At 41.1% G+C, this 576716-nt stretch overlaps 3 protein-coding genes across 6 annotated transcripts; 1 reads left to right on the top strand and 2 right to left on the bottom strand.

Moving 5' to 3' along the window:
• Positions 1-65138: 65138 nt before the first annotated feature.
• LOC141497509 (kelch-like protein 13) lies at positions 65139-102819 on the bottom strand. The gene is made up of 6 exons (XM_074200162.1): positions 102241-102819; positions 90791-90923; positions 90176-90372; positions 78225-79020; positions 70849-70962; positions 65139-66771 (listed from the first exon to the last, which is right to left on the bottom strand). Exons 1-6 carry the CDS (start codon positions 102352-102354, stop codon positions 66284-66286), a joined length of 1842 nt encoding a protein of 613 aa, XP_074056263.1. The 5' UTR covers positions 102355-102819; the 3' UTR covers positions 65139-66283.
• Positions 102820-141249: 38430 nt separating this feature from the next.
• On the bottom strand, positions 141250-461588 carry KLHL13 (kelch like family member 13). 4 transcript variants are annotated; one of them, XM_074208734.1, is made up of 8 exons: positions 460913-461588; positions 235740-235811; positions 178368-178509; positions 166920-167052; positions 166304-166500; positions 154310-155105; positions 146935-147048; positions 141250-142856 (listed from the first exon to the last, which is right to left on the bottom strand). In XM_074208734.1, exons 2-8 carry the CDS (start codon positions 235790-235792, stop codon positions 142369-142371), a joined length of 1923 nt encoding a protein of 640 aa, XP_074064835.1. In that variant the 5' UTR covers positions 235793-235811; positions 460913-461588; the 3' UTR covers positions 141250-142368. The 4 variants fall into 4 exon arrangements, with proteins under 4 accessions (XP_074064835.1, XP_074064834.1, XP_074064833.1 ...); XM_074208733.1 differs by lacking the exon at positions 460913-461588 and adding an exon at positions 276944-277108; XM_074208732.1 differs by lacking the exon at positions 460913-461588 and adding an exon at positions 276332-276414.
• Positions 461589-462140: 552 nt separating this feature from the next.
• WDR44 (WD repeat domain 44) lies at positions 462141-554629 on the top strand. The gene is made up of 20 exons (XM_074204935.1): positions 462141-462649; positions 488844-488877; positions 497695-497769; positions 508251-508869; positions 509077-509207; positions 511017-511112; positions 512180-512316; positions 514959-515042; positions 525976-526082; positions 527977-528128; positions 529695-529833; positions 531128-531192; positions 533759-533872; positions 540147-540269; positions 544613-544804; positions 544928-545029; positions 545247-545362; positions 546767-546894; positions 547285-547419; positions 553564-554629. The coding sequence occupies exons 1-20, from the start codon at positions 462573-462575 to the stop codon at positions 553656-553658; spliced, it is 2721 nt and encodes a 906-aa protein (XP_074061036.1). The 5' UTR covers positions 462141-462572; the 3' UTR covers positions 553659-554629.
• The last annotated feature ends 22087 nt before the right edge of the window (positions 554630-576716 follow it).

Genomic DNA, 576716 nt, shown 5'->3' with positions numbered 1-576716 from the left:
AGCAGTCATTTACAGAATCATGAATCAATCTCAAAGCATCCATTAAGTAACTATAGACAACCTGTACAAACGCTAGTCAAGGCTCCTGAGTCACTCTTTCTTAATGAGTATAGACCTGACTATGTGGTCAGAAAGGAAAGCAATAAAAATTAGTGCAGACGTCTATGTGGCACAGTATAGTTCTGCTGAGTCCAGCTATCTGGAAAACATACATTGGTATGTAGCCCCTATGCAGTGCACACCCCTAGGGAGATTCTCATACAGTGGGCTATGCCTGTAGCTTGCCCAATGTCTTAGATATAGTATACACCAAAGAGTTAGTACATAAAGGAATTTGTGTCACAATATAGTTAAGAGATGTTCCCTTGACCATTCTTGAGTCTTCTTTATATCTTCTTGGAATGGCTTTGCCAAAGATCATGGAAACCCGGCATCAAGGAGTCCACGAATATCACTGCCAGCTATGATAGCCCTAGAATACAATTAGAAGGTAAGATCCTTTTGTTGGCTCTGCCTAATCATGCACCATAGAACTTCTCTTTGAAAGTTTGTCTATCAAATATGCATTATAGTGCTTGTCCTATCTCATGTGGTTATTATAAGCTAATGCAGTGGTTCTTAATAAGGGTCTGAGAGCTTTTGGATGAACATATTTTGATAACTTTATTTTAGAATAATTGGCTTCTTTCATAGTCTTCTACACTTTATTTTATGTATTTAAAAACATGATCCTGAGAAAACGATCACAGTCTTTGGCGAACTGCCAAAGGGGGTCGTCACACCAAGTGAAGATCTTTCTGAAGGAATGTATCAGAAAGGTGTAACATGACTTCTAATGGAGCACACCATGGGAAAAATGGTGGTGGTAGCTCACGTTTAGGCCCTAGGCCTGCATTGTGTTCATTTCAGAGACTTGAGAAAGACAACTTCCTTCTTCTTAATTATGTGATATGACCTAACACAACTCACCCTGCCTTCTGATCAGAAACAGAAGTCACTGAGATTAGAAAACACACATTTTCATCCTTTTCTTTCATTGGCCTCTTTTTAAAACTTTTATTTATGTAAAGCAATGGAGTGAAGTGCCTTGCCCAAGGTCAAAGCTAGGTAATTATGAAGTGTCTGAGGACAAATTTGAACTCAGGTCCTCCTGACTACAGGGCCAGTACTCTATCCATTGCACCACCTAGCTGCCCTCATTGGCATCTTGTAACTCTATCATGGGATTTTTCACTCTGAGTCTGACTTTCTTGTTCCAAAACAACTTCCTTTGGAAATAAAGGAAGCCCCCCTGATCCATTTTGAGAGGCACTGATTAGGATACCTGTGTAGAGGATCAAGGATCTTGCACAGGAAAGGTTTAGAATGCCATTATAGAGAAGTACCAGAGGCTGGCTAGTGGCAACAGCAGTGGCCCTCATAAATATGTAGCCCAGAGACATAGTTGGAAAGCATTTTATATTTGTCTCTGTCCATAGATGAATTATTCATGAGTCAAAGAAGGAAATCGCTGATCCATCATTCTCATCTCTGGAGATATGCATGCATATGTGTGAGTGTGCACACACAGGTTTTATGAAAAGCATTTATTTTTCTAGACCTCTGGATCTTTGTATTTTTGGATTCGTAGATTGTGTATTTCCACCAAGCAGAAAATTAGAATGACATTTTAAAGAAATCCACACTTGTTCCAATTTTCCTGTCTAAACTATCCAAAGCCCTCACAGTCTGGATATGGTTCAATTAAAGATCTTTATTCCTGTGCCTGAGTGGGCTACCAAGCAATACGTACCTACACCAGTATTCCGCGGAATGACAGAACCTGGGAGATCAATAAGGGAGACATCTACAATTGGCTATGTGCAGAAATGAACTGCAACTTGTGAGGTGCTGTCAGCGCCATATAAGGGAAAACATTTCTCCTGCCAGGGAAGGAGAGGGGAAAATGGGACATTAAGTGAGTTCTAATTGAAAATGTTCAAATCCACAGACAGGCCAAAGGGCCCCAGGGATGCTGCATCTATCAGGAGCACACTGAAGATGGCGGAGGCAAAAATCAGACTCTTACATGATGTATTTGTTGCTGCTCTGGATTTCTTCATTTGATTTTTTGCATGAGGAAGATACACCACTTGCCATTTATAATGGAGCTCCAACAGCAATACTTTATAAGATGTTCAAGTAACAGCCAACTGAACCTGGAGTGAGAGCCAACCCCAATTAAAAGGCTCCTTTTCCCTCCAATCACTCCCCACAGAAGGGGCTAAGATCTTAATTAGCTTTTCTGTCTTATCTCCAGCAAGGCAGGCCCACAAAGTTTTCCATGTCAGCTCCACAAAAGCGCCTGGGAAACAGGCGATTGCCCACCCGGAGGACATCTTCCTGGAGCCTCATTACTGGTGACGAGGGTGTGATTTTGACTATTAATTATGAAAAATGATGGGCTGGGCTTTGGGGAGCATGGGCTCCATTAAGTCGGGGAAGAAAATTCCTTGAACATTTCCACAGGCATTACAGCTAGTACGAGGAAGAATGCAGTTGACAAAATGAATTTCTAAACCATTCTCATGGAAATAACTTCTCGTAAGTGCTATGATATGCTCCCCTAGTTTGAGACTTTGATTTTCCACCAATGTGTTCCTGGAACTACAATCTGAAATTAATTGAAATTTGAAAATGGCTTGATGTCTATAAATGATCTGTTTATGAATGAGCTCCAGAGAACAGGGACTCCATGAACTGCTCACCTATCATTAACCAACTCTAACCTTTACATATGATAGAGTGTTCAATATTTTCCAAGTTCAGCTAATCAGACCACAGGAAATTGTTGGGAAAACTCTAGTGGCATGTCCATGTTGGAGAAGAATACCTCAAAGTGAAAGAATACAACTCAAGAATGGAGCCATTTCACATTTTCCAAACAGAAAGCCAGGGTAGGGAATAATAATTTGCAACTGAAAAAATCCTACATAAATGCAGGGGTTTTTTTATTATAAGCAATTTCTTTTTCTTCTTTTTCAGAAAAACAATCTGTCAAGTTTCTAGCACCCCAATATAATTTTTTAATTTTATTTTTTTCTCAATTGCATGTAAAAATAATTTTAATGCCTTTTTAAATTTGGAATTCCAAAATCTCTCCTTCTCTCTCCCTCCCTCCCTTCTCCTTGAGAAGGCAAGCATTTTGCTATAGTTTATACTTGTGAAGTCATGCAAAGCATATGTCTATATTAGCCGTGTTGCAAAAAAGTCTGCCTTGATCTGCATCAAGACTCCATCAGTTCTTTCTCAGGAAGAAGATAGCATTTTTCATCATAGGTTCTTCAAAATTGTCTTGGATCATCGCATTGCTGAGAATAACTAAATCATTCACAGTTGAACATCATACAGTAAATTTTTAAAAATAAATTTAGATTCATTTTAAAATGGGCTGTTATAAGTGGGAAAACAGGGTTGGGGGCAGCGGAGAGTAAGATTTCACTCTCAGGCAGGAGCGTGAACTGGATGGTTCCCAAGATCCCTCCTAACTCTAGAGTTCTATGGCCCTCAGCAACTGGTCTGTCTCATGATTGCAGTCTGCTATTCTTTTGTGCACGACAAGGAAATATGTAGAACATGGAAGAAATCCACAGAGAGCAAAATTCTTGGTGCTCAAAGCCCTTCCCAATTCAGATTTGCAGAAATTTCTCATTAATCTCTTGCATATATTTTCCTTCCAGCTGAAATTCATTTCCTACTTCTGTGGTTTTTTTAGGGTTTAGTGGCTTGCCCAAGGCCACACAGCTAGGTAATTATTAAGTGTCTGAGGTCGGATTTGAACTCAGGTCCTCCTGACTCCAGGGTCGGTGTTCTATCCACTGCGCCACCTAGCTGCCCCCCTACCTCTGTATTTTTGTACAGACTGCCTCTCAAGTCTGGAAGGCCATCTGTCTTCATTAGGCTTCTCAGAATCCTACTTCAAGGTTTCATTCAGGCGCTGTCTCCTCAGGGAAGCTTTCCCCCAGACCCTCAATTACTCTTCCCTCTCCTCATATTATCTGTATTTACTTATCTGAGTGTGGTATGTCCTCAGTAGAATGTAAGCTCTTTGAGGGCAGCAACTGTGTTTCATCCTGAAAAGGGAACAGTGATCCGCCAGAGCAAGCCTGGCTTTATCCAGAATATGGAGTAGGAGATTCATCTCATTTCCTTTTTTTGACAAAATTTCCTAAAGCTACTGCAGATACAGTTCCCTCAGAGTTTACCGAAGCATCTAACAAAATTTCTCATGCTATCTATTCTTGTGGAAATGAAGGAAAGATGTAGGCTAGAGGCTGCTTATTAGGCGACTGCAGAAGCATATGAATAGGCAAACCCAAAGAATCAGCAGTGGTACTTCTGTGTCAACTTGGAAGAAGTTGGAACACTACAGAAGTCTGGGCTGGGCCCTTGGCACTTTGTCATCTTGATCAATGAGTTAAATAAAGACGTAGATGGTACTCATCAAATTTGCTGATCAAACAAAAAAAGAAGCAAGAATGAGCATGCTGAATGACAGTCACAAGCCAACAAGATCTTGAAAGGCTAGAACTTAGGACCAAATATAAGCAGCTAATATGTCAAAGGAAAGTCTCACATTTGGGTTCAAAAAATCAAATAATTTCAAAATGATGAGACAGAGGAGACTTGGCTAGACAATGGCTTATGTGAAAAAGACCAGGGATTTTTGCGTATGGAAAACTTAATATGTGTCAACAGTGTAATATAACTGTCAAAGAAGTGGCCTTAGTTGGCACACTGTCCAGGACTAGAGAGGTGTTAGCACCACTGGACTCTAGACAGATTATATACAAAAAAAACTATATCTCGTTTGAGACAACACATTTTGGAAAACCTTGCTAAGCTGGAAAGCACCTGGAAAAGGGTAAACAGGAGGTTGAAGAGGCTTGAAAACATGCTGTATCATAACAGTAGAATAAATAAGGAATGTATAATATGGAGAAGAGAAAAAAGGGGGAGTATGATAGCTGCTTTCAAGTACTGGAAGTACTGTCATAGGGAAGAACCATATTTATACTTCTCAGTTCCAGAAGGCACAATCTAGAATTGCAATGGGAGGAAGTTACCAAGAGGTAGATTTAGGAAAAAACTCCCTAACATTTTGAGCTAAGAGAGCAGTCGACTCACTCAGAAAGACCTGTGTTCCTCCTCATTAGGTTATTCAGGTAAAGACTACGTGACTATTTCTGGATACGTTGTAAACTATATTCTGGTTCAGGGATGGACTGGATAGACAGCCTCTGGCATTTCTTTCAAATCTGAGATTCTGTGATTATACATAATCAGAAAGAAAGAAAGAAAGAAAGAAAGAAAGAAAGAAAGAAAGAAAGAAAGAAAGAAGAAATGAAGAAGAGAAAAGAAGATGATGACGATGATGATGATGAAGTTGAAGATGAAAGACTTTTTTGTATGAAAGTATACCTTCCTGGTTCACCTAATTTAATCAAAATTTGTTCAACCCTATTCCAATCTCTTCTCTAAGCACTTTAAATAGCAGGTAACAAGAAATATTTGAGAGAAGAAATTTGCTCAAAATGTCACATTAATTTCAATAGGAACTGTACTCATCTCTAATGAGATGACCTGGTTAACATGGGAATACAATAAGGAGACAAGTATGATTCTTGCTGCTGAAAATTCTAATTCTAATCTGAAAATGTATCTAGTAACACCTTTTCTCCCAATCTCAAAGGTCAATGAGTCATTTTCTTATTATCCAGAATATTCTCTCAGCTCTCTTCTCCAGCTAGAAATCAGTGCCTTAGGAACACACAGGTTTCTCCTCCTGGTCTAAGTAAAGCCTAATAGAAAGTAAGCTCTGTGAGGGCAAGGACTGCTCTGTTTTTGTCCTGATATCCCTATTGCTGAATTGAATTCGACTCTTGAAGTATGCCATGTACCACAAAACAGAGTTTTCCTGCTTCCCTAGTTTCTTATTTGCTACTACTAATCACTATGGATTTGGAATTCAATCAGCCTAACTTTTTATAAACAGGTCAAATAAGAGTCAAACGCCTCTGAGTGAAGTGTATCCTTGTGCCAACTCGCATCTCAGGATGTCTAGAATGGAGGGAAATACACAATCAATGATCATATAAGTGGGCATGGGAATAGGGTCAGCTTACTCATAAAACAGAAGCGGTTAGAATGGAGTAAAGAGCAAAATCCAATAATATAAAGTTTACAAGAAACACACTTGAAACAGAAAGATGTTATAGAATTAAATAAGAGACCACAACAAAACTTACTGTACTTCAGCTAAAGTAAGACTGGCGGTATTTAGTAATCATGATAGCAGACAAGGAAAGAGTAAAAATAGAATTAATTCAAAGAGATAGGGAAACTACATTTTTCTAACAGATACCAGAGATAATGAATTAATACAGTATTAAATCTATGTACCAAATGGCATAACATCTAAATACGTACAGCCAAAGTAAATTAGTTATAGGAAGAAACAAACAGTAATTTGGAGGCTTCAATTTGCCCCTCAAAAATCAAAACAAATCTAGTCAAAAAATAAACAAACAGAAGTAAAAGACCAGAATAGTATTTTATAAAATTTGCATATGACAAACCTCTGGAAAGTATTAAAGGGAAGACAAGGGAGAAATATACATAGTTCTCAACCGTGCATAGTACCTTGACAAAAACTGACTAGGTATTATAACATGAAAATCACAAAAGCAAATGGAGAAAAGCAGAACTATTAAATGTATTTTCTCACAATTCAATGAAAATTATATTCAATAAAGAGTCACTGAAGAAATTTTTAAAACATAAATTGGAAATAAAATAATTTAGTCCTAAATAATGAATATGTCAAAGAAAAAAAATTATAAACCATTACTTTCACTTAGGATAACAACAACAATGAGAGAATATAGCAAAATTTGAAAGGTGTAGCCAAACTTAATCCTTGGGGGATTTATTATCTCCAAACACTTTCAGCAATACAAGAAAGAATAAATCAATGAATTTGGGACATGAAACTAAAAAAGTAAATTGGATACTTAACTAATTAAAAATCCCCAAGTAATCACTAAAATGTAAATCTTGAAAATCAAAGATTAACAAAATTTAAAAAAATACAAAGAAAACAAAACAATAAATTAATAAATAAAACTGCACTGATCTGCAAAAAACAATATAATCAAAACAATTAGCTAACTTTTTAAATGAAAGAAAAACCAATTAACAGAATCAAAACTGAAAAAATGAGTTAACAACCAATGAAAAAGAAATAAATTAGGAATTTCACACAACTATATACTAACAAAAGAGACAATATAAATGAAATGGATAAATATTCATAAAATATGAAATGATCAGATTAGAAGAACAGGATATAAAGTATTTAAGTAACCCTGTCTTAGCAAAAGGAATTGGATAAATCACAATGAACTTCCAGAGGAAAAAACCATAGAACTGGAAGGATTTACAAATCAATCCTACCAAAGAGTTAAAGAACAATCTACTCTAATTCTACTTAAACGGAAAAATATAGGAAAGAAGGATTTCTACCAAATTTCTTCTATGACACAAATATAGTCTTGATGTCTAAACCAGAGGGACTCAAAATAGAAAGAAAACTATAGACCAATATTCCTAATGAATGTTGATGTCAAAATTTTAAATAAAATATTAGTAAGAACAGTAGAGCAACATATCACAACCATAATATACAAACTTAGATTTTTGCTAGGAATGCAGGAATGGTTCAATATTAGGAAAATTATAAACATAATTGATCATATTAATAACAAAAACATATCACATATTTTAGATGCAGAAAATGTTTTTGACAAGACAAAGCAGACATTCCTTTAAAAAAAAACAAGAAAGCATAGGAATAAATGAAGCTTTTCTTTAATAATAGTTATGTAAAATCAAGAGCTAGCCTATATGTATTAGGGATAAATTAGATTCTTTTCCAGTTAAATAAGAAATAAAGCAAAGATGTTCATTATTACTTTATAATAAAGGGCTAAAATGTTAGCTATAGAAAAAAAGATTTAAAAAAGAAATTGACGAAATAATATAGGCAAAGAGGAAGCAACTTGATGCAATGATCTGATGACTAACTTACAGAACACTAGAAAATCAAATAAAAACTCACTTAAGCAATTACTTTAGCAAAATTGCAGAATATAAAATAAACCCACACAAGTCATCAGCATTTCTGTATATTACCAAGAAAATCCAACAGGAAAAGATAGAAAGAGAAGTTCCATTTAAAATCACTACAGGGAATATAAAACATTGCTAAGATACACACAAGAGCTATATGAACACAACTACAAAACACTTTTTACACTATAAAAAAGATTTAAATAATTAACCGAAGATTAATTCCTTATGGGTAAGTTGTTATGACAATGACAATATGACCTAAATTAGCATTTAGTATCATACCAATCAAACTACCAAAGAATTATTTTATAGAACTAGAAAATATAATAACAAAATTCATTTGGACAATTGAAAAGTCAAGAATCTTAAGGGAAATGATGAATAAAAAGAAAAAAAAGGAGACCTAAAATTATCATATCTCAAATTGTACAATACAAAGCTGTACTAGCTAAGAATTAAATGGCTGATCAATGGAACAGATTAGAAACTCAATATACAGATATAAATAGGCTAGTAGTCTAGTTATCAATAAATCAAAAGATCCCAGCTATTGAAGCAAAAACATATCTATTCACAAAACATACTAGGAAAATTAGAAAGCAGTCTGGCAGAAACATAGACCAAGACCTCATACCATATACCAAGATAAGTTCCAAATGGGTACACAACTTAGTCATAAAAGCAACTTAGAGATGAAAGGGGAGATTTTTTGTCAGATCTCCAGAAGAGGGAAGCATTTGTAACAAAACAAGAGATGTAAAGGATCATAGGAAGTAAAATGAAGCGAGTCTTTCTGATAAAGATTCCACATAAAGATCTTACAAGAATAAGAGTTATTCCCCAATTGGTAAATGACCAAAGAACATGAACTGGCAGTTTCAAGAAGAAATCCAATATAAACTATCAATAGGCAATTGAAAAGATGTTCTAAATCAGTAATAATGAGAGAAATGTAAATTAAAATAACTCTTAGACTTTACTTCACACACATCCAGATGGGCAAAGTTGATTTAAAAAGTTAAATGACATGCCAGGGGACTATGGGAAAACAGGCATATTAGTGCATGGTTGGTGGAGATATGAACTGGTCTAACCATTTTGAAAAGTAACTTGGAACTATGCCCCAAAGCTAAGAAATTGTGCATATCTTTTGACTTAGTATTAGTAGTACCATATCGATATCCCCAAAGAGATCAAGAAAGAGGGAAAGGTCTATATGAACCAAAAAAATATTTCTAGCTCTTCGAGATGGCAAAGAATGAAAATCTAAGGAAGTGCCTATCAGTTGAGGAATGGCTAAACAAGTTATAGTATACAAATGTGACAGAATACTCTTGCTAGTGTAATGATAAACTAGGATTCCGGAGAACTAATGAAACATGCCATCCACATCCTGATAAAAAAAAAAAAAGTGAAGGACTCAAAGCAAGAATAATATGAATATTCTGGGGACATGTTCAATGTGGAAATGTTTTGGTTTACTATAAATGTTTGAAACAGGGTTTGTTTTTCTTTTATTTCACTTGTGGAGTGAAGATGAAGGGGAAGGTGGATTTTGGTTCATTAAAATAAAATATTTTTAAAAAAGAAGAAATGAGGATGGGAATGGTTTCAGAGGAACATGGGAAGACTTGTGTGAATTGATGTAGAGTAAATTGAACAGAGCCAGGAAAACAACATCTATTACACTGAAAAGACAACTATGAAAGACTTAGGAAAACTAATCAATACAATGGCCAAGACTGAGTTGTGTTGTCTTTTTTTTTTTTTTGACATGACCAATGCAGAGATTTGTTTGACCTGATTACACATGTTTGATTTTGGTTTCCTTGCCTTTTCAATTGAGAGAGGAGGGAGATGAGGCAGATTTTCACTTAAAAAATAAAAAATAACTTAAAAAGTAAAAAAAAAAAAAATAAACAGAAAACAAGTAACGGCAATCTTTAGCCCATGGACTTTGGGAGATCTTTGTGGGCTGCTCAGAAGTTTGCTTTACTTCCAACCTGGTTCTCAGGCTTGTTCTGGATAGATAAAGTTGGAAAATAGCTAAGATTCAAATAGGCCTCTCTGGAAGGTTGGGAGTCACCCACCCATTTTGTTAAGTGACCTGCCCAGGATCACACAACTAGCATGTGTCAGAAGAAGGACTAGAACCCAGGTCTTCTTGATTCTAAAGCCACCGTAACCACTAGACCATCCTGCCTCTATCCTACTTTTTTTACACTTCACTAAATGGTGTCCTAGTCATCTGGAAGAATAAGTCACTACCCCCAAGCAGTTAACATATACCTAAGGAGAACTGAGGAACCCTGGAGACTAGAGCCTGATACATGTAGGTAACTTTACTAGACCCTTTGCTTTCACAAATCTCTTGGCATGTGGACAATGACAGGAAAGTTTTCAGACCACAACACTAAACCAGAGATCCACTATACTGAAAGGATTTAATTTCCAAACATAACAGTCTATTCTGCTACAATTCAGGTGTGGGTAACAAAAAAAAAAAAACCCTCCAACTGCCAACAAGCTGAGCATTTCCTTTTTTTCCCCTTTTTAAAATTTATTTATTTTGAATTACACAACTTTTCCCCCAATCTTGCTCCCCCCCCCAGATGGCAGTTCTAGTCTTTCCATTTGAACATTTTCCTTTTTTAAGGTGTTCTTAGCATTCAATTCAACAAACATCTAATGATCGCCTGCCACGCACACTATTTGAACTGAGGATCCCAAGGCAAAACTAAGAACAAGATCCTGCCTTTAGTTTATATTCACCAGTAATAGAAGCACAGAGATGAGTATATAGATGATCACTTCAGGAGTGAGAGAGAATGATGAGTGGAACCAGGAAATGACATCTCAATTGGACTTTGAAGGAACCTAACGATTTCAAGGCACAAAATTGAGGAAGGAAGAGAATATATTCCAAAAGGGGGGTGGGGGGGAGAAGGGAGAGAGGACCAAGTCAGGAAATACTGTGCTGAGTTCAGTAGCACACCATTTGAGTTGGTGCATACCTCACCAAGGGGAGCAATTTCATTAAGTCTAGAAATAGAGGTTGAGGCTAGACTATAAGAGTCCTTAAAAGCCAAGCTAAAGAGATTTATCTTAGAGGTAACAGGGAGCAACCAAAGTTTCCAAGGAAGGGCCATGGACAGACCTGAGCTTTGGGAATCTGTGTGGAAGATGGAGTGCAAAGAAGTGATTGGGTTCATCCTGTTAATCCTTTGAATCACATTAGATTTTTTGACTGCCATATCTTACCGCTAGAAGTCCCAAATCTGTTTTCCTCAAACAGACCATTCCTCTTCAATCTTCTAGTCATGTCAGAATGTTCTAAATCCAAATGTAAGAGATTACATTTAGGAGTAGGGCATGAACCTGCAATTTTACTAGTGTAGGGACCTGGGGCGGCTAGGTGGCGCAGTGAATAAATAGAGCACTGGCCCTGGAGTCAGGAGGACCTGAGTTCAAATGCAGCCTCAGACACTTCATAATGACTTAGCTGTGTGGCCTTGGGCAAGCTACTTAACCCCACTGCATTGCAACATCCAAAAACAAACAAACAAACAAACAAACTAGTGTAGGGACCTTCCTCGTTCCAGAACACCCTCAACCAGCCCCATGCTAGGGTGACCCCATTAAGAGTGACTTGAATGTTGTAGGAGAAGCATCAGACCCACCCATGTGTACCTGAGGGAGGACTTGAACCCAGATCTTCCTGATTTTCAGCATAGCTTACTGTCTCTTCAAGATATTATTATTCCAGGGCGGCTAGGTAGTACAGTGGATAAAGCACTGACCCTGGAGTCAGGAGTACCTGGGTTCAAATCCGGTCTCAAACACTTAATAATTACCTAGCTGTGTGGCCTTGGGCAAGCCACTTAACCCCATTGCCTTGCAAAAACCTAAAAAAAGATATTATTATTCCCATTAAATGTTATCAGATGATTCTCTCAAGACAGGGCCCCAAGAACTCCACAGTAGCATCTGAGCAATGTTTTATACAGGCCAAGCTCCACACTGCAGATAGAATCACTGCACCTTAAAAACAAAACAAGCCACAGGAACCAGACTGTATTGTGCCTGCAGACCCAGCTACCTTTTCCCATGCCTACTTCTCCACAAACCCTGGGCTTAGGCCTAAGCAGTGAGGAAGGACCAGTCCAAGTACTGAAAGAAGGAACTGGAATCTTTGGGCTTATCATAAATGAGGCTGCTTCTGTATCCTGAGGACCTAATCTGTTCCACTGATCATCCATTCCATCTCTTGGCCAGAATCAAATAGATTTGATAATTACAACTTTGGGGGCAGCTAGGTGGCACAGTGGATAGAGCACCAGCCCTGGAGTCAGGAGTACCCGAGTTCCAATCCAGCCTCAGAAACTTAATAATTACCTAGCTGTGTGGCCTTGGGCAAGCCACTTAACCCTACTGCCTTGCAAAAACTAAAAAAAATTTGCTTTTAATTTTAAAAAAGGTAATTACAACTTTGTAGTACAATTTGAAAGATGATATTCTTAGGCCTCCTTCCTTCCTATTTTTTTCATTATTTCCCTAGAGATTCCTGACTTTTCATTCCTCCAGATGAATTTGGTTATTTGTTTTCTACCTCTAAAAGTCCCAGGTCATGGGAAAGTGGTGAATCCCAACAGGAAGGAGCTGTTAGCAGGTGGAATTTCTGTTGGAGAAAAGAAATACTCTGTGACTCCAGGGGCCACTATGGGACAGGAACTAGCAGATCTCTTTGAGAACTGGTAGACTGGGGGCTAAATTGGTCAAGGCTTGGGATTCAGACCACTTAGGAAATCAGCTATTTTCAGTTCCTCAGGCCTGGACTTTGGCCATTCAGCTTTTATGGTGCCCTTGAACTCTGGCTTACTAAGACAGATTGAATTTAAGAAGATGATTTTTTTAAAGCCAGATTTGTGATTGCATCTGCATGAGGGAGCTTCTAGTATGAAAATCCCCTCCATCCATGTAGATGAGCAACTCCTCTGAAATATATATCTTAAATGAGCCTCCAGCTGAAATTTTAATGAAGATAAATGTCAGGTTCTTGAGAGTTCAAAAAACCATCTTCACAAACAGAACAGGAGAGAGCCACAGCAGTCTACTTCAAAAAGACCTGCAGGTTTCAGTGGAGTACAACAAAGAAGAGGAGTCATCTTTAGGCTGGCATGGTGGACATCAGCCACAGGGTCCACACAATTCCCATTCTAGGCCCTTGAAAGCCACTTGACAGCATAGTATAGTGGACAGGACACTAGGTTTGAAATCAAGAAGGTCCAGATTCAAAATCTATCTCAGATACTTATTAACTGTGATCTTGGGCAAGTCACTTCACCTCTATGCCTCAATTTCCATAACTGAAATAATGAGATTTCTCCCAGCTTTAAGTCTCTGGGACTCAGAGACTTTGGGCCCTTCAACCCTGCCCTTGTTATCTCTCACATTATTCACATTCCTCATAGCCTAAGTTCAGTCTGCCACTGCCTCCTACCTAGAGTATTGCCTCCTAATGGGTCTCCTTGCCTCAAGTCCCTCAGGACTCCATCTAATACCATTTTCCTTCAGCAGAGAGCTGACTGGGTCACTCACCTACTCAGACAACCACAGCTACTCCTTCTATGAGCTTCCTCCTCTCAGATTCAATAACAACTCTTCTGTTGAACTTTTCAAGCCCATTAGCCCTAGCTTCAACTATCTTTGAAGTCTCATTAAGACTTTCTCTCCTTGTCCCTCTCAAACTAGCCTTCTCTTAAGCTTCTCTCACATGACATTCTAAACCCCACCCCCATGCTCTGGCACTGGCTGTGCCCCAACCTTGGATACCCTCCCTCTCTTTCCTCCTAAAACAATTCCACCTCAACTGTTGTGTCCTTGAGAAGGCTGTCTATAAACATGCCTCTACTTTCTTTTCTTTTGCTCTCTCCTGAACTCTAAAAGCTTACTACTGACTTCTTTGCCCAACAGAAAGAAATCATTCTCTTCAAAGTCCACACCAATCTTTTAATCATCATATCTGATGGGACCTTCTCAATCCTCATCCTTACTTGTCCTCTGGGTAGCTTTGGCCCTCCTGGAGGCTCTCCTCTCTCCTGCTTCTCCTCCTCACTGTCTGTCTGCTTGCTCCTTCCCAGCCACCTTTGCTTTGCCAATCTTCAACCATGTCATGCCCACTAACAGAGGATCTCTGCCCTGTGCTCTCTTCCCTTCTCTTTCTCTACTCTCTCCAGGTGACCTCACTAATTCCCATGGGTCTAATTATCATCTCTATGCAGACGAGTCACAGAGTCATATAGATAGACCCAGACTTTCTCCTGAGCTCGAGTCCTGAATCACCAACTGCCTCTTGGACTTTTCAGGCTTGATGTCTCCTGGCCAGCTCACACAGAACACATCCAAAGTAAACTCATTATTTGTCCCCCAAGTCCACTCCTCTTCCAGAATTTCCTCTTTCTGTTGAAGGTGGCTCTATCTTGGTGTTGATCCACAGAGCTGAGCAGCTACTAGATTTTGTCATTGCTGTCTCCAGTGCCTCCTGGACCCCCTTCACTCTACTCATACAATCACCATCATCTAGTCATTCATCATCTCATATCTGGAATATTCCCACAACCTCTTCAATAGGTTTCTCCAGCTCAAGTCTGTCATTATTCCAATCCATCCTCCCCAGAGTCATCAATGGGATTCTTCTTAAGCACAGATCTACCCATGTCATGCACCTACTAAATAAACTTCAGGAGCTCCTATTGCCTCTTAGATCTAAGAGAAACTCATCTTTGACTTTGAAAGCAGTTTTGCCCTTTCTTCAACCTAGCTTTCTGGATTCATTATATAAGATTGTCACCCTTCTTCTACCGCATGATCCTGGATTTCTTACTGTTTCCCCCCACCACACTCCATCTTCCATTTTAATGCTTGTAATTCACTCCCTCCTTTCCTCTATCTCACGTAGCTCTACAAGTATCTGGATATTCCCATTATTTGAATGCAGATACCTGCAGGTAGGGATATTTTTCATTCTTGTGCTTGTGTCCTCATTGCCTGGCACTCAGGAAGTACCAAATGAATTTTGCTTACTGGTTGCTTGATGAGCATGAGAGATGTTGCAATTGACTTTCATGATGTTTTAATTTCCAAAAGTCCAATTTTGGGAACTTGGCACATTCATGATTGATAGCTTCCTGCCAGTTTATCAGGAGTCACTTTAATATCTCCTCCACAGAGTGATAGGTCCAGGGAAAAGATGCACAAGGGTGGAGCCAAGCATTAAAGACTGCTCTAGGGTTTGGGGGCCAATTCAGTAGTGGGCAGGGAATAGGGAGAACAATTCACCCTTATCTGGGGCTGTTATTATTGTCTTTTGTTGCTTCTCCTTCCTTCTTGAAGAGAACCTATGACATCAACAGGATGATGTCTTGACTTGAAAGATTTAAGAGGGGGAAGGGCTGTGAAAAGTCTCCAACCTCACTCTGTTCTCTGGACCCATCTGGGTCCAGCAGCAAGACATAGGTCAAGATAATTGGAGATGGCTCTGGGCATAGTGGGAGACCATGACCTTTTAAAATTAAGGTATTTTCCAGGTATAAATTTTCTGAGGCAATGCCCATTCAGTAATCAACATGTCCAGCATATACACCTAGGACCCAGTTTGGAAGCTTGGATAATCTTCCAATTCTCCCAGAATAGCTAGCTCAAAGGAAAATTTGGGTTGTGTGTCTTAGATTTGGAGTTAGAATGACCTAAGCATGAATCTTGGGGCTCCAACTTTCGACCAGTTACCTTCAAGTCTCAGTTTCTTCATTTGTAAAACAAGAATAATAATGACACGTTCTTTACAGGGAGGTTTCAAAAATTAAACTCAGGCAAAAAGCAGGCAGAAATTTGTGGCAGCAGTAAGGACTGCAAACAGTTAGTAAAAAATCCAGTTCTGTATAAACATGTGACAGTGACAGACCTTCTCAGTCCTTTCCTCTAATTAGCTTAGCGAACTCTTCCAAGGTGCCCCATTTCACAAGAAAAGGTTTTTTCTTTTTTGTGGCTTCTGGGCCAAAGCAGCAATTGGGGACTAGGGAATGCTGGGTAGGAGCTGGTTGAAGTTTGAAAAGATTTGAATCCTTTTAAGGGAAAAAAACACCCAAATGGTGTCAGTGAGTGAGGATTCCTCCTGCTTAGTGAGAGGGAGGAAATCAGATCAAGATCGCTAACTTTTTTGGAGGGAACATTAAGCACTCAGTTCAGTGACTTCCATTTCTAGAGTACTTTCCATTTTCTGTTCACAAAGAATTCACAGCACTCATTAAGGGCTACAGGAAGGTGGAGGGAATTCCTCTGAGAAGATTTCCATCCCTACTGTAGGCTACCGACAATATCTCCCACTTCTGAAGGATAGGAGAAGTAGGATGCCCAGTGGAAAGAGCTCTGAATGTGCTGGGGTCAGGAATCTAGAATTTGGGGCCTGGCTCTGCTACTCATCCTGTGAGTTCAGTAACAAATGAAAAGTGACCCTCAGGTCTGGTGTCTGCTTCTGTTTTTATGGTGATAGCATCAGAGAGGCAACAAAGGAAGAAGAGGGTTCTAAGCATCACACTGTTGGGAGACCATCTGTCACCTGTACATATGAGATCCATACTTAGGGACCAATGGGCATATTTCTGGAGGAGCTGTAGCATTCTTAACATTCTCATTATAAACAAAATCAGTAGAAAGAAGGATGTCACGACTAAACAGAAGAATGACTCACAGGTATTCCTTGGAGAGGAGATGGAAGTGCTAGCTTTATCATTGACCCAAAGGCAACAAGAAATGCCATTTCATGGGACATCAAATCACCTCACATTGCATTTCTGGTGACAAGTATTTTTAAAAATGACCATACAAATAATTGTATCATAGCTTCTGCATTAACATTCAGTTTCAAAAGATGAAAATCTTGAGAAATTCTATGAAGAGCCTGATAAGACCACTCATGAATCAATATTCACATTGATAGTGACATCAATTCAAAGTTGGGAATAAATGAGGCTGGTAAGAAATGTATTGGAAAGTATGACTCATGAAGAAGGGATGAAAAACGTCAATTTTTAGCTTAATCAGAAGCCTCATCCCTTTCTGGAATGAATATTGTCCTCAAGAGAAGATTTTGTAAGCCATTTGATGGGAACAAGAACCTAAGGACATGACCTAGTGCATCATGATTATTGTAAAGAATAAAACAGTTCACATGGGAAAATTTACATGTATCCAACCATGTGAACATGGGCCATTTCTTGGCACTAAGCTATCTTTGTTCTATTACTTTATAATATCTGGCCTGGCCTAGGTGTGGCAGGGAGATCTACCACAGTCTTGCCACTACCCAGGACTGGTTCTCATGAGTAAGCTCCCCGATAAAACATTTACATCCATGTTGGCATGGACTTCCCTTCTTTCTTTAGTATCTCAGTATCCTTTCAGTCATAGACCATCCCTTGGAACAGTCTGCCACCCTACAATAATCATAATCATAAAAGATTAGCCATCTTAAATAAGCCCTGGATCTGGTGACCATCAAATATCATCACATAAAACAAAATTGATTATATTTTAATAGACAAGAAGACTCATTGCTAATGAGAGAATCATCACTGAATGAGGTGTATTTGAACATTAAGGTTATCAGATTATTGAAAGAAAAATCAGATAGCAAAATTCTAGAAGAAAGATTAATGAGAAAATGATAAGGCATTCACTTGAAACTACTGACTCTTGAACTATTTAATCAAGCAATTGATAATGAAAAATAGATAATGGACAACTGAAATTATATCAACACTGAGGATAATTTTTATATAGAATTATGAACTATGTGAATCAATTGCCATAACAAAGAGAGCAAAAAGTCTAAAAAGAACCTTAGTCAAGAAACCCTTGACTTATTTGCCAAGCATGGAGGACTATCTCATTTGTGAAATCTTAAAAAAATGATGAATGATTATGAGCAGTATCATTTCATTCTTTTGGTTTTTTTAATTGTTTCTTGATTCCTCACAAACTTATGTTTCCTCTAGCCCCTTCTATATTTGAAGGAGCTGTTTTCTTCAGAGAACTTTCTTATCTTCTCTTCCATCTGGCCAATTATGCTTTTTAAGGCATTCTTCTCCTCATTAATCTTTTGGACTGCTTTTTCCATTTGACCTAAACTGGTTTTTAATATATAATTTTCTTCGGTATTTTTTTGTATCTCCTTGACCAAGCTGATGACTTAGTTTTCATGATTTTCCTGCAATATTCTCATTTCTCTTCCCAATTTTTCCTCTACCTCCCTAACTTGATTTTCAAAATATTTTTTGACCTCTTCCATAGCCAATTCCTATTTTTGTGGAGACTTTGGATATAGAAGCTTTGACTTTGTCATCTTCTGAGTGTATTTTGATCCTCCATAGAACCAAAGTAATTACCTATGATCAGGTTCTTTTTTTCTATTTACTCATTTCCCCAGTCTATGTCCTGGTTTTGCGGTACTTCCCAAGCTTTTGAGTGTTATTGGGACACCCTGGCAAGGACCTCAGTTCCTTCAGTGTCTTATGAGAAGCTCTGACTGTGCTCTCCTAGCCTGCACTCTGGTCTGTGGATGACTACAACCATTCTCCTCTGCCCTGGAGCTGTGAGGAGGATGAGCAGTATCATTTCAAAAACTGAGGGAAGCAGGGAAGAGTAAAACCTAGTGTGAAGAAAGCTCGGCAAGTGATCCCACTAAGCAAAATAATTCTGAAGGCATTTAATAAAGAGAATGGAATAAGGACAACAAATAGAAGAAAAATGGAAAAACTCTGCAAAGATTTTTATGACAAACTGTTTTCACCATTAAGGAGAGTAGAACTACATCAAATGGCCTTTAACTCACGGTGTTCCCTTTGGAAGAGGAAGAATTAGAATTAAAGAGAAGAAAAAGGCAGTCAGATTGGGCTGGCATCTATGCCAGTGCTAAAAAATCTGGAAGAGCATTGAGGAATCACTTTACAATTATATAAAGAAGGCAAAAATATTGAAAGCATAGGAAAGAATTTCCAAATTTCAAAACTATATGCCTACCTTCCCATTTTAAGAAACCTTTTGTGAGACTCATCTACAAGTGCAATGAGGACATCCTCCAAATGGGTACAATGAGGGAACAGGCAGGCTTTCACAAGCACAATTCTGTAATAGATCACTTATTTATAATCTCTCAATTGACTGGAAGATGAAAAGAATGCAATACTTCACTGTGCTCATCATTTGTTAATTATGAAAACTCATTTGATTCAATAAAGCAAAAAATGTCACCTTAAATTAGGCTCTTATCTAAACATCAAAATCATTTAAAATGCTTTGAAAGAGATAACAGAATTAATCCTATTCAACAACCCTGATTATAAACATCACAGGTAATATAAAAAAGGAAGATGCCTACTCACCAAAGGTGTTTGTCTCTCTAACAGAGATCTAACAGTCCACGTTAAAGAGGAAATTCCTGTAAAAGGTGATCCTCCCCAGATAACATTATGCTGGTTGCATAAAGTCATGGAACATTGCTGGGTCTTCTGTAAGAGATTAATAATTACTCAAAATTGTAAGCTTGAACTCATTGAGCACATGGGAAAGACCATGTGTACAAATATCTACAGTCCAGATTTTGAAATGTAATTGGTTAGACAATCAATAGAGCTTGCTTATGAATAATTTATATTGGGGACAGGTGAATAAATGGACAATGGGTTAGGGCCAGAACAAAACAGGAGGAGGAAAACAGGCAAGATTTTCTTCAGAAAACTGCAAAGTTCCTTTTATGAACCTAAGCTTTTTCCAGAAACAAAATCTCATTATTCCACTAGTGTAATTGAATGATTAAGAGACATGGAACAAAACAGTACCCAAAGATTTGAAATAGTGGATATGAAGATGCTTTGAGAAATTCAAATGGAGGCAGAATCAAAATGATCAAACCACTCTATTCTCAACAACCTAGAAAGTGCACCAGATGGAATTCCAATCAGAAAAGTCAAGAAAAAGCCACAGTGAGCTATTTTTCTAGCCCAGAGCAGCTTAGGAAGACAGTCAGAGAGATCAACAGACACCCAGCTTGGGACTAGCAAGAAGTATAATGCAATGGAGGCAACACTGGCAGACTGGGGAAGATTCCAGTACTATGGGACAGAAAGAGGACTGAGATAGAACACAAGAGAACAAAGTACTGAGACAGAAAGAGAACCTAGAGTTGTCTCTGAACTAGTGTTGAAAGCATGAATGGGAGCCAGTTGGCAACTCTGTCACCCATTGCCCAGGTCTGGGTCATAGGTCTAGGGCTGAGAGAACTGGCTACAACCATATTTAGGATGCTAGCTGAGCATTAAGCATAAATTCTAGAAATTTAGCTGTGTGCCTCTGAGCACAGGAACAGAATGGGGACTCAATTCTAACTATTAGTCTCACGTATAACACTGCAGGGCAAAAGAGCAAGACCAAAGGGGAGGAACAAGCCAGTTGCTCTGAACCAGCAGATCCTTCCAGAGGGTTAATAGTGACTGAGTCCAGCAAAGGTTCTATTTAAGCACAACTACATACATGGCAACAAGACCTTGGTTCAAGAAGTTACAGAGTTCAGACCAGGAGAAACAGACCTCCCCCTACATCACACCAGTCTGAAATAAAAATTGTCCATTTTCAAAGGAAACAAAAAAACAAAGGCACAACAAAATGACATAATTCCAAAGGACTGGTAATGAAACATGCTCTCCACCTCCAGAAAGAGTAGGTATGGATTCTGAGTGCAAACTGAAGCATATTTTTTTTCTACTTCTTTCTTTTTCTGGCAATTTTTTTCAAATATCTATAAATATTTATGATGGGTTTTATTTTTCTTTCCTTCTCAGTGGGGAGGGGAGGAGATGATGGACAGAGAGACTTTGGAACTGAAAATGAAAAAAAATTCAAAACATTTTTAAAAGAAAGAAAAGGTCAAGGTATTATACCAATGTGATGGATAATCATCATGCTCATTTTTACAATAATGTGAGAGAATTCCCTGGTGTAGCTTGGTGGCACAGTAGGTAAAGTGCTGAGCTTGGAGTCAAGAAGCCCTGAGTTTAAAACTGGCTCCAGACACTTCCTAGTTATGAGACCCTGGGTAATTCATCTAACCCTGTTTTCCTCAGTTTCTTCTTTTGTAAAATGAGCTAGAGAAATAGCAAACCACTCTATTATATCTGCCAAGAAAACCACAAATGGAATTACAAAATATCAGGCACAAGTGAAAAAACTGAACAACAAAAGGATTCTAGATTGGCTGCCATGGCCAAAGATTTTATCAACGTAATTGGGAGTCACTGAAACTTCTTGAACAGAAGAGTAACCTGACCAGATCTTAGCAACTCCTGACTTTCTAGTGGTTCTCAGCATTGGAAGTCCAGTAGGTAGGACAATGATCTGACTCTTCCTCATGGTTCTGTTTGGTGATAAATGGGTGGTTGAAATGGGATGATCAGATGAGCAATCTATCAGTCAACTATGACATTCTCCTTTTCAGAAAACAGGGTCTTAATCTAGGTAAGAAAGAACTCTAGTGGTGGCAATTTAGATTTACCTCATTTAATACTATGTAATTAGGCAGATTACAAGAAGCTCAATGGGACAAAAGGACTGTTCAGGAACTAGAAATATGATTCAGCTGTCTGGAAATGTTTATCACTTCTTGAATAGAAAAAAGGCTCCTTCCTATCTTTGATTCTAATACTGTTGTATTACATTTTTACTGATTAATTTTCATTTTTATTATTATTACAAGACAATGTGATATATAGTGGAGAGAGAGCTAGTTTGAGGGCCAAGAACCCCTGGCTTCAAGTTCCACCTGTGCCATATACTAGCTGTGTGAATCTGGATGAGTCATTTAACCTCTATGTAACTCACAGAGAAGGTATCATCCTGCATTGACATAGGGAATTTCTTTGTACGAGAGTTATCAATGAAATTACTTGCCAAGTTCCTATCCCTATTATGATTTTTTTGGAGGCAATTTGGGTTAAGTGACTTGCCACAGATCACAAAGCTAGGAAGTATCTGAAGCTAGATTTGAATTCAGTGCCTTCTGCTTCCAGGCCTTGTGCTCTATCCACTTTGCTACCTACGCGTCTCCCTATTATTTTTAATGATTTTAATGATGCTTTGTCACTTACCAATGGCCTACTCCATAGAAAGCACCCCTTGTAGCAGAAAAAAGTACAAGTGACCAAAACGCCAACTTCTTGGCCATATCTGAAAGTGGCCACTTCATTCTACACCCATAGGCCATTGCGTCTATGCTCACAGATGGAAGGCAGGCTTTCCCACTAGACTTTTGAACTCCTCATTGGTCACCACACTCTGAAGATGAACACAATTGTTTTCCTTTACATAATCAAGAGCATGTAGATGTTTCTCCTGATCCTGCTCACTTGCCCCTCTCTAAGTTCAAACACATCTTCCCAGGTTTCTCTGAATTCCTCATTTGCCTGAATGGTTGGCTTCCCAATACTGGCCTATTACAATTTGTACTTTTAAGAAACTTAAGTTGACCAAAGTCCAGTCTCGATCCCAGTCTCCTGGTTCAATGGCCAGAGTTTTCCCTTAATCCACATTTACCTGTAAAAACAATTCCCAGTAATACAAGGTAGGCTCTGAGCACTGTACAACTAGCATCTCAGACAGTACTGCAGGAGTTCAAGGGACAAAGACCATTGCAAGAACAATGCATAGGAGGGCAGAGGGCAAGCTTCAGAGAACTAGAGATTTCACCATCAGTTCTAATCAGTTGGGTTTCTGATTTGTTCATCCAATGCACCAAATGCATCCAATGCATTCAAGCCATTGATAAAAATGTTGTCTAACACAGGTCAGAGGGCAGATCCCTGGCAACTTATAAGTTGACAAGATGGCAATATTAGCTGGCTCTTCTCACACTCCCACCCCTCCCCAACCAATGACACTGCTTTTCTTATTTGAGTGAAACAATGACTGTTCTGGTCTCCAGTACCTGAAGACCAGGTGTGTTCTTATTTCTTCCCCTTGGGGTATCCAGGATCTTTAAGAATTCTTTCCTCTCTGCCATTAACTCAAACCCTCACTGATGCTCTTCCCTCCAGTTTTAGAGATCAAAGCAATTCAGTTCCACTTAACTACTTAACAATTAGATTCACTTTTACAAAAGAATATTTAGTTGCAAGGTATATCAAAAGCAAAGAAACATTTCCACCAATAATCCCCCTACACACACACACACACACACACACACACACACACACACACACACACACTCACCCCACCTACTCTTGGTCTCTGGGGAAGAGGATTAGCTTCACAGCTTATTTCAGTTCCTACATAACAAGATGACCACTTAACTTGTGTTTGTCTAAGTTTACCAAAACTGTGATAGCAGCACCTATTTCTCATGGTTGTGAGATAAATGAGATAATATTTTTAAGGCCCTTAGCATGGGGTCTAGCCTATAGAAATGCTTATGTCCTTCTTCACCCCCACATAAGTTCAAAGTCCAAATCTGGCTTCCTAAGGCTCTGGCTTCTGAGGACCTCACTGGTAGGCTGGCTGCAACTTCCAGTTAGCCTATGATTGGAACTCTGAGTCCATGACTTTACTTCTTGTATCTAGAAGTGAAAAAGACACATGAAGCAAGACGAAAATCCCAAACACGTTTTTCAAGATCCCAAGGTCTAAAGGGGCTTTTTCCCCTCATAATTTACTACATGGTATCACTCCTGTGGATGCCAAGAAATAAAAACAAAGGCAGAGACAGAGACCCAGAAAGACACACACACACACACACACACACACACACACACACACACAAACACACACACTGTGCTTCAGTCAGGTCATGCTCGCATGGCATCCCCCAGGAATGGGCCAGTGTCCTTCTCCCAAATGGGTGTGTCTCTCTTAGGTTGTCTGATATATACCAACGATCTTAGATTGTCTGGCATATACCAAGCCCAGCAAGGTAGAGTGGAATGAATGGCTGCTCATTAGCCAAAGTGGGGCTTTCTATTGTGCAGGTGTGTGTCCTCCTGAGTAACAAGGAACATTTCCTAGACACATCTTGGGAAACTGTGTTCTGTTATTCATCATTAGCCCACGTGGTTCCCTTCCCTATGCTAATTATGACAGAAGGCTTCAAGGACCATAAATAATGCATAACAGTTGTTCTGTCCAGAAACCATCAAGAAATGATGTGTGGAGATTACACTTGGAGCTTTGGAAGTCTAGGCCTCAAGAGCCCCAGCCAATTTAAAAGCACTGGGATGTTCATGGCATTGTCTTGGAATAGGACAATGGAAAAAGGCTGTGAATCTGCACTTGGTAGATATGTGATCTCCAAGATTTGATTGTATGGTGGGGGAGGATGAGAAACACAGTATAGTGAGGGATCTAAGAAGCCCAATGCACACCAACATTTCTCATTTTGTCATGATCAGTTTTCTCAAGAAACATGCAAAGGGGGTCCCACTGTCCCTTACTCCCCATTCCTAAGACTCAAGCTGTTGTTGCAGCCTAATGATTTCATCTCTGCACCATCTGTCAAATATGCCCTCTTCCCTCTTCTGCTAGTCACCACCCTGCGACAGGGCCTTATCATCTCACATCTGAATTCCTGCACTAGCTGCTGGGGTATCTGCTTGCCTCAAAGTCTCTCCCCACTCTAATCCATTCTCCAATTGACCATGAAAGTGATTTTCCTAAAGAAAATCTGTCTTCTCAGAACTACAAATGTATAATTAAGCCCTGTTCAGATTGGGAAATGGCTCCCAATGGTATTTCAGAAATAGATTTTGTGTATCTCCTCACCAGTTTCTTCAGCCAAGCTGATGGACCCACAACCGAGGCTTATCCTTCATCCTTATTTTTCCAGCTTCCAAAGAGCTCCCATGTGGCCAAGCTCTTTGAATGTGCCTCTCAAATCCAGTGGTTATTCCTCCTTCAATCGTGTAGTATCCAGAGTGCTCTGGGCTCTAGACTGGTCCATGGGAGAAGGAAGAGAGAAAGAGCATGATGCCTCCCTCAGCCCAAGCAGCCTGTGAGGCATAATCTTTGCTTCTCTGCAATTGATCTCACTCCCTCTGATCCTTAGGAGGAAAGTCACATATAACTTGAAGGGGCCCAGGTTCCAAGCCCAGTGACACTCTAAGCAAATCTTTCACTGGTGGCCCCAGATGACTGGCTTAGAGAGAAGACTCCTTACACCCCAGCCCTTCCTGAGGATACAGGGAAAGGATAAAGTTGGGTGGGGTTACAGATCAGGAAAGGATATCACCAATATCACCTCCACATGCCAGAGATGGGTGGAAACAGAAAAGAGCACAATTAGCTATGTGGACTACAAGGGGAAGCAATCCAACTATGGCAGAGAGGAAGAAAGGTTCAAGGGTATAGGAGGGAGGGGAACAACAGGTTTTTGAGGATCAGTCCAAACAGATAACAGGTGATGATGATGATGATGTTTGTCCTTTGTTCTCAAAGAAGATCATGACATCAGAGAGGTGATGCCATGACAAGCATATGAATTAGATTGGAGTGGGGGGGGGCTGTGCTAAGTCACCTGGGTCCAGTGGTCAGATAAGAATCAGGATGAATGGAGGTAGCCCTGGATGGGAGGCAATCAGGTTAAGTGACTTGCCCAAGGTCACACAGTTGGTAACTGTAAAGTGACTGAGGTCGGATTTGAACTCAGGTTCTCTTGACACCAGGGCTGTTACTCTATCCACTGCATGACCTAGCTGCCCTATAGGTAGGGCACAGTGGAAAGAATGTCAAATTAGGGCAGCGGAAGAGATGGGTTGGACTCTCTGAGTTCAAAGGTGTCTCTAGCCCTGTCTAGGAGTCCAGATAGCAGACCAAAGGAAGAGTTAAGAGGGCAGGACAAATGCCCCCAAAGAGAGGGAGGGAAAAGTTTCTGTCTTCTTGCTTCACTCTACTCCAGCCACCACCAGGAAGACTCCTTTCAGGCAAACTCCCTAGTGCTCCAGCCTGGAGTGGGACAAAGGGGACCAGTTTCAAGATTTGGAAAAAAGCAAACCAAGTCAATCAAATCTCTACTGATCACTTAGAAGCTATAAACAAGTCCTACATTAAGCCCCAGGGGGGAAGAGGGAGCGATAAGCAAGCACAAGGGAAGGCCTCTGTCCTTCCAGAGCCAATATCAAACTCCAAACTGATGCAGGATGAAAACAATATGCTTTAATCTTAAATCTTTTAATTTCCCCTTCCTTCAATTTTCCAACTCTGTCCTGATGACATGGTAGTGGCACCCCAGGTCTTCCTTTGCAGTATTGACTGGTTGTGATGAAGGAACTGAAATCCACCTTCCTCCTTCTCCATGGCCACTAGCACTCTGGGTAAATGCTCAGAAACCTCTCCTTTATGAATCTTTACTCACTCGCCATCTACCACCCAATCAACATCCTGGTAGCTGTTGTCTCCCAGTCTCCAGGACACTCCATTTCCTTCCTCTGTGAGTTCAATGCCAGACTGACAATCTCTCTCCATTTGTGATCTCATATTAATCCTGATGTTTCTCTAACATCCAACCTTCCCTATTCCTCAACTTACTCATTTTCCATGATCCAGGTCAGCCAGACAGATTGGCATAACCTCACAGAAGCTGAACCCAAGGGATTGGGAACTTCACCCACTGCCCTTCCCTAAGGAGCCCTAGACCCAGGGAAGTTGTCAATCCTAAGGAAGCTAAGCCTCTGATGGAAAGTAACAAAAGGACAGTCATCTTCTTCCTGACAGATCATCATTTAGAAGTCAAGTTTGGGTTTATGTCCAATGTCTCCCCAAAGGGGGAGCAGAAATGATAAGCAATTAAAAAATAGAAATCAAGTTTAGGAGAGGTATGCTTCAATCCCTACAGTGTGCTCCACACAGAGCAATCAGAAATGTGAACTTGACCAAAACATAAAGAAAAGAAAGTCAAACATTATTTCAGTGACTTACCTGATAATGATCTCTACTATTTGCTTAAAAGGTGATAATTCAGCCCAATCAAAATATAAAACAGATTGAAATGGAAGTTGGAAGAGTGAGAGGAAACAGTGTAGTCCAGCTGTCTCTCCACTATTCCAATCAGAGACCTGATAAAAGCACCAGATTAAGTAGTGATTGGGAAGTCCAAGGAGAAATAGCAGTGAATCACTTTGGAGCCTTAGGTAAGAACTCTTAGGAACATTAGAGTCAAATTCGGAACTTCCATGTCAAAGAAGGTATTTCCTGAGCATACAGAACAAAAGAGTTCTTTCCCCAGCCCAGAATGGAATATAGTGCTATGGGGAAAAGTGAACCTTTAATGAGACACAGAACCTCCAAACATTCTGGAGGAGGAAATCAAAACGGAACTGAAAATTTTAAACACAAACACAAAAGTCAAAAAAAAATGTAAAAAGGTAAATGTTACTGCTTTTTCAATTGTGTCCAATTCTTTGGAGGTTCCATTTTGGGTTTTCTTGGCAAAAGATATTGGAGTAGTTTGTCATTTCATTCTCCAGCTCATTTTACAGATAAGGAAACTGAGGCAAACAAGGTGAAGTGACTTTCTCAGGGTTACACACTTAGGACGTGTCTGAAGCCAGATTTTAACTCAGGAAGATGAGTTTTCCTGACTTCAGGCCCGGCATTTTATGCACTGTGTCACCTAACAGATCAAAAAGGTAAATACCAATGAGCAATTAGGTGAGCCGATACAAGGATGACATATGCACATTCTAACAGGGTAAATGATGCAGGTGTTCCCTCAGAACCTGAGGGATTTGTCATCATAGGTCATAAAGGGAATTAAATAAGACAGTGTACCTAAGAGTGATTTTGTCATGTTTTTATTATTTTAAAAGAGAAAAGAAAATGTGAGAGAAGAAAGGGAGAATAGGGTAGAGAACCTATTATCTCATCTAATTGGGACAATTAGAAGATTAGACAAAGAGGAGGATAGGGTGGGAATTCCAGTAACCTTTGACTTTCATCTGAACTGGTCCAAGAGGCTAGAATACACACATACAAGGGGTTTGGTGTAGAAATACCCTAAACAGAGAAATAGCAGGAAATGGGGATAGAACTGAGTGGAGAATAAGAATTAGAGGGCAGATTCAGAGAGACATTGACCATAAGCAAAACAATCCCTAACCTTGGAAAGTAGATCATGAAGAGAAGCTCAAAAGGAAAGAAAAACAGAATAAGTTTTTCACTGGGGCCCAAAGCCAGGGAAGAGAAGGAGTAGAATCAGAGAGGAAAAAAGTTTAAAAGGATAAGTTGGAGAGAAATAAACAATTAATCATAGCCGTGAATGGGATGAGCATACCCACACACAAGGAGAGGATTATAGAAGGTATTATAAAGAATTCAAGAATATGTTGTTCACAAGAAAAATACTTGAAACATTCACAGTTAAAATAAGGATTTGGAGTAAAAAAGGCAAATTCGCATAAGTTATCTGTATTTCTGTATATTATCAACAAAATCTAGTAGGAAGACATAAAAATTCCAGAACGTACAAAGTACTTGCAATTCCACCTACAAAGACACCCCAAAAACCATCTGAATAAAACTACAAAACATTATTTATGGAAATAGAGACTTAAATCGTTAGAATACTAACTGTACATGAACAGGCTGTCTCAGCAATAAAAGTGACAATACTTCGGAAATGAATTTACCTATTTGATACAATACTCATCCAGCTACCAAAGCATTATTATACATGGCCAGGAAAATAGAAACCAAATTCATCTAGAGGAATGAAACATTAAGAACGTCAAGAGAAGTGATGGAGAAAGTGGATAAAAAAGAGGCATAGCAGTTATCCTAGCTCATACAATACTACAAAGCAGCAAAACATATGCTACCGGTTAGAAAAAGAAAAAGTCAAGCAATGGGAAAGATTAGGTATGTAACATATGGAAGCAAATGAACCTAGTATTTGATACACCCAAAGACCTTTTCCACTGGAGCAAGGATTCACTGTGTAACAAAAATATTACTGAGAAAAACTAGAAATCTATGTAGTAGAAATTAGGTAAAAGGGCGGCTAGGTGGTGCAATGGATAGAGCACTGACCCTGGAGTCAGGAGGACCTGAGTTCAAATCCGACCTCAGACACAATAATTACCTAGTTGTGTGACCTTGGGCAAGCCACTTAACCCCATTTGCCTTGCAAAAACCTAAAAAAAAGAGAAATTAGGTATAGACCAAAGTCCCACACCATTCAGCAAGATAAATTCCAAATGGATATGTGTCCTGGCTATAAGAGGTCGCATCATAAGTAAAATAGTAGAACATGGCAAAAAATGCCTTTGGGATATCTGGACAAGGGGATAAGTTCATGAACAAAGCAAGAATTAAAGAAGAGAATATGGAGAATTTTGATACAGACATAATTAAAAAGGGAAATGGCTCAATGGGGAAAAATATCTTTGCAGCAAAGTTTTCTCAGAAAGGTCCATTGTAAGGAAGTGATTCAAATATCTAGGAATAGGAGTCATTTCCCAGTTTATAGATGGTCTGAGGATATGAACAGGCAGTTTTCAAAGGAAGAAGTAACAACAGCCATGTGAAAAAATGCTCCATATCACCAAAAATTAGAGAAATAAAAATGAAAGCCTCTCTGAGATTGTATTTCACACACATCAACTAGGCAGAGCTAACAAAAAAGGAAAACTGCAAATACTCGGGGAGAGGGAGGCCACAAGAAAATAGGAACATTAATGTACATTTGATGAAGCTGTGAATTGATCCAGCAGTACAGTAAGAAACAACAGCAATAGCAACAAGGAACATGTTATAGACGTCAATGTGCCAGGTACTATTGGTCTAAAGTGTTTTAAAGTTGTTATCTCATTTGATCCTCACAACTCTGGGAGGAAGGTGTTATTATCCTCTTATTTATAGATGAGGAAACTGAGGCATAGGGAGATTAAGTGATTCACAGTTAATAAGTGAATGAGATATATGGACTCCATAGAGCATGCCAATCTTGGGCAATTCTTACTGGCAGTCATCTTCTCCAGCAGCACTGAGGGAGTCATGAAAAACTTTTCCCCTTGCTTCCATTTACCTCTGATCAAAAGGACTTAGGACCTTTAGACCTCTCAAACTTACAAGACTATGGACAAGTTTAAACTTATGTGTCTCAGGCTAGATATTCACCTCAGACCAGAAAAAGAAAACAAAATCAGCCAAAGCATCCAAACTCACCTATTTGAAATTTCCACAGGCTGCCCTGTGGGCAAGGTCACCATGATGACCAGGTGGTGAAGCGTCAGTCTTTTCCTTCCCTTCAATGGAAGTCTATGGAAGTTCCATGATGCCATTTGGCTTAGGGTTGAAAGAAGAGAGAGTCAGAAGGAAACTTTCTTTTTAACTGACAATACCCAACTATCTGTCACTATCACAAGGTGACCAGAGCCAAGGGAATAATTGAGTTTCCTCATACAAAAGCAACAAATCCTTTTGGCTTTAAACCACCACCTTGACCTAAATAGCCAAGAAATTTCTCACACCAAATAAGCCCAGGTGCTGAGTCATCATGTCCCCAGAGGGTCTCAGAAATTTCTGGGGAAAATGGATACACAGTCCCTAGTACAACCCAGGAATTGTGGTTGAATTGGATTCTAGTCCAAGTATAAGTTGGGGGGGGGTGGAGAGAGGGAAGGCAGGGCTAGGCAGCAGTTTGTCTGAAAAAGAACAGGGGAAGGAATGTGCCATGATTTCCATAAGCTCTCAGGTCATGTGGAGGGGTATGATGCTAGGCACTGGAGAGGCAACAGGCACATTCCAGTCTGCCCTGGTCAAACCCCATCTAGACTATCTCATTCAGTATTGGCATCTACCTTGGCACCATGTTAGGAAAGGCATTGCTCCAATGAAGAACAACCAGGGGAGAATAAAGAAGCTAGAGTCCTCCCAAAACAAGATCATTGCCGACAGATTTAAAGAGAGAAGACACCTCAAAGTTCATCTAATCCAAGCTCATCAGTTCAAGTGGGGACTCAAGGTCAAATAGCAGAAAGTGGCAGAGCCAGGATTTGAAGCTGGTTGTTCAGATCCCAAGTCCAGCACCTCTGCCACATTGCTTCACACATTATATAATGTGTCACAGCACATTCTAAAAGGAGCAGTGTAAGGAATTGGGCTTGTTTGACTTGGAGAAGAGGAGACCCAAAAGGGACACAGAGTAGTCTTCAAGGAGGCTGCCATAGGGAAGAGGGAATGTCAGAGCAATGGGTACAAGTTACAAATAGATGAATTTTGGCTGCCTTCACCATGAAATGGAAGGGGCTGTCTTGGGAGAGAACAGGCTCCCTGTCCTGGGAGATCATCAAGAAGAGGCTGGCTGGAGCCACTAGGTGGTGCAATGGGTAGAGCACTGACTCTGGAGTCAGGAGGACCTGAGTTCAAATCTAACCTCAGACACTTAATAAATAACTGCCTGTGTGACCTTGGGCAAGTCACTTAGCTCCATTGTCTTAAATAAAACAAAATAAAAAAGAAGAGGCTGTCCAGTCAAGGGGTGTGTGTGTGTGTGTGTGTGTGTGTGTGTGTGTGTGTGTGTGTGTTAGAGTGGATATTTCTTTGAGCTATGGGTTAGATGAGATGAGCATTAGCCGAGATACCTTTCACCTCTCAAAATCTATGATTCTGAATGCTTAGGGGGAGAGAAGGGGGGAGAGGGAGAGAAGGGGAGAAGGAGAATGAGAAGGAATTTCCTTTTAGACGCCTAAAGAAATGTATCTTCATGCCCATCGGTATTCTCTTGAATTGCTTTCTCCTAAGCAGCCAGAATGGGGGAAGTGGGAAGGGAATGAAAGTGGATACGGAACCCCGAGGAGATGACTATTTTAATCTTCATGGAAAGTGAGGAACAAGAGGAGCTTTTAAAAGGCAGGGAGGGCTGGCCAGTCACCTAGCAGAGGGAGCAGTGGACAAGCTTTCAAGTCTTCCAAATGCTAAAATGGGGCCAGGGGATTAAAACTATCTTCCAGCACAGTTACCAATCCCTCCCAGGCTCATTCGGATAGCAGAAAACTGAAAGTCAGACACGTTTTTGAGAAATTCTTTTTTTTCATGGGGGCTACTGAAGCCTCCCTCCAGAACCACCTGGGGGTCCATGACAGGGCAGGGGGTTGGGGGTGGAAGGAGGCTCCATCTGGCTGCTTCAACTTCTCACCACAGCTGGGTCAGGGGTAGAAGGTCCAACTCAGACTCTCTTCACTATGGTCCTGGTCTTCTTGTGGGGGGGGTTAGGAAGGGGGCCAAAGTAGCTGACAGGGGAGGAAACAGAAAGAGTATGACTGTCATGGCACAGGAAGTAGGTAGGAAGAAAGTAGGTGGGATGAGAGGAAAGAGGGGTGAAGCCAAAGCAGCACTAACCAGATCTCAAGGTTGTACCCCAACAGAAAGGAGGAAGGGAATCTAGCAGAAGGAAGCAGGGCTTGGGGCTAAGAAGATTCTAGAAGTACAAGAAGGGAGAGGATGGGCCTAGGGCACAAGAGGAAGGTAGCTGGGGGGGGAGGGGAGGGGGGATGAGCCACAGAGCAGACAAAGGTGTGAAAAAACCCTGTGTGTGAGGAGACTGGCAGCATAAGGGGAGGGCTGGGGCCAGTGAGATAGAGAGACCCCTGGCCTAAACACACGCACACACACACATACACACACACACACACACACAAACATATCTTAAATAGGAAGCATTGATTTGCAGCTAGAAGGGATTTTGAAAGATGAGCACAAATAATATTTTTCTTAATATTTCATCTTCATCAAGAGTTAGTGTCCAAAGTGGGATTTAAATTAGACAGGCAACACCCATCTGTTAAGCTGCTGCCATGTTTTCCATCCATATCTTTGTTCTAATCAATAGAGTCAAGGAGCCCTGATGAAGTAGCTTTGCTAACTTTGATTTGATTATTGTTACCAGATCTAGTAGAGATTAGGACTTGGCTAACTGTCATGGTTTCCTGGGGGTGGAGGGCAGGGCTGGAGGGGAAGGGGTGTCTGAATAGACATGGAGTATGGTCTGAAGCCAGATAGAACATGTTAGGTTCCACAGCAAACCAAATCATTTAGCCCAGGGTGGAGGACCAAAGCTGATTGACTTACCTCCACAACCTCTCTCCCATTCATCTCCTTTCTTCTCACAAGGTCACCATCCCAGTTCAGTCCCTCATCACCCCTCATCTTGATTGTTGCTGTAGCTTCTTAACTGCTCTCTCTTGCATCCACCTGGCCCTCCTACCCCAATCCATTGCCCCCACAGCTGCCAAAGTGAAATTCCTAAAATGCAAATTTCTAGATGGGCCAGAAGATATGGACCATTCAAATGTGACCCCACATATGTATTTGCTGTTTGACTCGGAGCAACTCTGAGTGACTCCTATCTGTCTCAGTTTCCTCAACAGTAAAATGGGGGTAATGCCTAGTGCTGGCACTTTGATAGGTGCTTAATAATTGCTTGTCTCCTTCCCTCACACACATTACTCCATGCTCAAGAAGCATCAACGGTGCCCTACTGTCTGGAGGAGAAAGACCCTCTCCTCTTTCACATTTAAATCACTTCACAATTTGAATCCAATTTTTTTTTCAGGTTACATTCTGTATTCTAGAAGCCCAGCATGGGAGCTACACAGTTTTCACTTCCATTCAAGACAAATCGGCCGTCATCATTGCCTCCTACATCCAATCTCCTACTTCTATCCATTTGCATCTGCTGCTCCTATACCTGTAGGCATCTCCCTTCTTACATCACCTTCTTGGAATGCCCCCCCCCCCCAACAAAAAAGACTAATGTCAGCTACCTGAGGGCAGGAATCATTTTCTTTTTTATCTTTTGTATCCTTAAGGCATTCTACTATGGGCAGCTAGGTGGCATAGTGAATAGAGCACTGACCTTGGAGTCAGGAAGACAGGAGTTCAAATCCACTTATTGGGTGCCTCCCATCCGGGGCCAGCTCTAGCCATACTGATTCCTATCTGGTCACTGCATCCAGATGACTCTGGAGGAAAAAGTGAGACTGGTGATTTAGCATACCCCCCCCCCGCAAAATCCAATTCATATGCTTGGCATGGTGTCACCTCCCTGATGTCATGGTCTTCTTTGAGAAGGAAGGCCAAATTTTACCATCCTACCATGGTGCTGGACTCAATAAATGTTTGTTGAATTGAACTCAAATGCCTGCAAAGCGAATTCAAAAGTGAAATCATTTTTTAAGAATTCATTTGATGGGGCAGCTAGGTGGCCCAGTGGATAGAGCACTGGCCCTGGAGTCAGGAGGACCTCAGTTCAAATCCGACCTCAGACACAATAATTACCTAGTTGTGTGACCTTGGGCAAGCCACTTAACCCCATTGCTTTGCAAAAAATAAAAAAAAAATTTTAAAAAGAATTCATTTGATTAGCTCGAGAATCTAAAAAGCTCAGACAAACACAAACTTTATTAGAGGAAGAAGGAAGGACCAGATCCACTGACCTTTGTCCTCGGCAGGCCACATCTAGCTTAGTATAGTCAGTTCTGGGTACCACATTTTAGGAAGAACATTGTTTAAATGGACAGTGTCCAGAGGAGGACAACTGAGATGGGCCAGAGCCTGGAATTCATATGCTTGATAGATTGGGGGATACTTAACCTAGAAAAAAGAAAATAGAGGGGGGGAGGGAGAGGACAGATGGAGGAAGGGCATGTCATGTGTTTGAAGAGATGCCCTGTAGAGGAAGGAGACACATTCCACTGGAACTCAGAGTGCTGAACTAGAAGAGGCTGGAAGTTGCAGACACCAACTTACCAAAGGGAGCTGTCCAATAATGAACAGCCAGACTGGACTGAGTGGGTTCCCTCTCACTGCAGATAGTCAAGCAAAACCTTGAAGAAGGACCACTTCTTCAAGTGATACTGAAGAGGGGTTCCTTGTCCCAAGGTGAGGAAGCTCTGAGGTCCACTCTGGCTCTGAGATTTCCGATTCTGTAGCATATGCTGCCTCCGTGTCCCCATTATAGTCAACTCCCCCAAAAGAAAATTGCTTGGAAATTGCACATCACCAGCAAGGCTGAATTCCTAGCACAACTGTTCCCCTAATGGCAGCATCAATGTTACAGTCCCCCTGGGAGGAATGAGTCAAAAGGAGCCTCCAGATAAACACAAAAGAAGTTTGAACTTTGGAGGCAGCAGCAGGAGACTGATGAACAGAGAGAAGCTAGCAAGGCCTGCCAGTTGGCTGGGCTCCAGGTGTTCCCAGCTGAGCTGATAATAAGTGTGATGTACTGTTAGTTTTAAGCAGAAGGAAGAAGGAGACTTGCAGGTAATGAGGGCTCAGCTGAACATGGCTTGCTGGCTGAAAAAAAAGCAAATTAATGTAGTCTGAATACTGAGCAGAAATCATGAAAGCAAAGTTTCCATTTCCGGCCATTACATGGGCTAGAGTCAAAAATCAAGACACCCACAATTGTCCTCCTGGCAACATCTAGGTAACAGTATAGCATCAAGGTGTGCGATTCCCCCCATTTTGCAGATGAAGAAATGGTCTCATAGAGGTTGGGTGACTTGCTCATCATGCAGGTCAGTCACTATCCAAGACGAGATTTGAACTCAAATCTTCCTGATTCCAAGTCCAAAGCTCTATCTGTGTCACCCAGTCATCTGTGTGTGACCTTGCCTTTGTTTGTTATCTGTTTAATGTGGATCTTGTCTCCCCAAGTCGGATGTCAACTCCTGGTTGCATATTTGTTTACCAAATGCTTTCCCAGCTCTCCCTTCTTTCCTCTAGAAAGGACTTCTAGATTCCCCCCACATCATTCCCCCGGGAAGCGGCTCCTCCTTCCCTCCCCAAGTCTCTCATTTTGCTCAGATCCCATTTTGACTCATAGGCTAGCTATCTAAATAGTTGTTTTAGCTCCCCAAAGTGCAAGTTTCTTGGGCACAGGGAACAGATCTTGCTAAATGGTTACTGAATATGACAAATGATCTCATCTGACCTCCCCGTGAGATAAGCTAGAGAGGGGTGATCTCATTTCTCAAAAGGAGTCCCAGAGGGGTTGCCTACCAGAGCTCATGCCCTTGATGAGGGCTGGTCAGGACTTGGTGCCTTTGTCTTGCCATCAGAGGCCCTGGATTCAAATCGTCCCAGCTATGAGACTCCTCTTGGGATTTCAGCCTCCTCATCCCTGATGCTTCAAGTGCCAATTCCCTCCTGTGGCAGTGAGTCCTAACTTCAGTTAGGAGATTTATTTTATTTGTAACCATCAATAGAGTTGGATTCTCCCTCTCTCCAGCCTCTCCCCTTGGCCCTCCCACAAACACAAACACATACATGCACAGGCAGACATAGAGACACACAGACACACTCAAGTCATTGACATACAACGTCCACACTCTCTCACACCACACACCACAATAATCACACCACACACCTACTCACACAGACCTCATACAAACACACAAAAATGCTCACAAATGCATATATCATACACATACACCGCAAACACACTCACATATACTCATACACACTCACACACAACACACTCACATACACAGAGACACACACCACTCACACATGCACACACTCACATACCATACATACCTATACCACACACTGACAGACACACAGATATAAACCACACATACCATACACGCATACAACAACCACACACATCACATGCACATACCACAATCACTCAGACAGTACACAGCACACATACACCCACAGCACAACCCCCGCTCACACACATACACACACACATACACACACACACACACACACACACACACACACACACACACTGTTGCTCATCCTCCCTCATATTGCAAATTACCATCCTTTAGCCATGTGCATTATAACAATCCCAAAGGGTCTGGATCCTCTTTGGATAATCCTGGAAAATGGATGCCTTTTTTTGGACAAGATAGCATATAGCCAATGAAAATGTAAATATGATGATTGCAAATGCAAATCTAAATGTGAGCTGTCTTTCTGGATAGCTGAGAAGCAGACCTTCCAATGGAGACCAGGCCCATGTCGGTTTCCAGGGCCTAACTTTGTCACCCCACTTGTACCCAACAGGAAATCCCATCCTTTTTGACACCTTCTCCTGTGCAAAGGCTCAGGACAGCCCAGATCGAAGCTAGAATCAGCCTAAGGCACTGTCTGCTTGATAGCCTTTCTTTGACAGAGGAAGAAGCCGAATCCCGGGCCGCTGAATGGCATAACCAGCCAAAGGACATGCAAGGAGTAAAAGGCAAAGCCAGATTTCGCACCTAGCACCACTGCCTCCAAATGCAGCCCTTTTCCCTGTGCACCATTTGTGAATACTAAGTGAATGTCATTGAAAACCTTTTCTATGTGATTTTGCAGGACAATGAAGAACACTGTTTCAAAGCCATTAGCAAGAATGCAAGGAGAAATTCAAATAGTCTTTGCCCAACCTTCTAAATGTCGATCATACCAACAATAATAGCTTTTGCAGTTACTTTGAAATTTAAAAGGCTGTCCCCACTGGGGTTTGAAAGCCTTCGGATACCAATTGTGAGGAAAAGAATTTGCCTTCCTCTTGGGGCAGAAATACTGGGGTGGGTTTGGGTGTGGGGGGCTGTCAGGGAAGGAAGAGAAGATGCCACCATGTAATGAGTCCTGTATAGAGATCGAGGAGCAGGAAAGGGAGCACAGAGCCATCCTTGGGGCAAGGGGTGAAGCCCTGGGAATCCATTCTGTCCTGTATAGTGGGCTGCCCTCCTAGCATCTAGAAAAGCAGCTTACTTTAAGACATCTTCCTAAGGAAGTTGGTGCTGCCCTCTATTTAATTAGGCAACCAAAAACCAGCCTCAAGTTGAGGCACATATGAAAGCCACAAAGAGTAACTACGGGGCAAGGCAGAGAGGATTCCTGATGGACAGTCACCTTGGACAGGATTAGCTGGAGAGCAGGCCCGGGATAGTAACAAGGGCGAGATGGTTTGGTGCAACAAAGCCTATTTATTCTTCTGGCTGCTGCAGGGAGGGGAGCAGGGTGAAAGGATGGAACTGCCTGCCCTGGCTTGTCACTGACAATTTCGAGCATGCCCCTGGCAGAAGCCCTCCTAGGCTTTGGCCCCTGCTTCAGGAGACATAAGACTGACCTCTGAGCTTCCAATACCTCTCCCTTCTCCCCCTCCTCCCATCACTTTGGCCCAGCTGCAGCCAAATCCCTTCTCCCTCTGTTTCAACTGAGACAAGCTGGCTATTTTTTTAATGAGAGGATGGGAAATAAAACAAAATAATTGAAGAGTGTATGGACCACAAATAGAAACCTGTCCTGAGGCAAGTCTCATCTACCCACAGATGGGCTGGCAACAGGGCCATACCAACAGGCTATATTCCTCTGCCCTCCCAACCCTGTGTGAACCTCAGCTGGCCCTGCCTCGCCTTTGCAGTCATAAATATCCTTCTTCCAAGACCAATTAAATAGGTTTTTCACTTAGATAATAATAATTGTTGTTGTTGCTGTTGTTGTTCCTTCATTTTTTCAGTCATGTTTGACCCTATTTGGAATTTTCTGGGCAAAGCTACTAGAGTGGTTTGCTATTTATTTTTCCAGTTCATTTTGTAGTTAAGGAAACTGAGGCCAACAGGGGTAAGTGACCTACCCAGGGCCACAGAACTAGTAAGTGTCTGAGGTCAGATTTGAATTGAAGAAGAAAAGTCTTCCTAACTCCAGGCCTGCTATCCGCTGCTCCACTTAGTTGCCATGCATCCAGATGTATACTTCTCATAGCAAGAAGACCAATGTGGCTGGATGGTAGCTTGTATGAAGGGGAGTAATTTATACTATATATATTTATATATATATATATATATATATATATATATAATTTAAATATAATTATATATATTATATTATGTTATGTTATATTATATTATAATTATATATAATTTATACTTGGAAAGTTAGATTGGAACCAAGCTGTGAAAATGTTTAAATGCAAAACTGAGGAGTTTATTGGGTGAACTGAGTCTCCCAAAGTTCAGTCCTAAACTTTCTTATCTTTCCCTCTCTACTATTTCATTGGTGATTGTATCTGCTACTAATACATTCATTTATTATGTTTATGTGAATGATGCCTAATGTACATTTCATTAGCCTTAGATTCTCTCCTGAACTACAATGTCACATCCCCAACAGCCTTTGGGACATCTTGAGCTGCTGCAGGCATCTCAATCTGAGCATGTCCAAAAGAGAAGCAGAATCCTTCCTCTCTTCTCAACTTTTCTATTATTGTGGAGAATTACACTACCTTTCCTGCTCACAAAGTCAGCATCATCCTTGACTTCCCTCTTTCATACCACATAGCCAGTTGTCAAACTGTCATTTCCACATTCGCAGCATCTTTCACACATGTCCCCTTCTCTTTCTTCCCACAGTCACCCCTTAAGTTCAGGCCTTCATTGCCTCTGGCCTAGACTAATGTAGAGCTTCCTAATTGATCTTCCAACCTCAAATCTCTCCCCATTTCAATTCAATCTCCACTCAGCTCACTCACACAATCTCTCTCTCTCTCTCTCTCTCTCTCTCTCTCTCTCTCTCTCTCTCTCTCTCTCTCTCTCTCTCCACTCACACTCACTAAATCCAGTAGCTCTCTATAACCTCCAGGACCAAATATAAACTTTTCTGTTTGGGATTTAAAGTTATCCAAAGCATGGCCCTTTCATTCTTCTCCAGTTTTATACTTTATTTTTCTTCTCCCCATTATCTCTGATTCCAGTACACTGCTCATCTCTGGCCATGTACACTACTTGCCCAGAATATTCTCCCTCTTGAGACTCAGCTCAAATCCTACCTTGGGCAGATCCTTCCTGATCCTTCCCCACCTAGAAGCATGTTCCTTCATATGAGTAGTGAGCTATTCTGCAGAGAGATTCTATGTTCTGTGCTAGTTTCATGTTTTAAAGCTCATTAAACTGTGGGTTCCTTGTGGGCAGGGACTGGTTCTGCCATTCTTTGTATTTCTAACTCTTGGCTTAAGGAATGGTTCAATTTTTTTTATCTTTCAGATAATAAGGTGTCACTACAGTTATTGAGAAAAGGGGTTACATGGTCCAACCTATGTCAGGAAAATCACTTTAGCAACTGCTTTTATAGAGAAAATAGCTTGGAGCTGAGACCCAAGAAGAGGCTGTGGTCATAGTCCAGGTGAGAAATCATGAGGGCCTGAACTGAGATGGTGACTTAGAGTGGAGAGAAAGGGACAGATCTTAGAGGGGTTATGGAGATCCAGAAAAATATCCGGAGGGTAAGGGTAACTGAGGAATGAAGGATGACATCAAGGCCATGAGTCTGAGGGACTCGAGAGATTACAGTACCCTCAACTCTAATAGGGAAATTCAAAAGAAGAATGGATTTTGAGGAAAAGATTGCCAGATTTAGAATGAGAAGGGCCCTCTACAGGCCCTCCAAGTCTATTGGTTGTTTTACAGATGAGAAGTCTGAGGCCCAGACAGGAGAGGGACTTGCCTGACATAGATAGGAAGTGGCCAAGGCAGGATTTGAATTCAGTTCATTAACTCCCAAAGCATTATCTCCTTTTACCTCTAAGACATGCTGAATTTGAGATGCCCACAAGACCTTCAGTTTGAAATGTCCAGTAGAAAATCTGTGCTATGAAACAGGAGCTCAGGAGAAAGATTAGATTTACGAGTCATAGGCAGAGATGTGATAATTGAACCCATGAGACCTGATGAGATGGCCAAGTGGTAGAATGGAGAGGGAAGAGAAGGGGTCCCAGGAGAGAACTTGAGAAGAAAGAATCTACAGGAGCAGAAATGATGCAGAAGGGCCAATGAGGATGAGTTTAGGGGCCGGGGTATTCTCAATAATAGTAGCTCACACTTATACTAGGCCTTAGGGCTTGCAAAAGGATTTCCATATATTAATTCATTTGAGTCTCAAAATAATTTTCTGAGGGGGAATTTATTTTCATCCACATTTGACAGAAAAGGAAACTGAAGCTCAGAGGGGGGAGCCACTTGCCAGGGGCCTCTGACTCCAAACTCAAAATTCTTTGCTTTTGAAGGATAAATAGTTAAGCTAACCAATCGCTTGCTGTGAGGAGAGAATGAAACTTTTACACTTCTCTATGAGACAGAAAAGAAAAGAATAAGAAAAAAACTGATTTTCTCACTCTTCCTCCTCTTAGTTTTCAGCATTGGAGCTAACACGTCCTCTCAGTAGCAACTCTCTAATTTGATTTGACTTGTGATGGACGCTCAGAATATCAAACACTGATAATCCGATTTAAGCCTCAAGGTACATCCCAACACCAAGTACAAATGCTTGGTGGAATACTTGTTGGAATACTTATCCAAAAAAAAAATAGGTTCTGAGGATTTAAAGCAGAAGAGACTGTAGAAATCTTAAGATCTGTAAAAGCTGCACACTAGAACTATTGTTGCAGGAGTGGTCAGCACCATGGCCAGGGCTTGCCATTCAAGTCCTTCGTGTTGAGCCTGGGCAAAGGAAGGGAAGATGGTTGGACGGTAGTTAGCCAGTCTGCACCAACACTGTCTAGAGAACACAGGAGGAGGGGGGGGGAGGAGGAGGAGGGGGGAGGAGGAGGGAGGAGGAGGTGGAGGAGGAGGTGGAGGAGGAAAGGTTACTATGGAAGTAAACTGGCTGACTCTGGTGCCTTTAGGTGATTTTGATTGTCCACAGAGTAAGGGCCAAAACCAAGTGAACTCTGATATGGGAAGGTGCAGTCATGATGTCTGGGACTCCCAGAAGGAAGTTTCTCTTTGAAGGAAACTCAGACTCACATGAGCATCTAGGGAAAGAGTATGCATGTGTCACTCCTATGAAGTGGGGTGATTTGTGGAGCATCTCAGTATGTCACTACATGCAGAGGAACCATATCCCAAGTACAGCTTTTCAGGGACAGCAAATGTCCTTCCCCAGAAACTACCCCATCACTCTAAAGGCATATTTGATGTCAAAGACAGGATTAATCACAATAATTCATATTTATATACGGCTTCATGGTTTGAACCCCCAAATGAATACATGAGACAGCAATCACAAGTGGTTTTGCTTAGTTGTTTTGGAATCTGGACCTATGATTTCAATGGTGTGGGGAAAATCCAAGCCCATGCAAGATGGCTGCTTGTCTTAATATCTAATTAAGGAGATACCTGGGTCTCTGAGACAGTAAGTGCTTACCCAGGTCATACAATTAGTCTTTGTTATAGACTGGACTCAATTTCCTAATCTGATATTCCATCCTCTAGGTCACAACATCTCATACCATCTGCTACAGCAGTAGCCCCTTGGAAAAAGAGACTGGACAGTTGGCTGACTGGTTCCTTAGATCATGACCAGAGCTACGTGGTAGTAACTAGCCACCGTTGGGGTAAGATTAGAGGGAAATCACTGAAAATTCTGCCAGTGGGATAACTAGCACATACTTTTGGTTTTTGATAACAATGAAAAACCTTTGTTTTTCCAAATAATTTCTGAACATCCTAGAATAATGGAGTCCATCTGATTGAGATACTCTGGAGTGGCCATTCTGTGAAACTGGAAGATTCTAGATTTACCTATTGAGTCACAGAATCAGCCCTGAGCCAGGTTCAATGCCTCAAAAGTTTAGCCCAAGTGACCAATTACAGCAGTGTTCACAAAGCTGCCTCCAATTTAAGATTTGCTATCACATTAGACATGGAGTCAGTATCCTGAGACTCAATACATGTCTTTGCTAAAGTGATCTATTTCCAGAAATATCTTGAGAGGCTCAGAGAAATTTCTGAAGTTGAAGTATAGAAAGCCCCCTAGATGTGCCTAGATATGTGGGGAGAAGCTAGGCCTGGCCAGAGAAGCATGAAAGAATCAAAGGCCCAAGCTCACATCTTTCCTCAGCTGCTGGTCAGCCCACATTTCAGGCCACCCACCCTCACCCTTTGCCTCATCTGTCAAAAGAAGACAATAATTCTTCCCTGCTACCAGAAGATTAATTATGCCATCATTCCTTTTGAGGAATCAAATTACAGGAGATATTTGTTCTTATATAGCGTGTTGTAATGGCAGAGTGCTGCTCTGGGAGTCCAGAAATGCCTATGATTGAATCTGCTTCTGATACTAGCAAGTCACTTGTCTTCTCTGGCCTCAGTGTCTTGCTATGTAAAAATAGGAATAATTAAAACTGCAGGGCAGGGGTGACTAGGTGGTGCAGTGTCCCTGGAGCACCAGCCCTGGAGTCAGGAGGACCTGAGTTGAAATCCGGCTCAGACACTTAATAATGACCTAGCTGTTTGGCCTTGGGCAAGTCACTTACCCCCATTGCCTTGAAAAAACCTAAAAAAAAAAACCAAAAAACTGCAGGGCAGTGGTAGGAATCAGATGGGACTGTGTTTTTCAAGTGCTCTGCAAACCTTAAAGTGCTGTGAGGCTGACTGACTGACTGACTGAATGAATGAATAACATAATAAAGGAATGAATGAATGATAGAAGAAGCAAAATGGAATTTGGACCAGCATCATAGGAGACTGGCAACTGGCAGTCCTAGTTAAGCTTTATCTATGCATGCTCACATACTCATCAGTCCATTCTCTAGCTGATAAGACAATCTAGAAGTTTCCCTTTAGGATAAAGCTGACCTGGAGAGCATCTCTCCTGCAGCCACTTGCCATAACAAGAGTGATGGTCAATATTCCTGGACAGTCTGAGGAGAGTAACTTCCTCTTGAGCTTGGGAACACCTCTGGCTGAAGCTATGCTAGAAGGAAATAAGACAGATTATGAGTTTCCCCAGAGAGAAATGACTATGTGATTGCTCTGGGACACACCGGCACCCTGGCTCTCCTCACATGTGGTGCAAAGGGAGGAAGCAGACACACTGAGGACAGGGTCAGGGGCTCTTGTTAGGGATCCTTCCCTAGAAGCAGGAAGTACGATAGGGGTTGGGGGGTGCACCTCGCACCTTGGCAAGAGAAGAAAAAGAATATCTAATAGTGAAAAGAGCTATCAAGGACATTCCCAGAGAAGAGATAATGTCTTCTGGACAGAGTGGTGCAGAATGCTTTATCCACCTCCCCAGATGTTCTTTGTCTCTATTGGTGTTCTTGCTTAAGTGTTTTCCTTTGATATCAAGGAGGCTTCAGTTGGGGGGGGGGTTATTTCCAGAAATGACTGTGACGTAAAAGGCATCGATATATTTTTGGAAAAGAGATGTTGAGTGGTGACCTGTGACTGGCATGCAGTAGGGTTTTGGTTTAGCCATTCCAAAGTTCACCTTAAGGTTAAGGCAGTGCCAAGGAGAGGGACTGGTAGGATGCTTCTTGCTGGTACCTGTTACATAGTAGATACTTCATTAGCACTTTCGGATCAGTTTGTGTAGGTATACCTTTCCCTGGAGCAGATGGCAGCCCACGGGACAACTTTGGGGATATTCTCCCGAGAAGGGTGGGGCGGCACTCAGTATTCTCCAGGTCCCCATCTGCTTTCACTGGCTTGCCTTATGAGAGCTGCCCACTTTCCTTTCAGACTGGTTAGCTCTCCGGGGATCTCTCACACATGTTGTCATTGGGAATACACCCACCCAGCATACCTCTACTGCTCTTTAGGCTGCGCACCGTTGGGATTCTTCAGAAAGTTCAGGGTTCTCCAAAAGAACAGAATTTGGCTTTCTCTGCCCAAAGTCCAAAGTCCAGAACAAGATGACACGCTACCTTCTGTGTGCCCAACATTTCATCGGAACATCCACCGAGAGTCGGTTTTGTGGCTACGTTCTAGAGTCTGATATTTGGGGGAAATGGCAGGAGAGGCCATGAATGAAAGAATCGTGTGGTAATGAGCTCTAATGGCTCAGCAGAACCCGGTGAGACTAGATGCTCAATAACTCCAAGGTCCCAGGGGCCTATGGGAGCTGGAATGCAAGTGTTTGCATTGCACATTATGTAATAATGTATTATATATACACACATTTTCTTTCCCTCACCTCAGCAATATGTATGATTTGCCCCAAGCAAAGTGCTTGAAAAAGAATGGAGGAAGAGCTCAGACCCCAAACAGGAGTGCATGTGGGGAATTTTTCCAGGGAACTTTCTTAACAATCAGCATCACAGATATCTCTCTCCTGAGGCTGCGAGTCTCCATGGACATCTCCACCTGCTAATTTAATATCTCCTACCAACTCAATACATCCATGACCAAATCCATCCCATGCCCTTAACCAATCTGTTCTGCCTTCCATTTAGCCTAGGACAGAGCTAGAGTCTGCCACCTAGTCATAGAATATTGTACCCAGGCATGTGCAGTCAGAAGCTAGAGGAATCCCAAGAGCCTTTTAGTCAAGATTTTCCTAGGCACTAGGTCAAGAGGCATCCAGGGCACTGATGAGCCAGTCCTTAGTCCTCCTGCTGTGACCTATAGCCTTACTCAGTTCCTGGGAAACCACCGTACTTGAGGCCCTCCTCATCTTCTGCCAGGACATTAGCCTCTGAACTTATTCCAGGCTTCTCCCCTTTCTCATCCACATGGGTGCCCCCAAAGAATCTTCCTAAAGCACAAATATGATGGCCATCATTATTTTTAAACATTTCTACAGTACTTTAAGGTTCACAAAACACATTTTCCAAATATGATCTCCTTTGATCATCACAGCAACCCAGAGAGGTAGGTGCTCTTATTATTCCCCTATTTTATAGAGCAGGAAACTGAGATATAAGCAGGTGAAATGACTTATCAAGGACCTCCAAGCTAGTAAAAGTCTAATTCTGGATTTGAACTCGGGTCTTCCTGACTGTGTGCAGTGCTCCATCCATCACACCCTTAGCTGCCCAATGCTTCTTCAGTGACATTGGCAGGAAATAATTCAAACTTCTCAGCCTGCCATCTAAGGCCCTCAGAATTCAGCTTGATCTCACCTTGCCAACCTTGCAGATGCTCTATATATTCCAGCCCCAGTGATTCTACTAGCCAACTTTAGCCAGCTTCTTTTACCACCAGGCTTGGAGTAGATAAATTTCCTCTTACTGAAATTCTTCTCTTTCTTAATGACCCAGATTAATGGACTCTTCTTACCACATCCACAGAAGTGATTGCTACCAACTCTCTCATCCCTTCACTGACCTGCTCAGCACATTCATTCCAGAAGAATCTGCAGAAGAATTAGATTGTGTGGCAGATAACAGGTCTTTACTGGCATGTTTGAGCCCTTGTATGAACAAGTTACAAAGCTTCCCTTGGGATATCCATGGGTGGGAGATGATATGGGTTGGGGGTGAGAGAAAAACTGCACAGAGGGAGAAGTGGGGACAAGGCAGCACCAGGTTAGTATCTGTCTACCAAGCCAGGCACATCAGCCAACACCTCCAAGATTAGAGATACAGCCCACACCCAAGTCAGGGTCCAAAAGCGGAATAGGGAAGAGTTGCAAAGTCACAAAATCACTTGATCATGATGATCTTTGGGTCATGATCAAAGGAGGGAGTCCAAGATGGTCTGAGGAGACACTGTTTCAGAGACTTGACCCCCTTTAATGGCAAGTCATTCTCCCACTGGAAATGAAGGTGTGGGACTCCTAGGTCCCTTGTCTTTTTGTTTGCTTGTTTGTTTGTTTATTTTTTGCAAGGCACTGGGGTAAAGTGACTTGGTCACACATGGTCACGCAGCTAGGTAATTATTAAGTGTCTGAGGCTGGCTTTGAATTCAGGTCCTCCTGACTCTAGGACCAGTATTATAGCCACCACACCACCTAGCTGCCCCTGTCCCTTGTCTCTTTATGCATTACGTCAGCACAGTTCACAAACATTTATTGAGAGCCTGCTGTGTGTCCAAGGGCATAGATAAGGGCTAGGATTTTTCAAAGGAAGCTGGAAGTGTCTTCAAGGGAATGAACAAATACCGACATTTCTAGAAAAGGAAGGTGACATTTTCACCTCATATATAGATGAAGTGTGCCGATGCCTATGTGGAATGATTTGAAGCTGCTGCAAAATCTCTCCCCATTGCCAGAAATTCCACCATAGCAGATTCATTTATTGGAATTCCAAAGCTTCATTTTAAATGCAAACACCTCTTGGAGGAAAGACACGGGCATTATCTCTCATTGCTAGCTTAGTCAGAGTTCCAACCTCTCCCCTCTCCAAGCCATGAAGCTTCCAGGGTCATCTTCCTCAGGGCCAGCTCAGTCTCCCCCCTTCAGATACATTAAATGTGGCCACATTCTCAGACTTGCTAGAACGCCTGCTAGGTTTGCTGAGCTGCTTTTTTCCCTTCCTTCATTTTGAATCTTTAATGAATGAAATGCTAGGGAAAGGAAAGGAGGGAGGGGGAGATTTTTGAAAATGAAGCTGATGGAAAAACAAAATGGTCTCAGTAAATAGAACAAACCAAAGCCTGCCTCTAATTCTGGGATCTCAAGCTTTTCTCAAACCTTGGATCCTGGTCCTTGTTCTTCCTCACACTTCCTCATCATGCCTCCTAAATTGTAATTGTGTTTTTACCTTCCTCCCAAAATCATCGAATTCCTTGTATCTGTCAGATGTTAGAACCTTCAGGAGAATACAAGTGTTTTGTGGGCAAAAAGTCTTTGGAAGATGCCCACAGTAGCCATCACATGAAGGGCTCTTAAGAAATGTGGGTTGGATTGACTGGATTGAATTATCAAAATAGAAAAGACGTAATGGTAGTGAGCACTCCAATCATGCTTTACGGTTTGCAAAGCATTTGACCAATATGATTGCATTTGATCAACAATCATGGGACAATGATGATATTATGAGACCCATTTTGTTTTAGTTTTTGCAAGGCAAATGGGTTTAAGTGGCTTGCCCAAGGCCACACAGCTAGGTAATTATTAAGTGTCCGAGGCTGGATTTAAACTCAGGTACTCCTGACTTCAGGGCTGGTGCTCTATCCACTGCTCCACCTAGCTGCCCCATGAGACCCATTTTTAAAATAATGGAACTGAGACTAAGAGAAGTGAAGTGACTTGTCTAAAGTCACATAGCTAGCAAATGTCTGAAGTAGGATTTGAACTCAGGTCTTCCTGATGCCACATTCAATGCTCTTTTCACCATACCAGGCTATTTCCCTCCATGGTACACCAGGATCACAACAGGATCTAAATTCCAGTTTTCCTTCTTCCCAAGCCAGCACTCTAAACCAAGAAAGAAACTATTATTATCTCCGAATTCCAAAGGAAGGAGAGGAAAGCCAGATATAATCTTATACACACGCTGGATGGGTTTGCGAAGAGTGGATTTGGGAATCCAAAAGAATGAGAGCACTTAAAATTCTGTAAGGAAGGTTGGACCAAGAGAATAAGAAGTTCTTAAGGTCAATCATGACATCAAGAGCAATAGGGTCACCAAAAAGAGAGGTAGGAAGGTACAAAGTTCACCAGAGGCCACCTTAACTCCTGCCCTTTTTTAATTTGACCCTCTTCAGAATCATTGATATTCCCAGATCAAATCTGGATCACTGAAAATTACTTTTCCTGAGTTTTCCCTGAACCCTAACCCTGCACTTGCCCTGAGAAAGTGAGCTACAGCCAACTATCAGGTGCCCTGGAGCTAGGCCTGTACCTCAACCAAGCAAAGAAGTAGACCTTTCTGGGAGATTTTTCTCCTTTTGCCCTACCACAGCATTACTGTTATTCATGCATCATCTCTGGTTTGGGACCCCTATACCATGAAATAGCCAAAAAGAATCTGTTTCATACAAAATTAAGCTTCCATAAACTCTGCAGTAGCATTTTAAACCCACCATCCAATAAACAAAGACTACTAGAAATGAATATGGAATGATTCACTAACCCAAGTGCCAAATGAATGGTTGGAGAGACCATATAGTAGTCAATAAAGCATTGAACTTGGAGTCTGAAAGTCTTGGGTTTGAATTCTGTCTTAGATTCTTAATAGCTGTATGACCCTGAGGAAGTCATTCCACTTCTCTTGACCTCAGTTTCCTCTTCCTAAACATTGCAGGGGTGGGGTGGCCTCAGTGTCTGCTAACATCCCTTCCAGCTCTAAATCTAGACTCCTGTGATCAATATCATAGACACTGAGGCTTCTGGATATGCTAATCCGGAATTGTTCTCCAGTAGTAGATTATTTTTATTGCTACCAACCAGTGTAAACAATATTTAGTCTTGGATTTTATGATTTCTTTTATGGCTTCTGCCCAAACTACATTGATCTAAGAGTATAACTCTCATGCAGGGATGTAATCATAATAAAACTATGCACAGGGATTTTTATATTTCAAGCCCCAAAAATTCTCCTATGAAAGCATTGCTAGGAAAAAGTTCATCCTTCCCCCAGAGAATGGGCAGTCACCCCTAAATGACTCCATTTCCAAGAGGGGTTGGAGTTATGGCAATGCTTCTGAGAGAGATCTTAATTATCAGTGTCTATTAATAAACATACCACTTGTCCTCCCTCAGGCATATACTCTACATCCATCTATGGTCTCCATCAATTTAGCTGAAGGGGAGATGAAGGGACAGGACAGCATCCCCAACCAGAATTCCAGCATCCAAGCTTGCTGCTGAATGGGGTCTGTTGAAGGCTGGTTGCTCCAAGAAATGCATCCAGAGTCACCCATCAGTCCAAAATCATGACTCCTACAAGAATGGGCTCCTCACTGGCCTTCACATAGGCAAGTGAGGAGCACTTCCTATGGTGGGGTGAATGGAAGAGTCAGAGCCCCAGATCTGATTCTAGTTCCTGTGGGCAAGGCTCTTTGAGCCTTGCTTTCCTCATCTGTGAAAAGGGGACATAAATACTTACTTTTTGTAAACATCACAGAGCTATTGTGAGGAAAGTACTTTGTAAACTTTAAATTCTCCAAATATTTTCAATTTCAATTTTTAATTTTTGAAAAATGTTCCTTAAGGTACTAAAAACTGGAAACAAAGTGTGTTTTTCTTGATTGAAGGTAGAGGCCAATATCCAAATGGTATATTATTGCTGTACAATTTTGTGAACAGGTACAGCAGAAGGAAGTCAGCAGAAGCAATGTAACAACTACCACAATGAATACCATATTGCAGCAGCAACCAACAAAACAGCAAGTTGAACTCTGAAAAAATGAAGAGCCATAGTCCCAGAAGAGAGAGAATGAACCATACCTTCTCCCTCCCCTCACAGAGGAGTAGGGGGGGGGGTGTTACTGGGCTAGAATACAAGATACAAAAACAGCCATGATTACTGCTTGGGGTGTTTTTGCCTGAGTGTTTCCTTTGTTACAAAATACGGGTCAAACCTGTGGGTGGGGGAGGAAGAATAATTACAGAAATTACTGAGCTGTAAAAACAAAAGGGAAAAATGTGATTTATTTTTAAAATATCAGCTTTGAGGTGCGCTAGAAATGCTGATGATTCTCTCCTGATTTTAGCTGTCCCCTACCTTCCGTGCCTTCTGATTTCTCTCTGCCCGTACAAATTCTATTTCTATTCTATGAGGATCCTCATCCTATATGATATCAAGGCTCTTGATTTTTAAGGTTTTCTTTATATCAAATCTTCACTATCAAAATCCCTCCATTGCTCTTAATTCTAACAGCTCTTGTTGGTTTTTCTTCCTTCCAAAGGATGAAATCATCATTAAGACAAGTTAAGACTTTTTTCAGAGACTTTTCACACAAATTTTTTCCCAGCATATATATATATATATATATATATATATATATATATATATTATCTCTTATTATAGCTGAATTAAATTTATTTCTGAAATGAAATCTTTAAATCTGATTTAGCTAGTCTCTTTTCTCTCTGTAATAGTTAGCTATAAATTTATCACTTACCAATAGATGTATGAGATATCACTTCAAAATTTTAAAGAGAGACATTTTTATACTTAACTTGTTCATCCATGTAGAAGGCAGAGAGAGAGAAGAGATGGAGACATATACAGAGAAACAGAGATGGGGAAGGAAGGACAGAGAGAGAGAGAGAGAGAGAGAGAGAGAGAGAGAGAGAGAGAGAGAGAGAGAACTTAATAGATATCTAGGTAAAACAAGAACATTATTATTTGACTCTGTACCAACTTTATAGCATGTATCACTTACATCATCATCACTCTGCTCTGCAACCTGTTGTTCACATTATTTATTGATTTTGATAGTTTACAGCACAATATTTTGATAATATTGCTTCCATTTCTGCCTCATGTTCCCCCCTTTAGTTCCTATATCTCCTCATGAATGTTATCTTCTAACTATGCAATTCTATACCTACTCTCTTCCTTTGTAATATAGCATATCCTTCCAAAATGATATTCCAGCCATGGGTTCCACCCCACCCAATCTTATTGATACTTTGGAGATCCTATTTGCCTCCTTACATGAAGAATACTAATTCAGTTTTCTCATTGTTCATACTTTGTGCATTTGTATATAGAAATAATAAGGTTCTCTTTGCTTCTGACCTGTGAGGCCAAAAGAACCCAGAATTAGAGCATGTATTCTATGTACCTTCTAGTCCATTGAGTGATTTTAAAATATATGGGTCTTTTATTGAAAATCATCTATAAAAGCCTTTCGGCATCCTTATGTTTTCACCATGGCTATACTCTACATATTCATAGACCATTCTCATAAATATTTTATAGAGATTAGAAAGTAGATATATGGGGTAGTGGCTACTGATGTCTTTTCATTTGTCTTTAGGTGGTGGTGATAGTGGTCATTCTAGTAAACAATGTCCATATTCTTTTGTCATTTTTTTTTTGTGGAATCTTCTTCTGTGCCTTAAAACTAACCCATGCATGTCTTTAAAATTGTGTTAAAAACTGGTATATCTATTCCATCTCCCATCTATTTGCTCTCCTTCCAGTTCCAAATATAACCTTGAGACGAATTTTCTTAGTTGGGTATCATAATAAGCTTTCTGTAGGTCTTGTCCCTTTTTTCAGCACTGTTCAGTTTTTGTAAGGCACTGATGCTCATAATATTTTAATATCCACTTCTGTAATGTTGTGCAAATGAGCCTGTGACCCAAACCAATGTCGCCCTTAACCGTTGCATCGCTGTACTTGCTACTATCAATCATTTGCTCGAAGAGGCTTTTTCCTGAGCTCTTTCAGCCTCATTGTTGTGGCAACTACTTGGCACCAGCTATACCTCTCTAAAAATTGATGAAAGTATTTACTTTTACCCATTTCCCTTTTTTTATCTGCAGTTAACAAAATTCAGAGCTGCTCTAACTGTACATGATGTCCTTATCTTTATCTGCCCTAAAGGTCAGACAAATACCGTTACAAGGAAAATCTTGGTGTAAACAGAAAGACAAATTGTGGATGATGCCCCACTAATAGTCAAAACAGCAGGATTCTAAAGCAAAATATTTGGGAGAGTCCCTTTTAGTTACATTAAATTTGAGCACCCATGGCTATCTTCCCAAGGTCTTATTTACTGGAAGAAATAAGCAAAAATGCCCATATGAGTGAAGGCTCCTAGGGATCCCAAACTAGAAACTTGCTTGGGTCTGAATCATTTTCTACAAGCAATCAAATCCATTCTAGTATTCCATAATAGTGATCATTCTATGACCCACTGGCAGGCAGTTCTGCTCTTCCTCCTCCTCCTCCTCCTCCTCCTCCTCCTTAGGCCTCTTCAATACAGTCTTTCCCCACATATCTACAATGGTACAGATCAGGTTGACCTTTCTCAGCACTCTCTGCTGCAGTCTCTTGACCTGGACCCTAACACTGAATCTGTCCTCTGTCCATGGTTCTGAAAGTGGAGCTGCCTATCTAGTTTGGCAGCAGAAATAAAGGGCACTCCTAATTGTCATTATTTAACCCTCCTGTTTCTGGGTTTCCTTCCCCACAAAATCTGACTTGGCTACCTTGCTTCTCCTCCCTTCCTATCTCTGGGTTTGCCACAGCCCCTTGACCTGCTGGAGTTAGCTGTTCATTCCCTGGTGGGTTCAGCCATGGACCCACTCATCTTGAATCTTTATAGAGTGGGAACCTAGTGTTGAATTGCCCAAGTAGACTATAGTAAAATATATAATATAATATAATGCATGGTTTCTGGCACCAAACATGGTGATTACTTTCTCATTAATCAGTTCTCTCCTACTGAAAAAAGCAAACTTTCTCACAATAGCTTTGTGGCTGTCAGCTTGTTTAAGGCAGTCTTGAGACCATATTTCTCCCTGGGGAACTGAATTGAACCCTCAAACAAAAACCAGCTGGAGCTATCATTGCTTCACCAAGCAGCCTAATGGAACTATTGCTGCTTTTCTGTTTTTGTTCTTGTGGTGGTATAGTTCCCCCCCCCCCGAAAAAAATGTATGAATGTGATCTGAGCCTAAAGCCATTATTTCCAGTGGGGGGCTCCAAATAAAGGTTTGATTTGGCAAAGAGAGGAGGCTGTAGTCAGAAACCACAGGAAATCCTGTGAGAATGCCTTGAGAAGGACTGCAGGGATGCTATTTTCCACTGCAAAATAGCCAGTCCCAATCAACACAACTGAAATGATATGAGTCAGAGACGAACTGGCCCCGAGAGAGAAAGGGGTGTTGCAAAGAGGGTCCACTTAGTAGTTTGCAAGCTCTGAATAACTACATATTGTCCATTCCCCAAAACTGATTGAAATAAACCCATGATCCTTGGATCAGAGTTCTAGAGCTAGGAGAAGCCTATTGAGACCATTGAGTCAAACCATCTCATTTTAGATATGAAGAAACTGAGTCACAGAGAGGTAGAGTGATTTCTATGGACTCATACAAGTGGAAACTAGTGCCTGAGGTGGAAATCAAATTCAAATCTTCTGACTCCAAGTCCAGTACCCTATCAACTATTCCATGCTGCCTCCATTATGTAAAAATAGTTTCTCTTTGTTTGCTTTCACTACTCCCTGGAAAGCTATCCCTGGAAAGCTATCCTTGGCTCTTTGTTCCATCATGGCTAGCATTTGACTTACAATATACTCAGGGTCATATCTTCAATGTTTTCAATTCTATCAAATCTTCATGAGACAATGGTCATTGATAAGGACTGCAAACAGATCTATTCATTTAATTTAATAATTTATGTGTGTCAAACAGATTCTGTAGAGCAGGGATGGAAGAAAGGGGACATAGAAAAGGAAAATGCTACTTGCAGATTTAGAACTTGAATTAATAAAATAATGTGTTCTATGGAAAGAAGACTGGACTTGGGGTCAAGCCAAGGTCAACTTCAAGTCATGGTTGTGCCATTAACTCATTGAATGACTTGAGCAAGTCACTCTCCTTCACCTACTTTTCACCTCTAGGAAGTGAAAGGGTAGTCATCTCCCCAAGGAGTGCTAAGGTGCATTCCAATGTACTCCAATTAATCATAATAGCATATTTTGTGGTATTAAAGAACTGGAAATAGAGTGGGTGCTTAGTGATTGATGAGTAACTGAATAAACTGTAGTTTGTGAATGGAATGGAAAAGTACTGTTCTGTAAGAAACTATGGCTAGGGAGATTCTGGGGAAATGTGGGAAGAGCTGTATGAAATGACGCAGGGTGAAATCATCAGAACCCCAAAGAAAAAACACTCAGTAATGACAGTGATGTGGATGAAAAGATCACTGAAATCAAGTGGAACTATGAGTAAGTGAGAAAACAATAACAGTCCCAGAGATGAGGAAACTTGCCTCCTGCCTGACTTTGGGAAAGTCACTTACCTCCCCATGCCTATTTTCTCACGTGTAAAATAGGGGTGGGCAAGGGGTTGCCTGAGAGATGGATTCCAAAGTTCCTTTAAGCTCTTCCTTTATGTTCCATAGAGGCAGGGGTATTGCAAACAGTGTTGGACTACGTCACTGGTCACTTGCTTTTCCTTATTACAAGGAAATATTCAATATGGGGAAAGGTAATGCAGGACCAGGAAGGATACATTCATAAAGGATCGTGATCTAAGATCAACAAGTAAAGAAAACTTTTTTTTAAAAAGTGGAGAATTCTTTTAGAACCCAAAGAGGAAAAGTCAAAAATAAAAGAAAACCCAGAGAAAGGACCAACAGATGAATGAATGAATGATCAAATGAAGGAGATGGACTAGATGACCTCTCAGAGTCCTTTCAGTCATGATGTTACATAATAAAATTGCAGTGGTAAATACTTTCAGGTAAGCCTACATGCTTTTGCATAAAACATCTTTGGAATTAAAGAATTCAAAATGACATAACTGAAAACAATAGATTTTCAAAAGAAAATTCTTTTCAATGATACTGTGTATACCACCATCTTAAAATATCACTGTGGAGGTGGCTTCCATATCTTTTCTATTTCAGAATTTTCTTGCAATTAACCGTACTTCCTCCCAAATGCAAATCAGAAGTCTTTGTTAAAACAAGAATCCTCAAAGTGCTTTCTAGAGGAGAGGAGTTTGGGATTCAAGAATGGTAAATGTGAAGAATGGTGTTTTGTTTCCAAGTTCAGTTATTACATTTGATCGAAACCTCTTATTTTTTTTTATCCTATTTGGAGTTTTCTTTTGTTTGCTTTCTGGGTAAAACCATGGGATTTTATTTAAAAGGCTGGGTTCAAAAAGGGTGAAATGAATGGAGGATGTCAAAAGGAACCTACAGATATCCAAGAGGATAAAAAAAAAGATGAAAAACGTTGCTGTGGCATTTCCTTGTCCTACTAATTTGCACGAGATGAGATAGAAGGGGAGACTCTAGAGATCAAGAGATGAGGATACGCAGTGGATAAAGCACCGGCCCCAGAGTCAGGAGTACCTGAGTTCAGATCCCATCTCAGACACTTAATAATTAGCTAGCTGTGTGACTTTGGGCAAGTCACTCAAATCCCATTGCCTTAAATAAAAATTTAAAAGAAAAGAGACGGGGATCACTGCAGTACTGCAGTCATTAGGTGGAGAGTGGCAGAGCTAGTGTTGGTGGCCAGGATGGAAGGGAAGAAATGGATGTGAGAGAAATTGGGTAGGAAGAACCAAATGTTTGCTTAGTTCTGAGGAGGGAGAAGTGAAGAACCTGAAAGTTTCAAACATGACTAAAAATGGTTGTGTGGCCATTAAGAGACCAATGGTATAGAGGAGTTGGCTTAGGGAGAAAGATAGTGCAATTGGCTTGGGCCAAATAGAGCTGTCAGACATTTGAGTCTGAAGCTTAGGAGACATTTGCAGTTAGAGATGGAGACTTGGGAATCATCTGCACAGTAAAGACTCTTCGGTACAAGGAGTAGATGAGACCTCTAAGAGAGAAAAGACAGGAGTTGAGGACAGGGCCTCAAATGCACAAATTGAGGCATCAGGAAGATGGTGAGGACAGGCTGCTTTAAGAATCCTCTCCTGAGGTACGCATGGAACCACAAATGGAAAGGAGAAAAGGCAAAGACCCAGGTGGACAAAGCTAGGAGCCCACCTGGGTCCTGAGCTCTATATTTCTCTTCTTTGTTTCTTTGAGGTGTCAATCATGTAATTCAGTCACTGGAGGAAGGGTTGACTTGTTAGGCATGGAAACTCCAAATATTTCACCTCATGCCTAAGTGAAAGTTCCCTCATTATCCCTGAGCCTAACACAGTAGGTGTTTGCTTCATCTATGCTAGATTTAATTAACTTGAAATTGGCCTAAAGAAATTGATCTTGGGGTGGCTCGGTGGTGCAGTGGATAGAACACCAGCCCTGGAGTCAGGAGGACCTGAGTTCAAATCTGACCTCAGACACTTCATAATTACCTAGCTGTGTGGCCTTGGGCAAGTCATTTAACCCCATTTGCCTTGCAAAAAAAAACCTAAAAAAAGAAATTGATCTTAAGGGGAAAAAACAGCAAAAGAAATGACAGCCCACAAGGGTCCTAGTATGTGTCCTTCTGGCTCAGACATGGAAGAGAAGCCCAAGGCCAGACTTGCAAAGTAGGTAGTTGTCTAAGCTACTTGCAGACAGGACTGTTTTTGTTTATTAGGATTCTTTTATTCCCAGGCCCAATAGCAAATGTTCCCTATTACTTTGCCTGTGTTTAATACTGATTGAGTTGTGCTAGGCCCCTTAGCCCCCTGCTACCTCTCTCACTCAGTTTGCTGTAGCATGAAATGTTACCCTTCAAGAATTTACTGGGGTATCTCTTGTCCCCTGTTGAATACAAATACCCTATGGATGGGGCCAGATCATTGCCCATTTATAAACACACGGGAATGAGTTCACTGGAACCTTTCCTCACATCAGGTTTTGATGGTGCTAGACACCAAGGGCATAGGACATCTCAGGGATGTGGGGTGGAAGTGAGTCCAAGAGATGGAAAAAAGGGTTGAGGAGGGGGATCACCATAACAAACATACTTGATACTATCACTTGGCTGTTTCTATTTCTGAGCAGGGTAGGAGGAATGCCTCAGATAAATAAATAGAAGAGAGAATTGTTTTCTCTTCTAGCTTCAACCAAGCCATCATTTAGTTTAACTCCCTTGATGGAAAAAATCTCCTGTTAAGACTTTATAAATATCACTTCATTTTATCTTCACAACAACCCTGAGAAGTAGATGTTATTATCCTCATTTTACAGTTGAGGAAACCAAAACATAGAGAGGTTATATGACTTGCCCAGGGTCATATAGCTTCTGAGGTTGGATTTGAATTCTGTTCTTTCTGATTACAGGCTCAGTGTTGTGTGTACTTGGGCATCCCCTAGCAACTTTCAAACAGAAAATGTTTCATTTTTGTCTTTGTAGCTCTAGCAACTAGCACAGTGACTGTTCCCTAACTTCTTTCAGTCATTTTTCAGTTGTGTCCAAATCTTCATGTCCCTGTTTGGAACTTTCTTGCCAGAGTGGTTTGCTATTTCCTTCTCCAGCTCATTTTACAGATGAGGAAACTAATGCAACCAGGGTGAATTGACTTGCCCAGGGTCATACAGCTAGGAAGTGTCTGAGGCTGGATTTTAATTCACAAAGATAGCTCTTTCTGATTGCAGGCCCAGCATTGTATCCACTGAAGCAGCAACTAGCTTCCATAACTAGAAGCTTAATAAATGCTCATTAGTTTGAATTTAAAGATCAAAATGAAACTATTGTTTCCTGGACTTATGTAGTTTTGGAACTAGTTCATGTTTTGGAGAATGGTCTCCCCATCTTGAATGGAAGCTCCTAGAACACAGGAGTTCCAGCTTAGGCTTTTGGCACAGGACTCAATTAATAATATAGGTGGAATTGAATTGAAACATGGGAACTCTAATTTTCTATCTAACCATAAACAATCTGACTGGGCCTTAGAGGAGGTGGGGCTTCAAGAGGATGGGTCGGGACCACTCTATCTACTCTTCCCTTCAGCAATTCCCACACTACTTGAGACAATATTCAAAACAAGCAGTGGATGTGGAGCCATGGGCCACTACTTTTTGGAGTATTGTACCACCCAGACAGGGAGGAAGGGGTTCAGTGAGGGATTCAATACAGTTCAACAAGTACCAAGGTTTTGTGCTAGGTGCTAAGGATACAGAGACAAAAATGAAAGTCCTTGTGCTCAAGAAGCTTCCATTCCATTCAGGGATAAAGAGCAAATATACAGTCAATTAAATACAAAATCTAAACAAACTTACTGTTGGGGGGGGACAATAACTGAGAGAGCATCAGGTTACATGTAGAAGATGGTACTTGAGGTGGACCTTGGAGGAAACCAAGGATTCCAAAAGGCCTAGGTGAAGAGGGTGGGCATTCCAGGTATGGAAAGTAGTACAGAGTCTGTGCAAAGGTGTGGAGCATCTCAAAATGTTCTTGTACTAAAACAATGTCCTTAATACTAACAGTATATAATGCATTTTTGGTGGAGTTGTGAGCTGATCCATCCATTCTGGAGAACAATTTGGAACTGTGTCCGAAGGACAATAAAACTATGCATATCCTTTGATCCAGCAATAGCACTACTAGGTCTGTATCCTGAAAAAAATCATAAAAAGGGGGTAAGACCCACATGTACAAGAATATTCATAGCAGGTTGTTTTTTGGTAGTGGCAAAGAATTGGAAACTGAGGGGATGCCCATCCATTGGGGGAATGGCAGAATAAGTCATGGTATATGAATGTTATGAAATACTATTGGTCTGAAAGAAATCATGGGAGGGCCAGCCTTTGGAAAAGCCTGAAAAGACTTACATGAACTGATGCTGAGTGAAATGTGAAAAAGCACTCTACATATTACATATTAACTACAACACTATGAGACAATCCACTAGGATGGAGGCAGCTCCTCTCAGCAGTCCAGAGATCAAGAACAATCCTGAAAGATCTGTTATGGCAAATGCCATCCACATCCAGAGAACAAAGTATGGAATCTGAAAGCAAGGCAAAGCATATTATATTCACTTTTTTAAAAACTTCTTTTATGTTGTTTCTTTCTCTTGGTTTTCCCCCCTTAGTTCTAATTCCTCTTTCATAACATGAATAGAATAGAAATATGTTGAATGCAGCTGTGCATGTACAACTTTGACTAATGTTCACACCACCATGGGAAGAGGGGAGGGGAGGGAAGGCAGGGTGGTAGAAAAATGTGGAACTCAGAAACTTGCAAATGGATGAATGTTGATAATGACCTTTGCATGTAATTGGAAACCTTAAAAATATTTCAATTAAAAAATACTAACAGTGTAAAGACGAACATCTATGGTACTCGAGCTGTATCTATGATTGGAACTTTGACCAACCATGATTCCAAATGACCTATGTTAAAGCATGTTATCTGCTTCCTCAGAGAGAGGGGATGGTCAGTCAGTCATTAAACATTGATTAAAGACCAACTGCAAGCCAGACACCAGGCTGAGCTGTGGAGATAAAAAAAGGCAAAAAAACCAGTCTCTGCTCTTGAGACCTTCAGTCTAATGTGGAAGACAGCATGTAAAACATCTGTGTACAATTTGCATGAACTGATGCTGAGTAAGATGAGCAGAACCAGAATACTGTACACCCTCACAGCAACATGGGGGTGATGACCAACCTGGATGGACTCGCTCATTCCATCAGTGCAACAACCAGGGACAATTTGGGGTATCTGCAATGAAGAATACCATCTGTATCCAGAGAAAGAGCCATGGAGTTTGAACAAAGACGAAAGACTATTGCCTTTAATTTAGGAAAAAACCTGCTATCTTATTGTCTGATTTTGCTGTCTCATACTTTGTTTCCTCCTTAAGAATATGATTTCTCTCTCATCACACTCAATTTGGATTAATGTACAACATGGAATCAAAGTAAAGACTAACAAATTGCTTTCTGTGGGGGTGGGGGAAGGGAAGTAAGATTGGGGGTAAAATTGCAAAACTCAAAATCTTTAATTAAAACACCTATGTGCAAACATTCTCTGGAGAGGATCAAGTTTGAATAATACAGGGAAGACACGTGAATTGAGGAAGATTAGAAAAGGCTTCAAGGGGAAAAGTAAGATTTTAGCTAGGGCTTGAAGAAAGCCAAGGAGGCCAGGAAATTCAGGAAGTGAGGGTGAGGACAGGAATCCAGGCTTAAGAAATAGCCAGGGAAAATGCCCATAGTCGAGAGACGAAGGGTCTTGGACAAGAACAGTCAGGAGGCCAGTGTCACTAGCTTACAAATTATGTCGCCACGGGGAGGATTTCTTTTGCTCCATTTTGGGTATTTGTTATGGGGACTTGTTTTTTTTTTCAGTGTGAGGGAGAAGGTTGGGAGAGAAAATAGAACGTTGTTCATTGAAAAAATCAAATTAAAAATGCTCTTGGGACAATATGACTTATTGGGTCTCATCCTACGTTTACTGCAGTCTCATCCCTCTCATGTCACTTTTCACTATTTTGCAAGGAGATGTTGCCGGGTACCATTTGTCATTCTCTTCCTGTATTAATCCAAAGAAGAATTTTTTGAGTGTCCACTCTGGTACCAGGCATTTGGCATCTTCTGTAGGTACAAATGGATATAAGACAAAATGAAATGAGCCCTGCCCTCAAGGAGTTTCTTGTCAACTCGAAGGATGCAATGTGTAGGCCTGTATGCATGCTCATTTAAGAAGGGAAATGGCTTGTGGTCTGGAAAGAAAAGCAAGCAAGCCAGTGTCACTGGATTGCAGACTACATAGAGGAGAGGAAGGTGTAAGACAGCAGTTGCAGGAAGGGGAGGTCTGGTAGGGAAGTCCTCTGACTTGCTCTACTGCACTTGACTGAATCCTTTGTTTGAATCTAGGTTCCTCAGAGGCAACGATGAAGGCTGGTCCTGCCTGTGTTTGGTATTCTCAAGATTGGGGGAGGGAAGAGAGAGAAGAGTGTCAGTCAACGGCTTCTTCTGGGATCTGAGATGCTGCCCATCTCACCTCACTACAGCCCTTTCCAGAGACCCATGTCTCCCAGAGCAGGTACTGTTGTTATTTAGCTGTTTGGTGTTAAGGCTATTGCTTTCCCTTAATCTGTGTGGACTTCCCCAGGGGTCCCTTTCCCTGTGTTGCTCCTAAAAGCACTAGATCAGGGGAACCCTAGGTCTGAATGCTTTCTCTGACACAGGTTCTACGACCTTGAGCAAATTGCATCACTTCTCTAACCTCTAACTTCCTTCCCTATTAAAAGGGAATGATACCTCCACACTCCCTACCTCACAGGGCTGCTGGGAGAACCATACCAGCAAATGAACTCGTTCTCATCTTCAGGAAGGAAATTTCTAACAAAGAGGCAAGGGAAGGGTTCCTCTTCACTGAGAGGTGGTACCATCCACTGCTTTTATTTTCCTGTTGTTTTTTCAGATCAAACGTCTTGGCATGAGTTGAGCACAAGTGGGATTGGTTAACTGGATAAACTGACCACTAGAGCCTAAACGTGCAGAAACCAGAATAGTTATCTGCAATTAATCTCAAGTCCAGTTCCCTTTTGTCTTATTATACAGTGAATGTATTCCAGTTTCATTTCCAGTGTCAGCTTTATACAGTGATCAAGGGTGGGCAAGGCAAGATGGTTTAGTGGGAAAAGAGCTAAATTTTAACTTAGAAGACTAAGATTTGGATCCAGCTTCAAATATTCAGTATCTGTGTGATGCCAGAAGTTCCCTTCAACTTTTGCAAGCCTTAGTTCCTTCTTCTGTAGAAAGGAGACACCATTACTTCTTCAAAGATTTGTGTTTTAGAAATGTGCTTTTGTCAAAAGATATGCAAAGACAATTTACAAATGAGTAAACCCAAGCAATCCAGTCATATGAAAAACTGCTCCAAATCATTACTTATTAGAGAAATGGAAATTAAAGCATCTCTGAGGTACTACCTCACACCTCTCAGACTGCCCAATATGACCAGAAAGGACAATGATAATTGTTGGAAGGAATGTGGGAAATCTGGGACACTATTATATTGTTGGAGCTGTGAACTCATCTAACCTCTCTGGAGAGCAGTTTGTAATTATGCCCAAAGGGCAATAAAATGTGCATGCCCTTTGATCCAGCAATACAACTACTGGCTCTATACCCTGAAGAGATGATGAAAAAAAATTTAAAAAATCACTTGTACAAAAATATTCATAGCAGTCCTGTTTGTGGTGTCAAAGAATTGGAAATCCAGTAAATTTCCTTCAATTGGGGAATGGCTTAGCAAACTGTGGTCTATGTATGTGATGGAACACTATGGTTCTATTAGAAACCAGGACAGATGGGAATTCAGGGAGGCCTGGAGGGATTTGCATGAACTGATGCTGAGCGAGATGAGCAGAACCAGAAAAACAGTGTACACCCTAACAGCAACATGGGGGTGATGATCAACATTGATGGACTCACTCATTTCACCAGTGCAACAATCAGGGACAATTTGGGGCTCTCTGCAATGGGGAATAACATCTGTATCCAGAGAAAGAATTGTGGGGTTTGAACGAAGACCAAGGACTATTACCTTTAATTTGTGGGGGGAACCCTGTTATCTTACTATGTAATTCTGCTGTCTCTTATACTTTATGATTTTTCTCTCATCACATTCAACTAAGATCAATATATACCATGGAAATAATGTAAAGACTAACAGACTGCCTTCTGTAATGGGTAGGGGGGGAGGGAAGGAAGATAGGGGGAAAATTGTAAAACTCAAAATAAATAAAAGAAAAAAAAATGTGCTTTGGAAATGGGGGGTTTATTATTATAACCTGGCTTTGTGCCAAGAGCCAGCCCAGCTAAGGTCTGAGCTCATCCCCAGATGACTTCAAGGGGTTGACATGGGAGGCCATGGCAATTCCCCAAGACCTCGTCATTGCAAGCTTCATCAATGGAGAGAGGTTTTCCAGTGACCACATCTTGGCTAACGGTTCTCATTCTTCCAGTAATGCATTGGCATGGCCCAACTTCCTGAAGACTAACAGCCTGCCCAGATTCTTCCTGTGCTCCCTGTTGGATAAGGTGACAAACCTATCCAAAGGGTTTCAAGTGGAAGTCTGCAGCTGCCTGGACATCTAGATGTAGAAAAGCCAAAACCGAGTAAGATTATATGCAGAGGGCCAATATTTCTAGCACCAATCTTTCCAACCTGGGGCCCAGGTTGCTTCCTCTTCCGGGAAAAAAAGCTCATGAAGGAAATGAGGCACATAAGCCTTTGCAATGAAAAAGGGTGTTGCATTTTGGAATGAAACCCAATGATCCACATTTACTCTGTGGAACAAGCTATCCTACACTATTAATGAGGAAATTCTCTTAGTAATTCCCCAAGAAGGATTACACACAGCAACATTTTTCAAGTACTCCTTGAAGTTAAGGATCATTTTCATAATATGGGCTTCTCTTTCCAGATCACACACACAACTGGAGGAAGGAAAGAGACCAACTGTTCTGCAATCTTTTCCCAACCCTGATCGTTCTATAACCTGGACCAAGGAGGGAGGAATATTCTAGACCAATGGCATTCTAACTCAATCAAATCAAAATAGATTCTCCAGCTGCCTTTCAGCAACTTCAGTTTGGCAAGCAGGAATTCATTGTCAATCAGTTTGACCAGAATGATGGATGATTTAACTTCTAAGAAAATCCCTGGCTTTCTCCCAGATGATATAACTGTTCAATAATAGCACCTGTAGGTAAAACATTAATTGAATTACAGAGATGTTAACAGCTTATTTTTAGCAACATACACTCTGAGTACAGGCATGTTAAAGGGAAATTCTTGAATGCTCCGACTGGGACTGTCCCTATGAGTAAATCTGCCCCTTTTCCAACAAGGCTGTCTATTAGTTAGGTATACAAAGAACTACATCTTGTGTCCTCCAAGCTAATAGGGCAAGTTAGGTGAGCTAAGGGACTCCAAGCACTGCCCAGGGGGCAACTAGGTCAGCCTCCCCATCAGTCTTTCCAATGTCTCTTCCCCAACAAGCTCACTCTTGTGTTTCTACTACTTTGCTCCAGTGCGAGGCCACCTGACTTCTGCATCGCCAAGAGTCCCCTTCCAAAGGGACTGTGATGCTCTAAATTGGCTCAGAATCACTCCAGGACTAATCCGACCAAACCATTCACTGCAATAGTATCTGTACTGAGAACCACTGGGCCGGTCATCTTGTCCATCCCCTTCCTAATGGAAAGGAATGTAGTTAAAATGGCTACATCCTTGGTTTTGCAAAATCACTCCAACTTTTTAGATCTGGATGAGGTGAAGATGTTTCTGATGTCTAAATTTACTCTTCCTGTTGCTTGGGTGCTCTTTTGTGGGACTGGAGAATAGTTCATCTGTCAAATGTTCACCCTACACAGTCACATAGTGGCATGTATTCTGGATCCTTCTTAAAAGTACACTAGGCCTCCTTTTCTTTGCCTGAATGAATATCCCAATATGCCCTCCCCAAGATGACCTCTAAGTAACTTGAGATTCTACCACCATTCTCTGTGCCCTACAATCTCTCTCTCTCTCTCTCTCTCTCTCTCTCTCTCTCTCTCTCTCTCTCACACACACACACACACACACACACACACACACACACACTCTCTCTCTCTCTCTCTCTCTCTCTCTCATACTGCAATAATGCTGCCTGGGAAGTAATGATGTGCCTCAGACCACAATGACATTAAAAGATTTATTGAACAAAAGATAAAACATGAAGTCTGAGTTCACAGAGAAAAAGCAGCTCTCTTGCTCAAAACGTATCTTGTGCTAAATAACCTTTTAACAGTGACTGTGGAAAGGACATGGAATATATAAAGTTACATCAACAATCAAGGAGAACAAGGAGAATCTATGGGGACCAAAGGGACAATAAGGCCAGGGGAAATGGATCTGCCCAAGATGAAGATTCTTCCAGCACTTATCCCCTGAAATTTATTATGGCTGGACTATGGGCTTGGGATTACCAATTGGTAAAAATGGAAATTGTAACTTAAAAGAATATTTTTAAAACATTCATATTTATTTGAAATACTATTCAATTTTTAAAACGTAGAATGTCTTGTGTTGATATGAAAAAAGGTGGGCACTGATGCTTGCAATGGCAGCCTAGAGCCCCGTCTTGGGGATGAGGCCATATGAATTTCTGGAAGTGTATTTTTTCAAGCAATTTTCCAGTCTGTCTAAGCAACATTTTGTGGTTGGAATATACTCCACCCAGTCAGGTGGCCTGAGCAAGAGAGCGAGAGCAAAAGCATGAGAGAGAGAGAGAGAGAGAGAGAGAGAGAGAGAGAGAGAGAGAGAGAAATATGGATGGCCACAGTACTTTGCAAACAGAAGGAGGCAGCTCATCCAAATGATCTCCCTTGCAATCAAAAAACCAGAAGCAAACATCTTTCAATCTTAAAGCACAAAAGATGCGGTTACACATGAGAGACAACATCCCACTATCAAGGGGACAGGCTGGGCTTAGCTGATCCCATACTTCCCAGTTACCCCACTGATGTACGAAGGAGGGATCCACAGAAGCAAAACAGTTGAAATACAAGATCTTGCTTTTTCATTGGTTCAACATTTGGCTCTGATGAATACATGTGTTCAGGTTGCTTTTGTTAACCACAGATAAAACATTCTACGATAAACAAACATCACGAATAACATCAACGCTGGTTGTTTGCCAGTCAGAGGACCAAGTGCTGGAGGAAAGCCCTAACATATACTACTTAAGAACAAGAGCAACAAAAAGAAGAAGAGCAGCCCCGACCCCAGTCCTAGCCCCAGAGAGGACAATGGCCATCTGCAAGCCTGCAGTGTGGCTTTTAAGGGGCTGACAGAGGGGACTCTCGAGAAGGAGACACTGTGGTGTCTTCGGGAGGAAAAACAGTGAGGGTGCAAGCTCGAATACCACCCAGAGATTCAGGGAGGTCAAAAACTTTGTGCCACTCATCCTTTTCTGGATCATATTTCTGAACTATCTCTACCATACAGCGGTTGTTCCAGGAGTACCCACCCACCACATAGATTTTATTTTCAAACACAGCAACCCCAACATCACTCTGCCCTCTTAACATAGCAGCAATTGGAGTCCACTGATCAAGGGCTGGCGAGTAGTATTCACAGCTGAGAACATCATCATAATCACTGGTTCCTCTAAAGTGGTTTCCACCAATCACGTAGAGCTTGTCTCCAACGGTACACATGCAGTGCAGGCCTCTGACTGTGGTCATGGGAGCTTTCTGAGTCCACTTGTCTGTGTCGGGGTCAAAGCACATGAGCTCTTTTTGGAAAGTGTCATGAGTTATTCCTCCTGAAGAGTGAAAAAAAGAGGAATTGAGTGTGCAGGTTGCACTTAGTGTGTGAACACTCACATTCAGTGCAGAAGGTGCTCGGAAGGAAGCATCAGCATCATTGTATCCATCAATCAGACTGAGAGACAGGAGAGGTGTCTTACCCAGGGGCACACAACTAGTAAACAGTTGAGGAAGGATATGGCTCCAAAGTTAATCATCTTTCTGCTAGCCCAAACTGCCTACACCACCCTGATATAAATTTAGGTCAAACATGCTTGCTGCAGAGACCAAACTGTGCTCTGGTTTGAAAGGTGGCCCAATCTACAAATGGAAGAAATTAGCATTTCATCTTGTAAAAAAAGAAACCCAACCATGTACCTCTTTTCTCCACTTCCTTGACATAGCAGTTTCCAATCGTCCCGGCAAAGGGAATTGAGTTGCTTAGAAACTGATCTGTAGCCAAAGAGTGGAGGCCAGCGACAAAGAGCTTTTGACCTTCTCCTCCTCTGAGCATCATCTGCAATGCCAACGCTAGACTAGCTCCTTACCCTTGGCTGATTTCATGAGCGGTCCAATGAGAGTGGGCAGCATCTGCTCCACCCTACCCCCTAATGCTCAGGAGTAAGGAAGACCAAATCAATTCACAAACTAGGGGAAATGACTCTGAACAATCTCTACATATGGCGCCAGTGGGGAAACTCTGATAATGCCAGATGCTCAAAGTACTGACGTAGGCCACAAAAAGCCAAAAAACAAAAAGTAGATGCTGCTAGTGTGTCAAGAAGGAGGCTGTGACCTTGGTTATTTGGGTGCAGAAGAGAATCTGCTCTTTCCAACTACAAAAGGAGTTTTGACAATGCTCACTTGCCTGCCTCAGATTTGAAACAGAATCATTAATAGAATGTGATCGATCCTGGGGATGTCTAAACATGGACAATTCTGAAGAAAGCACATGAACGTACATGGGAAAGAAAACCTCAATTAACCTGACTCCAACTACCAAGAATCCTGTTTGGATATTATTCGTTTGGCATAGACTTTGGGCCCTCAATGCTCACTAGACTAAATGGCATTAGTGATTTCAAATATGTACTCTTATGCCTTTAGTTGTGGAGAACATAGAAGCGGCCAGCACAGGGGGTTGAGGGAGTTCAACTCACTACAGCTCACTTTCTGATTACTCCAAAAGAGCTGCTGTTTTCATTGACCTTGAGTACCCATCCTGTGGGTAGGGCCCTAGAGAGCTGCACCTAGGGATGGAAAGTCTTAGAGGGGGGTTAATAATTCTTTTTATAGATCTATCTAATTGATATACTCAATCAAGATCATGCCCAGAATGCACCTGGCCCCATGAATCATTCCTTTTTGCTTCCCTGTACTTCACTGGCAGAAGAGGCCAAGTGCCAACAAAGCAAACCACCATCAGTAATTCCACAGCCATAGACTTGCTGCCAGAGCCTCACAGGAACAGCAAAGACTTATACCACATTACGGTCAAATGTCGAGGCCTTTTCCAGCAATCTGTGATGTACAGTATGGCGATTCAGAGGTCCTGCAAGACTACCAGGCAACCAAGAACTTCTGCGTGGTTCATGGGCATAACGCAGATTCTGCTTTGCCCTCGAACCTTCATGTCCCCAAGCACTGCTAGCCACTGAGGTTTTCCTACACTGTGCTTTCTGCAGCCTGGGGACAACTCCATGGTGTTCCATCGGAATTAGGGGTGATCCAGTTGGAGCCAACACACAGATATCATTCATGTCTGTTTAGAGAAAGCCACAGAAATTTTTCACATTCATTCATTATCTCAAATTACAGAGAAACTCCTGGGGAAGAGAAAGCACTGTCCTGACAGATTTCCCATTTCACTTAGACAACTCTGCCCTGAATACAAGGCCAAATGGGGCCAAGACATGTTATGGATAATGGACACATCCAGAGGCTAAGAAGCATGCCTCTGATCAGGCCAACACAGCTCTATCACAAAGACACACCAGCCCAAGGCCTGGCAGATGTCTCAAAGAAGCATTTTGCAGGAGGTGGTGGCAGGAAGGGTATCTCAGTGCCACTATTCTGCCATATGCTCCTCATCCATCCCCCCTACCTAAAACATAGCCCAATCAATTTTCTGAAAAAAAAAACCCTCAACTCCCAAATCACCCACTCAAATACCATCCAACAAGCCCACACCAGGTGGCAGAAAAGCACAGCTGGGCTGTGTATGGATGGCTCCCTCTTCTTTCTCCTATAGAATTCCCTTGCCAATCTAATCCAGAGACCATGTCTGCTTTTAGAGTGCAGGAAAGGGGTGGTATTGATCCATGCCTTATTCCTAACCAATTACTAATGATGTACTAATTGTGACAAAATTCTACAAAGATTAAAACAACCTGAGGTCCTAGTTCAATGAGCTCATGCTGATGGAGTTGAAGCATTTGAAACTCTCAGAGACATAGCCATTTGGGGCTAAATGTGAACTGAACATGTCCAGTGGGGGATTTCTCAGTGGGCCCACCATACCCTGTTCTCTTCTTCAAGTGCACTCATAGATACTAACTACTTACCTGCCTTGCCTGACTCTAATGATACAACTAATTGCAGCTCATCCAAAGAGTTATCAATGGGGATCATCTCCTGATCTGGCTGACAACAGCCCTTAGCAAGGGGAAGAAAAGCTGGTTGATCGAAGCATCGGAACCCACTGCCACTAAAGTCTGGGCCTCAGAGGTCCCAACTGGGATCTTCAACCCCTCAGAATGGAGAGAAAAGAGTCCTCTAAAAGGGTTCAGAAGAGTGGTTTGGGTATCTAACACAATGCTTCTCAAACAAATGAAGGGAGAACAAGTTATTACCAGTATAGGAAGTGCCCCAGTGAGGCCTGGGCAGAGGGCTGTTTGTAAGAGGTCAATAGGGACAAAATAATTTGGGGGCCCCTATTAAGTCATTTTCTCAAGCATCAATAGTTGGTCCCCAGGCTGGAGAAAGGGACTAGCCAGCAAGGGGACAGCCAGACAACAACTGAGTCAAGAAAGGTCCAGCTCTCTTTGACCTCACAGCAAAAGTCAAAGTTCCCCAAGACAACCCAAAGAACACAGGATTTGGAACTAGAAGGAAGCTCAGCAAATATCTAAGCCAAAGGTATAAATCTTGCCATAGGAGTGAACCAGATTCCAATGTAATTGGGAAATGGCTAAACAAAATACAGAAAAATGGAATACAACCGAGTTAATGGGAACTTGTGGTTTTCTAAGTCAATATGCTTTAAGAGTTAATGTTTAATAATCTCGATCTAAGACAACTCCCTTGTTTTAGAACTGCAAGGGTAGCAAGTGGCTTGGGATCTCCAAGAAGGGAAGTAGCAGAGGTATGATTTGAGGTCAGGACTTCTGCATACCTCAGTGCTTCTTCCAAAGCACTGGAACCTGTCAGGCCATTAAGACACCTGGCCATTCACCATTCCCTGCAGATCTTTCCTTTTCTCAAAGTTTAGTTCTCTCCCTTTTCCCTTTTTTCCCTTCCCAGTCCACTTACTCAGCAGTCTTAATGCCTCAATAAGATCCTCACAAAATGCCAACACTCTCCCCTGGTAGAGAGTATTTGAAATGGAATCGAAATAGTCCAATTTCATTGACTAGCAGGGAAAATCCCTACTAGCAGCCTCTGATTATCAATGGCAGAAATGTTGCCAACAAATTTTATTTCCAAATCCTAACTAGGCTCCTTCCCTTACAGACTCGAATCCTCATTGACACAATAAGAGTGTAGTTTGCTGCCATTTCAGTAGGGATCTAATCATTCCATGTGGGAGAGGATGCTGTCCATTTTTTGGTGGGCAGTAGTGAGCTGGGGAATGGAGAATTTGAAAACTTGAAGTTTCTTTTTATGACATAAAACAGTTTGCTTCCAGTGTTCACAAATCCTAAGCAAGTATATTCAAAATTAAAGATAAAAATACCTCTCCAAAGCAGATACATTATTGTTGACTTCTCCATTATCACATATAAGCATGGAGAATGGAGAGGTGGTGGTCTAATTTTCTTCAGAGCCTTAAGACTGTGTGATTCTCACTTATGGATAAGTAGAATTTACTTTACCTGAAATATACATCATCCCTCCATACACAGTACCAGCATGGCCATAGTGAGGCTCATTCATCTTCGCCACATAGGTCCATTCATTCATCCTTGGGTTGTAACACTCCACTGTGGCTGGTGTGAGAAGAATACAAGATCATTTTAAAACCTCAACTCATATAATCAAGTCATTTCTTACAAGAATAATAGTTGGCTGCTCTCTCTCTCTCTCTCTCTCTCTCTCTCTCTCTCTCTCACACACACACTCTCATACACACACACACACACACACACACTCACACACACACACCAGAAACACACTGACTATGCATGAGAGGTCCCTTGAAAAGGATCTTATGATAATGCCAAATATCACATGAATAATTTAGATCGACTCATTGAAGTTGGGAGAGTCCTTGGAGATCATCTAGTCCCCTAGGCCAAACTCCTCATTTCCAGCTGAGTCCCAGAGAGATTAAGTGATTTTCTCGTGTCCTAGAGCTAGTTCACACAAGTGTTGGACTGGGAAGAGAGTTCTCATCATTCTCTCTCTATTTGGTACTCTATTTTAACAGCCAATACATAACATGGAAGGCAAAATTTATTCATTTAATAATCTTACATGCCTCTGTCATGTCTTGTCACTTACTTGGTATAAAAATGTATTGACAGGTGTGGGGGAGGGCCCTTAAAAATCATCAGGATTAAAAAGGACTTCTCTATTCCTCTTACTTAGACAGCCTCTACCTAAGCAAGTATTAAAGGCTAAGCAATACCAAACAGGCTTTCAAGGTGGCCAGGATGAACTTCAAAAGCCTACTGGATCAGTTCAAATGCAAATTACAAAAAGGACACCAGGGACATATGGAACTCAAGTGTTTGCCTATGGGCATCGAGAAAAAAGTCACTGACCCTACCTTTGGAATCAATTGGATACTTGTGACTTGAAGATGATTAGAGGCAAAATTTGAAAGACCAAAGTCAAGGGCAGGATGAGACTAGTACATTTTCTCTCACAATAAGGAACTTCACTTGAACACAAAATGTTTCAGAGAACTGACCAGAAACTCATTAAAAAACCTTCAAGCCAGGCAAGGCAGGATGAGCAACTCTAAAGGAGAGATGGGCAGGGCACCATTCTGACCCAAAGCAAGACCTCACTTGCATATAAAGCAGGGAGGAGGTAAGATCACAGCCACTTGGGACCCAAAACTCAGGTAACAAAAGACTTCTATGTCTGGATGGCAGAGGCCTGGCACCCTCTTGTCTTGTGCCTTATAGGCACACATGCTGATATCCCTCTCCTTTTCAGATTGTACATGTTAAGAAACCTTACAGTCCAGGGAACATTGAGAATCAAGTTATATTATTACCCTTTGGATCTCTGGCACAGACACTTAATGGCCTCGTTGGCATATCGCTTGCCACACTGTTGCGTTGGGCTCAACTACCCCTACTGGCTTCCTTATTCTTTGTTAAGAGTTTTGAAATCTTTGTCCAGATGATCACAGATCATCATACACACACATCATGACACCATATATTGGAACCTTATAGGAATTTTCTAGAAAGTAGAATTTTTGGCCTCCCCACCCACAATTTAATGGTTGAGAGAAGAGAGTTAATCAACCCAATCTTATATCAAAAGACCTCATTCTAAGGTGGACCAAAGTATTACCAGGGCCCCAGACTGACACCCAGAGCAGCATCAGCTGAGACTGCATCGGTGACTTGCAAAACGCCTCCGAGTCCACAACTCAACTGGCTTGGCCCGGCCCGGCCCGGCCCGGCCCAGCCCAGCCCAGCCTACCCCATCCAGTCCTCCAACCCTTGCTGCTTCACTAAATTGCAGCATTTTGTACCCATCTGTCCAAGAATAGAAAGTAGTTCCATGGCCAAGGCCAAGTACAAACTGCCATCTCCCTGAAGACCGCATAGTGAATGTTATCATCAATAACTGTTTCTTCTGTCTATCTCCCAAGTGTCTGACTTTGGGCTGTCCAATAAACACAAATGCCACTGAGTTATAGGAGGACAGACTTAGAGCTAGAACGGCCCTTTGAGGCCTAAGTCCAGGCATTTAATTTTACAGAAGAGAAAACTGAGGCCCAGAGAAATACAGTGACTTGCCTACGCAGAGTCACACAGCTGATAAATAGGTGAGGCAAGATTTGAACACAAGTCTTATGGACTCCAAGACCAGTTGTCTGTGCACTGCATTCTCTCCGCTTACTACACTTACAGAAGGAGGGCCCAGTATATTGATGACTACACGGCATCAGCGAAATTAATGGGATGGATTTGTACAAGTGAAAAAGGCAGTTTGATAAGAAAGACCAGCCCCAAATGAAGAAGATAGAAAGGGAAGTCCCAAATCATCTCTCACCTATCCTCTTCCAGAAGTCTGGTTCTATCTTGAACTCTGTGATTTCTAAGAGGAAAAATTCCACATTTTTGTAATCTATACTGGTATGGAAACAAGCCCTTCCTTATATCCAATCTATAGTAATCTTACTACAACAGAGATGCTTTTCTTCTTATTTGATTTGCAGCAGGAATGGAGACTCAGTACCTCTCCTATCACCATGGCAATATCATTATGAACATCTTATTAATAAACAGAAAGAAAGAGGATGTCCTTGTGAGAGAGATGAATCTCAAGTCTGGAAAGCTGAGTTCACTCTGTCTCTTCATGTCTCTCTCTGAAAGTTCTCTTCTAATCCATTTACATATCAGCAATACCAAGAATGCCATGCCACCATTGGGACTGAGTCACCATTAGGACAAGTGTTATTGTTTTGGTCAGGGATTCTTCTGATAAGGTTTCTGGCCTGCATCTGCAAAGTGGCTAATTGACCTTTTGTTCAGCTTTACATGAAAAATTTAGGGGGTGAATCTTCTTCCAATGATCCAGCATCCTCTGTTATTTTTTTCTGAATCCTCTTCATTCATTTCACTTCCAATGGCTTTCTCAACACCAGATTCCCTTGATGAATGAAGGACCTATTAAACTCCAGAGAGTCACGCACCTGATTCAAGACTTGTCTGGTATACTACTTACCCATCAGCCTGATGGGAGAGCTCCTGGTGCCAGCATCAAGACTAGGGGAGAAGGAGTGGAAGGGCGACTGCCAAGCACACATAAGAGAGCAGGCATAATGTGATTGCTCCAGATTAGTCTTTTGAGTGCTAGCATGATAATGGAGCACTGCACACCCACCTACAAGAGCCAGAGGGGGCAATCGACATAGGTGATCCAACAATGATATGTTTGCAGACTGGCAAGGGAAAGGGTTGTTTCCAGTATGACTCATTTACCTAGCCCCTTCAAGTGAATAGGGCTTCCATGGGGGAAGGGGGGTGAGATGTCAAGGACTGCCTACCCTAAAGGACTCTAAGCGAGCTGAAAGCCAAGACCCTGGAACAAAGGGGTGGCAAGAAGGTTGATGGGAGGTGGGGGGGTAAGGGGCTCTTAGAAGAGTTTTCAATTCAATCCAACTAACATTTATTAAGCTCCACTCTGTACAAAGTCCAGTATGAAAGCAAACTGGGATCCCCATCCAGAGTCTGGCCTCATTTGCCTTCAGCACCACAAGCTGCACTATTTTGGGGTCAGAGGGAAAAATAAAAAGGTGGACAAGGGAACCACAGAGGCATTTTTATGTCATGGAATGGATGGGTCTCTCTCAAATGCTGCTTACAGGGTAGGGGGTGAGGGGCATCTGAGGGTCTTCTACTTCCCAATAGGCCAAATTAGTCTTCCGGATGATGGAGACTCCAGCTAGTCATTAGCAAAATTTTAAACTCATTGGGCATTATGTAACTCAGGCCAGAGGAAGAAGATGAAAATGCTGGTGACTGGCCAAGTAAACATGTCAGGTCAGGTTTATATGACTGGAAGGTCATGGGCATGTTTGCGTACATGAAAAAATAGTGAGCTGAGTGTTTAGAAAGTTTGCCTGCTTGTGTCTGGTGGTATCTTGTGGATAATGGATGCTATTTTCTGTATTTAGCTCTAAACTTGTCCACGTGAAAAGATGGAATTAGAAAAGAACGACAAGGTGCTGACATGAGTCACACAGAACAAACAAAACCCATCTGCCTGTATCTTCTGGAGGAAATAAGGGCTGATTTTCACTACCTAATTAAATTAGTTTGATATATACTTCATTGTGGATCTAATAGTTGTTCTGGAGAAAGGAAGAGTATCAACAATTTCACCTAAGGAAAGATTAATCAATCCAATTCCACAACTATTTCTCAAGAGTCTACTCTAGCCAGTGGCAGGAGAACTGGGGCACAAGGTCTAACAGAGAACAGATAAATGGATTTGCTCACTAGAGCTAGTGTCCCAATAATGCCTAAATTTCCAATTGGCCCTAATGGTCTAATTGGCCCTTTAGGATCTCATTCTGCTAGCAAAGCTGAAGGCTCAATGCATGGAGTCTCAAATGAAAGGTGAGTAAAAAACCCAAAAGAGGGCACACTCAAATGGAGCTCCAACAACAGAGATGAGGGGAAGAGTTCTAGCTTGTGGGAATCCCCAGTGTGATTTCTGGAGCACTCACAGAGCTTGGCCCTGGCTGGGTCATGAGGTTCAAGACTGAGCCTCTGACCTTTGAAGCCGATTGAGACTCTTGGCCAGCCAGCTCAACATCTCCAAACACAACCTATTTAAAAGAACACCCTCTGGGAAAAGGAGAGCACAGGGCTTGGGTGCCATAATCCAGTTCAGGAACAACTCACAAATGAGCCAAACTCTTCTAAAGGCCTGGGGGGGGGGGCGGCTTCCAATGCTCTCAAGCACCCAGAGACCATCTGAACACAAAAGATACTTTTTCTTCAGGTAACTCAGCTAAAGCACATCAATTTGTAATGAGGTCAATTTAGGTCAGACATGAGAAGAAGCTTCTTAACAGAATTATCTCATAGCAGAGAAGACTGCATCAGAGGGGGGGACTGTGCTCCTTCTCTTCATTGAAGGCCTTCATGATGCAGCTAGAAGACTGCCCATTTGTTGGGGATATAAAAGAAGGGAATTCTGGGACAATCTTCAGCTGGATGAGGAGATGTAATAGGTTCCTCCAAACCCCAAAATTCTGCTTACACACATGTGTATCTGTCTGCTGGGAATAAGATTAATTTGGAATCTAGCTTATATACATCTGAGAATGGTAATAGGAGATGGTATAAAATGGAGAGTTGGAGGGAAAACCTGGGGTCAGATCTGACCCTAACACTAACTAGTTGGGTGACCACAGAAAACAACCCACTTGACATCCCTAAACCCCAGCTTCCTCAGTTCTAAAATAGGGATATATTAAAACCCATCATACTGACTTCAGAGGGTTGTAATGGTGTTAAACAAGCTAAGGTATGTAAAGTGCTTTGGTTATAAAGGTTATAAAAAGCTATTTGTGTCTCAACTATCATTCTGATTCAAAATAACACGCTCATGGTCTATACTTGGCGTGTGAGACTGGGGGAAAGAATTAATGATGGCTTTTTGAATTCTTCAGGAGAAGATCAAAGTTCTGAAGCCATACAAAGTCCATATACCTTATATAGATATAAAATATTACATCGAAGTAATATTAACAAACCCTAAATTAGGATATGTATTCATGTGATGCCTTCTGAGGAACATGGCTTTCCTTGCAGAAGCACCATTGCTATTCTCACAGAATCTTATTGATGCCTTTGCTGCATTGAACTGGTTGAGGTATCCAGCTTCCATCTTGCTTTTAGAGATAGGGAGGGACTCAAGGAGCAATTAAAAGGACTCCACCAAAGGAATTACTAACTCAGTGAAGTCCCTGAATTTGCTCTAAAGGAGGATTGTCTCTGTACAGATTGGGTTTGAGGAGGGAGCACTGGCACTCTTACAAGTGGGCTTTCACCAAAGAAAATGATGTCGATTTCAAAGGGTTTTAGAGAGGACATCCAAGGGAGAAGGAGGCTAGGGAATGGGAGTCAGCACTTATGGCAAAAATATTCCTTCTCACCTAAAGAGGTGTGCCCATTAACACACTTCCCTTATGAAATTAATTAAGATAATACAAAAGAAAAAAGATACTCCTCAGCCTCCATGTACACAGGCATGTTTTTTTTTTCCTAACGTGGCAGTGGCAACGAGACATGCTGGGCCATGTGTTCCATGCCCAGGGCCCTTTTCAAACAAAGGCATTTGTGAAGCAGGAGGACAGGGCTCAGACCACAAACTGGGATAGGAGGATAGTTTCTCTGCTATCTGGCCAGGCTCACTGGACAGAGACTAGGCACATCAAGTTGACCTCATTAGTACAATATTCCAACACAGTTCACTGATTAAATGCTTGAGATAAAACCAATATTTCTTCATCTACACTCATTAATGACTACTGGGATTTCTCATCCTACATTCTCAACTCCTTGCTGACTACCAGCTGCTGTCTCCAGCCATATATTGGCATATATTCTTCCTGTATATTTTTTTTACTCCTGTCATTGACCCTGTTTCTTTCCTTTGACCTTTGTTTCTTTAAAAAAGGCCAGCATATCAATAATTAAGTGTTTTATGGGGTCAGGCTTTGGAGTTTACCAAACAGGAACTGCAGTCTTCCTGATTCCCTTTTTGTGAAGACTTCTTACTCCAATTTGATTTAGAATAAGAAAATTATACCTTATATAGTTAATTACAGGCAGCCAAAGCACCAATACATTAAACTGTTATCTTAAGTAATCATGGCTCAGGAAGAAAAAAAAGTAAGCAACATAATCAAGTACAGTGCACAAGGACAGCTTAGAGCAAGAAGACCAATTTTGGTTTTCATCAAGAGAAAATGTTCTTTATTCACTGTGCAGATTGACTGAACTGTTCAGAAGGCTGTGAATTACATAAAGTAAATCATGGAACATGGCAAATGTCTTCGATTTCATCTATTTAGGAGCTTATCTTTATCTTATTGCAATGTTACCAAAAGGTAACAAAGACTATCTAGGAGGGAAAATAGCTATCAATCTTCTACTAGAGGAATTTACCTGTTCAAAAAACATTTAGTAAGTAGCAAGGTGGGGATGGGGTACAAAACATGAAAACTGAGGTACTGGTCAAATTTCACACCAATTGAAATTGCATGAAATGACTCCGCCATTCAAGTTGTCTCTACCTCATGAGAGACAAATAAACTCATATGGAATCTAGTGATTGATTCCATGTCTGAAATGGAGCCAAGGGATCAAAATAACACCCCAGTAAAGTAGAGATACTACTACTTCTGGCTGCTTCTCAAAGGGAAAAATTTCCTACAATGAAACTCTAGTTCCATGCTTTGGCTTCTCATTTCGGAAAGACAGTTACTTTAGAACTAGACATCAATGTCCAGGGAGACCCAACTTCTTTTTCACACCTCACTTACCCAGTTCTCCTGCTGCATTGCGGCCACCCACAGCATACAGATGGCCTTTGAGGGCACTCAGGTGGAAGAAGGTACGCTTTTCATTCAGGGATGAGACTTGCATCCATTTATTGTAACGAGGATCAAATCTGAAGACAGTGTCAACTGCTGTTTTGCCTTTTGTGTCATAATTACTCTGGCCGCCAACAACATAGAGGAAATTTCCAATAACTGCGATGCCATGCTGGTATCGTGGGGCATCCATGGGGGCTAGAGATTTCCATTCGTTGGCTTTCTCATCATACATTCTTAATTCCTTGCTGACTACCAGCTGCTGTCTCAGGACTCCTCCCAAGGTAACCAGGTGAGTACTGTCAGAGCGGATGGCGGTCCTCTCTGACTGCATCACGGGCTGCATGAAGGGCATCATTTGGTAGTTGCTGGCTTCGAGAAGCAAATTCACACAAGTATTGTCCGTTCTCATAAAGTCCACAGTTTGCACGTAATTAATGAGATCTTGTGGTGTCATCAGGGGGAAGCGAATATTCTTCATTAGCTTCGAAGCGAACTCCATTCGCAGGTCGTCATAGCGAAGCCAGCGACAGGCGGCCTTGAAGAGATCGAGCTCACTGCAGTGCTTAAGGCTATTACTGGAAAGCACAAAGGCCAGCCGTTCAAAGGGGAGCTTAACAAATTCCCCACTGTTCAGGATGGCAGGGAAGTTCTTCAAGATGAAGTTGTTCACATATTTGTCCACTTCGGTGAGATTGTAGGTGTTGGCGATGCGCCCCACTTCAACACAGTTGTCTAAAGAGACCTGTTCAGGAAAGACAAAAGGGACCATGATGCTTTGGGTCTGAGTGGAGCTATGTATATATGTAATGGTATGTAAAGTGATGCATGTATGTGTGTGTATCTCTTGTTTCCTTTGAACTACTTCAATTCTTGCTCAGAGAGCACTGTATCCCCTCTGATGAAGGTATGCCTTGCTGGGCAGTCCTGTGTCAGCGTTCACATGGACTATATGTACCTGACCTGTGAGAGAGCATTCTGGGCTTGGACTGGACTGATCAGTCACAGATTGATCCTGGAGAACCAAGGACAACAAACAGTGTTTGAATACATGTGTGTATAAATGCCTGTGTAGATATGGGGGGGGGGGTGTTCTGGTATATGTTAAGAAGGTAAGAAAAATGTTCATATCTCAGGAGAATGATGACTAGAAACCTCAAACTACTTTTTCTCCTTTCAGGGAAAGGCTGAAAAAAGCAAACAACCATGTAATCAAGACAAAGAAACCCTGAAACTCAGTAGGACTAGACAACTAAAGCTATTGTTTTTCCTTCACTCAAACATGTAGAGTCAAAAATGGGTTTTGAATTCTGGTCAAGTTCAAATTGTGAAAATAGTCATAACAATTTTGCTTTTCCTCCTAACCATAAGTCAGATGCACTAATTTAAAAAAAAAACAAAGCAAGCACTAGCTTCCATCAATGTAACTGCCAGTACCAGCCTCCCTTCCATCCAACCCCACCCCTTCCCTTGTTTTCCCTAAAAGGTCACGTTTCCCTTGGGAGCATCAATAGGAAAGAATCAATAAAAGTATAAAAATGATGCTACCTGTGGACTCAAAAGTGTCTTTGCTCAGACATTAATCCTAAGTACCCCACCTCCACCACCACAAAAAGGATTCAGAGCTGCTCCATTTGTAAAAGCAAATCTGTACAACAATCTACAAAACCAACTATTAGTACATTGAAGGTAATGGAATCAGAATATGAAGTTATATGCTGCATCTATAACTTCTTTAAAAGTCAGTTTTAGGGGGGGCCTAAAATTGTTCCCCCACCAAAATCAACCCAAGTGTGCGTATCATTTGTCAATGCATTTCCTAGGGAATCCTACACCTCAGAATGAGAAGGAAATCTTCTGGGCTATCTAGCTCAAGTCCAAACCAAACAAGAACCTGTTCTCTGTAGAGAAAGCCAGGTGTGTGCAATCAAATAGGAAGAGGAGCAGAGCAAGGCAAAGCAAGCACAAGTTGTCATTCATTGCTGACTATGACCTTCCAACTTCACGAAAACAGCCCTGAGAACCATTATGAGTTCAGGTGAACCACACCCATAGCTTTGGCTAGCAGGGGAAGTGGGGAAGGCAGGTGGGGGCAAAAAGTATGGAATGTGGCAAGTGTGGTTAGCCCCAACTGGCTTTTTCTTTGTTCCAATGGAAGCTTCAATTGTTTTAGATAATTTGGGAGATGTTAAGAATTGAAGATGGCATAAAAATCAAATGATATCCAGACAACTTAAGCACAAAATCCCCGACTCAATAAATAATCATTTGGCCTGTTGCAGTGGGAAATGTAGAAGACTAGAAGACTAACAGACTAGCAAGTCTGACCCGCTCAGCTTCAACTGGCCTTTCTGCAACTCCCTGCTCCCCAACCCCGACCCCACTCCCTCAATCCCCTATTCCCCTGCTGGGGCCAAGCAAATCAAGGTTGGTCCCTCTTGTCACATGACAGTCCTTATCTACATGGACACAGCTACCATGTGTTGCCCCTTTTCTTCTCTGGGTTAAGCATACCCAGTGTGATGTACTCTTGTAACCCACTCTATCCTGGTTGCACATCTCTATATTGTCTCCAGATACCTGATGTTCTTCCAAAAATGTGATGTCTACAGGTGACCACGAGATTCCATGTGTGGTCTGATAGGACGAAGCCCTGGGTATTGACTCAAACATATTAAATTCAAAACATCTGAAGATTTTGCCTCCTTGTTTGGTATATTTAGCTATGATTTTGCTAAATTGTGTATATGATCATTTTTTTAACTGAAATAGAATGGATTGTTCATAACTGATGCTTGCTTTTAATCACCTGCCACATATCCATGATAGCAAGCAACGTTTTAAAAAAGTGGCCGAACTGATAGTATTTCAACCGTGAGGGTAAAATGGAAGTAAGGATGAAAGCATGACACTTTGGACATGTGTGCATGCTCCTTCCTTCTTTCCCCTTGATTGCCCAATGTTCCTCTTGCATTCTTTCCCAAATTTCTTCTCCAAGTAGCCAAGGACACATCAATTATCAGCCCCTAGTCAGGTATAGGGGTGAGATCTGCAAGCTTAAGTCTGATCTATCATTGCTCGATCAACTATCAGGAGCTGTGCAAGAATGTTTGTTCTTGGATTCCTTGGCTCTGGAGTTAATTTAAAATCAAAGATTTCAAACATGAGTGTGCTACTTGTTTTTTTTCTTTCCCTAGAATCCCCAGTCACCTCACCTCCTGATCTCCAATGCCTAATAGACATGTCAAATGGAGCTCACCCCCTTCCTTCCCAACCCCCACCCCGTCCCATCACTGTGTCCAGTCACCTGAGCTCCAAATATCGAGATCATCTTCAACTCTTTCACTCTCTCTCTCTCTCATCTCTCATATCCAACCCAAGCCCTGCTGTTTCTACCTGGCTGATCTCTTGCATATGCCCCCTTCTTTCTTTAGAATCTGTCACTCCCCAGGTCCATGCCTTCTAGTTGGACTCCCTGCTGCCTCAAGCTCCTTCCCACTCCAGTTCATCCTCTCATCAGCTGTCAAATGAATTTTTCTAAGTAATTGCAAGTCCAACCAGGTCATCCTCCTACTCAAAACTCCAACAGCTCCTGATTGCCTGCAGGATCAAATTATGAAAGACTTTATTGGGTCTTTGAAGCCCATCTTTAAGTGCCTTGACCACCCCTTGCCCCCAAAATACTATGTGATCCAGTGACACTGGATGGCCCCCAAGACTAGAATGTTCTACCCTTCCTCCTGTTTGTCTCCTGGCTTCCTTCATGTCTCAGCTAGAATACCATCTTGTGTAAGAAGTTAATCACCAGAGACCAACACTGTTTTATCCTGTCTGCATCTTGTTCATACCTGGCCATTCATATCCCATCTTCCCCATTAGGCTGCTAGGTACTACCTTCACCTTCATCTACACTAATAAAGGAAAACAGGGTAAAATATATTAGTTTGTAATAACCTGTATCACTGTGTGCTTCTATTAGCATGAGTAATCTTACAACAGCTGGCTTCATTTTGCTTTATCTGTGACAAATTCTACTTTTTCGCCAACTGCAATGGGTCACTGAGGGATACAATGACAATTTTCTGTCACTGGCAGTGGCTGGAAGACCAGCTTAAGAGGATGGTGCAAAGGTTTTTGGTCAAAGAGAGTCTTGAAATCCCTTTCAACTGCGACATTATGAGATTTCACTGAATAGAGAAACTAGCAGGAGAGAAATTTCCTCCACTAAGGCAGGTCAACTTATATACAAGAGTTGCCTCAGCCACTTGGTCATAGGACTACAGAAACCCAGATTGTCCCTCTGAGGCTTTTCTGTTTTCTCTTTCTTCACTGCTTTTCTCATCTCAACTTAGTTCTGTGAAAGTCAAGTACTCTCTTCTTTACTTTAGCTGGTGGGAGAGGAAAGCTCTGGGAAGGTTGCTTCTTTCCAAGCTCTGAACAGAGAAGATGACAAACAAAGGGCTGGTCAGCGCACAAAAGGAGCAAATTCATTTGCTTCGCAGCTTCTCCTATGCCAGACCTTCCCAAGGGAGCTTTGTTCTTTTGCTCAGAATTCTCAGCACACAGTAAATACAAATATCAAATAAATAGAAAAAAAATTAGATTCCAAAGTTTCAGTTCCCCTTAACTAGAAGAGAAAATCGGGTGCACCAAAGCCCAAGCCACAACCCACCTCAAAAAACCAAACAAAAAACCGAAAACCAAGTCAGAACTGGCCTCAAATTTCTAGTGTAAGAGAATTTGCCAACTCCTTCAACTTGAGTGTAATTGGATTTAATCTAGATCTAACTGGAAGGAGAGGGAGAGAAAGGCGAGGACAGGAGGGGGAAAAGGAGAGAGGAAAGGGGGGGGAGAAGAGGGGAACAAGAGGGGAGAGAAGAGGGAGGGAAAGGGGGAGGGGGAAGAGAGATGGTAAATTCCCCATAGCTGGTGAAAGAAAAAAATGGATGCTTTGTAGAGACTTTGAGTCTGCCAACAGAATGGGGCTCTTTCTCACTGCCCTCAGGAATTGATCTTTCAAAAGCAGGAATCTAGCCCAACCAAGAATTCAACTTGTGAATTTCTGTGAGCAGCCCGGCTCACTAGTGCCCCACTTCCCCCCCTTCCCCCACTTCCCCCACTTCCCTTCTCTCCTCCCCTCATTTGCAAACTAAATCTCTACTTGAAGAAATGAAAGGCCTCAGCAAATGTCATGCTGAGGATAAATTCAGTGAACAAGGCCAGCATACAAATATGCCTATTAAAAACTAAGCCGTGAGTAATTGAGTCAGGGCCCTCTTTACTCAGATATTGTGTGTCTTCATAATGTCATACAAATCTAGGATGCAAATCTCATAGGAGAGGAGCAGGTGGCTAAGAGAGCATGGTGGACAGTAGGGATTTTCCTTTTGTTAAAAAGCTAAAAGGAGACTGATGGCAATCGATGAGATACCACCCAAGACCTTCCACAGGACACAAAAGCACACTTTTTGTAAAAACAAAGTTACCATAAACAATTTACAAAGAATGTTTACACAAAAATGTGTGGAATTCTGAGCAGCACCTCATTGAGCATTCTCTTTGACTCAGAATCAGATTTCTGCCCCCTTTCTTAGCAATACTGCCCATGCAACAGGAAGTGATCCATGAACAGGTGATGTCCCAAGAGAAAGGGATTCCCAAGGTATAGTCCTCCAACACTTCCCTAGCCCCACAGTTCACTAGATGGCAGATTAGGTTGCTAGACTGATCCTCAAAATTCCTGCTATGTTAATGTCCCATTCTTTTCTCATTTGTTTGGATTTTAGTCATAGGAAGGCCCCCAGAACATGACTCTGCACTAGCCTTATTAGGTAGCAAAGGGAGGCATGGCAGCAGCATAGTTGGGAGCCTAGCATCGTTTTGCAGAAGTTCTCCTTGCCAAAGCTCCCTGTCATTTGTCTACTCAGAGCACAGGATTCCCCACTCAACAAATGCACACATGTGTGTGTGGTGTACATGCATACTTACATACATACACTCATACATACACATGCATACTAGTTAGGCCAGGATTCTGGATTTTCTCAAAGGACTGAGAAATAATAAAATAATGATGGTTAGTTTCAAAAGGTGCTGAACTGCTCCACCAGTCATTAATCACAGATTTTGGAGGTGTGCTGACAGATTTTGACAGCTCCATTGGATGGGAAATAAACAAAGCAGAATCCAAGATGAGATCCTCACTAGATAATTTATAAATGGGAATAAAAAATGATATCTTAGCAGCTTAAGACCTTCCCCTCTAATTTCAACTTCCTTTGATTACAACAAAAATGTGCAAAAAAGAGAATATAAAAGAAACTCCATAATAATTAAAGGTGCTTAGAAAAGTACTTCTACATGTCAGGATTCTCAGATTCCTAGACACAGAGCCCTGGAAAGGACCATGACAAAGCAGCCAGTTCACAAAGATAGTTGCCAGAGTGTGCCATCTCCCAGGATGCTCCCCTCCTGGTGGAAAGGGCTGAGCCTTTCAAGAGCTCATAGACAACAGCCAGTGTGCTGTGGGAGGACAATGAGCATTCATTCCTGCTCCTTCTAGAAATAAAAGAGCTCCAAGAGATGTGAAGAAGGGACAACTAAAAATAAAAGACCCACATTATTAATATTCAGCAGTTAATTATTGGTAGGTATTCACTTGAAACTATCACCCAGGTAACACGAGATAGAAAAGTTCCTAAATCTAGTCCTCTTAAATATAGAGCATTTCAGCTACAAGAGTTCATGCTGGTACAGAGAGACTAAAGTAAAGTCAAGATTACAGGAAAGTGGCAGGCTAACCAGGAAGGGTGGTGGGTTTCTGAGGGGCAAATAGGGGGTTTGGACTTACAACAAACTGTAACAATGGCTGACCTGTTCTAGATACTGGACCACATGGTTGACTATTAAAATACAAGACAAAGTCATATTCCCCTGTATACACTGAGGTGTGTTGGTCAGTTTTGCTGGACTGCTTTTGTTCTATGTAGTCATTACAAGGGATGGCTCTCTAAATAGAGAGATTGCTAAATGAAAGTCATGTCTGAAGGTGATGTAAAAACCAAAGCTAAGTATGAAAACTATTTTAAAAATGAAAAAATAAACTTTATGTACCCAGGAAAAAAAGACAAGTTTAGATAATATAAAGATGGAAAGCACTAATTCTTCTAGACATGAAACTCTGGTCCAATACTGGGCAATACAAATTTGAAAACAGACATTTGACAATGAAGGGCAAACAAGGGATTGGAGGCAAAAGAACAGGATCAGACTTAATGATTAATAGAAATAATGAGATCATTTTCAAACACTTGAATGGATATTTCCATTTCCTTCTGTCTTCAGCCCTGGCTAGACCCCAGATAGTATACTGGGGCCAGTTCTGGGTACCTCATTTTAGGAATGACATCAACAAGCTACAACACATCTGAAGGGGGGTGACCAGGTTGGTGAATATACTTGAAACCATTATACCAACAGGAAGGTAAAGGAAACTGGGGGGGGGGTGTCATTTTAACTATGGAAGAGAAAGGAAACTGGGCAGAAGAAGCTTTTAATTATTACAATTCACTGTCAGAGATCTGTGACAGCCTAAACTGGGCAGGACCTTATGCTATGGCTAAGGGTGCAAAAAGAAATATAAAGAAAAACTGTTTCTAGTCCCCTAATTTATGGAAAAAGATTGGACTTCTTCTGGTTGAGGAAGCTCCAGCAGGCACAGGGGAACCTTTGAGCTCAAGAAAAAGAAAAAAGTTCCTAACAGTTGGACTACCTAGAGAGGCAGAGAGTAAATGATCATCGAAGACCTTCAAAGATTGGGTCAGCACTGGGTGACAACATTAAGTAGACAAGTTTCAGGCAGAGGTTTGACTGAAGAATGTTTTAGGTTCTTCCCAAATGGGGGATTTCAGGATTGTTTCCATTATTTTGTCTGAAAGGATGATGTAAGCTACCAGATTGTATTCCTTTGAAAGTATAAAAATATAATCCAAATGCAAATATAAATGTTTTGAAAGAATGAAGCTGAGCATTTGTTGGGTACTCACTATGAGCCAAAAGTACGGTGCTTTGTGGGCTCTTTGATACTCAACACTGTCTATGCTCTACTTCCTCTCCAAAATCATGGAGCAGCAAAAATCAGCTCGTAGACTCTATGTGGCAAGCATCTTTTATTGATACTGGGAGATTGGGGGAGGGGGTACTGTTAGCTCTCGATGATTTAATTTCATTGTTTCATTTGCAATAAATTAATGTTGCTCTGCTGCCCAAGTTTTGCTCTGTAGCCCACAGTCACATGCCCTCAGGCCAAGAGAGAGGCAGGAGGAAAATGCTCATCTAAAGTGAAGAGTGGGTTTTGTCAGGTTCCTAGAGATTAGCAGCTTAAGAAAATGTGGTGAGTTAAGATTGGAGCTTCCTACTAGATCTGCAATTTGAAATAATTTGTCATTATTCTGTTGTTTATATTGTTCTTATTACTCTTCCTTTGAAATGTCTCCCCAGCAACTTGAAGTGTATAGTTATCAGCAAGGAAAGGAAACCAAAGCACTAGTTTGAAGATGCATTTGTTAGCTGAGAAGAGGAAAAATGGGCAGATTTAAAATGGAAATTGCCCTTTGAAAGAAGAGAGAAAATGCTTCGAATAAAGACAATAGAAAAAGAAGTGATTTTGAGCTCCTGGGGAAAGTTATACACTGCAGGGCTGCTAATGCAACTACCTGGGCAAAACGAAAGAAGAGAGGACTGTGGGGGGTGGCTTTCTGTAGAAATCCAATGAGGGGAGAGGATGAGATGGCATCTGGGATCTCTTCTAAGTCTCTTCAGAGGTTTACTGGAACACATATTGAGTCTTGATGCAAAAGTGCATTATAAAGAGAACAGAAAAAGCAGGAGAATATTTCCAAGAAAGGGGATAAACCACCAATGAAAGACTAAACCCCCACTCCTCCATAATACTGAAATGTGGTGCATATGCTCAACCAAGAATGGAAAGCTGATGACTAGTTAAAAAGTCCGTAAGAGCTGGTTAGTCTGGCCTAATCTTTAAATTGGTGTTTAAATGGTTAAGAAGAGGGCGGCTAGGTGGCACTGTGGATAGAGTACCAGCCCTGGAGTCAGGAGTACCTGAGTTCAAATCCGAGCTCAGACACTTAATAATTACTTAGCTGTGTAACCTTGGGCAAGTCACTTAACCCCATTGCCTTGCAAAAAAGAAACAACAAAAAAAGCAAAACTAGGGGGGAAATAAATAAATAAATGGTTCAGAAGAGAAAGACATTCTCAAAGGGGTGAAACAATACAGTTCTAATGCACATTTTGGCTAAGTTCCATGCCAACATAGTAGTCTATAGAAATTCATCAACCATTACAAGTACTTCATCAATCAACAGGAAAAAAAAGACTAACTTGGTATTTAGTTACCAAATGGATTTCAATATCTTCATCTCTATTTGCAGAAGCATACATGGTAACATGCTAAAATAGAATTTTAATTATTATTCATAATTCCAACTTTGAATCCATTATTCTGGAACTATTTAAGCCAGAGAAAGGAAAGGGCTAAAGCAGAAGCACTAGCAGAGAACTGAGGAGAAGCGGGGAGGGGCTTGTAAAGAAGTCCATTTAGGCCAGATGCCAGGAAAAGCTTCCTTTTCCAAAGTGAAAAATGAAATGGATCTTCTCTAGCCTCCTCAGGAAGTTGTAAGCTACCCCGTACCGCAAGCCTTCAAGGGAAGGTTGAATGAACAGATTCAGGAGAGGCTCTAGAAGAGGTTACTGATGGCCACTGAGCCTCCATCGTCCAATTCTGGCATTCCATATTTTTTCCCCAATCTGGCCTTTGTTTATGTAATAGGCTTTGGCACAGTCAGTATCTGATTTCACTCTTGTGCAGTTATATTAAAAAATTAACTACTGAAACTGGAAAAACAATTAAGAAGGATGTAAACTAGTGAACACCAAACCAAGTATATTCAACATTGCACATAGCTTGACTTCAAAGAATGACATCCCATTATAATCCTGCAAATTCAATTTCAACTGTTGGTCCATTTCAAATAATAAGTGTATGTAAGAAATTAAAATAACCCAGTCAACAAGATTTGGTTCACCATCAACTCAAGGTCGATATAATGACAAAAACATAAAATGAGGACCAAACCATGAATGTATTCAGTTCCTTGGAAAAAACAACACTTTCACTATTCAAGAAATAAAAACTCATTTAGTAGCCACAATTAAATTATGATAGTAGTGTGACACAATTTATGAAATAAAAAGTAGCCAGGGTTGTAAGGGCAATACAAAGTCATGTGGGAAATAAGCCAAGTTTTTCCTCCACTTGAGCTAAACAATGATACAATGGAGAGAAAAATCACTTAGAAAACTACTCGGGGGGTGGCTAGGTGGCACAGTGGATAGAGCACCAGCCCTGGAGTGAGGAGGACCTGAGTTCAAATTCGACCTTAGACACTTAGTAATTACCTAGCTGTGTGGCCGTGGGCAAGCCATTTAACCCCATTACCTTGCAAAAACCTAAAAAAAAAAGAAGAAAACTACACAGGGCAAGAAAGCAACTTTGCTAAAAGTTTAAAGATGTGCACAGAGATGTGAAAGAGAGCATTTAAAAAATGAAATATAAAAGTGTATTTTTTTTAAAAAAACTATCTTTATAAACTTCGGATATTAGCTCTTGATTATTTGAGAAGTTGAAAATTAAGATAAAATAATTAATGACAAATTGTGAAGTAACTAAAATTTAATGGAACTTGAAGATTTGACATGATAAAAGAATCTCTATGAAAAAGCATCAACAGGGGCGGCTAGGTGGCGCAGTGGATAAAGCACCAGCCTTGGAGTCAGGAGTACCTGGATTCAAATCCGGTCTCAGACACTTAATAATTACCTAGCTGTGTGGCCTTAGGCAAGCCACTTAACCCCATTTGCCTTGCAAAAATCTAAAAAAAAGCATCAACAAACCATGTTTTTCTAAAATTATACTCAAGGGTGGGCCACACACAGCTAGAGGAAAAGAAATCCTTCCATGTGATCTATTAAAAATAGTGGAGAGAAATCAAGATGGTTCACCTTCCCTGGAGTCACATATAATGACAAGGCCTGGAAATCCTTCTGGAGAAAACTTGGTATATTTTTAATCTTTCCAAATCAAATCTGAAGGGAGCAGACTAGAAAGCTGTGGCACCAAAAAGCCAAAAGAAAACAGACAAAGTCCTGAAACCTGCTAAGGCTGCTCCCTGTCTGTCACTCTTGGCTGTGCCTTACACTCCCCCCACCCCACCCCAACTCAACTCAACTTCTACCTAAGCATTGGCTCCTGAATGGACGGTGGACTCCCCTTGTTACCATGTTCAAGGTTGGCAGCTGTTCCAAAGTCTGGGCTGCAGGAAAAAAAGCCACCCAGATTTCCAGAAAACTATTTCAAATCAAGTCTTCAGAGTTCCAAAGGTCTCTCTCCAGTATTTCATCTCCATGTCAGTCTTTTGTGAAAGCACAGGCATTTGCAGACATTAAGCAAGCCCCAGGAGAACAGGTTCAATGTATAGTGAAGAGGAGCCCGATGTATTCATTCATTCATTCATTCATTCATTCATTTATTCATCCATCCATTCATCAATTAATGGCTACCAAGGTTCTTCATGACCTCTGTGTCCATGCATAAAACAACTAAGTTAATGACTCCATTTTCCTGGGCCTGCTTTGCTTCAATCTGTGTTTCAATTAAGAATCTGCCAGTCTGAAGATCCTTGAAAGAGCTATGAACCTGCCTGCCTGTCTGCCAAGCACATGGGATGATGGGTGGTTCAGAAGTCCAATGGTGGACTGGAGAGTGAAGAATTAGAAGAGAGCATGGAAACAATAGCAGTAACAAAGTAAAAGGGTCTTACCCCTGATATCAGAAACACCTTGCAGAAATCCAAGACGGGCAGAATCTGGAGAAAGCTCGCAGCTTCCAGTGTATCTTGCAGGTTGTCCATATTAAGAGAGAGTTTTGCAGTGTAGATGAAATCAATGATTTTCTTCAGTCCAATTTTATTCACTCCATGCAGTTTAATGCACATTAAATCTTGTTCTTTCATGCCACCTGGAGAAAAAGACATTGGGATAAATGGAAGGGAATCTTTGAATGAAGGCAGAACTCATTTTGGCCAATAGTATGGAATAAAATTAAGTGGAAAAACACCATTGACCAAGAAGGTTTAGTAATAATCCAAAGGATGCCTGGGGTACCAGACAGGTGGAGCAAGTGTTTCCAAAAGGCTCTCCCCACTTATCCAAGGGGGCTTTTGTCTGAAGAAGAAACCTTGCAGGTCAAAATGGGTACAAATGGGAAAATCAGTTTGAATCCATTTGCCAAGTGAAGCTAGGATCCCTCTTAACCGTGTCTTCTGGTTACTCCTCTCCCATAGAAGTAAATCAGAATACTACCATCCTAAAGATTGATCATCCACATCCAGGAGACAATGACTTCAAATTAAGACTGCAAATTAAGAGTACTTCACCTGTAAACATAGCCTTGAAGTAATCACTGGCAGATGCCATCATGGCCCTGTGAACAGGAAAGGCTTCATCTCCATCTCCAGGGACAAGGCTCACATCACAGAGCAATCCTTCGACACGGAGCTGGTCAAAGCCCTACAACAAGATCACAACATCAATCATTCATTCCTCAAGAAAGAAGTCATGTGCAGGTGACCCTTGGCAGCCTCTCACTCTGTGTGAAGACTCACAGCAGGGAAGGTTCTTCCAACTCCAAGAGGCTACTTAACAGTGACAAGGTTGTATTTAGGATTACAAAAAAAAGACCCAGAAAATCAAAGCAATTTTAGAGTCCAGAATAATTAAGGGGCATTGAATAGATTCCCAAGTTTGATAGTTTTATCAACAGGAATAAAATGAAACTATACTTTTTTTTTGAAGGAAAAAAAGAATATTGTATCAACCTTCACTTTTGTGCTCTGCAAAATGAGGGGGTTAAATAGAAGTGCCTTTCAGTTCTAATTACTCAATAATAGAGTCGGGGGGCACATATGCATCTTTTTCTGGCAGGAGGAAAAGGTCATAATTTCGTTAATCAGAGGAATTCTTAGTGTGCAAACTCCTCCCACTGATATGGTTCAACTACTCAGTATAACTTAGTCTTAGAGAGCTGCCTGGGACTCGGAGAAGAGAATGAATTGGCTCATGGTCACACAGGTATGACATGTAATTAAGGATAACTCTCTACTACAGTCTCTAATATATACTTATATTTATATATGGTATGTGTGGGTGGGTGTCTATACCCACCCACATAGACATACAAACCGATCTTTCCCCCCCATACATAACATACATACATGTATCTACAAATCTACAGCTACAGGACCCTCCCCCTCCCAGAGTCCTACTCAGATGCTTCGTGATATGACAGTGACTCAGTAAAGCAGAGTTCGGTAGGTCCAAAGTGAGAAGTCTGAATGCTCATCTAGGCCCAGCTTAAAAGAGAGAGGCTGACCACCAGGTAATCAACATGGCATAGAGTTTGATCTGGAGTCCCCAGACCTGGAATGGAATCCTAGTTCTGCCATTCACTACCTGCTGCTTCCTTTCCATTCTCTGGACTTCAGATAGGCAACCACTAAGATATCTTTTCTCGCTCTAGGTCTGGAATGCCCTGTAGGGGATACAAGTCCTCATCAATGAGTATTAGCCATGACAAGGCAATCACTGATTTCTTCAGTGGACTTTAGTAGCTATATTCGTATCCCATGGCAGGGGAAAGGGGGAAAGAGACCTAAGAGAAGGCAGACCCCATTTTCAGAAAATTTGTTGTTAGAATTCTGAAGGAAGAACACAGAAAATAGAATGCAAGGACCTTATTTAATCCAATCCTGTTTCTTTGAGACATGGAAGGCTAAGGATGCCCAGCAAGAAGAATCCAAATAGGCTAACAATTCAATCTCTAAAATCAGAAGCCTTCATCAAGCAAACGTTGAAAGCAGGAAAGGATCCCAATCGCAATGGCATCTACTAGCAAATAGGGTCGATGTAAACAAATGCCCAAGCCCAAAGGTGCTGCTCTGCAAATGGAAGCGATGGACCTCCCCGGGTGATAGGTGGGCGGCAAAAAGAGGGCCGAGATACTCATTCAAAACCAATATCACCTCCATGTCTTCTAATTGCAGACAGGAAGGGGAAGGAAGAAGTCATAGAAGAAATTGGTTTCCATTGTTGTTCAATTTTTAGCTGCCCTAACAATTCCATCATAATCACAACCCACATTTATTTTTGAGCAATGTAAGGCAGAGCAAGCTCTACCCCAACCCCAGTATCACTAGGTAAGGAAGAACATTACTTCCCCCAAGGGTAGCTCTATCCCTACCTGCTCTACCCCTTTACCACTCCACTAACTATAACTTAGGAGTCAGAAGACATGGACAAAGACCGCCTTTCTTCAAGCCTACCTGTGGCTGATATCCCAGATCTTATATCAAACCAAGTAACAAAAGTCCTTTTGCAAGATTTCACTTAGCAATAAGGGGTTTTAACTTTTTCTCAGTATTTACTATTAATTTACTATTAATTTCTCAAATGTTAAGATGTTTCTGGGTTTATATCATATATCACAAAGAACATTTTTCATAACAATTCAGGGACTATTTCTGTATGTACTGATGTTTTACTCATAATGAACTCAAGTGGAAAAGAATAGCCTGGCAAAAGCATGGGCCTTGACATACACATCAGCCCATCACCAGGGAGAAAGATTCTACAGTGGGGAAAGATGAATTAGAAGATTGCTGATTTTAACTAAAGTTTTTTCCACCATTTTTTTAAATTCAGAATTTCAGAAAAGTTGTTATCTTTTTCCTTTTTCAAATACTTCATTCTAGGTGGAGGTGGAGTGAAGGCAAGAAATCCCAGGAGTTATCCCTCAGACTACTCCAAATGCCTTTAAATTATAATTCTAACCAAATTCTAGAGTGGTGGAACCCACAAAAAGACTGAGTAAAACAATTTTCCAGCCCAAGACAATATGGAAGATCCACAGGAAGACTCTGTTCCACCAGAGTTGGAAAAGAGTCACATTACAGTCCAGGTGGTATTGCCAGCGCAGACTGGCTCCAGTCAACCAGGAACAACCCCCAGGCACCTGAGTCCCTGGGGGTTCCTGTATCCATAGTAGCAGGATAGTTTCCAGACCTCTCAGCCCAGGAATTGCCAAGAAAAACCTGGAAGGTCAGCAGGAAAACTACCACACCATAGTGAGCACAGAAACTATGCCAGTGCGGACCTCGGTACAACCCCAGGAACCAGAAGTTGGTCTGCAGAGCCACCCAAAAGCTGCTTCCAGAGCAATCAGCCCATGGATGGTAAGGAGGTTGGGGGAGACTACAGAGGTCTCTCTGCTACCCCTGAGACAAGACTCTGCTGATTTGCCCATACTCAGATCCAGGTCACAGTCTGGGATCCCTTACTACCATAGAGGAGCAGGAACTCTCCTCACAGTTTGAGGGAAGAGAGGAATGCCTGTGGTCATCCACAGACCAGAGCTCAGGCCAGAAGAGTAGTCATAGCCTCCCATGAGACCTTAAGGAATTGAGGTCCTTGGGCGGAGTCACTGAAAACAGTAACAAAAACCCTCAAAAGCTTGGGACAGTGCATCCTCTACCCCAAAAGCAGAGCCCCACCTTAACAAAGAGTTAAAATCAAGTCAAAAATGGGGGAAATGAGCAAACAACAGAAGAAAAAGAATCTGACCATAGATAATTATTTTGGTCCCAGGCAGGATCAAAATACGCACTCAGAAGATGACAAAGTTAAAGCTTCTGTATCCACAGTCTCCAAGAAAAATATTAATTGGTCTCAGGCTGTGGAAGAACTCAAAAAAAATTTTGAAAATCAAGTACAGGAGGTCAAGGAAAAAATGGAAAGAGAAGTGAAAGCAATGCAGGAAAATCATGAAAACCAAGTCAACAGCCCAGTGAAAGGAGATTCAAAAAATACTGAAGAAAATAACATCTTCAAAACCAGTTTAGGCCAAATGGAAAAAGCAGTCCAAAAGCTTAGCAAAGAGAAGAATAGCTAAAAAAGCAGAATTGGTGAGTTGGAAAAGGAGATAAAAAAAATCTCTGAATAAAATACCTTCAAATGTAGAATGGAGCTAAGGAAAAGTTGATGATTATGTGAAAACTCAAGAAATAATATAAATTAAACCAAAAGAATGAAAAATTAGAAGAAAATATAAAATATCCCATTAGAAAAACAACTAACCTGGAAAACAGATCAGGGAAAGATAATTTTAAAATTATTGGGTTACCTGAAAGTCATGATCAGCAAAAGAGCCTAGACTTCATTTTCCAAGAAATTCTCCAAGAAAATTGCCCTGATATCCTAGGAGCAAATGGTAAAAATAGAAATTGGGGGAATCCACCAAACACCTCCTGAAAGAAATCCCAAACTAAAAACTGGCAAGAATATTGTAGCCAATTTCAGAACTTCCAAATCAAAGAGAAAATACTCCAAGCAGCCAGAAAGAAACAATTCAATTACTATGGAGTCACAGTCTGGATTACAAAGGATTTGGCAGCATCTACCTTAAGGGTACGTAGGGCTTCGAATATGATATTCTGGGAGGCAAAAGAGCTTGGATTACAAGTGAGAATCAACTACCCAGCAAAAATGAACATCCTTTTCTTGGGGGTGGGGGGGAGATGGATTTTCAATGAAACGGGAATTTCAAATGTTCCTGTTGAAATGACCAGAGCTGAATAGAAAGTTTGATCTTCAAGTGCAGGATTCAGATGAAGCATAGAGTGGGTGGACAGGAAGGGCTAATTATGAGGGATTTAATGATGTAGAACTGTGTGTATTCCTGCCTGGGAAGATGATAGTGATAACTCATATGAACCTTTTCATTTATTAGGGAAGTTTGAAGGAGCATATATGGACAAGGCACAGGAGGGAGCTGAATATAATGGTATAATATTGTAAAAAGATGGAGTGAAGGGATGTAAAAGGAAATGTACTGGGAGAAAGGGGAAGGAGAGGTAGAATGGGCTAAAATATTTCTTATAAAAGAGGCAAGAAAAAGATTTTGCAATGGGGGGAATGAGTGGGAGTGAGTGTGCCTTCATTCTCATCAGAGGTGACTCAGAGAGGAAATAACATACATACTCAATAGGGTATAGAAATTTATGTTACCCTAGAAGAAAACAGAAGAGGAAAGAGATGAGAGAAAGGGGACTGGAGGAGGGGAGGGGAGGTGTAGGTGATAGGAGAGAGAAGATCATGAGAGGGGGTAGTCAGATACAACACACTTTTGAGGAGGGATAGGGTGAAAGGAGAGAGCAAATAGAATAAATGGGGGTGGGGAGGAATTGGATGGAGGGTAATACAGTTAGTAATAGCTATTGAAGCAACTTTTCTGATGGACTTATGATAAAGACTACAATCCATCCCAAAGAGTGAATTGATGGTATCTGAATACAGAGTGAAGCACACTTTTTTTTTTTCCTTTCACTTTATTTTTCTTGAGGTTATCTATCTTTGTGAGGGAAGAGGGATCATGTTTACTTTTACAAGACTATTGTCATCATGTGACAAAATAAATAAATTTTACAAAAAAAGAATGAAGGACAAACAACAATGACATGTTTGTGTTTAACTGTATTAGATTGCTTGCTGTCTTAAAAAGGGGGAGAGATAAGAGGGAGAAAGATAACTTGAAAACAAAATTTTACAAAAATGAATGTTGAAAATTAGCTTTACATGTAATTGGAAAATATAAAATACTATTAACATAAAAAAACTTGAACAAAATAGCCAACCAGAAATTCAGGGGATCAATGATGAAGTATCCTTTGTACTTCCTGAAAGAGATATGATAGACTCAGCAAGCAGGTGTTTTTATTTTACATAGCCAATGTGGGAATTTGTTTTTCTTGACTTGCCATATTTGTTCCAATGGCATTGCTATTTTCCTAAGGCAGCATTCTGGAAACAGGATGGGACAGGATTTGTCTGGTAGGGTAGGATGCCATGGGAGGAGATGTGAGGAGAATGAAAATAGAATTTTGTTAATTAAAAAACAAAATTCAAACACTTCATTCTAATTCCTTCAAGGATACTCATTTTTTATGTAAACCCTAAAACTGTTTTTATTTCCTCTTCTTTTCCATTAAACCACCTGCCAACTGTACATGAGATCAAGGCCAAAGTAGGGAATAGGAGAGCAGAGCTTATCTCTGGAAACAGTGAAATGGGAATTCAGAAGAAACATTATAGACAGCTGGAGCTTCCACACATGGAGGGTCAAAAACACAGTCACCACCCAAGGCCAAGGGGTGGGGTTTTCAAACGCTGATATACTATGAAGGTGGGAAAGGAAAGAGAGAATGGGGGCTAAGCTGAGAAAGAAAAAAAAATTTGGTCTGGCTATGAAAAAAATCTAAGGAAAGAAAAGAGGTGGTGCTAAAAGAGAGGATTGAAGAAGAGAGCCCAGAAAATAAGAGAGGAAAACAATTAATTGCTGTAGTAATGGGATGGGAAAGCCCAAAGGAAATGGGGAAATGCAAAAGAAGCAGGCAGCCTCCATTGAGTCTCTGTCACTGGTTGAAGAGGTATGGGAGCAGGAGCTCTTAATCTGGCCTAATTCCAAACTCAAGGGTTTGTGGCCATATTTCAGAGGGCCTGGAACTTGAATGGGGGGCTGGGGGAGAATAATATCTTTCTTCTCACTAACCTTTGGTTTCTTTTGTAATCCACTGTATTTTATTTAATTTAAATACATATTCTGAGCAACAATTCATAGGGAGCTCCTACCAGAAGGGTCCAGGACCCCAAAAAGATGAAGAGCCCCGAGGCTAGGAAGAAACCTGGATTCCTATGGCAATCCTACACCAGTAGCGTGAAGGGAGAGCAGAAAGTACAAAGCCAACATTGGGCTGACCAAAGACAAACTAGAATAGAAAACCCTCGAACTAGACTTTTCTTTTGGGGCTAAAGGGAGGTGCTCAGGAAGAGAAAGCTTAGACTAGCAGGTAGAAAGAAAGTCAAGCCAGCTAGAATGACTAGAGCCCCAAAGTCAAGGTCTGGACAACTGAGGATATCCCAAGGGGCCTACATTTAACTTACTATGTATGCCCTTCTGCCATTTTAAAGTGTCATTTCTCTTAAGCTCATGTTGTCTTTCCTTTAAGAAAATTCTAAGATACCATCTTCACATACAAAGATGGTTTCTCTTCACCCCACCCAGAACTTGAGGCTCCCCTATCCCAATCCTCTCATGTCAGCATATGGCCTCCTTTTTTGTAAACTGCTTTTTATGCCAAGAGATTTAGGGTCTTCTTCCACAGCTTTTCCCGATTTGAGTTTACTAAGCAGTCTCTCTTACCTAGGCATGCCCAAAGATTCTTATTTCATAAACCATCTTATTTGCTGTTCCCCTGTCTCTGCCACATCATTCCCCTGCCCTATGCTCCAAGATCTTCTCATTGGTACTAAGCAATATCAACTAGTCATGCCAGCAAACATTTTCAAGTACCTGAGAGAAGAGTTGAGCAGCTAGGACCAGAATCCCTACGTCCATGGAAGGGTGGAGGGGAGGGGTTCTTTACCACTTTGGGTGCTCATAGATTCCTTGGGTCATGGTCTGCTCAAGTCTATGAACCTCCCCCACCCTGTTCAGAATCATGATTGTAATGACATCCAATCAAAATGGGTGAGCTAATGAGGTGACAGGTTCCATTTCTCTCTCACTAGAAAACTCTAAACCAAGGCTGCCCAACCACCAGTCAGGTGTCTCATAGGAGGATTCCTATTCAAGTATGGCTGAGACTAGTTTGAATATTCTATAGACAGAAAAAAATGTTGAGCACAGGAAACAGCATGAGTAAAGGCATCTAAATACCCAGGGGATGACAACTCTTCCAGTTTGGCTCAGGAACTAGAAGATGAGAGAGCATGAGCTAAGGCTGGAAAGAAACAGGGCAAGGTCAGATGGTGGAAGATGAAATGTCAGGCTCAAGAAATCTGAACTTTCTGAAGAAGGCACCCACAAGACCTGGAGGCAGAAGGCAAGTTAGGAAATGGCTGCAAACTCCCAGGTGAGTGGCTCTGGTGGTCCAGATCATTCTTCCCCAAAGTTACGCTCTGTTCCAGGCAAGCAGACCTCCCTGAGCAGACCCTACCTGCAAGGTCCCTTCCTTCAAGATAGATGAGAATGCTGTTAGTCCTCCAACAGCTCAGCTCCAGGCCAGCTTCTAGTTTTCCACATCAAACTGCTCTTAGAGTAGATATTGTGCAATTTATCATTGACCCACATAGATGGAGAAGAGGCAGAGAGTCAGAGACAGGAAGTCTCTCATTTCATCTGTGTTTTATCTTCTCCCAGCTCAAAACCTGGAGAGCAGCAACCATATCCCACCCTTTTGGAGAACCCTAGGGCCCAGTCACTTTCCATGCTTATCTCCTCTCCTTTCTCTTCCTCTATATCTCCCTTCTATCATCTATGCCAACTCAAGGCTCTCTCTTGCTTACTATTGACTAAGGTTGTTCATGAGACCTATGGACAAAGCCTGTCCTATACAATGTAGGACTAGTAGGGATTGGGAAAGTTTTTTCAGTTTCCATCTGGGATCTTGGCACAAGACCTGTGGGAGAACATTGCCTGTCTCTTTACCAAATGGAACCCTTTGGTCTCCTCATTAAAGGTAGTTAGCAAGGGAGAGAGAAAAATGTAAAATTCAAATTCTTGCCCAAAATAAAGATTGGTGAAAACCATTGTTGGCATGGAAAAACAAATACATAAAAATATTTTTTAAAAAGTGGCTGGCAGAAAGAAGCAGGTGGCACTTCTATAGCACAGTTTTGTCAAACTCTTTTATGTATACTACCTTAACAGGAGTTTCACAAAAAATATTATAGGTATCATCATTCCCCTTTTACAGATAAACAAAGTAAGGCTCCAAAAGGTAAATGGATTTGGTCAGGGCCAAAGGAGTGAAATCTAAAGCCAAGTCCCTCCTGTCTTCAAGTCCAGTACTCCTATTTCAACATGCAATCTTAGATTAAATCCAATATACAGAGAAACCAAAGTTCAGATATATTCAGTGACTTGCCAAGATCACATAGTCATATAGTGACAGAAGAGAGACTAGAACCCTGGTTTCCTTTTCTATATTATAACCCCCCCCCCAGTTCCTTCATCATACCAGTTTGGCAAGTTCACCATTCTCTTCACCATTCCCTGTGACCAAAGCCATCATTTCTCAAAGGAGGAGTAGGCCACTTCAGACCTGGTCTGCTCACCGGTCTTCCCTCCCCTATCTAGTCTATCCCTACCCAGAATGGGTAGAGGAGGGGCTCGGTAACTCTTGGCCAGGGAGACTCACCATCAGCCTTGGGTTTCTAAGAGACCTACCACAAAACTCTCCTCCAAGTCTAGCACAATTTTTGCCTTCCTTTATTTTTGGTTTGGGGATTAAGTTCTATTTTGTCACAGACATGAAATAAAATTGAATTCTTTGCTCCCTGGGATCTGAATTACTTCACTTTCTTACAGTGAGACTCTTCATACCTTCCTGGACAGCTGCTCATCTCCTCGGCACTCCATTCAAAGGTTCTCAGTTCTCCCTTCCCCCTTAGCTGAGCTCTACCATCCTTTAATGTGTTACAAATAAAATCGTCAGCCCAGCAGCATCTACCACATGCCATTTACTTCCTTTCTCTTGGTCCTCACTCCCTCACCTCTTTCACCAACCTGCTCCAGGCTCCTTCTTTGCTAAAGATCACTGGTACTCAGCTGACCCTTGCCCAGCTCCTAGCTCCTATCAAGTCAGGGTCTTCCCAAATCTACCAGATCTACCAAGCTCTCTATCACTTACAACCACGTGACAACCCCCCCCCCAGTAGTCCTTCAACAACTCTGGCATCTTCTGGACCTGATGCAGGGGCTCCTAGTGCCCTCTAGCCCCTGCTCTCTACAAGTCCTATCACCCCCCATGAAGGAGAGTAAACTATGTCTTTATATCCTGTTCTAGTTTTTAAATCATTTGAATAATTGAAAACTCCTTCTGCTGTCTAATTGGGCCCCACTAGTTTAGCCAACCTTATAGGTCCATTTCCCTGCTTTGGACTCTACGGGTCCCCTCTACAATACTCATTTAAACCCCTCCTCAGCCTTCCTTTCTCCAGCTTAAATTGATTTCATTTCTACAACATTTCCTCATTAGACCAATTTTACAGCCATTTAAAAGTTTTTGATGCTTTTCTTTAGATGTTAACATTTCTCAACACAGCTAACATTTCTCGACACACATCTCTGATGACATAGACCAAAAGAGGACCCATTAACAATGCCTTTCAAGCTCAAAGGACTTAATTTGGGGGCAAATAAATGGAAATTATTTCTTTGCCCACCAAATACTAACCATATGGAACTCATTATCCTGAGGGAGACCATATAAGATGAAAAGACAATGTCATCTAGATTTGTAAAACCCACTGGCAACCATTCAGCATGGAACAACGATCATGGTACCTTAGAAGATCATGCTGGATTGGATGATCCTGTTCTCAACCAAATGTCTTAACCGGAGAGCTTGGGGATCATTGGCACATCAAAATAGTCTTCCTTGAGCATGGAAAAGAGCTGAGCATTGTTAGCCAACAAGATGTCAGCCTAGGAGAGCAGGGGACTCTTAAGATGCAAAAGTCAACTATTCTAGGGAGGACAAAGAAATGAATCACTGGCTGCAGTAGATGGAATGATATTGCCCTTCTCCTCCTCGGAAGAGAATGCTCTTTGCCCTGGAATGCCAGTATAAAAAGGATCCACAGTGTAAAGAAGATAGTAAGCTGTCCAATCCAAGGATGGAGACAATGGTGCAGGAAGCATCACTTAAGGGGGAACTAAAACTCAACTGGAATGTTTGCAATCACTGCATCATGAATGTGGGCTTGCAATAGCAGTGATTTTTTTCCAGGTTATGCACCAATTAGGACATGATGTCATCCTTGGTGGTGGCCTTGAGGTCAAAGAGAGAGACTTTCTAATAGCATTAAAGAGTAAGAACAGCAAGGTGTGCCACTCAATTATGCCTTGTCTTTAAAAGTAGATTTTATTAAAGTAGTTCAATGTAAGTGTTGGGCAGTGCTCCTCTAAACAGAATATACGACATAAAACAAGTTTTAATGAAATATTAAGTAGTAAAATACATTTACCTTAATCATTCCCAGTTCTTCCTTATCTATCAATGGCTCCAGGTCAGTCCTATCCCCTGGTCCCCCCAGGCCAACATCCCTGGATATGGGAGCTGGTCTGAAGACGGGATGAGGGCTCCAGGAGGATATTTCTGCTCCAGGGAAATCTAGTGGCTGTATTATAGTCCATCCTTGCCCCCACCCCCAACCCTATTCCAGTTTGCAGAACTTGTTTCTGGGTTGCCTACTACTGCTCTCACTTGCTATCATTATGAAACACTGAACAGAGAGGTATTGGATGAAAAGGGAAAGGTCAGAGCTCTCATAACGTTACAGAACTTGATTTAACAGGAAAATAAAAGGGACTAAAATAGACTTTAGCATAAACAAAGTATAGCAAATTTCACTCAACTATTCTGACTAAAGCGGGAACACTTGGAAAAAAACAGGTGCTGTATCAAAATAATTTTCCAGGTAACCGAAGACAGATACTTGGGAGGGTCCAAATTCTTTCCAGCTAATTTCAATGGAAATCTTTTCAAAATGCATTCTGTACTCCTCTCCTCTACATACATTCCACAAAGAATGGGAAACTCAGGCTGACGCACAGATGCCCTAAGCAAGTGCATAGGACAACTTACTCCCACTATCCCAACTTGGATTTGGAGGCCTTGTGAAGGGTGTATAGAGTGACCCACTCCAAACATTTTTCAAGCTTAGCATTTCAGAAGTTACAGAAGCACAGCAAAAGGAGAGGCTATATTACCTGTAACACTGCAGAACTATGGCTATTGCTCGTGAAAAACCGTGTAGCTCCTGTCTTGGATGACTGCAGGTGGGCAGCCATGCCCATATCGCTGCTAACAAGAGATACTTTCATGTGAGGGTCTTCCTCTTCCACCAGAGATCTAAAAGAATGAGGGGAAAAGAATCATAACTTTAAATCTGTTCTTCCATTCACAATAATGGATAATACCTCAAAGAAAGACATGGCAGGGACTACTGGCCCCCAGCTTCAGTTTGTCAGTTATGAATAAAGGAGGAAATTGGAGAAATTCATGGCTTCCCCCAGTGCTTGCCCTCAGTGTCACAGAGGTCAAAGAGGAACTCCAGACAAGCACAAATAAACTTCTCCCAAAGTGCCGCTTTATTATGTACTGGCTGGCTGCTCATGGGGGACTTTGGTGGTCTCTTGGTGTTGGCACTGACCTGGTAACCCCCTGAAGCTGGAGAAAGGTCAAAAGGGACAAGTCATGCGTCTGCCAAGTCTTTCATGTACATTTATTTCTAATTATAAGTCATTCTTACAAGCTTCAGAAACAGTCCATGGGAAGGGAATGCTCTCTTCCTGGCTGGCACTATCTTTCACTTAGCCCAAGTGTCGGCTCTTCAACAAAACAGCAGTTGAAGGACACTACATAAATAAATGTGAGGCATTATGAAATGCAGTACGGAGAGAGCGTGTGAGCGTGTTTGTGTGTGTGTGTGTGTGTGTGTGTGTGTGTGTGTGTCTGCACGCACACACATGCATCTGTTCACATACCAAATGGAGTGGTTCTCAAGGGGGAAAACACCACTATTCAGCAGGCCCAGGCTGCTATTTTGCCTGGAGTGCAAAGATTCCCCAAACTTTTGGCCTTCTCTTCTCTTACTTTCTTTCTCCATGTATTGGATATTGCAGCCAAACTGGACCAGTCCCCTTCCCTTAGTTTCCCAACTCTGTTTCTTTGTGAAACAATTCCCATGCCTGCACTGCTCTCAGCACCTCTTCCATACAGTCCTCCTTGAAGCTGCTGGATGGTTACTTCCCACCTGGAGCCTTACAGAACCCTCCAGACCTTGTGAGGACACTTGCCAGGTTCATTAATTATTGTGTGAGATCACAGCTTGCTCTCTCTCTGCCCCTCCTCTAAAGTCATCCTCATGCTGGTGAGGATTCTCACAAGCTCTGCCAGCTGAGCACCAAGCTGGAAAGGCCTTGACAACAGGCATATGGAAGAGCTGCACATCTGTGGATGCAGAACCAGCCTGGCTACTTTGGGGGAGACTGAGGAGCACAGTGGCCTCAGAGGAGCAAACTGTTCAGTCCCAGAAACTCTCTTAAATACCCAACTCATTGAGGGATTAACCACCTTTGTGGGGAGAGGGGAAGACCAGAATGGAGCCCCTCAAACAATGCCCTGCCCGTGAACAGTCACATAATAAATATCGCCCCAAACTGTCAAGAGTCATAACAACAACTGACATTTAATGAAGCTCAAGAGCCCAGTATCAATTATTATTATCAACAAGAATAATAACACCATTCATGGCTTTTGATTCATTGCACTTACACGGCAAGGCACTTGCTGGCTTGTGGAATCTACCCAAGGTGGAGGTGGGCACTATGAGGCTCAGGTTTGGGCAGAGACCTCTCCCAGGCCAAGCTGTAGGGCCCATGACTGAGGAGGACAGCCTGAGTCACAGAGAGGGCGACAAGGACTGAGAAAAGACCCTCTGATTTAGTGATTCAGAGCTCAATGCTGACCTTGCAAAAAACAGTTTCTGTTGAGTTGATGAGTTCAGCAGCCAAAATGCAAGAGAAGAGAAGTGAGAGAAGCTGAGGCAGCTAGTACAGCCTTTCCATCCTCTGCTCTCCATCCCTTTGCAGTGGGCTGGTAGCCCTCCTCCTTTAGTGGTATGTGCTTTCCCTTGAGAACAGAATGCTGGATAGGCCTGAGAGATCTGTAATAGCATGTGCCCAGGGAAACTGGGAAGGGACAGGAGGGAGGAGGAGGAGGAAGAGGATGGCTCAACTATATGAGAACAGAGCAATGAAAGAGGTGAGAAAGCACAGGGGGAATGGAGGGAGAGAGGGTTGTTCAGCTGGACTGCAACAAGTTAAGTTGAGGGGAAAGCCAGGTTGCAAAAAGGCCTTGAATGCTAGGCATGAAGTTCAGCATCAGAAATACATCCACTTTTAGCAACAAAAATGATCTTAAAGAAGCTGCATTACCATCTCTCTTGCTGCTGTTCCATAAGGATCACTGGGTCTTTCCTTCAGCCCTGCTGCTGAAACTTCCTATGGTGGATCTTCCTAACAAAGTGTGAGCTCCTGGAGAGCAAGTGCCATTTTGCTTTTCTTTGTATTGCCAGGGTCTGGCACCAAGTTCAGCCCCACAGAAAAGCTTAATAGGTTTTTTATTCTTTCAAGCATTATCTGACAAGAGATATTTGAACTGAGAAACATTTAATGATCAAAGAAGGAAGCAAGCTCTAATTGAAGAAACATGTCATTTAGGCAAGATTACTTAACAATGAGGAACTACATAACTGAATTTCCCAGATAAAATGAAATCTGATCCTTAAAGCCCTAACTAAAAATCCATATCTCATGCTTCCCTGCCTTCATAAGCAGCTTCACAGTTCTCCCCGATGACTCAGGGCCAGCTTTAGGAATCTCAATTATTGGGCACAGTGAGGCATGGAGGAGGGCGGTGGGTCTGGTGCTTCTGCCTCCTGAATATTTCAGCATCTAGTAGCCCAAGCAATCCCATCTGGGTAGCTCTCCACCCAAGCGCACAGGAATGGGCTGAGCCCATGGTCTTTCCCATTCCTGCCTGTGTTAGAGATGGGGAGGGAGGGGGAGGCACCCCCTGAGAAGGATTCTTACTCTACTCAAGAAATGTTAGTAATAGGCTCAAAACAGAGGGAGACAAAGGCAGATACATTTTTCTTCATCAGAAATCACTGGAAAGAAGCATCAGTGTCTTGTGTGCCTGCTCAGACTTTCCAAACGAATTTGCAATTTAAAGGAGAAAGGAAAAATACTCCTCAAAGGGGTGTACTTTTTTCCCTCATTACAAGAACCACTATTACAATCCAGGGTTGTCCCCAAGATAGTTAGTTCCTTGTCCTAGCAGAGGGCCCTTAGTAACAAGTGCTCTGTTGATCTGGTTACAACACACATTTTCTATAATGAATAATTCTGGAGGGGAAGGGAGGGGAGGAAAGGGGAAGGGAGAGTAAAGGAGGCCAGGCACACTCCAAGCCACTGCTGGGAGCTTGGAAGATGTGCCCAGGGCTGGGCTTCTTACCCCCAACCAGGCAAGCCAAGTGTTTCCAGCAGTGTCTAATCCCCAGCATAATACAGCTCCAGACTAGTGAAAGAACTGGTGCTTTCCTTGAAGTTTGTTAGAAAGAGAATTCGCCTCCAAACCCTCACCAGTTATTTCTGCGCCTTGAGGCCAGGACACTGGCTTCTAGTCAGAGACCCCAAACAAAATGAGCTGGGCTGGCTGGTGACCGGCCTTTGGCAGTGAGGAGGCCCTCCTGGAAGGGCACAGGCTTCCCCCTCTGCTTCCCCCGAGACAGCGACCCTCTCTGGGGGAGGGGCCACGGGCAACGGGCAAAGTCTGCCAACGGGCAAAGTCGGCCTCATCCTCAACGTATGCTAATAAAGGGGCCTAGAGAACCAGCCAGAGACAAGGGGAAAACTACCCCTTAATGAGTTCAGGTGCAGAGAAGAACACTTTAAAACAGTGGGAATCAATTCAAGACCAAGTTTTGTGGCAAGCAGTGGGGAAGGGGGGCGGAGAGAAAGGAGGCCTCAATGACCCACTCAGGAACGGAAGAGTATAACTCAAATAGGTCAGACCCCTCCCACTGGAAGAGAGGGGAGGCTCCAGCAGGCCCTTCTGAAAATGGGGTTTTTAAACGCTGATGCAGGGTGGCCTCCCGGGAGATGGACAATTGGCATATCGGGTTAAGGCAAAATATTATTTGGGGTTTGTCAACAGGGAGCAAACCAAGCTGGTGGGGTGGGGGCGGGGGGAAACACAATTATACTAACTTTTGAAATACATTATCATCAGTCTTTTACCAACTGAGTATATTTTCTAAGCTCGCAGCCTCCCTTTAAGGCAAGACTGTTAAAATGGGCACAAGATAACCAGGCCTAACCTCTAACATTGGTTTACATGAACAGATTCTCTAAACTGCAGCTTCTCTTAAAGAGAGACTGGCATGGTGGTCTCAAGACCACCAGGCCTATCTTCTATTATAGGGTACTTCTTCTTGCTAACTAGGTGCTAAACTAGTTACTATTTTTGCCACTTAACTGCAGAAGTGGGGAAGTTAGATGGCCTAGTGGATAGAGCACAGGCCCTGGAGTCAGGAGGATCAGAGTTGAAACTCAGCCTCAGACACTTAATAATTACTTAGTTGTCTGACCCTGGGCAAGTCACTTAACCCCATTGCCTTGCAAAAAAAAAGTTCTCAGAAGCTTTAAATTCTCTGTACTTGGACAAAGCTCCAGTCACCCCATTCTCATTATATAGTCCTGGCCCGAAACATTTCTCTTTAGAGAACATTCATGAATGATCCATACTCAGGAGTCATTTCTTAATGCTTAAAATCAACCCTAAGCATCAAGAAGACAGAAAAGTTAGTCAAAGTTCTAGACTTATTTATTCACTTTAGTTATCCTCTTGCAGATTGCCAACAATTTAAAAAATTAAGAAAGATTTTTCCCCCTTCATACAAGTCCTCCCCTGCAAAGATAACTCTGCTGGCAGCTGAATTTGCTCAAGGGGCACAACAAATGGAGGAAAGGAGGTACCTTTTCCCAAGGAACCTTGAAGGTGACAGAAGACTTGGCAGGAGCTTTCATATCACCCTAAGAAATATATCTGAAACCTAAGATAGCTAACAGTCAAGGTATACAAAAATTCCATTCACAACTAAGAAATTTAAGAAACTGTTTTCTCTCTCTCTCTCTCTCTCTCTCTCTCTCTCTCACACACACACACACACACACACACACACACACACACACACACACACACAGAAAGTTGTCTAGTAATATAGTTTAAATAGCATATCCAGCCCTCAGCTCTCTCTCTTGAGTTTCTAGGTGGTACAGTGCACTGGCCTTGGATTTGGGAGAATGGGAGTTCAAATCCCACCTCAGACCTTGCCACTTAATAGCTTTGTGACTTTGGGCAAATCACTTGACCCTGATTGCCTCGCATCCAGGACCATCTCCAGTTGCCCTGATTCCTATCTGGCCACTGGACCCAGATGACTCTGGAGGACAAAGTGAGCTGGTAACAGCACAGCCCCCACCCACCTCAAATCCAATTCATGGGCTTGTCATGGCATCAAGTCCGTGATGTCACGGTCTTCTTCAAAAGTGAAGGACAAACATTATTATAATCGCCAAGTGACTATTAGCTATCACCTTCTGGGTATCCCAAAGACACCTCAAAATTTCTTCCCAAGTCTATCTACCCTTCTTTATAACTTCCCTGATTCTGTTGGAGGGAAGGAATCCCCCAAATCCTTCAAGTTACCCACAAACGTCACCTCAGAATCAATCTCAACTCTTCCCCACTTCTTCCCCATCCCATAGTCAATCAATTCCTCAGTCTTTTCATTTTAAAATCCTCAACATCCCTCCTACATGTCCCCTTCCCCTCACTCAACCATCCAACAACCCCTCACTTGTGGCCGTGCTCAGCTCTCACTTGGTTGCTTTACCTCCAATTCATCCCCAATTCAATTTCTCCTTCATGAGGCTCCCAAGTTGATATCCTTGAGTCAGAGGTTTGTCCATGTTGGTGCCCAGCTTAATAAGCTTCCATGTTCCCTAATCCCTCTAGGATAAAATCTAAACTCCTCTGTTGGCTATGTAAAGCCCCTCACAGCTGGATCCAATTCATCTTTCTGATTCCCCCTCAGCTCTCCATATTCCTCCATACTTTATATTCCAGCTGAACACGTGAAGCCTCAACATTTCTGTATGGATTTCACAATCCTCCACTGTGTAGTGGATCCATCCCACCAATATAATCTCCTTTGAGATCCTCTCATCATCAAGAAAACCACAACTATTCCCTAAAAAGAGGTGGCTACAATGACAATTGATTGTATATTTTAGAACTTTGAGAGACTTTTCATTTGTAAAGTAAAAGGGATAATGTATTCTTTCTTTAGTCCTCAGGAGCTCATCCTAAAGCAAAGCTCTCTCTACCCCACCTCTCCAACTCAGAAGCCTTCAATGGAATCCTACCCCTGTAGAATAATATGAGAAATGCTGATGAACTTTAGAGATTGGCCAGTACCTCATGGAGATTAGTGACCTACCACAAGAAAATATCCAGGTTTCCCTCTATCTTCAGTCATGATAGACTAATGAGATGAATGGTAAATAAAAAATGCATTTTCTAGTACTGAAATGGTCAACTCCTCTTCATCATACAATCCAAAATCATCTAAGTTATTCAAAAACATCAACACTGAACTAAAAATTATAAAGGATATACCACTATCATTACTGTCTCTGCACCAGAATACCTTCAAGACTGGACCAACTAGGGCCGGTTAGGTGGCCCAGTGGATAAAACACCGGCCCTGGAGTCAGGAGTACCTGGGTTCAAATCCAGTCTCAGACACTTAATAATTACCTAGCTGTGTGGCCTTGGGCAAGCCACTTAACCCCATTTGCCTTGCAAAAAAAAAAACACCTAAAAAAAAAGAATATATAAGATTGGACTAACTAATGTAAACTCCTAAGTAGGATTCTATTAAAAAAAAAAGTCTTGTTTCATAACAATCTTTCCTTACCCCACCTCCCGCCAACAGTACTCTATTATTTTCTATCTAGGTATCAGCTCTTTGGTGCACAGGGTATCGTGGGATTTTTAGGGCCATTTTCTCCAACTCTAAAAGACTATCTCCCTAAATTATAGAGGAATTGTCATCTGTATTAGGAGGAAAGAATCACAGAGCTGTATCAAGAGTCCAAGGGTGGTATGTGATACAGACAGTGTCTGCATCTGGGTCCTCCTGGCTACAAGGCCAGCCCCTCTCTGCATCTCAAAGAACTGTCAAATACAACATAGACCAATGATAGTTAAGATAATACATAGCAAAAAAGGAGACATGATGCTTAAACCTAAGGACTCAATTGCAATGGTTTATGCTTAAGTGGACAATGGAGGTACTTGAAGTTATTCTACTATCTGACACATGATTATCAGTCTAGTCTTGAGTTTTTACAGACTTTTCATTTGTAAAGTAAAAGGGATAAGAGCACTAGTCCTGGAGTCAGAAGGACCTGAATTCAAAGTTGGCCTCAGACACTTGTCACTTCCTAGCTGTGTGACCTTGGGCAAGTCCCTTAACCCTGACAGCCTCACATCCAGGGCCATCTCCAGTTGTCCTGATTCCTATCTGGCTCTGAACCCAGCGGTCTCTGGAGGAGAAAGTGAGGCTGGTGACTTAGCACAGCCCTCCCCCCCACTCCAATCCAGTTCATGTGCTTGTCATGGCATCACCTCCCTGATGTTATGGTCTTCTTCGAGAATGAAGGACAAACATTAAAAGGGCTAATGGACTCAGGTTCTGTTATCTTCTTATTTAGACTCCAGGGGCTTATCCTAGAGCAAAGCTCTCTCCATCCCACTTCTGCAACTCAGAGGTCTTCAGTGATGTCATACACTTGGAGAATAACATACAACTCTTCGGTTTAGAGCCAAAAGTCTTCTGCAATATGGCTCCCAACTACCTTTCCAAGCTCACTCCATTCAATCCAATGGCTCGCTAGCTGTGATAATGCTATTTCCCATCATTATGCCTTTGCACAATTAATGAATGACTATGTATTAAGCGGTGCCTGTCTCCTGTCTAGAATATATTCTGTCTTCCTCTGACACTTAGTATGATGTTAATAGCATTAGTAGCTCACATTCTATGGCATTTTAAGGTTTGTTTATCTCACTTGATTCTCACCTCTGCCCAGAGCGGTAGCCACTGAGGGACTGAAAACAGCGAATGGAGAATTGTTGGAACTGAGTGAGCTGCACTGACTCCATCTTGGGACTTCATTCTGGAACCAGTTCAGTGCCCTTTCTATTTAATTATGGGTCTAGACCAATTGCTGTCCTGTGAGAAAGCTTTACCCTGTTATGGGAATTAGGAGAAAGCCTAGCCCTGGGGGACTGGAAAGCTGGAACCCCTCTCACTGTTTAGAGACTCTTAACCAAGGACCCCAGCTATTCTGATTAGAAACCCACTCAGATCCAAAGACTGACGGAAAGAATTTTCTCACAATTTTATATCACGAGAACCCCCTATGTCTTATCTGAAAACTAGCACCTTACTGATCAACCAGTTGTTGGTCCCATGTGCCTGGGACTGAATACAGACACTTGGGCGAAATGGAGCATCCCTTTTTTTCTGACTTCAGAGAATTGTACCTATTTGCTCTCCCCCTCCCAACTTGGAAAGTCCCTAATTTTTCCTCACGGTGAATTGTTTTCTTTCAATTTAATGGTCTTAGTTAATTCTTTTTAATACCTAAAAATCTGTCTCCTTCTGTATATGAGGTCCAGAGCCAAGCTAGGGAGGTATGATCCTGCTCTTTTATTTAATTGGCATGTAATGTCCAATCAATTAATATGTTCAGAAGCTCTAACCTTTGTTTCTTCAGTCATTTTACCTTTTATCTACCACATATCATTATCCCTATTTTGCAGAGGAAGAAACAGAGGGCAGACCAGTTTAAGAGACTTGGTCAGGGTCACTGGGACTGGGATTTGAACTCAGATCTTCCTGACTCCAGGTCCAGCATTCTATTCACCAAGTCACCCAAATGGCTGTACCACCTAACCTTCCTTCAAAGCATAGTTCAGGCCCCAACTCCTCTAAGAGGCCCCCACCCCCAGTCACAAGTGATCTCTCACTCTGTAAAATGCTCCATATTATTTTCTGTTTATGTTTTCTTCACTTATCTTTGTCCCTTTGGTTTCCTCCTAGTAGAACATAAGCATCTTGAGGACAGGGACTGCTTCTTTTGGGTCTTTGCATCCCTAACACTGAGTGGGCCTAGTGCCAGACACAGAGAGCTGTGGGGGAGGAAGGGCTCAAGATTGCACCTCATGTTAAGATTTTCAACTGGAGAAGACTGGAAGGCCATGATGTATGTCTAAGTGTGTGAAGGGATGTCCCATAGAAGACAGACTCCATTTGCTCTGCTTGGTCCCCAAAGGCAGAATAAATAACAAGGACAGGTTGAAAAGAGCCAATTTGGGGCCTTATACATTGAGCATCACCCAAGGGAGCCAGACTGCCTCACATGGTGCTGGCTTCTCATCATTGGGCGACTTTCAGGAAAGGCTAGATGGCCACTTATTAGGAATGCCATTGAGAGCATTTTTTGCCCAGGCATATGTGGGAATAGGCAGTCCTTGCAACTCTGTGACCTTCATTATGCTACATGACCTGTTCTTATATATAAAATGGAGGAAAGAAGAACTACTCTGCCTGCCTTAAAGAAGCCATTGTGTTGTCCAAAGCCTAGCCCAGGGAAAGTTCTCTCCTTCTGTAAAAGAGGCTCATGCCTCTTATTCTGGTCTAGCACATTGTGAAGTCTTAGAATGCTAAACTGATCATCAAAAGTGGTCACTCACAGGTACTAACTGTTACTTCATGCCAGCAGGTAAATGGTACTCTCCCTGCAAATAAAAATTTGAGGTAATTCTATTTTTTACCCAAGCTCCCATCAAATGTGCTGGCACCAAATTATTGGTTCCTCGAAGGTGAGAGCTGTATACTCATGTGCTATATATATAATGCACTCCAGCAAACTCTGATTGCTCCAAGGACACTAGCAGATTGAGTTTCAATGGTATGATTTTCTCTCCTTTGTAACACTATCAACCACACTTGAAAATCTAATGCTTCTCTCTAGCCATATATCTTGTCTCATCCCCATTTAGCTCAGACCCATTTTTCTGCCATTAAATATGTGCAATGCTCCTAATTCTACTATCAACACTGCCAATATGCAGGAAATAAATTGTTACTTACCTAGAGACCTTTCTGCTTCATTTGCATAGCAATTAATGAAAACCTTGATTTTCTCTGAGCTAACAGTTTGGCTCTGCAGGTTGGATGAAGCTCCCCATAAGACACTGGATGGGTTTGTTCAAAGAGCTATCTATGTATATGTATTCAGAATGCTGCCCTTCACATATTCTTGAGACAATCAAAGGCCAAGATGGGACAAACGTGAAGAAATACATTAACTGCAAAAAGGATCATGAAAGCATTGAGCAAGTCCAATGACTGCAACACTGATTCCATAGGACTAGAGTCTATAATCAGACACAAGAAACCCATAGGACATGCCCAAGAGTGCTCAAGTAATCCCAAGGAACTCCCCCTTCCTGAAGCAGTTCCTTCCACTGGGGAGAGCTAGGATGACTAGAAGTGTTTCCTTCTACCAAGCAAAACACCTGATTTCTTAGTCTTCAACTCACTGGCTCCAACTCTGACTGTCCAAGTCAACATATAAAAATTCTAGGCCTTCTCAACACCGGACAAGCTTTCAAATAATCCTTTGTGGTGAGTCCAAACATGAGGGAAAAGAAAGAAGGGCTGGCCCCAAATGCCTTGAGAACCCAATTCCAAAGTGAAGGCCACTTGCCTCAGCTGTGATGAAGGGAGGGGGTCATGCAACTTGGATCAGAAGAAGATTGGGAACTGTCAAGTATTTGATCTTTTAAAGACCCAACTACTCAATCGTGACCATTTGCCTAAAACGTCATAAATTAACTTATCAATACACTCACAAATTATCATCCTTAGCTTTTTGTCCCCTAAGTGGCTTGGGGAAAACAAGCTCCCCAGCTTTTAGACTCATGATTTAGACTCAAGGATCTTTTAGACCCTCAAATCCTTGGTGACCATGATGGCCCAGGATGGGATGAATACTAAAGAAGCCCAGGCTCTTCTCCCCACCTGGGGCAAGTTCCCCTTTGGTGGAACTAGAAGCTACATTCAAGTTAAAAAAACCAAATAATCCAGAGACGAGACAAAACTGATTTTCTTTTTAATTTGAAGGTCTCAAAAACACTCCATTTTCTATTTCCCAAATGCCAACTTCAAGAAGCCTGAACATTCATGGACACACAGCTGGTGTTATTTTCAATTCCATTATGTTCCAGGCCTTCCATGCTAAGAGATTTTCAAGAACCTACAAATTGGATTGTTTGAGACTATAACTCATATTTGCCAGATTTCAGTCTTCAAAGATTGCAATTGGCAAGAACAGCAACCTGGGGAGAGATGGCATCAAGAAATGTACACAGTTGGGCAACCTAGGTCCTATATACAGCTTCCACTGGGGACATGAGTGCTCAATGGAGGGTTCAACTTGTCCATTTGCTTTATCTAGAATAAATGAATAGGATCTATATCATTCAAGGGACCAAATGCTAGCTAACATAACAATGAGAGTCATAAGGATGTGATAGCAAAGGCCTCTAGAAGGAAGCACTCAATCCAAGAATTAATTATTATATCATTATTAATATTCAAAAATTTTTAAATGATCTCTAGGCCCAGGCATATAGATGTAAATTTTAAACATTTTAATTCCATTTCTGTTCAAACAATGGCACAAGGGCAGGATGGGAAAACATATCACTAGGAGGCACTTTAGGTGAAAAATACCAAATGGTGGGAGGAGACCACAAGCTTGACATGAGCCTACAATAGCTTCTAGAAAAATCACAAACATCTTCAGCTGTAGGATTCCAAGCAAGAGAGATCCTAGTCTCCCTGTACTGGTCCGATAAGTTTGTGGAGAATCACATTCATTTCCAGCTACCATGTTGTAGGAGGGACCCCAAAAAACTGCTACCAGTACAGATCCCAAGCTGGTAACCAGGAGGAATCCAGGTCACATCCAAGTCACATGATGATAGGTTCACGTAACTAAGAATTTTTGACCTAGGGAAGGGAAGGACTTAGTGGAACCTCAAAAAATATTCTCAGTTCTATAAAATTCAGAGAAGATGGCTAGCTGACACGATGTTTCAAGGAATAAACTAAGGTCAATGAGTATCTGTTTCAGGGCTTAACTAAAAGGCTCCAGTTTTATGCTCAAAATGAGGGAAAACTTTATAACATTACTGGTATCTCCAAGCAGAATGAGCTGCCCCAAAGGGTAGCGAGTTCCCTCTCACTTGAGCTATTCAGGGAGAGTGTAGGTGACCATGGATCAGGGAGTGAAATAAGGAAGGATTTTAGGGGAGAGGAGATGCTGCAGAGGTTGAATTAGCTCAAATGATGGGAATTTTGTTTGACCAATCCTAAAATACCTTTGCCACAATCGCTTCAAACTTAAAAAAATCTCCTCCTCCCAGCTCTGGTTCCCTGAGGTTAGGAGAAAAGTCAGGGGAGGACCATTCAGGGGTTTCTGGGATGAAGTTGCCTGGGTCAGAGCAACCTGGAAGATACAATTTTGCTATTTTCACATCCACAGGATAGTTTGGCTTAAAACATACTGAACTAGGCAACAGCAAGTCCCTTCTGACTCAGAGTCCAGGTCTTACTACAGATATTCACCAAATGCTGGCCCCAAAACAACTGCAAACTTGGCCCAAATGCCTGGTATTAGTAAGTCATTTTTCCACATCATATATACATCTTCATTGGTATATGTGAAGAGAACGACAAAAGGAAGCCTGCTCCAAGCTTTCAGATACATAGTGATGTTGGGACAATACCCATCCCTTAAAGGTCACTTTGTCCTGATACTTGAATACACAATTCCACATCTTTAAACAGTCCTTGTTATCACTAATTTATTATCATTGTGAAATGCATTTTACTAAATAGGCTAGCTGATGGAGTAATATAAGAAAAATACTTCTAAAATTATGAAAATCACAAAATGTAATAAATTAACTTCTTCAGTGACAAAAGACAGGAAGCCAACTTTTTTTTTTAAATTTACCTTTGAGTTTCTTGTTTTTAATTCCCATCCAAGTAACAAGAAACATCTCTCCAGTCAGTAGAGATCTCCTCTTCCAAGGAACAACTTGGCATTCTGTGCCAGGCAAAGAGATACACTGACTTGTACCAACTATCACAGCAACTTCATCAATATTTATCTATGGAGTTACCAGGTCTTGAAACAAAATTTGGGCTTCCATTTCTAAGTGTTAATGCAACAAGCCTTTCCAAAAGGAAATCAACTGAACACTGGGGATCAAAGGAGACAATGTCTTCTTTAATGGCATTCATTAAACCCATAGTCACAAACAGAAACTGCTTTCATAATCATTGTTTTAGAAAAGTTAAATGGGGAGAGTATCTAGATTATTGCCTCAATCTCCTATTTCATCATTTCCAGGACACTGTTTCAGGTTGGGGCAAAGTTACATATACATATACATACACACACACACACACACACACACACACACACACACACACACATTTCTCTCTCATCCCCCCCATCATATCATCATCATCATCATCATCATCTCTTTAACGTTTGCCAAATCTTTGTACACTTCATCTCATTCAGTCAGTTTCCCCCAGGTCACTACCCCTTTTACCTCTAGTCTCTGCCTCCCAAAAAGTTAAAATGTTGGTAAGTACATACAAGTCATTGTTTTCATCACATACCCTCGATTTCCCATGACAACTAGTGTTAGCCATCATTAGCGCAATGTTCAGGGGAAGCTGCCAAGATACCTGGAATGGTGTAAATACACCTTCAATTTCCTGTCCAGAACTTTCTTGATTGACCTGGGAAATCCAAGAGTTCCCACCTGTGGAACACTTTAACACCCCTCTCTGGGGTGTGTTTCCACAAAACACCCAAAAGGGCCCAGAGAAGCAAGCTGGACACCAATTCCCCTGCTCAGGGGCTGTAACCAACGCACCAGTAGGAAAATCCTGGGTTTTGGTCAATCCCTCAGCCCTCCTTTTCAGGTGACTTGTCCTGACTGCATGGTTTGGGAAGCATTCACCCAGAGCTCTGCCATCTTCTCTCCCAAGAATTTTATACAGCCACTTCTCTTCCCCCAGACCACCATTCCAACATTTTGGGGAAGTATTCAAGGCCCACAAGATGAGCAGGTACTTATTTCCCTTCCTTTCAGTTCTCAGTGAGGCCAATGCCATTTAGCAAGCTCCTTGAAAGGACTTCGAGGAGCACCCAGGAAGCAAACACAAAGCAATTAGATTCCAAAGTGGCCAGGCCGAGGTCTGGTCCTCCACAAAACCCTCACCGCTGTCACTTTTACTCCCAACACTCCCAGAGTACTGGTGGACTCCAGGCAGGCACCTGCTGAATAGGCTTTCCATTTCATTTCCAGGCATCAGGAGCTATTTTATCACTGCAACTGACTTACTGCATCATAGAAACCCTCATACTGACATTTTCAAAGCACAACCTTTGAGAATAGGCAAGGTGGATCTTGAGCCAGAGTTCTAGAAATGTTGAGGCCAAACTCCGCCCCCCCACCTAAGGAACTATGCTCAAACAGATGCTAATGTAGTGTAAGGGAGGGAAATATGTAGAGACAAATGCTCTTCTTGGTTTCTCCCCTTTGGTATCTTGCAGAACACAAACATATCTTAACTTCCTATGGACACTCATTGGCAAATAACTATTGCCCCTCTTTAAAACCTCTTATTTCACAGCCTTTCCAATTAGACTACCAAATCTTTCAACCCCAAATATCTAAAGCCCAGGCAGCTTCCTATCTCCTTGTTACCTCACAAATAATGTGGGATCACACTGGACTCTGGGGCCCCAGAACATGGGAGCCTTTTGTTCCCTGCCACCAGGTCATTTTCTCTGATCAGCTCACGGGTTCCAAAGGCACACAGGTGCTCAAGAAGAGATTTTGATGCAGGCAGTACAATGAACTTTGTTCACTGAGTATTGGTGACACTTACTTAAAAATCTGGATGACAAACCTCCAAGCTGCGAAGTGAGCTTGAGGCCCCATTTCCCAGGCTTTCTATACCACATCTCCAAACATAAAAGCCACCTGGACATTTCTGTGCAAAGAAGCCAGCTGAACTGACTGAGTCTAAGAGTCTCCAGCATGGCCAATCGCTTGCTGTGAGGAGAGAATGAAACTTTTACACTTCTCTATGAGACAGAAAAGAAAAGAATAAGAAAAAAACTGATTTTCTCACTCTTCCTCCTCTTAGTTTTCAGCATTGGAGCTAACACGTCCTCTCAGTAGCAGCTCTCTAATTTGATTTGACTTGTGATGGACGCTCAGAATATCAAACACTGATAATCCGATTTAAGCCTCAAGGTACATCCCAACACCAAGTACAAATGCTTGGTGGAATACTTGTTGGAATACTTATCCAAAAAAAAAATAGGTTCTGAGGATTTAAAGCAGAAGAGACTGTAGAAATCTTAAGATCTGTAAAAGCTGCACACTAGAACTATTGTTGCAGGAGTGGTCAGCACCATGGCCAGGGCTTGCCATTCAAGTCCTTCGTGTTGAGCCTGGGCAAAGGAAGGGAAGATGGTTGGACGGTAGTTAGCCAGTCTGCACCAACACTGTCTAGAGAACACAGGAGGAGGGGGGGAGGAGGAGGAGGGGGGAGGAGGAGGGAGGAGGAGGTGGAGGAGGAGGTGGAGGAGGAGGAAAGGTTACTATGGAAGTAAACTGGCTGACTCTGGTGCCTTTAGGTGATTTTGATTGTCCACAGAGTAAGGGCCAAAACCAAGTGAACTCTGATATGGGAAGGTGCAGTCATGATGTCTGGGGCTCCCAGAAGGAAGTTTCTCTTTGAAGGAAACTCAGACTCACATGAGCATCTAGGGAAAGAGTATGCATGTGTCACTCCTATGAAGTGGGGTGATTTGTGGAGCATCTCAGTATGTCACTACATGCAGAGGAACCATATCCCAAGTACAGCTTTTCAGGGACAGCAAATGTCCTTCCCCAGAAACTACCCCATCACTCTAAAGGCATATTTGATGTCAAAGACAGGATTAATCACAATAATTCATATTTATATACGGCTTCATGGTTTGAACCCCCAAATGAATACATGAGACAGCAATCACAAGTGGTTTTGCTTAGTTGTTTTGGAATCTGGACCTATGATTTCAATGGTGTGGGGAAAATCCAAGCCCATGCAAGATGGCTGCTTGTCTTAATATCTAATTAAGGAGATACCTGGGTCTCTGAAACAGTAAGTGCTTACCCAGGTCATACAATTAGTCTTTGTTATAGACTGGACTCAATTTCCTAATCTGATATTCCATCCTCTAGGTCACAACATCTCATACCATCTGCTACAGCAGTAGCCCCTTGGAAAAAGAGACTGGACAGTTGGCTGACTGGTTCCTTAGATCATGACCAGAGCTACGTGGTAGTAACTAGCCACCGTTGGGGTAAGATTAGAGGGAAATCACTGAAAATTCTGCCAGTGGGATAACTAGCACATACTTTTGGTTTTTGATAACAATGAAAAACCTTTGTTTTTCCAAATAATTTCTGAACATCCTAGAATAATGGAGTCCATCTGATTGAGATACTCTGGAGTGGCCATTCTGTGAAACTGGAAGATTCTAGATTTACCTATTGAGTCACAGAATCAGCCCTGAGCCAGGTTCAATGCCTCAAAAGTTTAGCCCAAGTGACCAATTACAGCAGTGTTCACAAAGCTGCCTCCAATTTAAGATTTGCTATCACATTAGACATGGAGTCAGTATCCTGAGACTCAATACATGTCTTTGCTAAAGTGATCTATTTCCAGAAATATCTTGAGAGGCTCAGAGAAATTTCTGAAGTTGAAGTATAGAAAGCCCCCTAGATGTGCCTAGATATGTGGGGAGAAGCTAGGCCTGGCCAGAGAAGCATGAAAGAATCAAAGGCCCAAGCTCACATCTTTCCTCAGCTGCTGGTCAGCCCACATTTCAGGCCACCCACCCTCACCCTTTGCCTCATCTGTCAAAAGAAGACAATAATTCTTCCCTGCTACCAGAAGATTAATTATGCCATCATTCCTTTTGAGGAATCAAATTACAGGAGATATTTGTTCTTATATAGCGTGTTGTAATGGCAGAGTGCTGCTCTGGGAGTCCAGAAATGCCTATGATTGAATCTGCTTCTGATACTAGCAAGTCACTTGTCTTCTCTGGCCTCAGTGTCTTGCTATGTAAAAATAGGAATAGTTAAAACTGCAGGGCAGGGGTGACTAGGTGGTGCAGTGTCCCTGGAGCACCAGCCCTGGAGTCAGGAGGACCTGAGTTGAAATCCGGCTCAGACACTTAATAATGACCTAGCTGTTTGGCCTTGGGCAAGTCACTTACCCCCATTGCCTTGAAAAAACCTAAAAAAACCCCAAAAAACTGCAGGGCAGTGGTAGGAATCAGATGGGACTGTGTTTTTCAAGTGCTCTGCAAACCTTAAAGTGCTGTGAGGCTGACTGACTGACTGACTGAATGAATGAATAACATAATAAAGGAATGAATGAATGATAGAAGAAGCAAAATGGAATTTGGACCAGCATCATAGGAGACTGGCAACTGGCAGTCCTAGTTAAGCTTTATCTATGCATGCTCACATACTCATCAGTCCATTCTCTAGCTGATAAGACAATCTAGAAGTTTCCCTTTAGGATAAAGCTGACCTGGAGAGCATCTCTCCTGCAGCCACTTGCCATAACAAGAGTGATGGTCAATATTCCTGGACAGTCTGAGGAGAGTAACTTCCTCTTGAGCTTGGGAACACCTCTGGCTGAAGCTATGCTAGAAGGAAATAAGACAGATTATGAGTTTCCCCAGAGAGAAATGACTATGTGATTGCTCTGGGACACACTGGCACCCTGGCTCTCCTCACATGTGGTGCAAAGGGAGGAAGCAGACACACTGAGGACAGGGTCAGGGGCTCTTGTTAGGGATCCTTCCCTAGAAGCAGGAAGTACGATAGGGGTTGGGGGTGCACCTCGCACCTTGGCAAGAGAAGAAAAAGAATATCTAATAGTGAAAAGAGCTATCAAGGACATTCCCAGAGAAGAGATAATGTCTTCTGGACAGAGTGGTGCAGAATGCTTTATCCACCTCCCCAGATGTTCTTTGTCTCTATTGGTGTTCTTGCTTAAGTGTTTTCCTTTGATATCAAGGAGGCTTCAGTTGGGGGGGGGGGTATTTCCAGAAATGACTGTGACGTAAAAGGCATCGATATATTTTTGGAAAAGAGATGTTGAGTGGTGACCTGTGACTGGCATGCAGTAGGGTTTTGGTTTAGCCATTCCAAAGTTCACCTTAAGGTTAAGGCAGTGCCAAGGAGAGGGACTGGTAGGATGCTTCTTGCTGGTACCTGTTACATAGTAGATACTTCATTAGCACTTTCGGATCAGTTTGTGTAGGTATACCTTTCCCTGGAGCAGATGGCAGCCCACGGGACAACTTTGGGGATATTCTCCCGAGAAGGGTGGGGTGGCACTCAGTATTCTCCAGGTCCCCATCTGCTTTCACTGGCTTGCCTTATGAGAGCTGCCCACTTTCCTTTCAGACTGGTTAGCTCTCCGGGGATCTCTCACACATGTTGTCATTGGGAATACACCCACCCAGCATACCTCTACTGCTCTTTAGGCTGCGCACCGTTGGGATTCTTCAGAAAGTTCAGGGTTCTCCAAAAGAACAGAATTTGGCTTTCTCTGCCCAAAGTCCAAAGTCCAGAACAAGATGACACGCTACCTTCTGTGTGCCCAACATTTCATCGGAACATCCACCGAGAGTCGGTTTTGTGGCTACGTTCTAGAGTCTGATATTTGGGGGAAATGGCAGGAGAGGCCATGAATGAAAGAATCGTGTGGTAATGAGCTCTAATGGCTCAGCAGAACCCGGTGAGACTAGATGCTCAATAACTCCAAGGTCCCAGGGGCCTATGGGAGCTGGAATGCAAGTGTTTGCATTGCACATTATATAATAATGTATTATATATACACACATTTTCTTTCCCTCACCTCAGCAATATGTATGATTTGCCCCAAGCAAAGTGCTTGAAAAAGAATGGAGGAAGAGCTCAGACCCCAAACAGGAGTGCATGTGGGGAATTTTTCCAGGGAACTTTCTTAACAATCAGCATCACAGATATCTCTCTCCTGAGGCTGCGAGTCTCCATGGACATCTCCACCTGCTAATTTAATATCTCCTACCAACTCAATACATCCATGACCAAATCCATCCCATGCCCTTAACCAATCTGTTCTGCCTTCCATTTAGCCTAGGACAGAGCTAGAGTCTGCCACCTAGTCATAGAATATTGTACCCAGGCATGTGCAGTCAGAAGCTAGAGGAATCCCAAGAGCCTTTTAGTCAAGATTTTCCTAGGCACTAGGTCAAGAGGCATCCAGGGCACTGATGAGCCAGTCCTTAGTCCTCCTGCTGTGACCTATAGCCTTACTCAGTTCCTGGGAAACCACCGTACTTGAGGCCCTCCTCATCTTCTGCCAGGACATTAGCCTCTGAACTTATTCCAGGCTTCTCCCCTTTCTCATCCACATGGGTGCCCCCAAAGAATCTTCCTAAAGCACAAATATGATGGCCATCATTATTTTTAAACATTTCTACAGTACTTTAAGGTTCACAAAACACATTTTCCAAATATGATCTCCTTTGATCATCACAGCAACCCAGAGAGGTAGGTGCTCTTATTATTCCCCTATTTTATAGAGCAGGAAACTGAGATATAAGCAGGTGAAATGACTTATCAAGGACCTCCAAGCTAGTAAAAGTCTAATTCTGGATTTGAACTCGGTTCTTCCTGACTGTGTGCAGTGCTCCATCCATCACACCCTTAGCTGCCCAATGCTTCTTCAGTGACATTGGCAGGAAATAATTCAAACTTCTCAGCCTGCCATCTAAGGCCCTCAGAATTCAGCTTGATCTCACCTTGCCAACCTTGCAGATGCTCTATATATTCCAGCCCCAGTGATTCTACTAGCCAACTTTAGCCAGCTTCTTTTACCACCAGGCTTGGAGTAGATAAATTTCCTCTTACTGAAATTCTTCTCTTTCTTAATGACCCAGATTAATGGACTCTTCTTACCACATCCACAGAAGTGATTGCTACCAACTCTCTCATCCCTTCACTGACCTGCTCAGCACATTCATTCCAGAAGAATCTGCAGAAGAATTAGATTGTGTGGCAGATAACAGGTCTTTACTGGCATGTTTGAGCCCTTGTATGAACAAGTTACAAAGCTTCCCTTGGGATATCCATGGGTGGGAGATGATATGGGTTGGGGGTGAGAGAAAAACTGCACAGAGGGAGAAGTGGGGACAAGGCAGCACCAGGTTAGTATCTGTCTACCAAGCCAGGCACATCAGCCAACACCTCCAAGATTAGAGATACAGCCCACACCCAAGTCAGGGTCCAAAAGCGGAATAGGGAAGAGTTGCAAAGTCACAAAATCACTTGATCATGATGATCTTTGGGTCATGATCAAAGGAGGGAGTCCAAGATGGTCTGAGGAGACACTGTTTCAGAGACTTGACCCCCTTTAATGGCAAGTCATTCTCCCACTGGAAATGAAGGTGTGGGACTCCTAGGTCCCTTGTCTTTTTGTTTGCTTGTTTGTTTGTTTATTTTTTGCAAGGCACTGGGGTAAAGTGACTTGGTCACACATGGTCACGCAGCTAGGTAATTATTAAGTGTCTGAGGCTGGCTTTGAATTCAGGTCCTCCTGACTCTAGGACCAGTATTATAGCCACCACACCACCTAGCTGCCCCTGTCCCTTGTCTCTTTATGCATTACATCAGCACAGTTCACAAACATTTATTGAGAGCCTGCTGTGTGTCCAAGGGCATAGATAAGGGCTAGGATTTTTCAAAGGAAGCTGGAAGTGTCTTCAAGGGAATGAACAAATACCGACATTTCTAGAAAAGGAAGGTGACATTTTCACCTCATATATAGATGAAGTGTGCCGATGCCTATGTGGAATGATTTGAAGCTGCTGCAAAATCTCTCCCCATTGCCAGAAATTCCACCATAGCAGATTCATTTATTGGAATTCCAAAGCTTCATTTTAAATGCAAACACCTCTTGGAGGAAAGACACAGGCATTATCTCTCATTGCTAGCTTAGTCAGAGTTCCAACCTCTCCCCTCTCCAAGCCATGAAGCTTCCAGGGTCATCTTCCTCAGGGCCAGCTCAGTCTCCCCCCTTCAGATACATTAAATGTGGCCACATTCTCAGACTTGCTAGAACGCCTGCTAGGTTTGCTGAGCTGCTTTTTTCCCTTCCTTCATTTTGAATCTTTAATGAATGAAATGCTAGGGAAAGGAAAGGAGGGAGGGGGAGATTTTTGAAAATGAAGCTGATGGAAAAACAAAATGGTCTCAGTAAATAGAACAAACCAAAGCCTGCCTCTAATTCTGGGATCTCAAGCTTTTCTCAAACCTTGGATCCTGGTCCTTGTTCTTCCTCACACTTCCTCATCATGCCTCCTAAATTGTAATTGTGTTTTTACCTTCCTCCCAAAATCATCGAATTCCTTGTATCTGTCAGATGTTAGATCCTTCAGGAGAATACAAGTGTTTGTGGGCAAAAAGTCTTTGGAAGATGCCCACAGTAGCCATCACATGAAGGGCTCTTAAGAAATGTGGGTTGGATTGACTGGATTGAATTATCAAAATAGAAAAGACGTAATGGTAGTGAGCACTCCAATCATGCTTTATGGTTTGCAAAGCATTTGACCAATATGATTGCATTTGATCAACAATCATGGGACAATGATGATATTATGAGACCCATTTTGTTTTAGTTTTTGCAAGGCAAATGGGTTTAAGTGGCTTGCCCAAGGCCACACAGCTAGGTAATTATTAAGTGTCCGAGGCTGGATTTAAACTCAGGTACTCCTGACTTCAGGGCTGGTGCTCTATCCACTGCTCCACCTAGCTGCCCCATGAGACCCATTTTTAAAATAATGGAACTGAGACTAAGAGAAGTGAAGTGACTTGTCTAAAGTCACATAGCTAGCAAATGTCTGAAGTAGGATTTGAACTCAGGTCTTCCTGATGCCACATTCAATGCTCTTTTCACCATACCAGGCTATTTCCCTCCATGGTACACCAGGATCACAACAGGATCTAAATTCCAGTTTTCCTTCTTCCCAAGCCAGCACTCTAAACCAAGAAAGAAACTATTATTATCTCCGAATTCCAAAGGAAGGAGAGGAAAGCCAGATATAATCTTATACACACGCTGGATGGGTTTGCGAAGAGTGGATTTGGGAATCCAAAAGAATGAGAGCACTTAAAATTCTGTAAGGAAGGTTGGACCAAGAGAATAAGAAGTTTTTAAGGTCAATCATGACATCAAGAGCAATAGGGTCACCAAAAAAGAGAGGTAGGAAGGTACAAAGTTCACCAGAGGCCACCTTAACTCCTGCCCTTTTTTAATTTGACCCTCTTCAGAATCATTGATATTCCCAGATCAAATCTGGATCACTGAAAATTACTTTTCCTGAGTTTTCCCTCAACCCTAACCCTGCACTTGCCCTGAGAAAGTGAGCTACAGCCAACTATCAGGTGCCCTGGAGCTAGGCCTGTACCTCAACCAAGCAAAGAAGTAGACCTTTCTGGGAGATTTTTCTCCTTTTGCCCTACCACAGCATTACTGTTATTCATGCATCATCTCTGGTTTGGGACCCCTATACCATGAAATAGCCAAAAAGAATCTGTTTCATACAAAATTAAGCTTCCATAAACTCTGCAGTAGCATTTTAAACCCACCATCCAATAAACAAAGACTACTAGAAATGAATATGGAATGATTCACTAACCCAAGTGCCAAATGAATGGTTGGAGAGACCATATAGTAGTCAATAAAGCATTGAACTTGGAGTCTGAAAGTCTTGGGTTTGAATTCTGTCTTAGATTCTTAATAGCTGTATGACCCTGAGGAAGTCATTCCACTTCTCTTGACCTCAGTTTCCTCTTCCTAAACATTGCAGGGGTGGGGTGGCCTCAGTGTCTGCTAACATCCCTTCCAGCTCTAAATCTAGACTCCTGTGATCAATATCATAGACACTGAGGCTTCTGGATATGCTAATCCGGAATTGTTCTCCAGTAGTAGATTATTTTTATTGCTACCAACCAGTGTAAACAATATTTAGTCTTGGATTTTATGATTTCTTTTATGGCTTCTGCCCAAACTACATTGATCTAAGAGTATAACTCTCATGCAGGGATGTAATCATAATAAAACTATGCACAGGGATTTTTATATTTCAAGCCCCAAAAATTCTCCTATGAAAGCATTGCTAGGAAAAAGTTCATCCTTCCCCCAGAGAATGGGCAGTCACCCCTAAATGACTCCATTTCCAAGAGGGGTTGGAGTTATGGCAATGCTTCTGAGAGAGATCTTAATTATCAGTGTCTATTAATAAACATGCCACTTGTCCTCCCTCAGGCATATACTCTACATCCATCTATGGTCTCCATCAATTTAGCTGAAGGGGAGATGAAGGGACAGGACAGCATCCCCAACCAGAATTCCAGCATCCAAGCTTGCTGCTGAATGGGGTCTGTTGAAGGCTGGTTGCTCCAAGAAATGCATCCAGAGTCACCCATCAGTCCAAAATCATGACTCCTACAAGAATGGGCTCCTCACTGGCCTTCACATAGGCAAGTGAGGAGCACTTCCTATGGTGGGGTGAATGGAAGAGTCAGAGCCCCAGATCTGATTCTAGTTCCTGTGGGCAAGGCTCTTTGAGCCTTGCTTTCCTCATCTGTGAAAAGGGGACATAAATACTTACTTTTTTTAAACATCACAGAGCTATTGTGAGGAAAGTACTTTGTAAACTTTAAATTCTCCAAATATTTTCAATTTCAATTTTTAATTTTTGAAAAATGTTCCTTAAGGTACTAAAAACTGGAAACAAAGTGTGTTTTTCTTGATTGAAGGTAGAGGCCAATATCCAAATGGTATATTATTGCTGTACAATTTTGTGAACAGGTACAGCAGAAGGAAGTCAGCAGAAGCAATGTAACAACTACCACAATGAATACCATATTGCAGCAGCAACCAACAAAACAGCAAGTTGAACTCTGAAAAAATGAAGAGCCATAGTCCCAGAAGAGAGAGAATGAACCATACCTTCTCCCTCCCCTCACAGAGGAGTAGTGGGGGGGGGGGTGTTACTGGGCTAGAATACAAGATACAAAAACAGCCATGATTACTGCTTGGGGTGTTTTTGCCTGAGTGTTTCCTTTGTTACAAAATACGGGTCAAACCTGTGGGTGGGGGAGGAAGAATAATTACAGAAATTACTGAGCTGTAAAAACAAAAGGGAAAAATGTGATTTATTTTTAAAATATCAGCTTTGAGGTGCGCTAGAAATGCTGATGATTCTCTCCTGATTTTAGCTGTCCCCTACCTTCCGTGCCTTCTGATTTCTCTCTGCCCGTACAAATTCTATTTCTATTCTATGAGGATCCTCATCCTATATGATATCAAGGCTCTTGATTTTTAAGGTTTTCTTTATATCAAATCTTCACTATCAAAATCCCTCCATTGCTCTTAATTCTAACAGCTCTTGTTGGTTTTTCTTCCTTCCAAAGGATGAAATTATCATTAAGACAAGTTAAGACTTTTTTCAGAGACTTTTCACACAAATTTTTTCCCAGCATATATATATATATATTATCTCTTATTATAGCTGAATTAAATTTATTTCTGAAATGAAATCTTTAAATCTGATTTAGCTAGTCTCTTTTCTCTCTGTAATAGTTAGCTATAAATTTATCACTTACCAATAGATGTATGAGATATCACTTCAAAATTTTAAAGAGAGACATTTTTATACTTAACTTGTTCATCCATGTAGAAGGCAGAGAGAGAGAAGAGATGGAGACATATACAGAGAAACAGAGATGGGGAAGGAAGGACAGAGAGAGAGAGAGAGAGAGAGAGAGAGAGAGAGAGAGAGAGAGAGAGAGAGAGAGAGAGAACTTAATAGATATCTAGGTAAAACAAGAACATTATTATTTGACTCTGTACCAACTTTATAGCATGTATCACTTACATCATCATCACTCTGCTCTGCAACCTGTTGTTCACATTATTTATTGATTTTGATAGTTTACAGCACAATATTTTGATAATATTGCTTCCATTTCTGCCTCATGTTTCCCCCTTTAGTTCCTATATCTCCTCATGAATGTTATCTTCTAACTATGCAATTCTATACCTACTCTCTTCCTTTGTAATATAGCATATCCTTCCAAAATGATATTCCAGCCATGGGTTCCACCCCACCCAATCTTATTGATACTTTGGAGATCCTATTTGCCTCCTTACATGAAGAATACTAATTCAGTTTTCTCATTGTTCATACTTTGTGCATTTGTATATAGAAATAATAAGGTTCTCTTTGCTTCTGACCTGTGAGGCCAAAAGAACCCAGAATTAGAGCATGTATTCTATGTACCTTCTAGTCCATTGAGTGATTTTAAATATATGGGTCTTTTATTGAAAATCATCTATAAAAGCCTTTCGGCATCCTTATGTTTTCACCATGGCTATACTCTACATATTCATAGACCATTCTCATAAATATTTTATAGAGATTAGAAAGTAGATATATGGGGTAGTGGCTACTGATGTCTTTTCATTTGTCTTTAGGTGGTGGTGATAGTGGTCATTCTAGTAAACAATGTCCATATTCTTTTGTCATTTTTTTTTGTGGAATCTTCTTCTGTGCCTTAAAACTAACCCATGCATGTCTTTAAAATTGTGTTAAAAACTGGTATATCTATTCCATCTCCCATCTATTTGCTCTCCTTCCAGTTCCAAATATAACCTTGAGACGAATTTTCTTAGTTGGGTATCATAATAAGCTTTCTGTAGGTCTTGTCCCTTTTTTCAGCACTGTTCAGTTTTTGTAAGGCACTGATGCTCATAATATTTTAATATCCACTTCTGTAATGTTGTGCAAATGAGCCTGTGACCCAAACCAATGTCGCCCTTAACCGTTGCATCGCTGTACTTGCTACTATCAATCATTTGCTCGAAGAGGCTTTTTCCTGAGCTCTTTCAGCCTCATTGTTGTGGCAACTACTTGGCACCAGCTATACCTCTCTAAAAATTGATGAAAGTATTTACTTTTACCCATTTCCCTTTTTTTATCTGCAGTTAACAAAATTCAGAGCTGCTCTAACTGTACATGATGTCCTTATCTTTATCTGCCCTAAAGGTCAGACAAATACCGTTACAAGGAAAATCTTGGTGTAAACAGAAAGACAAATTGTGGATGATGCCCCACTAATAGTCAAAACAGCAGGATTCTAAAGCAAAATATTTGGGAGAGTCCCTTTTAGTTACATTAAATTTGAGCACCCATGGCTATCTTCCCAAGGTCTTATTTACTGGAAGAAATAAGCAAAAATGCCCATATGAGTGAAGGCTCCTAGGGATCCCAAACTAGAAACTTGCTTGGGTCTGAATCATTTTCTACAAGCAATCAAATCCGTTCTAGTATTCCATAATAGTGATCATTCTATGACCCACTGGCAGGCAGTTCTGCTCTTCCTCCTCCTCCTCCTCCTCCTTAGGCCTCTTCAATACAGTCTTTCCCCACATATCTACAATGGTACAGATCAGGTTGACCTTTCTCAGCACTCTCTGCTGCAGTCTCTTGACCTGGACCCTAACACTGAATCTGTCCTCTGTCCATGGTTCTGAAAGTGGAGCTGCCTATCTAGTTTGGCAGCAGAAATAAAGGGCACTCCTAATTGTCATTATTTAACCCTCCTGTTTCTGGGTTTCCTTCCCCACAAAATCTGACTTGGCTACCTTGCTTCTCCTCCCTTCCTATCTCTGGGTTTGCCACAGCCCCTTGACCTGCTGGAGTTAGCTGTTCATTCCCTGGTGGGTTCAGCCATGGACCCACTCATCTTGAATCTTTATAGAGTGGGAACCTAGTGTTGAATTGCCCAAGTAGACTATAGTAAAATATATAATATAATATAATGCATGGTTTCTGGCACCAAACATGGTGATTACTTTCTCATTAATCAGTTCTCTCCTACTGAAAAAAGCAAACTTTCTCACAATAGCTTTGTGGCTGTCAGCTTGTTTAAGGCAGTCTTGAGACCATATTTCTCCCTGGGGAACTGAATTGAACCCTCAAACAAAAACCAGCTGGAGCTATCATTGCTTCACCAAGCAGCCTAATGGAACTATTGCTGCTTTTCTGTTTTTGTTCTTGTGGTGGTATAGTTCCCCCCCCCCCCCCGAAAAAAATGTATGAATGTGATCTGAGCCTAAAGCCATTATTTCCAGTGGGGGGCTCCAAATAAAGGTTTGATTTGGCAAAGAGAGGAGGCTGTAGTCAGAAACCACAGGAAATCCTGTGAGAATGCCTTGAGAAGGACTGCAGGGATGCTATTTTCCACTGCAAAATAGCCAGTCCCAATCAACACAACTGAAATGATATGAGTCAGAGACGAACTGGCCCCGAGAGAGAAAGGGGTGTTGCAAAGAGGGTCCACTTAGTAGTTTGCAAGCTCTGAATAACTACATATTGTCCATTCCCCAAAACTGATTGAAATAAACCCATGATCCTTGGATCAGAGTTCTAGAGCTAGGAGAAGCCTATTGAGACCATTGAGTCAAACCATCTCATTTTAGATATGAAGAAACTGAGTCACAGAGAGGTAGAGTGATTTCTATGGACTCATACAAGTGGAAACTAGTGCCTGAGGTGGAAATCAAATTCAAATCTTCTGACTCCAAGTCCAGTACCCTATCAACTATTCCATGCTGCCTCCATTATGTAAAAATAGTTTCTCTTTGTTTGCTTTCACTACTCCCTGGAAAGCTATCCCTGGAAAGCTATCCTTGGCTCTTTGTTCCATCATGGCTAGCATTTGACTTACAATATACTCAGGGTCATATCTTCAATGTTTTCAATTCTATCAAATCTTCATGAGACAATGGTCATTGATAAGGACTGCAAACAGATCTATTCATTTAATTTAATAATTTATGTGTGTCAAACAGATTCTGTAGAGCAGGGATGGAAGAAAGGGGACATAGAAAAGGAAAATGCTACTTGCAGATTTAGAACTTGAATTAATAAAATAATGTGTTCTATGGAAAGAAGACTGGACTTGGGGTCAAGCCAAGGTCAACTTCAAGTCATGGTTGTGCCATTAACTCATTGAATGACTTGAGCAAGTCACTCTCCTTCACCTACTTTTCACCTCTAGGAAGTGAAAGGGTAGTCATCTCCCCAAGGAGTGCTAAGGTGCATTCCAATGTACTCCAATTAATCATAATAGCATATTTTGTGGTATTAAAGAACTGGAAATAGAGTGGGTGCTTAGTGATTGATGAGTAACTGAATAAACTGTAGTTTGTGAATGGAATGGAAAAGTACTGTTCTGTAAGAAACTATGGCTAGGGAGATTCTGGGGAAATGTGGGAAGAGCTGTATGAAATGACGCAGGGTGAAATCATCAGAACCCCAAAGAAAAAACACTCAGTAATGACAGTGATGTGGATGAAAAGATCACTGAAATCAAGTGGAACTATGAGTAAGTGAGAAAACAATAACAGTCCCAGAGATGAGGAAACTTGCCTCCTGCCTGACTTTGGGAAAGTCACTTACCTCCCCATGCCTATTTTCTCACGTGTAAAATAGGGGTGGGCAAGGGGTTGCCTGAGAGATGGATTCCAAAGTTCCTTTAAGCTCTTCCTTTATGTTCCATAGAGGCAGGGGTATTGCAAACAGTGTTGGACTACGTCGCTGGTCACTTGCTTTTCCTTATTACAAGGAAATATTCAATATGGGGAAAGGTAATGCAGGACCAGGAAGGATATATTCATAAAGGATCGTGATCTAAGATCAACAAGTAAAGAAAACTTTTTTTTAAAAAGTGGAGAATTCTTTTAGAACCCAAAGAGGAAAAGTCAAAAATAAAAGAAAACCCAGAGAAAGGACCAACAGATGAATGAATGAATGATCAAATGAAGGAGATGGACTAGATGACCTCTCAGAGTCCTTTCAGTCATGATGTTACATAATAAAATTGCAGTGGTAAATACTTTCAGGTAAGCCTACATGCTTTTGCATAAAACATCTTTGGAATTAAAGAATTCAAAATGACATAACTGAAAACAATAGATTTTCAAAAGAAAATTCTTTTCAATGATACTGTGTATACCACCATCTTAAAATATCACTGTGGAGGTGGCTTCCATATCTTTTCTATTTCAGAATTTTCTTGCAATTAACCGTACTTCCTCCCAAATGCAAATCAGAAGTCTTTGTTAAAACAAGAATCCTCAAAGTGCTTTCTAGAGGAGAGGAGTTTGGGATTCAAGAATGGTAAATGTGAAGAATGGTGTTTTGTTTCCAAGTTCAGTTATTACATTTGATCGAAACCTCTTATTTTTTTTATCCTATTTGGAGTTTTCTTTTGTTTGCTTTCTGGGTAAAACCATGGGATTTTATTTAAAAGGCTGGGTTCAAAAAGGGTGAAATGAATGGAGGATGTCAAAAGGAACCTACAGATATCCAAGAGGATAAAAAAAAAGATGAAAAACGTTGCTGTGGCATTTCCTTGTCCTACTAATTTGCACGAGATGAGATAGAAGGGGAGACTCTAGAGATCAAGAGATGAGGATACGCAGTGGATAAAGCACCGGCCCCAGAGTCAGGAGTACCTGAGTTCAGATCCCATCTCAGACACTTAATAATTAGCTAGCTGTGTGACTTTGGGCAAGTCACTCAAATCCCATTGCCTTAAATAAAAATTTAAAAGAAAAGAGACGGGGATCACTGCAGTACTGCAGTCATTAGGTGGAGAGTGGCAGAGCTAGTGTTGGTGGCCAGGATGGAAGGGAAGAAATGGATGTGAGAGAAATTGGGTAGGAAGAACCAAATGTTTGCTTAGTTCTGAGGAGGGAGAAGTGAAGAACCTGAAAGTTTCAAACATGACTAAAAATGGTTGTGTGGCCATTAAGAGACCAATGGTATAGAGGAGTTGGCTTAGGGAGAAAGATAGTGCAATTGGCTTGGGCCAAATAGAGCTGTCAGACATTTGAGTCTGAAGCTTAGGAGACATTTGCAGCTAGAGATGGAGACTTGGGAATCATCTGCACAGTAAAGACTCTTCGGTACAAGGAGTAGATGAGACCTCTAAGAGAGAAAAGACAGGAGTTGAGGACAGGGCCTCAAATGCACAAATTGAGGCATCAGGAAGATGGTGAGGACAGGCTGCTTTAAGAATCCTCTCCTGAGGTACGCATGGAACCACAAATGGAAAGGAGAACAGGCAAAGACCCAGGTGGACAAAGCTAGGAGCCCACCTGGGTCCTGAGCTCTATATTTCTCTTCTTTGTTTCTTTGAGGTGTCAATCATGTAATTCAGTCACTGGAGGAAGGGTTGACTTGTTAGGCATGGAAACTCCAAATATTTCACCTCATGCCTAAGTGAAAGTTCCCTCATTATCCCTGAGCCTAACACAGTAGGTGTTTGCTTCATCTATGCTAGATTTAATTAACTTGAAATTGGCCTAAAGAAATTGATCTTGGGGTGGCTCGGTGGTGCAGTGGATAGAACACCAGCCCTGGAGTCAGGAGGACCTGAGTTCAAATCTGACCTCAGACACTTCATAATTACCTAGCTGTGTGGCCTTGGGCAAGTCATTTAACCCCATTTGCCTTGCAAAAAAAAAACCTAAAAAAAGAAATTGATCTTAAGGGGAAAAAACAGCAAAAGAAATGACAGCCCACAAGGGTCCTAGTATGTGTCCTTCTGGCTCAGACATGGAAGAGAAGCCCAAGGCCAGACTTGCAAAGTAGGTAGTTGTCTAAGCTACTTGCAGACAGGACTGTTTTTGTTTATTAGGATTCTTTTATTCCCAGGCCCAATAGCAAATGTTCCCTATTACTTTGCCTGTGTTTAATACTGATTGAGTTGTGCTAGGCCCCTTAGCCCCCTGCTACCTCTCTCACTCAGTTTGCTGTAGCATGAAATGTTACCCTTCAAGAATTTACTGGGGTATCTCTTGTCCCCTGTTGAATACAAATACCCTATGGATGGGGCCAGATCATTGCCCATTTATAAACACACGGGAATGAGTTCACTGGAACCTTTCCTCACATCAGGTTTTGATGGTGCTAGACACCAAGGGCATAGGACATCTCAGGGATGTGGGGTGGAAGTGAGTCCAAGAGATGGAAAAAAGGGTTGAGGAGGGGGATCACCATAACAAACATACTTGATACTATCACTTGGCTGTTTCTATTTCTGAGCAGGGTAGGAGGAATGCCTCAAATAAATAAATAGAAGAGAGAATTGTTTTCTCTTCTAGCTTCAACCAAGCCATCATTTAGTTTAACTCCCTTGATGGAAAAAATCTCCTGTTAAGACTTTATAAATATCACTTCATTTTATCTTCACAACAACCCTGAGAAGTAGATGTTATTATCCTCATTTTACAGTTGAGGAAACCAAAGCATAGAGAGGTTATATGACTTGCCCAGGGTCATATAGCTTCTGAGGTTGGATTTGAATTCTGTTCTTTCTGATTACAGGCTCAGTGTTGTGTGTACTTGGGCATCCCCTAGCAACTTTCAAACAGAAAATGTTTCATTTTTGTCTTTGTAGCTCTAGCAACTAGCACAGTGACTGTTCCCTAACTTCTTTCAGTCATTTTTCAGTTGTGTCCAAATCTTCATGTCCCTGTTTGGAACTTTCTTGCCAGAGTGGTTTGCTATTTCCTTCTCCAGCTCATTTTACAGATGAGGAAACTAATGCAACCAGGGTGAATTGACTTGCCCAGGGTCATACAGCTAGGAAGTGTCTGAGGCTGGATTTTAATTCACAAAGATAGCTCTTTCTGATTGCAGGCCCAGCATTGTATCCACTGAAGCAGCAACTAGCTTCCATAACTAGAAGCTTAATAAATGCTCATTAGTTTGAATTTAAAGATCAAAATGAAACTATTGTTTCCTGGACTTATGTAGTTTTGGAACTAGTTCATGTTTTGGAGAATGGTCTCCCCATCTTGAATGGAAGCTCCTAGAACACAGGAGTTCCAGCTTAGGCTTTTGGCACAGGACTCAATTAATAATATAGGTGGAATTGAATTGAAACATGGGAACTCTAATTTTCTATCTAACCATAAACAATCTGACTGGGCCTTAGAGGAGGTGGGGCTTCAAGAGGATGGGTCGGGACCACTCTATCTACTCTTCCCTTCAGCAATTCCCACACTACTTGAGACAATATTCAAAACAAGCAGTGGATGTGGAGCCATGGGCCACTACTTTTTGGAGTATTGTACCACCCAGACAGGGAGGAAGGGGTTCAGTGAGGGATTCAATACAGTTCAACAAGTACCAAGGTTTTGTGCTAGGTGCTAAGGATACAGAGACAAAAATGAAAGTCCTTGTGCTCAAGAAGCTTCCATTCCATTCAGGGATAAAGAGCAAATATACAGTCAATTAAATACAAAATCTAAACAAACTTACTGTTGGGGGGGGACAATAACTGAGAGAGCATCAGGTTACATGTAGAAGATGGTACTTGAGGTGGACCTTGGAGGAAACCAAGGATTCCAAAAGGCCTAGGTGAAGAGGGTGGGCATTCCAGGTATGGAAAGTAGTACAGAGTCTGTGCAAAGGTGTGGAGCATCTCAAAATGTTCTTGTACTAAAACAATGTCCTTAATACTAACAGTATATAATGCATTTTTGGTGGAGTTGTGAGCTGATCCATCCATTCTGGAGAACAATTTGGAACATGTGTCCGAAGGACAATAAAACTATGCATATCCTTTGATCCAGCAATAGCACTACTAGGTCTGTATCCTGAAAAAAATCATAAAAAGGGGGTAAGACCCACATGTACAAGAATATTCATAGCAGGTTGTTTTTTGGTAGTGGCAAAGAATTGGAAACTGAGGGGATGCCCATCCATTGGGGGAATGGCAGAATAAGTCATGGTATATGAATGTTATGAAATACTATTGGTCTGAAAGAAATCATGGGAGGGCCAGCCTTTGGAAAAGCCTGAAAAGACTTACATGAACTGATGCTGAGTGAAATGTGAAAAAGCACTCTACATATTACATATTAACTACAACACTATGAGACGATCCACTAGGATGGAGGCAGCTCCTCTCAGCAGTCCAGAGATCAAGAACAATCCTGAAAGATCTGTTATGGCAAATGCCATCCACATCCAGAGAACAAAGTATGGAATCTGAAAGCAAGGCAAAGCATATTATATTCACTTTTTTAAAAACTTCTTTTATGTTGTTTCTTTCTCTTGGTTTTCCCCCCTTAGTTCTAATTCCTCTTTCATAACATGAATAGAATAGAAATATGTTGAATGCAGCTGTGCATGTACAACTTTGACTAATGTTCACACCACCATGGGAAGAGGGGAGGGGAGGGAAGGCAGGGTGGTAGAAAAATGTGGAACTCAGAAACTTGCAAATGGATGAATGTTGATAATGACCTTTGCATGTAATTGGAAACCTTAAAAATATTTCAATTAAAAAATACTAACAGTGTAAAGACGAACATCTATGGTACTCGAGCTGTATCTATGATTGGAACTTTGACCAACCATGATTCCAAATGACCTATGTTAAAGCATGTTATCTGCTTCCTCAGAGAGAGGGGATGGTCAGTCAGTCATTAAACATTGATTAAAGACCAACTGCAAGCCAGACACCAGGCTGAGCTGTGGAGATAAAAAAAGGCAAAAAAACCAGTCTCTGCTCTTGATACCTTCAGTCTAATGTGGAAGACAGCATGTAAAACATCTGTGTACAATTTGCATGAACTGATGCTGAGTAAGATGAGCAGAACCAGAATACTGTACACCCTCACAGCAACATGGGGGTGATGACCAACCTGGATGGACTCGCTCATTCCATCAGTGCAACAACCAGGGACAATTTGGGGTATCTGCAATGAAGAATACCATCTGTATCCAGAGAAAGAGCCATGGAGTTTGAACAAAGACGAAAGACTATTGCCTTTAATTTAGGAAAAAACCTGCTATCTTATTGTCTGATTTTGCTGTCTCATACTTTGTTTCCTCCTTAAGAATATGATTTCTCTCTCATCACACTCAATTTGGATTAATGTACAACATGGAATCAAAGTAAAGACTAACAAATTGCTTTCTGTGGGGGTGGGGGAAGGGAAGTAAGATTGGGGGTAAAATTGCAAAACTCAAAATCTTTAATTAAAACACCTATGTGCAAACATTCTCTGGAGAGGATCAAGTTTGAATAATACAGGGAAGACACGTGAATTGAGGAAGATTAGAAAAGGCTTCAAGGGGAAAAGTAAGATTTTAGCTAGGGCTTGAAGAAAGCCAAGGAGGCCAGGAAATTCAGGAAGTGAGGGTGAGGACAGGAATCCAGGCTTAAGAAATAGCCAGGGAAGATGCCCATAGTCGAGAGACGAAGGGTCTTGGACAAGAACAGTCAGGAGGCCAGTGTCACTAGCTTACAAATTATGTCGCCACGGGGAGGATTTCTTTTGCTCCATTTTGGGTATTTGTTATGGGGACTTGTTTTTTTTTTCAGTGTGAGGGAGAAGGTTGGGAGAGAAAATAGAACGTTGTTCATTGAAAAAATCAAATTAAAAATGCTCTTGGGACAATATGACTTATTGGGTCTCATCCTACGTTTACTGCAGTCTCATCCCTCTCATGTCACTTTTCACTATTTTGCAAGGAGATGTTGCCGGGTACCATTTGTCATTCTCTTCCTGTATTAATCCAAAGAAGAATTTTTTGAGTGTCCACTCTGGTACCAGGCATTTGGCATCTTCTGTAGGTACAAATGGATATAAGACAAAATGAAATGAGCCCTGCCCTCAAGGAGTTTCTTGTCAACTCGAAGGATGCAATGTGTAGGCCTGTATGCATGCTCATTTAAGAAGGGAAATGGCTTGTGGTCTGGAAAGAAAAGCAAGCAAGCCAGTGTCACTGGATTGCAGACTACATAGAGGAGAGGAAGGTGTAAGACAGCAGTTGCAGGAAGGGGAGGTCTGGTAGGGAAGTCCTCTGACTTGCTCTACTGCACTTGACTGAATCCTTTGTTTGAATCTAGGTTCCTCAGAGGCAACGATGAAGGCTGGTCCTGCCTGTGTTTGGTATTCTCAAGATTGGGGGAGGGAAGAGAGAGAAGAGTGTCAGTCAACGGCTTCTTCTGGGATCTGAGATGCTGCCCATCTCACCTCACTACAGCCCTTTCCAGAGACCCATGTCTCCCAGAGCAGGTACTGTTGTTATTTAGCTGTTTGGTGTTAAGGCTATTGCTTTCCCTTAATCTGTGTGGACTTCCCCAGGGGTCCCTTTCCCTGTGTTGCTCCTAAAAGCACTAGATCAGGGGGGAACCCTAGGTCTGAATGCTTTCTCTGACACAGGTTCTACGACCTTGAGCAAATTGCATCACTTCTCTAACCTCTAACTTCCTTCCCTATTAAAAGGGAATGATACCTCCACACTCCCTACCTCACAGGGCTGCTGGGAGAACCATACCAGCAAATGAACTCGTTCTCATCTTCAGGAAGGAAATTTCTAACAAAGAGGCAAGGGAAGGGTTCCTCTTCACTGAGAGGTGGTACCATCCACTGCTTTTATTTTCCTGTTGTTTTTTCAGATCAAACGTCTTGGCATGAGTTGAGCACAAGTGGGATTGGTTAACTGGATAAACTGACCACTAGAGCCTAAACGTGCAGAAACCAGAATAGTTATCTGCAATTAATCTCAAGTCCAGTTCCCTTTTGTCTTATTATACAGTGAATGTATTCCAGTTTCATTTCCAGTGTCAGCTTTATACAGTGATCAAGGGTGGGCAAGGCAAGATGGTTTAGTGGGAAAAGAGCTAAATTTTAACTTAGAAGACTAAGATTTGGATCCAGCTTCAAATATTCAGTATCTGTGTGATGCCAGAAGTTCCCTTCAACTTTTGCAAGCCTTAGTTCCTTCTTCTGTAGAAAGGAGATACCATTACTTCTTCAAAGATTTGTGTTTTAGAAATGTGCTTTTGTCAAAAGATATGCAAAGGCAATTTACAAATGAGTAAACCCAAGCAATCCAGTCATATGAAAAACTGCTCCAAATCATTACTTATTAGAGAAATGGAAATTAAAGCATCTCTGAGGTACTACCTCACACCTCTCAGACTGCCCAATATGACCAGAAAGGACAATGATAATTGTTGGAAGGAATGTGGGAAATCTGGGACACTATTATATTGTTGTTGGAGCTGTGAACTCATCTAACCTCTCTGGAGAGCAGTTTGTAATTATGCCCAAAGGGCAATAAAATGTGCATGCCCTTTGATCCAGCAATACAACTACTGGCTCTATACCCTGAAGAGATGATGAAAAAAAATTTAAAAAATCACTTGTACAAAAATATTCATAGCAGTCCTGTTTGTGGTGTCAAAGAATTGGAAATCCAGTAAATTTCCTTCAATTGGGGAATGGCTTAGCAAACTGTGGTCTATGTATGTGATGGAACACTATGGTTCTATTAGAAACCAGGACAGATGGGAATTCAGGGAGGCCTGGAGGGATTTGCATGAACTGATGCTGAGCGAGATAAGCAGAACCAGAAAAACAGTGTACACCCTAACAGCAACATGGGGGTGATGATCAACATTGATGGACTCACTCATTTCACCAGTGCAACAATCAGGGACAATTTGGGGCTCTCTGCAATGGCGAATAACATCTGTATCCAGAGAAAGAATTGTGGGGTTTGAACGAAGACCAAGGACTATTACCTTTAATTTGTGGGGGGAACCCTGTTATCTTACTATGTAATTCTGCTGTCTCTTATACTTTATGATTTTTCTCTCATCACATTCAACTAAGATCAATATATACCATGGAAATAATGTAAAGACTAACAGACTGCCTTCTGTAATGGGTAGGGGGGGAGGGAAGGAAGATAGGGGGAAAATTGTAAAACTCAAAATAAATAAAAGAAAAAAAAATGTGCTTTGGAAATGGGGGGTTTATTATTATAACCTGGCTTTGTGCCAAGAGCCAGCCCAGCTAAGGTCTGAGCTCATCCCCAGATGACTTCAAGGGGTTGACATGGGAGGCCATGGCAATTCCCCAAGACCTCGTCATTGCAAGCTTCATCAATGGAGAGAGGTTTTCCAGTGACCACATCTTGGCTAACGGTTCTCATTCTTCCAGTAATGCATTGGCATGGCCCAACTTCCTGAAGACTAACAGCCTGCCCAGATTCTTCCTGTGCTCCCTGTTGGATAAGGTGACAAACCTATCCAAAGGGTTTCAAGTGGAAGTCTGCAGCTGCCTGGACATCTAGATGTAGAAAAGCCAAAACCGAGTAAGATTATATGCAGAGGGCCAATATTTCTAGCACCAATCTTTCCAACCTGGGGCCCAGGTTGCTTCCTCTTCCGGGGAAAAAAAGCTCATGAAGGAAATGAGGCACATAAGCCTTTGCAATGAAAAAGGGTGTTGCATTTTGGAATGAAACCCAATGATCCACATTTACTCTGTGGAACAAGCTATCCTACACTATTAATGAGGAAATTCTCTTAGTAATTCCCCAAGAAGGATTACACACAGCAACATTTTTCAAGTACTCCTTGAAGTTAAGGATCATTTTCATAATATGGGCTTCTCTTTCCAGATCACACACACAACTGGAGGAAGGAAAGAGACCAACTGTTCTGCAATCTTTTCCCAACCCTGATCGTTCTATAACCTGGACCAAGGAGGGAGGAATATTCTAGACCAATGGCATTCTAACTCAATCAAATCAAAATAGATTCTCCAGCTGCCTTTCAGCAACTTCAGTTTGGCAAGCAGGAATTCATTGTCAATCAGTTTGACCAGAATGATGGATGATTTAACTTCTAAGAAAATCCCTGGCTTTCTCCCAGATGATATAACTGTTCAATAATAGCACCTGTAGGTAAAACATTAATTGAATTACAGAGATGTTAACAGCTTATTTTTAGCAACATACACTCTGAGTACAGGCATGTTAAAGGGAAATTCTTGAATGCTCCGACTGGGACTGTCCCTATGAGTAAATCTGCCCCTTTTCCAACAAGGCTGTCTATTAGTTAGGTATACAAAGAACTACATCTTGTGTCCTCCAAGCTAATAGGGCAAGTTAGGTGAGCTAAGGGACTCCAAGCACTGCCCAGGGGGCAACTAGGTCAGCCTCCCCATCAGTCTTTCCAATGTCTCTTCCCCAACAAGCTCACTCTTGTGTTTCTACTACTTTGCTCCAGTGCGAGGCCACCTGACTTCTGCATCGCCAAGAGTCCCCTTCCAAAGGGACTGTGATGCTCTAAATTGGCTCAGAATCACTCCAGGACTAATCCGACCAAACCATTCACTGCAATAGTATCTGTACTGAGAACCACTGGGCCGGTCATCTTGTCCATCCCCTTCCTAATGGAAAGGAATGTAGTTAAAATGGCTACATCCTTGGTTTTGCAAAATCACTCCAACTTTTTAGATCTGGATGAGGTGAAGATGTTTCTGATGTCTAAATTTACTCTTCCTGTTGCTTGGGTGCTCTTTTGTGGGACTGGAGAATAGTTCATCTGTCAAATGTTCACCCTACACAGTCACATAGTGGCATGTATTCTGGATCCTTCTTAAAAGTACACTAGGCCTCCTTTTCTTTGCCTGAATGAATATCCCAATATGCCCTCCCCAAGATGACCTCTAAGTAACTTGAGATTCTACCACCATTCTCTGTGCCCTACAATCTCAATCTCTCTCTCTCTCTCTCTCTCTCTCTCTCTCTCTCTCTCTCTCACACACACACACACACACACACACACACACACACACACACACTCTCTCTCTCTCTCTCTCTCTCTCTCTCTCTCATACTGCAATAATGCTGCCTGGGAAGTAATGATGTGCCTCAGACCACAATGACATTAAAAGATTTATTGAACAAAAGATAAAACATGAAGTCTGAGTTCACAGAGAAAAAGCAGCTCTCTTGCTCAAAACGTATCTTGTGCTAAATAACCTTTTAACAGTGACTGTGGAAAGGACATGGAATATATAAAGTTACATCAACAATCAAGGAGAACAAGGAGAATCTATGGGGACCAAAGGGACAATAAGGCCAGGGGAAATGGATCTGCCCAAGATGAAGATTCTTCCAGCACTTATCCCCTGAAATTTATTATGGCTGGACTATGGGCTTGGGATTACCAATTGGTAAAAATGGAAATTGTAACTTAAAAGAATATTTTTAAAACATTCATATTTATTTGAAATACTATTCAATTTTTAAAACGTAGAATGTCTTGTGTTGATATGAAAAAAGGTGGGCACTGATGCTTGCAATGGCAGCCTAGAGCCCCGTCTTGGGGATGAGGCCATATGAATTTCTGGAAGTGTATTTTTTCAAGCAATTTTCCAGTCTGTCTAAGCAACATTTTGTGGTTGGAATATACTCCACCCAGTCAGGTGGCCTGAGCAAGAGAGCGAGAGCAAAAGCATGAGAGAGAGAGAGAGAGAGAGAGAGAGAGAGAGAGAGAGAGAGAGAAATATGGATGGCCACAGTACTTTGCAAACAGAAGGAGGCAGCTCATCCAAATGATCTCCCTTGCAATCAAAAAACCAGAAGCAAACATCTTTCAATCTTAAAGCACAAAAGATGCGGTTACACATGAGAGACAACATCCCACTATCAAGGGGACAGGCTGGGCTTAGCTGATCCCATACTTCCCAGTTACCCCACTGATGTACGAAGGAGGGATCCACAGAAGCAAAACAGTTGAAATACAAGATCTTGCTTTTTCATTGGTTCAACATTTGGCTCTGATGAATACATGTGTTCAGGTTGCTTTTGTTAACCACAGATAAAACATTCTACGATAAACAAACATCACGAATAACATCAACGCTGGTTGTTTGCCAGTCAGAGGACCAAGTGCTGGAGGAAAGCCCTAACATATACTACTTAAGAACAAGAGCAACAAAAAGAAGAAGAGCAGCCCCGACCCCAGTCCTAGCCCCAGAGAGGACAATGGCCATCTGCAAGCCTGCAGTGTGGCTTTTAAGGGGCTGACAGAGGGGACTCTCGAGAAGGAGACACTGTGGTGTCTTCGGGAGGAAAAACAGTGAGGGTGCAAGCTCGAATACCACCCAGAGATTCAGGGAGGTCAAAAACTTTGTGCCACTCATCCTTTTCTGGATCATATTTCTGAACTATCTCTACCATACAGCGGTTGTTCCAGGAGTACCCACCCACCACATAGATTTTATTTTCAAACACAGCAACCCCAACATCACTCTGCCCTCTTAACATAGCAGCAATTGGAGTCCACTGATCAAGGGCTGGCGAGTAGTATTCACAGCTGAGAACATCATCATAATCACTGGTTCCTCTAAAGTGGTTTCCACCAATCACGTAGAGCTTGTCTCCAACGGTACACATGCAGTGCAGGCCTCTGACTGTGGTCATGGGAGCTTTCTGAGTCCACTTGTCTGTGTCGGGGTCAAAGCACATGAGCTCTTTTTGGAAAGTGTCATGAGTTATTCCTCCTGAAGAGTGAAAAAAAGAGGAATTGAGTGTGCAGGTTGCACTTAGTGTGTGAACACTCACATTCAGTGCAGAAGGTGCTCGGAAGGAAGCATCAGCATCATTGTATCCATCAATCAGACTGAGAGACAGGAGAGGTGTCTTACCCAGGGGCACACAACTAGTAAACAGTTGAGGAAGGATATGGCTCCAAAGTTAATCATCTTTCTGCTAGCCCAAACTGCCTACACCACCCTGATATAAATTTAGGTCAAACATGCTTGCTGCAGAGACCAAACTGTGCTCTGGTTTGAAAGGTGGCCCAATCTACAAATGGAAGAAATTAGCATTTCATCTTGTAAAAAAAGAAACCCAACCATGTACCTCTTTTCTCCACTTCCTTGACATAGCAGTTTCCAATAGTCCCGGCAAAGGGAATTGAGTTGCTTAGAAACTGATCTGTAGCCAAAGAGTGGAGGCCAGCGACAAAGAGCTTTTGACCTTCTCCTCCTCTGAGCATCATCTGCAATGCCAACGCTAGACTAGCTCCTTACCCTTGGCTGATTTCATGAGCGGTCCAATGAGAGTGGGCAGCATCTGCTCCACCCTACCCCCTAATGCTCAGGAGTAAGGAAGACCAAATCAATTCACAAACTAGGGGAAATGACTCTGAACAATCTCTACATATGGCGCCAGTGGGGAAACTCTGATAACGCCAGATGCTCAAAGTACTGACGTAGGCCACAAAAAGCCAAAAAACAAAAAGTAGATGCTGCTAGTGTGTCAAGAAGGAGGCTGTGACCTTGGTTATTTGGGTGCAGAAGAGAATCTGCTCTTTCCAACTACAAAAGGAGTTTTGACAATGCTCACTTGCCTGCCTCAGATTTGAAACAGAATCATTAATAGAATGTGATCGATCCTGGGGATGTCTAAACATGGACAATTCTGAAGAAAGCACATGAACGTACATGGGAAAGAAAACCTCAATTAACCTGACTCCAACTACCAAGAATCCTGTTTGGATATTATTCGTTTGGCATAGACTTTGGGCCCTCAATGCTCACTAGACTAAATGGCATTAGTGATTTCAAATATGTACTCTTATGCCTTTAGTTGTGGAGAACATAGAAGCGGCCAGCACAGGGGGTTGAGGGAGTTCAACTCACTACAGCTCACTTTCTGATTACTCCAAAAGAGCTGCTGTTTTCATTGACCTTGAGTACCCATCCTGTGGGTAGGGCCCTAGAGAGCTGCACCTAGGGATGGAAAGTCTTAGAGGGGGGTTAATAATTCTTTTTATAGATCTATCTAATTGATATACTCAATCAAGATCATGCCCAGAATGCACCTGGCCCCATGAATCATTCCTTTTTGCTTCCCTGTACTTCACTGGCAGAAGAGGCCAAGTGCCAACAAAGCAAACCACCATCAGTAATTCCACAGCCATAGACTTGCTGCCAGAGCCTCACAGGAACAGCAAAGACTTATACCACATTACGGTCAAATGTCGAGGCCTTTTCCAGCAATCTGTGATGTACAGTATGGCGATTCAGAGGTCCTGCAAGACTACCAGGCAACCAAGAACTTCTGCGTGGTTCATGGGCATAACGCAGATTCTGCTTTGCCCTCGAACCTTCATGTCCCCCAAGCACTGCTAGCCACTGAGGTTTTCCTACACTGTGCTTTCTGCAGCCTGGGGACAACTCCATGGTGTTCCATCGGAATTAGGGGTGATCCAGTTGGAGCCAACACACAGATATCATTCATGTCTGTTTAGAGAAAGCCACAGAAATTTTTCACATTCATTCATTATCTCAAATTACAGAGAAACTCCTGGGGAAGAGAAAGCACTGTCCTGACAGATTTCCCATTTCACTTAGACAACTCTGCCCTGAATACAAGGCCAAATGGGGCCAAGACATGTTATGGATAATGGACACATCCAGAGGCTAAGAAGCATGCCTCTGATCAGGCCAACACAGCTCTATCACAAAGACACACCAGCCCAAGGCCTGGCAGATGTCTCAAAGAAGCATTTTGCAGGAGGTGGTGGCAGGAAGGGTATCTCAGTGCCACTATTCTGCCATATGCTCCTCATCCATCCCCCCTACCTAAAACATAGCCCAATCAATTTTCTGAAAAAAAAAACCCTCAACTCCCAAATCACCCACTCAAATACCATCCAACAAGCCCACACCAGGTGGCAGAAAAGCACAGCTGGGCTGTGTATGGATGGCTCCCTCTTCTTTCTCCTATAGAATTCCCTTGCCAATCTAATCCAGAGACCATGTCTGCTTTTAGAGTGCAGGAAAGGGGTGGTATTGATCCATGCCTTATTCCTAACCAATTACTAATGATGTACTAATTGTGACAAAATTCTACAAAGATTAAAACAACCTGAGGTCCTAGTTCAATGAGCTCATGCTGATGGAGTTGAAGCATTTGAAACTCTCAGAGACATAGCCATTTGGGGCTAAATGTGAACTGAACATGTCCAGTGGGGGATTTCTCAGTGGGCCCACCATACCCTGTTCTCTTCTTCAAGTGCACTCATAGATACTAACTACTTACCTGCCTTGCCTGACTCTAATGATACAACTAATTGCAGCTCATCCAAAGAGTTATCAATGGGGATCATCTCCTGATCTGGCTGACAACAGCCCTTAGCAAGGGGAAGAAAAGCTGGTTGATAGAAGCATCGGAACCCACTGCCACTAAAGTCTGGGCCTCAGAGGTCCCAACTGGGATCTTCAACCCCTCAGAATGGAGAGAAAAGAGTCCTCTAAAAGGGTTCAGAAGAGTGGTTTGGGTATCTAACACAATGCTTCTCAAACAAATGAAGGGAGAACAAGTTATTACCAGTATAGGAAGTGCCCCAGTGAGGCCTGGGCAGAGGGCTGTTTGTAAGAGGTCAATAGGGACAAAATAATTTGGGGGCCCCTATTAAGTCATTTTCTCAAGCATCAATAGTTGGTCCCCAGGCTGGAGAAAGGGACTAGCCAGCAAGGGGACAGCCAGACAACAACTGAGTCAAGAAAGGTCCAGCTCTCTTTGACCTCACAGCAAAAGTCAAAGTTCCCCAAGACAACCCAAAGAACACAGGATTTGGAACTAGAAGGAAGCTCAGCAAATATCTAAGCCAAAGGTATAAATCTTGCCATAGGAGTGAACCAGATTCCAATGTAATTGGGAAATGGCTAAACAAAATACAGAAAAATGGAATACAACCGAGTTAATGGGAACTTGTGGTTTTCTAAGTCAATATGCTTTAAGAGTTAATGTTTAATAATCTCGATCTAAGACAACTCCCTTGTTTTAGAACTGCAAGGGTAGCAAGTGGCTTGGGATCTCCAAGAAGGGAAGTAGCAGAGGTATGATTTGAGGTCAGGACTTCTGCATACCTCAGTGCTTCTTCCAAAGCACTGGAACCTGTCAGGCCATTAAGACACCTGGCCATTCACCATTCCCTGCAGATCTTTCCTTTTCTCAAAGTTTAGTTCTCTCCCTTTTCCCTTTTTTCCCTTCCCAGTCCACTTACTCAGCAGTCTTAATGCCTCAATAAGATCCTCACAAAATGCCAACACTCTCCCCTGGTAGAGAGTATTTGAAATGGAATCGAAATAGTCCAATTTCATTGACTAGCAGGGAAAATCCCTACTAGCAGCCTCTGATTATCAATGGCAGAAATGTTGCCAACAAATTTTATTTCCAAATCCTAACTAGGCTCCTTCCCTTACAGACTCGAATCCTCATTGACACAATAAGAGTGTAGTTTGCTGCCATTTCAGTAGGGATCTAATCATTCCATGTGGGAGAGGATGCTGTCCATTTTTTGGTGGGCAGTAGTGAGCTGGGGAATGGAGAATTTGAAAACTTGAAGTTTCTTTTTATGACATAAAACAGTTTGCTTCCAGTGTTCACAAATCCTAAGCAAGTATATTCAAAATTAAAGATAAAAATACCTCTCCAAAGCAGATACATTATTGTTGACTTCTCCATTATCACATATAAGCATGGAGAATGGAGAGGTGGTGGTCTAATTTTCTTCAGAGCCTTAAGACTGTGTGATTCTCACTTATGGATAAGTAGAATTTACTTTACCTGAAATATACATCATCCCTCCATACACAGTACCAGCATGGCCATAGTGAGGCTCATTCATCTTCGCCACATAGGTCCATTCATTCATCCTTGGGTTGTAACACTCCACTGTGGCTGGTGTGAGAAGAATACAAGATCATTTTAAAACCTCAACTCATATAATCAAGTCATTTCTTACAAGAATAATAGTTGGCTGCTCTCTCTCTCTCTCTCTCTCTCTCTCTCTCACACACACACACTCTCATACACACACACACACACACACACACACTCACACACACACACCAGAAACACACTGACTATGCATGAGAGGTCCCTTGAAAAGGATCTTATGATAATGCCAAATATCACATGAATAATTTAGATCGACTCATTGAAGTTGGGAGAGTCCTTGGAGATCATCTAGTCCCCTAGGCCAAACTCCTCATTTCCAGCTGAGTCCCAGAGAGATTAAGTGATTTTCTCGTGTCCTAGAGCTAGTTCACACAAGTGTTGGACTGGGAAGAGAGTTCTCATCATTCTCTCTCTATTTGGTACTCTATTTTAACAGCCAATACATAACATGGAAGGCAAAATTTATTCATTTAATAATCTTACATGCCTCTGTCATGTCTTGTCACTTACTTGGTATAAAAATGTATTGACAGGTGTGGGGGAGGGCCCTTAAAAATCATCAGGATTAAAAAGGACTTCTCTATTCCTCTTACTTAGACAGCCTCTACCTAAGCAAGTATTAAAGGCTAAGCAATACCAAACAGGCTTTCAAGGTGGCCAGGATGAACTTCAAAAGCCTACTGGATCAGTTCAAATGCAAATTACAAAAAGGACACCAGGGACATATGGAACTCAAGTGTTTGCCTATGGGCATCGAGAAAAAAGTCACTGACCCTACCTTTGGAATCAATTGGATACTTGTGACTTGAAGATGATTAGAGGCAAAATTTGAAAGACCAAAGTCAAGGGCAGGATGAGACTAGTACATTTTCTCTCACAATAAGGAACTTCACTTGAACACAAAATGTTTCAGAGAACTGACCAGAAACTCATTAAAAAACCTTCAAGCCAGGCAAGGCAGGATGAGCAACTCTAAAGGAGAGATGGGCAGGGCACCATTCTGACCCAAAGCAAGACCTCACTTGCATATAAAGCAGGGAGGAGGTAAGATCACAGCCACTTGGGACCCAAAACTCAGGTAACAAAAGACTTCTATGTCTGGATGGCAGAGGCCTGGCACCCTCTTGTCTTGTGCCTTATAGCCACACATGCTGATATCCCTCTCCTTTTCAGATTGTACATGTTAAGAAACCTTACAGTCCAGGGAACATTGAGAATCAAGTTATATTATTACCCTTTGGATCTCTGGCACAGACACTTAATGGCCTCGTTGGCATATCGCTTGCCACACTGTTGCGTTGGGCTCAACTACCCCTACTGGCTTCCTTATTCTTTGTTAAGAGTTTTGAAATCTTTGTCCAGATGATCACAGATCATCATACACACACATCATGACACCATATATTGGAACCTTATAGGAATTTTCTAGAAAGTAGAATTTTTGGCCTCCCCACCCACAATTTAATGGTTGAGAGAAGAGAGTTAATCAACCCAATCTTATATCAAAAGACCTCATTCTAAGGTGGACCAAAGTATTACCAGGGCCCCAGACTGACACCCAGAGCAGCATCAGCTGAGACTGCATCGGTGACTTGCAAAACGCCTCCGAGTCCACAACTCAACTGGCTTGGCCCGGCCCGGCCCGGCCCGGCCCAGCCCAGCCCAGCCTACCCCATCCAGTCCTCCAACCCTTGCTGCTTCACTAAATTGCAGCATTTTGTACCCATCTGTCCAAGAATAGAAAGTAGTTCCATGGCCAAGGCCAAGTACAAACTGCCATCTCCCTGAAGACCGCATAGTGAATGTTATCATCAATAACTGTTTCTTCTGTCTATCTCCCAAGTGTCTGACTTTGGGCTGTCCAATAAACACAAATGCCACTGAGTTATAGGAGGACAGACTTAGAGCTAGAACGGCCCTTTGAGGCCTAAGTCCAGGCATTTAATTTTACAGAAGAGAAAACTGAGGCCCAGAGAAATACAGTGACTTGCCTACGCAGAGTCACACAGCTGATAAATAGGTGAGGCAAGATTTGAACACAAGTCTTATGGACTCCAAGACCAGTTGTCTGTGCACTGCATTCTCTCCGCTTACTACACTTACAGAAGGAGGGCCCAGTATATTGATGACTACACGGCATCAGCGAAATTAATGGGATGGATTTGTACAAGTGAAAAAGGCAGTTTGATAAGAAAGACCAGCCCCAAATGAAGAAGATAGAAAGGGAAGTCCCAAATCATCTCTCACCTATCCTCTTCCAGAAGTCTGGTTCTATCTTGAACTCTGTGATTTCTAAGAGGAAAAATTCCACATTTTTGTAATCTATACTGGTATGGAAACAAGCCCTTCCTTATATCCAATCTATAGTAATCTTACTACAACAGAGATGCTTTTCTTCTTATTTGATTTGCAGCAGGAATGGAGACTCAGTACCTCTCCTATCACCATGGCAATATCATTATGAACATCTTATTAATAAACAGAAAGAAAGAGGATGTCCTTGTGAGAGAGATGAATCTCAAGTCTGGAAAGCTGAGTTCACTCTGTCTCTTCATGTCTCTCTCTGAAAGTTCTCTTCTAATCCATTTACATATCAGCAATACCAAGAATGCCATGCCACCATTGGGACTGAGTCACCATTAGGACAAGTGTTATTGTTTTGGTCAGGGATTCTTCTGATAAGGTTTCTGGCCTGCATCTGCAAAGTGGCTAATTGACCTTTTGTTCAGCTTTACATGAAAAATTTAGGGGGTGAATCTTCTTCCAATGATCCAGCATCCTCTGTTATTTTTTTCTGAATCCTCTTCATTCATTTCACTTCCAATGGCTTTCTCAACACCAGATTCCCTTGATGAATGAAGGACCTATTAAACTCCAGAGAGTCACGCACCTGATTCAAGACTTGTCTGGTATACTACTTACCCATCAGCCTGATGGGAGAGCTCCTGGTGCCAGCATCAAGACTAGGGGAGAAGGAGTGGAAGGGCGACTGCCAAGCACACATAAGAGAGCAGGCATAATGTGATTGCTCCAGATTAGTCTTTTGAGTGCTAGCATGATAATGGAGCACTGCACACCCACCTCCAAGAGCCAGAGGGGGCAATCGACATAGGTGATCCAACAATGATATGTTTGCAGACTGGCAAGGGAAAGGGTTGTTTCCAGTATGACTCATTTACCTAGCCCCTTCAAGTGAATAGGGCTTCCATGGGGGAAGGGGGGTGAGATGTCAAGGACTGCCTACCCTAAAGGACTCTAAGCGAGCTGAAAGCCAAGACCCTGGAACAAAGGGGTGGCAAGAAGGTTGATGGGAGGTGGGGGGGGTAAGGGGCTCTTAGAAGAGTTTTCAATTCAATCCAACTAACATTTATTAAGCTCCACTCTGTACAAAGTCCAGTATGAAAGCAAACTGGGATCCCCATCCAGAGTCTGGCCTCATTTGCCTTCAGCACCACAAGCTGCACTATTTTGGGGTCAGAGGGAAAAATAAAAAGGTGGACAAGGGAACCACAGAGGCATTTTTATGTCATGGAATGGATGGGTCTCTCTCAAATGCTGCTTACAGGGTAGGGGGTGAGGGGCATCTGAGGGTCTTCTACTTCCCAATAGGCCAAATTAGTCTTCCGGATGATGGAGACTCCAGCTAGTCATTAGCAAAATTTTAAACTCATTGGGCATTATGTAACTCAGGCCAGAGGAAGAAGATGAAAATGCTGGTGACTGGCCAAGTAAACATGTCAGGTCAGGTTTATATGACTGGAAGGTCATGGGCATGTTTGCGTACATGAAAAAATAGTGAGCTGAGTGTTTAGAAAGTTTGCCTGCTTGTGTCTGGTGGTATCTTGTGGATAATGGATGCTATTTTCTGTATTTAGCTCTAAACTTGTCCACGTGAAAAGATGGAATTAGAAAAGAACGACAAGGTGCTGACATGAGTCACACAGAACAAACAAAACCCATCTGCCTGTATCTTCTGGAGGAAATAAGGGCTGATTTTCACTACCTAATTAAATTAGTTTGATATATACTTCATTGTGGATCTAATAGTTGTTCTGGAGAAAGGAAGAGTATCAACAATTTCACCTAAGGAAAGATTAATCAATCCAATTCCACAACTATTTCTCAAGAGTCTACTCTAGCCAGTGGCAGGAGAACTGGGGCACAAGGTCTAACAGAGAACAGATAAATGGATTTGCTCACTAGAGCTAGTGTCCCAATAATGCCTAAATTTCCAATTGGCCCTAATGGTCTAATTGGCCCTTTAGGATCTCATTCTGCTAGCAAAGCTGAAGGCTCAATGCATGGAGTCTCAAATGAAAGGTGAGTAAAAAACCCAAAAGAGGGCACACTCAAATGGAGCTCCAACAACAGAGATGAGGGGAAGAGTTCTAGCTTGTGGGAATCCCCAGTGTGATTTCTGGAGCACTCACAGAGCTTGGCCCTGGCTGGGTCATGAGGTTCAAGACTGAGCCTCTGACCTTTGAAGCCGATTGAGACTCTTGGCCAGCCAGCTCAACATCTCCAAACACAACCTATTTAAAAGAACACCCTCTGGGAAAAGGAGAGCACAGGGCTTGGGTGCCATAATCCAGTTCAGGAACAACTCACAAATGAGCCAAACTCTTCTAAAGGCCTGGGGGGGGGGGCGGCTTCCAATGCTCTCAAGCACCCAGAGACCATCTGAACACAAAAGATACTTTTTCTTCAGGTAACTCAGCTAAAGCACATCAATTTGTAATGAGGTCAATTTAGGTCAGACATGAGAAGAAGCTTCTTAACAGAATTATCTCATAGCAGAGAAGACTGCATCAGAGGGGGGGACTGTGCTCCTTCTCTTCATTGAAGGCCTTCATGATGCAGCTAGAAGACTGCCCATTTGTTGGGGATATAAAAGAAGGGAATTCTGGGACAATCTTCAGCTGGATGAGGAGATGTAATAGGTTCCTCCAAACCCCAAAATTCTGCTTACACACATGTGTATCTGTCTGCTGGGAATAAGATTAATTTGGAATCTAGCTTATATACATCTGAGAATGGTAATAGGAGATGGTATAAAATGGAGAGTTGGAGGGAAAACCTGGGGTCAGATCTGACCCTAACACTAACTAGTTGGGTGACCACAGAAAACAACCCACTTGACATCCCTAAACCCCAGCTTCCTCAGTTCTAAAATAGGGATATATTAAAACCCATCATACTGACTTCAGAGGGTTGTAATGGTGTTAAACAAGCTAAGGTATGTAAAGTGCTTTGGTTATAAAGGTTATAAAAAGCTATTTGTGTCTCAACTATCATTCTGATTCAAAATAACACGCTCATGGTCTATACTTGGCGTGTGAGACTGGGGGAAAGAATTAATGATGGCTTTTTGAATTCTTCAGGAGAAGATCAAAGTTCTGAAGCCATACAAAGTCCATATACCTTATATAGATATAAAATATTACATCGAAGTAATATTAACAAACCCTAAATTAGGATATGTATTCATGTGATGCCTTCTGAGGAACATGGCTTTCCTTGCAGAAGCACCATTGCTATTCTCACAGAATCTTATTGATGCCTTTGCTGCATTGAACTGGTTGAGGTATCCAGCTTCCATCTTGCTTTTAGAGATAGGGAGGGACTCAAGGAGCAATTAAAAGGACTCCACCAAAGGAATTACTAACTCAGTGAAGTCCCTGAATTTGCTCTAAAGGAGGATTGTCTCTGTACAGATTGGGTTTGAGGAGGGAGCACTGGCACTCTTACAAGTGGGCTTTCACCAAAGAAAATGATGTCGATTTCAAAGGGTTTTAGAGAGGACATCCAAGGGAGAAGGAGGCTAGGGAATGGGAGTCAGCACTTATGGCAAAAATATTCCTTCTCACCTAAAGAGGTGTGCCCATTAACACACTTCCCTTATGAAATTAATTAAGATAATACAAAAGAAAAAAGATACTCCTCAGCCTCCATGTACACAGGCATGTTTTTTTTTTTTCCTAACGTGGCAGTGGCAACGAGACATGCTGGGCCATGTGTTCCATGCCCAGGGCCCTTTTCAAACAAAGGCATTTGTGAAGCAGGAGGACAGGGCTCAGACCACAAACTGGGATAGGAGGATAGTTTCTCTGCTATCTGGCCAGGCTCACTGGACAGAGACTAGGCACATCAAGTTGACCTCATTAGTACAATATTCCAACACAGTTCACTGATTAAATGCTTGAGATAAAACCAATATTTCTTCATCTACAATCATTAATGACTACTGGGATTTCTCATCCTACATTCTCAACTCCTTGCTGACTACCAGCTGCTGTCTCCAGCCATATATTGGCATATATTCTTCCTGTATATTTTTTTTACTCCTGTCATTGACCCTGTTTCTTTCCTTTGACCTTTGTTTCTTTAAAAAAGGCCAGCATATCAATAATTAAGTGTTTTATGGGGTCAGGCTTTGGAGTTTACCAAACAGGAACTGCAGTCTTCCTGATTCCCTTTTTGTGAAGACTTCTTACTCCAATTTGATTTAGAATAAGAAAATTATACCTTATATAGTTAATTACAGGCAGCCAAAGCACCAATACATTAAACTGTTATCTTAAGTAATCATGGCTCAGGAAGAAAAAAAAGTAAGCAACATAATCAAGTACAGTGCACAAGGACAGCTTAGAGCAAGAAGACCAATTTTGGTTTTCATCAAGAGAAAATGTTCTTTATTCACTGTGCAGATTGACTGAACTGTTCAGAAGGCTGTGAATTACATAAAGTAAATCATGGAACATGGCAAATGTCTTCGATTTCATCTATTTAGGAGCTTATCTTTATCTTATTGCAATGTTACCAAAAGGTAACAAAGACTATCTAGGAGGGAAAATAGCTATCAATCTTCTACTAGAGGAATTTACCTGTTCAAAAAACATTTAGTAAGTAGCAAGGTGGGGATGGGGTACAAAACATGAAAACTGAGGTACTGGTCAAATTTCACACCAATTGAAATTGCATGAAATGACTCCGCCATTCAAGTTGTCTCTACCTCATGAGAGACAAATAAACTCATATGGAATCTAGTGATTGATTCCATGTCTGAAATGGAGCCAAGGGATCAAAATAACACCCCAGTAAAGTAGAGATACTACTACTTCTGGCTGCTTCTCAAAGGGAAAAATTTCCTACAATGAAACTCTAGTTCCATGCTTTGGCTTCTCATTTCGGAAAGACAGTTACTTTAGAACTAGACATCAATGTCCAGGGAGACCCAACTTCTTTTTCACACCTCACTTACCCAGTTCTCCTGCTGCATTGCGGCCACCCACAGCATACAGATGGCCTTTGAGGGCACTCAGGTGGAAGAAGGTACGCTTTTCATTCAGGGATGAGACTTGCATCCATTTATTGTAACGAGGATCAAATCTGAAGACAGTGTCAACTGCTGTTTTGCCTTTTGTGTCATAATTACTCTGGCCGCCAACAACATAGAGGAAATTTCCAATAACTGCGATGCCATGCTGGTATCGTGGGGCATCCATGGGGGCTAGAGATTTCCATTCGTTGGCTTTCTCATCATACATTCTTAATTCCTTGCTGACTACCAGCTGCTGTCTCAGGACTCCTCCCAAGGTAACCAGGTGAGTACTGTCAGAGCGGATGGCGGTCCTCTCTGACTGCATCACGGGCTGCATGAAGGGCATCATTTGGTAGTTGCTGGCTTCGAGAAGCAAATTCACACAAGTATTGTCCGTTCTCATAAAGTCCACAGTTTGCACGTAATTAATGAGATCTTGTGGTGTCATCAGGGGGAAGCGAATATTCTTCATTAGCTTCGAAGCGAACTCCATTCGCAGGTCGTCATAGCGAAGCCAGCGACAGGCGGCCTTGAAGAGATCGAGCTCACTGCAGTGCTTAAGGCTATTACTGGAAAGCACAAAGGCCAGCCGTTCAAAGGGGAGCTTAACAAATTCCCCACTGTTCAGGATGGCAGGGAAGTTCTTCAAGATGAAGTTGTTCACATATTTGTCCACTTCGGTGAGATTGTAGGTGTTGGCGATGCGCCCCACTTCAACACAGTTGTCTAAAGAGACCTGTTCAGGAAAGACAAAAGGGACCATGATGCTTTGGGTCTGAGTGGAGCTATGTATATATGTAATGGTATGTAAAGTGATGCATGTATGTGTGTGTATCTCTTGTTTCCTTTGAACTACTTCAATTCTTGCTCAGAGAGCACTGTATCCCCTCTGATGAAGGTATGCCTTGCTGGGCAGTCCTGTGTCAGCGTTCACATGGACTATATGTACCTGACCTGTGAGAGAGCATTCTGGGCTTGGACTGGACTGATCAGTCACAGATTGATCCTGGAGAACCAAGGACAACAAACAGTGTTTGAATACATGTGTGTATAAATGCCTGTGTAGATATGGGGGGGGTGTTCTGGTATATGTTAAGAAGGTAAGAAAAATGTTCATATCTCAGGAGAATGATGACTAGAAACCTCAAACTACTTTTTCTCCTTTCAGGGAAAGGCTGAAAAAAGCAAACAACCATGTAATCAAGACAAAGAAACCCTGAAACTCAGTAGGACTAGACAACTAAAGCTATTGTTTTTCCTTCACTCAAACATGTAGAGTCAAAAATGGGTTTTGAATTCTGGTCAAGTTCAAATTGTGAAAATAGTCATAACAATTTTGCTTTTCCTCCTAACCATAAGTCAGATGCACTAATTTAAAAAAAAAAACAAAGCAAGCACTAGCTTCCATCAATGTAACTGCCAGTACCAGCCTCCCTTCCATCCAACCCCACCCCTTCCCTTGTTTTCCCTAAAAGGTCACGTTTCCCTTGGGAGCATCAATAGGAAAGAATCAATAAAAGTATAAAAATGATGCTACCTGTGGACTCAAAAGTGTCTTTGCTCAGACATTAATCCTAAGTACCCCACCTCCACCACCACAAAAAGGATTCAGAGCTGCTCCATTTGTAAAAGCAAATCTGTACAACAATCTACAAAACCAACTATTGAAGGTAATGGAATCAGAATATGAAGTTATATGCTGCATCTATAACTTCTTTAAAAGTCAGTTTTAGGGGGGGCCTAAAATTGTTCCCCCACCAAAATCAACCCAAGTGTGCGTATCATTTGTCAATGCATTTCCTAGGGAATCCTACACCTCAGAATGAGAAGGAAATCTTCTGGGCTATCTAGCTCAAGTCCAAACCAAACAAGAACCTGTTCTCTGTAGAGAAAGCCAGGTGTGTGCAATCAAATAGGAAGAGGAGCAGAGCAAGGCAAAGCAAGCACAAGTTGTCATTCATTGCTGACTATGACCTTCCAACTTCACGAAAACAGCCCTGAGAACCATTATGAGTTCAGGTGAACCACACCCATAGCTTCGGCTAGCAGGGTGCGTGACCTGTTCTGTGGGGAAGGCAGGTGGGGGCAAAAAGTATGGAATGTGGCAAGTGTGGTTAGCCCCAACTGGCTTTTTCTTTGTTCCAATGGAAGCTTCAATTGTTTTAGATAATTTGGGAGATGTTAAGAATTGAAGATGGCATAAAAATCAAATGATATCCAGACAACTTAAGCACAAAATCCCCGACTCAATAAATAATCATTTGGCCTGTTGCAGTGGGAAATGTAGAAGACTAGAAGACTAACAGACTAGCAAGTCTGACCCGCTCAGCTTCAACTGGCCTTTCTGCAACTCCCTGCTCCCCAACCCCCACCCCACTCCCTCAATCCCCTATTCCCCTGCTGGGGCCAAGCAAATCAAGGTTGGTCCCTCTTGTCACATGACCAGTCCTTATCTACATGGACACAGCTACCATGTGTTGCCCCTTTTCTTCTCTGGGTTAAGCATACCCAGTGTGATGTACTCTTGTAACCCACTCTATCCTGGTTGCACATCTCTATATTGTCTCCAGATACCTGATGTTCTTCCAAAAATGTGATGTCTACAGGTGACCACGAGATTCCATGTGTGGTCTGATAAGACGAAGCCCTGGGTATTGACTCAAACATATTAAATTCAAAACATCTGAAGATTTTGCCTCCTTGTTTGGTATATTTAGCTATGATTTTGCTAAATTGTGTATATGATCATTTTTTTAACTGAAATAGAATGGATTGTTCATAACTGATGCTTGCTTTTAATCACCTGCCACATATCCATGATAGCAAGCAACGTTTTAAAAAAGTGGCCCGAACTGATAGTATTTCAACCGTGAGGGTAAAATGGAAGTAAGGATGAAAGCATGACACTTTGGACATGTGTGCATGCTCCTTCCTTCTTTCCCCTTGATTGCCCAATGTTCCTCTTGCATTCTTTCCCAAATTTCTTCTCCAAGTAGCCAAGGACACATCAATTATCAGCCCCTAGTCAGGTATAGGGGTGAGATCTGCAAGCTTAAGTCTGATCTATCATTGCTCGATCAACTATCAGGAGCTGTGCAAGAATGTTTGTTCTTGGATTCCTTGGCTCTGGAGTTAATTTAAAATCAAAGATTTCAAACATGAGTGTGCTACTTGTTTTTTTTCTTTCCCTAGAATCCCCAGTCACCTCACCTCCCTGATCTCCAATGCCTAATAGACATGTCAAATGGAGCTCACCCCCTTCCTTCCCAACCCCCCACCCCGTCCCATCACTGTGTCCAGTCACCTGAGCTCCAAATATCGAGATCATCTTCAACTCTTTCACTCTCTCTCTCTCTCATCTCTCATATCCCAACCCAAGCCCTGCTGTTTCTACCTGGCCTGATCTCTTGCATATGCCCCCCTTCTTTCTTTAGAATCTGTCACTCCCCAGGTCCATGCCTTCTAGTTGGACTCCCTGCTGCCTCAAGCTCCTTCCCACTCCAGTTCATCCTCTCATCTGCTGTCAAATGAATTTTTCTAAGTAATTGCAAGTCCAACCAGGTCATCCTCCTACTCAAAAACTCCAACAGCTCCTGATTGCCTGCAGGATCAAATTATGAAAGACTTTATTGGGTCTTTGAAGCCCATCTTTAAGTGCCTTGACCACCCCTTGCCCCCAAAATACTATGTGATCCAGTGACACTGGATGGCCCCCAAGACTAGAATGTTCTACCCTTCCTCCTGTTTGTCTCCTGGCTTCCTTCATGTCTCAGCTAGAAATACCATCTTGTGTAAGAAGTTAATCACCAGAGACCAACACTGTTTTATCCTGTCTGCATCTTGTTAATGCCTGGCCATTCATATCCCATCTTCCCCATTAGGCTGCTAGGTACTACCTTCACCTTCATCTACACTAAATAAAGGAAAACAGGGTAAAATATATTAGTTTGTAATAACCTGTATCACTGTGTGCTTCTATTAGCATGAGTAATCTTACAACAGCTGGCTTCATTTTGCTTTATCTGTGACAAATTCTACTTTTTCGCCAACTGCAATGGGTCACTGAGGGATACAATGACAATTTTCTGTCACTGGCAGTGGCTGGAAGACCAGCTTAAGAGGATGGTGCAAAGGTTTTTGGTCAAAGAGAGTCTTGAAATCCCTTTCAACTGCGACATTATGAGATTTCACTGAATAGAGAAACTAGCAGGAGAGAAATTTCCTCCACTAAGGCAGGTCAACTTATATACAAGAGTTGCCTCAGCCACTTGGTCATAGGACTACAGAAACCCAGATTGTCCCCTCTGAGGCTTTTCTGTTTTCTCTTTCTTCACTGCTTTTTCTCATCTCAACTTAGTTCTGTGAAAGTCAAGTACTCTCTTCTTTACTTTAGCTGGTGGGAGAGGAAAGCTCTGGGAAGGTTGCTTCTTTCCAAGCTCTGAACAGAGAAGATGACAAACAAAGGGCTGGTCAGCGCACAAAAGGAGCAAATTCATTTGCTTCGCAGCTTCTCCTATGCCAGACCTTCCCAAGGGAGCTTTGTTCTTTTGCTCAGAATTCTCAGCACACAGTAAATACAAATATCAAATAAATAGAAAAAAAATTAGATTCCAAAGTTTCAGTTCCCCTTAACTAGAAGAGAAAATCGGGTGCACCAAAGCCCAAGCCACAAACCCACCTCAAAAAACCAAACAAAAAACCGAAAACCAAGTCAGAACTGGCCTCAAATTTCTAGTGTAAGAGAATTTGCCAACTCCTTCAACTTGAGTGTAATTGGATTTAATCTAGATCTAACTGGAAGGAGAGGGAGAGAAAGGCGAGGACAGGAGGGGGAAAAGGAGAGAGGAAAGGGGGGGGGAGAAGAGGGGAACAAGAGGGGAGGAGAAGAGGGAGGGAAAGGGGGAGGGGGAAGAGAGATGGTAAATTCCCCATAGCTGGTGAAAGAAAAAAATGGATGCTTTGTAGAGACTTTGAGTCTGCCAACAGAATGGGGGCTCTTTCTCACTGCCCTCAGGAATTGATCTTTCAAAAGCAGGAATCTAGCCCAACCAAGAATTCAACTTGTGAATTTCTGTGAGCAGCCCGGCTCACTAGTGCCCCACTTCCCCCCCTTCCCCCACTTCCCCCACTTCCCTTCTCTCCTCCCCTCATTTGCAAACTAAATCTCTACTTGAAGAAATGAAAGGCCTCAGCAAATGTCATGCTGAGGATAAATTCAGTGAACAAGGCCAGCATACAAATATGCCTATTAAAAACTAAGCCGTGAGTAATTGAGTCAGGGCCCTCTTTACTCAGATATTGTGTGTCTTCATAATGTCATACAAATCTAGGATGCAAATCTCATAGGAGAGGAGCAGGTGGCTAAGAGAGCATGGTGGACAGTAGGGATTTTCCTTTTGTTAAAAAGCTAAAAGGAGACTGATGGCAATCGATGAGATACCACCCAAGACCTTCCACAGGACACAAAAGCACACTTTTTGTAAAAAACAAAGTTACCATAAACAATTTACAAAGAATGTTTACACAAAAATGTGTGGAATTCTGAGCAGCACCTCATTGAGCATTCTCTTTGACTCAGAATCAGATTTCTGCCCCCTTTCTTAGCAATACTGCCCATGCAACAGGAAGTGATCCATGAACAGGTGATGTCCCAAGAGAAAGGGATTCCCAAGGTATAGTCCTCCAACACTTCCCTAGCCCCACAGTTCACTAGATGGCAGATTAGGTTGCTAGACTGATCCTCAAAATTCCTGCTATGTTAATGTCCCATTCTTTTCTCATTTGTTTGGATTTTAGTCATAGGAAGGCCCCCAGAACATGACTCTGCACTAGCCTTATTAGGTAGCAAAGGGAGGCATGGCAGGCATAGTTGGGAGCCTAGCATCGTTTTGCAGAAGTTCTCCTTGCCAAAGCTCCCTGTCATTTGTCTACTCAGAGCACAGGATTCCCCACTCAACAAATGCACACATGTGTGTGTGGTGTACATGCATACTTACATACATACACTCATACATACACATGCATACTAGTTAGGCCAGGATTCTGGATTTTCTCAAAGGACTGAGAAATAATAAAATAATTGATGGTTAGTTTCAAAAGGTGCTGAACTGCTCCACCAGTCATTAATCACAGATTTTGGAGGTGTGCTGACAGATTTTGACAGCTCCATTGGATGGGGAAATAAACAAAGCAGAATCCAAGATGAGATCCTCACTAGATAATTTATAAATGGGAATAAAAAATGATATCTTAGCAGCTTAAGACCTTCCCCTCTAATTTCAACTTCCTTTGATTACAACAAAAATGTGCAAAAAAGAGAATATAAAAGAAACTCCATAATAATTAAAGGTGCTTAGAAAAGTACTTCTACATGTCAGGATTCTCAGATTCCTAGACACAGAGCCCTGGAAAGGACCATGACAAAGCAGCCAGTTCACAAAGATAGTTGCCAGAGTGTGCCATCCTCCCAGGATGCTCCCCTCCTGGTGGAAAGGGGCTGAGCCTTTCAAGAGCTCATAGACAACAGCCAGTGTGCTGTGGGAGGACAATGAGCATTCATTCCTGCTCCTTCTAGAAATAAAAGAGCTCCAAGAGATGTGAAGGAAGGGACAACTAAAAATAAAAGACCCACATTATTAATATTCAGCAGTTAATTATTGGTAGGTATTCACTTGAAACTATCACCCAGGTAACACGAGATAGAAAAGTTCCTAAATCTAGTCCTCTTAAATATAGAGCATTTCAGCTACAAGAGTTCATGCTGGTACAGAGAGACTAAAGTAAAGTCAAGATTACAGGAAAGTGGCAGGCTAACCAGGAAGGGTGGTGGGTTTCTGAGGGGCAAATAGGGGGTTTGGACTTACAACAAACTGTAACAATGGCTGACCCTGTTCTAGATACTGGACCACATGGTTGACTATTAAAATACAAGACAAAGTCATATTCCCCTGTATACACTGAGGTGGTGTTGGTCAGTTTTTGCTGGACTGCTTTTGTTCTATGTAGTCATTACAAGGGATGGCTCTCTAAATAGAGAGATTGCTAAATGAAAGTCATGTCTGAAGGTGATGTAAAAACCAAAGCTAAGTATGAAAACTATTTTAAAAATGAAAAAATAAACTTTATGTACCCAGGAAAAAAAGACAAGTTTAGATAATATAAAGATGGAAAGCACTAATTCTTCTAGACATGAAACTCTGGTCCAATACTGGGCAATACAAATTTGAAAACAGACATTTGACAATGAAGGGCAAACAAGGGATTGGAGGCAAAAGAACAGGATCAGACTTAACGATTAATAGAAATAATGAGATCATTTTCAAACACTTGAATGGATATTTCCATTTCCTTCTGTCTTCAGCCCTGGCTAGACCCCAGATAGTATACTGGGGCCAGTTCTGGGTACCTCATTTTAGGAATGACATCAACAAGCTACAACACCATCTGAAGGGGGGTGACCAGGTTGGTGAATATACTTGAAACCATTATACCAACAGGGAAGGTAAAGGAAACTGGGGGGGGGGTGTCATTTTAACTATGGAAGAGAAAGGAAACTGGGCAGAAGAAGCTTTTAATTATTACAATTCACTGTCAGAGATCTGTGACAGCCTAAACTGGGCAGGACCTTATGCTATGTGCTAAGGGTGCAAAAAGAAATATAAAGAAAAACTGTTTCTAGTCCCCTAATTTATGGAAAAAGATTGGACTTCTTCTGGTTGAGGAAGCTCCAGCAGGCACAGGGGAACCTTTGAGCTCAAGAAAAAGAAAAAAGTTCCTAACAGTTGGACTACCTAGAGAGGGCAGAAGAGTAAATGATCATCGAAGACCTTCAAAGATTGGGTCAGCACTGGGTGACAACATTAAGTAGACAAGTTCTCAGGCAGAGGTTTGACTGAAGAATGTTTTAGGTTCTTCCCAAATGGGGGATTTCAGGATTGTTTCCATTATTTTGTCTGAAAGGATGATGTAAGCTACCAGATTGTATTCCTTTGAAAGTATAAAAATATAATCCAAATGCAAATATAAATGTTTTGAAAGAATGAAGCTGAGCATTTGTTGGGTACTCACTATGAGCCAAAAGTACGGTGCTTTGTGGGCTCTTTGATACTCAACACTGTCTATGCTCTACTTCCTCTCCAAAATCATGGAGCAGCAAAAATCAGCTCGTAGACTCTATGTGGCAAGCATCTTTTATTGATACTGGGAGATTGGGGGAGGGGGTACTGTTAGCTCTCGATGATTTAATTTCATTGTTTCATTTGCAATAAATTAATGTTGCTCTGCTGCCCAAGTTTTGCTCTGTAGCCCACAGTCACATGCCCTCAGGCCAAGAGAGAGGCAGGAGGAAAATGCTCATCTAAAGTGAAGAGTGGGTTTTGTCAGGTTCCTAGGAGATTAGCAGCTTAAGAAAATGTGGTGAGTTAAGATTGGAGCTTCCTACTAGATCTGCAATTTGAAATAATTTGTCATTATTCTGTTGTTTATATTGTTCTTATTACTCTTCCTTTGAAATGTCTCCCCAGCAACTTGAAGTGTATAGTTATCAGCAAGGAAAGGAAACCAAAGCACTAGTTCTGAAGATGCATTTGTTAGCTGAGAAGAGGAAAAATGGGCAGATTTAAAATGGAAATTGCCCTTTGAAAGAAGAGAGAAAATGCTTCGAATAAAGACAATAGAAAAAGAAGTGATTTTGAGCTCCTGGGGAAAGTTATACACTGCAGGGCTGCTAATGCAACTACCTGGGCAAAACGAAAGAAGAGAGGGACTGTGGGGGGTGGCTTTCTGTAGAAATCCAATGAGGGGAGAGGATGAGATGGCATCTGGGATCTCTTCTAAGTCTCTTCAGAGGTTTACTGGAACACATATTGAGTCTTGATGCAAAAGTGCATTATAAAGAGAACAGAAAAAGCAGGAGAATATTTCCAAGAAAGGGGATAAAACCACCAATGAAAGACTAAACCCCCACTCCTCCAAGAATACTGAAATGTGGTGCATATGCTCAACCAAGAATGGAAAGCTGATGACTAGTTAAAAAGTCCGTAAGAGCTGGTTAGTCTGGCCTAATCTTTAAATTGGTGTTTAAATGGTTAAGAAGAGGGCGGCTAGGTGGCACTGTGGATAGAGTACCAGCCCTGGAGTCAGGAGTACCTGAGTTCAAATCCGAGCTCAGACACTTAATAATTACTTAGCTGTGTAACCTTGGGCAAGTCCACTTAACCCCATTGCCTTGCAAAAAAGAAACAACAAAAAAAGCAATAACTAGGGGGGAAATAAATAAATAAATGGTTCAGAAGAGAAAGACATTCTCAAAGGGGTGAAACAATACAGTTCTAATGCACATTTTGGCTAAGTTCCATGCCAACATAGTAGTCTATAGAAATTCATCAACCATTACAAGTACTTCATCAATCAACAGGAAAAAAAAGACTAACTTGGTATTTAGTTACCAAATGGATTTCAATATCTTCATCTCTATTTGCAGAAGCATACATGGTAACATGCTAAAATAGAATTTTAATTATTATTCATAATTCCAACTTTGAATCCATTATTCTGGAACTATTTAAGCCAGAGAAAGGAAAGGGCTAAAGCAGAAGCACTAGCAGAGAACTGAGGAGAAGCGGGGAGGGGCTTGTAAAGAAGTCCATTTAGGCCAGATGCCAGGAAAAGCTTCCTTTTTCCAAAGTGAAAAATGAAATGGATCTTCTCTAGCCTCCTCAGGAAGTTGTAAGCTACCCCGTACCGCAAGCCTTCAAGGGAAGGTTGAATGAAACAGATTCAGGAGAGGCTCTAGAAGAGGTTACTGATGGCCACTGAGCCTCCATCGTCCAATTCTGGCATTCCATATTTTTTCCCCAATCTGGCCTTTGTTTATGTAATAGGCTTTGGCACAGTCAGTATCTGATTTCACTCTTGTGCAGTTATATTAAAAAATTAACTACTGAAACTGGAAAAACAATTAAGAAGGATGTAAACTAGTGAACACCAAACCAAGTATATTCAACATTGCACATAGCTTGACTTCAAAGAATGACATCCCATTATAATCCTGCAAATTCAATTTCAACTGTTGGTCCATTTCAAATAATAAGTGTATGTAAGAAATTAAAATAACCCAGTCAACAAGATTTGGTTCACCATCAACTCAAGGTTCGATATAATGACAAAAACATAAAATGAGGACCAAACCATGAATGTATTCAGTTCCTTGGAAAAAACAACACTTTCACTATTCAAGAAATAAAAACTCATTTAGTAGCCACAATTAAATTATGATAGTAGAGTGACACAATTTATGAAATAAAAAGTAGCCAGGGTTGTAAGGGCAATACAAAGTCATGTGGGAAATAAGCCAAGTTTTTCCTCCACTTGAGCTAAACAATGATACAATGGAGAGAAAAATCACTTAGAAAACTACTCGGGGGGGTGGCTAGGTGGCACAGTGGATAGAGCACCAGCCCTGGAGTGAGGAGGACCTGAGTTCAAATTCGACCTTAGACACTTAGTAATTACCTAGCTGTGTGGCCGTGGGCAAGCCATTTAACCCCTATTACCTTGCAAAAACCTAAAAAAAAAAAGAAGAAAACTACACAGGGCAAGCAAGCAACTTTGCTAAAAGTTTAAAGATGTGCACAGAGATGTGAAAGAGAGCATTTAAAAAATGAAATATAAAAGTGTATTTTTTTTAAAAAAACTATCTTTATAAACTTCGGATATTAGCTCTTGATTATTTGAGAAGTTGAAAATTAAGATAAAATAATTAATGACAAATTGTGAAGTAACTAAAATTTAATGGAACTTGAAGATTTGACATGATAAAAGAATCTCTATGAAAAAGCATCAACAGGGGCGGCTAGGTGGCGCAGTGGATAAAGCACCAGCCTTGGAGTCAGGAGTACCTGGATTCAAATCCGGTCTCAGACACTTAATAATTACCTAGCTGTGTGGCCTTAGGCAAGCCACTTAACCCCATTTGCCTTGCAAAAATCTAAAAAAAAGCATCAACAAACCATGTTTTTCTAAAATTATACTCAAGGGTGGGCCACACACAGCTAGAGGAAAAGAAATCCTTCCATGTGATCTATTAAAAATAGTGGAGAGAAATCAAGATGGTTCACCTTCCCTGGAGTCACATATAATGACAAGGCCTGGAAATCCCTCTGGAGAAAACTTGGTATATTTTTAATCTTTCCAAATCAAATCTGAAGGGAGCAGACTAGAAAGCTGTGGCACCAAAAAGCCAAAAGAAAACAGACAAAGTCCTGAAACCTGCTAAGGCTGCTCCCTGTCTGTCACTCTTGGCTGTGCCTTACACTCCCCCCACCCCACCCCAACTCAACTCAACTTCTACCTAAGCATTGGCTCCTGAATGGACGTGGACTCCCCTTGTTACCATGTTCAAGGTTGGCAGCTGTTCCAGAGTCTGGGCTGCAGGAAAAAAAGCCACCCAGATTTCCAGAAAACTATTTCAAATCAAGTCTTCAGAGTTCCAAAGGTCTCTCTCCAGTATTTCATCTCCATGTCAGTCTTTTGTGAAAGCACAGGCATTTGCAGACATTAAGCAAGCCCCAGGAGAACAGGTTCAATGTATAGTGAAGAGGAGCCCGATGTATTCATTCATTCATTCATTCATTCATTCATTTATTCATCCATCCATTCATCAATTAATGGCTACCAAGGTTCTTCATGACCTCTGTGTCCATGCATAAAACAACTAAGTTAATGACTCCATTTTCCTGGACCTGCTTTGCTTCAATCTGTGTTTCAATTAAGAATCTGCCAGTCTGAAGATCCTTGAAAGAGCTATGAACCTGCCTGCCTGTCTGCCAAGCACATGGGATGATGGGTGGTTCAGAAGTCCAATGGTGGATTGGAGAGTGAAGAATTAGAAGAGAGCATGGAAACAATAGCAGTAACAAAGTAAAAGGGTCTTACCCCTGATATCAGAAACACCTTGCAGAAATCCAAGACGGGCAGAATCTGGAGAAAGCTCGCAGCTTCCAGTGTATCTTGCAGGTTGTCCATATTAAGAGAGAGTTTTGCAGTGTAGATGAAATCAATGATTTTCTTCAGTCCAATTTTATTCACTCCATGCAGTTTAATGCACATTAAATCTTGTTCTTTCATGCCACCTGGAGAAAAAGACATTGGGATAAATGGAAGGGAATCTTTGAATGAAGGCAGAACTCATTTTGGCCAATAGTATGGAAATAAAATTAAGTGGAAAAACACCATTGACCAAGAAGGTTTAGTAATAATCCAAAGGATGCCTGGGGTACCAGACAGGTGGAGCAAGTGTTTCCAAAAGGCTCTCCCCACTTATCCAAGGGGGCTTTTGTCTGAAGAAGAAACCTTGCAGGTCAAAATGGGTACAAATGGGAAAATCAGTTTGAATCCATTTGCCAAGTGAAGCTAGGATCCCTCTTAACCGTGTCTTCTGGTTACTCCTCTCCCACAGAAGTAAATCAGAATACTACCATCCTAAAGATTGATCATCCACATCCAGGAGACAATGACTTCAAATTAAGACTGCAAATTAAGAGTACTTCACCTGTAAACATAGCCTTGAAGTAATCACTGGCAGATGCCATCATGGCCCTGTGAACAGGAAAGGCTTCATCTCCATCTCCAGGGACAAGGCTCACATCACAGAGCAATCCTTCGACACGGAGCTGGTCAAAGCCCTACAACAAGATCACAACATCAATCATTCATTCCTCAAGAAAGAAGTCATGTGCAGGTGACCCTTGGCAGCCTCTCACTCTGTGTGAAGACTCACAGCAGGGAAGGTTCTTCCAACTCCAAGAGGCTACTTAACAGTGACAAGGTTGTATTTAGGATTACAAAAAAAGACCCAGAAAATCAAAGCAATTTTAGAGTCCAGAATAATTAAGGGGCATTGAATAGATTCCCAAGTTTGATAGTTTTATCAACAGGAATAAAATGAAACTATACTTTTTTTTGAAGAAAAAAAAGAATATTGTATCAACCTTCACTTTTGTGCTCTGCAAAATGAGGGGGTTAAATAGAAGTGCCTTTCAGTTCTAATTACTCAATAATAGAGTCGGGGGGCACATATGCATCTTTTTTCTGGCAGGAGGAAAAGGTCATAATTTCGTTAATCAGAGGAATTCTTAGTGTGCAAACTCCTCCCACTGATATGGTTCAACTACTCAGTATAACTTAGTCTTAGAGAGCTGCCTGGGACTCGGAGAAGAGAATGAATTGGCTCATGGTCACACAGGTATGACATGTAATTAAGGATAACTCTCTACTACAGTCTCTAATATTTACTTATATTTATATATGGTATGTGTGGGTGGGTGTCTATACCCACCCACATAGACATACAAACCGATCTTTTCCCCCCCATACATAACATACATACATGTATCTACAAATCTACAGCTACAGGACCCTCCCCCTCCCAGAGTCCTACTCAGATGCTTCATGATATGACAGTGACTCAGTAAAGCAGAGTTCGGTAGGTCCAAAGTGAGAAGTCTGAATGCTCATCTAGGCCCAGCTTAAAAGAGAGAGGCTGACCACCAGGTAATCAACATGGCATAGAGTTTGATCTGGAGTCCCCAGACCTGGAATGGAATCCTGGTTCTGCCATTCACTACCTGCTGCTTCCTTTCCGTTCTCTGGACTTCAGATAGGCAACCACTAAGATATCTTTTCTCGCTCTAGGTCTGGAATGCCCTGTAGGGGGTACAAGTCCTCATCAATGAGTATTAGCCATGACAAGGCAATCACTGATTTCTTCAGTGGACTTTAGTAGCTATATTCGTATCCCATGGCAGGGGAAAGGGGGAAAGAGACCTAAGAGAAGGCAGACCCCATTTTCAGAAAATTTGTTGTTAGAATTCTGAAGGAAGAACACAGAAAATAGAATGCAAGGACCTTATTTAATCCAATCCTGTTTCTTTGAGACATGGGAAGGCTAAGGATGCCCAGCAAGAAGAATCCAAATAGGCTAACAATTCAATCTCTAAAATCAGAAGCCTTCATCAAGCAAACGTTGAAAGCAGGAAAGGATCCCAATCGCAATGGCATCTACTAGCAAATAGGGTCGATGTAAACAAATGCCCAAGCCCAAAGGTGCTGCTCTGCAAATGGAAGCGATGGACCTCCCCGGGTGATAGGTGGGCGGCAAAAAGAGGGCCGAGATACTCATTCAAAACCAATATCACCTCCATGTCTTCTAATTGCAGACAGGAAGGGGAAGGAAGAAGTCATAGAAGAAATTGGTTTCCATTGTTGTTCAATTTTTAGCTGCCCTAACAATTCCATCATAATCACAACCCACATTTATTTTTGAGCAATGTAAGGCAGAGCAAGCTCTACCCCAACCCCAGTATCACTAGGTAAGGAAGAACATTACTTCCCCCAAGGGTAGCTCTATCCCTACCTGCTCTACCCCTTTACCACTCCACTAACTATAACTTAGGAGTCAGAAGACATGGACAAAGACCGCCTTTCTTCAAGCCTACCTGTGGCTGATATCCCAGATCTTATATCAAACCAAGTAACAAAAGTCCTTTTGCAAGATTTCACTTAGCAATAAGGGGTTTTAACTTTTTCTCAGTATTTACTATTAATTTACTATTAATTTCTCAAATGTTAAGATGTTTCTGGGTTTATATCATGTATCACAAAGAACATTTTTCATAACAATTCAGGGACTATTTCTGTATGTACTGATGTTTTACTCATAATGAACTCAAGTGGAAAAGAATAGCCTGGCAAAAGCATGGGCCTTGACATACACATCAGCCCATCACCAGGGAGAAAGATTCTACAGTGGGGAAAGATGAATTAGAAGATTGCTGATTTTAACTAAAGTTTTTTCCACCATTTTTTTAAATTCAGAATTTCAGAAAAGTTGTTATCTTTTTCCTTTTTCAAATACTTCATTCTAGGTGGAGGTGGAGTGAAGGCAGGAAATCCCAGGAGTTATCCCTCAGACTACTCCAAATGCCTTTAAATTATAATTCTAACCAAATTCTAGAGTGGTGGAACCCACAAAAAGACTGAGTAAAACAATTTTCCAGCCCAAGACAATATGGAAGATCCACAGGAAGACTCTGTTCCACCAGAGTTGAAAAAGAGTCACATTACAGTCCAGGTGGTATTGCCAGCGCAGACTGGCTCCAGTCAACCAGGAACAACCCCCAGGCACCTGAGTCCCTGGGGGTTCCTGTATCCATAGTAGCAGGATAGTTTCCAGACCTCTCAGCCCAGGAATTGCCAAGGAAAACCTGGAAGGTCAGCAGGAAAACTACCACACCATAGTGAGCACAGAAACTATGCCAGTGCGGACCTCAGTACAACCCCAGGAACCAGAAGTTGGTCTGCAGAGCCACCCAGAAGCTGCTTCCAGAGCAATCAGCCCATGGATGGTAAGGAGGTTGGGGGAGACTACAGAGGTCTCTCTGCTACCCCTGAGACAAGACTCTGCTGATTTGCCCATACTCAGATCCAGGTCACAGTCTGGGATCCCTTACTACCATAGAGGAGCAGGAACTCTCCTCACAGTTTGAGGGAAGAGAGGAATGCCTGTGGTCATCCACAGACCAGAGCTCAGGCCAGAAGAGTAGTCATAGCCTCCCATGAGAACTTAAGGAATTGAGGTCCTTGGGCGGAGTCACTGAAAACAGTAACAAAAACCCTCAAAAGCTTGGGACAGTGCATCCTCTACCCCAAAAGCAGAGCCCCACCTTAACAAAGAGTTAAAATCAAGTCAAAAATGGGGGAAATGAGCAAACAACAGAAGAAAAAGAATCTGACCATAGATAATTATTTTGGTCCCAGGCAGGATCAAAATACACACTCAGAAGATGACAAAGTTAAAGCTTCTGTATCCACAGTCTCCAAGAAAAATATTAATTGGTCTCAGGCTGTGGAAGAACTCAAAAAAAATTTTGAAAATCAAGTACAGGAGGTCAAGGAAAAAATGGAAAGAGAAGTGAAAGCAATGCAGGAAAATCATGAAAACCAAGTCAACAGCCCAGTGAAAGGAGATTCAAAAAATACTGAAGAAAATAACATCTTCAAAACCAGTTTAGGCCAAATGGAGAAAGCAGTCCAAAAGCTTAGCAAAGAGAAGAATAGCTAAAAAAGCAGAATTGGTGAGTTGGAAAAGGAGATAAAAAAATCTCTGAATAAAATACCTTCAAATGTAGAATGGAGCTAAGGAAAAGTTGATGATTATGTGAAAACTCAAGAAATAATATAAATTAAACCAAAAGAATGAAAAATTAGAAGAAAATATAAAATATCCCATTAGAAAAACAACTAACCTGGAAAACAGATCAGGAAAAGATAATTTTAAAATTATTGGGTTACCTGAAAGTCATGATCAGCAAAAGAGCCTAGACTTCATTTTCCAAGAAATTCTCCAAGAAAATTGCCCTGATATCCTAGGAGCAAATGGTAAAAATAGAAATTGGGGGAATCCACCAAACACCTCCTGAAAGAAATCCCAAACTAAAAACTGGCAAGAATATTGTAGCCAATTTCAGAACTTCCAAATCAAAGAGAAAATACTCCAAGCAGCCAGAAAGAAACAATTCAATTACTATGGAGTCACAGTCTGGATTACAAAGGATTTGGCAGCATCTACCTTAAGGGTACGTAGGGCTTCGAATATGATATTCTGGGAGGCAAAAGAGCTTGGATTACAAGTGAGAATCAACTACCCAGCAAAAATGAACATCCTTTTCTTGGGGGTGGGGGGGGGGGAGATGGATTTTCAATGAAACGGGAATTTCAAATGTTCCTGTTGAAACGACCAGAGCTGAATAGAAAGTTTGATCTTCAAGTGCAGGATTCAGATGAAGCATAGAGTGGGTGGACAGGAAGGGCTAATTATGAGGGATTTAATGATGTAGAACTGTGTGTATTCCTGCCTGGGAAGATGATAGTGATAACTCATATGAACCTTTTCATTTATTAAGGAAGTTTGAAGGAGCATATATGGACAAGGCACAGGAGGGAGCTGAATATAATGGTATAATACTGTAAAAAGATGGAGTGAATGGATGTAAAAGGAAATGTACTGGGAGAAAGGGGAAGGAGAGGTAGAATGGGCTAAAATATTTCTTATAAAAGAGGCAAGAAAAAGATTTTGCAATGGGGGGAATGAGTGGGAGTGAGTGTGCCTTCATTCTCATCAGAGGTGACTCAGAGAGGAAATAACATACATACTCAATAGGGTATAGAAATCTATGTTACCCTAGAAGAAAACAGAAGAGGAAAGAGATGAGAGAAAGGGGACTGGAGGAGGGGAGGGGAGGTATAGGTGATAGGAGAGAGAAGATCATGAGAGGGGGTAGTCAGATACAACACACTTTTGAGGAGGGATAGGGTGAAAGGAGAGAGCAAATAGAATAAATGGGGGTGGGGAGGAATTGGATGGAGGGTAATACAGTTAGTAATAGCTATTGAAGCAACTTTTCTGATGGACTTATGATAAAGACTACAATCCATCCCAAAGAGTGAATTGATGGTATCTGAATACAGAGTGAAGCACACTTTTTTTTCCTTTCACTTTATTTTTCTTGAGGTTATCTATCTTTGTGAGGGGAGAGGGATCATGTTTACTTTTACAAGACTATAGTCATCATGTGACAAAATAAATAAATTTTACAAAAAAAGAATGAAGGACAAACAACAATGACATGTTTGTGTTTAACTGTATTAGATTGCTTGCTGTCTTAAAAAGGGGGAGAGATAAGAGGGAGAAAGATAACTTGAAAACAAAATTTTACAAAAATGAATGTTGAAAATTAGCTTTACATGTAATTGGAAAATATAAAATACTATTAACATAAAAAAAACTTGAACAAAATAGCCAACCAGAAATTCAGGGGATCAATGATGAAGTATCCTTTGTACTTCCTGAAAGAGATATGATAGACTCAGCAAGCAGGTGTTTTTATTTTACATAGCCAATGTGGGAATTTGTTTTTCTTGACTTTCCATATTTGTTCCAATGGCATTGCTATTTTCCTAAGGCAGCATTCTGGAAACAGGATGGGACAGGATTTGTCTGGTAGGGTAGGATGCCATGGGAGGAGATGTAAGGAGAATGAAAATAGAATTTTGTTAATTAAAAAACAAAATTCAAACACTTCATTCTAATTCCTTCAAGGATACTCATTTTTTATGTAAACCCTAAAACTGTTTTTATTTCCTCTTCTTTTCCATTAAACCACCTGCCAACTGTACATGAGATCAAGGCCAAAGTAGGGAATAGGAGAGCAGAGCTTATCTCTGGAAACAGTGAAATGGGAATTCAGAAGAAACATTATAGACAGCTGGAGCTTCCACACATGGAGGGTCAAAAACACAGTCACCACCCAAGGCCAAGGGGTGGGGTTTTCAAATGCTGATATACTATGAAGGTGGGAAAGGAAAGAGAGAATGGGGGCTAAGCTGAGAAAGAAAAAAAAATTTGGTCTGGCTATGAAAAAAATCTAAGGAAAGAAAAGAGGTGGTGAAAAAAGAGAGGATTGAAGAAGAGAGCCCAGAAATAAGAGAGGAAAACAATTAATTGCTGTAGTATGGGATGGGAAAGCCCAAAGGAAATGGGGAAATGCAAAAGAAGCAGGCAGCCTCCATTGAGTCTCTGTCACTGGTTGAAGAGGTATGGGAGCAGGAGCTCTTAATCTGGCCTAATTCCAAACTCAAGGGTTTGTGGCCATATTTCAGAGGGCCTGGAACTTGAATGGGGGGCTGGGGGAGAATAATATCTTTCTTCTCACTAACCTTTGGTTTCTTTTGTAATCCACTGTATTTTATTTAATTTAAATACATATTCTGAGCAGCAATTCATAGGGAGCTCCTACCAGAAGGGTCCAGGACCCCAAAAAGATGAAGAGCCCCGAGGCTAGGAAGAAACCTGGATTCCTATGGCAATCCTACACCAGTAGCATGAAGGGAGAGCAGAAAGTACAAAGCCAACATTGGGCTGACCAAAGACAAACTAGAATAGAAAACCCTCGAACTAGACTTTTCTTTTGGGGCTAAAGGGAGGTGCTCAGGAAGAGAAAGCTTAGACTAGCAGATAGAAAGAAAGTCAAGCCAGCTAGAATGACTAGAGCCCCAAAGTCAAGGTCTGGACAACTGAGGATATCCCAAGGGGCCTACATTTAACTTACTATGTATGCCCTTCTGCCATTTTAAAGTGTCATTTCTCTTAAGCTCATGTCTTTCCTTTAAGAAAATTCTAAGATACCATCTTCACATACAAAGATGGTTTCTCTTCACCCCACCCAGAACTTGAGGCTCCCCTATCCCAGTCCTCTCATGTCAGCATATGGCCTCCTTTTTTGTAAACTGCTTTTTATGCCAAGAGATTTAGGGTCTTCTTCCACAGCTTTTCCCGATTTGAGTTTACTAAGCAGTCTCTCTTACCTAGGCATGCCCAAAGATTCTTATTTCATAAACCATCTTATTTGCTGTTCCCCTGTCTCTGCCACATCATTTCCCCTGCCCTATGCTCCAAGATCTTCTCATTGGTACTAAGCAATATCAACTAGTCATGCCAGCAAACATTTTCAAGTACCTGAGAGAAGAGTTGAGCAGCTAGGACCAGAATCCCTACGTCCATGGAAGGGTGGAGGGGAGGGGTTCTTTACCACTTTGGGTGCTCATAGATTCCTTGGGTCATGGTCTGCTCAAGTCTATAAACCTCCCCCACCCTGTTCAGAATCATGATTGTAATGACATCCAATCAAAATGGGTGAGCTAATGAGGTGACAGGTTCCATTTCTCTCTCACTAGAAAACTCTAAACCAAGGCTGCCCAACCACCAGTCAGGTGTCTCATAGGAGGATTCCTATTCAGGTATGGCTGAGACTAGTTTGAATATTCTATAGACAGAAAAAAATGTTGAGCACAGGAAACAGCATGAGTAAAGGCATCTAAATACCCAGGGGATGACAACTCTTCCAGTTTGGCTCAGGAACTAGAAGAGGAGAGAGCATGAGCTAAGGCTGGAAAGAAACAGGGCAAGGTCAGATGGTGGAAGATGAAATGTCAGGCTCAAGAAATCTGAACTTTCTGAAGAAGGCACCCACAAGACCTGGAGACAGAAGGCAAGTTAGGAAATGGCTGCAAACTCCCAGGTGAGTGGCTCTGGTGGTCCAGATCATTCTTCCCCAAAGTTACACTCTGTTCCAGGCAAGCAGACCTCCCTGAGCAGACCCTACCTGCAAGGTCCCTTCCTTCAAGATAGATGAGAATGCTGCTAGTCCTCCAACAGCTCAGCTCCAGGCCAGCTTCTAGTTTTCCACATCAAACTGCTCTTAGAGTAGATATTGTGCAATTTATCATTGACCCACATAGATGGAGAAGAGGCAGAGAGTCAGAGACAGGAAGTCTCTCATTTCATCTGTGTTTTATCTTCTCCCAGCTCAAAACCTGGAGAGCAGCAACCATATCCCACCCTTTTGGAGAACCCTAGGGCCCAGTCACTTTCCATGCTTATCTCCTCTCCTTTCTCTTCCTCTATATCTCCCTTCTATCATCTATGCCAACTCAAGGCTCTCTCTTGCTTACTATTGACTAAGGTTGTTCATGAGACCTATGGACAAAGCCTGTCCTATACAATGTAGGACCAGTAGGGATTGGGGAAAGTTTTTTCAGTTTCCATCTGGGATCTTGGCACAAGACCTGTGGGAGAACATTGCCTGTCTCTTTACCAAATGGAACCCTTTGGTCTCCTCATTAAAGGTAGTTAGCAAGGGAGAGAGAAAAATGTAAAATTCAAATTCTTGCCCAAAATAAAGATTGGTGAAAACCATTGTTGGCATGGAAAAACAAATACATAAAAATATTTTTTTAAAAAGTGGCTGGCAGAAAGAAGCAGGTGGCACTTCTATAGCACAGTTTTGTCAAATTCTTTTATGTATACTACCTTAACAGGAGTTTCACAAAAAATATTATAGGTATCATCATTCCCCTTTTACAGATAAACAAAGTAAGGCTCCAAAAGGTAAATGGATTTGGTCAGGGCCAAAGGAGTGAAATCTAAAGCCAAGTCCCTCCTGTCTTCAAGTCCAGTACTCCTATTTCAACATGCAATCTTAGATTAAATCCAATATACAGAGAAACCAAAGTTCAGATATATTCAGTGACTTGCCAAGATCACATAGTCACATAGTGACAGAAGAGAGACTAGAACCCTGGTTTCCTTTTCTATATTATAACCCCCCCCCCAGTTCCTTCATCATACCAGTTTGGCAAGTTCACCATTCTCTTCACCATTCCCTGTGACCAAAGCCATCATTTCTCAAAGGAGGAGTAGGCCACTTCAGACCTGGTCTGCTCACCGGTCTTCCCTCCCCTATCTAGTCTATCCCTACCCAGAATGGGTAGAGGAGGGGCTCGGTAACTCTTGGCCAGGGAGACTCACCATCAGCCTTGGGTTTCTAAGAGACCTACCACAAAACTCTCCTCCAAGTCTAGCACAATTTTGCCTTCCTTTATTTTTGGTTTGGGGATTAAGTTCTATTTTGTCACAGACATGAAATAAAATTGAATTCTTTGCTCCCTGGGATCTGAATTACTTCACTTTCTTACAGTGAGACTCTTCATACCTTCCTGGACAGCTGCTCATCTCCTCGGCACTCCATTCAAAGGTTCTCAGTTCTCCCTTCCCCTTAGCTGAGCTCTACCATCCTTTAATGTGTTACAAATAAAATCGTCAGCCCAGCAGCATCTACCACATGCCATTTACTTCCTTTCTCTTGGTCCTCACTCCCTCACCTCTTTCACCAACCTGCTCCAGGCTCCTTCTTTGCTAAAGATCACTGGTACTCAGCTGACCCTTGCCCAGCTCCTAGCTCCTATCAAGTCAGGGTCTTCCCAAATCTACCAGATCTACCAAGCTCTCTATCACTTACAACCACGTGACAACCCCCCCCAGTAGTCCTTCAACAACTCTGGCATCTTCTGGACCTGATGCAGGGGCTCCTAGTGCCCTCTAGCCCCTGCTCTCTACAAGTCCTATCACCCCCATGAAGGAGAGTAAACTATGTCTTTATATCCTGTTCTAGTTTTTTAAATCATTTGAATAATTGAAAACTCCTTCTGCTGTCTAATTGGGCCCCACTAGGTTAGCCAACCTTATAGGTCCATTTCCCTGCTTTGGACTCTACGGGTCCCCTCTACAATACTCATTTAAACCCCTCCTCAGCCTTCCTTTCTCCAGCTTAAATTGATTTCATTTCTACAACATTTCCTCATTAGACCAATTTTACAGCCATTTAAAAGTTTTTGATGCTTTTCTTTAGATGTTAACATTTCTCAACACAGCTAACATTTCTCGACACACATCTCTGATGACATAGACCAAAAGAGGACCCATTAACAATGCCTTTCAAGCTCAAAGGACTTAATTTGGGGGCAAATAAATGGAAATTATTTCTTTGCCCACCAAATACTAACCATATGGAACTCATTATCCTGAGGGAGACCATATAAGATGAAAAGACAATGTCATCTAGATTTGTAAAACCCACTGGCAACCATTCAGCATGGAACAACGATCATGGTACCTTAGAAGATCATGCTGGATTGGATGATCCTGTTCTCAACCAAATGTCTTAACCGGAGAGCTTGGGGATCATTGGCACATCAAAATAGTCTTCCTTGAGCATGGAAAAGAGCTGAGCATTGTTAGCCAACAAGATGTCAGCCTAGGAGAGCAGGGGACTCTTAAGATGCAAAAGTAAACTATTCTAGGGAGGACAAAGAAACGAATCACTGGCTGCAGTAGATGGAATGATATTGCCCTTCTCCTCCTCGGAAGAGAATGCTCTTTGCCCTGGAAATGCCAGTATAAAAAGGATCCACAGTGTAAAGAAGATAGTAAGCTGTCCAATCCAAGGATGGAGACAATGGTGCAGGAAGCATCACTTAAGGGGGAACTAAAACTCAACTGGAATGTTTGCAATCACTGCATCATGAATGTGGGCTTGCAATAGCAGTGATTTTTTTTTCCAGGTTATGCACCAATTAGGACATGATGTCATCCTTGGTGGTGGCCTTGAGGTCAAAGAGAGAGACTTTCTAATAGCATTAAAGAGTAAGAACAGCAAGGTGTGCCACTCAATTATGCCTTGTCTTTAAAAGTAGATTTTATTAAAGTAGTTCAATGTAAGTGTTGGGCAGTGCTCCTCTAAACAGAATATACGACATAAAACAAGTTTTAATGAAATATTAAGTAGTAAAATACATTTACCTTAATCATTCCCAGTTCTTCCTTATCTATCAATGGCTCCAGGTCAGTCCTATCCCCTGGTCCCCAGGCCAACATCCCTGGATATGGGAGCTGGTCTGAAGACGGGATGAGGGCTCCAGGAGGATATTTCTGCTCCAGGGAAATCTAGTGGCTGTATTATAGTCCATCCTTGCCCCCCACCCCCAACCCTATTCCAGTTTGCAGAACTTGTTTCTGGGTTGCCTACTACTGCTCTCACTTGCTATCATTATGAAACACTGAACAGAGAGGTATTGGATGAAAAGGGAAAGGTCAGAGCTCTCATAACGTTACAGAACTTGATTTAACAGGAAAATAAAAGGGACTAAAATAGACTTTAGCATAAACAAAGTATAGCAAATTTCACTCAACTATTCTGACTAAAGCGGGAACACTTGGAAAAAAACAGGTGCTGTATCAAAATAATTTTCCAGGTAACCGAAGACAGATACTTGGGAGGGTCCAAATTCTTTCCAGCTAATTTCAATGGAAATCTTTTCAAAATGCATTCTGTACTCCTCTCCTCTACATACATTCCACAAAGAATGGGAAACTCAGGCTGAGGCACAGATGCCCTAAGCAAGTGCATAGGACAACTTACTCCCACTATCCCAACTTGGATTTGGAGGCCTTGTGAAGGGTGTATAGAGTGACCCACTCCAAACATTTTTCAAGCTTAGCATTTCAGAAGTTACAGAAGCACAGCAAAAGGAGAGGCTATATTACCTGTAACACTGCAGAACTATGGCTATTGCTCGTGAAAAACCGTGTAGCTCCTGTCTTGGATGACTGCAGGTGGGCAGCCATGCCCATATCGCTGCTAACAAGAGATACTTTCATGTGAGGGTCTTCCTCTTCCACCAGAGATCTAAAAGAATGAGGGGAAAAGAATCATAACTTTAAATCTGTTCTTCCATTCACAATAATGGATAATACCTCAAAGAAAGACATGGCAGGGACTACTGGCCCCCAGCTTCAGTTTGTCAGTTATGAATAAAGGAGGAAATTGGAGAAATTCATGGCTTCCCCCAGTGCTTGCCCTCAGTGTCACAGAGGTCAAAGAGGAACTCCAGACAAGCACAAATAAACTTCTCCCAAAGTGCCGCTTTATTATGTACTGGCTGGCTGCTCATGGGGGACTTTGGTGGTCTCTTGGTGTTGGCACTGACCTGGTAACCCCCTGAAGCTGGAGAAAGGTCAAAAGGGACAAGTCATGCGTCTGCCAAGTCTTTCATGTACATTTATTTCTAATTATAAGTCATTCTTACAAGCTTCAGAAACAGTCCATGGGAAGGGAATGCTCTCTTCCTGGCTGGCACTATCTTTCACTTAGCCCAAGTGTCGGCTCTTCAACAAAACAGCAGTTGAAGGACACTACATAAATAAATGTGAGGCATTATGAAATGCAGTACGGAGAGAGCGTGTGAGCGTGTTTGTGTGTGTGTGTGTGTGTGTGTGTGTGTGTGTGTGTCTGCACGCACACACATGCATCTGTTCACATACCAAATGGAGTGGTTCTCAAGGGGGAAAACACCACTATTCAGCAGGCCCAGGCTGCTATTTTGCCTGGAGTGCAAAGATTCCCCAAACTTTTGGCCTTCTCTTCTCTTACTTTCTTTCTCCATGTATTGGATATTGCAGCCAAACTGGACCAGTCCCCTTCCCTTAGTTTCCCAACTCTGTTTCTTTGTGAAACAATTCCCCATGCCTGCACTGCTCTCAGCACCTCTTCCATACAGTCCTCCTTGAAGCTGCTGGATGGTTACTTCCCACCTGGAGCCTTACAGAACCCTCCAGACCTTGTGAGGACACTTGCCAGGTTCATTAATTATTGTGTGAGATCACAGCTTGCTCTCTCTCTGCCCCTCCTCTAAAGTCATCCTCATGCTGGTGAGGATTCTCACAAGCTCTGCCAGCTGAGCACCAAGCTGGAAAGGCCTTGACAACAGGCATATGGAAGAGCTGCACATCTGTGGATGCAGAACCAGCCTGGCTACTTTGGGGGAGACTGAGGAGCACAGTGGCCTCAGAGGAGCAAACTGTTCAGTCCCAGAAACTCTCTTAAATACCCAACTCATTGAGGGATTAACCACCTTTGTGGGGAGAGGGGAAGACCAGAATGGAGCCCCTCAAACAATGCCCTGCCCGTGAACAGTCACATAATAAATATCGCCCCAAACTGTCAAGAGTCATAACAACAACTGACATTTAATGAAGCTCAAGAGCCCAGTATCAATTATTATTATCAACAAGAATAATAACACCATTCATGGCTTTTGATTCATTGCACTTACACGGCAAGGCACTTGCTGGCTTGTGGAATCTACCCAAGGTGGAGGTGGGCACTATGAGGCTCAGGTTTGGGCAGAGACCTCTCCCAGGCCAAGCTGTAGGGCCCATGACTGAGGAGGACAGCCTGAGTCACAGAGAGGGCGACAAGGACTGAGAAAAGACCCTCTGATTTAGTGATTCAGAGCTCAATGCTGACCTTGCAAAAAACAGTTTCTGTTGAGTTGATGAGTTCAGCAGCCAAAATGCAAGAGAAGAGAAGTGAGAGAAGCTGAGGCAGCTAGTACAGCCTTTCCATCCTCTGCTCTCCATCCCTTTGCAGTGGGCTGGTAGCCCTCCTCCTTTAGTGGTATGTGCTTTCCCTTGAGAACAGAATGCTGGATAGGCCTGAGAGATCTGTAATAGCATGTGCCCAGGGAAACTGGGAAGGGACAGGAGGGAGGAGGAGGAGGAAGAGGATGGCTCAACTATATGAGAACAGAGCAATGAAAGAGGTGAGAAAGCACAGGGGGAATGGAGGGAGAGAGGGTTGTTCAGCTGGACTGCAACAAGTTAAGTTGAGGGGAAAGCCAGGTTGCAAAAAGGCCTTGAATGCTAGGCATGAAGTTCAGCATCAGAAATACATCCACTTTTAGCAACAAAAATGATCTTAAAGAAGCTGCATTACCATCTCTCTTGCTGCTGTTCCATAAGGATCACTGGGTCTTTCCTTCAGCCCTGCTGCTGAAACTTCCTATGGTGGATCTTCCTAACAAAGTGTGAGCTCCTGGAGAGCAAGTGCCATTTTGCTTTTCTTTGTATTGCCAGGGTCTGGCACCAAGTTCAGCCCCACAGAAAAGCTTAATAGGTTTTTTATTCTTTCAAGCATTATCTGACAAGAGATATTTGAACTGAGAAACATTTAATGATCAAAGAAGGAAGCAAGCTCTAATTGAAGAAACATGTCATTTAGGCAAGATTACTTAACAATGAGGAACTACATAACTGAATTTCCCAGATAAAATGAAATCTGATCCTTAAAGCCCTAACTAAAAATCCATATCTCATGCTTCCCTGCCTTCATAAGCAGCTTCACAGTTCTCCCCGATGACTCAGGGCCAGCTTTAGGAATCTCAATTATTGGGCACAGTGAGGCATGGAGGAGGGCGGTGGGTCTGGTGCTTCTGCCTCCTGAATATTTCAGCATCTAGTAGCCCAAGCAATCCCATCTGGGTAGCTCTCCACCCAAGCGCACAGGAATGGGCTGAGCCCATGGTCTTTCCCATTCCTGCCTGTGTTAGAGATGGGGAGGGAGGGGGAGGCACCCCCTGAGAAGGATTCTTACTCTACTCAAGAAATGTTAGTAATAGGCTCAAAACAGAGGGAGACAAAGGCAGATACATTTTTCTTCATCAGAAATCACTGGAAAGAAGCATCAGTGTCTTGTGTGCCTGCTCAGACTTTCCAAACGAATTTGCAATTTAAAGGAGAAAGGAAAAATACTCCTCAAAGGGGTGTACTTTTTTCCCTCATTACAAGAACACTATTACAATCCAGGGTTGTCCCCAAGATAGTTAGTTCCTTGTCCTAGCAGAGGGCCCTTAGTAACAAGTGCTCTGTTGATCTGGTTACAACACACATTTTCTATAATGAATAATTCTGGAGGGGAAGGGAGGGGAGGAAAGGGGAAGGGAGAGTAAAGGAGGCCAGGCACACTCCAAGCCACTGCTGGGAGCTTGGAAGATGTGCCCAGGGCTGGGCTTCTTACCCCCAACCAGGCAAGCCAAGTGTTTCCAGCAGTGTCTAATCCCCAGCATAATACAGCTCCAGACTAGTGAAAGAACTGGTGCTTTCCTTGAAGTTTGTTAGAAAGAGAATTCGCCTCCAAACCCTCACCAGTTATTTCTGCGCCTTGAGGCCAGGACACTGGCTTCTAGTCAGAGACCCCAAACAAAATGAGCTGGGCTGGCTGGTGACCGGCCTTTGGCAGTGAGGAGGCCCTCCTGGAAGGGCACAGGCTTCCCCCTCTGCTTCCCCCGAGACAGCGACCCTCTCTGGGGGAGGGGCCACGGGCAACGGGCAAAGTCTGCCAACGGGCAAAGTCGGCCTCATCCTCAACGTATGCTAATAAAGGGCCTAGAGAACCAGCCAGAGACAAGGGGAAAACTACCCCTTAATGAGTTCAGGTGCAGAGAAGAACACTTTAAAACAGTGGGAATCAATTCAAGACCAAGTTTTGTGGCAAGCAGTGGGGAAGGGGGGCGGAGAGAAAGGAGGCCTCAATGACCCACTCAGGAACGGAAGAGTATAACTCAAATAGGTCAGACCCCTCCCACTGGAAGAGAGGGGAGGCTCCAGCAGGCCCTTCTGAAAATGGGGTTTTTAAACGCTGATGCAGGGTGGCCTCCCGGGAGATGGACAATTGGCATATCGGGTTAAGGCAAAATATTATTTGGGGTTTGTCAACAGGGAGCAAACCAAGCTGGTGGGGTGGTGGGGGGGGAAACACAATTATACTAACTTTTGAAATACATTATCATCAGTCTTTTACCAACTGAGTATATTTTCTAAGCTCGCAGCCTCCCTTTAAGGCAAGACTGTTAAAATGGGCACAAGATAACCAGGCCTAACCTTCTAACATTGGTTTACATGAACAGATTCTCTAAACTGCAGCTTCTCTTAAAGAGAGACTGGCATGGTGGTCTCAAGACCACCAGGCCTATCTTCTATTATAGGGTACTTCTTCTTGCTAACTAGGTGCTAAACTAGTTACTATTTTTGCCACTTAACTGCAGAAGTGGGGAAGTTAGATGGCCTAGTGGATAGAGCACAGGCCCTGGAGTCAGGAGGATCAGAGTTGAAACTCAGCCTCAGACACTTAATAATTACTTAGTTGTCTGACCCTGGGCAAGTCACTTAACCCCATTGCCTTGCAAAAAAAAAAAGTTCTCAGAAGCTTTAAATTCTCTGTACTTGGACAAAGCTCCAGTCACCCCATTCTCATTATATAGTCCTGGCCCGAAACATTTCTCTTTAGAGAACATTCATGAATGATCCATACTCAGGAGTCATTTCTTAATGCTTAAAATCAACCCTAAGCATCAAGAAGACAGAAAAGTTAGTCAAAGTTCTAGACTTATTTATTCACTTTAGTTATCCTCTTGCAGATTGCCAACAATTTAAAAAATTAAGAAAGATTTTTCCCCCTTCATACAAGTCCTCCCCTGCAAAGATAACTCTGCTGGCAGCTGAATTTGCTCAAGGGGCACAACAAATGGAGGAAAGGAGGTACCTTTTCCCAAGGAACCTTGAAGGTGACAGAAGACTTGGCAGGAGCTTTCATATCACCCTAAGAAATATATCTGAAACCTAAGATAGCTAACAGTCAAGGTATACAAAAATTCCATTCACAACTAAGAAATTTAAGAAACTGTTTTCTCTCTCTCTCTCTCTCTCTCTCTCTCTCTCTCTCTCTCTCTCTCTCTCTCTCTCTCTCTCTCTCTCTCTCTCACACACACACACACACACACACACACACACACAGAAAGTTGTCTAGTAATATAGTTTAAATAGCATATCCAGCCCTCAGCTCTCTCTCTTGAGTTTCTAGGTGGTACAGTGCACTGGCCTTGGATTTGGGAGAATGGGAGTTCAAATCCCACCTCAGACCCTTGCCACTTAATAGCTTTGTGACTTTGGGCAAATCACTTGACCCTGATTGCCTCGCATCCAGGACCATCTCCAGTTGCCCTGATTCCTATCTGGCCACTGGACCCAGATGACTCTGGAGGACAAAGTGAGGCTGGTAACAGCACAGCCCCCACCCACCTCAAATCCAATTCATGGGCTTGTCATGGCATCAAGTCCGTGATGTCACGGTCTTCTTCAAAAGTGAAGGACAAACATTATTATAATCGCCAAGTGACTATTAGCTATCACCTTCTGGGTATCCCAACGACACCTCAAAATTTCTTCCTAAGTCTATCTACCCTTCTTTATAACTTCCCTGATTCTGTTGGAGGGGAGGAATCCCCCAAATCCTTCAAGTTACCCACAAACGTCACCTCAGAATCAATCTCAACTCTTCCCCACTTCTTCCCCATCCCATAGTCAATCAATTCCTCAGTCTTTTCATTTTAAAATCCTCAACATCCCTCCTACATGTCCCCTTCCCCTCACTCAACCATCCAACAACCCCTCACTTGTGGCCGTGCTCAGCTCTCACTTGGTTGCTTTACCTCCAATTCATCCCCAATTCAATTTCTCCTTCATGAGGCTCCCAAGTTGATATCCTTGAGTCAGAGGTTTGTCCATGTTGGTGCCCAGCTTAATAAGCTTCCATGTTCCCTAATCCCTCTAGGATAAAATCTAAACTCCTCTGTTGGCTATGTAAAGCCCCTCACAGCTGGATCCAATTCATCTTTCTGATTCCCCCTCAGCTCTCCATATTCCTCCATACTTTATATTCCAGCTGAACACGTGAAGCCTCAACATTTCTGTATGGATTTCACAATCCTCCACTGTGTAGTGGATCCATCCCACCAATATAATCTCCTTTGAGATCCTCTCATCATCAAGAAAACCACAACTATTCCCTAAAAAGAGGTGGCTACAATGACAATTGATTGTATATTTTAGAACTTTGAGAGACTTTTCATTTGTAAAGTAAAAGGGATAATGTATTCTTTCTTTAGTCCTCAGGAGCTCATCCTAAAACAAAGCTCTCTCTACCCCACCTCTCCAACTCAGAAGCCTTCAATGGAATCCTACCCCTGTAGAATAATATGAGAAATGCTGATGAACTTTAGAGATTGGCCAGTACCTCATGGAGATTAGTGACCTACCACAAGAAAATATCCAGGTTTCCCTCTATCTTCAGTCATGATAGACTAATGAGATGAATGGTAAATAAAAAATGCATTTTCTAGTACTGAAATGGTCAACTCCTCTTCATCATACAATCCAAAATCATCTAAGTTATTCAAAAACATCAACACTGAACTAAAATTATAAAGGATATACCACTATCATTACTGTCTCTGCACCAGAATACCTTCAAGACTGGACCAACTAGGGGCGGTTAGGTGGCCCAGTGGATAAAACACCGGCCCTGGAGTCAGGAGTACCTGGGTTCAAATCCAGTCTCGGACACTTAATAATTACCTAGCTGTGTGGCCTTGGGCAAGCCACTTAACCCCATTTGCCTTGCAAAAAAAAAACACCTAAAAAAAAAGAATATATAAGATTGGACTAACTAATGTAAACTCCTAAATAGGATTCTATTAAAAAAAAGTCTTGTTTCATAACAATCTTTCCTTACCCCACCTCCCGCCAACAGTACTCTATTATTTTCTATCTAGGTATCAGCTCTTTGGTGCACAGGGTATCGTGGGATTTTTAGGGCCATTTTCTCCAACTCTAAAAGACTATCTCCCTAAATTATAGAGGAATTGTCATCTGTATTAGGAGGAAAGAATCACAGAGCTGTATCAAGAGTCCAAGGGTGGTATGTGATACAGACAGTGTCTGCATCTGGGTCCTCCTGGCTACAAGGCCAGCCCCTCTCTGCATCTCAAAGAACTGTCAAATACAACATAGACCAATGATAGTTAAGATAATACATAGCAAAAAAGGAGACATGATGCTTAAACCTAAGGACTCAATTGCAATGGTTTATGCTTAAGTGGACAATGGAGGTACTTGAAGTTATTCTACTATCTGACACATGATTATCAGTCTAGTCTTGAGTTTTTACAGACTTTTCATTTGTAAAGTAAAAGGGATAAGAGCACTAGTCCTGGAGTCAGAAGGACCTGAATTCAAAGTTGGCCTCAGACACTTGTCACTTCCTAGCTGTGTGACCTTGGGCAAGTCCCTTAACCCTGACAGCCTCACATCCAGGGCCATCTCCAGTTGTCCTGATTCCTATCTGGCTCTGAACCCAGCGGTCTCTGGAGGAGAAAGTGAGGCTGGTGACTTAGCACAGCCCCCCCCCCCACTCCAATCCAGTTCATGTGCTTGTCATGGCATCACCTCCCTGATGTTATGGTCTTCTTCGAGAATGAAGGACAAACATTAAAAGGGCTAATGGACTCAGGTTCTGTTATCTTCTTATTTAGACTCCAGGGGCTTATCCTAGAGCAAAGCTCTCTCCATCCCACTTCTGCAACTCAGAGGTCTTCAGTGATGTCATACACTTGGAGAATAACATACAACTCTTCGGTTTAGAGCCAAAAGTCTTCTGCAATATGGCTCCCAACTACCTTTCCAAGCTCACTCCATTCAATCCAATGGCTCGCTAGCTGTGATAATGCTATTTCCCATCATTATGCCTTTGCACAATTAATGAATGACTATGTATTAAGCGGTGCCTGTCTCCTGTCTAGAATATATTCTGTCTTCCTCTGACACTTAGTATGATGTTAATAGCATTAGTAGCTCACATTCTATGGCATTTTAAGGTTTGTTTATCTCACTTGATTCTCACCTCTGCCCAGAGCGGTAGCCACTGAGGGACTGAAAACAGCGAATGGAGAATTGTTGGAACTGAGTGAGCTGCACTGACTCCATCTTGGGACTTCATTCTGGAACCAGTTCAGTGCCCTTTCTATTTAATTATGGGTCTAGACCAATTGCTGTCCTGTGAGAAAGCTTTACCCTGTTATGGGAATTAGGAGAAAGCCTAGCCCTGGGGGACTGGAAAGCTGGAACCCCTCTCACTGTTTAGAGACTCTTAACCAAGGACCCCAGCTATTCTGATTAGAAACCCACTCAGATCCAAAGACTGACGGAAAGAATTTTCTCACAATTTTATATCACGAGAACCCCCTATGTCTTATCTGAAAACTAGCACCTTACTGATCAACCAGTTGTTGGTCCCATGTGCCTGGGACTGAATACAGACACTTGGGCGAAATGGAGCATCCCTTTTTTTCTGACTTCAGAGAATTGTACCTATTTGCTCTCCCCCTCCCAACTTGGAAAGTCCCTAATTTTTCCTCACGGTGAATTGTTTTCTTTCAATTTAATGGTCTTAGTTAATTCTTTTTAATACCTAAAAATCTGTCTCCTTCTGTATATGAGGTCCAGAGCCAAGCTAGGGAGGTATGATCCTGCTCTTTTATTTAATTGGCATGTAATGTCCAATCAATTAATATGTTCAGAAGCTCTAACCTTTGTTTCTTCAGTCATTTTACCTTTTATCTACCACATATCATTATCCCTATTTTGCAGAGGAAGAAACAGAGGGCAGACCAGTTTAAGAGACTTGGTCAGGGTCACTGGGACTGGGATTTGAACTCAGATCTTCCTGACTCCAGGTCCAGCATTCTATTCACCAAGTCACCCAAATGGCTGTACCACCTAACCTTCCTTCAAAGCATAGTTCAGGCCCCAACTCCTCTAAGAGGCCCCCACCCCCAGTCACAAGTGATCTCTCACTCTGTAAAATGCTCCATATTATTTTCTGTTTATGTTTTCTTCACTTATCTTTGTCCCTTTGGTTTCCTCCTAGTAGAACATAAGCATCTTGAGGACAGGGACTGCTTCTTTTGGGTCTTTGCATCCCTAACACTGAGTGGGCCTAGTGCCAGACACAGAGAGCTGTGGGGGAGGAAGGGCTCAAGATTGCACCTCATGCTAAGATTTTCAACTGGAGAAGACTGGAAGGCCATGATGTATGTCTAAGTGTGTGAAGGGATGTCCCATAGAAGACAGACTCCATTTGCTCTGCTTGGTCCCCAAAGGCAGAATAAATAACAAGGACAGGTTGAAAAGAGCCAATTTGGGGCCTTATACATTGAGCATCACCCAAGGGAGCCAGACTGCCTCACATGGTGCTGGCTTCTCATCATTGGGCGACTTTCAGGAAAGGCTAGATGGCCACTTATTAGGAATGCCATTGAGAGCATTTTTTGCCCAGGCATATGTGGGAATAGGCAGTCCTTGCAACTCTGTGACCTTCATTATGCTACATGACCTGTTCTTATATATAAAATGGAGGAAAGAAGAACTACTCTGCCTGCCTTAAAGAAGCCATTGTGTTGTCCAAAGCCTAGCCCAGGGAAAGTTCTCTCCTTCTGTAAAAGAGGCTCATGCCTCTTATTCTGGTCTAGCACATTGTGAAGTCTTAGAATGCTAAACTGATCATCAAAAGTGGTCACTCACAGGTACTAACTGTTACTTCATGCCAGCAGGTAAATGGTACTCTCCCTGCAAATAAAAATTTGAGGTAATTCTATTTTTTACCCAAGCTCCCATCAAATGTGCTGGCACCAAATTATTGGTTCCTCGAAGGTGAGAGCTGTATACTCATGTGCTATATATATAATGCACTCCAGCAAACTCTGATTGCTCCAAGGACACTAGCAGATTGAGTTTCAATGGTATGATTTTCTCTCCTTTGTAACACTATCAAGCACACTTGAAAATCTAATGCTTCTCTCTAGCCATATATCTTGTCTCATCCCCATTTAGCTCAGACCCATTTTTCTGCCATTAAATATGTGCAATGCTCCTAATTCTACTATCAACACTGCCAATATGCAGGAAATAAATTGTTACTTACCTAGAGACCTTTCTGCTTCATTTGCATAGCAATTAATGAAAACCTTGATTTTCTCTGAGCTAACAGTTTGGCTCTGCAGGTTGGATGAAGCTCCCCATAAGACACTGGATGGGTTTGTTCAAAGAGCTATCTATGTATATGTATTCAGAATGCTGCCCTTCACATATTCTTGAGACAATCAAAGGCCAAGATGGGACAAACGTGAAGAAATACATTAACTGCAAAAAGGATCATGAAAGCATTGAGCAAGTCCAATGACTGCAACACTGATTCCATAGGACTAGAGTCTATAATCAGACACAAGAAACCCATAGGACATGCCCAAGAGTGCTCAAGTAATCCCAAGGAACTCCCCCTTCCTGAAGCAGTTCCTTCCACTGGGGAGAGCTAGGATGACTAGAAGTGTTTCCTTCTACCAAGCAAAACACCTGATTTCTTAGTCTTCAACTCACTGGCTCCAACTCTGACTGTCCAAGTCAACATATAAAAATTCTAGGCCTTCTCAACACCGGACAAGCTTTCAAATAATCCTTTGTGGTGAGTCCAAACATGAGGGAAAAGAAAGAAGGGCTGGCCCCAAATGCCTTGAGAACCCAATTCCAAAGTGAAGGCCACTTGCCTCAGCTGTGATGAAGGGAGGGGGTCATGCAACTTGGATCAGAAGCAGATTGGGAACTGTCAAGTATTTGATCTTTTAAAGACCCAACTACTCAATCGTGACCATTTGCCTAAAACGTCATAAATTAACTTATCAATACACTCACAAATTATCATCCTTAGCTTTTTGTCCCCTAAGTGGCTTGGGGAAAACAAGCTCCCCAGCTTTTAGACTCATGATTTAGACTCAAGGATCTTTTAGACCCTCAAATCCTTGGTGACCATGATGGCCCAGGATGGGATGAATACTAAAGAAGCCCAGGCTCTTCTCCCCACCTGGGGCAAGTTCCCCTTTGGTGGAACTAGAAGCTACATTCAAGTTAAAAAAACCAAATAATCCAGAGACGAGACAAAACTGATTTTCTTTTTAATTTGAAGGTCTCAAAAACACTCCATTTTCTATTTCCCAAATGCCAACTTCAAGAAGCCTGAACATTCATGGACACACAGCTGGTGTTATTTTCAATTCCATTATGTTCCAGGCCTTCCATGCTAAGAGATTTTCAAGAACCTACAAATTGGATTGTTTGAGACTATAACTCATATTTGCCAGATTTCAGTCTTCAAAGATTGCAATTGGCAAGAACAGCAACCTGGGGAGAGATGGCATCAAGAAATGTACACAGTTGGGCAACCTAGGTCCTATATACAGCTTCCACTGGGGACATGAGTGCTCAATGGAGGGTTCAACTTGTCCATTTGCTTTATCTAGAATAAATGAATAGGATCTATATCATTCAAGGGACCAAATGCTAGCTAACATAACAATGAGAGTCATAAGGATGTGATAGCAAAGGCCTCTAGAAGGAAGCACTCAATCCAAGAATTAATTATTATATCATTATTAATATTCAAAAATTTTTAAATGATCTCTAGGCCCAGGCATATAGATGTAAATTTTTAAACATTTTAATTCCATTTCTGTTCAAACAATGGCACAAGGGCAGGATGGGAAAACATATCACTAGGAGGCACTTTAGGTGAAAAATACCAAATGGTGGGAGGAGACCACAAGCTTGACATGAGCCTACAATAGCTTCTAGAAAAATCACAAACATCTTCAGCTGTAGGATTCCAAGCAAGAGAGATCCTAGTCTCCCTGTACTGGTCCGATAAGTTTGTGGAGAATCACATTCATTTCCAGCTACCATGTTGTAGGAGGGACCCCAAAAAACTGCTACCAGTACAGATCCCAAGCTGGTAACCAGGAGGAATCCAGGTCACATCCAAGTCACATGATGATAGGTTCACGTAACTAAGAATTTTTGACCTAGGGAAGGGAAGGACTTAGTGGAACCTCAAAAAATATTCTCAGTTCTATAAAATTCAGAGAAGATGGCTAGCTGACACGATGTTTCAAGGAATAAACTAAGGTCAATGAGTATCTGTTTCAGGGCTTAACTAAAAGGCTCCAGTTTTATGCTCAAAATGAGGGAAAACTTTATAACATTACTGGTATCTCCAAGCAGAATGAGCTGCCCCAAAGGGTAGCGAGTTCCCTCTCACTTGAGCTATTCAGGGAGAGTGTAGGTGACCATGGATCAGGGAGTGAAATAAGGAAGGATTTTAGGGGAGAGGAGATGCTGCAGAGGTTGAATTAGCTCAAATGATGGGAATTTTGTTTGACCAATCCCTAAAATACCTTTGCCACAATCGCTTCAAACTTAAAAAAATCTCCTCCTCCCAGCTCTGGTTCCCTGAGGTTAGGAGAAAAGTCAGGGGAGGACCATTCAGGGGTTTCTGGGATGAAGTTGCCTGGGTCAGAGCAACCTGGAAGATACAATTTTGCTATTTTCACATCCACAGGATAGTTTGGCTTAAAACATACTGAACTAGGCAACAGCAAGTCCCTTCTGACTCAGAGTCCAGGTCTTACTACAGATATTCACCAAATGCTGGCCCCAAAACAACTGCAAACTTGGCCCAAATGCCTGGTATTAGTAAGTCATTTTTCCACATCATATATACATCTTCATTGGTATATGTGAAGAGAACGACAAAAGGAAGCCTGCTCCAAGCTTTCAGATACATAGTGATGTTGGGACAATACCCATCCCTTAAAGGTCACTTTGTCCTGATACTTGAATACACAATTCCACATCTTTAAACAGTCCTTGTTATCACTAATTTATTATCATTGTGAAATGCATTTTACTAAATAGGCTAGCTGATGGAGTAATATAAGAAAAATACTTCTAAAATTATGAAAATCACAAAATGTAATAAATTAACTTCTTCAGTGACAAAAGACAGGAAGCCAACTTTTTTTTTTTAAATTTACCTTTGAGTTTCTTGTTTTTAATTCCCATCCAAGTAACAAGAAACATCTCTCCAGTCAGTAGAGATCTCCTCTTCCAAGGAACAACTTGGCATTCTGTGCCAGGCAAAGAGATACACTGACTTGTACCAACTATCACAGCAACTTCATCAATATTTATCTATGGAGTTACCAGGTCTTGAAACAAAATTTGGGCTTCCATTTCTAAGTGTTAATGCAACAAGCCTTTCCAAAAGGAAATCAACTGAACACTGGGGATCAAAGGAGACAATGTCTTCTTTAATGGCATTCATTAAACCCATAGTCACAAACAGAAACTGCTTTCATAATCATTGTTTTAGAAAAGTTAAATGGGGAGAGTATCTAGATTATTGCCTCAATCTCCTATTTCATCATTTCCAGGACACTGTTTCAGGTTAGGGCAAAGTTACATATACATATACATACACACACACACACACACACACACACACACACACACACACATTTCTCTCTCATCCCCCCCATCATATCATCATCATCATCATCATCATCATCTCTTTAACGTTTGCCAAATCTTTGTACACTTCATCTCATTCAGTCAGTTTCCCCCAGGTCACTACCCCTTTTACCTCTAGTCTCTGCCTCCCAAAAAGTTAAAACGTTGGTAAGTACATACAAGTCATTGTTTTCATCACATACCCTCGATTTCCCATGACAACTAGTGTTAGCCATCATTAGCGCAATGTTCAGGGGAAGCTGCCAAGATACCTGGAATGGTGTAAATACACCTTCAATTTCCTGTCCAGAACTTTCTTGATTGACCTGGGAAATCCAAGAGTTCCCACCTGTGGAACACTTTAACACCCCTCTCTGGGGTGTGTTTCCACAAAACACCCAAAAGGGCCCAGAGAAGCAAGCTGGACACCAATTCCCCTGCTCAGGGGCTGTAACCAACGCACCAGTAGGAAAATCCTGGGTTTTGGTCAATCCCTCAGCCCTCCTTTTCAGGTGACTTGTCCTGACTGCATGGTTTGGGAAGCATTCACCCAGAGCTCTGCCATCTTCTCTCCCAAGAATTTTATACAGCCACTTCTCTTCCCCCAGACCACCATTCCAACATTTTGGGGAAGTATTCAAGGCCCACAAGATGAGCAGGTACTTATTTCCCTTCCTTTCAGTTCTCAGTGAGGCCAATGCCATTTAGCAAGCTCCTTGAAAGGACTTCGAGGAGCACCCAGGAAGCAAACACAAAGCAATTAGATTCCAAAGTGGCCAGGCTGAGGTCTGGTCCTCCACAAAACCCTCACCGCTGTCACTTTTACTCCCAACACTCCCAGAGTACTGGTGGACTCCAGGCAGGCACCTGCTGAATAGGCTTTCCATTTCATTTCCAGGCATCAGGAGCTATTTTATCACTGCAACTGACTTACTGCATCATAGAAACCCTCATACTGACATTTTCAAAGCACAACCTTTGAGAATAGGCAAGGTGGATCTTGAGCCAGAGTTCTAGAAATGTTGAGGCCAAACTCCACCCCCCCACCTAAGGAACTATGCTCAAACAGATGCTAATGTAGTGTAAGGGAGGGAAATGTAGAGACAAATGCTCTTCTTGGTTTCTCCCCTTTGGTATCTTGCAGAACACAAACATATCTTAACTTCCTATGGACACTCATTGGCAAATAACTATTGCCCCTCTTTAAAACCTCTTATTTCACAGCCTTTCCAATTAGACTACCAAATCTTTCAACCCCAAATATCTAAAGCCCAGGCAGCTTCCTATCTCCTTGTTACCTCACAAATAATGTGGGATCACACTGGACTCTGGGCCCCAGAACATGGGAGCCTTTTGTTCCCTGCCACCAGGTCATTTTCTCTGATCAGCTCACGGGTTCCAAAGTAGCACACAGGTGCTCAAGAAGAGATTTTGATGCAGGCAGTACAATGAACTTTGTTCACTGAGTATTGGTGACACTTACTTTAAAAATCTGGATGACAAACCTCCAAGCTGCGAAGTGAGCTTGAGGCCCCATTTCCCAGGCTTTCTATACCACATCTCCAAACATAAAAGCCACCTGGACATTTCTGTGCAAAGAAGCCAGCTGAACTGACTGAGTCTAAGAGTCTCCAGCATGGCCAAGTGCTCTGGGATGACAGGAGACATGCGATTCCATTTGCTATTCTACAGATGTGCTCCCCATGGGCAGCAGTGCAGGTGAAGCCGCTTCTTTCAGATGCCCAGGTCACAGACGCTGAGGCTTAAGCAAATCAGCTCAGGCACCCAAAGATGCTGAATTGAGTTCGACCCAAGAGGACCAATAATACAAAAAACCGCACATGAGGATTTTTTTAACTGCTGTTTTTCTCAAAACTGGCCATTGTTCTTAAAAAAAAAAAAAAGCTGCTCATTTCATTTTGAGAATAGTGACACAGGAAGCAGAAATCATGGCTTCTTTTTCATCAGTGAAATCAGAATTTCTGATGATGTCTGTACCCTCTGTTCAATCTGACCCTGCCTGCCCTGGCCACTTTGGAACAGCTACGTCTGATTAGCTCAGAAGTACACACGCGCACACACACACACACACACACACACACACACACACACACAAAGACAAAGAGACACAAACCTACCTCTACCCACTGAGATGTCAAACCCTCACCAACCTGTTATTTTCCACTTTTCCCACCACATTCCAATAGCTATGGGACTTATTTTTCCATCAATCGGGCTCATCATTAAAGGTAGAAAGAAAATTCATTTTCCCATATGGTTAGATGGAATAACTTGGAAATATCTCCAAGAGAAAATATGAAGAGTAATCTGCTAAGGAAAAGCTGTAAAAAACTGGGGCTACCAAGCCTGCCAAGTTATACCAATTCCCCACTCTAAGACCCCGAGGGGGCACCTGCAGAACTCCACAACCTAAGTTGAGCCGAGCTGCAGCAGCGGCAGCAGCAGTGGTGGGCAGTGGTGGCAGCTGAGGGGCTTCAAAGCATCCCTCACAATCAAGATGTCATTGGGCATCCACATCCCCAGAAGAGAAAAACTAAGTGGGAAAGTGGCAGGAAAAAAAGCCTGCCAAAAACAAAAGCCTTGATTCCTAGAGTCTCAACTAGAGCCTAGAGCCTCTGCCTCAACTAGTCACTGGGCACAGACGTTTGAAACAACGGTAGCAAATATGCCTGAGCTTCGGTTCCAAAGCTTTCTTTGTACTGAAGGAAGAAAAATGTGAAAAAGGCAAGTGTCTCACCCCTTCCTCCACCCATGGACAGGACAGAAAGAACAGTTGATTATGCTTCCTGGAAGCACAGTTTGGGGAATGAAAGAGACCAAAGCGATGTTTGCATATGAACATCAATCCAAGGCCAAGTAAGCTAGCCCCAAGCACTCAGGCACAGGTTTCTTTGCAGTGCGTTCTGTAGAGCGCTATGGCCCCAGCAGGTATACAGAGGCACCACTACCTCCATGCTTGGGGCTTCGGTATCGCAAATTGAGAAAACTTTGAAACTGCAGCAGAGCAGAGCTGAGCTAATGCCTCTCCTCTGCCTCAGTGATACCACCCGTTAGTGCAAAGCTCCACCTAGACATCTGCCTGATTGTTTAAACCAGGAGCCATCTGGAAACCGAACCAGTAGCCTCCCATTAGTCAGCCACAGCCGCCGGGGGTTGGGGGCACCCAGCCCTTTGGCACCCACGGCAGATACTCGCTCAGAAAGATCCACAGCAACCCCACCCCCACCCCATTCCACCACTCTATGTCTCTGCATGTGACTATTAGGGGGAAAGCAAGCACCACACAGAAAGTTCAAGGGACAGAAGCCAGGTGGTGGAGGTAAAGGCGACCTCCTGCCAGTGGGAGCACGCCAGTGTCACCGGAACGGGGGAGAGGGTGGCTCAGGGGCCACTGGCTCAGGACAGCAAGCCCACCTGAAGCCCCTGAGGGCTCTCACTTACATGTAAGCCGGAGAAAGTGGTGATGACCTGGAGGTTTTAAGCACAGGAACTGGGAATTTCCAGATAGCCGGGGAGCTCGTTTTCCATTTCAAAGGCATGTTGTCGCCACCAACTACAATAACAGTAAACAGCGTTTCCATAACACACAACCAACTAGCCCCGGTCCCGAGCCAGGGCTGGAGCGCCACCGAGACGGCCGCTGACAGCCGCTGACAGCCGCTGCCCCTGTCGCTGCCGCGCTGCCGCTGCCACTGCTGCTGCTGCTGTTGCACCGGAGCCCTCCAAGCGGAGTGCCCAAGAGGGGCTGCCGGGCACTGCCCGGTCCCTCTACTCCGAGGAGGCTAGCCTCCCACCTCCACCGTCATGCCACCTCACCGGGAAGACCGTGACCGCAGGAGGGAGAGAGAAATGGTTGTGGGGGACGCCTGCCTGCCCCCGAGGTACCCAGAGCAGCCCAGGCTCCGGGGGAAGCCTGGCATTGGGGCAGAGCCGGCCGTGCCAGGGGTGTGCCTGGGCAGCGGGGCTCAGGCGAGACTCCCGGTTCTGCCTCTCCGGCGGATTTCCGAGCAGTCGAGGCGAGACAAAAGCGAGGCTGAGCCGGGCTCCAGCCCCGGGAAGCCCCACACCTACCTACTCAGAATGCACTTGTCATCCTCAGCACAGTCCTCCTTGGCGCTGCAGCAGTACAAGTGGGCTAGTAAGCTCAGCATAGCCTCGCCCGGGGCTGGGGTAGCCGAGGTGGGCAGGGCGGGCAGGGCAGGGCCGCCGAATGCAGCTGCCTGAGCGCCTGGGACGCGAGCTCTGAGCAGGCAGCCCGCCTGCCTATGCCATTAAGGAGAGCGCCCAGCGCCCCGGCGCCCGTCCTTCACGGCCATTGTGCGGGCGGGCCCCCCCAGACGGCTGCCCTAGCCGCTCGCTGTGCCCATCCGGCCCGGGGCTCTCCTTGTCCAAGCCTGGACCTGAAAAGGACGAGCCCCGGCGCCGGCATTTGCCAACATCTGGGGCAGTCTTGGCCCTCCCTCCCTCCCTCCCTCTGCCCTCCCCCTCCCCCCCCTCCCCACCTGCCTGTCTACCTCCTGCAGCCCAGCAGCAGCAGCAGCAGCAGCAGCGGCAGTGGCCCAGGGCTCGGCTCCTAAGACCTCCAGAACCAGGCCCCCTGCCCCAACCCATCACCCCCCCACCTCGGCTCACGAATGCCTGCAGCCTGCTGGGAGTAGGGGGGGAGGGAGAGGAAGCCCACCCAGCAGGAAGCTGCTGCCCTCGAGCAGGTGTTGGCCAGGCAGAGGGGCAGGGGGTGGAGGGGGGCAGGGATGGCAGGGGAGGGGGGGCGGCTGACCTCTCCAAGGCAGGCTGGGCAGCGGCGGCGGGGGCAGCAGCGGGCAGGGCGGGGGCGGCGGCAGCCCAAGGACCGGCTCCTCTGGGGGCGGCTCCGCTCACTCGCTCCTCGCCGGCTCTGCCTGGGCTCGGCTCAGCTGCCTGGGGGGGGGGGGGGGGGACCCGGGCGCAAGGAGCGGGCCGCCTCGGCACACAGCTGCCCCGCCGCCGCTGCCACCTCTGGTGGAGCCGCCTCTGCCTCTGCCGCTGCTCCCGCCGCCGCTGCCACCTCGAGTGGGGCCGCCTCTGCCGGTGCCGCCTCTGCCAACGCCGCTGCCAACGCCGCCGCCGCGCTAGGGAATGAGCTGAGCAATCCAAGCAGTGCCCACGGGTGTCCCCAGGGCTGCAGCGTGAGGGGGGAGCCTCCCAGGCCCGCCTCTTGAAGCCCTTTCCCTCCCCGGGCCTCAGTTTCCTCCTCAGGAAAAGGGTGGCATTGGTGTGGATGGCCTTCCCACACCTCTATGGGTCAGGGCTCTAGGTATTATTGCCCCGCTGGACACAGGAGGAAACTGAGGCTGCTGGGAGCGGGGATTTAGAGCGCCTTGGAGGTCAGCTGGTCCAAAGTCTGTCTTTTACAACTGAGGAAACTGAGGACTCCTTGCCCGAAGGCACAGAGTCAGGAAGGGCCAGCACAAGGCTTTGTGGCTCCCACTGCCGAGTTCTCACCACCCTGCCAGGCCTGCTCCCCACCGACCTTCCCTTCCTCCTTTCTGGGCCACCCCTACCAGGTCAAGTTCAAGTCAGGAAGCAAAAGGTCAAAGTGTGGTTCTCTAGCTCAAATGGGCTTTTACTTACTTTTCCCAAATTATTTATGAGCTTGAAGATGGAGCTAATTAAGAGGAGGGAGGAGGGAGGAGGAAGGGGAGGGGAAAAGGGTTTCTCCTAGACATTTTAAAGACACAGCTAAAGTGGGCACTTCAAACAGAGCCGACAGTGTCCACCATCTGAAAAGGCACCACTCAGAACCCCAGAGCCACAGTTTCCAACTGCCTACAGTTATCAGCCCGGGTCTCCCCCCAAAGCAGTTGGCACTGGGTCCTGAAGAAGGCCTCCCAAATGCCTTCCAACAAGAAAACCCAAATTGGACTAGCATGGATGTGGGGCTTGGAAACTCACTAGCAATGCCAGCTCCATCCACTAAGGAGGAAGAGGCAGCGGCAGCTCTGGGGGAGGAAGGAGATGGGCCTGTCTGCCACATTCGAATTCATTTTAATCTAATCCACCACACAACCCCCACCTCCCTGAAAAGAAACAGCTCCAAAGCTAACCCAGAGTACTCGGGAGGAAATCCGATGGAGGCCAGGGCCCCTACCTATATAGAAAGCCTTGGGAGGAACTGGGAGGGGCCAAAGGCCCATGGGCTTCCCAAACACCATTTTATGACTCAAATGAAATTAGAGGCAGAGTGCTTTAGCTCAGCACAGGATGGGAAGAAGATTCTTGAAAAGGTGAAAAAAATGAAAGTCAGGAGACCAAAATTCTCATGTGTGGCCTGCGTGTGGCCAGGGTGCTCCTCTGTGGCAGAAATGTTCCCCATGTCAATCTCACTCATAAGTGCTGGAAAATGAAAAGCCCACAGCTAAGAGCTCTCATCAATGAAACCTTTCCTTTACCAGATGAATAAACTGAGGCCCAGACAAGGGAGGTGCCTGCCCAGCCTGTCCATAGCAGAAATGACCAACACTAAAGTCCCCTAAACTGGGAGGCACCAAAGAGACAAAGTATCTGAATGAAGACAGAGTCAAGACTAGAGGAAGGTGAGGCAGGGAGCCACTGGGAGGAAAGGTGATGAAGGACACTAGTATTATGCAAAGGAACTCAGAATTAGAATTGGAAATGACACCCAAGTTCTAAGGTTCAAGGTTCCTCATTTTACCCATGATGCCAAGTGATGTTACGAGACACCTCCAAGAATAGACAGCTAATAAGCACCTAAGTCCGCATTTGAACTCAGGTCTTCCTGACTCCAAGCCCAAAGCTCTATTTCTCAAAACTTTTAAAGTGAGCAAAATGGTCCTCTTTATGGTAGGTACAGCAGTACTTCCACATTCTATGATGTCCAGCCCAACACCACTGCAAAAGCTTGGAGCAGCCCACCCCAGGGCCCAATTCTCAAACTCAGCCCAGGGTATATTCACTTTTCCTCCCACTTCCTCTATTTCACTAAGGCTGATCTTTCCCACAACAATCAGCTCAGAAATGTTACTAAGACCCTCACACAAGTCATTCATTCATTTCTTGCTTTTCTTCGGTCAACCTCAGGAAAACTAACTAGGGGAAGCCCAATTTCCTGGGTCCTTCTGCAGCCTCAACGACTCCTCAAGCATCTACAGCTTGGATGATGACAAGGTACCACCAGACCAACATTATTTTTGAGTTTCTGACTTATCTCTCTCTTGCAGAGAGTGATTTGGGGGGCTCCTCCAGGCAAACCCACCCTCTCCAAATGTGGCCTTAACTCTACCAAGTGACTAAAGATTTCCTTCCATCCAAGTTATTCATATGAAAAGGTCTTTTGAAAGTTTGGAAACTTTCAGGTCAGATAATGAGAACCTCTCGATCTCCCAGGTAAACCACATGCTTGTTTAAGGAACTCTTTCTTCTCATAGTTTAAAGAAATTTCAGCCTTGGTTGATGGGCCTTCCCTCCACGAGTTCAAATTGGGATGCATATACATGGCTTCTCAGCCTCTATGATTCTCTTCCATGTCTCTCCTTCGATTCTCCCATGGAGCCACCAGGGGGAATTGGGATGGAGGGGACACCTCAGGCCATTAGAGGGGTCCAGCCATTCCCCCTCTCCAGCTGTTCCCAATCATGTTCATTTCCCTTTCCAGTTTACCATGACCTTGGAGACATCAAATTACCACTAGTTCCAACTTGATGGCATCCCAGAGCCACCTCAGTCCCATGGCATAGCCTGGGGGCAACCATGATCACAAGGCTTGGTTTCTGGAAGCAAAGGACTAAAACTCAGAGAAAGCCAGGAATAACAGAGGCCACTCTCCACCTGCTTTGAAACTTACGACTTGTATAGGTCAGGAGCCTAGCCACAGTATACAAAGCAGATCCTATTAAGGATGTGCAGATAACAAGCTGGGTGAACAGAGGCCCAAAAACCCATCAAAGCACTGATGGGATGTTAACTAATCACTAGAAATACCCAGCCCAAATACCCATCACTGCCAGATATGTATCATTTCATCTCCTAGTTCCCAGGAGAGAATTCCACTAAATATCAGAACTGGGAGGGACTCAAGGGACCACCTATCAAATGTAACCCATCATTTTATACAGATTTCAACTAAAGACCAAAAGGGAAGGCCATCAAGTGAGCAACAGAGACAGACTCAGAAGCCAAGGAAGTTGGCTGCCTACCTGTCCCCAGGTACCCACTTCCATGTACTCCTGCTACCTGTTTTTCCCATCAAGTGAAGCATAGTCCAGTAATGGAAAACCAGGCAGCTTTCACTATAATGATCTCACCATCCCAGACCATCGATGACAAAGAAACATCAAAAATGTATTGGGGGAATCCAACTGGTTTCAAATATTTGAGTTCTCTGAAAGTATTTAATTCGCAAAGGAAAATACAAAGAAATTCAACAATTTGATTCAGTTATTAAACGTCTACTACACACAGTTTCCTGCTGTAGTTATGAGGGAATACAGAGAGGAAAACTGGGAATTTCTCTTCCCAAAGGGAGCTTAAGAGTCTAGCAAGGGGGGAAAATAGACACACGTATAACTGATGTATAAGCAAATGAGAAAGGGAATCACCAAAGGATAGGTCCAAGAGTGTTAAGAAAGGTGGGAACTTAGCAAATCTTATAAAGAAAGCATACAACCACATAAATATCATATAAAATGTAAAGCATTAAATATACAAGTAAGTTCTATCTAAAATATTAGTGTTATCCAAAAGATTTTACATGATAATTTGGTTTGCACACTAAGTTTCGATGCTTAATTCAAAGAAATTACTGCTGCTTTGATGTCACCTGGGAAGGAGGTCTGCAGAGGTATGCCTCACAGATCTGTTTTCATTTCAGTGACTTAGTCAAACTATAGATGGCATACTTAACAAATCAAAGCTGCTATAAAGCAAAGAAGTAGCAATTAACATGAATCGACAAGGGTCTATTCTCAGCACCATTCTCTATAGGTTTTCAAGTGTAGGCCAGGTGAGAGAGCACTCTTCAGGGATGTCATGGAGGGGATGCCTGCTCAAGCATGAGTTAGACAGGATGTTCTCATAGGGCCCTACCAAACTCAAAGATGCAATTAATCACCAGCCTGACCTCACTGAATCGTCAGCCCAACCTCACCAAATAGACTCACTCACTACCAGAAATGGCAACGATTCTGCTAAATCATTATGCTGCTGGGTCTATCCTATCTTCCTCTCCCCCGTGTTACTTTTCTACCTGGGAAGTTTTGCTTAAGACAATGACAGCTGAGTCTCTCAAAAAAAGAGGCACCTCAAAGCAAGTCACAGGTCCTTCCCCAGATACCACAAAAAGAGGCTGGAATTGTGGTTTGCTTACTCAGTACATTCAAGGGTGCACTGCACTGATAATATCGATCGATCAGTAAGGTATATATGAATGACAAATAAGTTAAAGTGTTAAACCTGGTAAAATGAAAAGGTTCCCTTTAGTTGAGCAGAATACAAGTTTTTACTCTATTGGGGGAATGGGTATCCATTTACTTCCTATCAGAAATAGTCCAGTGTAAACTTGTGACTTAAAAGAGAAATGTGTACTGGATCCCTTCCCTCCTTTCTGAATTTTTCCCAAAGTAGACAATCAGAAAATGAATTGGCACTGTGAGTACAGTAGGCATCTAGGGCATAATTATACAATGGTGGTAGTACAAGAGGGGCTTCCTTTTAATGGTTTTAAAAAGTTTTCCTTTTTAAAAGTGACTAGATCTCCCTAGGCCTGATAATTCTACTTCCCTCATAAAACACATTTATTTTGCACTAAGTCAAATTATATATGTCCCAGTGAGAGTTCAGAGCCTTTGAAGTGCTCACTGGGGAACTGGATTTCTGTTATAGTATGTACAAATACCTTGTCCTGCCTCTGTTTAAGAGGAACCCCCTCTTAATTGGATCAAAATGGCATTTCTCAACTGTCTGAAATTTAAGAATTTTCTCTTTTTTCTAAACAACCTGTCCTTAACTCAATTTTTCTAATCAAACTGTAGGGCTGCCATGTCCCCACAAAGCTCCTTTTTTTAAAAATATGCTGTGATCAGACACTGGTTCAGATATTATCCCTCTCATAGCTCCATTCCACTCCATAATCACAATCCATATGAGAACACAAGACTACATTCCCAGAGATCTGTTGACACATATCTAAACATGAGACCAGGAACATGTGTGACAAAGGAGGAGTCATCAATCAGAAACAAAAAAGGAGAAAGCTACATCTCACATCCTTAATGGTTCTGGAAGAGCAAAGAAGGAATGTCACAATCTCAATGATGATGGACAAGCTAAGAAGTTCACTGGGAAAGGAGGAGGAATGAATGCTAAAAATGGGTGTGTAAAACCCAGGAAGGAAGGAGGAGAAAGGGAAGAGATGAATAAGGCTGGATGAGCAAAAGATGGAAAAGTCTAAAGCCAAAGACTAAAAACTGGCAGAAGAACAATAAAACCCCAAGGGACAAGGATGAAGTCTAATAGCCTCTGCCACCTCATGCTGCCTCTCTGGTTGGAGAAAGCAGTGGCTGCTGAAACAAGAGCCTACATAAAAACAGCTTATCATACAAATATGGGAATTAGCATTTCAAATGACAAAATCCTGAGTGCTTTAGAAGGACCCCTTTAGAAAGAGGTCAGGCCAAACACGTAGTATCCCCCAACTCACCATAAACATAATTTTATTCATGGGCTTGCAAACAAAGGCACTCCAGGAAAATATCAGGGATAACTTCAGGAGCTCCCTTTGGCTAAGGACTACTGAAGTAAGAGGGCAGGTTTAAAGAGCCTAAACTTCTTATGGCAGGTGATTAAGAAGAATATTTTTTTTCCTTTGAATTAATGTATTTTATGTTGGAAAAATCATCTGAGCATTTGAAAAAGCTGAGAAAGGAAAGAGAATAAGTTTTCTGTCCTTAGAGGAAGATAAAGACTGAGTTGGCTACACAAACCAATCTCTTCAGTTTCTCATCATGGTATAACTAAAATAGTTGATTTAATTTCTATTAAAAGAAAACAGTCATCTCCCAAATCCAGACATCCAGATTTTGCATTTATATAATGAAACTTCAAACTTCCTAGACAGCTTAAAGAATGTGGAATTCTGATGAATTTCAGATTAATTGAGATTCACGACATAGAACTTTCTATTTCAACTTTTTATTTTTCAAAATCTTTCTAAAATAAAAATGGATCTACCTTCTCAGAATAAACAACTAATAACTCCACCTTTTTCAAAAATTTATTTATTTTGAAATTTTACAATTTTCCCCCTAATCTCACTTCCCTCCTCTCACCCACACCTTTTTTGATATTAGGAAGATCATTGTGTTCAAGGAAGCATTTCTGAACATGATTACACACTTTCACAGAGTTCCTTCTTTGTACTCAGAATATCACAATGGCATCATTATTTGGGGTCAATATACAATGTGTACAACTGTGACTGATCAGACCAATATGAGCTCTTCTGTGGGTTGGGTACAAATAGTTCATGTGAACATTTGGGATGGAGAGGTTTCAAAGTTTACATGTCTCACGTTTCTTTTGAGCTGCTTGCCACACTGGGCAGTCCTGTGTCAGTGTCTCCTATGTCTCACAGTTGACTCCAAAATTCTTCAGAGAGATCTTGAGAGTGTGTTTGCATTGCTTACCTCATACAAGTGCTCTGTAAAATAGTTTTGTAGGTAAATGTACTTTTGACATTCGAACAATATGGTCAGCCCATTGGAGTTGCACTCTCTGTAGCAGAATTTGCATGTTTGGCAGTTCAAGTCAAGACAGGACCTCAGTACGCCCTACCTTATCTTGCCAGGTGTTTTTCAGTATCTTCCTAAGAATCAAATTCCATTTCCTGGCATGATGCTGGTGAACTGTCCAGGTTTCACAAGCATACCATGATGAGGTCAGCACAATGGCTCTGCAGACCCTCAGTTTGGTAGGCAGTCTAGTACCTTTTCTCTCACACACTTTCCATCAGAGTCTTCCAAATACTGAGCTGGCTCTGGTAATGTGTACATCAACCTCATCATCTATGTGGACCTCCCTGGAAAGTATAGTGCCAAGGTAGGTGAAACTATCCAGAGCATTCAAAATGTCTCCTTACATAGGACATTAGATGTAAGAGAAGTTGTTATTATTATTATAGCATCCTTCTTCTCTTCCCTGGTTTTGAACATTCAGATGGAAACCATCATGGGATGCCAGTCTCAGGGTATTATTATTGTATATATCAATGTTCTGCAGATCAGATCTCAGGTGGAGAAAATGGTTGAATTTGGGCACTGTGTTAGGCCAAACAGCCATCTTCTCCAGGCTTGCAGAGAGCCCCTTCAAGAAAATTCTAGAAGTAGCAGGAATGGCACAGCAAGAATGGCATGGTCTTCATCCTCTTTCCAATTCATCTTCCCTACTACAACTCTCCATTTGGAAGATTTTTATTCCATAAATCTGAAAGATTCTGAGCATGTATTATGATATACTGCTGGGCCTATTAGGACTCTTTTTCAGAAAGTCCTAGCACATCCCCCCTTGCATTTTACAGATAAGACAACCAAGGCTATGACATCAGTCAGTTTCTTATTGTTTTCTTCACTCCTAAAAGTAAACTGTAAGAGAAGAAAGGAAAAACATGAGGACCTGGGTTCCAATCTCATTTCTGCCACTTGTTAGAGAGTCAGCATGGTGTGGTAAACCTAGCTAAGAATCAAGAACCTTGGGTTCAAATCCCACTTTGGTGTGATCCTGGGCAAGTCGCTTAAGCTAGGCCTCAGTTTCCACATCTGTAAAATAAAGGTTGGACAAGAAAATCCAGATCTCTTCAAGTTTTTTTAGGTTTTACTGCAATTAAAAAAAAATTCAAAAACTTCAAAAACTAATGTGCTTTTATGTTACAAGAAACAGAGATGCTTGATGAATTGGTTTATCCAAGGGACAGTAGTCCACTGCTTATTCACCAGGACCTAGGAGTGAGGGCAGCACATCTTCCCACACCATCATTTCATGTGAATTTTCTTCCATTCGTTTTGTTAAATAAAATGAGAAATTATTGGGTTTTTTTCTGCAAAAGAATATGGAAATAAGACAAAGCAGAACCTCTCCTAAGTAAGCGTAAGAGTTAAGCGGCAGGTTTCCAAATCCCTGGGGTTTTTGAGACAATACGGTATAGAAGAAAACTTTGCCTCCAACTCAGTCACATACTGGCCATGGGATCCTGGCAAAGTCCCAAGTGAAATGTCAGCTAAGGCCCTCAAGTCCTCAGTGGGGAAGCCTGCCTGGCCTAGGTCACCACCATTTACTCCCAACTCCACATCTTTACCAATTGTCATATTTCCAACCCCTTCTTCCCCTTTCCCCATTAGAATGTAAACTTCTCCCTAGTGCAGAACAAAATAACTGGCTTATAGCAGCCCTGAAGAAATGTTGTTTCCTCTATCTCTCCATCCATTTTCTCAACTTGAAAACAGGAGTAATGCTGCGTCCTCTCCTACATCCCTCTCCACACAGAGAATGTCAGAGAAGGTGCTCTCTAAGTTACAGGGAGACTCTAAGACTCATGTAAAAGATGGTTATGTTATTATTGAACATGGACTGGGTAATATCAGGATTCGATAGTTCAAGCAGCTGAGATGTATCACCAGGCCTCTGGAGCAGCCTCAGTTTTCACAGGACCATGAAACAGAAGGGACAATAGAAGTGCCTCCTAGTGACTTCTCTACATTGTTCAAATACACATGTTCATCATGTTATTAAGAAACTAGGAAGAATCATAATGCAGTTTCCAATGTAACAGTACCCAAAATGATGGCCAAAGGTAGGGGAACCACACTGAAGGCTTAAGTCATTGTCTGTAACCCTGACACTCAATTTTTTTCAAGTGGAGATGCTTATTATAAAGTCACCAACATGTTTACTTTGGCTAAACCAATCAAGGCCCACCTAAAATGGGATTCTCCTGTAAGAAACTCAGGCCCTGTTAGGTTGATGACTAAGGTTTTAAAAGGTCTTTGGGGTAGCATTTCTTTTTTTTTTCTTTTTTTAGGTTTTTGCAAGGCAAATGGTATTAAGTGGCTTGCCCAAGGCCACGTAGCTAGGTCATTATTAAGTGTCTGAATCCAAATTTGAACTCAGGTCCTCCTGTCTCCAGGGCCGATGCTCTATCCACTGTGCCACCTAGCTGCCCCTGGGGTAGTATTTCCAGATTGTAATTCACAAATCTAATTGGCAACAAGAGGAGGCACCATGCCAACTTTGATAATCTGATGGTTCTCTTCCCAAGAGAGTCCAGGATATTAGTCTCTTCTTGGAGAGGACATCTTGTTATTTTTTGTTTGTTTGGTTGGGTTTCTTTTAGGTTTTTGCAAGGCAAATGGGGTTAAATGGCTTGCCCAAGGCCACACAGCTAGGTAATTATTAAGTGTCTGAGACTGGATTTGAACCCAGGTACTCCCGACTCCAAGGCCCGTGCTTTATCCACTACACCACCTAGCCGCCCCATGGAGAGGACATCTTAAGCCAGGAGGGCCATGCAGACAGAGTTAGGTGCATCAACCTGCTCTCTTGACAGAGAATGGAACTGAAGGGACCTACCCAGGTTCACCCAGGTCTTCTCCCCTCTACCTTTTGAAGTTTTTCCCATTACATCAGTCCTTTTCCAGGATTGGGGTGGGGAGTTGAGGGAGGGTTCCCATGCTGCAAAGCAGAGGAGACACTTCTACAACAACTCTGCAGATGGAGATACACTGGCAAAAGGATGAGGATGAAGAGACCCAAGATCCCCTGATGGTTCCAGAGCAGAAATGAACTGTAAAGCAGGTCTCCTCCTCTCCCCTTGACTAGGACGTAAACAACATCACATTACTCTCTCCCCTCCCCTCTTCCTCCTCCCCAAAAAACATTGGTCATTAACTCAGTTGACTTATTCCCCTACTCTTCCCACCAGGCCACACAAAATGGCATTACCCCTTCAGGGTCATAAGGGAAAAGAACAGTTAACTCAGTTCAGTTTCCCAGCAGCTGTTACAAAAGACAGAATTTCTTTAAAACCCCAAGACAAAAAGGCCTCCCCCTTCCTTATAAAGATCCATCAGAGTGACAATGAGGATAATAAGCCTCCCCTAGTAAACAAAGGCAGCAAACTCACAAAACATCGGCCTCATATGATTTCCTGCCCTTCAGGCAAGACATGTAAAAATACTTAAATTTATTGTAGGGAAAAAAAATGTTAACCTTCAGATATAGTTGGAGCCCTCATTAGGGGTGAGGACTTCATGTTCAAAGCTTCCAAGCTTGTCCAGTAAAGCTAGGCATGAGTTTGTGGGTCTATTCAAGCAGGAGTGTGGAAGTATATACAAGTGGGCATGCATACACACACACACACACACACATACACACACACACACACAAACAAACACAAACACACACAAACACATCCCTATGGCACTGAGGGCCTCAAGTCTCCCAGAACCTCTAAGCTCAGGTGAGGAGCTCAGCAGAAAGGTGTCCCCTTCCCAACATCCCTACTGAGTTATTACTAGAGGAGCAGCCATGTTTCATATCGGACAGCCCAGACCACTTGGGGAGCACTCACACATGTTATCAAGTTGGCCCTGAAATCCAGCCTCAGTCTACTTCTCCCGTCTGTTTCACCTCAATCTCCTAATTCTACCCTCTGGAGTCAAACAAAACTAGTCATATATACTACATACCCAAGACAAGCATGTGAGATTTACCAAGTCATCAGTGGGGTCTATCTCACTGAGTATGGAAGTAGACAGGTCCTCACAAATTCCCATGGCCCACAGTGCTAATGAACAGGAATACGGAAAGTGTAGAGGAAATAAAGAAGCCTTTTGGGTTTTGCCTTTCACTGATTCATCACAGTGACACCACCACCACCCCCCCAGTCACTAAAGCTCAGAATGTTGGTGCTTAACAACTTCTACCATAAGCTGTGTGACCCTGGGCAAGTCAGTTTGATGTCTGTGCTCCTGAATTTCCTCATCCATAAAGTGATAGGTATAGGCTGAGGAACTCTAAGTCCCCTGCCAACTCTAACTTCCTAGTAATCTGTATATTCAATCCATACTGGGCAACCTGCAGCAACTTTGTTAGCCCTGTGTGTCCAGTCTCCGACACATACTAGCTCTGTGACCCTGGGCAAGTCATTAACCACTGGTTCAGTTTCCTCAACTGTAAAATAGGAATCAGAAAGGTATCCACCTCCCGGGGTTGTTGTGAAGGTCCAATAAGATCTGTGGCAAGCATTTCACATCATGGCGGAGCACAAGGCTGCCTGAGCCAATATGGTTTCTCTTCTTCCTTCTTTCCTCTGCACCCTCTCACATCATTCCTGTGCAAAGCAGAGGCCATCGAGATCTTAAGACAGGGAGAGCAAACAGTGTGCACAAATACTAGGAAGCAATAGATCTCTATATGCATCTCTATATGTGTATATACCCACATACACACATTATAGAGGACCAAGCACTATTATTATTGGAAACTTCCAGAAAAATCCTTCCACACTTTTTCAGGAAAGATGAGGAATAATGTAAGAGACCCTCAGGAGAGCTGAAATCACCCCCCAACCAAACTAGCCAACTGCTAAAGGGTCTCTCTAGCCATGGTGTTCCCAAGCTTTTACAATTTGGCCTTCCAAAAGACCAAGTGCCTAGGCCCCCTTTTCACTCCATAATTCCTGCTACACTAGGAGATCCCAGAAAGGGATTCCAAATCATGACAAGTAGCCCTCTGGTTTTTCCTTCCAGGCTTTATTTATCTATCTATTTATTTATTTGTTTGCTTATTTGTTTGTTTATTTATTTTTAAGGGGTTTTTGCAAGGCAAATGAGGTTAAGTGGCTTGCCCAAGGCCACACAGCTAGGTAATTATTAAGTGTCTGAGGCTGGATTTGAACCCAGGTACTCCTGACTCCAAGGCCAGTGCTTTATCCACTAGGCCACCTAGCAGCCCCAAGGCTCTATTTATTTAGACAAGTTTTCTTTGCACATTTCAAAAAGCTCAACAAAACACTGGCATCACCTATGATATTCATTAGCATTTGATCTCCACCTCCCTCTCAACTGGACAAATTAAGAAACAAGGAAATCACTTTTGAGAAAGTCTACAAACTGCCCTTGTCTCCCTCCCCCACTTCTCTCACTCCCATCCCCCCTCCCTGCCTCCCTCTTTCTCTCCTTTTCTCCCTAAAGGTCAAAGACTTGCTGATACACTGTTTAGTCATAAAAACCTGAAAGTACATGATATCAGGGATAAGCCTTCGGAGAACAGATGCCTAATGGCCTTCCAGCACAAGTTACTATCAATTTATGATTTTCTTATCTACTATAATTAATAGAAACATGCAAATTGGCCGCCTTCCTCAAAATCAGGGTGTGTGTCTGTGTATGTGTGTGCATGGATGTGTGTGTATGAGAGAGACAGACAGACAGAGGGGGGAGGTTGGTTAGAGCACAGCTCTTGCAAGGTCCCACGCTGGCCTTCCTCTGAGGCTGCCTCCAGAAGGCTGCTTGGACACCACCTGTCAGGCCCTGGCCAAACCACACTACACTCTGGCACTATTTTTCCTCTTCCTAAACTGGCTGCTGCTTCTGAGAAACTCCAAACCTCCATCTCAACAAAGCCATCTGTGTCGTTGAGAGAAAGCAAAGACCCACCATTAATCCACCATCACTTTTGAGGAGCAAACAGACAGTTTTTATCTGGGAAATGAGACTTTACCCTTGAGGAGCTTCTGACAGGTCCGAGATCACCTCATATGAATTAGATGAAATTCCTAAGTGAACCAAAGACCCAACAGTCTAACAGTAGCTTATAAAGACCTTGGCAAAGACCCTTCCAAATATCATTAGCAATTCAACAAATCTCTGATTTCCTTTCGCAAGTGCCTAGCCTTGGAACAGGAGGAAAAGTGAAGAGCAAGCAGTAATTCTTGTTCCTTTAACATACTGGACCTCAGCTCATCAGCCCTTCCAAGTAACAGCTTGAATGGATTGCATGTGAATCTCTTCCCTCTCAACCTAAAGGGCTAGGCCAGACCAAAAATTCTGCACAAGCCCACTGGTGTTCTCTGGTTTAAAAAGACAGTTCAGAAAACATCCTCAAGTGCAGTTTAGAGGCCATTTCTCTGGATCCCTGGCACCTTCTTAGGGGTCTCTAAGAAGACACTAGGCTGCCATCTGCTGGCTTGTTGCGGAACTCCCCCAATCTCTTTCCACACGATTCACTGTACCTTCACTCCAGCAAAATGGGCTTCCCCTAGAAAACTGGGGCTGCGATCAGAAGCAGCATAGAAAAGAGCCTTGGGGGCAAGCCTCCGATGGTGCTTCTGTTTGGCCCTGACTCTGTTTGGGATCTGTGCTTCTCAAGTTTCTACCATCCACACTGAATCAATTTCTGCCTGGTTCTCTTGCACATACCCATGAGAAAGCCACCCACCAATTTGACTGGAGAACATTCAAATGTGCAAAGATTACTATTACTGAGCAGTAAGATGACTTGATTCAAGGTCCAACCTTCCATCTTCTGTCCTGATCGGGCAGGCCTCTTTTCCATGCAATTGTTCCAAATTTGGGGTAAAGAGTTGCTATATCCCAGAAGTTGTTTGTGCTGGGGTACAGCATCCTCCAGGGCTGCTGGCTGACCTCATGGGCTCAGATCTCCCTGCCATGGCTCTGCTCCACCAAAAGACCAAAAGGAGGACCCCAAGTCAAGAACAGGCAAAACAGAAGAAGTTATTTCTACCAGGAATGACTTTGGAGCAAGGGCACATGAAAGCTGTACCTGCCCAAGTGACCTCCAACAAGGAGGTCTGGCTAGTATGGCTTGAATTCTGGGAATTTTTTTTCACTATGACACACATGCCTATGTATATGCATGTGCACAAATCCATACATATACATACCACTCACTGTAGCCAGAGTGGAACAAAAGCTTGTGGCTTTTTTGCTTAACATTTCTTCTATCGGTTCATTCCTTTCTCTGCCTACTGGACCATGATGGTAGCCCCTAAGTGGCTTCCCTCCCTCCATTCTCCTCCATCCTCAAGATACTTGTCCAAGTAATATCCTCAAAGCCACCTATTATAAGTCCCTGTTGCACATGAGAGATATTTAAGAGCTCCCCAAGAATGACTAGCTCCTGTCATGTACTTGGACCCATCCCCTGCAGCTTCCATTGAAAAACAAGTGCAAGGAGTTTTAAAGAAGACACCCCTGCAATCCTCTCATTTTGAGGTTCAGAAAGATCATATTGGCCTATGGTCAGTCAGGAACACTCAATGACATAAATACATAGTAGCTACTTACTAAACAATGACTGAATTTGCAAGGTCAGAATTAGAATTCAAGTCCTCAGTTGAACTCTAACTCCATTGCAGTATAATCTTCCCCTAAATGCTTGCCTCTGACATGCAAAGACCTTCACAAAGTGCTCGACCTCCAGGTCATCAGGGTCCTCCTTAATCTCTAAAAGAATGACTCCCACTGTTAGTCCTGCTCCTTCACCAACTCCAAAGGCCTTGACAGGCCCCATCAAGAAGGCACAGTCCAAATCTAGCCTTCAGACATCCATCGATGTCTCCTGTCTGTTTTCTTCCTAGACTCTTTCTTTGGTTCCCACCTTCCCACCTACTGCTTTACATGGTTGAATCCAGTCTGACAAACTGACTAATTGCCAAGACCTCACAATTTCCTTCTATGCCTGGTAGAGAAATGTGAGGAGATTGTGACTTGATGGGAGTGTTAGAATTCTTATCACAGAACACTGAGAGGCTAAGAAGTCCCTGGAGGAAAAGGACATGAGGAAAAGGACATGAGTTCAAACCTTGCCTGTGACCTTCCATGCAGTGACAGGGGTCCAGATCAGACCTTTCTCTACTATGTTATGAACTAGGACCCATTTCTGATGGCAGAAGGTGCTCTCACCCCCACAAAATCCCAGGCCTGGATGTATGAGTGGAAAGATGTGAAAGTAGTGTCTCCCAAGCCCAGCTGGGCCACCAAGTGTCACCAGGGGATGTACCAGCTAGTCTCTTACAGCAGAACTAGCTAAGAGAACACAAGGGCTTGCAAACTTCAGGTCATTAGAGATACCATTTTGTGCACTCACCAAAAGGGGCTGGAAAAACCCAGCAGTAAAGCTCCCTGGAGCTTAATCCATAAGGACTGCAGTCGACTATCTCGACTGGGCAGATGCATTAGCCCCATTCACATATCGGCATCGAGTGAGCCATACTCACTTGAAGGCAAAAAGGAAGTTTTCAGTCCCTAAAACTGCCCATCACTGCCCTATACTTATGAGAGGCCAAGAGGAGTCATAAATCTGACTGAAGGGAGTAACCCAGGAACCAGTCTTCAAAGTGCTCACCATCACAAGGACAGCCCTCTATGAGCCAGCAAGAAAGACCATCCCATTCTATAGCAGAACCAAGAGTCCACATTCCTGGCTCCTACTGCCTGTGGCTTTTTCCAGGGTCAGGGTTGGCCCTGAGAGCTCTACATGTTCTCCACAAGAAACTGAGGTAGACACTGAAGCCAGGATTCAAAATTGAGGTCAGCAAAGAATTAAGCCAGAAAACAGCTGTCTCAAAGGCACCATATGGAACTAATAAATGATTTTCACAAATGAGGAGAAACTAATCAAGTTAAGAAGGAAAATGGAACACTTAGATTCTTCCCTCCCAGTTGCCATTTCACTGACCTGTGGGCATCCCATTCCCTACACTCCACCAATACTGTGTTAGTAACTTAGATCTTTGGAAGGTGCTGTAATCAAATCATCCCTCAACCAGGCCTACCCACTAGGCCTTGCCAACTTTCCCCTGGGTGGGCTGGCTGACAGACAGAGGCCAGATACCATCACCTCCCCACCCAGGGAGCACCTAGGGAGCCTTGATGGAGGTTCCCACTAATCACTGCCTTGCATACCCCAACATTTCCCAGCTTCACTAGACAGCTAGGTTCCCTCAGTGGAAGCAGATGCCAGAGGCATTGCTAACCTCTGGGGAACCATTCAGTAATTCCAGAACAGAATGGATTCATTTCTTACTTTTATATCCTGCTTTTTCCTATAGCTATACCCATAGAAGTCAAAAAGCATTTTGCTAATTTTGGGGGAGGGGGTGCAGAGGAACACCAGAAAACAGAGTAGACCCTACCATTTGTACTTTTCATTGCTTTTGCTTTATCCTATCTAAAGTACTCTCAAATTTATTCTCTCATGTTTATCCTGAATACAACCACACAACTGTAAGAAATGAGAGCCTTATTTTGCAGATGAGGAAAACTAAGCACAAGAAGAAAAAGTTTGTCACAAAGCACAGAGCTAGGTCAATCCCAAGTCTCCCAACATCTAGCTTGGTGTTCTTTTCCTGAAATGCCACACATTCTAAGAGTTCATTAAAAACCAGAAATGGAAAAGAAAAAATTTTCTTTTTAGAAATCAGTAAATTTACACTTTGAGCTAACCCAATGATAACAGGTGTGAATTTAAACAGCTTATAAAACTTCTAGATGCATTTCCTAGTACATGCAACTTGAAATTCCTAGGAAGATGGGAAATGGAAGTTAAATATGTAGGGCAAACTCCATGGCTTGGAAAGTCTTGAGGACAGATAAAGGAGGCAAGGGGTTGAGAAGTGAGTACTTCAAGGAAGTAGAGAAAATCTTTATGCAGAGCTAAGAATTGTTACCACATGCCTTAAGAAATAGAAATAAATGAATTCATGGATAATAATTTTTGTTTTCCTCTGGAGTGCTGGGTATTCATTAGAAAGAAATTGGACTTATGGAACTTCCAAAAATCCCAGAAAAAGTCTTCCACATTTATTCAGGGAAGTCAAGGAACAAATGTGAAAAAAAGTACCTGGGTCTCTGAGACCTTTGGAAGAAGCTATAAGAGTAGAATGGGAGTGGCACTTTCCCTTTCCAGTATCTTAAGTTCTTTCTTTACCACCTGAACCCCTGGCCAGGCTCTCTGAGCTGTCCTTCTTCCTTTTAACATTAATTGATGAGATCAGTGATAAATAGAAAGCAACCCCCATCACCCCAAATATTTACTGCTGTCCTTTTGATGGGAGCAAAAATCTGAAGCTATGTGAGTGCCAATCAACTGGAAAGTAGCTAAACAAATTGAGATTTGTAAATGTAATGGGAAAGACAGTGCTATAAGAAATGATGAACATGGGAAAGAGAAAAGCATAGGAAGACTCATGTGAACTGATACAAAATGAAGTTAGCATAGGACCAGGAGAAGAAAAGACACAATGACTTTTAACAATGTGGTCACAGTCATAAAACTAGAGGCAAATGTTCTAAAATCACAAAGAAGGAGTTTAAACTAAAAAAAAAAATGAGATCATTCCTCTGCTACTTTAAGAGATGTCAGGATCCACTAGGGTAGAACAATTCATATATACATCAGGTTTTTCCAATATGTTGATTGATTTTGCTGACTATTTTGTCTTCTTTTAAAAAAGACTATCAATGAAAGCTAATTTAATTTTATAAGGCATTCCCCTAAGGAAAGAAAATGGAATACATTAGAAAATCTAAGTGATATAAAAAAATTAACAATAAAAAAACAGAGGAGGAAAAGAGGAAGGGGGGTGAGAAAACCTAAGATTTCTTCCTTAAAAGTTGCCTTCTGAAGAGCTGGAATTGTTCTCTAGTTTTGGATTCCAAGGAGATTTATGAGGATAAGGTTTGCTGGAAGAGTGGGAGATCACCCTTCCCCCTGCCCAGGGCAAGAACAGGCCAGAGGATTAGCCACTGGTTCATAGTGCCATGTGTCCTTCTGGGTAAAGCAGAGGCCAGGGACGATCCCCTTGGCTTCCTTTCTCTCTAACGCCAAGCTGAGCACATAAGACGCTCAATCAATTCTGCTTGCACAAAATGGTCACATGGATTTGCCATGTCTTCAATGTCACTGCTCACTAACATTAGACTAAACAAACAGAAAAAAAGTTAAAAGGGGGGGATATCCTCTACTTGTACCTAATTTGTCTTTCTCTAAAATGGAGCATCACTTCTTTAAACCTATGATACACTGTGAAGTATACAAGAAGCTTTATCAACACTCCTCCTGACAGGGCCACATGCATTTTCAAATGAAGACATGAGGCAAGAAAACCCAGGGATTGTTGCCTAGGTCCAAATGGCACTGGTAAAGTTAACAAGAGAGGGACTTCTTTGACAATCAGCCCAGGCCACAGCAGAGGGAAACTTAGCCTCTCTTTACAGCAAGACTGGTCATGATGTGGAAGTGGGGAGTAGTGTAAGAGATTGAAAGGGAGGAGGGGGGGCGGCTTGGATAGAGCACCAGCCTTGGAGTCAGGAGGACCTGAGTTCAAATCCGACCTCAGACACTTAATAATTACCTAGCTGTGGGGCCTTGGGCAAGTCACTTAACCCCATTGCCTTGCAAAAAAAAAAAACCCTAAAAGGGGGGGGGGCACTTGTAATAGAAAAGAATGAAAATAAAAAGCACAAGGTTCTCTGCAGTAAACTTCTATTAAACTGTTATAACTTGGCAGGAGAAAATCCTCAACCACAGAATTCAGTCCTGATCATCAGTGATCCACTAGAGGGAGCCAAGAGATTCAGAGAGAAGTCAGCCGGCAGATGTCCCATCATATACAGCTGCACAGTCCATAGGGAGCTGCCAGATTTAGGGGCTAATATACTCTGTAGAACACCCCAGAGGGAGGGAACTGTCCGGGGTGGGGGGGGGGATGACGACCAGGATGATCAAAGACCACAAGGTCTTCCAACTTCCACCTTCCCTGAAATGTGGGGGGCGGGGAGAAAAGAGAGGGGAACACCTAGAATTTAAGAAAAAAAGTCACCTGCTCTAGGCCCAAGTTTCACAATCAAATCTGAAAAAAGGCTGAGCCAAAACTCAAAATTCTAACTCTTTACCAGGCATTCCCAGGCCCCTGGCCATCCCCCTGCTTCTCAAGGAAGACCCCCTTGCCCACTGATTCTTAGAGCCCTTTGCCAGAAGCCTTCCTATGCATTTCTTCCCCTTGCCAGTTAGGTCTTCCCACTGGCCTACAAACTTTTTAAGAGGGAGGCCTGGGTACCATGTTACTTTGCATCTCGGCTGCCTGGCTGAAGACTTGAGGGAGCCAAGAAGAGCCAGAGGGATGCTAGGGAGTGCAAGCTTTCCATGGGGAACAGGCTCGTTAGGAATGACTCATCACATAAATATCTTCACCATCCTATGGGGCCTCAGGGCTGTCCTGCAGCTGGGATGGCAAAGATCCCCAGCTTTGCTTTGAGGGCTGCAGCTGGCTGAAGATGGTCATTTAAATGATGTCTTGTTAAAAGAAAAATAGTTGACTTGGCTACAAACAAGGTGGTCACTTCAACTATGCCACCACTGGGACTTTTTGGTCAGAGTATCAATAGGACTGGCAGCCATCAGCCAGGGCTACTCATGTACAAGGGGCAGATTAAGCCTCTATGGATAAGGCCCATAGATGAAAAGGAACTCAAAACCTAAAGGAGGACTGTGGGAAGATTACAGGAAGCATGCAGAAAAATCAGCACGGGTGCTAGCATAGACCAACAGGAAAGGCTTGATCCAAGTAGAGTAGGGGAGAGGCCGGTATGCCCTCCCCTGCCACAACAGGAGACAAGAGGGCACAGACCCATAACAAAGGAATGCTCCTTCTCTGACCACCACATCGTCTCAAGTGCCGGGAGCAGCCCCAAGGATCCAAGGTGAACCCAGTCATCCCCAAGCACTCCCTGTACTTCCTCATCACATGCACATGGATTACAGACAAAAGGGAAACTTCCTTGCCCTCCAGGAGCTGACATTCTAACTCTCTGACATCTTCTCAAACAGGTCAATCCAACTGAGGCTAAGTACTAAATACCTACAGAATGACAGCGGAGAGCATGCCAACAACTGAGGAAATTAGGAAAAGTCCCACTGATGGAAGTCTGGCATCTTCCCTGAACCCAAAGCACACAACTAACCCCATCTACAAACCACCCTGAGCAAAGTGTGGTCACAGAAGATCTACCTACTGCACTGGACTGAGGAAAATTTGGTGGGGCCCAGTCCAAGCAACCAATCAATCAAATGATTCATTCATTAAGTAGCTATCATATGCCAGGTCCTGGGTTAAATAAGAGCTGGAGATGCAAAAAGAGGTCAAAGATCATCCCTGCTCTCAAGGAACTTACAATCTAATGGGTGGGGGGAGCTGACAAGTAAAGCAACACACAAAGCAATCTCTAGAGAGGATCTAGCAAGAAGCCCAGTAGAGTCTGGATGCTATTCTTTGCAAATGTCACGTACAGTATCAGCAGTTAGAAAACTTCACCTTCAGTTCAGGGCCCTGAAGGCCTTACTCACACAAGATTGCCAATCTCAAAGATGTCCTGTCTCCTCATTGTCCCTCACCTCCCCAAGCCACAGTCAGTTGCCAAGTCCCAATAGCCCTCTTCTCCCCTCAAATATCCCCCACTCTATTTGAACCTCCAACCCATTCCCCTTAAAACATGAAGTTTTCCAAATCAAAAAGGTCCAGAGGCTCTTTTGTACTTCTCACACAGATAAATCAATACAATCTTCTTTGTTTAGAATGAAATTTCTTCAAAATCTGCTACCAGCTAGTCCACCTTTCCAGGCCCAAATGACTCACTTGTTCTGCTTTTCACATGCCCCCCAGGGCCCTCCCTTTTGTTCCCTAGAAATCATATGACCCAGACTTACTGCAGCCAAATATTTTCCACTGTAGACAATCTTTGATCTACAAACATACCCCCCACACACACATACAAAGACTTTAGCCACTCTCCTCCCTCCCTCCCCCACCATCTGTAATTCTCAAATCTCAGTCCCACTGTTCAAGAGAGCTACTGTGGGAAGAAGTGAGTGAAATTATACCCATTACACAGCTGAAGAAAGTGAGGCAAATAGAGGTTAAGGAATTTTCCAGGGTCACACAGCTAAATGTGTGAGGTCAAATTTGAACTGAAGTCTTCCAGCACTCCATCTGCCTTAGCAATGTGAGTTCCTTTCACCTGGGTCTCATTTACCAGTGCTACTCTATGCTTATAGCTCCCTCTTCCCACCAATGTTGTGTGAATTTGTAAGACAATGCATTCTAGGGGTGGGAAAGGAGGAAATATTCTCTTGCTCTGTGGCTGCTCTATTAGTTTTAAGTACACCAACGGTGGGCTCAGAGTATAAACTCAGAGTACCTTGAATCCAGTGCAGCTGTTCCTTGGAGGCTGTGCAGAAAGAATGTCAAAAGGGATTGACAGGATGCCCTCCACTTAAATGGCTTTGTTGCCCTCTAGAGTTGACATTTTTTGCCCTGCCTGCTGATTTGTTGGATTTTGGATAAATATTTTGGAAAATTAGAATTATCAAGTATCATTTTTTGAAACTATAAAGAGCATATTAGGAGCAAGTCAAGTCTATGAGGTGCCAAGCTGCGCCATTTTAGAGGAAAGGACAAAAGATCAATGGCAAGCCCATCCAGCCAGCTCTGGAAGTCAAGGCAACTGCAGGACACCCCCACCCAACCCAGCCCCAAAGTGCTTGGACATGCTCTGGTCAGAATGAACATCTCTTCCCACAGCTCATGTTCAAACTCTCCAGCAGAGATGATTTAAAAATAAAAACAACAATCCCATTCGGACATGGGACAAAATGCAGGAAAAGTGGGAACAAGTTTTGGGAAAAGGACAAACATGGTCAGAAGCTCTTTCTTTTCAGGCTTCACTCAAGTACAAGGAAGCAGAAAGCCAAAAAAGAAAGGACATAAATGATGTAAAAGGGCAAAGGAGGGAGGAGGAGAAGCAAGAGGAGAGGAGAGGAAAGAGGACAAGGACGAAAGGAGAAGGAGGGAAAAGAGGAGGGAAAAGAAGAGGAAAGGAAGGGCAAGAGGGCAATAGAAGAGAAGGGGGAAGAGAAAGAGGGGAGGGCAAAGAGAAGAGGAGGAAGATGAGGGAAAATAGGAGGAAAGAAGGAAAGGAAGGATGGAAGATGAGAAGGGGAGGAAGGGAGAAAGAGGAGTAAAAGGGGAAGGAGAGGAGAAGGGGGCAGGGCTAAATTCAATAAGCAAATGAATGCCTTCTTAGAAGGGGTAGTTAATATTAGTCTTTTCCTGAGCAGCTGCAGGAAAAATGAAAGATTCAAAGAACCAACAAATGGCCTCCAGGGGCTACATCCCTGACTGTACCACACCCCCAAAGCCAGGATTTTTTAAAAATGCTCAATGGAAATTTTTCTCTTAACAATCTCAAACATCAAACTAGGAAAAATCAACAATTGTATGATTAAGCTGGGCTCTTTCCTCCAGAAGGTGGTGTCAGATTGTAGCTCAGCATTTGGCTGGCTCTACAACTTCCCAAGTGAGTTTTTCCTTCTGAAATGGAATGCAGATGCTAAGAACTTCAAGTTAATGCAGCCATTTTCATAGAGGGAAAGGATCAGCAGCAGAGCCCAAGGGTGAGGTACCTGAGAGGGGTGAGCAGGCCACAACAAGGCATCAACAGAGCAGTGAGTAATAAAAACCCCAAGGGCATGATGGGAGGACTCACCTGCTAAGGACTACTGTTCATTAAATAAAGCACACATTCTATTCTCCAGCCAGAAGAGACATCCTTGGGAACAAGAACAATTCTCCATCACTAGCACCAACACAGTGCACTGAACAAAAGAGCAGTTTAAGATATGTTTGATCAAGTGAATTATAAAGTCCTTAAATGAGATCTGGCTTCAATTTCAGGATTTTATGGCCAATAACTTCAAATCTATCTTTTTCTGGAGGCTGAGCTCATCTGGGCCTGGAAAATCAACAACAAAGTATCTTTGGCACAGAAATCATGAGAAAGACTTCCTGTCTGAGGTTGAGGTAGCCTTCTTTTCAAGGTTCCCTTGTCTTATCACTGAGCATTTGTGTGGCATGTTCTCTGTTCAAGGGCTGGCAGTAGGCAGTGAGGATACAAAGACAGCATCAGCTTGGCCCCTGCCCTCTCCCTGGTGCCAGCTTGCTTTGCTGTGATCTCCTGGGTGTTCCACAAGTGTCAAATATCTTCCTGATTTAGTTCCTCACTTCACTTCTGGCCTGAGTCTTGGCTCACATAACTCTGCCTTAGTTTCCAGACTCAGAATCATGTGCTATCCAAGGCCCAAGAGGAAAATGGAGATGAAAGGGCTGCAGGAATGTTTCTGAGAAGGGAAAATGAATAGCTAATAGAGAAGGCATCAAGGTGGCAAGAGAAACACCAATTTCCAACTCTGGCCATCTCTGACTGAAGGATGTTCAAACTCAGCTCCGAACACCCAGAGATCTCTGAAGAATCAGCAAACCAAGTAACTGTGGAGTCCCAAAGAAAAGAAAGAAGGCAAAAACAAAAAGCAAAAACTCTCTTTTCTAATCCAGCAAACCCTCAAACTAAGTGATTGGGACAGAGGTACTCTGAAGAATTTCATTTGGAGACTGGGAGGAAAAAAATGAGGGCTGAAATTTTATTAAGTATAAGAGAAGGCTGGGCCCTGGCTGCTAGGTGGGTTCCTCAAAGATTGGAAGGAAAGGTTTTTAGCATGGTGAAAATATTTTTGCCATCACCAGGTGCCATTTCCAAAAACTACAACACATAAGGGGAAACAGTTAAGTGTCCAGGGGAGCCTAGTTGCCATTTCTCTTTCCTCAAGAGTCTTAGATTTACTGCTGTGTGACTAAATTCCTTCTAAAAGGATTCTAGTCCAATACATTTCAACATGTGAAGCTCAGGAATTCTCTTTGGGAACATCTCTGATCCCATGTCATGTTCCCAAGAAGCCATCTCGACCCCAATTTAATTGTCCCAATTTCCTTGAGGTGGCTCTCCCTTCTCCCAAGTCTCTGATCCAGATCATTGGGAACTTCTCAGTTCCACCCAATTGAGATTCATCATACAAAACAGAAATAAACTAAGAAGGGATCGCATTCTAAACAAGATATTTACCAAGGCCTTCTGTGATGCAGAGGACAGAACCTAGAAACCACCTTCCAAGTAGCCTGATTTTCACAGACACCTAGTCTATCTGGCTAGGGCAATCTGACCATGTGTTAGGTTGAGTTCATCTTAAATGAGATCCCCAATTAATAACAACTATCCATGCACAAAGAAAACTTCAAAGCCAGGGCTCTTCTTCCAAGCAGCAATTAGCTTTTCCCCAAACAAGAAAGTCCCTTTTCCTCTAGGGTTCTAGTCAACCAGACCAATGGATGGAAGAAGTTTTGTTTCCATAAAACTTGCAGTAGAGCCTTCATAATTGTTTATTTTTAATTTATCTTCAAACTGCCCAAAAGACAATCACCAGAACAGTATTTGAGAAGTAAGCTTCTAGAAGTCAAGGAGTATTTGATCCTTGGCCTATACTCAGGTGCACAGAGCAGAAAACCAGAGTCCTTCCCAAAAGTGGCCTGAATTGACAACTTTCTCTTTCTGTTCTATGTCAGTAAAAGTCAACCACGTCTCTGGGCCAACACTGTCCTTTCTTTCCCTTAAGACTTCACAAAACATTATGCTACATTTATCTCATTATAGCAAATTAAATGGTATTTTTAAAATTGCAGAGTTTTGCCCCAGTCCCAAAGACTGAACATCTCCAAGATAAGCAATCAATGCCTCAGGTGATCTCTCAGTAATCCTTAGAGATGGTCGGCCAAAAACCTTAACTAAACTCAAATAATATTTTTTAAAAATCTCAGCTTATACATATGGAAAAGATATCAGGCAATGAGAAAAACTGTTCAAGAATAGGTTACAATCAATCCTATTACTGTAGAGGTATCAATGTTCTCAAACTTTCCTTAAGCTGATCAACTGTGCACCTCAGTTGTCCAAAGTCTGCCCTCTGGCAATCAGACCATGGAATGTGCCAGACTTTAGCATCTGGGACCAGGGAGAGGTCCTGGCAAGAAAGTGATCAAAAATAGCAAAAAGAGGCAAACAGAGGCAAGGAGTCCAAACTCATACCTAACACACTGTGATTGACTGGGAAAGGAAGGGACAATGGGAAGTTCAAGACACACAAGAGAAAGAAGTACCTAGAAATGAAAACAGAACAAGGAACAGAGAATAGTAGGGGGAGAGTGACAAACAACAAAGATTGGTCCAAGGGCCCAGGACAATTGGGTTCTGACTAAGGCCTCAGGAACAACCAATACTGATATGAATGATGTAAATTTAGGAGGCCCAGCACAGCAGAAGCCAGGGCTCCAGAGAAGTGCCAGCTTGTAGGGATTAAAGGCCTTACTAACTCAGCTCTGACTAGATAAGATTTTCTTCTGAAAAATTATACAGAAATGATCAAACAATCCCACTGCAGTAGAGTCCACCAGGGGTCAGTGAGCTCAGGTAGGTATATCAGGGAGGGAGGTGGGAGAACCATTCAAGATGCTCCCACTTGTTCAGGATGCAGACCCCAGAAGAGACATATTTGCATTAGGCAGTTAGTAGCACCATAGTGGAGAGAACCTCCTAAGTTCAAATCCAGTCTTCAAAAACTTCTAACTGTATGACTTTGGACAAGTAACTCTGACCAGACCTAGGAGGCATTCCTGGGATGGGTACTGAATCTGCCTGTAAAGGGTCCCAGAAGGCAGGAGGAAGATACTCAACAAGCTTTGCCAGCGTGAGCCTTGGGGAATGGCTCCTCCACCATAGCCATAGGCCTCAGGGACTCTTGACCTCCTGGTCTCTGGTTCTGAAATGATCTTTCAGTTTGGAAAAAGGTCATTTCTGCCTTAGCAAGTGCTGGCAACATAGGATGTGCTTCCTAAACACTTATTAATTCCTTCATGTCTTTTATTTTTTACAATACCAAAATTCTGAATATACCCTTCCCCCTTCCTACACCTTAAGCCTTCCCCTCCCTTGCAAAAAAGAAGGAAAAAAAACCAAACCAATTCTGCTAAACTACCCAACACATCCTCATAAATGTGACAGTGTATGCAGTGTTACCCAACCACAGACCCCCATACCTTTGCAAAGAAGGAAGGGAGGGGCATTTTCTCATCTTTTCTTTTGGCGAAAGCCCAGAGCTGAAGTGTTTTTTAATCAAGGCTGACTGAAAGGAGAGCATACCTGGGTTATTGCCCAATCATTAGCTGACTCTGTAAGAAGTAGGTAATATGTTCTATTTTTGAAGAAACGAGGATGCTGCAATTTTCTCTTCATGAACAATAAGCATTCTAGCTAGCATTTCTATAGAGTTTGAAGGCTTGCAAAGTGCTCTACAATTATGATCTTACTGGGTCCTCACCTCAAGTCTGGGAAGTAGGAGCTATCATTAGCCCCATCTGACAGATGAGGAAGCTGAAGCAAACAGTAGTTTAAGTAACTAGCCCAGGGTCACACAGCTCAGAAGTATCTGAAGCCAGATTAGATCTCAGCTCTTCCTGACTCCAGGCCCAGTCTTCTAACCCAATGGGCCATCTAGGTTTTTAGACAGATAAAATGAAATAGTAGAGTAAGTCTTCCTGTCAGGAAGACCTGGATTCAAAGAACCCTCCTTCTGACATATCCTGGCTGACACTGCAAATGTTTGAGCTGGTGGAGGGAGTACCTTCCCTAATAAACAATCCCCCCAACCCCATATACACATCTAAACCTTGTAAAAAATGCTGAGTCAAACAATGGCTGGCATGAAATGATCTTGACCTCTGGGAGAGGTGGGGTATGAGGATGGAGGCAGCTATACTGCTAGTCTGCCAACAAGGACCCTGGGGAGGGGTGACAGAAAGCCTGCAGAACTTTAGGGTGAAGTAACAACAACACTATACAAAGCCACCAGTCTCCAAGCCATGTGCCTCTCTTTCTCTCTCCAGTTATCCAAACACAACAGATCTGAGTTTACCTACTGCTGATAGGTAAATAGCCTGGGATCAACCCATCTTTTTAGATAGCATCTTCAAGCCTGAGATTTTCTCTTCTGATTCACTGTCCTGGTCTGACCTAAGCAAGGATAAACATTAGTCTACAAGCTTACATACCAGAAATAAATCCATTAACATTCATTTATAAAATAGCCAGTGCTAAGTTAACAAAAGGCCCATCCAGTCACCATCCTGAAGTCACTGACAGTAGATGGGCAACCCCCAAATCTTTGGTGGCTTTCCTTCAGTCTCATAACCAATCACTATTTTCTTGAGTGCTTGAATCTGTGTCTCTAGTACTGAGCTGTAATGAAAAGGGCCTCCATTTACAATTCCACTGATAATTCAGAAAGTGATGGTTGCTTCATGGGCATAACTTCAGGCACTTTACAAACAGTAGCTAGTCTTATTTTATTACTACCACATCACCAAGTCGGATCTGGGACAATCCAGTATAAGAATAGTATCCCCAAAAGAGCATTGAGACAAGCTAGCATGACTTCTAATACTCTTAATTCAGAAACAGAAATAATGGAACTCAATAATTCATTCTTCAATAACATAAAAATATAGATTACTTAGGAAAGAACTCCTTATTTGATCAAAAAACTACAAGGAAAAGGGGAGAGCAATCTGGCAGAAATGAGACCTTGAGAAGAGAGATCAACTCCTGCCATCACTATGAATAAGTGATATTCTTGGGGACAACTAGGTGACACAGTGAAGAGAGCAATGATCCTGGAGTAAGGAGGACCTGAGTTCAAATTCAGCCTCAGACACTTAATATTTACTTAGCTGTGTGACCATAGGAAAGTCACTTAACCACATTGCCTTCAAACACTTCCTCCCCAAAAGAGGTGACATTCTTAACCAAATATGTAATAGAGGCACTTACAAAAGAAAAAATAAGATAACTTTGATAATATAAGAGTGAGAAGCTTCTGCAAAGACAAGAGTTAGGTAGCAAGGAGAAGGGAACATGGTAAAATGGAGGGAAAAAGTTTCTCATCAAATTTCTCTGATAAGGGCTTAATATCTAAACTATCTCAACATTTATTATATCCAGATCTCTCTCTCTCTCTCTCTCTCTCTCTCTCTCTCTCTCTCTCTCTCGCTCTCGCTCTCGCTCTCGCTCTCGCTCTCGCTCTCGCTCTCGCTCTCTCTGTATGTGTATGTATGTGTATATGTATGTATATAGATATATAAATATCTCCTCAAGCTATTCCATGACAGCTAAATAGCCAAAAGATACAAACAAGAAGTTATCAAAAACAGAATGGCAAAGTATTCATAACCACACGAAACAAAATCCAAATCACTACAAAGAGAAATGCCAATCAAAGCAACTCTGACCTGAAAATTGACCAAGATGGCAAAAGATGAGACTAGATCAAGTCAAGGAGCTTGTGGAAGGACAGTCCTGGTGCCCAGTTGCTGAGACAAGTGGGTTGAGTCAACCTTTTTGGACCCTTGCTAAAAAAGTGATGAAAGTCCAGAAATACTAAGCTTATACCACAAGAAGTCATTGATAAACACAAAAACATTTATAGCAAGACTTTTTTGAGATAGCCAAGAATTAGAAACAAAGTAAATACCCATTGATTAGAGGGCTAAATAAATTGTAGTACTTTAATATAATGGAATATTAGTTATAATAATATTACACTATTTTCATATTCCATACTTTGTTCAGCAATCTCCTAATTGATAAGTATCCTTTACTTACAGTTCTTTGCTACTTAAAAAAGTGCTACTATGAATAATTTTTTAATATATGGAGCCTTTCCCTCAAGCTTTGCCTTTCTTAGAATAAATACCAATAGTGCACTTACACAACTAAAGATTATAAATATTTTAATGACTCATTAGCATAATACCAAAGCATTTTTCAGAACTGTTGAACAAATTCATACTTCTTTGTGTGACCTTGGCCAAGTCACCTGATCCCATTGCCTTGCCTTTTTTCTTTGTTTTTTTTCTTTTTGCAAAACAATGGGGCTAACTGATTTGCCCAAGATCACACTCTTAAGTATTAAGTGTCTGATTCTGGATTTGAACTCAGGTCCTCCTAACTCGAGGGTCAGTGCTTTATTGACTGCTGCACCACCTAGCTGCCCCCTTGATCCCACTACCTTGCAAAAAAAAAAAGAAGAATGAGACAGAAATGTAACTTATATTGACTGTTTTAGCCCTCTGTAAGAAGAATGAGTATGTAGAGATGGAGCCAAGATGAAAGAATAAAATCAGAGACTTGCTTGAGCTTTCCTTCAAACCACTTCAAATACCTTTAAATAATGACTCTAATCAAATTTTTGAGTGGCACAACCCACAAAAAGACTGCATGAAACTATTTTCCAACTGAAGACAAATTGGACCATCAGTTGCACCAACATGAGCCATGCTGAAGGGAACTGTCCCCAGTCATTAAGGAACAGGGAGCTGGGCAACTGAGTCCATGGCAGTAGTGGCGAATTCCAGACTTCTCAGACCAGGGACTGCCAAGGGTAACTTGAAGGTCAGCAGGAAAACTCTGCTACAATGGGGTGAGATTGGAGCACAGTCCAGTGCAGACCTCAGCAGTGCAGACCAGATCCCAGCAGATCAGGAGTAGATCTCGGTAGCCACTGAATCAACAGAGAGAGCTACTTCCAGAGTGCTCAGTCCACAGATGGTGAGGGGGTAGGGTGAGACTGCAGAGGTTTCTCTGCTATCTCTGGTGCAGGACTGTGCTGCTATGTCCATACTCATATCCAGGGATCAGTCTGAGGCTCCAGTCCCAGATAGAGGAGCAGAAACATAACAGAGCTTACCACTTGCAGCAGAGCAGGGTCCCTCCTCACAGTTCCAGGGACGAAGGGAGTGCTTGTGGGCATTGATAGACCAAAGCACAGGCCAGAAGAGAGGTCATAAGCTCTCATAAGACCTTGGAGAAACTGAAAACTTGCAGGTCCCTAGAAGTATCTCTGAAAACAGCTGCAAAAACCCACAAAAGCTTGGGTCAGTGCATTCCCTATCCTGGAAGCAGAGCTCCACCTTAACAAGGAGTTAAAATCAAGTCATATGCTGGAGAAATGAGCAAGTAATAAAAGAAAAAATCTACAGAATTACCATGGTCATATGGAAGATCAAAATATATACTTGGAAGAAGATAACAAAGTCTAACCTTCTACATCTAAAGCCTCAAAGAAAAACATGAATTGGGTTTGGACTATGGAAGAGCTCAAAATGGATTTTATAAGTTAGGGATGTAGAGGAAAACTGTGAAGAGAAATGAGATGTGGGAAAATCATGAAAAACTGAGTCAGCAGCTTGGTGAAGGAGATACAAAAAATACTGAAGAAAATGGCATCTTAAAAAGTAGACTGGAGGGTGGAGCCAAGATGGCGACAAGAAGGGATGGAGTCTTAGGAGCTCTCTGATAAAACTCATCAGCTAAGGACTCTAACTAAACTTTCAAGAGACAGAACCCACAAAGGGACCCAGTGAGGCAGTTCTCCTACTCAAGGTAACCTGGAAAAGAGCAGAAAGGCTCTGCTCCCCGGGATTGGAGAGGTGGCCCGCCAGAGGGGTGGCCCGCCAGAGCGAAAGAACTTCAACCTCCCAGAGGCAGCCCCAGGGCGCTGGGAGTCACAGCTCACAGCAGCGGGGGAGTCTTCTGAGCTGCACCCCGAGGAGCACCAGGCACAAAGTTGGGGAACAGCGGGGGACCTCTGCCAGAGCGAGCATGTGGAGCCCAGCCCTCGGGGCACACAGGGAGCAGCTTGGACTTTCTGCAGCCCAGAGCTGGAAACAGAAGCAGTTGGAGCTGGTAAGCAGGAGCCCCCAGGGCATGAGCCCATTGAGCTGAGGGAGGGGAGTGAAGAGAAACTGGGAGCTCGGTCCTCTGACCCTGGAACAGGATTCTAGGGCTCTGACCACATTCAGATACTGATCGCAGTCTAGGCCCCCCCCATAGAACAGCAGGGCCCCCCCACCTCAGCCCCATGGCAGAGGGGGGTGCTTATGGTCATTCACAGACCAGGAGGGAGGACAGAGCCTCACACACTGAGACCCTTGTGGGAGTACCTCAAAAGCTCAGGAAGCACCCCCAAAACAGGCCCAGGCTGGGAAAATGAGCAAGCATAGAAACAAACGCAAGACTATTGAGAAATATTTTGCAAATGAGCCCAAGAAGGATCAAAATACTCAGTCTGAAGATGAGGAAGCACAAGCTCCTGCATCTAAAGACTCCAAGAAAAACAGAAATTGGGCTCAGGCTATGACAGAGCTCAAAAAAGACTGAAAATCAAATGAGGGAGTTGGAAGAAAAACTGTGAAAAGAAAGGAGAGAGATGCAGGAAAACATGAAAATGAAGTCAGCAGCTTAGTCAAGGAAATCCAAAAAAATGCTGAAGAAAATAGCATGCTAAAAGCCAGCTTAGGTCAAATGGATAAAACAGTTCAAAAAGTTATTGAGAAGAATGCTTTAAAAAGCAAAATTGGTCAGATGGAAAAGGAGATAAGAAAGCTCTCTGAGGAGAACAAATACTTCAGACAAAGAATAGAATTCAGGGAGATTGATGAATTTACCAGAAATCAGGAATCAATACTTCAAAACAAAAACAATGAAAAATTTCAAGAAAATGTGAAATATCTCATTGAAAAAACAACTGATATGGAAAACAGACTTAGGAAAGATAACTTAAAAATTATTGGAATACCTGAAAGGCATGATCAGGAAAAGAGCCTTGACATCATTTTCAAAGAATTACTATAGGAAAATTGCCCTGATATTCTAGAAGCAGAGGGCAAAATAGAAATGGAGAGAATCCACCGATCCTGCAGAGAAAGAGATCCCAAAAAACCAACCCCTAGGAATATTATAGCCAAGTTCCAGAACTCCCAAGTCAAAGAGAAAATATTACAAGCAGCCAGAAGGACACAGTTTAAATATCGTGGAGCTGCAGTCAGGATCACACAGGACTTGGCAGCAACTACATTGGAAGCTCAGAGGGCTTGGAATACAATATACCAGAAGGCAAAAGAGCTTAGAATGCAACCGAGAATCAACTACCCAGGAAGGCTAAATGTCCTCTTCCAGGGAAAAAGATGGACTTCCAATGAATCAGGGGAATTTCAAATGTTCCTTTTGGAATGGCCAGAGCTGAATAGAAGGTTTGATCTTCAGATACAGGACTCAGGTGAAGCATGGAGATTGGAGGAAAGGGGGGAAATATGAGGGACTTAATGAGGATGAACTGCATGTATTCCTGCATAGAAAAATGACACTGATAATACTCATATGAACCTCCTCAGTTAATAGAGCAGGTAGAGAGAGCTTTTATAGTTGAAGCACAGGAGAAAGCTGAATTTGAAGATAAAATATGGTGTAAAAATGGAGTCAATAGAAAAAAGGGAAATGGAATGGGAGAAAGAAAAAGGAGAGGGGGAATAGGCCAAGATATTTCACATAAGATTTTTTTTTATTACAATGAGCTATTGCAATGATATGGAAGGGGGAAGGCAAGGGGGAATGAGGGAACCTTTGCTCTCATCAGAGATGGCTAGGAGAGGAAACAGCATATATACTCAATGGGGTATAGACATCTGGAGTAAGAAGGAGGGGGGAGCAGGGGGAAGGGGTGGGGATGTGAATAAAGGAGGAGAGAATGGACCATGGCAGGGAGACTGGCCAGATATAACACATTTTCTTTCTTACTTCTTGCAAGGGGCTGGGATTGGAAGGCCTGCCCAGGACCATGGGGCCAGGTGGATGCTGGGCTTAAGGGGTGGTATGGGGGCTCAGGGCTTCTTGGCCCCAGGACCAGGGATCTGTATGCTGAGCCAGTCAATGACCCTACAGCAGAGTCAGAGTGAAAGGAGAGAGAAAATAGAGTACATGGTAGTGGAGAAATAAGAAAGGAGGGAGTTGCAATCAGCAATGGCAACCAGTGGAAAAATATGGAAGTAACCTTTGTGATGGACTTATCATAAAGAATGAGATCCACCCATGACAGAGTTGTTGGTGTTGGAACAAAGACTCAAGCACATTTTTTGTTATTATTATTTGGGGGGAGGGTGTAGGGCAAGTGGGGCTGGGTGGTCTGCCTGGTGCCACATAGCAGGGTGATCTTTGGGTGTCTGGGGCCAGATTTGGACCCAGGTACTCCTGGCTCAAGGGCCAATGCTCTGTCTGCCACCCAGCCACCCCTACTATTATTACTCTTTTATTTTATTTTGGGTCTTTTTTTTCTTTTTTTTTTTTTTTTTGGTTTTTGCAGGTCAGTGGGGATCTGGTGGCTTGCATGTCACACGGCTGGGTGATTGTTGGGTTTACAAGGCTGGATATGGACTCGGGTGCTCGTAGCTCTAGGGCTGGTGCTTCGTCCATTGCGCCACCTGGCCATACCTACAATTATTACTATTATTTTTTTATTTTAATTTTTTTCTCTCCCCTTTACTTTTTTCACCCAAGCAAGTCTATCTATATTCATGGGGGAGGAAGGGTATTTTGTTTACTTGTAAACAAGAATATTTTATTAATGTAAAAAAAACATTTGTACAAAATGAGAATAAAAAAATAAAAAAAAAAAAAACAGAACGGACCAAATGAAAAAAAGAGGCCCAAAAAAGACAATGAGGAGCATAATGCCTTAAAAAACAGAATTTGTCAAAATGGAAAAGAGGTAAAAAAGCTCACTGAAGAAAATAATTCCATAAAATACAGAATCGAGCAAAGTGAAGGTGATAACTGTGTGAGAAATCAAGAAACAATAAAACTAAATTTAAAAAAGGAAAAATTAGAAGAAATTTAAAATATCTCATTGTTGAAAAAACTAACCTGGAAAACACATCCAGGAGAGAGATTTTCAGAATTATTGGACTACTTGAAAACCCTGACCAAGAAAGGAATCTAGACATTATCATTCAAGAAGTTATCAAGGAGAACTGCCCTGACAGTATAGAAGGAGAGAGTAAAATAGAAACTGAAAGATTCTACAGATCATCTCCTTAAATAAATCACCAAATAAAACTGCCAGGAATATTATAGTCAAATTTCAGAGTTCTCAAGTCAAGGAGAAAATACCACAGAAAGAAGCAATACAGTTATCATGGTGCCACAGTCAGGATAACACAAGATTTAGCAGTTCCCACATTAAGGGATCATAGGGGTTGGAATATATTCCAGAAGGCAAAAGAGTTTGAATTACAACAAAAATAAGCTACTTGAACATATTATTTCAAGGGAAAAGATGGACATTTAACAGAATAGGTGACTTTGAAACATGACTTTCAAATTTTCCTGATGAAATAACCAGAGTTGAAGAGAAAATGTAATCTTTAAATACAAGACTCAAGTGTAGCATAAAAAAAATAAACAGGAGAGGCAAACCATAACAGCCTTAATGGTGTTGAACTAGTTGCTTACATTCCTGCAAAGGAAGATGATGCTGACAACTCAAATGAACTTTCTTATTCATTCATGAGGGCAGTTAGAATATATATATATATATATATATATATATATATATATATATATATACACACACACACACACACACACACACACACACACATATATACATACACGGGGGGGGAGACAGAAGGCACAGGTGGCAGTTACATTTGAAGGGATAATATATTAAAAAGATGGAGTTAATGGGTGAGAGAAGAATCTACTGGAAGAAAGGGAAAGGGAGAGGTAGAAAGGGGTAAGTTATTTTACATAAAAGAGGCAAGAAAAAGCTTTTGCAATGAAATGCTAGAGTGGGGAGGTTGAGGGGGGATTAGTGAGCCTTACTTTCATTGGAATTAGTTCAGAGAGGGAAGAAAACACTCAATTTGGTATAGAAATCTATCTTACCCTGGAGAAAAAAAATGAGAGGAAAAGGATGGGAGAAAGGAAGTACAAGGTAGGTGATGGAAAAGAGGGAGTAGTCAGATGCAAATCACTTTTGAGGAGGCATAGAGTGAAAGGAGAGAAAGAATAGAATAAATAGGGATGGGGGAATAGGATGGAAGGAAATGCAGTTAGCAATAGCAACTGTGGGAAAAATACTGGAAATAAGTTTCTCTGATAAAGATCTTATTTCTCAAAACATTGAGAGCTGAGTCAAAAATGTAAAAAAATAAGAGCCATTCCTCAAATGATAAATGATCAAAACATATTAACAGTTTTCAGATGAGTTTATCAATACTATCTATTTAAATCATTAAAAAAATGTCCTAACACACTATTGCTAGGAGAAAACAATTTTGAGATGCTACCTTATTGTACCTATTGGGATGGATAACAGCACAGAAAAAGAAAATGACAAAAGTTGGAAGACGATATAGGAAAAATGAGGTATTAATGCACTGCTGAAGGAGTTGTAAAAGGATTCAACCATTCTGTATGGCAATTTGGAACTAGGCCTAAGGGGCTATAAAACCATGCCTACCCTCTAATTTAGCTATGACACTACCAAGCTGATATTCCAAAAGAAATGAAAAATAGGAAGGAAAAGGAGATATATATATATACATATACATATATATAAGGATATTTATAGCAGCTCTTTTCTGGCGACAGGGAACTGGAAATTGAGAAGTTGTCCATCCATTGAAGAATGGTTGAACAAATTGTGACATGTGATTAAAATGAAATTATGTTATAATAAATAATAAAAAGTATGATATAAAAAATAATGATATAATAAATAAATAAAAGGATGTTCTGTTAAGAAACTTACAGGAGTAGATGCAATGGGAAATATATTATATAAAAAGTAAGAGCAATGTTGTAGGATTGTCTGCTGTGAATGACTTACCTTTTCTCAGCAATGCTGTGAGCCAAGAGAATTCTCAAAGACAGAGATGACAGTATCTGAATAGAAATTGAAGCATACTTTTCTTTTTTTTACTTTCTTTTTTCTTGGGGGTTTCTTTTTGGGGGGATTATGTTTACTTTTACAATATGATTAATTATGGTAAGCTTTTTCATGACTACATATTTTTAACCTATATCAAACTTGCTTTCTCAATAAGGGGGCCTGGGGTATGCTGAAGGGAGAGAATTTGGAAGTCAAGGTTTTAAAAGTGAATATTGAAACATAACCAAGGAAAATAAAATAAAATAAGCTATATCTTTCAAAAAAATGAATGAGTATATTTGGACAAAACTAATTAGAGCAGCTCATTTTGTGGTGGCAAAGAAGCGGAAATTGAAGGGATGCCCATCCACTGAGGAATGGCTAAACAAATTGTGGTATATGACTGTAATGAAAACATATAATGCATGATGTAATGGAAATATATTAAAAATTACATGCAGGGGGATTACAGAAAAGCCTGTAAAGATGTGAAGAGATTCAAAATGAATTGAGCAGAACCAGGAGAATATGTACACAGCAATAACAATAGTGAGTGCATGAAAAACAACTCTGAAGGATTTAGCTATTCTCAGCAATACAATGATCCAAGACAATCCCAAAGGACTTATGATAAAAAATGCTATCTACTCTCAGAAAAAGAACTGATGGGAGTCTGAATGTAGACAGAAGCCAATGATTTTTCACTTTCTTTTTCTTTGTTTAAATTTTCTTCCACAAAATGACTAATATGGAAATATTTTATATGACTGCACATGTATGACCTATATCAGATTGCTTACCATCTCAGGGAAGAAGGAAAGAAAGGAGGGAGAGATAGAATTTGGAACTTAGAACTTAATAAAACAGAGCCAAGAAAGCACTGTACACAAAGACTCCCAAAATACAAATGGGGGAGGGGAAGGGAAAAGAGGCAAAATTCCAAAGAACTCCAATGACACCAAAGAAGAGCTGTAGGAAGACACCCACACACACACACACCCTACCCTTCTCCATAGCTGGGTGGTCCACAAGTGCAGCACAAATTTTCAAACTCTTTTAATGTGATGATCAGTTATGCTGATTTCCCCCCTTTAGTTATGTCTTTAAAATGTTTGTTACATAAGATAACACTTGGAAAAGGAGAAAGATACTGGGGGAAATTATGGTAATGTAAAAACACAAACTATATCAGTAAAATTCCATTAAAATACTTTCCCTTGGTGATGGCAAAGAATTGAAAATTGAGTGAATGACCATCAACTGGGGAATGACTTAACCAACTGTGGTTGCTATATGTATGTCATGGAACACTATTGTTCTATTAGAAACCAGGAGGGATGAGAATTCAGGGAAACCTGGAGGGACTTGCATAAACTGATGCTGAGAGAGATGAGCAGAACCAGAAAAACACTGTACACCCTAACAGCAACATGGGAGTGATGATCAACCCTGATGGACTTGCTCATTCCATCATTGCAGCAATCAGGCACAATTCTGGGATATCTGCGATGGAAAATACCATCTGTATCCAGAGAAAAAATTGTGGAGTTTGAACAAAGACCTAAGACTATGACCTTTAATTTAAAAAAAAAAACTTTTATCTCATTATGTAATTTTGCTATCTCTTATACTTTATTTTTTCCTTAAGGATATGATTTTTCTCTCATCACATTCAACTTAGAACAATGTAAAGACTAACAGACTGCCTTCTGTGGAGGGTGGGGGAGGGAAGCAAGATTAGGGGAAACATAAAATTCAAGACAAATAAATTAAATTAAAAATAAAATAAAATACTTTCCCTTCATGTTTATACAATACATATATCAGCATTTTCAAAGATTCCTATTAATATTCAAAATTCTTTAAGATACCTCTCACCTTCAGAGACAAACACATTTTAAAACACAATTTCAGTCCTTTTTCTGATTGTCTGAAAAAGTTACTTCTCCAAACACATGGGGTAGAAAGGCACCACTATGGCCCCCTAAAACTGTACTTTACAATAACCCTTATGCTAACAAGATGATAAGACTTTCCAAATTTCGCCAGGTAGTTCTGTCATGGCATGAGCCCCTCCCTGCTGAAGACTTTCCAATCTGAGAAATAGAGTCAGAGCTTGAGACCTGTCCACAGTCTTTTGAGGAACCATGGAATCTTACATATGAGGGTGAGGCATATAAGGGAATTTCTATGTCACTATACAAGTAGGCTTTTTCTAGGGCTTTGGGTTTTTTTCCTTCTTTTTTATTTGTTTGTCTTTGTAGGGCAATGGGATTAAGAGATTTGCTTAAAGTCACACAGCTAAATCAGTATTAATTGTCTGAGGATGAACTTGAACTCAGGTCCTCCTGACTCCAGGGCTGGTGTTTTATCCACTGTACCATCTAGATGCCCCTAGTTTGTTTTGATAGCTCACATACTAGGGACAACCTTGCTTTACAGAAAACTTTCCTGGAATATCTAATCTTCATCAGGAGGATGCCAAGATCCAAAGGTCTTAGTTGGATCTGAGATCTCACCACTGTGGCCCTACTCAGTTAGATTGCAGTGCTTCAATGTATTCTCATCTGATGCTCTTCTTGTTCAAGTCCTACAAGCTCCTCTGAAAGCCTAGCTCCCAGTGCCCTGGAGGCCCTTCCCTCAATTTTCTGTTCTTTCCTAGAGGTCAGTGTAAGGCACATGCTGGCCATTTAGCTCTAGGTTTAGTTACAATGATATATAACCAGCACAATGTGAAACAAATTTCCAAGTTCACTCTGTAAGCAGTCACCCACACGGCTTGCTATGGGGACCTGAAAGAAGTCAGCATTCATGAACTGATCAAACTGTTATGAAAAGTATCCACTTAGCCTCAGCTTAATTGAGATTTCTAAGCACAACCTTTCCCTCCATGTCAGTCCAATTTCTAATAGTCATTTACTGATTTCCTTTATTCAATCCAATCATATCAGCAAATCTTTACAGAGCCCCTCATATTTGGAGGCTGTAGGAGAAGAAAGATTGTGCCAGGCACATAAAGAGCCCTTTAATAAATCCTTTTATCTCATTTGCAAAACGTACCTTTGACGGATCACTGCTAACAGGTCCCCTCCAAGAAGTGAATGGTCCATCATTTCAAGTCGGACAAACGACCTGTCAGAAAAGAAAGAAAAAAGTAAAGACAAAAATGAATGCGATTGTAAAGGTTACATTGTTAGCCTTAGAATCTAATATATATAATAAAGAACTAAACGCAAAGTGATTCTCATGAAACCTATCAAATTATGAAAATAAATTCTTCTCTTAAAAATTAATCAAAATACCAGGAAAAAACCCCAAACCTTACAATTCAGGTTCATAGGCCAAACTGGCACCGTGACTAACTGCCCCCAGACCTGCACATCCTCTAACAGACTGCCTTCTGTAGAGGGTGGGGGGGAGGGAAGCAAGATTAAGGGAAAAGTTGTAAAATTCAAAACAAATAAATAAATACACACACACACACACACACACACACACACACACACACACACACACTCTCTCAGCCCTTACCGAGGGCCCAGCTCTCCAGGGTTCTCCTTTGGGAGCATTTCATTATCTAAGAAGAAAGGAGTCCAAGCACTGAAGCCTGTTGCTTGCATATCAACTGACAACTAAGGACCAAATCTCTTCAGAGCTGAAGAGGGACACAGGGTCAAGGGTAGAACACAAAAGGGGGTCAGTTCACTAGGTAAATTCAACAGGGTACCCCACCAAAAATGACACCAGGAACACCACAGTGACCTCCAATGGAAAAATGTCTTTTCTAGTGGGGTAGAAGAACATGCATGCTACTTTCAACATGGAGGAAACAACTATAGACATTTGGACACAGAGAGATAAGGGATAGAAAGCACTTTGAACGTTAGCATGTTTCATAAATAAAAATTAACTCTTAGTCTCCTTCCTCTGCGTGCGATGTCATCATTTGACTAATTAGAAAACATAGAACTGAAAGAGAAATTTAAAATAAAGTTCTAAAGAATGGTGTCTTTTTATTTCCATCAATAAACAAGACATGTCAATAGTTTATATTCTGAGATATTACATTTACATATATGTACATAGAGGCACATGTTACCATTATTAAGTTGTTCAGTACCATTCTACTCTTTGTGACCCAGGAACCATAACATGCCAAGTCAATCCTTCTAAATCTCCTTTATCTCCCCAAAGTCTGTCCAAGTTCACGTTCATTGCTTCCGTCACGTTATCTATCTATCCATCTTGTCCTCTGCCATCCCCTTTTCCTTTTGTATTCAATCTTTCCCACCATCAGAGTCCCTTCCAATGGGTCTCATCTCCTTACTAAGAAGCCAAATTAATTAAGCTTCAGCTTCTGGATTTGAGTAACCAGTGTATAGTTTGAATGAATCTCTTTAAGTATTGACTTTTTTGATATCCTTGCTGTGCAAGGAACTCTCAAAAGGTTTCTCCAAGCAGCACAGTCCAAAAGTGTTGATTCTGTTGCACTCAGCTTTCCTTAGCACAGAAAACTCCAGGTATGGAACCTCCCTCTCTCAAGGTAGATTGACACCTTTTTTCCAACTTCTAGTCTCTGAGAGCTATTCAGGGTTACATAGCCAGTCTGAAGCCTAGAAGGCCCTCCTTCACCCTAAAGCTCAAGTACCACCTTCTGTGAGAAGCCTTTCCTGATTCTCTCAACCTCTAACACCAACCTATCTGCCTCCTCTCGCACATAACTTTATATTTGACTACCCTGCACAGTCTCTTTATGGATGATTTACTTTCTTCTTTAGACTATACATGGCCCCACACTGAACAGGGGTTCATTTATAGGCCAAGTAAGTGAAGTGCTTGCCAACTGTACTGATGATCAGAAGTGACAGTAGTCAGGATGAAATTGGCTATTTGGGCCTGCATCAGGCAATGAGCAAAAGTTCCAATCAATGCCAAATGAGAAGAAAAACTCCAGGGGATGAGAGTGGCACCAAACTGGCCAGTCTGAGGCACCTTGGTACTCCCTAAAACCAGAGATCAACAAAACAAAGGCATTTTTGCCTCAAGCCAATTCTACAGGCAGTTAAACCAATGAAAACCTGATGAAGAATATCCAAGGAGGCTTAAAAACCTAAGAAGTCTCTTCAGCTGGCAAACTCATCTCTGGGTCAAAGGCTGAAGAGCAGCTGAGGGCAGAAGAGAAACTAGCTGAGTGACCTGAGCAACACAAGTCAAGTGGACCCATTTAGTTTTTAAAGAAAGAAAGAAGAAATGGTCTTATTACCACCAAAAACAATAACAGCAAAAGCAGTACAGAGGTTGAGAGACAGAGAAAGAGGGAGAAAGAAAAAGAGAAAGTGAGACAGTGGCAGGGAGAGAGAAAGACAGAGAAAGAAACACACAGGGAGAAGGAGCAACAAAGACAGACAGAAAGAATGCAGTGACCTTGCCAGGAAACACAAATAAGCCAGGGCCTCCTCAAGACTATTGGTTGGGGAAACTAGGAGCAAGAGATGTGGAATGGAACAGATACCCCTGGAGTTATTTATTCTCTATTGCTTCCCTTCCAGTCCTCTACCACCATCCTGCACACCACCCCCAGCATTTGATCTCTAACACCCTCCATGACCACCTCTCTGTTGTCCTGAGAGGAAACAGAAACAAGGAACCTTGGGAATTCCTCAGGAGTGGGACCTGACCAAACTCTCCCTGCAGAAGTCAAAGCTAGGGGGCAGCTAGGTGGTGCAGTGCATAGAGCACCGGCCCTGGAGTCAGGAGTGCCTGAGTTCAAATCTGGCCTCAGACACTTAATAATTTCCTAGCTGTGTGGCCTTGGGCAAGTCACTTAAAGCCATTGCCTTGCAAAAATAAAAACTAAAAAAAAAAAAAGAGTCAAAGCTAGAAACCCAATAGTAAGGTCTTAGAGTGACTGATTTTCCAGATCTCTGAAGATGATTACAAACAGTGGAAAAGTTCAGAGAAGGGTTTTTTTTTTTAATCTACTCCCCCAAATTCAGATGATCTTGGGCAACCAGAAAATTTTTTCTTGCTGTAAGAAAGGAGAAAAACCCAGAGAGCATTGCCACTGGCGAGTGGCTTCCCCTTCATTACCTCATCTCATGGCATTTTTGTGGGGAACAAATGAGATGATGGACTCAAAATGCTCTAGCATTATTTGTTATTTATTGTCCCCATCTCTCCAAGAAGAGAACTAAGAAGTGGAGAAAATAGGAGATCCTGTGGCAATTATAGAAGGGAGGGAACAGAGGGGGAGGTTTACAAAACAGCCTTTAGTCCTATGGAACAAAGGACAGCTTCAAGGCCCTCCTCCAATGGGATGCCTCCTCTTTTGTGACATGTGACAAGAATGAAAGCATTTATTTATGCCAGATGTGACCATGGAATTAATTTGGTTCAGTGATCCCTGTGGAGTCACCACCAATCAAAGCAGACAACAGGGAGATCACTGGGGTCATGGAAAAGCCATTCTGCACAGAGGCTAAGTCAGAGAAGGATGCTTGCCTGCTTGGGCTACCCTTCCCAGAGAACCCTATACTGAGTACATGGAGTCCTGAGCACCACCAGGACCAATCCGGAGTCCAGCTCTTAACTATTTCTGCATTGTGGCCACCTGAACAGGCTGGTGAAAGTCTATGGACACCAATGTTTAAAAGCATCAAATAAAAAACAGGATTAACAAACAAATCAATCTTACAAAAACACAGTCAATGCAATCCTTTTAAAAACAAGGTCACAGATCAATCACCATTCATACTGAAGAAAAAAATGCACATTGTCTTTGCACTTGGGGTGATTGAAAGGGAAAATCTAGGTCAGGAAATCTCCTTAAATGTAAGGAGTTAAGAAGCAAACTTAATGAATGCTAATGATTTTGAAGTTTATGAAAATAAACTTATATAAAAATGACTAAGCCAAATGCCCATTGCTCAGGTCAGCTACAATTTCTATAGGCATTTCTGGGTACACATTGCATACAGGTGACCAATGAACTGGAGCGAAAAGTGAGAAAGAGCAGAAGGTCCAGTTCAGCCATATTTGGATGTTTTCAAAGGGTGTTTTCAAAGAACATGAAGACCGAATGTCTGATCAGCAACATTCATACAACTCCACAAGGGCAGAAAAATCCAAACTGTAGGTGACTTAAAGGTGATGGGAAGATGCAAGACAAGTAGAAGAAGGCACAAATATAGTATCAATGACAGCTTGGGCAGGATGAGGGCATAAAGGTCATTCCTCCATGACATTATCTGTCTCCTGACCTCTTCTCTCCTTTGTACAGTCCCCCATTCACTCTGTCCCCTCTCTGGAAGCCTTCCTATAAGCCAGCCCCCACAACCCCTCCTCTCCTTAGCTCTACCTCTAAGACTTTAAGATTCAGCTGAGGTATAGGTCCCTAGCCACTGCTCAGATGGGAAGATTCTCTCCTTCTTCATGTTGCCTTGGATTTACTCCCCGCCCCAACACACGCACAAGAGTATCACATTCATCAGCAGTAAAATTCAGTGGAATCAACACACTGACAGCAACTGCTTACCACTTAAGAGTGAATGACCACTAACAAGGATTATTTGGGATTACAAGAAAGACCATTTTCAAGTGCCTAGAAAGGTAGTGTCTGTACTTTCCAATTTCAGATAAAGCCTTGGTCCCAAGGAGATTGAAGGTTACCTGCCCCTGGCCTGGCCTGGGCCAAGTTCTTCCACTGGAGGGCTTAGGCAACTCTGATTCCACCCCCCCCCCCAGGTTAGAGAGAAGCAGAGCTAAAGAAGTAGGGGCTGGATACAGACCTACACAGCAATAGTCTGGCCTCACTCTTGCCTTGCCAACCACTGCAAAGAGTTCAGCAGTGACTTTACTTTCTCATCTGCCTGCGAAGAACAATGTCGAACTTTGGTTTGGCCCATTCATAGGAAGGATTAAGGGAGTTCTGAGTTGCTTTGGTCCTCATATCCTCGTACCCTGACTGCCCCCCCCTTCCCAGCTAGAAACTCCAATCCAGATGACAGCAATGGCCCAGGAAGCTTCAAACCAACCCAAGGTGACAGGGTAAAGCCAGGAAGCACCCCTGATCTGCAGGTATTCCACAAGTATGGCAGGCATTACCAACTCCTTCACCACAATGAAATTCAACCACCTGTCAGCCTCCTCCAATCTCTGCAAACACAGGATTCTGCCTCACTTCATCCAAACTTTTTTCAGGTTCTCTCCCAGATCTGGTCCTCTTAGTCCCTTTTTCTTCAATCTTTTCTCCTTCCTTTGACTTCTGGGACACTGACTTAGTCCTACCTACTCCAAGATAAAACAGGGACTATTGGCCAAGGGTCACAGGGAGGCAAAAGTGAATATAAAGGAAACTTTTCTATCACTTGAGAGTTGTACAGAAATACAATGGGCTGTGTCTGGAGGCTTCCAGTCAAAGCTTGGTGGAAAGGCCCTTAGAGCGGAGGTGTCAGGCCAGCCCAGGATTTGACATCTTGTGAAAATAGAACTGGGATCTAAAATTATATTATAAAGCATCAGTCAACAAAATTGTCTGATATTGGCTAAGAAACAGAGTGGTGGATCAGTGGAATAGACTAGGTGCAATAGCAAGAAATGGGTATGGTAATCTGCTGTTTGATAAACCCAAAGAGTCCAGTTACTAGGATAAAAACTCTCTTCAATAAAAACCGTTGGAAAAATTGGAAGTTAGTATGGAAGAAATCTGGATTAGACCAATGCCTCACACCCTATACCAAGATAAGACCCAAATGGATAGAGGATTTAGACATAAAAAACAATATTATAAACAAACTAGAAGATCCAGGAGTAGTTTACCTGTCAGATCTATGGAAAGGGAAGCAGTTTATGAACAAGGAAGAGATGGAGAACATCATTAAAAACAAACTAGATAATTTTGATTACATTAAATTAAAAATCTTTTGCACAGACTGTAACCAAGATCAAAAGAAATGTAGGAAATTGGAAAACAATTTTTGCAACTAATATTTCTGACAAAGGACTCATTTCTAAAATATACACAGAACTGAGTCAAATTTTCAAAAAAACAAGCCATTCCCCAATTGACAAACGGTCAAAGGAAATGCAAAGACAATTTACAGATGAGAAAATCAAAGCAATCTATAATCATATGAAAAATTGCTCTAAATCACTACTTATTAGAGAAATGCAAATTAAAACATCTCTGAGGTACCATCTCACACCTCTCAGACTGGCCAATATGACCAGAAAAGACATGCTAATCAGTGTTGGAAGGGATGTGGAAAATCTGGGACACTAATTCATTGTTGGTGGAGCTGTGAACTCATCCAACCTTTCTGGAGAGAAATTTGGAATTATGCCCAAAGGGCAATAAAAATGTGCATACCCTTTGATCCAGCAATATCACTACTGGGTCTGTATCCTGAAGAGATCAAGAAAAAGGATAAAAACATGACTTGTACCAAAATATTCATAGCAGCCCTGTTTGTGGTGGCAAAGAATTGTAAATCAAGTAAATGTCCTTCAAGTGGGGAATGGCTTAGCAAACTGTAGTATATGTATGTCATGGATACTATTGTTCTATTAGAAACCAGGAGGGATGGGAATTCAGGGAAACCTGGAAGGATTTGTATGAACTGATGCTAAGCGAGATGAGCAGAACCAGAAAAACACTGTACACCCTAACAGCAACATGGGCATGATGATTAACCTTAATGGACTTGTTCATTCTATCAGCACAACAATCAGGCACAATTTTGGGATATCTGCAATAGAGAATATCATCTGTATCCAGAGAAAGAATTGTGGAGTTTGAACAAGGACCAAAGACAATTACCTTTAATTTAAAAAAAATTATCTCATTGTAATTTTGCTATATCTTATAATTTATGTTTCTTCCTTAAGGATAGGATTTCTCTCTCATCACATTCAACTTAGATCAGTGTATACCATGGAACCAATGTAAAGACTAACAGAATGCCTTCTGTGGGAGGTGGGGGGAGGGAAGCAAGAATAGGGGAAAATTGTAAAACTCAAAATAAATAAAATCTTTCTATAAAAAAAAAGAAAATAGAACTTGGAAATACTTTACAAAAAAGTCCAAATCTGATCAAACAGAGATGATGTTAATATGGCCTCTAAGTCTCCATGCCCCCCAGGAATCCTTATGGATGGATGTCCTGTTTCTCTAAGAGTTTGCCAATGGTGCCCTAAAGGACAAGGGAAGTCACAGTCATGCTGGGGGCGAAGGCCTCCACAAGCTCCTTCCTACAGAAGGATTCAAATTCTATTTGCCTCAGATTTGTTCTCACTTCCCTTCTCCTCTACAGGCTCTTCTATTGCAAGGAGCAAGGTCAAAGACTCCATGGCATGTCCCCCACTGTTTCCCTCTAGCACAGGGCTAAGAGTAATCGACATCTGAGCTGTAGAAAAGATAGGGTCCACAAAACATTCTACCAGGTACATTTCTATTGATCAAATGAAGTTTCCATAGGATTACAGACTTAGAGCTGGAGCAGACCTCAGAACATCAGCTTCAGTCCCCTCATCTCACAGATATAGAAACTAAAGCCTAGAGGTAAAGTGACTTACCCAAGGTCATGTTTCTAAGTGGCAAAGCTAGGATTTGAACTCTAAAAATCAGTCATGTTCCACTAGAAAAAAGTGAAACTTCCCCTATAAAATGATAGTTTATTTACATTTTTAAAATCATTAATTACCTGTCCATTGTGTAGGAGAGTCCTTGCCCCCAAGAACTTATCCTTTATTGGGGGCTGGACACAGGGAGGAAGGCACCCACATAAGTAACTAAGCAGAATTATTGCAAGGAGGCAAAGGAGGCATGCATACCATGGTGCCATGAAAACCTGAAACAAGACAAAATCTGGAGGCCCAACACTGCCTCTCTTCAACTCCCTTTCCACCTCCCCAAACCACCCCCAAGTATGCTATGCTTTGAACTTAGGCATTAATAATGGCAGTCATTCCACCTCTAAAATCCAAACTCAGAGATGCCCACAGTTTCCTGTCTTTCCGTCTCTCACCAGCATCACCATCAGCAACACCCCTACTGATCCTACCAGTCAGTGTCTTTGCTCCTACTTTCTCACTTCACTACATGAGCTCAAGGTTCTCTTCCAAATTCCCCTCTTACTAGCTTCCCCCAAAACACTACAGTCTAGCCAGTTTCTCCCAAGGCTGAGTACCCACCCCTATGCGTGGAATGCTTTCCCACTGAACCTGTCTCTTGGAATACCTGGTTGTTATACAGTCATGTGTCAGTTGTGTCCCACTCTTTGTGATCCTATTTCTTGGGAGAGATCCTGCAGTGGTTTGCCATTTCCTTCTACAGTTGCTTTTATGAGGAAACTGAGGCAAACAAGGTGAAGTGACTTGTCCAAGATCACACAACTAGTAAGTGTCTGAGGCCAGATTTGAATTCACTTTCCTGATTCTAGGCTCAAGTTCTGTCCATGGTGGTTCTACCTAGCTGACCCCTTGAAACACCTAGCTCCATTCAAAGCTCAGCTCAAGCACTCTCCCCCCCCCAACACAAATGGGTCAGAGATCCAATGAGCTGGATGCTTTCTTGTGTCAGAATTGCTCAGTGCTTTCACTGGCTCTCCCTTGTATCTACCTATCACCTTGTCATTCCTCACCCCACCTCCACCTAGTAGAATGTAGGTTCAGCAGACCCAGCACCCAGCCACTGCTCAGCATGCCTTAGGCACTGGCTGAACTGAAGTGGGATGAACTCCCCAAAGCAACGACTTCAATGAACAATCCACTGAACCGTTCAGTCCTTCCCAGGCTAGTCTTTGGCACTGTAGCCTACTCTCACTCTCCTGTGGCCCATACTTCCCTGGGCTGCCCTGGATGATCTTACTATCTCTTCCTTGTACACCATCTCCCAACTTCATGCTTTTCATTCTCCTCTATCACCTCAGAAAGCAGGAAATGTTCAAGCACAAAGTCAGGATCAAGGCCAGCCACTCTTTGCTCCACCTCCTGTCAGGGCACATTGTCAGGATCAACTCCGTGTAACTGCCTACATAAAACAACCTAGTCGCTTAGACTAGCCCGGGACCCAAAATCAACCACATATCAGCCAGAACCTGAAATGCCACTGGTGGAACTTTCTTCCTTTGCCGTCACAAGCACTTGCCTTGAAGATGCCAATACCCCAATAAGCATTATGCAGTGCCCACTATGGTGCCAGGTCCACAAATAAACCATCCATCATTCCCCATGACTATCTTCTTAGGGGAAATAAGAAGGGCTGAAAGTATTTTTAAATACATTTTTACAGCCACCCTCAGACCTTGAGGACAGAAATGTATGAAGAGCAATGAATTAATTAATATAGGGAGTTAGCTGCTTATCAACTAAGTTAGGAGAGGATAAAACTCCAGAATAGGGCCTGAACATGGAGGAAAGAAGCTAGATATTGAAACAGAAGAGAAGGCTGGTCCAGGGAGAGTTGGGAATGCAGAGAAGCATGAGAAGTTAGAGAAGCAAGGGCCTGGGAAAAGTCGAAAAGTCTGGGGAATGAGTGAAAAGGGTAAATGAAGTACTTGGATCAGACTGAGAGATGACACTCTTTCACCATTTCCAGCATACTGAAGGGCCAGACTGACTGGAAGGGTGTCTCTGCCCAGGCTACACAGAATGGGAGGACTTGTCAACACAGTTAACCTCATACTGTATCCTGGCAGCTTTGAATGGGGTGGATGTTCCATAAATGAACTTCAAATTCACTTACATTTCCACGGACTAACTTGAGCCTTCGAAAAAAGAAAATTCTTCCCTATGCTCACACACCCAGCCTCAACTAAAGAACAGAATGGCACAAGCACCAAGAAGGGGCTTGCTTTAGCACATACCTGGTTTCTCTCACGCTCACCAAGACAAAACTGCTTCTTCCTATATCCTCAAGATCCTATATTAAAAAAAAAAAAAAAGCCTTGCACACAGCTCCTCTCAGCAGTTGAGAGATCAAGGACAATCCTGAGAGACCTCTTAAGGAAAATGCTGTCCCCATCCAGAGAACAACCTATGGATTTTGCATGTACAGCAAAGTAAACGATGTTCATGTTTTAAAACTTCTTTTATGCTTAAAATACCTTGCACAAGAATGAACAAACCTCAATCAAATCAATTGAAATCCCAAAAGCTTCTGCTTCATCCATCCATCAAGCATCCACTCCTTCTCACTCCAACTCAAAAACAAAACAAACAAGCAAAAAAAAATCAGGAGATGCATTCAAAATACCTCCCCTTTCACAAGTAATGCTTATCAGGCTAAATAAACCTTCAGCTACAGGAGAAAATAATCCCTGTTTTAGGAAGTCAGTTTTCCAACTTTGCTTTGGAAAACTAATTGAAGGCAGAGGGAAGGAGCCAAGATGATCAATTAGAGGCAAGCCAACTGAACTATCTCAATATTTCCTTCCAAAGAACTTAAAAATAATGCCTTAAATCAAATTCTGGAGTGGCAGAGTCAAGAAAAGTAAAGGTGGGACATTTTTTTCAGCCTACGAAAACTTAGGTGACAGCAGGAAGTTTGTGACACCAAAATGGAAGCCTATCTGGAGTCATATGAGTGGTTCAGTCCAGAAACACAAAGGGACTCAAGCAATTGGTCAGAAAGAGATGACAAAGGACTGTTTGCTGGCACTGAGTGTAAAAGACACTGATTGGCAACTCCACTGCCCACATAAAGTTCAGGTCACAGATCCACAGGAAGAGAGAAGAGTTTGTGATCGGTCACAAGCCAAAAGTGTAAAAAAAACTGAATTCTTGGTACAGTGAGTATACACCCCAAATAAAGTTCAAAGTAAAGAACAAACAACACAACAACAAAAATAGAGTTTAATCATAAAAAGCTTCTATGGTGGCAGGAAAGACAAAGACACAAACTCAAAAGAAGACAACAATGTGTAAACAATGATACTAATAATGTTTATCCTTCCTTCTCAAAGAGCACATCAGAGAAATGATACCATGACAGGTACATGAACTGGATTTGAGTGAGGAGGGGTTGTGCTACATCACCAGTCTCACTTTCTCCTCCAGAGACATCAGGGTCCAGAGGCCAAATAGAAATCAGGATGACTGAAGATGGCCCTGGATGCCAAGCAATCAGGGTTACGTGACTTGTCCAAGGTCATACAGTAAGAGTCAAGTGTCTCAGGCCAGATTCAAACTCCTGTCCTCCTGCCTCCAAGGCCAGTGCTCTATCTACAGTACCACCTAGCTGATGTGAAAACAGATACCAGCAAAGTCTCAAAGAAAAACACTAATTGGACCCAAACCCAACAAGGATTCCTGAAAGCGTTAAAGAAAGATTTAAGAAGGATAGAAGAAAATTAGGAGAAGAAATGAGAATGATGAAAAGAGAATTAACAGCTTGGTAAAAAAGGCACAAAAATACTGAAGAAAATAAGACTTTAACAGAAAGGCATAAAGGTAAAAGAGGCCCAAAAATCACTGTAGAAAAGAACTCTTTTAAAAGCAGAAATAGACAAATAGGAAAAAAGAGGCACAAAAACTCAGTGACTATCCAAGGTAGATTTAAAAGACTCATGATGAAATATGCTACCCATAGACAGGGCTGATGAACACTGAGTACAAACTGAAATATAATTTTCTCACTTAACTTGAAATATAGCTAATATAGAAGTCTGTTTTGTCTAATTTCACATATATAATTGATATCATATTATTTACCTTCTCAGGGAATGAGAAGAAAAAAAGAATTTGGAACTCAAAATTTGGAAAGAAAAAAAACTTCAAAAATAACTATTTTTAAAAAAGCCATTTCCCATTTTACAAATGGTCAAAGGATATGCAAAGGGAATTTACAGATGAGGACATCAAAGAAATCCATAGCCATATGAAAAATTGCTCTAAATCATTAGTTATTAGAGAAATGCAAATTAGAGCTTCTCTGAGGTAATACCTCACACCTCTCAGACTGGCCAATATGACCAGAAAGGATAATGATCATTGTTGGAAGGGTTGTGGGAAATCTGGGACACTAATACATTGTTGGTGGAGCTGTGAACTCATCCAACATTTCTGGAGAGAAATTTGGAACTATACCCAAAGGGCAACAAAAATGAGCATACCCTTTGACCCAGCAATACCACTATTGGGTCTATACCCTGAAGAGATGATGAAAAGGGGTAAAAACATCACTTGTACAAAAATATTCATAGCAGCCCTGTTTGTGGTGGCAAAGAATTGGAAATCCAGTAAATGTCCTTCAGTTGGGTAATGGTTTAGCAAACTGTGGTATATGTATGTCATGCAACATTATTGTTCTATTAGAAACAGGAGGGATGGGAATTCAGAGAAGCCTGGAGGGACTTGAATGAACTGATGCTGAGCGAGATGAACAGAACCATAAAAACATTGTATACCTTAACAGCAACATGGGGGCGATGATCAACCTTGATGGACTTGCTCATTCCATCAGTGCAACAATCAGGGACAATTTTGGGTTGTCTGCAATGGAGAATACCATCTGTATCCAGAGAAACAACTATGGAGTCTGAACACAGTTCAAGGACTGTTCCCTTTAATTTAGGGAAAAAACTGATATCTTGTTGTCTGTTCTTGTTATCTCTTATACTTTTTGTTTCTTCCTTAAGGATGTGATTTCTCTCTTATCACCTTCAATTTGGATCAGTGTACAACATGGAAACAATGTAAAGACTGGCAGATTGCCTTCTGTGTGGGGAGGGGAATATTAGGAGAAAAATTGTAAAATTCAAAATAAATAAAATCTCTAATAAAAGAAAAAATGCTAAAAATAACTATTTTTTGGAAGTTTGAAAAAACAATATCTAACTGGTGGGTCAGACTCAGGTTGTTAAAGCTTGAAGGGACCTTGAATATCACACAATTCATTTTCTTCATTCAAAATAGGGCAACTGAGGGGGAAAATTTTAAAATTCCAAATATATAAAATCTTTCTTTAAAAAATAAAATAAAATATCCAACATGGTGTTAAAATAGGGCAACTGAAGATCATTGCAATAAAATTACTTGCCTCAGGTTGTGCAGTAAATTAACAGCAAAGACAAGGCCAGAAACCAGGCTTCGTGCCTTTTGAGTTGTTACCAGTGTACCACACTGCCTTAATCATGGGTAAGTGATATGGTACTAATTAATGTTAAATCACAGATTCATCAGAAACATACATATATGCTTATTTTCAGAGATGGCCTGGAATAGTAGATAAGAATGTTGGATTTCTAATCCTTCCTCTGACACTAACTATGACTCTAGACCCCTATTCAAGCTCACCATGACTCACGCTTCTTTTCTAACCCCGAGTGGGCCAGTTTAGCTTTATTGGTGAGTTTACCTGGCTAAAGTAATCAATTCCACAGCCTTTGATTGATTGCCATATATTTGTCTAATATTATCACAAGGCAACATCAGGTTGAACAACAGGCCTTCCAGATCTTGACTTAGGGAGGAGTGAAGGGGGGGGGAATGGGGAAGAGGGGGAGGGAGGGAGGGCTGATACTCCACCAATGCTTGCTTTCCTCTTCCTATTTACTCTCATCAAGAAAAGCCAGCCCAGTTCTCCTTTTTCCTCCTCTTTGGACCTTCACAGTTCCCACATGATTTCCTAATTTAGCCTGAATTGGTCTAAAGGAAGAAAACATCCTTCCATTGAACCCCCAATCTTGTAAAACTAATGGCTGTTAATGCTGGTTTCCCACATGTAGAGTCCAAGTTCCAGCAGGGTCTTCTCTCATTTCCCAAGGGCTGGGATTTCCTAGCTGCCTCTCCTCAGCTCAGTGCCCAGGCTTGGGGGAGATGGTGGAATGCTAGCTATACCCTCCCCAACCCAGCCCCAGGTTCAAATCCAGTTTCTTTAGCATGAATCCTATGAACATGATGAAGAAAAGAGCCATGAAGAGGAGCCACAGTTGGTGGTTCTACCAGAAAAGTCTCTAGCTGGAAGCCAACAAGCCTCCATCCTATGATGTCTTTGTCTTTTTGACATAATCAAAAATGATTGGAATTTAGGCTGTTTTGACATAAAGCATATTAACATTTAAACAGACTCAAATTGTTACAGGTTTTTAAATATTTTATTATATGTATCTACCACTAACCCTTCACTGGAATCTTAAAAAGGTAAAAGTATGCTGAGACCATCCTCTTTACTCCATGAATGTCTATGCTCTTGCCTTCTGACTCCTACCAGAGATGGACCACGAAATTCAGCCAATCATCAATGAAGGTCCCAAGTCATCTGACCACCTTCTCATTCCACAGCATCATAGCATGTGATTCCCCACCACCACCAGTCCAGCCCCAAATTATCTACCAAGGCTTCACCCAATAGGTTGGAGGCCTGACTTTCTCCTCAGGAAGAGCAGTCTGGAAGTACTGAAGCAATCTACATTCTGTCTATCATCTCTCTTGGGAGTAGCTGACTCCTGTTCTGTTCACTCATGTCCTCACTGATGTCTTTGAGACCATTTCCTGCACATGCAGGATCACTGGTAATAACAGGCAACTTTCCATTGCCCTTTGAGGTCTGCCTCTGCCTCTTCCTCTTCCAAGTCCCCAATGCTCCATCATGACACATACTCATAAGACATCACCAAAAATATCCTGGTGCTAAAGGGGCCAGGCATCACAGCATCCAGCAGTCTGAAATGAGCCATATCCACCTTACCAGGTAGGTCCTCAGGGCTGGAGTTCCTGGCCAAGATAACTAAGCACCCCTAGGAAAAGATCCAAATTTTATCCACTCTTTCCAATATGGACAGTTGGAGCCATCACTTTTTCATTACCATTGATTTCACTGAGGCTATGATTATCATTATGATTACTGCTATTGTTATTAGACTTCTGGGCTTCCATTTCATCATATACAAATAGGGATACAAGGTGAGCACTGCTTATTCTGTGGGGGAGACGAGAGGAACATGTGTAGGAAACCTTTTTGAAAGCCCTTGGTTCACCTCTCTTGCTAGCTTTGTGACTGGACAGAGGTGGTCAGTCACAGAGAATCACCCTATCCAACCCTTCCACGAAACCTGGACTATGGGTTAGCACTTGTGAATGCCGTCTTGGTCATCTGTGTTTTAACAGAAGCACCATCTGGCACCTCTGCCATGCCCTTTGTAATCCTTCCCTCTCTGGAATATAAAGCTAGATCCCTGTAAGCCTCCAAAGCTGTCACTTTTACAATACCCCAGAATATTCCCAATTGTCTCTGGAGGTTTGATGTGCCATGAAATTGTCTAAAAATGCCAAAGCCAGATGAACTTTCAAGGATTCATTATGTTACCCAAGAGAAACTTGACAGATGAGTCCAGAAATCAGAAACAATTGATGGTACTACCAATTACAATTCTCACTCACATTTTCTACATCCAGAAGTAATATTAGTAGGAAGAAAAGAAGCTCCTAATTTCAAAGGAAATTCTTACCACCCTAAGAAAGAAGACTTCAAGTCACAAATAAGAGAAATGCAATTCAAAACAAAGAGGAGACATCTTTTCCCATCTTCAAACTGTTGAGAATGCCCAACAAAGAGAACAATTGCTGCTGGGGGGAGCGGGGATTGTGAAGCAGTATGCTGGTATACTCGAGATTAGAGATGGGGACCCTTTTTTTCTACCAAGGGCCATTTGGATATTTATAACATCATTCGTAGCCCATTCAAAATTATCAACTTAAAAATTGGCCTGTTTTACTTAACTCAACAAATAACACACTCCTAAAAAGCTCCTAGATTTATTGAACTTCAGGTTCCACCTATGGTTGCCCCTTGGCAGTGCCAGACTAAATGATTTTGTGGCCAGCTCCCCATCCCTGCTGTACATGAAGCCAAGAATGGTTCCAACACCTCCAGAGAAAAATTTATTATAACATCAAATTATTTGTAGCAACATATTTTCTGGCAGAAAAGAAATGGAAACAACATAGGTGCCCATCAATTGGGGAATGGATAAATTATGGTACAAAAACATAATGGAATGACTATGCCATAAGAAATCTTTATATGTGTGTGTTAGAGAAAAACGTGGAGATGCAAGGAAAGCTTAATATAAATTAGTGCAGAGTGAACCAAGCAAACCAAGATAACAATATATACAATGATGACAACAAATGAAAATGCAAGAAGAACCCCAAAACAATGAAAAATGAATGCTGTGAAATTTTAAGGATCAAGCTGGACACAAAGAAAACAGTCAAGGGGTTTGACTCAGTCCAAGATTCGAAGCCTATGGGGGAAGCTAGGTGGCGCAGTGTATAGAGCACCAGCCCTGGAGTCAAGAGTACCTGGGTTCAAATCCGGTCTCAGACACTTAATAATTACCTAGCTGTGTGGCCTTGGGCAAGCCACTTAACCCCTTTTGCCTTGCAAAAACCTTAAAAAAAACAGTCAAGAAGGCAACTCCTTTACTTTATTTTTTTTCATAAGTAGTGGAACCTAGATTGTATTTACCATGAGACTCAGCTGATATGCTGGCTAGTTTTGCTGAACTGCACTATTTCCTTCTTTTTTTTTAAATTATTATAAAACATAGCTCTCTGAGGAAAGAGATATATTTGGAAATGAAGATGACATGAAAACCAGATACCAGTAATGCTTTTAAAGAATTCAAAGCTGTAGTTCCACTTTATCTGATCACATCTCCCTAGCTCTAAACTCCAGTAGCTCCCAGTTGCCTCTAACAGTACGAAGTCCTCTGTTTGGCACTGGGCCCTTCCTTCATTTTGCTTTCCTCCTCAAACTCTCTAAGTCAGCTGGCTTAATGTTACTCCCCACCCAGGAAGCCCCCTGACTTGTCCCTGTCTCTATGCCTGTGCATTAGCTGCTCCCTATGACTAGAATGTACTCCCCCCCCCTTCCAACTCTCAGAATGCCTAGCAGGACTATGTTCGACAAGAAGCTGCTCTGGACTGCCATGACTCCTGTTGTAAGCAGGGCTGTCTCTGCCCAAACTGCTTTTTTATTTCTTTGGTACGTGTACAACAGATTCTTGGAAAGTTTTAGTGAAGTTTAAGCATTAAGACTGAAAAATAATGATCTGATTTATACTTTTTTCAAAAGAATTCAAAAAATAAAGCTTCTATCTTAGTGGACAAAAGTGAGAAATTATTCCCCAACTACAGAAGACAGGGGGTGGGGGGGATGCACAGCAGTGTAGGGAGGGGGTAGTATTTCATCAAACAGCATATGTTCAGTGAGATGAAAATGCAGGAGCACAATCTGGCTGGACTTAGCTGGTATCTAGGGACAGTATTCTTTGGGGAGGCATTGGTTGGATTAAGAAGCCAGTGAGGTCCATGCCAACATTGTGACTGTGACTCCATGTGCCTATTTCTCATGCATTCAAGCTGTATAAACCTGTTCTTTTTCCCTACTTATCCAGTAAGTCAGAAATGTTTGATTCCACTGGTTTGGCATCTCCTTCCTCCATTGCAGATCACTACTCCTTTACTTCTGAGTGAATAAACTTCAAGTGAAAAATAAATTCTCCACAGTTAATCTGCCTCCACAATTTGACTAGGCTGGACCTCACACTAGAGATAGCAGTCGTCATTAGTGAGTCACCAACTGAAATGTACTAATACAGTTAAGTGTAAAATAAGGGCAAAATGGGATTAAAAACCTCACTTGTACCAAAGGGTCAATGAGAATACCTTAAAAAGCAGAATTGATCAGATGGAAAAGGAGATAAAAAAAGTTCTCTGAAGAAAATAAGTACTTCAAATGTAGAATGGAGCTAAGGGAAGCTGATAACTGAGAATTCAAGAAACAGTAAAACAAAACCAAAAGAATTGAAAAACTAGAAGAAAAGGTGAAATACCTCATCATAAAAACAACTGATCTGGAAAACAAATCCAGAAGAGATAATTTTAAAATTATTGGGCTACCTGAAAGTCATGACCAGGAAAAGAGTCTAGACTTCATTTTTCAGGGAAATTCTCCAAGAAAATTGCTCTGCTATCCTAGAAGCAGAGGGTAAAATAGAAATTGAGGAAATCTACCAATCACATCCTGAAGGAGATCTCAAAATATAAACTCCAAGGAATATTACAGTCAAATTCCAGAACTTCCAGGAGAAAATATTACAAGCAGTTAGAAAGAAAAAATTCAAATATCATGGTGCCACATCCAGAATTACACAGGATTTCACAGCATCTACATTAAGGGCTCATTGGGCTTGGAACATAATATTCTGGGAAACAAGAGCTTGGTTTACAACTGAGAATAAACTACCCAGAAAAACTGAACCTTCTCTTTCAGGTGAAAAGATGGACATTCAATTAAATAGGGTTTTTTAAAAGTTCCTGTTGAAACAGTCAGAGTTGAACAGAAAGTTTGATCTTCAAGTACAGAACTCAGATGAAGCACAGAGAGGGTGGAGGGGAAAGGCAAATTATGAGGGATTTAATGATGTTGAACTGTGTGTATTCCTGCATGGGAAGATGATACTGATAACTAATATGCACTTTCTCATTTATTAGAACAGTTAGAAGGAGCATATATATGAAAGTAAAGAATAACCCAATGGGCAAGAAAGGGATATACCAAGAGAAAGGGAAAGCAGAGATAGAAAGAGCTAAGATAGTTCACATAAGAGTTAAGAAAAAGCTTTTTCAATGGAGTGGAAGGGGGAAGGTGAGTGGGAGTGAATGAGCCTTCATTGTCATCAGAAATGGCTCAGAGAGGAAATAACATACACACTCAATATCTTACCCTAGAGGAAAGGGATGGGAGAAAGGGAACTGGGGGGAAATAGGTGATGGAAGAAAAGTAAGATTACAAGAAAGGGTACTCAGATACAACACACTTCTGAGCAGGGACAGGGTGAAAGGAGAGAGAATAGAATAAATGGGAATGGGGGGAGGAATAGGATGGAGGGAAATATAGCTAGCAATAGCTATTGAAACAACTTCTCTAATAGAATTATGATCAAGAATACGATCCATCCCAAAGACAGAGTTGAAGGTATCTGAAAACAGACTGAAACACTTTTTTTTATCTCACTTTCTTTTTCTTGAGATATCTCCAACTTTGTAGGGAGAGGGGGATTATGTTTACTTTTACAACAAAACTATTGTAGTAATGGGAAAATACACAAATAAATTAAATGTAAAAATCACCTCAATTGCACAAATACAGGACAGGGGAAACTACTTCTCGACTGGCTCATTTGAAAAAGAGGGAATCCAATTTGAGGATGCCCTCATTCAAGTGTCACATCAGGAACAAGGAGGTAATGACACTACTGCATTCCACCTTGGCAAAGCACAGCAGGAAGGCCATATTTGCTGTTCTGGCTGGGTACCACATTTGAAAAGGGAGACTGGAAGCTTCAAACAGAATGGGCCAGATGGTGAGGACACTAGAAACCAGGCCATCAACAGGGAAAAGTGAGGCCCTTTAGCCTGAATCAGAGAAAACTTGAGGAAGATCTGAGAGCTGCCTTTGAATATGGGAAAGAGCCCCCTGTGAAAAACCCACAAGAACCCAGGGAACCACACTAGCAAAGTCAAATCAAGAGTCATCTCACCAGAAAGAAAACCTTGGTAACAATTCTTTGTTTCAAAGAACCCAGCCCCAGAGGTCTTCAAGGAGAGCAAGAAATCAGTGGATGAAAAAGGAAAGGGGAGTCAGAGAGACAGGGGGCTTTGGTTAATCTCAACACTATAACTCAGGGACCCAACATGAAGCCAAGTCTTCCTGCTCTGTTTCTTCCTTCCAATGCCAATCCAATCTATTGGACAGATTCTCTCATACAATGATTACCTTGAGAATGACACAGCACAGCTAACAGGAGCTTTTTGTAGAGCCTTGGATGCTAGGCTGTCTAAGCCTCCTGCTTGCAAGAACACAGGCTTGCAGAGGAAGAGAGAGAAGACATCTCTGAGGTCATCCAGCTCCAGGACCCCCTTTCACTGGCTCCCATGGCAATATCACTGGTAGGAAGGCTCAACCCCAAGGGTACTTTTTATGGGAGGAGGGTGCAGGGGGGAAAAGTAAAGGGAAAGAAGATAGAAATAAGCAAGGCACAGGGAATCTTCTCCAGGAACCCTAGGGCTGTTGTCTTTCTGTGAGCACCCTGAGAGTTGATAAAGGTTATGATGCCCAGGAGAACACACAAACTGGCAACAAAGTTTGCCCTACCCTTTATCTGTACACAGAACAAGGAGACGAGACAAACCATAAAACTTGCGGATGTATATAAAAGTAATCCAATATATAGTCAATTAGATGAATTACTTATCATTCAGAGTTAATTATCATATGAGCAAAAACTCTATATTTATCAATGTGTCAAATGAATTTGGTTCCAGGTTTTATTTCAATTACAGCATTAAGTTTTCTCTTCTGACCAAAAAGTCCTACTAGTAACCATCATTGTCCTTTGATCTTAGGAAAAGGATTTCAAAGAAAACAGTTCAGGTTACCCAAGCCCAACCTTCCCCACTTTATACAAGAGGAAACTAATGTCCAGATTCATTGTTCACCCTAACATAGGTACTAAGTAGAAGAAACAGGATTTGAACCTAGTTCCAGGGTTCCAGCCCTCACCAGCCCTCACACCCCAGATCCTTGACCCTAGCCCTCACCAGCCCTTACACTCAGGACACACATGCCAATCAGAGATCCAAGGTAAGAGAGAAGCATTACTCAATTCAGACAGTAATTTGGTCTTTCCGAGGACTCTTCTGAGGGTGCTGGGCCCTTCTGTGATCCGGTGCTCTAGGAAGGATGCTAGATTTGGAGGCTGAGCAGCAGGGTTCAAGTGTGAATTGTGGGACGCCATGGATAATGACCTTGGCTGACTTCTCTTTACCTGGCCAGGCCTAATTTTACCCTGGTGTAAAATGCAAGTGCTATACAAGTTTCTGGAAGTCAGTTCCATAACAGCTTGACAGACAGGGAGAAGAAATGGAAGCAGTGTCAGATTTTCCATTCTTGGACTGAAGGATCACTGCAGATGGGGACTGCAGCCATGAAATGAAAAGCTGCTTCCTCATTGGAAGGAAAGCTAGGGTCGATCCAGACAACCTAGGAAAAAGCAGACAACTCATCTTGCTGACAAACATCCATAATGTCAAAGTGAGGGCTTTTCCAGCAGCAACATATAGTTGTGAGAGTTGTCCGATGAAAAAAGTTGAGCATCACACAATCAACACATTTGAATGATCCCACTGGAGAAGACTGGAAAGGCCCTTGTACAGCAAGGAGACCACATCAGTCAGTACTTATATTCATTAAGGCTATTCAATGGAAAGTCAAAAACTGAAGCTAAAGCTTAAATACTTTGGACACCTAATGATAAGATAGAATTATTTGGGAAAAACCCTGACGTTGGAAAAGACTGAAAGCAAAAGGAGAAGGGAGAGGATGAGATGGGGAGAGAGAGATATGGAAACAATGAACAGAAACTTGGACAGACTCAAGAGGTAGTGGAGGACAGAAGGGCCTGGTATGTTATGGTTCATGGGGTCACAAAGAGTTGGGCATGACTGCACAACTAAACAACAACCATAACAACAACAAAAGACTCGCTCATCTCCTGAGAGTGGGGGAAGGGGGGAAAGGAGAGGGAAAAGGCTCTAAACTGGACACATTCACTTAAAGTCTACCTGTGAGATGTATATATATACATTCCATATGAAAGCTCAGTTTCCACACAACCTTGTAGATCTATATCATAGACACATATATTAAGTTGGGGGGAGGTAAAGGGGGGGCACAGCAAATTGGGCTACTGTCACTGAAAGGAAAACAGCTGAAGGTGAAGCTGGCCCACAAAGTTTTACAAAACATCTCCTCATTAGGATTAGAAGATCTTTTCAAGACAAGAATGTAAAGGCAGCCAAGGGACTGGGCCATTACTACCAGACCTAATCCCAATTGAGCAAAGGTGAAGGAACTCTATCACCATTACACAAGAGCAGGTCAAAGTCATGGTATTCAAAGTCTGGCAGAAGCCACATAGATGTTTTCTACTCTCCCCCCACCCCCATCCCATCTCTTCTGCTTCTCCTAATTCAGGCATCATTGAGTGTAAAACTGAGCAACAAACCTTCCCAAAAGCAGAGACCTGTACTCTGGCCCAAGAGCCAGGTGACCAATGATCTTTTCAAAAAGACCTGTCCTTGCGTCCCAGGCTGGAAGGCAGGAGGATCAGAGTTCAAGGCCCCATTCTGCCATCAGATAAGGGCTTCCCTAATATTTACATTCAACCATCCCTCATTTACAAAATTTGAGTTTACATCTCCAGCTCTAAAATTAGGTTTCTATGCCAGCCATTTTATTGTAAAATGCCTCAAGAACTGGTGTTTTTACTTTCCTCTTTTCTATGTTATAGCTCTTAGTTTAAAATTCACCTTCTCTAGCTATTAATAGCCTCTTTCTCATTAAATACTGTTTGTATAAAATAACCATATAATGAGATCCCATCGTTCTACCTCCTCCACAACCAACTAATAAAAAACACCCTCACAGGTGGTTGGTGGGCAAGCAGGTGAGTGGCATGCTACATATTTTGAGGAAGTACCACTCAGAGGATGAAAATGGTCTCATTCAAGGTCTTTTAGCCCCAGTGACTCCATGGATTGATTGGAGGGGGGGAAGAAGCACTAAACATTAAGATTAAAATGCCATCTTTCTTTTGATTCACCCCAAACTGAAATTCCGCAATTCTTTCAATGATTTGACGACCTGGTTCTAAGAAGGAGTCATCTTTAGCAGACAGACCACACAAGGGGCTGTGGCAAAAACAAAGCAAAGAATCCCTGATGTTGTCAGATGTCAATGTTTTATGGATGAAGAAACAGAGTAGTGAGGAAAGTCAAGCACTCATCCAAGGTCACACAACCAAGATTCAAATGCCATCTGAATCCTCTGCTTCCAGAGCTCTAGAGTCCTACAAAGTTTCATAAATATTTTACAGTTAGGAAATTAATCAAGATGAAGGAGGCTAGAAAGAGGTTGCCATCCGAGGCAGCCCAGTCGGCACATGGCAGAGTCAAGGCTAGCTAAATCCACTATTCCATGCTCTTTATATAACAACTGGTCAGGGTTATATGGAAAGTTATCTTGGAGCGTAATCATAGTGCTACATTTCATATCTTATAACTTGTAATTCTTTTTTATTTTAGTTTTTTTTTTTTTTTGCTAGGAAAATGGGGGTTAAGTGGCTTGCCCAAGGCCACATTAAGTGTCTGAGGCCGGATTTGAACTCAGGTTCTCCTGACTCCAGGGCCGGTGCTCTACCCACTTAGCTACCTAGCTGCCCCCATAACTTGTAATTCTAATTGAGTTGAAAGGTCTTTTACCCACAGAGAGAGGATAGACAACTCCCCTAAAAAGAAAAGTCATCAGAGAGGCGATGGGGAACTCATTGTCTCTAGGACAATCTTCTTCTCACAAAATGGTAATCCATTTAGAGACAATATGACAGAGGGAAGACTGTTGACTTAAGATTCAAGACAAATTAGGTATATTCTGCCTGTGACACACTGATTTTGTGGCTCTGGACTAGTCACTTAACCTCTTAGAGGCCCAAGATCACAAGATCACAGATTTAGAGCTGGATAAGCATTTGGGAGTCATTAAGCCTAAGCCCCTTCATTTATGGATGATTCTAGAAATCCAGCCTTGTCCAAAGTCACCCAGGTGGGCCATAGCAGGACCAGGATTTGGATCTTAATCCTCTAACTATAAAATCAAGATTTTTTTTCCACTATACAAAAAAAGGAAAAGTCAAGCTTTCTTTAAAAAATGAAAAAGCAAGAATCTCAGAGTAAGAGGATAAGCTTCTGCAGCATTCTACAATTCATCCCTACTTGTCCTTACCTTTTGAAATTTTCGTTTTTCCAGAATATATTTATGAAGAGCTGGAATGCTGAATATGTGTATTTGAAAACCACAGGCCTTAACTAGAAAGCCTTTTATATAATACCTACCTTCTCCCCCACCTACCCCCAAAGGAAAACCAACCTTGGAGCTCTGATTCATAAATAGATATACAACCACTTTAAGAGACCCAAAGGTGAACAAAGCTTCTGCAAAGGAGAAAAAATAAACAAAGAATCTAAACAAGTCTTCCTACCAAAAATCTGACTTCCACCTAGCCTCTCCACCACTTTGAGTAGGCCATGAGCATCAGCAGGAGGACAAGAGTTAGGAAGTAGTGAGTTAGTGCTTTAGGGATGAGGGGGAAAGTGAAGCATTCTGAAGTATCCAAAGCTAGAAGTCCCATCACAAAGGTCTTGTAATATTAAGGAGTGTTAAGGAGTCCCCTGAACTTTTCTTTCTTCCTTTGTCCTACAGTTACAAATATGCAAACTTCTATATGGATTGTGAACTATTTAAGTTTATTACTCTTCTAATAAACCTAATTTTCCCATATTTCATGGAGTTGTGATTGCCTTTAGACAGTAGGGGGTATTTCTGTTCGAGCTGCCAATTAGATTCAGTGGGTCTCATGGCCATGATTCCATTCTGATGAATCTTTCCCACTATCCTGGGAGCTAGAAATGCTCTAAAATTATCCCCTTTTCACAGATGGAGGCAAAAGGCTTTTGACCAAGGACACAGAGCTAGAGAGAAGATGGGTTTGAACCCCCATCTTTCCTCCATACCACAATGTAAAAAACTACTACACTCACAAATCAAAAGGACATTGAAGGAACAGCCATCCAAAAGCACAAGGGAATTAGATTTGCAAGAGCCTCCAAGGGCTAAATGGCCCAGAAGCCAGGTCTACCTAATGCCTGACAATAGTATGACAAGGAAAAAACTGAAAAATACGGGTAGGAGTACTAGCAAAGTATTGGTAGCAACAAGCATGGTTCCATCCTTATCTCCTCCAGCTGGGTATCAGAACATGCTACCTGTGGAAGGAACCTTGGACAAGTCCAGGCCCCTTTAAGAGCCCCACTTCATGACTCTAAATGACAAGGAGAAGTTGAGGGGTAAGATTCCTGCTGACTCTAAATCCTATTTGTCCCAGTTTATAGAAAAGGAAAAATCTAAATTGTGTGTAACAAAGTCTCCTACTGAGGTATCAACTTGCCTTCCCTTCTCTGTAATGCTTTCTCAAGCTCCAAGTAGACCTAGAATTGTGAAGCAGCCTTCTTTGATCACAGACCCATGTGACTTCTGAAAAAGGCTACGGATCCTGCTCAGAATCAAGTTTGGAAATGAATCAAATAAAATACAAAGGATTACAAATGAATCCAATTAGAGTGAAACAAACAAAATAGTTTTTGTAAAAACAAGTTCACAAACCTCAAAAGAAGAACCCCTGCCACAGACTAATGATGTTGAAGAGAAAAAGAAAACATTTCAGTAATCAAATATTTATCTTAGTAAGAACTGAGGCTAAGACTAAGCTGGCACTGGCTTTAGTGGAAGGCACTTCCATGCTGGGAGAGAGTCAGAGGCCAAAAACCATCTACCAAGCTTTTGTACAACCCAATGAATTCAACCAGAGGGAGAAGAGAAATTTCTGATAGGGGAGGGTGTATGAGGGATGGGAGAAATCTCTTCACATTTCAGGAGCTTGGAGAGTCAACATTTCTAGGGAACCGATACAAATATATAAGCCCCACAACTGTCCCCATCACTTCCCAGAAGCACAAAATGGGTGCCTGTTAAGTAAGAAATGGCTCAACAAAATGCCATGTGAATTGAATGGAAAATTTCTTGGACCTCAAAAAATGACAAAATTTAAAACCTCAGAAAAACTGTGAAATCAGAAGAATCCAGAGAATACTTAATATTGGGCTCAGTAACATAAAGGGTATCCATATAAAAAGATAGCTAGGTTCAGAACAAAGTAATGACTAATCCTGACCACAGAAAATGATGAAACATGATCCCTGGTGAGAAGTGGTAGACAATCGGCATGAAATTAGGCAGACATCATCACATGGCTCAATGTACACATTTGTTGAACTGTACTTAAGCTTTACATAGATTTGGGGCCAAAAAACTGGACGTTCTATTGTCCAAGGTAAGAGTTTTATAGATGAGGAAGTGAGGTCCAGAGAGATGAAGTGACTTGAAGTCACTGGAAAGGCAAGCCCAAAAGCAATGGTCTTTGAATCCAGGCTCTATCCACTGTACCACACTACTCAAAGGAGGGCTACATGAAAATAAATTTTAAAGAAACAGCTCAATTACCTACCCAGAAAGCCTTTCCAGATGTATTCCCACTCCATTCCAAGCCTCCAGCCCTTGAGAATCTATTTTCTGACCTAGCTGTCCTGAAGTTCTTGCTATGCTTTTGCCTCCCTTAACTGGATAGCCAACTCCTTGACTATGTGGAATGGAGCTTCTAATTATTCCCCCCCCCCCCAGCATCTAGCATAGTGCTCCAAGCAACAGATAACCAGTTCCTATTAACTCATTTCAAAATTAACAGAGTCCATATTTAACATGAACGAGGTTCTCTGTTGTACTTCAGCATATTTCCTTGGAACTTTTTTAATTATAGTATATTTCTAGCTAATTTCTCCATTACGAAATCCATCAGCACCCACTTAGAAAACAAGATGCAATCTAATAGGGCACATGTATTTATCAATATATTCTTATATGATTTATAAAAAATGTCCCTAGCAGATAGGCAAAGGCATTATTCCCATTTCTGTTAGAGATCACAGTTTCATAAATATTAGCAATGTTAACTAAAGGGACGAAGGCATCAAAGGCCTTGGACCATAACCACAGTCAAGCTTTGGTCTCAAAATGGGTTAGGCAGATCTGATGGGAGCTCCACCTCAGCTGACTTGCCCATCACCCAGTCACTCACCCTCATGATGCAGAGCAAGATCCCCAGCTGTAACATCCAAATACTCACAGCTAGAATACTGGTTCTGTAATGTAATGTGGGTAAATACAATTATTAAATGAACTGGGCTTCAGAAGAAAAGTGCTCCATGAAGAAAAAACCTTTCCATTGTACCTGCATCCTGATTCTCTTTCAGGCTGCAAGATGATAGTATATACACATGCATACACATATTTACATATACATGCATGCATATATGGGTGTATACACATAGCCACATGTCATCTCCTCTGGCTAAATTAGAAGTTTCTTAAAGGGAGGTTCTTTTGTCTTCTTATTTCCAACACCTCACTCATAGTAGGTGCTTAATAAATAGTAGTGATTGAATGAAAATATTTTAAAAAGGTACTACTGACTATGACTTCTGCTGCTGTTTGCAGGTCTAGCTCACCAGGCGTCTGGGGGTAGGCAGTTTGCAGCAGTCCAGTAAGCCAACAGGCCCAGCAACAAGCAGTGGGTCAGGGATTGGGTCAGGCCTGAGGAGCCCAAGGACGCCTATACATTTGAGGAATGGCTGAACAAATCATGGAACATGAATATGAAGGAACCCTATTGCTTTATAAGAAATCATGAGCAGGGGGCGGCTAGGTAGCATAGTGGATAGAGCACCAGCCCTGGAGTCAGGAGTACATGAGTTCAAATCTGGCCTCAGACACTTAACACCTAGCTATGTGGCCTTGGGCAAGCCACTTAACCCCATTTGCTTTGCAAAAACTAGAAGAAAAAAAAAGAAATCATGAACAACTGGACTTCAGAATAGTCTGTAAAGACCTGTATGAACTGATGCTGAGTGAAGTGAGCAGAACCAGAAGAACACTGTCCACACTAACAGCAACATGGGGTGATGATCACCTATGATGGACTTGTTCATCTCAGCAACACAACAATCAAAGACAACTCTAAAAGACTTATGATGAAGCCACTTAACCCCAGGGCAAGCCACTTAACCCCACTGCCTTGCAAAAATCTAAAAAAAAAAAGACTTATGATGGAAAATACCATCCACATCCAGAGAAGGAACTGTGAAACTGAAATGAAGACCAAAGGTCTTCACCTTCCATTTTTAAAAGTTGTCTTTTGTATTGTTTTTTCTCTCTAATATTTTTCCCCATTTCAATTTGATTCTTCTTTCACCCCATGAATAATATAGGTATATGTTTGACAAAGTTATACACATAAACTATATTAGATTGCTTTCTGTCAGGAGTGAGGAAAGAGGAGAGATAAAGATTTCACATCAAAATCTTACCTCAAAAAATGATTGTTGAAGACTGCATGTAGTTGGAAAAAAATTATTTAAAAAAAGAAACAACTTCATTTGCTAGAAAGTTTGGGGCTTTCTCCTGGGATAGAAGAAGATCAATCAAGTTGGTTAAAGGGTCAGCTAGACAAACAGGGTGCTGGAGACCAAAAAGCTCAGTTGAAAATGTGACAGGTGGTCTCAACCTCTAAGCCCATTGGCTGATACTTCCTTTTATAGATAACAGAGAGCTACTGAAGGTTTCAGAGATAGTGAGTGATGTAATCAGTTTCCTAGAAAAAAAATTACTCTTCTTACTAAGCAACTTAGACAGCACCTTTGACACATGGAGCATTCTCAGAACCCTGGTTTGAAAGGCATAAAATATATAGAATTACAAAGTAAACCGGCATAAAATATATACTAATTGTAACAGAAATGCGGTTAGCAAAAAAAGAGTAAAAAGCAAAAAAACAAAAAAATCCCAAATTCATGAACATTAGTTGAACCCCAAGTCTTATTCAAAAGGGGGGTTAAGGAGCAAAGTAATATCAAGGAAAAGTTGGGTTCCACTACCAGCCCACATTGTGAAGGAAACCTTGTGGCAGGAATTGCCAACACAAGGAAGGATGTCTACAACCAAAGGAAAAAGGGTGAGGCAGTGTGGTACAATGAAGAAAACATGAATTTGGGAGTTAGATGAGCCAAGTTCAAATCTCAGCTTTACTTAATAACAATGTGACTTTGGACAAGTCAAGTAACCTCTCTGCATCTTAGTTTTGAAAAGTATGTACAGATGTTAAATATGAAGCTTGTATTGGGCAACTTCTGAGACCTCTGCCAAGTCCTAAACTATGAAATAATAAAAAGATGAGACACTCCCTAAGACACAGATCCGAATCTTGGGCAGATACATGCTTGCTTAAACACAAATCACATGAGTCAAAGACCAATGGTCATTCCAGCTCCATTAATGTCTCTCAGCCCAAGAAGGCAACTAAGGGACCAGCTACTACTAACTGTGAGACAGCATACAAGGGGTCCTAAACTTGGCCAAGTGCAACAGGACCCACTTATATGGGTAACCTTGCCTTGCCTTGTAACTGCAGCTCTTGACCTGTCGCTCTGAGGTAAGTATTTAGACCCAGTAGACCCAAGCCTTTGTTCAGAGAAGACCTTCCTTCCCTCCCTGGTCATTGCACACCAGGCTCAACCCCTAAAACTAGAGTCTCTGAGACTTGCATCTATAATACAAATATAAGCAGCACAAGCTGCCATTTGTAATGCACATTTCGATGCCCCAACTACCCAAGTGGCAATGCCTACATGTTCCTGCAAACAACAAAGTACAGGGATATGCTCCCTCTTGGCCTTCAGAAGAAAGATGAACACTTGGAGTCCACTACACCCAAAAGCATCACAGTTAAAGTCTGACAAACCATCAGTTTCCATGACTCCAATCCAATTTTGCCTTTCTCCTGGATAGCCAATGGATTCTCCCCCTCCCTTTCCAGATGAAGCACAGGGAACAAGACTCCTCAGCAGTTAGCTAAGCATTGAAGGAACCTATGCTCAAAATTGAATGCTCTCTAACAAGGACTCAGTCAAGGAAGGTCTATAGCACAGTGACCTCTCACCTTTCTGGTTCAAATGAAGATGACAACTTGAAGGGTTGGGCAGTCAACAAGTTTGTAAGGGGCAGAGATCTTTCAGCATATTCAGCCACAGAGCTACTACCAAGAGTAATAATAATAACTGATATCCATAACATTTCCAAGTTTATAAAGAGAAAACTTCATTTAAACTACCCTGGAAGGTGAGTATTACCAAGTTTATTTTTCCCTTTTGTCAGAAAAGGAAAATAAGTCTGTGTCAAATCAAAGAAGCGAAGATTTATTGCCTGGGCTAGGCAGTATGCTAAGTCATTGACTGTGCCAAAGGACTTGTTCGTGTTCATCCAGCTGAGAGAATTCAAAAAAAATTCAAACACAGAGCTTTTTGGGTTCTCAGGACAGGTTCCTGGGATGGGGGGAGGGGAGGGGTTGGGACATTCAAAATCACATTTTCTTTCCAAATCTTTCTCCTCTTGAATATTCAGTTTAAGAAACTATACTTCACCATCATCCTCTTTTTGCAGTCTCAACTGCATAAAGATGGTCCACACAAACACTCCTCCCCAAGGACTTTGGATAGCCTTTGAATTCTTGTCCTCCGAAGATATAGTATCAGCAGCCCATTCTAACAATGCCAAGTCTTGCAAAGTAGCTCTGATAAGGCTCCTTGACAATGAAAATCAGTATGAAGATTTTGTGTACCCAGACCTCTTATCTCCTTCCCTTGGTTTCTCTGTACCTCATCTCCCTTCCTTTCTTGAGTAGTTTAAGCTACTGCCTGCTTTGGAGGCTGCCTCCCCTTCAAAACCTTTCTTGGCTACTTGTGAAACTCAAATCAACCTCTCCAGAAGTATTTTATCAACCACAAATCATATGATTCTTAACCACTTTTCCTCTGTCAGTTGAAAAGGATATCATTTGTTAAGTCTGGAATTAATAATGGCAATTTTTCCCCAATGGATCAAAAAGCTCAAAACTACAATTTGACACTGAGTGTGTGGGAATCCCAGGCAATTCTGAACCAATACAAATCCTCATTCAAGGAAATGCACCCATCAGTGAGAGATTGGTCAAGGGAGGTCTTCAGGCCTGCTCCCTATCCCTGGCATTCAGTGGCAATTTCCAGACTTCTGGTTAATGAACACACTTCGAGATTGAACAACTAATATTCTTTTTTTTCTGAAGGACATACTTCCTTTCTACTACTGCTGCCAGGTGTATCTCTGTACAGTCACTCATTTGACAGAACTGGATGCATTCTAAGAAACCCACTGTTGGCAGGCAAGTGAGCACAAGACCAGGACCTAAAGGCCGTATGTAGTAAATAAGTAATAAGGCAAGGAGCTTCATCATCCTCATCTTTACAGAGCATTAGGGGAACTTTCTGGACATTTGGACAGGGCTTAGCTGAGAGAACACAACCTCCTACAGGAAGAGGCCCCAGCAGAATCACTAGAGTAGGAGGCCGAAGGTTTGACTTGTCATCTTAGTCATGCCATCAATTAGTCAAGAGACTATGGGAAGTTACTTCTCCAATCTAAGCCTGTTTTCTCATGTTTAAAATAAGATGATCTCTAAGAGAGAAGAAGGGGGAGGGAGATGGAGGGTGTGTCACCCTCCTCCCTGGACATTCTCACAGAGGAATAAGAGAGAAGAATAGGTGATCATAGCACATGGTCAGACATGACCAATTCATATAACATATACACACACACATACATATATATATATATATATATATATATATATATATATATATATATATAGAGAGAGAGAGAGAGAGAGAGAGAGAGAGAGAGAGAGAGAGAGAGAGAGAAATTTAAAAAATCAAGTACTAAGTTCAGTCCTGGGGGAAGGGGAGGTCACCCAGCATCATCTGACATTTATTGGGCCCCTACTATATACCAACTATGGGATAAGGTGCTGAAAATATAAAATACAAAAGAATCTTGTAGTCTCTGGGGAAATGAACTAGATGCCACATAACACTCGAAGGACAAAACTTGGAGCAGGCAATGCCTGGGGTCCCCGGATACTTCTCAGCAGTCTGGTGCCTAGCTGGCACACATGCATGTATTCCATCCTCTGGGAGGCCTGACCAAGAACCCCAAGGTGCCAAGAAGGTTTAGAAAGCCGACTGTAGCTTCCTCAGCCCCCCAATACAAGCAGAAGGGAAAATGAAGCTCAGGTTCTTCCCCTTTGACCCTGGGAGGGCTCTCAGCATTAGGAGGTTAGGAAACACCGCTAATTGCGAGGAGTGAGGATGGCAAAGGTCTAGCAGTCCCTCAGGCCTGAAATGAATTCTGTCCCACAGCAGTGCCTCCCCCTCCCCAAGGTCCTAGGGAGTAGAGACAGGGTCAATGTGAGAGATTCATCAGAAGAGCAAGATGGAGAAGAGATCGAGGAAAAAACCCACACAGGAGGTTCCAATCAGAGGGCAGAGCACCATTCCAAAGCATGGTGGTCACACTGCAGGCTCAGCCAGAAGGCCAGACTGGGAGTTAAGGAGGGGAGTTCAATCTGAAAGGCAGCCCACTGACTACCAAAGAAAACTTTGGCAATGAGCAAAGATGGCATTTAGGAGCCATTTGAAGATTTACAAAGCACTTTACATATATTATCTCTTTGGTCCTCACAAAATCTCTGGGAAGTAGGTTTTATGAGTATCTTCATTTTACAGAGAAGGAAACTGAGGCTCAAAGTGGCTAAGTAACATAATTGCTCAGGATCACACTGCTAGGATTTGATTTCAGTCATCCTACCTCCAAGTTCATCAACATTAGCAATTTGCCCGCTTTCTAGTAATCTCTCAAGATCTCAGTTTTTCTCCCCTATAAACTGGGGGCACTGAACTAAGTGAATGTTAGGGTCCCTTTGAGCTCCAAATCAATGATGTCATGAATTCACTTTTTAAAATGTGCTGGGTGGCACAGGGGAGAGAGAGCTGGGTGGCAAAGGGGAGAGAGTGCTGGGCCTGGAGTTAATAAATCTGGCCTCAGAAATGTTCTAGTCATGTGACTCTGGGCAATTCACTTCATTTACCCAGTTTTTCTTGGTTTCTTCATCCATAAAAGGGGCTGGACAAATAAATGGTCAACCTCTCCAGTATTTCTGCCAAGAAAAGCCCAAATGGGGTCACTGAGAGTCAAGTATGACCAAAATGATGCAGCAACAATGGAATGAACATGAGGACAGGGGTCCAACTTCTGTTGCAAGCTCCCGTTGACCCAATTTTGAGATTTCATTTGGGCAGCTAGGTGGCACCATGGTGGACAGTGAAGTCAGGAAGATTCGATTTCCAATCCTGCCTGGGCAAATCACTTCAATTTCCTAAATGGGGATACAGATGGCATTTACCCCAGAGGACTGTTGTGAGTTTCAAATGAGAGAACTGGAGTAAAGTACTCTGTAAACCTCAAAGAGCTAAAGAAATACAAGCTAGTAGTAATCTGTGTTTGCTTCCTCATTCCAACCCTCCTTATCACACAGGGTCCTTGCACAGATCCACTAATCAATAAATAGGCCAGGGCTTGCTTTGTGAAGAGTCTCTGGGAGACACAAATACATATGCCCTGGAGAAGCTCTCCCAACCTTGTCTGATATTGAGCATGTTCTATGTGCCAGGAAGAGGCAGAAGTAATAGCTCCTTCATGCTCTACTCAACCCATGACTGGAAATTACTGACCTGAGAGCATTGCTAGCCTGGGATAGAGGGAAAAGTCAGGTAAAAGGCCTGTTTTCACCTTGGACTTAGGGTATGGGTACTCTTGGGCATGGTACAACCTGTCTTTGCCTCAATTTCCTCAATGAAATTATAAGGATAATAACCACCAGATCCGATTTCTGTAAAGGACAAAGAAGATTGGGGGCGGCTAGGTGGCATAGTGGATAAAGCACCGGCCCTGGAGTCAGGAGTACCTGGGTTCAAATCCGGTCTCAGACACTTAATCATTACCTAGCTGTGTGGCCTTGGGCAAGCCACTTAACCCCGTTTGCCTTGCAAAAACCTAAAAAAAAAAAAAAAAAAAAAAAGATTGCATCATGGGAGAAGAAGGAAGGAGGCAGTAGGGGAAAGCAGCACTGTTCCTGATCCCAGAGGTAACCTGGGAGGGAGAGAGAAGATAAAACTGATCTGAGATTGGGGGGAGAATAAAATTCTCCTGCACCCAGGGTCAGTCAGCACAGAGGCCACAATTCTACAGTGACAAGGATGGGCCAGTCCTATTACCTAAGGAGATGGCAGAGGAGCAGGGTCTTGAAAGGACCCACCATTACCATGAGCAGAAAAGTCAATGGCAAGCAACTTCAAGAAATGAATTCATCAAGAGCCAACAGTCCAGACCTGAATGGAAGAACAGGGAAACAAGGGTGGTCATCTGTGCGGAGGTGGGCATTTGAAAAGGAAGATCAGTAATTTGTGAGGAAAAGCAAGTTAATGGGTTCAAATTCTGCTTCTGTCACATAATCTATATCAATCAGCATGAAGTACCCCAAACCAGGAGTGCTTTACATTAGTGAACTCACAGAGATAGGCCAATGTAAAATTAAAATTAAAATATATTAAGATTTGAGCAAAACTTAAAATTATATGCCATCTCATGCACTGAATCAAGTCAAGAATGAAATTACACAAATAAAAGTAAATTTATAATATTCTTTTCCCCACTCTTTAATTAGCCATGTTTTAATACTCTTTGTTAGTCAAAAAAGAAAGAAAGTTTCTGATATTACTCAGTAATATTTTTAGCATTACTTAATCTTTACTCTTCAGATAGCCATTTCTACTTTGGAATTTTTGTATTATATTAGCATAAAAAAAAGATAAACCGATCAGCAAGGTGATAATGAGCTGCCTACCTAGTTCTATGCCAAACAGCAAGATCTAAAAGATTCAAAATCCCAATTGTATGTTTTTAGAAATCCTCATTTAACGAAGTCTCTATATATCAAATAAAACACAAATAGAATAAAAACAATTTTAGGAACTCCAAAAACAGGAAAAGAAAATGAATACTGAGTCTAATGTAGTTTGTCCATGTAACAGCCCATTCTCCCAATATACTTCCCATACAGAAAAAGGCACACCCATTCCTACAGCGTGGGAACCCCACTTCCGAGATCAACAAGACTTGACAAGCTAAGGAAGCCCCCTAAAATGACTTGTCAGATATGAGATACTGTTAGAAAGAACTGAAGCTTTCTTTAAGCATAAGTGTACATCTGGAAGAGGTGATTATAGAAATGGGAAGGATCTCACACTTTGCTGATTGGGGAAGTCTTACACTATCTCATTGAAAATGATTTCCAATGTACCACACAGCGGCCAGGAATGTCCAGGACAGAAACTAACTAGCTATGGGACCTTAGCAAAACCCCATCACTGCACCTCAGTTACTCCAGGCACAGGTTCATTTCACAGAAGGCCCAGGGTGGACAAGTAACTAGCCACAGTCACCCAGCCAGTAAACCTCCGGGCCAAAAGTCTCTGGCTCTCTCTATGCTGTCACATATTTGTTCTCACCTATATCACCACTTTGGCAACTCTCCTACAAAAGTTCTATTTGGGGGTGGCTAGGTGGTGCGATAGAGCACCGGCCCTGGAGTCAGGAGGACCTGAGTTCAAATCTGCACTCAGACATTTAGTGATTACCTGGCTCTGTGGCTTTGGGCAAGTCACTTAACTCCATTTGCCTTGCAAAAACCTTAAAAAAAGTTCTATTTGAGGGCTTCTTTGTGGCACCCAGAGGATGCTGTTGAAGGCTCAAGGCAATGGCTCCAATCTTGTGACTGGTTACTAAGTCACAAGCTAAGCAGCAATGGACTATACTTGGTCCTCACCTTTCTCAACCTCTTGGCAGTTTCTGACTTCTGAACAATCCACACCCTCTTCCTGACTCCTTTCTCCCTGCAAGGTTTTTCATCACCCTGTTCTTTTTTTTTTTTAAGATTTTTGCTAGGCAATGGGGTTAAGTGACTCGCCCAAGGCCATACAGCTAGGTAATTAAGTGTCTGAAAACGAATTTCACTCCAGGGCAGGTGTTTATCCACTTCGCCACCTAGCTGCCCCCCATCACCCTGTTCTTAATCTGCTTTACTCCCACCTGCAGGACTAGCCTTTCTCGGTTTCTTCTCTGGATTATCAGCCATGTCCAGCCTATAAAATGAGTGTCTTTTCTTATTCCCAACCTTTGGATGATGTTATATGGTTGAATCATCTTTGTTCAGATGACTCAAAGATCCAGTCATCTCTCCTAAGCTTCCATCCAACCACTAGATATCTCTACTTGGACATCCTTTAGCAATCTCAAATTCAACATATTGAGAAGAAAATTCCTAATTCTCCCCGTAAATCCATCCATCCTCTATATACACCTCCCAGATTCACAAGCTTAGAGTCATCTTTGACTATTCCTATTCCTTCATCCTGCTCTGTCCTTCCATTTTTTAGCTCAACAATATCCCTCACATCTCCTTTTCTTTCTCTTCATTCACATAGGCATCACCCAAATTCAGTTCCTCATTACCTTTTGACTGCATTTCTGAAATATACTTACAGCTTCTCCTGCCCTCTCCCATCCTCATCTCTTATTGCCCAGAAAAGCTACCAAAATGGAAATTCCTCAAGCCGAGCTCTGCCCATGTCAATTTCCCTGCTCATGAAGTTTCCCTGGCTCCCTATTGCCTCTAGTCCATCAGCCAGCACCACACTATTCACATGTACAGAAAATGAAGAGGTTCTGAACACTGTAAACAAGTTTACTTTCCTTGGTTGTAGACTGTCCAAGAAGGTACACATTGACAATGAGATTGACACATTCATTGCCACAGCTCAGGATTTGGGAGGCTCCAAAAGAAAGTGTTGGGGAGAAGAGGCATTAGACTGAATACCAGACTGAAAATCTACAAAGTCGTTTTGTTGACCTCATTGTTCTATGCCTGTGATACCTGGCCAGTCTACCAGCACCACATCAGGAAACTGAATCAGTTCCATTTCAATTGTCTTAGGAAGATTCTGAAGATCAATTGGCAGGAGAAGGTACCAGACACTGCAGACCTTTCTAGAGCTAACCTGAGAAACATTCAAACCTTACTACAGGGAGTGCACCTACAATTGTTCAAAGGTCAGGCATCTGTTTGCCAAAAAGACTCCTTTATGGAGAGCTCCCACAGGATGAGTGGCCACAGAGTAGGGGGAGGGGGGAGAAGCAAAGATCTCTCTTAAGAACTTTGGAATTGGGGCGGCTAGGTGGCACAGTGGATAGAGTACTGGCCCTGAAGTCAGGAGGAACTGAGTTCAAATCTGGGCTCAGATACTTCATAATTACCTAGATGTGTGGCCTTGGGCAAGCCACTTAACCCCGTTTGCTTTACAAAAACCTTAAAAAGAACTTTGGAATTGCTTGGGCAGCATGGGAGACCCTGGCACAGGGCTGTCTAACATGGTGTGCCCTCAGCAGAGAGGGGGTTTTGCTCTATGAGCAAGGTAGAATGGAAACAAATCAGGTGTTCACATGGATTATTTGTACCCTACTACTACCTGTAATAGTAACTCCTATTTAAATGATGTCCTTTTGATCTCCGATAATGAATGACAAGAACCATTACTGCCCACAAGTCTAAAAGTTCAGCATGTCCAGCTGATTCAGGCCAAGTGTTCTTGATTACTTTCCCAGGCTTCTGTTCTGTCAACAAACTTTCTACAAAGATGTTAAGCTCCTTGCCCTCGAGGGATTCCCATTATATTGGAAATTTCCAGTTGGTTATATGGGCAGAGTGTTAGGGCAGTTCTATTGGCCTGAGTGTCCCTTCTTCTCTTTTTCCTTGGGATCTTGAGCTCCCTCAAGGCCAATTGGTACTGTTTCCCTCCCCCCCCCCCCATTCACTGGGCATTGTCTTATCTCTCTACTCATCTCTTCCTCAGGTCCCCCCCCCAAATAACCTGAGAACCTTTTGCCTTTAAATCCTGAAGGCTTCCTGGGGTGCTAAGCAGAATCTCTGAATCTGAGGCCAGCTCTGCTCCACTCCAGCACCCCAAGAAAAGCAGGCGTTTCTGAAAAGTTTCCATTCATTCATTCATTCATAAAGAGATGAATGAACAAAAAAGTTGTTCCCCTCAGTTTTCAATGCTGTCAGCTTCCCCATGATATCAACAAAGAGCCAAGAGAGACCCACAATCTCAATGTGATTTATCCAAAAGGCCAAAAAAAAAAAAAGGCAAGAAGTACAAATAAAGACTGAGGTGCAGCCCAAATCACTTGGTGCCCCAGCAGAATGGCATCTCAGTTTCCAGGGAAAGAGAATCTCAGGTAATTAAGAGTAAGAGGAAACAGGACAATTGGTGTTGGCATCAGGAGTAAGTGGATTTAAGTCCTGTTCCTGATGGACAGTCCCAGAAGGCTCTCGGAGAACAAAAGGGAGGGGCAGCACTTCAGTTGGAGAGGAAGCTTCCCCACCGGGAGTTTCTGCACCAGGGGCTCCTCCCACCAACCAAACCAAAGTAATAACTCTCCCCCTCCCCCCACCTCTTTAAATCCAAGGAGTCAAAAGACCATGTTTTTTTAAAGCCCCAAAGGAAGTTGCTGAAGCCCAAGTCATGCCTTCCTATGGGAGCAAAATAACTCAGGATTCTGCAGGGAAGCATTGCTTTTAGAAAATAAACTGAAGATATACTGAAGTTTCAAGGGAATAAACGATGCAAATAGAGGGATCACATCACACTCTTAGAAACCTGAAAGATTTCCAGTGATTAAGTCAATGGAATTTTAAAACATGTCCTTATTTTCTAACACCTCCTGATGGGTAAGAACGTCATTCACGTGGAAAATTCTGCCTTTTAAGAGAGGCTTTCTCTAAAATTGGAATTTTCTCCTTTTTAAAAATCTCTTTCAGCTTCTGTGTGCAGAGCTCCCATCAGCAAGTTTGAGAGTCCTGAACAAAGCCTCAGGTTCACTCAAAGGGTTAAGAAATCTTAAGAGTTTGAGCACAAGATTTAGGAAGCAAAACAACAACAAAATCCCAGCAAACTAGAAGCTATCTTTTTGGCAATCAGCAAGTGAGAAGCAGACAGAGCATCTGGGAGGCTCAATCAGGGCTTGCCCCTTAGTGGGGGGCTTAGCAGGTTGAGCTCGGTAAAGTGGGGGCAGCAGTTAGCATTGCTCTTTGTGAAAGGGACTCCTCTGAATTTGATCTTTTAATAAATACAGTCAAGTGCAAAGAATCATAAGGAAAACGAAGGACAGTGGAGTACAACTGCCAAACATATTCAAGAAAAGCAAAAAGCCCAAGATTTCACCTTCAGGCTCCATGCAAATGTCCTAACTGATGTGTCTGGCCCGTTTCTGTCTATTCCGATTAGCAGATGAACAGAAACCCAACCAATTTCCCATCATCTCAATTCTCCTGGCTTCAGGACAAGTTAGATGGTTGCCCTTGCATTCAGAGGGAACGAAATCATCGTTAAATACTTCCAGGTATACAATGAAATTTGCCAAGATAAAATACAGAGTCCCGAGGGGGTATGGGGTGGGGGGTATCCCGTGATATCTTGGGTGCCAACTAAGCCATCAAGTTTTGGGGCTTCTGGCAAACTTCTCTAAGTAGCTTCTTTCCCCCATGGTGGTTCCTGTAGAGCTGGCAACCTGTTCAGAATCCACCACCTTTAGTGGCCCTTTCGGAGGCAGGGGCACAGTGGGTGAAATCTCCTTCAACTTGGGACAGAACAAAATCACGCCACAAATCGTCCTGGTGGCTGAGCTTGTTCCAACTAGGTGGTCCTTTCCCTTCTACTGGCGGACTAGCTGGTAGTTAGTGGGTTTGGGGAGGAGTTGCCGGGGGCCGAGGGGCACCTCTCTGTACTGCATTGCATCTTGCATACTCCAAGAAAAGCCTTCCTTTTGCACCACGACCCCCTGGGGAAGCCATCACCAACGATTTTCTACTGTGCCTATTCTCACACGCCTCTTCCGAAGTGTCTCCATAAAAATGGCAGATGGAACATCCTTGGGAAACCAAGGCTAGTGTTTAAGTATTAGAGAATTCCTCTCCCCACACAGGGAGTTGGGCTAAACTGGACTCCACCTCCAAGACAAGGACCTCCAGCTCCCAGGGCCAGAGCCTTTTGAGCAAGTTCACTGAGCCGCCAATTAGTGGAAGTGGAGGCGGCGGGGCGGCGGGGGGAGGAGGGGGACTAAGCCTTGGAGAACATGTTCCGGAGATGCTCTCCTTGTCCTACAGTGAACTTGGAGCAGGAGATAGAATGTTGCCGTTTTGAACCGCAAACCGGACTTGCACCTGGCCTCCCCGGGCCCCAGCTGCTCCCCCACTCAGCGCGCGGGCCAGGGGGCGGGGGTTGGAAACATCGGGGACAAGAGGTCGCAAAAGTGGGGGGTGGCAGCGTGGAACGCAAGGGATCAGCGCTCCGAAAAGTGGAGGGGCTTTGGAACGTGGAAATTAAGCTGTACTTAAAGTAGGGAGTGGGCCTTTGGAAGGCAGTTTGTAAAGTTGGGGGGAGAGACAGGGAGTTAGGTGGGAGACTAGAAATGCACGGGCAGAGTGGGGAGGGCCCGGGGAGTGGGGGAGCCGGGAAGGGGTTGGAACGCTGGGGATACGGCAGCCCAGAAGGAGGGGAGCAAAGGCTGGAGGTTCGCCGGTGAGAGCGATCCCTAAGCACTCAGAAATACGGCAGGGGGAAGCAGCGGTTCCGCCTGAAGTTAAGAAGCCCCCCCCCCCAAACCAGAGAGCCTCACAGCCTGACCAAGGGCAGCGAAGAGCTGCAGAAAGCCCCACCACCACCACCGAGGTCCGCACCTCGTCCGCCGGCCCAAACAGGTGCCTGGCCCGGCCCCGGCGTTTACGGGGGTCGGTACCCCTTCCCAACAAACCGGCTTCCCGCACGTTTTCGGGGACGCGCCGGGGACCCCACTTCCCGAGCGCGAAGACGGCGACTACCTGAGATGGTATCTGCCGAGGAACCTGTCCATGAGGCGGCCCGCGGGGCCGGAGCGCAGAGAGCGCCGAGCACCCAGGGGTGGAGGCCGGTCCGCAGGCAGCCCCAGCAGCGACGCGCCCCGGGCTCCCGAGCACACTGAGGACCAGGGCCAGGAGAGGGGCCCCCACCTCCGAAGGGGGCCGGGAGGAGGGGGCGCCAGACGCCGCGGCTCCAGATTGGAAGGGCTGGAGGGAGATGGGGGGGGGGGGCGGAGGGGAGGGGGCACCGAGGGAGGGGGCTGGAGAGAGAGAGGCGGGGAAGGGGCGGGGGGGGGGGGGCGGGCCGTGCAGCTGTCCAGCAGGACCCGTGCTGCCCAGCTGGGCGCTGGGGAAGGGCGGGCGCTAGGGCACCCCTCCAACCCGGCAGCTCACGGGCCCCCCCTGCAGCCCGGCAGCTCTCGGAGCCCCCCTGCAGCCCGGCAGCTCTCGGGGTCCCCCCTGCAGCCCGGCAGCTCTCGGCCCCCCCACTCTAGCCCGGCACGTCTCGAACCTCCTGCAGTCCGGTAGCTGACGGGGACCCCCCCTCCAGCCCCTGGGGGGGCAGCCCCCCTTGCTCCGCCGAGGCTCACTCACCGGGTGGTGGGGGTGCGGCCGTCGGGCCGCCCCTCCTCCGGGCCCGGCTCCGGGGCCGTCAGGGAGCCGACCGGGGCCGTGGGGGGCGGGAGGCGGCCGCCGCGCTTTCCGGGGTGCTGTCCTGCCCTGGCCGGCCCCCGCGGCCCCCGCCGGAGCGCGCGCCCGAGTCCCGCACCTCGGCCCCCCTGGCCCCGGAGCCGCCGCCGCCGCCGCCGCCTGCTGCCGCCGCGCCTCCGCCTGACCTCCGGGGGAGGGGGGCCGGACAGCCGGCCCGGGGGGCGGGGGGAGCAGGGAGAGGGAGGAGCGGGCAACATGGCGGCGGGGGTGGCCCGGGCGGCGCTTGCGCGGGAGGGCGGGGGCTGGGAGGGGCAGCGGGCCGTCCCGCCCGGGGACCGGACCCGGGGCGGGCAGGGGGAGGCTGGGGGAAGCTGGTGACCGACACTAGGGAGGGCCCTCCCCGGGGGGGGGGGGGGGGCACGCCGGGTGCCCCTGGTCCCAGGCGCGGGCCGGCCTTCTCCCCCTCCCCCGCTGCCTGCCTCGACCTCTCCTGTCGGGGCTCCCCCCTAGAAAACCCGAAGCGCCGCCTTTAAGGTGCAGCCTGGCTCGGGTTGCTTCTCCTTTGGGGAAGCCTGCGGCCGGCGGGGAGGGCGGGGCGGTGGGGGGGGGCGCTTCTTCCCCACTCTGCTCGCTTCCCAGGATTGTTTCCCTTCCGCGCCAGGAAAAGGGTTCTTTGCCCAAGGGCTCGGGGATCGCCCTTCTTTGGGCCCGCCTTCACCTCTCCAGCTCGGCGGCAGGCCGGCCCCGCCCCGGACCCGGGCCCAGCTCCAATCAGCCCCGCGTACCGGCCCCCCACCTGAACAGGCCCCACCCTGCACCCCGGCTCCTGCTCCACCCAGCTCTCACCACTCACTCCCTCCTCGGAGGGGCCCGCCGGACGGTCCTGCACAACTCCACTGCCCACCCCTTGCTGCTCCGGGCCGCCGGACTGGATGCCACCCCCCATTCTCTCTCCCTGTCTCTGTTTCGGTCTCGGTCTCGGTCTCTCTCTCTGGCTCTCACTCTCTCTCTTTCTCTCTCTCACTCTTTCTCTCTCTCTGTGTGTCTCTTTCTGTCTTTCTGTCTCTGTCTCTCTGTCTCTCTCTCTCTCCCTCCCTTCTATCTCTCTCTCTGTCTCTCTCTGTCTCTGTCCATCTCTCTCTCTCTCTCTCTCTCTCTGTCCGTCTCTCTCTCTCTGTCTCTGTCCGTCTCTCTCTCTCTCTCTCTCTCTCTCTCTCTCTCTCTCTCTCTCTTTCTCCCTCATTCCCTCCTATCTCTCTCTGTCTCTCTCCCTACTCTCTCTTTGTCTGTCCCTGTCTGTCTCTCTTTATCTCTCTATCTCTCTCTGTCTCTGTCTCTGTCTGTCATTCTCTCTCTCTCCCTCCCTCCTATCTCTCTCTCTCCTTTCTCTCTCTCCTTTCTCTCTCTCCTTTCTCTCTCTCTCTCTCTCTCTCTCTCTCTCTCTCTCTCTCACACACACACACACACACACACACACACACACACACACACACACCTCCCCCTCCCCCTTGCTAGGCCCCCAAATCACTTTATATTCCCTTGCCCAGACAAGTCAGAGTCTTGTCACTTGCTCAGTATCTGCACAACTGCCCCCCTCATTTCTTCACTAGGCTGCTGCCCTCAACTCCTAGCTTAGGATCTCCCTTCTTTAAGGAGAGACCCTGTAGTTCTGCACTCCTTCTACCCCACTTCACTCAAGCTTTGCTTCCAGGAGCCATTTGACCATCCAAGGCACTCCTCATGAGCCCCAAAGTTCAGTTATCCAAAGTGTACACAAAAGTTCACTGAAACCTTAGGGAAACACTAACTATATTTCATTCTGTTGAAGAGAGGCCCAGTGGTGAAAGCTGACAGTACTGTGATCAATCAGAAAGATCTAGATTCAAACCCTACCATGACTATGCCTGCATGAGTCCTAGCAAGTCACTTAACCTCTCAGGTCTCTGTTTCCCCAGCTGAACAGGGGGAATAAGAAGTAGGAGAACAAGGTGGGGGGGCTTTCGCTAAAAGGTGAACAAAATAGGATGTGGAGAAGCTGGAATAAATAGATACAGCTACTATGCATCAAAGGGGAGACTCCTCCAAGATATATACCAAGGAGGTTTGGGACCCGATGGGCAAGGGAGAGAGGGGACTGGCCTTGACCTATCTGAGCTTGGAGCCTCGAATTTTAAGCTATGCCAGCTATTCGGAACAAGATCAGGTAAGGAAGCAGTAGTCCTGGTTTCAGCCTGTACCGGAGAGTTCACCAAAGTAGCTTCACCAATAGAACTGCTTGGCCCTAGTTTTGAAGAAGGGAATGGCATTGTCTGACTGCATCTAAAACCGGGGCCTGCCTTCCAATCTTGCCTCTGGTACACAATCACAAGCCTTTTCTCGCTTCTCTGCCAAGTGAGGGGAAGGAAAGACTAGAGACCTCCAAGATCCCTTCTGCCTCTAAATCTATCCCACCCCGCTCTCACTCCTTACAAGTTTGGTGGGGGTTACTTGTGTTTTGCTCCAGATCAGGGGCATCCTCCATGGAGGGAGTTCCCCCAATGACAACTGACCTAGTTCTGCTCTTCATTTTCAATGTTGGAGAATTGCATAAGGATATTGCATAGGGGGGGGGGGGGTCGAGCAAATACCCCAAGTTGCCAGTTCCTATGTATCACAGACCAATCGTCCCAATGCCCAAGTTCACTCCCCCCTAACTCCTGCACCCTTCTACTTTGGAAACTACTTAAATCATTCCCTAGGTCTCTGTGTATTTCAGCCTGGAACACAAGCAGGACAGTGAGAATTCAGAAGCAAAGTAAAATACCTGAATGGGGGTGGGTGAATATTGCAAAAAAAAAAAAAAAAACTCATAAGATCTTAGTAACATAAATATCAGCAGGGGCCCCAAAGAGGCTGAGCAGTCCCAGTTCTCTACCTCACTCCATAGAGACCTAGCTAGCAAATTCTTGGGGTGTAAGCAATCCACATTTCAGTGTCTCTGCTCCCTGGGAAACCAAAGATTGGGACTATTACAATAATGAAAAAACAAATTGAGAGAGGGAGGAGGGATGCAGTCATCTGGGCCATTATTAAGTGAACTAATATTTATTCAGCACCCATGGGGAGGCTGGAACTCCACTTCTACAATGGTAGAAAATCTAGAGAAGGAGATCACTGAGACTGCACAAGACAAGCCAGGCAAGCAGCCAGAATGGACAAATATATATGGTTAAAGACTGACTGTGAGGGGAGACTTGGGGACTCCCCCCCCCAAAGACAAAAGACATTCCAGTGACGCTGGAAGAATCAGAGATAGGATGGCCTTTTCTAAGACTGGAGCTTGGGGATCATGCCATTAGTGCCCTCCTGCCTGTTAGCTGTACCAGATGTGCCCTGACCCCTTGAAATGCTTCAAGAGTGGAAAGGTTCTGGTTTCCAAACTTGCCTCTGATACCACTTGACTGACACCACTTGAGCAAACCACTTCAGTCTTCCCAAGCTTCTGCTCCCTACTCTGCAAATGAGGGGAGGGACTAGAGACCCCCAAGGTCACTTCTGCTTCTAAATCTGTGATCTAAGGCTGCCCCCCAACACACATACCCCAAGCTGGCTTCTGCTCTCCCCTCTTTATTGAAAGGTACCACCAACTTTTTAAGGATTCAGTGAGCTCTCAGTCTTCATTCTTGAAAAACCATGACCAGCATGCTTTTCTAGTTATAAATCCAGTCCTTTGAATGTAAAAAAATCCAATGCTTTTTTATTCTCCCCTCAAAATGTTCCTTTTCTTTGTCCAAAAGATCACAATTTCCTGGTTCCCACTCCTTCTGATTATTCCTTTCATCTCCTTTTTTGGACCTGCTTCTTCCTGTCCCATAACTGTCCTTGTTGCCCCAATATTCCCTCCTCTGCTTTTCTCTCTCTTTGGAGGTAGAGTTGTTTCATCTGCTCTTCTAGTCCTGTGGGGAACTCCTCAATTTCTTGATCAACCCTATCTTTTTCCTCTCTCATACACCAGGGATTCTCAAGTTTGATTTATATTAGACCCAATGCTTGATGGCTGAACTAAAAACTAAGTGAAATGGGCTGAGAGCCCTTAGAAAGTTAGGGAGTCCTCTGGGGGAAAATGTGTTACTTCCCAAGAGAGTTAGAAGGATCACAAAACTGAGGTTACCCTAAATATGATGCCATACTATGATAATTACATCCTACTCAGTGACAGTTTGCCCAGAAAAATCAGCCTGCAGCTAGGTCATAAAAAGCCCTGAAGCTCCCAGGGAATCAGTACCCCACCTTCTCAGCAAAGAACAGAAGATGGAACTTCCCTAGGGACAACCCAGAGTTAAGATGGTTCACCTGGGTGAGTTTCCCTTACCAAGAGTCCCACCAGTACCCTCCACTTGCCACTTCTGGAAAACTCTCCTCCCTTTCTCCCTTTCTGGCTGCCCACCACCTCCACCATAGAAAGCATTTAACCTCCCTTGGATTCCCTTTCTAAAAAACAAAGTGACAAAGCAAAGAAACCCTGAAAATCAATTTTTAAAAAACGTTCTGCAAGGCAAATGGCCTTTGGGATAACATTCCTCCAGAAACCAAAAAGGTGCCAATGGAAAGATTTAATTGGGTAAGAAACATGTTAAAGGAGACCACTAAAGCTGCTTTTACAAAAGACAGCAGAGCGGCTAGATAGAGGATCAGCCCTGGAATGAGGAAGACCTGAGTTCAGGTCTCATTTACTAACTAATCCAGCCTCATTTACTAATACAGTGATCCTGGGCAACTCACAATCTCATTGCCTGGTTCAGGCAGAAGAGGAGACATGAAGCAATCAATGGAAGTGAAAAAATCACAATGAAATCTAGCAAAGATCATCATAATAAATAAATGTAACGATAATAAGATAAGAAAAAGAAAATTGAGGAACAAACCCAGATAGTAGCAGATATGAAAAGGCAAATTACTGGATTTTAGTTTGGAATTTGCTTTGGAAGGACAGGCAGTTCAGACCTCTGATATCATTCATGTAAGGAACTCCCAGTATGGAAATTCGTGACACTGATACAGATAAGCACCTCATCCATAACCTGTATGAGAAGCCAGCAAACACCCCAGAGTCAAATATAGCCCCCTAGTTTTTATAATGGAATGGAATCAGAAAAACCTGAGTTTGAATCCAAGTCTCAGACAGTTCCTGTCTCTGTGACTCTTAGACAAGTCACCTAACATCCCCCAGTCTCAGTTTTCTCTTCTGTAAAATGGGTGTAATAAGAGCACCTACATCCCAGAATTGTTGTGAGGATCAAATGGGAATAATATTCTAAACCACAAAGTGCTATGTAATTGCTAGCTATTATTATTTTGACAGCAAGGCCAACCCTCTATACTTCTATGCCCTAATTCTCAACTAATGGATCGTTGTTGTCTAACCTAGCCTGGAATGTAGTGGGTACTATGTAAATCTCTTCTCCTTTCCCCTTAATGACTTTGTCTTTTGGAAAGATTGTTGTTGTTCAGTCATGTCTGACTCTCTGTGACTCCAATCTGAGGTTTTCTTGGCAAAGATACTGGAATGGTTTGCCCTTTCCATCCCCAGCTCATTTGACAGATGAGGAAACTGAGGCAAGGAGGGCGAAGTGACTTGCGCAGGGTCATGCAACTAGTAAGTATCTGAGGCTGGATTTGAACTCGGAAAGAGAAGTCTTCATCTATATAATTCACCACAGAGCCACCCTTTGAATCCAAGTCCTCTACATCAGGAGTTCTTGTCACCATCTGTGCTCTTTACACATCCTTCTTTTGTGTTGTTATGCTTTCTTATTAGTAATAGAAGTCCTATTAATGGTAGATATGGATTTCTATATGTTCTTTGCCCTTTGAGGCTATCCCTGAGAACACTTTCATTTTTACCACCAAATCTAATTTTATATACAGTAGAAAAGATCCTATAATGCTCTTACTTACTAATTTATAATAATAGTTGCAAAGCAGGTTATTGTATTTTGAGTTATTTATTGTTCAGTGTACTTGGGTATTTCTTCATCTATTGTTTGTAGAGATCTTCAGTTGTGGATTTGGGGGTTGGTAAATCTGGGTGGGGTCTTAGGATTTCTGTAATCTATGCAACTTTCTATGTGTGTGACCCTAGACAAGTCCACTTTGGCTCTCTGAACTTCAGGTTTGTCCTCTGGAAAATGAGGGGGTAGGACTGGATGTCCTTTAAAGTCCTATGACCCCAAAGCAAGGTAGAAAAGGAATGGGGGCAGAGGTAATAGGGAGGAGTTGAAACTGACTAATACCAAACATGGTAAACACTTAGTAAATGTGTAATAGTAGTAATAGTGAGCAAATGAGTGTTTTGACTAGCATGTTGCCCAATATGCCACTATTAACATCACTCTGGTAAATCTCTCCAGAATATCAATGGTAGAAGCCCAGTGCATTGTGGTCTTATGGCAAGCCTAGTAGATAAAGGCTTTCCGAGATCTGGGCTGCAGTTCCCACTCTCAAGCCCCCCAAAGCGAATCTTCCCTAAACTATGGCCTAACTGGGTCACCTCATTCTCCATAACTGTGCTGGCTCCTGATCTCCTCCAGGATCAAATCCAGAGACCCCCTTCTGACCTTTCCAACCTTGTTGGTCTCCCCTCCATAGATTCTCATAGCCAGTCACACTGGTCCAGACTCTCTAGCCTCCATACCTATGCACTGGAGGTTACCTGTGCCTGGAATGTCTTCCCTCCCAAACTCTGACTCTGAATCAACAGTTCCTTTGAAGTCTCAACTCAGATGTCCCCTTTTCCTGGTTCCCCTAGCTATGATGGACAGGCCCTGGCAGGCTCTTTTCCACTGTATGTATTCATTCCTATACCTTGTCATCCCCTTGGAATAGAAACTCTCAGAGGAGAAGGTCCGATGTGACTTTTTCTTTGTATTCCCTAGAGCCCTAGCCAGGTGACATAGCACGTGGAAGAACCACACTTCTTGACTGACTGATGACCAGGGACAATAGCCAACCTTTCAGAACCTCTGTTTCCTCATCTCTAAAATGGTACAACCCCAGCTACAATCTTGAACTTTGGTCATCTTAAGCCCCAAAGAAGTATCAGCTTTATTGTGATGTAAGAAGGGACAGTTGGTAGTGAGGCACCAGGCTAAGGCCTGTCTTCTTTCTATATTTATATTTGCAGCCCTTAGGCACAGTATCTGCCCCATAGTAGGTACTTACTAAATGGTCATTCATTCATTCACTCATTCATTCATTATTTCTTGAACACAGCTGGAAGCTACCAAAAAACCCATTTTGATTATTTTGCAGAATCACAAAAATCTCTAATTTGGAAAGATTCTCCCCAACCACACAGTCAGACCTAAGTCTGACTAAGGAATCCCTCTCCATCCCCTACATCCCTTCCAATAAGGAGCTCAAGGCTGCCCATTCCTCTTGATGGCTAGCTCTTCCTCTTGGGGATTGGTTCTCATGCTTAGGAATCCACCTCCATTTCCCAAGTCCTCATTAGGAGGGAGGAAGCATTTCTTCCTGAATTTGCTTCTTTGGAAATCCCTCCCCTAGTTCCTCCTCCTTCTCTAAGCAATTTTTTTGTTTTTTTTATGGCCCTTCATTTTTCTGACATCAGGAAGGTGATGCTATGATGAACACATGAATTGGATTTGAGTGGGGGAGGGCTGTGCTAAGTCACCAGCCTCACCTTCTCCTCCAGAGTTATGTGGGTCCAGGGGCCAGAGATGAATTGGGACACCTGGAGTTGGTCCTGGACATGAGGCAGTCAAGGTTAAGTGACTTGCCCAAGGTCACACAGCCATTACGTGTCTGAGGCTGGATTCGAACTCCTGTCCTCCTGACTCCAAGGCCAGGGCTCTATTCCTGCACCACTTAGCCGCCCTTCTCTGAGCAAAAGGAGCAAGTTGAATAGTTCTTCTATGGAAGAGATGGAACCAAAATAGCTCTTCTGCCTTCTCTTCTTCAAGATAAACATCTCCAGTGACTTCTGCTGGTTCTTGGATGGTATACACTAGGAAACTTTCTCCATTCTGATTTCCCCAATCTGGGCAATGTCTAGATTATCAGTTCCCTTCCAAAAATATGTCTCATAGATATGAACACCACCCTCATGATAAGGGGCTATTACTGTGTTCTTCCTGAAGGTTTTGCTTCTTAGGCATTCCACGACCACCCAACTGTTCTGGGCTGCCATGCTACTGTTGCCTCCCCTGGAGTGGGCAGGCTATTAAAATGCCCAGAGATCTGTTTCAGGTCATTGCCTATCTATCTAAAGAATCCAGGTAGTTAAATTAATTTGCAGTTGAATAGGTGTACCTTGTTTTAGAGTTCCTAATTTCCATCAGATGTCTATACCACCTACCCCCTTTAGACTTTGATAAGACCTACCTCCATTCCTGTCAAAATCTTTTAGCCTATGAACAAATTATGTTCTATGAACATGATGGAGTGCTACAGTTCTGTAAAAAAATCATGAGCAGGAGGACTTCAAAAAAGTCTGGAAACACATGAACAGATGCTGAGTGAAATGAGCAGAAACAGAAGAACACTGTACACACGTGAGATGATCAATTCTGATGGACTCAGCTCCTTTTATCAGTTCAATGATCCAGGACAATTCTAAAAGACTTATGATGGAAAATGGCATCCACATTCAGAGAAAAAATAATGGAGTCTGGATGCAGAGCAAAGCTTTTTCACTCTTAAAAAGTTGTTTTATGTTTTTTTTTCTTTTTCTCATGGTTTTTCCCTTTCGTTCTGAGTCTTCTTTTACAACATGACTAATATGGAAATATAAACAAGATTGTGCATGTATAACCAATATCAGATTACTTGCTGGCATGAAGAGTGGGAATGGAAGAGAGGCAGGTAGAAAAATGTGAACTCAAAAGTTTGCAAAAAGATGAATGTTGAAAACTATCCTTGTATGTAATTGAAAAATAAAATAACATTCAAAAAATCTTTGAGCTTAACTGATAAAATCCAAGGTCAGGAGAAAGGAGGGACCATTTCTGAAATCAATGAAATTATTGATGACAATCCCTCTCCTTGGATGTGTTCCAAAACAGTGGGGGAACTCCTTACGGACAAGGACTGAACATCCCATTTTCTGATCATAACTCCAGTCTGGGATGACTCTGGCCACTGAACCCCAATAGCTGAGGAACAGTCCCTCACTGTTCAACTTCATATGCTGCTTCCTCCCCAAGATGAATGTGGCCAAGCATCTCAGGCTATCCCAGCCACCTGGCTGTCTTCCTGGCTGCTCAGTTTCCGTGGAACTAATTTTAGCTCTCCTTTGCTTCTCATTTGAATTCACTTGTGGTTCTCAGGTAAAGGGGAAAGGAATAAACACAGCTAAGCCTGTGATAAGATTAGCTCATTGTATAAACAAACCCTGAGAGGTAGGTGCCAATTTATCTCCATTTTACAGCTGAGAAAACTGAGGCAAACAGCAATAAAGAGATTTGCCCAAGGACACCCAGCTAGTAAGTGTCAGAGACCATATTTGAACTCAGGACTCCCTGAATCCAGGCTTAGCAATCTCTACATGGCAGAACCTAGTTTCCCAAGAATTCTTATTCCTTGGAACCTAGGTAGTAGAAATTTCCTGAAAGCAGTCTGTGCCTCCAATAATTCAGTGGTCTGTGAGCTCCTCAAAATGCACATTCTCTACACTGTCATAGACTGGGACTCAGCCACACCTATCCATCCTATATAACACTTGTCCATATCCTCCAATGCATTGTCACTGGGGCCACCCAACAGGCAAAGACCCTTCCTTTCTTGCCCTTGACATCACAAGAGTATCAGTACAATAAACTGGCAGCCCAATCTCTCTCTCTTATTACGCAGTTTACACCATGTAGCAGAATGAATCCAGAATCAAAAGAATTTCCAAATGAAAGAATTTTGCAGCAATTCCTTGCACCATGAAACATGCAAAAATAGCTAACATTTAGGTTCAGATTTGCATGTGTATATATATATATATATATATATATATATATGTATATATATGTAGATAGATAGACAGAGTGAGAGGTGGTACAAATCTAAACTGTATATGGTTGATCGTTGTTCTTTGTTCTCAAAGTTAGAAGTCAAGTTGCAATGTGTCTGACTGTTACTGATCAGGCCAATCTAGCACAGGTCAGGCACAAATAGTTCATATAGGGGCAGCTAGGTGGCATAGTGGATAAAGCACCGGCCTTGTAGTCAGGAGTACCTGGGTTCAAATTCGGTCTCAGACACTTAATGATTACCTAGCTGTGTGGCCTTGGGCAAGCCACTTAACCCCATTTGCCTCGCAAAAACCTAAAAAGACACCACAAATAGTTCATATATATGTTAAAGACATACCCCCATTTTATAGGATAGGAAACTGAGAGACAGAGGTTAAGTGATTTGCCCAACTAGTGGGTATGTGACACAGGATTTTAATTCTGGCCTTTCTGACTACAAATCCAACACTATTACTGCATCACCAGCCTACAGGGTATAATGGAAGGTTAGAAAACATCTCCCAGAGAGGAAGATCATTGAAAACATATGGGCCATAACAAAGATTAGATTTGAATAAATGGACTGTTTATCAAAAATGTATGCAATATTAGTGTGACAAAAGTGTGATTTCATGATGAAAAATTAATGGTGAAGAAAGAACAGTGCCCATATCTTGGGAACTTGGGACAGAAACAAAGAGAGGCCCCACCCCGTATTGAAAGAAATTGCAATGATGTAAAAAGTTGTCAGGTTTCTTGCATGTCAGTAAATTTCATGATTTTCCTTGGTTCTATCTATTTTTACCCTCCTATGGATAATTCCTTTTTGTAACATGTCTCTCTGGGACCCATTTTGGTGAGTCTCACTTTCACTTTCATAGAGGGCATTCTGTTCCATGAGGCACAACAGTGCCAGAGGAATATTAGGATTCAAAAAGATCTTTGTTTCAGGGAAGAACAAGATCTTAAACAGACCTGAGCAGTTACCAAAAGGCAAAAATAATCATAGCTAATGTTTACATCAAAGCATAAATGTGAGGCACAACTTCCACAAGCTACTCACAAGTGGGAAAATGGCTTCCATGGATAGAGCCTTCATCCTGACCCGACCCCCACCCACTTTCCTGAAAGTCTTCAAGCAGATCATTGGTAGCGTATGTTGTGCAGCTGATCAGTGATGAACAAATAGATACCATCTAGTCAATTTAAATATTACATTTTCAACCCCCTCTCTTGACATGCCCAGAGGAATCTCATGAGTTCCCCAATCAGCTTGATGAGATTGCCAGGAATGACTATTTATTGAAGATTCTTCCCCATGGGAAGCATGGACATGCCAAGTGATTCCTTACTGTGAAGACCCAGAGCATTTTTGATTGCTTTCTAAGCTATCTGAAAGATGATTGGCTGGTTAGGACTCAGGAGGACTCCACAGTCTATAGTGGCGGCCTACCAGAGGACCTCAAATGAATTTTTTTTTTCCTGGACTTTCCCTGTTCTGAAGGTAGTCTAAAGTTCAGCAGAGCAGATCTGCTAGTGGGGGCGTGGTGGAGGAGTGTCAGATGTCTTTTGGTTCCCAGTTTCTTCCTCCCCCAACTGGTAATGGCTGCCTTGGGGCAGGAACACATGGGAACTATATGCGCATGCATGCCTATTCAGGCCCAGAGGAGAGATCCTGAGCATTTACTTTCCCAACTCAAAAATAGAACACCAACCAAAGTGTTGCTAAAGTGCCTATAGGAGCATATGGTAGAAGTCGACATGTGCCCACCCATGTGACCTAAAATGGAAACTCATAGACAAATGTTTCCATACCCGGGATTCCAGCGGGGAGAAGGGGACATTTGAAGTTTCCACAGGCAGCAAAAACACAGAATCTAGGATTCCTAAACTTGAGGATTTGAATATCATCTCTTTTGGAAAATGAAGAGGACAGCCCACAGAACCCTTAGAGGTAAAGGACTGAAGTCTCATTAGAGGAGTCAGGAAAACACTGTTCTAGCCCTCGCCATGACAGGTAGTGACCAGGATGCTGAAGATCAAACAGAAAGATGTTGTCTGGTCACCTGTTCCAAAATGTATTTACCTTTGGGGATGAGTCCAAACCCCAAGGTCACATTAAGAGTCTTGGAGGGAACTCAGAATAGCAATGGTTCATTCCCTTCTGAGAAAGGGTTATGGACTGAGTGTTAGAAGCATTTCTCTATCTCTTTACAGGCTCCTGTAAGTCATTTTCGGTGTCTCTGTTTTCTTTGGAAACACATAAAAGCTAGCTTGTCCAGGACTCATGTACCTTGCGTGCTTGATGAATAAATAAAAAAAGGAAACATTTATTAAACACTACCTGTACTCAATCTAAGTTCTACGGTAGTCTCTACTCTGAAGATGCTTACATTCAATTTGGGAGATGTTCCTAGGTTGTGGGCAGGTGGTCTGGGAGGAGAACTTTGGCTAGGAATGTTACAAGGAGGTTGAGCAGGGCCCATTCATGAACAACGGCAGAGGAGATTCGATCATGACCAAAGAACCAACATGTGGAGGCAGTGAGGAAGAAGGAAGAGTGGGTATCCAGTGGCAAGGAAGTTGCTAAAGCTTTGGAGGAATGATCAGAGACTAGGAAGTACACTGAAGCATAGCTGTGTCCTTTGGTAATAAGGAGCCAGGTCTACCCACATTGGTAGAAACCTACACATGAGCTACGTCAGTACCATATTTATGATTCCATAGATAAATTGACAGAGCAATTGTTAATTGTTTCTTAGTGACAGTGTGCTAGGTGTTGGTTACACATCCAAGCATACAAGGAGCTTATATTCTAATGGAATAGAATAAAAAATAGAGAACAGCTGAAAAGAGAGAGGAGAAAGTAAGGAAGGATGCCCAAAAAGACAAGTAGGAGAGGAAGAGAAGTTCAGAAAATGAATCAAAGCGTGTGAGAGGCAAAGCATGACAATGAATGACTCCCATCCAAGGAGGTAGGTGGAAATTTCTCAAAGGCACAAATGCAGCATGTGAGAAGAAGGCATCTAGAGACTGAGTGGATGTAAGACACAGATGAACATTGCTGTAGAGCTCAGATGGAGCTTAGAGGCACCAAATCCAATCCTCTAATTTCATGGAGGAGGAGTTGGTTAAAAGTAGTTAAAGGACTTGTCCAGGGTCCCACAGCTAATAAGTTTCTGAAGCAAAGAACTCCAGGACTGGGACATAAGATCTCACTCTGTTGCAGTCATTTTCAGGGCTTTGGGCCTCAGGTTATAATAATGTTAAGGCATACAAAATGGTTAGGAGCTTACATAATAGATAAAAATTTATATATGCAAAAGAAATTAGGGAATATGAGTTTTCAAAGTATGCCAGTGTCCCAAAATTCTTAGTGGTTTGTTTGTTTTAGGTTTTTGCAAGGCAATGGGGTTAAGTGGCTTGACCAAGGCCACACATAGCTAGGTAATTATTAAGAGTCTGAGGCTGGATTTGAACTCAGGTCCTCCTGACTCCATGGCCAGTGTGCTATCCACTGTACCACCTAGCCACCTAGCCGCCCCTGTTTGTTTGTTTTTTTAAACAAGAGGAAGAAAATGAAAATTGCTTTTCGACAAATTTTTAAACTGCACTAAGATTTTGGCGACAACCTAGACTTTAAATGTAGTTCTCTAAACTGAACCTTTCACATAACTTGCCAGATGGCACAATAGGAAAAAGAGCTGAATTTGTAATCAAAGGACCAAGGTTCAAATCCTCTGCTTTGTGACCTTTGGTAAATTACTTAACCTCTCTGGGCCTTACTTTCCACTATTTAATTCCTATGGTAATAAGCCCAAGGAATGGATGAGGTCTCTTCTCCAGTTCTAAATCTGTGATCCTAGGATCTCCCCAGTATCTTTTTTAAGAGTAGATATCAATTGATTCAACCACTCTACCTTATTCAGATGAGAGCCTACTTCATTGGACCAATGCATAGAATTGGAATGAAAAGTCTCCAGTGAAATGTGGACACTGGGGGAAATAGAAGTCATTTCAAAAGGAAAGATAGAAATAGTTATTATTAGAAAAGTCCCTAATTTGGAACATGTGAAAACCATTGGATGAAATGAACTACTCCAAGGCCAGGAGTGATTTAGAATTGGTTGAGGAGATTCATTTATGCCATCTGGCCTCCAATAGAGTAGGCCAGTTTGGAATACATTGTTGAAGGAATAAACCAGTTCATGCAAAGGGGAGAAGAGCTCCATCACAAAATGGCTTTGGGGAAGTTAAAAAGGCCAGGAAATTCAACAACGGCAGGTACCCCTTTGCCACATGTGCTTTCTTTTTGTTTATTAAAGCAAAAACGCACTTACCCCTGGACTCTTGGTGTACTGCATGTACTTGTGGGAGTGGGTCTCTGACTTTGGGGTATTATTGTGTATCCACTGTAATTCCTTAGTAAAAAATAACAAAATTAGCTGCCTAAAATTATTCTCAGCTGATCATCTTGAAGGGCAAACACACTAGTTGGGGCTCAAGCTGATGATAGTAGAATATCACCTCTAACTCCCCAATGTCAGAGATACAGCTTCCTGTTTGTGACAGGGAGTTAGCAGAAAGTTCCTCAGAGCTTATATGGCTACTCATTTATTCTTTATGGTCATCATCATCTTCTTCCCATTTGTTAAGAAAATTGCTAGAATATCTTTTCCTTTGGGGCTTTCTAGATTCAAAGGCACAGTGTAAGCACTGAACAGAAAGAAGGGGAGGGGGGCTCTCTTAAGGAACTCCTCCACTATATAATTTGAGCACTTACCTGGCCTGTCTCTTTCCTAATCTATAAAATGGGCTAATGATACTTTACACTTAACACTTCACAGGAAGATTAGGATGATTAATGAAGTAATAGCTCTAAAGTACTCTGAGATCTTGAGATGAAAAGGGCTCCATAAGTGGGAAGGGTGATTACAGGGTGGTTCTTTCGTTTTGGTGAGAGTGTCAGAGAAAATAGAATCTTTGTTTTCAAAGTAGTTCATCTTCTCTTCCCTCACGTTGACAGATTTCTATGCTATTGTTCCCTTTCATTTCTGGGGGTGTGGGGAAGAGTTCAAGGCAAGAACAGTAATAGAGGCAGCAAAGGAATTTCTGAGGAATTACAGCTCCCAGTTCCATAAACATGTCACCAATAGCAGGGACAAAGGAAATCATTAGGACTATGGTTATTAGGCAAGAGTTAGGAGTAGAACAGCTGCTGGAAAAGTTTCCTCCCTCTCTCCCTCCCTGCCCAGTCTCCATAGTTTTGTTTTTAGTTTTTTTTTTTAAAGCTACCTTCTCCAAATTTTCACCACCCACACATTCCCTAACCAGGCTTGGTGACTTCTTGGTAAGCCCTCCAAAGCTCATTAGCAATCACTGGAATGTGAGGTAACAGTGACTGCTCACTGGCCTCAGCAACCACAACTATAATATGTAAAACAGAGACCCCAGAGAGCTGGCATCTGAATTAGAAGATGATACCAGGAGGGTGCTACACCAGAGACTATAGCTAAACACTCACACACCCATTCATGGGCAAACTTGAAAGCAGCCATGTTCAGTGGCTCTGCTCTCTGTCTGGCACTGTTAGACACTACAGATGAAAAGGGAGAACAAAAAATAGTCTTGCCCTCAAAGAACTTTCTTGTTGTTGTTCAACTGTTTCAGTTATGTCTGACTTCACAACTCTATTTGGGATTTTCTTGCCAAAAATACTAGAGAAGTTGCCATTTCCTCCTCAATCTCTTGTGCCAGATGAGGAGATCTAGGCAAACAGTTAAGTGATTTGCCTGGGCTCACACAACTAGCAAGAATCAGAGACTGAATTTAGACTTGGGTCTTCCTGACTCCAGGCCTGGTACTGTAACCACTTGGCCATCTTTCAGCCCCAAAGAACTTACATTGCAACATTTATTAGAAAAGGAAATATAACATTTACATAGAAAAGTAAACACAATATAAGTTGATGAGTGAATGAACACTCCCCACCCAAATCAGGGAGTGGGTATCTGAACTGAACCATGAAGGAAGCCAGGAATTCCAAAGGACATGGAAAAGAAAGAGGGCACTGTAGACACTGTGCAAAGTCCCAGAGGTGGGAGATGGAATAAATCACATAGCAATATCTCACATAAATTGTGCCTTTAGATTTGCGAATTTGGTTTCATGCATTAATTATCCACTGGAGTTTCCCAACAACCCTGTGAGCCAGCTGCTGTGAGCCTCATTTTACAAATAAGGAAAGTAAAGTTTAGATGCATGAAGTGAACTGCCCATCAGTAGCATATGTCTGAGTTAGAATTCTTCTGACTCCCAATCCAAGACTCTCTTTACTCCACCATGTGGTTGCTTATTTGTTTAGAGAATAAGTAGGTTAGTTAGTTTAGCTACAATTTAGCGCACATGAGATGAATAATCTGAAAAAGGTGGGCTGTAACCAGGCTGTGAAGCGCTTTAAGTGTTGTGCTGAGGAGATTCAATTTTGTTCTAAAGGCAACAGGGAAGTACAGTAGATTCTGGAGCAAGGGACTAACATTGTTTTTATGGAGGATTGTTTTACCATCTAAATGAAAAATGTTTAAGTTGGAGATAAGTTACAGAGGAAATAATGTAGTCCATGTACACTTTGAAGATCCTCATTTCAAGGCTAAGATATTTCATATAATAAGATTTTTCTTTATTACAATGAGCTACTGCAGTGATATGGAAGGGGGGAAGGCAAGGGGGAATGAGGGAATCTTCGCTCTCATCAGAGGTGGCTAGGCGAGGAAACAGCATATATACTCAATGGGGTATAGACATCTGGAGTAAGAAGGGGGGCACAGGGGGAAGGGGGGTGATGTGAGTGATGGAGAAGAGGATGGACCATGGGAGGAGAGTGGTCAGATATAACACATTTTCTTTTTTACTTCTTGCAAGGGGCTGGGATTGGATGGCCTGTCTGGGACCACAGGGCCTGGTGGATGCTGGGCCTAAAGGGTGGTATGGGAGCTCGGGGCCTCTTGGTCCCAGGGCTGGGGATCTGTCTGCTGCGTCACTCAGCTACTCTATAGCAGAGACAGAGTGAAAGGAGACAGAAAATATAGTCCATGGCAGTAGAGAAATACAAATGGAGGGAGTTGCGATCAGCAATGGCAATGGTGGGAAAATATGGAAGTAACTTTTGTGATGAACTTATCCTACAGAATGTGATCCACCGGCGACAGAGCTGGTGGTGTTGGAGCACAGACTGAAGCACATTTTTTATTATTATTTTCTTTTGGGGGGTGTTGCAGGGCAAATGGGGCTGGGTGTCCTGCCTGGGGCCGCATAGCAGGGTGATCGTTGGGTGTCTGAGGCCGGATTTAGACCTACGTGCTCCTGGCTCCAGGGCTGGTGCTCAGTCCACTGCGCCACCTGGCCATACTTCCTATTATTATTGTTATTATTACTATTATTATTTTAATTTTTCTCTCCCCTTTACTTTATCGCTTATGTGGATCTATTTTGGGGGGGAGGGGTTATTATGTTTGCTCTTACACAAGAATATTTTAGTAATGTATAAAAAACATTATTTCTACAAAATAAGAATAAATAAATAAATAAATGAGAAAAAATATTAAAAAAAAAAAAGATCCTTATTCCAACTCCCAGTCCCACTGATAAATGTCACACGCCTTCCATTACAGTTGGTACTTGTGTTACACAACAGCCTCCCCAAAGTCTAGGACACACTCTTCCACAAGCACTTATAGGATCCAAGGCTTTTAGAAACCCTGTGGCAAAGGCTAACTCACAGCTCCTGGTGTTTGGAAATCCTTTTCTCCCATTCATGGAGCATTTAAGAAGTTCCCTTTAGGGATGGAGAAGGTTCTTTGCTGGATCCTTGAGCAGTCCTAAAGCTACATTCAGGTTGGCCTGAATTGGTTCCTAAGCAGTACCAACAGCTGTATTTTTGCTGCAGCTAGGGCACCAATGGGAAGATGTGGAGTATAAATTCCTGCAGACTCTTCAAAACTTGCAAAGGCCTCCTCAGGCCAAAGGGGGTGAGGGAAGAGAATCCTTCCAAGTGGTTCCCAAGCGGGAAACCCAAATTAGAACAATTTCTGAAATGAGTCAGCACTCTCTGGAACTCCCCAATGAAAGGGAGGAAGGGGGTAGGGAGGGAGGGAGGAAGGAAGGGAGTAGGGAGTGAGAGGATAGGAAGGGAGGGAGAGGGTAGGAAGGGAGGAGGAAGGAGGAAGGGAGGTAGGAAGGAAGAGAGTAGGAAGGGAGGAAGGAGGTAGGAAGGAAGGGGGTAGGAAGGGAGGAGGAAGGAAGTGAGGGAGGAAGGAAGAATTTATCAATTCCTTACAATGTGCCAAGTACTATATTAAGTTTTGAAAATATAAATAGGGAAGTCAGACAGGCCCTCCTCTTAAGGAGTTAATATTCAAATAGGGGCCACAACACATCCAAAAAGTTTTAGTAGTAAGTCAAATGGAGAAGTCCCATGATCCTTAGGGTTCAGTAGCAAAGCAAATACTTTTATATAGGACTGGCAGGGCTTAGGGTAGAGGAGGGGGAGGTTCTCAGTGTGCTGGGGGAAATGAAGAAATCCCTTAACCAAGTGGAACAGACTTCCTTTTTTACCTCATTTCATGTCACCAGTCTTTCAAAGCCTTTCACTCTTAGTCTAAGGCCTGTAAGACCAAGTGGTCATTTTATCATTTTAAGTGGAATAGGGTTGAATCCATCAATTAACTTCACCTTACAGCAAATAAGCCAATCAGGAGACAAAGTCAATAGTCTAGGGGGGAGTTTAAGACAACTTAATCAAGGGTAAGAGGCCAAAAGAGTGAAGAGGAAAAAAAATAATGATTCAAGAAATGGTTTGGAGCAAGAATCCATGAGCCTTGGCACCATATTGAGTTGAGGTAGTGTATCTTCATTTAGTCAAGTCAACTAGCATCAAGTGACTACAATGTACTACAGATACAAAGAAAGGAAGAAAATAGCTACTGGCCTCAAGTAGTTCCCAATCCAATGAGGAGACAGCATACAAATAAAACATGTACAAACAAGATATAGACATGAGAATAATCTCAGAGGAAAGACTATTGTTAAGGGGGTCCAGAAAAGATTTCTTACAGAAGGAAGTCAGAAGGCAGAAACAAGATTGGAAAGAGGCATGTGAGACAACCAGAGAAAATGTATGGAGACAGGAGATGGAGTATTTTTTTGGGAGGAAGAGCAAGGAGGCCAGTGTTACCAGATCACCAAGTTTGCAAAAGGAAATTGAGTATAAAATTGGAAAGGTAGGAGGGTTTTAAAAAAAATAAACAGAAGATTTCATATTTGATTCTGGAAGTATTAAGGACCCACTGGAATTTGTTGCATAGGATATTGGAATGGTTAGATTTGTGCGTAAGAATGATTGCTTTATGGGGTGGCAGTGGATAGAGCACCAGCTCTGGAGTCAGGAGGACTTGAGTACAAATTCAGCCTCAGATACTTCATAACTACCTAGCTGTGTGACCTTGGGCAAATCACTTAACCCACTGCCTAGCCAAAAAAAGGAATGAGTGCTCTGATAACTGAGTGGAGGATGCATTGAAGTGGAGAGAGACTTGAGACAGGGAGGTCAATCAGAAGACTTGAAATAGTACAAGCATGATGTGATGAGGGCTCCAGAGGATGGTAGAATTATCAGAGGAGAGAGATGTTGCAAAGGTAGATTTGAAAGAATTGGCTATGGGGGATTATAGATTGAAGAGTCAATAAAGAAACCCAGATTGTGAGCCTAGGCTGCTCAGAGGACAGGCACTCTTGGATCTGAGGAGAAAGATAATGAGCTCAGTTTTGAACATGTTGAATTTAAGATGTCTACAAGATATCCTGTTCAAAATGTCCAATAGGCAATTGGAGATATAAGCCTGGAAGTTAGGAGAGAGGTTAGGGCTGGATACATCAACCTGAATCTCATCTGCTTTGAGATAATAACTGAATCCAAGGGAGCTGATGAAATCACAAAGTGAAATTATGTAGAGAGAAAATGGAAGAATGCCTAGAACAGAGCTTTGAGGTTAACAGATAGGACTTAGGTGAAACTCCAGCAACGGAGACTGGGAAGGAACAGTCAAGGAGGGAGGAGGAGAACTCAAGAGTATAGTGTCATCAAAATCCAATTAAGAAATCATTAGTAATGAGAGAGAGAGAGAGAGAGAGAGAGAGAGAGAGAGAGAGAGAGAGAGAGAGAGAGAGAGAGAAAGTTAACAGCTGAATAATAAAGGTGCATGCCAGACAGTACAGAGGTCAGAGAAAAATGAGAGGAGGAAGTAGAAGCATCAATGGTAAGACCTGCTCACAGATTAGAGCCACTAAAGACAAGAGAGTTGGGAATTAAGTGATTCTGGTCAGTCTTGAACCTGAATTCTAAGAATGGCTCTGAAAAGACAAAAACTATTTTCTTTGATATAAATTAGTGGTTTCATCCAAAATAATACAATCCTTTCATTTCATTACAATTCATATGTATAATTTATTCATGAAATTCAGTGAAATACAAGAGATCCTGCTTTAAGTAGATAGAGGAAATTAGCACATGAATATTTCAAATACTGGTTAAGTATGCCTCCGGATATTAAAATCTTTGTAAGTTTAACAAGTTCGTTCTCTTAGGTCATTTAAACATTCCCCCCTGAGGTGCTGTTTACAGCATTAATTTTCTTAATAACGTTTTTCCATATAACATAAAATATGAGTCCAGTCTCATAACCCACTCCAATAATCATAAACTCCTAATGACTAAAGTAGAAATGACTGATGTTGTGGATTACTTACCCTGGCTGCTTTTTTAACCATCAGCACCCTGCCCTGCCCTTTCCCCCCACCCAGACCCCCATCCCTGGAGAGTAAAATTGGTTTCTTCCAACTACTATGAATATGCCAACTCTGTATCCCTTCTCAATTCAGGCTCTGAAATACTTAAAATTCCTGAAAATGTGGAAGCCTCTCTTGTAAACAATTCCAACATAAGCATGCTAGCTCTGATCATTGATGTTTGTTTGTCGTAGTCTTCTTTGTTGTTGTTGTAGTTGTTTAAAGTTTGTTCTCCTTGGAGTAAATTGGTAACCTGACCTTTTTGCTTAAATAGCAATGGAATATTCTTTTGGTTCTAGCCTGGCTGCAGCTGCAATCCACAAAAATATTTTTATGATCTATAAAATATTATGTGAATGCATCGTTTTACTTATATTTAAGATACCTGTGTATGACTAGCCAAGAAGAATGGCTATTCATGTTTTCATTTAGAGGGTCCAAAACGACACTGAAATTCCTAGGGAGTATTTCTTTTCTCTTTTTCATTAAAAAAAAGGTTTTACTGGAGCCTTTCATTTTTTATAGCATAGTCATTTCCTGATATCCCCTCACCCCTACCCCATAGAACTGGTTTTTACAACAAAGAAAAGCAGTTCAATAAAACTGATTCCCAAAGTGACTGCAGATGTCCCACTCTGCACCCCTAGTCCTCCACCTCTCAAAAGGACAAAAATGTATGAGAATGCAACTGAGCACCACAAGTTATGTGAGTATTCTTTGCTTTTTTAGCAAACAGTTTTTACTGACATGACTGTAATCAATGTCTATCTTGTTGTTGCCAACAAGAAAACCCTCTGGGCCTTGGATAAAGGCCCAAGTCTGCCTCTCTGCCTGGCCTCTTCTGGGGATCCCATTCCTCAATATCTGGGAACTTTTAGACTTGGAATTTTCCAAACTAAAACATGCAGCCTCTTCCTGCCTGTGTCCTCAAGGCCAAGAAACCAATTTTAGACTCCTGAATAGGAGGCTTCCCTTCTCTGCCACTGATCCTAAAAGCACTCTGACCAATTCAATCAAGTGAACAGAAAGGCCTAGAACCTGTAGCATTCGAGGCTCTGAGACATCTCTATGGGGAGTCCTACTGAGGACAATTTGGGGGATAGCAGCTCCAACTTACTTGTGAGGGGATCTTGAGGTAGTTTGACTTTGGAGACCCTGAATAAAAAGGCAGCAGCTGCTGGAGTCACCTTGGCATCCCTGCCCTCAAATTCAAAGGCCTGTGGCTTGGAGCATTGCTCACTAGCTCCTTGAATACCTCCACGAAACCTTCTGCAGGCCAAGGAACAGTCCTTTCAACCTGTTCCCTGGGGTCTTTCCACTTCTCTCTGTATACAATGGTATCCTATCACACAGTTAGCTAGCTCGTTCCCTAACCAATGGTCACTCACTTGGTGCCACTTTCATTGTTTTGCTACCACAAAGAATGCTGCTTTGAATATTTTGATTCCATAATACAGAACCTCTCTGTGATCTCCTGGGTAATATGTCTACTAAGTGCCAAGTCAAAAGTGAGGGCAGGGGGCAAAAGAGTCACCAGATTAGTCCTTTTTCCCACAGAATTTTGTATTTTTCAGAACAGTTAGACCAATTCACAGTTCCACCAGCAATGTATTAGTGACCCCATGTCTTGTGACTCTGTTTACCAAAATGCCTTTTAAGATTGGGTTTCTAAAATGAAAAGGTTGAGTTTTTTCCATTTTTGTGTGATGGAGTCTTGCCTCGTTCTTTCCTATTCCAACAGGGTCATGAGCTATTCCGATATGGACCTCAAGGACATCAGGGTCAGGACCCTTCTCTTACTTGGGGCCAGAAATGTCTGCTGTGATGGCTCAGTTTTCCAAGTTCATTTGATATTAGAAATTGGAAATAAACAAAGTGGGAAATGAAAACTTCATGAGTGTAGGAAAGTGTCTAATCCAAACTCTCTGAACCCCAACAGTAATTTGTACCCACCACACTAAGGAATGGAATCTTGCTCCCCTCAACTCTCATATGATTTAGTAGGAGCTATCTGACTGAGTCACATAGATATTTTGCAGCTTGCTCTGAGTGGGGATAGGAGGGAAGTGTCCCAGACTGGATCTGCAGTAAAGTCTTGGAATTGCCAAACCCTGAGCACCAGCACCACTGATCCAGCTGGCAGCAAAGACAGGAGCTAGACAATCCTTTGTAGAATTTAAAAGGAAAAAGGTCAAGTGACAAAATGCCCGGAATCTCAGCCAAACCAAATTATAATATGGTAAATGCATAGAAAGGGAAGGTAGATGGTATAATGGATATTTCCTAGCTATGTTACCCTGGGCAAGTCACTTCAACCTGTTTGCTTCGGTTTCCTCATCTATAAAATGAACCAGAAAAGGAATCTCTGCCAAGAAAACTCCAAATGGAGTCATGGAGAAATGACTGAAACAACTTGACAACCACCACAACAACAACGGTATAGGAACAGAGAGGCAAGTTGTTCTAGAAGTTATGGTATAGGAACAGAGAGGCAAGTTGTTCCAGAAGTGCTAGCTTTGGCTTCCCACCTAAATTAGGCCAAATCCAACTTCTGACCATGACTATCTTTGGGACTCACCTTTCCATGCCTCAGGCAAATCCTAGAATTTACCTAGTAAGTCCCATACCAGGGGTTGTAATCTAATTGATGGGTGGAAGTTCTCACACTAGGGGTGCCCTTTGCTGAAGAATGCTAGATCCTGCAAGTGTATATATATATATATATATATATATATATATATATATATATATATGCATATTATTTGATACCCATGAACATGGTAAAAGAAACTGAACATTTTAGAAAATCGCTGTTTGAAACATCAGTGGTAGAGGCAAGCAGATAATTAGTCTAAGGAATGCCAAGGGCTGGGGGGAACAAGTCTCTGGAAGGAATGCTCAGTCACTGGCTATCACTCAAGTCACTGGGAAACTGTCCAACAGAAAGGAAAGTCTCCAGTGGCTGCCGGGCTGGAGGTGCCGAAGCATCACTTGTGGAGTTTTCCAAGGCAGCATCTGACTGACCTAAATTCAAATCCCACAGTGTTTAAGATCCTCAACTATTAATCCAGTTATACAAGGCCTGGAAACAGGATGGTGGGCCAAGGGCCACAAAGGCCTAGTCAAGCTAAGGTCACAGTAACCATGCTAATATCAATTTCTCTAGCACTAATACCTACTGACGAGCAAAAATACCATCTATCCCCTGAGAAATCCAAGCCCAAACACCAGGGCACATTAGGTTGCTGCCTTCCACTTCAAAAGGGAGGTTCCATATCTTGCCGGCTCTTCATCCCCATTTATACTTGCTCGGGGCAGACATTCTAGAGTGCTTTCACAACTGGCATCAGCTCAAATAAATGACTGTGTAATATCTTTTAATATTCCTCTAGGCTCCACATTTCCTTCTCAAGGGACTCCTTTTCCACAAGTCATCATTATCACGCCAGTAAAGGTGTGATTAACCCCAGTTAGGAGGCTTGTGCAGAGCCTAGCTCCATCCTCAGACAGCCTCTTCTCTAGAATTCTACCTCTCATTTCAGGGGCAAGGAGCTGGACCCCAGTGGGGGAGACAGCAGAGGCTCCATTAATGAGAAGGTCGGGAAGGCAACAAAAAGTGGAGAGAGGTACAATATGGGCATGTTTTATATTAGCCAATCAGTCAGCAAAAACAACAGATACTGACCAATCATTGATTTTGTGCAGAGCACCATCGGGGGGCCCGAGGCAACAAAACAAGACAAGGCTTAGCTCTTGCCCAACTGTAAGCTAACTGCAAGCTCTGACAGGTTGGAAGGTAACTATAATGTAGGGTGGGGAAGGTAGGTGCCCAAGAGAGGTCCCAAGAAAGGGAGATGAGAGATTTGACGGGGGAGAAAGCCTTCCCTCATCAGGAGATTGTTAAAGGTTTCATGAGAGAGAGTGCCAAAGGTACAGGGACTTGAGTTCTATGTGTGTAGCCCTAGACTCTCCCCTCTGAGCTCCAAGACTGTATTACAAAAAGCCTATTGGGCATTTGGAACCATTTGTTCTGTAGGTCTCTCAAACTCACCCCCTTCTCAACTTCTCTATCATAGTGGAAGAGACCAGTCTCATCCACAACTTTGATGCTATCCTCAACTCTTCCCATATCTCATTTTTCCTACCTTTATAGCACCTGTTATATACCAATCAATAAACATTTATTCTATTCTGAGCCAGGCACTGTACAAAAAGGGGCAAAAGACAGTCCTTGTCCTGTCCTTCACTCACACAGATACTACCTTGGTGCCAGCCCTCATCTCCTTTGGACTCTGACAATAGCCTTTGAACTGGTCTCTCTGGCTCAAGCCCCTGTGCAATCCAATCACCATTCATCCACCAAAGTCATTTTCATAAAGTGAAGGTTTGCTCAAGTAACCCTTCCTCAGACTCAATAAACCCCAGTGCCCCACCCCTCAGGCCTGAGGATCAAATACCCATTCCTCTGTTTGTACCTTTCTACCTTTCCAGGATTCTTACACTTTACATTTACCCATGTACTTGATGATTTAGCTCCACTTGTCTCTTTGCTGTCCCTAACAAACTCTGCATTTTCATTGGCTGCCCTCTATGCCTACAAATGCTTACTTTTTTTTACCTCTCTGTTCTGGCTTCCCTGGCTTCCTTCCCAATTCAACTCAAATCCCACATTGTCCAGGAGGCCTTTCCCATCCCCTCTCACCCCCCCCCAACCCAGTCTTTCCATGGGTGTTACCTCTTGGTATCTTGCCTGCACAAGGTTCTTGGTGTGGCATATCCCCTATTAGAATGCTTTTGTTTTGCCTTTATAACCTCAGCACTTGGCACAATTCCTGATATGTGATCAGCCCATTGACTGATTGACCCAGACAACTCCCAAATGGGGAAAGTAATGCTGTCCAATAGGGTACATGTTCCAGGGCTCCAGGTAGAATGGCCAATCGAGAGATGCTAAACCCTGGCCTTTCATGCCATAGGTACATCTGAGACCAGAGGGATAGCCTGTTCAGACCAAAAGACACAGCAAGTCATTGGCAACCTACAACCCCCACTAAAAGTAGGAGGGGATGAAGATTGGTTCCCACCTGGGGCATGGGACCAGTGTCTGAATTAGAAAAAACTCAAATGAATTAAAAGCTCTTCCTGTGTACTAGGTAGGCACTGTGCCAAATATAAAGCAAGAAACTAGCTAGGTTGGTCCATATGTCTCTTTGGGATATGGCAGTTCAGGAGGTTAAGATGAGCATGAAGATCACTTGTATGGTTATAGGACTAGGAGTCCACCCTAGAGCAGGGAGCAGACTTGCAAGCAAAATAAGTTTTCTGAGAACTCCTTTTATTGCAGGCACTTGGGCCCCCCACCTACCTCCACTGGCATACATGCTTGGGCCCATCCAGGTTATACACATAAGGGTTCCATATACCAGGATCATGGAATATATTCACATATAATAATACCTAGTGATATTTTATGTTTCACACACCACCTTGATGAATAATCCAGAAATAAAATTAATGAAATTGAATGAATTTTTCTTAAAACTGTAAATAGGGCGGCTAGGTGGCGCAATGGATAGAGCCCTGGAGTCAGGAGTACCTGAGTTTAAATAAGGCCTCAGACACTTAATAATGACCTAGCTGTGTGGCCTTGGGTAAGCAACTTAACCCCATTTGCCTTGCAAAATGCTAAAAAAAACCCAAACAAACAAAAAGAAAACAAACTGTAAATTGATCCATCTGAAAACTCAGGCACCATTTTGTTCCAAGATGGTAAGCAGAATTTCCAAGTGAATTTGAGGTTATGCTCCTCAGTGTCATGGCAAAAACAGTTCTCTGAAAGTTGTCCTGAAGCAGACTGGGGCAGGACACCCAATGGCCAAGTGGAAGAAGGGCCAACTTGAAGGAGGGCCAAGTAGAAGGAGGTTCTTCGTATGGTTCAATAGAGAAAGCAATAAAGTCAACTGAGTATAAATGTTGAAAAGCTAAGTTGTCAGAATAAGATGAGAAAGTAAGAAGTCCCTTTCAACATTGAGGAGACTGTTGAAACAATGTAAACCCCACAGAAGAATGGGTCCCCAAGCCAAGGGGGAGCAGAGGGGAGAATTGGAGGGAGAAGGAAGAGGCCCAGTGGATTCAAGCCACTGAGAGAACAGGGGAGAAAAAGAGAGAAAGCCTAGAGTAGAGCAAGGAACTGGGGTTAGGAGTTCTCTTTGTTGCTAACTGAGTGATTCTTTTGATTTCTTTCTAGTTTATTTATGAGGCTCAAGATGTGGTGGGGGAAATTTTTAAAATTGAAGACCTAAAATGAATGAGTACCCAAATTAACTTAGAGAATACAGGGTGAACCTCTTGGCAGTTAGGCTGAGGTCCAACATTCGTGGTAATGGGAACCAAATTTGAATCCAAGGGGATGGTGCCATTTTCCCCAAAGATGCTATCCTCAACTCTTCCCATATCTCACTTCTGACAGTAATTTAAGAAAGTGTGACTCGGATTTAGTCAGAGACTATAACAACATACAAAAAAAGATCTGTTTTGATCTCCCAGAGGAACGAAGGGCTCAAATTCTAGTTGCAAATAGGATCATAAGCAGGTTGGGTTTTTTCCCCTGGGTGGGAACACTGTAGACTCAATTATAAATGCTATTTTAACATATATATATATATATATATGTATATACATATACATATATATATATGCTTTTTGAAAAGAGCAAAAATTGCCAACAGTGTCTGACATAGAAGTGGGTTTTCTTCTGACAAATGAAGACACTTCTATGTCATACACACATATTCTTCTTATTTAAACTATTTATAAATTCTGTATGACTGAGGAAATTGCTATATGACCTTGGTTAAGTCACTGTCCTTCCTGGGCCTACCTACTTCTCCAAATTCTCTGTTCACTTGACTGCTACTACACACTCTCCTGGGCTTTTCTGCTACCCCTCCAACTTCTCCTTACTGTTTGCTTCCCCAACTGGTGTCTCTCCTCTTCCTCTTGACCTTTGGCCATTCTCCAAAGCTCCATCTATGGCCATTTTCTCATTCCCTTTACTCCATCAGAGAAAGCTTGTCTGCTCTCAAGGCTCCAACTGTCATCTGTCACTGAAGCTGATACCACACATCTATAGCTCTAGTCATGAGCTCCCATCCTGCATCTCTGCGCTGCCGAATGTCTCCTAGCCATTTCCATTTGAATGCCCTACCATCACCTCAAGTACTAAACTGGTTATTGCTCTTTGTGTCCCTCAAACCCTTTCCTGTCCCTCTGTTAATGGTACCAATAGAATCCAAACTCAGAAATCACCTCTGACTCATGCCTCTCCTTCATCCCGACCTTCAGGCAGTCATAAAACCCTTGAGGGGCAACTATGGCATAGTGAATAGGGAGCTTGCCTTGAAATCAGCAAGACCTGGGTTCAAGTCTTTCCTGTGATATATATTGGCTATGGGACCCTAGACAAGTTTCTTAACCACTCAATTCTCTGAGACTCTGAGTTGCAGTGGAGATATGTGGGTAGAGAAAGTTGCTTCATCTGGGAGTCCCCTGGATCAGCAAATTCAAAGACCCACTCCCTCACCCCTGTGAAGACCTGTCCATTTTCCTTTCAAAATTCTTCTATCAGCCCCTTCTTCATCCCCAGCACCTGGGCTCTGATCTACTTCATATGTCTCCTTGTGGCCTACCTGACCCCAGATTCTCCCCACAAAAAGTCAGACTTAACACCACTGCCAAAGCAACTTCCCTAGAACACAACTTTCATCACATCGTTTCCCAGTGAGGATTCTTGTTAGGGTATAGTTTGGCCCACAAGTCTTCCAAGCTTCCATACAACCTTACAATTCTGAGATTCTCCTTCTGTGAATCTGAATTGTTTTTCAATCAAGAGTTTTTTATAAATCTGATTTTTAAAGAAAGCAACTTTCAAAGCCTTCCTATTCTGTTCTTATATTTGGTTTCCCCCTAAAAACCACTCCAACCTTCAGTTCATTTGTATAAGCCATTATGAAATGCTTACTTATCACCAATCATTGCACTGAAGTCTGGGATTACAAAGACAAAAACAAAAGTTTCTGCTCTCAAAGAGCAGGGTAGGAAGAGGGGATGATAGCAGATGAGTATCCAATGGGGTGACCGCTCACAGAGGGCTGAATTCTCAAAGTGAGCCTGAACTCACCCTCTTGGTAGGATTCTACATAAGGTGCCCAATATGCCAGCTGAGGGCAATCTTTAAGTGGAATAGGCCAGGGAGATTGACTTCAGAAAGCCCCAATGGCAGGCCCTGGCTCCCTAATCCAGAAGATGCCTCTTCCAGCTCTGGTTGGAGTTCACTAACCATGTGATGAAGAGGAAGCCAGAACTGGGTCACATTCAAAGACCCTTTCCAGCCAAGAAGAGTCTTTGGGCTCAGGCTCTTTTCCTCCTAGCTGGCAATGAAGGAGGAGGAGGAGGAGGAGGAGGAGGAAAAGCCAGCAGACTATAAACCCATGATGCCTCTTGTTTTTCTGTCTCTGCTGTGTTGATTTTTTTCTGATCTTGAGTAAATGAATTTCATAGGAAGAACAGACCAGAGGATGAATCTGTGCTTCAAAAGGGAGGAAGAGTCACAAGGTCTCTAAGCTGGAAGCCCCAAGACTCTGGCAGTACCAGCAGCAGCCAAGGCCAATGAGGAGCCATCCCTGGAGGGAAGTGCTTAAACCAGAATAGCAGCATACAAACCTGGCAGCCAGACTCCATGTCCCATAAGCAAGAAAACACATTGTCCTTCAGTGATGCCACACCCAGAAGTGAACTGGCTGGGGTGAAAGTGGGCAGTCACCACTTTAAATTTAAGTTCATTGGCCCCAGGAACCCAGGTGGTAGAGAAGAGAAGGGTCCTGGGTTTGGAAGTTTGGATACTTTTGTTCTTGTTATATATTCTCATTTAATATCACTTTATAAGAGCTAATTAATGTGACTCGGTGATATAGAAAAGAGATTGGTCAAAAATGATAAAGAGGCAATCAATATGAAAGGAAACATACCATTTAAGTACTCGAGATTGACAGGATTAGAGAAATCCTACCACCCTTCAGGATTATGGGGTTGGACTCAGAAAAGTAACCAAGCTCAGGGGCCCTGACCTGCCAGTACAGGTATATATTAAGAGAGTACGCAGTGATTATCCATAGGCTTGCATAGAAAACCCATAGACTCAATCCATTATTAGTTATTGTGGACATACTACCTTCTATCACTATCTATCCTGGACATGATCTGTATCAATGAACTGGGCCCAGAACTGAACGTGAACAGTGAAGCAGGAAGGTGAGGTCTTCTAATAACCCCCAAGTTTCTCCCTAAAACAAGGGTCCATTTTTTTAATGCTAATATTCTTTGATGCTGTATGACCATTGAGTCATCAAATGTCATCATCTCTGAAAAATTCAGACTGAGAGTTGCCCAAAGGACAGTAATAAGGCAACAAGGCAGGTAGAAACAGGCCAACCAAGAGTGACCCAAAATGAGCAGCATATAGAATGTTTTCAGAGATATGTGTGATGGACAGCAAAGTGACACAATGGATAGAGCACCAACTCCGGCATCAGGAGGACTGGGGTTCAAATTTGACCACAGACTCTTCATAACTACCTAGCTGTGTGACCTTGGGCAATTCACTTAACCCCATTGCCTTCCAAAAAAAACCAAACAAACATATAAAACAAAACAAATCCATGTATGAAAAGAACAGCTAATGAAGAGTTTATGAACACCACTGGATGTCAAGTAGGTCACTCAATCCCCTGCATTTGTACTATGTATCTTTGCACTGGTTACCCCTCAGGTCTAGAGGACATTGTGTGGACCCTCAGGAAAGATTTCTGAGAGACCATAGACAAGAATCCCTAGCTAGCATCTGGGACATTGACATGTCTCCTCATGATCGATGAACTCTCAGATTAGTCAGTGAGGACATATTAATGTCTTTGGGGGAATTTAAATACCACGGTAGGTAAAACTCATCATATAATACCAGCAAAAGTTCTCCACAATTAGAAGAAAATTGTTCCCACAACACCAGTGATGAAGTAAAGCAAACTCTGGAAACAGCATATTTCCTCAGATAAAGTAAGCTTCACCACCTGATACTTTTATGTTAATTCTAGATCAACCAAGTAGTCAATAAGTTTTTCTCAAACTCATCTTGTGCTAGGGACACAAAAAAGGCAAAAGTACAATTCCAGGGCAACTTCATGATGCACTGGATAGAGCACTGGCCCTGGAGTCAGGAGGACCTGAATTCAAATACAGCCTCAGACACTTCATAATTACCTTCGCTATGTGACCTTGGGCAAGTCACTTAACTCCACTGCCTTAAATAAAGAAAAAGTATACTTCCTTCCTTCAAGGAGCTTAAATTCTTGGAGGAGGTGAAAAGGGAAGGAGACAGGGACATGCAAACAACTGGGTTCATGTAGACAAGATAAATGCACTGTAGACAGAAGGCAATGTCCCCTACATGGTTGTTGTTGAATTCCTAATTGCTCTCTGTGAGCCTGGGCAAGTCAGTTAACTTTCCTGAGCTTCTATTCCCTCATTTGTCAAATATGGAAATTAATCTAAGGTCTCTCTGAGTTTTAAAGTTGTCTTAATGCTTTCATTTCCAAAACAGCCAAGGCAATTAGAGCAAATAAATGAAAAAACTCTTAATATATATTTTATGAGTTGACTGCAAGTCATTGGAGTGGAAATGCCCCCAAGCAAGCTTAGGTGGTTGTACTTTTTAAGGCTAAGCTTTTAATAAAAACTTTTTTTAAATCACCAGGGAAAAACACATAATAATAGCTCTCCTTTCTGGAAACCCCATAGATTTATCCAGCATGTCCTCACACAGTGTCAAAGACTTCAGAGAGGTCAAGAAGGAGACTGAGAAAAGACCATTGGATTTAGCAGTTGATTTTCATTATTTTAGATTCGGATTGGTGATTTCCTTGCTAACTCCCTCCAGTGAGGTTGACACCCAATTTACTGGTAATTTAAAGTTGTTTGGGATAGCTAAGTGATTTGACCAAGGACAGGTCAGCAAGGTCAGGATTTGAACTTAGGGCTTAGGCCAGTCTCTAGGCAGATAGAGAAGTAAGAGCTTTTATTAAGTACTTCCTATGGACTAAGTTTCAGAGATAAAAAAAAGAGAGAGGGAAAAGCACTGTCCCTGTCCTCAAGGAATTTGCATTCTAATTGGGGAGACATGGAAATAACTAGGTCCATGCAAATATAGAGACCCTAGAGAGAAGATAACTTAACAAGGAAGACCCAGAGAAGATTCTTCAGAAGGTAAGATTTGTGTTGAGTCTTATAGGAAGCCAGAGGAGGAGACATCGCTGAGGAGCAAAAGCATTCCACACTTGAGAAAATCAATACAAAGGCACCCAGTTGGGACATCGGTCTCTCAAATGAGAAAGAGTGAGTCTGCTAAAGTAGCTATGTCACAGAGAGTGTGTAGAATGTAAGAAGACTGAAGATGAAAGAAGTTGTATGATCAAGTCCTTTGAAGGCCAAATAGAGGCCTTTTTAATCTGATCTTGGAGATAATAGGGAGCCACTGTAGTTTAATGAGGAGAGAGGTAATATGGAGAGAACTAAAATTTAAAAATGCCACTTTGTAAAGTAAGCAAAATCAGTAAATATATATATATATATATATGCATATATATATACACACAAGGACTACAATAATATAAATGAAAATAACTATAGAAAATTAGTAATGTGAAATTATAAAGAAGTCTGATTCCAACGAAGAGATACGAGAAGTCTATCCCAATTCCTTCACAAAGGTGGGAGGGTCCATGGGTATGGAACAAAGAATATAAGTCAGATTCTTTCTTTTTCTTCATTTTGTATGATCTGTTTTGCTGAATTTTTTTTTCTCTTTTTAATTTTTTTTCTTAGAAGAGATGGTTCTATGGAAGGGAAAACAAAAGGGATACAGGGAAAATCTAAATGATTTATAAAAACAAAGATATCAATAAAAATTCTATTTTAAAAAATAAAATCATTTTTGGTGGCTGAGTGGAAGTTGGATGGGAATGTAGTGAGATATGAAGTAGGGAGATCAGCTGGGAGGCTGTTGAGTAACCTAAGTGTGAAGTGATGAGGGAGGTCATTGGGTAGGTAGAGAGAAGGAGCTGTATCTGGAAGATCTGATCAAGTTAGAAATGAAAGGACAACCAAAGTCTTGGATCTGTTCATATGCAAGTGAGAATTCAAAGATGGAGATACCAAGGTCTCAGGCAGGGGTGACTAGAAGAATAATGGGGCCCACAGTAGCAATAGGGAAATTGGGAACATGGAAAGTTTAAGGGGAAAGATCATGAGCTCTATTTTGGCCAGGTTGAATTTGAGATATGTATGGAGCATGCATTTCAAGACATACAAAAAACAGTTGGAGATACAGGATTGGAGTTCAGGAGAGAGACTAGGGCTGGATAAATAGAGCTGGGAATCATCTGCATGGAGATGATCAGTGAAAGCTCAGGAGATGATGAAATCACCAAGCAAAACAGTATAGAGAGAAAAGAGAGGAAAGCCCAGGCAAGACCCTTGGGAACATTCATGACTCGTGGCCATGGCATTAATGAAGAACCAGAAAAGGACATTGAGAAGGAGAGGTCAGGGAGATAGGAGGTAGGAGAAAGCCAGGAGAGAGAAAGTAATAAGAGCTAGAGAAGACAGAATATTCAGGAGAAGGTGGTGAACAGTGTCAAAGGCCACAAAGAGATCAAGAAGGAAAATAAGAAAAGACCATTGGATTTAGTAAATAAGAAATTGTTAGTAACTTTGGAGAGAGCACATTCAGCTAAAAGAGGAGGCCAGAAGCTAGTCTGATGAAGTTTTAGAAAGGAAAGGAAGCAGGGCAGCTAGTTGGCACAGTGGATAAAGACCAGCCCTGGAGTCAGGTGGACCTGAGTTCAAATCTAACCTCAGACACTTAATAATTGCCTAGCTGTGCGACCTTGGGAAAGTCACAATTCCATTGCCTTAAATAAATAAAACTTTTTTAAAAATTACAAAAAAGGAAAGGAAGGGGAGGCCTTGAGTATAGATGGCCCCCTCGGGGAGGTTAGCCACAATGGGGAGAAGAGACACGAGACAATAGCTAGAGCAAGAACAGCTAGATCAAGTGAGGGGCTGGCTATGGCATGCTAGTCTGGATTTTATAGGAGAACAGAGAGAGTGGAGGTAACCTGCCACAACTAGTAACTGTCAAAGTGAAACATAGTTTGTCTGTCTGCATAACCTCCGGACTTCTTCATCCCACATGTCTAAACAGCTACCAAATCCTGTCAGTTCGACCTTTGCAACATCTTTCTTATACCAACATCTTCACTCACACAGATGGCACCCCCCTTTAGGCCTTCATCACCTCCCACCTGGACTACTGCCATGGACTTCTGGTTGATCACCCTGCCTAAGTCTCTTTCCCATTCCAATCTATTTTTCACACCAAAAGTATCAAACACATGATCATTCCCCAAAGCATCTGGAACCAGATTGAAAAAAGTTTACTAAAAATCAGCATTTCTATATATTAACAATAAAACCTAGCAGGAAGGGATAGAAAGAAGAATTCCATTTGAAATAATTGTAGACAATCCAAAATACCTGGTAGTCTACCTGTCAAAATAAATCCAGGATCTAGATGAACACAGTTAACAAAATGCTTTCTTATAAATATAAAGACAGACCTAAACAATTAGAGAAATATTAATTATTCATGGGTAGGCCAAGCCAACATAATAAAAATGACAATTCTATCTAAATTGATTTACTAATTCAATGCCATACCAATCAAACTACCAAAAACTTGTTTTAAAAAGCTAGAAAAAATAATTATAAAATTCATCTGGAAGAATAAAAAGTCAAGAATATCAAAGAAATTAATGGAAAAAAATGTGAAGTAGCCTTATAATATCAGATTTCAAATTGTATTAAAATGCATAATTGTGAAAGCAATATGACACTGGCTAAGAAAGAGTAGTGGATCAGTAGAATAGATGAGATACTTGAAATACAGTAGAAAATGACCATAGTGTTTGATAAACCCAAAGATCCAAGTTTTGAAGATAAGAACTCATTATCAGACAAAAAATTACTGGGAAAATTGTAAAGTACTTTGGCAGAAACTAGGTATAGACCAATATTTCATACTTTTCCCCAAGATATTGCTGTTTGTCCACCTAGAAAAAGACCAAGACATCAGGGAGGTGATGCCAAGACTTTGCACATGAATTAGATTTAAGTGAGGGGGGCTGTGCTAAGTCCCACTTTCTCCTCCAGAACTACCTGGGTCCAGTGGCCAGATATGGATTAGGAGGACTGGAAATGGCCCTGGATATGATGTTAATCAGGATTAAATGACTTGCCAAAGGTCACACATCTAGTATGGAATCAAGTGTCTGAGGCTGAATTTGAATTCAGGTTCTCCTGACTTCAAGGCTGGTAATCTATACACTTCCTAAGAAATGATGAAAATGGATTACATGATTGAGGTATAAAGGGTGATATCATAAGCAAATTAGGGAAGCACAGAAATGTTTATCTGTCAGATAACAGAAGAATCTATGACCAAACAAGAAATAGAGAAGATCACAGGGAAGTAAAATGGATAATTTTGATTATATTAAATTTTAAATGTTTTACATAAACAAAACCAGTCAGCCAAGATTAAAAAGTCACGAAAGTGAGGTAATATTTTTACAATGAGTTTTTTCTAATAAAAGCCTTATTTCTCAAATATATAGGGAACTAAATCAAATTTATAAAAACAGGATTCATTCTCCAATTGATAAATGATGAAAGGATATGAAAAAAGCAGTTTTCAGAAGAAACCAAAGTTATCTAGTAATATGAAAAAGCTCTAAATCACATTAAAGACACATTAAAACAACTCTGAGGTACTCCTCAAACACATTAGACCAGTTAACAGGACAGAAAAGGAAAATGATAAATGTTGAAGGGGATATGGAAAAATTAGGAAACTTGGTACCGAGTTCTGAACAAATCTAACCACTGTGTAGAACAATTTGAAATTACACTCAAAGAGGGGCAGCTAGGTGGCGCAGTGGATAGAGCACCGGCCCTGGAGTCAGGAGTATCTGAGTTCAAATCCAGCCTCAGACACTTAACAATTACCTAGCCTGTATGGCCTTGGACAAGCCACTTAACCCCACTGCCTTGCAAAAAAAAAATTACACTCAAAGGACTAAAAACTCAGCATGCCCTTTTACTCAGCAATACCACTATTAGGTCTGTGTTCCAAAGAGATCCAGGAGGGAAAAGAATTTATTTGTTCAAACATATTTAGACCACATTTTTTTGTGATGGCAAAGACTTGGAAATTGAGGAAATGCCCAGAAATTGAAATATGGCTAAACTAGTTGTAGTATATGATTATGATGGAATACTATTATGTTATTAAGAGATGAGGAGGGGGCGCAGCTAGGTGGTACAGTGGATTAAATTTGCCCTGCAGTCAGAAGGACCTAAGTTCGAATTTGACCTCAGATACTTAATAATTACCTGGATTTGTGAGCTTGGGCAAGTCACTTAACTTTATTGCCCCCCACCACAAAGAGAAGATGATTATGGTTTCAGAAAAACCTAAGAAGAATTATATGAAATTACACAGAGCAAAGTGAGCAGAGCCAGTAGAATATTGTACACAGTAACAATAATATTGTAAGGATGACCAACTGTGACAAGCTGGGCTATTGTGATCAGGACAATTCCAAAAGATTCATGAAGAAAAATACTGTCTTGGGGCAGCTAGGTGGCACAATTGATAGAGCACAGGTCTTGAAGTCAGGAGTACCTGAGTTCAAATCCAGCCTCAGACACTTAATAATAACCTAGCTATGTGGCCTAAGGGCAAGACACTTAACCCCATTGCCCTGCAAAAAACCTAAAAAAAGAAAGGAAAAATACTATCTGCCTCCAGAGAAAGAACAGATGACTTCTGAATGAAGATTGAAGCATATTTTTTACTTTATTTTTCATGCTTTTGTTTGCAACATGGCTAATATGGAAATATGTTTTCTATGTATAATTGCTATCACACTCTTACCTTCTCAATGAGGGGGCGTGGGTGGGAGGGAGAGAATTTAGCATTCAAAAAATTTTAAATTAATGTTAAAATAAATAATAATTTCATTTTTATGTAAGTTCCAACTAAAATCTCATTTTCTGTAAGGAGCTTTTCCTAATCCTTAGTTTCTTCCCTCTTTTGATTACTGTATCTATCTTGCTTGTCTATACTTGTTTTCAGCTTACCTCTACCATAAGATTGTACATTACTTGAGAACAAGAACTGGATTTTGACTTTCTTTGTGTTTAGCACACCACTTGCTTAGTGCCTGTCCAAGTACATAACTCTGGACAAGTCTCTTCCTCTCTCTTGGCCTCAGTTTCTTTCTCTGTAAAATAAAGAGGTTGGAGTAGGTAATCTCTAAGAGCCCCTAAGTCCCATATAGCCAAGGCCAAACAGCATGAAAAGTTTTATGAAGATTTCATAATAATTCTTCCTAACAACATTGCTGCAAAGTTTCAATTTTAAATCCCATAAAGAAAAAATATCCAGTTTCCCCACCCCTTTTCCCTTTGCAAGTCACAAAATAAATCACTCTTCAGAAAATAAAAAGAGACACCTTTCCTTGATAGGGAAGGCCTCCCTGGCCCCAAAGCTGTCTTGTTGCTATTTCCTTGGGCAGGAATATTTTTCACTTGATTGTACTGAAAATGATAATGTTCCTGAAACTCCTACATTTGAACAAAGTTGAATGCTATGTAATTATAATGCCCCATCTTGGCCCTTGAGAAAAGATGGCAGAATGAATGCATCTTCCTCTTTTTGTTAGAGAGGTGGGGAACTATGGCTGTGGAGTGTGGCATGTGCTGTCAGATATGATCACTGTGTTGGTTGGTTTGAACTGTTTGTTTCCTTTGCTACAAGGCAAGGGAGGGGAGGAGGGGAGGAGGGAAAAGGACTGATCTAGAAATTCCCTGATCTAAAGGAACAAATAGATGCAAGAGAAGAGGCTAAGATATGGCCTTTCAATCTTCTCCACTTACTTCCAACCTAACATCACAAATCTCTAAGGGACCTCAGTGACCCGACTACAACCCCCTCTTTCCCTCTTTCCTCTCTTCCTTCACTGATGACTCCCTAGTGCCTTGAGGATCAAATGCCAACTCCTCAGCCTGACATTGAAAACCCTTCACAGTATGACCTCAGTGAACTTCTCCAGTCTCAGTTAATGTGACTTTCCTTCATACATTAGATTTTCCAGTCAAACTGGAATAATAGCTGTTCCCAACCTGGATGCTCACCTCCATGTGTTTGCACAGGCTTCCATACCTGCAAAGCAATCCTTTCTAATAATCCTTCAAGACTTTGTTCAGGTGTTTCCTCCTCTATAGGTGGGAGGAGGGAGGGGAAGAGGAAAGGAACAATTATTTATTGAGCACCTACTACATGCCAGACACTGTCCTAAGGGCTTTAGAAATATCATCTCATTTGATCCTCAGAACAGCCCACCTTAGAAGGTAGAAGCTATTTTTAATCCCCATATTACAGCTGAGAAAACTGAGTTTGGTAGAGGTAAAATGACTAGCCTAGGACCACCCAGCTATTAAGTATCTGAGGCTGGATTTGAACTTGACTTTCTGATTCTAGATCCAATATTCTATCCACTGAGCCACCTAGCTGTCTTTTTTCCTTATTGCAGCCCCCCACCCAAGTTGAAAGAAGCATTCTGCATCTGTCTTCCACATGGGCATCCACCCTCCGCTTGAGATTCAAGGAGGAGCCCCATTCCCCTCTTCAGCAGTTCCTTTGACTGTGCAGCAGCTCCTGAGGTTTGGAATTTGTTCCTGATGACACCAGCCCATGTAATTTCCCAGTCAAGGCTCCCTGGTTCTTTCTCCAAGACTATAATCAAGGGACAAGGCTAATCCCTAATCCACCTGTCACCCCTCAGATTCCTATCCACAGTTCTCCTGTTGTATCTCAGACTTCTTTTTCCTAGGTTAAACATGTCAGGTCCTCCAATCCTTATCTGGCACCACTTCAAGGACCTACACTATCACCATAGGTCTCCTCTAGATGCCCTTGGCTTTTCAATATCCTTGCAAAATGATACCTGAACAAAGTACTCTAGACATAGCCTAAGCAATGCAAAACATAATGGGACTGTTAGTCTCTGGCCTGGGACACTTGGGTTATGCTAAATTAATATCCTGTTTAATACCACTTTCCTATCATATTGTTCAATCTATCAACCAATCAACAAGCAGGCACCGGAAAAGATGAAATAAAGCTTACTTCTATATTGAGCATACAGTCCACCTGAACCCCAGATCCTTCTAGGGATAAATGACCCTTCTTTAACTGTGCTTCCCCATCTTATACTTGTGTAATTGATTTCTTGAACTCACATGGAAGACTTTACATTTATCCCTGTAGATTTTGGCATACTCCATTTGGCCCACTATTGGAGCCTAGTTAGAGATTTCTGAATCTGGGACCCCCTGGAATCCAGGACATCAGTCCTGGGGCCAAAGGGAAACTGGTCACTCAGGCCATCAGCTGGGGCCCAAAGGAAACTGGTCACTCAGGGCTTCATTTGGGTCCTGCAGCTGGGAAAATGATCATAATCATGCCATTATCCATTGCTGGGGATTCTTTTGTTCTTGGATTTCATTTGTACTTTAGAGGCCACCAAGGGCTTCATGGGATGCTCATTATCTCATAGGCTGGACTCAGATGGGCGTTCTTTTATTCCAGAGCTATTGAGAATTGCCAGCTAATTTGACTAAGAGGAGAGACCCCACAGCCCCATTTTAAACTGGGTTCAGGTTTTTCTGAGTTCAGGGTACTTTATGCTCTTAGGGGAAAAAGGAAACTTCAAATAAAGTGAAAAAGACTCAGAGAGGCAGCCTCCTATCTTTCCTCCCTCTTGCCATTCTTCCTTCCCTTCCTTCCTTTCTGCCTTCTCTCCTTCCTTTCTTCCATCTCTTTTCTTTTTTCCCTCCCTCTTTTCTTTCCCTGTCTCTTTCCTTCCCTCTCTTCTTCTTTACCACTCTCCTTCCCTCTTCTTCTTCTCTCTCCTTCCTTTTCTCCTTCCCTCTTTTTCTTTCCTTCCTTCCCTTCCCTCTTCTTCTTCTTCTTTTTCCCTTCTCTCCTTCCCTCTTTTCTCCCCTCCCTCCCTCTTTTCTTCCTTCCCTCTTCTCTCTTCTTTTCTCCCTTTCCTCTCCCTCCTTCCTTCATTTCTTTTCCTAGTTCTGCCCTCTCATTAGCAACGTGAAGGCCAGCTGCTATGCTCCAGTTCAGCCTGTTCTGTATGTGTCTGAGAAATCCGAAAACAGAACCGGGGCTCATCTGGACAAAATCTGTCCACCAGTTTCTATTTTTATTGGGATAATGAATGCTGAATTGTCACAGGGTGGCAATGGAACCCAGGAATTGGAGTGATTCATGGAGGAGAAATGAGGCAAGGAACAAAGAACAAAGCTGTACACGGGCTGCATTGCTAAGCCGGGAGAGGCCTATTGCCTGGGAGACCCCCCCACTAGGCAATATTCCCATGAGTCCCACTCCTGCTGCAGAGCTACATGGGCAGCCTCAGTAGCCCCTCCCAGGCTGGAGGAATAACTCAGTCCTGGACAAGCCACACAAAGGGCAGCTGAGGCTCCAGTGGAGCCAGCCTATTGACCATCGGCCAAGGCCATCAGCAGTAGACATTCTAGGGGACCAGCTCACTACCTGGAACTTCCTATTTGGACCCATGATGCTATCTACAAGTGTTATTGGTTTCTTCTCAATCTAGCCCTCTCGGACAATGGCCTAATCACTCTGCCTTAGTTGGAGCCAAAGGGGAGTAATTGGGTGGATACAAAGACGACTCAAGAAGAGAAAGAGGCTAAGACTGTATTACTCTCCCAGGGAAGGACTTTAAGCAATGTTGTCCCCATTTGACTGAGATGCTGTGACTTCCAACAATCCTACAGTTGGCAAAGAGGAATTCTGGGATTCAGGCCTAGCCTGGCTATCTCTGTCATGTACCAGTCTTTTGCAAGAGGCAAAGAACATTTGCAAGAGGCTCTAGCATTATTCCCTGAAGGGGGTTACCACATCTTGCAATGGTGAGGTTGCTCTCAAAGGAGCTCTGGGCCATCACCAGCACTGAAGAAGTGGTGGGGAGGTTAGGGAGGGTGGCCCACCCTCACTCTCTGCCTGGCTACCTGAGGAGAACCATTGAAAAGTTAGGGACCTCTTGAGCTATTCTCCTTTTCCTGAAATTTTCTTTTGTGGACTTTGCAGTGGAGCCTCTCACTCAGGTTTTAAGATTCAGCTCAAGACCCTTACCCTGACAGCTACCCAAATCATTTCCCTAAAGCACAGGTGTGAGCATGGGCCTGTCCTACTCTGAGAGTTTTAGTAGGCCTCTTTTACCACTGGGATCCAATATGGAGTGCCCTCAGCTTGCCTTTCAAAGCCCTTCGTGACCTGGCTCCCATAAACTTTTGTCAACCATGTTTTCAGCCATTTAAGCTAAAATGGACTGAATCTGAAAACTGGATTCCCACCTCTGAGTCTTTGCCCAGGCTATACTCCTGCACGTGGAAAGCATTCCCTCCTTCCATTTGCCTTTCAATATCTTGGTCCCCTTATGAGAAGCCTTCATTCCTGGATCCCTCCCCAAGCTCACAGGGCCCCTGACCATGGGTCATATTTATCTGAGTCCTTGAGGCACCAGGCACCTGGACCCCCAAACCCAGGAGAAGAGAATGTAAACTTCTCAGAAGCACGTGACAGTCATTTCAGCATCTTTGTACATCTATCACCTGGACTTCAGTCCTTACAAAGGGCTGACTCTTGGCTGAGCTACCTTTGGATGCTGAGCAAGTCACTGCAATTCTTTTGGGGGGGGGGGGCTCTATTTCCTTTCAATTATAATTGATTTCCTTTGTAAAGCTATATACTTTTCTGTATACATGAAAAAAAAACCTGAATCTGAACAGGAGCCTATGGGCCAGAGAGTCCATGAACAAGAAAAGCAAAGCAAGATGTCTTGCTCTAGTCTAGGACAAGGTGGTCCTTTCTAGGTCTAAAAGTTAAATATTTCCATATTACAGATGAGGCAAACTGATCTGTGTACATTCACACAGCAAATGAAAAGATGAGTGAGTCCCCTCCTCCCCAGCCCCCCATCCAACTCCCAGCCTGGCCTTCCCAGAATCCCTTATGAGGTCCTGGTTGAGCCTTTCTTTTAAACAATGACTGTACTACCAGTGGCTATAGACTTAAGAAGCCTAAGGATTGGGTACACTAAAGCTGCCTGCTAAACAATGGGTCCCAGGCCTCTGAGACAACAGAATCTTCCTCTCCCCCGCAACTCCAAGTCCTTTGGATTTCAGGGTACTCCCATTCTAATGAAGGGGCTGGCCTGTCACCTTCTATTATCTCTTGTGTACCTTGGATCAGACACAGAAGGATATGTGTCTTGTTTCAAATAGAAAAATGAGAGGTCAGATAGTTTTCCCCCACTAACCAGAGCCCAGTTTACTCAGCTTTGGAGGTAGCCCCCCCTCAGGTTGCAGAAGCATCAAGGGTAGTCACTTAGGCCAGCCTCTCATGAGGATCAACAGAGGAGCAATTAGAAGCCAGATGTGCTGACTCCCAAGTCAGCACTCTCCCCACTGTCCAATATTGCCCCATATGCCAAAGAACAGATAGATAGGTGGGAAAGGTCACTGGAAGAGACTGAAGAAGGGAAAGAAGTCAACAAGTCTGGGGCCTAGAGCCTCTCAGCTAGGGAATAGAGAAAGAGCCTGGCTGCTTACACCAAGGTGAGGCATGGAAAGGGAGGAGACCTGGAGAGCTTTGCCCTCACCTGGCCCTGGATGGAGGCAGCAGGGCAGGGCAGGCCAGCCACTCTCTCCAAGCATGACCGAGCAGAGGAAGGGGGTATTCAGGTCTCATCTTCAAAGCCATCGATATCTGGTCATTTGTTGACAGCTCTGGGCCAAAAGACTGCTCTGCCAAGGATTTTTGTCTCACTCTGTTCCTTTGAATGGAATTTCCTTTGGATACTTTATGCACCACCTGTGTGCAAGTTAAGACCGGGGTTCAGTCTTCTGGAAAAAGGCCCAACACATGATTTGACATTTCCTGGGTGGGAGCCAGGACTCAAAAGAGTGAAAATATCCTCCCAGGTCCTTCCTGGGCATTTGAGTAAAGGGCTACCCCATGGAATAAAAGGAAAATTTCCCCTTTTTATGTTTCTCCTCTAGCACTCTTCTTTCATGGTTGTAGGGATGCCATCCTCCTCTGGTACAGACTGCAACCCATCTAAGCCTTCTCATCCTGGGGTGGGGGGGGAGGCTAGAGGAGGTCTCTTGTCCATGTTCTACCATAACTCCTCAGTTATGTGAGGTCTCTTCACCATCTCTGAGCATCATGGGACCTAGGGAGCAAGCATACTACTCACTTGTTATCCATGGTCCTCACTGCCCGGCCAGCAAATATTTCCTTTCCCAGAATTCCTTACATGAAGGACATATTTAATCCTATACCCTGAGTGTCCATTACAAGGGATTAAGTTTTCCTTTCCTTTAAGCTATTCTGGGCTTTTCCCCTTACTTCTCAGTCTCCCCATTCTGACATCCAGGTCAACATTGCTGTTACTGATGCTTAGGCCTCTTTGGTCAGGGGTAGATTTGACCAATAGGAGTGATCTGGAGTCCCTTTGGTCTATGACTCTCGTAGAGCTGGTCAGCTCAGCAAAGTCAAACTTAGCCAATGCTCCCCTTTCCTATAAGCATCCTCTGGCCTCCTACAGGCTTCCACCAGTAAGAAATCTGGGGAATCACTGTGAAGAATTCTATTCTTAGTTCAGAAGCCTCACTTTGGATTCAGTTTGAGGCCATTTCAGCAAGTTGCCCAAAGGTGGGCAACTTGAATGGATGAAGGGGCTCAAGTTCATCCCATATACACTGGTAGGAGTTGAGGCTGTTTCTCCTTGGAGAAGAGAAGATTCAGGGCATGTAAGCCAGCTGTCCTCCCATAGTTGATGGACTGTTAAGTGGAAGAGTGATCAGAATTGTTCCGTTTGACCCCAGTTGCCCTGGGGGGTTGGGGGGGAATCTGGAGGGAGGCTAACTTTGATGGATACAAAGAAGATGGGGCAGTCTCAGGAAGGAGGGAGGTCATGGGAGGTCTTCACTCAAAGGTCGGATGAAAACTTGACAGGATTCCTGATCTATTGCTGGCCTCTGAGGTTCCTTCTGACTCTAAGATCCTCAAACATAATGTCTTCACACAAAAACCAGTTCAGACTTTCATAGGATCACAGATTTAGATCTGGAAATGTCTTAAAGGCTATTTGGTTCTCATTTTACAGGTATAGACAATGAGGATCAGAGAGGTTACATGACTTGCTTGGGGTCACATGGCTAATAGGAATTTGAATTAAGGAATCCAGTGGGATTTGAACCCAGGTCTTCCTGATTGCAAGTCCAATGCCCGAACCATTATATAATGGGGTATTGGTAAGCTTGAAAAACTATGTATTTTTTTGCAAGGCAATGGGGTTAGGTGACTTGCCGAAGGTCACACAGCTATGTAATTATTAAGTGTCTGAGGCCACAATTCAACTCAGATCCTCCTGACTCCAGAGCCAGTGTGCTATCCACTGTGCCTACTAGCTGCCCTGAAAAATTATGTATTGAGAGCTTGGAGTAACCCACTGAACAGTTATTTTGGGTACTATATTATGGATTGAACCAAAAGATTCCAAACCCCTCAGCTCATTGTCCTTATTGCAGATATCAGGCCATTGACCACTTCCAGTGTGAAGGGGCAGTCCTGCTCCTCTGGCAGCCACATAACAGTCCAATGCTTTCATCCATATCTTCCAATGGCCATAGGGTTACAAATTGACCCCTTAGTAAGTAACCGACACTCAAGCTCGAGGAATTTCAGAAAACATAATTTCTCATTTTCATTTATCCTTCTTGGTCCCCAACTGCTAGGATCATTCCCTTTCAGGGTTCTTCCTATCTACTTTTTAAGAGTCTTCTATGGATTGATTTACAAATATGTGTTTTCTCATATTAGAAAGTAAACTCCCATGGATAAAGCACTGGCCTTGGAGTCAGGAGTACCTGGGTTCAAATCTGGCCTCAGACACTTAATAATTACCTAGCTGTGTGGCCTTGGGCAAGCCACTTAACCCCATTTGCCTTGCGAAAAAACCTAAAAAAAAAGTAAACTCCCCAAAGGCAGGGGATATTTTTGCTATTTTTTTGTATCCCTGACACAGCGCACAGCCTGACAAATAATAGGTGCTTATTAAATGCTCATCCCTCCACAACCCCTCTCCCTATCCCTGTCCATGTCCTCCCAACTTCTCTGGCCTTCTGATTTAGCAGTCACTTTCAAGCTGTCTGAGATGGTCATTTTGACTGAAATTTCACTTTGATAAACATGGATACAACATGGCTGGGGGCAGGGCAGAAGAAGGGAGGAAAGAAATGAGTGCCACAGGGTCTCATTTATTACCCTGGCCAGCTAGACAGGGGTCTAGGGGGAAGAGGCAATGAAGTGGCCCAGTAGATACAGCACAAGACTTCAAATCCATGCTGACAACTACTATGTAACCCTAAGCAAGTCATTTATTCTGTTGGCCTGTTTCCTCAAGTGTAAAATGAAGATAACAGCAATACTTACCTCACAGTTGCTGTGAGGCTCAAACAAAATAATATTTATAAAGTGCTTAGCACAGTGTAGTATGTAATAGGCACTAAATAAATGTTTATTCTTTTATTTTCTCATCTTCCTCTCCTTCTCCCCCATTTCACCCCATATTCCCTTGAGAAACAACGTTTCTGATGACTACAATAGTATCCTTTCATTATTCCAAATATTTGGGAGCCCCCAAGGAGGCCAATCTAATTGTAAAACACTGTTTAAATCAGTGGTTTTGAAACTGCTTCCAGGAATTGTGTCCCATGATTTCCCAAGTCATCTCTAGAGGATCCTTAGAAGACAGTGTGATCATATTTATTGAAACCACTTGGTTAAGGGTGAAGACAGCAGCCCATCTGTACACATGTCAATTGCGATGTGACCTCATCTGGCTAAGGGTGGAAACAATGGACCCTTTGGGTGGCTGCCATTTGTACAAAGATTTCCAAAGATTGGGCATTTTTTCAAGTTTTCCAAATTTCCAAATATTTCTAGCTCCATTTCAGCGATATTGCAAGGACACCAGGCCTGGATAGATCTCACTCTTCCTGACAAAGAAGGCAGAAACACCAAACTCTCTAGACTTCAAACAGTGAATATTCAAGAGAAAAGGTGGAAGGGTTAGAGAGACTTTGTGCTTGGTGGTCCCACATGCTTCTTTATAGCAATCCTCTATATTCAGCTTGTAACACATTTCTGCTCAGGTCAGCCAGTTTCAGAGAGGTCCATTTAGATGAGGAGCTCTCAACTCTGGTGTCACCTTGGGTCTGGACCTCTCCCTGGATCCCATGAATATCTTTTCAGCCTTGTCTAGATACAACTTTGATGTGGAGAAGAGTCAGAAACATAGTCAAAATATGATTTGCAAGAAGCACTTTCTGACTAATAAACAGACATTAGATTTCCTGAAAAATGACAGAATATGGAGACAACAGTTTCCCAAGAGGCCCTTGGCTCCACCTGGATCTTTATATGAGCTAGAAAAAAAGATGGGAAGGGCAGTCGAAGTGTTTCTTGATATTAACAAAGATGCACTAACCACATATTTTTAAGTCTTTCCATGGATTTGTGTTTTCATACATTGAGGGAACCCTTCTAGTGATTGAGGTTTCAGGTCATCCTTTCGGTTCCTGATGCCTACCTAGGTTCTTTAACAGAACTCCCACAGAGGACCTGCTCAACATGGGGAGGTCTCCCTTTAGGTCTCTGCAGATTTCATGGTTATCAGTAAATGGCCTGTCTATTTATGATCCCTCTCTCTCACTAAAATACAGGCAGCCTACTTGAAGGATCAATCATTTGCAGTATTGTCCCGAATATTTATGCTGATAGAATACCAAAATGGATTAGTCATTCATTGCAAGGCACAATCTAGGTCAGGGGTGGGTAACTTTTTCTTCTACTAAGGACTATTTGCATATTTATAACATCATTCACCTGCTAGCAGCTAATTAATTCACCCTTGAAAAGTTCTTAGATTTATTGAATTTTAAGTCCCATCTGTGGTTGCTGTTTGGCAGCGCCAAACTGAATGGCCCATTTAATCCACTTGGTTTTTCCTATAAGAATTATTAGAGGGGTGGCTAGGTGACACAGTGGATAGAGCACTGGCCCTGGAGTCAGGAGTCCCTGAGTTCAAATCCAGCCTCAGACACTTCATAATTACCTAGCTGTGTGGCCTTATGCAAGCCACTTAACCCCATTTGCCTTGCAAAAAAAAAAAAAACTAAAAAAAAAAAAGAATTATTAGATCAGTCTTTTTGGTGTACTCACAGACTTCATTGAGAAGGTCTTTATTCATTCTGAAGCCTAATGTAATCTGCACAATGTTATCCTCAAACAAAAGCATCTCTCCATCTCTAAAGAATCTCTCTTTCCCCTGAACCTTGAGCAGGACAATGTCCAAGACAATGACAACAATTTCCATCATTGGCGCTCCTTTGCCAGTTGGGCTCCCTGCCCAAGGTTCTCCCCATTGTGGACCATCCTCCTCTGCTCAGCTGTTAAAGTAATACTCCTAAAGGCTGTATCTGGCCATGTGCTCCTCCTATTCAAGACACTCTAGTTGATTCCTAAGAGATTCAGGATCCAACAAAACGTTTTGGGTTTGGCATTGAAAGTCCTTCACAGCCTGGACCATTCTTACCTTTCTTTCCACCCTTCATACACATTATCTAACCTTTTCTCCTTCCTGCCTAGATCCAATGGTAAGAATTTTCTTGCTGTGTCTATTTAAAAATATACTCCAGGCTCCTGGCTGTTACCTCTGCATCTTGGCCTTCTGGCTTCTTTTAAGACAGCTAAAATCCTACCTTCCCAACCTCCTTTCAAAAGAGTGTCTTTCCTTGGAGTTTTTCCATCTATATCTTCCCTGCATGTCTCTGGCTATGATGTCCTCCAGAACAAGGATTATTTTAGGCCTTTCTTGATAACCTCAATGGGGAGAATAGTGTCTAGTCCATAGTAGGAGTTTCATAAATGCTTGACTTAGCTACATACATCACAGCATTTTATCTACCTCTTGATGTTGCTAACAAGAGGGTTACTGAACAATGCATCTTCGTAACTGCATTTGTAATCCCATTGTAAGAAGGTATTGTGTGTGATTTTAACATATATGTTAGATACTCCTTATTGGGGGGCAGGGCATGAGACCACATCTTCCTCTTTTCAAGGCAAATGCATTTTGGTGAACCATCACCAAAAGCAGAGTGACATCCTATACTTTCTGCACCTTTAGGCAACTGTATGACGGGAGGTAGATATGTAGTCTACTTGGGAAACCCTGCCTGTCATTTTCTCATGTTTTCATCAAGGATACCTTCAATATCTATGTAGATCTTTCTCAAAGAATTTCTTAAGATGAGAAAGTATGCATATGGGTCAGCAATTATTAGTGCTTCTTTTGACTGGTTTAGGGGCAATGAGATTATCTGATTTTTTTTTTCATTCTTTTAATCTTACCCTTCCTGGGATAACATGGAAAAAGATTCCTCAAATTTTAAATATGCTTTTAATCAAATATCATTTTCTTTGTTTCAGGGACTGTACCAGGGAATAGAAAAACAAAGATAAAAATGGAATATACTCTTCCTTCAAGGAAATTCCATTATGGGAATGGAGGAGCTGAAGGGAAGCCAGGGGAAGAAAACAATATGTACAGAAATAAGCAAATATAAGGTCATTTGAGGAAAGAGTCAAACAATGAAACTTCATTAAGCATTTACTATAGTCTAGGGTAATTAGAAAGGCAAAAAAAATTCAAATCCAGGGGTGGCTAGGTGGTGGAGTGGATAAAGCACCAGCCCTGGAGTCAGGAGTACCTGGGTTCAAATCTGGTCTCAGACACTTAATAATTAGCTAGCTGTGTGGCCTTGGGCAAGCCACTTAACCCCCTTTGCCTTGCAAAAGCCTAAAAAAATTAAAATCCGCAAAGAATGCCCAATTGAATGATTGGAGATTATTTCAGAGCCTAGCATGAAGAAGGAGAAGTAAAAACCTTCAGCCCAGACTTGGAGAAAGCCAAGGAAGGCAGGAGGCAGAGAAGAGGACGTATGGAAGACAACCAGCGCAAAAACTTGGAGGCAGAAGATGTGTCTTTTGAGAGACTGGTGTGACTGAATCATAGAGTCCATGGAGGGAGCATAGTATGAGGAGATCAACAAGGAAGGAAGGGACTTTAAACTGCATTATTAATCCTTTCTTCCTTACTTACTTAAATTTAGATAATCAATAAAGCAATCTAAAAGTCCTGTTTTGCCTCATTTGTTGAGGTATGAGGCTCTCAGTCAGTTCCATCTGATTCCAACAGACCCACGACATATAACTAATAAGTGTCTGGGGCTAGATTTGAACTCAAGTCTTCTTGACTCCAAGTCCAATACTCTGCCACTTAGCTGCCTCTGAAATAGGATGATGCCATGCAACTAATGGCAGGTGAAGGTTACAATACAACCATAAGTCATGATCCTTACTATCCAGGACCTGAGAAAATTGCTGGAGAGGTAAGAGTCATGCCTGAAATATTTAAATGACAGAGAGAGTGTGTCAATATTTTGTTGATGATAATTGTGTCAATTTGACAATCAGGAGTTTAAATAGCACTGTACTGGCTCAGTGCTTCTCAAAGCATCATGGACAAATATCTTTTAGATAGCCTAAGCTAAGACATGAGTTGCCCAGATTTCATGTGTGTGGCTGGGTATAAGGAGCAAAGCATATAACTACAAAGATACCCTTTGAAGACACACATCTTTATTTTATTTATTTATTTATTTATTTATCTATTTATTTATTTATTTATTTTTATTTATTTATTTAAGGCAATGGAGCTAAGTGACTTGCCCAAGGTCACACCGCTAGCCAATTATGAAGTGTCTGAGGTCACATTTGAACTCGGGTCCTCCTGACTCCAGGGTCTGTGCTCTATCTACTGCACCACTTAGCTGCCCCCTGCAGCAACATTTTTTAAACAAACCCCAAATGACTTTTGGAATCATTTTCTAGAATGATGTCACAACTTGGCTAGTTCTGCTAAACCAATAGAATATCAATTCTACCATATTGCTTCTACACATACATGTCTGTGGCCCACTTCATCACCTAGGCGACAGAGGTGTAATAAGAGAAAGGTGTCTAGGGTAGGTTGGACTATACTTTCTTGGTGTTCCATATATTTTGTGATCCTCTATTAATCTGTGCCAGGCAGTACAACCTGGCTCTTTCCTGGCCCCACCTCCAGGGTCCTGTTATCATGGCAACATCCACAGCGGCAGGGGAGGGACTCTCTTTGATTCCACCCTCCCTCTCCCAGAGCAGCTGGGGTCTAAATCCTCTTAATCCAGGCCTACCCTCCTATACCCCCTGTTTAGAGTGTCCAATGTGCCATCACCAACCTTCTCCAACAATTTTTGCCCCACATGAATGACTCTGCTGCGAAGATAAGGTAAAGAGCTATAAGGTAAATAATAATAATGATGAAGGATGATGAACATTTTGGAACGGTCAGAGAGGTGGAGCACAAGTCTGGCTATACCACAAACAAGCTGGATGACCTCAGGCAAGTCCCCTCTTTTCTCGTGGCCTCAGTTTTGTCCTCTAAATGAGATCTCTAAAGGCCCTTTCACCTTTGCCATTCAATGATGTAAGGACACCCAAGACTTACATTCATTGATAAGTTACTGGATGCATTTGCTAATTCTAAAAGAACCAGGGGCAAGCACTAGCAGGCAGAAACTAGAAGCTAAACAACCACATGAGCCATCTGGGAAAAGCTTGGATGGACTTTGGATCAGATTTTCACTCTCAGACAGACATGGAGAAGGGTCAAAGTCAAAGAACACTGACTGCTCCACCCCTTCCCACACCCCATTCCAGGTTGAGGCTGTCCTTGATTGCTCCACAGACCACATCCAGAGATCAACAAAGCATACCCAAACCAATCCCAGCCAGCAGATGTATGTGTTCATGTTTGTGTGTCTCTCTCTCCCTCTGTGTGTGTGTGTGTGTGTGTGTGTGTGTGTGTGTGTGTGTGAGAGAGAGAGAGAGAGAGAGAGAGAGAAAGAGAGAGAGAGAGAGAGGCAGAGAGACAGAGACAGAAAGAGGCAGAGAAAGACTGAGAGATTGAAAGAGAGAGACAGAGAGAGAGAAAGAGGAGAGGCAGAGACAGAGAGACAGAGAGAAAGATAGACAGAAAGACAGATAGAAAGAGAGGCAAAGAATGAGTCAGAGAAACAGAGAGAGAGGAACAGAGATAGAAATAGACTGAGACTGAGACAGACAGACAAAGACAGAGAAACAGAGACAGAGAAAGAGAAAGTGAAAGACAAAGACAGACAGAGACACAGAGAGAGTGACAGAGGAAGAAACAGAGATAGAGTCAGAGAGAGACAAGAAAGAGTCAGAGACAAGAGAGACAAACATACAGAGACACACAGAGTGGGAATGGGCACATGAAAGGGAATATGTGTGTCTGTGTGTACATGCATGAGACAGGTGGAGGGACAAGAGGGAGGGCAGGGGAGGAAAAGGAACTGAACTGAGCCAGGTCCATTGCTCCCTCAGGGTCCAATGGTTAGCACTATTCTAGGGAGTAGCAGGTCAGACCAGGCTCATCATCTCAAATGGTTATGTTAGGCTTCATGAAAAAAAAAATGAACAACTTTTAAACAAACAATCTGAAAAATTCCAAACAAAAGTCTCTGGAAAAATTAAGCTATATATATAGCAAAAGTAGACCCAGGGTAATCAATCACCTCCAGTGGTTCCCTATTGCCTTCAGGATTCAATAGGCATCCTGGATTTGACCTATGAAGCCCTCCCCAGCCTGGCTCTCTTTGCCATTCATAGTTCTTCACAAACAACATCCCACCTCTCACCCCAGGATGTTTCCACTTGTGTGGCTTACTCTCCCTTCTCATCTCTGCCTCTTGGCATCCCTCAGGTCTCAGCTAGTCTCCCCTCTTGCAAGCAGCCTTCTCTGATCCCCCTTAAGTGCACCTGATGCTAGTTATGTCTAATCTAGTCTGTCTATATATTGTCTGAACAGAGTTGTTTGTTTGTCATCGCCCCAGTCTAACGTGCGCTCTTTGTAAGTGGGCACTGACTTTGTTGTTGTTGTTGTTGTTGTTTTGCAAGGCAATGGGGTTAAGTGACTTGCCCAAGGTCACACAGCCAGGTAATTATTTTAGTGTCTGAGGTTGGATTTAAACTCAGGTCTTCCTGACTCCAGGGCCCGTGCTCTATCCACAGTGCCACCTAGCCACCCCTGGGCACTGGCTTTTGCCTTTCTTTGTATCCCCAGGTTGGCATACAATAGGCACTTAACTGGTTGACCAATAAAAAGTGAATTTTTTCACCATCAAGTCAAAGAAATGAACACCTAGAAAAACTCAACTTTTTTCATAGTGGGATTCACTAGCTTTGTGGTCTAAGGCAAGTTATATTTCCTCCCATTTAGGTTAAGCCAATATAGTAAAAAGGACAATTCTATTAAAATGGATTTACTTATTCAATGTCATATCAAACTACCAAAAACTTATTTTATAGAACTAAAAAATATATTCATATACAAAAACAAAAACAAGAATATCAAAGGAATTAATGAAAAAAGTGAAGGATGACAACCTTAGCAGTATCAGATTTCAAATTACATTACACAGTGCTAATCATGAAAGCCATCTAGCATTTGCTAAGAAATAGAGTAGTGGATTAGTTAATAAAGGAGGTACACAAAATACATGGTAATCTAGTGTTTGATTTAAGCCCAAAGACCCAAGCTTTTGGAACAAGAATTCATTTTCAGACAAAACTTGTTGGGAAATACCAAAAACTGCCTAGTTTGACAAAAACTATAGATTTTATAGTTTATAGATATAGTTTATAGTTTATTTTGGAGATCTATATCTCACACTGTTTACCAAGATACAGTCAAAATGGATATCTGATAGGGCAGCTAGGTGGCACAGTGGATAGAGCACTGGCCCTGGAGTCAGGCGTACCTGAGTTCAAATCCAGCCTCATACATTTAATAATTACCTAGCTGTGTGGCGTTGGGCAAGCCACTTAACCCCATCGCCTTGCAAAAAGAAAAAAAAAAACTAAAAAAAAGTGAATATCTGATTAAGACATAAAGGGTTATTATCATGAGCAAATCAGGGGATAATGAACAAATTGACGTAGCAGATAGGGGAAAAATTTATGAACAAGAGATAGAGAGGATCACATGAAAGTCAAATAGACAATTTTGATTAAATTTAATTTAAAAGGTTTTGCACAAACAAAACCAATCAGCCAAGATTAGAAAGAAATCAGGAAACAGAAAATATTTTACAGTAAGTGTGTCTGACAAGGGTCTCCTTTCTCAAATACATAGGAAATTGAATCAAATTTATAAAAAATAGGATTCATTCCCCAAATGATAAATGGAGAAAGGATACAGAAAGGCAGCTTTCAGAAGAAGAAATCAAAACTATCTATAGTTATATGAAAAATTGATTTAAATCACTACTGTTTAGAGAACTGCACATTTAAACAACTCTAAGGCAGTACCCCCAAACCTATAAGACTGGATAACAAGAAAGAAAAGGAAAATGCTAAATGTTGGAGGGAATGTAGAAAAAATGGATGATAATTAATTCTGATCTAGTTCAATCATTCTGGAGATCTATTTAGAACTATGTCCACAGGGCTATAAAACTCTTTATCCCTTTGACCTAGAAACACCACTACCAGATCTATGTCCCAAAGAGATCAAAGGAAAAGGAGAAGGATCTATATGTTCAAAAGTATGTATAATAGCTTTTTTGTGATGGCAAAGAATTAGACTTTAAGAGGCTACTTATACATTGGGGAATGACTTAACATGCTGTGGTATATGATTGTGATGGAATACTATCATGCTCTAAGAGCTAATGAGCAGGATGGTTTCAGAAAACCTTGAGAAGACTTACATGAACAGACAGAAAACTGATAGAACCAGTGCAAATTGATGAATATTTTTTTCCTGCTTTCCTTATTTTTCTTGCTTTTTTTGGCAACATGACTAATAAGGAAATGGTTTGCATGATTTCACATGTCTAATTGATATCACATTTCTTGCCTTCTCGGTTGGGAGGGAAGACGCAGAAGGAAGGGAGAAAATTCAGAACCTCAAAAGAATTTTAAATAAATATTAAACATAAATACATACATATTTTTGAAAAGGTACTAGGGAAGATACCATTGACTGCAACAGCTAGAAGAGACCTTGGTGGTCATCTACTCCAACCCTGAAACTTACAGGTTAATAGAAGTCATAGTTTGTCTTTTATAAGGCATCTTAAGATTCCTAATGTTTTCAAAATAAAGTCATAAGTTAGACATAAAGGGTAATACTGTAAGTCAATTAGAAGAGCAAAAAATAGTTTACCTGTCAGATTTATGGAGAGGAAGGATTTATGACAAAACAAGAGATAGTGAACACTGCGAAATGCAAAATGGATAATTTTAGTTATATTAGATTAAAAAGGTTTTGCAAAAACAAAACCAATGTAACCAAGATTACAAGGAACACAGAAGGGGTGGGTAGGTGGTGCAGTGGATACAGCACCAGCCCTTAGAGTCAGGAGGACCTGAGTTCCAATCTGGTCATAGACACTTAATAATTACCTAGCTTTGTAGCTTTGGGCAAGCCACTTAACCCCATTACCTTGACAAAAAAACCTTAAAAAAACGCAGAGGGGCTGCTAGGTGGCACAGTGTATAGAGTATCAGCTCTGGGGTCAGCAGTACCTGAGTTCAAATCTGGCCTCAGACACTTCATAATTACCTAGCTGTGTGGCCTTGGGCAAGTCACTTAACCGCATTGCCTAGCCAAAAAAAAAAAAACACAGAAAGCTGGAAAACAATTTCTATAGTCAATGCTTCTGATAAAGAACTCATTTCTAAAATGCAGAACTGAATCAAGTTTATGTGAAGATAAATCATTCCATAATTGATAAATGGTCAAAGGATATGAACAGGCAATTTTTAGATGAAGAAATTAATTAGTCAAATAAAAAAATTCTCTAATGATTGATTACAGAAATGCAAATTTAAACAACTCTGAGGAACTACTTCAACCTATCATATTGGTTAAAGATGACAGAAAAGGAAAATGATCAGTGTTGGAGGAGATGTAGGAAAACTGGGACACTAATGCATTGTTAGTGGAGCTGTGAATTGCTCCAACCATTAAGGAGAGCAATTTGGAACTATACCCCAAGAGCTATAAAACTGTACATCGCCTTTGATCCAGCAATACCTCTTACTAGATCTGTATCCCAAAGAGAACCTTAAGAGGGTGATGGGCCCACATATACAAGAATTTTCATAGCAGTTGTTTATGTGGTAGCAAAGAACTGGAAATTGAAGGGTTACCCATTGATTGGGCAATGGCGGATCAAGTTGTGTTATATGAATGGAATGGAATACTATTATTGTACAAGAAATGATGTGGATTTCAGGAAAATATGGCAAGACTTACATGAGAAGAGAGCAGAACCAGGAGAACTTTGTACACACTGACAGCAACATTATGCAATGATCAATATGATAGACTTAGCTCTTCTCAGCAATATAGTGCTCAAAGACAATTCTAAAGGACTTGGATAGAAAATACCTTCCACATCCAGAGAAAGAATTATGGAACATATTTTCACTTTTTAAAATTTGCTTTCTGTTTTTACTTTTTTTTTACTTTTTCTATTTATACTGACTCTTATTTCACAGAATGACTAATGTAGGCACGTGTAGCCTGCATCAAATTGCTTCCTATCTTGATGGGGGGAAGGGAAAGGAGGAGATAAATTTGGAACTCAAAATTTTACAGAAATAAATATCTTTACATGTAATTGGAAAAATAAAATATTATTAAGAATAAAAGATTGTTAAGGTTTTCTTCTTACATAAGCCCTATGAGGTCAGTAGTTGTGGAGGTATTATTCTCTTTTTGTCATTTTACAGAGGAGGAAACTGAGGCTCTGAGAGAAAGTGATCTCATTTTTTCATAGAAAGTTTTAGAGGCAGGAATTTTAGAGCTAGAAGGGACCTCAGAGATCTGAGGCTCAGTGAAGGGAAATGACTTTTTTTGCCAGGCAATGGGGTTAAGTGGCTTGCTCAAAGCCACGCAAGTAGGTCATTATCAAGTGTCTGAGGCCAGATTTGAACTCAGGTACTCCTGACTCCAGGGCCGGTGCTCTATCCACTGTGACACCTAGCCACCCTGGGAAATGACTTTCTTATAATCATCTATATATAGTAGATATACTGGAATGGTAAAAAGCACAGCCAAAAATGTTCACATTCCATGTGAGCTGACCTATTGGGAAAGAGGTATTCCAATGCATTATCAGTGGAAGTTAAGCTAGGTGCAAATACTGTGTAGGGCCAAATGGAGATTTGCAGGCAAGATCACAATGAACCTTGCAACCATACAATCTCATAGCTAGAGCTTCATCTCACAAACATACTCATTAGAAGGAAAAAAATAAAAGGTCTCATATACGCAAAAATTCCAATGCTATTCTATATGTAGTAGTAAAAAAGGGGGTTGTAACTCATATGTCAAAAAAACAGAGAATGGCAAGACAAATTGTTTTGTATGAATTAAATAGAATTCAAAAATAAAGCAGCCCTAGACATATGGAAAGATCTGTGGGAGGTGATACAGAATGAAATCAGAGGTGTGTAAACACATTTGTTTGAAATACCTGGGAGACTAGCTCTGTGATCCCATGGAGCCACTAGTATTCTCTGTCTCTTACTTTGCTCAGTTGTGAAATAGCCATAATAATAGCTATACTGTGTACTGTCCTGTGCAAATTAACTGGGACAAAGTAAAAGAATTTAATTTATTGTCATTAAATAAATCTTGCAATTTTCTTATTGTTCAAAAGAAATTTTAACATGCAATAATTCCCCTTTCTACTGCAATCACTACTATAGTTAGTTGGAGCACTGATTGTGGGGTCAAGGAAGTGAGTTCAAATCCAACCTTAGATACTTAATAGTTATGTGATACTGGAGAAGTTCCATGAGCTCTACTTCTGTTTCCTCATTTGTAAAATAGGATAATAGTGGTACCTACCTTGTTGGGTTGTTGTGACGATTGGTAGAAATATTTGTAAAATACTTAGAATGATATACATAGTAGTTGCTTATATAATATGAATATGGTACAAAATTTCAGATAATCTTAGAGAAAAGGCCCTTAAGTGACATGGATAGGAAAGACCTCTTGGAGAAGGTGGGGTGTTAGGTAGGAGTTGAGAAAAACAAGGAAAGGCAGATGTGGAGTGAGAGCATACCAGGCAGTGGGGACAGGTAAAGCAAAGCCCCAGAGGCTGGAGATAAGGGTACTACATGAGAGAAATAGTTAGAGGTTTGGTGTTATTGGACCTGGAAAGTGACTGGAATAGAATCAGGAGGTAGGAAAACTAGAAAAGCAGGGAGGGAGATATTTGGAAAGAACTTTAGAAGCCAAACAGAGGACTTTAAAGTGGATCTTGCATGCAATAGGGAGTTTAAAGAGTAGAAGAACGAATTTGAGAGAACAGGAAAGAGAAAAGGATTAAAAGTCTGAGTTTTCTTATCTTTAAAATAGAAATGATTCAATTTCAAGAGGAAAAGGTCCTCAGCGATCCCCTTGGCCTGGGTAAACAAGAATCCCTTCTCCTAAATCCCCAACAAATAGTTCCCCCTGGAGTGAATCTTTTCTTCAACCAAAACATCTTCACATCCTAAGCATGGCTCCCTCCTCAATGGAGGCCATGCTGCCTTAGCCTGAACCTGAGAGGGAGCTCATCCTGTCTCCAGTCCAGGAAGTTAAGCTGCCCCTCCCCCCACTTAGGCCTCTCCTCCAAACTAAGGCCAGTATTCTTTGAGGAAAACTTTATCTAACAGACATCTTTTCTCCCACCACAACATGATTTTTCCCTTAAAGCTACCAGAGAGCATTTACTTACCTGGTCTCCCCAAATCCCACATCTTTTAAGAAATGACCCCCCCAATACCTTTGGCAATGGCGGAGGTAGCGGTAACGGTAACGGTGAGCGTAGGAGTTAAATAACCTGGAGTATCGCCTCATTATGAATCAGCTCTTAACAGTGTGACTCCAAGGCCTTCTAAACAGTCTCACTCCAAGGCTTTCTCTTAACAGTGTCACTCCAAGGCCTTCTTCACACTTTTCCAAGGACCAGGCAAGGAAAAGAAGTACTCAGGTGGGGAGCCAGACCCTTACTGAGGGAAGCAGGTACCAGAGTAGAATAAGAGAGGAAACTGCCTCGTCAGTGCCCCTGCAGGAAAGCAGAGGGAAGTGCAACTCAAAAAATAGCTAACCATATTCTTGTGTGTGTCTGTGTCTGTGTCTGTGTCTGTATGTTTAGGTTTTTGCAAGGCAATAGGGTTTAAGTGGCTTGCCCAAGGCCACACAGTTAGGGAATTAGTGTCTAAAGCTGGATTTGAACCCAGGTACTCCTGACCTCAGGGCCGGTGCTCTATCCACTGCGCCACCTAGCTGCTCTCTACGCCATGTAGCCGCCCCCAGATAACCGCATTCTTAAGTCAAGCTCAATACAAAGCAAATTGGATATAAAATTACCACAAATATTTTAAAAGAATTTAGTCCAACACAGTCACACATAGCCTAAGTGGGAAAAGATTGCATGGGAGAAAAAGGCCCCATTGTGAAGAGTATGGGAAGGGATCATGAACCATCAGGAAGGCTAGGGACTGATCCAGAGGACAAGTTTGGGAGAAGAAGAGGAAAGGCACCAAGAATTAATCGCAATGATGAAAAAGGCTGGCACTGAAAGAGTTGGAAGGCCGTTTACCTTCTCTGCTTGGCCCACTACTACTGACCATGCTTATCCATGCTATCCTCAGCCACTCCACAGGCAATAACAAACTAGGAGAAATATAGTCCACTTCACTGAATGACAGTGCTAAGATTAAAAAAAAAACCCACCTGAGGGGAGGCTAGGTGGCACAGTGGATAAAGGACCAGCCCTGGTCTCAGGAGTACCTGGGTTCAAATCCAATCTCAGACACTTCATAATTACCTAGCTGTATGGCCTTGGGCAAGCCACTTAACCCCATTTGCCTTGCCAAAAAAACCCACCTGAACAAGTTAGACTATGAAAAATTAAGACACGAGATGTAATGAGGATAAATGCCCAATTTAATCCTTGGGACCCAAAAAGCTATCAGACCCAAATGTATACTAGCATCTAGGTAATACCATATTGGAGAGAACACTGAATCTGGAGTCAAAAAGACCTGAGTTCAAATTCAGCCTCAGATACTACTTAGCTGTGTGATCCTGGAAAGGTCACTTCACTGCTGTCTGCCTCAGTTTCCTCCTCTGTACATTCAGTAAAATAATAGTACCTGCCTCCCAGAATGATAAAATAATAAAATGATATAATATATGTAAACCACCTAGCAGATACTGTGATAGGTGACTAGATGCTTGTTCTCTTCCCCAACTTGGCTTTCTATAAAAGAAACTAGACTGAACCCTCCCAGTTAAGAAGCAAGTACTAGATTTTAAAAAATGCAGTTTTCTAGTCAGATTTCCCAGTTCCCAGTCCATCCAACTCCAAAAGGGCCTTGCAAAGTTATTTCCTGGCCCTCTTTCTGCCCAGGAGGCTGCTTTTAGCCAGATGGAGGTCACTACCCAAAAAGCCTCTTTCCTTCTCCTCTAATTTACCTGGGGTTGGAATCTGAGCCAGAGCAGATACTGCTTATTGAAAAGCCAGGTCCAGGTCACTCTGATTTGTGAAGAAGTCAGGAAATGTTCCGGAATCAAGGAAAGGGGGCAAGGACTACAGAAAACACACACACAGTCCATTTTCAGTTGGCTGGAACCCTTTTGTACATAACTGGTATGATCCAGTATTTATGTGAAGAGTTGGTAATAGTTTTTCTGGTTTTTTAAAAAACAAAAGCAACCAAGAAAGAAGGACAGACCTCCAGGAAAGTCATTCAGGGTCTCAGATTGGTAATAAAGATTTGCACTGAATACCAACATATTCAGGAACTGAGGAAACTAACTGGGGAAGGGCAGACATGTCTAGTGAGAAGGCAGGAGTTCTGAGCAACAAGGAGTCAGTGATCACCCCAGGGCCACACCAAGGTCTGATTGGCAACACACCAGAGAGACAAGACCATAGAAACCGAGACAAGACTGTAAAGGCTCAGATAGAGATCAACCATCAAAGAAGACAAGGGATCACCCAGAGGATGGATCAGCAACATTTCAGAAACCAGTGGCTTAAATAAACAGATAAATAAATGAATCAATCAATCAACCAATCAAGAACCTACTGAGAGGGAAGAATAAAGTCAACTGCCATTAGGACCAGCCTTCCTTTACTTCCTCCCCAAGCTGGCCCACTATAACTAGCCAAGAGCCTACAGGTGGAAACAATTAAAAGCCCTGGCTGTAATGAGGGGCAAGGGACTAGAGTGCACAGAAAGGCAGGCAGAAAATGGACAGACTACACAGAGGTATAAATAGAGTCATGAATCATAATGAAGGCCATTGTGCCAGTCTTCTTTGTTCTAATCACTTGTTTTAGAGACCACATTTACCACCATGAGAGATTGAGAAATGTTTCTAGTCCTTTCCACTTCTATATCTAAGACTGATCCTGAACTATACATTCTTTTCTTTATCCCTGTTGACCCCTTCCAAGCTGGGCTACCACACTCTCCTCAAAACTTACCTACTCCTATGCTGCCATGCCCTGGGATATCATGGAGCTGGGTCTCTCCTTGCAATCTTTAAGTAGGCCCAGCTGGGGAGCTGAAGGCCATGGCTGACCTTGCCCTCCTCCAAACCTTTCCACCCTTCCTACCCAAGCTCACACTCTTCAAACACAGCCTTCAGGAACCCAGGAGCATCCTGAGAGCAAGATGAAACATCAGAAGTGTTTAGCAGAGGCTTTCCAGAATCATATTGCTGTAATTTAGAGCACCGCATCATCATTATTATCACCAAAGTTTTCAAAGCTTTGGCCTTCCTAGTTCCATCCTCATGCCAGCAGAGAAATGGTTCCCTTGCTTGTAAACAACAGTTAATCCAAGTCTTCCCAGAATTTTTGGAAATTTTCCCTTTCATCATACCTTTCAGTGCAATAGTGTTTTCCTACATACATTTGCCATAAACTGTTTTGCCATTATCCACTTGATGACCACCCACTCAGTTTCTAATTCTTTGCCACCACAAAGAGCTACAAATTTTTGAACATATGCATCCTTTTTCTTTCTTTGGTCTCTGATAAATTGGCCTAGTAGAATATAGTAGGCCTCAGTCAAAGGGTATGCATAGATTAGTGATTTTGTAATTCTTCCAAATTGCTTTCCAGAAGGGCTAGATCAAGTCAGAGTACCTTCATGTGCTTGTTTTCCTGCAGCCCTGCCAACAATAACCATTTTTCATTTTTTATCAGCTTTGCCAATATGATAGGTGTCAAGAAGAATCTGAGTTGCTTTAATTTGCATTTCTCTAGTGAACTGAAACATTTTTTCATATGATTGCATTTATTTCTTCCTTTGAAATCTGCCTACTCTTAAGTTTTTGATTCTGCAGATGAATTTAGTTATTTTTTCTAGTTCTGAAGTAATCTTTGGGATGACACAGAATAAGCAAAGTAATTTAGTCTTATAATTTTATTATATTGTCTCAACATATCCATGAGCAATTAATATCTGGAATCGGGACAACCTGAGTTCAGCTACTTCCTAGCTATGTGACTTTGGAAAAGTCACTTAACCCCTTTGCTTCAGTTCTTTATTTGTCAAATGAGCTAGAGAAAGAAATGGCAAATCCCTTTAGTATCTTTGCCAAGAGAACCCCAAACGGGGTCACAAAATGTCAGACAGGACTGAACAACAATTTTATGTACTCCAATTTTGGCAAAGTTATTGCTTTAATTATTTTTTTAGTTGACTCCTTAGGACTTTCTGGATGGATTATCATATCATCTGCAAAAAGCAATGATTTTGTTTCCTCTTTGTCTGTTCTTATTCCTTTGATTTTTTTTCCTTGTCTTACTGCTATAGATAGCTACGCATTTCTAGCAATAATTTAACTTTTAAAATTATAATGATTGGGCAGCTAGGTGGCGCAGTGGATAGAGTACCAGCCCTGGAGTCAGTAGTACCTGAGTTCAAATCTGACCTCAGACACTTAATAATTACCTAGCTGCGTGGCCTTGAGCAAGCCACTTAACCCCATTCGCCTTGCAAAAACCTAAAAAAATATAATGATTGATATCTTTGATTTATCCATGATCCTCCTGGAAAATCTTCCACCTTTCTCTAATTCATTGAGACTTTAAATAATAATAAGTTGTTTTTCTGTCTTGAAGAAGACCATGACATCAAACAAATGATGTCATGACATGCATGTAATATGAATTAAAGTGAGGGATCATTGTGAAAAGACAACATTTTCACTATCTCTTTTAAAACCATTTGAACCCAATAGCCTGATATGGTAGGAACAGAAAGATTGATGTTGACCTGGATACAATGGAGACCTAAGCCTATTAGATGTACTTCTTTCTGAGATCACCAAGGCACATCAATGGTGTGGTATCTTCAAACTTAGGGGATTTTGACTTAGCAACATTCAATCAAAATTCCACACATCGGAGCTTCACCCCTTTGGTTCCTCAATCAAGTAGATGAATTCAATGAATGACAGTACAGTTCTATTCCTTCTATGTGACAAATCTACATCAGTAGGATAAAACTAAACTAACCTGCCTTGTGATATGACAATCAATGCTATTCAGCTTTGCAATCATAATCCCTCCAGGAAATCCAAAAAAGTTTCTCGGAAGCTGTCTATCAGGTTATGGGAATAAAGCCACTGGATTGGTAGTTGGCATCATTGATGGTCAGAAGACAGTAGCTGATGATCTTCAAACCTCCTACTTTTGTTCTTGATTAATGAAAATATTCTTTTCAAAGGTTTTTTGCTCTGGTCCAAAAACCAACAAAATAGAACTGGGGTCCTATTCCATTATTCCAAGCTGGGGTATCCAGGCAACTCAGGCCTGCTTTGAACACTAATTATTTTCAAAGTAAACACTTGGGTCCCTGAGGGATACTCAACTAAGAACTGAGGGTGCTTGGAGAGGTACTTGCCTTCCATGCCCACCTGGCATAGAAAAGAGTTTCTCTCTCTCTTAAACAAGGGATTCTCCTTTATAAAAGGAGTTAAACATGGAAAGTAGAACCAGAAACAATCAGAGTTAGCAAAATGAAAAAAGGGGTATACCATAGTAGTCAAAACTGAATTGGGCTGTGATTTGTTCACAATTTATAACTTTGCCAAGAATTCTGAAAAGTACTTTGTAATGACAGATGGAAGATTGGGATGCATCAGAACCAATATATGAATTAAGCTGTGTACTCACTGCCAACCATGAAAGATGTTGGTGAAACAGATAAGCAAACTCAGTAACAAAGATAAGTGTGCCAAACAACTAGTTTTTTTTTTAATTTTATGTATTTAAGACCATGGGGTTAAGTGACTTACCCAAGGTCATACAGTCAGGTAATTATTAGGTGTCTGAGGTCGGATTTGAACTCAGGTCCTCCTGACTCCTGGGCCAATGCTCTATCCAACTGTGCCACCCAGTCGCCCCCCCACAACTAGTTTTTACAGTGGATTCATGGACAGTGAACCAAATGGATGTCTTCAAGCTCATCACCATCAACATTAAATCCCATGCATTTCTTTGGATAGCTTCTTTTGAACAACAAAAATAAATGCCAGTGAATGGGAATAGTAGAATGTGGCAGATCCCACACCTGCCCAAGGCATTCTCAGGGAGCAGGTGGGAGGCAGAGCTCTCATATTCCTGACAAATTCAGCTCCGGGTCTCCCATTGAGCTGTGAATTCATGTTTACTCATTACTTTTCTGAGAGTACAAGAGCAATGCCCAAGATTCTCACTTTCCATTTATTTGATTACTACACAGGGACCATAAATTCTACTTACAATAAGGTTGTAGCAACCAAGCGCTTCATCTTTTCCTTCCTTACCATGAAAATTTACAGCAAATATCATCATTGATCGCTACCCAGACATAAACTTGAAAGCATGGCTCTAAGGGTCAATGAATTTAAGGAATGAGCATCGAGTCAGTTAATAAATGTAATACAATGTCTCCCTGTAGGGGCATGATCATTGAGATGACCAGAGAATATGTGTGGCAAGCATGCCTGTATAGAAACAGTGACATTCCTATAGCTGCAAGCAAGCAAAGAAACAAGAGATAGCCATTTAATGGACGTCATCACTAAGTAAAAATGCTAAACACACACACATACACACACACACACACACACACACACACACACACACACAAATCCTAATGCAGACTACAAAGTTAGTAACTTTTGAGGAAAATACTGGCTCTCACTAGATTAAGGCCACAGAGTACTGATTTAGAATTTGCCTCCAGCTCCTGGGGGCACATGGGAGGAGGCACTCATTTGAGGAATGGGTGGTAGGAACATGCCTGCTTGATTTAACTCTTGGTTGCTCACTTTGCCCTTTATATTAACTAAAATGTCTTTTGCTTTGGCCTAATATGTACATTGATCCATGTATTTAAACAAAAAAAGATGTATGAGGTCTTATGTGCATTCATTCAAGTGGATTTGATCCAACCTAGGTTTTAAAGGCTTGTAAGTAGTGAGAGGATATTATATGCAAGGTCAATAGGAATACTTCGATCACATTAGCCATCCAAGGTCTTCTTAAAGAGAAGGAAGAGGAACATATCAACTCTCCAGACAGCCTTTTGGGGTTTGGTATCATTCTTAGCATTAAGATGTGGTTTTTCGATATTAAGCCTGAATCCACATCTTTGTAATTTACTCTCATTGCTCTGGACCTGGAGTCAGCAGTCCTTTCAATTAATGAATAAAGTACCATGTCTAAAGCCCACCCAGAAAGTGTTTTTGTTGGACAGAACCAGCATATATATACTTAGAATTCACATATCAAACTCCAGAAAGAGTTAGCATGCCTCCTGCCAAGCCCCCATTCCAAAGTGACTTTTGGTTAGTGTTCATCTTTCTTGTTGCTGTTAACCAGGATCTCTTTTCTGGGTTTTCAGAATGTTATGTTCTCCGGATTTTCCTCTTACCTCTCTGACAGCTCCTTCTTAGTCTTGCTGAATTTTCATTCACATAACACTAACAATGAAAGTTCACCAAGGCTCCCATCCTAGAGCCTGTTCTGCTTTTGTTCTATACTATCTCACTTGAAGACTTCAACTTTTATGAAATAACTTATCATCTCCATGCCAATGAGCCCTGCATCTGTTTATCCTGTCCTAGTATTCTTCCTGAGCCCATTGAACCTTTTGAACTGTATGCCCTGTAAATAATTTACATACAAAATGTCCAAAACAGAATTCATTATCTTCCCTGCCTCCAAAGAATCTTCCCCACTTCAGAACTTCCCCAGTACTATTAGAGGTACCAGCACCTTCCCAATTTCCCAAGTTTGACAATCCAGTGACTTCAGCTTCCTTGCTCTCACTCTCCTTACATGTGCAATTAGTTGGCAAATCTTGCCATTTTTCCCTTCACCATATCTCTCCCTTCACATAGGCACCATTCTAATTGAGGTCTTTATCATTTCTTGCTTGGATTTTTAATAACCTTTTAAAAAAACCTAATTCTTATCATTTGTTTTTATATCACTTACATCCCCCTTTCCTAGAATTATCCTTTATGACAATGAATATATTTTTTAAAGAGGAAGAGGAAAAATAAACAAAACAAAATATCAAAAAAAAATCTGTCATCATATATATTACACCCAAGAATACCCACTTTTACAAAGAAGTAGGAGTGAGAGAGGAAACCTATTCTCATATCTTTTCTTTAGAGCCAAATTTAGTCTTTATCATTTCTTTTTTTCTCTTTTGACTTTTTTGCAAGGCAATGGGGTTAAGTGACTTGCCCAAAGTCACACAGCTAAGTAACTATTAAGTGTCTGATGCCAGATTTGAACTTGGGTTCTCCTGACTCCAGGGCTGGTACTCTATCCACTGTGCCACCTAGCTGCTCCAAGTCTTTATCATTTCACAACAGTTAGTGTCCATTCTTTCATGGTTGTTGTTCTCATTTACATTACTATTGTCAAGTTAATTGTTGTCAGAGATCTGCTTATTTCATTCTGATTTAGTTCATATAAATTTTTTCAGGCTTCTCTGTATTTATTTTGTTCATCATTTCACAATAGTGTTCCATTATACTTGTAAACAACAATTTCCTTAGCTGTTCCTGAACTCTTGGGTATATACTTTCTACTTTTTTTTATTTTAACAAGGCAATGGGCTTAAGTGACTTGCCCGAGGTCACACAGCTAGGTCATTTTTAAGTGTCTGAGGTCAAATTTGAACTCAGGTCCTCCTGACTCCAAGGTCATTGCTCTATCCACAGCACCACCTAGCTGCATCTGGGTAAATGCTTTCTTTCTAATTTTTTGCTGTTACAAAAAGTGCTGATATAAATCTATTTTTGGTTAATATGGCGCTCTTCTATTTGTCAATGATCACCTTGAGGTATATGTCTAGTGATAAAATTTATCAGTAAGAGTATGAATATTTGAGTCACTTTATAGGTATAATTTCTAATTACTTCCAGAAAGATTATGGAGAAACCTAAGAATTGTTTTGATTTAGGTTTTTCTTAGAGTATTCTTTCATATGGTTATTGATAGTTTGGCTTTCAAGCCCTCTATTACTTAAGCAACTAAGTGGTACAATGGATAAGAACACTAAACTTGGAAGACATCTTCATGAATTCAAATCTGACCTCAGGGGTTGGCTAAGATAAAGCACCGGCCCTGGAGTCAGGAGTACCTGGGTTCAAATCGGGTCTCAGACACTTAATAATGACCTAGCTGTGTGGCCTCGGCCAAGCCACTTAACCCCATTTGCCTTGCAAAAACCTAAAAAGCAAAACAAAATAAATCTGACCTCAGACACTTCCTACTTGCATGACCTTATCGTCTATAAAATGAGTTGGAGAAAGCAGTGACAAACTTCCCAAATCTTTACCAGGAAAACACCAAATGGGGTGACAAGGGAGTTGGATGTGACTGAAACAACTGAACAACAACTAATTAATTAACCATTCTTGCTTACTACAAGTTGAGGTCTATTTTTTTCTACCCTGCAAGTACTATCAATGTCCTCTAAATCTGGCATTCTGGGACAATGCCCACTCTACCCTAACTATAGCTCAGAATTCAAAATAATGTGAGGTAGAAGAAAATACTAATGACTAGGAGGGGTCAAGAAAGGCTTTCATTGAAAAAAAAGGCTTTCATGTAAGATGTTATACTGGTCACTGACCAGCATAGATAAAGATAGAGGATAGAGGTCCTGTCCTCAAGGAACTTACAATCTACTAATGGGTTAGGGAAAAGGGAGAGGAAGACAAGTAAATAAACAGTTTCTCTAAGGAGGCAAACACACTTCACACCGAGTAAGAAGATATTCATAGTTTACTAGAATATATGATAATATGTGATAAGAACATCAGAGAAGAAAAAAGAGTTCTCTGAGGTCAGAGAGGAGGGCAACATTGGTACTGCCAGTGTGGGGCACCTTTGTAGGCAATTGCTTTAATTGGAGTCATTAAAAGGACAACTCCAATGCTACCCTCCTCCTTCCCCCATATTTTGACAATTTTATCAATCAATTTTTCGACTCGCGAAATGTTGTAGATGAGCCCACATAAGTGATTTTACAAAAAAAAAAGGTTCCTCTGATGCCCCTTTGACTGGCACCGAGGTGGCCAAGAACCATTGCCCCCAGTTTCCACATGGGAACAAATCATTCAGAATGCCAGGCAGATATTGGGGAATAAGGTTTTTTCCTCATTGTCTAACTGGTAGAGAAAGGGGAAAAAAGTCCTTTTAAAACCTCAACTCAGAATTTTAATTAAATTGTAGCCTGTGGCACAGTAGAAAGACATTAAAACCTAATATAGTATCACATGGTTTATTTGATGGGTTCTCATCTTGGACTAACTGGAGCTGATATAATTAAATGTCTCTGTGGCAAATGGACTACTCCAGCAGTTGTGCAAAATTGTTTTTGCCTTAGGTTTGCTTTATTTCTCATCCCCCAACCCAAATCGTCACACCCCACTTGTGGTTGACTTTTAGCATTCCCATCCTTTGAATGGAGACTCCTAAGGATAATGGTGGCATTGAAGAAGCATCAGAAGGCCACACACAGTCTTTCCTAATCCTGTCTCATCACAAGGCCCTTTATATTATAGGGGCTTTGAGTGAATTGCATCATACTTTAAATGGGTCAGTTAGAAGCACTTCCAGTCTTAGAAAACTGTATAGAATTGAGGGTGCCATTCAACTTAGATCAATGTATACCATGGAATCCATGTAAAGACTAACAGACTGCCTTCTGTGGGGGGGTGGGGGGAGGGAAGTGAGATTAGGGGGAAAATTGTAAAATTCAAAATAAATAAAATCTTTCTTTTACAAATTAAATTGTATGTGTGCATTAAAAAGTATCTAGCTATGTGACTTTGGCAAGTCACTTAACCCCATTGCCTTAAATAAATAAAATTTTAAAAAAGGAATTGAGGGTGCTTACATTTTGGTGGGAAAGAAATGGTTTCTGGAGTTTATATTCTCACAGTTTTAATGACTATTTCTGGGTAGATGACTCCCAAAAGTTCTTTCTCCACCCCTGACCTCTTTCAGAGTTCCAAGCCAATCCTTTCAGATGTCTGCTAGGCAGCTATGCCAAAATGGTCCACGGCCACCCTCAAATTCAACTTATCTGAAAACAAACAATATCTCCCTCTGTACTTCCCTAATTCAAATATGTGTTTCTGATACTATGTGACATTAGGTAAATCACTTCAACTTCTTGAACCACGCTTTCCCCATCTGTAAAATAGGTGTATTAATACTCGTAAGCACTTTCTTTATTGGACTATTTGAGGAGCAGATGAAATAGCATGTTTAAGGTGCTTTGTAGACCCTAAAGTGCTACTTTAAGCTAATAATTAATAGTTAATAAGTGATTATTATTATTATTATTATTATTATTATTTGTTCAATTGAATGAAGCTTGTATATTTCTACAAAGAACTTGTTTTGGTCCTTCAAATTATAATTTCTACTCTTGTATCTGGTGATTTCAATGTGTGGGGGGAAAAGTAAAGATGGACAGAAATATATAAGAAAGACTGCTTGAAGAAGAAGAAATGAGAGACGCCAAAAATTTAAAGATTAACCAGAAGCCTCATGCCTCTCCGTCAAAATCATTTTTCTTCAAAACAAAAAGGCTCACAGATGCTAGACATGAAGAGTAACAAAAATCACCAGAAAGAAAGAGATAGGTGATACTCTAATGGACAGAAAAAAATCTTGTTATTGATATCTGACTTGTTTCTGACTCAGCCTTCTGTGTATAAACAAATAATTTACCTGTCAGAACTAAGATCAGAATTTATATTAAAAAAAGAACAATTAGTGTAAAAGTAAATGCCATACAACTGAAACAATATGAGGTTGAAATAGTTAAACTGGTCTAGCCTTTAGTAAATATTGTTGGGATTAGAGGCTAGAACACTTGCCCTGCTCAGACCTTCCTAGACTTGTAGTTGTGGCCTGAAATCAGGTTTAGTAGAGCCTGATTCTAGTTAAAGAGATAGGACTTTCCTTTCTCATACTCTTGAGCTCTTTAAAATGTCCATCCTCATCTTCCAGGGACAATTTTACTCATAATTTAAATTATAATTTATGTCTGGTTCTCAGCATACAACATAAATTGGGTATCCTGCTGGCCATCCTGAACAGACAGGCAGCTAAACATGGATTCACAGCATGAATTAAGAAAACAATTTGAACAGATTCAGTAACTTAACATATAACTAATGTTTCATTTTGTTAGGAAGCTAATAGTTAATCTTCATGAGATCATAAAGCAGTTTGAACACAGTCAATTAGTATTTATTAAGCACCTACTATATACACCAGGACTGTGCTAAGAGCTAGAGCCTCTAAGAAGGAATTAGCTATTTCATATTTCATCTTGTCTCAGAACAGCTCTGAGGGTAAAACTTGGCCTCTCTCCTAGAGGTGGTAGCAGTTCTCTACAAGAGTACTGAATTAGTTGGTGAGGACTCCTTTTCTGCTGCCATTTAGCTCTTACTGTTGACATAATGTCAACCAATTACTCTGGAGGATATAGTTGCTGCCATCATGCTGGTAGACAATGCCAATCTTTCAACTTACAAAGTCACCTACTTAAGGAAAGGAGGCACAAAATAGGGGCAGGAAATCCCATTCCAGACTCAGGCAGGACATGTGTTCATGGTCACATGGAGCCAAATGAGAGGAAAGCCATAACTTCTCTCACCTGACTCTTAAGACAAATCTTGAAATATTATTGATACTTCACAGTTGGAAAACTTGAGAGACTCAAAGAACCCACTTATTTTTGTATTTTTCCTGAGTTATTAACTCTGCTGACTCAGATACCAATTAGAAAACTCTTCTTCATATAGTGTAAGCCCCTCGCTAAAGAGTCCCACTTGGCCAGAAACTGTTAAGTCCCTCCTTACGAAAACCTCTATGAGGTCAACTGGAACCAGGCAAGGAACATTTACACATGCTACATGGAATACCCTCTCTTGACCATGCTATACAAAAATTGAAAACCAAAAATGAGAGAAAAACAATAGAAATGACATCAGTATCAACCATAGTAATTGAATATGGACCTTTACTAATATAAATTAATTTCTATCAAAAACCAAGAATCTAGAAGACGACTTAGGCAAAAGACATCTACCTTCACCAAATAGTTACAAATGCCAAAGAAAATATTTGATTAGGGGGCGGCTAGGTGACGTAGTGGATGGGGCAGCTAGGTGGCGCAGTGGATAGAGCACCAGGCCTGGAGTCAGGAGTACCTGAGTTCAAATCCCGTCTCAGACACTTAATAATTACCTAGCTGTGTGGCTTTGGACAAGCCACTTAACCCCACTGCCTTGCAAAAACTAAAAAAAAAAAAAGAATAAAAATTCATTTATAAATTCTTGCAAAGGATGATTGATGATAAGTTATTGTGAGAAATATCATCCCATAAAACTAAGAGGAGCAATGGGGGCTAAAATCAATTTAAAGGAAACTTGGAAAAATGATCCAATGAAACAAAGTCATCCCAAGGACATTCAAGGATGAATAGGAAAGGATGCAAACAGAAGAAAAATGGAAAAGATTTACAAAGAAAATTTCAACAAATTGATTTTTTTTCTAACAAGAACAATGGGAAACATTACACTTGGACTCTAATATCAATGCACCAAAAGTGTTTATAGAAGACATAGGATTTGCTATAAAAAGACCAAAGACAGTAAAGCAGTTGAATCAGACCAAGAACATAGGGAGAAAATCCATGCTACAATTGTGAGAGTATAGAGGGAGCACTATAAATGTATCTGAAAGAATACAAAATACCAAAGACATGGTGAAAAACTCTTAGACCTCATTAAAACCCAAACAGGTGAAAGAGATCTATGGGTCTAATATCCTATGTGTATATAATCTTTATGAGAATCATCTATACTTGAATAAAGGATATCCTTGACAAGGGAATCAATGGGAAATAAATATGCTTTTGCAAAAAAAAAGTCAACAATGGGACTCATCTTTATCATTTCACAAGTTAGAGATAGACAGAGAAAGTATGATCCCACTGTGCCAACTGTTGATTATGAAAAAAGTATTTAATTCAGTAGAGCCAAAGGGCACCCTATATCACTCTGAATCAGTTCATACAAAACTTCCCTACTTCTCTGTATTCCTTGTATATATCATTCATCAAAAGATTTTGGAGTTGGAAGGGACCTCTACAGCATCCCATTCGATTCATACAGCAGAACCTGTCCAGTCATTTCCTAATCAATAGATATTCACTTTGGTGTATTTGGATTCTTTCTTTCTGTCTTTAACTTCTTTGGGTTCATACATGAACTAGTGAAATCCTTAGCAGTGAACAATTTGGTTAATTTTTCTAGTTAAATTTCAAATTTCCAACCAAACCAGTAGGACCAATTCACAGCTTCATCAGCATTGTATAAGCCACTCTAATATTGGCTATTTTTATCTTTCATCACCTTTGCCTTTGGATATAAAATGAAATCTCACAGTTACCTTTATCTGCATTAGTGATTTAGAGTAGGGCTGTCCAAAATGTGGAAGGGTGGACAAGGTGATTTTATGCAGCCATCTGTGGGTTTACTCAATGCTTTAGTAAAGGAAGTTGAGCTACCACAGAGCTCTCACTAAAATGGTAACTCAAAATATATTATCTATTGTTTCAATAAAACCTTTTAAAAGTAAGGTTGGACAGCCTAAATTTAGAGCATTTTTAGAAAAAGATGGCCATTGATAATCTGTATTATAGCAATAGCAACTTTAAAAATTCTACACAAGGATCTAATATGAATTTGTAGTGAGGTAGTCATGCAGTCAACAAACATTTACATTGTGCCAGATATTATAACAAGTAGTGGAAATACAAATTCATGTATAAAGAAAATCATCCACCATTAAGGTCAGGGACATTCTACATTCTTACATTCTAATGAGGAAAGACAGAATATAAAAGAAAGGTGAAAATCAGGGCAGGGCAGGAAAAAAAGTACCCAACCAGGAGGAGGATGGGGAAAATCCAGAGGAGGGCAACCTGGTGGGAAAAGAAGAGATGTCTGGCCTAACCACTCTCCTTCAATGGAGATTTTGGGAGGAACTCTCTACCCTCTAATCAAATAGAGGAGCCCCAGGGGCAGAGGGGACTTCAAAGATAGAAATTTGTGAGTTCCAGAGTAGAAACATCTTCCAAGAGGAAAAGGTTCCTAGTGCATGATGAAGCAGTTAGAGGAATGTAATCTTCTTCAAACCCTATCACAACCATGTAATGATAAACATCTTGAGATTTAGGGGATTCATTCCCAGAGACATTTCAAATTCTAAAGAGCTCTCCAGGAATCATTTAAAAATACTTATTGCTTATTACTGCCACAGACTCTGGAAGCCTTCTTTAACCAATTTTAGTTGTATTTCATTGCCAGTGACAACAGGGCGTGATATGGAAGTATCCAAGAAGTAATGTTACATGTTTGACTTCTTCGTTCATAATGATTTAACTGATAAATCTGATGCAAAGTAGTTCCTCACATCCTACCTCAACCCTACCAGCAGACAGCAAGACAAGAAAGGGAATCGAGTAGTGGCAGTAATGGTGACTGAGAAATTGTCCATTGGTTAACTTTATGTAACTAAACATAAAATATTGTCAATCTGGGTTCCGATGTGATCCAAAGCCTTAGTAGAAGTGGAACAAGACATCACTCAAGAAACATTCAATAGGAGGTGGCCAGTCATGAGGTAAGAGCTAGGGATAAGAGATAACCAATGAACAAATCTGGCTCATCCTTCTAATTCATCTGCAGGATAAAAATCTCCACAGTGCCAGCTACCTTCTCTGAAAAGCTGGTTGATCCAGGAGGTGGAGGAAGGTTGATTCTTTCTAAGCTTACATTTCACACGACTTCACAAATCCATTCTCCAGAACCTCTTTGGAACTTCCCAGTTAACTCCTCTGGGAACCCAATTTCATATTGGAAGGATGGGCTCAGACATGAGGATTATAAAAACCCAGAAGATAGCATAGAGAGTTTTGTTCAAAAAAAAGTTGGCAAATAAATGATGAAATGGATGTTTCTTTTTTTTCTTTTTCCTAGGCAATGGAATTAAGTGATTTGTCAAAGGTCACACAGCTAGGTCATTATTAAGTGTCTGAGGTCACATTTGAACTCAGGTCCTCCTGACTCCAGGACCGGTTCTCTATCTACTATGCCACCTAGTGACCCCAAATGAACAGTTTCTAAGGAAGCTGAGGAGGCTCCTAGGAACTAAATGCAGACCATAGAGAGCAAACTTTCAAACTGATCAATGTGATGATAAATCAAGAATACAAAATAATAACAATAATAATAATAATAATAATAGTTAACATTTATCTAGTAATTTATGATTTGCAAAATATTCTATAAATATTGTTTTGTTTTATCTTTACAACAATCCTGGGAGGTAGATGCTATTATTATTCCCATTTAGTATGTGAGGAAACTGAGGTATGCAGAGGTTAAATAACTTTCCCAAGATCACACAGTCAGTAAGTTTGTGTGGTCAAATTTGAATTCAAATCTTCCAGACTCTAGAAACTAGGTGGAACAATGAATAGAAAACCGGGCCTGGAGGCCAGAAGACAAGAGTTCAAATGTGACCTTACTGTGTGATTGTGGGTTAGTCATATCACCTCACTTGCCTAAGTTTCCTCATCTGTAAAATGAATTAGCTAAGGAAAGGCAAACCATTCCAGGATCTTTGCCAAGAAAACCCTACATGGACTCACAAAGAGTCAGACATGACTGAAAGAGCTGAACAACAACTTCCTGCCTCTGAGTTCAGGGTCCATCAAGAAGGTAAGGAATTTTAAATGTAAGAAACATACAGTTTTGGACATGGCTAGTGTAGGAATTTATTTACTCAGATTGTGCATTGGTGGGTTAAGGACTTCATTTTCTTTATTTTTTTTCCTTAATTTGCTCACTAGGAGAGGCAAGGACAGATTAATAAAGGACCAATAAAAATACATATGAGATGCCTCCTTGCTAAAGGGAGGAGAAGGTATATAGGAAAGTATTTCATTGATATAAAACCAAATGTATCAATGTAGGTTTTTTTTTTTCCTTTTCAGGAAAAGATTGACAATCACTAGCCTAGGGAATCTAGCACTGGTTTGCCAGTGAAATTTAATTTAAAGAATTTCTGAACTTTAGATGTCCTTAGATGTTTCTGTGACAGTGGGGGAAAATCATTTCCCCCACAAGCCACCATCAGTGGAATATTCTGAATTGCTCCCCCCCCCCAAGGTAAGGACAGCAGGACATGGTAGTGGGCTCGTCTGAGAAATTCCACCAGAATCCACTGTTCTTTCCTTTCCTCAGTCTCATCCCAGGGGAAAGCTTCAATTCAGCCTGGGAATAGGGTATAAAATCCAATGGAATTGTGAGTTTGGAAAATCCTTCCATGTCACTAGGGCAAGGGCAAGGGCAAGTAGGAGTCAGTTGGAGTGGTTCAAACTGTGCAAACAGCTAAACTGTTGCCATTTCAGATTGTGGTTGAGTGGTTCTGTGGCTCTGGGAGTCAGCAGTTGGCTTCTTTTCTTGGATTTTTCACTGACTCACCGAATTGAAGTTGGATTAGGTCTTCTGACCTCTCTGTTCCCCTTTCGTCATCTGAAAATTGAACTATAAACACTTAACTGTTTGAGCCCCAATTTATGATAAAACTCAGACACATGAAAATGTCAGGGGTAAGAGAACAAGACTGGGAAGCCAAACAGCACAGCTGATCAGCAATCTCACAATGAGATGAAAGGTACATAAAACACAGAAGATCCCACTGCACTCATGGCTGGGTGACTATTTAAAAAGTATTTAATTTTGTAGGGCAAAATGAAGCCTTCAAGGTTGTTCTCCAACAAGGTTCCTATCTCCCACATGGACATCAAAGGGATATGAGCTTGCTTAGAAGATGCCATGGAGATCACTTCATTTAATGACATCTCTTATTGTAAGCATTTTAAGCATCACATGAGGAATCAAATAGGGTGATGTATGCCAGCCAAAGGTGTTTGCCACTGTCATGCAGTATGCTCAGTTTGGCATCTAAATGGCAGCAGGATTCTCTAGGGATGGTGAGACTTCCTGGATGATCTTAGTCATAAATATTGTACTGGTTGCATCAAATACTGGAATAATGCAGAACCTACTATAATCACACAAAGGAATTTGTTCTAATCACACACACACACACACACACACACACACACACACACACATGCATATACACACACGTGGATGAAGAATGCATATTGCCCAGATCATTGTTTGGTTCTTGTCCTTCGTTATCAAAGAAGACCAAAGTGACATACCATGTTAGAGATGAGTTGCAGTGTATCCAACTATGGTCAATCAGACCAACATGAGTTCAGAATGCTCTCCCACAGGTCGGGCACAAATAGTCCATGTGAATACCTGGGGTGGTTATGCTAAACTTACACAGCTCACACTTCCTTTCAGTTGCTTCAATTCTGTCTTACTAATAAGAGCACAGCATTCTCTCTGCTGAGGGCAAGCCATGCTGGGCGATCCTGTACCAGTCTCCAGACCATAATATGCAGTTGGATGGAAATACCCAATGCCTTTATCTTGGACATAGAGAGTAAAATTGACTCAGAATTAGCCAAGAAGAAGAGAGCACGCTGGGCTACATTTGGACTACTACACAGTATTTTCAGTGATCCTAACTTTCTCCCTGAAACAGAATCATTTTTTTTGGTTTTTAATTTTTACTGTTATTTTTGTTTTTATATCACCTTCATTTCGAATAATCCCTTCCCCTCCTATTCCTTGTAACTGGAGAGAAAAAGAAAGATGGCAGGAAAAGTGATTCCACAAAATTAAGCATAAATCAACCAAGTAGGACAGTTATAATGTAGCATTCTACACACATAGTACCCCACCTCTCCAAAGAAGGAAGAAAAATGCATTTTCATATCTCTTTGGGAGTCAAGCTTGGTTATTACAATTACATAGCATTCATTGGCTTTTTTGTTGTTCTCATTTAAATAATTGTAGTCATCTTATATATATATATTGTTTTCCTGGTTCTGCTTGTTTCATTCTATATATGTTCATGTAAGGATTCTCAAGCTTCTTGGAAATCTTCAAATTCAATCATATCTCCATTACATATAGTTTAGTATAGTGCAATAATATTCCATTATATCCATGTACCACAATTATTTAGCCATTTCCCAACTTCTGAGCATCTACATTGTTTCTACTTTCATTCCACAAAATGGGATACCATGACCAAAGTCATAGGGAATCTTTGTTTTGGTCTTTGACCTTATTGTAAAAGGCCCATAACCTGATGATCAATTTTCTTCCAGCAATGAGACAGAACCTCAAAATAAAAAATAATTCAGTCTCAAAAGAGCTGAAGTTTCATGTAAGACAAAGAACAACAGAGAATGAGGAGGATTTGGGGAATGAGGAGACTGGAGCATTCTACCAATGAAGATTTACCAAGAAGAAATTTATGACCAGAAAAGTCATACAGTAGGAAACAGAAATCAATTCTTGTTGACTGAAAGATAACTAGTAGAGGGTTTGTACGGTTTTTATGGTATTTAGAAATTGTCAAGCCATCTACAGAAGGCCTCCAGAATACTGAATGGAGGAGAAAAGGAATCACAAAGGATGCAAAGACATAGGTGGGTTGAGAATGGGGACGGAACACCTACCTAGTTTTGCCAGAGTATCAGTGTTCTCAACTAGGCAGGGTCAGCCACTTTCACTGAACATTTACTTCTTTACATACTCTGTGAATCAACATTGTTCAAGAGACTAGGGGAAGGAATCCAGACTACCAGGGACAATATAATTATGAACTAGCACAATTTGAAGAAAGCCATTGGCCATTACTGTAGACTTTTACCACTGTCAAGGCTCTTCTTGCCCTGAAGTACTTTCCCACAATAAGGATTTTCTATCATCATTCATTAGCTAAAACCAGGAGGGAGTGAACCCCAAAATAAATTATAGATATAGATATATATATTATATATATATATATATATATATATATATATATATATATATATATATTATATAAAATACATGTATAAAGGTCTGGAGATGAAATTAGAATTATCTGAAACTAACCATAAGAAGGATTAGGGAAAAATAAAGACTGTATATCTTGGCTCTTTTAATTTACTATAAGATCATATCCTGTTGCTCTAAATCACAAGGCAAAACAAGTCCATGGTGAATACTATAGACATGAGGGCTTTGGGAGATTAGAATGTTCTCCAGCCTTCACTGAAAGAGGGCAGATAGCAATGAACTGGATTCCCAAGGATAGGAAGAATTTAGATAGGAGGAGAGGGAAGGAAGGTAGTGTTGGACACAGCCTGCTGGGCGACTAGTAGAAGGCAGAACTTGGGGGTGACCTTTGACAAATTACTTCTCTCTGTGCCTGTTTTCTCCTAGAATAAGGGGATTGTATTTGATAATCCCTTCCTGAGGTGCCTTCTAGCTTTACCATTTTCTGAATCTGTGCATTAACAAACAGGTTTATTCTATAAGAGTTTGCCCAAACTTAGATGAACAAGGCACAGTAGGTCTTGGAATGGGGATGGGTACTTCTGAACCATTGAAAGAAAATTGGTCAAAGTGATCTTGGGTTAAAAAGAAAGGGCAGGGGTGTGAAAACAGGATGAGAATTACATACTAGGGTAAAATGGTTGAATAAACCTAACTTTAGGCTTTACCCCAGTGTCCCAGGTCTGGTTCCTCCTCTTCCTGTTTTTTTCCTTTCTTTTGATGTTTTGCTGGTTTCCTGGGGCTCCCTGAGGCCAATGGCAACCTTCCCATCCTGTGTCACCCTCATGTACACCTTCTAGAGAGCAAACCAGCAGTTGGGTCATTAGGAAGCTCAAAGGGCTCTGGAAGAAAGACATAGAGCCCCTTCCTCTCCTCTAATGTTGCTACTATCCTAGACCAGGCCATCAGCACCTGAGAAAACCCAAGCTTCAGCAGGAAGTGTTCAGCTTCCAGAACTCACTAGCCCAGAAAGTACAGGCTGAAAATATAAATAGCTTCAAAGCAGTTATGTTCACAGACAACAAAGTCCAAACAGGTTGGTAAGGAAAGGGAGGAGGTTGGAAGATATTCCTTCCCTGGTCTTTGAAGTTAACCTTCATGCTCTAGTTTACAACACTCTTTGGTGCCCATTGAGGAGCCAGAATCCTGTTGAACTGGCCCCTGGGCCTGGTCTGGTCTAATACTTCTCCTCTGAGCCCAGGGGTCCTAACCAAGTACACCTCAAATTTCCAAGTGATAGTTATACTCTTTTGCCTACTCATTCATTGCTCATCCAACTCTGAAATCAGGCTTAAAAGAAAACTGGTTTATGTCTTTGTTAAAGAAGGGAGTATTTATCATGTGTAAAACAGGAAACAGCAATAGCCAGCCACAAAGTTGGAGATGGTTCAGTCACTACAGCCTCAGGACCACTTCCTATCTCGTTTACCACTGACAATTCTGTTGTGACTGTAGATTTGCAAATAGGAAAGACTATTAGGGCACAAGCAATTGCACCAAATTGGGGAGTATGTTTTCTTTGCATGGCAGCCAAGGCCTTGGACCATTGGATCTGGAGGAGGCCGGCTTGGAGGCACAGGTTCTTGAAGCAAGTATCAGGACAGAGCATTGACCTTAAATGACTCTCTGGGTCCCACAATTGCTCTCCTCCTTCCATTAGCACCAGCTGCTTCCCTCTTCCACCATCAATAGGAGAAGAGGCCTACGAAGTCCACCACTGGGGACCTGGGGAGAAGTTCTGTTGCCAAGACTCTGGATAGAATCATAGATTTAGAGTTGGAAGTGACTTGAGATGTTTTCATTTTACCAGCAAGGAAACTGAGGCCCAGAGAGGAGAAGGCCCTTGTCCAAGTTACACAGTAAGTGGTGGCTCTAGGAGTTAACTCTTGTCCCACTGCCTGTTCTTCCTGGAGCTCTGAGATATTGTATTAATGGCCTGGCTTCAGTGAAATCTCACATTACAAAATCAGTGAATTATAGAGTAGTAAAGGGAGCTTAGATGATATTTGGAACAAGTTGTAACTGTGCCCAAAAGATCCTGGGGGGGGGGGGGGAGAAGAGGGGAGGGGAGGAAATCCCCACTTCCAAAGGCAGTCCTCATCTGAAAAATGGTAGTTTGGCAAGGTTGTCTTTCCATATCATAAGCCTAAATATGACTCTTTGTCATTTCCATTTATCCTTCCCTGCTTTATCCACAGAGGTCAAGAAGACCATATCTAATGTCTCCTCTACCTGGTGGCCATAAACACAAAATAATGATCCTAGGGTTAGAATAATCAAATGGGTGCCTCACACCTAGGAGTGATGAGGTACCTCTATCTTGCAAGGTTCATGAATAAAATGTACAATTTTCTCTCACTCTAGCAGGTTTTTCTTTTCATTCATTTGTAACAATTTGGGGGCTTGTCCCAGATCTTCAGAACACCTCAAGGAAGCTCCAGAAGAGACCAGGGGAAGGAGGCCTCATAGCTTGATTCCAAGCCAGATCCTCATTTCTTTTCTGGGGTTCCCTCAGGTGGATCTCTGAATGGACCATTGACGGGGGAAGAGTGATGGAAAATTGTGGAAACGAACCAGAAAGGTAGGGAAACTTCGGTTTTTTATCTTTCAAGGCTGATTCTAGACAATTCAGGAAAGGAAGTCCTAGATGGGAGGCCAGGGGTCGAAAAGGCTCCTCAGGGAGGGGAGGAAGAGACACCCCCCCATCCAATACCCAAGGAGAGGCCTTTGGGTAGGAAATGAGCTAGCTGGGACAACAGGGATGCTGTCCAGGGTAAAGAGAAAAGTAAATTCATCAGATACTGCTATTCTGAATGGTCATGAATCCCCATCCAAAGACAAGTCTGTCTGGTGGCCAAGGTTTGGGTCTGAACAGTGAACCTTTAAATAAAGAGGTGGAATATGCAGCATGCTGGATAATTGGGGATGCTAAATTATTTCTAAGCAAGTTAGAAAAAGATTAAAAACATAGGTGGGATCCTCTGGCCTCTCCTAGAGAGGAGGCTAACAGAGGGGCCCAAGAGGAAAGGGAAAGTCTGGAGAGAGGAGAAAAAGAAATGCTTTCTAAATTAAGGAAGTCAATTGGATTCAATGCTGTGTGAGTGAGTTTGAATGTTCCCACTGGAGTGTGTTATTTGTTATGTCCTGTCTTGTGTACATGTCTCTTTTAGGCATCTCTGGGTAGGAGGATCCAGCTCAAGTTTTAAAAGAAGAATGGCTGGGAGTTGGGCCCAGGAGTTTCAGAAGGTGGGGGAGAAGGAAGTAGTGTGCTGTGCCCCACCCCACCGTGGAAATCAGCCCCTGCCTCACCCAGTGGTACTGTGGGATGCAGAGTTACAGAAAGGGAGTCTTAAAGGAAAAAAAAAGCAAGCTGGGCTTTGGGGAGAGAGTTTAGAAGAAGTTCAAAAGAAGAAAGAAGCTCTAAGGGTAAGAGTGAGAAGTTAAAGGAGGGAAGATTTCCTACCCTTATGCCTTCTTCCTGGGTTGGGGAAGGGGTGGTGGGTTGGACACGTGGTGGTCTGGATCCCATCTCCATCTTGTTAAGACTTGAACCCTAGACCTCTACCTAAGTACCCCACCTGTGGAGGGAGGTGGGGGGGGTGGGGAGACAGGATCCTAAAGTGCTTAAGCCTTAAAGGGAAAGATCTCTCCACAGAGACTCCTTTATTGAAAGGAAATCACGTTTAATGAATATTTGCTGGCCATGTGGCCTGAGTGATAACTCGAATTGCTTTTAAAAGTTTCTGAAAGTTTTGGGAAGCACTCTGAGGGTTTTAAAAGATTCTGACAAAATTTGTACAGAATGGGAGGAATTAAATAACCTAGATTGTTAAATTAGTTTGGGATTAAACTATTTTAACACTATTTTGTTAAGAGTTATGTGGTTTTGAATTTTAAAAACTCTACTGTAGCACCTTTGGGTTAAAGAAAAGTGGTCTTGTGTTACCAAGAGGAGAAATACCTAGGTTTTCAGGGATGTTTACTGATTTGTTTTGGGGAAAATCTCTAATTGGTTTTAATGTTAAGTTTAATAATGCTAACAATTGTACTTTTGGATAGATAGAGCTTTTGCAATGTGAGTGCTGGAGTCTCTGTATACTCTAAAAGTTTTTAGCAAACTAAATTGTTGGGAAGTTGAATTGTAATTACATTGGGGTTTTAAATGTATCATGTATAAGATTGGATTCTGAGAATTTGGGTAAATAGACAAAAAGTGTAAAGAACATGGGATATTCATTCTGCTCTTGTTCTAAGGGAAATGAGATGTTTAAATAAGAATCTTAATGTTTAATGTATATTTACAATGCATGTTTAATTTTAAAGAAGTAAAGAATGTGAACTTCCCTTGGTAACTGCAGGCCCCTGACGTGGGGGCTCTGAACAAATTGCATTTATGGACCCTATTGTAAAGTAACTTTTGATGAATAAGATGTTTTTATCAATTATGTGATTCTTTTGTAACTGCAAAGAGATTATATTTGCAATATTTAGAAATCTCTTGTGAATGTTATTTAAATACTATATTGTTAAAGCCTGGGATTAATGTGTGATTGCTTTGAAGGTCAATAAGGAACATGAAAAACTATGACCCTTTCTGCGGGTTCATGAATAATGTAATAATGGAGGGATTGCTTTGTACAATCTAGTAATTTGTGTGTTACTCTGTTACTATTAATTTCTGTTCTGTTATAATGAAATTAATAACGCATATTGGAAATTTAAGGCTAAGATGTTTTAATGGTTTTAAAGAATTCTGGAAAGTTAGGGGGCAGCTAGGTGGTTCAGTGGATGGAGCACTGGCCTCAGAGTCAGGAGACCTGAGTTTCGGGTCAGGCTTCAGATACTTAATGATTGCTTAGCTGTGTGACCTTGGACAAGTCACTTAACTCAATTGCCATGGGAAAATAACCATTTGTATGTTGAGGATAGATAGTAGTTAACAAGTTTATGAAGCTGTTTTTTTTTAGGTTTTTGCAAGGCAAATTGGGTCGGGTGGCTTGCCCAAGGCCACACAGCTAGGTAATTAAGTGTCTGAGATTTGAACCCAGGTACTCCGGACTCCGGGGCCAATGCTTTATCCATTATGCCACCTAGTGGCCCCTAAACAAGTTTATGTATAGAGGTTTCTAGCTATGTATATGTATGTGAATTGGGAATATTTTGGATCTATATATGTATATTCCAAAGCAGTGGTTGTTTGCTTTGAAGTAAAAGCACTATGTAATATAGCAGAGATAAACACAAGATAATTTGATATTTCTCTGTACAATCTCCTGGAAAAAGGAGGTAAGATATAACAGGCTAGAAGGAAGTTTCTCTAGCCAAGGGGAATCTGATATACCATCTTTATATAGAGATAGAGTAGATATGATTTCAGACAAAGGAATGTCTCTAGTAAGAGAGGAGACAGGTTTGTGCCAGTCATAGTTAGAATACCAGGTTTTTAGGCAAAGACCCAGGAAGGATAATCTGAGCTTTAGATAGGGGTTTCATTAATTGGGACTCCATTAAGATTATAATTGGAATTAACTAGGTAAAACAACTATTTTACATCACAGGACTTTTAATTTTCTCTTATGTTGGATACCAGGATAGTTGACAAAAAGAAATGCTACTGGGTAAATGTCATTTTCTTGGAGCCAAGGAAGCCAATGGGCCAAGGATGTCTGGTGACAGTGATGGGCAGCCAAAGGGGTGGCTTTTCAGTATGGCTGAGGTTGGACCCCTTCGACTTGATTTTCCCCAAAATGACATGTGGATAATGTCTCACCTGGAAGAATAAATGTGGCCTAAGACATTTGACTTACCCATGTGACCTGCCTGGACACTGACATTCAATAATCATAAAGGAAATTTCCTTTAATGTCCTGGAAAATATAGGTTAGGTGTCTGGCTCTGACACCTGCTATCGGCTACATGCTAAGATAGGAATTAAGTTTCCTTAGTTTTTGTATTAGAGAGGATACTTAGGTAAGGCGAATAGAAAATTAGGATAATTACAGTTTCAAGTTCTAGTAAAAGGAAAGGAGTGTGAGTTAGATAAGTATACTAGGAAAAGGAAAATATGGGAATATTTGGGGAAAAATCATTTTGATTAAGGATGTCATTAAGGAATTGTTATTGTAATGAGAGCAAAGGTTAAAATTTGTTTTTAAATCAGATGCTGGGTACTTTTAGAACAAAGACTGCTGAATGTACGTGTATGGAGCAAACTCCAATGAGAATAATCACATTGACTCAAGCTTGTGAGTTTGCTCATGTAGTAAAATACTAATTGGAATTTGTGTTAAAAGTGAACTATGTGCCTCAATATGGCAATAAGGTAAAATGTAAATTGTAATAAGTTCCAGAATCTCATTGTTTTGTGATTGAAACATGTTTTGATCTGATTCTATACCAGAAGCCAAGGTCTCAAGGAGTCAGAGCTGGATAGGACTATTTTGGAACAGATTCATTGGATGCCTCCAAGGGAGAAGAGAAGAGAGGAGAGATAAGACACTGGACCAGTTATCTCCACCATCTTATCCTTACAGGAAAGGAAGAGGGGAGGCAGGGTAAAAATGTTCTCCATTGAGAAAGAAAGAGGGAGATTATTGGGTGGCATTATAATAGCTAGGTGAGACAACAGGGTGTTAGTAAAGGTGGGAGGAGAGTCTAGCTGGCAGAAGTCAATGGCAAGTCTTTTGGTGTGGCTTGGCCTTGGGTACCCATGGGTCTGTCCTAGATTCTCAGTCCCTGGTCAGAGGAGCACTGTGGCGCAGAATTCTGAACCAGAGGAGAGAGATACCAGTGGCATGTGACTGAGCCAGTTCAGGGTGACTGGCCTGGGGAGTAACAAATATTTGGACATGTCCAGAACCTGGATCCCTTGTAAAGATGTGCAAACTGGGGCATTTGTTAAGGGAAACTGATTATGAGTTAGTATGGACTTGCAAGGAAAGTGCTGAAATGGCCATTTGCAAGAAAGCTAGTTTAAAGGAACATCACTAGGTGTATTAGCTATTCTTAGAGTTGATCCAATGGCAAAAAATCAGGAATTTAGTTTGGATTTTGGAGCCAGGAAGACGTTTCTAAAGACATTGTTATAAAAACTTGTAGTGGAAGGAGGCACAGCAACTTTGGAAATGTACCTATTATTTTGATTATGGCCTATTTAAGAGGGCCTCTTGGAAGTAAAGAGAAGGAACAGTATCCATTTGTTGGAAGACCAACTAGCACTAGAGGGACATTATTGGATTTGTAGGACTACTGCCTAGACCCAGTTGTCCAAAGAGTTGGTCAGGGAGCTATCTAGACTAAGGGCCTACTACCAGGGCACAAGATCGGAGTTGGGGCTATGGAACCCCAATTTATATCCTGAATAGGCTAATAAGACTCTTAAGCTATAGTTGGTACTAGAGTACCTGTTGGCCAAGGAAGGAGTAGTCATGATAAAATGAACTTGTCAAGCTGCTGCCTAAAGATAGATGACAATGGGCAAGTGAAGAAGATAACTAAGGATATTAGAAAGTTGTAACATTAGAAAGTTGGCACATGTTCCATTCCAAACCTGGACAAGTCCATTTAGTACCTCTTGGATGAATTAGTTTACTGGTTCATGGTGGAAACCGCTACGCCACCTACCCGCCCCTGGAAGTAGGAAGTTTAAAGAATTTTTGAGAGGCAGGATGGTTTGGTGAAGAGTGTTTTGGACACAGGAAGACCTAGTTTCAAATCCTGCTTGTCAATGAATCTCTGTGCTCATGAGCAAGTGACTTTATTTTGACCTTCCTTATTTCTAAAATGGGAATAACACCTCATCAGATTATCATAAAGCTTAAATTTTGACATTTGTGAAATGATTTATAAACCTTCAGAGTTTTGTCCAGAGAATTACATTCTGTTCATTATACAGTCAGAAGGCATGAATCTTTGGTGAGGTTATTGCCTGTGTTCTGAAAGATCTGACTTATTTTTCAAAATCTCTTAACATTCTGGGAGTTGATAGAACACTAGATGTATGAACTTGTTGCTTTAAGAATATTCCTATCTGCTTCTCACAGCGTAATTAAAACTTGTACTGGTATTTTTTTTTTGCAATGGTAAAATATTCCTCATCTTAAGAATTTAAGTGTTAGATGAGAGATAGTAAAGAGAAAAATTCTAGCAAACTTCAGAGGGTAAGATTTTATTCTGCAAATGCATATGATCACAAATTAATGTAGAGCATCAATTTCTTTATAGTCTGCTACAAATGGAAGTGAGAACTGCAATCCACTTATAGTCAATTTATGCAGCAGAGGGCACTGTTTTATGGGTCATGTTGTCCAAGTCAAGCTCCCTCTGATTTAGTCCTGGAACTGCCTTTAAAATAGATCAAGGTGTGTGTGTGTTCTTTATGCATGTACATGTGTATATAAATATATGTAATTTGCATTTTCTTTTAAAAATGTTTAACTTCCATCTTGAGCCCTACTTTTCAGCATCAACCAAAAGTTTCCTAAAATTCTGATTAATATGAAAAGCTGCTAATATGTATTTTTAAAAAACCTTAGTACTATTTTCTAGAGTTTTGAACATGTTTTAAAATTTGGTCTAGGAAGAGAATGTAAAAAGGTCCTATATTTGTTCTTATGTATTCTCAATTGATGCTTAATCACATTTGTGATTTCTTATTTCATGAATTCCTTGAAACAGAAACTGGTTTTTTTTTTTATCTTTGTATTCATTCTCTGGATTTAACAAGTGTCTGGCAGTTAATAAATGCTTGTTGACTGGCAAAAAAAAAAGAATAATCAAATGTCAGAATTAGAAGGTGATCTGTGAACCATCCAGTACAATCTCCTCATTCTACACAAGAGAAATTTGAGAACCAAATAAGCAAAGAGGCCTGTCCAAATCCAGACCTCTAGCACAAGAGAGGGCTGAGACTAGAGCTTAGACCTCCCAACTCCCATGCCTTCAATTGCACAAATGCTTTCAGAAAGTTGCCTGTGTGTCCTCCTCTCCATTCCCCATAATTCTTCCCTCAACTCACACATAGAATGTAGAGCTGGAAGGGGCCTGAGAGGTATTGAGGCATATTTGCTCCTGAAACTGATGTTAATAAAGACAAGCACTCCTTACTGTAGACGGCAGTTGAAGCTCAAAATCTATGTATGGTATATGATGGTATATGAACATAGTGGAACACAAGTGTGCCATAAGAAATATGGAAGTACTTTTAGAGAACCCTGGGAAGATATCTAAGAACTGATGCAAAGTGAAGTGAACAGAATCATGAGAACAACATATATAATAATGACATTGGAGAGACAAATAACTTTGAGAGATCAGAACTCTGATCAATGCAATAAGCAACCATACCTCCAGAAGAACAATGAAGCATGGTTATTCACTTCCTGACAGAGAGGTAATGGGCTCCATCAATTAGGGAATGATGGAACAAGTTGTGGTATGTGAATATGATGGGATATTATTGCTCTATTAGAAATAATAAACAGGCAGATTTTACAAAATCCTGGAAAGACTTCCATGAACTGATGCTGAATGAACTGAGTAGAACCAGGAGAACATTGGACACAGTAATAGCAACACTATGAAGATCAAAGATGATAGACTTAGCTCTCCTCAGCAGTACAATAATCAAAGACAAGTCTACAAAATCTGTGATGGAAATTGCCATCCACATTCAGAGAAAGAATTATGGAGACTGAATGCAGGTCAAAGTATACTATTTTCACCTTTCAAAATTTGTTTTTTGCCTTTTCCTTCTTCTGGTTTTTCCCTTTTTCTTCTGATTCTTCTTTCACAGCATGACTAATATGGAAAAATGTGTAACATGATTGTGCATGTGTAACCTATGGAGATTACTATCTTTGGGTGGGGGAAGGGGGAGGGAAAAAATTTTACAAAATGAATTGATGCAGAATGAAATGAGAAGAACCAGAAGGGCATTATATACACTAACAATAACATGGAATGATGATCAGCTGTGATTAACTTGTTCATTTCAACACTACAATAAATTAAAGACAATTTTAAATGACTTAGAATGGAAAATGCCATCCATATTCAGAGAAGAAACTCTGGAGTTTAAATGAAGATCAAAAGCTTATTATCTTCAATTTTTTAAAAGTTGCCTTGTGTATTATGTCATTTTTTCCCTCTCTAAGCTTTCCTTTCTTTTGTTTGCATTTGATTCTTCTCTTACAAAACATGATCAATAGGGATCTGTTTAGCATGGTTATAAAATATACAGTCTGTATCAGATTGCCTTCTGTCCGGGGGAGGGGAAGGGAAGGGAGGAAAAAAATCTCTTTGTGACTTCCTTGGTGTCTCTGGACAACTGCTGCTGCTGTTGCTATCCCAGCCATCTCCCAGATGACTGGTGCTCCTGCCATACTTCAAATTCAAAATCTTGCAAAAATCAACGATTGGTTAAAACTTACCATTGCATGTAGTTGAAAAAACAAATAAATAAAATATTTTCAAAATGAATGTTAAAAAATTATCTTTACATATAATTGGAAAAATAAATAATTAAAAAGGAATGTTAACTTGAAAAAATTAATAAATAAAGAGATGTGATTGGCTCAAGTTACAGCATGAAAGACATTTTTGAACACAGGCAAGGCAGGAATTTGTTTTGCTTGATTATATATAATAATAATGATAATACTAGTATTTTCATAGTAGCAAAATTTACAGAGTTCTTTATGTTATCTCATTTGATCCACCCCACAGTACTGTAAGTTCAGTATTATTATAATATGTATTAATTACAAGGGTTTTGTTTTCTTTTTTCTTTTTTTTCAATAAGAAGAAGTAGAAGGGAGAATTAAATAAAATTGTCATTAATTGGGAAAAAAGAAAATCTATATAACATAATAAGACCAAAAGGACAGTCCTAAAGGGGCCAAAAGGAAAGAAAACAGTATTGATGAATTCTCATAGCATATAAGGTCCCTGAGGGCAAAGATTCTCATTTTTTATCTTTCTATATCCCTCTTGTGCCTGTCTTGTTGTGGGTCATTTATACATACTTATTGAATTGAATTGAAATATAGACAGTTTCTCAAAGAACAAGACCATTAGAAATCCTTCCCTCTGAAATTTTCAGAACCAAAGGCTATGGAGAAACTAAAGCCCTTCCCTAGGTTCTAAGTAGCTAATCAAAGGCAGTCAGGGTACATGCCATACTCATAAGGCCCCTGACGTTATCCTGGTACAAAATGACATGAGACCTCAAAGTGGGTAACAAATCACTTTCAAGACAATTCAAATGAATTATGAAACAGGAAGTTGAAAAGATGAAGATTAATGACCAAAAAATATTTTAAAAAAGAAGCCACCTTGTGATAGTTTCCTGAATGTGGTGGGCACCTTACCAGAGCTATCCTCAGGGTATGATAAACTGCCTCTGAAACTCTGCTTAGGGGTGAACCAGATTGTTTTAAGCAGTCAGACCTAGATGAGAATTTACTGATTGCCTAATCAAAACTCTCTTTTAACAGAAAAAGAAAATGAGATTCAGGGAGAAAGTTGTCCAAATCATTTCATAGTCAAGTAGAGAAGCCAGGATTAGAAACCAGTATTCTTTTCATAGAGACTTTTCCTAAAGGCTCAAGATAGGAGAGGAAATGGCAATGCCAACAAGTGTATAAGGTTCCTAGACATTCTCTGTTTGTCTTTTCAATAATGAAAAAGATTCTATAAGCCACTTGGAAAATCAATTGCATATCCACTACTGCTATCTTCTAAGCCTCTTAGGTAACAAGAACAAAATGGTTGGAGGAATAGAAGGGGGAGTGTGGGGAGAGGTGGGAAAGACTCGTGGGGTATTGGGTGTCTAGTAATGGCCCTGATTGTTTTATCTGACTGTTAGACCCAGAGGTTCCTTCACTCTAAGCAATAAGACACCTTTGGAATGCCAAACACATTCATACATGTCAAAGTTGCCTAAGCAGCCCTTGAATTGACTGGGAAAAAGTGGGGAGGCAATGAACATGAAAGGCAGAGATTGTACTCAGAGCTGGTTATGTTGCAATTTAAACAGATATTCCAGGAAAAAACCCAATATATCAAGTAAGCCTTTTCTGACATTTTTGCTCAGAGGTCCAGAAAAAGTACAGAACCCCAGAGCTGGCAGACCTTTAAAATCATCTAGGCAATGAGATCCTTTGCCTTTCAGAATGCCATGCTGTAAACTCTTATCTCCTGACTGTGGTTCTATGATATTCAAATTTTCTGTCTATTTGCAATAGCTTCTCCTTGACCTGGGGGTTCTGGAATTTGGTTGTAATATACTTGGGAGTCTTCGTTTGGGGATCTCTTTCAGGAGATCAGTGGATTCTTTCAATTTTTATTTTACTCTTTGGATCTAAGATGTTGGAGCTGTTTTCCTTAATAATTTCTCGAAAAATAATGTCAAGTTTCTTTCTTGGATCATGGCTTTCAGGTAGTTCAATAATTTTTAAATTATGTCTTCTCGATCTATTTTCCAGGTGAGTTGTTTTCCTGATGAGATATTTCACATTTTCTTCTATTTTTTCATTCTTTTGACTTTGTCCTATGGAGTCATTGACTTCCACTAAGCCAATTCTAATTCTTGAGGACTTTTTTTTCAGTACCTCTCTTTTCCATTGGCCATATCTGCTTTTAAAAAAAATTCTTTCTTTGGTGAAATTTTTGCCCTTTTTTAACCATTTAGGACATTTTGTTTTGTAAGGTGTTATTTTCTTTAGCATTTTTCACATCTTTTACCAAACTTTCAATTCTCTTTTCATCATTTTCTTGCATCACTTTAATTTCTTTTCTCATTTTTTTTCCTTTACCAGTTTTATGTGTTTCTTGAGCTCTTACAGGAGTAATTCGCATTTTTCTTTGAGGCTTTGCTTGTATCTGTTTTCACATTATCTTCTACTGAGTTTATATCTGGGTCCTTCCTGCCACTATAGTAATTTTTTTATGATCAACTCGAATTTTGTTTGCTCAATTTTCCCAATCTATTTCTTCACTTTTAACTTTATGTTAAAGTTGGAATCTGTTCACCTAAGGGTGGGAAGGCAATATGTCAAGCTTCAGTTTCTTTTCAGAGTCAATTCTGGAGGTCTGCAAGTTTTCATGGTGGCGTTAACCAGAGAGAGGTGTGGTCACTGCTCTGGTCTTTGGTCAGGAAGGGGCCCTGCAACAAAGTGTTCCTCTTGGCCTTGGATTTGTGATCAAGGCCCCTATTCTCTTGTGACAGTTCACAAAGTCTTGTCTCTACCCCTGGATCTGTGACCAGAATTTGATATGGGCAATAGAGTTGTCAATTAGTGTCAGCCACACCCAGGGCCAAAATCTCTTTGTGACTTCCTTGGTGTCTCTGGACAACTGCTGCTGCTGTTGTTATCCCAGCCATCTCCCAGATGACTGGTGCTCTTGCCATACTACAAGTCTCAGCCCACCTCGGTGTCACAGATTGCTCCTTTGAACTTCCCAGGTTTTGTTAGGCTGGGGAAAATGTCTTTCTCCCTTTTCTTTACTCTGCTGCTTCAGAATTTCATTTGAGGTTTTATTTTAAAGTAGTTTGGAGAGGAATGTTGGAAGTATTCAGTTAGGTCTCAGCATGTACACCTCCACCTTACCTCCCATACCACAGATTTCTTGACTCCAGGTCAACAAACCCAATCTATAGAAAGTTTTCATTTTAATGAATGGGGAAACTGAAGCCCAGAAAAGAGGAGTAACTTGTTTAAAGTTCTATAGATTGATAGTGGCTAAGCTGGAACTTGGCCCCAGTTTTTTTCTGCTACCCCACAGTCTTATCCATAAAAGTACTGGATTTGAACTCAGAAAGACTTGGGATCAAATCTTTCCTCTGACATTGATTCTGTATGATACTAAGCAAATTTCTTAACTTCTCTGCCTTGGTTTCTGCAAACGTAAAATGGGGAAGTAATAGTAATAATTCACTTTCCAGTGTTATTGAGAGCATTGAATGAGATAGGTCTTGTCATACAGTAGCTGCTTAATAAATGCTTATTCCTGGCCTGTCCCTCCCCACCTCCTGTGACTCTGTTGTTGTTATTGTGTCATTTCAATATTGTTTGATTCTTCCACAAAGTGGTATATAGATAATTGTTAGGTATCATTATTATTGTTAACTCCAAGACTTGCCTTCTATCTTCTATACTTCTATCCTCTACTCTTCACCAATGGATTGTTGTTTGCTTCTTTCATTCTTTTTCAACTCTTCATGATCCCATTTAGGATCACTGGAGTGGCTTGCCATTTCCTTCTCCAGCTCATTTTACAGATGAGGAAATTGAGGCAAACAGGGTGAAGTGACTTGTCCAAAGGTCACACAGTTGGTAAGTGTCTGAAATCAAATTTGAACTTAGGAAGAAAAGTCTTCCTTACTTCAGACTCAGAATTCTATCCACTGTGCCCCCTACCTGCTGTTTCTACCTTGGACCTCCACTCCTCTGTGGGACCCTGGGTAAGTAATTTAACCTCTCTGAACGTTTCTTTCCTGAGTTGTCAAATAGGTATTAAAAGCACCAATAATACGTCTATCCAGAGCAGATGGAATGCATATAACACTCTATACAAACCTTTAAAGGTTATTGAAATTCAATTACTAAGATTATTCTTCAATTGTGATTTATAGGGGAACCAAGTCAAGTGCTCTAGTCTCATCTGGGTGACATCACTGGCCAGTTGAATCAGCAGGGAGGAAAAGGAGGAAAAAAGGGAAGGAGGAAGAGAAGTATGAGGAGAAGTAAAGAGGCACAAGAGATATCTACCACAGCATGTGAGCTGATGCCCTTGTGATTTTGTGACCACCCCTCCCCCAGGAACGTGATGGGGAGCTCTGAATTTGGATGGTTTCCCAACAAACCCCCCCCAAAATTAATAATACTAAATTGGACAGCCTTTGCCTTCTCTCAGGCTGCCAGGTGCAATCTGATTGGGAAGTCATTCTGGTAGTAACGAATGCTAGGGCAATGAACAAATCTGGGATGCTTTCCCCTCTTCTCCCTGGACCTTTAGTGCTAGGCCTGGCCAATGGTATTCCAAGGCAGCTTTTGTACAAATTTGGTGATTCCTCAGTGGGGCACCAAACTGTAGGGTAGGCCAGCTGCCACAGAGATCGGATAGCAGCTGGGGAAACTACCCTCCCTTTTAGAGGTGTTCCCAGACAGCAAGACCCAGCTCATCCTTCACCATGCAGCTGATGATCTCACATTTGACACAACTTGGCTCAGCTTCTAACAGTACAGTACAGTACAGGGTCAGTAGTGTTTCTGGCTTTCCTGGATGGGTTAAAACACTTCCTTCTGTCTCTCAAGAACTGTGAGGCTCCTTGCTGGAATTGGAGAGGAAGTTCAGTGATAACAGTGACATCTAGGGGTTTGGGAGCCAGTTCTACCTCTGACACAACTTAACCAGGTCAGTTAATTAGGCTCTCTGAGCTTCAGGAAATTCTTTTTTTTTTTTTTAGGTTTTTTTTGCAAGGCAAATGGGGTTAAGTGGCTTGCCTGAGGTCACTGAGCTAGTAAATATAACATGTTTAAATCTGAATCTAAACTCAGGTCCTCCTGACTCCAGGGTCAGTGCTCTATCTACCTAGTTGCCCGCCTTGTCCATTCTGGAAGAGGTCCATGACATCTGGAAGGTAATGTCATGACTTGCAAGCCCTCCTCCATGGGAGACAGCACGCTAAACACTTATTTCATTTAGTCCTCACAACAATTCTAGAAGGGAGCTTCTATTATTATTTTTTTAGGTTTTTGCAAAACAATGGGGTTAAGTGACTTGCCCAAGTTCACACATTTAGGTAATTATTGTCTGAGGTCAAATTTGAACTCAGGACCTCCTGACTCCAGGGCCAGTGCTCTATTCATTGCACCAGCTAGCTGCCCCTTATTATTATTATTCCCATTTTACAAATGAGGAGATTCTGGAAAAATGGCAGAAGACAGGAAATAACTGGGCTCTCCCAAATTCCCCCAGAAACAATTTAAAGTGAACTTTGAGCAGTCAAAATAATTCACAATTGGGGTAAAGCAGTTGTCTAGCAAAAGACAACTTGGGGGGACACTAGGAAAGATAAGGGGCTGGTCTGATTGAAGTTCACACTTCCCTAGGCAGATACTGAGGAAACAAGCAGCCCAGAGCAGCTTGCTGGGTGACAGTCCCAGCTTCCAGAACTTTCACATCACTATAGTGAAGGAGTAGAATGGCTGATGAGAAGATGGGGGGGGGGGGGCTCCATTGTATTGCAAACAGGCCCAGGTGTGCTGAACTGATTAAGTCCTAGACTATTGCTGTGAGGTGGAACCTGCTGGCTGGGGACATTCCTAGACAGGGAAGACCCTGATTTCCATTTCAGCTCTGGGGCAGAGGGGCAAGCTGATACTTACAGATGAGAAGGGTCTGCAGGTGGGCTTGATGAGCCTTGGTGAATAGCACAAAGACCCTAGGTCAGTCCCCCAGATGGAGCTCAGAAAATAACAGTGTGAAAATCAAAGCCTGAATTTTATCCTCCACACCTGAAAACTAAGGATGACTATGAAACAAAGTGAATAGTCAAGAAATAAGCATCTAAAAAGTTCAATAAGCAAAAGAGAAAGTATCTGACCATAAGAGCGCTTATGGTGATAAAGATGTGCTTTCAATTTAGAAGATAGGAAAGTGAAAACAGCTTCTTTTTCTTTTCAAAATAAAACAAACAAAATGGTCAAAAGCCCCAGAAGAATTCTTGGAAAAGCTTATAAAGGATTTTAAAAATCAAATAAGAAAAATTAAGGACAAATTAAGGAAAAATAAGAGTAATACAAGAAAATTATGAAAAGCAAGTTGATACTGGAAGGAAAAGTATGGATATTTATTGAAGTAAAGGACCTTCAGGTATTTGTGAGGAAAAGATGAGAATTGAACAGAAAATCTGATCTACCTGAATCTAGAGAAACATAAACATGTAAACATTAAAGACCAAAAAGGATTTATAAAGTCAAACTGTTTATTCCTCATATGGGAACATGTCTGTAATGCTTAATAATGTTATTACTTGGGGAGTTAGAAAGATCATACATAGAAAGAAGCCTTGGGCTTGAGCTGAGTATGATGAGATGAGCCTAAAAAATAAAATTGGGTAGGGAGAATTATTCTCTCATATTATCTCATACAATTATCTTATACCAACACGGCATAAATGGAAGATCTGTTACAGTGCAGGCAGGAAAGGATGAAGGGCTGGTAGTGTTAGAACCTTATCATTTCAGAACTGGGTTCAAAGGGGGATAATATATACAACTAGAAAGGTATAAAAGTTCTCTTAACTTATAAAGGAATAGGGTGGTGAGGGAATAGGATAAGATAAGGACTCTTAGCAGTATGTGTAGATCAAGAAATAGGAGGGTCTGTGAGAGAGCATAAGGCAGGAACACTTAGAAGACTAGGTAAATTAAGGAACAGAAGGCTAAGAGGAGGAGATAAGGAATAGTAGAATGGATTAAAAAACATAATCCAACAGTACGTTGCTTACAAGAAACACATTAAAAAATGAGAGCTATCCAATGAGTAAAAATAAAGGGTTGGAGTAGAATTTATTAAACTTCAGCTGATGTAAAAAAACAGAGGTAGCAATCATGATCTTGAAATTAAAGCTAAAATAGAATTAATTAAAAGAAATAAATAGGAAAACTACATATGATTAAAAAAGGTACATCCATAATGAAGCAATAGCAGTACTAAACCTCTATTCTCCAAATGGTGTAGATCCAAATTTTTAAAGGAAAAACCAAATGAATCACAGATGGAAATAGATAGCAGAACTATAATAGTAGGGTTTCAACCTTTCCATCTCAGAATTATATAAATCTAACCAAAAAATAAATAAGGAAGAAGTCAAGGAAATGAATAGAATAATAGATAAGCTAAATAATAGATAAGCTAATATCTTACAAAATTTGCCAAGATAAAAATGGAAACATGACTTAGATATAAAGGGAGATATTAAAAGAAATTTAGAAGAACATGAAACATAATGCCTATCAGGCTTACAGATAAGAGCATTTTGGAATAGATAAGAGAAATAAGCATTATAAGATTAAAATGGATAATTTTGACTGCATTCATTTAAAAAGGTTTTATACAAATAAAACCAATGTAGCCAAGATTAGAAGGAAACCAGAAAATTGAGGGAAATTTACAGTTTTCTCAGATAAAGGTCTCATATCTCAAATAAAAAGAGAACTTTATCAAATTTATAAGAGTTTGAGTTATTCCTCAACTAATACATAGTCAAAAGATATGAATAGGCATGTTTTCAATGAAGAAATCATACTTATGGAAAAAATGTTCTCAATCATTGTTTAGAGAAATGCAAATTATAACACCTTTTGAGATATCCTGTACCTATCAGATTGGCTAAAATGATAGAAGGGAAAATGAGAAGTATTGTAGGGAAAATAGAAAAACTGGGGCACTAATACACTGTTGGTGGAACTGTGAATTGATTTAACATTTTAGAAAACAATCTGGAATAATGCCCAAAGAGTTATAAACCTGTATATACACATACATATATATATATATATATATATATATATATATATATATATATATATATATATAATATGCATATCCTTTGACCTAGAAATACCACTATTAGGTCTATTTCCCAAGGTGATGAGAGGAAAAAGGGGAAAATGTATATTATATATCAGCTATATATATATATATATATATATATATATATATATATATATATATATATATCAGCTTTACTTTTGGTAAAGAACTGGAAATTGAGGGGATGCCCATCATTTGGGGAATGGCTAAACAAGTTGTGCTATGTGACTGTAATAGAATACTACTGTCCTGTAAAATATATCTGTGAATGAATAAGTTATTCTGAGCATTGTAAATACTCAAATTAACTACAAAGGATTCATGAAAGAAGATGCTATTCAACTCCAGAGAAAGAACTGATAAATAGAAGTATGCTTAGTATGGTTTTATATGAGTATGAGTGTATCAGATGGTACCCTTCTCTAGTGTGGGGTGGGAAGGGAGGGAGACAGTTCAGAACTTGAAATATAACAAAAATTTAACTTAATTAAAATTTTTTAAACAAATGAGGAAACCACAGCAGAGGTTAAGTGACTTGACAAGGGTCACAAAGCTAGGAATTATCTGAGGTCATATGTGAATGCAGATCTTCCTAAATCTAGGCCCAATGCTCTATTCACCACCTAGCTCAAGTTTACCTCCCTTTTAGCATCAACATTGATTTTAATTTTCTAGTCATATTTTAAATTAAATTGATTAAATTTATTGAATTATAAAATCAATCTCATGTGTTTTTTACATTGTTACCTCTTATGGACTGTTGTGTGTGGGAGTGCTGTGAACCTTCATCACCTGGTGTCCTTGAGCACCAGAACCTTATTTTACTAAATGCCACATGAATGGTAGTGGATTAAAGACTGGGAAGCATATTTAAGCACTTATATTTTGGTGAATAAACAGAGACCTTAGAGACCTTGATGTACAAAGGAAGAACTTGTGTTCTTTGTTTCCTACCTCTTCAATGCCCTTCTGGGGAAGGTTGGAGGAGTCCAGAAAGGGACTCAACATATGATGTCCAAACAGGGACTCAACAGTCACCAAATTTCTGTATGTGCAGCAGATTTCCTTTGTGTTTGCCCTTGAGTTCCCAAGATTTGGGTACATACTCTTTAATTCTTCATCATGAAATTGCACTTTTATTACCCTGGATATTAAGTGTTTCTTTGATGAATAGTCCATTTGTCCAAGAGTAGCCTCAATCATGGCCCATAATTTTACAATAAGGTTTAAATCAGGTAAGTACCCAGGTCATAGAATCAGGTTTATCTCCATCTCTTAGAACTCTTTATAACTTGTAACATGATCTAAGGTCATGTTGAAGTATTCCATTTCCATCTGAAAATTTTGGTGACCTTAGAAGAATTCTTCTCTGCTTTTATTCAGTATAGTTATTCGAGTTCATCATTTCCTCAATGCAGACAAGACTTTGTGGTCCACCAGAAGTAAAAAAAAAATCCCCAAAACATTTTTGGATGGGGGTAGATGTTTTATACCCTAATGAAGATGACTTAATTGGACAATGGGTCCACTAAAACTTTGAATGAAAAACAGAATTTAATCAGTAAAAGTGACATTTTAGTATGCCAATCATTATAATGTTGCCTATGACAAGGTTCCATTTCCCCCCTTTATACTAGTAGTTAGCACATGTTTTTTTTACTAATCATTTCACTGTTCAAATTTCAAGAAGTCTAAACAATAGCAACCCCTCCAGTTGACAGGTCTTTCTGGAAGCTAGGGACTGCTAGGAGGTGCCATAGGACCTAGAGTCAGGAAGACTTGAGAACTTGTGTGTGAACTTGGACAAGGCACTTCACTTCTGCCTGTCTCAGTTTCCTCAACTGTAAAATAAAGTAATTACAGAATCTACTTCGAGGGGTTGTTATGAGAATCAAATGAGAAAGTATTTGTGAAAGGCATAGCACAGGACCTGCTACATAGTAAGTATTTAAGAAATGGGTTTCCTTCCTTCCTCTGAAGGGCTATTTATTTTCTGAGAACAAATTAGACTACTTTGTGTCTTGTTTTGGGTGATGTTTTTCCTTTTCAGCTACACCTTGTGCTTGGATGGGAATGATTCTGGTTCATGGTGGGGTGGATTATTCATCCTTAGATGGCTTTGGCTGCCATTTGCTACAATATCTGTAATAGTCATTTAAGTGTGTTCATTTAGTTATCATTTTTGCATGTTACTTGTATTGATAATAGTTATTCTTAAAAGCTATAGTATTGAAAACATGGCAAAAGAGTATTTAAACATATACAGAGGATGTATGTGTGTATTCACACATATCATTTCAGTGTGAGGAATCATGTGTTATGTCACATACACATGCACACACGTCATTTCAGCGTGTGCATATTATATGCCTGCAATCACATACTATATATGTGTACACATCTATGTTACTTCAGTGAGCATATTATGTGTGTGCATACACACGTCATTTAAGCACGAGCATATATTACGTGTGTGTTGTCTGAATGTATGTGCACCTATATCATTTCAGGTTGAGCCCATATGTGTTGTATCTGTGCATGGGCACATGCATGTCATTTCAACATGAGCATATATTCTATGTGTGGTGTGTGTGAACACGTGTGTGTTGTTTCAGTGCAAGCACATGTGTTGTATCAGTGCACGTACATGCCATTTCAGTGTGTGCATATAGTAGATCTGTGGTGTGCGTGTGTGTGTGTGAGTGTGTCGACACCAATCTTCCTATTTGAGCCTTTAAGCAGTGAGAATGAAAGGTGAGGAAAGCTGTCAAAGCCAGTCTGGCCTGACCGCAGTCCGCCATTCTGAGCCAGGCTGCTCATCCAAGAAGTCTCTTGGTCAATACAAACATCAATGCCATTTGTACATATCACTACTGCTCTTGCAAAATGAAATGATATCCAAACTCTTGCCTCTGCCCAGTATTTTGCACCCCACAGCTGGAAATCTTCCTCAGAGGTTTATGGAGGATATTGAATCTACTTTTCCTTAATGGCTACAGATCTTCATGACAGACGTGATGTCACCAGGCTTTGGACAATATAATGATAGCTTTGGGAGGACTGAAATGAGGCGAACTCTTGGCTCATACACTAACTGACTCCAGACGTTTGAGTCTTCATTCTAGGTTGCTGGCCATTACCTCATGCTGTTTTCTATGAACTGGCCTCTAACAACTTATCTCAAGCTCCCTCCCCCATCCTCACCCCCAACACACACACAAAGATCCTAACGTAAAATGTGTTACTTTAAATTTGTAGCTAGTCTGCCCAGCTTCTGCTTCTTGCCTTACTCAGCTTTCAAGACCCTTGTTGCTTCTGTATAGATTCAGGACCTCCAATCTGCCTGTGTGAGGTGGCCAGAAGTAGGATCTCCAGAGAAGTAGGCCACTGTTATAATTCACATCTCCTTCAGATAATGGGCTCAAATGGAGGCCTGCCTGCCAGCCATGCCCACAAAAAAGTCAACCTTATAATTTAGTGAACATATCCTTTGCATTAAACATAACTGTACCAGGAAGCAATAAATAATAGAGAGTAGGGGGAGAGTATGACCTGCAAATGAAAAGTCTGTTATAGCAGGAAAATGAGGCAAGAGAAACTATGTGGCAGGTTCCAGTTCTCCATTCCAAGATGTCTCATCACCATTGCAAATTTCCTACCATTTCTAAGGCAATCTTCATGGGGTGGGGGGTGGGGGGGTTGGAGGGAGTAGATAGCTTATAGGCTCGAGAGGCCCTTGGGTAGTGCTTGTGATGGATGGTTCAACTTCAGCAGGAAATAATATTCTTGTTCCTTTCCAAACTCCCATTCTCAACTGACTTCTTTAAGAAAAAGATATTACCCTAAATCAGTTAGTTACATACATACTCAACTTTGGGCTTTTACTGAAACATTAAAATAGAGTAACTCACAGAATCATAGGTTTTAAGCTCAAAAGGACCTCAGAACATATTAAAATAGAGTAACTCACAGAATCATAGGTATTAAGCTCAAAGGGACCTCAGAACATATAAGGATCTGAGGTCCTTTTGAGCTTAAAACCTATGATTCTGTGAGTTACTCTATTTTAATGTTTCATCTACTCTCTTCATCATCTACTCTCTTCAGTTCCACATTTTATGTTCTTCTCAATAGAATGTAAGCTCCTTAAGGGCAGGCACAGTTTTGTCTTTGTGTTTTTATCCCCAGAGTCAGACACAGTATCTGGCATAGAGTAGGTGCTTAATAAATACTTAATGTATCGAACTGAATGAGGAAATTAGAGAAACAGAAATGATCTGCCCAAAGTCACACAGGTAGATTCAGCAATCAAACCCAAGTCCTTGGACTTTAAATTCAGCATCACGCTGGAAAGAAAAAAAAAAGATGGAAAGATACAGAAAAAGCATCCCGTCTTAACCTTTCCCCTCACACTATCAATGGAGGGACCCTCTGGGGGAGGCTCTGAAGACCTTGAATTTTTGTCCCCTATCTGCTGACGAAGAAATGAGGCTGCACAGCCATGTCCTCTCAAATGTTGTAAGCACAGAAAGGCCTTCATTTGCCTCCTCTTGACAAAGAAAGGCAATTGTTTTCTTTTGAGCAATTGCAAAATAAATGAAGCCCCAAATTTCCCAACCCTATTCCCAACTTAGATTTGGACTGGTATAGAACAGGAATTGGAATTGGACAAAAAATTCCCAAGGGAAGAAGCTCCTTCTACTACCCTAAAACGATCTAGATTGTGAATCTTAACTGTTCTAAGTTCTTTTGTGAGTTGAAGGGACTTGGAACTTTCAACACCAAGGGAGGAATGTTTAGGAGTTGCCAGGAAATCTACAACATGACAATAGTTTTATTCAACTGAAGTAGCTAGGGATATGTAGATGGAGTGCTAGGCCTGAAGTCAGAAAGACCTGAATTCAAGCCCTGCCTCAGACATTAACAAACTCTGAGACTCTGAGAAAGTCACAATCTCATTTAACTTGTTTCCTCATCTGTGAAGAGAGTATAACAATGGCACCTATCACCTGGGGTTGTTGTGAGGATCAATAGAGAATAAACATGCAAAACCCCTTGGAAACATTAAAGCACTAGTGATGATTGCTAGTGATGCTAGTGATAATTGCTAATTGAGTTTTACCATCTTAGGATATAGGGCAGTGGTTGGGTTCGGTTTTTCAGGATGACCAAACTGACTATGTAGTAAGTGGTTGTGTATTTCCTGGAAGAGCATTCCCTGGCAGAGGTCATTGGGACAGGTGACTAGGTTGTTGTCAACTTCAAAGGCCTCTTGAGTTGTGTCCAACCCAGGGACTCAGGGTTCCTGAACCACAATGCCAAGTCTGGGGCTGGATCCTGGCCTTGGCCTTTGAACGATGATGTGGACAATGAGATTGATGATATGTCAATCACCACCATCCTAAGTCCTAAATCTTAAGGGACTGTCTCCTGACATCCCCAAATTATGCTTCTTTCAGTAGGCACCATCTTGGTGGACTGTTCCAGAGTCTTCCTTTTAAGGAACTTCCACTCTTAACTTCAACATGACTGCAAACAAACTCAAATGACATGAAAAAATCTTTGTTATTGAGATATTGGACAAACCCAAATATAAGTCAAAATCAGGTTAGGGGATGTAAAAATAGAAGGGACAGGGTGTGAAGACCAGAGAGTCAGAACATAGCCTGGAGGGCAATGAAGCATGGTAGTCTTTGGGATAACCTCAATATGGAGGACCCTGAAAAAATTCCCCAGTGGAAGAAGGGACCTGTTGTGATAGGGGAATATTTTAGAGAAAGAGTCCCAAGGTGCTGAGGGAAGGTCCAGATTGAGAAAGGAACTGAGTCATGGTGACAAAATCCAGAGAGAATCGAAAGTAGAATCTGGAGGGGACCCAGGCTGATCACATGTCAGAAGTCTATTGATTTTATTCTCAGAGCCAGAATAATTATTGAGATGGATTCATGGGATTCTAGTAGTCAATTTGGAGTTGTACATAAAATATTGGAATCAAAGTCCGGAAGACCTGAGTTGAAATTCTACATCTGACACTAATTATGTGAACTTGGGTAAATCACTTAACCACTCTGAGCTTCAGTTTCTCCACCTTTAAAACCCATAGTATTTCACATGGTTGTTGTAAAACTCAGACATGATAATGGATATAAAACTCCACATACATGTCAATGGATGGTTTTATAAGTCTGTGGAACTGGCATGTGTTGAACTTTGGGGCCACCAGCTTTCTGGGGGGGATGAGGAGGGATATACCTGTAACTTGCTGACCATTCTTCACCACAATCCCTATATCATACTTAGCATTGTGTTGAAATAAATGAAAACCTTGGTCTGAGTTACCTGTTGGTTATCCCCAGTTCTCACCCCATGGCCAGCCCAGTCCATATACCTTTGCAATGGCATCCTTGCATTTTTTTTTCCTGTTGGAATGTTCTTGGTTAGTAATGTGTTGCAGTCTGCTCATGCCTACTGTGCCTTTCTCTTGTCCTCTGGAGATTGGGACAGTCTATGACCTGCAGTCTTATGTATCAATAGAACATAAGAAAGTTGGGCCTTCCTATACCCCAAAGAAATAGCAAAAAGGCCTAATGTAGGAAAATATTGATAGCACGTCTTTTAGTGGTAGCCAAAAAGTAGTAACCATACTTAATTATGAGCCAGGTAGTTTGCTAAGTCATGAAAGTTTGCTAATCAGGCCTTTTCCTCCAAGAGCTGACATTCAAATGGAGAAGATGGCATGTAATCAACTACATACCATATATGTGTGTGTGTGTTTATATATGTATGAATATATAATACTACTATATGACACATTATGGTATTAATAAATGATGCTCTATATAAAAGATTCTATACATAAAAAAGGTTTCTGAGTCACTATATATACATGAATGTATATACATGCATACATACACATTCTTATATGTATATATATACACATACATATATACATGTGTGTGTATATAAATAAGAGTACATATACATGTGCACATATAGATATAGAGATGATACATAGATAGAGAGAGAGAGATAGACAGACAGATAGAGGGATGGATGATGGATGGATGGATGGATAGATAGATGGATGGATGGAGGGATGGATGATGGATGGATGGATAGACAGACAGATGGATGAATGGATAGAGGGATGGATGATGGATGGAGGGATGGATAGACAGATGGATGAATGGATAGAGGGATGGATGATGGATGGATGGACAGATGGATAGGATGGGAGACATAGAGATGACTGAATACATGAATATAGACAGAGAAATGGATATAGACAGAAAATAGCTGAATAGACAGATACAGAAAGATAGACATAGATGGATATAAGTAGATATAGAGGTACACAGACAGGTAGATGAACACATGGATAGAAGAATAGATATAGACAGATAGATTGATAAAGACAGACAAATTGATATAGACAGATGGATGGATATAAACAGACACAGAAAGACAGACAGACAGACAGATAGATAGATAGATAGATAGATAGATAGATAGATAGATAGATAGATAGACAGATAGACAGATAGATAGATGATGGATAGATGAATAGACAGATGGATGGATGAATGGATGGATGGATGGATGGAAGGATGGATGGGGAGAAATAGAGAGAGAGAGAGAGAGAGAGAGAGAGAGAGAGAGAGAGAGAGAGAGAGAGAGAGAAACGTAGTGTAAATGAGAGGAAGTCTCAGAGGGAAGGGACTAGTAGGGAGGCCTGGGAAAGGGCTCTAATAGAAGATGGAATTTTACTTGAGACTTGAAGGGAGTCCAGAAAGCCAGAGGGAAGAAGCAAAGAGGAAGAGCATTCCAGGCCTGGAAGCTCTTTTTGTTAGACTCCCAAAACTGGAAACCAAGAGAGCATTTGGAGATGAACCATTTGAAAATGGTTCAACAAATATTGGTTTATGAATGTTATGGAATATTATTGTGCTATAAGAAATGACAAAATTGACAATTTCAGAGGAAAAAGAGAAGGCCTCTATGAGCTGATACAGAGTGAAGTGGACAGAACCAGGAGATAATTTAGAGAACTGGCATTATTATAGAGAAAAGCAACTTTTAAAGACTTTAGAAGTCACATTAACAAAATGAAAAACTAAGACTAAAAAGAATGAAGATGAAATGTGTCACTAACCTTCTGACGGGGAGACAAGTGAGAAACTTAAAATGCAGAGAGAGACACGAATATTTTTGGTCATGGTCAATGTGGGAATTTGGCTAGACTATGTAACTATTTTTGTAGTTATATATGGATTTGTTTTTCAAGTTTGCTTGTTTGTTTTTTAATTTGCTCATTGGTGGGGAGAGAGTGCTAGAGGGAGAGGTGGTTAATAAAAAAATACATTTGTGACTTGAAAAGTAAAAATAATAAGTTATTTTTAAAACATGGACCTTCCTTTGTTTCCAGGAGAGACTATAGGGTCATCAGAAGTGAGCCATTTCCCAAGCAAAACATGCTTGCAACAAGCCCTTTCTCCATTTCCTTGGGGCCTCCATATGGAAGACCACTAGTTTGAATTTGAAACTTCCATGGAATTCATCTTGACCCTATTCTGTTACTTTATTTAAACACAGCATTTAAATAAAGAAATAATAAGCCCTGAGGCTTTCTTTGTGCAACAAATATGCGGTCCTCCTCTCCCTGGTCTTTGTCCCTAGATTATCATCCTTAAGAATGGATCCTAGCCCAGTCAAAATGATCAACGACCTCCAAGTCTACCTTCTTGCCTGTGGTACCGAGGCTGTTCTCCAGCTGCTGGTAGCTTACTCCTCTGAGGTTCTACTTGCCAACTGATCTTCTCTCAGACCCCTCTGAGATGTACACAGCCTCCCCAAGAAACTATTCAGGGACAGGATATACAGCAAGGGCTAGGGGAGCATGTTAGTGGTACCTTTTAAATAAATAAGTAGATAAGGTGTCTTCTCTCATAGTCTGGGATCAGCAGAATCAGATTGCCTTCAAATGAATCAAAGCAGATTTCCAAGATTTCTGGTGGATAGTCCTTGCCATTCCCTCTCCCAAAGCCTGAAGAGTATAAAAAACACAGGGGAATCCACAGGCTACTGGAAAGGGGCCCAAGTCAGGATAAGGGCAGCCCCGCCTATACCCTCATACCAATGGTTTCAAGCAGCTGGAGACATGCTGAGGAGGGAAGTCACGCACTCCCAAGTACCCTTTGGGAAGTAGACTATGTACTAAGGCCCATTTTCAGGACTGGTTCTTCTTTCATTTCTGGTACTGTTCCAGGCAGAGCCCCAGAGATGGGGACCTAACCTAGGGGCAGATGAAGCTACTTCTCCTAATATCCAGTGGATGCCATGAAACCTATAGGGTTCCATTCCAATCTCTACCTTGGCTCCTCCCAGGAGTTTCTTTGTGGTGGGTAACCTGTAACTCATTGAATACTGCATACACACCTACTTTTAGGCTACTTAAGGGTCTTAAAAAATAAAATCTATAGTCAATATCCTGTCTGCCATTTATGAACTTAGGAAAGTCACTTAACCTCTCCAGGACTTAGTTTCCTGATCTGTTAAATAAAGGAGTTGAACCGGAGCTGCCAAAGTACCTTCCTAACCTTGAGCTATGCCCTCAAATGAGATTAATTATTAAATTACTATGTAAGCTAGTTGTGACCATGTGTATAGCATTTAACTTCCCTAAAATTCAGTTTCACCATTTGTGAAATGGAGATAATAATACCACATAGCCTATGAGTCAATCACAGGGTTGTTTCAAGGTTCAAGTAATGTTATACAGAGGAAAGAGCATTTGGAGTGAGAGGACCTGGGTTCAAATCCTGAACTTGACATTTATATCCTCTGTGACCTTAGGCAAATTGCCCTCTGGGTCTTAGTTTCATTGTCTATAAAATAAGGGAATTTAACTGGATAGTATCTAAGATCCATTCCAGTTCTGAAATTATTATCCTAAATGAGACAGTGTATTGAAGTGCTTTGTGAACTTTTAAAGTACCATATGTATTTCTATCATCTTTGTCGTCATTGTCTTGAGGGCTAAAGTATGTCTAGGTGTGCAGGTGGACTCAAGAAATATCAGAGGACATAATGATGCTTAAAATAGTGGGGTACAGAGTTCTAGTCCCATATCTGCTGCTATAGGGCTGTGTGACTTTAAGCAAGTCACTCTGTGGAGTGAGTCACTCATCTCTCTGAACCTCAGTTTCTTCATCCACATAATGGAAAGGTTGAGCTAAAGCATCTACAATTCCTGTGGTGATAACTGTAGAATCAAGTTGAAGAGACAAAAAAATGAAACCTATGGTGCTCTACAAAGATGTGATATGAAGCTAATGAATGGCCCACAGCAAATGCTTTGGGGACTCAGAAGATGGAAGGATTATCTTGAGAAAGGCAAGTAATGGAGACTTCATGGAGTAAGCCAAAGCTGAACTGGATCCTGAATGTTCTGGGAAATTGGGACAGGCAGAAGAAAGAGGAGAGGACATTCCGAGTGGAAGGGACATTAGATGTAAAAATGAGCATGGAATGCTTGAGAGACAAGAGAGCAGACTATGGGGCTTGGGGAAAAAGTTTTTCTCTTTTGGTTGTTTGGGGTTTTTTTTGCAAGTCAATGGGGTTAAGTGACTTGCCCAAGATCACAAAGCTAGGCAATTCTTGAATGTCTCAGGTCCTCCTGACTCCAGGGCCAAGGCTCTACCTAGCTGCCCCAGAGAAAAAAGTTTTTGTAGGATCCTAAGAGGAAATATGGTTGGAAAGGTAGGTCAGGGTGGCTGCAGAGGACATAGAATGACAGGCCAAAGAGTTTGAACTTTATTCCCTAAATGATGAGGGAAGGAGGGAAATGAGGGAGGTTTGCAGTAGGGAAGTGACATGATAAAAGTAGCTCTTTAGGAAGATTCATTGCTGTGTAGGATGGACTGTGGTGAGAGAGAGAAGAGAGTTAGGGTAACCAATCTGGAGGGTATGATGAGGGTATGAACAGGAGTCAAATGTAAATTTTTTGGATTAAGCATTTAACTTTAGAAGTTAAAGATGGAGGGGAAAGGGAGAAATGAAGATAGGAAGCTGAGTAACTGAAAAAAAAATGGGGGCCTTTAGTGATCTGCAAACTCATGGAGCCATAAAACCTAACATGCTCTAAGGCCATGTGAAGAGTGACAGTGTCCAGGCCTAGGGAAGTTATCATCCCACCATCCTTAGCCCTGTTGGGACTCTATTTAGAACACTGTTTGGCTCTGGAGGGCCATATTTTGGGAAGGACATTGAGAAACTGAAGAATGTGCAGAGGAGGGAGTCTATGCTGGTGAAGGGTCTTAATATCATGATATATAAAGACATGTTGAAGGAAATGGGGATCTTGGGCCTAGAGAAAACTTAGGGAATCACATGATAACTGGAATTATTTCAAAGGTTGTTCTAAAGAAGAGGCATTAGCTCTGTTCTGCTTAGACCTGGAGAGCTTGAACTAGGCAAAGAGACAGATGTAGGCTGGATGGACCACCTTAGAAGGACGAAGATCCTTCTCAAAAAAGTCATCAAGCAAAGACTGGAGGAGCCTTGGTTAGGGATGCCACAGAGGGGCCCACTGAGGGGGGCTTCTGAGTGTTCTTCTGACTCCAAGATTCTGTGAAATAGCAAGGAGGGATGGGAGAGAAATGGACATGAATCAAGAATGAGCAGAATTCACTGACCAAAATAAATAGGCGGACTTAAATAGAATCCCACAGCTGAATAACTGGGAGAAGAATGGCTGCGATAGGAAAATTAAGCCAGGGAGTCAGAGGAAAATGGAGGGGAGCAGGGACGGAGATAATGAGTTGAATTTGAGGTAACAGTTGAGCATTAAGAGAAACATCTCCTTGGCAACTAGAGATTCAAATTTGATCATTCATCAGCAGATAAATAAGGGTTTCACTCAACCCCATCACCTTACCAAAACACATACACACACACAACACACATACACGCATACACACATATACACACACACAGAGAAAATAAGAGTTTCAACCATGAAAATAAATGTGACAGTGAGTCTAAGAAAAGAGAAACCATCTACAGAGGACAAGTGGCCAGAGATATAGGAGGAAAACCAGGAGAGAGTAGTGTTATAGAAGGCAAGGGAGAAGAGATTATCAAGAAGGGGGAGGAAAGTGACCAGATGACAAAATCAAATATTATAGAAGATAAAGACCAAGAAAAGGCTATTGGGTTTTCCTGGAAGGAGGTCATTGATAATCTTTGAGAGTAAAGTTTTGGTAAAATGGTGAAGACAGAAACCAGATTATCAGGGGTTAATGGTGGTAGTGGATGCCTCTGTAGTTAAACAGCTTTGAGGTCACCAATAATTACCAATAATGGTAAAAATACAGTCTGCCTCTTTAAAGCTAGATGAAATGTTCTACTGTGTTGTCTGTAGAGGATCAAGGGATATTGTGGAGGTAGGATCAGTAAGGCAACTGATTGGATATCTCTTCAGAGAAAAGAATCAAAAATTGTGAGCCTGATGACTAAACCAATGGTAGTACCTTCTAGGAACAGGGAAGGCTGAAGAAAGAGCAGGTTTCGGGGAAAAGATTAGGAGTCTTGTTTTGGACATGTTGAGTCCCAAGGGACACCCAAAGTAGTGCTGTCCAACAGGAAACTGCAAATGTGGGACTAGGGCACAGGACAGGAACAAGCACTAGATTTCTAGATTTGTGTCATGGAAAGTTTCCTATAGGACATGACCAGTTGATCTGAGCCCAAAAGGGAGCTAAAAATTCAGTGGTGGACGTGAGAAAGGAGTAAGTTGCAGGTATGCTGATACAAAGGACGTGAGAGGTGGAGTACTAACTTCTGGAAATTGCCTGGCTGAAACACAGAGAAAGGCTATTATTATCTATGCTCTTTATTCAAGAGTTCACTGGTATAGGGCAGAAAGCCAGTTCTCATTAAAGGAAAAACAAATCCACAGCCAAATCCTGTGGTTGCAATTGAATACCATCAGCCCCTTGGGCCAGGCTTTCTGTTTTTTACTAGCACAAATATTCCAATGGATCTGTGATCTCATTGGTATGAGTATTGCTTCCAACAATGCAAATCATCACTTCTTCATGCCTGCCTGGTCTGTACGTCTTGTGCATGATCTCTCACAAATTTACTGAAATCCTTAAATCCTACCCAATGTGATGGGGGTGGGGAGGATGCCTTCCTGTCTCTTGTCATTTCAAAGATGCCACTGGAGCATCAGAGCAGGCCCTGAAAAAAGTGTCTGAGATAATAGCCCAAGGGGGAAAAGATATTCTTTTTTTTTTTTTAGGTTTTTGCAAGGCAATGGGGTTAAGTGACTTGTCCAAAGCCACACAGCTAGGCAATTATTAAGTGTCTGAGGCCAGATTTGAACTCAGGGATTCCTGAGTCCAGGGCCAGTGCTCTATCCACTGCACCACCTAGCCACTCTGGAAAAGATATTCTTACTCCCAAAGGCCCAATATATAACAAGGGAGTATGATATTAGACATTATGAGGCTCTCACTAAAGGTTCCATGATATTTGGAATCTCCATTAATTTGGGATAACACTAGGCTAAACCAAATGGGATTCATGTGGCCCTGGGCATCTTTTACAGGACAATAACCAGGCCCAATATTTTGGGGAAATGCTGGGGAAAAATCATCCTTTTCCCTATGGTCTCTTTTAAACAGGACTTGCTTCCTCTTCTCAAGAAGCTTTCTTGGTTTCTTAGGTTGAAATAGACTTCTCTGCTTTGAATTTAAATGCATTCCAATCTGACCCCAGCCTAGCACTCACCCTCATCCACTCTTTTTGTCCATCCCCTATGCCTAGAATGCTCTCCCTCACCTCTGCTTCCATCAATTCTTGACTAATATCCCTTTACAGAAAGTCTTTCCTGATCCCCCTCAATTCTAGTGCCTTCTCTCATGATTATCTCCAGTTTATTCTGTCTCTATTTTGTTTGTATATAGTCATTTGCATGTTGTCTCTCTGACTAGACAGTGAGCTCTTCAAGGATAGGAAATATCTTTGACCTCTCTTTGTATTCTCCAATATTCAGCACAGTATCTGTTGCATTGTAGAAATGCCAAAGAATCATACATGTTTCCAGATTGATGGACTACTGCTTCACACACATGAGATTCTACCTCAAGTTTGAAATGCTGCCCCAGTTCCCTTCTAGGATCAGTTCCAGGGCTTCCTCCTACACAGATCCTTTCTCGTTCTCCCTGTTATCTGTCTCCGTATCTTTCTCACCAAAATTACTTTGTATTTCCTCTGCACACATTTTCTTCCTGTTTTGGGGTTTCCATGTTGTTTTCCTGGGAGAAGAGAAGCTCCTTGAGAGCAGAGCTGATTTTTCCTTTCCCTTTTTGCCCATAATTCTTGGCAGAGTGTGTGACACCTAACTAGTTCTCGATCAATGCTTGCTGAATTGAATTGAAACATGTCACTCAGACCCAACATTATCACTAAGGATAGGCCTTATACTTTGGAATTTGTGACTTTACCAAGGGGAGACTATCAGTTAGCCTCTCATTCACTTGGGATGGTGGAATGAATACAAAGGATCTGAGTTGGTTAGATGATTCATCATATTCACAAGACTTGGAAAAGGCTGACCAACCCAATAGTTCTTAGCAGTCTGCCTAGACATCCAAAGAAAATGAGAGAGGGGCTACTGAAGGGGAAAACTGGCATCTTCCAGGAGAAAGAGGACATCCTCTTTTCCAATGCCCCCGTACCCTGGAGAGGATCTATCTTTGGCCAAACCCTTTGTCATTTCTTTGCTTGTGGCATTGGTAAAGGTGCAGAATGTGTAACAGAGCCCAAACTACCTCATGATCAGATTAAAAAGTAACTTCGAGTAAACCAAGTGACAACTACTCTGGTGTTGAAGATTTTCATAATGGATGGAAATCAGATACAGGAGATGGAGCAATGGACTTGAGTCAAAGGACCATGCTGTCCTAGCACTGAAGGCAAGACCCACGTGAAAGCATTGGGAGTTGGATGCAAGCAGAAGGATAGCAAAAGGCTAGTTATGGTACCGCAAGTATTTATATTGGCAGCTACCTGAGGCAGAATTATTAGAGTATCCTATTAAAACAAATGCTCACTCAGCATTATCTCCTACCATATTGAATCAGATTCAGTAGAATATAATTGAAACTATGTAAAACATGTCCATGATTAATGACATATACCCTATTCTATTTGCAAACTTACCAGTTCAATAATTTATTAAGACATTACCAGTCATAAACAACATAACACAAATGAAAATATGGATTAATCAGCCAATAACCCACCTAGAGAGATGCTGAGAGGAAGGACTTGCCATAGCCAGGTTGTAGGCAATTTAGGGTTAAGGCAGGCCATGAGGGCTGGACCTGGACATCTTCCTAGTTTGAGAGGCCTGATGGTATAAAACTAATGGACCCAAATTCAAAGCCAAAGGTCAAAAGAGCCAGGTCTGAGTCTTGGCTTCCATGGTGTCAACATGGGGGTAATTAGAGAATAAAGTTCAAGTGTACAGTCCAAGGTTTGGCTTCAGGAGAGCCAGATCCAGCGAGCAGGAATACCAAGAGTCTCCACTGAGAGAGTACTTTGTAATTTACAAAGCACACTTAAAACATCTGGGAAGCCAAGTTTAAGGAGAAAGGCCTATGGACTTCTCAGGTGATTGCCCAGAGACAGGATGCAAGGAAGCAGGCAGAAAGATGACTCCAAGTGAGGCAGAGAGGGAGGCCATACAACCTCCCAGAAGGGTTCTGTCCCTGATCTGATGGTGGAGGCTAACTGCCTTTTGTATGACTCCCTTCAGCCCTGACAGGGGCAGGTAGATCAATGTCATCAGAGGGAAACTGAGAGCCAGAGAGGGAAAGCGATTAACCTAGCCTGACCTGAGAACCTACTATTTGTTGTTCTTCCCTATTAGCAGAGACTGTCTTGTGTTTCTGTCGGCATCCCCAGTGCAGTTTGGTAGAGAGCAGATACTTAATAAGAACTTTTATCATTCATTCATTCATTAATAAAATGGTGCTAAGTGCTGTATGAGGCTCAGGGAAAATAACACATGGAGCAGATCTACCATGTCAGAAAGTGTGGAAGCCAGCAGTGTGGCCTTGCTGGCCTGTTATTTTGGGAGATGGTCCAAATGCTGTCCTGCATCAACTTGTCTCTAAATCATCTCTTTCCATCTCTGGCTACTTGTGGCTTCAGCTTTGGTTCCTCAGGAATCAGCTGCTCTAGTTCCTTCCCACCGTGCCTCCCCCTTTTGCAGATGCCTTGGGAAAGGGGAGAGGATTTCATCCTGAAATAGCAAGCAAGCCCCTCCAGTCAGGGGCTCAGCTGGCGTCCTGAGTCCTGAGGGAGCCAGTGAGGAGGCCCAGGGGCAAACCCCAGCTGTTAGTTACTTTTCCACACAGCCCCCAAGAGGTACCAAAATCTCTTCTCCGGATGCCAGGGGACTTTGGAGTCCATCAGTGAAAGAATGTTGCCACACTTGTGTCTCACATCCTCCTAAGGCCCACTTTGCACCCCAGAAAAGGGAAGTTGGGGTTGTTGTATCAGAGTCTGCAGTGGTTCTACTCCCTGGGTCAGAGCAGGGGTAACCACCTGCTCCTGTGTCACCTTGCCAAGATTCTCTTTTAACTCTGTATCTCTTTTAAAAATTGTTTTTGTTATTTAATTATTGATTTTTATAAAAATATTTGATTTGTTTTCCAATTATATACAATAGTAGTTTCTACCTATCATTTTTTGTAAGGTTTTGAATTTCACAATTTTCCCCCACCCTCCTTTCCCTCCCTCCTCCTTTCTCTCCCCCCTTCCTCCACAGAAGGCAATCTGATAATCTTTACATTATTTCCATGCTATACATTGATCAAAATTGAATGTGTTGAGAGATAAATCATATTGTTAGGGAAGAAATAAAATATTAGTGATAGAAAAATTATGTAGTACATAAGACAACCTTTTTTAAAAAATTGAAGGTGATAATTTTTGTCTTTATTTAAACTCCACTGTTCCTTCTCTGTTTACAGATGGCATTCTCCATCACAAATCCCCTAAAATTGTCCCTGAACAAGTCCATCAAGGTTGGTCATCACTCCCATGTCGCTGTTGTACAGTGTTCTTCTGGTTCTGCTCCTGTCGCTCAGCACCTTAACTCTATCTCTTAAGATATTTTCTCTACCACTACAGTTTGTCTGGTTGTTGCCATTGTTTGCCCTTCATTTTAAAGAAGACCAATGACATCACAGGATAATGTCTCCATGTGCATGTGAATTGTACTGAAGTGAGGAAGCTGCACCAAGTCATTAACCTCACTCTTTCTTCTTGAGTCATCAAAGTCCAGTGACAAGACAAAAATCCAGGCCACTGGTGATGGTCTAGGATCCAATGGATGAAGTTGGTGTCTTCGATGCCTGTTCAAGTTTTAAGCCTCCATAGCACCTGTTTCAGCCTCCTTCATGGCCATTGGAACAAACTGTTCTCATCTGCCCACTCCACTGGGGGAAATCTTCACATGCTTGGGGTAGACAGCCCCCTAACTCACTGATGGGATTGAGGTATATTGGTTACTCTGAATCTGCTGAGATAGTTGCGCTGGGGTATGGCTACTGAGCATGCTCCAGTATCTTGGGGCCACAGGTGAGAGCTGGGTGACAGGTGGTCATCAAAGCTAGATGAGCAGCCCTGAAAAGAGTTCAGCAACTCTCCCACCAGAGTGCTAGTCTTCTCTGCATATCCCATTTGTCTGGTTATAGCCCTTGGGGATTATTAGGGCTAGTAGTATGATAGAAACGTTATAATTGGGGAAAGAGAGAGGAGAGGAAGAAAGAGAGAGAGAGAGAGAGAGAGAGAGAGAGAGAGAGAGAGAGAGAGAGAGAGAGAGAATCTAATGGTGGTGGGAAAAGGAAAAGGAAGTAGCACTTGAGATGTTCAAAGATTTCATGAGGTGAAGATGATGAATGAATGAGTGAGTGAGTGAATGAATGAATGAATGAATGAATGAAGAAGGAATTACATGTTGGTACAGGAAAAGATTGTGCTAAGTTCTAGAGATGTGAATAAAAGAGCAAGACTGTCCCTGCTCTCAAGGAGTGCACATTCTGATAGAGGGAGACAACACATAAAAGAGGTTTCAGCTGCAAGTGAGATGGCAGGGTCTAGTGGTCCTTAAGGAGCAGCAGTAAGACCCATGGCAAGGCCTTGTCTTTAATGTCATTTGCAGTAAGTCACATCTATTTCTTATGAAGAACCATTTGGAAGAATCAAGGACTGGAGTGATGAAAACAAACTTTTCCCAATTTAGTTTCTTTTTCAAAATTCTGATCTTAACAAATATAGAATAAAATGAGCATTACTTCAACATTTTGGAGCAGAAGATCATGCTTGAACCTATGAATCTCCATTACCCAGAGCTTGTTTTTCTTTTTAGATAAATCCAACTGTGAACTTTCAAAGCTGTCCTGGTTGTCTGTGATTATTTCTTATAGTGTCAGGGGCCTAGGGTCATCCTCCTGAAGACTCTTCCACCTGAGTTCAAATCTGGCCTCAAAAACCTACTGGTTATGTGACCCTAGGCAAGTCACTTCACCCTATTTGTCTCATTGTCTTCATGTATAAAATGAACTTGACAAGGAAATGGCAATTCAGTTCATTGTCTTTGCCAAGAAATCTTCAAATGGGGTTCTTAAGAACCGTACACAATTGAAACAACTGAACAACAGCAATAACACTTGTTTGCTTCTCATCTGGGGAAAATATGGGGGGGAGGGGTCAAGCATCTCTGTCTTACCTTCCCTATCAATTAAAAAAACAACCCTCCCAGTTCTTGTAAGAACTATGTTCAGTTAAACAAAGCAAATTTCCACATTGGTTACAAACCCTCTCTTTTCCACATCTTTAGTAGTTGTGTCTATTGAGGAGGCCTGGGCTGCAGTCTATACATAGACAGCTGGGAGGTCATGTCTGCACAAGCCTGGATGATGGCTGCAGGGACTGGGCCGCTAGTGAGGCTGGAGCTTTGAGGAGGGGGTGCATTCCAGACTGGGGGATACAGCTTTCAAAAATGCCAAGATCACTCATGGGATCCATCTGAAAATAGAAGGAACTTCAAAGGTCACTTTGCAGAGGACCTACTTGTCCAAGGTTACACAGACAGTAGGGGACAGAGACAGATTTGAAGCCACATCCTCAGACTCCAAAAGCTCTTGCTCATTGCATCACCCAGTCCCTTGTGGGAAATGGAATGTCAAGACTGGGGAACAGGTGGCAGATCAAGTTGGGCTGACATGAAGAATGCAGAAAGGAGCCAAAATACAAAGCGGGTGATACTGATCACTTTATGGGCCCATTTGGAGGTGGAGGAGGAGGAGGAAGAGGAGGAGGAGGAGGAGGAGGAGGAGGAGGAGGAGGAGGAGGAGGAGGAGGAGGAGGAGGAGGAGGAGGAGGAGGAGGAGGAAAGGAAGAGCCTAGAGCTTGTAGCCAGGAGCATCAAGCAATGCCTGAGAAAAATATGCCAGTCAAACAAATAGGAAAGGGAGGTTTAAATAAGTTTTATTTGTGTCTTTAGATTTTATATCATAGTCATTTCTGGAAATATGACCTTCCCCCTTGCCTCCCCCCCTTAAATGAATGAAAATAATAAATAAATGTCTTAGTAAATGAAACTGGATTAATTAATTAATCATAAGAAGGTTATAGCATATAGAATAATATAAACTTAATAGAATAAATTAATTTTATCAAATATTTGTTATATATCAAACATTATGCTAAATGCATGGAGATACAAATGCAAAAAGCAAAATAGTCCTTAACCTTTATTTTACAAGGGACGACAACTCATATAGGACAGTAGTAGTTGGAGGAGAGACATCTGGGTCTGAAACATCAGCTATTACTCTCCTATGTGTGTTGTTGTGAAGTAAGGACTATCTCGATATGGCAGAGAGGTGGGGGATGCTAGGGTAGAATGTCACAAAGAAAGACAGTTAAACCAGAATAGCCAGTACAATGACTACCAAATTCTGCCCTAGTAGCCCCCACCTCTCTATCAAGATGAGAGAGAGCACTATTACCTTTTGTATTCTCTAGGCTTATTGCTGGTTTTTCAGTTGCTCAGAGTTCACCTTTCCTTTCCTATTTACATTATTCTTTGGGGCCTGCTCATTCTAATCTACATCATTTCATACAGATCTTTACATGTTCCTCAAAATTCTTCATATTTTCTTATGGCACAATGATATTCCATTACATTTAGAGATTTTTCTTCCATTCCCCAATCAACAAAAATGCTGCTAAGAGCATTATTTAGTTTTCTTTTTAACTTCCTTGGAGGAGATTCCCAGTAGTTGAATAGTTATATCCAAGGGTATGAAAGATGTAGCAGCTTTTCTGGTGAAACTTAGAATTGATATCAAGAACAGGTAGATTATCCACAGCTCCACTAACAACTTAATATAGGATGGATATCTCCATTCTGTTTTCTCTTTATGACCCTATTTGGGCTTTACTTAGCAGAGATATTGGAGTGGTATGTTGATTTCTTCTCCAGCTCATTTTACAGATAAGGAAACTGAGGGAAACAAGCAAACTTGCTCAGGGTGGCACAGCTAGAAAGTGCAACTGAGCCACCTAGCTGCCAGTCCTGTAATGGCATCAGTGTGGGTACCTCCTCTACCAAGATTATTCATAACCCCTCTGTTACTCAGTAAATGGTCCTAAAGAATTGTTGTGTCTGAAAAAGTCATTCCCCTACTATAGTACCTTGGTAAAGAGCCTTTCTATACTGAATTAGACCCACACCACACTTATTGTGGAGCTCATACTCAAAGTCTTTCTCACTTCAGAGGAACCTTCCAGAACCTATGCTCTATTAGCAAAGACTCATGAACCCAGGGTCACCTTCACTTCTGCTACCTAGGTGAAACATTAGTTTGAACTTGGGTGAAATTTCTCCATGTTATAATGGACAAACATAAGCATCCGATTAAGTAGCTATCTTTTTTGTTCACTAATTCCATAGAGTGGAATCTGCCCTAGAATCAAGTCTTCACTATCATCATAACAAAACAAGATAAAGCATGAAGAAAACAGGGCCTGAGGGACTTGCCTTGGCAATCCCTAGTCAGTGTGGCCTCAACTTCTGAGAGGGCTCTGTTGCCGCTACCAGTCACTTTGGGCTATGTTTCCTATCACTTGAAATGAAATTCAAAGTAAAGGTAACACCAGATGGATGGCAGTGATAGTATTGTGAAACAGGTCTTGGCAGAGAGCAAGGGTATCTTTCTTGGCCTGCATGTCCCAGCTAGGCAGGGGTATATTGACAAGAGTTAACAACTGACTCTCCAGAAAAAAAAAAAAAACCACACACACTTTGAAGTTAAATCCACACTATTGCCATTTTCTCTGTCACTTTATCAAGTTGACAATCCAAAGAGCAATAAATCAAGCCCTGATTTACAGTTTCTAGCAAGTTTTGAGGGATAGATGCTCATGACCAAAATTTAACAGTCAGCTTTTGGGAATAGTTTGGAGTGAACTTGAGCATACCCCTTCTGAGGGTACAGGAACATAAACTAAGTTTGTCCACCCTGGAGGAAACGGGTAGTCATTGGAAAGAGTATTTGCAATCGGTTGAGCTCAAGCCAAGTCTCTTTGGTCTATGATCCTTTCTCTATTCAGACGTTTTGGGCCTCAGAGCCATGGCTTAGCTCTAATTGAACTCCACCTTTCTGTGGGAAAAACTCAGTGTGTCTGACCCTTGTGATTCCAAAGGGTCCGGAGACCAGTGGAGCCATAGAAGCCAATTGTGACTGCTTAGGACTATCAAAAGACAGGAAACCTCTCTGACTCTGTGGACCTTGAAATCAAGTCTGCTGGCCAGTCAAGGGTCAGTGTATTTCTTGTGGCAGACCACAGAAATCCTGTAAATGTAGTAGCTCACACCAACAAAGCTGCCAGATTCAAGTCGTGCCTCTCTACATATGACTTAGTAAAAAAGTTCCTGGCTTGCATTTCCAGTTACACATTGCCTCATCTTTGGCCTATCTCACCCAACTATGACTCATAGGACTTTATGCTCTGCAACTGTCAAAATCCTCATCTAACTTTGATTTCTCCAATGGTGAAGACAATTTGAGGTTACCTCCATTGTCAGTTTCTCCCTCTCCCTCCCTTCTCTCTCTCTCTCTCTCTCTCTCTCTCTCTCTCTCTCTCTCTCTCTCTCAATCTCTCTCTCTCTGTCTTCCTCTCTCTGTCTCTCTCCCCCTTCTGTCTGTCTCTCCCTCACCCTCCCTCCTCTTCTCTCTCTGTCTCTGTTTCTCTGTATGTTTCTCTGTTTCTCTCTCTCATACTAAAACATATATTTAATAAAACCAATAATTCTTTTAAAAAATCCCCCCAAAGATATAGGCAACATGCATGCAAAATCACTGACATGTTTATCCTTCAATCTTCCAATAGATCTGTGTTCTCATCAATCTGGGGGATTTCTTCCAAGGATTCAGTTGAGAACCCAACCATGCTTTCCTGTTTGGGGCAACTCATGTCCATCTCCTCCCAGAAGTTTAGCTCAAAGGATTAACCCAAGGGATGTGGATCATTCCTCAAGTTTGTAGATATCCAGAGGATACCAATGAAGCACATTTGGGCTGTACATTGATTATCCCTCAGTCTTGTCATGCAACCTGAGTCCCTCTTGGCACCTTCTTTGATACCATCCTTTATGCTACTTGTCACAGCATGCTTGTATCTACCATATGATATATGCCCCCTTATTGCCCATTAGGTTATCCTTAATTTTGATTCCTCAGATACTTTGACAAATCTATGACTTGCAGCCATACAAAATCACCAGAAGAATATTAACATTAAAAGAGATGGACATAAATTTGCCTAATGGGATTTGTCTGTGATTAAGAAATATTCATTCTTTATGATACTTGAATATGAACTGATGCTACACAAATACATTAGAGTCAAGAAAACACTAATCAGGATGACTCAAACAATATATATGGAAAGAAAAACTACAATGAACCTGAAATGAAAGCTGTGAAATGATAATGACCAAAGTCTACCCTGGAGTAGACAAAAGTGGAAGCTTAGGGGTGTGGAACACTGTATATGTCAGACTTGGGCGATGTCTTGGATAACTTTGTCAAACTGGTTTTCCTTCATTTTATTACTTCTTCTAAGGCATAATTCCTGGGGTCAGAGATGGGAGGTGAGGATAGGGTGGAAAGAACAGCAGGAAACTGAAGCAAATGAGCAGATTATCTTGCATCAAACATTGAGAATAAAATAGAATGTGAAAGTAATATGCAAACAAAAGTCATTAATGAAGATTTAGATGAAACAAAATACTCAAGTCCTAGCCTAGTTAGAAATGGAAGTAACTGTACCTAAAATAGAAACCAGACCCTCGAACTCAGCCCACATTGGCATTGAGTCAGAAGCCCTGTGTTGACATTTCAGCTCTTCCACTTTTCCTGAGCATGACCCTGGACTAGTTTCTCTATGGGCCTTCATTTTTCTCCTCTAAGATCCCTTCCATCTCTAAAGGGAAAAGTGAACATCATTTACATTCATTTAGTGATCCCTTCATTCTGCACAAGCTCTCCAAATGGGAGAAAGTCATTTCTCCTTTCCACTAATGTTCATTTTCTGTGCACATATGTTTATGTTACGATTATGGGTCCAACAGCAAACACTTGAGATATAAGATGAATGTGTGCATGGCATGGCAAATGAGCCGCATCTACTCAACTCCAGTATTTGTCTGGTCTCAGGATTTGTGAGCTTGGCACTTCAGCTACTACTTAGTTTCCAAGTGATTGTGATTATCAGATTTGGAGTCAGTGGATCTTCTTGGTTTTGTGCTTGGTTTTAGGTCAATATAAATTAACATAAAAGAGATGATGAGGGGGCCATTTGCAACATAAGCCTTTTTTATTCCACCAGACAAGGAAAATCAATAAGTCATTACAGAGTGAATAGTTAATTGAAGGTAAGAGATTTAGAGTACCTGTGGTTCTGATTCATTGGTTTGGAGGACCAGATGTTTGCTCCCAAAGCATGAACATGTTTCCATGGAGAGTCTCTTCTAAGCCCTTTTTTGTTTCTATGCCTTGGCTCTACACTTGTTAATTTCCTACAAATTGAATGTAATGTGATTCCAGCAACCATGTTGGTTTGTTATTCTTGGTGCTGGATCCTTTCAAAGCTACAATACAGCTTTCCTATGGAGCTCCTATAATTAACATTAAAATTCATTTAAAGCCCGGCTTCCACAAAGTTATTCAGTCTTGATTCAAATTCAAAGAACAGATATTTGGAATGAATTCCAATGAGACCTTGGGGAAGGAGGGGGTTATAAAAAATTGATGTGGACATCTAAAAGGAAATAGATAGTCTCATTTGCATGAGTCAATTCCATATATTGACCCAACAGGTGTACTTTCATATTCAGCAGTAATGACAGGGAAAAATATGTGGACATCCCCCTGGGAGAGACCTGGGAGAGACTAGGGAATAGAGAGACAGAGAAAGAGTATATATTATACATACACATTTCCATACATATACATTTACACACATATATGTAGACACATATATCCATTCCCTGGATATAAATTCACTGGATGTATGTAAAAATTCACTGGATGGATGTAAAGATTAAAAAGAAAAGGCCCAGGACAGAAACTTAGGGGATATTCCTGGTTAGTAGGTATAACATGGATGAGAATTTGCCAAAGGAGACTGAAGAGAGGTCAGGTAGGTAGGAGTAGAAACAGGAGAGAGCAGTAGCCAGAAAACTTAGAAGAGCTTATCAAGGAGAGGAGAGTGACCAGTGGTACCAAAGGTTGCAGAAAGGTCTAGGAGAATGAGGACTGAGGGGAGAAAAGTATTGAATTTGATATGTTGGTTACTTTGGAGAGAGTAATTTCAGTCAAATGATGAGGTCAGAAGCCAGTGTACAAAGTGTTTAGAAGAGAGTGAAGGAGAGAAAATGGAGATGCTTAGGAAAAATGGCTTTCTCAAGGAATTTGGTTACAAGGGAAAGGAAAGATAGAGGACTAGGATTAGCAGAGATGGTCAGATCAGGTGAGTGGATCGAAAGCCAGAGTAAAGAAGGTTTCTAGGCAGACAGTAGATCACTAAATAAGATGACCTTTGAAGTCCTGTCCAAACCAAAGGTTCTGTGATTCTGATTCTATTTTAGTCCAAGTTTCAAATGGGTTCTTCCTGTTATCAGCTGGCAAGGCTTACTAGATCAGCTTTTCCCAGTTACCCAGGTCTTATTTGGGGGGGGGTGCCCTATTAGGTAGGATTCCAACCTCACTGTCACCAAGTTGACCTTCTTGATGATATTTACACCATGGGATTTGGCCAAGGTCACACAGGACTCCATTCAGGTCTTCTCAACTCTGGCTCCCCATCTGCTGCTAAGGCGAAAGAAAGCATTCCTGGCTAAAATGAGGTGATTTTCTCTTTCTTGCCTGGAAAAGGTTGTGAGAAGTAATAAGTAACTCCTCCCTTCCCATCCCAATGACTTTCCAACCATATATACAGTTGTGTAGGTTAAAAGAAACCAAGAACTAATTATTTCCAAAAGAAATTAAGCTGGCTGTATAAAACAACAGGCAGGCAGGTGGTGGCTAACAAACAAGCCTTTCATTGAATAAACAAAAGAGGGAAACTGAGTAATCTGTGAGCACATAAATGAAGTCACCCCTGGGTCCTTTTGCATACTTTATTGAAGAGTCGAATTCCGCCAACCTTCCTGTTGGTGCCCTTTGAGGAGCTCCACTAAGTCCTACTCTTCCTCAGAGGGTGGGGAGAGAATCTGAGGAGTCACTTGTTTATGCTCTCAGGCAGCTGTACAGTTGGTACTATGCCATCTTGGGGATGTGCAGAAAGAAGGGAAGCAGGCTCTATTTTCAAGAAAATACACTAAGTATCCAGTCCAAATGATCATCTCCAAGTGCCAGATTCCTCCAAGAATGTCATAATAAAGGAGGAACCTCTAATTAGGCTACTTTCTTGACAAACTGCCTACATGCTAGTGAGAGATTTGGGCTTCCCCCCCCCTTCACATCATATAATCAAATGATCAGAGACCTAAAACTGGAAGGGACCTTCAATCAGACAACAACAATTAAGTGTTGAGGATACAGAGGAAGAAATGATGTAGTTCTTGCTCTCAAGATGAGGAAACTGAGGTGAACAGGGTGAAGTGACTTGCCCAGGGTCACACAGCTAGTGAGCGGTTGAAGTTGGATTTGAATTTAAGAAGAGTCTTCCTGATTCCAGGCCCAGGATTCTGTGCACTCTGAGACCATATTGCCCATACACATATCAGTAAAAACTAAATAAATACAAGGTACATTAAATTACTTTCAGGGTCTTCTAATCTAACCATCCTCACCTTACAGATGAAGAAGCTGAGGCTAAGAAGTAAAGCCCCTTGTTCAAGATCACAAAACTAAGACTTGAGCCCATATCCTTTGCCTCTGCATCCAGGTTTCTTTACATTGTATCATCCTGACTTGAAATGGAAGCCTTGACTCTTGATCCTTAGAGGACTTCACCAGCTTCTTACCCACAGAAAGTTTCCTTCCAGGTAAATCAGGTAAAGTCACAGGTATTCTTAGCAACTTGATGTTCTGCCCAGTCAAACTAGTCTGAACTAGGCCCAGAAAGCCATATTATTTCTCTGTACTTTTCTGGAAAGAAAAGATTCCTGGATATGAAGTCTGCATTCAGCTCTTCCATTGAGCCCCCTTATCTTCTGAAGCTTGTGATTTCACTGAGGCTACTTATAGGGTTCAGATCTTGGTGAAAGGTTAGACTGGGCCAAGGCTTGCCATCATTCTTTCCTGGGAGGAAAAGAAGTGTTTCCATAAAAGTATAAGAAAAATGCTTTCAGTGACCTTGATCAAAATACCCAGTTGAGTAGGGCAAGTGTCATGAAGAGAAACTTCAAGCTCATACAGTGGGGGAAAGGTGGAATGAGCTGATTGTGTGTGTGAGAGAGGGGTAACTAGTAGACAGCCGAGGATCTCTATCACTAGGAACCTTCAGGTAATGTCAGATCTTCAGATAGAAGGAGCACCCATGGCATTGGCTCTCCAGATTCAATGGATTATTTGTGAACACAAGAAATGTCTTTGGGCTTCCATTGCCTGTGCATTTTATGAAAGAGAAGCCAGGTTCTATGCAAGCATTTCTAAATTGAATATTCTAAAGACATAGATACTTCAAAATACCACTTTCTTCACCACCAAACTGATTCAAAGACCAAATCTTTCATTTCTAAGTTCCATTGTATTCAAACCACTCTGAATGGTAATGTGGGAAGGGATAACTACTATATAGCCACTAGGTGGCGCCATAGTAGAGACAGGGTTCTGGGTCAGGAATCAGGAAGACCTTGTTCAAATTTCGTCTCAGATAATTCCTAGCTGTTTGACCCTGGATAAGTAATCTCACTTCTGATTACCTCAGTTTCCTTAACTGTAGGGTAAGGATAATAATACCAACCATTTGCCAGGGTTGTTGTGAGGATAAAATGAGATAATATTTCATAAACCTTGAAGAATTATAGAAATGCTATTATTAATAAAACAGGAGTTAAATTGTGACTTCAGAGAACTATAGGTTAAGTAAAATGAGACATAGTTTCAGATTTGGTCAATATATTGACTTGTTTTGTTTACATGTATTTCTTTTTAAAGCAGCACAATTTAGTGCTTCCTGATTAATGAATTCTAGGGCAGCTAGGTAGCACAGTGCATAGAGTACCAGGACTGGAGTCAGGAAGAACACGAGTTCAAATCTGGCCTTAAACACTTATTAATTGGGTGATTCTGTTTGCCTCAGTTTCCTCATCTGTAAAGTGAGCTTCAGTATCTTTGCCAAGAAAACCCAAATGGTATCACAAAGAGCTGAGCATAACTGAAAAATGACCAAATGACAACACTTCTTTGTTATAAGGGAACATTCTACTGGAACTGAGAAAGGATTGCTGTGAAATAAGGGAACATTCTACTGGAACTGAGAAAGGATTGCTGTGAAATGACAACAATATAAAAAAAAAACAGGTATCAAAAGGTGAGAAAATGGAAGGGATCACAATATTCCAGAACTGAATGTAAAACCCTCTAGAGCAGGGGTTGTTTCAATCTCTGTCGTTGTATCCCAAGCACCCAGAAGAGATCCTGGTACACAGAAGAGGCTTAATAAACGTTTGTTGCTTGATTGATTGAAAGACACTTGAGTGATCATCTTGTTCAACTCATACCAAAATAAAATCCTCTCCACAAGAGACCATCTGGCTTCTATTGAAGATTTTTGGGGGGTTGGGGTTTTTTTAAGAGTTTTTGCAAGGCAGTGGGGTTAAGTGGCTTGCCCAAGGCCACACAACTAGGTAATTATTAAGAGTCTGAGGTCGGATTTGTACTCAGGTCCTCCTGACTGCAGGGCTGGTGCTCTATCCACTGTGCCACCTAGCCACCCCATTGAAGACTTTTAATGAGAGAAAACCCATAGCTTCTACCCCCACCGGGCAGTTTTAACCCTTAGAAAATTCTTCTCTGCGTGTAATCCAAACCACCGATGAGTTGTAATCTGGGTTGAAAGAGGGAAATTCTGCACTAAGCTCCTTCCATTAACAAAATCTTCTTGAATGTTGGAGTATTGCCCCAGTACCCCCCCCAATGGCAAAAGAACCAGAAAAAAGACTTTTTCAGTAGACCTTCTATGGAGAATTTCGGGACAGACATGAGCAAAAATGGCAAAAGATATAAAAGTAAGGAGGGGCTGCTAGAGGCACCATGGAAGCAACACCCACATCAGAGAAATGAAAGAGTCATATAAAAATTGAAGAAGCAACTATAGTCAAATTCTGGTCTTATGACTGAAACCCCTTTGCCACTATCACTCCCCCAAAAAGGTGCAGGAATACTCAAGGACTCAGACTGGGCCAAGATAGCAATTGGGATAAGAATAGGCACAAAGACCCCCCCCCTCTACTTGAGAAAAATCCTACAGGTTAGAGGTCCCCCTCCCTCCTCAAATGATCTTAGATTGATCTGTCTGAGCAAATGTGTATTTTGTATTCCACAGGAGAATGTAAGCTCCCTGAGGATATGATCTATTTGACATTTGTCTCTGCGCCCCAGGGCCAAGCACTGTTACCTTGAAAAGAAGGAAGAAGAGAGGGTTGTTTGCATTTGTCAGCAAAAAGTAATGATGAGAAGCAGCTAGGTGGCATAGTGGATAGAGCACCGGCCTTGGAGTCAGGAGTACCTGGGTTCAAATCCCGTCTCAGACACTTAATAATTACCTAGCTGTGGGGCCTTGGGCAAGCCACTTAACCCCATTGCCTTGCAAAAACCTAAAAAAAAGTAATTATGCAAGCAAAAATCAAACAAGGCGGGTCAGTACTGAGAATCCTCACCCCACTTAACCTATATGGGCTTCATCTGTTAAGTGCCTTACCCAAGATCACATAGCAAATCCATGACCCATTCAGTGATCATTGGAAGCTCCTAGGGCCTCGCTCTGCAGCTAATCTTGAAATCAGCCAAGGGATGAGCAGAAGAGAAAAGGAAAAAAGTGGGTCAGGAAAACAGAATAGGCCAGCAAAAGGCTATGTTTCAAAATAAAGCCAATTGCCCTGAAACATGAACTTTCTCAAGAAAATGGGAAAAAATGACTTTACCTCATAGATGAGATCATTTTGAATTCCTTTATCCAAAGAAACAATCTGGGGAGTGGAAAATATGCTGAATTTGGTGTCAGAGAGCCTGGGTTCAAATTGATTCAGCTAATTGCTACTACTTGGTTGACCTCAGTGTCTCTGGACCTCAATTTCCTTCCCTGTAATTTGAAAGTTATTCTTGATGACTTCCTTTATACTTCCATGATAATTTAAACTGTATTTCAGTTGAGGGACTCTAATCCTGAAAGATGTAAGTTCACTTATGTGAAGATAAAGGAAAATAATGGAGGATTTCCAAAGTCTGATGGATGCAGTCATCAAATAGGTTGGTAGGAGTCTGATGGACAAACCTCTCCCTCTTCTCTAGTAGGCTCGAAGCTCCCAAGACTGTATGCATTGTCAGGCAAGTTGGTTTGTTTTGTTGAACTGCATTTTAGTTAAAATGGAAGGTTTTATTCAGAAATGGGTCAGAGGATCATAGTCTTGGACCTGAAAGGGCTCCCAAGGACCATCTAATCAACCTCCCCTATTTGACAAATGAGGAAACTGAGGATCAGGGTAGTTGCATTACTTACCTGAGGTCACACAAGTATTGAGGCACAGTTAGGATTTGAACCCAAATTTATAGGGCAGAAGTTGCAGAATTTATGGCAGGAACCTTCTAATAGGACCAAAGGGACCTTCACATCTAGTGTAATCCTCTCATCTAGCACATAAATACACACACCCCAAAGTGACATTCTTTCACTTTGGGGTGTGCTCCTCTCAGGTAACATTAACAAACTTTCTTTCCCCCTATTTCCTTGTCTCCCTGCCCTGCCTTGCTCTAGTGTCAGAGTTGGTATTTAAACAGCTAAAGAACTAGGGTGAGGACAGAGCTCCACCCACTGGTGGTATTTTGAAGACATGCCACAAAACTTTCCAACCTTTCATAAATAGCCTCTGGTACACACACACACACACACACACACACACACACACACACACACACACACACACACCCGCTGACATATTTGTGTGCCCCCTCTCCCTTCCTTCTTCCTCACTTAGGCTCCCCAGACTTATGAGTGAATGTTTAGTCTCAAGACTCCCTAGGATGGCACTGGAAAGGCTGAAGAATGCGTCATTGCTCACAATCCAACCTCTCCCTGGCAGTCTCCTCATCTCCTGCCATCTGATCAGACTTCCTGTCATGCCAGATGGCCTGAACGGAATGAAGATGAAACCAACACATTTCACTTGATTGTTGGACTTAAATATCTACCTGAGCCAGGAACATAATAAGTCTTTGCCATTCCAAGTAACTAAGAAAAACTAATTCAAGACACTAAGAATTTATTAAACATTTTCTATGGATGCATATGGTGAGCACCAAAAGTAAAAATACAAAATCAACACAGGCCTTCAAGGAATTGAAGGATGGACAGAATATAATGTATCCACTGATAAGTAAACTGAGGAAATAGAAAAAATAAAGAAATAATCAGCATGTTAAGGTTTGTTTCCAGGGAACTTTACAAATATTAGCTCATTCAATCCTCTCAACAAGCCTAGGAGGGAAAGCTCCAGAGGCCTCATCTCCGTTTTACAGATGAGGAAGCCAAGTCTCAGAGAGAGAAAAGTACTTGCCCAGGATCATATAGCTAGAAAGTGGCAGAGACATGATTTGAAGCTAGGTCTTTTGGGCATCCTAACTGCCATGCTAATGACGCAGACTTTCTTATCTGATGTCCTCTCTGTGAGCCCCTCACAAGCAGAGGCAGGGGCTGATTTTTATCTTTTTTCTCCCTGGTGGCTGGCACACTGTGCCTGGAACATGGATGAGCATTAATAAATGCTTGTTGATTAAATAAATGAATGAACATATGGGTCCAAGGCCTAGCACATACCCCCAGTGACCTGTTAGAAGATGAAAGAACACTCTAAGACCTATGGCCCTCTTGCCTCCCCAGCTTTGGTAGAACTCAGTGCATTGCAGATGCCCTGTGGGAAGCCTGGTGCCTGAGATCCTGGACCACCTCTTCATCCCTAATCATCCACCTATCTGCTTCCAATTCCCTCCCCATCTCTATCACTTGAAAACATGTTGAAAACAATGATTCCTTTCACATTAAGCTCTTTTCACAGAGCACTGCTTCTGGCTTGCACTTAATGCTTTTGCAGATTCTGTGGACCCTGGGAGTACTCTCTTCCTAGAGCAGTCATTGGAAAATCTCCTCTGGTTTGCATCTCCATAGGATATAGTGAAAGGAGTTCTCCAGAGTCTTTATTGATTATTCCAAAGTCATATTTCATAAAGGAAAATATATTCAAACACACCAATGAATTTGAGATCCCACAGATGAGGGCACCCTCTCCAGTGATACAGATTCCAATTCCCATTCTCACATCTGGCCTTTTTTCTCTTTTTGATTTATCTACATCCTCCAGGAAATTCTCCCGGGATGGTCTACCCAACATGATGAAGGCCTCCCTTTAGGTTGTTTAATATTCCCAGATTATCAGGACAAGGGCTGCACTCAGACTATCCATCATGGATCTCCCACTCTTGCTTCTGGTGCAATTCACCTTGTTGGCTGGCTGTGTATTTCCTGGATTATACCTTTTACACCGCATGTGTCATCATTGAGAATATGCATTAGCCTACTTAGGTCCACTATGCATGAATCAGATTGAAAGGATAAGAGTTCAAAAGTTGGAGAGGACCTTACAGGTCATCAAATCCAACCCTGAAGTTTTAAAGAGAAAGAAACTGAGTCCCATCAAGAGAAGAAAAGAATTTTATCTAACATCACAAAATAGTAAGTGGCAGTCTCAAACTGTCTGCCTCCTCAGAGAGGAAACAAACTTCCTACAATGGGGCAGCCATTTGGGTCTTTGTTGTTCCTTCCTCATCCAGATCCCCAGATTAGGAATGTGGTGAAGAGGAAGAATTCTATGCCAACCTTGCTCTGGATTGTGTCAACAACTGGAAACTATCTGAGGAAGGGAAAGAGTCTGAGGCCTGGAGAACCAATACTGAGACTAGGAAGCAGGGCCCAAGTGAGAGAAAGGATGGGACTGTATGTCTGTATGGTGGGCTAGGGGAAAGGTTAAGACGAGAGTGAGAAAGGACAACTAGACCAGTTTAGCCAGAATAGAAGCATTTATGAAGGGGGCTAACAGCACCAGCTTCCATTTACCAGTCCACTTCAAGAACTAGACAAAGCATTTCTAGTGTGGCCCACAGAGATGACAGGGCAAATGGTGGGAATAGAGGAGATTGCCAAGGGAGTTTTTAGAGATAGAGAAGAGGTTCGGCCTTCTTTTTGTTGTATTTATACTGAATAAAATGAAGGTCTAATGGAGAATTGGATCCTAGATTTGGATCAGAGAGGGTCTTTCAGGTCCATCTCTTTTAATTGACAGTTGAGGAAACTGAAGCAAACAGAGGTTAAAGTGCGTGCTTGAGACAGAATTGGAATCTAGATCTTCTTAATGTTAGATCTAGCTCTCCCGACAGATTCCATACTGTCTCTTGGATCATCTACTGGGTGGTAGAATTATGTAAATGATCTCACCCAAAGAAACATCAGACTGGGGATTTGTAGCTGGAAAGACCCCTACCCCCTTATTTTCCAGTAGAAGAAAATAAGGTCTACTAAGGTTTCAAGGAAAGGAGCTGACCAATGCCATATATGTACTAAGTGATTTCCTCAAAGAGACCATAATTCATCCATGCCCTCCATCTTTTTTGACTCTTGTCTGCCTCTTCCTATGAATCTTCCACAATGGGTCCCCCAACAGGCAGAAGACCTCACTCTAGGCCTCTTGACTTGCATGATGGACACCATGGGAGCCTGGAATGGCCATTCCATCTCTTCTCTTCCACTCTTGCTACAGGAGTAGCCTATCTCTATTTCTGCCCATCTCTCTGATGACATCCTTTCCACTCCCTCTCCATCAGCACCACACTATAACCTACTCACATGGACCCAATCAGTCCTGCACTGTCCTTGGGCACTGCACCCTAAGTGCTTTCTCCCTAGTGTACCAAAATCTCAAATATGAGAGTGGGGAGGAAGAGGGAGACAGTCTTATGGGCCTAGAGAGGGAATTTTTCTTTGACCATTTACAGACAAAAGCGAATTTCAAGGGGGGAGAAATGTACAAAATCAAACTTCTAGAACCAACTAATTGACTAGAATTTAGAGTTGTTAGAAAACCATTTGCCCAAGTCACAAGTTTTGAGATTCAAGAGACTAAGCTTAGGTAGTGTTACCAATGCCCCTGTCCCCTCCCAGTTGCTATTTCTGTCTTCATATTCCCTTGTATCCCAACCACTTAGCATGAGGTCAGCCATTTGTTGCCTGGACAGGGAGCGGCTAAGGAAGACTTGCCCAGGGACTCAAAATTAGGATTTGAATCATAATACCAAGCTGCCCTTGTTAACATACAACAGGCATATAATAAGTGCTTGTTGGTTGGAGGAATCTTGTCATGCCACATTTTCAAGCCTGGAAGATGTTTTATATAATTGGCAAGATATTAGCAAAGAAATAAATCCAATAACACCATCTGTGGATGGAAGGAAGTGAAATCAGAATGGAAACAAAATAAGATGAGGACACAAATATATTTGCTTCAGTCTTTGTATCTCAGAAGAGCTCAACCCTAAAGCCAATACATTAAGACAGCAGTAGAAATGAACGACCTTCAGCTAGAAATGGAAAGACTCTGAGTGGTTAGTGCTGCATCTTCTCTGAAAAGGAAACCATCCATGTTCATCAAAAGTTCAAGATGGAGTCATTGCCACTAGCAAGGGCCATGTTGAAGGGCTTTGGATTGAGTCTTGGAGAAATTAAAGTGAAGAACAGTTTCATTGGAAGCATTGTTCCAATCATTGCTATTCACAGTCATCTCAGTAGAATAATGGCTGTATGCTGGACTTGAAATCAGGAAAACCTGAGTTCAAATCCAGTCTCAGTCTCAGAGTAGCTAAACAAGTCATTTCCCTGCTATCTGCCTCAGTTTCCTCATTTGTAAAAATGAGGATAATAATAGTACCTTCCTCTCAGAATTGTGTGAATCAAATGAGATCATATCTGTAAATCACTTTGCAAATATATATAGGACAGCTACTATTATTCAGGAATGTTTTTGTTTCAAGTGAAATGATCCTCCCAAGTTCTTTCCTTCTTGATTCTCAGGGCTGGCAGGACAAGTGCAGGGTACTTCCCATCAGGCCCTATGAGCCTCTTGGAACTTAGGGCTCCCGAAATACTCAGAGTACATGGCTTGGGAAGCTGCTGTCATTCCCTTTTTGAAGTTCCTGTCTGGCAAGCAAGTTGGCATGACCACTTACTCCACCCCATCAACCATGATCTGATTCTAATCTCAAGGCTCTCATTGGCTTCGGATCCAGTCTAAGACTTCAGGGTTTGGTTTATTGCTCTCCTCCATCCCTTTAGTCAGTGTATTCCTGGTTTTCTTTAGCATTTCCTGAGGCTAGTACCCCTGAGTATATTGCAACCCTAGGAAGTGGAAAAGGGGAGAGGATTCCAAAGGTACTAGCTTGGCCCTGCCCCTCTGGATTGTATTTGTGGTGTTCTTTAGTTGCTAAGATTCTGAGCCAACTGGAGTTCTTTGCTTGAGCTAGGCCAATCAGCAGAGGCTTATTCCACAAAGACAGTTACTTCCCCATCCTACTATGGGTCACCTGTGTCCCACCTTTTCTTGGCTCTCCATGCCCTCCACTGTTCCACTTGAATTGCAAGTTAACCCTTTTATAATTGGGAGTAATGCCATAGGGCATTCTTCTAGTCTAATAGACCCAACAGGCAACAAAGACAATGGGTTAGGCTTCATGTAGCTTTGAGGGGGAAAAGACCCTTCTAAATTTAAAAATACATGGGCAATGGGCTTCCACCATAAGTATGTGGTATAATAGGAGATATTATGGATAGCATGGTGGACCTGACATCAGGGAGTCCTGAATTCAAATCCTGCCTCAGACACTTACTAGCTATGTGAGACCTTGGGCAAATAACTTCAACTCCCTGGGCCTCAGTTTCCTAAGGAGTTGGACTAGATGACCAATAAGGTCCCTTCCAGATCTAGAGTTAGGCTCTAACTTGTCACAATCTCTTCTCTGCCCCATTTTATTCTTAATACTAGTAACTCACATTTTAAAACATTTTAAGCTCAACACTGAACTCCATTTTAGACTCTTCTCCACCTTGAATCCTTTTGTCACCCAGCTCTTATTAAGGTTTTTAGCCTCATATTTCTATAGTACAGGTGCTCTAAGCCAAACATCTTCCCCTCACCAATGTGGTTTGTTCTACTTTCATTTCTTAAATTAACTTAAAAAAATGAGTACTATACCCTAGTATGGACAATGAGAGGTAAAGAGAACAGACGTTATGATTATGTTTTGATTTTTGTTTTGCTAAACTAAAATGATGACCTCTTGCTGACTATATCCCCAGAAGACTGTGTGCTTCCTTGAAAATAGAGACTATTTTGTTGTTGCATTTGAATCCCCAGTTCTTGGCACACAGTAGGCATTTGATATTGGTCTTCATACTTAGAAAGTATTTAATAAATGCTTATGAATTTGTCTCCAGGTTTTCTGAGTTATCTCTTAAAAAGATATAGCCAGGGCGGCTAGGTGGCGCAGTGGATAAAGCACCGGCCCTGGAGTCAGGAGTACCTGGGTTCATATCCGGTCTCAGACACTTAATAATTACCTAGCCATGTGGCCTTGAGCAAGCCACTTAACCCCATTGCATTGCAAAAACCTAAAAAAAAAAGATATAGCCATGATCACTAAGATATCTAATGAATTAGCATAAATATAGAGCCATTCTTGTAATGAATGAGTGGCTGAATATGAGCAATTGGTCATCAGCCATATGGGGAAAGAGTGCTCCAAATCAACAATAAAGTGTATAGTCAAGACAACTGTGAGGTTTCTCCTCACATTCAGCAAATTGGCAAAGATGACTTAATAGCTGCATGGCCCTGGACCTCTCTGTAACTTATTTCTTCATCTACAAAATGGAGAAGGGGGGAATAGACTCCATGGTCTCTATGGTCTTCTCCAACTCTCAATCTATCCCATGTTCTTCTATGATCCTATGATAAAATGAGATAAGTACATAAAGCATAATGGTGAGGAACAGTCAATGTTGGCAGGGGTGTAGAAAGCCAGAAACACTACTACATTGTTGGTAGAACGGCGAATAGGTTCAATCATTCTGAAAAGCAATTTGGAATTATGCTAAGAAAGTAATTAAGAAAGTATCTGTTTTACCCAGAAATCACTCTACTTGGTATATCTCTAAAGGTGTTCAAAGGTAGAAAGAATGATGCCATGTACTCCAAAATATTTATAGTAACATTTTTTTTTTGTGAGAGCTAAAAATAAAAAACAAAATAGATGTCCATAAACCAGGCAATGGCTAAACAAACTGTGACACGTGCTTGTAATAGAATATTACTATGCTATGAGAAATGTTGACTAAGGAGAATATAGAGAAGCATGGGAAGACAGAATTGAGCTGAGGCAAAGAGGAAGGAAGTGGATCCAGGAAAAAAAAACTGAACAATGTCCATATAAACTATGGAAAATTTTTAAAATGAAACTGAATGTCATATAATAATCATGACCAAGCTTAGCCCCAAGAAGAAAGGAGAAAATGAAATTCCCTCCCTTCTTTGAAGAAGTAGGGGGCTCTGGGCTTAGAAAATTGCATATTCATTCTGTCAGACTTAGTTAATGCATTTGTTAATTTTATTGAATTGGTATTTTCCCTCTTTTGTTTTTTGTTATAAAGATTGTCTCTCTGGTGAGGGGGGAATAGAAGGGTACATTTAGAAATGAAGGTGATGTAAAAACAAAATATATCCGTAAATTTTTTAAAAAGAAGACATGGCCAAATTGACTAATGATGACAACAAGGCCAGGGCAATTCTGAAAAGTCTGACAGTGACATTCTTAGAAGTAGGCAGTCACATAGAGAGGAAAAGTTGTCATCCCCCAAATATATCTCCTGGAGAGCTTCAAGCACATTGAATTTTCCTAGGTGAAATGTCTTGTTGGTTTAAGGTATCATCTTTAGTGAATGCTAGATTTCAGCTCCCTAGAGAGATAGGAGGACAGTCATTGGGGATTTATCAGGTTGCTTGCCAATTGACAACCAGCTGAAAAAAATGAGACCCCAGAAAGCAAGGCAGCAAGTATTTCAATAGTACATACCTCAGAAAAGTCCTGGTTTAAAACCAGTGACTGGGGACAAGTTGCTTGACTGCTGGAGTTTGTGAGATTGTGAGGCTAGAATGCTGGGCCTACAATGCCCTTTGCCATCACCTCTTTCTTGCTAGCCAGTGGATACAATGGTAGGTATGGAATCAGCAAGATTCAGCAATCAAATCCTGCCTCAGATACTTCCTAACTGGGTGACCCTAGACAAGTCCCTTAACCTCTTGCAACCTCAGTTATTTCATCTCTAAAATGGATATAACACTAACTTACTTCCCAGGGTGTTCATAAGGATCACATAGGATAATCAATGTAGCATGTTTTGAAACCTTAAAGTGCTAGATAAATACCACTTGTTATCATATTTTACATATTGTTATATATTACATAGCATCATGTTCTCATTATTCCATTATTATTTCTGTGATGGGGATGATTAGAATTCCTACTTTCACTCAAGGCTCACTTCAATTGCTACCTCTGACCTTGGATCTTCCCTTTCATAAAATTCACTTTTATAAATTTTATATTGACTTCTATTTCTTCTGTACCAAAATATAGGAGCTTTTGATATCAGGGTCTCTTTTGGTTTTTCTTTTTGTATTCTCAGTACCTAACACAGTGCCTAGCAAAAATGTAGGGGATTTGGTCCCAACCAAAAATGTTGTGCTATTATTTTGTTCAGGGAACTCCCAACTTTGAAATTCCTCCATCTTGTTCATAACTTCAATCCTCAGAGTCACCTGGGTCCATGGAAGTTAGAAGAATTGCCCAGGATCATCACAGCTGTTTTATGCCAGTGTTCCCTTCTCTTTACTGTGTCATACTGGTATCTCCATGTTCCTGGTTCATGAGAACTACTTCAACAATGCTGGTTGAATTGAATTGTTGATTTGAGGACCAGTGGTGTCAGTTTCCTCTCAATTTTACCCTATTGTGGTTGACCCAGGATATAAGGGACCTGAAAGCTAATTCACTTACTTCAAAATGCCAAGGAGACATTTTTCAAGGGCAGGGATAGCAAATTTGCAGTTTGGTGCAGATTTCTAACTCTATTTGGAATTATTTCAGGCCTTCACTCAAGATCCATAGGACTGTCTCCAACTTACATCTGCCTTTAGTCATTTCAACCCAACAAGAAGTGAACAAGAAAAGGATACTGGAAAACAGTATTTTGCAAGTGAAATGTCCCAAGAGCTTAGCATGGTTTTAAAAAATCTCAAACCCAGTGGAAAAAGCTTTTCACTGAAGATGCCTAAAACAGATATTCCCTTCTTGGCTCACTCAACACTTACATCCTTGCGATGAGCAAAAAGGAAAGAATGAGATGATATAATTCTGATTAAAGAGATGTTTGTGCTATCCTGCGGCAGCTGGTCAGGAAAGATTGGGCCTTTCTTGGCCTGTAATTGGATAACGCAGGCTTTGTTGATTTTGACAGAGAAGGATTAATCCAAGGCAGTTTCCAATGATAGCACAACTGTTGGATCACCGGTGTGGTAACTGAAGGGCAAAAAGATGCCTGAGAGATGGGGAATGGGTCCTCTTGTTCGTTCCTCCTGCCAATCACAGGAGTACAAGTTTTAGGATCTCTTATTAAACACCGAGCTACATTTTCATATGCAAACATGAAAAACTCAAGAAGTCAGCTGGGATCCCAGTAAGACTACAGATGTGCTCTCTATTAAATTCAAGCTGCAGGACTGAGGTCAGGCTTTACAGAAATAACCTTTGTACAAACAAAGTCCTTTGGAGTAGAAAGAGTCTATCTATCCCCAAGATATGGAGTAATTACACCATGGCGGCATTATGTGGCAATAGATTGAAGCTTTGTAAAAGGCAACCAGGAGTAGGATCACTATTGTTAATGAAAGTGGAGATGAGCCATAATCATAATTCAAAATCCTGTTGCTGGTATGGAACAGAGCCATGTGCTGTCCAAAAGGACAGAGGGCCTTACTTTGTCTAATGCCAAAGGAACAGGCTTTTCCACATGGGTCATGTACTTCTTTCTCAGTAAAATAATTAAGTGATGGATGAGCTAAGTATTAAAGAATCATTTTAGGTCAGTGTTTCTCCAAAGCAGGGATCATAACTTTCCCAGAGGAGTCATTGGGGAGAGACAAGATGGGGTGGAGGTGGACCTCATAGACAGTGAACTCGGCTGCCTTGACCAGCTGTTTGGCTCAAATGAGACTAGGGAAATGCTAGCTATAATTGGGAGAAAACCTTAGGGATAATCTAGTCCAATTTACAGATAGAAAAATGGAGGACCTGAAAAAGGAACATGATGTGACAGAGATCAGACAAGTGGTATGAAAGAGCCAGGACTAGGTTTCTTGCTTCTGGTGTCCTTTCATGCCCCCAAACGACTTAGGAAAGAGAGCTATTTATTACCATTGCCCTCCACCTTCTGCACCCCGTAAGATTATTGTGTTGCTTCTATAGGATTTGGAAGCTTTCCAAGTACTTGCCATATATTACTTTATTGGAGTATCACAATAACCAACATAGCAGGTAAACACTGGATGTTTATATTACTCCATTTTACAAATGAGCAAATTGAGACTCAGATTAAATAACATACTGGCCTAGGGTCACAAAACTAGTGCCATAAGTACAGTTCAAAACCAGTTCTTCTTGACTTAAGCACAGGTCTGACCATATCACCTTCCTGTTTAATAAGCTCCAGTATTAGCTACAGGATCAAAAAAAAAAATCCTATTTGGTTTTTAAAGCCTCTCAATATCTGGGCAGCTAGGTGGTGCCATAGTACACAGAAAACTGGACTTAGAATCAAGAAGTCCTCTTGAGTTCAAATTCACTAGCTGTGTGACCCTGGGCAAGTCACTTAACTCTGTTTGCCTCAGGTTCCTCATCTATAAAATGAGCTGGAAAAGGAAATGGCAAACTACTCCAGTAGTTTTACCACGAAAACTCCAGTGGGGTCATGAAAACTGAGACATGACAAAAAAAGACAACTAAACAAAACCTGGTCATGTCTGTCTTTCCAGTTTTCTCAGTTTTATCTCTCTTGCACACTCTTAATCCACTGATACTGGTCACTAGATGTGTCTCACAAAAATACTCTTCCTCTCCCAGCTTTGAACATTTTCATTTTCTTAAGCCACAGGCAATGCTTGCTTCCTTCCAGGTTCATGATGGGTGCCAGGCACCTCCTGCAGAAAATCTTTCCTGATTCCCTCCCCCTCAGTCCCACATATGTCCTCAAATGACCTTAGCAGTACTTATCTCTTTACTCATGTTATTCCCTCAGTAGAATGTAAGCTCCTTGAGGACAAACACCATAATTGTGTGCAGCATTTGCAATCTATCATGGTGGCTTATGGCACTGAATCCAAATCAGTCCATCTGTTCATACAGGCATGGACTAGTGGTCCAGACTGTTTTCTTCAACCTTTGCTATTTTGGGGGAGTGGATTTTGGATGGGGGAGAGGAGGAGAGGGAGCTAAGAGAGAGGGAGAGGACTATGAAGATGCCCCTGAATAGCCCTGTTTTCAAATTCAACTGTGCGCTATTTAAAGATTGTGGGAGAAAGGGAATACTTTCTCTTTTTAAAAGCAAATAGTCTGTGGCAAATGTGGGGTGGAGCAGGGAGGAAGTGGTGGCAAGGAGACATTCAGGGAGCCTGCTGGAACAGTAAAAAAACAGTTATATATAGCTCTAATTACATCGATCATTTTTGGAGCCTGAAAGCAGACCTTTACCTTTAGCTCTATTTAGTTTCCTGGTACAGATTTATTTCAGTTTGTCATTCCAAAGGCTCCTGTCATCTCTTTGACAAGCTCTCCCTCCCAGTTTAGTGTCATCTGCAAATTCTCCAGGCATGTCTTCTGGATCATTATCCAAGTCGATAATAAAAAATATCAATCAAGATGTTATCCTCAGACATGCCCAGTGAGAAACTCCCATGTTTAGACATTGCTGTTTGGAAGGCTGTGAATTCACTGAAGGCTATATCCATTCAGCCCACATTTCACCATCTTATTCATATAGAAAGAATATCAAAGTTGGCAGGGGCTTAGAGGACCTTTAATCTCAACCTTTTGTTTTACAGGTGGTGCATATAGATACATACAATAAACCAAACAACTGGAGCAAATTAAAATTTACCATATCATTGGGGTCCATCTAACCCTCTCTCCCATCAGATACTTCAATAGTTCTGAGACTTTATGAATTGGATAGTCCCTTCAGTGATGCAGATTGTAACCTGTCCACCCCTTCTTGTCCTGACTGACTTTGGCCCATATTCTACTGTAAATACTCCAGAAGAGTTTACTTACAGTGATGGAAACCTCTAGCTTTCTTAACATTATATGACTTGGGATACAACTCTGACATTCATTAGCTGTGTGACCCTAGACAAGACAGTCCACCTCACTTTGCCTCAAATTTCCTCACCTGTGAAGAGAAGATAATGATGCTTGCACTGGCTACATCACAAACTCGTTGGGAAGAAAGTGGTTGGCAACCCTAAAGTAGCACAGAAATAGATCTACCATACTTTTCTGGGTTTATTGCATAACACTTCACTTCATATCCTCTATGGTCTAATCAAACCAGATAACCAGACAAGCAGCCTCATCTTTTACCTATGTGACTTCCGTGACCTTGGAATGCTATTCCCTCCTTAACCTCTGCCTCTTGGAATCCCTAGTTTCCTTCTACCCTCAGTTCATGCATTGCCCCCTACCGAGGTCTTTTCTGTAGTGCTTCTTCACACACACACACACACACACACACACACACACACACACACACACACATAATGCAAGCACCTTAAGGGCAGGAATGACAGCTTACCTAAACTTCACATTTCCCTTCCTAGTCATAGAGCTCTGCAAAGAGTTAATGCTAAATAAATGATTTCCCTTGACTGATTTGTTGAGGAAAGAGCTTTATAAGATGAAAATAGCTTGTAAATGTAAGTGATTTTTTTTTATCCTGGTCCCTATCACTCATTTACTGACCTCTGTGGGCTTCTGCATTATCCAGTCTGGCTTGTGTCCCAGACCACCAACACAAACTGATTCTTCTTAGGAGGGGGGTGTAGAAGAGAAGGTTTGTACCCTATTCTCCCCTCGAAGTCTCTAAAACACATTCAACCAATGTATTTCATTTTACTTGTTAAAGAGTCAGACACAGTAGTTTCCTCACATTTCCGGACCCAAAATCGTCCAGCTGCCTCCTGAGACAGCCCTGGCAACTGTGACAGTTTGGCAGGTTACCAGCTCCCACCATAGGGGTGAATGGGTGAGGAGGAGCCAATGGCATGCCCTTTTACCATTCCCAAGGAGAATGCTCTTGAGCTGTCTTTACTCAATTCCTAGTCAAAAAGGCCCAGGAAAGGGGTCCAGGGAAGACTATATTGACTAGTCTCTTGGCTAAGAATTATATATATATATATATAATACCAGCAAATGTTTGCCCAGGGATGTGTTCCTGTAGAGTATGCTCTTGAACAAACTCTATTCCCCCTTTGATTAGCACTATGATGCTGGAGATGTGGTCCCACTGGTTTTTGTTCCTTAACTATAAGAAAATGATACCAATGAAGCAAAACTTAAAGTTCCCACAATGCCAAGGATTAGAGGCCAATTGCAGTTGGTGTCTAGAATCTTTTTTTTCCTTGACCTCTCCTGATCAGAATGTGAGACCGAAATACTGGATCAGCAAGTCTCAGCTGCTTCCTAAATTTTCTACCTTCTCCATAGGAGATACTTAATAGAAGCTTATGGAAATCAAAGCAATTTAACAAGCATTTATTAAGTGCCTACTGTGCAAAGCACTATACTCAGTACTAGAGAAAGACAAAACCAGAAAAAAATAGATACCTAAGGAAATGAACTAGATGCATGAATATATATATATTCATAGCTATGTATAATTAGACAAACAATATACATATACATATAATATATGTGTAAATAGAACCATATATGTGTGTATATACATATAACCTGAGCTTCTCTGAGAATTCTTCTAAGGTGGAAGTACTCTTTTTTTTTCATTTTTTGAGAATATAATCATTTATTTAGAGAATCTTAAGAGATTCATCTAAAAATTAATTGCAACAACAACTTGAATAAAATGGCAAGAAATATAATAACCCAGTAATCTCATCAGTGTTTATGTCTATTTCCAACAAAATCCATCAGGAAGCTAGAAGAATATAATTTACATTCAAAGTGACTTCAAATATTTTTGGTATTATTTCTTTTTTTTCCTCTCAAAGATTTTATTTATTTTGAGTTTTATAATTTTTCCCCCATTCTTGCTCCCCTCTCCCCACCCCCCACAGAAGGCATTTTGCCAGTCTTCACATTGTTTGGTGGAGATACCCTTGAGGAGCTTTTGGAGCATTTACAGTTTGATTAACATGGAAGCAGCTGCATTACCTACTGAGTAAGCAGCGGTAGCCTCTTCTGATTGGCTGGCTAGATCTTTAAAACTGGTAAAACTGAAGGGCAGAACCAAGATGGCAGAGAAAAGGCAGGAACTAATCTGAACTTTTCCAAATATCGTTCCAAACAACTTTAAATAAGGCCTCAAAATGAATTCTAGAGAGACGGAACTTACAAAAGGATAAGGCCCAAAAAAGTTCAATAAGAAAGGTTTGTCATACCAGGGTGGGAGGTGAGAGCAGTCAAAAGTAAGCAACTCTACAGCAATCCAGTTTCAGACTTTAGGGGCTACTGAACTAGTAGTGGCAGCAGCATCACAAAGTCTCAGTCCACAGACAACGGGGGGGGGTCAAGTTGACAAAGGAAATTGCAGGGGTCCCATTGATGGCACTGGATTCAAGACTCTTGCTGCAATGCCCATTCTCAGATCTAGGTCACAGTCTAAAGGTATGAAGGCATACTAGTATACGTATACCAGAGCTTGTAGCCACTGTGGAGTGGAGACCTAGTCCAGTACTTGTGGTCACTCACATGCCAGAGCACAGACAAGAAGAGTAATAAACACACCTCTCCTTAGATCACACCTCCTTAGAAGAACTGAAAATTTATATACCCCCACCCCAGAATCAGCTGTGAGAGCAGCAATGAGAAAGACCTAAGCCCCTGGAGTCAGATTTCTGGGAGCCAAGATGATGGAGCAAATAGTAAATCTCCATAACTGCCCCATATTCACCTCCAAACAACCATAAAACAGTGTCCCAATCAATTCCTGGAACAGCTGAACCAGCAAAGAGGCAATCTTTTAGCCAAAGAAACTTAGAAAATCACCAGGAAAGACTTGTCTCACTCTGGTAAAAGGGGAGCACACTCCAGACAGGAAGTAACCCAGCAAGCCAGCAGAAAGCTCCACCTCAGCAACCCAGTGGGAGATCCTGAGTCCCAGGGCAGAGGAGCAGGTAAACGCCAATACCAGGGCTCCCCACATGCCTTAGCATAGCCCTGGGCAAACAGGCAGTCTGCAGTGGCCAGACCACCCATGTGATTCAGGGTAGCCCAGGGAAATGCAAAAACACCCCACTGGCCTCAGCACACAGCCGACACCATCACTAAGATCCTGGCTCGGCACTACGTAAGCTACTAGATCTCTACAGCCTCCAGCAATTCCAGTCACACACACACACACACACACACACACACACACACACACACACACACACACACACACAACACCCATACACACCCCTTCAGAAAAGCACCAGATACAAGGGTTACCCCCATAGACCTCAGGCAACATCAGTGTAATACCAGGTAAATAGCCAGGGGCTGCAGGCTCTTCAGACCTGAGACAGCCTGAGACAGTGAACCTTCCACCCCAGGAGCAGAGATAAAATTTAAAAGAAAGATAAAAGGCCAAAAAAGATGAGCAAAAACCAACAAAAAGCAAAATACTAACATTGAAATTTTGATTATAGTGACACAAACTCAGAAGAGCACATAACTTCAAAATCTCAAAGAAAAGGGGAAAGTTATGAAAGATCTCAAAAAGGAGCTTAAAAGTAATATGAGAGGTAGAAGAAAAACTGGGAACAGAAATGAGAGGAATGCAAGAGAATTATGAAAAAAGTCAGCAGTTTGGGAAAGGAAAACAGCTGCTTAAAAAGTGAGTTGAAAGAATGGAAAAGGTGGTATAAAAGCTGAAGAAAACAACTACTTGAAAGTTATAGTTGGGCAGATGTAAGCTAATGACTCTATAAGACAACAATCATCAAGCAAACAAATTCAAAAGAATGAAAAAAATAGAAGGAAATATAAAATACCTCATGGGAACAACAACTGATCTGGAACATAGATACAGGAGAGACAATGTCAGAATCACTGGACTGCCTAAAAGTCATAATCAAAAGGAGGACCTAGACAGCATCTTTCAAGAATTTGTCAAAGAAAACTGTCCTGATATCCTGGAACCAGAAGGCAAAAATAGAAGTTAAAAGAATCCACCAATCATCTCAGCAATGAGGTCCCAAAATAAAAGTTCCAATGAACAACAGACAAATTTCAGAATGATCAGGTCAAGGAAAAACACTGCAAGTGGCCAGAAAGAAGCAATTCAAATATCTGGGAGCCCAGCTGCAATATTAAAGAATCAAAGGTCATGGAACAAGATATTCTGGAAGGCAAGGATGGAATAAATAAAACTGTAATAAAAGGCGACACTGTAAGCAAATTAGAAGAGTCAGGAATAGTCTACCCATTAGATATCTGAAGGAAAGAATTTATGACCAAACAAGAGTAAAGAGCATTACAAAAGGTAAAATAGATGATTTTGATTATTATTAAATTAAAAGACTTTTGAGCAAAGAAAACCAGTGCAACCAAGATTAAAGGGAAAATGGAAAACTAGGAAACATCTTTGCAACAGGTTTCTCTGATAAAGGTCTCATTTCTAAAATGTATAGAGAATTGAGTCAAATTTGTAAGAATATAGACCATCCCAACTGATAAATGACAGTTTGCAGATGAAGAAATCAAAATTATTTATTAGTATATGAAAAAGTGCTCTAAATCACTTTTTTTAGGTTTGTGGCTTGCCCAAGGCCACACAGCTAGGTAATTATTAAGCGTCTGAGACCAGATTTGAACCCAGGTACTCCTGACTCCAAGGCCGGTGCTTTATCCACTACAACACCTAGCCACCCCTATCCAAATCACTTTTGATAAGAGGAAAAACAAATTAAAACAACTCTGAGGCACCACCCAATACCTATCAGATTGACAAATATGATAAAAAAAGAAAAATGATCAATGTTGGAGAGGAAAAATGAGACACTAAAGCATTGTTGCTAAAGTTGTGAATTTCAACCACTGTGGAAAACAATTTGGAACTATGTCCAAAGGGCAACCAAATTGCATACCCTTTGATCCAGCAATATCACTACTAGGTCTATATCCCCAAGAGATCATAAAAAGGGGGAGAGGACCTACATATGCAAAAATATTTATTACAGCCCTCTGTTGTAGCAAAATATCAGAAACTGAGGGGATGCCCATCAATCGGGATATGGCTGAACAGGTAGTATACGAATGTTCGATACTATTGTACAATAGGAAATAAAGAACAGGGAGATTCCACAAAAACCTAGAAAACTTGTACATACTGAAACAAAGTAAAATGAGTAGAACTAAGAAAACATTGTACAAGGAATCAGAGACATTGTATGTTTTACGTATGTCAACTATGAATGACTCAACTCTTCTCAGCACCACAATGATCAAAGACAAGTACAAAGAACTTATGAAAGAAAATGCTGTCCACATCCAGATAAAGAACTGATGAATTCTAAAGGCAGATTAAAGCATACATTTTTTCTTAGTTTATTCTTTTTCATGGTCTTTTTTCCTTTTCACATATTTTTCTTTCACAACTGTGATTAATAGGGAAATATGTTTTATATGATAGAACGGCCTAACATTTTTAGAAGAAGGGATGGGAGGAGGGATAAAAATTTAGAACTCAAAATCTTGTAAAAATGAATGCTAAAAATTATCTTGACATGTAATTAGGAAAAAATAAAATACTATTTTAAAAAATAGAAAAGGGCCTAAAGCTTGGGATAATGCCTTCTCTACCCTGAGAGCAGAACCTAACTTAAATATAAAGTTAAAGGTCAAGAATTGTCTGCAAAAATGAAAAAGAGAACAATAACAATAAAAGATCCTCATTATAGAATGTTACTATGGTAACAGGGAAGAACAAATCACAAAATTAGAAGACAACAAAGTCAAACTGGCTATATCTAAACCCTCAAAGAAAAATATGAATTGGTCTCAGGACCAAAAAAATTTACTGGAAGAGCTCACAAAGAATTTTAAAAATCAATTAAGACAGATAAAGGAAAAATTAGGAAAAAATGAGATTGAAGCAAGAAAATGATTGGTAAAGGTGGCACAAAAACTACTAAAGAAAATAAAACCTTAAAAAACAGAATAGGTCAAAGAGTAAAAGGGCCACAAAAATCCACTGAAGAGAAGAACTCCCTTAAAAGCAGAATTGGTCAATAGTAAAAAGATATACAAAAATTCACTGAAAAGAACTCCTTAAAAATGAGAATTGGACAAGTAAAAGCTAATGACTCCATGAGACATCAAGAAGCAATAAAAACAGGGGCGGCTAGGTGGCATAGTGGATAAAGCACCGGCCCTGAAGTCAGGAGTACCTGGGTTCAAATCTGGTCTCAGACACTTAATAATTACCTAGCTGTGTGGCCTTGGGCAAGCCACTTAACCCCGTTTGCCTTGCATAAAACCTAAAAAAAAAGAAGCAATAAAACAAAATCAAAAAAATATTTAGAAATAAAGTGTAAATTACCACATTGGGAAAACAACTGACCTAAAAAATAGATCGAGAGATCTTTTGAGAGTTATTGGACTGGGGCGGCTAGGTAGTGTAGTGGATAAAGCACAGGCCTTGGAGTCAGGAGTACCTGGGTTCAAATCCAGTCTCAGACACTTAATAATTACCTAGCTGTGTGGCCTTGGGCAAGCCACTTAACCCCATTTGCCTTGCAAAAAAAAAAAAAAAAAACAACCTAAAAAATAGTTATTGGACTACCTGAAGGCCAAGATTGGGGGAACAAAAGAGTTTAGCCATCATCTTTCAAGAAAGTATCAAGGAAAATAACTCTGATAATTTAGATCCAGAGAGTAAAAAAAAAATTGAAAGAATTCTCTATATTTTCCTAAAAAAAGAATTCTCTATATTTTCCTAAAAGAGTTCACTAAATTAAAGCTCTCGTGAATATTATAATCAAATTTCAGAGATCCTAGATCAAGGAAAAATCATTGTAGGCATTCAAAAAGAAACAATTCAAATACCATGGAGCCTCAGTCGGGATCACACAATATTTAGCAGTTTCCATATCAAAGGAGAGGGGTGTTTAGAAGGGGGGGAAAAGGGGGGGAGAGTGGGGGAGGAGCCCCAAGGTGAATGTCCAATTTGTGGGCCATTTGGTCTGGTGCTGCTCAATAAATCTAGGAGCTTTTTAGAGGTTAATTAATTAAACGTTTTACCAAATATTATAGCAGGTGAATGATAGTATGAATATCCAAATGGCCCTTGGCAGAAAAAAGGCTCCCTATCCCTGGCTGAAAATATGATCTTCTAGAAAACAAAGTACCTAGGATACAATCAAGAATCACCTACTCAGCAAAACTGGGTATAATCCTTCATGGGGAAAAATGACTATTCAATCAAATAAAGGACTTTCAAGTACTCTTTGTGAAAAGCCCAGAGCTAAATAGAAAACTTGACTTTCAATTACAAGACTCAAGAGAAGCATGAAAAAGTAAAGAAGTAAGAGAAATTAAAAGGGATTCAATAGAAATAAACTGTTTACAATGACTCCTAAGAACTTTCTCATTATTAGGGCAGTTAGAAGTACAGGCAGATCCAGGGCACAGGTTTGAATCAAATTTGATGGGATGATATCTAAAAAAATTAAGGGGTGAGAAAGAGGAATGCATTGGGAGAAGAGTGAAGGGTGAGGTAGAATGGGATAAATCATCTTACATAAAAGAGCTTTTACAGCGGAGGGAGAAATGGAGGCATTGGAAGGAGTTCTTAAACCTCACTCCCATCAGAATTGGCTCAGAGAGAAAATAATATACACATTCATTTGGGTATGGAAATGTATCTTATACTGTAGGGAAAATAGGAGGGAAAGAGGAAAAAGATAAACAGGGGAAGCTGAAAAAAGGGAAGATGGATTGGGGGAGGAAATAGGAATAAAACATTCTTTAGATTGGGAAGGATAAAGACAAAGAGAATGATAAACAAGGGGAAAATAGGATGGAGGGACATATAGTTAGTAATCATAACTGAAAAAAATTTAAAACATTTTTCTTAGGTAAAGGCCTCATTTCTCAAATGTATAGAGAACTGAGTCAAATTTATAAAAATAAGAACCATTCCCCATTTGATAAATGGTCAACTGTTGTGAACAGGAAGTTTTCAGACAAAGTAATCAAAGCTATCTATGAAAAATGCCCTAAATCATTATTGACTAGAGAAAAGCAAATTGAAATAACCGTGAGGTACCACTGCATAATTGGAAAAATAAAATAAAATTTCAGTTTAAAATAAGTACATTCTTTAGACTCAGTATGAGAGTCTGTGAATTCAGCATAAATGACTGGGCTGCTTTACTTCTATTCATTTCCAAAGGGTGAACCAGGAATTGCTATTAAAGGTGAGATGAAAGGCAAGATAGGACCCAGGTATCCAGGGAAAGTAGAGGGAAAATGATACCAAAGAAAACAGGAATGAGTCTGTGAGTTGTAAAACCTCAGGAAAACTGATGAAGAGCAGCCAATGTTAAAGAGTTTCTTTTCAAAGGGCTGAGGGGCAAGGAGTCAGTCTGGCCTGAATTGAGGGATTGGTGAGAACCATCTTCTTCTGATGACCTGTATTTTCAGCTTCATTCTCTGGTTCAGTTTCATGGCCCAGTTTTATAATATCTGAGATTACAAAATTAAACACCTGCCATGTATCAAACTAGACCAGGAGAAATTGTCCTTGCCTGCAAGGTGTCTACCAGGGGGCCTAACAGACTTTCTGAAAGTAGGGTATCATGGGGGCAAAGGAGAGACCCAGACAGAGCACAACAGGAAAACTTGAGGAGGGACAGAATATTGCTGCATCAAAGAAGGCTTCATGGAAAAGGTACTTGGAGTGGGCCTCAAAAGAAAAGATGGATTTCAACAAAAGGAAATGAGAGGCACAAGAGAGTAGAACAAGTTTAGAAAACAGCAAGTAGTCTAGTTTTATTAGAACTTGCACTAGAAGTTCACATGAAGGGAAAGAACCATTAAAATACTAGAAAAGTAGGTTGGAGTCAGATCTGGAGGAGCCTCAAATGCCAGGCTGAGGAGTCCATATAGGCTAATGCTGTCAAATATAAAATGATCTCTGAAAGCAGACTTTGAAAAATCACAAATTAACAATTTAAACTGTATTTATATCTTTTGGAAAACATTCCCCAATTACAATTAATTTGACTCTAGGCTATACTGACCCCAAGTTTGACACCTCTGGTATAAGCAATAGGGAGCCAGGGAAAGGTTTGTTGTTTTTTTTTTAATTAAGGGAGCGGCATTGTTAAGATTACTTTGGTAGCTTTATGAACAAAAATTGCAGATAAGAGACTGGAAGTTGAGAGATCAGTTAGAAGGCTATTTTGGTTGTCCAAGAGAGAGGAGATAATGGAAGGCCTGAACCAGGGTGCTGACTATGTGAGTAAAGAGAAGGGAATGGAAACTGGAGATATGTCAGAGTTAGAACTGATGGGCCTTGGCAATTGCCTGCATGTGGGAAGTGAGGGACAGGGAAGGCTTAAACATTTGCTGAAGGTTACAAGCCCAGGTGGTACTACCCATCAAAATAGTTTAGTTTAAAAATGAGGAGATGATGAGTTCAGGTTGGAGCATTTGATTTTGAGGGACAAATAGAACATTCCAGTAGGCAGAACTATCCACAGAAGGCAATTTGAGCCACAAGACTGGAACTGAATATTCAGTTGTGCACAGGGTTTGCCATTTCCTTCTCTAGTGGATCCTTTAGTCTAGCAATGAGAGACTTGCTTAGGATCATACATCTAAGAAATGTCTGAGGCTGAATTTGAACTCAGATCTTGACTTCAGCTCCAATGCTCTATCCACTAAGCCACTGATTATCTCAGTCATCTGTATAGAGAAGATCACTGAAACCAGATGAGTGGACAAGATCCATAAGAATAAGATTGGACAAAAAGGAAAGAGAGCCTAGGAAACAGCCTTGGGCACCAGCTAATTTCAGAGACAGGAGGAGGACAAAGAACCAAAGAAGGTATTGATTGAGAAGGAGATATCAGATAGGTTAGGAGAAGAACCAAGAGAGCACAGTGTCACAGATGGCAAGGGAAGAGTCTCTAGAAGGAGGGGATGGTTAAGTGATGAATATTTCATAAAAGTCAAGAAGGCAGGAGACAGCTATAAGAGAGGTTTAAGTCTTGCATTTAAATTCCCTTTCATTGGAGCCATGACTTTTATAGTAATTAGCTTTTGTATTATTTCTCCTTCTGGTAATTTAACTTAATTACTAATTTTAAGTCCCTCTATGGCAGGGACAACACCTTCATAGCCACAGTACATTGCCCATAGTAGGTACTTACTAAAGGTTTGCTGAATTAATAACCAAGATAATGATAGCACCCTACCTGTGTAGCTAAGGTTTTCAAAGCACCTCCCTAATTAATTATTTAATGAGCATTCTATATAAAGTTTAATGATATTCTTAGCTTCAGAGATGCCTTGGGATATGGATTACAAGATTTTTTAAGACTGATCTCATTAGAGCCAGTCCAAGAAAACCCTGGGCTGAACTCTCATTGATTGATTGACCCAGGAGGTTGGACAATAGTATCTAGAAATGGTAAGTTCTGAAGAACTGATAACTAGGGGAAGGTATAAAAGTGAGATACTGGCCTCCATGAATTCTTCCTTTCTGATCCTGATGACTTATACCTGCTAGAAGAATCCAGTTGAGTGACAAATAATTATCTCCCCCCCTTGGCCTATATAACTCTGTGAGCTCATGACCTTCTCTGACTCCTTTGGGTTTGATCTTTCCTGACCTTAGGAGGATAAGTATCCCAAGGTGTATGTGTCCAGGATTGGTGGTGACCTTGTGAATTCTGAATGGCCTGGGAATCCTGGGAAGTAGCAGAGGTGATATTCTTGGAAAGGCAGTAGCTGTCTGTGGAGGAATTTTCTGTTTTTGGAGAGTTTGGCCAGTGAAAAAAATCATTGTGATCATACATCAGAGTGATACTGAAGTGAAACACCAAATGATTCTTATGAGGAATATCACCCTCCCAACTGAAGGTAACTAGTTAGCTGAATCCTGTTTCGGTCATTATGTTAATGAACACAGAGATTTTCTCTCTGTTCAATATTCTTTTTTGTGAGGAGAAACAGATACCCTGTCTCATACTCACTCTACATTGTACATTAAGTGGCCCCTTTTGGGGGAGAAGCTAGACTTGAACCAAAAAATGACATTGTCCCCAGGACACTGGGTTGATATTTAATGAGTCCATGAGTGTGAGAAGGAGCCAAGTTTCCATAATTAGAGGACATTATTCTCCAGGACTGAACCAAGTTTAGGCCTATATGTCTGACTACAGGTCTAGGAGGGGCAGATCATTCCCATCATAGACTTCTTGTACAAGTTCATTTATTTAGACAGTACAAGATAGGAAAGGGAAGGGAGGAGAGTGAGCAGTTCACCTGAAAAAAGACCTGGGGTTTGTCATAGATCACAAGCTCAATATCAGTCCAAAAAAGAATATGGCAATGAAAAATTGGATGTAATCTTATGCAGCATTGCTGCTGTTCAATCATTTCAGTCATGGCCAACCTTTCATGTCCTCCTTTAGGGTTTTTGGCAAAGATACTAAAGTGGTTTGTTATTTCCTTTACCAGTAGAGACAATGGATGTTGCATTAGGGGAAGCATAATGACCACAAGAGTGATGGTAACAGAAATAAAATCAGACTTAAATAACTGGGCAAATATCAACTGCTCATGGATAGGCTGAGCTAATAAAGTAAAAATGACAATTCTACCTAAATTAAACTACCTGTTTAGTGCCCTACCAATCAAAATTCCAAAAAATTACTTTAATGAAAAAAATTGTGAGTAAATTCATATGGAGAAATAAAAAGTCAAGAATCTCCAGGCATTTAATGAAAAAAAGTTCAAAAGAAGGTGGCTTAGTTCTACCATATCTAAAATTATATTATAAGGCATCAGTCATCAAAACTGTCTGGTATTGGCTAAGGAATAGAGTGGTGGACCAGTGGAATAGACTAGGTGCAATAGTAGGAATCGATTCTAGTAATCTGCTGTTTGATAAACCCAAAGAGTCTAGCTTTGGGGATAAAAACTCTCTCTTTGATAAAAACTTTGGGAAAAATTGTAAGTTAGTATGGCAGAAACTTAGACTAGACATAAAAAACAAATATTATAAGCAATCTAGAAGATCACAGAATAGCTTACCTATCAGATCTATGGGAAGGGAAGCAGTTTATGACCAAGGAAGAGATAGATATCATCATTAAAAACAAACTAGATAATTTTGATAACATTAAATAAAAAAGCTTTTGCACAGATAAAAACCACTGTAACCAAGATTAAAAGAAATGTAGTAAATTTTACGACTCGTGTTTCTGACAAAGAAATCATCTCTAAAATATACAGATAACTGAGTCAATTTTTTTTAAAAAAGACAAGACATTCCCCAATAGACAAATGGTCAAAGGATACAAAGGTAATTTACAGATGAGGAAATCAAAGTAATCTATAATCATATGAAAAATTTCTCTAAATCACTAATTATTAGAGAAATGCAAACTAAAACATCTCTGAGGTACCACATCACACATCTCAGATTGGCCAATATGACCAGAAAGGACAATGATCAATGTTGGAAGGGATGTGGGAAATCTGGGACACTAATACATTGTTGGTGGAACTGTGAACTCATCCAACATTTCTGGAGAGCAATTTAGAATTATGCCCAAAGGGCAATAAAAATGTGCATACCCTTTGATCCAGTAATACCACTACTGGGTCTATACCCCAAAGAGATTATGGATGTAAAGTAAAAATTGAAAGAATCCACTTGTCATCTCCTCAAAACAAATCTCAAAATGAAAATACCCAAGAGTATCATAGCCAAAATCCAGAACTCCCAAGTTAAGGAGAAAATACTGCCAGCAATAAGAAAAAAATAATTCAAATACCAAGAAGCCACAGTCAAAATCACACAAGATTTAGAAGCCACCAACATAAAAAAATGGAAGGCTTAGAACATAATATTCCAGAAGGGAAAGAAAATTAACCTACTTAGCAAAATTCAATTTAATCCTATGGGGGATATGGATATTAAATGAAGTGGAGGACTTTTTACTGATGAAAAAACCAGAACTGAGTAAAAGTTGTGATATTTGAAGAAAGAATTCAAGAGAAACATAGAAAGGTAAATATGAGTGAAAAATCAAAAGGGACTAAAAAAAGATTAAACTATTAACATTCTTATATGGAGAGGAGATACAAATAACCATTCATAGCTTTATCATTACTAGGAGTCTTAGAGACTAATTAGACAAAGGGTTTAGGTGTTATTCAATTATGTTGGGATAATGTCAAAAGAAGAATGGAAGGACAGGGAAGAGGAATGTATGGGGGGAAGGGGAAGGAAGAATGGGGCACACAAAAAAGAGTTTATACAGGAGAGTGAGTACTGAGGGGAAAAATACCACTTGAATCCCATTCTTATATGAACTGGTTCAAGAAGAGAACATTATACACACAAAGATACAGTTGGATTCAGAAATTCATCCTACCCAAAAGGAAATCGGGAAGGAAAGAGATTCAGAGAAGAAGGGTGAGATAAGAGGAAGGATAGATTGAGGGAAGAAAGAGTTTTCTTCAAGTTATCTTGAAGATAGGATAGAATAGGATAAAAGAGAGAAGGATAAATATAAAAAATAGGATGGAGGGAAACTCACAGTTAGCAATTATAGCTGTGTATGTAAACAGGATGAACTCACCCATAAAACAGAAGAGGATAATAGAATTAATTAAAAAACAGAATCCATGGGTCGGCTAGGTGGTGCAGTGGATAAAGCACTGGCCCTGGAGTCAGGAATACCTGGGTTCAAATTCGATCTCAAACACTTAATAATTACTTAGGTGTGTGGCCTTGGGCAAGCCACTTAACCCCATTTGCCTTACAAAAAACAAACAAACAAAAAAACAGAATCCAACAATATGTTGTCTGCAAGAAACACACTTGAAGTAGGAAAATATACAAAGAATTAAAATAAAGAACTGGGGAACAGAATCTAATATGCCTCAATTAAACATAGTTGAACTGAAGCATAGTTCAACTAAGGGTAGCAATTCTCAGACAAAACAAAAGCAAAAATAGATCTAATTAAAAGCCACAAACAGGAAACAACATTTTGCAAAAAGTAATATAGACAATGAATTAATATTAATACTAAGCACATATGTGTCACATGGTATAGCATCCAAATTCTTAAGGAAAAGTTAAATGAGCCACAGTAGTAAGTAGAAAGTAAAACTATATTAGTGAGAGACTTCAATTTACCTTTCTCAGAGTTAAATTTAAATATAAAATCAACAAGAAAGAAGATTGATAGAAATAGAAATAGAAAATTTTAAAAGTTAGACATAATAGGGGCAGCTAGGTGGCGTAGTGGATAAAGCACCAGTCTTGGAGTCAGGAGTCCTTTGGGTTCAAATCCGGTCTCAGACACTTAATAATTACCCAGCTGTGTGGCCTTGGGCAAGCCACTTATCCCCATTTGCCTTGCAAAAATCTAAAAAAAAAGTTAGATATAATAGACCTCTGGAGAGTATTGAATGGGAATAGAAAAGAGTATGTGTAACTCTTTTTATTTTATTTTTTTTAGTTTTGCTTTTTAAATTTAAATTTCATTTTTATTTTCTGTTCCAGAATCTTTCCCTCTCTCCATACCCTCTCCTACTTATTGGAAAGGCAAGAAACACAATATCTATTATACATATGAAGTCATGTAAACATATCTTTGCATTAGCCATGCTCCAAAAAGAAAAAAAATAGTTTACATGTGAACTACTTGAGTTTAAGTTTATATGTACAATGTTCTCAAATTATGCATTGTTAATTAATATTTTTAAATATTTATGATGTTTGTCCTTCATTCTTTTTTTTAAGGTTTTTGCAAGGCAAATGGGGTTAAGTGGCTTGCCCAAGGCCACACAGCTGGGTAATTATTAAGTGTCTGAGCCCGGATTTGAACCCGGGTACTCCTAACTCCGGGGCCGTTGCTTTATCCGCTGCGCCACCTAGCTGCCCCGTCCTTCATTCTTGAAGAGAACTGTGACATCAGGGAATTGATTCCATGACAAATTCATGAATTGAATTTTAGTGAGGAGGTGCTGTGCTAAGTCACCAGCCTCACTTACTCCTCCAGAATCATCTGGGTCCAATGACAAGATATAAATCAGAACAATGAAGATATCCCTGGATGCAAGGCAATCAGAGTGAAGTGACTTGCCCGAGGTCACACAGCTAGCAAATGACAAGCCTCTGAGGCTGGATTCAAACTCCCATCCTCCTGATTCTGAGGTCACTGCTTTATTTACTGTACCACCTAGCTGCCTCTTGTGAAAGATCAAGAATAAAGACAAAGGTCCTAGTAATAAGGGTTATGATCAATAACCAAATTTAACTCTTATTCGTTGGCCTTTGACCTACAAAAGAAAGTATCATATTCTGTTATTCACAAAGAATTGATAAGGGGGTTCTTTTGATTATTCCAGAAGGCTTGAGAAGAGTTGTCAAGGAAGAGATTGAATAGTAACTAATATTCTTGCATGTTATCCCAGAACTGTATTTAAATATATTATAAACTTTTCCACATCTAGGATTACTATAAATGCAACCTAAATTTGTTTTGGTAGGAGAGAGGCATGGCTAAGGGCATGGGCCAACTATATCAGTTTAAATCTCTCTCTCCTCCCTCTCCCTCTCTCTCCCTCCTTCCCTCTGAAATAAACAGATGCCTACTGCATCAATCAATCATTCAACCAGAAAATATTTATTAAACATTTACTAGTTAATGACTTCATGCCACTCTGCCTCATTTAAACTAATTCACACACACATACAAATCAAGACATCACTTGTGACATCATCAGTCATCTTTAAAAAAGGAAGGATGAATGATAACCTACCAATCACTGTGCTAAGTGCTAGGGATACAGAGAAAAACCAAAACAAGACCTACCCTCAAAGAGCTTCCATTCTAAGACAGTATATCATGTACATAAAAGTGTACAAAGGATATATATACAGAGGAGATTCAAGGGGAGAAGTGCTAGTCCAATTATACAATCTAAGCTTAATTAATGTATTTGATCACTGTTACAAGTTAAGAGTAATATTCAAGATTTGAAGAGATGAGAACAATCATCCTGATTCCTTCATTCTTCTTCAGCTAATTATATATTTTTCATCATCTTCTTCATTATGAAATAGTCTTTCTTTTCATTGGTTTTCTCCCATTCTTTAAAATAATGGCTCGTTCTTTTTTTATGTGATGCCTTTTAAGTAACAAAGCACTGAGTATTACAAATATACCCTGCAACTTGCTCCTTAAGTCACATACAAATTACCATTTTCTCTTCCTTTCTCTCACTTCGTAAAACTAAATCTCATTTCCACTGAAGTCAGTTACTGATTTAGGGATGGCAACCATTATTATTATTAGTCATGGTCTTCGAGTGCATAGCAAGGCTATAATTCAGGCTTTACTGTTCTTGATAAATTAGGCAAGCTGCAAACAGCAGAGACCCATAATTTACTTCCTCTTTGGCTGCTTAATCTAAGACTCCGACATTTGAATTAGTATCAGTAATACACAGTTAAAATTAAACCATGAAAAAAACCCTATATAAATGACTGTAAAAATTTGTCTCCATCACCCTAAAACCTATAAATTAAGAATTAAGGTTGCAACTTAATCCTTCCTATTATGCTTGAATACTACAACACAGAACATGCCCAATAGATCATGTTGTGTTTGTATTTCTGTAGACAGGGATATTGACTTCTGATCCAAAAATAAAATTACCTATTTTTAATGATAGATATTTCAATAGTTGCTTAGTTGCATGAAATTCCAGAAAGCATTTGCCAAATCAACAAATTCACATTCAATTTGTTCTAAGAGTTCAAACTTTATGAACTAATTTCTTTTAGCTATTATAATTTGCTTCTAGGCTTTTTGTCACTCTCTCTATCCTTTTATACTTCTTTTCCAAGGAAATATGAGGTTTAACTCCCAGTAAGAATAGACATCATATCCAATTGTCAGCAGGTCCCATTCAATATAGTAGAGTCAGCCTAAGTAAATTTTGGATATTTAGCTATCCCTTTCAGGAATTCAACAAGCATTTTATCCAGTACTAATGATGGGGGGCTAGCCACTGGGGAATGCAAGGCCAAAATGAAATTTCATGTGAAAACAACACATATCTATATAGATATAGTAAAATAACAAATAACATAAAAAGAATATTAGATGAGTGAAATAATATACAAAGTAGATGCAAAATATTTTGGAGGGGGACCACTAAATCCTGGGGGCAACCAAGAAAGACACCCTATAGGAGGTGACTGAGATCTATACCTTACTCATGAAAGGCTGCCCAAGTTGGACAGTCACAGGAACTCCCCCTAACTGCCACTAGTGTTTTCTCCCCCTGATGTCACTAAGGGGCTTTCTTTATCACCCCTGTTGACCCTAATGGTGACTAAAAACCTTCTTCCTGAGATCCAGAAAGATAGCAAAGTGATTAGTTACATTTAAACTATGTCAAAGCAGCAATAAACACGACAAATAAAACTATCAACCAGAGCAAAGAAGAGAATGGAAAGACACTATCACAGGAAAATTAACAGAAAGTTCAAAGAAATGATTAAGCAAAAAAGACACTGAAGAAACACTACAAGGTAAAGAAAGCAAGGAGGAATCTCCAGAAAGGAAAAAACAAGAATGCAACAACCACTCCACCTATAGAAGAGAGAATAGACATCCTTGAAAGAATTATCAGTGACTTGGTACTGCAATAAGAAACAAAAGGACTGGACAGAGAATTTAAGAAAATGTACATGGTAGTCAACAACACAGAAGAGATGGTGCAAAAATTTCAGTGAAGCAGGAAATTTCACAGGAGCTCATACAGAATCAAGAAATAAATCGGTGTTACAATAAGTAACAGAAAAAAGTCCCCAAATGGCAAAAACTGGAGAAAAACTTCAGATGTCTATAAACTAAAACAATAGAACTAGAGGAGAAAACTCAGAAAGATTAAGAATTACTGATTACTGATCTTCCATAAAAATTAAAAGGAAGAAAGAATTTTAATGTCACTTTCATAGGAATTTACATCAGGAAATTGTCCAGAAGTATTTGAATCAGGGGACATAAAGCAAATATATATATCACCAAATCCCAGAGCTACTGCATCAGTTTTTTTTTACAAATATAAAGGCTGTACTTTGTGTTTCTTCCTTAAGGATATGACTTCTCTCTCATCACATTCAACTTAGATCAATGTATGCCATGGAAAGAACGTAGACTAACAGACTGCATTCTGGGAGAGGAAGCAAGATTAGGGGGATAATTATAAAATTTAAAATAAAATCTTTCAAAAATAAAAAAATGAGAAAGTTCCCCGAAAAACCAAAACCAAAACCAAAAAAAAAAATATATAAAGGCAGCATGAAGGAAGCACATCTTCTTAATGAAAAGAAATTAAAGGAAAAGCTGCAAACTTACATACTGAAAAGAATGGGGAGATGGTCTGTACACCTAAATGACCTATGTAGTGAAAGTGGGTATGCTCTATTATGAGAAAACAATTATTCTTTTAAGAGGTCAGAAAATCTAGTTCCTATCCCCAAAGGGTAGCAAAATTGTACATACCCTTTGATCCAGCAATACCACTATGGGGTCTATACCTTGAAGAGATGATGAAAAGGGGTAAAAAAATATCACTTGTACAAAAATATTCATAGCAGCCCTGTTTGTGGTAGCAAAGAATTGAAATCAAGTAAATGTCCTTCAATTGGGGAATGGCTTAGCAAACTGTGGTATATGTATGTCATGGAACACTATTGTTCTATTAGAAACCAGGAGGGATGGATGGGAAATCAGGGAAGTCTGGAGGGATCTGCATGAACTGATGCTGAGTGAGATGAGCAGAACCAGAAAATCACTGTACACCCTAACAGCAACATGGGGGTGATGATCAACCTTGATGGTCTCATTCCATCAGTGCAACAACCAGGGACAATTTGGAGGTATCTGCGATGGAGAATACCATCTGTATCCAGAGAAAGAAGTGTGGAGTTTGAACAAAGACTAAGGACTATTCCCTTTAATTTAGATAAAAAACCTGATATCTTATTGTCTGATCTTGCTATCTCTTATAATTTATGTTTCTTCCTTAAGGATATGATTTCTCTCTCATCACATTCAATTTGGATCAATGTATGCCATGGAAACAATCTTTAGATTGGTAAATTGCCTTCTGTGGGGGATGGGGAGAGGGAAGTAATATAATAATAAATAAATAATAGATAAAATCTTTAAGAAAAAGGAAAAAAAGAAAAAAATCTAGTTCTTCCCTGCTGAGAAATCTAGAACCAGACGGAAAGTTTAACATGCAATCTGACCAAACACCTTCAACCTAACAAGGTAATCTCTACTTACATACAAGTAGGATGACTCAGTATTTACATGTGGCAAGGAAGTGATAAGTCTACAGTAGCTTTTCAATTTCTCCCAGTATAAAAGTCATTGAGCACAAAAAGGGCCAGGAGTTTGAGGGAGGAATTTATGGTAAAAGTAACTTCCAGGACTATAGCACTTGGAAGGTGAAACAAAAGGGGAGGGGGGGGGAGGAGGAGGGGGAGAAAAGAGAACTTCTATTGCTTGAACTCATATGTCACCACCAAAGTGGGCTGGAGAAAGAACAGGATTCTGAAACTATACTCTTATCTAGGCTATGGAGGAAGTTCAAAATGATAAATAAAAAGATAATAGTAGTAAAAGTAGAATCTTTCTATTACAAGGGAGGGTTCTATGGCTTAGGGCACCAGGGAGTGAGTGAGGGTAACATAAAAAGTAATCAGAGTATCATTAAAACCTTAAAAAAACCCAAAACTATGACCCTAGAGGCCCAACAAGAAAGCATGCTACCCACTACCCCTGACAGAATGAAATACATATTTTTGAATATAACAAATGGGTGGATTTATTTTGCATTCCTATGTTTATTTGTTATGAGGATTGTGAGAAATTGGTGGAGGTGGAGGAGAGAGAGAGGGGAGCTAGTAATACTGTCACATTAATATTGTAAGAATGATCACTGAAACTTTTTTTTGAAAATCACAAAAGAGAAAAGAAGGAAATTCAAAAGGAGGTACTGACAAGCATGATATCTTTGAAAGTAAATGTTATATTTTATCTGTCTATCTAAATAAATAAATGAATAAAAGCAAGCTAAATTTAATAGATTTACAGTTTCTCATCCAACCATTCTGGACACCAATTTGGAACTATGCCTAAAAGGTTATAAAATTGTTCATACCCTTTGATCCAGCAATATTACTACTAGTCTGTATCTCAAAGAGATCATAAAAAGGGGGAAAATACAACACACATACAAAAATATTCATAGTAGGTCTTTTGTGGTGACAAAGAATCAGAAACTGAGGGGATGCTCATCCCTTGGGGAATGGTGGTATGTGGATGTAATGGAATATTATTTATAATTATTATAAGAAATGATAAATAGGCAGAATTCAGGAAAAGAAAGACTTATGTGAGTGAAGTGAGCACAACCAGGAAGACATTTTGCACACTTGTAGTGATACTGTGTGATAGTCAACTATGACAGTCTGAGCTCTTCTCAGCAATACAGGAATCAAAGACAATTTGAAAAGATTCATGATGGAACATATCATCCACATCCAGAGAAAGTACTATGGGTCTGAATGCAGATCAAAACATACAATTTTCATTTTATCAAATCTGTTTTTTCTTTCTTGAAGTTTTTCTCTTTTGTTCTGATTCTTCTTTCCCAGAGTAACTATTACAAAAATATGTGTAACATGATTGTGCAGGTATAACGTATATGAGATTAGTTGCTATCTCAGGATGCACAGAGGGAAAGGGGAAGAAAACTTTATAAAAATGAATAGAGAAATATATATATATATATATAATTGGAAAAATAAATTTGAAAAAGAAAAGTTAATAAATTATGAATAAATTTGCAGTTTTACATAGTCCCCATTTTCTGTTCTAATTGGTATAAAGAGGGGCAGCTAGGGGGCACAGTGTGTAGAACACTGGCCCTAGAGTCAGGAGGATCTAAGTTCAAATTTGACCTCAGATACTTAATGATTGCCTAGCTGTGTGACCTTGGGTAAGTCACCTAATGCCACCGCCTTGCAAAAAAAAAAGCTAAGAAATGTTGTTATTGCTTTTTATAGTGTTGGTTAAGGTCAGAATTTTTTTAAAAAAATTTAAATCTGTTAATAGTAGTTCAGTGTGACTGAAAGAGAACAGTAGGTAATGGGGCTAGAAGAGTATATTAAGGTCATATTATGGAGGAACAGTCAAAGAGGTAGAAGGAGAACTAGAGTCATGAAATGTGATGGAGTCTAAGGGAAAAGAAAGTTTCAAGAAAGTCATATTAGTCAGTATCAGAGATAAAGGAAAATAAAAATTGGGTTCCTTTATGTTTCCACTGAAGCCCCACTCCCTTGTAGGAGGCTTTTTCCATTCCCTCCAACTGCTAGTGTCTTCTTTTTTAAGGTTACTTTCCATTTACCTTGTATGTATCTTGTATCCCACCATTATCACCTTGAGTTCAGGAACTATTTTTTTCCTTTTTTGAATCCCCAGAATGGAAGAACCTGGCACTTAAAAGGAGTTTAATAAAGGTTTTGTCAATTGATTGAGAAAAGGTCACTGGATTTCATGATTGGAAATTGCAAAGGACAATTTTTGAGTTTCTTTTCTTCTCCAAGATAAACTTTTCTAGTTTCTTAATATGACATGGTTTCAAATCATGGTTGCTATTCTCTGGATACCCTTAACTTGTCAATGTCCCTCCTAAAAATAAAAACACAATACTCCCAATGTAGTCTAACCAGAATCTATATGAGAGGCTATCACCACCCTTATTGTGCGTGCTAGCCTTGTCTCAATGCAGGCTATGACTACCTGAGCATTTCTGCATCATCATTTCATGTTTATCCTTCATTTTTGAAGACCATGATACCATGACATGCATATGAATTGGATTTGAGGGGGGGCTGTGCTAAGTCCCCAGACTCACTCTCTCCAGTCATCTGGGTCCAGTGGCCAGATGGGAATCAGGGCAACTGGAGATGGCCCTGAATGAGAGGTAATCATCCTACATAATTGTGCAGCACCCTTGACAGAATGGGAGCAGGTAGCCCTGGGCCAAGTCTGCCTATGACACATTCTCCTACGTTATGTCACCTCTCACTGTCCTAGGCAATTCTCTAAGGAAGAAAGAAAGCATTTTTTAATCACCAATTATGAACTTAAACTATGTCCTTTCTTGTTCAAGGGGCTTTACAAATATATCATTTGATCTTCACAACAACCCTGGGAGCCAAGTGTTGTTACAACCATTATACAGTTGAGGAACTTGAGGCAGGCAGGTTAAGTAATTTATTCTAGTCACACAGTTAATAAATGTCTGAGACTCAGGTCTTTCTAATTTCAACTCCAGAAGACAAACATCATCTACCGTACTGCTTAGCTGCCCCAAGGTACTGATTTGCACTAGTAAGAGGAATTTAGATCAGTGTGATCAAGGTCATGTTCCACTGTGCCTTATAAAACTTTTGATGTATTATACTTGATATCTATTAAAATTCTCAACTCCTGTTTATATGAACTGCTTTCTGGTCTAGGCTCCTCTATCCTATATATGCACACTTGCTTTCTTTGTGAAGTTTTGCATTTACTCCTATTAAATCTTATCTTCTTAGAATTACTGCATCATTCCAAACTTTCGAGATTCTTTTTTGCCCCATTGTTGTCATCCACATTAGTTATCGTTCTTATCTTCATGATTTTGGTAACACAAAGGGCATTTGCTCTTAAAATGAACTGTTTTAAATGTTACCATTCAGCATTCAAATTTGACTGCTGAGAGAGCAATTCCAATGGGCTGGCCATGTTGTTAGAAAGCCAAACAGAGGGGCGGCTAGGTGGCGTAGTGGATAAAGCACTGGCCCTGGAGTCAGGAGTACCTGGGTTCAAAGCCGGTCTCAGACACTTAATAATTGCCTAGCTGTGTGGCCTTGGGCAAGCCACTTAACCCCATTTGCCTTGCAAAAAAAAAAAAGAAAAAAAGAAAGCCAAACAGAGCTTGCCAAAAACATGATTTGATGGAGAACTCACCCAGGGCAAGTGCTCACGATGGGGTCAGAAGAAGTGATACAGGGACACCCAGAAGGTCTCAAAAACTTTGGAATTGTTTGGGCAGCATGGGAAACACTGGCACAGGACCACCCAAAATAGTGTGCCCTCATCAGAGAGAGGGCGGCGTTCTATGAGCAAGGCAGAACATAAGCAGCTCAAAGGAAACCTGGGGGGTAGGTGTTATCTTGATCCCCATTTTACACATAAGGAAACTTTGGCAGACAGATGTGAAGTGACTTGTCCAGGGTTACAGAGCTAGTAAGTATCTGAGACTGGATTTAAACTCAAGTCTTTCTGACTCTAGGCCAAACTTTCTATTCACTTGCTACTTTGCTGCTATTATGGAACAACTTTTTTGTTGTGCCCTACTTTTTGGGACCCCATGGACCATAGCATGCCAGGCCCTTCTGTCCTCTATTTCTTGAAGTCTGTCTTCAATCTTTCCCAATGAGTCCTGTCTTCTCATTATGTGGCCCAAGTATTTAAGCTTTGGCTTGAGAATTTGACCTTCCAGGGGCAGCTAGGTGGTGCAATGGATAGAGCACTGGCCCTGGAGTCAGGAGACCTGAGTTCAAATTTGACCTCAGACATTTAAAAATTGCCTAGCTGTATGATCTAGTCACTTAACTCTATTGCCTTAAATAAATAAAAAAAATTTTAAAAAGAGAATTTGACCTTCCAGTGAATAGTCTGAATGATTCTTTAAGTATTGACTGATTTAATCTCCTTGTTGTCTAAGGGGTTCTTAAATGTCTCCTCTAGCAACACAATTTAAAAGTGTGGATTCAGCAGCACCCAGCTTCTCTGGTTCTCACAGCCCATCTGCTACTGGAAAAACCCTAGCATTGGGGGCCTTTGTCTCTGCTTATTTGCAAACTGTTTAGATTTGCCATAGATTTCCTTCCAAGGAACAAGCACCTTTATTTTTTCTTTAGTTTGCGCCACATAGCCACCCCGAGCAAACACCTTTTAATTTCATGGTTGGAGTCACCATTTCCATTGATTTTTGAGCTCAAGAATATAAAATCTGACAGTTTCCGTTATTTCTCTATTTGCCAGAAAGTGATGGGACCAGTTGCTAAGAACTTAGTTTTTTTGATAATAAGCTTCAAGTCAACTTTTTTTAGGTTTTTGCAAGGCAATTGGGTTAAGTGACTTGCCCAAGGCCACACAGCTAGGTAATTATTAAGTGTCTGAGGCTGGATTTGAACTCTGATCCTCCTGACTCCAGGGCCAGTGCTCTATCCACTGTGCCACCTAGCTGCCCCTAGTTCTTCTACTTCTAAAAACAGCCTGCTCTCCTAGTAATGCTCAGTTCAAGTATCGCTGAAGCTGAGCTTGCAGAATCTTAAGCATAAACTGGGTGGTGGCTAAATAAGCACAATTATTTGGTAATTTACTGAAAACTGTGCTCAATGTCCAAATTATTAAGCAAATGTTCAAATTATAAATTTATTAATAATTAATTTTCATTGAAGAAAACTCTGAGTCTCTTCTCTGTGACTTGCCTAGAAACTCCTTGGGATTAGTTACCATTTCTTAAAGTATTATTCTTCTTTGTAGTGCTTTTAATAGATAACAGAGTGACCTGGGCCCTGGGAATGAGAAAGAGGAAAAGGAGGAAGAGGAAAGGGAAAAAGAAGAGAAGATATTGGGTTACATTTGAGAACCCGTGTATATGTTCAATGATCTCAAATTGTTTGCTATAGCAAGAACACATCTCTTTAAACATCATTATTTGTCTATTAAGGTCAAATGACTGTGACTACAGATCATGGAAGACAATAATTTCAGAAGAATAAAAGATGCAAGTGACCCAAAGGCCAAGACACTAATTCCATTCAATTCAACAAGCATTTATTAATCACTGACTATGAGCAAAATTCACTGTGCTACGAATCTAAAGACAAAATTGAAACTGTTCCTGTATCAAAGAGCTTACATTTTGAACCTAATGGATAAAAACTAGCAACATGTAATACTGGTGGGGTCCCAATTCATGAGTCCCATCCTTAGGGCTATCTTTTAACCTTGTGCAAAGGTCAGTCAAGAGACCTAATTGATTACTTCCAGTAACTGCAATATCCTTTGATATACAAAAGTCCTTTGTACAAACAAGTGTACTAATTCTATTGGAAGGTCTGTCCTTCTGGTGGTGCCAATTTGTGACCTCCAGATCTACGTTCAAATACACAACTATTTCTCTGAGATCATTTCTTCTCTCTTCCTTTCTCCACTTTCCCTTATATGACTGAGGGTATGTCAGACGCCTCTTTGCTAGAATATCTCCAGACTTCCAGGCCATTGGGTGAGCACAGTAAACAAAATATTCCAACTTGCTAGGGAGAGAGCTTCACATCTTGTGAAGTCTATTTGAGACCAGTACCAACCTGAAAATTATGGAGATGGAAAGAAAGGAAGAAAAAAAGGAAGAAAGACAAACAGACTTGTACAGTCTATTTCAGACAAGTTCCAACCTGAAAATTATGGAGGTGGAATGAAAGGAAGAAAAAGGAAGTCAGACAGAAAGGCAGCAGAAGGAAAGAAAGAAAGAAAGAAAGAAAGAAAGAAAGAAAGAAAGAAAGAAAGAAAGAAAGAAAGACTTGTTAAGTCTATTTCAGAACAGTGCCAACCTGAAAATTATGGAAGTGGAAAGAAAGGAAGGAACAAAAGGAAGAAAGACAGGGTCAGCTAAGTGGCACAGTGGATAGAACCAAGGAATGGATGAAAGAAATAAAGATAGATGGAAGGAAAGAAGAAAAGAAATAAGGAAAGAATGAAGAAGGAAAGACAAAAGAAAGAAGGGAGGGAGGAAGAAAAGAAAGAAAATAAGACAGAAGGAAGGAAACAAAGAAAGAACAAAAGAAAGGAGGGAAGGTGGCAGGGAGGAGGGAAAGAATAAAGGTAATGATGATGGAAGGAAAGAAGGAAGAAGGGAGGGAGAGAAGGAGATAGGAAAGAAAGAAGAAAAGAAGTAGGAAAGGAAGAAAGAAAAATGATAGAAAGAAAGGAAAGAATAAAGAAAGCATAAAAGAAAGAAGGTAGGAAGGAGAAAAGGAAGACGGGAGGGAAGGTGTAAGGAAGGAAATAAAGCAATGAGGATAGAAGGAAAGAAGGAAAGAAAGAATGAATAAGTGAATGAAAAATATAAGAAAGAAGGAAATAAAGGAAGAAAGACAGAAAGTAAGAAATGAAGAAGAACGGGGAAAGAGAGAAAGAATGAAAGTCAAAGAATTAAAAAAAGGAAAGAGGAAAGAATGGAAGAAAAAAATTTGAATGAAAGAAAGAAGAAAAGAATGAAAGAAAGAAGGAAGGATGGAAGGCCTGAAAGAAAGAAAGGAGGGAGGGAAGATGGAAGGAAAGAAAGAAAGAAATGAAGATGGAAGGAAAGAAGGAAAGAAAGAAAGGCAATGAAAAATAGAAAGGTAGGAAAAGAAAATAAGAATGAAAGAAACAAAGAAAGCAGGAAAGAAGGAACCAAGGAAAGACAGAAGGAATGAATGAAAGAAATATAGATGGAAGGAAAGAAGGAAGAAGGAAGGAAAGATGAAAGAAAGAAGGGAGGGAGGAAGGAAGAAAAGAAATTAAGATAGAAGAAAGGAAACAAAGAAAGAATGAAAAAGAGGAGGGAAAGAAGGAAGGAATGATGAAAGGAAAGAAGGAAGGAGGGAGGGAGATAGTAAGGAAAGAAAGAAGAAAGGAAAGAAAGAAAGAAAAGAAGGAAAGAATAAAGAAAGCAGGAAAGGGGGTGGCTAAGTGGGGCAGTGGATAGAGCACTGGCCCTGGAGTCAGGTGTACCTGAGTTCAAATCCAACCTCAGATAATTAAAAATTACCTAGCTGTGTAGCCTTGGGCAGCCACTTAACCCCATTTGCCTTGCAAAAACGTTAAAAAAAAGAAAAAAGAAAGAAAGTAGGAAAGAAAGAAGATAGGAAGGAGAAAAGAAAGATGGGAGGGAGGGAGTAAGGAAGGAGAGAAGGAAAGGAAAGAAGGAAAGAAAGAATGAATGAGCGAATGAAGAAATATAAGAAAGAAGGAAAGGAAGACAGAAAGTAAGCAATGAAGAAAAGAAAGAGTGAAAGAATGAAAGACAGAATTTTTAAAAAGGGAGAAAGGAAAGAGGAAATAATGCAGGGAAGAAAGAAACATAGTTTGAATGAAAGAAAGAAGAAAAAATGAAAGAAAGAAGGAAGGAAGGAGGGAAAAAAGAAAGAATGCTGGGAAGGAGGAAAGAAAGAATGATAGAAGGGAAGGAAGAAGGAAGAAAGGAAGAAGTTAGGAAGGAAGGAAGGAAGGAAGGAAGGAAGGAAGGAAGGAAGGAAGGAGGGCCCCAAAAGAAAGGAGGGAGAGAGACAGTAAGGAATGAAAGAAAGAAAGAAATGAAGACAGAAGGAAAGAAAAGTCAATGAAAAATAGAAAGAAGGTAGAAAAAGAAAGAATGAAAGAAACAAAGAAAGCAGGAAAGAAAGAAAGGAACAAAGGAACCAAGGAAAGACAGAAGGAATGAATGAAAGAAAAACAGATAGGTGGAAGGAAATAAGGAAGAATGAAGGAAGGATGAAATAAAGAAGAGAGGAAGGAAGAAAAGAAAGAAATTAAGAAAGAAGGAAAGAAACAAAGAAAGAATGAAAGAAAGGAGGGAAGGTGGCAGGGCAAGGGAAAGATGGAAGAAAGGAAGAAACGATGGAAGGAAGAAGGATGGTAGGGAGAGAGGGATATGTGAAGGAAAGAAAGCAGAAACGAAAGTAGGAAGGAAGAAAGAAAGCAGTAAAGAATAAATAAAGCAGGGAAGAAAGAAAGTAGAGAGGAAAAAGAAAGATGGGAGGGAGGAAGAAAAGAAAGAAAGAAAGAATGACTATAAGGAGGAAAGGTGGGGGAAGGATGGAGGAAGAATGGAGGGAAGGAAGGAATAAAGGAAGGGGAAGGGAGAGAGAAAGGGAGATATTAAGGAAAGGAAGAAAAAAAGAAAGATGGAAAGGAAAGAAAGAGAGATAGAAGAAAAGAAAGATAGAATGAAAGAAAAAAGAAAACAGGAAAGAAAGAAGGAAATGGGAAGAAAGAAGGAATGAATAAAGGAAAGACAGAAGGAAAGAAAAAGAGAAAGAATGTAAGACAAAGAGAATAAAAGGAAAGAAGGAATGAATGTAATAAAGAAAAATGAAAGAAAAAGAAGGAAAGAATGAAAGAAAGAAGGAAGAAAAGATGGACAGAAGAAATAATGGTGGCAGGGATGAAGGAAAGGAAGAAAAGGAGAAAGAAAGAAAGAAGGAAATAAAAAAGATAAAAAGAAAGAAAGAAAGACAAAAGGTAAGAAAGACAGAGAAAATGAAAGAAACACAGAAAGCAGGAAAAATGAAGGAAACAAGGAAATAATGAACAAAAGAAAGAAAGGAGGAAGGAAAAAGAAAGAAAAAAGACAGAATAAAAAAGATAAAGAAAGGACAAAATAAAGACAAAAAGAAGTGATAAAGTAGGAAAGAAAGAGGAGGAAAGCAAGGGAGAAGGAAAGAAAAAAGATAAACTATTGAAAAAAAGGAAAAAATGAAAAAACGAAACAAGGAATTAAAGAAAGAATTTAAAGAACAAAGAAGGAAGGATGAAAGAAAGAAGAGAGGGAGGTATGGAAAGAAAGATAGAAGAAAAGAAAGAATGAAGAAAAGAGAGAAAGAAGGAATGAAAGACACAAAGAAAGCAAGAAAGAATCAAGTTAAAAAGGAAGGAAAGAATGAGAGAAAGAAGGAAAGAAGGAAGGATGGAAGGTTGGATGAAAGAAAGAAGGAAAGAAGGAAGGATGGAAGGTTGGATGAAAGAAAGAAGGAAAGAAGGAAGGATGGAAGGTTGGATGAAAGAAAGAAGGGAATAAGGAAGGAAAGACTGAAATAGGACAGAAGGAAGGAAGGAAGGGAGAGAAAAAAGAGAGAAATAAAGAAAGGAGGGAAGGTTTGAGGGAGGTGGGGAGGGAGGGAGAGAAGGAGATGTGAAGGAAAGAAATAAGAAAAATACGTAGGAAAGTCAAGAAGAAAGAAGGAAAGAAAAATAGAAAGCAGAAAGAAGGAAGGAGAAAAGAAACATGGGTTGGGAGGAAGGAAGGAAGAATAGAAAGGAAGAAAATAAGATAGAAAGAAGGAAAGAAAGATGGAAAGAAGGAAATAAGGTGGTTGAGCGAGGGAAGGATGGAAGGAAGGAAAGAAGAAGGAAGGGAGGGAGGGAGAAAGGGAGATATGAACAAAAGGAATAAGACAGGAGGAAATGAAGAAAGAAAAACAAAAGAAAGAAGGAAACAAGAAGAAAAGGAAGATGAGAGGGAGGGAGAAAGGAGGGAAAGAAAGAAGAAATGAATGAAAGAAAGAATGCAGAACAGAGAGAAAGAAAGAATGAAAGAAACAAAGAAAGAACCAAGGAAAGAAAGAAGGAATGAATGAAAGAAAAATGGAAGGAAAGAAGAAAAGAATGAAGAAGGGAGGAAGGAAGGAAGGAAGGAAGGAAGGAAAGAAGGAAGGAGGGAGGGAAGGAAGGAAGGAAGGAAGGAAGGGAGGGAGGGAGGGAGGAAGGGAGGAAGGAAGGAAGGGGGAGGGAAAAGGGAAAGAGGGAGCGGGATATTAAGGAAAGAAAGAAAAACAAAGATGGCAAGAAAGAAGGAGAGAGGGGCAGCTAGGTGGCACAGTGGATAGAGCACCAGTCCTGGAATCAGGAGTATCTGAGTTCAAATCCAGCCTCAGACACTTAATAATTACCTAGCTGTGTGGCCTTGGGCAAGCCACTTAACTCTAATTGCCTTGCAAAATCCTAAAAGCTAAAAAACAAACAAACAAAAACAAAAAAGAAAGAGGAAAAGGAAGGAAGGAAGGAAGGAAGGAAGGAAGGAAGGAAGGAAGGAAGGAAGGAAGGAAGGAAGGAAGGAAGGAAGGAAGGAAGGAAAGGAGGTTGGAAGGGAGGGAGGGAGGAGGGAAGGGAGAGAGGCAGGGAAATATTCAGGGAAGAAAGAACAAGGGAAATGGAAGGAAAGATAGAATGAAAAAGACAAAGAAAACAAGAAAGAAAGAAGGAAGGAAGTGAAGAAAGAAAGATAGAAGGAAAGAAAGAGAGGAAGAAAGGAGGATAGACAGAAAGTAAGAAATAAAGAAGGAAATCAAGAAGGAAGAAAAAGAATGAGACAGAACAAGAAGGAAAAGAGAAGGAAAGAATGAAAGAAAGGAATGTAAGAAAGACAGAGGAAGGAAGGAAGGAAGGAAGGAAGGAAGGAAGGAAGGAAAGAAAGAAAGAAAGAAAGAAAGAAAGAAAGAAAGAAAGAAAGAAAGAAAGAAAGAAAGATGAAAGGAATGATGAATTTTATCTTATTTTTTTAATTTTAGAAAGGGTTTTATTTATTTTGAGTTTTACAATTTTCCCCCAGTCTTGCTTCCCTCCCCCCACCCCCGAAACGTCTTTACACCGTTCCCATAGTATGCATTGATCTAAGTTGAATGTGATGAAAGAGAAATCTTATCCTGAAGGAAGAAACATATTAGTGTGACATACAGCAGAATTACATAATAAGACCACATTGTTTTAAAAAATTAAAGGTAATAGTCTTTGATCTTTGTTCAAACTCCACAATTCTTTCTCAGGATACAGATGGTATTCTCCATTGCAGATATCCCAAAATTGTGCCTGATCGTTGCCCTGTTGGTATGAGCAAGTCCATCAAGGTTGATCATCACCCTCATGTTGCTGTTAGGGTATACAATGTTCTTCTGCTTCTGCTTATCTCACTCAGCATCAGTTCATGCAAATCCTTCCAGGCTTCCCCAAATTCCCATTTCTCCCGGTTTCTAATAGAACAATAGTGTTCCAGTATATAGTACATACATATACCAGAGTTTGTTAAGCCATTCCCCAGTTGATGGACATTCCCTCAGTTTCCATTTCTTTGCCACCACAAACAGAGCTGCTATGAACATTTTTGTATAGGTGATGTTTTTACCCCTTTTCATCATCTCTTCAGTGTATAGACCCAGTAGTGGTACTGCTGGATCAAATATACATTTTGGGCATAATTCCAACTTGCTCTCAAGAAGGAATGGATGAGTTCATAACTCCACCAACAATGTATTAGTGTCCCAGATAGGAATGATGAATTTTAGAAGGGAAGGAGGGAGGGATGGGGTACAGAAGGATAGAAAGGTTGAAATAAAGGTATAAGGAAAAGAAAGAACAAAAGGAGGGAAGTTAGCAGGGAGAGAGGAGGGAAGTTAGGAGGAATGAAGGAATGAAGGGAGGAAGGAAGGAAGAAGAGAGAATGGAGAGAGGAAGTGAGATATTAAGGAAAGAAAGAAAAAGAGGGAGAGAAGGGGGAGAAAGAATGAAAGAAAACAGGAAAGAAAGAATGAAAGGAAGTAAGAAAGACAAAAGAAGAAATAAAGAAGGAAAGAAAGAGAATGAAAGACAAAGAAAGAAAAAAGAAGGAAACAAGGAAAGAAGGAATGAATGTAAGAAGGAAAGAAAGCTAGATGGAAGAGAGGAATTAAAGAAAGAAGGAAGGATGGGTGGAAGAATGAATGGTGGGAGGGAGGAGGGAAGGAGAAAGAAAGAAAGAAAGAAAGAAAGAAAGAAAGAAAGAAAGAAAGAAACAAAGAAACAAAGAAACAAAGAAACAAAGAAACAAAGAAACAAAGAGGAAAATAAGAAGTAAAGAAAAAGTAAGAAATAAAGGAGAGAGAATGAAAGATGAAGAAAGAAAAAAGAAGGAACAAGGAAAGAAGGAATGAAAGTAAGAAAGATAGATGGAAGGGAAGAATGAAAGAAAGAAAGAAAGAAAGAAAGAAAGAAAGAAAGAAAGAAAGAAAGAAAGAAAGAAAGATGGATGGAAGAATGGTGGGAGGGAGGAGGGAAGGAGAAAGAAAGGAAAGAAAGAAAAAAGAAAAGAAAACTAAAAATAGAAAGAGAAAACAGGAAAGAAAAGGCAAAGTAAGAAATAAAGAAGGAAAGAAAGAGGAGAGAGAATGAGAGACAAAGAAAGATAAAAGAAGGAAACAAGGAAAGAAGGAATGAATGTAAGAAAGAAAGATAGATGGAAGGGAAGAATGTAAGAAAGTAAAAAGGAAGGATGGACAGAAGAAAAAATTGTGGGAGGGAGTAGGAAAGGAGAAAGAAAGAACGAAAGAAAAAGACGGGAGGGAAGAAGAGAAGGTGACAGAGGAGGGATTAGGGAAGGAAGGAAGCAAGGAAAGAAGCAAGGAAGGAAAGGAAGGAGGAAGGAGGAAGGGAGAAGGGAGAGAGGCAGGGAAATATTAAGGAAAGAAAGACAAAAGAAAGAAAGAGAAAAGGAAAAATAGAAAGAAAGAATGAAAAACAATGAAAACAAGAAACAAGGAAATAAAGGAGTGAGTTAAAGATAGAAGGAAAGAAAGAAAAAAGAAAGGAAAATAGACACAAAGTAAGAAATAAAGGAGGAAAGAAAGAAAGAGGAAAATAAAGAATGAGATATGGAAAAAAGAAACAAGGAAACAAGGAAAGAAAATGAATAAATGTAGAAAATAAAGATAGATGGAGGAAAGAAAGAAGGAAAAAATGAAAAAAGAGGAAGGAAGAAAGGAAGTATGAATAAAAGAAGGGAGGGAGGGACAGAGAATGGAAGGATAGAAAGAAATAATGATAGAAGGAAGGAAAGAACCAAATTAGGAAAGGTAGCAGGGAGGGAGGGAGGAAGGAAGGAAGGAAGGAAGAATGAAAGAAACAGAGAAAGCAGGAAAGAATGAAGGAAAAAGGAAATGAATGAAAAAATAAAAGAAAGATAGAAAGAAGTAAGGAAAAAAGAATTAAATAAGATAAGAAAGGAGGAAAGAAAGGATGAAAGACAAAAAGTATTACAGTAGAAAGGTATGAAAGAGGAAAGAGAGAAAGTGTTAAAGAATGATGGAAAAAATAAAAAGGAAAAAAGGAATTAAAGAAGGAAAGAATGAAAGCAAAGGAGGAAGGACAAAAGAAAGAAGGGAGGGAGGAGAGAAATAATGAAAGAAAGAAGGAAAGAAAAAGAATGAAGAAAAGAGAGAAAGAAGGAAAACCTGAAGCAAGCAAGAAAGAACCAAGAATGAAAGAATGAAAGAAAGAAGGAAGGAAGGAAAAAAGGAAGAGAGGGAAGAAGGAAGGAAAGAATTAAATGAAGATAAAAGGAAAGAAAGGAAGAAAGGTGGCAGGGAGGGAGGGATAAGTAAAGAAGGAAGAAAGGAAGGAAGGAGGAAGGAAGGGAGGGAAGAAGGCAGATATGAAGGAAAGAAATAAGACAAGAAAGTAGGAAGGGAAGAAAGAAAGAAGGAGGGAAGGAAAAGAGGGGGAAAGAAAGACAGGAGGGAGGGAGGAAAGAAGGAAAGAAAGAAATTAATATAGAAAGAAGGAAAGAAAGAACAAAAAAAGAGGTAATATGGATAGAAGGAAGGGGAGGAGAGAAGGAAGGAAAGAAATAAGAAACAAAAGTAGGAAAGGAAGGTAGAACGAAAGAAAAAAGAAAAAAGAATAAAGAATGCAGAAAGAAGGAAAGAAGGAGAAAAGAAAGACAGGTTAGGATGAAAGAAGGAAAGAAAGAAGGACAGAAGGTAGGAAAGAAAGAAGAAGAAAGTAAAGGAGGTAAGATGAATGGGAGAGAAGGATGGCTGGAAGGACGGCTGGAAGGAAGGAAGGAAGGAAGGAAGGAAGGAAGGAAAGAAAGAAAGAAAGATAGATGAAGAAGGGAGAGAGGGAGATGTTAAAGAAAGAAAGAAAAAAGAAAGATGGGAAAAAAGAGAGAAAGACAGAAGCAAAGAAAGATTGAAAAAAGATAAAGAAGAAAGGGAGAAAGAATGAAAGAGACAAAGAAAAAGAAAAAATGAAGGAAATAAAGCCATTAATGAAAGAGAAAGAAAGAAAGAATGAAAGAAAGAAAGAAAGAAGAACAAAAGGAACAATGAAGGAAAGAAGGAAGAAGGAAGGGTCAGAGGAAGGAAGGATAGAAAGAAAAATAGAAGGACAGAAAGAACAAAAGGAAGGAAGAGGAAGGGAAGGAACGGGGAAGGATGGAGGGAAGAAAGGAAGCAATAAATGATAAAAGGAAAGAAGGTAGGAGGAAAGAGAGGGGGAGACAGCACAAAAGGAAAGAAAGATAGGAGATAAGGTGGCTGAGAGGGAGGGAAGGAAGGAAGGATGAAGAAGGGACAGAGGGAGATGTTAAGGAAAGAAAAATGGAAAAAGAAAGATGGGAAAAGAGAAAGATAGAAGGAAAGAAAGAATGAAAAAAAGATAAAGAAAGGGAGAAAGAAAGAATGAAAGAGACAGGGACAAAGAAAAAATGAAGGAAATAAGAAATCATGAATGAAAGAGAAAGATTGAAGGAAAGAAAGAATGAAAGAAGGAAGAAAGGAACAATGAAAGAAAGGAAGGAAGGAGGAAGGGATGGAGGAAGGAAGGACAGAAAGAAAGACAGAAGGACAGAAAGAACAAAAGGAAGGAAATGGAAGGGAGGGAGGGAACAAGGAAGGAAGAAAGGAAGAAAGGAAGGAATAAATGATAGAAGGAAAGAAGGAAGGATGAAGGAAAGGGGGAGGGAGGCAGGAAGGAAGGGAAGAAAGAAGGAGATAAGGTGTCTGGGAAGGAGAGAAAGATGAGAGGTAGGAAGTAAGGAAGAGAGGGAAGCAGGGAGGAAGGAAGGGAGGGAGATATGAAGGAAAGAAATAAGAAACAAAAGTAGGAAAGGAAGATAGAAAGGAGGAAAGAATAAAGAAAGCATGAAGAAAGAAGGAAGGAAAAAAGAAAGATGAGTTGGGATGAAGGAAGGAATGAAAGAAATAAATTAAGACAGAAGGAAGGAAAGAAAGAAAGGAGAAAAAGGACAGAAAGGAAGATGGTTAGGAGGGAGCGAGGGATGGAGGGAAGGAAGGAAGGTAGGAAGGATGGAAAGAAGGAAGGATGGAGGGAGGGAGAGAGGGAGATATGAAGGAAAGAAAGATGAAAAGAAAATAAGAAAGGAAGAATGAAAAAATAAAAGAAGGAAAGAATAAAGAAAGTAGAAAAGAAAGAAGGAATGAAGGAGAAAAGACAGATGGAATGGAGGAAGGAAAAAAGAAATGAAGAGAGAAGGAAAGGAAGAAAGAAAGAAAAAAGAAAGAATGAAGGTACAAAGAGAAAAGATAAGAAAGAGAAAAAAATGAATGAAACACAGAAAGCTGGAAAGAATGAAGGAAAGGAAAATAGAATGAACAAAGTAAAGAAAGAAATATAGGATGGAAAGAAAAAGGAAAAAAGAATAAAAAAGATGAGCAAATAAAGGATAAAAAAGACAAAAAGAAGTAATAAAGTAGGAAGGCGAAAAAGAAAAGGATAAAGAATGATAGAAACAAAGAAGACAAAAGGAAACAAGGAGTTAAAGAAGGACAGAAAGAAGGAATGAATGAAAGAAAATAAAGAAGGACTAAAGAATGAAGGGAGGGAGGCATGGAGGAAAGAATGAAAGAAAGCTAGAAAGAAGAATGGAAAGAAAGAAAGAAGGAGTGAGAGAAATTAGGAATGAAAGAGGCAAAGAGAAGCAGGAAAGAAAGAACCAAGGAAAGAAGGAAAGATTGAAAGAAAGAAGGGTGAAAGAAAGAAGGAAAGAGAGCAGGTAAAGTGGCTGGGAGAGAGGGAGGGAGGGAGGGAAGGAAGGAAGGAAGGAAGGAAGGAAGGAAGGAAGGAGAGAAGGAAGGAAGGAAGGAAGGAAGGAAGGAAGAAAGAAAGAAAGAAAGAAAGAAAGAAAGAAAGAAAGAAAGAAAGAAAGAAAGCAGAAAAGAATGAGAGAAAGAATGATAGAAAGAAAGCAGGAACAAAAGAACCAAGGAAAGAAAGAAGCAATGAATGAAAGAAAGATAGAAGGAAAAAATGAAGGAAGGAAGGCTTGGAAAAAAGAAATGGGGGAGGGAGAGAGGAAGCAAGGAAAGAATGAAATTAAGACAGAAGGAAGGAAACAAAGAAAGAACCAAAGAAAGGAGGGAAGGTGTCAGGGAGGAAGGGAGGGAGAAGGAGGAGGAAATGAAAGGAGGGAGAAGGGAGAAGATGAAGGAAGGAGGACGGGAGGGAGAAATGAAGGAAAAATAAAGAAAAGAAAGAAGGAAAGGAAGGTAGGAAAGAAAGAAACGAAGGAAGGAAAAGGAAGGAAGAAAGGAAGTACAAAAGGAGGATGCAAAGTAAAAGAAAGATAAAAAGCTAAGAAAGAAAGAAAAAAATAAAAGAAACACAGAAAGCAAGAAATAATGGAGGAAATGAAGAAACAAAGAATGAACAAAGGCAAGAAAAGAGGAAAAAAGAATGAAATAAGATACGGAGGAAAGAAAGGATGAAAGACAAAAAGAAGTAATAAAGTATGAAGGAATGAAAGAAGAGAGAGCAATAAAGAATGATAGAAATAAAGAAAGAAGAAAAATTAAATAAGAAGGAAAGAAGGAATGAATGAAAGAAAAGAAGGATGAAAGGAAAAAGGGAGGGAGGCATGGAGGAAGGAAAGAATGAAAGGAGGAAGGAAGGAAAGAAGAAAAGAGAGATTGAATGAAAGAATGAAGAAAAGATAAATAAAGAAAGAATGAAAGAATGAATGAAGGAAGGAAGGATAAAAGGAGGGAGGGAAGGAAGGAGGGAGGGAGGGAGGAAAGAAAAAATTAAATGAAGACAGAAGGAAAGAATGAAAGAAAGAGAAAAACAAAAGAGGGAAGGTGGCAGGGAGGGATTAGGGAAGGGAGGAAGGGAGGAAGGAAGGAAGGAAGGAAGGAAGGAGGGAAGGAGGAAGGGAAGGAGAGAGGGTGATATGAAGGAAAGAAAGAAGACAAGAAAGCAAAAAAGGAAGAAGGAAGGAAAAGGGGAGAAATAAATTATTAAAAAATGAAAGAATGAAAAAAGGAGGTAAGGTGGCTGGGAGGGAGGGGAGGAAGGAAGGAAGGATGGAGATATGAAGGAAAGAAATAAAAAAAGAAAGTAGGAAAGGAAGGAAGAACAAAAGAAAGAAAGGAGGACAGAATTGGAATGAAGGAAGGAAGGAGCTAAGGTTGTTGAGAGGGATGGATGGAAGGAAGGAAGGAAGGAGAGAAGGAGGGATATATTAAAGAAAGAAAAAAGAAAGAAAGAATGAAAGGGAGAGAAACAATAAGACAAAGAAAAAGGAAACAAGGGAAGGAACAAAGAATGAATGAAAGAAAGATAGATGGAAGGAAAGAAAGAAGGAAGGAAGAAAGGAATGATGTAGGGAAGGAGGGACGGAGGGACGGAGGAAGGATAGAAAGAAATATAGAATGAAGGACATAAAGAACCAAAGGAGGGAAGATGGCAGGGAGGGTGGTAGCGAGGAGGGAAGGAAGGAAGGAAGAAGGGAGGGAGGGAGAGAGGGAGATATGAAGAAAAGAAAGAAGACAAGAAAGTAGGAAAGGAAGAATATTAAAGAAAGGAAGAAAAAGACAGGAGGAAGGAAGGAAAGAAAGAAAGAAATTAATAGAATGAATTAAAGAAAGAAAGAGAGAGAGAAAAAAACTAGGTACAGTGGCTGGGAGGTAGGGGAGGAGGGAAGGAAGGAAGCAAACAAGGAAGGAAGGAAGGAAGAAGGGAGGGAGGGAGATATGAAGGAAAGAAATAAGAAACAAAAGTAGAAAAGGAAGATGGAAAGAAGAAAGAAAGAAGAAAGGACAAAAGAAAAACAAGTTGGGATGAAGGAAGGAAGGAAAGAAAGAAAGAAATATGAAAGAAAGAAGGGAGAGAAGCATGGAGGGAGAGAGGAAGGAAAGAATGAAAGAAACCTAGAAGGAAAGAAAGAAGGAAGAAAGAAAGAAAGGAGGGATGGAGGGAGGAAAGAAGGGAAGAATGAAAGAAAGATAGAAAGGAGGAAAGGAAAAAGAAAGAAAGAATGAAAGAAAGAAAGGTAGAAAAGAGAATTAAAGACAATAAAAGCCGGAAAAAGGAAATAAAGAAGCAATAAATGAAAAGCAAGCAGGAAGGAAAGAATAAAAAAAAATAAGAAAGGAGGAAAGAATGGAAGAAAGATAAAAAGAATTAAGAAGGAAAGAGAGAGAAAACAGGAAAGAAAAAGAATGAAACAAAGAAGAGAAACAAGGAAACAAGGAAAGAAAGAAGGAATGAAAGAAGGAAAATGAAAGAATAAAAGAAGGATGAAATAAATAAGGGAGGGAGGTATGGAAAGAGGAAGAAAGGAAAGAACAAAAGAAAGATTTAGAGAATGAAAATGAAAAAAATAAAGAAGGAAAGGAAGAAACAACAAAAGAGACAAAAAGGAAACACGAATGCAAGGATTAATGAAAGCGAAAGATAGATGGAAGGAAAGAGAAGGAAAGAAGGAAGGAAAGAAAAAGGAAGGAAGGGAAAAAAAGGAAGAAAGGAATGACAAAGAGAAGGAGGGACGGACAGAAGAAGGATGGAAGGAAAGCAAGAATGAAAGGAGGGAAGGTGTCAGGGAGGGAGAGTGGAGGGAAGGAAGGATGGAAGGAAGGACAGAAAAAAAGAAAGAAGAAAAGAAAGAGAAAAACAAGAGAGAAAGAGAGAATGAAAGAAAGAAAAAAGAGCAAAAGAATAAAAGAAACAAAGCAGGAAAGAAAGGAGGAATGAATTTTAGGCAGAAGGAAAGAATGAAAGAAAGAAGGAAGGAAGAAAGGCCCAAAAAAGAAGGGAGGGAGGAAGGAAAGAATGAAAGTAAGACAGAAGGAAGGAAAGAAACAAAGAAAGAACCAAAGAAAGGAGGGAGGGAGGAGGGAAAAGATGAAGGAAGGAAGGAAGGAAGGAAGGAAGGAAGGAGGGAGAGAGGGACATATGAAGGAAAGAATGAAGAAAAGAAAGTAGGAAAGGAAAAAGGAAGAAAGAAAGAAAGAAAGAGAAAAGAAACAAAGAAACAAAGATAAAAGGTAAGAGATAAAAAAATGAAAGAAACACAGAAAGCAGGAAAGAATAAATGAAACAAGGAAATAAAGAATGGATAGAGGAAAGAAAGAAGGAAGGAAAGAAGGAAAAAAGAAAGAATGAAATGAGGAAACGATAAAAGAAAGAAAAAAGAAGTAATAAAGTAGGAAGAGGAAAGACAGAAATAAGGAAAGAATGATAGAAACAAAGAAGAAAAAGGAAACAGAAGGAAAGAAAAGGGAATGAATGAAAGAAATGAAAGAAAAGAAAGACAAAAGAAAGAAGGGAGGGAGGCATGGAGAGAGGAAAGAAGGAAACAATGAAAGAAAGAAAGAGAAAAGGAAAGAATGGAGAAAAGAGAGAAAGGAATGAAAGAAACAAAGAAAGGAGATAAAGAAAGACCCACGGAAAGAATGAAGGAAAGAATGAAAGAAAGAAGGAAGGAGGAAAGAAATGGAGGGAGGAAGCAAAGAATTAAATGAAGACAGAAAGAAACAAAGAATAAAAGAAAGAAGACAAAAGAAAGGAGGGAAGGTGGCAGGTAGGGAGGGATGAGGGAAGGGAGGAAGGAAGGAGGAAGGGAGCTATGAAGGAAAGAAAGACAAGAAAGGAAGAAAGAAAAAAGAAAGAAAGAAGGAAAAAAGAAAGACAGGTGGGAGGGAGGGAGGAAAGAAAGAGAAATTGATATAGAAGGAATGAATGAAAAAAGGAGGTAAGGTGGCTGGGAGGGGAGGGGGAAGGAAGGAAGGAAGGAAGGAAGGAAGGAAGGAGGGAGGGAGGGAATTATGAATGAGAGAAAGAAGGAAAGAAAGAAAGAAAGAAAGAAAGAAAGAAAGAAAGAAAGAAAGAAAGAAAGAAAGAAAGAAAGAAAGAAGGAAAGAAAGAAATCTAAAAAAGAAAGAATGAATGTAAAAGAAGGAATGAAGGAAGAAAGCAAGAAAAAATGGTCAACTGCAGCTTTAATTACTCACATGAGTTGTTTGTCTTTAATCCTCAGAGACCTATATGACATTAGGGATATATTACACTTTCTTGGGGGCATAAGTCTAATCTAGGGAGTATGGAGTCAAGGAGTATGAACAGTTTAGCCATTTTTCTTTAACAGTTCCAAATTGAGATCCAGGATGGTTAGATGCCACCCCTCAGTCCCTTCAACATCAACACCAGAGACACTTTGAAACCCATTGAATTTTCCACAAAAGTTGCCATGTTGTGTTTTTTTACAGCAGTGTTATAGTTTAAAGCAACCAACTGTGGAGCAGTTGTACTTTTTTTTTTTTTGGTTTATCCAGAAGATAAGTACCCATTATAGCAGACAATGTCATTGATTTTCAGAGTGACTATTAGATTTTTGAGTAATAATTCTTAAATATCTTATAATCAATTCAACAAATTCAACAAGCATTTTTAGGCACTCAAAATGCAGGGGGCAGTGCTTGGTGATGAGGAGACAGACAACAAGTAAATGAGTGTATATTAAGCACTTATAATGGCAGACACTACACTAGGCATTGGGAATTATTGAGCTGGAGTAAGCTTCAAGATGAAGAGCTGGGATATGCTAGAGGAGTCTTGGGACTATAGAGGATAAGAGTGCCAGGCTTGGAGTTAGGAAAACTCATCTTCTTGAGTTCAAATTTGGCCTCAGATACTTACTAGCTGTATGAGGCTGGGCACATCACTTAACCTTGTCTGCCACAATTTTCTCATCTGTAAAATGAGCTAGAGAAGGGAATGGTAGATCATGTCTGTATCTTTGCCAAGAAAACCCTAAACAGGGTTACATAAAGGCAGATGTGACTCAACAGCAACAAAAGATAGTCTGAGTGCAGCCTGGAGAGGATACAAAGACAAAATGAAATCAGTCTCTGTGGTCAAAGAGCTCTCATTTTGCTGGAATGTAATTAAATTATCGACATGATCTCAAAAATTACATTAAGGAAAAGACATATAGAGTGTACTGCAACCTGCCTACAATCCTTGATTATTGACTCTTCATTGAAAATATAAACAAACAATTCATCTGGAGCAACAAAAGGGCAAGAATAGCAAGGGAACTGAGGAAAAAAATGCAAAGGAAGGTGGCTTAGCTCTACCAGATCTAAAACTATCCTATAAAGCAGCAGTCATCAAAACTGCTTGGTACAGGTTAAGAAAGAGTCATGGATCAGTGAATGAGGATAGGTTCAAAAGAAACCAGTCATTTACTGTTTGACAAATCCAAAGATATCAGCTTCTGGGATAAGAACTTAGTATTTGACAAAAATTGTTGGGAAAACTGGGAAAAAGTATGGCAAAAACTAGGCATATACCCACATCTTATACTCCATACCAAAATAAGGTCAAAATGAGTACAGGATTTATACATAACATGCAATACCATAGATAAATTAATAGATCAAGAAATACTCTATCAGATGTATGGAAAGGGGACAAATTGATGACCAAGCAAGAAATAGAGTATATTATAAATTGCAAATAAGTGATTTTGACTATATTACATTAAAAAGTTTCACACTAAAAATCAATGCTGCCAAAATTAGGAAAGCAGAAAACTGGGAAACAAACTTCTTCACAACTAAGAGTTTTGATAAAGGTCCCATTTATAAAATATATAGAGAACTACATCAAATTTATAAGGTTACAAGAACTGTTAAATTGTCAAATCAAATGTTAAATGGTGAAAGGATATTAACAGGCAGTTTTCAAATGAAGAAATTAAAGCTATATATAATCATATGAAAAAATGCTCCAAATCAATAGATTAGAGAAATGCAAATTAAAACAACAATGAGGTATTACCTCATACTTATCAGATTGATCAAGATGAGAAAAAGGGAAAATGATCATTGTTGGAGAGGTTGTGGGAGAACTGGGGACATTAATGCATTGCTGGTGGAGTTGTGAAGAGATCCAACCATTTTGGAGAGCAATATGGAACTGATCAATAAAAGCAAAGGGCAATAAAACTGATCATACTCTTTGATCTAACTATCTCAGTTCTAGGAGTACATTCAAAAGAAATATCAAAAAATGGGAAACATCTTACATGATCCAAAATATTCATAGCAGCTCCTTTTGTAGTGGCAAAAAATTGGAAACTGAGATTTCCGTACATTGGGGAATGATTGATCAAATTATTGTATATGAATATTATGGAATACTATTATTTTATAAGAAATCATAAATGGTTGGACTCTAGAGAAGAATGAAATGAGTTACAGGATCTGATGCTGAGTGAAGAGCCCAGAACCAAGAGAACATTGTACACATTAACAACAGCATTGTGAGATGATCCACCTTGATGGGTGCAGCTCCTCTCAGAAGTCCAGAGAGCAAGGACAACCTGTAGGAGACTGGCTATGGTCAAAGCTATCCCAATCCAGAGGAAGCAAATCAAAAGAAAAGGGAAAAAACCCTTTCAGAATCTGATAAACACTACATTCACTTTTTAAAAAATATCTCTTATGGATTTCTTTTTTTTATTTTTACAAGAAAATGGGGTTAAATGACTTGTCCAAAGTCACACAGCTAGGTAATTATTATTAAGCATCTGAGGCCGGATTTGAACTCTGTTTCTCCTGATTCCAAGGTCGGTGCTGTATCCACTGCACCACCAAGCTGTCCCATCCTATGTATTTCTCTCCCTTACTCATAATTCTTCATATGGAAAACAACTAATCTGTAAACATGTTTAACACATATGTATATGTACAATATTAACCTGACTGTTAGTGGCTGAGGGGAAGGCAATGGGAAGGGAGCATGAAAGGAAATCTTGTAACTTAAAAACATAATATGCATATGGATGAAAACTGAAAAACTTCCATAACATGTATTTGGAAAAAGAAAATATCAATTAAAAAAACAAAAAAAAATCAAATATAAGCAAACCTTTCAGAAGTGTTTTGATGATGTTCACTTGTGTTGACCATGTGAATAAACACTGAAATTTAAAAGTTATTTATTTCTTAAGCTTTTTTTGAAAGGGAAAATCTCTACTTAGCCAGTATTCAGATTAGCCCATACATTTCACTTCTCTTTGTATTCTTGAGCTTCCAAAGAGTCCTTGCTTGATTTTCAAATAGAGGCCCTGGGTTTCCATTCCAGCTCTGCTATCTGCTACAGCAGAGGCTTTGCCTTTTGGGACTTAGTTTCCTTCTCTGGGAAAAATGAGGCAATTGACCTAGTTGACCTGTGAACTCCAATCTGGTTCTAAATCTATCAGCCTAGGATCTAGTTATTTACAATGCTTGGTAGCCTAGCACTTCTGGAAGCTTGGGAATTGCATGTTCCGTGCTATTAAGAGATCTTTTTCCAGGGCTGAGTTGAACACAGTGTTATTTCATGACTCTGTGAAAATCAACCAACGGTTACAATCTGAAATTTACTGATGTAATCCTTTTCTGTCAATATTCCTCGTTCTATATAAATGGAAAAAAAAAGAATTTAAAACTAGAGGGGGTATGTTTTTGTATGTGATAAGGGAGTTGTTTGCAGATTCAAGAACAGTGTCACATTCATCTCTGAGGAGATAGTTAAGATATTTAGAAACAATTCTTTCCTATGACTTCCTCAAAATGTTTCCTTGAGAAAGTTCTTTAAGAAATTGCTTTTGGGGAGGCTAGGTGGTGCAGTGGATAGAGCACAGGCCCTGGAGTCAGGAGGAGCTGAGTTCAAGTCCGACCTCAGACACTTCATAATTCCCTAGCTGTGTGGCTTTGGGCAAGCCACTTAACTCCATTTGCCTTGCAAAAACCTAAAAAAATTGCTTTTAAAGTTAAGAAATAAGCAATCAAATCCAAGAAACATTCACTAAGCAATTAATTCTTTGCAAAGCTCTTTGCCAAGTGCAGAAGTTACAAAGACAAAGCAGAAATGACTCCCTACCCTCAAAGAGTTTGCAGTCTATTGGGAAATCACCATGTCAGTACCATCTGAAAAGTTATATTCCCAAGATCAGTCACTGTCCGATATTTTCTTTAAGCTGGAAAGGAAATTGAAGGTCTAATCTGGTATTCTCATTTTAGACATGAGCAAAGTGAGGTGCAGAGAGCTTATCCAACTTTCCCAAAGTCAAAAAGAGAATGGCAGAGGCTAAGGAAAGACTAGTTCAACTGGCTGCTCTCCACACCAGCAATATAAAAGCAATTTTTTTCTGCTTTTAATCAGAAGGCTTCTTGTGGCCCCTCAACTTCATTCCCTAGGCCACAATTCAGTCTGTCACTGGTTCTCTAATCCTCTCAGTAGATATTAATTCATCTCTGGCAGAATAATGTTTCAGGAGGAAGTAGATACCTATATAGCAAAAGCTCCTTGCCTAGGATTCAGGTAACATTTTTAAATGCAGCAAATGCTATCAAATGTACAATTGCCCATTTATATAATCCTATTTGCTTTTGGAGCTGGTGTATCTGCTGGTGATCCCTCTTTGCAGGTGTAGCCAGGAGTGACCAGATATCCTCTTCCTTCAGTTTTAGTCTGCCACCTCTAGCAGGTAGTACCAACAAGACCCACCTCCCTTCTACATTCTATATACTGTAGCCCCATTTGTCCTCCTGGCTCTTTTTCACAAACTCTATTCCATCTCCTACCTCCAAGCCTTTGCAACGACTCCCTTTTCACCTTCCTTAAGCCTCATTTTCCAGACCTCCCAATTGCTGGAGCCATCATCCCCCTTCTACTTTGCATTTGTCTTATATGTTTGAACTCATCTCTGAATATTTTCTTTCTCATTGGAAGGTGAACTCCTCAAGGGTAGGAATTGTCTTCTGTGTTTGTATGTCACACTTGCCTATTACCCTCTCAAACTCCAGAAGCTTCCTATCAACTCCAGGATCAAATACAAAATCCATTGTTTGGTTTCAAAGCCATTTACAAAGAGGTCCCCGCCTACCTTTCTAGTCTTCTTACAACTGACTCTCTCCTCTATGCAAAGACATTGACCTTCCGGGTATTCCATGAACCAGACACTTCACCTCTTGGCTTCTAGCATTTTCTCTGGCTGTTCACCATACCAGCAACCTCTGGTGCTACTGGCTTCATTTAAGGCCCAACTACAAAAATATCTCTACAGTAATCATTGTGGGTTTACTCTAGTGTCTTTTCTCTTAGTTATTTCCTGTTGATTTTGGATGGTGATGATGATGATGATGATGATGATGATGTTTATTCTTCCTTCTGAAAGAAGATTATGATGGCAGTAGATCAGAGGAAGGCCTCAGAAGGCACAGTTAGAATTGGGCTTTGAAAAACAAATCCGAATTCAAAAGGTATAGAAAGTCCAAGATTCAGAGGCAGGAAAGCATAGGGTCTGGTGGAGTGGAGATTACATTCCCAAGCCAATAGGCAAGCCTTGGAGATTTCTGAGCAGAGGGGTTCAATGCTCCTGAAAGGTCTTGATGGACAGTAATATGAAGGATGGGAAAATGGTGTCCCTGAGCTTGTGTCCGGGAAATTGAGTGGAAGCAGGAAGATCTAATGGATGTTCATAACCGTCGAAGTAAGTGCACATTTGAACCCAGGACCTCCGGAGTATTGGCTGAGCTCTTTCCTCTGAGCCCAAGTTTTGTCTAGAGAGTTTGGTAGTAGAATGCATACAGAGCACTGGTACCTCAATATACCAGGAAGGATGTCAGGGTCGCTTCCGGGTGGCAGGTCTCTTAGTCCCCTCCCCCCATGGAAGCCCTCGGAGTAGGGTTTTGCAGCTGGGAAAACTTTTAAGGGGCTAAAAAGCCAGGAAAGCACGAAGGACCCCCGCCCCCCCCCCCCCCCCAGGCCTTTCCTCTCCCGGCCTTTACCCACAGTAGGCCTCCAACTCCAGAAAGTTCTTTCGAGGTAGGCTCTAGAAGGCAGATGCATGGGGGGAGGGGCGGGGAGCTCCGCGGCTCCCTCAGGCCCCGCCCCGCCCCACGCCTCGGCCCCACCCCACCGGGCCCCGCCCCTCCCCGCCCCACTCTCCCTTTCGCCGCGCCTTTCTGACGTCGATGGCCCCGCCCCCTTTCCTTCCGGCTCCCTGGCGCCGTCGGCGCGCAGGCGCAGTGCCCCCTGCTTCCTCCACCTTCTTGGGAAGGCGCGGTGGGGAGCCGGGCCGCTCTCCGCCTCGCCCCCTCCCCCGCCCCAGTGGGCCGGGGCTGCCTGTGGAAGTCTCGCGAGGCTGGGCGGCCGCTCCCCCGTCCGCGGGGCCCTGCCCTCCGCCCTCGCCTCGGGAGAAGCCGGAGCCCCTGGCTGCGCCCCCGCCCTCCCCCGCGGCGCGGAGCCGGAGCCGCCCCCTGCCTCTCTCCGCCCCTCTGGGGCTCAGCGCCCTCCTCAGCCCTCGCCACCGCTGCCGCCGCCAGTCGGGCACCGGCCGAGTGCGGCTCGCTGCCCCGGGCTGAGCATCCTCCGCCGTCCCGGCCGGCCGCCCCCCATCCGGGCAGCGGCCCTGCCCTCCGCTTCGGGGGGCCGCCCGCCAGCCCCGCGGGGCCGGGCCCCAGTGTCTTCGCCGCCCGGAGGAGGAGGCGGCGGAGGCGGCCGAGGGACCCGTGGCCCCCTCCCCCTCCGGGTGTGTCCCATTAATGGCGTCGGACAGCGACACTGAAGAGTTCTACGATGCCCCGGAGGACGTGCACCTGGGCGCCGGCTTCCCCTCCGGGTAAGGAGATGCCCCCTCGCGGGCCCTGGGTGGGGGAGGGACAGCGCTCCCCGGGGCGCCTGGGGTTCCCGCACCTCTGCCTCGGGCCGCCCAAGTTAGGGGAGAGCCTCCTTGAGCCTGGGCCCAGCTCCTCCGGGAGCTCCTAACCCGGCCCGCAAGGCCCGGGGTAACGAACTTTTCGCCCTCGCGCTTTGCCTTCCCCCCACCGCTTCCTTAGAGGGGGAAGCCGGGGGAGCCCAGATCCCCCCCAACGCGCCCGACCATCCTTTGGGACCGTTCCCCCCTGCCCCGGCTTTGCGTCCCTGGCCGTGCCTTAGACGCCCCCGCCGCCTCGCTGGGGGGGCCCCCCTTCCCGGGCCCCGAGGCCGCTGCCTTGACTTCCCACGCCCCGGGCAGTCCCCCGTTCTGCAGGCTAGAACGAGAGGAAGTTCCGTGGGGCCGAAGCTGGGAGCCCAGGGAGCTGTTCAAATTGGTCTGTTCACCCCGTGGCCAGTCCTTTCCCTTGCAGACTGCCCGGGACGCCCAGGGCAATCGGAACGGGTGCCCGCGCCTAGGTGCCCGCCCCGTGCTCCAGGGACCCGACACAACTCCCAGTCCTCGGCTCGTTCCGGCACTTCTGTTCTGAAGGGTCCTCCCCTTCTCCAGAAGGAGAAGGTGCACACTGGTCAACCCTGCAGCAGTCCGAGCCCAGGCTCCTGACTGACTCTTGGGCAGCTCCTAAGTGGACCACTCTGGGCTGGGCCATTCCCACCACCGCGCCTCAACTGTGTACTTGCACCACGCTGAAATCAGCGGGCCACCTGATGGGAAACGGTTGGGACCTCTGATTTGGTTTGAATGCTGGGGCCAAGAGAGATGTCTCATCAAGGCAAAGAGTAGGGCGGATAGCTTCATTTCCAAAATCCAAAACTGAAAAGTTTGCCACCTTGCAAAAAGGATTTCAGCCAGAAACCTCCATCCTGACGATCTCAGTTTTAAAATTAGAAGAGACCCTAAAAGTGAGTTTTTTCCAGGCCAAGCCTCTCCTTTGACAAGAGTGGGGACTCAGAGGCCTCCCCCACCCCCCACCCCAGCTTATCTGTTCAAGGTCAGCCACATAAGGAGTACAGGGAGACTGGGATATGGAACCCAGTTCCAAACCCAGCACTTCTTGCAGTGCACCAGTCTCTCCCATTTTCCAACACTCGCTCTAAACCTGCTGCAGCATCTTTCTCCTTGTCCCTCACATGATGCCATTTACTCTCGAGGTGACAGTTGGAATTCTTGGAAATATTAAGTCCTAATAATGCAGTGATCTTTGGCTCCCATAAGAAAGACTGAATCTTCCAGGAACTTGGAGGTGATAACTCTCACTGTCTTTTGCCTTTCACACACCTCATGTGTAGTTGGGGGTTCAGTTGAATAAATGGGGGAACCAGGATGGTGAAGAGCCTTGAGTCCATGAGTCATTTGAAGAATCCCATCCATAGCAGCTCTTTTCAGGTAATGAAAGACTGTCATGTGAAGGGAAGATTAAACTTGTTTTGCTTGGCCCCAAACAAAGTCATGGGGTGAGGAGGGAATTTTCACTAAAAAGAAAACCTGGGGAGCTGGTGGTTATTCCCTCCCCCCCTCCAGGTTTTCTAGCAGAGGCTGAGCAACCACTTGGGGAGGGGAGGGGTCTGTTAATGTGTGTGGAGGCCCTTTTATGTATGGTCTCTTCCAACCCCAATTCTGTCATTCCTTACTAGCATCCCAAACTTGTGGCTAACTAGTCTGTGTGTTAACATCAACCAAATAAAACTGGTTAGGTTTATTTTACCTCCTGGAACATTGCAGCTTCTCAGGCTCTTTGATACTCCAATCCTTGAGAACTAAATGTCTCTTGGGACATAGCTTCCTATTTTTAACCCAAACCTGCCCTAACTCCTCACCATGTCTAGTTAGTTCTATAGTTAGAGCTGCTTAGTGATGTCTGTGTGTGGATTTCACTTCTCCTTGTTGTAGCAGTAGCAAGAGAAGGGAAAGAGGCCTTGGAACTCCAGGAACTTCTTTCTCCCAAGGAGTCAGTCTAAAGAGTCACCAGTACTAGACAAGAATATTTTCTTTTCCCCTTTACTACGTCTGTAAGCGGTTTTGCTAAGGTAGAGCCTGCCTGGTACTTGGTGTGAACCAGGATGACCAGCAATCTCTAGAAAACAGTGGATACTTCAGAAACCATTCTGTACTATCAATTTTGTTTGAGGATATAATTTTTGGTAAGAAATTAAATCATTGCAAACTCAAAGTGGTAGTTGAGACTGTTCAATGAGAGTAGAGGGGGTATTTTGACTCTTCAGCTGGCTTACATCATGCAAGTTCCCTCATTTTTCTGGGCCTCAGTTCTTATCTGTCATTTAACACAGGAAATAGTTAAATTAGAAAGTTTCTAAGAAAGAGCCTTGAATTTCTGATATTGTGATCTTGTTGGATTTCTGTCTCTATATTGCCAGTGCGGAGTGAATTGAATGTGAGAAATCAGCCCAGTCCTATTACATCAAACTTTTTTGACTAAAGTTAATTGCTTTCTTGATGTTTTTTCCACCTGTAGTTTTAATATGCTGTAGTTTTCTGATAAAGTTGGAGATGCTCTCTGTCTTATGAAAATGCTCAAAAGCCCCCAAAGCAATCCATTTTGGAAGGGAACTTTTTCTGTGCTTGACTTTAGAGGCTTTGAGCAGATCATTAGACTGGAACTTTACCTACCCAGGAGGCCTGAGAGAAAACATGATTTGGAACCCTTTGGACAGAGAGAACTAGAGAACCTGCTCTTAATCTTATTCTCAACTTGCTGGTTATATTGGCAGGAAACAGCTTTTCAGGTCCTGTGGGTATAGGGTATATCAGCATTTACTATTGAATAGACTGAAGCCCTTTTAATTTTAACTTGGTAAATTTGGATCATACAGTCAGAGAATCTTTGAATTAGAAGGAATTTTAGCCTTCCCATATCACCATGGGGAAACTGGACCCATAGAAATGTTAACTTACCCAGTGACCCTGGCAATGATACCATTAATTTTGTTTCATTAAACATTCACAGGACTTAATCCTTTAGAACTCATCTTAAGGTGAGGTTTTAGTGTCCACACATATTCTTTAGACAATATCTGTGAGATTGTCCCAGTGCTAACCATGCAGGCCTTGCTTGACCCCGCCCTGTTTTGTAATGGGGAAAATTGCATTCCTGATATATGGCTTTTTCCCTCACTTCCTGAAGAGGAAATACCAGGAGAGGTGGTATAGCCTGTACAATGGTATAGCTCCAATATGAAGCATGGCGGTCCTAAAAATTAATGCAATTGGGACTTCTTTAGTGGAAGCAATGTACTCAAGAAAATAAGGGATATGACAGGCTTGCTGTGGTCTCACTGAGTATACTCTGTATCGTGAGTATTACACAGCCAGATTGTAAAAAGTTCAGAGGAACATTGGGTTCTGTGAGCTTTCAGCCATATCTCCAGCAAGTGGGTATACCCAATCAGTTTGGTCTGGGCCTGGCTTGGAGGATGGGGAGTTCAGCTGAAAGTCAAAGCAGAAGGGGGCATATCTGAAAGAAGATTACAAAGTAGAATCATTAGGACTTGGCACCAGATTAGAATAAGTAGTAAGAGTAAAGAGGGCTTGGGTAACTAGAAGGATGATGATGCTCTTGATAGTGTCAAAAGGGGAGAATATTTTCAGCAAAAGGTAAATTCTGTTTCCACATGTAAAGCTTAAGATGTCTACAGGACATCTGGTTTGGAATGTCCACTAGACAATTGATAATTCAGGCCTGGAGGTTGGGACAGGATAAGTAATCTGAGAATCAGTGTAGACGTGATAGTTGAGTCAGTGGCAGTTCTTTCCACTTTGGGATCGCTTTAATTGTTGGGAGTTTTTCCTTCTGTCAGCATTAAATTTGCTTTCTTGCCACTTGCAGGTGGCATTGGGTTTTCCTAGTTTTGCCTTCTGGAGCCAAGCAGAACCACTGATCCTTTTTCTATGGCAGCTGTCCTGGAGGAATCCCATGTGAAGGGCCACCCAAGTACCTCAGGATGGGAGACCTAGGACCCAGGGGTAACCATGAAAGGGAGGCAGGCTTTGACTCAAATATCCCCCAAATGGAGTCGGCCACCCTGAGAGTATGGGGTTCTTGTCACCAGAAGTGACACACACTCCTGGACAATGATTTCTCCCTTGGATAGGGCAATTGTTCAGGTCCCTGCCAACTGCAGGAGGTCGTTATTCTAAACTAAGTTGGTCTTGTATCAACACATTTCCATCATTGACTAAGTACCTAGGTATAGTTAACCTAAGCAGAAAAAGGGCTGCCCAGAACTAAATTGGGGGTGGGCAGTGGGAAGGGGTAGCTGTCAGAATTCAGGACACAAAGTGGAAGTGTCCAAGATTTGGAGTCAGGACTTGCCCCATAGCAAATTCAGTGTCTTAGCAATTCAAGGAAGTAGTCTTTTCCTCTTTCTGGGCCTTAGTTTTTATTTCTGTAAAATAGGGCAACTGAACTAAGTACTTTTTTCTTTTTCTTTTTTTAGGTTTGTTTTGGGTTTTGTTTTGTTTTGTTTTGTTTTTGCAAGGCAAATGGGATTAAGTGATTTGCCCAAGGCCACACAGCTAGGTCATTATTAAGTGTCTGAGGTCAAATTTGAACTCAGGTCCCCCAGTCTCCAGGGCCAGTGTTCTATCCACTGTGACACCTAGCCACCCCCAGAACTAAGTACTTTTCAAGGATTTATAATCAGTCTCCTCTTGTTAGTCCTTCTGCCAGGCATTTGGTTTAAAGGCTTTGAATGAATAGTGGGGAGCTTTTTTTGTATTTTTGCCTTGTAGTTTCTGGAGCTTGTTATCTTTCAAGTCAGAGTTTGAGCCCTATTTCTAGCTGGGTGAATGGTGTGTCCTTGGGGAGACTCTCCTGCTAATTAGTATTGATTATACAGACACATCGGAGGCTTTGGAGGGGTAGCATCTTGTCAATATAAAAGAGGACTCTCACCACTCCCAGTTTTATTTAGGGGTGGCTCCAGTTCTTTTGGATGGCCGGATAAAAAGGGGGGGTGCTTTTGCCCAAGGGCAAGTGTTGCTGGGTAACTCTCATTTCCATTTTTGGCTTAGAGGTTCAGAGCTCCTGTCATTAAGGCCTTTGGAGGGTCTAACTGGAGCTAGCATAAAGCCTTTTGTTCAAAATGTGCTTGCAGGAGCTGGTGCCCAGGACTTCCTGCCATGTCCTTGGGGATCTACATGGCCACCTAAAATTCTGCCTCTTGATTTTCCTTATTGTAGACTAGAAAGGACCTATTGATATTTAGAGCAGAGTTTTCTGTGTTTGCCTGCAGTTTTATTTTAATACTTTTTGGTTTCTATTCTTTCAGATTTGAAAATAACTTATTGATTCAACTTTGATTTTCTTTATGCTTCAGTTTGGTAGAAAATCATTTCTGAATCTTACTTTGCCTTGTCTCACCCATGTAATTGCATCCTTCTAAACTGGGGGAGGGGGACTAGCAAAATAGACTAGGTACAGGTTTGAAATTTTGCCATCTTTACCTACAAATGAATCATGGAGGTCAGACAAGTGACTTGACTATGGTAACTGAAATTTCACTGGCCATTCTTTTATCTTTACATGGTTTGGGGGCACATTCTTCATTTCTAGCTTTTGTTATTAAAAAGCACACTGCTGTGATTTTTTTTTTATATTCTTGCTATCATTAAAACTCCCTGGGGCAACAACCTGGTTATATGATTACTGGGTCAAAGGGCATAAACAATTTGGTAACTTCAATTGCATAATTCCTCATTGTTTTTCTTGATGGTTAAATTAATTCATAGTTTTGTACCAATGGTAAATTGGTTTGCCTTTCTTCACAAAGCTCTTTCAGTATTGAGTTTGCCTTTCTTAATGGACATTATGGTACCTTTTGTTTTGTTGTTTTCTCATTAGTGAGGTGGGATTTTTTTGGTAAGCTTTTTTCAGATGGTTGCTGATTATATTTCTTTTGAAAAAGTGGTTTTTCTTATCCTTTGATCATTTCTCTTTTGGGGAATTTTGGTTCTTTGTTGTATTTCTTGTTTTTTGGTGATGAAAAGGCAATGGACCTAGGTACAATCTTGTTAGGAGTCCTTTTTTTTCTCATCAGGCCTCAGGAGCTACTTTTTCGATCTTTGTTCAAAATTGAGAAGGCCAGAAACCATTATGGAGCCCTCTGGCCAAATATCACTTACTGTATTTGCCCCCAATTAGGCTATATTTATCTTGATTACCATGTCTTCAGTCCAGTTCTGCTAGTGCTTTTTAGGCCCTCCTGGCATTTTCCTGGGAGCTGGAGCTCTGCTGACAGGGCCAGCGGCTCTTAGAAGGATCCACCTGCTTCCCTTCTTCATACTGAACAAACATAGCTCTTTGCTTACCCCAGCATTCAACATTCCATGAACATGGTCCCCTCTACTCTATTTCAGGTTGAAGGGTATGGAGGAATAGGAATGATTGGAGTGGTTGGCAGTTTGAGAGGGTCTGTTGCCTCATTGAACTCAGGGATTTGTCTGACCAGGTAATCAATGACATGATGATTCTACTTGTAATAGTGGTAATTTGCATACTTAGAGAAAATGCATCTGTCTTTGAATCAATTCACTCTAAATTGATGAAGTTATTAAGGAGCTGACAAAAAGAAAAAATGCTAATTATTTTGAATCCGTGAATAAGCAGACTGGAAGATTGAATTTGATCTATATAAGTTGGAATATTACCTACTTTACATTCAGTTTTTGGTCTTTAGAACTGGACATTATGGAGTTTGACGTCAATATGAGTTCATTTAAAATAGTTTTAATAATTTAAGTGCATTCATTTTGTTACAATTTTCAGACCATTCATTTCATTAACATTCATTTTAGTTAAATAACATGTTGGCTAAAATGATCATTTGATCATTGCTGGAATATACAGCACACCCATAAAGCCCCTGATTCTCCATGATTCACCTTCTCTGTTAATTATATCAGAGGCAGTTAGTTGGTCCCTTAGTGACTTGACCATTTGTAATTAGTTTGGGTAAATAATATAATACCATGTCAGACTACTTAATGAGATTTCTTTGCTTATCCAGATAAGGAAACTGAGGCTCAGAGATACTGATCAGCCTCTAGTTATATAGGGGCAAGGGAAGGGAACAAGTATGTTCTACTTCTATGTTCCAGACACTGTTATGAGCTTATAAATATTTCATTTGATTCTTATTGCAACTCCCTGTGATTTTACAATTGGGGTAACTGAAGTGGATTGAGGTAAAGTGACTTGCCTAGGGTTACTCAGCTAGTAATTGTCTGAAACTCTATTGGAATTCAGGATATTCTGACTCCAGTCCTATTCTAAGTTCTTCTGTGTTCCAGACACTGTTATGAGCTTATAACTATTTCATTTGGTTCTTCCTTTTCCAGTCACTTATGTGGTAGTAAAAGTGTGGTCTGCTTTGGAATATCTTTTGTGAAAGTCTGTTGCTTACCTACAGATGTTTTCATTGAAGATACTCTGCATAGAGAGAGAGACTCATCCATTTTAGTTAGCAGGAAAAGTAGACGGTTAGGTGAAGAATGGATTTTACAGTTGGAGAAACTGAAGTGGATTGAGGTGAAGTGATTCACCTAAGGTTACTCAGCTAGTTTCTGAAACAGAATTGGAACTCAGGATAGTGTGACTCCAATCCCAGGGTTCTCTATCCACTTCATCCTCTAACTCTTACATATGCACTAAGTGGATTGAATCAAGTCTTCCTGCCGAGTGTTTTTCATCCTGATGTAAATTGTAATTTAAATTGATGCACTAAAAAGCTAGGGTAAGCTGTGGTCAAATTCTGCTTCCACTTCTAACTTAAACTTACTGTAATTACACTTATAAGCTTCTGACTTTTATACTTTTTGCTCCCTCTGATGGTCTTCCTCTTAATCATGAAGGGCTCACACCCAGTCATCTTATAGAGTGAGATCAAGTATGGCATCTTGGGAAGCTTTGGGTAAATACTTTTTTGGATACTTTTCTGGGAGACAGCCTACTCAGAGTAAGCAGTGGCCATCTCCTAATATTAATAGAATGTGCCAGTTTAACACTAATTGAATTGTCTTTATTTTGTAGAGACTCCAGATCAGCTTTCTAGGGAACCAATTATAGAGCTTCTTACTATATATCCCAACTTACTTTCTCAGAAGCAGGCATCTTAGTTCTAAAGTAGCCAGGAAAGGGATAGGTGGTATTTCTGACAGGAATCTTTAATGCCATTTATAAACATAACATTCTTGGATTCTCCTCCATTTAACTTGAACTTTAAGTCTCTGTTGACACAGGGATTTGGGGGGATTTTGTTGGGTTTTTTTGGTAATAGCAAAGAACTGGATACAAAGTAGAGGCCCATATACTAGGGGTAAATAGATGAACATGTGCATGAACACAACAGCTGTAAGAAGCAACAAACAGGATCAATAGAGAGAACCATGGAAAGAGGTCTGAACTGATGCAGAGTGAATTAGGCAGATCCAAAAAGACAATCTACACAGCTGTGATTGGAAAAGACTTAAGAACAATTGAACATGAATACTGTGAGATTATAGTGATGAAGCTGGACCCCAAAGAAAAGATATGAAGAGATACCTTTTCTTTTACTCCCACCCCCACCTTTCTCTTTAGTGGACAGCTAGGTGGCCCAGTAGATAGAGCACTAGTCCTGGAGTCAGGAGAACTTGAGTCCAAATCCAGCCTCAAATACATGACACTACCCAGTGTGATCTTGGGCAAGTCATTTCATTCTGTTGCCTCACATCCAGGGCCATCTCCAGTTGTTCTGATTCCTATCTAGCCCCCAGACTGGCCTCCAGATGACTCTGGAGGAGAAAGTAAGGCTGGTGACTTAGCACAGCTCCCCTCCTCCACTCAAATCCTGTATACATGCATATCATATTATGTCATCACCTCCCTGATGCCATGGTCTTCTTCAAGATTGAAGGACAAACATCACTTTTAGTATAAGAAATGACTGTTTTGGAGGAAGGAAGAGAAGTATGCAGTGGGAAACTGAGTGATATTAAAATCTAAAGATTACACTAAAAATTGATTTAAAGAAACCCCAAAACAACAGGAAGACCCAAGGAATTCTTCTTATCCTTAAAGGTTTTGCCTGTAACAAGTGCAGAATTATCTGTGCAAGCAATGAAGTCCATATTTTTATGCAAATATGTCTTTTTGTTATATTAATGTGATAGGTTATGAATTTTATCCATCCCCAAGTTGCCTTCTTCCCACACTAACTCCCACTGCTCCCCACACCTTCCTGACTCTTGCTTGAAATCATTGATTCATGAACTAGAATATTGATGTCAAAAAGCTGGATTTCTGTTTCTGGGAAAAGCTTGGGGTCATTAAATAAGCTTTGCAGTTTCCTGAAGACTAAGCAAGCCACTTCTGGTTTGCAGCAAACATAATCATTTGTTCTGTATATAATAATCCAGAAAATAATCCTTAATCGCTTGATTTTGCCCTTGGGAATAGTTAGGCTAAACTCTTAAATGCTTCTAAGTCTCCAAGGAGTCTACAAGGTTCTGGGGCTTCATGTCCTTCAAAAACGGAAGCATCTGGAAAACTTCACCTTCATCAGGAAACCCTCTTCACTTTAAACTATAAAGTGTCTGTCTTCCATGAAAATAGCAGCTACCTTTAGGCTGTCTCTGCTAGAGCTTTCAAACATTTTCAATAATTTTGATGTCTGGATATGAGGCACTGTTTTATAGCAGAACATAGGTACAGGGTGATTGTGCATCCTCTGTTTTCCAGTCACTTGTGTGGTAGTAAAAGTGTGATCTGCTTTGGAATATCTTTTGTGAAGTCTGTTGGTTACCTACAGATGTTTTCTTTGAAGATACTCTGCATAGAAAGACTCATCCATTTTAGTTAGCAGGAAAAGTAGACTGTTAGGTGAAGAACTGTGGTTCCTTAATTGCATCTTTTTGGAATCAATAATGGATGTTTTAAAAATTTAATTGTAATATATGAGATTGTGGAGTATCTATAGATAGATGGTCTATATATATCTGTATTGTAGGCATATATGTACATATACATACATATATATGTATATATATATGTATATGTGTGTGTATATATATATATATATATATATAATTATTGCAAGTATGTGCCTCACCTCATTAAGTAATCTATTTTTAGTTTTCCAATCAATCTCTTCCCCCTTTCTAACCCTCCCTTCTCCCTGTTGGTACAAAGATGAAATATACCATTTGGGGACTGCACATGCAAATTCAGAAAATTCTCATACTTTCTCTGCCCTTTAGGGAAAAGGCTGAGGACTCAGTTAGGTGATAAGCATACTTCTGTAGGGGTTTCCAAAAAGGGATTTCTTTCTTCTCTTGGCAACCAGTGGAAGGAGTACCTGCTTCGATGAGATCAAAGCTCCATTGCTGTGTCTTTGTAAACTTTTTTTAATTTTTTTAGGTTTTTGCAAGGCAATTTGGGTTAAATGGCTTGCCTAAGGCCACACAGCTAGGTAATTTTTATGTGTCTGAGGCCGGATTTGAACTCAGATACTCCTGACTCCAGGGCCAGTGCTCTATCTAGCCACCCTGAGTTTTTGTAAACTCTTAATGGTGAAGTTGAGGAAAGCCTTTTAGGAAGATATTTTAGGTAAATGAGGGACTCTTCATGGAGGCAGGTCAACCCACTAGAGCCTTGGAACCCAGGTGTCCTACCTGAGTTCAGCTGCTTTGTTCATGGCTTCTCCTTTCCTTCTTCTGAACTCTCAGTTTCTTTGACAATACCAGGTTTGGGATTTGGTCTTGTGGTCTTAAAAAGACACAAAAACCCTGATTCCCATAGTAGTCATTCCTTGAATCAGGGATGCTAGTAAGAGATGTGATTTGTATGTGCTTAGTAAATAAATTCATGTAATATGGCAACATTGAAGCCTTGGGGGGAGACTGCCTTGTAGTCTTTTTTTTTTTCTTTTCAAGGTTTTTGCAAGGCAAATGGGATTAAGTGGTTTGCCCAAGGCCACACAGCTAGGTAATTATTAAGTGTCTGAGATCAGATTTGAACCCAGGTACTCCTGACTCGAAGGCCAGTGCTTTATCCACTACACCACCTAGCTGCCCTTTGCCTTGTACTCTTACTATTGCTTCAAGTCACCACCTTCTTCTAAGACTAATGTGGTTGTAACAAAAGGTGGTGCAGGGCAGTTCTCCAGAAAGTACACACCAGTTGTGCCTTTAGGTGAATTGTCATCAAATGAAGTTACAAACCTCTCTGAGGGGAGATTTTCTACAAGCTTGAAAGCTACTCTGATTTCATTATTTAAATGTGAACTCCTAGAATAATGTTGTAAGGCTAATTCTACCTACAGCTCAAATTTCTCATTTACTGTTGATGAAAGGAAGCAAAGGGTTTTAATTTTTAAAGTGCCCTGGAATTGGAATCAATCCCAGGCTTTGAATCTCAGCCCTCCTCCTTCTTTCTTGGAGCCTTGCTGTCTCTCAGATGGAGTGGGCGGCACCTGACTGCTTTTGGTGATGCTGAGCAGAGGTGCCATTTGGCTCCAGAGGTACCAGTGGCAGCCATCACCTGCTATGTTTTCCTTCAACCCTTATATTTATCTTCATTCATCATGAGTTTAGATTGTCAGTATTTTTTCTGACCAGATTCCTATGAAATGTGACTTATTAGATAAATATAGAAAGTCATATCACATTAATTGGATAAATTTTCTGTAATCTGCCCAATAGCAAGTCAGTCTTACTCGCTGAGCACTAGGATTGACGTCAGAAAAAAACTGGGACTTGATCCCAACTTCTGTGTATGTACTAAAGTGATAGCTCCTTCTGATAATCATACTTCCACTCCCTGCCTTCAGAGCTCTTGATAAACCTTCGGGAGTCATGATAGCTAACATTTAGGTGGCAGTTGCACTACATTATTTCCTTTGATTCAATCAGAAATGGAAGAATTTTTTGTGTTTTTAATGAATGCCTGGTTTCAGAATGATGTAATGTTATCCCCCCAACAAAATGTAAAATCAGTGACATTGTACTTTTTGTCAAATTTTTATCAGAAATGAATTCAAATGATTACTGGAAGGGACTTATCACAATCCAGTTTAAGAAATTGTGTTGTGATGATGATGCCCTACCTAGGTTTTCTTTTTACTATTTTTGTTTACCAGACATATCACTGAATTGACTGTCTTCAGCTGTGTACCTTGTTCCAGAATTGTAGTGGTGGTGTTGTTGTTGAGTTACTTTCTCCATTACCTCATTTGGGGTTTTCTTGGCAGAGATCCTGGAGTGGTTTGCCAACTCCTTCTCCATCTCATTTTACAGTTGAGGAAACTGAGACAGACAGGGTGAAGTGATTTGTCCAGATCACACAGCTGGAAATGTCTGAGATCAGATTTGAACTCAGGAAGATGAGTGGTCTTGACTCCAGGCTTGGAACTCTATATATGTGGCTGTCCCGAGACCTGTAGTTTACCACCTCTCATATCAGCTCATTTTGTAAACTTGCTTGGCTTCTGGGCACTTTTAGCCTTCTCAACTCCTGATCCTGAAGGAATTTGCCATCTTGGGAGCAGGTTTTTTCCTCCAACCACCTTGCAAGGTGGGTAGTGTGAGTGTTCACTTCAAAATCTAGCTGAGCAAAGGAAGGCCTTTGCCCACGGTCACAGCTACAAAACATTGGAGCCATTGAAGAACCCAAGTCTCCCCTCATTGGAATTCATTTCCGTGAGTGTTTAGAATATGAGCTACAAATGCTAGAAGAGTAACTGGAATAAAATCAGTATAAACAGGTAGTATTAGTGCACAGGTAGTATTTGTACAGGCACTTGGCAATTTAGGCCTCAGTATAACATTTAATGAACTTTAGAAACTTGGGGAAGATATAGTATCGGGTTCTGTTCTGCTCATCTGTTCTTGATCACTGCAGATTAGAATGAAGCAGCAAATCACCTTGTCTTAGAATCTGGAACCTTGTGTAGCTCCTTAAAAAGAGGTGCCCAGCTTCTGCTTGTTGCTTGGAGTCTGGCTCCGTGTCAGAAGGTCCCCGCTTCAGCTTGTTCTTTCTGGCTTCAGGCATCCCAAGCCTTTAATTGCTCCTTTACTCTAATTACTTTAGCTGGGCCCCTGCTTCTGTCCTTGGACCAGCAGCTTCTCTGCCCCACACAGCTGTAGTTTTTTAATGCTCCTTCACAGTTTTTCTTCTTGTTGCTTTGTGGCAATAACAGACAGGAAAAAAGCCCCCTCCAGTGACTTGCTCCAATACTGTGCCTGGTGGGCTCTTTCCAGCCAGGAAATGGTTTCCCAGGCAGCCAGCTGCCCTTGCTGTACTCCTATCAATGCCCAGTTTTGTGTTGAAGAAATTGGGTTGGATGGCCCTTTTATCTACTGAGGAGATCATCACTTAACCAAATGATGATGTTAGTCATCCTTTCTCGAAGAATATGGTGATATCAGGGAGGTGATTCGGTGCCAAGCCCAGGAATTGGATGGGGGGGGGGCTGTGCTGGATCTCTGGAGCCATCTGGGTCCAGTGGCCAGATAGGAATCAGGAGATGGCCCTGGATGTGAGCCAATCAAGGTTAAGTGACTTGCCCAAGGTCACACAGCTAGTGAGTTAAGTTTCTGAGGTCATATTTGAACTCCTATCTTTCTGACTCCTAGACCAGTGCTCTATCCACTGCACCATTTAGCTGTCAAAATACTTAACCAAATAGACCCAATGTGCATTCTTTTCCTCTGGGACATTTATGTGGCCAAGGAGAAGTCTTTTTCAGTTTGTTAGCTCTTCTGCACTTTCACCACAACTTTGGAGAACAGCACAGCCCACCTGTGACTACTTCCCTCTGATTTCCAGGCTCCTGCCTGTGCCATTCTCTACCTCTTGCCTGGACTTGGGGCAGCCAGACCCCCAACAAGGATTTGGATGCAGCTGGTATGGGAAGTTGGAGCTGGGAGGTAGTTCTGAGAGTTGGCTCTCTATCTTCAGCTTCCTTTTAAACCCAAGCCTTTTTAGCCAGTCTTTCAAAGCTTATTGTGATGTAAATAAGTAGTAATAAGAACCAGGAAATCCAGGGGACCCCATTTCTGAGGTTTGAGTTTGAAAAGCTGACTCTCTCAGATTTTTAATCACATTAATTAGTTCTTTTATTTTGCCAGTGAAAACCTCTTTTTAAAATCCATTTCCTTGAGTGTAACTACTGTCTCTTTAGGTTTGGGCCTTGCTATTGAAAACATGTTCTTGGTGCTCACTCCTACGCTGCTGTGCTTCAGTTAGTGGGGAACTGACTGAGATGCAGCCACAGACTTTTTGAAATGATATTTTTCTATTATTTCAGATGCCTTATCCTGGAAACATTTCACAGGATCATAGATATCAACCATCTTAGAAGCCAACCTGTTCAGTCCTCTCTGAGAAAGAGGAAGACATTTGTCCAATGACCTCCCTCCAAAGTAGCCAAGTGAAAATTTTTACCCAGGCCCCCTGACTTTCTTATTTCCAACCTTTGTATCCTATTTCAGAAATGAATGATTCTTACAATGATTGTCTGTCATTATCAAGTTCTCTAACGAATTACATAATTTTGTTTAGCTAAAAGCAAGTTTTAAAAACATTCTTTTTTAGCTTCTCTGTAGTTCAGTTTCATTTTGTACACATTGACTGAGTAACTTTTAACCTCTGGAGCCTTTTATAAATAGAATTCTATTTGTCCAGCAAGAGATAATGAGTCTGCTTGATGCAATGGCCATCATAAACTGAACCCAATCAAGCAAGCATTAAAACATTTCTATGCCGACCTGAGCCTTTCATAAATGAGGCCAGTGCATACACACACACAACACACATATATATGTTTGTGTGTATGTAGACATATACACATGTATTTATACATCTATACAAACACATGCACCCATATTTATGTGTATATGGATATATATGGGGGTGCATATATATATATATATGAATATAAAATGTGCGTGTGTGTGTGTGTGTGTGTGTGTGTGTAGTCCTTGTGAAATGGACCTCTGAAAAAAGCATTGTGGTAGAGCTTTTGGAGCTCTTTCAACTACCTGGAGCAGTTGCATTGCCATTGCGGATGATTCCACACTGAGAGTGTAATGTATCTTAATAGATGTTGGCTTTTAGCACAGGACCTTGCCCTTCAGAAAAGTCCTGCTGCATCATGGTATGGAGGTGACTCTGGTCTCATGCACTATGCCAATGGAGCAGAAACTGACAAATTCAACCCTACTGGAAATATTTTTAAGTATGACTCCATTGACCAATTATTGGCAGTTTAAAGGTGCACAGCTTGGTCCAGAGAGCTTCATCATTTGGCTGGATAGGGGAAAACTATTCTTGAATCAAAGAAACAAAAAATGTCCACCCTTAGTCAAATCATCAAGTGTTTATTAAGTGCTTACCTTTGCTAGGCACTGTGCTTATCCCTGAGAATACAAATTCTAGTCAAAACAAAGACCTCCCCTGCCCTCAAGGAGCTTATGAAAGGAAACTGAAAAGGAGGGTAGTGGGGAGGTATTATTCTAAGAGAGAGAAGGAGGGTGAGAGGGAGAGTGAGTTTGTAGAGTTGTTTCTAGTCTGTATATAAAAAGTTCTAGGGCAGCTTTGTGGTGCAGTGGATAGAACTCCTGGAGTCAGGAAGACCTGAGTTCAAATTTCATCTCAGATTCTTCCTGGGTCTGTGACCCTGAGCAAATCATTTAATCCTGTTTGCCTCTGTTTTTCATCTGTAAAATGATCTGGAGAAGGATATGGCAAACCACGTCAGTATCTCTGCCCAGAAAAGCCCAAATGGGCTCATGAAGAGTCAGACATGACTAAAAATCTTGAAAAACCTCAGTTATCCTGGTATAGAACAGAGTGAACTTCCTAGGGTAAAGAGGCTTCTGTGTCATGGTAGAGAAAGTCCATTCCTGAATGGAGCCCGAGGAGGAATGACTGTCCTGGACATTTTCCTTATAATGAAAAACACTCTTATTGTGGGCCTTCAGTTTCTGTAGCAATGGCAGAAAGAAAGGGCAGATGGTCCTAAGAAGACCATCTTTAAACACTGACTTTATTTTGGTCATTCTCACTATGAGATCCTTTTCCAGAGACTATAGTCAGTATGCTCCTGGAGAAATTTAATCTTCTCAATATTGCCATATTCATTATATATGAAATCAGAAAAGATAAGGAACTTGCCCACTACATGGAAGGGTGGTGCTCAGTTTCTCCTAAGGATGCTGCAGAAACATTAGGCCATGGGATACTTTGTCATCTCATTTCATAGTGTTTAGAAGAGTATACGAAGAAAGATGACCCTGAAGGTAACTGTCATTTATGTCCCAACGTCCATTGTAGGGGGTTAGGAGAGAGAAATTCTTAAAAGAACTTGCCAAATCAGCATGTACATTAATATTTGGTGATGTCAGTGCAAATATTTGGTAACATCAAGGAGCAAGCCAGGAAGGTGATTCCAACTCTACTACTTAACTACCTCTGTCCTGGACCCTCTTCTTTTTTTTATCTGTGCTGTCGACTTGTGGTCACTATTACGAACTTCCATGGATTCAACAGTTTTTTTCTCCATAGCTGACTCCCAGATTTGTTTAGCTACCCTAAACCTCTCTCCTGATCTCCAGTCTCTCACCTCTCCAGTGCCTATTGGATTTTCTGAACTTTGTACCCCATAGATAACTCAAATTCTCCATATTCACAAGTGAATTCCTTTCTCTGCAAACTTTCCCCTTCCTGATTTTCCTGTCTCTGACCAGGACAGCACCATTCCTCCAATCCCTCAGCCTCTCACCAGGGCCTGACTCCTCACTCGTACTCCACCTATCCAATGCATTGCCAGATTTTCATAACATTCCTCCCTACTTCACATCATCTTCTCTCATCTGGACTATAGCAACAGCCTCCTAGCATCTTCTCAGGTGTGTGTCCACACGGATGTCAAACTGATTTTCTATCTAAGTGCCATCTCTCCTTTCCAGTTATAGTCCTCACAGCTACCCAAGTGATTGTCTTCTAGTTGGGACTTTCCATTAAAGTATCTTTCCTCTCCCGTTTTCTTCCACTTTGTTGTCTTTACACATACTGTAATCCTGCTTGAACACAGCGCAGTTTCCTTGTCTGGACCTTGGTCTTGGCTTCCCAACACTACTGCATGCTTTCTTGCCTTGCTTCTGACTCTTAGAATCTTGATCTGCTCTTAAGTCTCAGCTAAACTATCACCTGTAAGAAGCATTTTTGTAGCCCCTGCTGCCCTCTGTCTTAGCTTCTGTGTATCTATTTATTTCCATACTGCTTCCCTCATTAAAATGTATTTTTGAGAGCAGGAATTCTTTTGATTGGCCTTTTGTCCCCAATGCCTGCCACATTCATGGTAAGCCTCTAATAGAGACTTCTTTGCTAAACCTAAGTGGTACAGAGAGAGAACTCAGTAAGACCTGAGTTCAAATATGGCCTCATATACTAACTGTGTGATCCTGGACAAATCCCTTACTCTTTTCTCTGTCAGCCTCAGTTTTCTCAATTGTAAAAGGAGATAATAATAGCATCTACCTCTCAGAATTATAATTGCATATATTTATTTATGTATTTTTGTATAATTATAATAATAGCACCTACCTCCTAGAGTTGTTAGGGTCAAATGTGATTATACTTAGAAAGTACTTAGCACAGCACCTGGCACACAGTAGGCAGTTAATAAATGCTTGTTTCCTTCCTACCTTTGATACTTGTGTAACCTTGGACAAGTTATTTAACCTCTCTGAACCTCAGTTTCTTCTTCTGTTAACTAAAAATAATGGGCTACGTGGCTTCGGAGGTCCCTTTTGGCTCTCATGCTGTCATTCTAGTATGATAAAAAGTCAGAGAAAATATGGTTCAGAAATATTCTGAGAGAGAGGTCAGAGCTCAACGGTGTATTCTTGCTTTAGGTCTGGAATTGAAAGTTATCCAGATTTCTGATTCAAAAATGCAATTCCAGTGTTTCTTAACCATGGGAGCTTCCATTTTACTGGGTGAGATTGAAGGATCTAGAAAAATTATAACCAAATCTTTGCAAAGTAATGGGCAGAAGAAGTTGCATTAACAACCTTCGGTAAGGATCAGGCAAGATTTGGGCAGACCTAAAGGACAGCTGAGTGGAACCCCAAAGGAAATGGTGGGTGACAGCCCACAGTCAGATCAACTGTTGGTAGACAGTTAGCAAAACTAGTGCTTGGGAAGTAACCTCCTGCTCTGGAGCTATTTGTTATAATCATATTTTTGTAAATGGGAAGATTGTAATCTCCTTGAAGGCAGGCAAGGATTGTCTTTTCATTGTTGTCTTTATATGCCTAGGACTGTGCACATAGTAAGTAGGTGCTTAATAAATCTTTTTGAAGGGTGATGGTATCTGTAGGTAGAACAGAATTGACCAAGATTTATTTTTAATGTCGATGTTCTCTGGAAGCAACATCAAAAACTGGCTTTACTTGTAGAGTCTGGATGATTGGAATGAGGTCACATTACCCTTGAGCTATAGCAGTCTGTTTCAAGACAAATGGAGGATTCTGTGGGTTTACTAAGTCACTTTAGAGCTACCTTCACCACAAGGAGCCAAGGATACTTACACTTTGGTTAAAGTGGGATGTGCTTGTTCTGTTTTTAAGATATAAATCACATGTTGTAAAATGATGTTTCAGATCCCTTAAGTATGACTGGCCTGTTTCTAGCATCTCCATCTTTCATCTTTTTGAATTAGAAGTCCTAGCATTCTTTACAAATTTCCTATAGTTTTAAACTTTGATATGTGGCATTTTTTTTTCCAGTGGGGCATCCTGTGCTTTTAGGCATAACTGAAATTAATCACAGTGCTTATTTAGTAGAAATATAGGCTCAGCTGGGAGCAAAAAGGTTACAGCAAAGATTTGGGCATTTTCCCAGGAAAATAGACTGACCTTTAACTATAAGAAGATGGAATTGAATTTGTTATATGTGGGAACTTTTTCGTTGGAGATTTTCTCAGATAACTTTTGATATATCGAAGTAGAATGCCTTTCCAATTCTGACTCTACACATGCTCTTCCAGTTTGTTTATGACCATATTTTATGTAGGATAGCACAAACTGAAAGGAATCCAGTGATCTGTGTGTGACCCCCCCCCGCCCCCGCTACATGATGGTACTAGGGCCCCAAGTATAATGGGAACTGGGTTTATATCTAAACACTTGTAGCTCCACTTAGCAGCTGGCGGTGCAACAGGGCTAAAATTCTCCCCATTTCCTGAAATTGAAGGTTTTATAATTACCAGAGCATGTTCCTCTCCTCCTGATCTCCACAGAGTTGTTCTCTCTTAACCAGATGCCAAACAAAGGTCCAGGATGTGCTGTAATAGCTTTGGAATACCGTGTGCCTACTGTGATCTTTGAAGAACAAACTCCTCTGTCTTACTGGCAGTGACCTCCCTGGGCATCATCATGGTCTGACCTAGGCCCTATTTTCTCTCTCTGCACTCTCCCTTGGTGGTCTCATTAGCTGCCTTGAATTCAGTTACAGTCTTTCGGGTGATGATTGTTCTCTGCATCTAGCTCTAATCACTCTCCTGAGCTAGTCCTGAATCACCAGCTGCCTACCAGACTTTCCATCCAGATTTCCTAATAGGCATTTCAAATTCAGCAGGCCAAATCAGAATTGATGATTTTCCTTTTACCTTTTTCCTAATTCCATATTATTACATAGGGTACCACAGTCCCAATCACCTAAGTTTGCAACCTCACTATTGCCATTGACTCACTATTATTCACCTCACAGATCCAAGGTTCTGCCTGCATATCCCTTTCATACATCCCCTCCTCCACATAGGCATAGCTCCCACCCTAGTTTAGGCCTTCCTGTCTCAAATCTTTCCCCTCTCCAAGCCTCCTTCTATGCAGCTGCCAAAATGATTTTTAAAAAGCACTGGTCTGATCATGTTTTTACCTCTGCTCAAGAAACTCCAGTGGCTCCCTGCTGCCTCTCACTTGAGCTGTAAGTAGTCGTTGGACATTTAGAGCTCTTTGTAACCTGGCCCCTTTCCTACCTTTCCAGTCTTCTTCTTACGCTTGCTTCCCCTTCATTAGCTCTCTACTCCAGCCCATCTGGATTCTTTTGTCCATGTCTAGAATGTCTGCCTGCTCCCTTCCTCATAACCTTCCTGGTTTCTCTCGACTCCCTCCAAAGACACTTTTTATATAAAGTCTTTCCTAGTTCTTGAGGCTTCTGCTAGTATCCTCCCTCTCCTATGACCGTGGTACATTTGGAATTTCTTATATATGTACCTTTGGCCATATTGTTTCCCCCATTAAAATGTAAATTTCTCAGGGTAGGGTTTGATTCCCTTTGGTCTGTATCCTCAGCATCAAGTATGGTACCTGCCACACAGTAGGCATTTAATGAATGATTGTCATCTGATTAACCTTGACCTGATACCCAGTAGTTTGCCATTCCTTCAGGCTTCAAAGAAATGTTCTTCCCACCTTTTGTAGTGAGAGAGTTCTGTCTCATAGGCTTTCCTGTTTCTTGAGATAAAATGATTATAAAAAATGCTATTAAAGCTAAATATGGGGCAACTAGGTGGCGCAGTGAATAGAGCACTGGCCTTGGAGTCAGGAGTACCTGGGTTCAAATCTGACCTCAGACACTTAATAATTACCTAGCTGTGTGGCCTTGGGCAAGCCACTTGACTCCATTGCCTTGAAAAATCTAAAAAAAAAAGCTAAATGTTCCAGAGATTAGCCACAGCTATCAAGGTGAAATTAGCAAATTACTGAGAGAAGCCTTGGGTTCTGGCCAGTTCTTTGATTTTCCACCTCCTTTCCTTCCCCCACTCCACCCCCTTTATTCCCTGTTCCTGGCTCCTGCCACTTTTGCAGCTTAGGGGGAGGGGGAGGAATTGGGAAGACATAACACCAAGTCATTAATTTTGATCTTGGTTCTAGGAATTCATATAATGGGGTTTTTTTATATGAATACAGTGAAATTCATAGACTTTCAGATTTCAGAGGTTACTGGGGAGATCAGCTGGTCATTGGATCATAGATCAGAGCTGCAAAGGATTTCATGTAATTCTGTCTTGTTTTATAGAAGAGGAGACTGAGACCAGAGGGAAGTCTAGCAGCTCACCCAAGGTCAAAGTGACTGAATGATCATTTCACTGTCCCAGCTGCTGCTCCATGTGCTGCTACACAGAGAACATAGCTTAAACAATGAAAGAATCAAGACCACAAGCCAGGACATTTGACACTAACAGGGTCCCTTCTTTTCTGTTCTGGATCAAAGTTGTACCCTAACAATTGGAACCAATTCTACTAATCAAGCTCACCCTACAATACTTGAAGGATTAGGAATTGATTTCTAGATATTAGCTCATTTGTTCCTCAAAGCAGTTCTTCGAGGTAAATAGTGAGATCCTCATGTTAGAGCTGTGAGCTTGAGTGACTAGACCTCTTGCTGCCTTGCCTAGCTTAGTTATTGCTCTCTCTGTTCTCAAGAAGAGGACATTGGACAACCACTGTGACCCTGGGCTCATCCCTGTCCCTTTCTAGATCTTTTTTTTCTTCCTAAATCAGTAATGGGGGTGGGAGAAGCTGATTAGATGATTTTTTAAGATTCTTTCCAGCCCTAAACCCAATGACTGAATTCTCTCCATCCTGAAGTTGGAAAAACACAGCAAGGAGTGGCTTATTCACATATTGAGTATTAATAAAGATTTGGACAATGAGGAAAAAGGCAACCAAAATGGAAGTCCCATAGTCCCTTAAAAAACAGGGAATAAGCATTTCTCTAGTACCTACTCTGTGCCAAGCACTTTGTTTTTGTTTTAAGTTGATATATTTGGGGTTTTTTAATTTTAATTTATTTTATTTTTTTATTAAAGATTTTGAGTTTTACAATTTAACCCCCAAATCTTACTTCCCTCCCCCACACCCCCCACAGAAGGCAATTTGCTAGTCTTTACTTTGTTTCCTTGATATACAGTGATCCAAATTGAGTGTGATGAAAGAGAAATCATATCCTTAAGGAAGAAACAAAAGGTATAAGAAATAACAAGATCAGACAATAAGATATGTTTTTTTCTAAATTAAAGGGAATAGTCCTTGAACTTTGTTCAAACTCCACAGCTCTTTATCTGGATACAGATGGTATTCTCCATTGCAGACAGCCCAAAATTGTCCCTGATTGTTGTAAGCTGATATATTTGGAGGCCTGAAGGCCTTTACTCAGAGGTGATCAAATCCTAATTGAGACAATCCTAATTTATTTTAGTTATTTGGTTTTGAATCTTTCATCTTTCAGAGGCATAATTTATAACAGCAAGAAGGGACAACTGATAGATCAAAAATAAAAAAGACAAACTCAAAAGCATAGTGATCTGGGTCTGTTTAGTTTACAGCCTAAAATGCTTCAGTGCTCAGTAACTGCTGAAAGGCACCATTTGAGAATAATTGATGTTTTAATTTAATGTAATAGTTTAATTTAATGACCATGTGTCACAGAGAAAAGGTTAAATTGTGTTGTTATACCCTGTCTTAATAAGGCAGGAGACTGTGTAATACATTTTAGATGGATTTGATTAAAATTAGTTAAAATAGAAAAGGTTTGGATACTTAAAAGATCTAAATTGTAATCTAGGACGTGTGTATTGGCAGTGCTGTTTGCGCTATGTTACTTGAGTTTTGCCAACAAATGAGTTGAAAGGTATTGAATCTTAACATATTTGATCTTCTTGGAACCTGTCAAATGCTTTGACTTCCTGGTGAGGTTTTAGCCAGCTTCAGGAACAGAGGATTATGTAAGTCATTGGTTCAAGATGGTAATTAAAAAAGACTGCTAACTTATGAAAAGAATATCCATCTAGGAGCAGGCCCATTAAGTAGACATTCATTTTGCTCTTTGGTTCTCTTGGCTCTTGCGAATTTCTTTGATCACCTTTGCAAATTATGTCTCCCCTACCTCCACCCCCAATTTTGATGAATCAAAGGAGAACTTAATTATGCTTTCTTTAACAAAATACCATTTTAAAGAAATTTGTGGTTTATAATTTGAAAATGAGTATGACATAGAGTCAGCGTTAAAATGCCCAGTTGGATGTCTCACTGAATTTATTTTGCTTCTTGGAGCCAACCTGGAACATAGTCACATGATTCCCTCATCTAGGAAAGTTAATATTAGTTGGGAGATTAGGATGAGACAGCCTCCATTTTGAAGAGGAAAACTCTATCAGGGTGACTGAGAGCTTACAGAAAGGGCTTGAAGAATGCTGTGTCCAGGCTTAAAAAAAGGTTGTTGAGTATACCTTGCCAGGGAATTTCCTGGGCTGCACATGGTGGGAGGAGCCAGGCATTGAAGGAGTTCTGGTGGCTATTTGGTCTCCTCTTCTTCTGAGTACTGAAACTCAAATTGCGCCTGGGGCAAGTAAGCCCCTGGGAATCTCCTTCTGGAGCCCCACTGGTGCTCAAACTAAGTGATGCTATTTATTGCTGTTAATTCTTTTAACCTTAATAGTCTAAGTAAAACATGAATTCCTAGAGCATAAACTCCATGAGGACAGGGATCCTTTCTGATTCATTTTTAGATCGTCACCTAATGTTGTGTTCTGTGTGTTAGTAAGCACTTAGTCGATGTTTATGTAACTGAATACACAGGAAAGACGATGGGAAAAAACACAGAAAAACACTTGTGTATTTTCAAGCAAGATTGCCCCAGATATTCTAGATGTCAAGGCTTGATGGAGCTTGGTGTTGGAAGCAAATAGAGCAGAACCATACAAGTTTTGAAGCAGGCCTTTTCTCAAGTTGATTCTACACTTTAGAAAAGACAGCCCAGGCTCCCAGCTGAGTACCAGCTGCCTGAGAGCTCATGACACCTTGCGATGGATTCTTTAGGGAGTTAGGCCATCTGTTTCCCTTAGATCTGCCTAGTTTATTAAAGATGAGTCTGTTGGTCAGGAAACCCTGGATTACAATCAAACCTTTGAGACCTCCTGGCTGAGTTACCTGGGCAAGTCCTCTCACTTCCCTAAGTACCCACCTCACCAACTCTTAACTTGTAGAAGAGCTGCCCCAGCCATATTGGTAGAGGGAATTTTTCTACCAGGAGTCCCTGATACTGATGAGATCACAGGTGTGCATACCTGGCACAAATAGTTGAGATGCAGCGACCAGGTTAAGGTGTCCCGACCAGCTTCATGTAGGTGTAGCCTCTTCAGTGCCAGTTGGGTACTAACTGCTTCTGGCCAGTGATTGGTATACATCAACTCAGAAAGGTCAGTAACAAGAGTAATGAGCCATGGACAACTTCTACCCTTTCCAGATCATCAAATCACATGAACTTCTGTGTGATGAGGTGAAGAGATCTCATGCACTCTTTTTGGTGAACTGAACTGGGGGTTCTTTCTCCTGTTGTGCATAGCCTTCTGAACTTTCCTCATCTACCAGCATCTCATTCCCTTCTGCCTTCTCTTCTCAGTGTTTCCTCCTGTGAGAGTGATAAATATTTGAATGTTAGTTTTCTTCCCATTGTTGGTGCCCAAATGTTTTTGCTGATATTCTTCCTGGCTACTGTAGGACAAAGCCAAGGTGGTATGAGCATGGATCTCAGGCTCCTAATTTTTCTTCTTCATCCTGTGACTCTGGACAAATCACTTCCCTTCTCAGGGCCTCCACCCTCTGAAATGAGTGGATTGGATTAACTGATCTCAGAGGTTCCTTGTAACTGAATCTTACACCTTAGAAGCGTAGTGTTCTATTGGAAACGATGGTTTGGTTTTTGGAGCATGACTTGAGTTTATGCTCATGTTTTAGAATGCAAACTCTTGTTTTGGCCTAGTGTTTACATAGGAGACATTTTGAGACTTGTGATAAGAAATGTGTATATTTCTAGAACTGAAGCTGATGATCTCTTCATGAAAACCACATATTTACTGCAAAGAACACTTGTTCATTTTGGGGAGTTGTCCAAAATTATTATGACTTCTTCAGTATTTATACTCCTTAACAGATCATTTTTACACTTTATTAAAGGGTGCTTAGCCTAGAGTTCATGAAATTACTGTTGTTCTTTTACATCTATTTTGAGAACTGTATTTTGTTGTGATTGATTTACCTTATAATCCATACATTTTATTTAATGCTTTTAGGAGCATTATTCAGAGTGGAGATTCATAGATTTCTCTTGATTGCCAAAGGGATCCTTAATATAATGAAGATTATGAACTCAGGCTTTTATAGATGGTTTTATGAATTGCTGAAGCTTAAAAAATGGTGACAGCTGTAGGCCAATCTTGTAGTGATGAAACTCTCATTGGAAGTAAGTCAAAAATTACAGTAGTAGCAGGTTCTAAAAATGGAAGACTAGAAAGGTGATTATATCATAGTCCAGTGAATGGGAGTCAAAAGAAGTAGGTTCAAGCTCTGATTCTTATACTTACTACCTGTCCAAAGAAAAGTTATTTATGACCTTTTTGAACCTAAATTTCCTCATCTGTAAGTTAAGGATGATAATGCTAATCATCTTACAGGATTAAAAACATAAAGTAGTTTCTAAACTTTTGAGCCCTATATAAATATCTTACTGTTACGTCAGCCTGGTAATACCCTATAGATTTACAGTACTAGGACCAACCAGGGGAGTTTGGGAGAGGCTCAAAACTGGCATGACCATGGGGTGATGAGTTTTTCAACCATTCAAATTCTCTAAAGCCTCTTCACCAAGGCAAAGAGTGGGTAGTGATTTTTTTTAGTGATAAGAACCCACACATAGTTGTTACAGGGTAAATAGGTGTTTTAAAGGAGGTCCCTAGTAGATGACCACAGGCAATTGGTGCTGGACCCTGTTTTCTTTAATGTTTTTTATCAGTGACCTAAGATAAAGGTTTAGTTGGCATACTTAAAGCTGGGAGAGAGAGCTAAGACAGTAATTGATGACTGGTATGTAAAAAGAATCTTAGCCATAGAGAATACTGGGTCACGTAGAATAACATGTTGTTGAATATACCATTTTATATTTTGGAGTAGAGTTTTGTGTACAAGCTTCATTAGATATGGCAGAATTTTTTCCCCTGCCCACTTACATCTTTTTTGCTTTTGTTTTTATCAATAGGTCCCCATCAAAGATTGTGTTTCCAGCCATAAAGGTAAGTTGTACTTTGTGTAATATACATGGGCTTCTCCAGGTGTGGTGCTGTGTTGCCCAGGCTTCATTCTTTCCTTTCTGCTTTCTCTAGATCATCCTCTACTCCCTAATAACATTAATATGCCCCACAGTTCTTGGGATGCCACGGATTGCTTTGCAGCATTGTGAAGCAAGCACATCAAAGCATTACATAACTGTCAGCTAGTATAATATTATGTTAATTGTTCATTTATTGTATTGGTCTGGGCCTGGGGTTTCATTAGTGTAAGGAACTCTTAGTGTGGTAGCTTCTTTCCCCAGTGCAGATTGGCAATTTGAGAATAAATCTTGGGGCACTGAAAAGTTCAACTACTTGCCTGTGGTCACATGCTTGGTATAGCTTCTTTATCCAATATACAAAGCTGCCTCTCCAAAAAATATTATTTCTTATTGGATGTAAAAGTCAGTGCTCTAGAAATTTATGAGGCCAAATATATCATGCTAATATAGGGCAGGGATAGAGATTGGACTTGACTTGCTTGGCATGGAAAAATTCCTGGTGATGATAACCTCTTCTACCCCCACCCAATCCAGGGAAAACACCTTCTCTCTAATGTAGAATCTTAATGAGTTTTCAAGTGTGTATCAGGGGCAGGGCCTGAATCGATGGCTTCCTGGCCTTGAGGCTGGCCATTAGAATATAAGCTCTTTGAGGACAAGGGACCATCTTGCATTCCTTTGTATGCTCAGCACTTTGAATTAATAAATATTTGATTGATCTGTCTATAATACACCCAACATAAAGAGTACAAATATGTTTCTAATTTTCCTTACTCATTTTCCTTTGGTTTCTAATTTTTAGTATAAAAGATAGTACCTCAACATATGAAGGAGGACTAAGGGCATTTTTCTGATGGGCTTTTTTGAATATCTTGAATCTAAGTGCTCACCACTACATCTTGGTCACCAGCTACGTTCACCTCTAAGAGATGCTGTGGGGTCTACAGTTGTCTGAACCATGGTTCTTACCCTTGAACAGCTTCAGAATGTTCTCAGGGAGATGGGAGACATACATGGGAGGTGGCAGAACAAGGTTCTGGTATGGGGTCAAAGCAGTAGGTGCCTTAGAAGTTGTGACCTGTAATAACCAGGGCAGACTTGACGGAGGAAGTGGGCTTTGGATTGAGAAGGAAAGGAGAGCTCTCTTGTTTGAGGACCAGTTCATGACCTTTTAAAAAGGATCAAGAGTAGGAAAAGGATCTTTTGGGAGAGAGTGAGTGGACTGGGAGGAGAGGGAGGATTCTGTTTGGAAAGGGATGTTGTGGCCAGATCATGCAGGTCTTGAATGCTGGCCTTAACAATAAAAGCTTTATTCTGTTGGTCATAGGGACCCATTGAAGATTTTTTTTGAGAGATAATAAAAGGAAGATTAATCTGATATCAACATATAGGACAGATTAGAAAGAAGAGAGACTGGTTTTGGGGAGGCCAGTTGAGAGGCTCTTGGTATGTTCATTCACCCTTTGCTTAAGGCCTACCCCCTCCCAAGGCAGTAAGTGTATCTCACATTTGGGTACTGGATGAAGTGAAAGTTTGCAAAAATCTGCCTAAGTCTACCTCTCAGCTACTTCTACCTATTGTTCCTGGTTTTGATCTCTTTTGGGCAGATATCTTTGATTTTTTTTTATTAAAAGTCAAGGGTCATGACAGAAGTAATTGTATTGCTGAAGTAAACTTAAAGACAAAATTTTACAAAAATGGTTCTAGTATTAAGAACCATTAGAGAAAGTGTTAATAGCTAGCTAGGGTTTTTTCCCCCTCCACAAAAAAAGGAAAAATGATTTGTCAAACTCAGTACTAGCTAGCATTTCTGTAATGTTTGAAGGTATGAAGAGTACTTTACAAATATTAATTCATTGTAGACTCATTTGTGTAAATAGGGGCTATTCTCATTTTACAGATAAGGAAACTGAGGCCAGATAGACTAAATGACCTGCCCATGTTCACACAACCAGTGAGTTTCTGAGACAGGATCTGAACTTCAAGTTAATAAAAAAAAATTTAAATCTTTAGGATCAGTTTTATTCAACAGGAAATACTATAATTTCCTACCCATTCACTTTGTTTACTTATCTATAATTTGTATTTATTCATCTCAGCCTTCCAGATGATTGTCAACTCCATGAAGGCAGGGACTGTTTAATTAGTTAAAGGGCAGGTTCCTAAAGTCTTCTGGATAAACTGGGGCCTAGCACCAAGCCAAATGTGCAGCCAGTCGGTTAGTTAGGACTGTTATGTTTTTGGGATGAGGCAACCTTGCCAAGTAGGAAGTAATGAGATCAATGCCTTGGGCTGCAGTCATGGACATTTGGGGGTAATTCAGCTGAAACTTGGATCTAGGTGGAAGAAGAGCCTGAACCTCATGAAAAGTAAGTAGCAAGTTTCAGTGGTATAAGGTATCAAGAAATCATAGTGAGGTGACTGTAATGATAGATAGCATAGCATTTATTAAGTACCTATTATGTGTGTGAGGCACTGGGGCTGACCCTCTTTGACTTTCACAACAACTGGAAGAGTTAGGTGCTGTTATTATGCTCATTTCACAGATGAAGAAACTGAGAGAAACAGAGATTAAGTGAATTTTCTAGGGTCATACAGTTAGTAAAGGTCTCTTCAGGCTGAATTTGAAGCTCTTGTTTTCCTGACTAGTGTCTCATTGAGGTACAGACATACCCCTGGCTTTTGAAGACCATCAATGAAGCATTGACAATTGAGCTTTCAAACTAGAAAATATGGAGTATAGGATTGGTACTAGAGTAGTATACATATTTTGTAATCAAAATTATCCATTTTGCATTTTGTAATGCTTTCTGTCTCTTGTTTGATCATAAACTTCTTCCTTCTCCACAAATCTGACAGATTATTCCTTGTTCCCTTAACTGGTTTATGGTATCACCCTTTGAATCTGAGTCCTGTATCCATTTTGATCTGATCTTGGTATAGAGTGTAAGATGCTGGTCTATGCCTCATTTCTGCCATAGAGTGCACATCTTACAAAGCTTCAATTCCAGGTTGGCCATGGGTAAGGGTTTTTTTTTTTTGGCCATAGCTACTCTCCAACTCAGTTTTATAACCATACAAACAAAAATTGACAGATCCTTTAAGTATTGAAATAAGTTGGAAAGCTAAGCATTTACTACTATGACTAACAATTTTCTTAGAGTTACTTTTCAGAGTATTTTCCATATATTCTCTTATGTAACTGCTCTGGGAAGTGCTCCCAGCAGGCTTTTGCTCTTGTTCCATAATGAATCCCTGACTTAAGGCTCAGTTCCAGTGCCAATTCCCAAAGGACAGGGAGACTTGTATATGTTGTTTTTCTCCAATAGATTGTAAGTGCCTTGAGATCAAGAAGAAACCTTTGGTTGTTTGGTTTTGTCTTGGTCTCTAGCACTTTGTACAGCGCTTGGCATTACTTAGTGTGTAATAAATGCTTATTGGCTGAATTAATTTTAAAGATGAGAAAATTCAGTCTCAGAAAAGTTGAGGGATCTGTCTGACGTCACACATCTAAATGTCAGAGAAGGGATTTATATACATGTAGGCCTCAAAAGCAACTCTCTTCACTATACCAAGCTGCCTCTTCTAGTAACCACTTGCATTCTTGTAGATCAGTAATGTCTACAAAGTGTTCTTGTTAAAAGTCTATGATGTAGGTTGTACGAGTAATAAATGTTTATTGAATTGAATTATTATTATCCTCATTTTACAGATGAAGGAAGAGACTCAGAACAACAAAGCAACTTGCTAAGAGTTTTAGAACTGGTTAATGACAGCCCACCTTTGACCATCTCCTCCCCTGTCTCTTCAGAGACAAACCTAATCCTCATCTATTACATTATATGGGAGAGGCCATGGGTGGGTGGGTGGGGAATCTCTTGTACAATTAGTATTACAATTAACCTATTTCTAAAGTTTAGATTCTAAACCAAAGATCATTATGCATTGGAGAGAATTTGAAGCATATGTAGAATAAATCTGCCTGTTGGGATTCTCTGAAGCAACCTTCCAGATGTCCAAATCATACTGCCTCTCTTAGAACCAGAGAGTTGGAGGTGAACCTAGAGCCCATGATTTTGCCCAGTCACTTAGTTGCTTCAGTAACCATTGACTCAGATACTATCTCACCTTTTAAAGTCTTTGAGAAAGGAGATTTTTGACAAAAGCAATAGGCAGGATCTTTTCCACAGACTGTTTTCTCTAAGATATCTTTCTCATCTTCATTTTGCATAGTTGACAGAAAGGTATGCTAAATAGAAGGTCCTTATTGTACATTACCCATTTGCACATGTTTGCACACACGTCCAACATTTGAGCAAAATATAGTTTATGGGTTCTTTTGCACAGTTGAGTATAGAATTTCATATTACCCCATAGGAAAGTAGGATAGAAAGGAACTAAGCAAAAGGCAGGGGAGTAGGGAGTGGTATGAGAGGTAAGATAGATTAAGAGGCAACATTGAGAAACAAAACACTCTTGAGGAGAGGACAGGGTTAAAAAGAGAAGACTAAAGAAGAGATAATAGGATGGAGGGAAATAGAGTTAGCAATCTTAACTATGAATGTAAATGCTATGAATTCACTCATAACCTTGAAGTGGATAACAAGAATGGATTAGAAACTAGAATCCAACAATATGCTGTTTACAAAAATCATCAGAAGCAGAAAAATATGCACAGAGTTAAAATAAGGGGATAAGAGCAAATCTACTGTTTCAACTGAAATAAAAAAGGCTGGGGTAGCAATTATGATCCTCAGACAAAGCTAAAGCAAAAATAGAAAAGAAATTAATCAAATAAAATAGATTTTGCTTAAAAGGTACCATACAAAATGATTTTTAATATCATTACTGAACATATATGTACCAAATGGCATAGCATCCAAATTCTTGAAGGAAATGTTAAGAGTTGTAAGACGAAATAGACAATGAAACTACAATAAGGCAGTTTATCAGTTTATCTCTCTTAAACCTAGATATAAATCTAACCATAAAATACACAAGAAAAATTAAAGAGATGAAAGGAATTTTAGAAAAATTGGATATGTTAGATCTCTGGAGAATACTGAATGGAAATAGAAAAGAATAAACATTGTTTTTCAACTGTGATCAAGTATTAGAGCATTTAAAACTTCACAAATACAGAAAAGCAGAAATATTAAAGGCATCTTTTTTCTGATCATAATTAGAAAAAAAATTTAAATCCCTAACTAAACAGTAAAATAGAAATCCCAAAATATCAAAGGAGAGATTAATAAAATTGAAAGTGTAAAAAAATCAGACTAATAAGTAAAACTATGAGCTGGTTTTACTAAAATAGTAAGCCATTGATTTATTTTATTTATTGATTAATCAATACATTGCTTTAAAAAAAAGAAAGAACCCCAATTTATCCGTATATAGAATGAAAAAGGTGAATGTATAATCAATGAAGATGAAATTAAAGTATTAAGAGCATTTTTGCCCAACTAGTAGATGCAATTGAGATAAGAACTTAATATTTGCCAAAAATTCCTCAGAAAAGTAGAAAATAGTCTGTCAGTAAGAAACTCGGCAGAGAACTGTCTCACATTATATACCAAAGTAACCTCAAAATAGGTTTAGGCATAAAAGGTTATCTCACTAGCAAATTAATTGAAATAAGAAAAAGAAATAAACTGAGAGATCTATGACCAAACAAAAGATAGTTTTCTGATAGATGAGATCAGTAATTTTGATTATGTAAAATTTAAAATTTTTGCACAAACAAAACTAATGTAGTAAAATGAAAAGAAGCAAGAAATTGGGGGGAAAAAACTTTGCATCAGATTTCTCTGACAAAGGTTTCATTTCTCAAATATAGGAAACTGAGCCAAATTTATAAGAATAAGAACCATTCCCCAATTGATTAAGTCCTCAAGGATATCAATGGGTAATTTTCAGAGAAAGATATCAAAGTTATCATTTTTTTCACATGACTAAAACTATATAGTTTTATCACTAATCATTAGAGAAATACAAATTAATATAACTCCCAGGTACCACCTCATACCTATCAGATTGACTGACATGACAAAAAAGGGAAATGATGAATGCTAGAGAGGACATGGGAAAATAGGTACACTATTAATTGTTGGTCACCATTCTAGGGAGCAATTTGAATTATGTCCCAAAGACTATTAAATCAATCCATCTCTCTGTTACTCTCTGTCGTGTGTGTGTGTGTGTGTGTGTGTGTGTGCACGCGTGCGCAGAAAACATTTATAGCAGTTCTTTTTGTGGTAGCAAAAAGTTGGAAACCAAGGAGATGCACATCATTTGAGGAATAGATAAACAAGTTATGGTATGTGAATGTGATAGAATACTATTGTGCTATAAGAAATGATGAAAGTAAGTTTCAGAAAAAACCTGAAGAGACTAAATGTGAACTGATGTGAAATGAACAAAATCAGAACAATTTACATAATAACAGCAATATTGTAAAGATGATCAGCTATGGAAAAAAAATCTTACTAGCTGATCAGTACAATGACCAACCACAATTCTGGAGGACTCATAGCAAAACATAATATCTACCCCCTGTTAGAGAACTGATAGACTCAGATAATAGATTGAACCATTTTTCTCTTCCCCCTCCCCAATTTGACTAATATAGAAATTTGTTTTGCATGACTTTACATTTGTAATGAGTTTTGTAGTTTTGCTTTCTCAATGGATTGAGAGGTGAAGTGAAGAGAGAATTTGAAACTGAAAATAAAATTGAATTAACAACAGAAAAAGTTTTCACTTAGGACATTTCCCTGCTTTAATAAGATAAAACTTGGATCAGATGTAACTTTGAGATTGGAATGAAATCAGACACTTATAATCTGTGTAACAGTTGAACAAAAATGAAGTTTATTAGCCATAGCAAGGGAAGGACATTCAGAGAAGGGAAGGGATTTTTGCATTGCTGTTAGTCATGGTTCCATCTCTAGTAGACTGGACCAACAGATTACCTAGGAAAATGCAAATAAATGAAGAAGGAATGCTACACGAATAGTGGCATGCATTTCATTTGCCAGCTTATCCACTTGTTTTATCAGTTGATGTATCTTTGGAGAAGGAAATGACAAAACACTGTAGTATCTTTGCAAAGAAAACCCCAAAAGAGGTCACAAAGAGTGGAATGTAACTGAGAGGACTTAACAACAACAAACAATACTGCCACATATATCTTAGGCATATACAAATGGAAAATGAGTTGACTGGAATTAGCTAAGACATTAACCTAGGTTACATTTGGGATAGTAACCCTCTATAATCTAAAACTGCTTTCTTTTGCAAAAGAATCATCCAACACTAGAACCTCAAGAGTCAAAGGTACAATGGACCTGAAGAGTAGTGGAGAACTACATTGTGAATATCAGTAGCCTCTGTATATTGTTATTGATGACTTGAGAAAAAAGTATTATAAGACATTCTCAATAACATGTATGATTAGAAAAGGCATTATCAACAGTAAGCGCTAACATGATTGGCATTGGCTAGAGGATATAATAGGAGTATATAATATAAAGTATATAGTATATAAATGGCTATTTCAGCCATTTATAAGGCATGTTTTTTTTTTTCACTCAGGCCATCTTCTTTACCTCCTCCTTATGGCAAATTTGGATTCTGCCCTAGAAAACACTGGGCTTTTATCCACCCACCTTCCCAACTCCCCTTTATATGTTATCTTCCCTCCATTAGAATATAAGCTCCATGGGTAGCTAGGTGGCACAGTGGATTAGAACACTGGCTTTGGAGTCAGGAGGATGGGAGTTCCAATCTGACCTCAGACACTTGACACTTAACTAGCTGTAACCTTGGGCAAGTCACTTAAGCCTGATTGCCTGGCATCCAGGGCTATCTCCAGTTGTCCTGATCTATATCTGCCCATTGTACCCAGATGGCTCTGAAGTAGAAAGTAAGGCTATTGACTTAGCACATTATCTCCTTACTCAAATCCAATTAATGCACTTGTCATGACCTTACCTCCATGACCTCTTCCAGAATGAAGGACAAAAAAACCCAAAACATCAAGCTCCATAAGGGCAGAGACTGTCTTGTTTATAATTGTTTTCTCAGCATCTATCACAATGCCTGTTTCATGGTACTTAATAAATGCTTGTTCTATTTAATTTCATGTCTGACAAATGTCATGTCTAAAGGAAATCTCTCAGAGTACATTCTAAATAGAATGTGTTATTTCATATTTTTACTTCAGACAACTTTGGACCATGTTGGGATTGCATTGGCTAGATTCTCTGGAGAATTTAGAAAAAGTAAAGGTTATGAATTCCATGGGGTGAGATGGCATGGCTAGGAAAGGATTGGCCTTGATGACAGGATCACTCACACTGATGACTTTAGCTCATAGGTCAGTCACAGCATTGAGTAGGGGCTGCTCTCAAATGCCAAATAGAGCTTTGCATATGGTGACTCATAATTTGAAATCCATTTTAAAGTTAGGATAAAATAGTTTTAATGCTAAAGTTTTTGCTTTGGGTCTTCTATCACCCCAAACACATATCTATTCACACAGACACACATCCCTACTTCCTGAATGGCATATTTGTCTTAAAGGCTACTAAAAATAAAATATAAAAATGTTGGTGTGTAGACTTCTCAAGTTTTAAAAACTTCTATAATTTAACATATAATTCATGGCTTTTAGAAATGAGGCTACCAAGTCTTCTGATCTGTGCCTACTTTAGCCAGTTGTTTTTTTTTAAAGACAGGAGTCTCATTCAGGTTTGTTATTTTTCTTTTTTTTCAGGAAACCGATAGCATTAAACATAAGGTTGGAAATGAGCCCCTTGTTCAAGAGCTGAAACAAGATGTTTCCAAGAAGGTCAGTTAAATTTCACTCAAGATGGCTAACTTTAATAAGAGAATGGTACCCCCCCCCCCCCAACAAAATGTTTCTAATATCATGCTGAGTACAATATGAGCATTTCTAGAATTTGTTGATGTCAAAGGATGTATTTTTCTTAAAAGTGTTGGTCTTTTGGCCATTCTCTTATTTTTTATTATTCAAATCACTTTTGCTTGACACAAGTAGTATTTGTAAAAGTATATGAGTGGGAATGTAGTATGTTACGTTTTGCCTAGACTAACTGGGCCACACTGGGGATTGGGATCATACATAAGTGCAAAAGTGGAGAAGTACCCTAGACCCCTGATGTTTCCCGATTGTCTTCATCAAGTTACTGGGCTTACTCTTGCTCCCTTCTTCAAATACCTCATATCAGAGAGAGTCAAAGACTTGGCTTCTCTTGGGGCGGAAACACTATGGAGAACAAACCACGGGAAGCCTTTGGCAGGGGAAAGAATAAAATAGGAATAAACTGCACCAATACCACACCTGACTAGAACTTGGGTGAGACATGCATGAAATGTCTCACATAGTCCCTGGCCTTCATGCATGTGCATTCTTCTTGAGATCAGGTGTATGTGTATGGGCATATAATGTGGGCCTAGAAGGATATGGACATATGCATTATATCCTATTTGTTTATGATATACACATGTATTTATCTTATGCTCACATGCATGTGTGGTATGTATGTGTATATGATACATACACTAAAGGAATTTTTAAAAAACTGTTCAACATAGCTACTGTGGAAACCAAAGCAGTCTTACCTCAAAAGAGAAATCAGTAAGTAGAGGATTGAATTGTCTGATCAATAACAGATTGCAGGAGCAGCTAGGTGGCACAGTGGATAAAGCACCAGCCCTGGAGTCGAGTATCTGGGTTCAAATCTGGTCTCAGACACTTAATAATTACCTAGCTGTGTGGCCTTGGGCAAGCCACTTAACCCCATTTGCCTTGCAAAAACCTAAAAAAAATAATAGATTGCAACTTTTAAGATGGTCTTAGTCCATGGCTATATGTAAGAACCAGGTGTTTATTTGTCAATTCATTCCACAAATACTTAGTACTTACTATGTCCAAAGTACTGGGTTAGGTACTGGGGGTGTAAAGAAAAAAAATAAAAAGAACTCTTTACCTTGCTATTTGGGGGAGGAGGGAGGGACTTATAGCATTCCTAAATGGCAATAACAACAATAGTAGTAGCTAACACTTAGCTAAAGTTCTAAGATTTGTAAGGCACTTTGCACATAGCCCATTTAATCATCTCAACAATCCTATAAGGTATGTGCTGAGGTTACCCCAATTTCATAGCTTAGGAAACTTGAGGCAAAGGTTCAGTGAGTTGCCTAGGGTCACACATCAAGGAGCTGTCAGAGACAAGACTTGAATTTGAGTTTTCCTGACTACAAGTCCAACTTTCTACCCACTCTGCCATCCAGTTTCCTCATTTTAATGAAAAATAAATGAGATTTAAGCTCTCCCCATAAGAAGTTGTGCTTGACTTGAATCTTGAAGGAAAAGAAGAATTTAACAAGAGAGGAGTGAAGAAGGAATAGAAGACAGTCTCTGTGCTAAAGAACCAAGAAGCGCTATGGAAAATTGCTCTCAGGGAACCCAAAAGTCCACTAGTTGTGGACATGGTAGCAGTGGGAGAGGAATATGGGCCACTTTTATGGTCCGTCAAGATCAAAGGAGAAGGGAGAACTTTCTGTCTTAACCTTCCTTTAGATCTACTACCCAGTGCACTCTTTTGAGTCTTGAGAGAATTCTTGAGGTAAATAATGTCTTAGTCATTAGCTCTCTGGCTTCAGTTTTTTCCCCCTTAAATAAACTGATTTTTAAAAAAAGGTTGGGGAGAAAGAAGATAAATTTGTAGGGAAATAAAAAACTAAAGTTTAAGGCCCAGATATTGAGGTAGATGATGAAATGCTAGGAGTTGAAATCCAAAGGGGAAAATGAGAGAAGTTGGATGACTTTCATTCCCAGCCCCTTGCTTGAGCCCATTCCATGAAGGGAATTGGAGAGGGTGTGGATAGAGGTAGCAAGGCACAAAGCTGGCTTCAGCTTTAGAAATGTAACCCCTCTACCCCAAAAAGAGGATTCTTAAGTTAGGGGTCAGAGTTAAAGAGTAACCCAAAGTCCATTGGTTGGCCTGCAAGGCTGTGTGTGTGACAGGGTAGCCATGGGAGAGGAATATGGCCCACTGTTATAGTCTTTCAGTATCAAAGGAAGAGGGAGGAGTTTCTGTCCAGATCATTCCTCAGGAACCTAGACTTCACACTTAGTTCTTCACAGGAGTGGGAGAAGCTATACACTTAATTGCCTCAGGGCAATTAAGTATTCAAGGCTAAAACTCAGCCCCTTCTGCCTTTTTGTTTTTGCTCAGCTGTTTCAATCATGTCTGACTCTTTGAGGCTCCATTTGATGTTTTCTTGGCAGAGATACTGGAATGGTTTGTCATTTCCTTTTCCAACTCATTTTAGAGATGATGAAACGACTTGCCCAGGATCACACAACTAGGAAATACCTGAGGCTAGATTTAAATTCGGAGTCTTCCTGACTCCAGTTCTAACACTTTGTCCATTGCATCATAACCCTTCTGGCTAGTCAGTGATTATTTGGTCAGTTCTTCTGCCTCATCCCCCCACCTTCAGGAAGGGAATCCAGTCTACCAGGCCCTTCTGGATAGAAGGTGGCACAGAAAAAAGGTCAATGAAGAGAACTCTGGGAAGAGGAACTCCCTTCCCCTATTCAGGACCCAGAATTAGGTAGGGGGTAAAGCCCAAGGAGATCAAGATACAAATTTTACATTAAACTATGGTACTTTAAGAATGGGGAGGGTTCCCACCCAAGATTACAATTATTTATTACAATCATAATTCTCTACTTCAAGTCTATTTACATCTCCACCCAAATTCTTTGGTCTTGGAGCTATACAGCTAAGAGAAACAAAACTCAGGGGAAAAAATTGAGCAAGCAAAAACCAGAGATATTGTAACAGAGAAGTCTTTTTAACAGGGGTCCTATAATTAGGAAAAAAGTAGAAAGTCTATAAGGGGCAAGAATTATACTTTATGGGGGGCGGCTAGGTGGCGTAGTGGATAAAGCACCAGCTTTGGAGTCAGGAGTACCTGGGTTCAAATCCGGTCTCAGACACTTAATTACCTAGCTGTGTGGCCTTGGGCAAGCCACTTAACCCCATTTGCCTTGCAAAAACCTAAAAAATATATATACATATACTTTATGATCCTAAGCCAGTATAAAAATCTTTTACAAGAACATGGGTTCCAATATGGCAGATTCCTTGATGCATGCCACACAAGTTGTAAACAAAAGTTCTGAAAAAGCATTTTAAAACTGCACATGTCCAAAAAGTAATTTGCAACCATTATTTTCTCTTTTACCTTTGGCCATGATTAGAATGAACAAAAATTTTAGTTGAGGAATGGACCTCTCCTTTAAAGCCATTAAATATGCCAATAGGTATTATCCTGATCGACTGACTCACTCTCAAACTTAATTATGATGCACCTGGAATGATCATGGCAATTTGCTATTACAGAGCAGAGAGGGACATGAGGACATAAAGTCCTACAGATAATATTTTTCAATGGGCCAGGTGAGAGAATTTTAAAAGAATCCTACCCTAGTTGAGGCTAGCGTTGTTTTTTCAAAGGTCACTTTTATCAAACCTAAATGGCTTCATTGGGATATTTTCTATTTTATCATACCTGATGTTAGGTAGATCAATATGTTGTAATATAGCTATTACCTATAACCAGAGCCTCAGGTGGCTTGAGCACTAAGGAGAAACAAGAGTGTGCCAGGCTGTAATTTGGTATAAGAGATCCAGGAAAAAGATCATAATTCAGTTGTTGCTCATGTAGCTCAGAACAGTGCTGTAAATGAAATGCAATAAACAGATTTTGAGATGTAAAAATAATCCTAATTCATATTTTTTATTAAACTAACTTTTTGCAATGAACCCATTTAGTTATTAACTAGGTTTAAAATAACTAAACATCTCTTTCTGGCTAGGAATTTGCCCATCATCTCCCTACTTCTCATATAACAATAGGCTAGAGATTGCCACAGAGAAAATCTCAATTATCATTATTATTTTATCTTCCTCATGTACTACTAGCCATCTCAGAATACAGATTAGTTTCGGAATTCTTTTTCTTTTTTTAGGTTTTTTGTAAGGCAATGGGGTTAAGTGGCTTGCCCAAGGCCACACAGTTAGGTAATTATTAAGTGTCTGAGACCGGATTTGAACCCAGGTACTCCTGACTCCAGGGCAGGTTGCTCTATCCACTGCGCCACCTAGCTGCCCCCAGAATTGTTTAAAACCATTAGACCATCCCTTCAAAACAATCACATGTTAATGCCAGGCTTTAACATCACAGTATTCAAATAGCTTACGTGTTCACAGGAGAACCCAACACTGAGTATTTCTTTGAAGTTACAAAAGAACATCACATAACTGATAAATACATATACATATATTCCCTTCCATAAACATATGATGAGACAAAGATTACAACTTTGTTCCTTTACCAAAGACTTTGTGAGATTGTTGACTATGTATATTAGTTTAACATCAAAATAAATCAGATTACAAAATTTAGTACAATATCTCTTCCCCAAAAGAAATCAGTCGATTATATATGATTCAGTGTTCTCAAATTCCTTGAAATACAATTTATCCCAATTATATTTTCCTTGTTAACACACACAAATTCTCAAGACTTGCTACAAAACTTAAATGACTAAATTACTCACATTTAACTCTTAGATAGTTTCTTTTTAAAAATAAGGTGGTCACATTTTCCTCTATCAAAGGCCCTCCTGCCCTCTTTTCACAGCTTATTGAGGGCAGGGAGTTAGCTCACAGATGAGATGATTTCACAAACTTTGCCACTTAGAAATTTTCAAATGGTCTAAGTAGATAGGCTCAGATCCCAACTTCATTAATTTCTCAAAATTAGAACTTTTTAAGCAATTAAACTCAAAACCCAAACTAAAAAGAGTAAAATTTAACTCAAGTAACTGTAACTTTTTCAGATCTGAATTACACACACACACACACACACACACACACACACACACACACACACAGGACTTTAGACACAGACAGAACTCTTTTTTATCAAATTTTCCAAGCTGAGATGATACCCTGGCCAGTACCCAGAAAACAGAAACATTTTCCCACCGCTCCAGGCCAGTAGAGAGATGTGAAAATGTCCCATTGATATTTAAATACACATGTACACACATATACACACATATATTTATATTTTTTGAATGTACTAAAACCAGTCAAAAAATAATTTTTAGAATCAATCAGAATTTGTTGAGTAATCTCTTATATATTCATTTTGAAATAGCCAACCAGTAGTTAAAATTGAATGCATTCTTAAGTGACTTTATTTAAAGATGAAATCTGAATTTCCTAGTCTCAGAAAGTTTTCCCCCTTTTTTCCTTAACTAATTGACCATGAGGCTTCCCAATCATTCTTCCCATTTCCCCTTTCCTCTCCCTTTCTCAGTCCAGCTAAATGGGGCTTGGAATAAACACCTGTAGCCTAAGAAAAAATGTGGTTATTGCCTAACCCCACCTCCTCCCCAAACCAGGAAGGTATGGGGGTCCCCTGTTTTCTAAACCAAGTTTTTTTTTGGGGGGGGGTCTTACCCTTCCTGCACTGAAGCATGAAGTCCATCTGAGATGTAGGTTTGAATTTCAAAGTTCTGAAATGGGTTTCCCTTCTCCCTCCCCCCACCCTGCAGAGGGTGGGGGCAGCAGAGAATGAGAGAAAGCTTTTCAAAGAGAAACAAAGAAAGAATACCACCCAAGGATAATTTCCAGGAGCTCAGATGTTTTACTTTTGTCAAATCTAATTCCTTCCAAGGAGCAGGCACACAGCTGGGGGAGGAGTATTGGTATTGAATTTCCCCCCCATATCATATCAATTTATAGGTAGGTAAACATGTCAATTGGACATACACTGAACGTCCTTCCTTAACAACCCTGACTCACGGTGGGGCATAAACCAAACAACACCGGCCAGTCTGAAAACAGGGCAGTCCACCAGGGCTACTGCCAAATACCACATGGAGTTAGCTTTGCTGACAACCCACAAACTCAACCTTTTCCCATTTTCCAGAAAAAAAGTAAACACAGAAGGAGGGCTAGAGGTCCATTAATTTTCCTACTTTTTCTAAAAATGTAAGATCTAAAAAAGCAGGGGGGAGGTGCTCATCTACATAGCTCAATCCAGTTTCCCAATCTGGGCAGAGAATCCCTTTGTTGGTCGCAAAAATGTAGCCACTGGCTACTTGGGTTCAATTCTGCCTATGAAGAATCATTCATTATTCAGACTGGGAAAGCATGGATGGAAATAAAACAAAAATTTACTAATAAGGTTACAAAGACATAAGAAGGGCTAGAGAGAGAGAGAAAGAGAGAGTTAAAGGAACAGCCAAACAGCCTTGACTGGGCCATGGTATCAGTAAGGATCAGTAAGAAGACAAGATTTTTACAGTGTAAACAGATTACAAAATTTGTTTTCAATTACAATATTTCCTATGCCCATAATTCCCTGCATCAATGTCAAGGCCTGTCTCTTACATCTAAATGTTGACTTGGTCTGTATCAATATTACCTGGTCAACTTTGTATAATAGCACTAATAAGTTCCTTCATCTGGGTCAACAAATCACAACATAAAAGACATTTTGGTTGAGAAGAGAGCAATCCTATAGCTATTTGTCAACATTCCCTCTCCAGTTGAAGTAGGATTTTTATCGATAGGAATTTGAAGCAAATATTATAACTTATGTAGAACTATTGTAGCTGCTGGCTGGTTGGGTTCGGTTCTGCCTATGAGAAATCATTATTCAGACTCGGGAAAGCATGGGTGGAAATAAATCAACAGTTTATTTTTATTATTATTATTATTATTATTATTATTATTATTATTATTATTATTATTATTATGTTTTTACAAGGCAGTGGGGTTAAGTGGCTTGCCCAAGGCCACACAGTTAGGTAATTATTTTATTAAGTGTCTGAGGTCGGATTTGAACTCAGGGACTCCTGACTCCAGGGCCAGTGCTCTATCCACTGCACCTCCTAGCTGCCCCAAAACAACAGTTTATTAAAAAGGTTACAAGACATAAGGAAGGCCTAGAGAGAGAGAGAGATAAAAGAACAGCAAGCAGCCTTTTTCTGGGCCATGGTCAGAGAAGACTGAACCAGCCCTGAACTGGAGTCCAGCTCAGGTTTTTTACGTCTTGTTTCTCATCTGGAGGGTAAAAGGTGAATTTCCTTCCCCTATACTCAACCCAGAATTAGGTAGAGGGTAAAGCCTAAAGATTACAATTATTTCTGCTACAATCATAATTCTCTGCTTCAAGTCAATTTACATCTCAAGAGTTCTTTCTGTTACATTCAAATTCTCTTTATTTTCCCCAGCATCAACCCCAAAACATCTCCACCCAAGTTCTACTTTCACAATTCTCTTTCCCTTTCCCCTGCATCAAAGGAAGGAACAAGCTCTCCAAGAGGATAAACTTAGTGGCATCCTCAGCATTTGTTCTGCAAGTGTTCTGCAAGGCTTGATCACAAAACTAATTAAAATATATTTCAAAAACTAAATGACACATTGTAGGATTAGAAGTTATTACAAGAATTTAGAGCAGGAAGAGTTCTAGATAAGTTTCATAGAGGGACAGCCAGAGTTGGACCTTAAAGGTTAAATTGGATTTGATTTAGAGGAGAGAGAACAGCATTCTCTATGGTTTGGAAGCAGGAATGAGCTTCAGGGATTGTGTTTGAGAGAATGGAGATGTCCATTCCTATATGGAAGTAGAAAAACATTCATGTCTGAATGAGAATTCTTTATTTGCTCTGGTAAACATTGGGGTACTAGTGGTGATTCTTGAAAGTGACATGATGAAAGCAGTCTTTGAAGCAGATTCATCGTACTTGAGTCATACTGGATATAATGGTCATTGTTCAGTCCCAGAGCCGCAAGGGACCCTAGCACCACACTTGTCTATGATGATGTACAAGGAGTACCAGAAGCTCCTGAAGAAGCTCTTGTAATGAGACAGGCAGCCAGTGCTAAAGCCTTAACTACAAAGCTAGTGGTAGGAATCAAAAGCAGGGTGCATGATAGAGACATTTCAAATAGATTTGGTGTCTCGATATGGATGACAGAGAGAAGGAAGAATCAAAGCAAACTTCCACATTTCTGAGAGAATTGGCAAATTGAATTGAATGTTTATTGGATACGTATTTTATACTGGGCAAACAGAGAATTGAGCAAGAGAAGTCAGTTACTGTTTGTGGGTGGGGGAAATGATGAATTTCATTGGAATGTTTTTAGTTTAAAAGGGAATGTCTGATAAAGCTATAGAAAAACAGAACTTCACTGACTCCCTCCAGAAAGAGTAGCCCTTAAGAGAGGGATTTGAAAGATAAGAACTAAAGCTATGTACAAGGGGAAGCTCTCAAAGAAATGGTGTGAAGAAGAGCAGATTAAGCATGTGGATAGAAGGAGAATCAGGACAGGGCAGTGTCATGGAAGTGAAGGGAAGTGGTTTGTCAGCCCAATATCTTCCTTATGCTCAAGCCCCTGATAGGTGATCTTTGGCAATTGCATTTGGGAATGACTTTCATTCTTATAATATTCCACTCCTACTTAGCTCCTAATAAAGAAGGGCAGTTGAATAGAGCATTGGATTCAGCACGAACAGAAAATTGGGCAAAGGGCAGTCTGGGAGACAGGAGGGAACTAATAGAGAAAGACAGAATGGTATCTGGGCCATGTTTCCTAACACTGACTGACCAGACCTTGTTATTTCAGAAACAATTTTTGTTGTTGGGAAGCAGTAGGCATTCTGGAGTCAGAAATGGGAGCTAAAATAGTAAAGTCAGAGAACACCATGGGGAAAGAGGAAAAGGAAGACAGGGCAAGCTTAATATCATCACTTCACTTCCCTACACCTCAGTTTCCTTCTCTGTAAAATGAAGGGGTCAAACCAGTGAAAAGGGTTATCAGGAAAGCTGGAGGCAAGATCATTTGCTTAAAGGTATGTTGGGGTATACTTAAGCCCTTGACGAAGATAGAGAAAGCTTAGAAATGGAATTGGGCATTTGCTATCACCCTTCCTCCAAGGGAGGGCTAATGAGATTGGAGAGCAGTGCTGAGTACCCAGAGTATGTTGTGGAAATTAGCAGAAATTTGCACCAGGCCCAATGAGCACAATTCAGTGAAGTGCTCCAAAACACCACTGTGGGCCAGGAGTGGGCTAAGAGAGCTGGTAGAAATTGCCATTTGGTAGAACTAAGTGATTTAGAAAGGAGAGTGTCACAGTGAAGGAATTATTGAACCATCTGATTGTGTTGTTCTGGCTAGACCAGAGACACATCTTCTCCACACACACACACACACACACACACACACGTCATGTTCAGTCTGTACATGGAGCCTCTTATTCAGAAGCTTGGGGTTGGGTGTCTTTATCCATGGAACAGAAGAATTTGGTGGACAAGTTTCTGGCTGGACTTGAATGACTATAGATCTTCTCTTGGTTGTAATAAAGTGCTCCTGTTCTTCAAACTTGGGTATAGACTCTGGGCTTCCTTGTTCTTTCACTTTTACTGTTTTGAGAAGGGTTGCTGAGCCAGATCTGGCTTGGAATCTTTCTGGTCCCTTGTAGGATTCCTACCCTCTCCTTAGGTGGCATCTCAGTGAACAGAACACTGGACAGACTTGGAAACAAGAAGACCTAAGGTCAAATTTGTGTTGAGACACTTACTTAACTCTGTGACCCTGGGCAAGTCATTCAATATTCTCATCTGTTAAAGGGAAGAATAATAACATCTACCTCCCAGAGATGTTGTGAAGAATCAATGGATTTATTTTTCTCTATCTAATCTGTGTCTTGCTTTGCTAACCTGAAAGAGCTGTATCAATGGCCAATAATATTATTAATAATGAGCCAAATCTTCCGACTGTAAAGCCAAGTCCAGGACATGCAGTGACTAGGCCAGGCTCACACAACTCTGCTTCCTTGGCTGTGGGTTCAACCTGCTGGATGACTATGGGCAATTCTGACCTCAGTTCCCTCACTTATAAAATGAAGATAATACTTTGTGAGCACAATGCTTTGTAAACATTAAACCACTATATAAATGCCAGTTATTATTAATATTATTAAGGTTCAAGTGGGTGTTTGGACACCTGATTAAGTGGGCTAATAAATTTCTAAAGAGTTATTTCAACTAATATGCAAATGAACTGAAAGGTCCAGCTTAGCTAGAATGCTTGGCCTGAGCATTAATTTCTAAGGTTCAGTAAACTCTTTTGTTGGCACATGGATAATCTGAACTGACTTAGAAGTTCAATGAATAGCTTCATAAAAGTCTCCACTTTTCTCTTTCCTTAGATTATTGACAGTATTATTGAAGAGAGCCAGAAGGCCCAGCAGCAGCTTGAAGATGAACCTTTGGATTCCACAGGAAAAGAACATTCTGATTCAGAATCCACTATGTGTACTGTGTCTGTTGGAGCAGACCTTCTAAGTAATATTCCTGGACTCTTAGCCTCAGATCAGGTGTCACAAGATGTTAAAAAAAGAGAAAAACAGAGTGAATTTAAGGAAATCAATCCTCCTTATGAAGGTTCTTCTGAACAGCAAGTGAGTGAACCTTCTCAGACAACAGAAAAAAATTCAACTGATGAGAATAGTGCTATGGAAACAGAAGAAAATGTAACCCAAAATGAAGAACTAAAACACACTGGCATTTTAGAACGTGTCCCATCAGACTTATTCCCTCCCAAAGATGTAGCCGCAGCAGTTGAAACAGCTCCTGTTAAACCACCAAGGCATACACCTGTGGAGCCAGATATTGTGGCGAGTACTAAAAAACCTGTCCCAGCTCGGCCTCCTCCCCCAACTCATCTCCCTCCACCTAGACCACCCCCTCCTGCCCGACCCGCTCCTCCACCCCGGAAAAAGAAAAGTGAGTCAGATATGGAGACCCCAAAACCAGCCGAGCTAGAAGGTAAGTATATTTTATATACTTCACTAGGAAGCCTCTCAGGCCGGAGCTTCAAACCATATAGATTGATAGACATACTAGTTAATCTGGATGTTCAATTTCATGTTATATTAAGTAGAGAAAACTGAAAATTTCTGTTCTAATGTTGCTGCTGGAGTGGTTAATGGGAATGATGTGGGTGTTTTCTCCCTAATGCCGAGTCTCTTGTAGTTCCTAGAGAGAATTTCGAATCTGGTAGTGCCTTGACACCCAGTACGACTTCTGAATGCCAGCCTAAGGATGCACAGCCTTCCCTTGATTTGGCGAGTGCCACCAGTGGAAATAAAATTGTTACTGACCAGGTGAGTGCATTCTGATTTACTGAGGCAAGAAGTGGTGATCACTTCTCCACAACTAGACTGGAGGCAGAAGAGCCTGACTTGGTACTTTCTTTTGACCTCCCATGCAGAAAGTTAAAGGGAGAGTTCTAGGTTACCCAAAGGAAAGGAAGCTTTGGAAACAATTTAAATTTAGGTAACTATTGTGTTTTCATCAGAACACACTGACCTTGTAGAACAGTGCTATGGAAACATGAGCAGGTTTCCCTAACTCTTAGAAGGAGTTATCCTGAAGCTCAGGCATAGCAACATCGAACGCTTACCAGCTACTTAAGCCTGCGAAAGAAAGACACTTCAAATCCTTCTTCGTGCCCTTCCATGCCCCGTGCCCCCCCCCCCCCCCCCCCCCGCCGGCAACTTACTTTATTCCTTTATCTAACCTTGTCTTAAACATCAGAGAGACCTGAAAAGTTTAGCACATGTTGAGAAATCACTCAAGGAAAATTGTCCTTTCCAGTGACTCCTCCCCCAAATAGAATTCTCCATTTAAGAATTAGCGTTCAGAAAAATTGACCACATGCTGACCATATCTGGCCTTGTGTGTCTCTTTCTATCCTTCAGCTTTGCCAAGCCTTTGAGGTCAGGATTGTTACTACATTGACCAGAGTTCTGATGGCTCTCAGGGCTCTTTGTCTTTGTTATTGTAGTCATTGTGTAAATTGTGTTCCTACTTCTGCGTTTTTAGTGTCACATCTGTTGACAAGTCTTTCCAGGTTTCTCTGAACCTTTCATATTTGTTGGGTTTTGTCTCAACCAGTGAGTGTGGTGAACTGGAAAGAAAGTTCCCAGTTACAAAGATTTTGGTTTAGAAGGGCTTTTCCTCCTGTCTTTGACCTTCTTTGTCTCTATGTCTGATATTGGAATTGCTGGAAGATAATTAGGGACTTCCTTATATATTTCCAAATTCTTTGTCAGAATGGTTGAACTCAATAATTTAGACATATGTACATCTGTCTTCCAACAGCCAACATTTACCTTATCATCTGATATTATATTTGCCAATCATCTGATGGAGATGAGATGAAAACCAAGCTTTATTTAAAATTTCTTTCATTATTAATGTTGGAAGGCATTTTTTCCTTATGTTTGTTGGAAGCTTGGCTTTCTCTTCTCTTGAGAACTGCCTATTTTTATCCTTACACCCTTCATCTATTGGAGAATGGCTCCTCTTCTTAGATTTCATCTCATGCTTTCTTCATACCATCCCCACCCAGCTGGCAGCCTTAGTGTCACTGTAGGGATGATGAAAAGAAGACTGAAAATGCCTCACATTCCTGACCCAGTTCTGTCCAAATAGAGGTTATTTTTACAATATATTTTCAAACATTAAAACCTAACTATTGGCTAGTGGGGGCATGCTCAGAGTATGCCAAATGTGAATGTCTAAAAAGCCCCCAACAGGTGGTAGAGTTGTAATAGAAGAATGTTTGCCTGCTCCAGCTTCCCTTTTAGGGTTGTTCAGCAGCCGTCTTCTTTCTGTCTCTTCCCTTAGTCCATGTAGAGGGTTACAGCTCTATTTGGGTGGGTCCAAATACATCACATTTCTTTATTGTCAAGGTTAGAGAAACAGCTACTTGGTGGGTAATGGAGGGATCAGTAGGAACACTCTTCAGCATGCTAGGAGTATAAAGTCACTAAAATGGATATTTTCCATTTTAATAGACTCCATTATCAGAAATATTGAAGCTCTACACAGATGTGTGTGGTAATGGCTAATTGAAAGTTGTCTGAAATTGTCTATTGAATTTGCTTTTTATAAACTTACAATTTCAGGAAAATGGAAAAACACCTGATGGACAGACAGGCACAGGCGAGGCGATGGGTCCTCAGAGGCCAAGGTCCAACTCTGGAAGAGAACTCACCGATGAGGTAATGGTCGCAATGGATATTTTTTGTAGTGGTTAAAAGCATCAAAATGTAACATCAACCTTCAAGATTATTTCAAGGACATCTCTTGTAACTTTCCTTTGATTATTTAACGTAAGGGGAAAATATAAACCAAATAGCTTTATGTCCATAGATGCATCACTTAAAGCTGTGTTGTCTCAGTTTCCTCATTTGTAAATTGAGAGTAATAATTAGCGAGGGTCTAATGAGATCATATTTGTAATGTGCTGGGACATAGTGAGTAAAAAAAAAAGATTGTGGTGATCCATTCTTTTCAAAAGTCAGTATCATCTAATAGTGTTGATAATGTAGGAAAAAGCAAGACCCCAAGTTTATCAGAAGGTCAGCTTAGTTCTAAAGTTAAGTACCCAAAATAATACAAGCATATATTTTTGTCCATCCCACAAGGCAGCTTGCAGTGTGTACATGCTTTGTTTTTGAGTGCTTTCATCCAAAATAGAAAGGAATGAACTGATCTGAGAAATTGGAGAAGAGTAAGCAGAACTAGAATAGGGAGCCTGGGGTTGGCATGAAGCCATGGTGGGTATAGTCTTGAACAGAGAGTCAGGGAAATGGAGAAGAGGAGAGAGGATGGACTAGCAGTGGAGGAGCAGAGGAGCTGTAAGTCAGAAACTCTTGTCACTATAAAAAAGTGAGACATCAACATTTTTGCTATACATGGAATATAGGAAGAAAGGCTCTCCATCTTTGATTCTCTCCATAGACTGGTTGATGCATTCTTTTTAGTACTGTTATTATGAGGTGACAATTCTGACATTATTTATTACAGCATGTTATGTGATTGCTTCCCTCCTTGGAGGCATCATTATTATACTATGAACATGACTCAGTGTTCATTGCTTTTACTCCCTAAGTCAGTCCCTATCTCCTGAGTGTTTTTAGGCAATATATTCAGGCTGTCTTCCATTTTAAAGTATACAACATTGGATGTCCCTGAATGTCCTTTCTGAAAGAATTCTTCTGAAAGATTCAAGCAGAAATAGGGAAATTAGTAATGATCTGGTACTAAGGATTCTTCTTGCCTTTAGGAAATTTTGGCCAGTGTAATGATTAAGAACCTTGATACAGGAGAAGAGATACCTTTGAGCCTTGCGGAAGAAAAATTACCTACAGGTATAAATCCGCTCACTCTGCACATTATGAGAAGAACCAAGGAATATGTAAGGTATGACTTACCGTGATTCTTTGTCATGTGTATGAGAAAAATTTCCCTTTTTTACTACTTCTTTTTCTGAACTGAATTCTGAAAAACACCACAAACATTAGTTTGTAAAGAAGAACCAAAAAAAGATCATAGATGAAACTATGACTTTCCATTACATAATTTATTTTTAGAAAGTGTTTTTTAAATTTAACAGGGATGTAACACAATGGCCCTATTCATTCCAAAGAAATTCTCAGGATGGCCTAAGACTGTCACCTTGAGTTTCCTACAAGAATATTTTTTTATGTTTTGTTTTGTTTTTTTTTTTGTAAGGCAAATGGGGTTAAGTGGCTTGCCAAAGGCCACACAGCTAGGTAATTATTAAGTGTCTGAGACCGGATTTGAACCCAGGTACTCCTGACTCCAGGGCCGGTGCTTTATCCACTGCGCCACCTAGCCACCTCATCCTACAAGAATATTTTTAAAAATTTGTATTATCAGGTAGGAAGCTGTCCACAAAGTTAGCCTCAGATTGGAGAACTGGAAAAATTGGAACAATAAGTTGATCACACACACCTTTATTAAGCACTAATGATATGGGCAAGGTACAGGGCAATCTGAGATGGATGCCTATGCTTTGATGGTTGGGATAGTACACTGCTGGATTTTCATATTTAATTTGCTAATTTTTAAAAAAAAATTTTAATTGCTTTCTCTTGTTTTTGCACAACCTAAAATTCCCCCCCTTATTTCTCTTCTTGACGCCTGGAGAGCTATCACTGTAAAAAAGGTTTTTCTTTTTTGTTCATTTCATTAAATATTTCTCAATTACATGTAAATTTTTTTAACATTTTTTTTAATTTTGAGTTTCAGATTTTCTCTCCACCTTTCCTCAAGCCATTGAGAAAGCAAGCGATATGATATCAGTTATAAATGTGAAGTCATAGGAAACATTTCCCTATCAACGATGTCACAGAAGAAGACACACACACACACACACACACACACACACACACACACACACAAAAGAAAAATAAAGTAAAAAAAAATCCTTTACTTTGTATTCATACCCCCTCAGTTCTCTCTCTGAAAGTGGATAGTATTTTTCATCATCAGTCCTGGATCATTGTTTTTCTGAGAATAGCTAAATCATTCACAGTTGATCACCATACAATTTTACTGTTATCATGTACAGTATTTTTCCTGGCTCTGATTACTTTACTTTGTATCAGTTCATATAAGTCTTCTGAAAGTATCATGCCCATCATTTCTTATATTGCAATAGTATTCCATCACAATCATATTCCACAACTTGTTAAGCCATTCCCCAATTAATGCGCATTCCCTAAACCATCCCTTATAGTAAATAATTTTTTAAAAAGAAAAAAAGAATTTTTTAGCAAACCCAGTGAATACATAGAAAAAATATGGTGATATATTTTTATATGTGTGTATATGTATATGTGTGTGTGTGTGTGTATGTGTGTGTGTGTGTTTATATTATTCCTGAAAATATATTTCACATTCCTTAGGTTTTTTTTTTTTATTTTGCACAATCAGGGGCAGCTAGGTGGCGCAGTGGATAAAGCACCAGCCCTGGAGTCAGGAGTACCTGGGTTCAAATCCGGTCTCAGACACTTAATTACCTAGCCGTGTGGCCTTGGGCAAGCCACTTAATCCCATTTGCCTTGCAAAAAAAAAAACCTAAAAAAAACCCCTAAATTTTGCACAATTAGTATAACTGGAACTAAACTGTAGTCCATCTATTTTGTCAACATCTTTTTTTTAATCAAAATGTATAAGATAGCTTGATTTGAGTTGGAAGAAATTTATTATAAACATTTTTAATATAAATGCAATTATTTCAAAGTATAAACATATATATATGTATGTATTTCCTTGTAAAAAGATGACCTTTTAGAAAAGTATCCTCCTGTTCTTGAATTAATTAATGCATGAAGTCCATGGAAAGGAATCTCCGAGTCATTTTTGGTTTAGGTCTGATTTCCTAAACTGGAAAAGAATTGTTAGGTACTGAGATACTAACACAATGTCAGTAGTCTCTTGCACTAGGAGGATTGCAATTCCAGTGGAGCCAGTGTACTCCTCTTGGGGATTTTACTTCAAGATCCATTGGCTATCTGAAAAACAGTGTATGTAAATATATGAACTTTTTACATTAGGAATAATTTGTGATCACAAGAATGGGGGAGCAGGGAGAGTGTAAAAGTCATCAGGGAAATGTCTGGTCAGAGCATGTGGTAAAGAGGGGTATCCACTAGACAGCCCGTGTGCTAGGAGAAACCTCCTTCTTCTCTGCCACTTACCACCTTTGGGACTCTGGCAAGTCACAGCTTCACTCAATCTGATTTGTCCACATTTAGAAAATCCATATGACAAGGCTGTTGTGAAGTAAAGCACTTGGTAAAACTTAAGGTGCTCCAGAAAGATCATTTGTAATTGTCATAACATTGTACCCTGGATTAGACAATAGGCCTTCAAATTTTCTGAGCCCTGTTAACTTCCTGGTCCTTAATAATAGGAAAACACACATGAAGGTTGGCTGCTGAGGACTTATTCTAGAGAAAGGTTAAGATTAAATGAAAAAGGTGGTGGTTACACATTTTTAAAATGGCATTATTTGTTTCTCTCTTTTTCTACAGTAATGATGCAGCACAGTCAGATGATGAAGAGAAGATACAGCCCCAGCCAACAGATACTGATGGTGGAAGGCTAAAACAGAAGACGTAAGTTTGGTTGGCTCTTATTTTTTCCTGTTCTGGAAGCATTAAAAGATAAAAATTGCTATGTTCTATGACATTTGCATTTTTCTTTACTTGACAGTAATACTAATAATAATACTACTAATAATAGCAATAATAATAAGTGGTATGATAGTATAGTAATAACACATTAATAACATTTATATAACACCATGTCCCAAGCACTGTGCTTAAGTTTTTTACAAATATTATCTCATTTGGTCTTTGACAATCCTGGGAGGAAGGTGTTATTATTCCTAATTTATAGATTAGGAGACTGAGGATGACATTGCTTAAGTGACTTGCCCAGGGTCACTTAACTGTTAGTACATGTCTGAGGTCATAGTTCAACTCAGTTCTTCTTTTCTCCAGACAGTGCCACCTAGCTGCCAGTAGCATCAAGTGTGCTTTGTAGAACAGCATGACTATACAAACTTAAAGTTAATAATTATTTATTTCTTTTGTCACATATACAGACAGTTCTCACTTTACATAAATTTGCATTACACAAATTTGATTGTCCGTAAAGAATTCTGGAAGAAATCCCATTCCAAAAAATTTAGAAAATTGCTTCCTCAGAGCACTCACTAGACAGCTTAAATGGTGATGGGAAATTCTTCATCACTTCCCACGAGTCTACAGACGATGAATGAAGTTGTACCTCTCCCTGCGTTTAGTAGTGATCCTTATATTTTCACCAGAGCTGACAGCAAATGTGCTTTTCAGGGGAAAAGTGAACAGTCTTATAAATGTATGCCAAAAGACTTGGAAATAAAAATAATTAAAAATATGAAGGACAAAAATTATCATCAGTAGTGTAAAGATTGGTACCTGGATAAAGAGAAAGCAAGAAAGTCATTTATCTATTGAATCAAAGAGAAGGTACTCTTCTAGAAAGGGAGAAATGATTGACTATGTGGATAGAAACCCATGCTTAGAAGAAGATTCTTTTAAGCTTGATGACAATTCAAGCCAAGACCTGAAGCCCCTTTGAAGATTTAAAAGTTAAGTACACTGAAGGAACATAGGTATTTACAGCAAGCAGTGATTGGTTTGCACAATTTAAAAATCATGCAGGATTTTATAACAGGCAAGTGTCAGGAGAGGCTGCTAGTGGAGTGATTGAAGCAGCAAAGAAACTCCCAGAATTCCTGCAAAAAACAATAGATGAAAGTCCTTACTTGCCTGAGCAAATTTTTAATGTAGACAAAACTGGCCTATTTTCTCAAGGAATGCCATCTCGAACCTACATCTAGATAGGGGAGAAAAATTATACAAAGCCATAAACTTAAAAAATAAAGTTATTCTTCTGGAAGCAATGGATCTGGACTCACAAATTACAATCTATTCTTATGTACCAAGCAGAAAATCCCATATCATTAAAAGGAATCCACCAGACAACACTACCTGGGCATCACTGTGGTTTATGTATTGCTTCATTCATGAAGTGAACAAGTTTTATAATGAAAATAGCCTTTCTTTCAAGATTTTATTTATTTTTGATAATACCCCAGATCATTTTCCTTGTCTGAAAGATTTTAATGAAAATTACCTTTCCTATAATACTGCTTCATTTTTTAATAATAAAATAGTCAGTTCACTTACCTTAGCAGTATAATTTCCGGGAATGATGCCATTAACAAAGCCAGAGCCAGATCAGTGTTTGGGAAGTTCCAATGGAAAGGATGGGAAAAAAATATGAGGCTACACAACAAACTGAAAGTCGCTGGAACCACTGTGTTGATCTTGTTGTCACATACCTGAGAATCGTGGACAGTCTGCCAGTGTTATGCCAGGCAACTGAATTGTTCATTTTAGGTGGCTTAGGAAGAGTTTAAAGATGACCTGGCAAGATTAAGTACTAGACACTGAGGTCCTTTCTTGATCTGAACCTACCAAGCATTCAAACTCTACTGCAGAAAGAACAACTCTGATCAGCTGACTGTTGTTCAAATGCCAAATATAGGTTTATCTATGGAGAACTCACAAGGCAAATGTTTATTTGGCAATCAGAAAGAGTGATACAAGGATACTCTCAAGGTCTCTCAAGACCTTTGAAATTGATTGTGAGAGGGGTGGCTAGGTGGCGCAGTGGATGGAGCCTCAGCCCTGGAGTCAGGAGTACCTGAGTTCAAATCCAACCTCAGACACTTAATAATTACCTAGCTGTGCGGCCTTGGGCAAGTCACTTAACCCCATTTGCCTTGCAAAAACCTAAAGAAAAAAAAGGAATTGATTGTGAGACATGGGATACAATGGCATAGGACTGTCTGATATAGCATGCCCTCATCGAAGAAGGCACTGTACCCTATAAGAGAAGCAAAGTCAAAGTAGTACAAAGGAAATAGGAGATGCACAGATCTAGAGATAGTGCCATCCCCAAAATATATTTATATATATATATATATATATATATATATATATATGTAATGTACATACATACCTGTTTATAGATGTGTGTGTGTGTGTGTGTGTGTGTATATAGAGAGAGAGACAGACAGACAGACACTATTTGTGCCCACCTGTGGTGGAGTCTTCTGAGCTTATACAGGCCTGTTAAGTCAAACACACTGTACCTTGACCCCAACATTGGGATGTCATTGGTCCTCTTTGAGTAGAAACAAGGAATAGCAACTACAACCTATGGATCAGAGAGTGATTGTGAACTTCAAGGTATGTTATTTATAAATTTTAAGGTAATTGTAGCTTTGGATGGAGATAAGGATTTAATATCAAGAGATAATCTAGAAATCCTATCATATTTACCATGCAACTTGGAATATTGCTAATGCATGAGAAGCCATAACAGAAACATGTATAAAGAGAGCTTAGAAAATGGTGTGCCCATAGTTTGTTCGTTAGTTTGATTGTTTTGACAAAGATTAATTGTTCAAAGAAGTGAGTTACATGACTGTAAAATTAGTGCAAGAATTGGAACCAAAGGGGCAGCTAGGTAGTGCAGTGGATAGAGTCAGAGGGACCTGAGTTTAAATTTGGCCTGTCACTCAATAATTACTTAGCAGTGTGACCTTGGGCAAGTCACTTAACTACGCTGCCTTACAAAAAAAAAAACAAAAAGAAAAAAAGAATTGGAGCCAGAAGTAGATGACAATGGTATGGAGGATTTGATTGAGCCTGTCTAATTGTCTAATGAGGATCTGATTGAGGTGCTAGGTGAAAAGATTTCAGAAGAAAGAGAAACTTCAGAACCTTCGTAATCTAAGGTTCTTAACAAAACGGGTGGCAAGAGCATTGCGTTATCTGAGTTAACTTTTTTCTTGTATTGAAAAGAGGAATCCAAATGCTTAGTTCAAAGACTAGTTGAAGGACAATATTGCTTGCTATTGTCAGATAAACAAGGAGAAAAGAGCGAACAATTGTCCAAACATCTGATAACTTCACAAATAAAATTGCACAGCAGTCAACCCCCAAAGATAAGGTCTAGGTACAGTGGGTGAAAAAGGGATAACATTCTGCACACTTGTGTTAACCTTACTCTACAGTACTGTGCATACTTTAACATTAACTTTACATTTCATTTCATAATTCTGTTTATTATCATGTTGCAATCTTACTGTCTACATTTATGACTTGCATAAAGGTATACTAAGTGAAGTGGGTGGGTAGGGGCAAATTCACCTTTTGTATAAATTGATAGAATGGTCCACTTACATCAGGCAAGGATTGTCTTTAAAAAGTTCATCAAGGTCTGGCTTCCTTTCTATTTTAAGTATACAGCATTGCATGTCTCTGGCCATCCCTTTTAAAAGGACTCTCTTGAAAGATTCACGAATAGATCATAGAAATTATTGGTGGTCTGGTACCAAGTACTTTTCTTGACTTTAGGAAATTTTGGCAGGGTAATGATTAAGAATCTCATCTCATGAATGCTTATTTTGAACTTATAATTTTGGCCTGTCCCTGGGGATGATGAATGCCACACAGCTGTGTGGAGGCTGTACTTGAGTGGGTCTGTGGGCACTTCTTCCAGTGATACAGCTCATAAGTCATCTACATGCTTTCTTTTCTCTTCTGACTCATGCCCTGGAGAGACAGAGGCAAAAACTAAGCAATTCTTCCTTTGGGCTCTGTTTAAACCAGATTCCCTTCATCTGTGAAATATTCCCAAATCATTTCTGAACCCGAAAGAGCCAATGGACGGACATCAGCCATTAAGCTTTCAGTGTATCGAAAAGTTCATTAGTAGCTTAAAAAGAGTACCTGGTTTGTAAGTAAGAACGAGCTTTTGCTGAACCATCTGATCCATTGTATAACTGCTTGGAAGGCAAAAGGGTATCTTCCATCTCAGGTGAATCTTGAGGTATAAATGCTTCTAGATTTCAGAGGTATGAAAGCTTGTTCATTTTATTCCAGTCTCCCATTATTAAATGGCTGCCTTCTGCAAGGTTCTAGGCCCACAAAGACACAAAAAAAGTTCCTCCCCTCAAGCAGCTTTAGATTGTTTGGATTTAAACTTTTGTTTAAATAATTTTAATTTAAATTTTCATACAAGGAAAGGGGCGGGGAACAGTATGCTGACAAGCAGAAGACTTTATTAAAGAGATTTCATGAAAGAAAGCACCTGCCCTGAGCCTGGCAGGAAGGTGAATTTTGAGAGGCACAGATGAGAAGGGCAAAATGCATTCCTAACATAGGAGATAGCTTCTGTAAAGTTATGGAGATGAAATGGGATAGTCCATTTGAGGAACAGGTAGGACAGTTTGTGAACATTAAGTCCACAAAGGATAATAGTGCCAAATGGGGCCAGAATGGTAAGAAAGACATGATTGGGCAGGAATTGGGGCATGTGACCTAGACAGTCATGAAAGCATGGAACATGCTCTTTGGCCACTTGGTACTGTGAATGTATATCAGACTCAGCCCATAGGATTTCACTTCATCTAGTTTGAGAGTTTCAGTAGAGAAGGAAGGTGAGAATGAATTGGAGTTAAGAAATAATAAAGGGAATGGTTTCAGAGTAACCTGGAAAGATTTACATTACCAGATGCAGAGGGAAGAGCACTTGAAGAATTTGTACAAAGAACAATATGGTAATGACAAACAACTTTGCAAGAATGAGGAACTCAAATCTGTTTTGTGACTAACCTTGATTCCAGAGTACTAATGATGAAATACAGTACCTACCTCCTGCAAAAGAGCTGGATGGCTCCGAGTGCAAAAGGAAACAGACCTTTATTTATTCTGTTCTGATTTTTGACTTCACCATTGCAGAAATGTGCTTTGCTTTAATTAATACTTGTTTGTAACAATGGTTTTGTTTTTCTTTTGTTCTCAGTGGGTGGGGGGACGTAGGGAGGATAGAGAGAAGATGGAATTTCACCAATTGAAAAAAAAGGATCTAATTTTTTTTACAAGATTTTACTTGGGGCGGCTAGGTGGCGCAATGGATAGAGCACCTGCCCTGGAGTCAGGAGGACCTGAGTTCAAATCCAGCCTCAGACACTTAATAATCACCTAGCTGTGTGGCCTTGGCCAAGCCACTTAACCCCATTTGCCTTGCAAAAACTAAAAAAAAAAAGATTTATTTTGAGTTTTGCAATTTTCCCCCTGATCTTACTTCTTTCCCCCACGCCCTACAGAAGGCAATTTGCCAGTCTTTACATTGTTTCCATGGTATACATTGACCCAAATTGAGTGTGATGAGAGAGAAATCATATCCTTAAGGAAGAAACATAAAGTATAAGAGATAGCAAGATCGGACAATAAGGTATCAGGTTTTTTCCGAAATTAAAGGTAATAGTCCTTGGTCGTTGTTCAAGCTCCACAATTCTTTCTCTGGATACACTTGGCATTCTCCATTGCAGAGAGCCCCAAATTGTCCCTGATTGTTGCACTGATGGAATGAGCAAGTCCTTCAAGGTTGATCATCACCCCCGTGTTGCTGTTAGGGTATAAAAGTGTTTTCTTCTGTTTCTGCTCATCTCACTCAGCATCACCCCCGTGTTGCTGTTAGGGTATAACAGTGTTTTTTTCTGGTTCTGCTCATCTCACTCAGCATCAGTTCATGCAAATCCCTCCAGGTTTCCCTGAATTCCCATCCCTCCTGGTTTCTAATAGAACAGTAGTGCTCCATGACATACACACACCACAGTTTGCTAAGCCATTCCCCAATTGAAGGACATTTACTTGATTTCCAGTTCTTTGCTACCATTAACAGGGCTGCTATGAATATTTTTGTACAAGTGATGTTTTTACCCAAAAAGAATCTAATTTTTAAAAAGAATTGACAGGCACTGCATTTTGTCAAAGAGGAAAAGGAGTCTGTGAAAAGAATATAAGGCCAGAGTAGTGGTATTAGATAAGAACAGGACAGGATAGAGGAACTAGACTTTGCAGTGTTGGTAAAAAAGAGTTTTAAGGGGAAGCTAGGTGTCTCAGTGAATAAAGTACTGGCCCTGGAGTCAGGATGACCTGAGTTCAAATGCGGCCTCAGACACTAATTTGGGCAAGTCACTTAACCCCATTTCCTTACACAAAAAGAAAAAAAAATTAAGAGGAATGAGGTAAGTAATTGAAGGACAGGAGACTTTCAGAGATAAAGCCTATTGAGTGTCAGGGTTGGAGGTGACCAAGAGATTTCACGTGGCCGTTTTGGTACTTGATGAGTCAATCCCAGTGAAGTTCTAGTAGTAGGGTACAGTGTGATTGAACTAAATGGGAATGAGAGGATGAGGAAGAGGTAGCAGGGGACAGGGTCCTCAGTCCCTTAAGGTGATGACTCAGAGTCACTGTGATTGGGGAACAGATGGTACAATTTGATAATAAAGCTCTGTGCTCCTCTGCCACCTCCTATAGGGAGCCTTTCCTCATTGTCACCCACTCTCATTATGTATATGGTTCACAATGTGCAGGCTATAGTCAGTTCCCCTCTGCCACAGTAGAATAGTCTTTGAATCTCCATTGTCCATCATTGTGCCTTGTATCATATTAAAATGAGCTTCTACCTTAAAATCCTGTGAGGATAAAGATGATTGAAGTGCTGTGTAACACTTGGCAGGAAGATAGAGTAGGGAGATGTGGTAGCCCAGAAATCTAGAGTCAACTCAGTTATGACATTTCACCCCATGGTGGGAGGGCATGATACATACTCAGATGATATTCCTCATTTGGCACATGCACTTGACTCTATGACAAGCCTGACATTTGGGGCCCTGGCCCTTTTGGTGTCCAGTCTAGTGCTTGAGGCGCCAGTAATAGGACAAAAGGTCTTTGTCTATGATCCCAGGATTTCTAACTACAAGTGTGATGTTTGAGACCTTGTTGGGCAGCACTAGACTTTGCCAACAGTTCTCAGCCTTAGCTCATCTTGACTTCTTATTCTAGGATTTCTGCCTCCTTCCTTCCAGAGGCCACTGGCTTCCATGTCAACTGCTTATAACTACAGTCTGCAGTGTTTTTTCCAACCTGTTTGTCCCCTTAGGGATAGGCTGCATTGGTTGGCAAATGATTCTTCATATTCTCTGCAAATGATACTTGATATTCTCCAGAATCTGCTTTCACAGTCATTGCCACTGATTTCCACTGTACCCTTGAATTCTAATAATCTTAGTCTATTTTTCTCTGACTCAGAGGTTAAGAACTGACATAGGTGATCCAGCATCTATGACTAATGGGCAAGAGTCACATCAGACCCTCTTAGGGTATAACAAAGGTTAAACCCTAATACCAGGTCACTTTGCATATATACATACTGGCGCTTGGATCCTTCCTTTTGGCAAACTGATAATATCTGATGGCTCTTAATCAGCTGTCCTTATGCTGGGAAATTCCCCAGTCTCTGTATACAATCCTGACCTCACATTCAATCATACATCTTCATTTGCTTGCTAGATATATCCATTTGCATGTCATAGCATAACATCAACTTCATTGTACCCTAAAAAAGTGTTACTACCCTACCTCCCTTGCTCCAGTCATCTCTCGGGTTTTCTGTTTGCATCCATTTCCAAGTTTAAAATCTTGGAGTCTAACTGAAATTTTTTCACTTATCACCTATAACTACCAATCAACAAAGTCCTATCAGTCCATCCTTTGAAATTTCTCTTGTGCCTATCTTCCTTCATCCTTATTCACATTTTAACCATCATTTTCTAAATCCTCATTACTTCCCAGGGGGTGGAGGTGGAGATTGGGAGAGGGCTCAGAGACATAATGCCCTCTGCAGTCTTTTTCAGCATTGATTTTTCATGAGGGAATGTCTTTTGTGACCTATGTAGTGATTGCTCTACCCTCACTCTTCCAAAGGGGAACTGGCTCTATCTCCCCTCAGAGTTTTGGGGATACACTTGAGAGGATGGGTTTTCTCTTCTCTAAAAACATTGCCTTGATTCCCCATTCCATTGTATTCTCCCTACAGTGAGTTACCAGCAATTAATATCCGGGTGTTATTTGACCAGTAAATATCACATCACTTCTACTAAGGAATTGTTGTTTGTCCTTCATTCTCAAAAAAGACTACAACATCAGGGAGGTGATGCCATGACAAGTACATGAATTGGATTGGACTGAGGGGAGGCCTCAGTTTCTTCTCTGGAGCCATCTGGCTCCACTGGCCAGATAGGAATCAAGATGACTGGAGATGGCCCTGAATGCAAGACAGTCAGGGTGAAGCTACATGCACAAGGCCACACAGCTAGGAAGTGTCAAGTATCTGAGATTGTATTTAAACTCAGATCCTCCTGTCTCTAGGGCTGGTGCCCTATCCACTGTACCACCTAGCTGCCCCATATACTATATACTAAGGAATATTTAAGAGAAATAGCAAGTACAAAAGTATAAGCATTTCTGCACCCAACACTAGGGGGATGGGGTATGTTACCCTCTAAACTGCCTCCATCCTTTGGGGTAGTGGAGTCTCACCAAGTTCACAATCTAGGACAGGGGGGTCAGTATTATTCTCTGGTCTTCCAGAGAAGTGAGTTCTGTGAACACAGAAATACTCCCAGGATGCAGAAAATCAGAGACCTTCAGGAACCATTGATCTTCTAGGATGTGGTTGTGTTCTTCATGTGGATCCTTCTCAGAAGGTAGTATAGTGAGATATAAAACCACTAAATGTCTGGACACTACCTACTCTTTCTGGAGCAGGCAAGCCAACCTAGGGAAAGCAGCCAAGCTCCCTGAGGGAGAACCAGGAGGCATCAGACAAATCCAAGCACCATGACCCCTCCACCTTTGAAGGTCCTTGGAAGTAGCATTTCTTCCAGCCCAGTGCCCTGATCATCTTCTGCAAGTATCATGGACAGATTCTGCTACTGAAGATCCAGAACAATTCTTAGTCTTTGGCACTGTCACATGGTTACTTATGAAAATGCTATTAAAGAAGTGACATTCCTAGCTGAGGACCAGGGCTGATTTGTCCCTGCCTTGTCTCCCTGTTCAAATGAGAGCTCCCTGAAAACAGGGACCATCCCCAGTGCTTGGCACATAGGAGGTGTTTGTATCAAGGCTTTATTCATGTTTTCTTTGCCTAACTGCTGGAAGAGACTATGTCTCTGTCTTACTGGGCTAGAACAAAGAAGGCAATCATGTTGGACTGGTTGGCTGGTTGCCTACAAAATCCAACATGTCCCCACTCTCAGACTTCCTACTGGTTTGCTCACATGACCTCTCAAAGTTCACCAGGTTGTGATTTTCTATCTCCTTTACCTAAAAAGAAGCATGAAAAATCAATTCACAGTGGTAAAGAGAGCCCAAGGCCTCCCCTCCTTGTAGCATCGTTTCTTTCACTGGCACTCAGTTGAATAAGAGGAAACTGAGCCTGAAGGCAGATTTTGGTGGACTTATGCCTTCTGAATGCAACCCACTTCTTGCTACTCACCGGTTAACAATCTGCCTGTTCACATGGTTAACAGACTGGGATCAGATACTGAATATCTAAATGTGCTCCTTGGTCCACCCAGGTGGGGATTATTATGTAAGCCCAGCACCCAGCACATGATCACATGATCATATGGGCTGGGTTTATTGGCTAGGCTTCTATCACATCTAAGTGGATTTTCAAAAAAAAAAAGTTAGCTAAGTGTTTTTTAAATTAATCCTGCCAAGAATTGACTTGGAAAAAAGGTGATCTCAGTAATTGTATAAATTGGTAGCAATGGCATATAACTAGGTGTGTGAGAAAGCAGTTAAATGACTGTCATCATTGCAGTAGCTATGACTGATGCTAACATGTCGGACACAATTTCTTTCAGGTAATTGTAACTGAAAAAATGGTGGTGTCTTGAAATCAAGTTATATCAGCCAGTTAATTTGGGTTTTCCTGAGGCTTGGATAACAATGGGAGCTAAAGTGTAATAGACTGAGGGTTTTTCTCCACTAAATCAAAAACTTAGGAATATTGATCTCCTATCTTATTCACCTGATAGTTGAGCATGAGATTTATAACCAGGTAATTCAGACAGTATTTCCTGTGTACCTACTGTGTGCCCTCAGGGAGCTTTGGCAGTCTAAGGAGAACTTTGAATACAGCAAATGTGAGAGATCTGAAAGGGGGAGAAGGTGGGGAGTGAAGAATGGAATTTCAACAAGTAAAGTAGGCTAACTCAGTCCATCTCAGTACGGAACTCTAGGTACCCACTCTAGGTACCACTTTTGTCCCAGTCCAGCAATAATGAGGAGGAATACTGTGTAGGAAAAACGATCTCCTATTCCATGTCAGTCTGCCATGGAGTAGATTTTCCACATATGGACAAAGATGTTCTTGGTTGACCTTATAATCCAGGATGAATGCATCCGTTTCTAAGGCACAGTCCACTTGGACTTGGTCATTCCTCAGTTATGTTAAATTATACCACAGCATTTTAACTGGTTATAGGGCATGGATGGAGTTGTGAGCATGAGCTGCTATGCTCTGGAGACCTAATGAATGAGTAAGCCTCATTTTTTTGCTTTTTAGGACTCAACTCAAAAAGTTCTTAGGAAAATCCGTGAAAAGAGCCAAGCACCTTGCTGAAGAGTATGGTGAGCGTGCTGTAAATAAAGTTAAAAGTGTTCGAGATGAAGGTGAGATTGCACTGAGGATTTCATTCAGTTCTTACAAATTTGCCATATTAGTGTGTCATCCCATTTCTTCCCACATGACTTTTGTTTGGCAGAAAGAATCAGTCTTTTGATCGCTCTTATAAGAATTCCATTACTTAAAGAAATTGCATAATACAATCCCATCCCCAGAGTGCTTAATGAGGGGGAGGATAGACACCTTACCTCCTTTGTTTATAAGCTAATGGAGACCTCTTGCAAAAAAATCATTTGATTTTGCTGTTTAATATATTGTCTTTAAATATTCGAGGTAACCATGACATGGTCAAAAGAGCCTGCATTTGGAGTTGGAAAATATGAGTTCAGTTCTGGGTTCTGCATGTAAAGGCACAATACTGGTGATAATTTGCCTTGGGTGACTTTGTTGGGCCACATGTGATCTCCCCATGAACATCTGAAGTCCTCACTCCATCTGAAGTCTTTAGTGATTGCTAGTGACAGAGTGGGACAGGAAGAGACAGGAAGTGACTGTTCTTCTAGTCCCTGAGCCCTGGTCTTCATTTGTGCACCTCTATAATGGCAGCTCCAAATTGTCATTCACATCAGGTTTTGGAACTAGGCTTAGAATTTCATTAATGTAGTAATCTCTGAATGAGGATGCCCCCTTCCTCAATGTAGCTTGTCTACTTAGAGAGTTTCCTATGGTACTGAGAGAAGGGAAGGGAAGGGACTGGACTTGCCCAGAGCCACACAGTATGTGTCCAAGGCAGAACCTGAACCTAGGTCAAGGCCATTATGAGTTAAGTAAGATGAGATCTGCACAAATTCTAGATGCCATGCATTTTAAAGTAATGGAAATCATTTTTGCTTTAGTATATTTCTGTGAGGTTTAAAGTTCCAGTTCATTTGTTATTCATAATAGTAATAGCTAGCATTCATCCATGTTGTTCCAAAACTCTTAATGCAGTTTTAAACTTTAATAACTTCAGACAAATAAATCCTATAAACTTACTAAAAACATCATCTGAAAATTTATTTGAATGTTGTCTTTGCTTAGTTTCATAAATTGTGAATACGTTTTGTCATTTTCATTTTAACAAACTGAGGCAGCCTATCATACAATGTATGGATGACTCTAAGACAGGTGGTTTAGAAGAGGCAGTCCTCTTGCTTGGCCATCTCAGTCACCTGGTGCATCTCCAACCCAATTTTCTTGTGGGAACACATTAAAACTGTCACTTGGGCATTAGCACCTCATTCTTTGGATGCCCTTCAAGAGAAGTTTGCAAATTCTATTCTTCTAGTCCCTGAGCAGCAGCAGCAGCAGCTAATAAAAGGTTTGAACAAAGTTCGAAAATCAACTAGAGCAACATTTTGCACAAGGCAGTAGTCAGGTTGAATTTTAATAAGAAATGGAACAATATTTCAAACATTTTAAAAATTAACTTGTCAAATGTTGCTTTTTGTGACTTTGTAGTACTTGGCTCTTCTGAAGTTATTAAAGCTTAAATCTGTGCTAAGACTTTGGGGACATCCTGTATAGGACTTTTTACAAATATTTTATTTGATCCTCACAAAAACCCTGTGAGGTAATAATTATCCCTATTTTTAAGAAAATTTTTAAAAGGCCTAAAAAAATTATTCCTATTTTACAAATGGTAGGAATTTAAATGCAGAGGTTAAGTGACTTTCCTAGGGTTACATAGTAAATATCCACAGCCAGTTTTGAACTGTCTTCTTGACTTCACGCCCAGCCCTATATGCTGTGGTGCCACCTAGCTGCCAGAATGAAAGAATGAATGAATGAAAAAAATTTCAAATTCATTGAAATTTCCTCCTCACCAGTAGATCTCTACAGTAGTTGATTGCTTTTTGAGATCATGGCTAACAGGCATTTCTGTTTCTCTTTCCTCTTAAGTCTTTCATACTGATCAAGATGATCCTTCATCAAGTGATGATGAAGGAATGCCATACACAAGACCAGTAAAATTCAAAGCAGCCCATGGATTCAAAGGACCTTATGACTTTGAACAGATCAAAGTGGTTCAGGATCTTAGTGGTGAACACATGGTAAGCCCATAAAATTTTGGACTCAGAAGGGAACCCAAAGTCAGTTTAGTGAGGCAAGATTTGGGATTTGAAATCAGGGAGATGAGTCTTCCTGACTCCAAACGCAGCACCATCCACTGCAGTGCCACCTAGCTGCTCAACAACCAAAACAACAATCTTATCAGTCCAGTGATCATCTAGCTTCATTTCCTAAGACAAGTGAATCTTCTTTGGAGTGGTTCTATTTGGTAAGAAGTGATTTTGATAGATATCCAGTTGAAGTTAACCTCTTCAGAGCTTCTACCTCTGGGGCCAGGCACAACAAATCTAATACCACCTTCCATCAGATATATGAATATGGTGGTCGCAATCCCCCTAAGCTTTCTCTCCTTCAGGCTAAAGCATGCTCAGTTCCTTTATGTGAATTAGGTAGCACAGATTCCATACCCATCTCACCATCCAAGTTTGCCCTCCTCCAGCTAACCACTGTCCAGCTTCTGTAACTGAACCCAGTGTTTCAGATGTGGACTGACCACAGGGACCAGAGGGATGATTACCTCCTTAATCTCAGAAGCACTGCCTCTCATGACATAACCCCAAATTGCTCACTACCTTAATTTTTGTGAGTTGCTCTGTCCCACTGCGGGTTCCTCATAAGCTTTTGTTGTACACTGAAAACTCCAGCTCTTTTTTCAGCCAAACTCCTTTCTAGCCAGGTCTTCCCCATTTTATACTTCTAAAGGCAGTCTTTGGAATTCAGCTGTCATGGTTTTGATTCCTCTTAGTGCCCTCACTTGGAAAAGTATTTCTCCAGATGTCAAATAATTTCTTTAGGTTTGTTTTTTTTTTTGCAAGGCAAACAGGGTTAAGTGGCTTGCCCAAGGCCATACAGCTAGGTAACTAGTAAGTGTCTGAGACCGGATTTGAACTCAGGTACTCCTGACTCCAGGGCCGGTGCTTTATCCACTGCACCACCTAGCTGCCCTGTCAGATGATTTCTTAAGATTCATTTCCTTTCAGTGAAAAAGAGGTGGATTAAATAGAACTGGACTTTTTCTTTAGGAACATAATCTATTGAACTTGGCTCAAGAAGAAAGTTTCTTTTGTTGTGATTTTGAATTTCTGAAATATTCTTCTTGTGCAATTAATTCTCTGAATAGATTTCCTTTGTAAGCAAGCAAAGTGTTTAGCAAACTACATTTGAAGAAAATATTGTTCAAAGTAGAATTGCTAAGTTTATTGGGTGGAGCCCCTCCCCGTCCCTGCCCCCATCATTAATCATTTGTGTTTTCAAACCACTTAGTAAGCCCAGTTGACTATGTGGTACCTTGGACTCGGGATGTTGTCTTCCGGTCTTAGGTTGTATTAGTTGGCATTATCTAGACGCTTTGTGCCTACCTTTCTTTCTGCCAACTCCTTCTCTCACCAGCACATGTCCTTGGATTGCTGCCCTAATGGACAGACTTTCCACCTTTGGTGGGAGTGGTTGTAAGAACTTAATGTCTCATTTCATGTCAGCCCAAAATATAATGGCTCTCTCTGTTGACTTTTCCCCTGTTCCATTGGCATCTTCCTTTGTTTTGCTAGGGAGCAGTTTGGACCATGAAGTTTTCTCACTGCGGCCGATTACTTGCTTCCGCTGGACAAGATAATGTCGTGAGGATATGGGCACTGAAAAATGCTTTCGATTACTTCAACAATATGCGAATGAAATATAACACTGAAGGTATCTTGCCGTTTCCTCCAGCTGCCAGCTTTCCAAAGGGGTCTGGCCTGTAGGGGCAGGTTTTCAAAGTGGGCTAATGTCCTCTTGCAGCAGGTTTTCCTTGCTGGAGCAGCTCCACCTTGGACAGTTCCTCTCCCCTCTCCCTCTTCTCCTCTCCCTTTGGTTAAAATGGGAGAGCCAGGGGCCAAACGTCTGAGGGGGCCCAAGGAGGAGGAGGCAGGAAGGCAAGGCCCAGGGACAATGGAGAAGAGAGGAACAGCAGACTTAGCAACTCTCACTGTACATAATAATAACTCATGTTTATAATAATCACCTGAATCATGAATAAATGATCAAATCAGATTGAGAGTACATTAAGTCTTTGTTCTTCCTGGCCATTATCAGTCATTTCATATTTTTGGTCCCACCTAGTGAAGAAGAATTCACCTTTAATACCACAACGAAGCCGTACCTGGGCCCCAAGTTCATATATCCCCATTTGGGACAGCTAGGTGGTACAGTGAATAGAGCACTGGCCTTGAACCTCAGATTACTCTTAGTAGCTGTGTGACCTTAACCAAGTCATTTAACTCTGATTATCTCACATGCAGGACCATTTTTCAGTTGTCCTGATTTCTATCTGACCACTGGACTCAGATGACTAGAGGAGAAAGTGAGGCTGGTGACTTAGCACAGCCCCGCACACACATCTAATTCATGTGTTTTTCATGGTATCACCTCACTGATGTCATGGCCTTCTTCAAGAATGAAGGACAAACATTATTATCCCCATTCACTGAATGGGTCATTCTTCCCTGTTGTTCCTAGATTTGTTGAATGATGATAAGATGTGGAAAGAGACTTTAGAGATGGCCTAGTATAATACTTTCCTTTTGTAGAGGAGTGAAATGTTAATAATGTGCTATTCAAGGTCTCACAGCTACTTAGCAATAGACTCAGGAATAGAATCCTGATCTTTTAGTAGTGCCCAGTCCATTTGGGAGTTAGAGGGGGATGTTTGGGTCTTTGTTTTTTTGTGTACCAGTATTCATATTCTCAGAATTGTATATACTGTGAATTATGAGCATTTACTACCCTTCATTTACTATGGCAGATAATAAGACTTAAGTTTTCATTCTAAGTGGTTAAAGTAAATTTTGAAGTTTAAAAGCTTAAATAAATTGTAAGGAAAATTTCCTCATTCTTTCAGAGAATCTGGCCCATTCTCTGACAGTATATGAGGTATGACTATACTGGGTTTTCAATGGTGCCCACTTGGGTGTCCTTTTCAATATTTTTTCTTTGTTCTTTTTAGGACGTGTATCCCCATCACCTTCTCAAGAAAGTCTGAATTCGTCAAAATCTGATACTGATGCAGGAGTATGTTGTCTCTCTCACTGTCCCTCATGTCTGGTTTTTGTTCTGGGGCCTTCTCTTGGTGATGTTGCCTCTGAATGCTTTGGTTACATCACTATTTTGTCACTAACTTGAGTCATATGTATTTGTGAGGAGGTCCTGGCTCCATCCCCATCCTGCTTTGGAAAACCTCCCCTAAGAACCTATTACCTAGATCCCATGTTGTAATCTTTCTACTATCATATGTAGTTAGTTCTGGGGTCCGCCTAATCTCTGCATTTGATTCTGTCCAACTCTCCCTTTTAAAAAAAAAAAACTATCTTTCAGGGCAGCTAGGTGGTACAGTGGATAGAGCACTGGCCCTTGAGTCACATCCAGCCTCAGACACTTAATACTTATTTAGTTGTGTGACCTAGGGCAAGTCACTTAACCCCATTGCCTTGCCCACCCAAAAAAAAAAAACTACATTGGTTAACAGAGTGATGACATTTTTTTATACAACTATGTACTTTGCCATTTCTTGTGATGATAATGGGTCACTTTAGGTGTATGATTAACTTCAAAACATCAGTCTACTTTATGGTACAGACTCCAAGAACCTAGCCATAACAAACAGCGACTCCCTATGGTACCTCATGTCCTCTGCCTATTTCCTGAGCGCTCATATTTTCTCCTTATCTAAAAAAGCAAAGATGATGACTGAGACTGACCACACTATAGATGTTTGGATTGAGTAGATAAGCGATTCACAACATGCTTGAATATGGCAGGTGGCTACTGTCACAACCATTATCCTGTAGCTGTGAGTCCTGTGGTAGCTGGTAACAATTTGAAACATGATGGCCTTTATTCTTTTGTTTATGTTTTTTGGCTGTAATAGTAATAACTCATGTTTTTTAGTGCCTTTAAAGGACCACTTACCATCTGATAGAAAGAACCTTTAAGAATCCCTGTAAGGCAGCTACGTGGCATAGTGGATAGAATATCAGTCCTGGAGTCAGGAAGACCTGGGTTCAAATGTGGCCTTGGACACTTAATAATCACCTAGCTGTGTGACCTTGGGCAAGTCACTTAACCCCAGTGCCTTAAATAAATTTTAAAAAAATGTTTTTAAAAAGAATCCCTGTAAGGTAGAACAGTAATAACTCATGTTTTCTTTAGTGCTTTTAAAGGACCACCAGCCATCTGCTAGAAAGAACCCTTAAGAATCCCTATAAGGTAGAACTCTCTCCATAGCCTAAATGGGAAAACTGGGGCTTAAGTCAAGTTACTTTACCAAGTCCACTCATTTGGTTAAACCTAGAACTTAGGTGTCCCTTTTTTTATCAGACTGTAACTCCCTTAAATTGTGTTTTTCTCTTCTATAAACTACAGAAAGGATTTGACTTACTGTATGTTAGGCACTGATGAGCAAAACCAAAGTTAGACCCTTCATTTTTGGAACTTCTTGAAAGGTTTTGGGCTAGAATGCAAACAAAAGACATTCCAAATGATAAGTGCATTCAGCTGGTACCAGAAATGTTACATGCAGGCTGCAGGGGAGTTAACCAGGACCAGGCAGCATACTGATAATTGGATCCCTTGAAGTTAAAAGATGATCTTTTCTGGGGGGGGGTTTAAATTATAAATAGAATGTTAAATTATGATACAGAAGAGAGGTTCTTAACTTGTCTCTAATATTTGAATAACTATTTCACTATAATGGGTTTTCCTTTGTAATCCTGTGTATATTACTTTATGCATTTAACTACATGATTCTGAGCAGGAAGAGGTCCATAGACTTTGCTAGGCTGCCAAAATGGGGAAAAGTGTGGCCTATGATTCCACAGTGTTAAGAACTCTTAATACAGACTATTAGAAATGATAGAATGTGGGGGTGGCTAGGTGGTGCAGTGGATAGAGCACTGGCCCTGGAGTTCAAATCTAACCTCAGACACTTCATAATGACCTAGCTGTGTGGCCTTGGCCAAGCCACTTAACCCCATTGCCTTGCAAAAAAAACACTTAAAAAAAGAAAGAAATGATAAAATGTTTCTGAAACTACAAAAAAAGTTCATACACCTGCCATAAATGTGCTATACATATTTTTGCAATTTTAAGTATCTTCATGATCTTGACATTCAGATTAGTATATGTTTCTGCATATTCGTGTGTCTTTGTCTCTATCTATGTACATATCCATACCAACATGGTAAGTATTTAGAGCTGTATTTGCTGTTTACATAGAACAATTGAATATTTTTCATGCATAAATCTCTGTTTGAGGTGCTTCTTAACCACCATGCATGAGATGTTACTGTTAATTTAGGGAAGGCAGATTAGGTAATGAAAGTCAGCTCTGGGCTAGATTTTGTGGAAGGACAGAATATGGGGCAGAGCAGGAATATGATCTCTTGGGGGGAATGAGACAGCTGGCATTTAGGGCCATAAAATAGAAGGAAGTAACCAGAAAAGAGGTTTCCCGTAAAAGCCCCCAGTGTCCCAACAAAAGGACGTAGGGGAAGGGACAGCAGGCAAGCAGAGTGAGGGTGTGGCACCTATCCCTTTGATGTGAGAAGTTGTCACATTTCTCTCTTGTGTGCGTATCTAGGTGTGCAGTGGCACTGATGAGGACCCTGATGATAAGAATGCTCCATTTCGGCAGCGACCCTTTTGCAAATACAAAGGACACACAGCAGATCTTCTTGATCTTTCCTGGTCTAAAGTAAGAAAAGCTTATTTCAACTCTATAACCTTTTTTATTGATATTTTATTTTATTTTCCCAATTACATGTTATGAAAGTTTCAATATTCATCCACTTGCATATTTAGGTTACACATTTTTCTACCACCCCCCTCTCCTCAGCAGCAAACAATCTACTAAAAGTTGTGCCTGTACATTTTTGTTTAACATGTTTACATATTAATCATTTTGTGTATAAGGAATTATTAGGTCTAGGGGAAAAGAAAGAAAACCATGAGATAGGAAGGAAAAACAAAAGAAGTTTTTAAAAAGTGAACCATAGTATCCATTCAGATTCTGTGGGGGTTTTGTTTCTTTCCCCTCTGGATGTTGATGGCATTGTCCATAGCATGTTTTCCCGGGTTGTCCTAGCTCTCTCAACTGCTGAGAGGAGTTGCATCCATCAGAGTTGATCGGTTCACAAGTTGTTGTTAACGTGAACACTGTTCTCTTGGTTCTGCTCCCTTAACTCAGCATCATCAACTATACAACCTTCTTCCTCTCATTTGGATTTGAAGATAATGAAGGAAATATTCTTTGTGAATATGATTATTTACAAAGGGGAAATATATATTCATGTGCTTCTTGGTTTGTGGATGTTTATTATTTGTGGTTATGCTGCAAAGAAAATACAGGCAAAAGTTTTAGACTCCTGTTACTTTGTCCTACAGATTGACTTTTTGCTCTGTCTAAATATTCTTACCCCTTTTGCCTTTTGTTAATTGGAAAAAAATGACTGTAGTCCTCAGAAAAATGGATCTGGCTCCCACCATGCAAAGTCCAAGATAAATAGCAAATCACAGGTTTTCTTGGGACTGCTGTGCAGTGTCTAGTCAGGCTTGAAGCTAATTCTATCCTTCAAAAGTTAGTGAAAGCTGATTCTCATCCAAATGGAACAGCCAGTTGCTGGGCTGAAAATGATGGGAGACTGGGGGAGAGAATTTGAAGTGGAGGAGAAGAACAGAGAGCAGAAACTATCACACCCCCTTTGGGGGGCAGGAGTTTTTAGAAGAATTAGGAAGGATAGGTAAGAAAATAATCCTTACATGAGAAGTCAGCCTGTGAAGGATGGGAAACTCTCAAGAATGAAATTCTAAAAAAACACAAAGAGAAACAATTCTATTGAGGAGGAAGCAGTGCAGGAAAGCAGGAGATGGAGTCTAAGGAGAATATCAATGTGCAGGAAACTCATTGACTAACTTAGATTGTGAGAATAGAGGATGAAGACCAACGTTTGGCCCACTCCCGTAAGAATGGTGCCAAAAATACTAAAGCTAAAGGGTGAACTGAGGCTGGTAAGGCAAGCTAAGGACAACAAAAAAGGCCTTAGTGTGGGAAAGGAAGCAGAGTTGCTCAGTACTAACTTGGTTTCTCTTGTCTCTTCCAAGGAGAATGATCTTTACACTGGCAGTGCTTGAACAAAAGAGCTAATTAGAGAGTCGCTGCACCCAAGAAAGTGGAACAGTAGTAAGGAAATGCTTAGCTGCCAATGAGAGGGTCAAGGTCCCGAGCCCAGAAGAGCAATATACTTGGGTTCTCAAAGAAATAGCCAATGTGATCACCAAGCCACCATCGGTGATATTGGAAAGGTTATGGTGAATTGGAGAATGGCTAATATCCTGATTTTCAAAAAAAAGGGAAGAGAATCAACTTTGTGAACTTTAAGTCAGTGACTCTGATTCCTGGCAGAATTCTGGAACAGTAATGTAAAAGAAGTGACTAGTGAGCCAACTAGAAAATGAAGCACTGGTCCACCCACAGAGAGCCACCTCCTCGGCTTTCTCACCAACCAAATAGACAATGCCAGCTTTGCTTGGTTTCCTTTGCTAATGGGTTTATTAGCCCAGATTATCAGGGCTCTAGATTATGGAAGCACATTTGATGCTTTCATGTTATTCATCTGAACAATCCAGAGAGATGGACTAGACATTAGTGACTTGGTGAATGTCCCTGTGCTAAGTGACTTTTTTTCACTGACTTAGGGAAGTGGTAGAGATGGCACAAAACTGGATAGCCTAGCAAGCACACTGGATGACAGGATCCCCAAAGATCTTTTATAAGCTTCAAACATTGAGTTGAGTCTAACTAGATGAAATTCTGTTTCAGCTTGCATTTTAAAAAGTGGCTTTACAGATACAAGCTAGGGGACATGGCTAAGTGCTTTGCTTGATCTGGAAAAGTATTGGGTAGTTCTCCACGATTACTGTTCTGATGTAACTGATCTTAGGCTACGTTAAAAGAAGTGCCTAGATAGGGTGAGGGATGGGACCGATTGTCAAACCGTACGTATTCTCCCTTTGGCAGTGTGTTAGGTTCTCGAGTCCACATTTTGATCCAGAGGAGGGCAAACAAAATAGCAAAGAACTTTGAGATAAAGGAATGCTGATGGATAAATGAAAAAAAGCATTTCTTAAGCCCTTACTGGGTACCATGGCACTGTGCTACAAATGCCAAGTCAGACTGACCCAGTTGCCCTTTCCTATTGGAGGCAGATCAAATCACCCAATGCATGCCAGATCATGAAGATTAGGAGAACATAGGCTGGCCAAGGAGGGGCTTGTCAAGGTGCTGGTACATTGATCCTTAAGCTCAGGGACTGAAGCAATGGTACTGTTGATATGTTTTCTGTGCCCAGAGCACGAGGGGAAAAGCAAGTGACGAAAGTGAAAAGATGACAAAAGAGGAGGGCCTTGAGATGTAGACGATATGGTCTGGTTTAGAGTGGCTGAGATGCATTTGCTTTCACTCACCATTTGGGGTAGCTGGGTCCCAGAGCAGTTGTTCCTTGAATTCAGGGATTCATTCCCCTAAGACCTAGGGCAGATTCTCATTAGTCCAGGGGCTAGCAGAGCAGATGACAAGATGGCCAAGGGGACAGCTAGATGACATGATAACATATGAAGATTGGTTGAAGTGACTGGGACTATTGAAATTGCTTTAATAGTAGGTGGGAGGACCATCTGTACTATCTCCATATGTTTGAAGGGCTTGGCCTCTAAGGGCAAAATGAACACTGCCTGACAATTACAAATGAGGCCAGGCCACAAACTTGATAGCGTGATCCAGGGAAAGGGCTTTCCCTTCCTTGGAGGTCTGCAAGCAAAGGCTAACTAGGAAGTCACCTCTGTTGCCTGAGGGGTAGTCAAGAGGATTCCGATTCAGGTACAGGTTCAGGTTCGACTGAGAGGAAGGCAGGCAGGCAAGCAGACAGCAAGGGCCCTGCTGCCCCCCTCAGGTTTGCTCTCGACCCATAATTCACATTTCAGTGCACATATTGGTGGGTGAAATGAGAACCATTGTTATGATTTCAGAATTTCCAGGCTTCTTTTCACTACTGAAATTAGGTGACTTAATGAAGGAATGGTTTGATTTCAAGACATGTTTTTGGTGTTCATACGTTTCTTCTCATCCCTTGTCTTGACTTTGCTTTCCTTCAAGTTACAGCAACTGTTGAAATTGAAGAGTCAAAGCTGCCAGGCTTTTCATTGAGTTAATAAATCCTGTTGTGGAGAGTGCAAGTGCCTGCTCTTTTCTAGCTTGGTTTCCACATAGACTAGTTTGTGACTAAGACCTCCTGCTAGTGAGCAATAAGGCCCTCGTTAAGCCCTCCCCACACCTCCTCTGCTTGTTTCTGCTTGGGCACCCCATCCATATTCCCTCAACTCTCCCATCAAGAACAGCTTGCTCCCCAGCTTCCAGAATTTGCAGCAGCCACAGGTGGTGCTTTTCAGTCTTCCCATAGTTCTCAAGAGTGACACCTAATGGAAATGGTGGAAAAGCCAGCCCTGGTATTCCTTGGGGTAGATTAGTTTTCAATTTGCTTATTCCACATGTAGTTTTCAATGTGTCTTCTCTGTCAGTAGACCAGCATCTTCAGTCTGCTAGGCTTTTCTGAAAATATTTAGAAAACTTAGATCTGCAGTTTGATAAGAGATTCAGGCAATATCCTTCAATGATTTTGGTTCTACGTAATCTCTCTGGACTCTTTTATGTCCACCAAATATCAGAAAAAATTCAGCATATTGGATGGAGGCTGATCCTAGAGTCTAACCTCTGACCCCTTTGGCTGTTGTGATTCTGCGCAAGGGACTTAACTAACTTCTTGTTATTCCTGACAGCTGCTGAGGAGATCCTGCCCAGCATTGGTGGTGCAAGTTTCCTCACTGGGATTTTTTTCTGCATCGCAATGATTGATCCAGGACCAGAAGTCAACATTTCACTTCACTCAGGCCACATTAATGGAAAAATTCATAATCTTGATCATTTTTCTTTTAATGTCATGGTTTAGTCTAAGAAAAATAGAAGGTATGAGGAAGCTAGGAAAGTTGCTTCTGAGCTTGGGCAGGTGTTCATACATGCTGTGTCCTAGTAACCCTAGAGTATGCACCAGAAGAACCCTGCACTCGTTTCACTTTCTGTTTATGTCCAGAATCCTTTTGCTGAGAGTACCCTTAGAACAAAGCATGTGTATGCTCATGGATAGGCCGAGCTAATATAATAAAAATGACAATTCTGCCTAAATTAAACTACCTGTTTAGTGCCTTATCGATCAAAATTCCAAAAAATTACTTTAATGATTTGGAAAAAATGTTAAGTAAATTTATATGGAGAAATAAAAAGTTGAGAATTTCCAGAGATTTACTGAAAAAAATGCAAAAGAAGGTGGCTTAGCCTTACCAGATCTAAAATTATATTATTAAGCCTCAGTCATCAAAACTGTCTGGTGTTGGCTAAGAGATAGAGTGGTAACCACTGGAATAGACTAGGTGCAATAGCAGTAAACGATTATAGTAACCTGCTGTTTAATAAACCCAAAGATTCCAGCTATTGGGATAAAAACTCTTGGGAAAGTTGGAAGTTTGTATGGCAGTAACCTGGATTAGACCAACACCTCACACTGTATACCAAGATAAGATCCAAATGGATACAGGATTTAGACATAAAAAACAATATTATAAGCAAACTAGGAGATGAAGGAATAGTTTACCTGTTAGATCTATGGAAAGGGAAACAGTTTATGACCAAGGAAGAAATGGAGAACATCATTAAAAACAAACTAGATAATTTTGATTACCTTAAATTAAAAAGATTTTGCACAAAGCCACTGTAACCAAGATCAAAAGAAATGTAGTAAATTGGGAAATAATTTTTACAGCTAGTATTTCTGACAAAGGACTCATTTCTAAAATATACAGAGAACTTAGTCAAATTTTTAAAAAAAAGTCATTCCCCAATTGACAAACAGATGAGGAGATCAAAGGATCAAAGCAATACATAGTCACATGAAAAATTGTTCTAAATCACTAATTATTAGAGAAAGGCAAATTAAAGCATCTCTGAGGTACCACCTTACACCTCTCAAGACTGGCCAATATGACCAGAAAGGACAATGATCAGTGTTAGAAGGGACGTGGGAAATCTGGGACACTAATACATTGTTGATGGAGCTGTGAACTCATCCAGCCTTTCTGGAGAGCAATTTGGAATTACACCCAAAGGGCAACAAAAATGTGCATACCCTTTGATGCAGCAATACCACTGCTGGGTCTAAATCACTTGTACAAAAATATTCATAACAACCCTTCTTATGGTGGCAAAGAATTGAAAATTAAGTAAATGTCCTTCAATTGGGGAATGGCTTAACAAACTGTGGTATATGTATGTCATGGAACACTATTGTTCTATTAGAAACCAGGAAGAACAGGAATTTAGGGAAACCTGGAAGGATTTGCATGAACTGATGCTGAGTGAGATGAGCAGAACCAGAGGAACACTGTACACCCTAACAGCAATATAGGGGTGATGATCAACCTTAATGGAATTGCTCATTCCATCAGTGCAACAATTAAGGACAATTTTGGGGTATCTGCAATGGAGAATGCCATCTGTGTCCAGATAAAGAGTGTGGAGTTTGAACAAAGACCGAAGACTATTCCCTTTAATTAAAAAAAAAAGTTATCTTATTATGTAATTTTGCTATCTCTTATACTTTATTTTTCTTCCTTAAGGATATAATTTCTCTCTCATCACATCCTACTTAGATCAATGTATACCCTGGAAACAATGTAAAGACTAACAGACTGCCTTCTATGGGAGGGGGTAGGGGGAAGGAGGTGAGATTAGGGGAAAAATTGTAAAATTCAAAATAAAGAAAGAAAGGGAAAGAAGAAAAAAAAAGGAAAGCATGTGTGCAAATTGTGTCCTGTGCATAGTTTATCATTAGAGGACCGAAATGATTACTGGCTTCTCTCCACAGAACTACTTTTTGCTTTCGTCTTCCATGGATAAAACTGTCAGGTTATGGCACATTTCCAGAAGGGAATGCCTCTGCTGTTTTCAACATATAGACTTTGTCACCGCTATTGCATTCCATCCTAGAGTAAGTGTGGGTTTACATTATTTTCTCTTCTGTAAAGCAAAGGCCAGGATTGTTGCAGTCACTGACACATGGGGGGAAAAACTAAGTGCCAGGTAGGGCTAAAGAGGGTTTTCCTGCTTTTAGGATGGAAGCATAATATCTTTTCTGTTTTACCGACTTTTTGAGCATAACTAACCAAAAAGTGGTCAACAAATTAATACAACGAAATACTTTATCTCTTTATGACAAAGTTACAGGAGAAAGATGGGGTAGAGTAGAATGGTAGAGAGAGAGAGAAAGTCAGGGTTGGCCCACTGAAAACATCAGCATTTCTAGATATTACCAACTAAACCTAACAAGGAGAGAAAGAAATTTCATTTCAAATAACTGTAGATTATTTAAAATAATTGGAAGTCTTATTTTGCCATCGCAAACCTAGGTACTCTATGAACATAATTACATAACTTTCTCCACATAAATAAAGACAAATCTAAGCAATTGGAGAAGTATTCATTGATTATTGGTAGGCTGAGCCAATATAATAAAAATAACAATTCTACTTATGTATTTAGTCTAGTGACATGTCAATTAGACTACCAAAGAGTCATTTTATAGAACTAGAAAAAATAATAACAAAAGTTGTCTAGAAAAACAGAAGGTCTAGAAATATCAAAGGAATCAATGAAAAAAACTGAAGGAAGGCAGTTTAGCAGTGTTTGTTTGATAAAACCCAAAGCTGTAAACTTTTAGGGTAAAAACTCACCATTTGATTAGAAATTGCTGGGAAAACTGGAAAGTAGTTTGGAAGAAATGAGTCATGGACTAATAATATCTCACACCATTTGCCAAGATAAGGTGAAACTGGATAAATCATTTAGACATAAAGGGCAATATCATAAGCAAATTAGGAGAACGTGGAAAAATATACCTGTAGGATATATATAGATAAGGGAAGAGACTTGATAAGAGAGTATCATAAGAAGTAATGTAATTTTGATTACATGAATTAAAAAGATTTGCACAAACAAAACTAATATAACCAGAATTAGAAGAAAAACAGGAAACAATGAAATTTTTACAGCAAATTACTCTGATAAAGGCCTTATTTCTCAAACATAGGGAATTGAGCCAGATTTATAAAAAAAAAATATGAGCCATTCCCCAATTGGTAAATGGTTAAAAGACATGAACAAGCATGTTTCAGAAGAAGAAATTAAAACTAATAGTCACATAAAAATGATGTAAATCACTATTTAGATTAGAGAAATGTAAATTGAAGCAACTGGTGATAACTCACCTATCAAATGGGCTAATATGACAGAAAGGAAACTAATCAATGTTGGAGAGGATGTGGAAATATTTGAACACCAAATTGGAATTGTGAATTGGATCTAATCATTTTGTTTTATATTTTAATTATTTTTATCAAACTATTCATCTGCTTTTTTTACAAGGCAATAGGGTTAAGTGACTTGCCCAAGGTCACACAGCAAGGTAATTATTAAATGTGTGAGGTCATATTTGAACTCAGGTCCTCCTGAATCCAGGGACAAAATTCTCTATTCACCGTGCCACCTAGCCTCCCCAATGGTCCAGTCATTTTGGACAACAGTTTGGATCTATGCACAAAGGGCTATAAAAGTCTGCATACACTTTGCCTCAGCAATATCACCACTAGGTTTGTAGAGATCAGAGAAAAGGGAAGAGCTCTATTTGTACAAAAATATTTATAGGAACTCTTTGTGGTGGTGAAGAATTGAAAATTGAGGGGATGCCCATCATTTGGGGAATAGCTGAACAAGTTGTGGTATATGAAGGTCATGGGTTACTATTGTGCTATAAGAGATGAGTAGCAACATGGTTTCAGAAAACTTTGGATAGACTTATATGAACTGATGCAAAGTGAAGTAAATAGAACCAGGAGACTATTGTACATTGATATTCTAATGAAAATAATGATCCAGTACAATTCCAGAGACCCTTGTTGAAAAAATGTTGTCCTCTTCCAGGGAAACAACAGCTGAACTCTTGAATGCAGACTAAAGCATACTTTTTTAACTTTATTTGTGTGTGTGTGTGTGTGTGTGTGTGTGTGTGTGTGTGTGTGTGTGTGTGTTTTCTTTTGTGACAGATAATATGGGGGGAAATTTTTCATGACTTTATATTTCTTGGCATCTCAATGGGTCTGGGAAAGATGAGTAGGAGGGAAAGAATTTAGAACTCAAAATTTAAAAAAAAACAGAATGTTAGAAAAAATTTACATTTAATTGGGAGGTATTTCACAAAATAAAATTAAAATATATGGGAAGGGTTGGGTAGAGGGTCTCAAGGAGACTAGAGGAAAACAAGAAGAGGAAGCTTAAGAAGGAAAGATAGCCAGAAGGGGGAACCACCCAGACACATAGGTAGAAGGACACAGGAAAGAGAGTGAAAGGAGGCAGAATTGAGGCAGATAGGTAAGAGAGAGAAGTAAGCAAGGAAGATGAAGAGAAACTAAGACCAGAATTTATTGCATGTATATTCATTCCTACTTGAAAGTTTAGAAATGCAGGGGTTTTTTTTATTATCCTTTGTCTTTTTCATTCTGATGAAGAAACCCCAAACTATTTGTGATACAAAGTGGAGAGAGTTGAAACCCATTTCTCCAAGGGAAAAAGCTAGATTTTCAAAGCATTGCAGCCTTTTTGGGGGCCTTTTAAGATGACCCCTTGAAATGCTTATGTCTGTTCCCTAGCTTTGCCTCTTCACGCTTGCTCCATGAAACAGTTGAAAGAAAGCCAACAACTGGAACTGGTTCCCAGACTTGCACTGCCCCTCCCCACTCAAAGCTTAAGGATCTGTGAAGTCTGTTCTTCAACTTCATTGCAATTTTAACACAGCTTTGAACTTTTATGTACTTGTCTCTCTTTCCTTCCATTTCATTTTTGAGAGGGAAGTTAAATTTTGGGTTTAGATTTTGTTTTGTTTTTTCATCTTAAATTTCCTCTCTGGAGGCAGCTAGGTGACGTAGTGGATAGAGCACCAGCCCTGGAGTCAGAAGTACCTGAGTTCAAATCCGGCCTCAGACACTTAATAATTGCCTAGCTGTGTGGCCCTGGGCAAGCCACTTAACCCCATTTGCCTTAAAAAAATTCCTCTCTGGCAAGGCTGTCCAGGCATTACTTGTTCCAAAGGACAATAAAGTAGTTAAGTGGGAAAAAAAGACAAAACAAAAAGTTCTATTTAGTGGTCTGAAACTTGACTTTGCCATGTGTCCTTGGATAAATCCCTTTGCCTCTCTGGGCCTCAGTTACCTTATCTGTAGCATTCTTTCCAGTTCCAAGTTTAGTCTCTGAAGTTTGAAAGATTTGGTATGAGCTGTTGAAGGTAATGGACTGTGTTTATTAAGATCAATCACTTTAGTTCAGACTTGTTTATATTTGACTGTTGAGCCTTTAAAGGTTCCTGGGTGGAAGGGGCTTATTTGATGATCATGGATGCCCAGCAATGGAGGCAGGCAGAGTTCAGATCCTACCAGTGTCTGGCTGAGGGCCTTATTACAGACAACTCGTGATTTTGCCAAAGTTAGATTTATCTGAGTTTTTAGAATGTCAGGTTTTTGTTCTGAAAATTTAGGTAAAGTAGGGCTGAGCTGGGTTTTAGTTGGCATTTAAGTTTTGGTGTCTAACTAGACCAGTTATATCCAAGAATTGTAAGAGCTAGGTGATTCACAGTAATCTGTTTTTCAAGACAGAGAATTTAAAGACCAGTGTAGACTAGCTTTCTTAGAAACCCTTCCCTGGTTACCACAGACCTTGGTGTATAGCCCAAAGAACATTTCAGTTGAAATCCAATGACCTGGGTTCAAACCACCCTTATTCCTTGGGTGATGTAAATCCAGTGTCTGAGCCTCAGTTTCCTTAACTGTAAATTGACAGAGTTGGGCTTAGTTTGTCAGGTCCCTTCCAGCTTTGAATCTGATCTGACATTTGAGAAAAATGAACTTCTGTCTTGGAGATTATTTACATGAACATCAGCAAAGCGTAGGTCCAGCACTTTGATAGTCTTATTCTATCAAAGATGATACTAGATTCAGAGCTAGAGAGGATATAAAAAAAGTCATTAAATCCAGTCTTCCTCATTTTATTGTTTTTCAGTTTTTTTTTCATATCTGCCTTTATTTCTTTGAGTTCTTAAGGTAAACTGAGGCTCAGAAGCTAGATAAATTGCTCAAAGTCCGTTAGTTAAAGTATCAGAAAGGATTCAAAGTCAGGTGTTCATTATGTAACTCTTTCCATTGCCCTGCACTACTTCACACCCAATTAGAATATTTGCTTGAATTTGTCACTTGCTGAAGTAAGAGGACCATTTCTCTTCTCCTTTAGGATGACAGGTATTTTCTGAGTGGGTCCTTGGATGGAAAACTTCGACTCTGGAACATTCCGGACAAAAAAGTGGCATTGTGGAATGAGGTGGACGGCCAAACCAAGCTCATCACAGCTGCCAATTTTTGTCAGAATGGCAAATATGCTGTCATTGGCACCTACGATGGACGATGTATCTTCTATGATACTGAGGTCAGTACTTTCCTGGTATGATGACATCAAGAAGTGATCGTTTTGTTGTAGGAAGTTAAGAGAGTACTGACTTTTACTTTAAAAGGCTGTCACAAATAACTGAGACACTCCAAATCTCTTTAGCATTTGAAATATCATACGCAAATACATGTACGATCTACCAGAGGACGCAACAGAATTGGAAGAAAGATTACTGGCATTGAACCTTTACCTGGAGAAAATAAGGTACTGTAGTCTTGTATCCCAAATGTGTGCCCATCCACTGAATGTATTGGTCATCCCACTGGAAAGTCCAGGGCTGGCTTTTGGAGAGAGAGTGTCTTTCCTTTCTTCAAAGGGATGCATGTGTTTGGTGAGGCTTCTTTTCTTTGGCAATCATTCTTCTTCTCTCTACCAAAAAAGTTAATCTGTTGATCTAACTTTTCCTCTGATGTGTTTTTAGATTCTTGTGACATCAAATGACTCCAGGATTAGACTGTACGATCTTAGAGATTTATCATTGTCTATGAAATACAAAGGTTATGTCAACAGCAGCAGTCAGATCAAAGCAAGTTTCAGGTAAACTGATAATGGGAAATGCCCAGAAGTAGTCAGAACATTTTCCTCTCCCCCCTTCCCCTTAGAAAGAAGGTATTTTTGATGTTTCTAAATACTTTCACGTCATTAATCTCATTTTATCCTCCCCAAATCCAGTGGTAGGTAGGCAACAAACTATCCCCATTTTACAGAGAGAGCAAACTGAGGCCCAGAGAAGGTTGGCCTTGACCAGATTGCGCTGATTGTTCCTGACAGGAGCAAGAATAGAATCCAAATTACCTTATTCAAGCTTAGGCTCTGCATTTGCCACTGTGTCCACAAAAAGTGGACACAAATTCTGTTGCTGAGAACTGAGTTCTGACCTTGGAAGCAAGTGCCCTTCTGGCACATTTTAGTTCTTCCCAACCTCAAGCACATAACTGAACCTGTGGGCACTAAGCCCTTCTTCTAATATGGATTTGATGTGCCCTAATATTCTGAGATTTAGCAGAAGGGACTTTCTCTTAATGGAGGTCTTGATTACTTTCCATCCTAAAACACTTAATCTGTGTGACTTCCTTTGGGCAAAGGCTTAACCTCAGTTTTCTCATTCATAAAATGGAGATAATGTATACCTAAAGAGCACCTGCTTCACAGGGTTATGTTTCTTAAATCTTTTACAAACTTTGGAGCCCTGTGTAAATAATGCCATTCAATCTGAAAAACCCAGATCTGGAAGTGACCTCAGGCCTTTTTAACAACATAAATGCTAGTATATTGTGCACATTGGACTTTCCTCTTTAGGAAGGATAGATCAGGGGAGGGGCAGTGCAGAGGAGAGATTTAGTGCTCTGGACTTGCAGGCAAGAGAAGGTTTCAAATCAACCTTCATTACTTATTAACTGTGTGACCCTGGGTAAGTCACTTATCCTCTATATGCCTCCATTTCCTCATCTGCAAAATGAAGGAACTGGGTTGAACTCTCCTCTAGCTCTGAATCTATAACCCTAAAATGAAAACTTAAAGCTAAAGTCCCAAAGTGGTAGTTAGAGGGCTGTTCTTGGAGTCAGAAAGATTTGAGTTCAGGTCCTGTGTACTATCGGAGTAACTATGTATAAGTCACTTAATTTCCCCAACATCCCCAGTGGCTTGTGAAAACTATAAATGAGAGAAGTTGCCAGTCCCCAGCTGGTGTAGGGAGCTTCCACACTAGGAGTTCCCCCCCTTGAATGAAATCACAAGTCTGGGCCTAGCTATCATAAAGGTGGTTTCTCTGAAGATAAAGTAACTTCCTCATATCCAACCAATGGAAAACTTCAGAATCATACTGGATTGGATGTCCACAAAGTCAAACTTTGTAAAAGTAAAACTTGGCGGGGACAGTCTGTCATTTAAAAAAAGTCTTATGGCTAGATTCTAAATTTGGGTTGTTGTTTTTTAATTTAGTCATGATTTTACATACATTGTCAGCGGCTCAGAAGATAAATATGTTTATATTTGGAGTACCTACCATGACCTAAGCAAGTTTACATCAGTTAGAAGAGATCGAAATGACTTCTGGGAAGGAATTAAAGGTAAAATCCGGCTTCTTTCTTCCCTCAGAGAAATCTATGCCTGTTTCTAGTCCTTCTCCATTTTGAGTTATCCTATTATTTCAGATGGTAAGTCTTCCTCCTTAGATTTTGTCCCATCAGCTTCAATTAGAAATATTAAAGTGGAAACACAAAAGTCAGATTGAGTTCATTAAAATTTTGACAGCATTGAAATATCAGAAATTTTTCAGAAGTTCATTTCAAGTAGTTGTATGGCCTAGGTTTTATAATTAGTTCTGATGCTTACTTCAAAGAACATTTTAGCAGAAATGTGATATAATTTACACCATAATGCTTGCTGTTTCAAAGTCTGGCTCTTGTTTCTTGTGTTGTATTAGTCTTTCTGAAATATCTTGTTTTTTTTTTCTCTAGCACACAATGCAGTTGTCACATCTGCCATATTTGCTCCAAACCCAAGTTTGATGTTATCGTTGGAAGTACCACCTGAAAAGGCTGAAACTAGTGATAAAGATAATGATGTTCAAGTATCGGATCCCATCCCCTCTGGTAGGTGCTTATGTTGAATTTGGTCCGACGGGTTTGATCCCTTTGGTATTTCCTAGACTCACATAGCTCAGGGGAGACTTGATAGCACCTGGATGTCTTTGAAGATTATTTCTGCTTGTTGCACACAGTGGATTTATCAAGCCCTGAAAACTAACCTAATATGTCTCCATCTTCTCAGGTTTATTTTTCTCAGAAATCCACTTAAAAGTGAATTCTGGAAGCCAGATGCTGGAGGTCAAAAGACAAAAAGAAAATAGGTGGCACCCTCAGGGACTTTATATTCTGCTCAGGGGAAAGGGCAGGTACACAGATCAGTGAAAACCATAATAATACACCACAGGACAATGGAGAAAACACTAAAAACTGGGGGATCCTGAAGGGCTTCTTGTTAGAAGGCCGATGCTTGAGCTCAGCTTTGAAGGGATCAGCCGATGAATGGGAAGCTAGCTTTGGCAAAGCCCTGTGAGCTGGAGATGCCACTTTGACGCCATCCTAGAACTTTGAATGTGTAAGGGAGAGGAATGTGAAATCAGACTAGGAAGATAGCTACATTGGGTATGGCTTTTGGTGTCAAACAAAGGCGTCTTTTAACTTTCAGGCCACAGGAACCACTGGAGTCTCTTGAGCAGGACAAGTCACATGCTAAGCTTTAGGAAGATGGATTTGGCAGCTCTGGGCAGGTTTGGAAAGGGGTTGAGATTAGAGGTAGGAAGACCCCAAATTTGGCTATTACTGTAGTCCAGGCTGAGCCCAAGAGTGGTGACTGAGTGACAAGAAAGTGATAACTTCCAAGAGATATTGTGAAGGTCTGTGAACAAGAATTGACAACCAATTGGATATGGGGCAGTATATGAGTGATGAGTCACAGATGACTCTTGAGTTAGGAAACAGTACCAATTGAGGGGGGTTGTGGTCTTTAACACAAATAGATAAATTAGAAAGCAAGGTGAATTTGAGGGGGAAGATAATTTTCATTTGGACATGTTGAGGTGTCCCATAGAGATGTCTGTTCCATATGCTGTTTTGGGGAAAGTATAGAGAGAAGAGGACTTGGGACAGCAACCTGAGGTGTATGCCTGTATTAAGGGTGGGGGTTGGAGCTCAAGGAGTCTGAGAAGGAGCAGTCCAACAGGTCAGAGGAGAAGCAGGAGAGTGCAGTGTCAAAAAAAGATGGATGAAAGTCTGGGAGGAGAGTGGGAAGCAGGTGATTGGTACTGTCAGAGGCCAGAGAGAAGTCAAGGGGGAGAACCAAGAAAAAAGACTGTTCCATTTGGCAACTGGGAGGTCACAGAGGGGCAATGATAGGATTTGGGGGCCAGAGTTGGAAATTGGAAACTGGGTGAGTGAGTGGAGGTAGGGAACATGTGTAGCCTTTCCTGGAAGATGAGTCACAAAGTTTCCTACCTGCCACTGACTGACTGTACTGGGTTCGATAGGCTTAGAGATGCAAAAGATGGGAGAAATTGGAAGAAAGTCTCCTAAGTGACACCTACCTAGAAGTGAGACCATTTGAAAGAATAACTTTATGAATTCAAAGATAGATTTGTAAAGCCAGGTTTTCTTAAACTAGGTCCACGTAGACCAGGTTGGTGTTGAGCTGGCTGCTCGATAACATGGAAGGTTTATACGGGCCACTGCCCACATAGTCAACACTGGTAGCTAAGTGAGTGAATGAGGGCAGCCAGCTTCCAGCTCCCTCACCCACCTTCAATCCCTGGCTATATTTTAGTCTTCTCCACCCCACCCCCTGACCTATGTTTGAGATCTTAATGTTGTACTTGGTTGACCCCTCCAACAACTTGATCTTTTCCTAAATATTTACCCCTTACCTTCCAGGGCACCATTCTAGTTCTCTACAGGGTAGTTGTCCTGGGGAGCAGACTTTCACTCTGCCACCTTCCTTCCTAATCTCCTTTTTTTGAAGTTTGCCTCCCTGACTGTGACTTCCTGTTCCATCTTTCACCAGTCTCACTCCTAAAACTATTTTTTTTTGGCAGGGGGGGATGGGACATAAGAGTGGCAAGGCAGTCAGGATTGAGTGACTTGGCCAGAGTTACACAGTTAATGAGTATCTGAGGCTGTATTTGAAATCAGGTCCTCCTGATTCCAGGGCCAGTACTCTATCCATTGTGTCATCCAGTTCCCCCCTATTCTTTATCATCACTATAACCTCCAATCCATCCATTCTCTCTGTTTTCCCTAGGTAGCCAGGTAGATTTAACTCTGGACTTGGAATCCACCTCAGATACTTTTATTAGTTAGGTGATTGGGCAAGTCATTTAACCTCTCTCAATCTCAGTTTGCTCATCTGTAAAATGGGCATAATAATTACACCTACAATTGCACCTATAATTGCATCATTGTTGGAAGCATCAAATGAGACAATATATATAAAACACTTGGCAAACTGTACAGCTTTCAATATATGCTAGCCTCATTTTTTTTTCATTCTGCTGCATTAGCTCTGACTTCATTGTCTCACCTCTGTAAAATTGAGCCTCTAGTTTACTAGTGCATCTATAAACAGGATGTCCTCAAAGTCTTAATACAGTTTCAGATTTGACTATCTTGTATCAAATTCACTCACGCCATAACCAAAGCCCAGCCCATATAGCCTCTGCCATCTCATTTATCTGTTTCTGTGTAGGTGCTTCTGGAGGAAGTTGCACCACTGTTGAGTAGGCTTCCATTACTAATCTGCTATCTGATCTCAACTGAGACCTCAGGGCTCTACTGTAATCATTGTATTTTGCCCTCTATTGACTATCATTCTACTGTCTATGCAAAAACTGTTTCTTCAAGGCCCCTTATGGTATCTGTGTTAGCCCCTACTTGAGGGGGGAAACAAAGGCCATCCTTGGCTCCTGTCTCAGCTTCTCTCCTTCTGCCCTTGTGCTCATCCCCTTCATTCTCTTTCTTATGTCTATGTCTTTCCTTTGGTGCCATCCCCTAGCACCAAGTGTACTTGTTCCCAAGGGCACAGCTTTGTCCTGGACTTTATTTTCTTCTCTCTACACTTGCATCTTTCTCTTTCCCTTTGTTCTCATCCACTAACATGGACTCAGTTTTCACCTTACTCTCAAGTCTACATGTTCATCTTTAACCTTTTGTGAGAGACAGCATAGCTTTGTGGGTAGAGTCCGGATTTACCTTAAGACAAATTCTATCTTTGGTATTCACCTGCTATTTGACCTGAATCTCTGTGTCCCCCTGGGAGTTCTCTAAACCATGAAGGCTAATTCCTGATACCAGGGAGTTCTCTCTTCTCAGCTTCTTTCTCATATTACCAGTCAGCTACTGCCCATCCCAAACCATCTTGTCTACTCCCCTAAAACAAAATGGAACAGTACAAAGGAGCCCCTCCTCCCCACTTGCTCACTGCTCATTCCATTCCATTCCTACCATCTCCCCAGTCACCTGGCTTCCTAAGCTGGGGACCCTTCTTGATTCTTCCTTCTTCACCTCATATCCCACCAGCCACGAAGTCATATCAGCTCTATCCTCCATGACATCCATTGAAGCCAACCCTTGCTTTCCACCCACATTGTTTCTTCCTCAAGTTAGGCCCTCAAGTCCTTCTCACGTTGGATTTTTTTATTTTGACCTTGACAGATATCAGTTCAGGATTCACAGAGGGTACAAAAAGAGGATTCAATGTGAAAAAGACAGTTGAAGGGTGTTTTTCTTAGGTGCATATAGGATGTAAATGATTGTAACAAAACTTCAGTCAGTAGAAGTCCTTTGTTAACAAAGCAACATCGTTTCCCTGCTTCTGTCTAGTCTCAGCCTCACAGCTGCCCAAAGCTTCCTAAGGCCCAGCTCTCACTGGACCTCTCCACTGTGGCTCTCTCTGTACCTCCACCTGAACTGTAGATCATGCCGTTGTCTGGCCCCAGCCCTCCAGACTCCTTCTTACCCTCCAAGCTAGGCCTCCTAGTTGGCATTCTCTCTTCCACCTCCATGGCTTTGTGTGTCCTGTTCCTGGATTGGACTCCCTCCTTATCTCTGGCTCAGAATTCTTCACTTCCCTCAAGGCTCAGCTCAACTGCCCATTGACCAGACCTATTTCCTTTAGGGAGCCTCGTATTTGTTTGGTTACTGTATCTCCCCCCTCTCTTTCAGAGAATCTGAACTTCATGAGGGCAAGGACAGTTTCATTTTTAAATATTTCTATTCTTGGCCTATATATTTCTATTCTTGGCTTATACATAGGTGCTTAATACCTGTTGAACTCTATCCTAATTTAGTCACTCAGAAACTTTGGTTTTCCTCAGAATTGTAAACACTTTCTTTGAAATATTATCTCCATTACTAATAACTGCTCTCTAGCAGAAGTCACTCTTCCCCTTCGCTCCTGGCAGAATGACCATTCACTTTACATCAGTAGAAGTAGTTCTTTGGGTTTTACTTGGTTCGATTTCAAGTAGACACTCACCTTTGTCATTGTCTTTACTTTTCATCTCTTATGCATTTTTATGGGCTGTTGTTTTCTTTGGTGGGAATCAGGAAAGAACCCGATTGTTCAATGGAGCAACTGTCAGGAGCTTGAAGATGGCCTCATCCTCAAGAGGCCTTTACCTTTCTGTGTATTACAGGGGTCTGGTAGTCAGTCTGGTGAAGAAGCCTGTCCTCTCACCCTGGCTTCAAATCCTGCTTGTTTCTCCCATTCTTAATTGAAGAAAATGCTACATTCGACTTAAAAGTTAAAGTGAAGATTTAATTGCTTTGTCCATCCACATTCAGTCTGCCCTGAATTCTTAGATTTGACTCCAGACAATGAGCCTCTGATTGAGTCCGTCCCCCTCATTTGCCAAAAGAGGAACTGAAGCCCAGATCAAGTAGTCAGGGGCAGATGTAAGATTCAGACTGAGGTCTGACTCCACATTTAGTGCTTTCCAGAATATCAGGGATGATGTGGTCTCTTTAAAAGAGACATAACTTTTCATAGTTTGCTGGGATCTCTTTTTCTTCCTTCGCAGCTGACTCAGGACGATTGACTGTTTCCCAGGGTTTTGCACCAAAGTTCCCATCTGATTTCCTTCTTTAAGTTTCTACTCCTGGTGGTCCACATTTTGGATAGATAAATGAAACTTAAGTGGGACCCCAGCTCTTCCCCTTTCCCATAATCCCAAAGACCTTTGCCCTTCATTCCAGAGATCCAAGTCTGAAAGGGGAAGAATATCTTCAGATGCTTAGAGCACTTCTGTGAAAGAGCTAACCGAAATTGGCTCACATGTACCATTCAGTCCCAGCCAGCTGAGGCAGGAGTCACTGCACTGACTTCATTCACCCACCTTCCACTTTCAGTGTAAAGTCCAGTAGCCTGTGTTCAAATTTGGACTCAAGTGTACCACTCTACCGTCTCTTAGGGCTGAGAAACCCTCCCCTTCCTGCCTTCTTATGAAATACCAAATTGTGGTTAATTGTAACAATCAATCCAGACTGTGAGAGGGACAGTGGGGGACTGAGAGAGAAAGACCTAGAAATTATGTATGTTTGCATGTATGAATAGCCTGTTTTCTGGGGCAGTCCCAATTTCAAGAAAAGCTAGCGTCTTTTCAAACAAGGCTTTGCAAAAGGAAATGACTTTTGTCACACTCAGTGTTCCAAATTTTGGTTTAGAAACTATGGTTCCTGTAGCAAGATACAGCTTGGCTCAGCAGTTCTTTGAAAACTAGCTAAGATAAAGCCCAGTAAAGGTAAATTCCAGAGTTAGGGAAGTCTTAGCTTGAGGGCACCCTAAGGCAGGTCATGGATCCCTAAGGCAGGTCATGGATAGTTTTCAGAGGATCTGGGACTTCGACCTTTATTGTTTAGTTAATTTAAATTTCAGCAACCCTTGGTTTCCTTCTTAGACTTTATATTTTATACATTTTAAAAACATTCTTTGAAGGGGGGGGAGGGATCCATAGACTTCCTAGACTGTGGTCCCAGAGGGTGAGGACACCCAGAAAAGGTAAAGAAAGGTAAAGTGAAGGGCTTCCAGAGACAAGACTCCCCCAAGCATTGAGGTAGCAGGTATGCCAGGCCATGAGGGAAAGAGGAAGAAGACTCTGGATGAAGGAGGTGGCTACTCAGGTTTTTGGTTTTTTGGTGGGGTTTTTTTTTAGAATTGACTGACATTTTTTCTTGAATGCTTTTCAGGTGCCCTGAAGACTGACCAGACTGAGGTTCTTCTCTCTGCAGATTTCACTGGAGCCATCAAAGTGTTTATTAACAAGAAGAAATGTGTAGCTTGACTTATGAGAACTCAATTACAATAAACAGAGATGAACCCATTTCTTTGAGCATCATGAGTGACAAAACATTGGAGTAGTGTTGCAGGCTAACCTTGTTTTTCAGCTGTTCAGATCCAATATATTTGGGGAGCCAGTGTCAGTGATCCAGTGACCAGGCCAGGGAGACTAGAAAGAGCATAGACGTGCAAGAAGAAAATGACCCAATGGTTGACCTGACATCTTAAAATTGGTTATAGTTTTGCTCTATAGTTGTCAACATGCAAAGGTTTCTGCATGAAATATAGTCCTCTCTGAATCTCCTGTGTGCGCCTATTTTTGGTTAATGCCCAAATTCAACAGCTTGGTTCTTCAGAGGCTCTTTTTGGCCATTCAATGAGAAGAAAATGGTTTGGGTTTAGAGTTTTAAAAAAAATCTCTTTTGCACAGTTTTTATTTAAGGTAGTATTTTTGGACTCTTAGTGACTTGGAGAAAGTTATAGAGGTTTCGGATAGGTCAACAACTACATGTAAATGTTTTTATAAATTTCTCCATTTGGGGAGAAATTGTATTTGTGGCCCGACTTACTGTGGATTTTAGGGTTTTCTTTGTATGTGTATATAGAAATAGTATTTCTTTTTTGCACACTGGAGCACAATGTTTCTATGTAAAGAACACTTTTCATTCCTTATTCATGGGCACTAGACTATGAGAGCTCACTCAAAAAAAATGAACCTGCACTCATTAGAAATTCTTTTCTACAACAATGTAAAAATGAACTGTTTACATTTTTTAAGGCATTGGAGTTTTCCAAAATTAAGCTGTTTTGCTTTGAGTTGCTGAATTTGAAAGACTTTGTAAATATTGCTCGACTGTACCAATGAAATAACCTTGGGGCAGTTGAACCCCAGTCATGTTATTCATGGTTAGCCTATGTCTCAGAAAGTAAAAATGTCTAATTAAAAGTTGGGCACCAACATTTGGTAAATGTCATTTTGTTTTTAAATGACTCAGGTTTCTCATAGCAGGCCTGCAACACCTGGCTTCTAGTGTCAGCCTTGTCCCTAAGCTAGCTTGGTGACTGTAGGCAAGGGTCGGGCCCATTCACACCCTGTTTCCACATCTGAAAATGAGGGAATTGGACTAGGTTATCTTGAAAGCCACTTCTCTCTCTCTCTCTCTCTCTCTCTCTCTCTCTCTCTCTCTCTCTCTCTCTCTCTCTCTCTCTCTCTCTCTCCATCTCTCTCCATTTCTCTTCACTACTGGGTTAATCAATTTACCTGAGTTTGTTGTAGTAAGTAGAGTTTATCAACTGAGAACAGAATGCCCAAAAGCAGCTTCTGGGGCATTATTGTATATGATGGATACAGAGTGGAAAATCAGTTGTAAAAATGGCTAGTTGGAACCTTAAGAACTTCATAGAGTAAGATACGCCCATAGTCATCTTTAGTCTGGAAAGTCAGAGGCCTCCAGAGCAATAGGTGACAAACACCTCAGTTTGTAACAAAGCATGGTGAAGAGTCATGAATGACTGGGATACCAGGAAGTCACGGTTTAGTCTGGCCCTTGGAGATTTCCCACAGAGCTTGGCCCTGATCACTAGTTTTTTTTGTTTTTTTTTTCCCTGTTGACTGTGGCTTCATCGTTTTTCTCTACTTGGGCCCTCCAGGCTCAGGTTTTGTAGTTTTGTGGTGAGCCTGCTGACCAGCTAAGCTGGTATACCCCTCTTCCCAGTCTCATCTGGTGCCAGGTCAGTCATGGCCAGTTTCTTCTTTTAACTTCATGTCTAACTATGAGGACAGCTTGGCCTTCCTGCTCTTTGACTTCTGGGCTGTTGCTCTACTGTTGCCTGGGAGCTTGAGGGTTTCCGGTATAAATATTTCCTGAAAAAGTTTGTGGTTAATTTGAAAGAAAAGATAGTTAGCATCAGGGAGTGTCTTTGGGTCTTTTGTAGTGCCTACCCCTTTTAGGTTAGCAGTCTTGTCAGAACTGAATTGGCTACTCACATTTTAAAAAGCAGTTCTTGTGGAAATTACCCTATGAAGTGAAATGTAGAAATAATGTAACTTTGAGTTTTACTTGGAGAACCTCTAAACAGATACTCATTCTTGACCTTCCCATGCAGCAACAACCCGATGAGCCAGACCTAAGCCCTTAGCTGTATGAAGAGCTGGCTCAAGAACCATGGCAAGCATTTTCTCTCTCCTGTTGACCTTCCTTGGAATCTAAATGCCATTGAAAATTATATGTAATGACTGACCACAACTGAAAATTCCCTAGATGTCATTTTAGCATTGAGTGGATGTTCTGTGAAATTGGCATTTAACCCCCCCCCTAAAAAAAAATCTTAAGAATCAGATGATTATCTTCCCCACAGCTCTGAAAAATTGCTGTTCTCCTCAGTTGTAATAGGGGGTATGGAAATGCCTCAGTTACTTGGGGGAATTCTAGGTCCAAGCTTGTGGGAGTTGAGGCCCATTTCTAAACACCCCTCAAGAAGATTGGCCCCAGTTCCAGTTCTCCATTTTGCTTTGCCAGGGTTTGGTGGCTCTGTAGACTGAGTCATCTTGACCAGTCTTTCCCAAGCAAAACTCCTGTGAAATGGGCTACAGTGGAAGATCCCCGGATCCCAATGTTTTCCCAGTTAGCTTTCCCCAGATAAGCCACCACCTTGGAGGAGGGGGAGGGGGAGGGGCTGCAATACCTGGGGAGTCTAATGCATTTGAGTCTGGAGCTCTGAAGAAATCAGATGAAGGTACTTTCCAACCCTTATCCTATCGTTTACAATAATAGGACCCATCAGAATTCTGATAGATGGGAAGTATAAACTAAACATGTATTTGGCCAATAGCATGTGATTGACTCTCACAGGGTCAAAGTTTTGCTCAGGGTCTCATGTCCTGAGCCCAGTGCTCTTCCCTAGCAGGCAATGAGGCTTTGAGGTTTCCATAGCATTTGGAGTCCCTTCAGAAAGTGTCTAGATTTTTTTTTCTCAGGTGAAATTGGTTGGGTTGTTTTTTCAAAAGTTCTAAGATGAGTTACCTATGTAGGTTTAATTACTGCAAGGCTATTTAAGATGTGAGGAACTGTCATTATGAGGGAGAGGTGGTGATTTGTTTTTAACCTTTTTCCTTGATGTGCCCTCTCCAACTGGGTCTCATTTACTGATAAACAAAACATTGAAGTCTAGAGTTATGGTTGAAATGACTGATTGTATTTAGCTTGGAAGAGAGGAGACTTGGAAGGGCACCATGGGTTTGAATAGTTTAAATATAAAGTCTTCAACTGGACAAGACAATTTTGCTTAACCTAAGCCCCAAATGGAGGATCATAGATTTCATGACAGGATACTTAATTGAGTTCACTGATTCCAACTCTCATCTGAGGCACAAAGAAGTAGTGACTTTCTCAAGGTCACACTGGTAGGAAATGTCTGCAGTGGGATTTGAACTCAGGTCCAGTCCTCTATCCACTATTTCATGCTATCAAAGATATTGACACCTCCCCTGACAAGATCTTACAGCTTTGTTGTTGCTGAGTCATTCCAGTCATGTCTGAATTTTTTGTGACCCCATGGGGTTTTCTTGGCTAAGATATTAAAGTGATCTGCCATTTCCTTCTCTCATTCATTTGTTGAGGAAACTGAGGCAAATGATGAAGTGATTTGCCCAGGGTCACATAACTAGGAAGTAGCTGAGACTGGATTTAAACTGTGGAACAGGAGTCTCTCTGACTCCCAGCCCATGCTCTATTCACTGCACCACCTAGCTTAAAGATTTTGGAGGTATTTGTATCACAACAGCTCTATGAGATAGTTACTACAATCGTCTGTCCAGTATGGCACCACCTAGCTGCCCCTTATGGTTTGGCTGGACTGCGAATGGTAATTGAGTCAGCCATGAGGCATGATTGGGCTGTGTTCAGAACTGGGTGACATTAAAAGCCTGGGGAGGGTCCTCTCCCGAGCCTTTTGCCAGAGGTGCCATGGTTGGGGGAGGGGCAGCACTTCTCATTTTCCCTTCTCCTGCTGAACCTCTTTGTACCAACCTAGCTCCAGTTTCCAGCACTGAATTTTTTGAGTAAAAAGGTGACGTTCACCCATCAATGCTAACCTTATCTGTCATTGCCTCCATTCTAATCTCGGGAGCCATACTAGCTAACAGGCTCTGTGCTCAACAGTTTATTATCTCATTTGATCCTTTCAACCACCATAGGAGGAAAGTACTCTTGTTATGCCCATTTTACAAACGAGAAAACTGGGGCAAACAGATGAAGTCACTTGTCCACATAGCTAGTGTGTGAGGTTGGATTTGAAGTAGGGCCTTCCTGACTCTAAACCCTGTTTTATGTTTACTGTGGTGTCCTCTCATTGCCTCCCTCCTGGATTTTTTTTTCTATTTTCTACCAATTGTACCTGGGAAGACTCAGTTAATAACAGGGATTTACTGAGGAGTTAAGATTGAGGAGAGGGTAGCAATGAATGAGAATCCAAGCTGGACACCAGTAGAAATGACCAAAACCAAAAATGTTGGGCTGTACCCAGTGGGTGACTCTTGGACCAGTCCTTATAACTAGAGAGCCGTTTCTTCACTCTCTCTCTCTCTCTCTCTCCCCTCCCCTCCCCTCCCCCTCTCCTCTCCTCTCCTCTCCTCTCCTCTCCTCCCCTCCCCTCCCCTCCCCTCCTCTCTCCCTCTCCCTCTCCCCCCTCTCTCCCCCTCTCTCCCCCTCCCCCCCCCTCGGGAACAGTCTCATACCATTGCCATAGATTCAATCACTCACTACCCTTGCAAACCAACGGCACACTTTCCTTACTGCTGCCTTGATCTTTGTGATTACCTTGTGAGGCAAGTGAATTGTGTAAGCGTCATTGGACCCACATTACAGATGAGCAAACTGAGGCTTTTGGGATACAAAGTCCTGTCCACATAGCTAGTAAGTGTTTGGGGGGAGGGAGATTCAAACCTAAGTTTCCTGGTCCTCAGCAGATCCTCCACTTTTTGTTAGTTGCTGATACGTTGTCACTTAGGAACCAATGGGCTAAGATCAAGTACCTGGGAGCTGATGTCTAGTTCCTGGCATGATTGTAGCTTTATAACAAAGGGAAATTTCTTGATTCTTTCCTCCACATAAGTTATTCAGCTGCTTAAACATATCTCCTCTAGATGGTGCTCAATTCTCAGCATTTGGAAGGGGACAAAGGGAGCAGAAGACCTTGGATGCATTCGGCATCTCTAGTACCCACAGGGAGACTGTGACTTTTCTCTCCTGTCACAACTTTGAAATGAGCTGCAGTCTACTGGATTCAAATCTCGGGTTTCAACTGAATTACAAATAAAATTAATCCAAAGATGCAGGGGTAGGGGGAATCCCAACCCAAATAAAACTGACATATGCAATGGAAGTTATGAGCCAAATCTGCTGTTAGAATACCCTCCAAGCTGAACCGGAACTCCTCAGCTTGGGATGAAGGCATGGTGGGTGATGGGCGGGGCAGTGGTGGGATGCCAGGGTATAAGTGGTCACAGAGGAATTCTCTGTGGACAACAGCTTTGATGAGGTGAGACCAATGATCAGGGCAACAGCTGGCATCTTAACCTTAATACAGTGAACCTGGCATTCACTCTTATTCTACCAGCATCTTGGAAAGCCCTTATAATAGTTATTAGGAGCTGGGGACAGGATAAAAATAGAACCAAGACCTATGATTCCATTGGTTTGGGAAACTCCCTCTCCACTTGCAGGTCCACACCTCTACTACTGTTCCTTGAGGATTGTCCAAATAAGTGACTTGGTCAGAAACTGCTTCAAAGGAAGATATCCCCTCAGAGCAAAGGGCCTTCTTTTTGTGTCATGTTATCCCTTTTGGCAGAGCAAAGAAATCTCAGAAGAATATTTTTAAATGTATAAAACAAAGGATTACAAAGGAAATTGTTAAAATTCTGTTGTCAGAATATTTTTTTTTAAAATGATACATGGACCTTAAGTTAGGAAGCCCTCCCCGTGGAGGATGTGTGGGTATTTGGTTTGCCTTTCATACACCTGTATTAGGATGCTTATTTATTGTTCAGCTTATACAAGCAGAAGAGATAAAGCAGGATCCAGATAAATTTTAGGCCTCTCCCCATTGGGTTGGGTTCTCCCCATCCTGCTTATTCTATGAGGGGACTGACAGCTCTGGGATTGTAGTTAGGAAATCTGATTAGTCAAATTTGATGATTGCATTGCAAATGGCAGCTATTCCTCCTTGGAGTGTAAGGGCTCTTTTTTTTTTCCCTAGAGAGAAAGAGGGAGGAGTGAATTGCGGGTGTTTCTCCCCCCAGACAAATCACTTTGAGTCATATTCCTGTGTGGGTTCTGCCATTTGTAAACCATCAATGTCCAGTGCCCAGTTCCATTTAACCAATTAACATTGGTCAGCTTTCACAGAGAGCTACACTGGGAGATTTAGCAAGAGCAGAAGTGTAAACATTCCCCACCAGCACCTCCAAGGCTGGCTATCCCATATACTTTCTTGATCCTTGCGGAGAATAAACGTGGCCTTTCCTTAGTTCCTACATAGCATTGGTTCCACTAATTGTGCATGTGAATGTGCTGTTGATGTCCCACTGCTGGATAAAGCCTGGCCTCAACTCTGGCTGGGCCTCAAAGCCCAGTATAGCCCTGTTGGCTCCTGAACATTTCAAAGTTCACAAAATTGGAGCCTCTACTTTCCTCTACCTAAAAAGAAAGAACAAACACCAAGGCAAAGAATCCCAGCTTATATTTACAGGTTAGACATAAGACAGATGGGATGAGCCCAAGGCCTCTCCTTTTGTCTCTCTCCCGGGTATGCCAATAGATAGGAAAAGGTGAACCAAGAGAAGGGACAAGCTTGACCAGTGCCTTCAGAATTGACCTCTACAGCCTACAGCCAAAGTAAGGCTTCTCTTTTACCATATGCTTAACAGACGAACCGGATACAGAAAATCTTCACATTCTCTGAAGTCCATGGAGGAATTACATCTTATCTTCATACTGACTGCTGGGGCCACTGTAGTGCCCCCCCCCCCAAAGCACTGGACTTGGAGTAAGGAAGACCTGAATTTAAATCTAGTCTCAGATACTGTCTTTACCTCTGTGCTTCAGTTTCCTCACCTGTAAAACAGGCCTAGTAATGGTCCCTCTCTCTCAGAGTTGTCATGAGAATCAAACAAGATATTTGTAAAATCCTTCCCAGGGTCTGGCACATATGTTCTACATAATGTTATTATTATTTTATTATTATGGCTCAGTGAGAGGGACAGTTTCCAATGGCACATACATGAATTTATTTGAACTAAAAATACTCTAGGGATATTGTCATCCCCATCTACAGATGGGGATCATTAGAGGTTAATTGACTTGCCCAGGGTCACACAGCTGGGGTGTCAGGGCAGGATTCAAGATCAGTTCTTCCCATTGCTAGCCACTATACCCAGCTGACTCTGATAAATAATTGAGATTTACACAGAATTTTAAGATTTTCTTTTTTTAATTTCTTAAATGCATCATTTATTTTTTCAAACTAAAGACAACAGCGGTTTTGAACAATCATTTTTGCAAGGTTTTGAGTTTCACAATTTTCTCCCCACTCCCTCCATTCACTCTCCCCTCCCCATGACAGAAAGTGATCTAATACAGGTTATGTATGTATAAATATGGTAAACAGAAATCCATATTAATAATGTTGTGAAAGGACAATCAAATTGAAATGGAAAAAATATTAGACAAGAAATCAAACACAAAACATAAGATTACTTTTAAAAATTGAAGACAGTAAGCTTTGGTCTGCATTTGAACTCTATAGTGTCTTCTCTACATATAGATGATGTTTTCTGTCACAAGTTTTTAGCACTGTCTTTAACTATTACTGAAATGACCAAGTCCGTCATATTTGATCATTATTTCACTCAGCATCAATTCATACAAGTCTTTCCAGGCTATTCTAACGTCCCATCCTTCATGATTTCCTATAGAACATTAGTGTTGTATCACATTCCTATACCACAATTTGTGTTCAGCTATTACTCAATTTCCAATTCTTTGTGGATACAAAAGCTATGAGTTTCTTACCCTTTTTCAAGACCTCTGAGATCCAAACCTAGAACTGGGATTGCTGGATCCAAAGGGTAGAAACAGTTTTATTGCCCTTTGGGCATAATTCCAAATTGCTCTCCAGAAAGGTTGGATCAGTTTACAACACTAACAATTCATTAGTGTCCCAGTTTTCCCACATCCCCTCAAACATTGATCATTTTCCTTTTTAGATATATTGGCCAATCCGATAGCTATAAGGTGTTACCTCAGAGCTGTTTTCATCTGCATTTTCCTATTCAATAATGATTTAGAGAATTTTTTTCATAGAACTATAGATAGCTTTAATTTCTCTGAGAATTGCCTTTTATTATCCTTTGACTATCAATTGGAGAATGACTTGTATTATTAAAATGACTCAGTTCTCTATTTTTAGAAATGAATCATTTCTCAGAATGCAAGTTGTAAAAATTGTTTCCCTACTTAGTGCCTTTGCTTTTATGTTTTCAAAATTTTTTTCAATTTAATATAATCAAAATTATCCATTTATATATTATAATGTTATCTATTATTTGGTCATAAACTTCTCTCCTTTCCGTAGATATGACAGGTATATCATTCAATGTACTTTTCTTAAGGGTTTTTCTTGCAAGGCAATGGGGTTAAGTGACTTGCCCAAGGCCACACAGCTAGGGAATTATTAAGTGTCTGAGGTCAGATTTGAACTCAGGTCTTCCTGACTCCAGGGTTGGTGCTCTATCCACTGTGCCACCTAGCCACCAGTATACCATTCAATGTACGTTTAATTGGCTTATATCACCTTTTATGTCTAAATACCGTACCCATTTTGACATTATCTTGGTAGAGGGGCTAAGGTTTTCAAAGTGTTTTACATATCTTATTTGCCTGGTAATTGTTCTCTGAGGTTGGCCTATGGCTCAACTATGGGTCAATAATATCAATACCGTACAGAGAATGAGCAGAACTAACCTACTCCAAAGTTGTTTTGGAACAAAGATTCCTAAAGGGTGGCACACCAAAAACAAAACCAACTTCTCTTAGGTGATGGTGCCCCTTCACCTTCTGCAGTATCTGCTCCCACCTTTGTCTTCTTTTGGATTAATAAGCCTGTTCATCAAATGAGATAATATTTGGACAGAGTTTAGAACAGGAAACTTCTGCTGGCAGAGCCAAAATGGTACAGTAGAGAAAGCCTCACTTGGGCTCTCCACAAATTCTCCAAACAACTTTAACTCCACAAATCGAATTCTGAAGCAGTTAAGCCAATAAAAGATGGGGGCAAGATATTTTTGGAGCCCAGAACCACCTAGGAGAGTAGGACAGTTCTGCAACGCTGGGGAAGAGGCTGGCCTGTGGCCAACATGGCAGCAACACGAACTGGGGGCCTTGGAGGTAGCAACAGCAGCACCTGCCACTTCAGGAGCCCTCAAGTCAGAGACAGTGGGAGATCTGGCAAGTAGATAGAAAGACTATAGGGGACCCCAGTGCTAGCACTGGTGACAGGACAGGGTGTGGTTTGGCAGCTCCACTGTCTAAATATCCACTTCAGGGCCACAGTATCACTTGCTGTCCTAATGGAACAAGGGCCCTGAAGAACAGCATCACTTTGGTACCAAGGAAGTAGGGCCCCTTCAGAATGCAGACCAGGAGAGCAGTAACTAAACCTCTCCCTGAATCACATCACTTTAGAAGCACCAAAAACTTCTGAACTCCCAAAACTAGATCTGAAAATGCCATTGTGAAAAAGCCTGAGACTTGGGATTGGTGCCTCTCCACACCCTCAATCCTCCCTACCCCCCCCACCCCCATGCCAAGAATAGAGCCTAATTTTAACATCAGGTTCAAAGTAAAGGAATAGGCCGGAAAAATGAGGAAACAGTAACAAAAAGGAACCTAACTATAAAAAAAACTGCTACGGCAACAGGGAAGATCAAGAGCTTAGCTGAACCTGGCATGTAGTAAATAATATGCAAACTCCCTTCTCTCTTCCCCTTAATGGCTTTGTCTTTTGGAGAGATTGTTATTGAATCATAGCTGACTCTCCATGACCCCATTTGGGGTTTTCTTAGCAAAGGTACTGGAGTGATTTGCCATTTCCCTCTTCAGTTTGTTTTATAGGTGAGGAAACTGAGGCAAAAAAGGGTGAAGTGACCTGCCCAGGGTCTCACAGTTAGGAAAGTTCTGAGGCCAGGTTTGACCTCAGGAAGATGAGTCTTCCTAACTCCAAAACCATCACTTTCCACTGCAGTGCAATCTAGCCACCCTTCTAGGAAAATATAGCTAAACTTGAAAAACAATTGGAATTCTGCAATCTTCCCACCAAACTATTCAGTCTGGGAAAATATGATATTTGGCAAATTGTAGGATTGTAAATTAGTTTTCTTTGTTGTCTTTGCCTCCTGCTCTCTCCCCTTGACCCTTTCATTATTGGTTAACACCACCAGAAAGTTAAAAAGGGAAATGGGATGAAACTCTATAATCAATTACTTTGGCTTTTTTCTGATCCATTCTAGAATAAATGTTTAGAGAAGTGATGGATACTAATGACTACACTGAAGTTTGAGGCCTAGCTAGCACTTTTATTTGTTTAAATGTAAAGGTCACACGGTGAGCAAATAAAAGAACTAAGATTTACATGTGTCCTAGACTTTTGCCAAAGAAAAGACTGACATCTGGGGTCCCCAACCAGTAGATCTAGATCTGCTAGTAAATCTTGAAGCCTCCTGAAGCGGGTCACCAAAGCTAGGCCTCACCCTCTCTACTATGCCTATATTTTCTCCACTTCCTACTGTATTTGATTCTTGTCAGTTTCCGATATGATTCTAGGCAAGTCACTTCAACCTCCCTGCACATCCATAGAGATACCTTATAAGTATCATCTGAGATACACCTGTAAGACCTTCCACATCAGAAAGACCATCAAAGTTGAGCTTCCCAACAATCATTCTGGAGGATGGGGCTTGTCCTTCCTTATCGAAGAAGACCAAAATGACATCACTATGTTTGAGACAAATGACAGTTTGTCCAAATGGGGCTGGTCAGTCCATGTGAACACCTGGGGTGGGTGCTCTAACTTACAGATGTCTCGTTTCCTTTGAGCTGCTTCCATTCTGCCTTGCTCATAGTTGCCACCCCCTCACTGATGAGGGCACTCCATGCTGGGTGGTCCAATTCTAAAGTTCTTCAATGAGACCTTCAGGGTGTCCCTGTATCTCTTCTTCTGACCCCTTTTGGCATCCTAACAATGTATCCAGCTCATTGCAGTTGAGCTCTCTGTAGTCATGTTGGAATGTTACGCGGTTTACCTCAAGAAAGGTCTTCAGTGTCTGATAGCTTCTCCTGCCAGGGAATCTTCAGAGTCTTCCTAAGACACTTGAAATGGAAGCAATTTAATTTGCTGGCATGGCGCCAGTAGATTGTCCAGGTTTCATAGGCATAGAGCTATGATGTCAACACCATGGCTCTGTAGACCTTCAGTTTGGTACGCAATCTAATACCTCTTCTGTCCCACACTTTCTTCCCAAATACTGAGCCAATTCTGGAGGATAGCAGAGTGAAGACTTGTTGCCCATTCCGTTCAGGGAAAACGACTGTTCATCTGCATCCAAACACTTTATTCCCTTTGCTGTGACCTTGACCTCCCAAAAGATAAGCTCCAAATGGATGTATGACTTAGATATAAAAGGTCACATCATTAACACATTACAAGAGCAAGGAAGGAGATGCATTTCATAATACAAGAAGGTTTCATGACAAAACAAGGAATAGAGAGAATCACAGAAGACAAAATGGACAATTTTGATTACCTAAAATTAAAAGGGTTTTGTCAAGCATATGATTCAATTAAAATTAAATGAAAACGGAGAAATGGGGAAAATCTTTGTGATTAACTCCTCTGATAAAGGTCTCATGTCCACAATATAGAAAAATTTATTTCAAATTTATAAGGCTAAGAAATAGTCAAAGGATATGAACAGTTTTCAAAGAAATCCAAGCTATTAACAAGCATATGAAAAAATCCAAATCACTAATAATTAGAGAAATGCAAATGAAAACAAGTCTGAGGCTTCACTTCACACCCTTCGGATTGACAAAAATAACAAAAGAGGAAAATGACAGATATTCAAGAGGCTGCAGGAAAACTTGCACATTTTTGCATTCTTAGTGGAGCTTTGAAATAATTGAACTATTGGGGCAGCTAGGTGGTGCAGTGAATAGAGCATCGGCCTTGGAGTCAGGAGTACCTGGGTTCAAATCTGACCTCAGACACTTAATAATTACCTAGCCGTGTGGCCTTGGGCAAGCCACTTAACCCCATTGCCTTGAAAAATTTAAAACAAAAACAAAAAAAAATAATTGAACTATTTTGGAAAGGAGTTGAGAACTTTGCCTCAAAAGTTTCTAACCCTTTGACCCAATCATAGCCCTATTAGACCTAATTCCCAAAGAGAGCAAAGAGGGAAAGGGACCATAATATCCAACCATATTTATAGCAGCTATTTTTCATAATAGTAAAAAATTGGAAACTAAGGCTTGGTCGTACATCTATTTGGGGATGGCTAAACAAACTATGGTATATGAATGTAATGGAATATTATTGTGCCTGAAGAAATAATGAAATACATAAATTTGAAAGAAAATAGGAAGACTTCTGTTAAGTGATTTAGAATGAAGTGCCCAGAACTGGTAGAACAATTTACATAAAGACGTCTTGGAGAAAATAACTGGAAATCTTTTGAACTTTATCAGTGCAATCAATGATAAACCACGAGTCTACAGGACTGAACATGAATCATATCAGTCATGTCCTCTCAGAAAGACATAAAGACTTAAAATCCGAAATTAGATATTCATATTGGAACATGATCAATGTGGGAATTGTTTTACTAAGTATTTATTGCATGGGTTTTAGGGTTTTTTTCAGAAGGGAAAAAATTCTTACAGGAAAATAAAAGGTTAGGGACCTTCAATATGTTCAATGACCTAATAGTTTGGGATCTGATGGAGTTTTGAAACCCCAAAGAGAGTGCTAGTGGAACTTTGCCAATATAAAGTGGCTAAAAGAATGTTAGAAGGTTAAAACTAACAAGAAACTCCAGATAGTCACATTCAGAAAGATCAGTGATTTATATAATCTGGCAACTTTCAAATAGTTCAATAGTGCAAGGAAACAAGTTGATTTCCTTACTCTCCTCCTCAAAAATAACACCAGTTCAAATCCAGCCTCAGACAGTTAATAATCACCTAGCTGTCTGGTCTTGGGCAAGCCACTTAACCCCATTGCCTTGCAAAAACTAAAAATAATAATACCAGAAATGCCCCCTACCCCCCAAATGTCACAATGGTCAAAAAAGTTTAAAAGAAAAATATCACTGTAATGCATGAACAAACCAAAGAAAATGAAACCAAGAAAAGGTGATAAACTTTTCATAGCAGAGGCAAAAATGCCTGAAGAAAAGAGTACTAAAACAGTATCAACCAACTGAAGAGTTGGGAACAAAGCTAGAAATTTTTAAGGTACAATCAGATGGCTCATGGACACACTAAAGGTACTGGGTACAGCTCAAAGGTTTGGGAGTATGCAGAAATACTCCCAAGAATGCAAGAATATAAACATGTCAAGGGAATCAAAGAAATAAAGTTACTCTTAGGAGATGAGAGATGGGAAGAAATACTTTTAGGTTTAGTAATCTTGTTTTTATTGAAGGACAGACTGAAAGATCTTTCAAAGCAGAAAAACAGCTTCCTGTGGTTCTTAGAATCTCTAAATATATGTGATCACCATGGATTGAAGGGTTTAGGAAGGAGGGGTCTATTTTCTTTTTTGCACAGAACGTCGTGTATGGGCGACTGGAGTGGGGGAGGGAGCCTCAGACATAAGTCAGACAGATTTCTTGACATCCTAGAGCTCATGGTTAGTCAGGGGTTGGACTTGGGAATGCTAATAAACAGGGTTCAATAGTTAAAGGAGCACTGGACTTGGAAGAAGGGAGAGATCTAAGATTCTCAGCAGCTGTGTGACCATAGACAAGTCACTTAACTTTTCTGAGCCTCAGTTTCCTCATCTGTAAAATGGGGATTGTGAGACCTATAATACCTGCCACATAGTGTTATTGTGAGGATTGAAAGAGATAATATTCAAGTCAAGAAGCATTTCTTAAGCTCCAAATATAGCAGGTATTGTACTAAGTACTAGAAATAGAGATGAAAACAGAAAGTGTTTTGTACACATTAAAACACTTTAGGAATGCCAGCTCTCATTAGTACCATTCCTACTTTGTCAACTGGCTCCAGTTAGTTCATTGGGGCTAGAAATGATCTTTCCAAGCAGGTTAGAATTCGGATGAAAATCCTTCCCAATAAATCTCAGGACCATCTGTACATTTTCCTTTGTGCATTAATTTGACTTTTGTGTTCACCCTGTTTATGTCAGGTTACATGACTTTAGGCAAACATGGTTAAGTCCATGCCATCCCTGGCCAAGGGTCTCATTATGGTACATTGGAAAAGTATGGGACTAAGAGGAGCTGAAATCTTGACTTTGCCAATTGCTGTCTATGTGGCCTTCCTGGACCTCAGCTTCCCCCCTCTATAAAATGCAAAGTATTGGACTGGATAGCATCTGAGGTCCCTGCCAGCTCTAGATTTTGGTTAGGGTCCTATGGGTTAAGTTGCTTTCTGGAAATCACAATCCCACTGGCACCTACAGACCAGTTTATGGAAGAAGGGTCAAGTTCTGTTCCTTGCATTCCCTGGTCTCTTCCTTTCACAGTCTTAATACTTCCAAGGATAGGGGCCATTGCCCAGGTTGAGAAGAAAAATCAGGGCACTCTCTCTGGCCACTGAGTCAAACGAGCCTGAATTCTGATCTGGATTCTTCTTCACAGTGTCTCAACTGGAAAGCCCTCCTAAGGAAGGTCCTCTCGACGACATTCTGTTCTGGAATTCTCTGAGCCAAGTGAAGTTGGATTCTGATGATTTGTTCTTGTCCTTAGTTATCAAGGAAGACCAAAATGACATCATGTTTGAGACAAATGACAGTGTGTCCGACTGTGATTGATCAGACCAATACGAGCTTGAGATGCTCTCCCACAGGTTGGGCACAAATAGTCCATGTGAACACCTGGGATGGGTCCTCTAAACTTACATATCTCATGTTTCCTTGTAGCTTCTTCTATTCTGCCTTGCACATAGAGAACAGCACCCTCTCTGATGAGGGCCCACCATGCTGAGTGGTCCTGGACCGGTGTCTCCCATGATGTACAACCCATTCTAAAGTTCTTAAGATCGAGGGCTTCAGGGTGTCTCAGTATCATTTCTTCTGATCCCCTTGTGAGCACTTACCCTGTGGGAGTTCTTTATAAAATTGTCTTTTTGGCAAGCAGACTTCTGGCATTCTAACAGCTTGTCCAGCCCATCACAGTTCCTCTCTCTGTAATAATGTTGGAATGCTTGGCAGTTTAGGTCAAGAAAGGCCCTCCGTGTCTGGTATCTTCTCTGCCAGGTGATCTTCAGAATCTTCCTAAGACAATTTAAATGGAGGTGATTCAATTTCCTGACATGGTGCTGCTAGACTGTCCAGGTTTCATAGACATTCAACAATGAGGTCAACACAACTGCTCTGTAAACCTTCAGTTTGGTGGTCAGTCTAATCCCTCTTCTCTCCCACACTTTCTATAAGAACCTCCCAAATTCTGAGCTAATTCTGGCAATGTATATATCAACCTCATTGTCAATGTGTACCTCCCTGGAAAGGGCACTGCCAAGGGAAGTGAACTTGTCTACAGTACTTAAAATTTCTCCCTTTGCTCTAATTGATGGTTCCACATCTGGATGGGATTGTACTGGCTGATGGAGCACCTGGGTTTTCTTGGTGTTCATTGTTAGACCAAAATGAGCACAAGCAACAGAGGATTGAGTCATCCTTTGTTGCATTTCAGCTTCAGGGACTGCATTGAGGGCACCATCATCTGCAAACAGATCAGGCACCAGCCCTCCTTCCACTTTCGTCTTGGAGGCCATGTTCATCCTCAGTGAAGGTATTTGATAACATGGCTGAAAACGTCAAGCTCAAAAGTATGGGAGGAAGGACACAGCCTTGTTTTACTCCATTGGATTTTGGTAACACTTGAGAATAATCTAGTCTCAATAAACCAAGCTGTCAGAGAAAGAAACAAGAGAATTGATGCCCCATTTCTGACATTTTGAAGAAATCTGTTGACTTATCAAACTAATAGAATTATTTGTGTGTTGGGGATAGATTTAGTGCTTAGCATCCATTGCTAGCTTCCTGCAAAATTAGATAGTGGTTTGTTTAAAAAACAAAATTACCCAAAGTCAAAGAAAAGCAGACTATGAAAATCATAGCAGCAAAGCTTTATACATTAGACTAGGGTTTAGCATCAGCCTTGAACTTCACAGTAACCCAGGTGGTGGGATGGTGAGGATGGAGGTGAGACATTTTATAAGTGAAGAAACTGAAGTTTACAAAGGTTAAGTGACTAAAAGATGAACCAAGGCCTTTGTCATACAGGGTCTAACTCACTGTCCACTATACCACAAGGCTTTCCCCCCTAGTCTTTAGTAATTCAAAAAACACTTATTAACTGCCTACTACAAGCCAGACACTATGCTAAACTCTGCGTATATCAAACTAATAAACAAATTAGTCCTTGAAGAAGCTGAATAGGGATAGTAGGGATGACCAGGAGGGTGTAATTGCTGACTAGTGGAAAAGTTGCCTGGAAAGTTCCTCTATGAAGGAAAGTTCTGGGACCCTCCAATCAGAGGGGAGAGACAGCTGGGATAGTTGAGATGTGGATTATCAGTCCATCTGCATGGTGGTGAGATTTCAAGTGATTGGTTTATCCTAGGGGGAGGCAAGATGTTCTGTGGAGTCTTGGAGAGCAGAGTAACTGATGGAAAATGGAGTTACAGAATCCCATTGGGACTCCGACATATGCTTGGGTAAGGTTGTTTTCCCTCTCTTACTAGCTCTAATTGTCATCGACCCACAAATCACTTAGCTGTGACAGTTTTCTACTCATCTTAGGAAAGACCTGGACAACTTATTTTCTTGTAAGCCAATGACAAATCTATCTTTCCATTTCTACAATCAGAAGCAGAATAAATGATCCCAGTGACACACTGGCCATAGTTCACTGCCACTGTCTTCTTCCAATCAGGAAGAGACTTTCTGTCCATTTGATCCAATCTTTCTGCCATTTGACACTCAGGTCAATAGAAACCCAAAAGTTGTTTCCGATGTCTCTGATTCTAGAAAGACTCTCAGATTCCGTCCAATTTACTTCCACTTTTTTTTTAAAGGTATGACCAGTTTCTTGTTCTGAGCTTAACTTTTTTTCCCATCTAGCTGCAGAACAATGGGCAAGTAGTTTAATTATTCGGAACCTCTATTTCCTCATCTGTGAAATGATGGCAACAATACCTGTAGTATCTATTTCATAAGGTCACAATAAGAAAAAGTATTTTATATACCTTGAAATGTTATGGTAATGAAAATTGTTGTTATTGTTGGTGGTTGTTATTTAGAGGCAGCATAGCATAATGTTGGACTTGAAATCAGGAAGACGGAATTCCACCTCAGCCACTTTCCTTAGCCTTGGCTTCCTCGTCTATAAAATGGGTAAAATCACAGCATCTACCTCAGGGGGTTACTAAAAAGTTACAATAAAATAATAGCTGTAAAATGCTTTGCAAAGCTTAAGTGCTATTTAACAGTGATGTGGTAGTAAATGTTTAACAATTGGTTTTCTTTTTTTTTCTCAGTGAAACATTTTAATACCCAAATCTGTACAGCTTAAACAGATAATGAAAACCATAGACCAATATCACTAATGATATGGATGAAAAAATAATTATGTGACGAGGTTCCAACAATGTATAAAAAAATACACTATTTTAAATTTATTTAGGATATAGGAATGATTCAAAGATGACAACAATTAGATAATTAGATACTAAATCAAATTGAGAGCAAAATGCTACAAACACAGGACTAGAAATTCTAGCTATAGCAATAAGAAGAGGCAAATAAACACATTAAGGGAATGAGTAAGGAAAACATTAGAAAATCTACCCCTCCCACACAAATGAGAGAACTAATTACTTCAATGGAGTAATACAATAAAAATTGTTTTTTTTTTAAATCTATTTAAAAATCTCTATATGAATGTATTGAGCATAAGTTTGATATAAATTTTTCTGATAGAAAGGACATAACATATAGTTTACCAAAAAAAAAATATATGGTCCTCTGCAGAGCCACTTGATTCTCACAGAATGCTTTCATTGATTTTTGTTGAAGTCTTGTACCCGTAGCTAACCTCTGGTTGTGATTCAACCATGATATGATAAATTTAATGCTTGAGTTGCATCGCAGGCCTGAAGCTCCTTTCCCATTAAGCTTATTGTCATCAAATCCCATATGGGATCTGCTGTTACACTATTTGTCATCCTCATATAAATTATATTCATTAAACTGAAACCTCTTCCAACATCAGCACTACTGATTGTAATAGTCCTAATTATCTTCTTTGGTTACTGGGATGGGAACATGGTTTGATTTACATTTTTATCTCCCAAATCCTGAAAATCATTCAAATTAATTTCACGTTTGAAAAGTTCACTTAAATGATAACATTTTTATTTCTACCAGATAGCTTTGGTGAAATTAGTTCTTTATAAGGCTAAGTAGAGAATTCTAATAAATCAAAATAATTTAAAATGTTCTCATAATTCTTTCAGTCCAATAAAAGACATGTTCATGTTCTGGGTTATGTTTTCTAGTAACACTTCTGGGAAGAGCATTCAGTATATTGTTTGTTATTAAATGGAATATCTTTAAACTTATTCGACTTATCAAACCTTCACCTTGAGAGTAGCTAGGTGGCGCAGTGGATAGAGCACCAGCCCTGGAGTCAGGAGGATCTGGGTTCAAATCCAGTCTCAGGCACTTAATAATGACCTAACTGTGTGAACTTGGGCAAGTCACTTAACCCCATTGCCTTGCAAAAACAAAACAAAAAAAAATCTTCACCTTGAGATTCATGCTTTCCAATAGTAATCTTTAAATTCCCCCAAACTCTTGTGGCGTATTTGATAAATCTTTTTGTTTTCTGAATTTCAGTTGATCTTGAGTGTGATACAATTAAAAGAAATCAAAATTCTTTAAAATGTCAATTGTTACAGCAGTGTCTTACAAGAAATCAATATTAGCTAAGCATTCTGCAAACCATAATAAAGAGAAGAAAAAGAGATATGCAGGCTATCCATGCCATACAGAAGTAGCTGATCATAAACTACATGCTGCCCATGTCAGTCCCAGGACTTGACTAGTTTTAAAAATTTCAATCTGAAGGTCTTTAGCTATAGTTTCTCATTTAATCAGATTTCTATTAGATAGATTGACAATAGAATAATTTTATCCAATGATTTTAAAATTATTCAATGATTTTGAAATAATTAACTTGTTTTATTTCAAATATTTAATTGCTAAGTGGTAATTTCAACTCATGATTTATACAATGTCAACTGATGATTTTAAGAAATTTTCCAAACTACTTTGTAGCTACTCTAGATTTTCTTCCTGTATTGTATTGACACCATCAGAACAAAGTGCTATTAAGTTTGCTTTCAAATATTCATTATTAAAGCTACAATTATTATACATAGATGATACAATATTAAAAATACATTCTTCTGTGGTTGATGCCAATTCTTATAAAGCAGCAGAGAACATTACTGGTGATGAAGCTGATGGAATTGTACATCGAAGATAAATTGCTAAGATGCCTTTCTTCTAAACTCTAGATGTCTTGTCAATTATGATACAGATTTTGACATTCTCTTCTATTTTGTTGTTGTTTTGGTTGCTTCCAACTCTCTGTGACCTCATTTGGGGTTTTCTTGGCACAGATGCCATTTCCTTCTCTGGCTTATTTTATAGATGAGGAAACTGAGGCAAACAGGTCTAAATGACTTGCCCAGGGTCACACAGTCAGGAAGTATCGAAAGCTGGATTTGAACTCAGGGTCTCCTGACTCCAAAATCAGAACTCTGTTCATTGTACAATTTAGCTGCCCTATTTTCTTCTATGATACTCTTAAATATTTTCATTTCAATTTCTTGTGTAATATGTTCTGCTTTGCACTGTATTGTGTATGTAAGCAATTGCCTACATATACTTCTTTTTCTCTTGTAATTTTATTACCACCTCAATATCATATAAAAACCTATTACATTCTATTAAATTGTAAACAATACTGAAAAATTTTATGGCATTTTCATTACTTATTTATCAATATTTTTATTATTTAGTTTATGCACTAAATTGGAAATTGAGTCATTAGTTGATTTTAAAAAACACATTTTGAATTTTAATCTACGTTTTAGAAACATCATGTTCTCTATTTTTTTCCTCAAAGAAGTTTGCCTTGTAGCTTTATTACTGTCTTTTATGGTTACTAAATATAAATTCCCTTCCTTGATCACACTGACATGCTTTTCTGCTGTCATTCCTAAATTCAGAATTGTCAAATAAGTTTTACCATATCCTAATTTACCTTCTTTTATTTCAAGCCATTTTGCTGTTCTATAAATATGAATGCTTGTTTCCATTCCAACAATCCTGAAGCACAAGATGATCTATTTCTTCCTTTGATGATGATGGATTTTCTTCAATGACTGGTTGTTCAACAGATTCAAGTTTTGACTTTGATGTTCCACAGGAATCTTCATTCCTATCATTAGTTTCTGTCTGTGAGTTCATCTTCTGTCACTCTGTCACTGTGATGGATCGCTTTGTTGTTTTGCTGTTTTAAGGGAGCAGAATCTGAAAAATAAGTTTACATTACATTATTAAAATTCAGAGTACCATTTGAGGGTGAAATTTTCTGTAGATGATGTCTTTATGGAATTTTAGAAATGACACATTTTAAGTTAACTCACTTAATTTTTTTGGTATATGCCTCTAAAAAAACTTCAGTGTGATTTGCTATTTCTTGCAAAAATCCACCATCAGTTTTTATAATTCTAGTGCTAACAATAGTGTCAGAAAATCAGACTGTGAATAAATGTTTGATTACTATCCAGTTCCACAAGGAAGTTGGTTGTTCATGTTGTCGATGAATCAGAACCATTCTGACATGAATATTGCTTGATATTTTCATTTATGTTAATAAGATGAAAGCAGAACAACAAAGATGTGCTATGATGTTCGTCAAAGAACTGAGTGACTTCTTTGCTGAATTGGATAATAATTTGCAAATGCTGGAAGAACATTTTTCCCTTTTTGTGTGTCACTCTCAATATGATATGATGCATTTAAAAGTTTAATCCTATTATTAACATTAGCTTCATCTTTTTTAAGTTTAGAAAAATCCACAAAAGAATAAATTAAGCCCCAATTTGTAGTATTTGTCAGTTTTTGTGGTGTAAATCCTCCTCCTATGTTCTATTTCAAGCTACCAATGTGACACCCCTGAACAAAGCATAGCAGCCCCCCTGCATATAGAATTTCTACCATATAGACACAATAAATATAACTTCAAGAGCATAAAGAATAATAAAATGTAGTAAAATAATTGGTCATGAGTTTTAATATTTATTACTTTTGTTTTTTAATAGAATTTAATTGTGAATTTGTATAATGAATTTCTTAAAATAATGACTGCATTTAACAACTGCTTTGAAAAATTCCTGAAAGTAAAACAATCATCTCTCCCAATTTGGCATGAGCTGGCTCTAATATATTGCTGTATGAATGGAAGCTATCAATGGCATTAGAAAAATCCCAGACCTAGGGATCACAGACTCAGGGTAGGAAGGGACCCTCTAAGGTAAACACCTCTTTTGGCACCCAGAGGTTCTGGGCTTCTGATGAAGAGATTATCCAGATACATGATTATCCATTGAGAAAAGCATGTAAGGGGGCATAGAGTTACAGGCTATCAGAACAGGCAGTTTCAGTCAAGGGTACAAGGGTAGCAAAGAAGAAGGGTGGAGTAGAAGATATAGATATTTGGTAATTCAAGCGATAATCACAGATTTAAAGCTAGTAGGGCCATCTAGTCCACAGTGGTGGAAACAGGTCTAGGAAAGGGAAATGACTTACCCATAGTCAGACAGGTAATGAGGGGGAAGGGTAGAATTTGAACCCAATACCTTTAATTGCAGATTCAGTAGTCTTCCTGCTATACCTAACTTTAAGCTCTATTCTTGGATATTTCAAGTGTCTTCTTAGTAGAAGAGTTTCAGTAATTGTGATGGTCCAAATGATGCACCTGCTGGTAGCCATTCTTCTTCTCATAAGACTCTCCTCACTTAACTGGGCTAGTTTTCCAATGACAGGTATAGGCCATTTTCAGGCCCTGCTCCCCCACTGGCAATAAGATTGTCAAATCTTATCATTCCTACCTCTAACACATCTCTCACATCTGTCCCCTTCACATAACTACCAGCCCAGCTTGGGCCCTCAGCACCTCTTTCCTGGACTCTGGAAAGAGCCTCTTTCTGGATCTCTCTCTCTCTCTCTCTCTCTCTCTCTCTCTCTCTCTCTCTCTCTCTCTCTCTCATCTCCCCTCTCCTGTCCAGTCTTCACATTACTGTCAGAGTGATATTGCTGAAGCACAGGGTTGGCCATGTCACTCCCTCCCTGCTCAGGAAACACCAGTGGTGCCCAAGTACAAAATGCCTCTATTTGTCATATCAAGTCCCTTTTGACCTGACTCCACTGTACAGCTTATATATACTGAATGTATAGAATGGAAATGCATACAGTGTTAAAGCTACTGCCTACCACTGTAAGGTTAGCCTTCTGAGCAGAGGGTTGACTCCCCTTTCCATACCCCATGATCCAGCCATTCCTCATATGGGAAACTCCTATGTACACAGGCTGCTTGTCTTTTTCCTCCAAATCCATCCTTTCTCACTTGTACCTTTCAGAATCTCTTGCTATTATTGAGCCATTTTAGTCCTGCCTGACTCTT

This window comes from Macrotis lagotis, chromosome X (assembly GCF_037893015.1).
Source record: "Macrotis lagotis isolate mMagLag1 chromosome X, bilby.v1.9.chrom.fasta, whole genome shotgun sequence".
Classification (NCBI taxonomy): domain Eukaryota; kingdom Metazoa; phylum Chordata; class Mammalia; order Peramelemorphia; family Peramelidae; genus Macrotis; species Macrotis lagotis.
The sequence above is the reverse complement of the archived record's forward strand: the minus strand, read 5'-3'. Positions and strand labels throughout refer to the sequence as shown.

What these genes read in the sequence shown, in the direction of transcription:
- LOC141497509 (XM_074200162.1), bottom strand. Translation starts at nt 102,354, where the DNA reads ATGAAAGTATCTCTTGTTAGCAGCGATATGGGCATGGCTGCCCACCTG. An exon ending in CTTCAAGGCTATGTTTACAG is followed by an intron (nt 90,373 to 90,790) that starts GTGAAGTACTCT and finishes CTTTTTCTCCAG; the next exon opens with GTGGCATGAAAGAACAAGAT. An exon ending in CAATGCAGCAGGAGAACTGG is followed by an intron (nt 70,963 to 78,224) that starts GTAAGTGAGGTG and finishes TTCTCACACCAG; the next exon opens with CCACAGTGGAGTGTTACAAC.
- KLHL13 (XM_074208732.1), bottom strand. Translation starts at nt 276,363, where the DNA reads ATGGACAGGTTCCTCGGCAGATACCATCTCAG. An exon ending in CTCGGCAGATACCATCTCAG is followed by an intron (nt 235,812 to 276,331) that starts GTAGTCGCCGTC and finishes CTTTTCTGACAG; the next exon opens with GTCGTTTGTCCGACTTGAAA. An exon ending in TTAGCAGTGATCCGTCAAAG is followed by an intron (nt 178,510 to 235,739) that starts GTACGTTTTGCA and finishes TCATTCTTTTAG; the next exon opens with ATCTCTGGTGGAAGAGGAAG.
- WDR44 (XM_074204935.1), top strand. Translation starts at nt 462,573, where the DNA reads ATGGCGTCGGACAGCGACACTGAAGAGTTCTACGATGCCCCGGAGGAC. An exon ending in GAAGAGAACTCACCGATGAG is followed by an intron (nt 511,113 to 512,179) that starts GTAATGGTCGCA and finishes TCTTGCCTTTAG; the next exon opens with GAAATTTTGGCCAGTGTAAT. An exon ending in GGAAGGCTAAAACAGAAGAC is followed by an intron (nt 515,043 to 525,975) that starts GTAAGTTTGGTT and finishes TTTGCTTTTTAG; the next exon opens with GACTCAACTCAAAAAGTTCT.